We start from the raw sequence: 576716 nt of genomic DNA, 5'->3' as shown, positions 1-576716 counted from the left end.
GTCTCAGCCCTTGTTATTGTTATTCAAGTGAGCCAAACCTTTGCCTGCCCTTCCGGATCAAGATTACCGCCTGACAAACTGTTGGACTGTCGCCTTTATTGATTGAGTTTATAGGACTACCGACTCCTACCCTGCATTATGGACTACGGTTTTTGCATCGCTACTTGACTTCCTAAGTACAGAACGCTGTCTAAACAAAGACCTCCCTTACTACACTAATTTGTGTTTCTGCACTGTTTGTCTTTATTACTTAAACACATTTACTTTAATCCCAGCAATTTCTTTCCCCAAGTTTTATTTAGGTGATGTGCACTAGTATGTTTGACGTGTTCAGGGACATGTTTGCACGTGTTTGTTTTGACTTGAACATCTATTCTGTGGCCGAGTAGCTGGGCCGACAGATCACGTAGTTGACATACAAAGGATTCGCGAGCTCCGAGGAACGACAAGTCGGTGCATTGGGACACCGAAGATTTCTTCCGGGGGTAGGAAAACAGAAACCAAAGTGACACTTTGATGGATGGATGCAGAGTGGTAAGGAAGTGAGGACGGGCCTTGTGCGCCAGCTCACCACGGATACGGCATCCCTCAGGACATGTCCCTCTAGTCTCATCCCATACATCCACTCCAACCCTCAGATCTCATCTCCGCCTATGTTAAAAGGCATCATTCGCTAATGGATGTTAAAAGTGGAAAACACATCTCTCTTTCTTATGATAATCACGTGCCGAGCAAGGAGTATACCCCATATTTGGCAGATGTTATATTTACGCATATAGATACGTGGAATACAAAGGGACAATGTCATATTCTTGATTATGGTAATCGAGATGCAAATAATCTCCACTAAGTATGCATTTCTGATGTCAAATGCATATAATTAGATTTTCTTTGAAGCACACAGGGATCAAGGATCAAGAAGTACAACGACGTACACATTTCAACTCAAAGTATTTGAGGCACTGTCTTCAGGTATACTGTATATGTTGGATCTATGGTGTATATGTAAGAAAGGCAATCTTTCAATGAGGGCTGGGATTTGGAATTACAGAGCATTTGGGCAAAGGGAATAAAAGTTATTGCACGATTTGTGTTTGAGTTGTGGGGGTTGGCTTGACGGCTACTACATGAATTTCCTGGTGGGGGACTGCCCCATGACTTTCCTTGAGTCTGAATTTCCATACGCAATTTAGGAGGTCAGTACAGTGTTATTTTTTTCCAGGCAGGGTTCTGTACACAGGGAGTTAGGTATCGGGGCAACAGTGCCTAGATCACCAGATGCCGTGGTCCATGAGGCAGGCGAGGGGTCGATGATCGAGCAGGCAGCAGAGGTACCAGTTAAATCATCACAGTACTGAACAGTACTCGTGATGATGAAGGCCAGGCGAGGGGTCAAGGTCTGTGACGAGTCTTGGAACGTGGCAAAAAAGGCAACGAACTAGCACCGAGCCAAGAATAAAGAATGTTTAAATAGTGATGAGGGAAGGGTGTGATTGGAGGGTAATCATGACAAGTGACACCAGGTGAGGGGTGAAAATTAGAGGTAGGAAATGAAAGGAAAGCAAGAGGGAAAGAAAGAGAGAGAGAGAGAGAGAAAGCAAGGAAACCAAACCTGAGAGCAGGATTGTGAAATGTGCGTGATCACATTTAAAATTTGAAATAAATATAGTTTCATTGGAACTTTGGGCAACACTTTTAGCTTCTTTTATTCCAGACCAGCATATTTGCCACTCTCTTTTATCTGTTCTCCCCGAACCATGAAAATCCCCATTCTCATTATGTGTACCAAACAAATTCTACCACAAACCCCACATGGAATCCAGATTCCAGATTAAATTATATCTTGCATTGACCAGCTGTCAATTAACTGCCTTTGCGATACAAGAACTAGCAACTTTTAAATAGTACAAAACGTCCTGTAAACTCATCAACACAATTTCTTTGTTATTATTCGTGCACAAACGAAGAGAAAACCTTTTAACGAAGTCGAAGCAGAGAACATATTGGCAGGTAAGTGAAAGTGGCAGAGAGTAAGTGAGGAGACGCGAATAACTGACTCTGATATGGGAACTTTCTGTAATGTATGCTTTTGTGTCTCTTTAATGGAGTACTGCAAGCTTGTGTATGTGCGTGCATGTGTGTTATTGAGGCAAGGGGTGTTGTGAGTCACGCGGGGCCCCCTCTTGTCAATTGCCTGCGTATCCCAGAATCCTATTAGGAGCAAGTCACACTTGGGTGGCACATTCATCATGGGCCCTGCACATTCAGATTGCTGTTATGAATATAATTAGAGGAGAGCATGGAGGAGATGTTCAGGGCAATGCGCATACTTTCCGTAAAGTGAGTGCACAAACACATATGTCACAACGTACACACTTGGATGTGTACAATACTACCATGCATAGAAAACATGATAATTACAATCACATTACAGTGTGCAGATGACACTTTAAGGTTCAGTATTTCCATATTGTCTAAACGGCGCAACACTTGATCTCAGAAGCAATGCCAGCACATGCACACCTACTGTATCTTTATTTCAAAATGGGTTGCGAAAAGTAAGAGAGATTGCTGGTGCCAAGCTAGGTATAAAGCAGTGGCAGGCCATGCATTTCACACCTAGGCCTTCAGCAGTGCTATGTCTGAATCAGTCCAACCCTCACTAGCCATTTTATAGCAATAAAACATTTACTGCAGCTACAGCTGCTACACATATTAGAAAGTGTCAATAATAACCCTATAGAATAGCAACATTATTTAAGAATAAAGCCTTATTTTACTCAACAAAGATCCCTTTTATTTTCGCACGAAATCCATCTTCCTTTGCTTCCTCAAGAAGATTACAATTACACTGTCGTACAAATTATTCATCTTCTTTTTTTTTCTTTTCTTTTTCTTTCTATCCCGGTCAAAACTAGTTTCTCAAAGTCCTGTCTTATTTCTATTACCATAGCATTTTGTTGTAATTACACATTCCTGGTTTTATTTACCGCCAAGAGGTAGAGTGAAACGGAGAGAGAGAGAGAGAGAGAGAGAGCGAGAGAGAGAGAGAGAGAGAGAGAGAGAGAGAGAGAGAGAGAGAGAGAGAGAGAGAGAGAGAGAGAGAGAGAAAGAGAAACATAAAAAATATAAAACATAAAAATAAAAAAGTCAGAAAGAGAGAAGCCCGGCCCAAACGTAATGATTGACAGTTTAGGCCCGACCCAGGCTGAAATTTGTGTCGAGCTCGGAGTTAGACTTACCTTTGCGATACAACCCTGTATTTACTTGGATCGGATCAATACTAAAAATCCCAGTATGACTGACGTTTAATCTCCATAACATGTAATTCTTCACCTGCTGCTTTGTTTAACATAACTGTTAATCCGGTCTTTCACTTTAGGAGCTGTCCAAGACATAATGTTTACCAGGCCCTTTTCATGCATGCTCCCATTCATTTGAATGCCAACACACGTAAACGTTGTACTCCTGCCGTCTGCCTACCCTGCAAGTATATCCCGCTCTTTGCAAAGCAGGAACACAGCCAAGACTCTTGGAGGGTAAGCATGTGTTTACCACCCTCTAAATAAGAGCCACGTGGAGAGAAATGCCTGCCATCTGAATTCTCTGTAAAATCAATAATTGATGCTCTTGAGGAGTAGTAATTAAATTAGTTAATTATGCCAGTGAAATTACATGTAATTATGAGACTGGAGGGTATGTTTAGTAAATTAGTCTCATCCATGCTCAGTGTGTGAACCGCTGCCAAATCGTATTCCTCGATGATTTGGTAATTCCGATCCGCTCTGTGTTTCTGCCCATCCTGGCGATGTCTGATCGGGATTACGTCTCTTTCACTGGAGGTATTTGTTTCTGCCTGCTGACATTCAGGGCGTGTTTCTAGAAATCTAAACCAGTGTTGGGCACGTTACTGAAAAACTGTCATTACTGTATGTTAGCGACTTCCTTTTAATAGTTATTCAGTTACCCCTCAGATTACTGACACTTAAAAGTAGCGTGTTACTCTGAAAGTATTTACCCAGTTAGAAATTACCATAGATACCCACATAGAAGTCGACCTCCTAAAACTGCTTTTAAATAGCCATAAAATACAATAAATAGAAGACAATGTGTACACCAAGCAGTGGAAGCAGCAAAGCCTTCAAATTTCAAAGTGCCCCGCTCCATGCGGGGGCAAGACACGTAAAGCCTGTTTTTTGTAACAAAATCTAAGTTAAACAAGACTGTATAATCAGACAGACTGAAACAATTTTGGGTGGATGATAAAAAGTAAAAATTCAGTGAGAGAGTAGGCTTGACCCCAATATACCCATATGGCCTTCAAGATTTTACCTCTAGGCTGTAAGTGGCGTACAAAATCCTTTTCCTGCTTACGAAGTAGGCAAAAATACATCATATAAACATGCATTTCAAAATACTTGTAGGTCGGAGAATTTTTGATTTTAAGCCTTCTTTATTAAAGCAATATATTGCCCTTAATCTAGAGTTTTACGAATGTAATTATCTATTATTGCTTAATAAAGGTGCATGCAAGATGTATAAATCCTCGCCGATGCGTTGTATTAAAAATTAAAAAAAAAACATTCGATATTTGAGCATATGCTTGCTTTAACTACATAATAATATACATCCATTAAATGCTGCAACCAGAAGTGTCTTGCTGATTTTTATTAAGACCCTTCCTTCACAAATGACAGCAAATCTTTAATAACCCTTTTAATTGCATCCTCTAATCCCTCCATGATCCTCATGGATGTGAGCACAAAGCTGTTTTTTCTTTTTTTACAACTGCTTACATTTTCTAAACCTTTGCTAGATGGATGTGGCTAAATTTTTTCTCACCAATACACCCGCTGAGAGTGCACATCGACGTGGACGTCAATGGCAAGCTGACGGGAGAGGCCAACGTAGAGTTTCACTCCCACAAGGACGCCATGGCAGCCATGTCCAAAGACAAGAACCACATGCAACATCGCTACATCGAGCTTTTTCTCAACTCAACAGCTAGCGGAGCCGAATCAAGACGACGTGGCAGACATTACTTGGGTTGTGGCTCAAGGAGCAGCCGTCTGTGAGGCGCATACTGATGATGTCATCACCTTCATGTTCACAACAGACTGACAGAGGACCTTAACTATTTTTAAATTTACCCACAAAAAAGAAACTGCCTGAAAACCTTAACTCTAGGCAAAATTCACCATTTTGGGGTTAAAATGGCTGACTTACTTAAATAGGATGAGGGTTTTGGTTGATATTAGGACATCGCCAGTTGCTCAGCTGTATTATACACTAAGAGTTGTGAGTTTGGCTCCCAGTCAAGCCAATACAAAACTTTGCTTATGGCAGCGTTCTCAAACTCAATTAATATATCTGTCAGCGCTTGTTTTTAGCCAATCAGAACGTGAAGCAGACGACAGCCCGGCTTCTGTATCACACATAATGCTTGCGGCTTCTTGATAAACTCAACGTGTATACCTGTAGGATCAATGGGACCCGAAACAGTTATTTGTTCTACAAGTAAGTGTTTTATTTTTGTTACGTGCTGTTGGGTCGGTTATTTGTTAGTGATAGAAGTTTGTAAGTTAATACGGCAACTTGCACTTTCTTTGAGTATATCACTGCCTCCTAATTAGCATAAGACAAAATTACATACCGTAAAATCTGGACTATAGAGCGCACCTGATTATAAGCCACACCACCACTTTTTTAGTGATTTGCCACTTTTGTACTTACACAGGCCGCACTTTTGTATAAGCCGCGTGCGCCTGCAATAAAACTTGTGACACAATCACAAGTTTAATCCAAACCAGGCTCCACGATTGCGACTAAATGTTTTGGTTTGAGCAAATTCTTTGACACTAATAACATCAAACAAACAATGTGAGGTTTGAACAACCCTTCTCGATAATCTTAACAGCAATCAAGCATATTCACAATTTCGTTATGTCTGGCAATATGACGTTTTAACATTTTTTTCTGACATTTTTATCATCTTTGTTAGTGTCAATAGGTTTGTCTAGGCCAAAGTCCCACGATTGTTTTTTGGTCTGAACAAATCCATTGACACCAACAGCAGCAAATAAACAATGTGAGGTTCGAACAACCCCTCTCGACAATCTCAACAGCAATCAAGCATATTCACAATTTTGTTATATCTGACAATATGACGTTTTAAAAAAAAAATTCTGACATTTTCAACATCAATTAAGCAATTTCAGAGTTATTATTGACACTTTTAACATTCACAATTTCCTTATATCATGTTCTAACAATATGAGGTTTGAACAATTTTTTTCGACACTTAACAGCAGTTACCAATGTGTAAAGGGCAATACCATTGTGCAATAGCTCTGTCTTCTCAAATGGGATTCCATCCCACCCTACCAAGCAGCATCCTCCAGTCTTCTGCCCGGGATGGGTCCTCTCCCTTCTTACTTCTACTTTCCACAACCAGGCCGTTGCTGCCGGGACCCCCACAGTGGAGCTCCGGTTCCCCCCTCCGGGTGGGTGCAGACGACTCTTCTTTATGGCTGTGTCCTAGGCTTGCCGTTCGCAGATTGTATGGTATCTGCAGCCAATCGGAGCACAGCCACGGGGGGATCTGCCTGCACCTCCATACCAGCAGGTTTCTGGAGGTCCAGATGGCGTCTTTGATGGCGGCGAGAGTGAGCCAGTCCTTGGCAAAGTCATTCTGTGACCTTTTCGACCGACTCACCCCTTAAAGCACGTACTGCGCGTCAGGGACCTCCCCTGCTGGCAAGTCCGGGAATTTTCCTTGGTGGCCGGCCATTGCCCACAGGTCCTCGGCATCGCTGCACTCACAAAAAAGGTGCTTCACCGACTCCTAGGCGCCACAACCAGATCGAGGGCATGTCGAAATTGCTGACATTCCTCGGTGGTGCATTACGGCTTTGACTGGGAGAACCTCATGAGCCACCATCCATGACAAGTCCCGTAGTCTGTTGGGGAGGGCAGGATGATTCACGTTGCTCCAAACCGTTGTAGGTTCGCCAAACGTAAGCCCCAGCACAGGACTCACTGTTGCTCGCGCTTGCACAATAGCAATAAGGGCCCTGTGGTTTTGTAAAGTGTGACTTTCTTGTGTTTCTAAATCAAATTTCTTTAAAAAGTCCCGAATAAAGAGATGTCTTGGTGGCAAGTTAAAGGAAACTGGAATCAAATGATTGTTTGGTACAAGCTTTAGCTTCCGCAAGTACGAGCCCATCCAGAACTGGGTCATCGCTTGACTTTTCGGGTTGTTGGGTGGGCCCATAGCGTTTTTGAAGTGAAGGGAGACATATTTGCTTCCCAGGAAAAGCTGGAGGTAAGGCACTCCTTTCCCCCCTTTTTCCTTTTTCTTTTTCATTGTATCCCTTTTTATCCTTTCCCACTTTGAGCCCCAGAGAAAGTGAAAGATGGCTCGGTCCAGTTGTAACAGCACGTTTCTTTTGGGCATAAAAACTAAACTGATTGATAAAAGCAGTGGGAGGATGATCGCTTTGATGATTAGGACCTTGCCCTCTATTGTCAGTTTTCTTAGTGTCCAAAAAACAAGTCTTTGCTTAACTTTCCTTGTCACATCGTCCTAGTTGGTCTCGCCTCCTCCATCCGCATTGAATTTTATCCCTAGAATTTTCTGGTCTGTCTTTAACACCGTCAGTGGGAGTCCTGCCTTTTCTGTCACTGTCCACGGTCCATAAAACTTAACTTGTGATTTTTCTCTATTTAGCCAGGTCAGTCAAGTCAAGGGCTCTTCTAACGGATACGAGGTCAGTACATAAAATATTAAAATCATCCATGTACAAAACACACTTGGTAATCTGTCCCCCACTTCCTGGGATATTGATCCCTTCGACAAATCTATCTTTTCTCAACATTTGTGCCAAAGGTTTAATGCAAAGAACATAGAGAAGGGGAGACATAGGGCAACCTTGACGTACACTGCAGTTGATCTCGATTGCTTTCGATAAATTCCCGTTAATCATTCATTTGCCGTAGATGTCTCGGTATAGCAGTCCCACCCACTTGATGTATTTTTGGGGAAAACCACATTTTGGCATTACCCTGAAGAGGTATCGGTGCGAGACTCGATCAAAGGCTTTCTCAAAGTCTAGGTTTAGGACCGCTAGTCGCATGTTTCTGTCTCTCGCATAACAAATGGTGTCACGGATCAGCATGAGACTGTCGCTGATCTTCCTTCCCACGATGGCACAGGTTTGGTCCGGATCAACCAAGTCTCACAAGACTACAGACATTCGTGTGGCCAAAGGCTTGCTGAAGATTTTACAGTCCACATTTAAAAGCGTTATGGGTAGCCAGTTTTTTAAGTCAGTTTTGTCTCCTTTTTTGTGCAATACAGTAATTATCCCTATTCTGAAACTGTCTGGCATGTTGTCTCGACTGGAAAATTCGTTAAAGACAGTAATCAGATCTGGTGCTAAAATATCCCAAAAAGTCCGATAAAATCCGAGGTTGAGCCCGTCCTTCCTGGTCGATTTGCCTTTTTTCAAAGTCTTTATGCAATCATTCAGTAGGTCTTGGGTAAAGTCTGATGCTAAGGTGAGAGGAGAGAGAGTGGGAAAGGTGAGATGGCACAACATTCATTTGGACAGGTAACTTAAAATTAGTTTTACCTGGTTATATCAGTATCAGAAATTATTTTCCCCCCATTTTATTAACACTCCACTTATTGAAACATGAAGATTTTGTTTGTTTGTACATGATTCAAATGTTTGTTTGTACATGATTCAAATTGAATCTTTTCTTCCGGCGCCGTCACGAATGGCAGCCACTCCAGCAGCTCCCGTGTTATTTTCGATTGTTCTCGATTGTTCTCAGCTCAGGGATGCTGCTGGAAATGTGAATTTCCCTTCGGGGATGAACAAAGTATCTATCTATCTATCTATCTATTTCATCCCGATCCTTCACTGTTCAAAAACATTGAAAATTAGGTAGTTGGATTTTTAAGAGTTTTTGACTTTCAACGGTATAATTTGATTCAAACTTGATTCTACTATAAGAGGGATGGGGCAAATATTTTGAGTTGTGGGCTACATAGGGTTAAACATTTGGCAGGAGGGAAAAATATATTTACTGATAGTTTCAAAGCAGATACCTTGGGGATACATGAGGTTTATCTAAATATAAAGATCACCTTGACCTTTATTTTTCTTTCTCATTACGTGCATTTTATATTTCCTCTTTGATAAATTCAAACTTTAGTAAACACTTAATAAAGGGAGAAAGGACGTCAATGGAACTTAAACTTGCAAGGCCAGCGTTAGAACCAGGAGGAGGACCCAGATGCGTAATGTTTTCATACAAGCTTTATTTTACGGGAATGGGGCGGTCATGCACGTTAACACAAACGCCATTGATTTGGCAATCGCTGGGCTGAAGAAGTAAGGCAGAAGTCCGGCATGGAAAAACCGGAAGCCAGAGGCAGACGAAATCGATACCAGATACACGAGCAGATACCAGAAAGACGGGGTCGATACAGGACGGGACAGACAGGATAGATGCCAGATACCGGACAGACGGGGTCGATACCGGACAGGACGGGACAGCCAGGATCGATACCAGATACACGAGCAGATACCTGATCGACAGTGTCGATAGTGGACAGGAGGGGACAGACATGATTGATACCAGATACTGGAGAGAATTTCAAACAGGACGAGATAGACGGAAACAATACCCTATAATGGAGAATGGAGTCCGATATCAGACAGGGCGAGACAGACTGAATCGGTACCGGAAACTGGAGACTAGCGCGAGATATTGGACAGGACTAGACAAGCAGGATCGATACCAGACATCGGAGACTGGAGTCCAATGGGCAATGGGCAAGCGTGACAGACAGGGGGATAGGCCTTCAGCTAAGTAAGTTGAATTTGTGCTAAAAGCCCTTCCAAAAGCCCTTTCTTTTTATTAAATCTCCTAGGTTACAATAAGGATCTGCCCTAAAGGGTGTGGATTTCAAAGAACAGCAATATGATTGGCCGATGGTGATAATGATGTGATAGTAATATGGCGGAATGCTCTTTGCAGGTGTCCAATATAAACAGTTTTTACTTATCATTTATGAATACATTAATTTCATCAAATTGGTTTTGAAACCCTCAGAGTTAAAACAAAATATTGCACTTTATTAGGTTTTAGATCATGGGAAGGTGTCATAATAGGTTTGCAATAATCTATGGTCTGTGCAGCCCTTTGAGACTCCTTATGATTAAGGGCTATACAAGTAAAAATGACTTTAATATATCCCCTAAATATGATAATATGCATTGAATAAACTTAAACAGTATTAGGGCTAGTTTAGGCCTAGTTTAGAATGGTTCTTTCCTTGTTTGAAATTTCATACATATAGTATATTCATGAAAAAAAATCCATACTTAATAAAAGATTGCATGCAAGATTAAAGATATAAAATTTAACCGGCTATTTCAATGTTGGCCTTGAATAATATTTTTTTTTATTTGCGAGGAGACACAAAAGAACACTTGGGACTAGAGCACATGTGTTAAAGTCATGACGCAAGAGCCAAATGTAACTTGCCACATCATTTTATAAAATGTAAGTGGTCTGCATTCATATAGCGCTTTTCAAGTGAATGAAGACCTCTCAAAGCGATTTACAATGTGCTTCACACTTATTCCCATTTACACACTAACTAACCAATAGCAGCGTCAGCCATGCGAGGCAACTACCTGCTATCGGGGCATTAGGGGTTCAGTGTCTTGCCCAAGGACACTTTGACATATAACACGGAGGAGCCAGGAATCAAACCTGCGACCTCATCCCAAGACGAGTATGTAGCCCGTGAGGGCTTAAAATGTTTTAGCGTCTAAAATGTACCTGATCTCAAGGACCTCTTCTGAGCCCTTTCTTCTGATTACATCTCCTAGGTGACAAAACTAGATTTGTACTAAAGGGTGCACACGTCAAAGAACATCAACATGATTTGTTGATGACAATAATGTAAAAAGTGAATGGTCAGAACGACAGTGAAATGCAATAGTCAAAAAAACACGCTGGCATCCTATGCAGTCTGTTTTTGCAGAAGTCCAATACTCTAAACAGAATAAACTCATCGACTACATTTCCCAGAATGCCTGTCGACTGTTATTACCACAAAGTGATGGCTAAGCACCACAACACAGCATTGATAACATACCGATCCCAATGGGTGAAATCGAAAAAACAAATGATCACGAAAATGTCCGAGATTTTTTTAGTATATTATACATTGTATACAGTATGCGCATCAACATTTTTAAATGCTGATGTAATGTGTATAATGAGTTATTTTACATTGAATAGTAGTTATATTTATTTCACATGTCATTCATTACATTCAATAAAATTTTATAAGTTATATCAGGTCCTTTGAGGACAGCCACTTACGCTGCTGTGAAAATAAATTTGACACCCCTGGACTAGAGTGTCACCAAAATGGTAAATGGTACTGAATTTATATAACGCCTTTGAAGTCACTAAAGTCTGCCCAAAGCGCTTTACAATATACTTCACACGTACCCATTCATACACACACTCACACGCCATGCAAGGCACCTACCTGCTTATAGGGGGGAGTAAGAGTTTTATATATATATATATATATATATATATATATATATATATATATATATATATATATATATATATATATATATATATATATATATATATATATATATATATATATATATATATATATATATATATATATATATATGACGATTTCAACCTTGGCACAAAATAAGGGGAATTTCAATAAAGATGAAATGTCCAAACGTTGCTCCCGAGAAAGACTTATGAGTTACTCAGTGTGCTAATGTTGCATTGCCTAAAATAATTTAAATTAATGTGCCATGAAATAGATCATTAACAAGGATGCATCGGCCATACGTGCAGACAGACAGATGAGGATGCTGCCGCTTTCATGAAATGGCAAACATCATTAGACGAGGCCAAACGCAGCCATGTTTTCGACTTCAACAAAAAAGCTGCATTTTTATTGTGATAAATATGGCCTTCTTTTCCACAAGTGCAACAATAAATCCAAATTCTACTTTCCATCCAGGCAAAACTCGTTAACATGGGTCATAATAACCGTATACCGATATTGTACGTGATAGACTTTGCTGCCTCGGTTTTTATTGCAGAAAAAGTTGTAAATTGTGTCAGGTACTTTTTCAATTTCAACCACCTCATTTGAGTTAACCTGTGAGTGAAAAACAGACATCTACTTACAAATTCACTGTCGTGAAAAATGATTCCCCCCCACTTGCCTTCGTTCCCCAATTTAATGTGTAAGATCATCAAGCAGATGCAAATCAACAAACGTGTAGATTCTGAACAGTAATTCTTATTTATGAAGGCAGAAAAGAAAAAAAGAAAAAATACTGTCACAGCATGGGTATAGTACTGTAAAGTATTTTTTAAAATTCATTTATATCAAAAACACTGAATGTATTCTTTTGAATAGAACAAATGCATCTTGATATGGGATATTTTTTCATGGTTTTACAGAAAAAAACTACATTTGCTAGTGTAGGGATCCCCAACCTTTTCCTTTAGTACTTTTCTCGCGGTTGGACCCAATTTGGGGGCAAGCAGGATCTGAGGCAGGGGTACGCAAAACAAGGACGGAGTTTATTAACAAAACTAGAAACAAAATGAAAAAAAGGAACAAGGAGGCACAGACATATGTGATGTCCAAACAAAATCAAACCTGACAAAGTCCAAACCAGAAACAAAGACTGGGCAAAGAAAATGCAAAGAGCAAAGTAACCAACTAAAAAGAGTGCACTTAACTACTAAGAAAATGTCCAAACAAGAAACCAAACACAAAAGAAAACAAACCTGGCATAGCAGTGAAAATACAATGAATAAAGTAACAAACAAAAACAAGAGGGCAGAAATAACGAACACAATGTCCAAACCAGAAACAGGAAACCAAAATCTGATGTAGCAACAAAAGTGGAAATTGACTGAAAATGACCCGAAAACGTGTAATGTCCGAAATGTCCCATGAAAAAATGGTCAGGGTAATGACGGACATGTGTGTGGTGATCAGACACACTGGTGCCGAGTTCCGAGCCCGATTGGCGCCCTCTGGTGGAAGGAGATGTATCAGAGTTTAACGCTTTTCTGTACCACGGACCGGTCAGTGATGTGTGGTGAGGTTTGTGTCTGGTAGGGAACTATCAGATTTATAAACTTATGTTTTCAGCTTATTTACAAGTTTTTGGATCATTTCAAATTGTGCACATCGCATCACGATTTAAGACTTTTTGAAAAATTAAAATAACTCGTTTTTCGTAAGACCGTCTCGGTCACTGGTGGCAGACTACAACATCATTGTATATTGCCAGGATTGTTGCGGTATTCTACGAAGTCTGTCTTGCTTGTGAGTAAATAAGTGCAGCGCTGTGTTTGTAAGGTTTATGGGCACTAAATAAAGAGGAATTAAAAGCATTAATAATGGGAACAATTGGCTAAGGTTGGCAGGTATGTGTTTCCATGATAACAGGTGAGTTATATCCTCACCTCCCTCCCCTGACTGCACATCACTGCAGTGCACGTTTGTAATTGTTCCTTTATTGCGCCACTTTCCTAATGTGTCACTTTAACCTCTAGGTCACTGGTTCTCAACTGGTCTAATGACAAGCTGCGACTCAAGCCAAGAAATATTTTTCTACTTCTCAAATGTATCTAATGTACAGAATGTGCAGTTTAAAGCAGATATTATAGAATGTAATTCACCTTTTTTCACAAAACAAAATGAACAGAAAAAAGCAAAATGACTTCAAGTACCATATATACAGTATTCGCATATAAGCCTGTATCGTATCTACTGTAAGTGCCTGGTAAAACTGCTTTGAAATGGCTGCATACAAGAAAAAAAAAAGCTATAAGCGTGTACCCAAAAATCGATGATTATTTAATTATGTAGTTAATTAATGTACTAGTAGAAAGCTAGAAATGTTAGTTCTTTTAAACCATTAAATGCACTTGACTTTCCAGCAGTGCTTCAATGGAAGACACTCGTAAACTATTTTGGTATTTTGCAATTCTTTCCTTCTTCGACATGTTCGTTGTAGTTTTCCACTTTCCCTTCCCATTATCACTAATTTTCCTGGGCATAAAAGGGAAATAAAACCGACAAAAATCCCCAAAAATGAAATGTAGTCCCTCTCACCGGCACCAATTGACTTAACAGGAAGTGATCGAGCAGGGTATTAATGCCATCTACTGTTAAGGAGTCTAATCCCCCATTATTTTCTTCTTCTTAGCATTATATTGCTGAAGCAAAGGCCTGCGACCAACTAAAAATAGTTCAGGGACCCACCAGTTGAGTAACACTGCTTTCGGTGACCAGGGTGCAGGTTTTTCTTCTGCATGTTGGGATTAACCAAAATACATACAGTCTGGCAAACAAAAGTGGCCGGAAAACCTTTACACCAGTAGGTCATGTTGGATCTCACGTTGTCTGTTGGTCTGGCTGCAAAACACAAACGGCTAACACAGCCAAGTTGTCAAAACACAATTTTGTTTCAACACTTTTTTTCAAAAAAAACAAAAACAAACCTAGCATTTGATGTGCTGTGACAGAGCCATGCAAGAAAGTGAAAAACAGAAAGTGAAAATAAAACACCCTCCAGAACTGTGAAAACAGCTATCACTTCCGTCATTCTACCATGATGTGCACAATAACACCACCAAAGATAAAGGACTAAACATATTAAAAGTATTTTAAGTACAGTAAATTCCGGATGACAAAGGGCGCCTGAGTAAAAGCGGTAAGTTCAAATTTAAGCACAAAACTCAAATTTGTCGAGGCACAGCGGATTTGAAGCTACTTGCCTAAACAGGCATAAAAATGAACATATTTGCGTACATTTCGTACATTTTAAGACAACTACATGGGGAATTTGGCACTGAAGAAAAGGTGAATGATGGGTCACATAAAATCTGAGCTTTAGACAACAGTACCAAGGCAACAATCAGGTGGAGAATAGTGGCAAATTACATTTCTTTTTGTGTTGTTGTCATTGGTGGTTGCTGCAGTCATGGACCAAATTTCAATTGCTTGTTATGATTCCTTGAGGTGTAAAGGACCTGACATTAACGTTGATGGTACAAAAAGAGAAGTGAAGTGTTTGTTGATAGTTCAATTCGGATGTATGAATTGAGGACTTGATTTGTGCGTGAAAACGTAAAAATGTTGTTAGTATGATGTATATTTTGAATAAAGTATTATCAAACCTCCCTTATTGCTCCTGTTATGTATATATGTATGTATATGAATAATGTTGGCAAAAACATAGACTAATTTCTCGTGAAGGAGGTCCTAAATGTTTCCATATGTCACCGCTGTGTTTTGCGTTTAAAGCACATTTGTTGTGCAAAACAGCAGCCAGGTATTTTTTTTTGTGCTCCCACAAAAACAAGAATAAACCACACCTTATTTAAAGCCACAGTGTTGTAGTCCGGAATTTACAATACACATACCATTGAGAGATTCAATGGATAGGGGGTACATGTTCTAAATCTACAGTGACATGTTGGCTACAAACTTACGCTGAAGTGACAACAGATTTGACACAATCCAGTAACAGATGGCAACAAATGTGCCAGGAACTGCGTATTCTCTCTTGGATGGGATGACACATTTTTTTGGAACCGTTAACACAGAAGCTTCTTGAAAATGTTTTTATCCAAGACATATGAACTGCAAAAAATACATCTTTGTTCCACTGGCACACAATTTTGATCATTTTGAAGATTATTTTACAGTTTTTACTGTTGGTTAGTTGGTTGGTTGGTTGGCTGGTTGATCGGTTGGATCCCCCCTAGGGTCGTAGGGGGACCATTTCCTGTGGTATTTCTCAGGCAGGTACAGCCTGGTGTTGCCCATCCCTCTCCAGGCCAACATATGTTTCCACCGGGTAAAAAAGCAAAATTTTCTTACGGCAGACGGAATATAATTTTTCTAATGATAACTAAATGTTCTATCTTATTTTCTAAATGTTAACATCAATCTTTGAAAAAAAATCAAAACATTTGCCAGTGTCATGAGAGAATTCTACTCAAAAGATCTATCTGTTCTCTGCACCGCTTATCCTCAGAAGCCTTGCTGGGGTGCTAAAGCCCATCCCAGCTATCTTCGGGCAGTGGGCAGAGGACACCCGGAACTGGTTGGCAGCCAGTCGCAGGACACACAGAGACAGACAACCCACCCGCTTATTCACACCTGGAGACAATTTAGACCGGCCAATTAACCTGACACGCATGGTTTTTTGAATGTGGGTGGAAACCGGAGTACCCGGAGGAGACCCATACAAGCATGGGGAGAACATGCAAACTTCGCACAGGAAGGCTGGTAGATGGATTTGAACCCATGACCTCAGAACTGTGCCGCGGACGTGCTAACCACTCATCTGCCGTACTCAATAGGTAGTTATGTTATTTTTAGGAAAGAAAAAAAAAGTTTTTTAAGAATCTTGTAATTGGACCTTTTGAAGTTTGATTGTAAGGTCCGAAGTTTCTCGTTTATATTTTGAAATTTTACTATTGCTCCAGTTAAATGAGAAATATAATGCCTAAAATTAGTAGTTAAATAATTATCAATCAAATATTTTTGCAGAGATGAGAAAAGTAATACTGTAAGATGTATTTTGTCTATATTCCAGTAAAATAAAATTTCCTAAAATTAGAAGGCTCATACAGCTGTTACGTTCCTGAACGACACATCACTAGCACTGCTAAACTCCTCTGCAACTTTGGTATCTGCACTCACTCCTCCCCCATTCCCCTCGACCAGGCCCTCCAGAGATAGCGTCTGGAAACTCTCGTAACTTGGATTTTCTCTCATATGTCGGACAAGAGTTTTTATCAAAAGACATATCGTATATCTTTTTTTGTAACTAGCATAGCTCATGAAGAAAGGAGCCACTGTAAGCATTTATGTTTGCTCACTGGGAAATATGTTTCAAGCGCAGTGATAATCTCTTCTCACATCTTTTTGGACAGCTGTTGATTAGTTGCTTAAATGTGCTGATCGCCTTCACAAAAGCATGATTTACAAATCCGTTTGTGGCACTCTCTGTTGAAAGAAAAATGTGATTGTTCTTGAACATGCTTAATTAGATCCCGCCATCACATGTGAATTGTAGCGAAGCTGCGGCAGAGGAGGCATTTGGGACTAAGGCAGGCAGAAATGTGAAAGGATTACGTCAAACTGTTGCAAATCTTTTGCAGGGATTAGAGAAGCTTAAAGTCAGGAGAAAACCCAAGGGTGTCTTCTCGAGGTCTGTTTATGCCCTGTGTTTACCCCAGAGACTGCACACACACACACATGGAAAGGTGCAAACAAACACAGAGTCACAATAGTGAGATTTGAACAAATCGCAGCGCCGCCGCCATTTGACACAATTGCCAGCGCGTTTGTCGCCCTGATTGAATCTTATAACCGATTGCGTGTGCGCTGTTGTCTGTAATGGAGGTGCGAATAGGACTCCGTGTCTGCCAAACGCCGTGGCGGACGGCATTAATCTGTCAGGTGACCCACGGGGTCAAAGCCATTCTCCGGGACGTGTCCCTTATTGTCGCAGGCAGTTTAGAGGCTCATCCTCAGTCAAGCTCAGTTAAAGCGTGAACGACCCTCGGTCCGGCGGACAGTGAGGCCATCACATCTCATCTACGTCTGCTTCAGTGTGCATGACGGGAATGGCTGAGAGCTTTCAAGCAAAGAGCCAGAGTCAACCTGACAGCTGTCTGACTGGTGGATGGAATTGACAGGCAGGACGAGAGACGGGTCGGACGGATTTGCACCCTGGCGTGTCCGCCAATTATCGGATAGTGACCGGGGATGAATACATGCAAACATTAGAAACTAATGAAAACAACGTTAACAACAGCACAAGCCGGCATTATCGAGCATATTTTTCTTAAACGTCAATTGTTCAAATGGATTCATCTAATATTTCTGCAGATATTTTCATTAAAAAAATTAATACAACAACACTGAAGAAAGCTTTGACACAATGAAAAGGAGTCTGTGTAAGGCTTGTATAGCAGAGTACATTTATTTTTCCCTTTAAAATAACTCAAAATATAGCCATCAATAACTAATCCCCTGGCAACAAAAGTCAGTACACCCAAAAGCACGAAACCCCCACATGTCCAAACAATGCACTGTATGTCATTTTTCCTCCAAAATACCATGTGACTTGTTACTCTTACTAGTCCTCAGGTATGAAGAGGGAGCAGGTGTGTTCAATTTGAGGTACACTCTGTCATACTGGTCACTGAAACTCCCAATATGGAACACCATGGCAAGGAGCTCTCTGGGGAACTTAAAAAAATGAATTGTGGTACTCCATAAGTCTACCCAAGGGTACAAGATGATTGCCAACACCCTAAAGTTGAGCTGCAGTACAGTGGCCAAGATCCTCCAGCGTTTTAAAAAATCAGGATGCACTCACAACAGGGCTTGCGTCGGGTGTCCAAAGTAGCTGAGTGATTGTGCACAGTGTCACATCCAAATGCTATCTAAAAAAGATTGGGACAGGAGTGCAGTCAGCATTGCTGCAGAGATTCCAGAGTTGGGGGATCAGCCTGGATATAGTCAGACCCTACACTTTAGTAAACTTTCACTGTACAGTGTATTAACTCTTTTTGCAAATGGGTTTAGTTATTGACAACTATAGTTTTTGAGCGTTAAAATAAATTTACACAGCTATGATTGATAGCTTTACACAGACTACATTTCATTGTGTCAAAGCAATGTTTCTTCAGTTTTGTTTTCCTAAACGCAATATTTAGTATCTGCAGAAATGTGAGGGATGTACTCACTTTTGTAACATACTGTACATTTCCACCTTTCTCTTCAACACATAAAAGTTTATGGAATATTGTTAAAGTGGATCAATAAAAATCCATAACATAAAGAGAAAAAATAATAACGGTGGAAAATTATAACAATACCGCGAGTAATAATAACAACAAATATATTAACAGGAAAAAATAATTATTATAGGCATAATTGCACAACCGTTACGCTACCAACGTTATCACGACAACCCTGTATGTAACATCCCACATGCCGACATTTCTTGTGTAAATACCATGTAAATTATAACTATAGCCTTATCCCCCTTGTCTTATAACATTATCTTCTCTGTTCCTTTATCTTCTTGCTCATACCTCACTATGAATGTGTAAAACTGGAGTGTCATGCCCAATTTCGTTGTCACAATATGTTAGCCCATTTGTAACAATGACAATAAAGGTATATTCTATTCTATTCTATTCTATTCTATTCTATTCTATTCTAATTGTATTTAAAAAAAGAGGGACATCAGTGTCTGTCAAATCATATGATGAACTTAATTGAGTTAATAATTTATTCAAATACGGAAGAAATATAAAATAACAACACAGATCAAAAAATAGGTGAATTTGATGTAGTGTAGGTTGCAAATTTTATGACAAGATGGGGCAAGCCGTCCGTGCATGGTTCAATACGACCTTTTAATGAAAAAGGCAACTCAGAAAACTACTTGGTACCTGTGGCGTGGCGAGGAGGGCTGGAACCATGTAGTGGAAAACAGGCATTAGAACAGGTTGGAATTACTTGTTTTAGGTTTGAGTTCTCTCGTGTTCTCCTCACAAGTTTAAAATCCATTGATGTCTTCTCTCCTTTTTTGATTGTCTCCTAAACTATTAGCTTAACATACTCTTCACATTTCCTGTTCTTTTCTCTGAATCTGGGAAACGTACAAAAGCCAAATCATTGGTTTTCCAAAAGCCTTACCTGATTTACAGTTCAAAGGTCCCATTAAAGTGTGTGACTTCTTCTGCTTACAACCCACACAAATGCTGGAAAACACAAACATGAATTTGTACCTGCATAGATATATATATATATATGTCATATACAAATAAACACTACATGGAAGTGCTACACAGATAGTGGACACACAATGTATTTTTTGGCATATCAGGAGCGACTCCTAAATATCAGTGTTTATGCCAGCCTCCACCCAGCTTGTTTTGAGCTATGAAAATAAAGCAAATTCTGCTGATGCGTGAAATTTGAACGGTAAAGGCACGCAGGAGCACCTGGTGGGACAGCCTCAATTGGTGGCTGTTAAATAGCTCCCTGTTTGTGCCAGCTGCTGCATTGTTGGCCTGAGACAATATGAGAGTTCCAGTAGCTTGAAACCAGCACGTGTTTGCATGTGTGTGTCCCTGTGTGTGTCTATTTTCACTCATTCGAGTTAAAGTTGATAACAATGTAGAGGAGGGCGGATCGATCCAAATATTGAAATTGTTGATATGAGGCAAATACCTGCCCTGGGATCAATACGTTGCTCCTCCACGAATGTTCTCAAACATCCGATTCTCTATGAGCACTGTCTTCCACCCTATAAGTTTATGCCTGAGTTTGTAACTGACTGACACACTTTAGCACTTTTCCCCTACACAAGCTTGCTGCTGACTTTTTTTCCTACTAGTGAAAAGGACAATGTCAAGTGGAATTTGTGTGTTAAAATGATCTGCTGCTGTAGCAACACCAAACATTTGCACAAACACATGGAAAAAAGCTCACCTTGCAGAGAGCAACAAGCCGCGACAAAAATGTAAACATGTTAGTGTTCCTGAACAAAACTATGTAAATCCGTTGTCACAATGGCAACAGAGCCATTGAGAGACAATTTGTACTTTAGTGCTTTACTAAATTTATTTTCAAAATATTGTGCAAGGGAAGGTATTTTAATTCTCTAGTTATATTTTTGGGACATTGATACTTTTTTGGTTTGACTCTCTTGGCTTTTGTTCTGAAACTGTGACAGTTATATTTATTTTTTATGCTGTTGAAGTTTACAGTGTTGTTCTTCAATTAAAAAATGAAACATTTTTTCTTTCCAAAATCTTTGTGCCGTGTTTGTTTTAACTAAAAATGAAGTCAAAGGGGGAGAGGAAAAAGCAAGTAAGAAGTATTGGTATTGGATTGGTATAGATTGATACTACCCCGTATTTACTTGGACATGGTTTGATACCAAAATTCCCAGGACCCTACTAAGTAGTGTATTTGTTCAAATGTAATGCAAGACTTCTTTGGTTTGGACGTAGTTCCGATATGTAAGAGTTCGAGTCTCACAACACACCAAACTGAATTCTGGAAGTTCTTTTCATGATGGTACATGTGTACACACACACAAACACACACTTGGTTGACGTGCACAGTGTGGAATTCCTCCGTGGAAGAAAACGTTAATTACTGCTCAGCAATGCATGCTTTTACACTTCGCTGCGTTTGTCATTTTTCAAAGTGTAATATTTTCTCCTACGTATTGCGAGTCACACCCACTAATGTTGCTTCTACTCGCGACGATGATACTAAGAGGTCGGTGATAACGCACTGAAGTATTGTAATTAAGGTGTGTGCAAACTATGGTGAGTGGGCCACATGCAGCCCACCAATCCTAAAAACTATGTTTTATACATTAAACAACTTATCCAACTCATTCACGGTGAGGAAAGTAAAAATGAATTATCATTAAATGGTTAACTGACATATACTGTATAATTATTAGAAAAAATCTTTTGTGTCATGGTTTGAAAACAAAAAGACTGTTTTGTATTTAGCATTTTTGTTTGCCTTGTAAAAAAAAGTAAATAAATGGTAAATGAAATTGTTTGTTTGTCATTTTGTTGTCTGTTGTGGTCCTTGGATAAAAATCTCTGGACATGTCGGTGTTAGGGCATTTAGGGAAGGTTTTTCTAAAATGTGTCGAAAACATTTTTTGTATTTTTTTGTAATTAGCAGGGGTTTAATACTAGTATTTTTTTTTCACTTTACAATATTTTCTATTTTACATGTCAGCTGAGTGGTTAGCGCATCTGGGAAAAATGGTCCCCCTTCCGGTGCGGAGTTTGCATGTTCTCCCCGTGCTCGCGGGGGTGTCCCCTGCCCACTGCCCAAAGACAGCTAAGATGGGCTCCAGCACCCCCGCAAAACTACTGAGAATAAGCGGTGCAGATAATGGATGGATATCATTTAAAAAAGAAAAAATGCTTTAACAGTGTAGTACACATTTTAAGTGCTCTGGAGAATTTTAAAATGTCCTAAGCTAATTTAATTAGTCATCGTCACGGAATTATTTTTACTAAAATAAGAAAATGTATTCATAAAAAAACTATGTTGATCATTTAAATTAAATATGTTTCCTATTTTGCTAGACAAATCAGTTGGAGCAGGTGTTTTCAACCTTTTTAAGCAGAAAGCTACTCTTTCATACCTATATTAATTATTGGAAGTAGGGTTATATAGACTCAGTCAACCACAAAAAAAAAAATCATTTTATTCAAGAATCTCAATGACCAAGTACTGCTGAGCTCCTGTGTTTTCCGAACAGCTGGGCGGGCAACCGAGTTGTCCCCATGGGACAACCTGGTGCCCACAGGCAACACGTTGGAGACCCCTGAGTGAGAGTAAACAAATATAAACATGGCAAACACAGAAGATTGAAAAAGAGAATTTTAAATGGAGCAAAATGATCTTCTGAAAGAGTATTTGCAGTGTAAAACTGGAATTGAAAATGTATTCATTACTTTTGAAATTTGTATGTTGATTTATTCTTCATATAACCTTACTTTGATTGAAAAAAAATCATAGCAGTTCTCTATTCACTTTTGTTATCGTATGATTTGGATTAAATACAACATTCTTGTAGTGTTGAGGCTTTATATCCATAGACTAGACTTGTGTGAAAAAACGACTAGTGTGCCAGATTTAACAAGGTGATCAGATAGGTTCAGGCTCTTTCAAAAAAAGACACAGCATACATTCAGATGAAGTCAGCTAATATTTTGGGAATTCTTTCTGTCCCATCGGACTACGGACGTAAGAACGGTACCTGGCTTTCTGAATTTGACTGTGTTATATGATTTACCAGACTGGTCATGTTTTTGACAGGCGTGTTGTAAAAGTGTTAAGGGAATCCATATTTATATGTCTTCCTACAAATACTAACAGGATACAACAGAATCACTTTGGAGACATGAAATGCTTAAAAGCACTGTTATCACTGTTTTTATCACTATTTTTTACGTTTTTCTTCATAGAGCCTTAAGCCAAAAAGATGAATAGGCAACATTCCTCATGAGGAAATGTGATCAACAACACCAAAATGTCATTTGATCAATATGGGATTAATGATGTGTAGTATCCTGCACGGAGATCATCTCATTAGCGCTCCCCGCTAACCTTCAGCAACTCACAGCCTCTTCACGCAAAACCTATTAATGAGGGACCTGAGGGTTTCTTATAAGCAGTTTTTCTTTTAATTAAAAAGTCTCCATAAATAATCACCTCATAATCTCACTGTCAAACTCGATCCAGCGCCCACTTTGTTTGAGTCAGAATCCGGTGACAGTGCTATCTATCTATCTATCTATCTGTCTGTCTGTCTGGTTGCCTGTCAGTCCGTCCGTCCGTCCGTCTATCCATCTACCTACCTACTTACCTACCTACCTACCTACCTACCTACCTACCTACCTACCTAACTACATGTTCATACCTAACTACCTACCTTGTGCTGTGCTTGCAACCCCAATTATAGTTTAGCTCCTAAGAATATGCTAATAATGTGAGTGTGTCTCAATTATTGTTAGCCATTTAGGACTTTGCTACGCTCTGCTGATTTGGCGGCATTAGTGAGGGTGGCTGGCCTTGCTAAATGATTTATTGTGGGCGGCATTCTTTGTGGGAGTATTTTTAATCTCAAATAAGAAAATATTTCCTCTGCGACGGCAAATTTATTAAAGCGTAACCTGTCTCTGGTTGGTCTCTCAGTTCCCAGCGCCAGTGTATTGTTCAACTCCCGCTTATTTGATGCTGAAATATATTTTTTTGTTCATGCTGTGCTCCGTGTTTTCCATTTTAAATGATAGAAATAACTTGGCAGTGAAGTTTTTGTTTATCTGACTCTTTTTTTATGTCCGCTTCACTGGCGAGTGCAAATACATATGTTCACACAGGACAAGCCATTGTATTTGCACACATTCCCATTTTTCATTTTGTCAAAGCAGAACGTGTGTGGGAATGTACATATTTAACCACAAGTAACACCTCAGAGTTGTTTGTTTGTAAGGGTAAGAGGGAGGGATGAAGGAAGACAACAAAATACCTAATAAGTGAGACTGAAACGAAAGTGTATTCACAGTAGAATCATTACCGGTTTTTCAATGGTGTGCAAACATGTGCGTCATGTTTGAGAATTGAGAAAAAGAAATGTTGGGAAAACTTCAATGAAACCATTCTGTTTGTCAAAGGTGAGAATGTCTTTACTTATACCTTTAAGTCCCTCAGGTGCCCACCAAAGCTTTAAACACTTACCTTTATAGAAGTGTATCAACTCTTACCCTAGTTTTTTTTGTTTTGTTAGCCGCAGAAAGCGCAAAAACCCACACAAACCAATTTGGTCATTCACATGTCAGAATTTTGCAGTTGTATATTTCATACGAGAGAGAAATGTGAACATCAGTTATACATGTAAAATAGCCACTTGAAAGTGTTGGGTAGACTCCCGACTAAAAAGTAAATACAGTACGATAAAAGCAGTTTTCTTACTTGGCATAATGTAAATCTATAGATAGATAGGTAAGTGTATATGTAGGCAGGTAGGTAGGTAAATAGGTAGGTAGGCAGGTAGCTAGGTAGGTAGGTAGGTAGGTAGGTAAGTAAGTAGGTGGTTAGGTAGGTAGGTTGATAGGCAGGCAGGTAGGTAGGTAGGTAGATAGGTAGGCAGGTAGGCAGGCAGGTAGGTAGGCAGGTAGGTAGGATGGTTGGCAGGTAAAAAGGTACATACAAGGGTACTAAGGTAGATGGATAGATGGAAGAACAGACGGACACATAATCTGCCAAATAGGAAACATTTTCCTTGCAAGGTTTTTATTTTTCGTATTTCCCTGTGTTTTTTAATCATTTTTTAGTATTTGTTGTTTTTTTCCCCCTCGTTTTCTCCTCGTATAATAAAAACAATTTTTGGTAACCTAAAAAGTTTCAAAGCTTCACCTTTTGACAACAAAACTGTCGTCAAATTGAATCCATCAACTCATGCAAGAAAATCATCTGTTTGTTAGTTGGTTACTGTAACTACTGTGGTTTTAAAAAACAAGTTCTCGAGTTTATTTATTCAATCAAAGAAAGTGTGCAAGCAACTTTAAAAAAACTGTGAATGTCTCACGGTTTCATAGATGATACAGTCAGTGTATTTTGACCTTTGCACTGTTTACTTTTTGGTGAAAGCAGCGGTGTTTGTGTTGTACTCAACTGAGGATTCCTAAAAGGAGTTCAGAATGAGTGTGAAAACCCAACTCGAGGGTGTGTGGTGCATGGAAAAACCTGCCTGACCTGATCTCACATAAATGTCCAACTTGTAAAAACAGCGGACATCCAATTCTCAAGCTCCACCGTGTGATGTTTATTGAAGCTCAGTGGATGAAACTTAATATTATATATACAAGCCCCATTTCCACATTCCCACCACGTACAAATAAAAGTCATGCGTGCTACAACCCTGGGGTTCACATTATGGTCAACAAGCATCTAATAATTGATTTGGTGTGAGCTTTAATCTGTACTAAATATGTCACACATTGACATAACTCACTGCCATGCCATACTTTTGTCAAGCAAATATCACCCTGATGTGACCTGCCTCATAGCCATCGTCCCAATTGACTGACAGGACAGTAGGTGGAGAGATGGATGGATGCAACTGTCCGATATTTGACACGGACTTTTGCTCTCTTTTTTGGGCATGTTACATCTCACACAATTCATAAGAGATGGAGATATGCAAAGCCCTTATTCTCTGATGTCTGGCAAAACATTTTGAACATATTTGGCGCTGATTTTATCAGTCTCCTACTTATAAGAGCATTTGTGGGTAACTATTTGAGGCTGCGGGCCTCATTGGTTTAGAAAATACGTCTGAGGGGTTGACCCTGAAGACTCATCCAATTTTGTAATTTCTGAATGAATAAATATGCAGACATGTAGATATTATGTTTCCTTCGTGTCTTGCGGGATGCTCAATTCAACATGGGGAGTTTCCAAAATTTTGGGATGAAGAAACAAGAGCTGAAGAGAGCAGTTCTGGGGAATTTTCCAGAAAGTCCAAGCCTCACAACGGAACTTTGTTAAGACTGGATCTAACTTGATTTTGCAGGTGGTATGATCGAATCGTGTCGACTGCCATGGATTCAAGTGGTATGTAACCTAAAAATTACAGAACTAGGTCAAGTAATATAGAACTTTTTTCCTGAAACACTGTTCTAGGCCACACAGTACGACTGTACATTTTTTTTGTTTCCGCACTGAGATAAAGTATTTACATTATCCATCCATCCATCCATTATCTGCACCGCTTATCCTCAGTAGGGTAGCGGGGGTGCTGGAGCCCATCCCAGCCATTCTCGGGCAGTGGGCAGGGGACACCCTGAACAGGTTGCCAGCCAGTCGCAAGGCACACAGGGACAGACAATTTGCTCACTCATTCCCACCTAGGGACGATTTGGGCCGGCCAATTCACCTGACATGCATGTTTTTGGAATGCGTCGCCGTGCTGCCCGTATTTACATTTACATTATCAGGGTATTCAAATAAATGTCCAATTCTCAATTTAAGAAAAAATTAGAATGTGACAAAAAACATATCCAGAACTATCCCATTTAATCTATTACCTGTGTAATTGCAGCCCCTCATCTCATATCCTTGAAGGAAAAAAAATGGGGTCATTTTTTTTCCTTCAAGGATATGATATGAAATGAAAATGATCTGCATTTATATAGCGCTTTTCAAGTCAATGTCTTCCCAAAGCGCTTTACAATGTGCTCCACATTTCCCAATAGCGGCCTTGCAGCCATGTAAGGCGCTAACCTGCTTATTGGGGGTATTAAGGGTTCAGTGTCTTACCCAAGGACACTTCGACATGTAACACGGACGAGCCGGGATTCGAACTGGGATCCCTTGATCCCAAGACGAGCGCTCTACCTCCTGAGCTACTGCCGCCCCAGATATGAGTTTTCTTCCCGCCATACTTTCCTAAATCAAATGAAACTGTGAAGAAGTGATTGCAAAAGCTGAATTTAAGCATTTCATTGAAAATGAGCTATGGAAATGTTTTTTTGGATTAAATCCCAGCGCATCTATTTTAGATGCTGTGTAGATTATCTAAACCAGGCTAAGAAGAAAAACAGTATTGTTGGCAGGAGTAGTGAGTACATTCTGGACCAAAGTTGAAAAAAAAAAAGTATATTACAGTGTTCGGAGACCCTTTCTGTACCACAGACCAGTTTAATGACTATATTATCGTGGCCAACCCTTAAATAATAATAATAATAACAGTAATGATAAAACAAATAAAAAATAATAATGATAATGAAATAAATAATAATCATAATAATGATGATAATAATAAGCTCAATTCCACTGTGTGAACACAAGACCACTAGGGGTCTAAATGACATAGTAAACGGTTTAAGATTGTATCTCATTATCAGACTGTTTCTATTTTCGTAATTATTTTTTACAACATTGTTTTGGCTGAACTCTATCCCATAATGCTCCATTACAACATTGTACAATGTGACACTGAGTAAAAATAGCGTTATGGTGAGATAAAGTATAATGCTTTTTCCTTTGACATCTACTAACCTAGTGGAACAGTAGTTAGGATTCTGCCTGCTCAAGGCCATGATCTGGCTTTGATTCCCGTTGCGTCCAATGCTTAGCAAAGGAGCTCAGCGATATTTGTAGACTGATCACTCAGTTATGATGAAATACTACCGTAAAACTTTGGCACAACGTGCACCCAAAGTTACGTTTTGTTCTATTTTTTGGGGGGGGGGTGAAAAAAAAAGGCGTACATACGAATAAATATGCTATTAGCAAAAAATAAGTCTTTCTTTTTTTCACTGCTTTATTAAATTCAGGAAATATTGGCCAATTGGATAATTCATATTCTTGTTAAAGACAGGTGTTTTTGAACTGTCTTCATGTCTTTTCAGCTTTTTCCCATTCAGGCTATATTCTGTTCATTCTTCAATGCGACAGGAAATAGAGAGCGACTCGGTCAACATGCCCACCGGACCCAAATATTAGCGGGTTCTAAGCAGCAATCAAAGTACCGCAAATGATCCAAAAGGCATACATGCGGGACCAGCCACTTGCTAATAGAGACATTTACACCTTAGTAAAATTTGGCAGGTGTTGCCCTGCTGTTGTTGAGAGCAGACGCATACCCGAGCATCATTAGGCCCAATGCCAAGCCTGCTTTGGCTGCTAGCCTCATCGCACGCATGTTTGTGTGTGAGTGTTTTAGTGGAAGAGAAGTGTCACCAGGGAGTCCTCGTTGAAACCGAGAGTGCTGTTATGCCGCTGATCTGTGCTCAACATGTACAGTATCTGTTCAGACCAATGCTTTTGCAAAACAGTGCTCCTTTTATAGAGAACGGATGGTTTAATTACTCCGGAGCAACGTTCCTGCTAATTTTCCATGTGCCTGAGCAGTCACACAAGTCCGTGAGTATTTCTTGGAACCATGAGGTTAAAATAAATACTGCATGTGGGAAGCAAATAATTTTAATACAAATTTCAGATTTGAATGTTTTTTTAGGCAATAATAATTTCATTTTTCAAATCTTAAGGAATTGTCTAATATATTAATAGACAGGCTGCAAGGCCTGCAAAAATCTGTTGTTTTACATAATTTTTCTAGGTTAAAAAAGGGTATTTTTGTTACATAATTCAAATTTTGTGGATTTATTTAGCTGGTTACACAGCACACAGATTTGTTGCACTTTTTTGTAAATGGTTTAATCAGATGAAAACATTGACTTAAAAGAGCTGTACAGAATAAAGACTTTGTTATCTTTCTTGGAGTTTAGGTTGGCATTTGGACTTATGAAGCAGGTCATTTCTTACTTTCACCATTCTCATGTTACCCTAAAAAATAGAAAGAAAAAAACATGCTGGGACAAGGATGACATCACTCTCCATCACTCACCCACCCCTACTCCTCCTTCTTAATGTGTTCCTGAACACCTTTGTTAAAAGGAAAAAGCAGATAGGCACAGTGGAAAATAAAGCATATGGGCCGTTTGAACTGAATACTGCATTGTTAACACATACATAATACTGTAGAGACATTTTTTAACTTTGAACTTTTTAAAGGACACCTCAAACAACGCACCCCAATCTAAAGTTAAATTTAAAAATTAATTCAGCGGAGCATTAAATTCCTATGCAACCTAAAAAACGAATCTAAATCATATGCTGTAATCCCTCGCGACTTCTTTTTTGATGCAGTTTCAAGTTTTTTTTTTTAAATCAAATTGTACACTATTTGTACTGTGACTCTATTTTCAAAATATTGTACAATGGAAGGTATTATAGTTGCCATGGTGACTTGGTGAATTCCCTTTCAGTTCACAGTTCAGTTATTGCACATTCCCACAAAGATTTGATAAAAATTGTAACCCAATGTCTGGCTCCTCAATTCTTTTCTGTCTCCTTGGAAGAAGAAAACCTCTCGCCCTCTCAAAAAAACTCAACTGTCTTATCAGTGTTTTTGTTGGGGTAGTGTCGTTAATTGACAGCTCTATTCATTTGGCTTCACTCTGTCTGCTGCCAATATTTTTAAACATAGCAAGCACACTGTATGTTCTCGTCTAACACAGTGGTTGCAATGAATCTGATTGCTACCAATGCTTTGTTAAACTTCCTCACCTTGGCTTTCTTGAGACTTTCAATTTTCATTTTATCCCAGTCTCTCTCCGCCTGTATTCTCATCCCCGTTGAATATTAACCCATGGGGTCACTGGAGGGATTGCAACACTACGTGTCTACACTTCATACTCATTATCACATTTATATACTTGCAAAGTGCCACTGCCCCCTAATGTAGGAGGTTGAATTGCACACTATTCTAAAAAATATCCCAATGTCAAACGCTCCCCCCTTGGCGAAGCCTTGTGCTCCCCCTGGCAGAGAACCAGTGGGCTGGGGTAAGCATTTTTAGGTTTAGAAATAAATACCCAAGTGTAATTCTCAGGCAAACACTTAACGATCATTGTCAAGGTCCTCCTAGTTTATATATTTCAATAATGTTTTGTTTCACAACTGCACACACGATTGCACGAAGTATTTCAATAATAGCTGTTTCTGCTGCAGAAAGCCTCCCACATTTCCATATGTAAATTTCGCTTAAGGTTTTATATCATGGCCCACTTTTACGTACCAGTAGATCCCATTAAGTCGCCATCCGCAGACGTCTCAAAAACCAGACAGACCCAACACGTTCTTGCAATTTTGTGCATTTAAAGTACAAAATGTTAATTGATTCCAACCCTAAATTCATTAATCATGTTGAAGGTAAAGCTAATATATAGGCGGTGGATTGGCCTACTCAGCGATGCGATGATGAATCCATCTGCAGATGTGTTAATATTAAAGGGGAAGTTGAATGGCGCAGACAGAAAAGAACAAAACACAGCAGCACCTGAATACATAATGACGACTGGGAGGCCATAACAAACGTCGCTTTTATGTCGGGTATTACTTATTAAAATAGCCTCTAAAATATTTATCCCTTCATTGATGGCCCCTGCCATGTTTTTCTTATTTGCTTCCTTAAGATCTCTAATGAATGAAGGAACCCCTTCACCCGACCTCTTTTCCTTCTAAGTGACCTGATTCAAATCAAAAGCAGTGTAGATTGTGATAAATGATGCATACTTTGAAAGATAGTTTTTAAAAAATAATGAATTATACAAGTGTACTTCATATTAATAAGGTCGTTTGAGACACGATGTTTTACAGGTGAGTAGTTTGCAAATACAGGTGTACTCATGTCATTGTCACCTTAGTGGATTGTCACTGTTAAGCTGTATAGCAGGGGTCTCTAACCATTTTCAAGCGTTGAGCTACTTTTTGTTACTAATTAGCACAAAAGGCACCCAGTCTGATATTAATTTCTAAAATAGCAACTTAGATTGTTCGCTAAATATCTACAGGTAGCTTGATAGTTAGCTAGAAAGGTGAAAAGTAAGAAACTAAAAGGAGGCCAGGTAAGAGTAAAGAGCCAGGAAGAAAGTTTTATTTTTTTAGATATCTAGCTATAAAGGAGGCCAAACTTTAGCTTGATAATTAGCAAAAAGAGGGTAAAATGTTAGCTATGTAGCATGCATACATTGTCAAAAGCTATCTAGTTAGCTTGCTAAATAGCTGAAAATGTAGCTTGATAGTTAGCTAGAATGGCAAACAGGTAAAAAACTAAAAGGGAGCTATATAGTTGGGTAAAACAGTTAAAAGCCACCTAAATAGTCAGATAGAGAGCTACAAAAAAGGCTGGCTGGAAATGAGGCTAACATTTAGCTAGCTAAAAAAACCTTTTTCTGCTTTTTTGTAATTTAGTTTTTTTGTGTTCCATATAAAATAAATCAATAAAAATATGGAGAAATACATTTGTTTTCTACATGAATAGATTCTCATTCTCTTCTCTTAATGAAATTGCTTTTTAGTCCATAAAGCCCATCAACTGGAATTAATTTATTTGAGTTTCTAAATAGCAATGTTATCATACTATTAGTAAGAAACCACTGTTATTACAACATTAATTAGACTCAGTTAAACAATTTAAAATTATTTTATTTGAAAATCACTTCGACCCAGCACTGGTCAGCTCTTCTCAGAACAGTTCCGTGGGCACCTCAACTGTCCTTAAGGGGCACCCTTCATTCAGCATCTAAAGAACGCACGTACTTGCACGTCATTAACGAGCTGACTAAAGCTTTAATCATGACTTTGAGCCAGGAGATGGCGGCTGAGGGTGACAGTTAAGTTCTGAATTCCATACGGAACCTTTGAACAACTACATTTTTAAATCTAACATATTATCAAAGGAAAATGTCACGAATACCATACACAAGTTGGAGGGGCACAGAGAAAGCACATGAGGAAAAAACACCAACATGCAAATAAAGTGTCATTTGTATGTCTTTGGCATTGTAGCCATAAAGGCAACAGATTCAAAGGTTTTTGTTCAGTAACAGTGACATGTACATGTTTACTTTTTTTTCATGTGTTTATGCAAGTCTCTGGCATTGCCACATAAGCAAACCCCTTTCCAAGCAAACTTTACCTGGCATTGTTCTTTTTTGGAGTTAAATAAAACTTCCACACCGCTCTGCATTTCCTGTTTGCCTCTCATTTTTAGCTATTATTAGCGTTGGGCGCATAGATTTGGCCCTCTCTTCTGCCAGACAGGCAGAATGCAGCAGCAGGCCTCGTAAGGAGAGGTGACAAAAGTGTGCCTGTCATTCACATACTCAGGCACAAACCTTGAGAGTTCCTCAGGGCACTGGTTGAGAGAGAGAAACTATCTACATAGAGAAGCAGTGTTTCAAGGAAATTAGTGGAGCAGCAAAGTATTGATGCCAGGACAATACTATCGATGCGATTCAACTTTACTAGAATCGATAATATAAATATTCGGATAGATCCGCCCACCCCCTCGTCGTCACCGTCAAAAGTCAGTTGAAGATAAGCCTGCTTCCTCATTTTTTTTTTAACGCTACACTCAATTTGATATCATATACGACATGGATGACTACACCGGACTCATCTTCCTCTCTCGTCTGAAAAAGAAAAAGCAGCGGAAGAGCTTTTAATGAGATCAACACAGAGCTGCGGTTATATTGATAAGTAAATACTACAGCTTAAAATGCGGTTCGCACTCAATTGGCTCTCGGCTATTGTTGGCGGGCGTATGCCTCGATGAACACAAAATTTTCTCTGTTACACTTCAATAACCCTAATTGTGCAAAATAAATGAGCTAATTTCTGAAGTTCCATCTCTCTATGAAAGAGATAAGGCAACTTTGCCGATTGATTGGATTCCTTTGTGTGCCCACGTGGGCCTACGTGCACTTCGTCTGCAGATTTGTGTGTACATGTGCAATCGCCGCATTTGATTTGAGCAACGGCTCTTATTTATTACGCTTGTGTTATTTCAGCGAGTGCAATTCCATGACCCTACTATTATTCACTCGGATTCTTCTTGTCATCTGTAAAAAGATGTGACAGTTTAAGAGAACCAAGAAAATGTTGAAAATTGAGTGTGTTCTTGTGTTTTTTTGTGCAGTGTACCATACTGAAAAGTATTTTGGGAGAATTATGCTTCTCCAAATCACAGTCAGACAATTGAGTCTCGCAACCAAAATGCAGGGGGTTACAGTGCTTTTCTGTGACTTTAATTTTGAATGTGCATTTTTTTTCCCTTTTTTCTTTAATATAACAGTTTTGGGATGATTGGCGCAATAATATAATTTTTACTTATTTAACTTGAGGTTTATTATTACAATAAAAAACAAATAAAACTATATATTCGGGGATTCTGAATACAGAACCAGGCTGTTATAGATAAACAAGTGCGCGTTCAAATGTAGATAATTGTTCATATACCAAAGGGGCAAAACACAGAAAGTAGGCAAAAATTCCCAAGGCACCAGCTTCACATCAGTTCTTCACCCAGACGGAATCCTGCAAGTAGGTTTGATGAGACTCAAGGCAAGACTCAAAGCCTTCATCCCAACAATGAATCAGAACGCCACTTAGAACAATGTAGCCTTTATGCCGACTAGATAAATTGATGTATTGTGGTGAAAAGTAAATGAAACAAAAAATAAATAAGTAAATAGGCACATTCCAATGTATGGTTAATCGTAAGGGGCAGTAGTTACCATTCACAGTCAACTTTACTCAACCAGCTGAAAATTAAACTGGACTCAAGCCTAAAGCAATACATCTGGTGTTGAAGGACATTATAATTTTTCTGAAAAAAAAAACCCTGGACAAATAGTATAAACATTAAACTATTATCATCATTCATTGTTTGTTACATTTATTACACATGTATTGCCAGGTGCATAGATGGACGTTTTTGTAAACACTAACTTTTTTTCTTTTTTGTTGTGTTCTTTGAAAAAGATTTTTGTTTGAAAATGCTTTCTATAGAAAGATAAACATGACACGAACACTTTTAACAATTTACAATGTAGTAAATATATGTGCACAAGACATATTACGCATTTCAATCTTCCATCGGTGTATTTCTCTTATCCAGCCTGTTTTTCTCTCTCCCGTGTTTTCTGTGCAAGCTCCGCTCATTTTAAAGGTGCAGTGTCATAATCTAACTCATCCTCTTGCTACAGCCCTAATTTCAACACCGAAGTCTCGTTTAACAGTCTTGTCATAGGCCCTTTTTAAAAAACAAGTAGCTGTATTTATTAAGTAATTCCTGATTTTTGTCAGTATATATTTGGAATGAGACTTGGGGATATTATTTGTGTTTTGTTGCTCAGGCCCAAGGATGGGTGCGTTGGTTTGATATCAAAAGAGAGAAAAGAGGATTCTGCTACGTTTTACCTATGGACTGAAATGTTTGACATTTTCACAGAAATCAAACTGAAATTGTATTATTTGATTTTATTTAGGTATTCAAAATACCGCTGTTTTTTAATTTATTTTCAGGAATGCATGCTGCGTTTTATTGCGCATTGTGCACATTCCATTTATTTTTGTTTTTGAATCCCCAAAATAAAAATAAATTAAAAAGTATTTATTGCATTTATTTAATTTCATCAAAGCAATGAAAATTACTGTAATTCATAAACATTGCAATAAAGTGAAAATTGATGCAGTATACTACAACAGAGTAGTCACATGGTGCATCATTCTCCACAGGATGCAATCAACTTCGTCGGCAAAGTTAGTTAGTTAGTTGATAGTCGGCAAATAAAGCTAATACACATACAGTACATACAACAAGTGTTGCATTCTTTATAAGGCTAGCATCAGGCTTTTGATTTTTGTGGCTTCAGACAAATTTGTTTCTTGTTTTTGGTCCAATATGGCTCTTTCAACATTTTGGGTTGATGACCCCTGGACTAGGCAGTAAATAAGCATTGAGGAATTCCCAAAAAAAGAAAGCTTTAGGATCCCACCAACATTTTTAAAATTGTTGCTTTAACTCTGTTTTGTAGCCCCTTATTCTGAACTGACTGAATTTTTCAGCTGTCCATTAGCTTTGAGGCACGAGGCCAAGCGCTGTCTTCTGCTTGAGTGCTGAAGTCCTGTGTGATTCACAATTTTCCTTCTACTGCAGCGGGTTATGGCACTCTCTGTGCTCTATAGCTCCACCTCCTTAAAATCAATGGATTGGAAAAGGTTCTGAGATTTTATTGTTAAGGTCTAGTATGCAGCAATGTTGGCAGTGTGTCTACACTAAGAGAAAGCAAAGATTAGAAAATATTTGATAAGTGCACTGTAAAATGTTTTGGGTAAATACTGGGATCACCCAGACAGGAGGTAGTAACAATAAATGAGTGTATCTTTTATCTATGTTGGCTTGTTGTGTTTTTGATTTCACCATTGATGGGCAACCATACGTTGCTACCCATTAAGTAGCTCTATCTCAGTGTCAGGTTTGGGAGCACTTGTGAAAAGCTGCTTGATAAAAATGAATGGACCCTCACTGAAAGCAAGCAACTACCGTATTTTGTGCACTACAAGGCGCCGCCCCCCCTTCCCCAAATAGTCTTTTATGATATAGTTTCATATGAAACGCACAGGAATTAAAACAGTCAGAGTTCTATCTATCTATATACCAAATCCATGTCCTCCTCGTGGGGGACGGCTAAAGTCAAGAACACACTCACACTCACCAAACATTCATTCCCCTAGCTCTTCCCAACCTGACACCGAACATTAAACCCACAGCACAACAAGGAGTGAGTTGCTGTGCCATGCAACATTTCATCAGCAGAGAGGCCCAACAGCATACACTAGTTAACCCCCTCTGCATCATATGCGTCCATATCAGTCATTCTTAACTATCCTTCACCATTCACATCTATCACATGCATCCATTAAATTAATCAACCTCACATCCAGAGGACCTTTTACCCCACCCATCAGACAATTTTGGGGCCTTTCTCTTATTCTATTTACGACCACTTCTGCACCACATACACTTTTTATCAAATGGCCTTCATCCATTCTTTCCTTATGTCCAAACCACCTCATAACATTTTTATCAACCCTTTCAGCAAGCTCCCTCACCACACCAGTTCTTCTCCTTACACTTTCATTCCTTAACCTTAAACAAGAGGTAGGGTTGCATAAAAATTAAATAAAATAATGTATTTATAGAATATAAATTAACAATATGATATTTTGTTACACAATTAAAATTGTAAAAATAGTACATAACATTGTACAAAACATTACCATTAATGAAAATCTTCATTCAAGTAATCACAATATGTTTCATAGTAATGAACAATTATTGTCCAAAGCTACAACCAAAGAGGATTTGCAATGAGCGTTCGAAAGTTGGCATCTGAGCTGCCGGCCAAGTTGTGCGCTTCTCTTTGGTTTCCTTTTACCAACAAACAATTATCATGTAACCAAAAGAGGGCACTCGAAGACAACTCTATGTTTCTCAAAGGCAGAACAATTAGTGTATGCAGTATAATTTAGTTGCAACTATGAATTTCCAATTGTATCCACGATATTTTCCGGTATATAAGGCACACAGCATTTTAAGGCACACTCACATTTATGACCAATTTGGGGGTCATAGGTAAGCCTTATAGTTGGAAAAATACTCTTGCTAATTTTTAAAATGTACAGTGGTGATATTCCTTATAGATGTCTCTGACTTTATGTCTGACTTTCATCAGAAATAAGTACTAAACAATTCTTAGCAGAACTGTCTGTCTACGTGCAATATGTGATCATTACATTTTTATGGTTACGAAGACTGCAAGAAAAAATGGTGGAAGCGCAAGTGATATACGACTCCCTCATAAAGCTCTTGTTGAATATGTTAGCAAAGATTGTCCAAAAACACAGTCAGCATAAAACAGACTAACATTAGTAGTCCATAGTGATAGCTTTATTAGAGCTTTTGTTTTTGCTTAGAGCAGTTGCTTTAGACATCTGGCTAAAAAAATCTGCAGATTTTTTTTTACAGGAATACAAAAAACTTGGCAATGATATACAGTAGGTGCATTTGACAAAAGAGAAACACTGAAGAGCCACGGACCCTGCACAATCGAGGATATGTGAAGCATGCATCGGAGTGCGTTAATGTCTACATTTTCATATGTTTGATTCAATGTAAAATCCATGGTTTTCCTTTTATTTTGTCAAAGCATTAGGAGCCACTTCTGTTTGTTGGGGAGTGTGTGATACCTTCATAGATGAGTAGGAGAAATGCATTTTACTTTGAAAAGTATTGAACACAGTTTCTATTGTTATATCTATTCATCTCCATGGTGGAAAACCAAAGAAGATTTACAGTATTGCTACAGTGTGTTGTCATGGGGTAGGAACCTTTGTGCGGTATCTGTTTACAGTGCGCTTTACGGCTTGAGTGACTTCCGCCCAAATCATATCAGTGGATGGATTCAAGCAGAGTGGTCCACACAGCATTATCACAACATACAATCTGCATATTTTAGAGAAACAATGTGGGTGAGGCCTAGCTTACTTTAAACCAATGTTGTTGTGTGGTACCCGGGGTTATCTGGAACCCGTAACACTTTCTCCTCAGAACTTTTCTTAAGTGAACCCAGTGTTTTTTTCCTGGAAGAAACAGCAAAACAAATCAACTCAAATAAGATCTTTTGTAGAGTCAAGTACTTGCGTGCAGCTTCAGTTTTTTCTATAATCGCCACTCCGTACATTATTTAAAGTGCATTCTCATGAAGTCGTTTACAACCAGGTCCAGATGTTTGCCACTTATTTCAGTTTGAAATTTTCAAGCTTAGTCATCAACATTGTCCATCTGCTCCGTGTTCAAAGAGCGTCCTGGGACTGTGAAGGTTACGAATGGATGGGCACGATGAGCACTTTCCATTATTAGCGACACAGAGCGGTGAGACGGGAACTACGAGGCACCCAAATGAGGTAGAGACTGATTAGAGAAGCAATATGCCCCAATGTTAAAATTGTGAGAGAGACAGAAAAAGAAAGAGAGAATAAGAGAGAGATGTGACGTGACCTCAAACAGATGTTTCCTTGCGGTACATTGAAGACAGATCCTAGCTCATTTACTCTCCATCTTGCCACGTAATTTATAAAAGCAGTATAATGTCTTTACAGTAAGCTTCTTCTCGGCTTTGGAATAAAACAGTGTTGACTTTATAACAGGGGTGTCTAAACTTTTGAGAAAGAGGGTCAGATTTGGTAAGCTGCAAATTTGTGAGGGCTGACTGTTCAGCCTGGCATTCTTTGAACAGTCTTTAATAAATTCACCCTCTGTGAAATGTTTGCGGTCCTTGGCGATCAGCGTAGTAACCTTATAGCTCGCCTTTGTAGCAATAACATTTGACTTGCATCAAACAAATAATTGTTTTTTTTCCTTCAAAGTCAACTCTTACAAAAATAAAATGGAGTAGGACAACTACAGTTTTTCCTCATTGACTCCCAGGCTTGAGGAAATTGCAATCTCGCAATATAACAGTAGAGCCAATAAGATTGTAACAGACTCCTCTCACCCCAGCCACCACCTCTTTGACCTGATGCACTTTGGCAGATGGTACAAGTCTCTTACAACAAGCACCAATATGCTCAGAAACAGGTTCTTCCCCGGGGCCATCACCACACTAAACAATAGCATAAGGTGCAGGTTCGATTCCCGGCTCCTTCGTGTTATATGTCGAAGTGTCCTTGGGCAAGACACTGAATCCCTAATGCCCCCAATAAGCAGGTTGGCGCCTTGCATGGCTGCATGGCCGCTATTGGTGTGAGAGTGTGTGTGTGAATGGGTAAGTGTGAAGCACATTGTAAAACGCTTTGGGAGGTCTTCATTGACATTAAAAAAGGGCTATATAAATGCAGAGCATTTACCATTTACCATATCTCGCTTATGTGTAGGAAACATGAGTAGACATGTCTTTTTTTCTCCACTGATTTTGGAAATATTTTGCTGCTAAAAGTCATTGCATTATTTTTCATTGTATTATTTTTTTGATGGACTTCAAACCTACGCCAGTGTCAAAGCACTAACTTGTAAATATGTTTGCCTATCTTTTATAATGTTCTTCTATCTTTTTTTTCTGTTTTAAGTCTTTGTAACTTGTTTATCCCAGAGTGCCAAGTCTAATCTTGAAAACAATACATTGTTATCAATGACAGTAAAGTCAATTCTATCTCTAAAAGTGTTTTACGTTAAAACTTGTAATCTACAATGTTTGAAGGAGATGAAACTAGATTTGGTCTCAGATACACTTGCAAAGCTTTTTTTCCCAAGACAGACCTTTTCATGAGAGCTCTAGAGTGGGGATTGGCCAACCCATGTGCTGGATAACCTCTTGCAGGAGGGAAAAGGGTTTGTGTGCCCCCCTCCTGCCAATACAGGATCGTAATATGTTTCAATTACTGATGTGAGTTTTATGATGTTTGAATGCTCCAGAAAATGGCTTGTTTTGTGCATGATTAAGGTGGTATGCAATTTATCCAGCAGTGGTGTCAAAAAGGATGGTATTGAGAGGGGATATTTTTTTAGGCGGACTAAGGAGGACATCACTGAAGGCTTGGGTGTGAAATGCATGGTCTGCCATTGAGTAAGCTGACTTTCCTAAAGAAAGAAAGTTTTTTCTTGAAAAATATTAGTTCTTACCTCTTATAGGGACAGTTAACTTCTAGTCTGGCACAAGTGTCTCTTCTGCTTGAAAAGTAAACATTTGCATGAGGAGTATTGAGGAAAAGATATCTTACTGCTTGCACATAATAACTAAAAGGCTTTCTTTTAATGTGGCATGTTCCAATGGACATCACTTCATGTGAATTCCCCTAATGTGTATTTTAAGATCCAGGCCAAAAAAAACAGGTGAATAATATCCTAATACATTCATTCAAGGCGGAACGGTGGAGAACTAGTGAAACCGAATGACTTTTCTTCCTCCTCCTGTTCTTTCAACATCTGGGTTTGGAGACGGGTAAAACAAACACTGGACTTGAGCGATTACGTTGAGGATTGCATTAAACGATTCTACAGAATATTCTGGACAAATCACTGCCGAGCAAGGCTTTAGGGTTTCACAAATGCGCAGTAAAATGGCTGTCAATTTATTTCATACATGGAGGGTGGGCTGTGGCAAAAATGAAACTTTAGAGGTTGTGGGAAAATCCTTACTTCTCAGCATTCCTTTGTCTGGTACTGATAAACTCAAGTCTTTCTATAAAAAAGAAAAAAAACATATTGAAAAACACCACTTAAAACATTGTAAAGATTGAACAACAATATGATGAATGGATACATCAAGAAGTAATCATAAATATCATATTAAGAAATAGATAATTGCACTCAAACGAATGAATAATGATAAAGTGCATCAATTACAACCTAACAGGAGTTATAAATGACTGAAATAATAATATTTTTTTAAAAAAGGCTAGAAGTGAAGAACGCATACATTAGGGACTACATGTGCTGTGACACAATTCAATCTTCCATTACTAGTTAGCACCTCTGCCTCACAGTTATGAGGTCTGGGGTTCAATTCCTGGTTTTTCTGTTTTTCTTCCACGTACGAATACCATGCATCGCAGGTTGATTGGTAAGTCAATATCGTCGAGAGGAATGAATGTGGGAATGAATGGTTTTCTCTCTCTGTGAGCCGTGTGATAGGCTGGCATGGAATCTAAGGTGTCCCCTGCCCACTGCCCCAAGTCTACTGGCTTGGGTTCCAATAACCCTACAACCCTCTTATAGATAAGTAGCTGGGAAGTGAGTGAATGAATGAATGAATTTAATTCCTGATCTGGAGACGAAATCGGATACATATCTGTTCGCCAACCAACTGAATCAGCCTGATCTCCAATCATGTGGATGAAATGGAACATCCTAGATATATTTACAAGATCAATGAATTTAATATATGCCAGTCACTCACTGCAATTCCTGTAGTTCAGAACACACTACGAGGAAGGTCCATCCTTTTTATTGTTTCTGTGAATTGCACAGCAATTGAGATAAGTCAATATTTAATTCTGAAGAAGATTGTTCTTCCAGCTAATACTATGCCGACATCTCACTCTTCTGATAGATTTCTACACAGAGTGCAGCAGTGGAAAATACAGTCACTTTAGCTAGACCTGGGGTATCAGCCAGTTGCTTGGCAACTGATTCAACATCAGGCACACAAAAGAAACCTCTGGTCGATTTAGAGTATGTGCCACAAAGACAAAATATTGCAGGCTCACTGGATGTGAGACGCGACATAAGAGAGAAGAACAGTGGGAACAGTTGAATGACTAATACAATTAAGTTTAATTAAATAAAGATTTTGAGCCTAATCCTCACTGTCTACAGAATGGATGTAGTCTGTTGTGTCCGCTGTGACACACGTTTAGATTTACCGGTAGTTTTCTATTTCTCATAGACGCCATGCTTAGACGTTTATGAAGCTAAAGAAATTACACTTGGCAGGCAGGCATTCAGGTGTCAAATAGAGCGTTATAGCTGTTCTTGGGCCAAATCAAGCCATCTGCTAATCAATCTAAATGCAGGCTGTATAAAAGTCGCACATTAAGAAGACAAAACAATAAAACTTTCAAAAAGACATGATCTTAAACCAGAAGCGTACCCACCTATAATTTATTCCCCAACTTTCCTGAAGAATAACAAACTGTATCAACGGCGTATTTGTGCATGTTTCAAATAGTTTTAAAATGTTGTCTGACATATTATAGTATACACAAAAGAATTTGGTCATACCCCCCTAATCTTGTCTGTGTGTGTATTTTCAACCACACACCTAGCTAAGGGGCCGGTCACACAGACATTTGCGGCTGAATCACGGCCAGAAATTTCTGCCTTTGAGGCGGACGCTATTGGACGCATTGAGATCGCCATTCAGACGAGATACAGCAGTGGTTGACACGAATTCGGAGATTCGCGCACTGGTGGCAGCGCAACAAAATTTTGCCCTGCTCAATTGTTCAGAGCGCGGGTACGCAGGCTTACACGAGCGTATTGAGGCTGATCCACGGGGGTTTGGGGTTTTTAAGGGTTATTGATCTATCTTCGTTATTCATTATCCATTATCCGTTATCGGTCAGTTCATAATACGCTACAAAGCCTAGGAGCCGGGACACTTACTCTCAGCCAAAAGGCCAAGCTAAGGTCCTAGCCCTAAAGCCTTGCTGCGATCATTGCGAATGCACCGTTCCCGGAGGTACTGCAATACCGGGCCGATGCGTGGAGTGGACAGAGCAAGCTCTTATTCCATCTCCGGAATGCAAAAATCAAAGGCCAAGCTAAGGACCTAGCATGCACCGTCTATCGTTTCAGGTGATGGGGTTTTTGGGGTTTTTAAGGGTTATTGTTCTATCTTCGTTATTCATTATCCATTATCCGTTATCGGTCAGTTCATAATACGCTACAAAGCCTAGGAGCCGGGACACTTACTCTCAGCCAAAAGGCCAAGCTAAGGTCCTAGCCCTAAAGCCTTGCTGCGATCATTGCGAATGCATCGTTCCCGGAGGTACTGCAATACAGGTACTGCAATACCGGGCCGATGCGTGGAGTGGACAGAGCAAGCTCTTATTCCATCTCCAGGATTGCAAAAATCAAAGATCATGGCAAAGGCCAAGCTAAGGACTGACATAGCATCAAAGCCACAGTCCAAAAACAACAAGGCCAAGCTAACAAGGAAAATAAGGTTTTTTTTGTTTGGACAAATTTATTGACACTAAAAACAGAAAACAATCATGACAATCTCAACAGCAATTAAGCACATTCACAATATTATATTCCAATATTACGTTTTTAACAGCAAACACAAATTGAGGTTTGAACAAACCTTCTCGAAAATCAAACATATTCACAATTTCATTATATAACATCTTTGTTAGTGTCAATAGATCCGTCCAGGCCAAAGTCGATTGTCCCGCTACTAAGTTTCTGGCCGTGAAGCAAATGCCGCTGGGCGCTGATGGACGTATAGAGACCGCCATATAGACGAGATACAGCAGTGCTTTACTCGCGGTCGCAAATTTTCACGTGGTTGGCCGCGTTCAAAACTTTTGAGCAGCTCAAAAGTTTGAGCACGTGTTTAAACCGTGTGCCGCACACGTGGTCAACACGAGGAAATGACGCGGAAATGACGCGGAACGACGTGCTCTGGCCGCGGCCAGGGCGTGGTTACACATGGGTAGGACGGGAAATTTCAGCGGGTAATCGTGGGTGGAGCATGGTAATAGCATGTTCTGCGCCTGTATCGCGGTGTTATTACGTGAAATTAGCGTGTTAAGCGTGTGACACTCAAACGCCTTTCTCCGCGTATAAACAGTGCGAATGCCGAGGACACGTCAGTTGTGCTCGTGACGTCAAATGGGTGAACATGGATCCCCGTCAGCATAGTTTTTCTTCATTTCGAATAAATCTTTCGGTGCATTCGCAATAATCGCAGCAACGCTTTATTGCTAGGACCTTAACTTGGCCTTTTGGCTGAGAGTAAGAATTTCGGCTCCTAAGCTTTGTAACGTATTATGATCTGATCTATAATGAATAATGAATAAAGAAGATAGACCAACAACCCTTAAACCTCACCCCCGCCCCCCAGTCAGCGTAGTGACTTCGTCTCAATCAATTATTATTAATTGACAGTCCTTATCAAGCTAATAAAGTAAAACTGATGCCATAGTTTGAAATCTTGATCTTCACGGGACTGTGTTTCTACAGTCCGTTTCCGAGATTAGCTTCCCCTCGCTATAACAACCACATTTAACTCGTTTAATCTCACTTTTAGGGAATGTGATGGCGAATATATAACCAAAACCACTTCGTCTTGCACTTGTTGGAAATGTAATACAACTTAAACCATTCCGTCTTTGTTTTTGTTGTGAACGTAATCGAACGGTAATGCACACCGTATATAAAATCCTCCCCCCCTCGCGTGAACGCGCATTCTGCTGCGCTTACAACGAAAGCGATCGTATTCTATATAAAACGCTTATTAAAACTATAAATCAAGCTAATTATAACAATTGGGAGATCCTAGTCTAAATAACGCGTTTATTTAAACAATAACGTGCGATCGTATTCTACAAAATGCGTTTGTTAAAACGTGGATGAAAAAGTCACGCGGGGGGGTGGGGCGGTTATGGGTGTTGCGTAGGACTCGGATTTGGGCACAACACCGGCTCGGCAGTTTTTATACACGTGGTCTAAACACGGAAATGATGCGCAAATGACGCGATGAGAGGAAGCGGAACAGTCGGCGTCTTTTTTCCGGCCATACCACAGATGAACAGCGGGTTGGCCAATTTTGCGCATTTTCCATCCCGGGCAACCACGGGCAAAAAAAAAAACGCAAAATTTTAGCCGTGATTCAGCCGCAAATGTCTGTGTGACCTAAGGTTGGTCTCGTGATAATAAAGTGTCCAATACTGTTAAATGTTGCTACAATTTAAGTTTTTGATCATCATCGAATGTTCATCTTGTGGTTTGAGTTGCCGATGCAATGTGCATAAAGCGTAAAGTTTGAATATATCTTGATGTTTAGAATTGCATGATTTGTTATTGCAAGTCTATTTTTTCTGTTTTTAGTTACGAGCCTTATATAAGCAGTGTTCTCGTTTGCCCGCGTCCCTGCGTCCTAGAGGCATCATTTTTGCTGGGGAGGCATTGTGTCAAATCAACATGCGTCCCCGGGACGCAACTTTTTTGACACAAAATTGTCATTATTACGCGATACTTTTTTTAACAAAGATTTACCACACTCAACCTTTCGTCAGGCAGATACTCCATTGTTGTTTTGGTCTCGCGGTTCGAGTTTTCGTCTGCACGCCGATCTCGGACAACAAGATTACGTCATTGTTGTGGTGGAAGTCCGTCTCTTTTTAGAGAACAGGCTTTTTCGGCTCAACTCATTAAAGAGAGCCGGCTCTCAAACGGCTCACTTGCTTTGATGCATTATATTACGAATTATGATGTTGTATAAATAAGTTAAGAAAAAAAGGAAGTATAAAAGGAGAAAATAAAAAAGACAGGTTTGTGGTTATCCCTTTAATCAGTATATTACCAACAATAATATAATGCAGAAAATGAATTAATAATTTGAATAAGAAAATGTATTATTCTACTTAATTATATTTGCATGTATTTTTTTCCTTCTACAGTGAACGTCCAAGCTACTTCATTTTGACCTTTTTTTTAACAATAAATCTCATTCATGTCGAGCAACTCAGTGTCTCACAACAAAATATTCATCAACAATATATGATATAAGGAAACACATGTACAATATATCATGTTAAACTACATAAACACGTTTGAAAAAATATATGGTGTAAGATTTTTTTGTATTTTGTAAGGGAAAATATGACAGTGTACGTGCATGGAGCCGTGGAGGTTGACAGGTATGAGTATGCCTCCGAAAAAACAATTAGTATTAGGTGAAAATCAACACAAAATTGGTAATTTCTTCAGTGTCGGTAATAAGTCGAAACATAATGCAGAAAGTGATAACAACGGCAATAATTCCGGCAGGAAAAAACGGCAGATAAATTCTTCGGAAGATCGCGGAGGCAAGGAAAACTAGTGTGTTGAAGCCAATGATTCGGTGAAAGAGAATAAACAAAAGAATATAGATTAATATAATTATTTCAGCAATATTATTTTGTATTATGTAAAATATTGTTGTGAACTGAAAAATCTTGAAGTGATAACTGATTTGATGATTAAAACTGAATTAATATATAGATTTATATTATATATTTGTCGCCGATTTACAATGTCAACCTCGATAACACTAAATTTTGGGGACCCGTAGATCTCTGTTGGGACCCATACATTTTTGAGCATGCGAGTCCCCGGGACCCATCATTTTTAAGAGGTAAAATGAACACTGTATAAGGTGGACCGGAATTGCTTTACAAATGAAAATGGAGATATGCGAGTTTCTAAGACAGGTTCATGTGAGTATGAGAGCACTGATGTCCAAACCACAACCTCTCTAATGGGAAGACTCTTGAAAATGCAGATGCGACAATAAATAAACATTTTAAAAAGCAGAGTCCTTTATAGAAACCAATTGGTTTCCACCGTTCGATAATACAACATGGTAAACATTCTTTTTAGACCTTGGTCCTCAAGGATTTTCCCTCACTCTTCGCACTTGTTCAACCTTCCATCCAGTGACCATAGTCTCCCCACCTTTTCTCCTTCCAGTTAACTTTGGAGCAGATGGCAGGGTCCTGCTCTCTCTGTGTGAGATTGACTGACAGGGGTCGCTCATTCACCTCCATTGATGCACCGTCATACCGTGCTTCACTTTAGAGTATCCCCCATGTCTCACATATACTTTTTCTGTCATCTTTTCCTGGACTGCTCCAAACCTCCTTTGATTTCCCTTGATTATCTGAGCCTTTACTGCTGTAACAAAATACATTTCCTCATTGTGGGACGAATAAAGGATTATCTTAACTTATCTTTTTCTTTGGTGTCTTTTTGCATGAATTATTTCGGTTTGGCATTTATAACAGAACTCAATCAAAATACATTTTGCAATATGGTGTCCCCTGCCCAATGCTTGGAAATGGCTGGAATGGGCTCCAGCACCCCCGCGACCCTACTGAGGATAAGTGCTGCAGATAATGGATAGATGGATGGACTCAGCAATAAAACAGACTTGTTTAAGTCATCTCCGGGTGTGGCCATGTTGCTGTCTAATGAAAATGCCATCACAGTTTCTCTGGCCTCAGGAAATAAGCAATCACAGCTCCGTTCCAGAAATAAGGTCATTCATGATTGTTGGATCGCCCTAGGCAACTTTGATGGCATTTTCTGTTGAAAGCTACTAAAAAAAAAGATCGGCCAACTCTTGAGAGTGATGAAAAATGGATGGATATTGCTGAATACATTTTTCTTTACAAAAACACACTGTTAAGCAACATGCTATATTCATAAAAGCGGTTGCCCATGAAAAAATAATATAATTGTTTTAAAATCTTTCATCACAAATTGGTACATGCGAAGCCAAAGCGACACTGTCAATTGTTCTGGTTCGGTCTAGTACTCCGTTTAGGCAGTAGGTCCCTATAAACCAGACATGGGACCAAGTCACACATGTGCAAGTCTCAAGTAAGTCTCAAGTCTTCACCTTCAAGTCCCAAGTAAGTCCCAAGTATTTTTTTCTTGGGCAAGTCAAGTCACAAGTCAAGTCCCGAGTCTTAGATTGCCAAGTCCAAGTCAAGTCACAAGTCATAAAAACAGCGACTCGAGTCGACTCGAGTCCAAGTCACTAAGTCTCAAGTCCCCATGTCTGCTATAAACCTACAATGTATGTTTACTGTTGAGATACTTTATGATAAAGACCCACTGATCAAACTTTAAATAAATATAAAAGCCAGAGAACCACTCAACAATTTGATTGGGTGAGCGGTAGAGGTGGGCAGATGTCTGCACAGAGCACTGCCTTCGCTCTCCTGCTGCAGAGATGGTAAATAAGATGATATTGTTATCGTGTTGCCGTATTTAGGGACAATTTTATAAAAGAACTTTGCTTGCACCTTGTTTAAAAACCAATTATTTTGGACAAAAAGGACAGTCAAAATGAGCCTCAACCCTCTTAAGTAACATATGATGGGAGACAAATTTTAAGGCGTATATTTGTATTGATATAGGACACAGGCTTTGGTATTATTATTATTTCATAGATTTGCTCAAATAATCAAATGACACACAGTGAAATCAAATATGGAGAAGAGTTAGCATTTGCCTGTAAAGCGGGTTTGGGGGTTTTGTCTTAAAAGATATGGCACGTCTTTCTCAAAAAAATGTTTTTAATATTTTTTATTTTACGGATATTTCGGTCAAAAAGGTTTCCAACTCCTGCAAAATATGAGGAAAATAGCCCAAGAGCATATATTTTTTTCACGTTTGCATTTACGTGAACAAGTTGTGTTTCATTGTCTATTGTTTATATAGAGTCTATTTCATCCAATTAGTTTTAAAACACACAAAATACCCAAAGTATGATTATTTGAAAAAAAAATATTCAATTAAGAGTAATAGCAAAGTAATATCTCCCTCTTTTAAGTACTGAATTTGTTAATTTGCATTGATAAACCCATTGCAATAGGTCGAGTGTTTTATTACATGCTTTGGCGACATCAATTGGACATACTCAGAACTGCAGGTCATCGTTTGACTAGAAGCGGCTATTTTTTTTCATATGCTTCTCTCAGAATCCTTTAGCAGGCCGGATTTAATTTGTCACGTGAGCCGTAGTTTGGTGACACCTGCTAAAACCTAATGCTGAAGAAGGTAAATTATTTTACTACCATTTCTTTATTACAATTATTTTATCATTCAATCCGCAGATTCTCTCTTTAATATCCGCATTCAGTTTAAAACAGTGTGCATTATTTTCCCCATTTATTCACACCCTATTCCATCACTTTTAACCAGGCCCTTTGAGTTCTGCAAATTTGCCAAAAGGGTCCTCTATCAATGATTGTTTTGGCATCCGTAGAGCTTGTTGTTAATCGGAGCCTAAATCAATGGCTTTTGTTCTCCTCTAGTAGCGTGCAGCAGCTCCAGCTGAGGATTCACATTAGGCTAGAAGCTAACACACGATTATGATAACTGTGTCAGACATAAAAAAAAATCTGTTTTCATTCCATTGGGTCAAGAGGATTTGGAGCACTCATCATAACACTTGAGTGTTGTGTTTCAGTTGGAGTTTTAATGCTAAATATTAATTTACTACCTAATTCAATTGTGCAATTAGCAATTTACAGCTACATTTTGCTTGAATTGAAGAAACACCAACCCGTTATCTATTATGCATATTTACCATATTGAAATATGTCACGTAATTACGATTGTGTGAGTTTTACAGTTAAATCCTTTCCTTTTCTGTTAAATCAATATTTCAGAGTTAATTAATCAGTGGTAAACAATGCATCTTTTGATTATCCATAAATTTGAATTTATTCATTTACTTCTTATTTTATTCACTGGTCTGCGCAATATAACCATTGATCTTGTGGTTATACTGTATCTACATTGTTTTAAGTTGTGTTTTGATTTATTGGCCGGAGTTGACCTTGATCAGCCTGGATGGAAAACATGTGTAGAGTTACTGCCTACTGAATTGTCCAATACCTGCCCCGTCGGTCTATAAATGATTGTCAGCCATTTTGAAAGTGCAATTGTGAAACCATTATAACTTTGTTCTCTAGTCCCAAGCCCAGAATATTCTGTTTTATTCATTTTATCTCATGACCAGGATGTTTAGTAGTACATGCAGAGGAAGAAAAAGTATGTCCTCTTTCAGCACACAAAAAAAATTTCATTGACATAAAAAATAATATGAAAACAATATGTTCAATGATAGTAGTTGAAAGTTATTTGGGTTTGCTGCTCAAAAAATTCAAATGCATTGTGTATTATTACTTGTCTAGGCTTCACACATAAAAAAGTAAAACTCCAGGTAGTGTTTGAATTTTTCAGGGTAGTTTGTTTTTGCAATCGGTGCGGTACAACTACAAGTTATATGCAATAGGGAAAAGACACATGTTGGTGGTAAAACTCCGTTCCATGTGCTGTTTTTGTAAATTACTATAAATAATTATTATAATAATTATTATTATAAATGGTTTGATGGGGTCAATTATAACCGACTGGGTCTTTTGGGAACAAGCTGCAGAAAAATATGTTGAAATTGTCTACATTTTGCTCATTTGCAAAATGTTTATTCGTATCGAAAAAAGAGTTATAAAAAGAAAAGACCATGAAGCTTAAATTTATCAGAAAAGTTAAAAGCGCTGATGTTCAAAACCACTCAGCTGTCCTCTAAAAACTATTGAAGCTGGGAGTAAAGCTTGATCTAGAATACAAACCTGCCAACATGTCAACATTTTTGTAGCATTGACTCGAATTGTAAATCATATTTTTTATATATTGCAAGACTGATGTGAAAATGGAAAGAAAACAGACTTTTTTATTCAACATATGGGTCCTGAGAGGAGACTAGTAAAAACAAGCGCTGGAGTAAGCAGTTTGAGGTTCTAGTTACAATTGAAAAAACAGAGTATTCTGGGTTTTTCGGTGCAGAACAAGGCTAAGATTGATTCACAGGTCTGCTTTCCAAATGGCTGACAATCATTTACATGCCAAAAGAGGGAATTTGGAAAATTACCAAGGCACCAGCTTCACACCAGTCCTTCGTCCAGGTTGAATCCTGCAAGTAGTTTGATAAGACTCAAGGCCTCTCTCCCATCAGTAAATGAGAACGCAACTTAAAACAGAGAAGAGACTGTATAACGACTAGATACTTGGATGTATTCTGGCAATAAAACAAGAACCACACCAAGAATATATTCCGATATATGGATGAACCCTAAGCTGCATATAATGACCACTAACTGAGTAACTTGATTAAAATGTTTATGTGAGAATTTAAAGGAATGAAAATAATGTAACTGGAAACCTCACAGAATTGTGACTGAAGCGCCACAGTTTTTTAACGTTGTGTGCAAAAATTGTTTATTTAGCAGTTTATTTGCACTTTTATAAGGAATTTTATTTGCTAAAGCACTTTTATTTTATGCTCACCACCTGCCCCCAAAATCTATTTCCATGCTACTGATAGTAAGTACACAGCTTAGGTCTTTTAACCACTATAAAGGTTACGGTGAACTCAAAAGTACCATACACAACTATGCTTGAACTACTATTTTGAACTTGCTTGTCTTGGACCTAAACGCAACCTGTTTTGGAAAGTCAAGTAAGTAGGTCGAAAAAGTCAAAGCCAAGCAAAGTCAGTATTTGGGTCTAAGGGTCTCCTCACCACCTTCGTACACTCCACCACCTGCTGTTGAACATGAGTGATACTGAAGGATTCCTCATAGGTTCAAACCTCAGCAGGTTCTGACTGGACAACAGATGGACTATAGCTGAGCTGGACAACAACCCCTGCTCTTGTGTGTTTGTGTGTTCATGCATGCTTGTTGTGTGTTGTTAGGTCGGCATGTCCAGAGAAACCAATGCCATCCTTCATGTCTCTTGTTAACACAAAGATGAATCTTTGTCCAAGTCCAGAATGTCCAGTTGGTGTTAAAAAAACACAAAACAAGTCAAATCAGCATCAAACCTTATTACACTTTATATCCACTGATATTTATGAATATTGGATACATTAAATTAATGGACTATAGCAGGGGCTGGGAACCTATGGCTTGCGAGCCATATATTGCTCTTTTCAAAAGTACACATGTCTCGGAGCTAAATGTTTCCTCATGCAAATTTCACCTGTGATGTTGCAATTTTGACTTGCACATAACGGAGTTTGACCTGTGCAAACTAATGTGGCGCTTGAAATTGAGTCCGTCATATCCAGTACACCAATGGCACTGTTTCCTCTACCCTTTCAGTCAAGTCTCAACAGACCGCATTTTGGCTGTATTTCACGAGGGAACAATACATTTATCGGAGCTCATTAAATCATGTATGATAACTGTTAAGACATTATATGATGAAAATGAGCCTGAAAATGAGCCTCAAGGATCTTAAGTACCGTAAATTCCGGACTATAAGCCGCTACTTTTTTCCCTAACTTTCAACCCTGCGGCTTATTCAATGATGAGGGCAATTTATGTAATTTTTCTAACGGCCGCTAGTGGCGCTCGAGTGTTGCTACCATTAACTGCCCTGTCAAAGCTATATTATTATTACTAAAGCTTTGAAAACTCTCTCGGTGTACCGTCTTTCCTTGTAAATATGTGTAACCCATGTGTAATATGTATTTGCAACTGTATATTTTTGTAATGTATTTATTTGAATTTATTTTAGACACTTAATCTGATATGTTTTGCACGGGTGAACGAAAAATGAGGGGCGGAACAAACGCGGGGTGCCGAGTTTAAGTAGAGACCGCTAAAGGTGAGGGACAGACAAGGAAAGAAGAGGGGGTAAAAAGTTGGTTAAAGAAAAAGGATTTGCATGAGTGAATGTGTTCATCTGATCTATTTTTCCCACCCTTACCTTTGGAAATATACACTTTTTTCCTTGGATTACTTTTAACGGGACCCGGACTCTGCAGGTCTGCATCAAACCTTAAGTAGCGGTATCATTTTCCGTTCATTTTGCCGGCTGTGATTTTTGGACTGTGGACTTTAATGAAGAACATTTAGTTTCAATCGCGGGACTTGAAGTCGGGTTTGGGTTAATTTTGTGTTTGTGTTACATGTTTAAATGTGGGCGCATGTGGCTTATATACAGGTGTGGCTTGTGTATGTACAAAATCGGTTTTCCTCTTAAAATGTGGTGGGTGCGGCTTATAATCAGGTGCGCTCTATAGTCCGGAATTTACGGTAATCGTGGGAGGGAGTTTAAAGTGATATAATTGTTGATATAGAACACAGGCTCTGGCATTATTCCTATTTCATAAATATTATCAAGTCATCTCACGTCCCACAGTGAAATAATGCTTTGAAAATGTCAAATCATCCCTAGCAGGCGGGTCTTGCGGTTTGGCTAAAATTTGTCTTAAAATATATAGTATGACTTTCCCAAAAAAGAAAAAATCTATATATTTTGCTATAATGGGTCAAAAAGGTCCCCGACCCCTGGACTATAGAAAGCCTTTTTATATTGCAGTTGACCATCTTCCATTTGGCCCAACCTTTTCAGCACCGATGGTTTTTTGGTCTTGGTTAGTGCAATGGCCTAGGATGCAAGCTAAACGGTTGGGATATTTTACACGCGGAATTAGTCAGATTGAGATCAGAATTATTTTTTGGGACAAATCAGAATGGTAATTTACATCAATCTTTCCATGATTAGTGACGGGTTGACCCCGTATGCATGGAATTTGGGAATAACCCGAATGGAAGGAGCAAGGCACGGGCGATTTTATCACGCAGATAGATGTTGTTTCAGTCTTTAACTTTTACATTGACAAAATCAAAACTTGTGTAATGACATAAATAGAGTAACTGTTTTTCTCCAAAAATGTATACACGTAAAACACAAAGTAATTTGAAAATAAACGAGGCAGGATATAGGGGTTCAAACGCTTAAAAGCCCTGATTTACTGAGGGGATAAAACAGATAAATCGTTTGTTTTTACCAAGAGGTTCAAATCGGGCCACTTTAATTCCGGAATGGATAATGGACTTCAGATTAGTTACAGTAGACTAATGCAGACTGAATTAATCAGTGAAAGTGTGTTGTTGTGCAAGAACTAATAAATCGGCTTCTTTAATATAAATATCCATCCTAGTTATTAGTCACCTTCTGTTGAATGACCTTTTAAAATACAAAATGAGTGATTATTTTTTTAAATAGATAACACTTAAATTGTGAGACCTTATCACATTTGGCTTCCCAATATTTCAATATTTTATCATAAACAAATTTAATGAGCTTTGAATGCCTGCACCCATGTAGAGCGACATCTTTGGGAGGAGGCAGCGTGTTAAGTCCAGATATTTTCATTTTTATAGCCCCTTAATCACATAGGGTCTTAAAGGACTGCACAGACCACCATGACAATATCTCCTGATCTGAAACGTAGATGCGAGCAAGGAAAACTAAGAAATCTATTTGATCAGCTGCTAGACTAACATTAAATACATTTGTTGATTACAGTATGAAATTAATGTGGTCCAAAAAGAATGATTCTCTATCCTCCACGTATTATGTGTCTTGCCAAAAAGGTTTTAGAGGTCCTGAACTTAAATTAGTTTGGTCAAAGATGAATAGCTCCATGTCAGACCTTAGATAAATCGGAGGTTCCGTAATTGCTAAATGGCATTGCTGTTTAGACATTCACGGTTCACGGATCCTAGAAGTCCTTTCTTTGATGTTGTCGGCCCAGTGCTTTTTCTGTCTTCCTGGCCCTAAGAATAATCAAGGCCTGACCTGGTGATCTTTAGGCGTGACCACTGTAGTTATCATCTGAGCACAGTTGAAAACAGTTCTTCGTAAGGTGCAAGGTGCCCTCTGATGGTGTTGTGTACCGTTGTGTTTGTCGGATAAGCCAAAACATCATTATGAATTGTATGTGTAATTCCCAAATAACATGTTTTAATCACTTAAGTGGATCACCACGTTGCCTTGAGCCTTCGCGTTTCTCTCATATTTTCCAACATAGAACATTCAGAATTTTCAACCAAGTGCAACATGAATTCTGAAAGTTTGTAACTTGAGTGTTTTGAAGCAGAAGCAAAACAATTACTGAGAAAAATGTAGTTTTATAGAAGATGACAACTGCGTATATGTCACACTTCGATTTGATTCATCCAGGCAGGGAAACTCAATTTCATGTATAGTAGATGGCTTTTCTATCGGGCTTTTGCATTGTCTCCCATCATAATGAAGTGCTTTGAGAGGCTGGGTAAGGAGTACCTGCAGTCTTCCCTCCTCACTCGAACCCTTTCAGTTTGCCAACCGGTCAAACTGCTCCACCAAGGAGGCCACCTCCTCTGCTTTTCACCTGAGAGTTACACACTTAGAGGTGAAAAACAGCAATGTGCAGATCCTTTTCCTGGATGTAAGTTGAGCGTTCAAAATCATTATTCCACAACTCCAAATGGCCAAATTGCTTCCACACACCCCTGTAAAACGGGCTGCTGGACTTCCTCAACGACAGACCCCAGTGAGTGCAGCTTGGTCAGTCCATCTCCAGTACCATCTGAGTGCCATACGATGGACCATTCACCCTGCTAGCCTCTGGGTGGAGGTACTGCAATGTGCAGTGAAAGGCTACTAGGTTCTGCAACAACTTTGTCCCCTGGTCATCAGACTGTTAAACGGTCAATCCCACACATGGCGAGCCTACCTGCCAGCTAAATCTGCACATCTGTTTCTCGCAGTTCTCATAGTACAGGGATGGCCTACCCGGTGCTCAAGAGCTGCAAGTCCTGCATGTTTTGGAGGTTTCCTTCCTCCAACTCAAGTGATGCAAACGTTCAGATTGTTATCAAGCTGTGTGGGAGCTTGATAATGATCCTAGTGATTGAAATCCCCTGTATTGAACAGAGAAACTCTAAAAACAAGCTGGACATGCGGCTTTCCTTATGCACTCAATGCACATTTCCACATCTGTTCTCCTCTGCACTACTGTACTATTGTACTTTACTTACCGTACTTATTGCTTTGTATAGTGAACATATTTACTTGACTGCCCATTGTGCGCACCTATTTCAGATGTTCGCCTTTGCACTACTGTTCAATACTTTCATTGCCATTATTATCTACTCCAACTCATTAGTGGATATTTACGTTTTTTTTTATACTTTACAAAAACTGTGTATGTCAGATGTATCTACATTTCGTTCTGTATACATGTGTACCAGAATGACAGGCAGAAAGGTCCTTTGATCCATAAGTACCTCAAGCCATTGTCCCTCGATCCATCTCTCCATTCATCCATCTCGATTGACCTGGCATCATTTTGGATGAATAAAGAAAATCTCTCTTCCACCTCTTCATACAAATATTAATGTATTAGTCATCTAATTTTTTCATTAAACCTGAATAATATAAATGGTAAATGCACCTCACTATGTACTTACACTTCACCCGTTCACACACACACTCACTCGTATAATATAATATAATATAATATAATATAATATAATATAATATAATATAATATAATATAATATAATATAATATAATATAATATAATATAATATAATATAATATAATATTATATAATATTATATAATATCATATAATATTATATAATATAATATAATGGCAGTGGTTAGCGCGTGTGCGGCACAGTTCTGAGGTCGTGGGAACCTCCTGCGTGGGTTCAAATCCAGCTCCTGGTTTACTGTGCGGAGTTTGTATGTTCTCCCCGTGCTTGCGTGGGTTTCCTCCGGGCACTCTGGTTTCCTCCCACATTCCAAAGACAGGTGGATTGGCCGGTCCAAATTGTCCCTAGGTGTGAATGAGCAAGCGAGTTGTCTGTCCCTGTGGGCCCTGCGAATGGCTGGCAACCAGTTCAGAGTGTCCCCTGCCCACTGCCCGATGATTGCTAGGATGGGCTCCAGCACCCCCGCGACCCTACTGAGGATAAGCGGTGAAGCTAATGTAATGTAATGTAATGTAATAGAATAATATTACTGTGCGGAGTTTGCATGTTCTCCCCGTGCTTGCGTGGGTTTCCTCCGGCGTTTCAGTTTCCTCCCACATTCCAAAAATATGCATGTCATGTTAATTGGCCGGTCCAAATTGTCCCTAAGTGTGAATCAGTGAGTCAGTTGTCTGTCTCTGTGTGCCCTGTGATTGGCTGGCAACCAGTTTAGGGTGTCCCCTGCCCACTGCCCGAAGATAGCTGGGATGGGCTCCAGCACCCTCGCGACCCTACTGAGGATAAGCGGTGCAGATAATGGATGGATGGATAATATAATGTAATACAATATTAAATAGGTGCACAGCGGCGCAGTGGTTAGCGCGTGTGCGGCACTGTCATGAGATCGAACCTCCCTGTGTGGAGTTTGCATGTTCTCCCCGTGCTTGCAGGGTTCCTCCGGGAACTCCGGTTTCCCCCCACGTTCCAAAAAAACATGTTCCAAATTGAATGAGTGAGTAGTCTGTCTCTATGTGCCCTGCCCACTGCCTGAAGATAGCTGGGATGGGCTGCAGCACCCCCGCGACCCTACCGAGGATACGCGGTGCAGATGGATGGATAATATTAAATAGGTTTTAGATGTTGGAATAACATTTGTGTTGTTAATCCCAACACACAGAGACATGCATATGTTTATGGCAACAAATCAGACAATCCAAAAAACAACAACCGTTTAGCACCTCATCAGACAAAGCAGCACCGTCTGCTTCAACTCCTGCTGCGAGATTCGACTGGTGCGCAAGCTGCTCCAAGACGGTTTACGTGCGAGACGCACAACCTGCAGACGTGCGTCGAAACAGACACTTGCGCACTGCGTTCACAGTCAAGCAAATGGCCATGCACTCAATAATGTTGCCCTACAAACGTGTTAGTTTATCCGCACTCCCTGACATCTGGCACTCTTGCAAAGACAAGCTGACTTTACCTGCTTTGTGTGTGTTGTCTCTATTCATGGTTATACTCTCCAAACATCTGGAGTTGAGACTCAATGACTCTTAGCACTTGGGAAATTACCCAACTTTATCTCCCAATTAGTTGACAGATGTATTTTCTAATCCTGCTGTTTGAAATTACGATAGATTTCAATATATAGGACAGTGGATGTAAGGTTAATATTTGAAAAATCAACATTTGCATTTCAACAAGGCACGCTATTTACAACTGCAACCATAAGTCTGTACCCTCTCCTCTAGAGCAGGGGTCTCAAACCTGAATAAGTAAGTTTAACATCAGTGTGGCCCTCACAAGTTTGATATGGATGATATATCTGGTCTAATGAGTTAGGCAGGGCTTGAAATCGGGAACAGTTTCTACGCAAATGGAACCACAATTACAGTGGTAAAAAACAAACAAAAATAAGCTTGCGAGTTCTTTCTGAAGTGTTTTTTTAACGCTGTTTTTGAAAGTCAGTGTACTGGCTTCTTGTGTTGAGAGCATGAGGCAGAGCAAAAGTGACAGGGATGGAGAGACAGACGGAGATTCAGAGAAGGAGAGAGAGAGAGAATGAGAGAGAGAGAAATAAAACACAAAGAGAGAGACAGAGAGAGAAAGACAAACAGACGTATAGAAAGACAGAGAGAGAAACAGAGAGATAGAGAAAGTGACAGAGGGAGACAGACACAAACACAGAGGGAGAGAGAGAGAGAGAGAGAGAGAGAGAGAGAGAGAGAGAGAGAGAGAGAGAGAGAGAGAGAGAGAGAGAGAGAGAGAGAGAAGAGAGAGAGAGAGAGAGAGAGAGAGAGAGAGAGAGAGAGAGAGAGAGAGAGAGAGAGAGAGAGAGACCGTTAGAGAGAGGAGGGGAGACGGAAAGAGAAAGAGAAGGTTGGGGTACTCCAAAGTTTCCTGGAGTTTCCACCATGCACACATTTCCTACTGATGCTGCAATAATTTGTTAAAAAAAGTTGGCAATGATATGTACAAGTCAAAAACTTAAAAACACACTTTTAAGTGCACAGACGACTGTTTAGCCTTATTTTGATTTTTCAAATATAAAATATTTTGCAGTGAGACCTTATATTGTGTCCAGTACGTCCCCAGAAAATGGACCAATTTTATATTTGCCAAAATGTAAGCCATTGTTTGCTTTCCTTTATTGATCAGCTGATTAAGTGTAACATTCTGTACCAAAATGTGGCAGCAGATTATAACTTTTTCTTTTCATATGTTTGATGACACTGTTTAAGATTGCACTACAAAAAAATTCAAACACATCAAAAAATGTACACATTTTGCTCATCATTTTGATGATTTAAATTATTTTCTTATTCTACCGAAAAAAAAAAAACCTGACAGTTAGTAAACACATTTGTGTTCCACTTGCAGAGAATTTTTCCTTAAAAAATGAGATGAAAATATATAAAACAGGTTAAAAACATAGTAAAATACCAAATTAAAGTTAAATTATTAACCTGTATTACTTACTGAGCTCCAGTGACCACAAAACTGTGATACTGTTTTTTAGGAAACATGACAATTTAAGCTCTAAAAACTGATTATGCTGGAGCTAGGGTTTTTTTTGTAAATATATTTGACGCACGCTGTACCTTGAATTTCTTTGATGATTTTTTGTATTTATTTTGGGGAAACACTGATCCCCCAACCCCGCAAAAATAAAGTGAACTTTGGTGACAAAACCATATTAAGGCCAGTCTACCATCTCTCGATGAATGCTGATATTACACCTCAGAGCTGCAGCCAATTTTCAGTTTGCCATATATGGATTTGTGTGTTAATTTTCCCCAAAAAATCTATTTCAAATAAGCGTAGCATGTTTTCAACAAAGCCAGGTAACATACCAAAATGTGTAAGCATGATAGACCATTGCTGTTTTGTATGGTGGTTTCCAGTTTTAGGTTTAAGATCAAATCCATGCCTCAGTTCACTTAAGCGCTACATAATTATTTCTCTAAATATGTTCAATGGTCATTAAAAAGAAAGCTAGAATAAAATTAGATTGAAACTATTATATTGTTTATAAGCTAATTTAAGGACTATTGCACACAGTGACTATGATTTTCGTAGAGAGGAAGGGAGAACAATTTGTCTGCTACTGGTCGCATTTCTTGTGTTGACTTCAAGCACTTGAGTTAATTAAGCCTTTAATTACACCGTGTTGTGTTTGTTTACTCCTCCAAATACCAGGCTTACACAAGTAATGCCAGGGATACAATCTGAAATACCGTTATATGAGAAGGGCAGCTGACATTTACCTTTTTAAAGCTTTTGTATGCATTTCTTGATAAAGAAGTGAGCCCTCGTAGCCTTTGATTGTTCTACTTAATAATTTGTCAAATCTAATCTAGCTCACCTCAGCGACACTCCTTTTCTTTGTATATTATACTACATATGATGTTCAGTAAATACAGTTATATATTTTTTTACCTATCTCCCCCAAAATATCAACATTTACTTATGAAACACTTTTTAGGCCATTGATTTACACTCAGATGGCTGTATAAAAACTTTTGGTGTACAATAAGGAAATAAAAACCAGAAACACCAGCTACATAGTTAAAATAGAATGATAAAAAAATATTAATACTAATAAAATAAAATAATAATTACCATTATGGTAAGTCACAGACTAACCGCCACAGGAAATAATTTTAGCCATCAAACGACACTCAACCAATTAACGCCCAAATTTTTAACACAATGTGGAGGTCTAAAATATGTTCTCTGTTTTATACTGGTTGAGCTGTAGAAAGTTATTTGCTATCCATGACTTAATATCTAAAATGCATTTTTAAAAGGGTATGTATAGGACTTTTGTCATCAGGGGACACATCAATGTTTAGCTGGGTGTCTTCTGGATAACTAAGGAAACCGACATGTCTCCTGATGAGATCCCAAAGGGGAAGAATAAACAAATTAAAAATTAGGGGGCCTAAAATTGAACCTTGGGGAACGCCACATTTTACTTCATGGGTTTTGAAGGAACATGCTGTCACAATCACCCGGATCTGGAACACCTGTGCTCAGGATTTGGCGCCAACAGCCAGGACAGCTGATTGGCGCACCCTGTCCATTTAAATCCTCAGCTTCCGGAAACACGCTGTCTGATTGTACTATGCTACCTGTTGCCATTTGCTCAGAAAGCCCGTTCTTCCAACTCTTTGCCTGCCTCCTGTTTTTCTACTTGATCTCCGTTGCCGACTCGTTTCCGAATTTGCCTTCGACCTGCCCTGCCTGTCTGATAACACTTCTACTCAATAGCATATGAATAACCTATACTTTCCGTGGACAATATCTTTGTATTATTTGTGATTGCAACATCCTTTGCTGTCTGGTGAAAGGGGGATGCCACATGTGCGGTCCCTTCTCAAGGTTTCTTCATTTTCCTCATGTTGAGGTTTTTGAGTTTTTCCTTGCCCTCATGTTGGTTCCAGATCAGGGGATGGTGTAATAATAGTCTGAAAAAATAGTCTGTGTAATAACCTGTGAAGCCCTTTGAGACTCTTTGTGATTAAGGGCTATACAAATAAAAATGACTTGACTTGACCTTTACCAGTAACCAACTCCTCCAAAGCCGCTTCGCTTGCTCTTTCTGCTTTGAAAAATGCCCACCCACAAGGGGGCAAGGTTAAAATTCTCAACACAAACCTAGAACGCCCTCTTGTGGTCTGGTGTGAAAATAACATGGAAAGTGATATACAGTACCAGTAATCCAAAATTAAAACTCAATTATGTAATTATCTGTCAATAAATTCACATATAAGTCTCAACAGAGTATAAATCGCATCCCAGGCCAAACTATGAATAAACCTGCTACTTTTAGTCCGTAAAATACGGTACTAAGAAATGTCCGTCTGTGAGGCAGGAATAAAGCCAATTCAAAACAGTACAACATATGCCCACCAGTTTTCTGAGTCTGTTTAGTAAAATGTGTTGATCTACTGTGTCAAAGGCAGCACTGATATCCAGTACCGCTAGAACTGTAAATTGAAATCCATGTTGTACCTGATATTGTTTAAAATGTGGTTATAATATTTAAAGTAACGTCTGTAATGGGCGAAATTGAATCACAACAGCTAAACACACATAAGTTAAGATTTATTTATAACTGCGTTTTGTGTATAAAAGACTAAAAAGGGTCAAATCTCCTTGTCCGTGGTAGCATTTTGCACATGGCAGCAAAGGTACATCAGTGGAGGAGGTCAACAAGGGATGAGCACTCCGGCAGACAGCAGGTGATATGTGACCCTCCCGAATGCCTCCACATGCCCCATGTCTGTGAATTTATGGCCTTGCCACCAATGGCCCGGATCTCCCACCGGTCCAGGGTTGAAGAATGCCACGGCACACGGTATGGTCGGCCAGCTGGTCTTCCTTAAACCAGGTGTTCAAAACCTGAAGGTGAGCATGTGTACAAAGACAGCTTTGATATAGTTCCTCTCTATGCATTTGTGTACATATTTTTTATTTATTACATAGAATTAGAATAGAATTTACTTTTATTGTCATTCTTTGTAACAATGCGCACAGAACGAAATGTTGATCCACCTGACCCGTACAGTTAAGCTGTAGCGAGCTGATGCAGCCGCAGCCAAACAGGGCGCAGCCATTTTCAGTCATTAGGTGACCAAACCCCCTAACTCCAACCCTTAATGCTGAGCGCCAAGCAGGGAGGCAATGAGTACCAATGTTGTAAGTCTTAGGTATGACTCGGCCGAGGCTTGAACCAGCGACCTCCCAGTCTCAGAGCGGGCGCCCTATCATCTAGGCTACTGAGCTGGTCCGTACACACATAGTTATGTGTACAGCTAACTTAATGCCGCTTGATCAGGATGGTAATTTTTCTCAGTCTCAGATGGCCAAAATCACCTTTCTCCTCACAAATAAAATGTGAAAATTCAGGTTTACTTTGGGCTCGTTCCCTGAAATCAGGTTAATCGGTCAGACGAGGTCTGGTTCGGGCTGATTTTTAGACCCGATTTTTACCTCTAATCTGAACTCTCCGGAATATCTAAAAATTGTCATTATGGAGCTCCTAACATTTTTTTCAACCACTTGACAGTCCTGTAAAATTTGCCTAAAGTCCTAATTCTCGACATAAAAAGTAAATGAAATGCTGTTCTTGAACCATTTAGAGCACATGTGTCAAACTCCCGGCCAGCGGGTCACGTCCGGCCCGCCGTGTAATCATATCCGGCCCGCAAGACCATTTTACATTTATTGTTATTGATGGCCCGTCAATATGAACAACGCCGTCTCATCCCTGGACATCATATTCTGACGTTTTAGTTACTGCACCTATCCCTTCATATATGACGTATACTATACTATACTGTATACCAGGGGTCGGGAACCTATGGCTCGCGAGCCAGATGTGGCTCTTTCTATGAGTACCTATGGCTCAGAGACAAATTTAATTGCATGCAAATTTTCTCCATCTCGTTCAAAACTTGAGCCGTTGATCCTGTCCAGATACACGCAAAGCCAAACCAAACAAACCAGTATTTTTCAGAATATATAGGGCAGGTTTTCACTACAATCTACAGTCAAGGTGTCACACAAAAAAAACTCGTTTTGGCTGTACAACGCTAAAGAATCCTTTATATAAAAGCTCACTATATAATCCGTGTTCAGTGTTCAGATACTTTTTGATGAATCTACGGAACAAATTGTAAATACGCCAAAACACCGGAAGAGAAGTTATTTGATTGGGTGAGTGGGAGGGATGGAAGGAGCTATGCAAAAAGTGCAAGCACTCCCTCCCATCTCTCGCCCTACTCCGTCTGCGCCCAAGGTAAGCACATCAGGCTCCCTGTTCTCGGAATGTTGTGACGTTTTTACAAAAAAATTTGTGTAGCATTTTCATATTTCTACTTTTGACAGGAGATATATTAAGGAGAGCAAAATCTTTTGGGATATTTAAGTTTTTTTAATATATACATTGACATAAGAGCAAAGGAATTTGAATGTTATTTTAATGTTAAGTTGTTTAAGTTAAGTTCTAAGTTGTATAATTTAACAAGATATTTTTATTTACGGCAAAATGATAAATACTGTAGGTTTAAATTTAATATTCTTGTCCGTTTTTATTCACATTTATGTTCCAAAAACATTCAGTTTAAGTGTGTTCAATAAATGTTTATCCTGGTTGGCCCGCGACCTTAAGTGTGTTTTGAATTGAGTTTGACATCCCTGCAATATACGAACATTTTTTGAAAAAGGTCAATAATTTCACTTTTTAATTTTACATAAGCCACCTGAAAAATCTTTTAAAAAACTGGGCGAAATACGAGGACCAAAACATTGCAATTAGGACAATACAGTCACCATAGTTTGTATTCTTCCTTGTGCTTTTTAGCACTCGTTTATAGTTGCACTACGCAATACAACAACATTTAGTGGTCAAGTCATATATCTTTTTCTTTATCTGTTTCTCTCTTTCTTTCACTCTTCCTCTCTTTCTATATCTCACTGTTTGTCGGTCAAGACATGAGCCTCACGTAGAGAGAGCTGACATGATTAAATGCCATCTTGCTGCTACGTTAAGTGAACTAACCACCATACGATCACAGCACTGTGAAAACAACTTATAAGGACAGTGTGTATCATTTAGCTCCTGGTAAACAAATGTTTGTATAAATCAAAGTGTGCATTTTTAAAGTACTCGTAGGGAATTTGAATTTGTTTTACATAACATGAGACTCACCTACAGGGAGCTGAAATCATTGTCCGCAACTTGCTGCTGCAGGTAACCAAAAATAAAAAATCTTGTAAAGGTTGGGCAAAAAAAAGGAGAAGAAAGAATGTAGAAGGAAGTGCTAGACATTTATTTTGAGTTTTCATCTCATCTCATCTCATCTCATTAGCTGCACCGCTTAACCTCAGTAGGGTCGCGGGGGTGCTGGAGCCCATCCCACCAATCATCAGGCAGTGGGCAGGGGACACCCTGAACTGGTTGCCAGCCAATCGCAGTATTTTGAGTTTTAGTAGTTCCTATTCTTCCTTACGCATTTTAACGCTCATTTTAGGTTGCACTGCAGTGTAGTGGTTCCCAATGTTGGCGGTACTGGGGGGCGGTGAGGAAGAACGGGCCGGAAGGGGGGCAGTAGGGGGTCGACAGTTCGAAGTCAGAAGTTTGAACGTAGTGCGGTTGTGAAACCGCAAAGCACTGCGGTTTTTTGGGGGGGGTTTTGTAGCGAGTGATGGACTTTTGGCCAACCACAATTGTTACTGTTTTAAAAGCGACGACCAATCAGAGGCAAGTTTTGATAATAGCGCAAAGTTTGCAAGCCCCACACCATGTCACACCCACCATGTAAGCTCATTGAGTGTCACTGCGGACTCCGTAAACATAGTCCCAGAGTCAACAAACGAGAAGGAAACAAATCTTGCACCAAAGAAGTGCGGTACATCACTTGTTTGGACATACTTTGGTTTTGACGAAGCGAATGTGGAACAGAAGAAAACCGCCCATTGCATAATTTGCTTTTGCTGGGGGGTGGAGGCACTAGGAATACACTGGGGAGCCAAGGGGGCGACAGGCTGCAAAAGTTTGGGATCCATTGCACTCCACAATAAAGCGGCATCTTGTGGTCCAATATTACATACTGTCTCTTAAAGCTTTCAGGCATGGAATGAACTACTGATATAAAAATCCTTGCCCCCCAAACCGGGGTTGCTGCGGCCACGATCCAGAGTATGTTAGAACGACAATGTAGATCATTAAGCACCTCGTCGTTAAAAAAAAGCCTGTTTATTTAAATGATATGCGAAAATAGAAAACTACCATCTAAACCTTTTTTCGAAATACTTGTATTTCGAGTAATTTGGATTTATTGTACATAGCATGAGGCTCACCTAGAGAAAGCTGACATAATTATCTGCCATCTTGCTCCTAAGGGTACCCCCAAAAAATGAATTATTCTGTGCTTTGGTCACTTTAAATTTCCGTGTATGTAAAGAACTCAATTTCAAAATGCCGTGCCCCGGATTCGAACCGGGGTTGCTGCGGTCACAACGCAGAGTACTAAACACTATACGATCACGGCAGGTAGTCAAACGGCCCACCCATACCTAAACGGCACATAGCGCTCCTCACCGGAGGTTCTATTAGTAAGTACATGTACTATCACAATATACTTTTGTTCTTTTAAATTAAAACTTTCAATAATCAATAATTTTCCATTTATTTTACATAGGCCTAGAAAAAAATCTTGTGAAAAACAGGGCAAAACATGAGGACCAAAATGGTCCAGTTTGGACACTAATCACCATAGTTCGTATTCTTCCTTGTGCTTTTTAGCATTTGTTAATAGTTGCACTACACAACGCAGTGGTCAACTTAGTGGTCAAATCATATATCTTTCTCTGTCTCCATTTCTCTCTTTCACTCTTTCAATCTGTTGCTCTTTGTAGGTCGAGAAATTAGTGTTTTATAAATCCCATAACATGAATCTCATGTAGAGGGAGCTGACATGATTGTCTGCCATCTTGCTGCTACGTGTACCAAAAAAACAAAAACAAAATGCAAAAGGATAGGCAAAAAAATGAAAAGAAAAATGGTGTATTCACCTGTACTTCACACTAGTGATGGCAAAATGAAGCCCCATAAAGCAGCTGTGTAGCCCTGCAACAAAATGCTTCACAATAGTAAGGGCTTCAAGATGAATTATATCCTTGACTACGTTATGATGTGGAAAGAAAAATATAAAACATGCTTGATGCAAGAAATAAAACCGGGGTGTGTAAAATATGCTGTGAATATAAAAAAAAATATTTAAGGAGTAAATCAAGAGAGTCACAGAGTCAGTATGTCTCATTAATTGTGATGTGTTGATTGGTGCCTATGCAACAAGTGACAAACTGAAAAAAGGAGGTGAAATAAAGTGCTACTTAATCTGTAATTAAGAAACGAAATTTCTTAATTTTTGGGCCCAGTTTGTTTCTTTTGCAGAGAATTTTACAAAAAAGTACCTCTTTTACGGTACAGGTAAGGCAGAGGTGCATAGATGTGGGATAGCAAATTAGTAAATAACTAGAAGTGCTTAATTCAGTGATACACAGAACTTTTGTTTCGAATCACACTCAAAGCGAGCGAATCCCCTCCTGAATCAGTCACGTGGTACATCCGTTTAGCGGGAATTTAAAGGTCACCCATTACATCACAGGTGTCAAACAGGTGGCCCGTGGGCCAGATCAGGCCCGCGAGACAACACTCAGAGAAGCGCAAGAGAAAAACAAGCTGCAGGTTGAAATACGTATATCAACTTGATGTTGCCAACAAAGAGACTGTACTTGTATTTCTTTCTCTCGCTCTCTCTCTCTCTTTCTCTCTCTCTGTCTCTGTGTCTTTTCCACCCCTTTTCTCCCACTCTCTGTCTCTGTCTCTTTCACTCTCTGTGTCTCTCTTTTTCACTTCCTTTGTTGCTCTTTGTTTCTTTATCTCTCTGTGTCTTTTTAACTTCTTTTGCTCTAACTTCCTTTTTTCCTTTTCTCTTTTTTCTCTTTCTCTCTTCCTGCCCTTCGCGCTTTTTTTCTCTTTTCTCTCCTTCTGTCTTTCTATTTCTCTTTGGATTTCTTTCTTCCTTTCCCTTTCTTTTTCCCCTTTCTCCTGACTTTTTATCTTTTGTTTCTCACGCTCTCTCCCCCTCTCTCTTTTTCTGTCTTTGTCCTGCCCTCACTCCTTTTCCCTCCCTCTTTCTCTTATTTCTTCATCTCTCTTTTTCTTTCTCTTTAATCTACTAGACCGGCCCCCGACAGAATGTTTGTTCTATCGTGTGGCCCATGAGTTAAAATGAGTTTGACACCCCTGATTTAGAGAATACGGACGGTTTTGGTATCTCTTGAAAGGTAAGGCTCTGAGGTTTTGTCCCAAACTACCATAATCAATCAAACGCTACTAACAATAAGTTGGAACAAACAGAAATAGAAGGTTTTTATATTCCCATAATGTCTTTTTCTGCAATCACATTCCCACAGAAAAGTGTAGCATGGGCATCTTAGTTGGAAAACATCTGGAACAATAGCATGAAGCCTCACCTCGCCCAAGGTCAAATTTGATCCCAATCTGAAAAATTAAACAATGTGTTTTACACATTTTTGTAAAGGTGTGTAAAAGAGTTTCCAAAAGTGACTAGTTTACAGCTCCAAAACCTCTGCAACTGTACTTTGGCCAATTTTTAGACAGTCTGAAAGAGCTGTAAATATTCTACTTCTCTTTACAAAAGTCAATCACTCATTGTGCACACTTGCGCGTGATAATCGCGTGTAAAAATGGATTCCGAGGTGCATAACGCAGTTATTTTTGACTCTGATCATAATACACGTTCTAAAAATGCATGAATTTATGTTAGGAATTTTATTTGCGCAATCATCTTTTGTACCAGTCCATACAAACCTATACAACAAGGACAGTACAAACATCTTCTTTGTTCCTTTATCTTTTTGTTTTCCTTATCCTCACTGTAAAATGTGGACCTGGAGTGCCATGTCCAATTTCGTTGTCACAATATATCCTATGTTGTAACAATGACAATAAAGGTATGTTCTATTCTATTCTATTCTACTCTATTCTATTCTATTCTATTCTATATTGGCTGATGATAATTAGAACCAGTTATGTGTGTCGTTTTTTTTTTTTTTTTTTTTTCAGTACAGGCCCGTTTGAGCTTTTGCCGGCTAAGGACCGTATAAAAAAGCTTGCAATTGGTCAAGAGTGGTTTCAATCGAATGGTCAGAGACTAACATCCATAATGGAAATAATTTTTTGAATCTGTTTACTTTCAAAAGGTAATAATGGGGCGAAACAAATGAATTTCAACAAGGAACGTCAAACAATGGAGAAATGCCTTTAGGCAGACTTTTTTTTTATATCAGTCGCCATTATATCATGTTTTGGAGTAAATATTCTACACAGTTTGATTCAATGGACTGTTGTGAATGTAACGAGACCATGTTTGTGGTGAATTGATTCTTCAGCTGAATACAGCATTTTCTGTGAGCATCACCGGCTTCATAGTTTTTGGGTATCTTGTTTCAGACTGATGGTGATGTTTCTGTGATGAGTATATTTTGAAACGGTCAACATATCTAGCAAGAGTTGAACCTTTCCGATGATATGTGGCATGACGTATTGCAGTGATTGGTGACATCCTAAAATCCCGTCTTTGTTTATCAACAGTCTGTATAATTAGCTGTATAATATCAGTGTAATTGTGAACAAAAATAAAGACACACATAAAATTAATTGGATTCTTAAAATGGCATGCATTGTTTGTTGCTATCAGTTATCAAAAGCAGAATGTTATTCGTTATCTGTACTGTTATGAAAAAAGCGTTATCATGCAACCATTTCTGTGTTGGAGGAATTGAGTGTTTTCCAATCAACTCCTGACATCGTAATTTGTATTGATGATGCGTTCAAGGAAGGTGGAAAATTGGTGGAAAATTTGATTTACCCTTATTGGATTGTCCACATTGACCTCAAAACGTTTCATGTGAATGTAAACAACCAAGATGGATTATTCAGGGAACTTGTGTTTTGTTATGTAAACATTTCAACCAAAGAAATGTAAGTTTAAATGCTTAACAATAAATCAATAGCCGAAATGGAAATTGAGTTTTGTCATTCACTGACTGTCTCCCCAAGGAAGTTACTTATGTTGAGTAATGACATACTAAAGCCTTTCGGTAAGGTCAGGTTCCTGTTTTTTTTACTAAACATGCAATACATACAAAATGGACAGTAGCATGTTTACTTCCTGGTATGAAAGCACACAACTTTGATTTACCCCATTCTTTAATTTTCTCCCATTAGTTCCTTGTCATTTGTCTGTTAATTGTGTCAGGTTCTGTTAGACTGAATAACTGAAACTATTTGTTATTCAAAAATGTCTGTCAGCTCAAACTTCATTCTATAGGTATATTCTGTTCTCTGGTCATCGGTAATTGATAAAAATGTAGGTTCCACAGATATATAGTTGACATGGCTAATTTCGGTCAACAAATATGATGCGGGTATGAAAAATGTAGCCCGGACAGAACATGACTGGCAGGTGACTGTGGTTGATATGAAATATACGTTGGAGTACAGCTCTGTTGGATGGAGTCGAGCTGAGTAAAGCGGAGTATTAACCGTCTGTGGAACCGAGGTTCTGTGTACGTAAATCAAAGTGAAAAGCAGTTTGAAGTCTCTGTTGTTCAAGAGCTGGTCCTTTTGTCATTGCTCGTTTAATTCTTTCCACTCTGTGTGGAAGCGTTAACGTCCTCTCCAGATTAATCAAGCTCCACTTGGGAAAAATAAGTGAATGCAAATGAGCCACCTACATAGTCCAATCACATGACCCTGTGCAGAGTATTGGATTTCAAAGTATATGTGGGGTATGGAGGGGTAGCAGTACAAGCTATGGTAGGCCTGGTAATTGAAAAAAGGCGTCGGTACTCTTTTTCTTCTCATGGTGCCTCGGCTGTTATTGTGCCACCATTGTCATTCACAAAGCAGCTTGGAATGTTTGGCTGCAACTCTGGGAAACCGCCACTTCTGGGCCCACAGCTGTCATTGGCCGAGCACATGGACCGCACCAAAAACAATTCAACAATGAAGACCAGCGTTCTGCCAAAAAGTCCTACCCTGTCGAGACGTGCTTTCGTATGCTGATCTGACAGCAATTTAGTTTTTTTTCTAATCAAGTTAAACCAGCAACACTGAAGCTTAGAATTATTGCAGAATTTTTACTGATGACATAAAATAAACGTTGGCAATTCCACATTCACTATGCTAAATTGCTACCATAGAAAAACTGCCGGGCTTAAGAGCTACGTCAGCTAAAAAAAAGGTACGTATGCAGTGAGAGTGAAATAAAAATAATTAAAAATTAAAATCATAAGTACTTACAACATTCAACTGAGCATATCCCCGCTTTCAAAGGCACCTATGATAGGTATTACGGAAACGTGCACATTTCCCAGGAAATCGCTAACAGCGCTGTGCACTTGCATGCGCATGCACACTGGGCATTGGTAGGATGTCTCTATTGGTGGGAATCCAATTTCAGAACACCGGGCAGTGGAATGAGGTTTGCCTAGCACGCAGAAAGATTTTAAAAATGTTTGAGACCCTACAATGTATAAGTAAAACCTAAAAGTGGGAGCAACAATGAATTGATGGACTATCAGACTGACCGACCAAAATAGAGATAAATGTAGTAATTACATTAAATACATTAAAAAAATCATAAAAAATATATCTAATTTTGAAAATGTCACGTATTGATTTTATGTTAAAATATGTCATAATTATTAAATAAAAATCCTTATTGAGTTAAATTACAAATTAGAAGAATTATTATTTTAATGATCTAGATTATATGAGATCATTTTGTAAGTCAAAATATTTCATATTTTACAGGGAAATGGGGTAAAATTTTAAATAACGTTTAGTTTATAGATACATATGTATTATATCTTTAACATAAGAAAACATCCCTCAAAAATCATAATAAGCAAGTTGTTTTTTGGAGGTAAATGGTTTCGTGAAAGAACAGACGGGCGGAGGAATGGACGGACAGAAGGATGGATGGACAGCCAGCTTTGGTTAGCCAGGGTGGGTGGACAGCTGGATGGACAGACAGACAGACAGACAGAAAGACAGACAGACAGTGCTTCAACTGTCATCATGGAAATATAAAATTAAAAATTCATTTAATCGTTGTATTTTTCAGTGTTCCAGTTCTTCCTCATTTAACATCAACTCTTTGCGCTGTTATGAATATTATTAATGCAATTAATGTGTAATGTATTACCGAAGAGCAGCTTCAGCAACAGACTGCTGTCACAGTCTTGTTCCATGGACAGACTGAGGAGATAATTTCTTCCTCATGCCATGAGGCTCTTTAACTCCACCCGGGGGAGTAAAATCCCACATTAAATCCCACCCCCACATTTGCACATCACCCTATTTTTATTACTGTGTGTATTTTATGTAGCACTATTTAATACTCTATATCAACACGTTATATTGGGTATTTCTGTATTCTATTTCTTTTCTCTTATTATTATTTTATTTTCAACACAAGGATACTGCTGGAAGTGGGAATTTCCCTGTGGGGATGAATAAAGTATCTATCTATCTATCTATCTATCTATCTATCTATCTATCTATCTATCTATCTATCTATCTATCTATCTATCTATCTATCTATCTATCTATCTATCTATCTATCTATCTATCTATCTATCTATCTATCTATCTATCTATCTATCTATCTATCTATCTATCTATCTATCCATCCATCTATCTATCTATCTATCTATCTATCTATCTATCTATCTATCTATTTATCTATCTATCTATCTATCTATCTATCTATCTATCTATCTATCTATTTATCTATCTACTCTTCTGAGCATTTGCAGATGCCGAGTGAGGCACGCAATTCTCGTGCCTCATCACAGAAGGCAACATTGATACCACAGATTCCGGATTTAGCACATACCTCTGCCCCAAACAATAGAGTTAGCGATAGCAAGCTAACTGCAGGTAAGGCCATCCAGTATAGTTGCATAGATTTTTTTTTTTACATAATGTATGATTGCCTATGTGTCGATGCTTTTATTCAAAAGGAGCAGCACATAGACTTTATTTCTAACTTAAGGTAAGACGATAAAACATTTTTCCTATAGCACAGTTTGTATATTGCTTCCTTGCTCTGCCAATAGAATGATGAATAAGATGTACAGTAGGTTAATTTATTTGTACAGTAAATCTGACTGTGTAGAAACCACCCTTAATGCATGTCACTGATAAATAGATATTCAGTGTTTTAATTGGGACGGCAGTAGCTCAGGAGGTAGAGCGATCGTTTTAGGATTAAGGGATCCCAGTTCGAATCCCGGCTTGTCCGTGTTACATGTCGAAGTGTCCTTGGGTAAGACACTGAAACCCCAATACCCCCAATAAGCAGGTTAGCGCCTTACATGGCTGCACAGATCACGGCCGCTATTGGGAAATGTGAAGCACAATGTAAAGCGCTTTGGGAAGTCATTGACTTGAAAAGCGCTATATAAAGGCAGATCATTTCAGATCATTTCATTAATTAAAACATTACTTGAAATAAAATGCATTTGACTTAAATACAACTGTTAGCAAATTAAAAGCACTTTCATTCGACTGGGCGCTTACATATTCAAATGTGCCGCTGTCTTTGTGACAAATGCAGTCCACATGTTGCCACCGTATTTTCAAGCAGATCCAGGAGTTAATCTAAAGGGAGATATAACACCCACAAGCACACCCTGAGGAATTTCTCTCCATCACGCTCGCACAAACACATTCATATTCAAAACAAAAACCAGCAGCCTTCTTATGCAAACACTTGCATTTTTCTCTGGCAAAAATGCTAATCTAATTTTGCTCACTTTCATTTCCCCGCTCGTATTGCCTCCCTCTAACCCCCACACTCTCCTCCTCTTCCAGCTATTAATGCTATTTGCATCAGACTGAGAGCCCATTAGAATAATAATCAGCATGACCCATCGGAGAGGGAAGGCTTTCGTGAACTCCACCCAGCTCAACATCCACGTGAACACTTTAAAAGCATCATTTCTATTAGCTAAATTAATCTTCTATATGCACAAACAAGGTTTCTGCTTACATAATATGCTTTGATTGTCTATATAAGGGGTTGGCAATCGAAAGTGTTAAAAGAGCCATACTGGACCAACAAAAGACAAAATTACATGTTTGGAGATGCAAAAAATTAAGTCTAGTCACATTTATTAGTAAAGCCCTTAATCAAAAAATGTCTCAAAGGACTGCGCGTGTTACAATTAAACCATTCCCTGATCCTAAACCAACAATAAAGAGATTTAAAAAAGCCTTACAAGGATGGCATCACATACTCTACGTATATAATGTATCCAGTAATCTCTCGGTTATTGCGGTTAATAAGGACCGGAACCTCCTGCAAAAAGTGGAAATCCACGAAGTAGCGTCGCACATTCATAAAAGCCACCAAGGGGCAAACTTGCCTCGAGACAACTTCCTTATTGACTCGGTATACAATAGAAATCAAATCAAAGAGCGGCCTGCTAGCTGCACTAAGAGTGAAACACCACAGTCCCGAATGTAACGATTTCTCATGAGTTGTAGCTCCAGGTCATCCATTTCATAGGTTATAGGTCTAGCGTAAATGAGATACAGGTTTGGCAGGGGTGGCTTAAAAGAGTTGTTAGACCAGCTGTAGTGGTAGACCGGACCTGCAGCCTTGATATTGTCTATCGCCTCTGCTGACGCCACCTCAGTCGCTTTTTTTATTTGCACTCTTCTGATTTTCCTTAGATTCCCATTAAATTGATGAATTTATTTTCAATGTAATAAGCAGCTCCTCTGTTTGATTGTCAGCATACACCAGCCTATCACAGTCGCGCACACAGACAGTCACACTTACCCAACACACAGAGCCTCCCTAACCTGCCCCCATAATAGCATTTTCTCAGTGCTGTCCATCACAGCACAACGTACGATAAGTTGATATCAATGACATTGAAGACAAATGTATTCCAAAACCGCGAAGCAGTTAACAAGCGATAACCGAAGTGCAAAGTACCATTTTTGTCATACTACAGAAACCGTATCTCTTTCCGTTATCAATGTTTTTTTAAGTGCCAGGGAGCCACTAGGGAGTGCCAAAGAACCGCTTGTTGCTGACTCCTGGTCCTTATCAAGGGTGGGCAAACCACAGCCTACAGGCCAAAAGCCGGGCAATCAAAAATGGTAAAAATATAAGTTCTTCAAAGTCACACGTTTTTCTGTTACCAAAGTGAGTTGCAAAATAATTAGAAAGTATATTCGAGACATTGAGAAGGTTAGAAATATAGATTTTTGTTTGAAAAAAATTATAAATCTTTTGAACTTTGCTTTCATCAAAGAATGAAAATTTAAATGTGACCCCAAACTTTTGAACAGTAGTGTATAGAATGGTCGTGCTGCTAGGTATTGATATTTGTGAGACGTAAAAGGGGGAACTCTATCAAAATACAGGAATCTAATAATCAAGCCACTTATTGTTGTCGATCCAAATGGTTCCAGTTTAAGTTCTCAACTTCTAGTTGTCTTTGTTTTATTTTCTTATTGTTTTATTTTCTATTCAAGCTGTTTCAGTGGATGATTAGTAAAAGAAAAGTCCATAAATCCAAGAGTGAGTGTGTCTTAATGACAAGGTTTTTAATCTGTTTTCCTGACATAATGATCTGAAAACGTACTAAAAACGACATTTGTTCAAGAACTGGAACAGGATAAGGACCCAAATGCGTGACGTTTCTCACACAAGCTTTATTTTACGGGAAATGGGGCAGTCATGCACGTTAACCCAAACGCCAGTGATTCGGCGATCGTTGGGTGGAAGACTAAGGCAGCAGTCTGGCGTGGAATGACAAGAAGACAGAGGCTGACGAGATCGATACCAATTGCAGGAGCAGACAGACAGACAGATGGGGTCGATACCGGACAGGACAGGATAGACAGGATAGATATCGGGCACTGGAGACTGGAATCCGATAACAAACAGGACGAGATAGACGGGAACGATACTGGTCAGGAAACATAAGCAGGAAATCGGACCGAGTTAAAACCCACGTCTTGACAAAGGGTGAGTGAGAGCACTCAGCTCAAAAAGAAGGGAAGCCAATCTGTCAACGAGCCGCAGCTGGCGCCACACGGGCGGGGCCAGTTGGGCGCCATGGGCAACCGTGACAGTATATGGTGCTCCAAAGATGCGAGACGAGTTTTGAAAAGAATAAACTCGGCTCTTTCATTCAAGTGGTCAATAAATTGTTTGTTAGAATAATTTATTTACCGCCCATATTTGCTACAATGTGATTGCGAAAGACGCATTGTACTTTTTGGTAGTTGTAGAAACTACAAAAATCACTCGAAGTAAATCAGATTTTATCATGTTTTAGCCACATACGAGGCTTAAACGTGCTTGTGGAAAATGGTATGACACATGCATTATGCATGATTTAAACAGGTATGCGATCATGTGCACAGTAAGGCTCATTAGAACCTTCGCATACATATCTCATGGTCAGGGCGGTGATTAGTCAGGATGAAGGCGAAGGTAATCACCAATAATTAGCGTACCTTTTGTACGTGGGTTGTACGGAAGCCACAGCAGCTATTTTCTAGACTTTCAATGGACAGAGATTGGTTGCGCTTCAGAAGCATAAATACAATTCATTTCACCAAAAGATTCTCATAACAAGGTGAGTCTCATGCGTCCTTGTGATTCTTTTAGTCTGGGATTGTGTCCAAGGGCAGCCGTATTCACAATTTCCATGGCAACTGTTATGAGCAGAATTCCTTTCATATTTAATAGGTGCAACATTTTTTGTAGGAGAGGGGGCACGATTGCAAAGTAGAAAAAAATGTAGTTTTCCACTCGAAAGTCTTTGCCGAAGCTATTTATGTTTCTGCAAAGTACAAATACGAATACACAGCGATTGATGATTATGCTTTTACAATGACAGGAAAAGGAGCATTAGATGTTTGGAAAATGCAATTGACTTCGTGGAAAGCATGATTTCTTCCATTTCAGCCCTTATCAGTGACATGAAGTCAGAGGAGGCAGGTGAGGCTGTGCCTCTCATCACGGTAATATACAAATAAATCAAATGGTTATATATATTCAGTGCATCATTAAATGTAAATGTAAATGTTCTGCATTTATATAGCACGTTTCAAGTCAATGAAGACCTCCCTAAGCACTTTACAATGTGCTTCACACTTTTCCCTTTTACACACCAACTAACCGTTAGCAGTGTCAGCCAACTACCTGCTATCGGGGGCATTAGGGATTCAGTGTCTTGCCCAAGGACACTTTGACATATAACTTAGAGGAGCTGGGAATCCAACCTGCGACCTCTTGATCCCAAGACGAGCGCTTTACTCGTTCAACATCACTTTTAACATTTTCTTTTAAGAATCACAGAATTTTCACATTTTTTTATGGATATTATTAATACAATTAGTATGTTACATATTACTGTGCTGAGCATCTGCAGATGCGAAGTGAGGCGTACAATTCACTTGCCTCAGTGCGGATGGTGATATTCAGACCCAGAATTGTGATTTGGATCGCACCTCAGCCACATACAATAAGAATATGGACAATATTAGCAGGCTAACAAGAAGTCAAGCCATCCATTTTTTTTTCCTAAATGCATGGATTCGATGTCTGATATCATTCTTGTGGCCGGCACACCAAAAACCTAAGTAATAATAGTAATAATAATTGTAAAAATGATAATATTGATAATCATAATGAAAATATTAATAATAATATTAACCCTAAACCTGCTGTGTCATTATTAGATCACTAAGGATTTATATGACATGGGTAAAGGATTTGATCTCCTTATTACACTACTTTTACTTCCGGTACCACATTGTGAATTGTTGTAATGGAGCGTTACACAAATGTTTTAAGCCAAAACAACACTGTACAATGATTGACCAATCACTTGCGCATTCAAGATAAAAAAGGCGAGACAACATGGTAACATGAGTAAAAAGAGAGTGATGATGACATCAAATCTGTTGCTTTTTCCTGAATTCTCAACCGAGCTGTCGTTGATGTGATCTGGATTGTAGCACGGAAATAATATAATGAAATTGTGTGTTCAATTGCTGTTAAAAATGTCGTATAAAATTGTTCAAACGTCATATTGTCAGATATAACGAAATTGTGAATATGCTTAATTGCTGTTAAAATTGTCGAGGAAAATTGTTCAAACCTCACATTGTTTATTTGCTGTGAATAGTGTCAATCAAATTGTTCAAACCAAAAATCCCCATGTTGAGCAAAATTAAAATCTAAATAACAATATTCCAAATACTATAAAACCTTACCACACTTGATGATTTTATTGGTTAAATGAACAAAAAATCTATTTTGCGTGTATACACGAATACATACTATCTCTCTATCTATCTATCTACCTTGGTCATATGCCTCAAGAGGGGTGACCGACAGCAAGACAAACACATACATAAACAAACAAAATAAAAAGGGAAAAGTAGCAAAAAACACACACAAGCATTTTTGGGGACCATGGCCAACCCAAATGCCCAAACACCCAAACAAGTTAGGCACCTCAGCACAGAAGTTGGTCATGCTTTCGTCCCTCAGGATGTAATGCTACATAAGAAAGCGGCCATGTCACTCGGGTCAGGGTGACACAAACACTCTTCTGTTCAACAGCAGGGCCCGACAGCTTTCACTGGTTTACCCCTGCCACATCATATAGGTGCCCTGCCCATCCCATATAAGCAATAAGTTAGGACTACTTGTTTTTCTTTCTGTGCGACCCCGTGCCAAACATACACCGGCCCGGTACCGGTCAGCAGTCCGGTTGTTGCCAACCACTGGGCTAAATGATCCATGCATACACTCTTCACAGACAAACCACTCAGACATTTCATGTGTGCAGTTTTGTCCAGGCCACAGAGGTAAACCTAGCAACCCCTCTCCAGCAGATAATTTTTTTTTTTTAATGTGACAATAGCCTTTAGCCGTGGAATAGTAAATTTAATGAATATCTGTAAAGTTTCTAAAGAAAAAAAAAAAGTAATTAAAAAACAGTCAGAAACTAAGACAAACTATGCACGACTCCTTGAAAATTGCTACATGGGCATTATGTTTTATCATCTGTTTCCATTTGATATGCAAGGAGGAAATCGTCTCTAACTTTTTTTCTGACGTAGAGTCGTCCTGGTGTAATTCCAAGTTAATCTAACTTTGTAATAACTTCATATAACTCGAGTCCAAACCATTGAAATAATACTTATATAACCACTACTGTCACTGTGATATTGACCGCTTACATGAGCATTGGAATCTTGAGCATGTACTCCTCTGAGCAGTGACGTAAGGTTATTTTCTGGTGAGGCAAAGTCTGATTTACAAAAAACTATGTTTTATTCATCATTTGATTGGTAGAACAAGAATGAAATACAGTGGAACCTCGGTTCTCGACCATAATCCTTTCCAGAACCCTGTTCGAGAACCGATTTGTTCAATCACCGAAATAATTTTTCCCATTAAAAATAATGTAAATCATTTGAATCCGTTCCAACACCCTGAATGTTTACCATGAATGTTTAACGTAAACATGAAGCTAACCCAGGCTAATCGTACGTTCGCGTTATCGTAATCTTCCGTATGAAAGATTACGCTAACATGAACGTGTAAAAATAAAAAAATATGGTCGTTTACAAGTCATTTAGCACCACAAGTGGCTAGCGCTTTATTGGAAAGGGGGCTCCGTTCCAACACCCTGAATTTTGGGCTCAGTTCCAACACCCTGAATGTTTACCTGAATGTTCAACCTAATCATAAAGCTAACCCAGGCTAATCGTACGTTCGCGTTATCGTAATCTTCCGTACGAAAGATTACGCTAACACGAAGTCCAATTTTTGACCGAACAGCGAAGCAAGAATTTCCCGAAATTTTGGGTCGAACTCCGACTTGTTCCAACTGAAAGGCGTTCAAAAACCGAGGTTCCACTGTATATTAATTGTAGCATTTAATTTTTTATTGTCTTACCTCAACTTATAAAGCAAGTCTAAGCACTTTACCACTGAACAAATATAACCAGTTCATATATTTTGGATTTGATGTTTCCATGATGAACATCTCAATTGCTTTCTCATCATATGGGTTCCCCACGGCGTCACCCAGTTTAGGCCACTCGTCATCAGAGTCTGCATGCTGTGACGAAGAACCAAAAATGTTTACAGGCTCTTTCTTCTTTAGTGCCAGGGCATATTCTGCCAGGACTTCTTGTTGAATCCTGGCTTGTTACAAGACCTTTTTGGAAAAACGCTCGTCCACATAATTGTCTTCGTTCTCTATCCGATTATCTTAAAGTTTCACTGCGCCTTTGCGGTGCACCCTGCCTACCTTTAGCATCTGGTCGGCCAGCCTGTCCGGCTGCATTTTCCTGTCATCCCCTTCTTTAAATCTTCTCACTTTCGGCTTGGCTTCAGTTCGTTTGGTCCAGTGCTCTCCAAACAAAAGCTTTCAGCTTTGAAAAGGTTGGAGAACCCTGGTTTAGCCTGTTCCAAAAATGTTTATTCATCTACAGCAGGTTTCTCCAACCTCTTTCAAGCCGAGAGGTAATTTTTGTTGGTCGCGAAGGACACCCGGTTTGATATGCATTTATTAAATAATGATTGATCATGTTGTTACTATGTTATTACCAGATTCATTATTGAAAGAAAGGTTATATAGTCAGTTTACCACTGAAAGAAAATAGTTTTACTAGAAATTAACAATGACCTAGCACTGGTGAGCTATTTTGAGAACAGGTCCGCGGGCACCTAGACTGTTTTAGGGGGCACCACAATGGAGACCTGTGATCTACAGATTGAAACAAGTCAGCTAAACACGAGTAGGTTTCTTTCAGATAGGAAGTGACGTCACATTTCATCAGGGGATCTATTGACACTAACAAAGATGTTATATAATGAAATTGTGAATATGTTTGATTTTCGAGAAGGTTTGTTCAAACCTCACTTTGTGTTTGCTGTTAAAAACGTAATATTGGAATATAATATTGTGAATGTGCTTAATTGCTGTTGAGATTGTCATGATTGTTTTCTGTTTTTAGTGTCAATAAATTTGTTCAAACCAAAAAAATCAATATCTTCCCTCTGTTTTGTATAATTATGTTGTTCATATTACAGTTAGAATGTATTTTTGTCAAGAACTTTTAGTGTTGTTATACAATTGTTTGTTGTTTTTTTGTTTTTCTTTTGAACTGTTTTTTTGTATTCGCCTCACCTACTTTCAATGACTGCACATCACTGCATCCAAAATTACATTCCGAAAGAGAAATTAATGAAACAACTGATGCTATAATTCCTGACACAGATCCTGCTGGTTTAAAAACCAGTATACAAACCTAAGCATAGTTTTAATTCGGCATATGTTTGACCTTCCCTGCACACAATCTCAGGCCTCAATGCGTATTGAGTATGCTTGCGTGAACACCGCCATATGTTTAGCTATGTAAGGGTGAAGCCGGTTTTCCCTGCTCGCAAACACACAAATATGAATTATACACCATTCGTCGCAGTGACACGTGTGCACATTTTGGCATATGTAGATGCAAATAGCCGGCTAGAACAATTTCACTTATGTGCACGTTCCATCGTGCAGCATCGCTGCGTTTGCACATGCACGCTAGCTGCAGGCAAGTTGAAGATTGTCTCCCCCCTGAGGGCCTCCCTCTCCCTGCAGCATGTGAAAATCATGGCCCATTGCCAGGATACAAGCCCCACGTCTGTACTGACAAGAAGACATGAAGAGCAAAGATTAATTATTTACAAGCAGACCCCTGTACACCACGTCTGGCTTGGCGTTTCCCTTCCATTAAATGTCACTATGCATAAAGCCATCCATTGTATTTGTTTATACTGTTATAAGTGCAGTGAAAAGTCTCTATTACATAGATCAGCCATATCCATAACTGCCTCTATCCTGGAGAAAAGGAATTAGCTGTGCAAATTGCCCAATCAAATAAATATATGTTATGTCGAGGTTTGCATTCTCAGCAGTGTCCTGTAAGTAGCCCTCCTTTGCCTTATTGAATATTTATGGAATCTTTTTACTGCTGACGGACTGATAGATACGTGCTTCTTCCAGGGCATCAAATATTCAGTCAACCTTTTCCAATGGTTCTTTTCGCATTTCATCTGTGTTCTCTTCAGCATCTGGCACATTAAAGGCACATTAAATCAAGAATCAATATATTTCATGCTGAAGTGGGTACCGTGCAGACCTACTCTGAAAACAGCTAACTGGTGATGGGTAATTGTGATATCCGGAGACATAAACAATGGAAAAAATGTACACCCCTTGGATGAAGAAGAAATTAAAAAAAACAGTTATCCCTTGTTTTTCGCACAGGTTTCATTCTAAAAAGAACTCTCAATGGGCAAAATACATGAAGAAGAAACCTTCATATTTTTTCAATCATTATACAATTAAATATTCTATAATACATTGAAATTAAGGGTGGGCGGATCAATTCAAATTTTGATATTACTGATACTAAGCCAGTATTTGGATGAGATTGACACTATTGTCCTGGGATCAATACTTCATTCCTCTACCTAATTCTTGAAAGGGCCATTTCTTTATGTAGATAGAGCCCTCAGCCCTTCTCTATGTTTATGCCTTAGTATCTGACTGCCAGGCACACTTGTTACACTAATCCCTAACTGACAGTTGATGCATCCTGCCCATGCATACCAGAAGCTAAAACTGACAGATGCAAACAGGAAGTGCAACGCAAGGCTGACTTTTTTTCAACCATAGAAAAGGACAATACTAGGTGTGATTTTTGTGGTGAAGTGGTCTGCTAGTGTGGCAACACCGCACATTTACATATTCTTATATATATATATATATATATATATATATATATATATATATATATATATATATATATATATATATATATATATAATTTAATCTTATAATACTATGCACCCTATAGTACATAAAACACGTTAGTTCTCAGCTTCACAAAAAAATCCGTGAAGGCATCCAGGCTCCTTTGTTCCCTTCCTTTTGTTACAATGATGACTTGTCTGTCTGTAGCAGGCCGGATTGAATTTGCATTCTTCTAGCAGCATCCATATTCATGATGGAAGCGGGTAACCCCACGTGACACATGTACATACGTATGTGTGCATTTGTGAGAGCAATCACGTGTGTGTGTGTGTGTGTGTGTGTGTGTGTGTGTGTGTGTGTGTGTGTGTGTGTGTGTGTGTGTGGTCAACAAGATCCTCGGCACCGTGTCCCAGGTGGAGTGGGAGCATGGTTCCTGCTGCTCAGAGTATTATGCGATTTCCATTGTCGGCCTCCCTTATAGCAGCTCTCCTGTGGCGACCGCCCCTAAATGTCTTTTCATCAGAAAAACATCAGTCGCTATTTTTGCTCGTATTCAACAGACCCCGCACTGAGAACAGAATAACCTGATTTGTCTTGATTTGTGAATGAATCAAACCTCGCATCATACACATTAAAGGGATATCATTTATTTAATTAAACTGGAATTTTCCCGGTGACCTCAATAACTCAATTAATAATTAATTGTTGTTCTATGGTGGAAGGAACGGATTCCAATACAAAATCCCTCAGTTCAATACATTTAATTCATCATATTTTCTCCATGAATAGTCTTTTGTCATATATTTTTCATATATAAGGCTCAGCAGACTATAAAGTGCATTTAATTAAAGGCTACCATGTTTGTTCCCTTACAGTATATATTAGTGCAATGATTGAGTCCATAAGTGTCGCTGATTAAAACCGCAAGGCAGCTGAGACTTAACCACTAGACCGCTAGTGGTACAGATGACATATGAAAAGGCATTAGAGCTTATCTCATTATCACACCATTTCTGGTGCCAGACACACAGGCAAACAGACTATTCACCTTTTCACCTTATAGAGTAAATTGGGAACAGTGGCAAACCTTCCAAGGAGTGGTCAACTGACTAAGATTACTTCAAGATTGAGACAGCAGCTTAGCCAGGAGGTAACAAAAGAAGCTTGAATAACATCCAAGGAACTCCAGGCCTTGCTGGCTTCAGTTTAGGTCAGTGTTCATGACTCCCCAATTAAAAAGGACACTGGCCAGACATGGAATCCATTGGAGAGCTCCGAGATGAAAACCACTGCTGTCATAAAATGACAAAAAGAGTCGTCGAATTAAATCCAATTAGGATAATGTGGTGTGACCCTAAACAGAGAGTTCATGCTAGAAAACCCTACGATATGGCAGATTTTAAAGAATTTTGCTAAGAAGAGTGGGCCAAAATTCCTCCGCAGCATTGTGAAACACTCAGTAGCAATTATTGTAAACATTTGACTTTTGTCATTGCTGCCAAAGGTGGCCCAACTCGCTATTAGGTTCAGGGGAAACTATTTTTTCACATAAGGCCAGAAAGATTTAGATTTTTTTGTGCCTTAATAAATAGAATCAACATTTCAAAACTGCATTTTGTATTTTTTGGGTTGTCTCTGAGTGGTGTTAAAATTGGTCTGAAACCTTTGTGAGTAGTAAATATGCAAAAACACAGAGAAATCAGGAAGGGGGCATATACTTTTCATGCACAGTATGTGTAAATACTTGATGCGTTTCCAATCGCTTCCACCATATTTTTCAGTATATAAGGCACGTATTCCAATTTCTAGCCTTTGGAGTTTTACGTGCGGCTTGTAGTCCGAAAAATACGGTACATCATAAAAGCAAGGGAAAGAGGTCATATAAGAAAGCCGTGTTTCTCTAGAGCCCTGCACAAGGACTTTTATTATCATTCCAAACATAATTGCACTGTTGTTGTTGAAGGACAGGGGATGAGGGGAAAGGATCAGGCCCGGAGATATTACCTACGTGCGAAGCATTAATTCCCAATCCAATTCGTTCCTTTATATCTCCGCGCCGGTTCCTGTGACATCCTTACATGATGGTGCTATTGTTGGCCCTTAACCCGCTGGATGTTGCGTGTCAGGAAGCACAATCAGTGGAGCAGCCTTTCTCACCCTAAAGTGGAAATGAGCATGAACACCAGGCTGGTATTGTATGGCAAAACAAGCCTTATTACAGAGGTCAATGGCTCAGGGTAATGCTGTCTTGTCTTGATTGTCGATAAGCTTTGGAATAGCATTATGTCAGAGACAGTGTTGGGCGCGTTACTGAAAAATAGTAACTAGTTACTTCATTTTAAAGTAACTCAGCTACCTTTCAAATCACTGGTACCAAAAAGTAGCTCCTTACTCTGAAAGTAGTCTTTACTGCTTCGTATTATTAAAAAAAACTGTTTTCCAGAATGTTTTGAAAACTATGTAGAAGTGTGTGTCTGAAAAAAAATGCAGTATTTGAAGGGTTGCCCCACATGTCTCTAGTGGTCTTGACATGTATATTGTCTCAGAATTATTTTTTTGGGGGGGGGCAGTAATGCGAAGACAATATGGTGCCAATCTCCAGGAAACTTGAAGAAGACAAAAAAGGAAGCATTATTATTCATTATGTATTTTTATCCGAACATTCATAAAAGACAAAATTCCCTTCTTTAGTTTGCAAAAATGCTGTATGTTGGTGACCCGGCCAGGGCTCGAACCTGTGACATCCCAGTCGCGTAGCGGGCGCCCAAAACTAAGGCCACTGCTCTACATGACAAACAGGGCGCACCACACTATAGGGCACACAATTGGAAGAAAATTTGACTTATGTCCGCCCTGTGGTCATGAAAATAAGGTAATTCCTGAGAGCTTTGAGGCATTTAGACAACCATGAGTTAATTTATTGTTTAGAAACAATGTTTCGTGAGATAATCGGGATCCATTCTTCGCAGCTCTTGTAGACTGTTAAACAAGGGACTTGCTGAGCATTCGCTGACAGAAAACCTGACTCTGCGTTTCTCTGGCCTTCTCTCCTTGTTGAGTCCTTACTTGCAACCATTTCTCAAAGCTTATCTCTGCTTCTGGAAGGCACACGCAGATTTATAAAGCAACTCAAAGAATACTTCAATGCAGCCGTTCCCTTCAGGACACAATAGTTGCAAGCCTATTCCTTACAGACACTGAACAGTTGTTCAATGCATTTCTTAGCAGGTTGAGGAGAACTTCTCTTTGTCCGGTGCTGACAGGACTGCGTGTGTCAGCATTCTTGTCGGTCACTATAATGAAAAACAGTTTGATACAATCTTCTGCTGCTGCACAAGAGCTCAAACATGAGTGAGGAGCAAAGCAACAGCTAGCTTGTTTCTTTGTCTATCTATCTTTCAATCCATCCATCCATCCATCCAATTTTCTTCTTTTAATTTAAGGGTCTGCAAACTTTTCTGTGCCACAGATTGATATAATGTCTGACAGTTTTCTCGCAGCTCAGCCAAAAAATAACATTAGTAATATTAATAATAATAATAATACACATAAATATACTGTGTAACCACTAGACCAGTGTTTCTCAACGGATGAATCAGGACCCATAAGTGGGTCGTAGACCTGTTTTCAGTGGGTCGTGGCGCTTTGCTTTAGCAAAGTAAAACTAAGAAGAAGAAAAGGGTCAAATAAAATCTTTAACAGTATATGGCAATAATGACATGCTCAATTATATCTCCCTGTTCAGCCCATTGTCACATTTTAAAGGGACCACATCTCATTTTATTGTGATTTTGTTTATTTTATTTCCTTTCACTGCCCATGATAATGGGAAGGAAAAGTGGAAAACAGTGACAATGATCAAGTTGATAAAGGAAATAATAGCAAAATAGAAAAACCTTGTAAGAGTTTTTGCCATTGAAGGAAGCTCTGCTGGAAAGAACAGTAAATTGTTTAAAAATGTTTCCTGTGGTGTGTCTTGGGCAAATACAGCCTGGTGGCGCCAGTCCCTCTCCAGGCTAACATGTGTTTCCACCCCGGCTCAAACTGGGGACCTTTTGCGTGTCAGGCGTGTTTTAGGGGGTTGCTTATATGTGATGTAAGCTTATATGTGAGTAAATACGGTCATTTTGGTTCTGCTGGTCTTTTCGGGGGGGCATGGTGATCAATATATTCTGCTACATTTGTTTCAAATTGGAAAGTCTTTTTTTTTGATACATTTGAGAAGTGTTTTTTTTTTTCATTCTTGTTTAGCTCGCAGCTTGTCCAAAGGGTGAAATGTTGGGAACTGAAGTCAGACTAGTTGAGAACCAATACACTAGACCACTAGGGATCTAAATGACATTCGATTTTCTCTCATCATCACACGACCACCACGTTGTTCAACATTGTTTTGGCTGAAGTCTTGGAATAGATTAGGAATTTACCATTATGAGGGGGTCTTGTACAGCGCCCCCCTGTTCTCCTTGCAAGCTCAAAAATCATTGATGTCTTTCCTACTTATTTTGAGTCTCTACTTAACTATTACCTTATCAGACATTCAGATTAAAGATATGATAAAATAAGAAAAATACTAAAACGAGGAAAAAAAACCCAATGAGGCATGACTTTATTTTCAGTTAAGTTCCTCACTCTCCAAGCATGCACCTTTGTTGCATTGATAATGTGCAATGTTGCATTTTTTTGAGTATTTGCAAACAAGAACAGCTGATGCCTTTTTATTGTTGATGCAAAACTCATACAAATTACTTTGATTTCAATGTAAACGCAATACCTGAAATGTCCACTTTATTTAGCTTTATTAAGAGTACTCTTTACGACACCATTAAATTAGTTGTAAAGGGAATTTTCCTCCCGCCCTATTTTAATATTCAGTTGTCCTCCTTTAGCTAAATAGAGTGTTCCTAATAATTCCTTCGGTCCGAATTTTGTATTAAATTAATTAGGTTAATTTGAGTCATAGTGTTTGTTAAAAACCATGGAGTGCCAATCCTGCCATTTGTAGAAGTAAATGTCAGAATAAATAAATACCTAAAAATATATGCTATCTAAATGAACATTTAAAAAAAATAATCTAAATGTATGACATAGATGCAGTTTAATCATATACAGCGACTGGGTGGTTAGCGCGCAGCCCCACAGTGCAGAGGTCCGGGGTACAAATCCAGCTACTGTAGTCTCCTCTTGTAGAGTTTGCATGTTCTCCTCGTGCCTGCGTGAAATCAAATCAGAGAGATAAGAGGATAAGTCCATGCAAACATTTGTATGTTAATAAGAGAACCTTAAAGTCACATCTTAAGTGGACTGGAAGCCAGTACAAGTTGGCCAATACAGGAAAAATATGCATGTCAGATAAATTGGCCTGTTCAAATGTTTCCTAGGTGTGACTGAGAGAGTGTTTAGTCCGTCTCTGTGTCCCCTGCCCTATGCCTGAAGATAGCTGGGATGGGCTCCGGCGCTCCCGTGGCCCCGTCAGGATAAACGGCGCAGAAAATTAATGCATGTGCTTATGCGTTTTCTCATTTAAATATTTCTGTATTTCGTCATGTTAGCTGTGGGAAGAAAAATTGTAGTTTATCAGAGTACTCGTCAATCAACCATTAAATTAAAAACTCAACCAGGATGACCCACCCCTTCATTGGAATAACCCTTTGTTGAGACAAAATACACGAAAAAATACACAGCAAAATAAATGACAAAATGCATAAATATATGAATGAATTGTATTTATGTCATATATTTAGGTATTAACTGATTAATTTATGTCCTCCTCCGGGCACTCCGGTTTCCTCCTACATTCCAAAGACATGCATTTCAGGTTGCCCGGTCCAAATTGTCCCTAGGTGTGAACGAGCGAGTGAGTTGTCTGTCCCTGTGTGCCCTGCGATTGGCTGGCAACCAGTTAAGGGTGTCCCCTGCCCACTGCCCGATGATTGCTGGGATAGGCTCCAGCACCCCCGCGACCCTACTGAGGATAAGCGGTGCAGCTAATGAGATGAGATAAGATGAGATGATTCATTTATGTGTTGATTTTTTAAAGGCATATATTTGATGTGATTTTTTTATTTACTTACACATGTTTTACTACATATGTCAAGATTGCTTATCCATAACAGAGCATCAAAACACTACAATAAGTATCAGTCTTGTTGGATGAATATGTAATCAATACTCAAAAATATAGAAGAAAGAAAGTCATACAGCATAACACAAAGGACTGTTTTCCTGTAGAAACTTTTCATCAAAGCTTTCATCAGTCAGATTGACACAAATAAATCCTAACGGAGGGAAAAAAGGCTCGTGATTGACAGCATTAATTAAAAAAGCAGCACAGGCCCGCTGCACTTCATGTCAAAGACTCTGGGGGCCAGGCTGTGATAAACAGAAGAATGGCAGTAAACACAATCTGACTCACAAACAAATGGACTATTTTCCAAATGGTTGACCTTCATGGATGTTCTAATGGGATTGTTGGATACAAAATGTAAAGCGCCCCTAATATTTGTGAGAAAAACAGTGGTTGAAATAATAAATATCACATTGGGACAAATGAGCTGAATTACTCTTAAGAATAGGGGTAGGTGATACTAAGAATTTGGGTATCGCTCCAATCCAAATAAATACAGGGAGGCATCGATTGGTAGCGATATTTTTAGCTTTTAAAAATCAAGATCATTAAATAAGTGAACCCATCCCCCTTCAGTGAGCCTATTATTACGAGAAAAGACAGCACAAAAATTTAACGCACCAAAAATATTTTTATTTTTATCAAATAACTACAATATAAACTTGAACTGTGTGAAAAAAATCTAAATTTGTTACAACTGACCCACAAAAATATAGTGCAAAATATAATCTAAAAATCTTTAAAAGGACAGTGTGTAATATTTGGTGCCGCCTACTGGTACAAAAATGATGTTCGTCAAGTGGAAATTACATTGATTTGAATACTAGGCAAAAATACATACCAATGTTGATTTTTATTAAAAATCATAGGTCGAGAAATTTGTATTTCTTTTACACCGTGGAATCCCCACCTAAGTCGGCGCCATCTTTGTCTAGCATCCTGACCCCCACGTGTATCACTAGCCCTCCCTCGGACCAGACAACGCAGTGTCAAATATTATACATTTGGGTTTTAACAGAACAAGGAATACGTCTGCAACAACTGTTTCATTACAAAAAAAATGCAATTAAAATACAAATATGTCACGACCAGCACACGGAAAAACAGGTCGGTAGTCGGGACAGGGAGAGCAAAAGCGTGGTCGTGGTCAAAAACGAGTCGTAAGCCAGGACGGGAGAATAAACGTAGTCGGGATCAAAAATGGGTCGTAAGCCGGGACGGGGAGCAGACGTGGTCGGCATAAAAACAGGTCGTAGCCGGAGACAAACGGGAGCAAAAAACGGGACAGGCAGGAGTCAGGGTCGAAAAAGGCTTGCCTTGTACGAACAGAGGTTTACAGACGGACTGACAACAGAGGACTGACAGGCCTGGGTTTAACTAGGGACAGGGAGACAATCAAAACCCGCAGCAGTTGGCGCCAAATGAGCGGGCACAGGTAATTCACATCGGTAATCATGACAAAATACTGTATAGCAAAGTCAACAAAACGACTAAAATACATTCTCATCTCATCTCATCTCATTAGCTGCACCGCTTATCCTCAGTAGGGTCGCAGGGGTACTGGAGCTGTTCCACAATATTTCAAAAACAGAGTAAATGATGCAAAGTAGGAATTGTCTCTCATTCCCAGCCTTTGGCTTTCTGCTTTGAGGAAGAGGTATTGATCCAAGGCCTATAGTATCAATCCGATCCAAGTACTTGTACTCGTATCCATAATATCGATGATTTGATCGATCTACCCATCCCTACTGACATAAAAAAAACCTTAAGAGGGGCGTGTGTGGCAGTGGCCTGACCTTTCCTACATAGATTGCTTTTGTGCATTAGGCGCGGCAATGGTGAAGGTCACCAGCTCAGTGCTTATTGACGGACTGATTGCCCCTCATAGTGTTGGGGCAGTGAGGAGAACAGCAAGGACAACATTTTCGCTCACAAAAAGCTGGTATTGTCTACTTTGTCCATAAACCTCTATTCAATAGGGCTGTTACTAATAATTAAATTTCAAAAAGCTTGTAAAATTTCGCTAAAATTCTGACTGACATGATTATATAAACAAAATAATGAAACTTAATATAAAATCTAGCTAGTATCATTTGTTTTAAAGAGAGAAGACAACTTAAAGTAGAATACAATATAGCAGTGTTTTTTAACCAGTGTGCACACTATTGTATTATTGTGTATATATTTACACACATATATACACACACACACACATATATATATATATATATATATATATATATATATATATATATATATATATATGTATATATATATATATATATATATATATATATATACACACACACACACACAGTGGTCATGGGGCAGTGTTTCATAAAGCTCTTAAAAATTGTACTTGATTTAGCAGTTTTTATTCGTATTTCCTTGCTGTTTTTGATTATTATTCTTTTATTTTTCAGGGAGATAAAAGCTGAAAAAAGTTAGAGCGTAATTTCTCTCTTGGCAGATAAAGTATTACTTTCGTTTTTTTCCTAGGAAAATATGATTGAAAAATAGTAACATTTAAAAAATAGGTTAAAATAGTAAAATTAAAACGAGTAATGAGTAATCTAATGAGTTGATTGGAGGTACTGTAAATTTAGGCAACATGATAATTTAAGCTTTAAAGGGACAGTGTGTAATTTTTGACCACTAGACGTATTGTGTATTTTATTTTTATTTTTTTTTGCATACAAATGCCTGCAGATGAGTTGTGGAATGGGTATCTTAGTTGGGAAAGAGATGAGACAATAGCTTGAAACCCTACCTGGTACCTTGTCAAATTTGATCACAATCCTTTGCACAATCTGAAAAACAAAACGTTGTATTTTACACATCTTTCTAATGGTAGGTCTAGGTGTTTCCAAAAGTGGCCCGTTGGAGACGACCAGTTTATAGCCCTAAGAACTTTGCAACCGTTTATTTTCATTTGGCCTATTTTTAAACATTGTGAAAATGTTGTAGATATTTCACTTTTTTTTACAAAAGTCAATCCATGATTGTGCACACTTGCTTGTGATAATTGTGCGTAAAAAAGGAACCCGAGTGGCTTTTACGCCCAACTTTTACTGCCCATAAAATTGGGTATAATTAATTATGTTGGGAATTGCATTCGCTAACCAATGTGTCGATCCAGATTTAAAGTGGTTAATATTGGCTAAAGATATTGGAAGATGAAGGAGGTCATGACATTGTTTTCAATACAGGCCCTCATAGGTTGTCACCGGCTAAGCACCGTGAAAAATAGCAAATGACAGAGTGGTGTCACTCGAAATGACAGAGGCTAAAGGCCGTATTGGAAATCATCTGACGAATCCCTTCATTTTTAAAGGGAGCAAAATAGATGGATTTCAACAAGGATCGTCAAACGACGCAGGAATGCTTTTAGGTGGATTTTTTTTTTTAATCTGTCGGCATTATCATGTACTTGAAGTAAATATTTTACAAAGCTGGATTTAGTGGACTCTCAGAAATGCAACCACACCATATTTGTGGGGAAATGTGTCATTAGTAGAATTTTACAGCACTTTTGTGGTGATTTATCCCGGCTTTCGGGATCATAGCTTGAATCCCAAGAGTTTAAGCTTTTCAATGATATCTGGCATGAATAAAACGGTGACATAATGACTGGTGACATCGTAAAGACATGACTTGGTTTATCGACAGTCTAAGGGGCCGGTCACACAGACATTTGCGGCTGAATCACGGCCAGAAAATTCTGCCTTTGAGGCGGACGCTATTGGACGCATTGAGATCGCCATTCAGACGAGATACAGCAGTGCTTAACACGAGGTCGGAAATTCGCGCGCGGGTGGCAGCGCGAAAAAGTTTGGCGCTTCTTAATTTTTCAGAGCGCGGGTACACAGCCTTTCACGAACGTATCGAGGCTGAACCACGGCCAGAAATTTCTGGCCGAGAAGCAGATGCTGTTGGGCGCTGTTGGACGTTTTGAGACCGCCATATAGACGAGATACAGCAGTGCTTTACTCGCGGTCGGAAATTCACACGAGGTTGGCCGCGCGCAAAACATTCTGCTGCGATCGCTTTTGTTGTACGCGTGCATTGACGTTGGTGACTTTTTCATCCGCGTTAACAAACGCATTTTGTAGAATACGATCGCACTTTATTGTTTAAATAAACGCGTTATATAGACTAGGATCTCCCAATTGTTATAATTAGCTCGCTTTATAGTTTTAATAAGCGTTTTATATAGAATACGATTGCTTTCGTTGGAAGCGCAGCAGAATGCGCGTTCACGCAAGGGGGCTGTAGAAATCATAACCGCACAAGACACAGTCCCGTGAAGATCAAGATTTCAAGCTATGGCATCATTTTTATTTTATTATCTTGAAAAGAAATGTCAAGAAATAAAAATGGATTAAGACGAGGTCACTACGCTGACGGGGATCCATGTTCACCCCCTTGACGTCTCGAGCACAACTGACGTGTGCTCGGCATTCGCGCTGTTTATACGCGGAGAAAGGCGTTTGACTGTCACACGCGTAACACGCTAATTTCACGTAATAACACCGCGATACAGGCGCAGAACATGCTATTACCATGCTCCACCCACGATTACCCGCTGAAATTTCCCGTCCTACCCATGTGTAACCACGCCCTGGCCGCGGCCAGAGCACGTCGTTCCGCGTCATTTCCGCGTCATTACCTCGTGTTGACCACGTGTGCGGCACGCGGTTTAACACGTGCTCAAACTTTTGAGCAGCTCAAAAGTTTTGCGCGCGGCCAACCTCGTGTGAATTTCCGACCGCGAGTAAAGCACTGCTGTATCTCGTCTATATGGCGGTCTCAAAACGTCCAACAGCGCCCAATGGCATCTGCTTCACGGCCAGAAATTTCTGGCCGTGGTTCAGCCTCGATACGTTTGTGAAAGGCTGTGTATCCGCGCTCTGAAAAATTAAGCAGCGCCAAACTTTTTCGCGCTGCCACCCGCGCGCGAATTTCCGACCTCGTGTTAAGCACTGCTGTATCTCGTCTGAATGGCGATCTCAATGCGTCCAATAGCGTCCGCCTCAAAGGCAGAAATTTCTGGCCGTGATTCAGCCGCAAATGTCTGTGTGACCGGCCCCTAACATAGGAACGTTAAGGTGTAAACTGGGAGGCACTAAATGATACACATAGTCCCTTGAAAAAAGGAAAACAAAACAAAAACAACTAAAAAAGAACTCGGGAATACTATAGAAAGATTTCTGAAAAGCAAGAGTGCATTAGCTCAAAAAAAACGATGAGAAACACTGCAATACAGGCCCGGTAAGATGTGTTGTTCAGCACTACCTCACTGCTGCAAATGAAAGCGTTGTGCCTCCCAAATTGAAAAACAGTTCCATGATGGTCCTTTTAATTGATTTCACACAGGAATTCACACGCAGCGAATTGTTCCCTGCATCCTAATCATGATATGCAGTGTTGGGAGGTGGCAAAGACTTGCTGATTGTGGTGAGAGCGGAAACGGCAATCAGCCATTATAACGCTGAACAAATCTGTTAGTCGACGTTGCTTTTAATGAGATATGCTACCGTCGGTGAGGAAATGGAACAACACCACTTCCCAAATAACATTGAACTGAGAGTGAAGTCTTTAAAGCACTACTTCACGGAATGAATTGAAAAGGAGGAATGCACGGTGAATGAGATTTAGTGTGTGTGTGTGTGTGTGTGTGTGCCAGGATTTGTACACCTTTTTCAGAGCCAAATTGAAGCACGTTATAAGGATGTTCAAAGCCAATTTTTTAATTTCTACAGTACCATTTTTTAATATCACACAGAGTCAATCCAAGGATATATAAAATTAAGTTTTGAAATGTTGATTCTATTTAGTAAGGCAAAAAAACTAAATCTAAGCCTCTCTGGGTCTATGTGAAGAAGTAATAAAAAAGTAAAATCACAAAGTAGCTGTGACTAACCTTGGTTTGTGGAAAGCTGAGTTCAATTCCACAGTCCACACCCAAAATCGATTGCCTCCACCTGTGTTGAATCAATAAATCACTTAAATTAGAACTATTAGACTCAAAAATATTAAGAACACAATTGACATGCCAAGGTCCAAAGAAATTCCCCAAAAATTGAGAAGAAAGTGACTGAAATCCATCAGTCCACTGTCAGAGCCGTTATCCACAAATGGAGAAAACTGGGAACAGTGGCAAACCTTCCCAAGAGTGGTTGACCAACTAAGATTACTCCAAGAGTGCAACGAAAGCTCATCCAGGAGGTTACAAAAGAACCTCGAGAACAACCTTTCAGAATTGAGCGCCTTGCTGGCTGCTCAGTTAAGGTCAGTGTTCATGATTCCACTATAAGACACCGGCCAAAAATGGCATCCATGGGAGTGTTGCGAGACGAAAACCACTGCTGTCATAAAAGAACACAAAGAGTCGTCTCACATTTGCCAAAAAGCAACTTAAGTCTCATCTCATCTCATCTCACCAGCTTATCCTCATTAGGGTTGCGGGGGGGCTGGAGCCCATCCCAGCCATCTCCGGACAGTGGGCAGGGGACACCCTGAACTGGTTGCCAGCCGATCGCAGAGCAACTTAAGTATCTTAAGAAATTTGGATAAACATTCTGTGGACTGATGAGTCAAAAATTGAACTTCTTGGAAGGAGTGCAGCCTGTTAAATCTGACGTAAAAAAGGAATCGCATTTGTCAAAAAGAACACGATGCTAACAGTAAAGTACTACTTAAATACTTGTTTATACCTGAAAATCCGGGCAGCACGGTGGCGCAGTGGTTAGCGCGTGTGCGGCACAGTTCTGAGGTCTCGGGAACATCTGGTAGACAAAATGAGACTCCTGGGTTTCAACACCCCCCTGCGGAACTGGCTGCTGGACTTCCTCTGTGACAGACCCCAATCAGTGCGGATAGGTCAGAACAGTTCAGATGTCATCTACCTCAGCACGGGCTCCCCCCAAGGCTGCGTCCTAAGCCCCTTGCTGTTCACCTTGATGACACACGACTGCGTCCCTAGGTCCGCCACAAACCACATCGTGAAGTATGCTGACGACACAACAGTGGTGGGCCTCATCAGGAATGACAACGACCTAGCCTACAGAGAGGAGGTGGAGCAGTTGGTGGGCTGGTGCAGGGACAACTGCCTGGTCCTGAATGTTGACAAAACTAAAGAGATCATTGTCGACTTTAGGAAAAACCAGCCCAACCATGCCCCACTTTGCATCAACAACAAGGCTGTGGAGGTTGTCAGCAGTATCAAGTTCCTAGGGGTGCACATTACTAACAAACTCACCTGGTCCGTGAACACTGCATCACTGGTTAAGAGGGCACAGCAGCGCCTGTACTTCCTGCGGAGGATGAGGAGAGCCCACCTGCCCCCACCCTCCCTCATCACATTCTACAGGGGCACCATAGAGAGTATCCTGACCAGCTGTATCTCTGTGTGGTGTGGAGGCTGCAGCGCTACCGACTGGGGTAGTGTGAGGAGGGTAACGAGGACAGCAGAGAAAATAATCGGGGCTACACTTCCCTCCATTCAGGACATTGGCCAGAAGCGCTGCCTATCCCATGCTAAGAACATTACCGGGGACCCGTCTCACCCCCATCATGGACTGTTCACTCTGCTAGCCTCTGGGAAGAGGTTCTGCAGTGTGCGGTGCAGGACCACCAGGCTCCGCAATAGTCTAGTCCCCCTGGCCATTAGACTGTTAAATGGTCAATCTAACATATAGTAAACTTAAATCTAAACGGCTGCTAATCTGACTTTTTGCACTACTGGCAGTTTTTTATAGCTTGCCACTCATTGCACATTGCTCTCTGCACTATGGTAATTACAGCGTTATTGTTACAGTGTTAATGTTACTGTGTACCTGACTTGTTAACCTGACTGCCCATTTTGCACATCTGGTTAGCTACTCTTCTTGCACTATCGGCACTATGGTAAAATACTATACGTAGCCAAAATACAATACAACTTTATTTATATCTGTACATTCAAGGAAACTGTGGGGGTCAGATGCATCGACATTTCGTTCTGTATACACGTGTACTAGAATGACAATAAAGTAGATCTGAATCTGAATCTGAAATCCAGCTACCGGATTTCCTGTGTGGAGTTTGTATGTTCTCCCCGTGCTTGCGTTGGTTTCCTCCGAGCACTCTGGTTTCCTCCCACATTCCAAAGACATGCATTTCAGGTGGATTGGCCGGTCCAAATTGTCCATAGGTGTGAATGAGCGAGCGAGTTGTCTGTCCCTGTGTGCCCTGCGATTGGCTGGCAACCAGTTCAGGATGTCCCCTGCCCACTGCCTGGGATGGCAGCACCCTACTGAGGATAAGCGGTGCAGATAATGGATGGATAGATGAAGCCCGTCACCTAAAATGCTTAAAATAGCCACATAATAAAACTAGTAAAAGAAAGCATTTATATCAACATATGGATGCTGTAAAGCCTTTTTATTTCTTGTGGAATCTTAAGAGCTTCCAAACAAAAATGTACCTGACACTCTGTATGCATTCTGTCTATGGGCTTGAAACCACTTAACGATCACCGTTAACATAAGGCAGGACCCCCGGCGAAATGTGAAGAGCCGTAAAGTAAAAATGCCTTTTCATAAAAGCCCCCAGGGGTCAAAATTAACTAAAGATGACATTCGTGCCAACTAAAAGTATACGACTACTACAAAATAACGAGTATGAATCTCAAAATAAAAACACATAACTGCAGTTGAATGAATGGTCTTTATTATTTTTATTAAACAAAAGTACAATGGAGGGCCCTGCGATTGGCTGGCAACCAGTTCATGGTGTCCCCTGCCCACTGCCCGATGATTGCTGGGATGGGCTCCAGCACCCCCGCGACCCTACTGAAGATAAGCGGTGCAGCTAATGAGATGAGATGAGATGAGACAATAGAGGGCTTCTCCTTTCAGTGTAAAAAAGCGATTGAGAGAGTGGCTGGTCAGCTGCACACCAGCATCAGGTATCCTCGAGTCGACCCAGCTCTCCATGATGGTTAAAATTCAACCGTCCCTTATGCAGCCATTTCCCACGAGTTGTAGCTCCAGGTCATCTGTTAAGAGGTAATTTATTTGGCCTTAGTGAGATACAGGCTCAGCAGGGGTGGGATGTGAGAGTTGTTCTCCTCTTGAGAATAATGCAACGACCGCATGGCTGCAGGTAGCGTACTGACGCAGTCACAACAGTAGAATTACAAAATTGTATTTAAACGTTAGCGTACTTGTAAACAATAAAAGTAATTGTGTTTGTGTTCCTTTGTAATGCGTACGTCCCAACACTGCCCAATAGTCGAAACATTGTATTTCAGTGGAACCTCGGTTCTCGACCATAATCCGTTCCAGAACCCTGTTCGAAAACCGATCTGTTCGATCACCGAAAACATTTTTCCCATTAAAAATAATGTAAATCGTTTTAATCCGTTCCACCACCCTGAATGTTTACATTGAATGTTTAACGTAAACATAAAGCTAAACCAGGCCAATCGTACGTCCGTGTTATCGTAATCTTCCATACAAAAGATTACGCTAACATGAACGTGTAAAAATTTTAAAAAAAGGATAAAGAAAATAATTATGAATAGGATTTCTTACCTTTGTGGTGGTCAGCAAAAGGCGCAGGCGACGGTGGGGAAAGAATCAGACACTCGCACACCTCCTTCATATTTTGCAATTATTTCTTTCTTAAATGCAATAGTTGTACGCACTACTTTTCATTTTCACCTGTAGCAACTTTGCTGCTTCGGAGGCATAATTAGAGGCTAAAAAACTCCGTACACCTATATTAAAAGCGAAAGCAAAACGAAGCACGTCCGCACGCGATAACAGTTGGTCACGAAAAGAGCGATCTACACCCGTACGCCGCTCAGCATCGCACCCTAGCGTACGCACTCACGCATTACCGGCGTTCGAACTCCGATTTTTTGACCGAACAGTGAAGCAAAAATTTCTCGAAAGTTTTTGGTCGGACTCCGATTTGTTCGAACTGAGAGGCGTTCGAAAACCGAGGTTCCACTGTATTGTTGTTTTTCCAAAATGCATTTCTTCGGTTCTGATCAATCTTAGGGGAAACCGTTTTGAGAGTTGGTGTGACACAGACCGAATTGATGGTGTTGAAACCCTTTATTGTTTTTAATAAGTAGTTGAGTCCCAATTCTTTTGTTAATAAGGTTTTTCACTACTCGTTACCAAGAGTAAAGTAATTGTGTTCCAGGAATGTGTTATTTTGTATTGTATTACCACCAACACTGCACATATATCATAATACATGGTTCAGAGATTAAATATATTTGACCAGCCTTTATTGTTATTCACACACATATCCCAAGTTCTTCTTTCTTCATGGGCTACTTGTTTTTTCCAACATATTTTGTGAAACAGCTCAGAGCCACCACAGCTAAGACCGACACCTTGCAATGATAAGATAATACCTAATTCATTTCAGCTTTTTAATTGGATTCTCCTTCTCCGCACTTTTTCTTTTTAAATTTGCACGTGAGCGTGATTAATATTCAGACGAAACAGCCCGGTTGTCTCTGAAGGCAGTAGCCCGTTTTACTTTATTGTGGTTGTGAGAGGTAGCTTGATAAAACTAAAACTAAAAAAAAAACCTACATGCAGAGGCAATTTCAAAGTAAGTCTACACTATTTTATCAGCAGTTCAATCATGCAGCTGCCTTAGACAACAACTCACTTTTAATATTGTAGTAATTTAATTTCGAGCCTACTGTCAACCCAGGCAGTGGGTATACTCTGAATTTTCACCTTTTTAAATTAAATTCTTGAACATATGTTTTAGTAATGTAACATATAACAAAAAGCATTTATTACATACTTATGATAGTAACATCATCATGGCATGGATAGGAACCGTTTCATATGTAAAATACATTACCGTAAATTCCGGACTATAAGCCGCTACTTTTTTCCCAAACTTTCAACCCTGCGGCTTATTCAGTGATGCGGCCAATTTACGTAATTTTCTAACGGCCGCCAGTGGCGCTCCAGTACAAAAGGTAAGATTTAAACTGCAACTTCTTAGCTTGTGCACAAATTAAATTAGCGTAGACATATCCCCATCATCAGCACGGCGGAGCAGTGGTTAGCGCTTGTGCGGCACAGTTCATGTCATGGGAACCTGTCGTGGGTTCAAATCCAGCTCCAGACTTTCTGTGCGGAGTTTGTATGTTCTCCCCGTGCTTGCGTGGGTTTCCTCCGGGCACTCCGGTTTCCTCCCACATTCCAAAGACATGCATTTCAGGTGAATTGGCCGGTCCAAATTGTCCCTAGGTGTGAATGAGCGAATGAGTTGTCTGTCCCTGTGTGCCCTGCGATTGGCTGGCAACCAGTTCAGGGTGTCCCCTGCCCACTGCCCGATGATTGCTGGGATGGGCTCCAGCCCCCCCGCGACCCTACTGAGGATAAGCGGTACGGCTAATGAGATGAGATGAGATATCCCCATCATGCAAATTGCAAAAAGAAAGGCACATGACGCAACTTTCAAGCTAAATGCAGTCGAGCAGTCCGATATAGGACTAACTTGGCGAGCGTGATGCTAGCGTGTTTTTATTTAAGGGAGCATGGGACCACGTCTATATGACAAAGTCTCTTTCCCACATTGAAGGAAGACGACTTTGATGACGTCAGTTATAAGGTGGAAGATGCGGACGGCTTACCATGCCTACTTCAAGTGCGGTATGTTTTTTTAACAGAGTTGTTTACTGTGTTGCGAGCGTGTTGCTAGTAGTGTTTTGCTACCCTTCACAGGCACAGTTTGGGATGAAAGTTATAATATTATTATTAAAGCTTTGAAAACTCTCTTGGTGTACCGTCTTTCTTTGTAAATATGTGTAACCATGTATAATATGTATTTGCAACTGTATATTTTTGTAATGTATTTATTTTAGAAACTTATTCTGATATGTTTTGTACGAGCAAATGAGAAAGAAGGGGCGGGGGAAACGCGGGCTGACGGGAAGTGGAATAAAGGTGAGACGTGTTTGTGGACGCGGCCGACAATAGTGTATATATGTTTTTAGCACCCTTACCTTTGGAAATATACACTTTTTTCCTTGGATTACTTTCAACGGGCACCTGGACTCTGCAGGTCTGCATTAAATGTTAAGTACCCGTATCATTTTCCGGTTATTTTGCCGTCTGTGTTTTTTGCACTGTATCGGATAAGGGTTAATTTCGTGTTAGTATTTCTTTTTTTCAATGTGGGCGCATGCGGCTAATATACTGGTACGGCTTGTGTATGTAAAAAATCGGTTTTCCTCCCGAAATGTAGTGGGTACGGCTTATAATCAGGTGCGCTCTATAGTCCAGAATTTACGGTAGTTATCAAGCAAACATGAAGAATAGGAGGTGTGTGGTAATAAATGAATGAATACATTATTATTCGATTCGGAACATGGATTTACAACCCACCCTAGCTCATAAGACCGTATATACCAGGTAGATTTTCATTTGACAGCTCAGCTATTAAACAAAACTAAGTCTGGTAAATTATTTCAAATAAAAAATTCACTGGGAGACAAAGGAAAGGAGATGGTAGTTTTGTTCAAAAGCCTTTTGACATGAAAGGTCCATTTTGTTCCTTTACATTCTTTTAAAGAAGGTGTGGTTTACAAACAATTAAGTACCAAAAGCCCCTTTTCCAAACTTGGTGTGGTTAAAAGCAATCTATTACATGTTTTGCTAATTGTCAAAATACAGACACTGTATGGTAAATGGTATAACCTGAACAGACATTTATTGATGTTTGCCTTTCTCACATTTCCAATCAGTTTGATTTAGTTAGTTTAGAGCTAACTAAGTCTTACAAAAAGTACCCCAAAACAACAATTCTGTTTAAAAAGGGGCCATAAAACTTGTATTAAATGTATTTATAGACATTCTTTGGAATTTATGCTCCCACTTTCTTAAAATAAATTTACTGATTTCCAATCATCGCTCATATTTCATGGAGACATAGGCATCAATCAACTAGAAGGGTTTTGGAAGACTAAGAACGAGCAGACAAAAAATCATCAGCATGCTCTGTTTTGTAGATTTAAATGAACTAGAGAGTAATTATTTACGAATTAGACAATATAAAAGTGAATGTACTTCATATTCTGCGTTATACCATACACAATGGACTACACCGCTGAACCTAACACACTGTAGATGTTGTAAACTGTGGGAAGATGGTGGGAGTCCATGAAAAGGTTCAAAAAGCCAATATAAGACCACAAAGGACAAAAACGTTGCACAGTACAATACACATAATAATCTACAGATGTAATAAGCTATACATCTGGAATGCTTCGGAATTAAACAGCTCCACAGTGCACTAATCAAATATTTCCCTCATGAGCCAATGCCGTGTTAACATTCTTATGTCAGTCCCAAGTCACAATAGCTTTGAAAAAGTCATGAGTGCAGTCAACCGTGAAGCCTCATTGATTGTGACATCTCTTTGATTTAAATGGAAGAGCTGTGTACCTCTGACGTTTACCAACATCAAATATAAAACAAAACAAAACCTCGTTCCGGCGAGACCGCTTCATCGCTAAATATTTCAAAACAACCGTTCCCTCTTTTTCCTCTTGCCGGCAATCAGGAAACAATCTTTACTTGTCTGTTCTGGGCATCTTCAGGGACTCGGGGAACAGCGTGTGAGAGAAACCCCTGAATGTAAAATGACTGCTCCAGATCCGATGGCTGAGGGATGGGTTTTTTTTGGAAGGGAGTATAATTGGACATGCGGCTGTTTTCTCCAGCTAAGGTGCAATTGGAATATGAGTGGCTCCCAGTGGCACAGCGCATCACATAACCAGTGACCTAGAAAGGAAACACTGATCACTCCGCGGAGTTGACTTGCTCCTAATGAACATTCGCGGTTGACGGCTTCTGCTGATCAGAGAGACAGGACGAGCTTTTCTGGTTATGTGGGACATGTGGCAAGACATGTGACCCTGGCTTATCAAAGAAATATAAGTTTAGGTGTGCTGATAAACAAAAATTATTTACAATTTGTTTGCTCTAATAAAAGAGGGCACAGTCCAAGGAGCCAGGTGAAAGGAAGACCGAAAAAACTGAGCCTACAACATCAAGAAATATACTGGTGCCAACTTTGCCACGGCCCAAAAAACGGTCCAGGAACCATCAGCAGTGGAGAAAGCTGTACAGAGTTGCATCCTCAGTGGTGCCTCAATAACCCTGGCGCTTAAGGGATCCCTTAACCATGAACCGGAATAAGAGAACAAAAAATTTAGAGAAAAACAACATGCATGTATTAAAAGATTTATAATCCGTGTTGTTTTTTTCTTCAAAATGACAAAATTGGACAAGAATGGCAGACTATCGAGAACGTATTTTGGGTGGTTTTGAAGATAGTCTGGGGCTCCTGTGCGGTCCTAATACAGTGGAACCTCGGTTCTCGACCATAATCCGTTCCAGAACCCGGTTCGAAAACCGATTTGTTCAATCACCGAAATCGTTTTTCCCATTAAAAGTAATGTAAGTAAGTAAGTAGCTTGCTTATCCTGTATCGCGAGGCTTAGGTCCTGAACTGACAGTCCAGAGCACTCATAGTGTATATAGTGTTTGCAGTGACTGCACTGGATCATTGCTCCATGGTCCACGGCACCGCAAAAACATGGTTTAGAAACTGCCTTTCTAGGCGCCATAACAAATAAATCAAAAACTCAGTTCAATTATTGAGTAAAACAAAACAAAAACTTCGACTCGACTTCAAAATACGGCATTTCGGACCCGCCGCATTTTCGCGCGCTTGCGTGTTTTAATCCGTTCCAACACCCTGAATGTTTACCATGAACGTAAACATGAAGCTAACCCAGGCTAATCGTACGTTCGCGTTAGCGTAATCTTCCGTACGAAAGATTACGCTAACATGAACGTGTAAAAATTAAAAAAAGGATTATGAATAGGATTTCTTACCTTTGTGGTGGACGGTGGGGAGAGAAAAATCCTCAAAAGTTTTTCAACCTCTTGCGGCAGTTGCTTGCTTATAGCGCTAACTTCCTTAGCCGCATCACTCAATTTCACAGCCTCCTTATTCTTTACTATCGTACTGATAGTAGATTTAGCCATGCTGTATTCACTAGCAAGATCGGAAATTCGTACACCTCTTTCATATTTAGCTATTATGTCTTTCTTAAAGGCAATAGTTTTACGAACGACTTGTCTTTTTTCACCTGTCCTGCTTGCACCGACCTTCTTCGGAGGCATTATTAGGGGCTAAAACACCCGTACGCCGCTCAGCATCGCACCTTAGCGTACCGGCGTTCGAACTCCGATTTTTTGACTGAACAGCGAAGCAAGAATTTCTCGAAATTTTTGGTCAAACACCGATTTGTCCGAACTGAGAGGCGTTCGAAAACCGAGGTTCCACTGTACTGTATAAAGACAACTCAAGTCATATTTAATTGTATATCCCTTAATCACAAAAAGTCTCAAAGGGCCGCACCGACCAACATTACAACATCCTCTGGTCTGAAACCTACACGACGGCAAGGAAAAACCCCGAAAACATCAGCATGAAGAAAATTAAGAAATCTTGAAAAGGGGTCACACAAAAGGTAATCCCCTTCCAAGACATCCATCTTTCAATGGATGTTACAAGGGTATCAACAGATAACACGTTCAACAGAAACATTAAAGATAGGTAATAACACAATGCAGGAAGTTTGGTTGACAGTTTCCTGTCTCCAAATCTTGACCAACACAGCTGGTTCTAGATGTAGGCGTGCCTCAGGTCCAGGTGCCAGTATGAAGGCATGCACCATGCAACATCCCAGCCTCCTTCTTCAATGACAATAAAACAAAGTAATTCCTCATAAGATAGAGAATATACAGTCCCGTGAAAAAGCATTTGCCCCCTTCCTGATTTCTGTGGTTTTTGCATATGTATCGCTCACAAATAATTCAGATCATCAAACCAATTTTATTATCATACAGAGACAACCCAGGGAAATACAAAATGAAGCTTTGAAATTTCAATTCCATTCATTAAGGCACACAAAAAAATCAAAACTTATTTGTCCCCATGTGGAATAAAAATAGTTGCACCCTGTACCTAAACGTGAGTTGGGCCACCTTTGGAAGCGATAATAGAAATCAAACGTTTACAGTAATTGGTAATGAGTCACATGGCTGCGGAAGAATTTTGGCCCACTCTTCTTTGCAAAATGTTTTCAAATCTGCCATATTGGAGGGTTTTCTAGCATGAACTACTCGTTTTATGTCACACCACAGAATACCCGTTGGATTTAAATCCAGACTTTCACTTGGCCACTCAAGAAAAGGTTTGTTTGAGGCGTCAGAGGTGGACTTGCTGGTGTGTTTCGGATCCAAAAGCGTTTAGGTTTGAGGGCACGAACTGATGGCCGATGGTTCTTCAGGATTCTCTGGTAAACACCGGAATGCATTCCTCCGTCAACCGTACAAAGCTGTCCTGATCCTGAGGCAGCAAAGCAGCTCCAAACCATTACACTGCCACCACCATGCTTTACTGTTGGCATCATGTTGTTTTTGTCAAATGCTGTGCCATTTTTACACTAGTTGTAAAGGGCTGCATACCTTCCAAAAAGTTCAATTTTGACTCATCAGTCCACAGTATGTTCAAAACTGTCAGAGGGTCTTGAGGATGATCAATGGGCTTTTAGCCAAATGTGATACCACTTTTTTGTGTTCTTTTGCGACAGCAGTGGTTTTCACCTTAGAGCTCTCCCATAGATGCCATTTTTGGTCAGTGTCTTTCTTACAGTGCAGCCATGAACACTGACCTCAACTGAGGCCAGCTAGGCCCGCAGTTCTATAAATTGTTTTCAGGGTTCTTTTGTAACCACATAGATGAGACGTCATCATACTTTTGGAGTAAGCTCAGTCAGTTGACCTCTCTTGGGAAGGTTTGCCAGTTTCCAGTTTTCTCCATTTGTGGATAATGTCTCTGGCGGTGGCACCTTGTTACCTTGGCTTTGTGACCTTTTCTGTGATGATGGATCTCTTTCTTTCTAATTGCTCCTGGAATGTCTTTGGATTGTGGCACGTCAATTTTGTTTCTTGACATTTTGTAGCCTACTTCACTTTGTCTAACAGATTAAATTTAAGTAATATCTTGATTCAACATAGGTGCGGCCTGTGGATTTTGGGTGCGGCCTGTAGAATTAAACTCAGCTTTCCACAAACCGAAGTTAGTCACGGATACTTTGTGATTCAACAAGGGGGAATTACGTTTTCACATACAGCCGAATAGGTCTAGATTTTATATAAAGTTATTGAACATTTCAAAACTGCATTTTTGTATTTCTCCACCTTTCCTATTTGCTACCTTAACCCCCTCAGAGATGAGGCCGCCCAAGACAGTATTGTTGTGAGCAGGGGTTGGGAACTTTTCTGACCTAAAAAGCCATAATAGCAAATTATTTATATTTTTTTAGAGATATCCATTCCATATATTTAAAGGCAATTTGATTGTCTGCATAAAATTCAGCAAAAGTGCCAAACACACTCTCCATACAAAAGATTTTCATCGCATTTTATTTCTCTCTGCGACGTTAAAGGGTTTATGACATAATGATGATGCCAGAGCCTGTGTCCCATATCAACAAATATAATACTTTAAACGTGTCTACCTCCTACAATTACTTAAGGCTTACATTGAGGCTCATTTTGACTTTAATTTTTTTTTTTCATAAAAAATGGTTTCAAAACCTGGTGCAAGCAGAGTTCTTTTGTAAATATTTCACAAAAAACTGCAAATGAAAAGTTAATGAACGTATTTCCCTTCAGGGCAGTGGGCGCATGCGAGAGAGGGGAGCGTGCTCTGTGCGCATAGCTCCGCTCACCACTACTGCTCACCTAATCAAAATGCTCCGTGTGCTTGGCTGGCGTTTGTGGGTAATTACAGTTTGCTGTTTGGGTTTTTATCATAAAATGTCTCAACAGACAACATGTAAAGGATGCTTCAGCAATGTACAGCCAAAACAACGTCTTTTGGTTTTACAAATTGACTGTAAACTGTAGGTAAACTGTACCCTTTACATACTGGACCGAACATTAGACATGATTAGAGTAACTTCGGCTTTGGATTCACCAAACCCAACATTAAATTTATTTGGTTTGGTACAATACATGTAGCATTTCATCACCAAGCCATATATTCCTATGAAAAGAACCATAGGTTCCCGATCCCTGGTCTAAAGAATATCGATGGATATTATCACTCTGTGTGTTACCACTTGGGAGGGCGTGAAAACACAATGGTGAGAGAGAGAAAGAGAGAGAGAGAGAGAGAGAGAGAGTTTCTTCATTTGTGGGTGGGGGATGGAGGCCCCCTGCTTTCCCCTCCATCAATTAACGCGTGAGCCAATCCCAAAGAGCCTTGCTGATTACTGAGAGAACAGCAGTCTGCCACAAAGCAAGAGACTCCATCTTCACAGCTTAACACGATTCGGCCTCTGTTCCCCCGTTTGAATATATTTAAGTCAAAAACATTCTCGATAAGGTAAGAGTCTAAATAATGCTCACCTATCATGTCATCTTTTTCTCGTCGGAGAGATAAAGGAAAGATTGCCATCCTTCCATTAGCCGACTTTAGGCGATGTGCATCACGGCCTTCGCATTAATCAGCAGCTTGTCACTGCTTTCTCTCCTTCTCTTCGTCTCAATTTATTCCCATTCCACCCTTACGCTTCCCTTTACCGTAAATCACGCCTAATTAGGCGCACTCAACGTCTGATTTTCATAAAAGGCTCGGGGGAAGGGTAGATTTTCTTATGACAATTATTTTTCATACCTGGGACAGGGACAATGGATAACAGTTATTAATATTTGCAGCATTAAAAGGAGAACTAGGGATGTATGCTGACCTAAAACGCGACCGTATTAAAATTGAAAAAAATAGAAAGACAATAACATAACCCCAGAATTCCTGCCAAAAAAATCAATACTCGAGACATTTTGGTCAACTTGCTGTTGTGTACTAAACTATTAACCAACCTTTTACTATAGCTAGCTCTACTGTTTGATGTTTGTTGTAATATTGTAAATGTACTGCCAAAATAACTCTGCTTGTATTTTACCATGAATGAAACAGGATTCTTAATTCTTAACCAAAAAATCAAAGACAAACCCGTTCTGGATTCGGCAAAAACAGGGCTGCCGATGAAGAAGAGAAACTAACTGAAGGAATGTATTTGTTGATGTCATGATTACTGATGTGACTCAGCTGTGTCCGCTCATTTGGCGCCAAACGCCGCGGGTTCTGATTGGCTCCCTGTCATTATTCTAACCCAGTCCTGTCAGTCCCCTGTGGTCAGTCCGTCTGCAAACCTCAGTGTATACTAGGCAAGCCTTTTTCGACCCTGACTCCCACCTGTCCCGTTTTTGTTCCCGTCTGTCTCCGGCTATGACCTGTTTTGATCCTGACCACGTCTGCTCACCCGTCCCGACTTACGACCTCTTTTTGTCCCCGACTACGTCTACTCTCCCGTTCTGGCTTACGACTCGTTTCCGACCCCGACCACGCCTTGCTCTCCCAGTCCGACAAGTTTTTCCGTCCCTGACACCGCCATCGCTTGCTACGGAAGATCCACTTCCGTGTTCGGATCACAATCCGAGTACAAGAGCGACTTACTTCCCGCGTCCAGCGAAGACCGTATCGCGGGCGCAGCCTTTCCTCTTTCCTTCAATGAAACTTGTGGTAAACGCTATGCAATTGGGTCCTGTTGGTCCTGACGGTTGAATTGTTGAATAGTTTTCTTCGTTGGGCTGGGCAGTAAATTTTGATGAGTTTGTCATTTCAAAATTGATAACTTGAAAATGTGCTATTTCAGGAAAAATATAGTAGAAATTAAAGGGTTTCATTTGAATTAGTCAAACCTGGTATCAAAATATTAACAATAGTTACTTCTTGATTGCAGCGTTTGAATACTTGGGGGTAGGGTGCCCTCCCCGAGACTGTGAGGTTGCTGGTTCGAACCTCGGGTCATACCTAAGACCTACAACATTGGTACTCACTGCCTCCCTGCTTGGCTCTCTGCATTAGGGGTTGGAATTGGGGGTTTTGGTCACCTAATGACTCCCAATGAGATGTTGGAACATATCAGTTGGGTTGAGCGAGGGGGCTGGGAATCCCCTCCTCTGTATCAATCTCCCAGAAAGAGTCAAAAATGGGAATGTGTTCTTGACTCTAGCCACCTCCCACTAGGGGGATATGGCTCCGGCATATACAAATCATTCTTCAAACATAGATTGTGTATTATTTAGTGACTCCTAGTTGTAAAAGTTGGTTAATTAAAAATAAGATACCTAAAAAATGAACACTATTGTTTCAAATAATGGGCAAAAATACATGAGCTACAACTTAAATATGCATTTTTTTCTTCAATACCCGTAGGTCTAGGAATTAATATTTATTTTATATAACATAAGCCTCACATAAAGGGAGCTGACATTTTGCTTCTATGGATACTCAAAAACCTCAAAAAGGCTGAAATTAATAAAAAATACTTGTTTTATATTTTTCCTTGTGCTTTTGAGAGATTTTTCTAAAACTCTTTTTTGTCTTATGTTTTTCTTATTGTATTTTTTTTTCATATTTAAATTATTGAACTCACTTAATATTCTTTCAAGTAACAGGGTTACACTTTTCAGGAACGGGGCAATCTAACTAATTTTTTTTCCCACCATTATGTAGTTACCGTTACTGACAGTCAAAAGCAAGCATTACTTTGGATATATTGACAAAACCCCTAGAGTAGCGAGTCTACTCTGCTCTGTTTATTTGTCCTCCCCGTACGTTCGAGAATATGTATGTGTGTCATTCAGTGTTTTTCTTGTTTTGTCCATGGGGTGGCACATGCTAATTTGGTAGCGTATATAGGTAGCAATGCTTGTATTGTCAGCCAGGTATCTGACCCGGAAGGGCAAAAGGTTTTTTGGCTGTTACGCGAGATGCACCGTGCAAAAGCTGCGTTGCATGAAAGCTGGTTTGTTGTTAATGCTTGGTGTTGAGGAACAAGCTATCTGACGCAAGGTTTAGGAAGCTTCTGCTCCTCGGATACGATTACAAAAGTCCTGATTCGACCCTCTGTCGATATGAATTTGGCGCTTCTGGTTTAAATCATAAAATGAATAGAAATGAGAAACATTTGTGAAAACAACATCAATTGGGAAAACCATCATATTTCTAACAGAAAATATTTGTTACCGTTATTGAAAGCGAGGGCCACACTGTCCTCACAAGACGAGAAACACCAAATAGCCCGGGGGGTGAATTGAGGATAATGAGGAAACACCGGTTTTAGTCGTGGAAGATGGAACGACAGCCACTGTAATATTAACAACACACACAAACGCGCACACATTTCCACTTGCGCCGATGATGTCTCTCGCCATATTGAACAGGCTCTATTGTTTACGGCCCCCTGGACGGGATCTCCAGATGGCAGGGTGCCTATTACTGCGGCCCTGACTGCGAGGGCCCCACTGTGCCCGCGTGTGCGCGCGTGTTTGTGAGTTTTTGTGTCGGTGCATGCAAATACGGGAAGCCGCTCACCCTGGTAATTGTCTGCGTTTCTTTCTATATGTCCGCGAGGCGAATTGGGATTAGGCTAGGTTTTGCGGCTCAGTGCGCGGAAGACAACAGTGTGACATTCCTTCAAAGGAATCATCGGTAGTGATGGCTTGTTTGTGAACGATAGGGCTGTGAGAGTTGGCTCTTTGAGGTAAAGGATGCTCCTTATTAATGGGGAGTCGGCTCCCTTTAAAATGCTCTCTCTCTGTCTCTCTATCTCTCTCTCTCTCTTTCTCTCTCATTATTTTCTTCTCTCTCTTTCTCTCCCCTTCTTTCTTCGTCTCTTTCTTTTCCTTTTTTCTCTCTTTCTCTTTCTTTCCCTATCCATCTCATTTTCTATCTATCTTTAGCTCTTTTCTCTATCTCTTTCTCTCTTTTTCTTCTCTGTCTTTCTCTCTTTCTCTAACTATTTTTATCTTTCCTTCCCATTTTCTCTGTCTTTCTTTCTCTCTCTCTCTTTATACATTGCTTTCTATCTTTCCCTCTCTTTATTTCATTATCTATTTCTTTATCTCTCTTTTTTTCTCACTCTTTCTTTCTCTGTTTCTTTCTCTATCTATATCTCTCATTTCTCTGTCACTATCTCTGACCCTCTCCCTCTCTCTTTCTTTATCTCTCTCTCTCTGTCTCTCTCACTCTCTTTCTCTTCCTCTCCTATCTTTCTATATTTATCTCTACCTTTGTTTCTTTCTCTTGCTCTTTCTCTCTTTCTCCCTCTCTCTGTATCTATCTTCATATGGCTCTTTCTTTCTTTCTTTCTCTATCACTCACTCACTCACTCACTCACTCACTCACTCACTCACCCTCTTGATAGCCTCATCACTGGTCAATACTAGTGGCGTAATCACTGTATTGTTTACTTCGTAGAAATCATTTGCAAGTTTAAATTAGGTAAAGGTTCACTGTATGTTGAAACAATAAAGGCTAGATACATTTTTTTCAATGTGGTTCATAATGTTCTATCATTTTTATTGATATATCATTAAAACCTAAAAGTATGACGGACCGAAAGAGCTGATTTTCTAAAAAGAGCCGGGATTCCCATCACTATTCATCAGAGTGTCCCTACAAAGGAAAAGTGCAGCCCAGGTCTCATAGGGATTAGCTGGGCCTCGGTCATTATGCTTCACCCAAATAGCCCTGAGGAGAAGCTACTGGATCCGTAGCATGCAACACATACAACATCTTTGCAGCCTTATGGCAGGCCCAGCTCATGAATATCATTACATAGTAATGGAGAAAAACTACTAGGGAATAAAGCACAGTATGCTCGGCCATGCTGTCAAGGTAAATTTAAAAGTGCGGATACAATAAGCCCCTTTAATATTTAATTGTTCATTGTTGCCATGCAAGTTGACTTACTGTGTTGGGTCTATCAGTACAACAGCATCCGTCTAACTGACCGTGAATAAAAGACTGGTGATTATTGGTGCAACTGTGGTGCATAGGGATTCGAAGGCTTCTTGGCGATTGTTAAATCAGTGTTTCAAACCATTTTTGTTGCCTGAATTGAAAATGTAACATTTTTCTTATCATTTGTGGCCATCTTGACTCATGAGGTCGAGTCAAGTCATGTTTATTTGTGACGCCCTTAATCACGAGGAGTCTCAAAGGGCTGCACAGACCACATATTATTGCAAACTACAAACTATTATTACACCATTCCCTGATCTAAAACCTACATGAGGGCTAGAAAATACTCAAAAACCTCAACATGAGGAAAATGAAGAAAACCATGAGAAGGGACCGCATATGAGGTAATTCCCCTTCCAGGATGACCAGGCTGCAACGGATGTTACACAGATATTAGCAACATGAAATATAGGTCGTTCATAAACTATAGAATAGAAGTGTGTTTTAAGACTAGATTTAAACATTTCCACTGAGGTTGCATGTCCAATCTCAGGGGAAGAGCATTCCACAACACCGGGGCCCGAATGGAGAACGCTCTCGAACCTGCAGTTCTCTTCTTGGCTCTTGGGATCACTAGTAGACGAGCATTTTCAGAGCGAAGGATCCGGACCGGAACATAGGGGGGGAATTAAATCTGAACGATATGAGGGAGTAAGTCCGTGCATGATTCTGTATACTACCAACAGAACCTTAAAATCACATCTTAAGCTAACAGGGAGCCAATGCAGGTTAGCTAAAATCAGGGTAATGTGATCAGACTTTCTTGTTTTAGTTAAAAGCCTTGCTACAGCAATTTGTACCAGCTGAAGGTTCTTGATTTTGGACTTCGGGAGACGGAAGAGTACATTACAGTAATCGAGACGGGAGGTAACAAACGCATGAATTGTAATCTCTGCATCCGACTGAGACAGCATAGGGCGAAGTTTAGCAATGTTGCGAAGATGGAAGAAAGCTGTTCTAGTAATATTCTTAACGTGTGTTTTAAAGGACGGATTGGGGTCAAATGTGACACCTACATTTTTAGCTGGGTCACTGTGGGTGATATTATATCCGTCAATGTTCAGAGCAGTTTTTGGGAACAAGTTACAGCATTTAGATCGACCAATAATTAACATGTCGGTCTTTTCAGACTTGAGGTGCAAGAAGTTGAGTGAGATTCATCCTTTTATCTCAATGAGGCAGGCCTCCAAATTTCCAGTTTAGTGTGGCAGATTCCTCCATTGGAAGATATAGTTGAGTGTTCTCTGTGTAGCAATGGAAACTGATATCATACTTGCGAACAATATCACCTAATGGAAGCATGTCTCATTTCACCATATTTAACACAATGCGTCTAAAAGGTAAGATCTGAACCACAAGAGTACGGTTCCTGAGAGAACTATCCATTTTTCAAACTGTTCTAGTAAGATATTAGATGCACATTGTCAAAGGCAGCACTAAGGTCCAGCAGCAGCAAAAGTGATAAAGGGCCGGAGTCCATTGCCAGTAGAAGATCATTGGTTACATTAATGCATGTTATTCATTTTGGTCAATAATTTAGATGTAATTTGGGATATTATTATTCGTTGGTACCTCTACTTACGATCAACCTATCGTACGAATGTGTTGCCGTGCGAAATTCGAGTCCAACCAAAATCTTTCTCGTTATACGATTGTTTTTTTAGTATCTGAAGTCAGTGACACCACCATTAAAGGTTTGCGGAAGTACGCATGAAAAGCATCCTGCATGGTTGATTGGCTAGGTGAGATTCTTATCCCCGTGCATTGAATTGCCAAATGGTTTAGTCCGTTAATACATTAGATGCAGCCACCAGAGCTGAGTACATTTCCGCGCATTGTTTACAGTAAGCCAGTTTACAGTGATATTCCATTTCCGGTCAATGGGTCCTGCAAAAAAAGGAGGGGTGAAAAAGAGCCAGGTCTCCCCACAAGATTGAAATGAAACAAAATACCATGAAGTGGAAGCAGAATGCCGATTTGGCTAGGGAACACTAGAAGAGCCCCTATCGACTGCAGAAATAAAGGATGCGGTCAATTGCTGGGAAAAACTGCAGGATGAATAACAAAAAGACATCATTATAAAGCCAGAAGCAGACAGGCAATGGAAATGTTTTATAACAACGGTTTCAAACATTTCTAAAACATTCTGCATTCCAGACAGACAATTGCAATATGAACATATATTACATAGTATGCATTATTAGAGTGTTGCTATTAGAATCTAAAGAGTGATTGTGAACAAAACGGGTCCACAGAAAATATAAAAAAAATAATGGATTTATTTCCAAATAAATAATTGCCTGTGATTTATGATGTGGTATCAGTACCGTCTCACTCATTTCTGAAGAGCAAGAGGGTGCTTTACCCTGCCAACAACGGGGACCAGATGATGAAGATGCAGTATCTGAGTTATATCAGGAGGTTTCTCCTGCGACTGGTATCCATGTAAAACGGTCCTATCTGTTTTATATGGGGGAGAAAACCCCTGTCAAAAAAAGGCCTGGAAAGGAATGGGTACCATCGGGCTTGACTGGCCCAAGAGACACCACAGAAAGGGATCTCTGATGACCCAAGTGGTTAAGGGATCCGTGAACTGTGATCCCCTTTTGTTCTACCTGCAAGTCCTAAATCCATTCATGTCTCCTCTTCTTATTTTGAGTTTCTACTAAACTATAAACTCATCACTAATAGATGAAAAAAAACTGTATTTTCCATCCAATAAACTTTGATCTTTGTCATATTTTTAGAGTTGAGTACAAAGGCCTCCATTTGCCTACCACCTCTATTCAGTCGTTTTCTCTGCTTTTTACAGTCGCAGATGAATTATTGATACTGTGTACGGCTGTACACGCTTTTAGAGCGTTGCAGTTGCTGAGCCACAATGCCCAGGGGCCAAAGAAGGAGCTGCGTGGGGGGTTGGAGTGTTCAAAGGGGAGGGGATGGCGGGGCAATTTACAAAAGAGCAGGCAAGCGAGGCGAAAATGTAGCTCTCGCCAAAGGTCAGTGCAACCCAAAGGGTCTCTTGTGATATTTTCATTACCGAGGCGAGAACGCCCACTTGCCTTCAATCAAGTCGCTGTGCGTGCGCTCCATCTTCAGGTTAAGCGCGGCTATGGGAGCTCTGGAGGCAATTCGATAGGCTCCCGAAACACGGCTGCAGTCCGAGAAGAGGCGAAGAGAATGAGGGGAAAAGACAAATGGCTGATAATGAGACACATGTTACTGAAAAGATGCCGTTAGAGGATAAGGAGGCCACATAACAACCTGAGTAGTTCAGGGGTATCAAACTCATTTTAGCACATGGTCCAACATTCATTCTAGTAACTAGCATAAAAAGTGTGCCTTAGCTGGAGGGCTGGGGGTCTTTTCGGAGTCTCACATTTAAATCGTGATTCAGGAATATATTGTTTGATTTTAAAATGGTTATTTAGGTGTTGTTTTTCCTTAATATTTTTTTTCTTTCACTAAGATTGAATCCCTTGTTGTGTTTATCAACTGTGTAATCAAAACAACACAAAAGGAAAAAAATAATCATAATTTTATTTCCAAAACAATTGATTAATTCTGGAAAACTCATCCTAATTGGAAAGTGACAAAAAATAACATCCAAACATTAAAGGATTGATTTAAAAATTTAAGTTTTTCTGCTTTTTGTTTTTTTTTAATAAAATACCTGCATATGGAAACGTCACTGTTAACCTTCATATCTATTAAAGAAAGGAGCTAAATCTCCTTTTAACCATGACAAGGACCCCCAGATGCTATTTTTCTAACTTTTGTATTTCTTGTATTGCCTTAAACAGCACATATGTGACCTTTATTTTAGGTAAAATACCATCAGGATGGGTTTCCTCAATGTTCTCTGGTTTATTTGAGACTCCTTGTGATTAAGGGCTATACAATTAAACATGACTTTGACTTTATTAATGGTCGTCGATAAAAACAGCGGCAGGTGCTGCTATGCTAGAGGCGCCTGGCGACATCCAGTGGACATAGTTAAAACGTCATTGTGTGCTGCGCTGCAGCCAATTTTTTTCTTGTGCTACTCTTAGCTTTGTCTCGTGGGCCATGAGTTTTACCCATGTTGTGTAGTTGATGAGCCGCATCTATTCAGCTTCAATGCTGGAAGTCTATAGAAGCGCTCAACTTTCTTTATTAAGTTATTCAAAACAGCCTCAACTGAAGACAAAGTGCTTTACATAAATAAAACATAATGAATATAAAACCCTAAATAGACCATGAAATGATACTTAAAAATATATAGAAAAATAACACAATAATAAATCAGGAACAAAGTCTTATGTTGTGTCATGATTACTGATGCGAGGCACCTGAGCCTGCTCCTTTGGCACCAACTGCCTTGGATGCTGATTGGCTACCTGTCACTTTTTATACCCTCCTCTTCCTGTCACCAGTTGTCAGTCCGCCTGCGAACCTCAGCTTACGCTAGGCAAGCTTTTCGACCCTGACTCTCTCCTGTTCTGATTCCCGTCTGTTTCCCGGCTTCGACCCTTTTTCTGATCTCGACGACGATTTTTGCTCCCTCGTCCAGGCTACTGATCTGTTTTTCCCGCTCTCGACACCGCCATCGCTCGCCACGGAAATACCACTTCCGCGTCTGAGCAACCTGCTCCCCGCGACCAGCGATCTATGGATCGTGTGTACTATCCTTGCCCTTCTTCCCAAAAAAAAAACTAAGAGAAACGCACGCAAGTGGGTCCTGTCTCTGTTCTGGTCCTGACATGTTGGGTTAAAAGAAAATGAAAAAAAGCGTTTTAAGACTAGTTTTAAAAAATGGACGGTGAGAGAGCCTGTCTGATGTGCAAGGGAAAATTGTCCCACAGTTCGGAAGCAGCAACAGAAAAAGGCCCTATCCCTTCTGAGCTTCCTCTTAAACCTCCGTACCTCCAGCAGCAGCAGATCGACTGACCTGAGGCATCGAGCAGGAGCATGACAGTGAAGCAGCTCACTGAGGTAGGGAGGGGCAAGGTCATTTAAAGATTAAAAAACAAAAAATAATAATCTTAACATAAACTCTGAAATTCCTAGGCAGCAAGTGAAAGGAAGCCAGAACTGGTGTAATGTGCTCCTTCTTAGTATGCCAATTAAAAGTCGAAAAGGAGCATTTTGGACCCGCTGTAGGCGTGAGATGGAAGACTGGCGGATTCCATAACACAATGCACTGCAGTAGTCCAGCAGAGATGTGATGATGGCGATCACAATCTCAAAATGCTCACGTGTGAGAAACGGCATCATTTTTGCTAACTTTGCTAGATGAAAGAAGCTTGGCTTTACAAGTGCACTTTTTTGTTGAATTAGTTTAAAATCAGTGTCCATCTTGAAACCAAAAGTTAACAGTTGGTTTCACATATAAAGGCCCATGTCAATAGGTGGAGGTTCACCAGAGCCACTGGGACCAAAGAGAATCACCTCAGTTCTCTTTTCATTAAAGTTTGAAATAATTAGGGCCATCCGGGCTTTAATGTCATCAAGACAGGAGTCAGTGTTTAATGTCTAAGGTACATCTTTCTTTTATAAGGGCACATACATCTGACTGGCATCAGTGTAACAATGAAAAAGGAATGCCATGCTTTCTGAAAATGGAGTCCAGCGGGAGTAAATACAAAGAGAAGAGGAGTGGTCCTAGAATTGAGCCCTGTGGAACCCCATAAGACAAGAGCGAGGAAGATTCAAAACCAGGAAAACTCACGCCCATAATCCTGCCAGTTAGATAAGACCTGAACCAACACAAAGCACTATCACAAATGTCCACTAGGTGCTGCAGTTTGGACAATAAAATATTGTGGTGCACCATATCAAAGGCAGCATTGAGGTCCAGCAGGACTAAGAAATCTCCTGAGTCCATAGGAGGATATCACATTGCATTAAATTGAAAAGTTCATTTGAAATAAAAACAGCCCTTTGTTCTCTGAATAATGTAAATGTTTCTCATTAGGGGAATCCAATATCCTCGCACAAAAATGAAAATTGATTGTTCCACATGAAAAGGTGTTCGTTTATGAAGCACTATTAGATGATAACCTTAAAAATGGCCCTAATTCACATCAAACTAAAAAATAAGATACTATTTGTATATTAGACAAGCATGTCAGGCTTGGCGTTGCCGGGCATTTGACATTGTTGGGGCCTTGGTTTGTTGAAAAAGCGCCAGGGAGCCACTAGGAAGTGCCAGAGAGCCACATTGCCGCATGCGGCTCCAGAGCCACTTGTACATGAAATCAGATGTTTATTAATTTTGTTGGTATTTATTGGGAGTGCCTTGACACAGAACCGAGTTAAAGACAATCCCAAAAGCGTAAAGTACAACTGTACATTTTCACAGACATCGGTTCAGCTGTTACAAAGCCTATAAATCACATACGAGCGCACACGCACACACACGCACACACATACTCGCACACAAATCAGGATTAATATAGATCATTTAGATTTAGGTTAGATAGATTTACATTGGATGAATATGCTAAAGAAGATTGATATTTCAACAGCTCTAGGAGACACAAGCAATACTATAATAAGTTTAAAAACTCAATTCTTTTTTTTTTTTTTTCTTCCCAATTTTCCTTTGTGGGGTAAATTTGTGTTTTTTTGTTTAGATTTTGAATATGTATTCCTCGCAAGGAAAACATGGAACATAGCGTCAGCATAATCCTTTGGACGCATGTTTATTGAATAATTGTTTTTCTGATTTTTTGGTTTTCTTTGCATCAATTTCCATTTTCTTGTATTTCTTAAAGAGACATTATGTATTATTTAGCGCCCCCTAGTGGTATAAAACATATTTAATTAATGTAAAGTAAAAATATATTGATTTGAATTATAAGCAAAAACACACGAACGATCATACAAACATGCATTTTTAAAATACTTGTAGTTCGAGAATCTTTGTATCTATTTAATAACATGAAGTTCACGTAGAAGAGGCTGACATGATTGTCTGCCATCTAGATAATACAGGTCCCTCCATAAACTAAAAACCTTGTGAAAGGCTGGGCAAAAAAACGAGAGGAAAAATGCTGTTACTTTGAGTCCGTAGTTTGTTTTCTTCCTTGTGCTTTGTGGTACTCGTTTTTGGTTACACTACAAAATACAGTGAAATCTAACAGTCAAATATTATGCAGTGGTAATATACTGTTTGTGTTTTATTTCAGTATTACTAGTATTGTGACAACCTTCCTATTCTCAGAGAAGAAGTATAGGCAGCAGTTAACTCGCTGAAGAACAGAAAGTTTCCAGGAATTGACAACATCCCAGCAAAACTCATACAAAATGGTAGTGAGAATATTATATACATCTTGACAAATATTTGTAGAAATATCTGGCAAACAGGACAGTGGCTACCTACAGGGACAAAATCACTAGTACAGTATGCTAACAAAGAAAGCAAACCTTCAACTATGATCCAACTACAGAACCATAAGTGTCATCAGCCATGCAAGTAAAGTTATGCTAAAGGTCCTACTGAACAGACGCTGACAGACTGAATCCCCAAGCCATCACCACAGACATCACCATCAACCACAGCGAGCTAGAACCTGTCACCAAATTTAAATATATAAAAAGAGGGGTCAGAACCAGAAATCATGGCCAGGATAGCCTTAACCCACTTAAACCCATCTGGAGGGACAAGAACATAGCAATGAAATCAAAGATCAGCGTCATTCAAGTGCCGGTCACTTCCATCTTCCTCTACGCTTGCAAAACATGGACATTACAGCAAAAGTGGATAAGAAAATCCAGGCCACGGAGGTGTGATGTAACAGGAAACTTCTGGGCATCAACTACTTAGCTCATGTGACAAACGAAACGGTGTGCAACAGCATCAGAGGCACATTGGACCCTACGAAGAAATGTTGTCACCCTGTGTGCAGACAAAAACTTCAGTGGTATGGTAATGTCAAAAGATTATCAGGAGTGGCCAAGATAATTCACCAAGGCACAGTCCAATGGGGCCTGAGGAGAGGAAGACCAAAAAAGACCTGGGCCAACAACATTAAGGAATGGATTGGTGCCAACTTTGCCACAAACCAAAAACAGGCCAGCAACCATCAATAGTGGAGAGAGCTGTTTGGGTCCTCATTGGTGCCCAGATGACCGATGTAGGTTAAGGGATCTGTGAGGTATTAGAAATATATTGGTATAGTATTTTTGTTTTGATTTTCAGATTTTAATCAAATATTTTTTCTGAACACTTGTCAACCTCTCTGAAATGAAAGCGAAAACATTGATACACAAACTTGTGAGCAAATGGGACATCGTCACCGTCCTTAGTTGAATCAAGCTTAATGCAGTTTTTTCAAAAGCATAAACAATAATACTGTAAAAGGGCCATTAGAGGTAGGAGGAAACACGACAACCGTTGGCCGATGTGAAAAAATATTCATGTTATCAGAGAGAGAATAAGAGTGGAGAAAAAATACTGGAAAGATGAAGAGATGAAGATTAAAATGAGAAGAAAAAGGAGATGAGGGGCAAAAACGCCGACTTCATTATATGTACGCGTCCTGGTAAGGGAGGAGAATCAGATAGGCTCTGATTGTTTTTTTTTCTTGGATACATTTATCTCACTGATCTACAAACAGAGCTGTAATTGGATTCCTCGCGGAAGATCAGAAAAAAAGTTCGATTAACCGTTGTCCTTTTGTCCCCGAACAACGGACGGAGAGAAAGATGGTCTGATTTTTTGTTCTTACCGCAGAAATAACTTTGAAAGTCATCTCTTAAAAATAAAAATAAACTAAATTGTGTACAATGACAGAACTAATTATGGTGCTGTTCTTTTTTTCCCCAGTAAATTGTGCGTAGGAGCACAAAGAGCTCACACTGGCATAGTGCATGCTAATTATCGTCTTCTCTACTCCGCCTTTTTTCTCACCTGTCAATTACTTCCCTGCACACTTCCGTCACATGCTCTGTAACGACTGCACGCGGCTTTTATTCGCGGTTTTCACACAAAGTGATACCTTCCTACGCGGAATTAATTTGCTCTGCATGCCCTACAAATGCTGGACCACCGCTGATCCTTGATGCGTTCATCAAAGCTTTTATTTTAGCATTGGCACTTTTGAAGAAGAAGTAGATTACATGTTTACCAGGCTAATTTCAACTGCACGTATTTCTTTTGTTCTGTCTACCGTGAATTCCAGGGTACAGATGCTGCCTGGAACGAGATTGGTTCCGGATGATCGTTCGTAAGTTGAATTTGTTAGTAAGTTGCTTCAGTGCTATATTTTGTATGTTTGGGGTTTATATTAGTGTGTTTAAGGCTTGTATAAGAAACCTGTATGGATTTGAAACTGAAAAATAAACGTTCAAAAAAGTAATATGCTCTATAACGCTACAAAGCGGGCTGAATGATAAAGTATAGTACTGAAAAACAAAGCTACAAATGAGGGGTTCAGTGGTCTCTGAAGCCCTTTGAGACTCCTTGTGATTAAGGGCTTTAAAAATAAACATGACTTGATTTGACTATAAAGATAAATAAAGTTACGTTTAACTCACTTTTGGAAGAGTTAGACGACTTCCTCCTCCGTGGTAAAAAGTGGCTTAAAAATAGCGATCCAACCATTTTCTCAACCGCATCAAGCTTTCTTATTCCACTTTTATTTCAAAAGAAACAGCTCACCACTTCATTACACTGTACACCAACCATATTGAATGGATGCACGAAATATTAAGCAATAAAAATGTCAAAGTTCTTAGCATGCTAAAGATACAGTGCAGTGTGTTTACACACAAACTAGGAAGTAGAAGCCAGATTTCTTCTTCGGGGTGGATGCTGGGTGACCGCCCACAGCGCCACCAATAGCCGTAGCGGCGGAAAGAAGCACTACAGTATTGTCCTCTACTTGGAAAAGGGTGCACACAATACAAAATCTAACTTACAGCAATGTCCAAGTATTTTTCGACATCCAGAAAAACATGTTCGTATCAACCATTTTGCATAAGTCGAATGGTCGTAAGTAGGGGAGCGTCTGTACAGAGCACACTTGTTTAAAAGCCGCACAAGCAAATTTGAGGAAAAACTCACCTTCTTTTTTATTCAAGCCGCAGGCTTAAACAGCAGATTCAACACATCCAGGAAGAGATTTGTAATGACCATGTAAATACATCAAATGTCAAAGATCTGGAAATAATAGATGCGAGGGATGGTGGGTGTCTGGTGTTTTTATTTCCTGTTTTAGTGATTTGTCACTTGATAATCTTACACAGCTGGTGAGTATGGCCAAACCGACATTTGCCTGTTTGACCCACTTCCTGGTTTGCTGATTAAAGATGATTTAGGGGGCCTTGTACCTTCAGTTTTGAATATTATCAACATATTGTTGTCCTCAGGTGTTGTTCCAGCGGCTTTTAGGTCCTCTGTCATTAAACTTACAATAAAACAACCCAACCGTGACAAGGGAAGCCTATGTAATTACAGACTCGTGTCAAACCTACCATTTCATTCTAAAGTACTTAAAAAAATGTGGGACAGCAGCTGAATAATTTTATGGCTGAGAATAATCTTTTTGAAATCATGAAGTCAGGATTCAGGGCTAATCACTCTACTTAGACAGCGCTGGTAAAGGTAAACAATGATCTTCTCCTTGCAATGAACAATGAGGCTTTATCACTATTGCTGCTGCTGGACTTCAGCGCTGCCTTTGACACGATGGACCATAATATCTTACTGGAACAGTTGGAAGAATGGATTGGTCTCCCAGGAACTGTTCACGATTCAAATCCTACCTCGCAGATAGGATGTATTGTGTTAGATATGGTGAAATGACCTCTGAGCCCTTTAGTGTTACCTTTAGCATTCGGCAGGGCTCTGTATTTGGTCCCCTCCTTTTCATCATTTATATGCTTCAGTTAGGTGATATCAGTTTCCATTGCTCTGCAGATGACACTCAACTGTATCTTTCAATGAAGGAAACCGTCCCACTAAATTGTGGAAATATGGAGACCTGCCTCACTGAGATAAAAGGATGCATTTCACCCAACGTCTTGCGCCTCAACTCTGAAAAGACCAAAATGTTCATATTTGGCCCATCTAAATGCCATGACTTGTTCTCAAAAACTGCTCTGAATATTGACAAATGTAATATCACCCAGAGTGACTCAGTCAAAAATTTAGGTGTCACATTTGACTCCAATCTGTCCTTTGAAACACACGTTAAGATTATTACCAGTACAGCTTTTTTCCATCTTCGCAACATTGCTAAAATTCGCCCTATACTGTGCCAGTCTTATGCAGAGATTATAATTCAAGCCTTTGTTACCTCCCGTCTTGATTACTGTAATGCACTACTCTCCGGTCTCCCGAAGTCCAAAATCAAGAGCCTGCAGCTGGTACAAAATGCTGCAGCGAGGCTTTTAACTAAGACAAGAAAATTTGATCACATTACCCCGATTTTAGCTAACCTGCCTTGGTTCCCTGTTATCTTAAAATGCGATTTTAAGGTTCTGTTGGTATTTGATCTGCAACTTCAGTAGAACTGCTTAAATCTAGGCTTAAAACACACTTATATTTTGTAGCTTATGAATGACCTATGTTCATGTTGACAATGTGGATAGCAAAATCCAGTTCAGCCTGGTCATCCTGGAAGGGGGATTACCTCATGCGCGGTCCCTTCTTTTTCTTCTTTTTCTTTTTCCTTAGCCTCATGTACGTTTTAGATCAGGGGATGGTACAATAATAACCCTTTGAGACTTCTTGTGATTAAGGGCTATACAAATAAACATGACTTAACTTGACTAGTTGATATTGTATACAGTATTTGTTTTTTCGTTACATTGCTGCTTTTTAGGTCTGACTCTCTTGGTTTTTGTACTAAAACAATTGTAATAGAAATATTTCTATTTATTTTTTTTATACTGTTAAAATTTGCAATGTAGGTGTTTGATTATGAAAAATGAAATATTTTTAGTGTTCATTGTAAATATAAAACTAATCTAAGAGGGAGGGTTCAATTATTCGATGATCATTACATTTTAAAGCAAAAATTTGTATCGGATCAATGTCGATCCATACTACCATTCAATTAGTTTGATCGGATTGATACCAAAATTCCCAGTATTGCCCACCCCTACTAAAAATGCAGTCTACTTATATACTTTTTCATGATATTCTAACATTTTGAGATGAGATATTTGAGTTTCGGCCATAATGAGCAATATTGAAACGATAAAAGACTTGCAATATTTCAGTTGATTAGTCATAAATCTACCATGTATGACATTTTTATTTTTACAGAAAACAGAACTCAAATCATGGTATTATTCAACAGGATCATTTTACATCGCCTCAAACTGAGCATGAGGGAAGTATTTTATTTTATTTTTCTAAAGACGGGCGTATTTTCTTTTGCAGTCAGCCACAAATAATAGAGCCCTTTTCCCATTAAATTTATCTTCAAAAGGAAATTACGAAAAGATTCAAATTAGGTCTTGTCACTGACGGACAGCAAGTTGACAAGCGACTTTTTCCCTTTGAGGCCGCTGTCCATAATTTCCGCACAGCCCCAAGGAATTCTGGGAGTCTTCACAATATACGCTGCTTGAATTTGGAACGGACAAGCAAATGCAAAAACACTTTGCTTCGCACTTGAATACCAAATAGTAGTATTTATTCATAACTCGGAAGCAATTACAACCATAGGAAATGTGTGAAATCGTTAGAAATGAAAAATATCAAAGCTGACTGTAAATTAATTAATTTCCTTTGAAATTGGAAATAAAAAAACTATTTTTTCAAGTGTTCGTGGGCGGTCGAGAAGATATCAAATAGGCCCAGCTCAGCATTTTTTTTTTGCTTTCCGTTGTCTGCTTCAGGGCATAAAAGCAAATGAGTAAAGTCGCCTCCATGATTCTTTTTTCTTTAAAAGTCCTTGATGTTTTCCTTTCCTCCAAAAATCCATGTGGATTTCATTCACGCTATTGATCTTCTAAGCCAGAAGCCTCTCTCTCTCTCTTCCTTTTATTCTCTTTTTTGCCTGACGATCTTGGCCGATTGGACCAAAAGCACACTTTATTTCTGCAGCCCTCTCACATCTCCGCTTCTGTTAGCATCACAGTTCATCGGCTGTCGGCTTCCATTTTGCACGCCTAAGAATCTTGACATGCCCAGCGAGCTAATCTCGGCCGGCCTCAGAATAATCATTCACAACTGCCACGTATTCTCATCTCGTAACAGCTTCAATAATCATCACGTATGGGAGTAACGGAAAACAGACGCTCCCCTACTTACGAACATTCGAGTTGCGAAAAAATTTCGGGTTGCTGTGAGTTAGATTTTGTATTGTGCGCCTTTTTATGAGTACCGGAGAGTACTGTAGTGCTTCTTTCTGCCGCTACCGGCGTATGACGCTGTGAGAGGTCACCAGGCATCCACCCGGAAGTGAAAAAAAATCCACTTCCTCTTCCTAGTTCATGTGTAAACATTCTACACTGTATTCCAGCACACTGACAACTTTGACATTTTTATTGTTTGATATCTCGTGCATCCATTCAATATGGTTGGTGTAGAGTGTAAAGAAGAGGTGAGCCATTTCTTTTGAAATGAAAGTGGAATAAGAAAGATTGATGTGGTTGAGAAAATGGTTGGATCGCTTTTTACGGCCACTTTCTACCACAGAGGAGGAAGTCACCTAACTCTTGAACTTAACTTTATTTATCATTATAGAGCATATTATTTTATTAAATGTTTAGTTTTTTTAGTCCAGGTTACTTATACAAGCCTTAAACATACTTATATAAACCTTAATCATACATTCCACACAAAATATAGCACTGAAGCAACTTACGAAGGAATTCAATTTACGAACGATCGTCCGGAACCTATCTCGTTCGTAAGTAGGGGAGCGTCTGTACATGTAACGGTGTTACATAATCAGGCCACAAAATATATAATGGTATTCCGTTACAGGTACCAAAAAAAAGACTTAATCAAAATTCCAGGTACATTTAGTTAAAAATAAGGATTACTTTGCAGGATTACAATTTTTCTTAAAACTGTATTTCGTGCACATAATGCACCGATAGATGAATAGTCTCATAACTTCAATCACTGACATAAAAGAGACAGAGAGAGATTAGGTTTACACACACGTGCGCAACACATATTTGTCATTCTGCGTTTATGTGCGTGTGCGTGTGTATTTTATGTCTCTTGTTTTTCCCCAGTACAGTCGGTGGAAGTAAATTTCCAGAATCTAGTTAATTTGCATGAGTTGTTTTTTTACCTAATTATAATTAGTATTTGTAAATATCCCCAACCAAACATACTTTGCACTAGTAAGGGGAATAAGGCTGAAAAGTATTTAAGAGGAGGTTGATCACTCCAAAAAGGATGAGAGCCGTTGCCCCTGAGCAAAGTGACAATAAGGCCACTCCATTGCAATCAGTGTTTTTCCTTTGACTCAGCAGTGGCGTCCAAGGTTATTTGGCCGATGCCACAATGGCGACTTGTTTGCAGCCGCACATCCAAAATAAGACGCTGCTTTTCTCATGGCCTCCTAAAGAGTCTTTTCAATTGGAATAAAAGGAGGCCAACAGCGTCTCCCCTTCCTCTTCTTTTCTCTGCTTTTGTAAACACTGACAAAAGGACCCTCTCTGTATCAGTCGCACGCCGGCAGAAGACAAGACTGTTCCTCTCTCAAAGCTCTCGTGCAGTGAAAGATGTCGGAAGCACTTGATAGGCTAAAATGTGATATCCAGTCATACGTCTATGTATAGTAGGCCAAAATGTGATGAACAGTGCGGAGTTTGTATGTTCAAATATTTTCAGATAACATTTGTTCTCGTCTTTCTCATATGTTGGAGTTAGATGTGTAGTGAAGGAGGACAGACTTTTCTTTCCTCTGTTCAATTCAACATCCAGATCAGCACACGAGATGGGTAAAAAAAAAGTGTTGAAAAGCTCTGTCTGAGGTTAGCATTAAAATAAATATACCTGAATATTCTGGTCTTGTGAGTACGGAACATGATGTTATGGTTTCACAAGTGCACTTTAAAAATGTCTTGATAATCATGTATATACCAAAGGGCCGAAAAACAGAAGTCAGTGGAAAATTTCCCGAATCCTAGCTTCACACCAGCCCTTCGTTCATTTTGAATCCTGCAGTTGGTTTGACAAGACACAAAGCCTCCCTCTCATCATTAAATTAGAACACAACATAGAACAATGTAGAGACTGAATAACGACTACATAAATGAAGATATTTTGGCGACAAGTGGATAAAACAAGAAGTAAATACAGTGGAACCTCGGTTTTTGAACGCCTCTCATTTCGGACAAATCGGTGTTCCACCAAAAATTTCGAGAAATTCTTGCTTCGCTGTTCGGTCAAATAATCGGAGTTCGAACGCCAGTACGCTAGGGTGCGATGCTGAGCGGCGTACGGGTGTTTTAGCCCCTAATTATGCCTCCGAAGAAGGTCGGCGCAAGCAGGACAGGTGAAAAAAAAACAAGTTGTACGTCCAACTATTGCCTTTAAGAAAGGCATAATAGCTAAATATGAAAGAGGTGTACGAATTTCCGATCTTGCTAGTGAATACAGCATGGCTAAATCTACTATCCGTACGATAGTAAAGAATAAGGAGGCTGTGAAATCGAGTGACGCGGCTAAGGAAGTTAGCGCTATAAGCAAGCAAGTTTTGGAAGAGGTTGAAAAACTTTTGAGGATTTTTCTCTCCCCACCGTCCACCACAAAGGTAAGAAATCCTATTCATAATCCTTTTTTTATTTTTACATGTTCATGTTAGCGTAATCTTTCGTACGCAAGATTACGCTAACGCGAACGTACGATTAGCCGGGGTTAGCTTCATGTTTACGTTTATGTTAAACAGTCAGGGTGTTGGAATGGATTAAAACGATTTTACATTACTTTTAATGGGAAAAACGTTTTTCGGTGATGGACCAAATCGGCTTTCGAACAGGGTTCTGAAACGGATTATGGTCAAGAACCGAGGTTCCACTGTAAGTACATCCAAGTATATGGATAAGCGTTCATTACCACTAAATCTCTTGACTTACGAGTATTTTTAAAAATCTGTGTTCATGTGCAGTGGCGGGCCGTGCATTTCACACCTAAACCTTCAGTAGTGCTAGGTCTGAAAAAAATCTTACCCTCAATCACTATTTTATGGCTATAACATTCACTGCAAACTCACCTGTGACACTTATAAAAAGGCATCCATGATAACCTCATAATATTTAGGAATATAGGCACGTTTTACACACCAAACATCTTTTTATCCGTGTGAAAAATCCATCCTCCAACCCCAAACCTATGTCTTTGGTGCCAACTATCATCCATTTTTGTAACTTCCACGTCAGTAAATCAGCGAACATTGGTGGTATAATAATTGAGCAGGAGCGGAGTGTTGCTTACTCCTGCATCAAAACTCATTCATATTTTAAATCACTTTTGATTTAAAAGAAAATCAGCACTAATTATATTATATATTTTTGTTTTGCAGTTTATTATTTTGCTCATGAGTTAATATTGGCGATCAGTTTGAATGCATTATTATTTTGTAATCTTATGGAATTAGATTTTTCTTTTTGGGGGGCGAGAGGATTTCTTCTTCCAAAGGGGGCGTGACAGAAAATAATTGACAAGCACTGGTCCAAACCCACGGCTTTATCCACACTTATGTTATGCCTCGGGGCCTAGGGAGCTGATTGTGAAGGCAACAGTGCTACCAGGGGAAAAGCAATAAAAGGAAGCTGACAATTTGGAATTATTTAATAGGCAGTCATTCAGATTCAGATGGCTGCATGGCGGCGCAGTGGTTAGCGCGTGTGTGGCACACTTCTGAGGTCATGAGATCAAACCTTCCTGTCTGGAGTTTGTATGTTCTCCCCGTGCTTGCGTGGGTTTCCTCTGGGCACTCCGGTTTCCTCCCACATTCCAAAGACATGCATGTCAGGTTATTTGGCCGGTCCAAATTGTCCCTAGGTGCGAATGAGCGAGTAAATTGTCTGTCTCTGTGTGCCCTGCGACTGGCTGGCAACCGGTTCAGGGTGTCCCCTGCACACTGCCCGAAGACAGCTGGAATTGGCTCCAGAATCCCCGCGACCCAACTAAGGATAAGCGGTGGATGGATGGATGAAGGATTCAGATATTTTAGGCCAGTGGAGAAGATCTTGAAGGCCCTAACTGCCCATCACTGTATATTTTCTAGTTCATATATTTTTGCTCATTATCGAAATCAATATTTTTGTTTCATAAATGATTTTTTTAAACCACTAGAAGGTGGATAAAGATAAAATATCAAGTCGTGTGCAACTATACTATTTTAAAACCTTTAAAAAGTTTATGCTGCGGTTGAAACTTTCCACTGCCGTGTCAGTTTTGACAGAAAAAAGCAGCGTGATTTTCTCGATGCAGCACACACCAAAGCCAATGAGCTCATTAGACAGCACGTAAAGTGACATTTCAACCCGACTTTTGGCTACCGCTCTTGTTTGGCATCATTAAGTGTCGGTATCGGGCTCAAAGGTAAGCAGGATCCGTCTTTGAGGCCTGTGCAACGCCTGCAAGGCGAGCGTTTTGATGAGCTCGCCGCTCCCTAACCCCCAAACATGCCTCATTAGAAGTTCAATGCAAACGCATACCTACCTCCCCCAAAACCCCCACTCATTTCATTTGTCCCTCCCGCCTATCCCCCGTCTCATCCCCCCTTCTGTTTTTCAGCACTAATTAGCCGGCTTCTCCTTCTCCTGCACTTCCCCAGTCACATCTCTAAGGGAGATGGATATGATTTTTCCTTAACCCAAAGGCCAACTTAATCAGTTGAATTAATGACTTTATTACTAGTTAGGCTCGAGGCCATGCAACGCCTTCCTCCCCAGTGCCCGTTGCTCCTCCCTTAGTCTGTCACGCACTCCTTCCTTTACCCCCTGCAGGAATTTGTACCTTGCGAAAATAGACAGTGACTAGAATGGAATAGGCCAGTGGGTGGCAAGAAGATAGGAAGAAATAGAATAGCTGACCTGCTAAACAGTTACAGGTAGAGCCTAATTATTACTTTGAAATGACTTCCAGCTTGGGGGGGTTTTCCCAGGAAGGTGATGGGACGATTCATTATCACAACTGTGTTTTTGCTCTGTGTAGAATCCTGCGTTTATTACCATTACGTTCAGATATAAACATTACTTTAGACTCGATGGATTAAAAAAGAAAATATGAACAGGGTTCAAATAACCATTTTCATGGCAAAATTGAAGCACTTTTTGATTAATGCAATATCAGACCTTTTCTTAAACTGGGAGAACCGGTGCCAGACAATATTTGCCTTTTGACTCATTTTTCAAGGGCTAAAGAACACTGTGTGGAGTTTGCATGTTCTCCCCATGCTTGCGTGGGCCCAAATTGTCCCTAAGTGTGAAGAAGTGAGTGAGTTGTGTGTCTCTGTGTGCCCTGCGACTGGCTGGGAACCAGTTCAGGGTGTCCCCTGCCCACAGCCAGAAAATAGCTATGATGGGCTCCAGCACCCCCGCGACCCTATTAAGGATAAGCGGAGCAGATAATGGATGGATGGTTGGATGGACATATCAAACAAAAAGCTTGAACCCTCATCTTTCAATAGAAAACCAGTATGCTTCTTACTTTTACAATTGTTTAGTAGACAACAGGTAACATTACTATTTTTTTTGAAAATTACTGTTCAAATAAAACTTCTGAGAAAAACAGCTTTTTATGAAAGTATGCGTTTCACAAAGAACTTTAACGTATGTGCTTTTTTTTATGCATTAGTGATACCTCCAATGTCTCAACAATGCTTTCCATGACAACAAGGGCAGTTTGCTTGTAAAGTTACATTTTGTTGCAAGAACACTGAACTGATACAACTAATTTAAGATAAGATCTGCAACCTCAACGGAAGTTTTTAAATTGAGGCTCAAGACACACTTCTATTCCAAAGCATATGATTGATGCCCACCTTGTATTCTGTTTTGTCCTGTCTTTTTCTGAGGCCTGCCTGGCTGATACGAAGGAGAAGGATGATCTGGGATGGGTCAACGGACCGGGGTCTGACCTGCAGCATGTCAACCCCTGCATTTACCAGCTGGCGTCGTCGTTGATGTCATGCTCTTTCCGGACATTTTCAACATCTTACCTAGTGTTTACTATTCTGTGTACAGTAATGCTAATTGTAATTCACCCTGTTCAATCCTGGAAGGGGGATTACCACATGTGAGGTCCTTTCTCAAGGTTTCTCTTTTCTCCTCACACTGAGGTTTTTGAGTTTTTCCTTGCCCGCATGCTGGTTTGCTGGTTTAAGATCAGGTAATTGTGTAATTTTGTAACTGTAATCCTGTGCAGTCCTTTGAGACATTTTTGTGATTAAGGGCTATATAAATAAATTTGACTTGACTTGACTTGACTGACTTGACTTGACAATTTACATCGTCTTTTTTTCTAAATGAATAAGCTCTGTTGAGGATGTCCATATCTCGTGACTCTTACCACACTGCCTTACTATGTCGACTCACCATATGGGGCTGCCTACACACACTCTATCGTCGGAAAAAGGAAGCCACACTAGGAGATTTAGCTTTCTTGATGTGTGGACAAAGATGTGATCCAAGCCACTCCTGCTGGAGATTTATCATACTGAAAACCTTACCGGTGAGCAACGGCAAACTCTTTATAATCGTTTTTTTTTTTAAATAAAAGAGGAAAAAAGTATTTTCACATTTTGGTGCTCAGAGACAATGCTTCTGCAAACGTATTTAAAGGTAAAGCCAATAGTTCTCCAGTACCCCCTATAAATTTTGTATTTTGCAGATCCACAAATGTTTATGCAAATTACATGTTATTTTTAATATTGTGTGTGCATTAATCAAAACTTTGATTGGATGTTGAGGAAATCTAGACTATATTTGTGGATTCGAACAACACGTGTGCAAATATTTTTAAGACAAATTTCTTCTCACATGGGTGTTGGGTAAAATGATGGTACTTGTTGCTTACATTTTCAGTTGCAGGAAGTTCTTTCCATTACCATTTACCTCAAATATAAATGAGCAAATTCCAATGATCATGAAGGTGGTGCTAACACAAAGATGTCTCACAGGAAGGTACACGCTTATGTGCCAAAAGAACTGTCGGGATGAAAGGTGTAAGTGCTGGTTACAACAGGAACACACTCTCCCTGCTTCCAATTTTAGCTGCTATCCCACAGGCCCCATTAGTCAATTACACCTCGGCACAGCTGATTTATACCAGCCCAAAACAATACCGCGTTCCCGACGTCAAACACTTCTGGACTTATATATCCTTCCTGCGGAGCTGAGGTGTGTTTGTTACTAATTTAGAAGGAGGCCAATTATTCATCAACTCTCTTTTTTCAATCCGACAGCCTCCCGACTGATCCTTGCGTTCAACGACTCGGGGGCACAGGCATAACAGCAAATGATAAAGTCAAATTGGAAATTAATTGGCCACGCTGAAGACATGTTTATTAAAGATGGACCTAGGCTGTCTGCAATTCTTACTGAACTGAAAATTTGCATAAAGCAGCACAACAAAACACTTTGATGAAAAGCTTTTGCTAGATAATGCAAATTATTTTTTCAAATCAGGTAATAACGAAACACAAAGTTGTCAATGTTTTTATCTCTTAGAGAATTTCTGCTTGTATTTTGACGTCAATTATTAAAAGCTTGGTAGAGCAAAGATTTTTACACAGGAATCTAAATTTGGGAGATGTGCGAGGATTCTTTCTAAAATGTTGCGATAGTGCCATCTCATGGCTGACTCAAAAAGCACACCCAAAATAAAACGTTTTTTTTCTCAAATGCTTAAACTGTTTCTTACATTTTTCAAATTATCAAAGTACAACACACTTTTCTAAAATTCGATAAACACAACCTCAAGTTCTCATTTTTAAAGATGAGCTTTTTAAACGTTAAAATAAAATAAAAATGTGTTTGTAAATGACTTTTCAGGCATATTTATTTATTTTTACAAAAAGAGCAGATTCAAATGTTTCAAAACACAACACAAACGTACTTTTTTTCAAAAATCATTTCAAATTGTGTACACCTTATAGCAATTTGTGTACAAGGGGAAAAAAAGTCGTATTTTTTCTTTGTGCCAATCTTGTCTCCAATTCGGATCGTCCTGGTTACTGGTAGCAGACGACAACGTCATTGTAGATTGCTAATATTGTCAAGGTAGACTAGCAAATGTTATTCTTGATCAAGCATGCATTTTTGGACATATTGCTTACCACTCCGCTCACTCCAATGCAAACAGTGAGAGACTTTAATAGCCATGTGAAGAAATTACATACACACTGAGTATAAGAATACAACGGGAACAGATACTCTGGCATATTTGTTGCAAATTAAACCAAATCGTGTGTTACAGAGTAAAACTATCTGTAGATCTCATAAAGTCTGCAAAACTCTACAGGGCTACATATTATATCCATCCATTATCTGCACCGCTTATCCTCAATAGGGTCGCGGGGGTGCTGGAGCCCATCCCAGATATCTTCGGGAGGTGGGCAGTGTAAACCTTGAACTGGTTTCCAGCCAGATACAGACAACTCACTCGCTCATTCACACCAAGGGACGATTTGGACCGGCCAATTAACCTGACATGCATGTTTTTGGAACGTGGGAAGGAACCGGAGTGCCCCGAGGAAACCCACGCAAGCACGGGGAGAATATCCAAACACCTCACAGGAAGGCTGTTAGCTGGATTTGATCCCATGACCTCAGAACATTGCCGCAGACCTGCTAACCACTCATCCATCATGCTGCCCCTGCTACGTAGTTGATTTACTGCAACTGCCGAAAGAACTGAGATGAAGAAAAAAATGGTTGCGTTGTTCATTTGGTAAATTAAATAAACATGTTTACACAAAGTATCTTTGTTTTTATTCTACATAGTCTGTCTTGCTATGAGTAAATAGGTGCTGCGTTGTGTAAGGTTTATTATTGCTCGATGAGGGGAATTGTAGTCATTAATAAGGGGAGCAAATTGCTGAGGTTGACAGGTAGGATATGTATACGATTTTTAATTCCGCAGCGATCAGTTTTGTCATATGCGTGCCAGAAGGCTTTGGGGGGCATTGTGCCCTGCAAGGTCTGGATCATCTCTGAACAGCGAGAGCATGCTTCACACCGAAAACAACCAGATTAGATGATGAAGGTGCAGTATCTGAGTCACATCAGGAGGCTTTTCCTGCTACTGGGAACCATGGAAACAAATACCATCTATTCTATGTGGGGAAAAAAACCCCACCCCAAAAAAGGCGCTGCCAGGCTATACTTGTCCAAGACACACCACAGGAACTGGTGCCCCGACAACCTCAGGCAGTGAAAGGATCAGTAAACTGTAAACTCATGATACTCATTTTGCTTTTCAATTGACGATATAAAATTAAGAATTAAGGCATACAGCTTATGCATCTGGATAAAGACCATACAATGAGGAAAATAAGTATTTGAACACTCTGCTATTTTGCTATTTCTCCCACTTAGAAATTATGGAGGGCTCTGTCCACTGTGAGAGGGATAAACTAAAAAGAAAAATCCCGAAATCACAATGCATGATTTTTTAACAATTTATTCATGTGATACAGCTGTAAATACCGTAAATTCCGGACTATAGAGCGCAGCTGATTATAAGCCGCACCCACCACATTTTAAGAGGAAAACCGATTTTGTACATACACAAGCCGCACCTGTATACAAGCCGCCTGTTTCCACATTTAAACATGTAACACAAACACAAAATTAACCCAAACCCGACTTCAAGTCCCGCGATTGAAACTAAATGTGGGGGTTTTTAAGGGTTATTGTTCTATCTTCGTTATTCATTATCCATTATCCGTTATCGGTCAGTTCATAATACGCTACAAAGCCTAGGAGCCGGGACACTTACTCTCAGCCAAAAGGCCAAGCTAAGGTCCTAGCCCTAAAGCCTTGCTGCGATCATTGCGAATGCACCGTTCCCGGAGGTACTGCAATACCAGGCCGATGCGTGGAGTGGACAGAGCAAGCTCTTATTCCATCTCCGGATTGCAAAAATCAAAGATCATGGCAAAGGCCAAGCTAAGGACTGACATAGCATCAAGAATAGAATAGAATAGAATAGAATAGAATATACCTTTATTGTCATTGTTACAAATGGGCTAACATATTGTGACAACGAAATTGGGCATGACACTCCAGTTTTACACATAGTGAGGGTATGAGCAAGAAGATAAAGGAACAGAGAAGATAATGTTATAAAACAAGGGGAATAAGGCTATAGTTATAATTTACATGGTATTTACACAACAACAGTCCAAAAACAACAAGTCAAAAACTATAGAAATGATCCCTAAGAGTATAAGGCCAAGCTAAGGACCTAGCAGCGATTGAAACTAAATGTCCCTCATTAAGGTCCACAGTCCAAAAATCACAGCCGGCGAAATGAACGGAAAATGATACCGGTACTTAAGGTTTGATGCAGACCTGCAAGGTCCAGGTCCCGTTGAAGGTAATCCAAGGAAAAAAGTGTATATTTCCAACGGTAAGGGTGGGAAAAATATAACAGATGAACATATTTAGTCACGCAACTCCTTTTTCTTTAACCAACTTTTTACCCCCTCTTCTTTCCTCTTCTGTCCCTCACCTTTAGCGGTCCCCACTTAAACTCAGCACCCCGCGTTTGTTCCGCCCCTCATTTTTCGTTCACCCGCAAAACATATCAGAATAAGTGTCTAAAATAAATACATTACAAAAATATACAGTTGCAAATACATATTATACATGGGTTACACATATTTACAAAGAAAGACGGTACACTGAGAGAGTTTTAAAGCTTTAATAATAATAATATAGCTTTAACAGGGCAGTTAATGGTAGTAACACTCGAGCGCCGCTGGCGGCCATTAGAAAAATTACATAAATTGGCCGCATCACTGAATAAGCCACAGGGTTGAAAGTTAGGGAAAAAAGTAGCAGCTTATAGTCCGGATTTTACGGTAAGTATTTGAACACCTGTCTATCATCTAGAATTCTGACCCCGAAAGACCTGTTATTCCGCCCATTAGAAGTCCACCTGCACTCCATGTACCATCCTGAATCAGATTCACCTGTTTGAGGTCGTTAGCTGCATGAAGACACTTGTCCACCCCATGCAATTAGGAAGACTAACTTGTAACATAGAGAAGACCAAAGAGCTGTCCAAAGACACCAGAGACAAAATTATACACCTCCACAAGGCTGGAAAGGGCTACAGAGCAATTGCCAAGCAGCTTGGTGAAAAAAGGTCCACTGTTGGAGCAATCATTAGAAAATGGAAGAAGCTAAACATGACGGCCAATGTCAATCGGAGTGGAGTCCCATGCAAGATATCGCCTCGTGCGGTCTCAATCATTCTAAGAAAAGTGAGGAATCAGCCTGTAACTACACGAAAGGAGTTGGTCAATGACCTGAAAAGAGCTGGGGCCACAGTTTCCAAGGTTACTGTAGGTAATACACCAAGACGTCATGATTTGAAATCATGCATGGCGCGAAAGGTTCCCCTGCTTTAACCAGCACATGTCAAGGCCCGTCTTAAGTTTGCATATGACCATTTGGATGATACAGAGGAGTCATGGGAAAAAGCTTTGTGGTCAGATGAGACCAAAATAGAACTTTTTGGTCATAATTGCACGAAGCCTGTTTGGAGGAAGAAGAATGAAGAGTACAATCCGAAGAACACCATCCCTACTCTGAAGCATGAGGGTGGTAGCATCATTCATTTGGGGCGGAGGGTTCCTGCACATGGGACAAGACGAGTGCACTGCATTAAAGAAAGGATGAATGGGGCCGTGTATTGTGAGATTTTGGGGAAAAGCCTCCGTCCTTAAGTCAGAGCATTGAAGACGGGTCGTGGCTGGGTCTTCCAACACGACAACGACCCAAAGCACACAGCCAGGAAAACCAAGGAGTGGCGCCGCAAGAAGCATATCTAGATTCTAGCATGGCTCAGCCAGTCTAGACGTGAACCCGATCGAAAATCTTTGGAGGGAGCTCAAACTCCGTGTTTCTCAGCGACAGCCCATAAACCAGACTGTTTTAAAGAAGATCTGTGTGGAGGAGTGGGCCAAGATCCCTCCTGCAGTGTGTGCAAACCTGGTGAAAGACTACAGGAAAGGTTTGACCTCTGTAATATCAAACAAAGGCTACTGTACCAAATATTAACATTCATTTCCTCAGGTGTGTGTTCAAATACTTATTTGCAGCTATATCACACAAATAAATCGTTAAAAATCATGCATTTTCATTTATTTTTTGGTTTTTCATGCACGATGAAAATTTCAGACCCATCCATGATTTCTCAGTGGGAAAAATGGCAAAATAGCAGGGTGTTTAAATACTTATTTTCTTCACAGTATGTTATTCGACGAAATAGTCTGTTGCCCCAAAAAAATTTCAATCAAGTCCACTAAACTGTATAAAGATTTATTTACATCAGTATTATAAAAATACAATAATGAGTGCATTTAAAAGTGCGAGACAAACGATAAAACACATTAAAAACAGAGTTTAAAAAACAGGGCTGATAGAGCTGTCCAATGATGAATGTACACTTGACAAATTGTCAATCATAATATTGTATAACACAAAAGTATGTAATGCCGCAAATAACAGCTTAACCATTAACCGGCGTCCATTAGAGTACGGAGCGATACTTACAAGCAAACATGAACCAGACGGCACATGCATCCTCGGGATAAACAAAGACCCGGACACGAATGGCAAGCCTTACGTGGTCACCACGACAACGCACTATCTCCTCGCAAAAGTGGGACCTACACAAAAACATAAGACACACGACTGATTAGGTAAAATGATATAAATTATCCCTCATACATCCTTTCTTGAACATGGTTTTTGAGAGAGAGAGAGAGAGAGAAATACAAGTACAGCATTTGTGAGAGGCACCTGGCTTTGGCAACATCAAGTGGATATATTTCAACTTGCAGCTCATTTTTCTCTTGCACTTCTCCGAGCGTTGGGCCGGATGTAATCCCTTAGCGGGCCTGATCCGGCCCGCGGGCCGCCTGTTTGACACCCCTGGTGTAAAGTGTAGAAATAGGCGGGCCGTTTCATTTGAAATGAAAGTGGAATGGGAAAGCTTGATGCGGTTGAGAAAATGGTTGGATCGCTTTCTTTCGCCCACTTTCTACCACGGAGAGGAAGTAGCCTAACTCTTGAAGCCCATCTTCCACAGGATAGTAAACTTCCCTTTGTTTATCTTTATAGAGCATATTATTTGATGGAAAGTTCATTTTTAAGTACAAAACAATACAGGTTACTTAAGCCTTAAACATACTTATACAAACCTTATACAAAATATAGCACTGAAACATATTACAAACAAATTCAACTTATGAACGTTTATAAGTAGGGCGTATGTATTCTGTTTGGATACATGAGTGGGGTCAAAAATGCCCCTAGGGGATTTTATTCTTCAAAATCTTTACAAGTCAAGATTTTTTGTATAGCCCTTAATCACAAGGAGTCTCAAAGAGCTGCACAGACAACAGATTATTGCAAACCACAGACTATTATTACACCATTCCCTGATCGAAAACCTACATGAGGCCAAGGAAAAACTCAAAAACCTCAGCATGAGGAAAATGGAGAAACCTTTGAAGGGACTGCATATGAGTTAATCCCCCTTCCAGGATGACCAGGCTGCAATAGATGTCACATTAACAAACAATACAATTACAAAATTAAAATAAACAAATTTAAAACAAATATTGTAATCTTGTCATATTCCTGGTATTCCTCATAAAACACGTTTATGACTTGATGCCATTTCTGTTTTAATTTTTTTTTTTACGACTAATTTTATACCATCACTCATGGACGAGTGTATGTACTGGTAGGTCATGCATCTAAGGGCTAAACACCAAAACTGGGCTATTGGTTTAAAACAACCACAAAAAATTGGTCATTTTGTATTTTAACTAAAATATTCTTGGGCGGTTTATTCAACACAACTTCTCCAAAATTAAGATTACATCCTACAAAATAAACATTAAAAACAAAAGTCATTTTATTTTGAAACCCATCTATTGGGCCATTTGTTTAAACAACCCATAAAAGTCAGTTTGAATGAGACCAACAAATATTGTTGGGATGTTTTTTAACAAAGGAATATATATACCGTATTTTACGCACTATAAGGTGCACCGGGTTATAGGGCGCACCCCGAAAAAATTGTTTTTGGTCCTATATTTGACATACATAAGACGCACCGGATTATAAGGCGCTACAATGGGAACGTCGACAAAACAGTCAGATGGTTCAGTCAAACTTATTACCCCCTTAACATTCCCAAAGCCTGCAAAGACGCAAATACGTGTCGAGAACACGTGCGGATGCGGTGTCCGTACGATGTCACTCAAATGCATCGTTCCATCATTCGGAAGGTTAAAGTCTTGGGATTCAAGAAATGCCAACCATTCCTTAGTTTCTATTTTTGCTCGCAACTTTACTGTGCATATGACAATAAACACTTGGAATTGAGTTTAATTTAAAAATAAACACTCCATTCCATCCATTATCTGCACCGCTTATCACAGAAACATCGAGTTCAGTCTGAAACAAGATACAGGGAAAATATATAGCCGAAGTAGCTCACCGAAGTCGTTGTGTTCAATAATAATCTGCAGCCATGGTCCTCTTATATCCGTGAGTTTAGTAAATCCAGGAGAATAAAATATTTACAAATACAGAATAGTAAAAAAATGCTTTCTGTATGCCGTCAACCATGTGCTATACGCGTTCATCTTTTTCGGCCAATTGCAGGCTTTGTTTTGCCGCTTCAGCCAATGCCAGCCTGTAAATGATAAAAAGGATCCGCCCCTTGACCTCCGAATAACTTTAGCAAATAGTAATCGATTCAACTGATGATTGACACATTGGTTAGCCAATGAAACGCCGGTAAATAAATCCCAGCATACACCACGGACTACTTGGCGTTCGGGGAAAATCTAGTCGGCGGCTGCAAGTTAGTTGGAAGACTTTGCGATTTAATATTGATCTAACAATATTATAAGGCGCATGGTCAGATTTTGAAAAAAATTAAGACTTTTTGGTGCGCCTTATAGTGCGGAAATTACGGTATATATATATATATATATATATATACAGTATATATATATTTCCTAGTCAAGACAACAAGAATTATTATTAGTATTAATTTAATTACTTTTTTTTAACCATTAGGAAGCTAAATAATACACAATGTCCCTTTAATATTCGGTATCAAAATTGCTGGTTCAAAGTATTTAATTAAAATATACATCACAGTTGGAACATTACAAAACAAAAGATGGTTGAGTTGATCCAAAATCCAATGAGATACAATATTACCGGACATTCCAATCTTACTTAAGGGATGTGGAAAAAGCTCTCCGGGCATTGCGGTGCAGGAAGTGGATGGGAAAGCCTTTGAAGGTATGCCCGTCGGGAACGGCCCTCCTTACTGCATCCTGAAATTCCTCATTCCCACACGAGACCCCGGTGCAACGCTCCATTTCGTAGGCTGACAAGGCTGAGGACAGTAGGTAGGACAGGTGGTCATCCCAGACTGTTGTTAGGTTCAAGTCCTGGAAATGATACAACATCAGCTTGTATGTGATTGATTAATAATAACTTAAGTGATGAAATAATAACAATCTTCAACACAAGTTGGGTAGTTTTAAATTAATTGCTGGGGAATATTTTTTTTCCTCCTCATTGTGTTAGAATAGAAGAATAGAATAGAATATACCTTTATTGTCATTGTTACAAATGGGCTAACATATTGTGACAACGAAATTGGGCATGACACTCCAGTTTTACACATTCATAGTGAGGTATGAGCAAGAAGATAAAGGAACAGAGAAGATAATGTTATAAGACAAGGGGGATAAGGCTATAGTTATAATTTACATGGTATTTACACAAGAAATGTCGGCATGTGGGATGTTACATACAGGGTTGTCGTGATAACGTTGGTATCGTAACGGTTGTGCAATATTGCATTTGGTGCAAAGTCATCATAGTGCAAAAATAGTCAGCATGAAACAGGAAATGGTCAGACATTGTGCAATTTGAGCATTAAACGTAGTGCAGTCGACATGTGCAAGAACAAGACATGAGTAACATTATATTCGTATGAGGTAGTGTTGGCACGAGTTTTAGGTTTGTTTTTTTTTTTTTTTTTTTTTTGTGCGGTGTCTGTTTGAGCAGTGAACAAACATAGTGCAGACAGCATGTACGTGAGTACCATTTTACATACGTGTGAGGTAGTTTTTTGCAATAGTTTTCAGTTTTTTGTGCGGTGTCTGTTTAGGGTGGTAATGGCTGTGGGGAAGAAACTGTCTCTGAGTCTGTTCGTTTTTGCTTTGTGTGACCTGTAGCGCTTGCCGGAAGGCAGCAGGTCGAAGAGATGGTGGCCGGGGTGAGAAAAGTCCTTGATGATGTTTTCTGCTCTGCTGAGGTAGCGAGAGCAGGCAATGTCCTCCAGACTGGGCAGAGAGCAGCCGACGATTCTCTGGGCTGTTTTGATGATCCTCTGGAGCTTTTTCCTGTCTGCTGCTGTGCACCCAGCATACCACACCGTGATGCAGTATGTTAGGATGCTCTCCACTGTGGCTTTGTAGAAGGACACCTGCAGCTGCTGTTTTAGGTTATTTTTCCTGAGCAATCTCAGGAAGTGCAGTCGCTGCTGGGCCTTCCCTACCACCGCTCTGGTGTTTGCAGACCAGGAGAGGTCGTCGGAGATGTGCACGCCCAGGGATTTGAACGAGTGGACTCTCTCTACACAGTCCCCTTTTATGATGAGTGGTGCTGGATTCCTGCCATTCCTTCTGAAATTTAGAATCAGTTCTTTTGTTTTTGTGGTGTTCAATATGAGGTGGTTTTCCGAACACCACGTTGAAAGTGACTCAACCTCATCCCTGTATGCCGCCTCGTCCCCTTCAGAGATGAGGCCGATCAAGGTGGTATCGTCAGCGAACTTAATGATAGTGTTTGTGGGGTGGGTCGGTGAGCAGTCGGAGCTGTAGAGGGTGAAAAGCAGGGGGCTCAGTGCACAACCTTGGGGGGAGCCAGTGTTCAGTGTTAGGGTGGGAGAGACGTGGGTACCGAGTTTCACCGACTGTGGGCGGTTGGAGAGGAAGTCCATTATCCAGTGGCAGATGGAGGGAGAGAGTCCTAGGTGTGCAAGTTTCTCCACCAGGATCTCCGGGATAATGGTGTTGAAGGCTGAGCTGAAGTCCAGGAAGAGCATTCTGGCGTAGCTCCCCCGGTGATCCAGGTGTTTCAGCACGATGTGAAGTGCTGTGTTTATGGCGTCGTCAGTGGAGCGGTTTGCCCTGTAGGCAAACTGGTGGGGGTCCAGTGTGAGTGGCAGGGAGTTTTTGATGTGCCGGGACACTAACCTCTCGAAGCACTTCATGACCACAGGCGTAAGAGCTATAGGCCTGTAGTCGTTGAGGCTTTCCACTGCTGACTTTTAGGGGATGGGAATGATGGTGGAAGTTTTGAGGCAAGGTGGGACGGTCGCCTGTGACAGGGACCGGTTGAAGATGGTGGTGAAGACCCCAGCCAGCGGATTGGAACAGTCCCTGAGTACCCTCCCTGGTACTCCATCCGGACCAGTTGCCTTCCTGGGGTTTATGGTATTCAGCGCACGCCTAACTTCGTGCTCCTGAAATGTGAGGGAGTTGCTGCTGGTTGTTGGTGGGTGTGATGTGGCTGTTTGTGGCCTACCAGCTTCAAAGCGAGCGAAGAACTGATTAAGGTCCTCAGCTAGTGAAGCCTCAGCCTCAACAGTTGCCAGGTTGTGGCCTCTGAAGTTGGTGATGTGTTGGAGGCCCTGCCACATCCTCCTCGGGTCTTTTCCAGCGAAGAGGTGCTCGATCCTCCTTGTGTAGGCTGCTTTTGCTTCCTTGATGCCTCTCTTCAGGTCAGCCCTGGCCACCCCGTAAAGAGCCTTGTCTCCAGACCTGAAGGCGGTGTTGCGGTGTTTGAGGAGGGTGCGCACCTCGCTGGACATCCAGGGTTTTTGGTTTGGGTAGTTTTTGATTTTTTTATATACTGTGACTTCATCCGTGCAGTAACGGATGTAGGATAAAACAGTGTCAGTGAATTTCTGGAGGTCATGGTGTTCAAATACCTCCCAGCAAGTTTGATCAAAACAGTCCTGCAGCTTGGAGAGGGCTCCCTCAGGCCACGTTTGTATTGTCCTCGTTACAGGTTTTGTTTTCCTTCGGATGGGGGTGTATGAGGGGGTAAGGGATAGGCATAGGTGATCCGAATTTACTAGGTGGGGGAGGGGGGAAGCTTTGTATGCGTTTCTGAGGTTGCTGTAAACGCGGTCCAGAGTTTTTTCACCCCTTGTTGCACAGTTCACATATTGATAGAATTTTGGAAGAACAGTCCTTAAACATGCCTTATTAAAGTCGCCAGCGATAATGAAAGCTCCGTCGGGGTGTGCAAGCTGTTGAATGTTTATAGCAGCGAGTAGAAGGTTTAGCGCTGTGCTAGCGTTAGCATCCGGAGGAATGTAAACAGCTATCACAATGAGCACAGTTAGCTCTCGCGGTATATAGAATGGTCTACACGATACCGCCAGAAACTCTAGATCGGGCGAGCAGTGTGCATCAATAATTCTGCTGTTATTGCACCACGCATTATGTACGTAAATGCATAGTCCCCCACCTCTTTTTTTGCCGGAGTCTTCGTTGCGGTCGTATCGGTGTAGCGTGCGTCCTGCTAGCTGAACTGCAGCGTCGGGGATCCGCGGGTCAAGCCATGACTCCGTAATCACAAAAATGTTGCTATTCCGTACGAAGTTGTTGGTAGCTATCCGCAGCTCAAGCTCACTGATTTTGTGTACGATGGATCTGGCGTTGGTCAGGAAGATACTCGGAAGCGCTTGTCGGTGTGGTCGTCTTTTTAGCTTCTTCGCTAGGCCTCCCCGAGAGCCTCGTTTTTGTTTACGTTCCCTCCGCCGTCTCCGTCGCTTGATGGGCGGGCAGGTAACCCAGGGAGATCCCGGTGGTCTTCGTATGTCCTTTGGGATGTTGTTGTTGTAATCGTGAAATGAGTCGAAATCTAATCTTTGACCCAGGTTAATAAGTTCCTGGCGACTTAAGGTGATAGTTGCCGAACAGGTATTTATAAAAGAAAAGATGAGGGAAAAAAGAACACTTAAAGTAAAAAGATTTACTGGAGGGACACAAGCCGCTGCGTGTAGTCGCGCCGACATGTTGGGGAAAAAAAAAAAAAAAAAAAAAAAAAGTTCTGGATACTGGTGAGGCACATCAACTAATTGCGATGAGACACACAACAGGAAAGAGGTCGAGCTCCTGACCATGTGGTGCAGAAACAACCTCTTGCTTAATGTCAGGAAGACCAAGGAAGTCATTGTCAACTTTCAGAGGTCAAACGTGCCACCCCCCACTGACCATCGACAGTGCTGCTGTAGAGAGAGTGAGCAGGGCCAAGTTCCAGATGGTGCACATAGGGGAAGACCTCTCCTGGACCGTCAACACTACATCACTAACCAAGGAAGCACAACAGAGCCTCTACTTCTTCAGCAAACTCAAGCGACCAAGTGCTTTACCACCAACCCTGACTAGATTCTACAGAGGAACCATCGAAAGCATCATTTCCAGCTGCAGTGCTGTGTGGGGCGGTAGCTGCACCGACTACAACAGGAAAGTCCTACAACGCATCGTGAGAACAGCCGAGAAGATAATTCTGGTATCACTTCCCTCCCTGCAAGACATCTACACCACTCATCTCCCACGCAAAGCCATCTCTATTGCCACCAACGTAACTCATCCTGCACACTATTCAGCCTCCTGTTCTTGGGAAAGATACAGAAGCCTTTGCTTCTGCACTACTAGACTCACTAATATTTTCATCAGGCAGGCAGTAAGACTACTAAACTCTCTCCAGACCCCGTAAGAAAATAAATGAACACCCATGACTGCATATCACCTTTCACACACCTGCGATAATGAATTGAAACTTAAAGACTTACCTTCCTGTGCTCGGAGATCAAGTACCTCATCTCTAGCTCCAGTTGATTGCTGACAGCATCAGCTTCAAGAGATGAGGGGGTAAGCGGAGGAAGTGAGGGCAAGGAGCTAGTGGAGCCACGGTCACACACGGACTTCAGCGCTTCTTCATTCATTGCTTTCCACCGAGATGGATTCTAAAAAGAGGGGATGATGCATTTATTTGCAGAGGAATACACTGTATTTTCTGGGGACTATAGGGCGCATTTAAAAACTCAAAATTGGGTTACATGGCACAACAACTCACTCCTTGTTGTGCTGTGGGCTTAATGTTTGGTGTCGGGTTGGGAAGAGGGAAGGGGAATGAATGTTTGGGGAATGTGAGTGTTTTCTTGACTCTAGCCACCTCCAACTAGGAGGATATGGTTTCGGTATTTAGATTTGTCAAACACTTTTTTAATTGTTTTATATTAGAGAATACTATGATGCGTTGAGCACTATTTTTCCTATCCGTCCAAAACTTCAATATTTGAATATAGGGGCGACCCAGGACACAATGGAGAGACTATGTCTCTAGGCTGGCCTGGGAACGCCTCAGGATCCCGTCGGATGAGCTGGAGGAGGTGGCTGGGGATAGGGACGTCTGGGCTTCCCTGTTAATGCTGCTGCCCCCGCGACCCGACCCCGGATAAGCGGAAGACAATGGATTGAGAGGAAATCAAAATGTTGTTTTTTAAAAATCAGATTCATGGATTAGTCGAAAAAATAATCGACCGATTCATCGATTATTAAAATAATCATTAGTTGCAGCCCTGGAATTTATCAAATACAGTTCCCCCCAAAGTGTAACTCAGAGTGTTTTTTCCCTTCTTAATTATGCATTTTTGGCTGGTGCGACTTATACTCCAGAGAGACATATAGTCCGGAAAATACAGTACCAAACTTTAAGATCTTCTTAATGAGTTTTAAAAACAGTTGATGGTAAAGACAGACACTGTTTTACCTCGAGATCAAAGTCACATAGCTCAACGGCATCCGACGGTTGACAGTTGGCAAGGAAGCTCTGATGGTTGAAGACGCAGCCCACTGTCCGATATGGGTATGAGGGTTTAGGCTGGGTGGATAAAGGTGGGGCATCGGGGTCGATAGCTTGATGAAGGTATCTGGCCATTGTAAATATAAGCAAGTTCAGTTTGGTAAGCATAGTCAAGTCAAGTCGTCATTTTTATTTGTATGGCAAAGAGTCTAAAAGGGCTTCACAGGTTATTACACATGAGAAGTTTAGGTTATTCATATGCTATAGAGTAGAAGTGAGTTTTAAGCTTAGATTTAAGCATTTCCACTGAGGTTGCAGATCGGATCTCAGGGGGAAGAGCATTCCGCAACACCGGTGCCCGGATGGAGAACGCTCTCGAACCAGCAGAACACATATGTTATGATTGAGACTTCTTAACAGTTTGGCTTTTGCATATTTTTAAAAGAGGGATTGATACAAATTGTTTAATTGATATAAATTGATAAGAAACTGGCATTTCTGAATTGATTCGTTTTTAATTTTCGACAACATTGACATAAAAAGAACGAAAGAAGCGATGTCAAGGTCTACATGACTGGAATCATTTCAAAATTAATAATGTAATTTTTGGCGGCTGAATTTATTTTTTATTTCACTGGGGTTATATATCTGTACCGATTCTACAATCATAACATTAGTATTGTTACAATCATTAGTTTTAAAATATGACATGTTTAAAAAAAACACCCAAAGAATAAACTAGGAAAAGGAATACTGTGTTTGTTTGTCCCTTATTGAGTATTTACATGTCATTATAATATGGTACTTTCCTGTACCTCATCGATTAAAAACACACAGCTCTTTGGAACAGCATTAGTTCGTTCATAAACAACAGTTTCTTACTTTTTAGTTACTATCGTTATTCTGTAAATGGAATCTCTGCAAAAAGTGCAACATTTGCGATAAGGCAGAATACAACTGTTGGCCAACTGTTTGACTGGAAACGCACCTGTGTGCAGTCAAACTCTCCCAGAAGGTTATACTTCCATCTGTACCTCGAGTCATGACCCAAGTGTGAGGTACTCCCTTGGCTTTGGTACCGACACACACATATGCATCAAGCCCGAAGCCAAGCAGGAGGCTGCAGAGCAACGTACAGTGGTCCTCAAAGTCCCCCTGTGGGTAACACAAATCAAGATAAAAAGAAAATCTATAAGTATGGTTTATCTGAGCCCTCTCCTTGAAGTTTTTTAATTGCCCATTAATTCCACAAGACTGTGGCAATTCAATGCAGTAATTGTATCTAAAGCAGGGGTCACCAATACGGAGCCTGTAATAATTGACATGATCAGTGTCTTTACACACATGATCAAATATGCTAGTATAACAACTAATTGATGACATTGATTAAAATCGATTATTAAAAGCGCTGGCAACTACTTAGCTCATCGATTCATCATATAACGTGATTATTATAAGAAACAAGTGGCTTATATATTTTATTGTTTTATATTACATTTATATCTGTCCAAAACTTCAATACTTACATAAAGGGGGGGAATGACAATTGTCTATGAGAAATCCGATTCATCGGCTTCATCGAGAATACAAATTATTAAGGATATTGTACGACTACAAAAGCAGATTATTAGTGTATCAAAGACAATTTCAAAAGATTATGTACTGCCACCTACTGATTATCAGAAGAAAGCAAAAATACTAAGAAATGGCATGCTTGTTTTGCATATATAAGATTGGGCAATTTCTTGCGGCACTCTAGACAAGGTCTCACTGAATACAGGTTGAAAATTGCTGATTTATTCTAAATAACAACTATTCAAACATCCATTTCAAACTAGCGCATCAATTACAAATGCAGTCACCCCATGCATTGTTTCGTTTAAGCCCTGTAACAAGATAGTAAAATGATCACATTTAGCTTCAAAAAGGTCGGTGAGCTCTTGTTAGAGGTAAGATTGGGCCTAAAGAATCCGTCCTAACCCAAGCACGCAATTATTAAAGCCTGACCCAGCCCGACCAATTAACTTGATTTGCAGGAACGAACCTGAAGCAAACCTGATATTTTATACTCTATTTTTAGGCCTCAGGAGGAAAGGCGATTAATGATAACAAATTGTAGCCTGTCTTTTGAAAAAAATCTAAGTTAAACAAGACAGGGTATACATTGAGGTGTTTTATGGATTTTTTTTTTTAGGAGTTGATCGGAAAATCTTAAGTCTGTCGATCATTTGGGCCATAAACCGCGGCAGCAGTATGTCCTTAAGAATCTAGCGTGGCAAATTGAGAGAGAGAAAGGCAGAGAGACAACGAGGAACAATGTTTGGTCAGCAAGAGCCAAAGTATGGAAAGTTTTTTTTTTAAGAAGAATTTGTTCTTTTTTTCAATACGATTTTTTTTTGTTTAGTATCGAAACATCGTCTTCGTATACATTTTCATAAGCATGTTTATTTTTTAAATGGTCAGCGAAAGAAAGGCTGTCATGATTACCGATATGCATCACCTGTGCCCGCTCCTTTGGCGCCAACTGCCTCGGACTCTGATTGGATCTCTGTCCCTTTTTAAACCCACTCCTATCTGTCCCCTTTTGTCAGTCCGTCAGCGAACCTCAGTTAACACTAGGCAAGCCTCTTTCGACCCTGACTCCTAACTCTTTTTTGCTCCCATTTGTCCCCCAGCTTCGACCCATTTTTGAGCCTGACCACGTCTACTCTCCCATCCCGGCTTTCGACCTCTTTTTGTCCCCGACCGCGTCTACTCTCCTTTCCTGGCTTATAACTCGCTTCCGACCCTCGACCACGTGTTTGCTCTCCTGTCCCTTTCTCTTTCCTCCAATAAAACATGTGAGAAACGCAACGCAAGTGGGTCCTGTCTCCGTTCTGGTCCTGACAAAAGCACGGCCCGTCGCAAACATAGTGATCGACATTTGACAATTCAGGTCAGGCTCAGACTCAGGTTTGGGCTTAAGATGTGACCTGTGGTCTAAAGGAACTCATTGTGAACAGTGTGTTCATTATGCTTTACTTTTCACAGATGCTTTACTTTAAAATGGTGCGACCCGAGCCGAGCTCATGACGACTCCGAAATGATAGATGTCCCCCAGTAGTGTTAATCAGGACGGCAGCGTATGAGCAGGCCGGGGACAGATGAAGCTAAATTAATTTTGCTTGGAATGAAGCTCATAAATCAGAGCTGACACGCGCCACCATGTGACGGCTGTGTTGTGTCAGGCTCGCCAGGCATAAACAGCAGAGCAGCAGGGAAGATTTATTCTGTGGTGGTGGCCTGGGACATTTGCAGGGAAATGGATAAATGCATGAAAATGTCTTTCTCAGAAATGCTTACAGTAAGCTGAAGAACATGAATCCGTAAATAAAATGGAAAAAATAAACCTTATGGGATTACAATTGTGGATGAAATTTGAGTGAAATAAAATTAATGGATTTTCCACAAAATTATGTGGTATGGGCTAAGCCGCAGGGCTGATTCATCATCAGATACACAAGAGATGTTTGCATTAATCTATATCTTCTGGGACGAATATTTTCAGATTTTTTTTTCAAGATAGATTTGATCAAATGATTAAACGTCAAATAGTGAAATATAATTTGCTTAAGAATTAGTTTTTTTCTGGAAAGCGGATTTGGCAGTTTAGTTCAGATATTGTCTTAAAATATATTTTGTGGCTCTCTTAAGTAAAAATTAAAATATTTTTGCTTTTTGGGTCAAAATGTTCCCGATCCCTTTTCTAGTGGTTAGGTTTCGGCGCTGTCAGTGCCGCGACCTGGGTTTGATTCCAGTTGCATATAATGATAAGCAATTTTAGTCAGGGGAAAAGAAACAATATTAATCATACACACACACACACACACACACACAGACAACCACACGCACAAATACGGTAGCTATCACTGTAACAATTGCATGCACCTTATGATTCAGTGCACCTTACAGATGAAAATTACATGAAAGTAAAAATCATTTGGGTATGCGTCTCACAATCTGTTGCGCCTCATGGTGCAGAATATAAAGCAAATGTAACGGTCGTTAATGTGTTTACTTGCTTTTGCATACGATATCACAGAACAATCAAATCTGATATCATTTTATAGAAGAACTTAATGACGGATATTTACCTTTCCTCGACACAGGAACGCCAATAATGTGCACCACTGCTCATGCGTTTCTCCTCCACCTACCACCGGGGCCTTCTCATGAGCCATGAGGCTAACAAACCTGGCCGCCAGCCGAGGAGTGTCCAGCAGCCGGCCGGCTCGGAGTACGTGCACATATGAGCAGACTGGCCTGTTGATGCCATTTTCATCCTATAGATAACAGGGAAGACGATTAGAACGAAGACACAATTTCCCACTGCTAAGAAAAAGTAAACACTAACAAACCTGTGCAAATATTTTGACCATTTTGGATTGGTTCGATGACCGGATTTGAAGGTACTCCCTCCACCACTGTTTGGCGTAAACCAGGAAGAGCCTCTCCTTCTCTGCAGCCCTCTGCTTTTCAAGTGATTGCTGAATAACAAAGTCAACATGTAATTGATGTGCCAAGCGCGCTTACACCAACGATATCCGCATTGATAGATCAAGCATTGATAGGAAAAAATACAATTGGATGGTCAAAATATAATGTCGGGTACTACCTGTGTACTTATGATGTCAGGGCTCAGTTTTTCAGTGAGAGGAGGATACAGCTCGAGACCGATTGTCAAAACACCAGCCGCCAACTTGCATTCACTTCCTGGTGACACAACCCATCTTGAACATTTACAATGTAAACATTGGAAACTTTTTTTTTTTTAAAGAGAAAACTATCTCACATGACTGCGACATTACGTTAACTTTAATTGAAAGGAATTGTCTGTATTGTCAATGATATCAACATGGTAAAACATTGCATGCAACGAGATTACACATGGCACTCCAGGGTAGTCATGTAATAAAGATTCTAAGGAGAAAATAAGATGGAATACAGTCAGAATAAATAGGAGAAATATATAAAAATATTTACAAAGTAGTGCTTAGAGACAGGCCTTAGTTGTAATAAGGGTGCAATAAAGTGCATCATCCTAACAGTAGTCCAATGAAAAGTAGTGTAATGACATTTATCAACAACTAAAAAAAAATCTAAAATAAGTCACAAGATATGTTTTCACAGGTTGTTTAAAGTAAGATCGAATTTACTTTAAAAAGAAAAATATTTTCTTGGTTGATGTTGGTGATTGCACAATGCAGTCTCTGCATATTAGGAACTGTTAAATGTTGAACATGACGCATAATAACGACTTGAAATTGTAAGTCTATGGGAAGCTAATAGATTCTTCCAGTTAAAAAAATAAGGGCATGTATTAATCATAATTTAAAAAATCAAGTAAAAAAAAAATTGAGTGTTGTTTTTATTGATTTAATTTTTTCATGGGAAATCAAATCATTACTCTATATGCAATATGCAATGCAATATTGCACAACCCTTACGATACCAACGGTATCACGACAACACTGTATGTAACATCCCACATGCCGACATTTCTTGTGTAAATACCATGTAAATTATAACTATAGCCTTATCCCCCTTGTTTTATAACCTTCTCTGTTCCTTTATCTTCTTGGCTCATACCTCACTGTGAATGTGTAAAACTGGAGTGTCATACCCAATTTCGTTGTCACAATATGTTAACCCATTTTGTAACAATGACAATAAAGGTATATTCGCTCAGTAGCCTAGATGGTAAGGCGCCCGCTTTGAGACTGGGAGGTTCGGGTTCGCGCCCCGGCCGAGTCATTCCTAAGACTTAAAAAGTGGTCGGCGGCGCCCTCTCTTGGCTGCGGCTGCATCGGGTCAGATGCAATCGACATTTCGTTCTGTGTACATTGTTACACAGAATGACAATACAAGGAAATTATTATTATTATTATTATTATTATTATTCTATTCTATTATACTCTAGCAGAAAACTTAGAGTTATCTGCATTTATTCTTGGTTTACCAGTTAAACAGCTTAAAGCCTTATTAAAACGATTTTTCAAGGTTTCTTTATTTTCCTCATGTTGAAGTCTTTGAGTTTTTCCTTGCCCTCATGCAAGTTTTAGATCAGGGGATGGTATAATAATAGTCTTTAGTTTGCAATCATCTGTGGTCTCTGCAGCCCTTTGAGACTCCGTGTGAAAAAGGCTTACACGAATAAACATGGTTTTTTTTGCAAGAAGGGACAGATTTGGTGGGGAAAATGTGGGTAACTGACCATTAATTAGTCTTTTTTCTCTTTGAAACAAATAAAACCAGGTTTTGGTTATTTGACTTTTCTTTTACATTTCAAGATTCTTAAACATATCTATTTAAATATGGAATGTCACCCAAAAAAATGAGGTTCCACAGATCGAAATGGATGGTATAATAATAGTCTTTAGTTTGCAATCATCTGTGGTCTCTGCAGCCCTTTGAGACTCCTTGTGAAAAAGGCTTACACGAATAAACATGTTTTTTTTTTGCAAGAAGGGACAGATTTGGTGGGGAAAATGTGAGTAACTGACCATTCATTAGTCCTTTTTCTCTTTGAAACAAATAAAACCAGGTTTTGGTTATTTGACTTTTCTTTTACATTTCAAGATTCTTAAACAAATCTATTTTAATATGGAATGTCACCCAAAAAAATGAGCTTCCACAGATCGAAATACATTTCCAACAAGACCATAAGGACTAGCAATTATAAGTCTCACATTTTAATTCAAGTAACAAATCTGTAAAAAAAAAAAACATTTAAATGTCACCTGGACTTTTATATTTAAAATGTGTGTTCACCACTGCAAACTGCATTTCTAACATTAAATATCACTACTGGCAGTGTGTTCGAAAAAGAATTATCACTCACTACAGGGATAATTCTAAACATACGGCATCTTTGGTTTAACCATGTGTAATACTAAAAGTGGTTTGATGATCTGAAAGCTTTTTGGAGTGATAAATATTCAAAAAACACGAACATCTAGAAGGCGGCAAATACCTTTTCAATGCGGTGAATGATATAGATAAAATAAATGTTTGCTGATACTTTGTAATTCGTAATTAATAACACACTGATCCCTTGTTTATTACAGGGTCAGGTTCCAAAATGAGCCCGTGATGAAACCTGTAAAGTAGAAACCTTTATCTTTTTACAATTATGATACAATTAAATACTTTATTATACACACTGTATAAAGAATAAACTATTTTCCGGGTTCAAACATTTGTTCTACAAATATTAGTGATGAAAAAATATTATTTCTATTTTTCACAAATAACTACTGTACCATTAAATAATAATAAGCGGGGATATTGTTTAGCCGACGGGAATTTAGAAAACAATGAACGATGCAAACACATAAAGTAGTGAAACTGTGAAAGGTAAACTGCGTTATACTGAGGGATTTATTGTAGACGTTTTCTGAGGGATGTTAACATTGCTAGATGATGTGCTGCTACACTTAAGTTGATTTTTTTAATAGCATATATTGCAAATTGAATAGAGACTCAACACAGCTACAGGATGTTTTTAAGCTTATTGGTGGGCCGTCAGGGCCTCCAAGGCCTTCTCTGATGGCCTAAAAAAAATTGTGAATCATGTTATGTTAATTATATTTTGTCCAAGACTACTTGGCAAATAATTCCAAATTGCCAGTGAGCTGTCTTTCATTATTTTACCACTGGTTGTGCTGCTTCCAGATGTGGGCTTTCATATTCAGGCATTCAACCAATCACATGTCAGCCAGTACTTGTTGCCAGGCTTAAAAATCTACCCAGAAGTCTTCACAATCAGTTCTGCAGGCCCTGAGGCATAATATAAGTGTTGATCAAGCCAACCAGATGTCGAGTTGGCCCACTAGCAGGCTTAAGGAAATGTCAGCGGTTTCACATACTATGATTGGCCAGGAGGCATTAAAGGAAGTATTACAAGGAAAAAGTGAAGAAAAATACAGTATTTTCGCATGGTATCAGTACGACAGAATCATTGAAATCTCTTGAGAAAATAAGAGGATGGATCCTGTGCAAAAATAAAAAGGATGCTTGGTGAATAAAATGTGCCTGTATTCCGAAAAGATAATGCAATTTTATGAGATTACTATTGATTCTTTTGTTTATGTTTCACAGCTGTGGCTGCAGTCAATGTTTTATAGCCATAAAATAGTTATTGAGGGTTGGATTGATTCAGACGTTGCACTACAGAAGGCCTAGGTGTGAAATGTACGGCCCGCCACCATAATTTTTTAACAGAAGCTGCGGGCAAAATGTAATTTTCTGCGGCTCATGGCCATATTTTGGACAACCTTGTATTAAGTAACCTGTTTTTTTGCATTATTAAGGTGCTATTGTGCCCCTCTGGCGTAAACATTAAAAATAACTTGTATGCCTCTTCCGTAGGGTAAATTCAGTTTCCTCCATACACTTAGGCTAAAACTGGGCCAAGCAGTCTTGAACTTAGGGTAATATGTCTTTTATGACAACCAGTCTAGTTATTATTGATTCAATACACTGATGTCAGTTCCTCTTCGCTTTAAAACACAGTCAAGGCTTATTTTAGAAATATGCTCTCACCAACTCCCATCAGTTCCACAGTCGTGCATGTTTTCCCATTGGGTGAACTAAGGACCGTCCTCCAGTCCAGGAAGTAGGACGAAACCAATGTTGTCTCACTAGAAGTGTCCGTCTTGATTAGTACCAAGTGAACCAGATCCAAAATTGACAGCATAGAGGTCGCATCTGCCATTTTACTCCCTTCTCCTGGACAAGCGAAAGAAACCATGTCACGCCAGTATCTAATTTTTGAACACGGCAGAATGTCACAATGGCATATTTGTAGTGGTTACGTTGTACCAGTGCCATCTGCGAGGATTTGGAAGAGGAAGCCCTCTTGAAAGTCAGGGTCACAGGCACAGGGAACTGGCTTGGAGTGACACCTCTGATTTCGGAAGTGTAAGAATAACTTGTACGTGGAGCACACATGACCAGGTAAAGGCTCCGGCTCCTGTAGGTGCTCTAAAAAAGCTTTACCACCAAGCACTTGTAAATACAGGTATCGTCTTGTTGGATCCATATAGACTGCAATATCAAAAACAAGGTCAGTATTAGACAAGTTATTGCATATTACACTCATTCAGTTTTACTTGGAAGAACTTTTACTTTTTGGAGGCTGAATATTTTCTCTGTTTTTCAACTGAGCGGTTGATTTCGGATGATCTCCTGTTTCCATATTTGTCGGCGCTACCTGGCGAAGCAAAAATATGGGGTAAAAAATGTAAATAGAAGATATATAGTAAACAAAGCTGATGACATAATCTGAACATGGAGGAACCTGAGAGAAGTAAAGCTCCTTCATCACGTCGTCTATGATGCCTCTGCGCTGCAGTGCACGAAGGAAGTCTGCCTCGGATAATCCTCGATGTGCTGCACCTTGATCGTCCTTCAAAGTCTCCGACAACAGCTCTCGTATCTTCCCATGAATATCAATCTAATGTATGATCAACGGAAAAGGAGAAAAATATAAGTTGAAGTGATTGTGGGGCAAGAAGGTACAATCTACTGTCTCAGTCAATATAGCCGGGTGAGTGAATGAGTAAGTGTGAAGCACATTGTAAAGCGCTGAAGTCTTTATTAACTTTAAAAGCGCTAGAGACAAAGAGAGAGACAGATACACAGATAGACAGATAGACAGGTAGATACTTTATTCATCCCCGTAGGGAAATTCACACTTCCAGCAGTATCCTTGTGTTGAAAATAATACAATAATAAGTAAAAGTAATATAATACATAAATACCCAATGTAACGAGTTGATATAGAGAATGCAGACCATTTACAGTTACTTCTGGAAAAGGAATGTTGAATTGGCTTTTATCAAATGACACTTTATAGTTTGTTCTCTTTTGAAGTTCTGGTTTGCTGTCAATTTAAAAGATGCACTTTTGGTGCTAAATGCATGTATAAACAGCAAAGATTTATTTAGATCCCCCTGTCGCCAAACGATTATTTCATGGACTGTTCTATAATAGCTCAACAGTAATAGCATAAATCATGTGCTAAAGTACAAAATATATTCATAAATGCATTGAATTACATTTTTACCACGATCAATCCCCTCTTAAAAAATAATAGCACTATACTTAATTTCAATTATTACAAAAAATAAATACATAAATACAAACTGCGGCGCAGCATATTATTAAAAGGCAAGTAAATATTCATGAAACAATCATCGCTACTGTTTGTGTACGTGACAGGAGATATAGTGGGTGCAGATAGTTGTCCTTTCAAGTACACATACCTTAATGAGATGGTTGTGAATGATTTCTTTGAGCTCAGAGGCTTTCTCCGGACGAAGAGCCATTACAGAAGACTTTGAGTTGAAAACAGAATTCTCCTTTGACAGCGATTGAGATCTGTGTAAACAACTCACAAAGTGCTCTGTTGCGGCGGCAAGGCAGCGGGAAAGTGTCTTGCAATATGCCTGTTTGAAATCATGTAAAAAGGTGTACTTGTAAATTATTTTAACATGAAAACTAAACTGCATTATCACACTTTGATACACAATAGGTCAAATTAACATAAGTGTGAAGACACGATGGTTATTTGGTGTGTGTCACATGCGTCATGATCTTCGACGACAGTTTGAAAAGACCCCTTGAGAATCATAGACATTGTTACATATTATAAGCAGCAGCGGCTGTATAATGTCTATCTTAACGCCATTTTGAATGTGGCAAAGAGGACCGCTCGGAGATTACTGATGTTCCAGCTGATTGTTCTGTTGATAAGAAAGAAAGAAAGAAAGAAAGAAAGAAAGAAAGAAAGAAAGAAAGAAAGAAAGAAAGAAAGAAAGAAAGAAAGAAAGAAAGAAGATAGATAGATAGATAGATAGATAGATAGATAGATAGATAGATAGATAGATAGATAGATAGATAGATAGATAGATAGATAGATAGATAGATAGATAGATAGATAGATAGATAGATAGATAGATAGATAGATAGATAGATAGATAGATAGATAGATAGATAGATAGATAGATAGATAGATAGATAGATAGATAGATACTTTATTCATCCCCTAAGGGAAATTCACATTTCCAGCAGCATCCCTGAGCTGAGAACAGTACAATAATAAAGCCAAAAGAATACAATATACAAATACCCAGTGTGACGTGCAAATGCCCACTGTAACGTGTTATATAGAGTAACTAAATAGTGCTACACAGAATACATATTGCAGTAAGATTCGGTAATATCCAATGTAGGTGGTGTGGTTTAATGTGGGCCTTTACTCTGCCGGGTGGAGTTAAAGAGCCTCATGGCATGAGGAAGAAAAGATCTCTTCAGTCTGTCCGTAGTACAAGACAGTGACAGCAGTCTGTCGCTGAAACTGCTCTTCTGCCAGGTATTTGTAGGTCTGGACAAATTCTACACATTCTCCCTTGATGGTTACAGGAACCGGGTGAGTTCTGGTTCTCCTGAAGTCCACCACCATCTCTCAGAAAGAAAGAAAGAAAGAAAGAAAGAAAGAAAGAAAGAAAGAAAGAAAGAAAGAAAGAAAGAAAGAAAGAAAGAAAGAAAGAAAGAAAGAAAGAAAGAAAGAAAGAAAGAAAGAAAGAAAGAAACATAGTTTCATATGCATTTCTTCCTTTAAAATGACACACAATAGGGGTGCAGTGAAATGCTGGGAAATATTTCTTAATATACCACAAGATGTCTTTGTAAAATACTGTAGCTACATGCATGCAAATCCCCTGATAATAAATCGTCTGTAACGATACACAAGACAATGCATGAAAACACCAGTAAAGGGCAGTGTTGACGCGAATTAGCGTTGCAGAAGCATTCATTGACAGCGAAGGAGAAGATGGGTTTGTTGACGGATGTAGAGTTAAATATTTAGTGGTTGGGACGATTGTTTCTTGTCTTCGTCACATTATTTGCAATGTTTACGGACGAAGCGCAAGTGTCAGTGAGTATCCCATCATCTTGGAGAAAAACTCATCGAGCAGCACAAGAGTCGGTACGTTTGAGGGGTGGCTTTTGATTCAGCATACAATTATGAGTCTAACACGATGTTGTCATTCATTAATATGTCGGGTGTTCCAAAAGTCTCGGTTATTATATGACTTTCTATCTAGGGTATGAAAACACATCTGATGAATTCAGAAAGATTTTAATCGAACTTTTTACATTGGATGTCCCAAGATATTCAATATAAGCACCATTGGTCACATGGCAATACGACACACGTAGAACCGATAGTCAATTCTCGCCGAACGCGTCCCCGCATTGCAGTGTCAGTGGTTGCAACAGTTTCTGTTTTCGTGCATTCGGTTCATCTGCAGCTTTTGGAATTGGGGGCGTATAGACCAATCCTACCACAAATCCCCACAAGTATGAATCGCATGGTGTAATATCTAGAGATCTGGGTTGCCAGGATATGAGATCGTTCTGTGTAGACCGTCCAAACTATCTGTCTAGCAGCGTTGTGGACAGAAATTATCCAATCCTGAGGCGCCAGTGTGGATATGCGCCATCCTGTTGGAATTTGAAGTCACCGGACTCGTTCCGACTCAATTTATCCATTTCCCAGTTTTCCAATATCTTGTGGTATATCTCAACATTGACCGCTGCTCTTTTAAAGTAGAATGGTTTTGTAGATTTTATTGTTCTATATTATTTATCAATTATCCATTATCCGTTATCGGTCAAATCGTAATACACTACAAAGCCAAGAGGCCGAGACACTTGCTCCCAGCCAAGAGGCTGAGTCAAGGTCCTGATGATTTTCTTCGTCATAACACAAAACGCATGAATTTCGCTGATGTTCAGGATTCTTGTGGATTATCAGTACCTTTTATATGCGAGTGTAATGCTTGTTAGCTTTGCCACTCACGTGGATAGTTGCTTCAGCTCTAAACCAAGCCAGTCGTAAAATCCGTCATCTTCTATCTTCTGTTGCATTGCAATGCAAAAGTCACGACAAGCTGGTTTATCAGTGGCCTACATTTGCTTGACTTACTGTAGCTTGTAAGAGGTCACGTGCAGTTGACACAAAAGTTCGCTACTGGCTCTTGGTGGATTATTAAAATAGATCACTGAGTATGTTGTCACCATAACATGAGTTTTCCAGCTTTATTGAGTTTATTATTTGATCATCGCAGGATTACTTAAATAATAACATTACTCCTATAGTTCTTATAAATGCACTTACAGAATGTTCATCCACGTGTTTGAATGAAGTATTTACTTGCTGTATCCTTTCATATCAGTACTTTCCCATAAATGGTCTTCCACCCTTATCTTATCATACAACCTTCAAAATACAGATGCAAATAGTTTTAACAAAGGGCTTTATATTGAGATGTAAGTTCCTTTCTTTGCCTGTTGAAGTTTCATGCAAATCCACACCTCTTTCCTTTCCCGATAAAAACTGTGCTTAACAATTTTCCATGCCCTTTTGACTGTGAGAACTGTCTCCTGATCAGACCAGCCCAGAGTTTTATGTTTTATCTTTATTTTGAAACTTTGTTATAAATGTCCTCAACTGCATTGCTTCTCTCCAGCTCTATTTTTCAAAGTCTGAATACTCAGTCTGGTCCAGGAAAAGAACACTTGGTGAGACTGCGGAATTGTCTTCCGTCTTCACTCTTTTGATCGATTTACGGTGACTGCTAGACAGCAGTTCGAACTTGTTCAATCAGATCTTCTGAAGTTGAGGGGCGTCCCCTTCTTTTAGCTGGGCATACCCACCCATCTGTTATAGCTTTACCATGGCATCTCACTATGGACTTACTCTCTGGAGACTCTTTTCTGAATTTTCTGCGAAATGTATGTTTTACAACAGTCCATGATTGCATTTTTTGCAAATTTAAGTACACAAAACGCCTTTTTGGTTAAATGAACACCATTAATAGGTCTGAAAAGATATGAAAAATCAATAGCCTTAAAAAAACTAATGGCACAACTTTTATCTTATTACTATTTATACTTAAGGAAATATGGAGACTTCAAATTATCCCAAGACTTTTGGAACACCTTGTATGTTCAGCATTGTTATGTTTGATAGTATTTCTTTGTTTTTTTTCTCTCTGGATATGGATTTTTACATATCTCAGAGAAGCTGCCAGACCAGAGGCATTCTGAGGGCTGAAGCAGAAGTCCAAACTCGTTCCAGCTCCAACAGCAGCACTCAAACAGAAGTCCAAGAACAAGTGTCAACAAAGTTTCTACAGGACCCCATCAGTGTGCTCCATTTGCCTGGCTTGAAAGAATTTGTGCGTCAAGTCGAAATCCCGGTCATCCGACAGTTGGTCAGAAATTCCAAAAGTCATGCTTTTGATGGCTTTCAAGTTAACTGGGAAGAACACAATCAAATGGTAAAGAGCGATCAGATGAATTTTATAATAGTAGACACATTTTGTTTATTGCAACTTATTGTATTTTTTAAAGGTCTCATGCCTTCACCAACTTAAGCATCCAAGGGCTGTAGAACGAGATCTTCATGTGACCAGCGTGTCCTGGAGTTGTACTGGAGCAGTCATTGCTTGTGGCTATGGCCGGTATGTAGCTTCCTGTGATCTTCTCAAACAAAAGCTTGGTATCGGCTACAATTCTTAAACTTAAGCATGTAGTGTGTGCAGTGACATGCGCTGAGATTCATGTCTGGTAAGGCGTAGTCAGGGAACCCACATCTTAATTATCATTTGATTGGAAAATGAACATATTAAATATCATATAACAAAAGATGTCATTGTCTAACCCTTTGAACCGAAAAAGTGTATGTCATTGATAACAGCTTGATGAACATTATTCGCAACGAGATTAGACATGGCACTCTAGGACAAACACGTAATACAGACTGAAAACAGAAAAATGAGATAGGCAAAAGTATTTATGAAGGAGTGCTTGGCGACCGGCCTCAATTGTAAGTCTTACGCACTTCTTTAGGGTGGTGATGGCCCTGGGGAAGAAGCTGTCTCTGAGCATGTTAGTATTTGTTTTAAGGGACCGTGCCTACTAGAGGGGCAAGAGGTCAAAGTGGTGGTGGCTTGGGTGAGAAGAGTCTTTTAGGATATTGTTGGCTCTGTTGCGGCATTGCCCTGCCGAATATTTTGCTGTGTTGATAACTCTCTGTATTGTTTTACATCGCTTACAAATTATTTATTACACTGCCCCTTTTGAATAAAAGTGTCAATAGATAGATAATCCTCCATTATAACAAAAAAACATGCAATGGTAAATAATTTACTGGATGGCTTCATCTGCTGTTAGCTCGCAAATACTATCATTAATTCCATCGTTTGGGTCTGAGGTGTGCGCCGAATCAGAATCCTTGGTCTCACTATCGCCCTCTGCCCTGAGGCAAGAGAACTGTGTGCCTCACTCTGCATCTGCAGATGCTAAGAACAGTAATTTGTTCCTTACTAATTGTATTAACTCATTGTGTGCTATAACATATAAGTACGTTTTCAGAAGCATTGTCCCTGAGTGCCAAAACATAAAAATATGTTGTTGTTGTTTTTTTTTTTTTTTTTTTTGATATCATAAAGTCTTTGGTGCTGCTGATCAGTAAGTATCAAGTTTCTGGAAATTATTTCAGTATAAATTACCACTAGATGACTTTGATCAGAGTTTTGTCGACACGTCAAGGAGTCACCATTTTGCTTCCTTTATCCAGCGATTGAAAGTGTGTGGGTGGCCCCAAGGTGACCCAAATCGTGTGACCGGAAAACATTGGGCGCTGAAAAGTTCTTGCAAAGTTCATGCATAAGTTCCGTGTTTAGGCAATAGAATGTTATTTTGCAAGTAAACTGCCCCTGTTATCAAACCTGTGTTTCTACTTAACTCCCCTAACCTGTGGAAAGGTAAAATTTAGATATTGGAGGTATCACAAATGCAAAAAAGGGCAACAAAGTGAAAGTTCTAATTGAAAGGCATTCCAAAAAAAACCATTTTTCTCAGAAAGTTTTTGGGGAAACGAGTATTTTCAAGAGACGTAGCAGTGTTCAACTCATGCGTACTAAACCATGGTAAGAGCATATTATCCTTTTAATGAGGGTTCAAGCTTTCTTTTAATGCAACTACAGAGCAAATTTTTTTCTGTAGGTCTTTTTAAAAAAAGAGTCAAAAATGGCAAAAATTGGTCAACACCCGCACTTCCCATTAGAGAGAAACGTCTGGCTTTGAATAAGTTAATAATGGTCAGAAATTAACAGATTTTGATCAACACAACTAAAAAGATTCTGATGTTATATGAGAAGGACCTTAACACTGAAAAAACATAACCATTTAAGTAATTATTAAACTGATATTTCCATTAAGACAGATGAGGTACAGCCTTCCCTGACTGCACTGCATGTTTGATACACTTGCTGAGGTATACAGGGAGTGCAGAATTATTAGGCAAATGAGTATTTTGACCACATCATCCTCTTTATGCATGTTGTCTTACTCCAAGCTGTATAGGCTCGAAAGCCTACTACCAATTAAGCATATCAGGTGATGTGCATCTCTGTAATGAGAAGGGGTGTGGTCTAATGACATCAACACCCTATATCAGGTGTGCATAATTATTAGGCAACTTCCTTTCCTTTGTCAAAATGGGTCAGAAGAGGGACTTGACAGGCTCTGAAAAGTCAAAAATAGTGAGATATCTTGCAGAGGGATGCAGCACTCTTAAAATTGCCAAGCTTCTGAAGCGTGATCATCGAACAATCAAGCGTTACATTCAAAATAGTCAACAGGGTCGCAAGAAGCGTGTAGAAAAACCAAGGCGCAAAATAACTGCCCGTGAACTGAGAAAAGTCAAGCGTACAGCTGCCAAGATGCCACTTGCCACCAGTTTTGCCATATTTCAGAGCTGCAACATCACTGGAGTGCCCAAAAGCACAAGGTGTGCAATACTCAGAGACATGGCCAAGGTAAGAAAGGCTGAAAAACGACCACCACTGAACAAGACACACAAGCTGAAACATCAAGACTGGGCCAAGAAAAATCTCAAGACGGATTTTTCTAAGGTTTTATGGACTGATGAAATGAGAGTGAGTCTTGATGGGCCAGATGGATGGGCCCGTGGCTGGATCGGTAAAGGGCAGAGAGCTCCAGTCCGCCTCAGACGCCAGCAAGGTGGAGGTGGGGTACTGGTATGGGCTGGTATCATCAAAGATGAGCTTGTGGGGCCTTTTCGGGTTGAGGATGGACTCAAGCTCAACTCCCAGTCCTACTGCCAGTTTCTGGAAGACACCTTCTTCAAGCAGTGGTACAGGAAGAAGTCCGCATCCTTCAAGAAAAACATGATTTTCATGCAGGACAACGCTCCATCACACGCATCCAAGTACTCCACAGCGTGGCTGGCAAGAAAGGGTCTAAAAGAAGAAAAACTAATGACATGGCCTCCTTGTTCACCTGATCTGAACCCCATAGAGAACCCGTGGTCCCTCATCAAATGTGAGATTTACAAGGAGGGAAAACAGTACACCTCTCTGAACAGTGTCTGGGAGGCTGTGGTTGCTGCTGCACGCAATGTTGATCGTGAACAGATCAAAGCACTGACAGAATCCATGGATGGCAGGCTTTTGAGTGTCCTTGCAAAGAAAGGTGGCTATATTGGTCACTGATTTGTTTTTGTTTTGTTTTTGAATGTCAGAAATGTATATTTGTGAATGTTGAGCTGTTATATTGGTTTCCCTGATGAAAATAAATAATTGAAATGGGTATACATTTGTTTTTTGTTAAGTTGCCTAATAATTATGCACAGTAATAGTCACCTGCACACACAGATATCCTCCTAAAATAGCTAAAACTAAAAAAGCCCCACTCCAACTTCCAAAATATTCAGCTTTGATATTAATGAGACTTTTGGGTTCATTAAGAACATGGTTGTTGTTCAATAATAAAATTAATCCTCAAAAATACAACTTGCCTAATAATTCTGCACTCCCTGTACATCTGTGATTGATTGGCAGGATAGCAGAAGGTGACTGGAACAATGACAAATCCTATATTTGTACATGGAACATAGACCACGGAGGTCTTAACCCCGAACAAGCCGACCTGGTAATCGATGTTCCCGCCGCAGTGACATCCTTGTGTTGTCACCCCAAGCACCCCGCCCTCATGGCAGGTACAAGTCCAGCACAGATCCACAATCAGCATTTCCCAGACACATATTTAATTGTCTTTATGGATGTGGCTGCAGGTGGTTTGTACAGTGGGGAAGTCATGATCTGGGACTCAAGTCAGTCTACAGATCTGGTCCTGGCGCAAACCGGCATGTCTCCAGACAGCCACAGGGAACCTGTTTTTCAGGTGAGTGAATCCAGAGGAACTTATTTTCTGAAACCATCCAATAATATATTTATATAACTTCAATGTACCCAGTTTATTCTTACACACACAAAAGTAAACCTCAAAATGTCACTTTGACTATTTTTCATGTCCACGTGTCATGTCTGAAAATACGCAATCAAAAGAAATAATATATAAACTCTTATAGCACCCAAAATTCAACGCATGCACCTCAATCAAGGCATCTAATTTGATTTAGGAAAGGTCTTCAACAATAAGTTTAGGCTTCTAGCATATAATATGATAAGTCGTAGAAAGGCTTGGATACATATAAAAATAACATTTTATGTACAAGCGAGGCAAAAGACTGCAATGGAGAAAAGTAATCACATCAGCAAACATGTGTTACCAAAAGTACATGTTTCTAGCAGGAATGAACATTCCTTCAGTACTGATGGACAAGCCGTTTTTTTTTGTTACTGAGTTGGGATCTTCACATTTACATTTAATGTTTTATACAGCGCTTCGAGTTGTCTGCAAAGTGCTATACAATTACATGTTGATTTGATAAAAGTAAGATAAAAGCAAATAGGCATATCTGAAAACAAAGCACATGGGCTATTTGTAGTCATTGTTCCCGGGCATTGTTAACACGTAATTCAAAGAGAACATGTTTAACTGTTAACATTTTAAGGACACTTCAAACAACGCAGCCCACCTTTAAATGGCATTTCTCGTTCAGCTAAAAGAAAATGGTTTGCATTTATTTAGATAGATAGATAGATAGATAGATAGATACTTTGTTCATCCCCGAATTCACATTTCCCAGCAGCATCCCTGAGCTGAGAACAATCGAGAACAATCGAAAATAACACGGGAGCTGCTGGAGTGGCTGCCATTCGTGACGGCGCCGGAAGAAAAGATTCAATTTGAATCATTTACAAACAAACAAACAATTGAATCATGTACAAACAAACAAACAAAATATTCATGTTTCAATAAGTGGAGTGTTAATAAAATATTTCTGATACTGATATAACCAGATAAAACTAATTTTAAGTTACCTGTCCAAATGAATGTTGTGCCATCTCACCTTTCCCACTCTCTCTCCTGCAGTTGACTTGCTGCTGCTCGCTCCTGAAACTAATACTTACCTCTTTGTGTATTGCCTGCATATGGCGACACCCTCTTTCAGCTTGTCTGTCAGAACCTTGATCTGGAAAATGTTTTAGCAGTTTTTAAGTCAATGAAGACCTCCCAACGCTTTTCCAATGTGCTTCACACTTTACCAGCTCGGTAGCCTAAATGGCAGGGTGCCCGCTCCGAGACTGGGAGGTCGCTGGTTCAAGCCTCGGCCGAGTCATACCTAAGACTTACAACATTGGTACTCATTGCCTCCCTGCTTGGCGCTCGGCATTAAGGGTTGGAATTGGGGGGTTTGGTCACCTAATGACTAAAATGGCTGCGCCCTGTTTGGCTGCGGCTGCACCGGCTCGCTACAGTTTAACTGTACGGGTCAGATGTATCAACATTTCGTTCTGTGTGCATGGTTACAAAGAATGACATTAAAAGTAAATTCTTCTATTCTACTTACCCACAAGGCATCTACCTGATTGTCGGGGGCATTAGGGATTCAGTGTCTTGCCCAAGAAGACTTAGACAAACAACATGGAGGAGCTGGGATTTAAACCTGTGACCTTTTGATCCCAAGACAAGTGCTTTACCACTTGAACTATAGATAGATATTTTTTAACCTGGCAAAAATAAATTCCTAAAAGGAGTGAAATGATCTGCCATATGAGATCATTTTCCCTGACAGATACTTTTTGAGGATTTGAATTAGCTTTATTAATTCGCCAGGAAAAAACAAGCTACAATCGAGTAAAATAAATCTTACTTTGATTATTTTGCTCGAAAAATAAAAGACTGTCAGGAAAGGAGTGACACAATTGACTCAGAAACAGCCATGCATTCCAATAATAGTACTTTGACGGAGACTGGCCACAAGAGGACGTCAAAGTATTGGAAAATGTATCGGCAGACCTGAATTGTATTTTAACAGTTTGATACTACCTTGTAGCGGTACTCTCAAGGTATGGTTTATTTTTTTTTAGTCTTTTCTTTTAGTCAAAATATGTTGTGTATAGTATTAGGGGATTACCTAAATACTGAACCGCACACAACAATCTTCAACTGAAATAGTCATATCGCAATATGCTTAAACTAAAGGAAATAGAAAGCTTCTCAATATCATCTACACAATAGCAAGTATTAATTTTGAGTTTAGTCATTTTAATGTGTCTGGAACTTATTTGTTGCAAAGTATCTTGTTGTAAAGCAAGTTTGTATCTTGGCACAATCTCATTCAAGTGGGAGCAAAAGCTCTACTAACTAGCACCAAATTTCCAGTTAACCTATTCGGATAACCCATCATTGCGTCTCATCAAAATTAAAGTGTTAACCTATAATAGAGGTGAGATTCAGTTGGTTATTTTGGTTAAAGGATTCTGTTGTTGATGCTTGTCCATAGGTGACCTGGGTACCCCTACAAAATAAGGGCGAATTTGGTGTTCTCAGCGCATGCTCTGGAGGTCGAATCCTGCTGTGGACCGTGAATGCCGAGCAAGGCAAATGCGTCCTTAAAGTGGCCTTTGTGCTCGTGCAGCAACAGGTTCTTTCCAGCAGCACTAGCTTCAAGGTAGGCACAATTCGTCCAAGTCAAGTAACATTTAAACGCCTTAAAGGACCGCACAGGCCAAAAACACTGCAATATGGTGGCGCGCACGGATACAGTGGCTCTTAGCTGTCCCATTCAATGGTTTTTGGTGTACCTACTTTATGTTTGTCTTTGGACTCTATTCATTCATAAATCAGTGTTACGCCACTACACCCGATAGGAGTTTGTGGTTATCAGCTGCCGACATTGATACTACATCCCCGATGAATAGGCGAGACCACCAGGTGATCTGTAAAATGGTATCAGGTCCGGGAAGAGACAGAGGTGGCGTTGAGAGAGGAAACAAAAGTGGGGCTGCAGGTCTGTCCCACTGCTGCAGCTATGTGACAATTCACAGTAGCCACCCCTGGCAAGCCTGTATCTCACAACGCCAGATTTATTACCCTTGAAAGACAGTTCTGCAACGCAACTCTCGCTACGTTAATAACTGTTGCATTTTATTCATCACAAAGAACTGAGTCAACCCAAGGATCCCCAATGATAGCGTGCCGCTGGCTGGCTGCTCTCTACATCACTTCTTGCATTTAAAAGAAATGCCCTCCAAGACCATTTGTTCAATTACAACATCCCCTGATCTGAAACCCTCATGCGGGCAAGGATAAACATTTCAGATGATTGTGATGTTTTCAGGGCCAAGCCAGCAGCACTGTTGGTGTCACCTCTTTGGATTTGTCCCCATGGGATCCGGACACGTTCTTAGTCGGCTCTGAGGGCGGTCTTTTGCTCAGATGCTCCCTGTCGTCCCAAACGCCAGCTGCGGTCGCCACCGACTCCTTAAGTGTACCGCTAAGGGCCCCAGCTGTCTTCTCCTTCAGGCCTGCTGGTGGCCCCATCCACTCAATACACTGTTCACCTTTTCACAGGTAAAGTCAAACACTGAATCAGAGTGTAAATAGTGTAAGAGCTCACTCATCTTTTTTTTTTATTAGGAACCTGTTTTTGAGCGCAGGAACTGACGGCCTGGCTCACCTCCATTCTTTGCTGCAGACCAACCCATTGCGCTCACTCCGTGTGTCGGACACTTACGTTTTTAAAGTGCAGTGGTCTCCGACAAGGCCGCTTCTTTTTGCAGCAGCAACGGGACAAGGTACAGTATCGGGTTTTAGTTGCATTTTAGTCATATTGAACATTGGAGATTGTCAACTCTATTTTCTCCCTCTTGCATTATGGAAAGATTTCATTCCAAACCTCTCCTTTGCAAGGCTAGACATCACATGTTAAATACATTTATAAAAATAGAAATTAAAATACATATTCAAAACAGAATTCATAAACAAATACAGAACGGAAGGTTGAGTCGAAACATGGGTTTGATGACCATTAGTCAAGTCAAGTCATGTTTATTTGTATAGCCCTTAATCACAAAGAGTCTCAAATGGATGCACAGATCAAAGACTATTGCAAATTATTATTATTATTACTATTATGACACCATCCCCTCATCTTTACGTTTACTTACTTACTTTACCTTCACATTAGCTTTAATGTTGTGGCTTTTTGGGTTATATTTCTGAAAGATTTAGAAAAAAATACTCATAAAATACCTGATTAACTATTGGGAACATTTAGAACAGACAAAAAGTTGTTTTGACTCCTTCCTGCCTCTCTAGCGAACAGAATATTGTCATTTTCTGTTTTCCTTACATGAAATAGAGCTAAAGGTGGTTATAGTTGAAATTTATTTTATATTGAAGCCGTCACTCTCATGTGAGGAAAATATTCGTTTTTTTTTCAGGAGGATGGATAAAAACGCGTATAACCCTAAAAAATGAATTCTAGATATTTCTTATTTCAAACGGATTAAGAAAACAATTACAGTTATCCTGCATCATAGTAGTCACGCTATACATCTTCTCCCTAGGATGTGCTGCATCAAATGTTTTAGAGGAGGCTCATATTGCTAATATAGATACACACTGCATATGTTGTTTTCGTTATATATAATTTTTTTTGCAGCTACAATTTTTTTTTGTTATTTTGGTCCAATTTCGCTCTTCAACATTTTGGGATGCCGACCCCTGCACTAAGAGATCGGTTGCTGGAATTTAACCTGGACCACTGAACTGTGAGGCAGATGTGCTATTACTTAGACACTCTGGCCGCTATCATGACTTTTAACATAAAACGTCACGTCCATCTGCCGATTAGTGTTATGTGTGTCTGGTTCTTGACTTATGGATTTATGCATCTTCTAATTCTGTTGCAAGAGATTTTCCATAGCGGCAAGTTTGTTTACAATTGTTCTTGCATGACGTAGTAGACCATTCTCCATGCTAATTGGGTATAAGCATAACACTTTGATTTGATTCATTCTCAACTGTATCTTCAGTGGGTGGAAATCCTCGAATCCAATGTGACAGTTGCATCGCCTGACAGGCAACTGCACCAGCCTGTGCAAAACACACCGACTTTAATTCATATGTACCCCAAAAGCCTGGTTCAAGTTCAGTCTGCAGTGTCAGTAAAACAACTATAAGCAAAAAAATAAAATAATGGAACTTATTTTTCTTGTCTGTATGTATATTTATTTGTGAAAAATTGGATAGGTCTACATTATCCTTTTCCTTTTAAACCCCAATCCCCCCAATAAGCATTTGATGCCTGTCGCCGTTATCGGTGTGAGAGTGTTTAAATGAGCAAGTGTGAAGCACATTGTAAAGCGCTTTGGGAGGTCTTCCCTGACTTGAAAAGCGCTATCTTAATGCAGACCATTTACCATTTCTGTATGGCCCAGTATCTGTGGTTGCCGACCACTGCTTTACACAAGACCCCGTAACCAAATCATCAATATTCATTTTTCCAGTGTGTAAATGCATTGTTCTTCCCCCTAGGTGAAGTGCAAATATTCGATCTGAGCCGTAGGTCCCCGAGACCAGCTGCCACCATCGACCCGGGAGGATTTGGCCACGCTGCCACATGCTTGGCCTTCAACCACGGGAACCCGGGCCTCATCGCCGTGGGCAAAACAGACGGGGTAGTTGGCGTCTGGAAACTCAGCACTGATTTGACAGAGCAGATGCCCGCAGAGAGCCAGCTCCTGGAGCAGATTGCCAATCAAGTGGCAGAATGACACCACAGGATTGGGACTGATGGATGGAAGTGGCTGCAATCGTCCATTTGTAGTAGCAGTTTCAGTTTCAGCTATGTGTCCTATTGGATACCAGAGGAATTGTTTGACTCGAACCTCAACAGTAAATGTATTGATAGAAATCAGATGGAACAATTTTTTATTTTTTTTTGTAGGTGTAATTGTTTGTTATACTTATGCATAATTATTTTGACTGAATATAGAAAAAGCAAGAACCATAAACTAAAACCCGAAAATGGCCAGGAATTTGTAAGTACACCTTAGAACCTGGTGCACACTATAAACCAGAAAATACTTGTAGATAAAATAAGAAATCTATACAGTATTGATATGCGTTACTAAGAGAGATTTTATAGTATATTACCGTACTTATGCAATATATGATCAATGGAAAAACATCGCTAATGAAGATCGCTAGACATTGTATGCAAAGAGAATCGAACCAAGGTCGAAGCGGTGAGAGTTCCGAAGCCTAACCACAAATGCACCAGTGATATGGAAAATGCTTGAAAAGGCATAAACTTTTATCTCATTGCACTTTTTTTTAAAAACACAACTTCGTTTACTCCTTTCTCTATCATTCGTCTCCGGCACCGTGAGTTAAAATAGTGTAATACAGTAAGACCTCGGTTATCGCGGTTAACGGGGACCAAAACCACCCGCGATAAGTGAAAATCCGCAATGTAGCGGCGCACCTTCAAAAAAAAAAAAATAATATTTTTTTAATTTTGTTTTTTTATTATTTTTTAGACCCGGTTAATGGCGACCAAAACCACCCGCTAAAAGTGAAAACCTGCGAAGTTGCGACGCCCCTTCCCAAAAAAAAAAAAAAAAAAAATCTCATCTCATCTCATTATCTGTACCGGGTGACGCCGCGTCCGCCGAACTCGCTCCGTCGCGCGGCCCGGGAGAGACCTCCGCCGACTCCCCCCGCCCCATCCAGCCGGCCGTCTTATCCCGCGTCCGCTGACGTTCCGCCGAAAAAACCCGCAAAAAGTGAAAATCTGCGAAGCAGCGCCTTTTTTTTTTTTATTTACCATTACAGACCGCGAAGCTCTGAAGCCGCGAACGTTGAACCGCGAAGTAGCGAGGTCCAACCGTAATGAAAAAAGAATTGCTTTCTAGTGCGCCTTATTTATGAAAAATAAATGACAAGATTATTTGTTGGGGTACATTTTATATTGCTAGTAATCTAGTATTTCTATCATGTAAAATCCTTTAAACGTTAGAAAATGTATGTAGCAAAATGTTTCAGTTCAGCGGTCGTGGCATTGGAAAAAAATACCTCAATTAATAATAACATTTTGCCCGTGTTATTTTTCCCTGACATTAACATAGCTGTCATTTTGCTTTCTCATTATGTGAACATTTTTAATCATATCAAATTGTGTGTACCATATAACAATTTTTGTACGAAAATGGAAAAAATTGGGAAAACTCATCTTGCCATTTCAGCTGTATTCCGGGTTGTTTCAGTCCCTGGTAACAGACGCCATTGTAACTTGCTAATATTCTCGCAGTACACTAGCAAATGTTATCCTCAATCATTTTTTCAAAATTATTTGTGACATTTTCTGTAGACTAAAACCACCTGTAGAACAGATGAAGTCTGCAAAATCCTGAACTGCAACATTTTATACTTGAACACTAGAATTGGTGCAAGTAGGGAAAGAACTAAGAAAGATGCTGAAAGGATTTGTTTGTGTTTATTTGGCCAATAAACTAAACTTGTTTACACACATTATCTTTTTATTCTACATGGTCTGGTGTGAGTAAATAGGTGCCATGTTGTGTGCATGGTTTATTCACACTTAAGTAGGGGAATTGCAATCCTTAATAAGGAGCAATTAGCTGAGGTTAACAGATGTGCATCCATTCAGTTGGTATACAAGCAAAACGTTCACAATCGGATACTGTCTTTTCTTCTTGACCTGTAAACATAATCCTGTTATTTTCAAGTAATGAGATTATTTGACTAGCACAAGTGCAGGAAGATCTTTTATTTGGCAGATTTGCTTTAAGGGGGTGTTTTTTTAAGTCAGCTCACTGTTGGGTGAAATTGTCCAGCAATTTGTTTTCCAATATTATTGACATTTTCAAGACGTCATTTGACTGTCCCTCACTCCCTGAAGTCTTCATCCCTGTTTAATAAGGGACCATGCTGAAATCCCTTCTGTTGCACGACTTGTCAGTGCCAGGTGCTTGGAAGAACAGCCTGCTGATCGTGCAATGGAAAACCATCCAACATTTATAACTTATGGTCCCCTGAAATTGAAGCCAGCCAGGTGTTTATTTGGTTGAGCAAGAGGATTTTGAAGACTTTAGATTTTGCTTTTCTGAACATCCAACAAAAATGATTCACTTCTAGACCCGCTGCTCTCAATAACAGAAGGAATCACTGTGACGCTCAATATAAGCCAGGACTTTTCTTGATATACTGAATCACTTCCTGGAATCCGTTGGCAGATCATTGCCAGTCTGAGAATGATTCAATTCATCCACTGAATTAAATTACAGCAATAGAACAGCAGAAAAACTGAAAGCGGTTATGAATGTCTTCTACGAAATACCACATAAAAGGAAACGTTTTTCTTGAGCGTTGTGGGAGAAAGATATTGATTTATTCACGTACTTCAGAGGTTTTGTTTTGTTCAAAACAACAAAACTTGTCATGGTCCAAACTAGGAACATATCTGAAAAGCAGAAATAAATGGAATGCCATTAATAAAGATTTACGGAATTAAAGAAACGGTAAATGCCAGACCGTGACATCTATATGCTAAAAGAAAATCAGACTTTGCTCGTGACACATTAAACCAAAGAAACATTTGGACTGGTATTTTTTTTTTCTAGAGTTTTAAAAGCACAGAAAAAGCTTACATCTTGAGCAATCAGAACACCTTATTTTTGCTCCGTTCACTATTTGCTTGAAGGCACATCTTCAAACAGCAAACACTGACATTTACATTTGATTAATTCAATGCGTTATGCACTTCCAACTAATAGAGCTTGGTCCCAGTTAGCTGCAAAACCACTGAATAGGAGTCAGTTGTGACACGGATCATACAAATAAAATACATTCCACCTAACAGAGTACACACATTGACCGAGAAAATGAATACATTTGCTTTGGTTTACCTAAAAAGCAACAGTGGGATAACCTGTAATGACAAACGCACACACAAACAATAAACCCATCCAGTGGGTCAAAATGTGCACCTTGAGGTGAATGACCCAACAATTTGTCAGATTGACACAAAATACACTCATAAAACTTTTTTTTCTTTCTGAGGTGAAAACTCAAAATGCAAGGCAGCGCTCCACATGTCCAGTAATCCAAAAATATATTCTTGATCTATTTTGGAACATCATGCTGAATATGAATGAAAGAACAAGTGCTGTGTTTCACAAATGCATTCATGTAATTCAAAAGGGGGCTGGAGAGTGGGAAGAAACTCTGACACGAGTATCAAAATCCTGAAGAGTTTGACATTTAAGATGCGGGGGTTGGGGGATCAGAGAAAAATGCTTTTTGCACTGCACACCTTGCATACGAATCATCATTGAAATGATACAGTACATTCCAAGGGGAAAAAAAAAAAAAAAAAATCCTCATGCTGGCACCAAGATCCTGAGATGTAAATTATTTTGTTTGAATCTATTAAAAATATACAGTCATTTGATCTACTGCTCCTGCATTGTGACCTTAAGAAATAAATACCCTCTAAATCTACTTTGAGAAGTACCTAATCTCAGGTACTGGTGCAAAAAAAAAAAAAAAAAGAGTCAGTTCGAAAAGTGACTGCGAAACACTCACTGGGAGTACAACCAATACACCAGTAAACCAAAAGCCAACGCAGCACCAGCGCCGACGTTGCGCACAATGGGGCTCCAGTACTGCCACTTCTTTGTTTTTCTCTCAGAGTCACTCAGTTTCTGTTTCATCTGCTGGACCTTCTGTGCGGTGCTGGCGATTCTCTCTTCACGATGTCGCTTCTTCAAACTGCAAGGAGATGGGAAGGAATGAATTAGTCCATTGCCACCCGGGCTGCCTGCAACATTTATTTAAACAATAGATCAATCATCCGATTACTGTATTTTCCGAACTATATGGCGCACCGAAAACACCCAAATTGGCCACAAATTTGAAAGTACAAATTATAACTTGGTGCGTGTGCGTTACTACTCAGTTTTAGGAATACCAAACAATCGTCTGTGTAATGATGGGTTAGAAAACCATCACAAAACACTGAATGTAAGAGGAATCAAATCAGGCGGGGAGAGCGGACAAATATATATCTAGACCACCAGTTGGACATATGACATACGAAAACCATGATTTTATCTCATTATTACACTATTTTTACTCACAGTGCCAGAAACTAATGTTTTTGAATAGATAAAACAAAGTCTTCCTTATCAAAAATTCCCTTTTCGTGCTTTCATGTGTTCACTTATATCTTTCAGGGCGACTTTCTGCTTTCTCCAATCTCTAACACTCATTTTTAGCAGAGTAAAAATAATGTGATAATGAGATTCAATCTAATGCCTTTTCATATCTTATCCGCTTCACGAGTAGTTCGGTCTTGGCGCTCTCACCATCGCGACCCAGGTTCGAATCCCATTGCATTCAATATCGTGGGATTTTGGTCAGCGACATTTATGAACTGAACAATCATTGCACTAATATTAACCATGTAAAATTGTCAACGATTATACACCAATGCATTCGCTCTTATTGTAGTTTTAAGTCCATGCACCTTATAGTTCAGGTGACCTTATATATGAAATGTTTTTTAAAGTTGCTGATCATGCAGAAATTCACAAAAATTGAACAGCTGGCTCAAAATTCGCTACAGCAGAGACAAATGATAGAGAATGGAGAAAACAGAACTTTGTCATAAAAGACACCAATACAAAACAAAAAAGCACAACGAGGGAAACTACTACTTTGGTATACCTGATGATGAATCTGACCGAGAAGGGCATTAAATAAAGAACGTTTTATTACGGTATTGTGTTTAAAGTTAACTTTGTCAATATATGTTTTTTTTTTATCATGGCTGCAGGTATTTAACAATGTTAGTCACTTACAATGCTTAGTTTAAGCCAAGAAGTGACCTAACATTTTATACTGATTTTTAATAAAAAATTAGAGGTGCGCATTATACACAAATAAATACATAATAAAAGATTTAACTAATCTGGGACTACATTTGTAATGATTGTTGTGTATATTCGTCGAAGATTTGGAAAAAAATAGGAAATGCGAAGGATGGCGGCTGCTTGGTAAATTGTTCCCGTTTTAGTAAACTTTCCTCTTGATAATTTTACACAGTTGGTAAGTACAGCCAAACCAACTAAATGCTAGCTTGACCCGCTTCCAGGCTCACAGGTGAAAGATCTTGGAACCTTCGGTTTTAAATATTAAAATATTGCTCGCCCCTGCTATTGTGGAACGATGAAAAATGTATATCTTGCAAGTTGCATTGAACAATTAGTACTTATTTATCAAATTTGGGGGATTTCTTTATTGCTGCTAAAATTTAAAATTGTTTGATTCAGGGTTCATTTTTTCATTGCACTATTATTACAACTTAAGCCAATCTACAAACACTACCTTGTAAATATTTTACCAATTATACCTTAAATCATTTTCTCTGTGAAGTATTCATTATGTATTTTCCCCAGTAATGCCATTTCTAATCTAATGAATGTCAAAGACAATTCAAATGCTTCCAGCTGCTTTGAATTCCGCTGTCATGTAACAACCCAACTTTGACTCAGAAGACCTATGTAATTAATAGACCTGTGTCAAATAGAACTCCCACAAAATGAGGCAGACTAATATCAATACTTTTTTTTACAAATTTCAAACCCTTAGTTTTTGTTGGGATGTTAGCAAACTTGTAAGTGAGATTTTTTCAACAAAGCTTTACAGTTCTTTTGCAAATCTAAAAAACATTATGGAATACAGTAGTTATACTTTGTCAGTGTGTCTCATTCTAAATACAGAAGCCTGTATTTATCTGTGTATAAACGCAGTTTTTTTTTTTAAACCTCTTTAATTTGGGTGCGTGTTATACAGGGGGTTTTACATAAAATGTGGGTTTGCATGCTAAGTTTTATCAATAGCGTAGATAAGGAAGACACTATCAGTATCTGTGGGGGAATTGAGATTTCTGTGGGTTGAAATAATTTTCGATCCACAGGAGTAACCGTTTGGGAAAATACTAGTCGACTAATCGATTAATGGTTGCTCGTCCACTGCGAGCCTAAATTGGAAACGGGAGGTTCGACGCCTATAGCTGTTAATGACAATTTTAAGTTGTGCCGGTCAAACTGCAGTCAGTGGGATGCAGTAGAAGGGGGGAAAAAACTGGCTCTTCTTACGGTCCCGTGTTGTCTGCCTCACTGTGGTCTTGGTACTGGGGCTCATCTACCAGCATTGGCATGTGATCTTTAGAGATGTGCTGTGGCCCTTGGCAAGCTCTAGTGTTGTTTAGGTGAGGTCGGGGAGGTGGTGGAGGCGGAGGCAAATCCTTCTCTAAATCGTTGCTGGACGTCTCTCTTCGTTTCGTCTGATGCCAGAAAATGAACCAAGAAATATAACCACAACATTAGGTTCAATTTATTATTCTTGAAACTCATTACTTTTCAGAATAATCCAAAAACTGATCAACAATGAACATTGGAGGGGATTGTGGTTTTTAGTTTGTGTTTTTCGCCGCGTGTGGTATGATTTTGTCCAGCTAGCTCCCATCTGCCGAGGGCTTTCCGGTTTTGTTTGCTCCTAGTTGGCGCTCGATGGCTGCCCACCGTGCATTGTTTGCCAGGTTTTCGTTGTTAGTTCCTGGTTAGCCTGTCTGCTCACCGCATGTTTTTTGGTTGGCCAGCTTCGCGTTTTTCCACCCAAGCTGCGACCGCGTTATGTTGATCGGTCCCAGTTAGACCCATTACCCCCCCCCCCCCCCCCCCCCCCTTTGGCGGCTCTCCATGTGTTGTTTTTGACAGTTAGCCCCTTTTTGGCCTTTGCTGTGAAGTAACTTGCATCCACCTGCAACAACGCCTAGGCATCCTCCAAAAAAACGACCAAAACTTTGCTTAAAACACCTGTAGCATCTTTGAATAACAACCACGTAAAACGAAATAGCAACTGGCCAGCTAGGGTGCTGGTATTTCTGTAATGACGTCACAGATGGGGATGACCAAGACAGGACATTCAGTTTTCAAAAATGCAATATCTAAAAAAAAAAATCATTTTAATATGCCAATGAAACACAAACAACACACACATTATGAAAAAAATTTGGCATGTTTAGGAATTTGGGATTACCTTTAAAGAGAAAAGGCCGCTTACAAAGTGTTACACTAATCATTCTACTGTAAAACACAAACCAATATTTCATAACTTTTTCAATGTATGATATTTGTGAGGTTTAAAAATGCAATATACGTGCTGTATTTAGACTATTGCCAGTCACACAGCACAGCATCAGTTTTAAGTTTCACCACCTTTGTGAGCTAATATATGGATCCAAGAAAATAGTCATGGGCAGCATGGTTGTTTAAATGCAATATAATGTTGCTGAAAAATACATTTTGCTCTTTTAGTTTTGTTTGTAAAACCTTACAAATTGAACTACAAATTGAAAACTATTGATTTTTATTAAGTTTTAAAAATCTATTACATATAGGGATAATCCCATTATAGATGGGCCTTATAGTAAAAAAGTCCCTTCTCAAGTATTCTTCATTTTCCTCATGTTGAGGTTTTTGAGTTTTTCCTTGCCCTCATGTAGGTGTTATATCAGGGGACGGTGGAATATTAGTCTGTGCAGCCCTTTGAGACTCTTTGTGATTAAGGGATATACAAATAAACATGACTTGACTAATTAAATATAAAAAAATATATACAATACGACATCTTCAAAAACAGACCTCAGACCATATTTTTTTATATATGATGTGCACCAGACTATAAAGGCACAGGAAATTAAAACCAAGTTTGCATCAAAAAAGGTCAGAAAAGAAAATACAGCACAAACATTACAGAATCTGGTTACATTCAATCATAAATGGTTATTATATTTAATCCCATTAAATTGTACTCAAGAATTTACCATTTTGTCTATCACATTTTCTGGTCTATAAACGGCACCGGAATATCAGGCACACATTTGCATTTCTGGCATATTTTTTTGTTTTTAGGTGCACCTTATAGTTCAGAAAATACTGTATTTTTCTGCACTTGATATAAAAAGTATGTTTCATTAAAATTATTCCCTAAAACAAAAATCTGTATACCTGAATATAGCAAATGTCTTGCCTTTTTATGTAAAATTAATCGTGACTTTGAGGGGGCATAGTTCCAGAAATATTTGTTTCAAAACCTTTATCGTCAACTGTCAACTTGGAATAACTATGGTTCCTGATCCATCACCCACAACCACTTATAGATAGCTGTGGCTTGATATATAATGCTGTATAGTATCAACAAGATACCTGGTATCAGTAGTATTAGCTATAACCTCCAGAAAATAAGCTACCTGTGCTGAAGTAATGATTCCAAGGTATTTGGCTCCCTCAATGACAGCCATGTATGAAAAGCGCAGTTGATCAGGAGTCTGGATCAGACCCATGCGGTATTCTCTCATGTCCAGAAGGACCCTTTGTATATCCACAGAGGATGGATTATCCCTCCGATCCATCTATGAAACACAACTTATGAGAAAAACAATGCAAAAATCCATGCATTTTAGAAAACGGTTGACGTGTTGCGTTTTTACTTGTCACAAATGCTAGCGGCTATTTTCGCAGACGCTAGCATTAGTGCACCTCAGTTAATACAAACCAGGATTAAGCAACTCTGCTGATTAGTCATGAAAATGTTGTGTTGATTTGGTACAAATAAAACCCATTGATATCTGAAAAGCAGAATAGTGGATAGTGGCCCAGCCAATTTATTGAAAGATCTGAACTGCTTTTGTTGTACAAAAGAAAGTTATAAAGATAACACACAAGATCGTTTTTTTAAATTTAGGCACCTTTATCGTACCAGATTTTAATGTCAGAGTGAAATGTTTTATTCATGTTTAATGTCTGATGAAAAATATATACATTTTGGATCTTGTTACAGGTTGTAGTGGGGTGATGGGACAAAAACAAAACTTTTATCTTCCACAAACATCAAATGTTTGCAAACAAGCGCTGCAAAATACTCCCATTCTCTTTACTTTTTGTTGTTATTGTATACCAGGGGTCCTCAAACTTTTGCCTTCTCTGATGCGGGGTCAGTTTGTAACAGAAAAAGTGTGATGATTACAGGAGTGCCTAAATATATAACTACCACGATCAAATAAATATTCTGAAATCTTCACAGAACAAAAGTGGATGCAGGGCTGTAAATTGGGATCATTGCTGTATACCTCTAATAAATCGTTTCTGTATATAAAGCATGTTGTAGGGGTTTGCTGATATAATCTGCTGCCGCACCAGGTAATCATTGTTACGCCTTACTCTTTGTTGAATTTTTTTTTTTTTTACATGGGCGATGCTATAAATCTCTTTGTGAACAAATCAACAATTTAAAAGCATACTAGCCACACTGTCCAAATTTTAAGACCCTATTTCTATTCTCACCAAGACCAGGCAGATGTCCACCAAGGCAAAGGTCCCAGAGCGCCCGATTCCAGCGCTGCAGTGCACGACTGAGGGCCCGTGCTCCTTCCCCAACGAGCCAGACACCCGGACTTTGAAAAGGAAGTTTAGGAAGGAAGCAGGAGATTCTGGGACGCCAAAATCTGGCCATGCAGTGTAGTGGAAGTGGTAAATCGATCGCCACTCCCTTGTCTAGAAGAGATGGTAAGTTTGAGATTAGAAGATGTTACAACTATCATAATTGCTGGCCTGTGAATTAGGGCAGTGTTTTTGAACCACTATGTGTGGGGAAATTATCAAATTTATGGCCCTGTGTGGCCTAGCTCCTGGCAAGGTAATTATGTAGTACTCTTCCATACCATAAGCAGCAGGTAGCCATTTGTCTTGTACCTGGAGACAAACTAATTATTTAGAGAAAGACATAGCTGTGGAAGAACTTTGTGTGTGTTTTTTTCATTGATTTATGCCAGGTTTAGCACTGAGTGATTATAAGTATGAAATATTATAAAGTATTTTCTTCTTAATGTTTAGTTGATTCCTATTTAAGATGATATAATATAATTTTAGTCTTCATTGTTAAAAACACATTATTTTTATGCTTTTCACATTTTCAACTGGTTCTGTGGCCAAGGGTTTTTTTTCAATGAAAATTGTGCTTAGGCTCAGGAAAAGGTTGAAAAACACTGGCTTAGGGCTATACAAATAAATGCGACTTAATAATGTGTGACGTGAACAGTGATCTGACAACTGTGAGAACACACAGAGTGAATTTACATGAAACAAATGACTGCATTTTCCACAACACTACACAATTCCATCATAAAAATGTACCGTATCCAATGACACAATCTTACTCAATTAGTAAGACAGCATACCTTTGTGTTTTGTAATTTTAGCACTCTGATTGTGAAATATGAATGGTCCTCCTCTGAAAGGAGACTGACATCAAAACCTGTGTCAGGAAACGACATTGGTAGTTCCTCCATAGTTGGCCAGTACTGTGCACACTTTTCCTAGGGGAAAAAAAAGGAATTAATGGAGAATGTTCATGCGTCGTTGTGTAACAGGTTTATTCCAATTGCTTCAAATCTCAAAAATTCTTACCGTTACGTGATTTTTGCTTGCATGCAAGTAGTCATTTATATAGAAACAGTCATACTGCATCAGATGTGGCATAGCGTTAGCAAAATCAGCAGATACTAAGGAACTTGAAAGTGGAGAGAAAATGGCCCCAAATTTTAAACTTTTCTTATGGTGTCCCTACATTTTTTAAATGTTGAATTTAAGGTTTCCCCCTTTTTGAACCCGTTTAGAACATGAACTGGAAACAAAAATGATCAAATTATTTTGTGTTTCTGCTGGCTCTTCCACTGTTCAACTTCCAGCTAATAAGTCAAATAAAATCAAAACGATTTGCCAGTAGGTTTAGTGTACAAAACCACATCTTGGTTTTAGTTTTTTTGAGATGCGTCAGTTTTTATTTTTAGGTGCATCATTGTCAACAGTACCACGTTATTACTCTCTTTAATGGAATCTGTATCTGAGAGAGTAGTCCTTTCTAGAATTCTTGACAGCCTATGCTTCATTTCCACAAATCTGTAAAGATTCGACCCAGCGCAACAGACTTTTTATTTTTATTTAGGGGGTTTAAATGTTCCGAGTTGAGGAGGATTCAATAAGTCATTGAGAACTTAACAAAAATAAAATAAAAAGTGGAACTCCACATGGAACCATCAATCATGACAAGGGATCATAACAATTCTTCTCTCAAACAAAGCCTATAAAACAAAAAATAGAATGCCAAGGAGTAGTATGAACTTAGCAGTCTACTGCAGCAAGGTGAAAAAAAAAACGAAGTACAGAGACTAACCTTTGCAACAAAAATGGGGACAATTTACATTGTATTTCTTATTTTATGCCTAATGCCTAACTTTTCTTATCAGATTTTAAAACAATTAGCACATGGTCGATATATATGGCTGTTTAAAACATTATGTTATGGCGATATACCTTTTTACCCTGCAGCTTATGCAAGGAAGCGGCTGATTTATCCATTTCTTTAAACGGCCGGCAGGGGCCCCAGAGCAGTCAAGGTAAGAGTGAGACAGGTGGAACATATGTGTCGAGGAAGACGACTGGTTTAATGTAACTTCACCCATTGGGCAAGAATAGAACTAACATGAACAGACCCTCATTAAGGAAAAGGTGTCAATCGACAAGATAACTACTATATTGTGAATAATTTCACGAGTCAGTTGATTTGTAAACGGAAAAATTGTGGCGGAATGAACGGATTACAAGAGGCAACGTTCTGTCGGCATTTTTGGGTGTTTTGGAGTAAATATCTTACACTGTTGGATTCTATGGATTGTCCTTGATGTAATGAAGCAATTTTCACTGACATTCAAAGAAGGTGAAGACTGCCAGGGGACATAACGGTGAGTTACGCAGGCTTTATAGGTTCCAGGTATCTTGTATCAGACCCATTGTGATGTTTCTCCGATGAGTAGATTTTGAAATGATCATCATATAATAAACCCCAAGAGTTTAAGCTTTCCAATTATATGTGACTGGTGACATAGTGCAGACACGTACTTGTATATCAAATGTCCAGCGGCCCGCCAGCAGGTCGCCGGGACGTTAAGGTACCGTATTACTAAAACTCTTTCTATGTAGTCTTTCTTGTAAATAGCTCATGCTTTAATGTGGGCGCATGCGGCTTATAGTCAGGTGCGGCTTGTGTATCTACACTTTTTTTTTTTACTTTAAAAATGTACAGATGTTTAATATGAATTTTGTGCAGCTTATAATAAAGTGTGCTCGATAGTCCGGAATTTACGATAGTTGGTGGTGTGGAGCAGGATGGTCTTGTTGTGTCCTGATTGCACCTTTACCGCATGAAAGTTGAATGGTTACTTAGAAATGAAATTCCAGTTAGCACTACTTTACCGACTGTGTTCATGTTGTTTAGTCGGTTTACGTACAACTTCGGTGTTAATGTAAACGTTTGAAGTCTGGTACACATTAATTCAACTTAGTGGAGTTTGTTTTCTCTTGTGAGTAAGATCTGTTACTGTTACGTTTAGCTGCATGAGGCAGACACACGAAAAAAAACTGGAAATCACAAATATTTACTATGGAAGCAAAGGCATCACAAACACTCTGAAGTCTGTGCCTTACTTAATTACTTAATGCAAACAAACATACGGTCCTCGACTTTGAAAAGTTTGTGCGTCACGCACTACATCAAAATAATTTGGTTGCTGGGCAAATAAGAACCGGAATTTGAAGGTGAATGTAAACGCCGTGACCCACAACTAAGCACGATGACAAAAACAATCAAAACAATGCATGCGTGTGAGTTTTAACTTTGTTCTGTGCAAGTAAGGAGCGAAATTACCAGAAATACTGGACAGTCACCAAATTTTCTAAATACAGACTAGACAAAACCTTTGTTATTCTTGAATGGTGAATGAACTGATGTAAATGAAAAGCAACAAGATGCATTTGCATCGGATATTGTTAATGTCTGCATGTACCAGTAGATTTGATTTTCAGTGGTTCTAAAATATCTGCAAACCCGTTTTCTGTTGAAATATTTTTAACACTTTAGACAGGCCAAAAGTTGAGACAAAAATGACAAAAAGACAATTTGCTCAGCGCAAATAGTTAGTACAAGGGTTGGCAACCAAAAAGGTTGAAGGAGCCACATTCGACCTAAATAAGAAATAAAACCATGTTTGGAGCCGTACAAAAATGATGTTATATACAAGCCTTATAAGGCAGGCAACCTAACTATGTATGTGTAATTATATATATTTTATATTGTATACATACATACTGTATATACATCTATTTTCATTGGAAAACATTCAGAATGTTTGTGTCATTTTTATCCCTCTACAGAAATTATATAATTTTCCATTATCAAACATTTTTGAAAAAAAGGTAGGGAGCTACTACTGGGGGCGGCAGTAGCTCAGGAGCGCTCGTCTTGGGATCAAGGGATCCAGTTCGAATCCCGGCTCTTCCGTGTTACATGTTGAAGTGTCCTTGGGTAAGACACTGAACCCCTAATACCCCCAATAAGCAGGTTAGCGCCTTACATGGCTGCAAGGCCGCTATTGGGAAATGTGGAGCACATTGTAAAGCGCTTTGGGAAGCCATTGACTTGAAAAGCACTATATAAATACAGATCATTTCATTTAATTTCATTTACTGAGCGCCAAAGATCAGCATCTAGGTCCAGAGCCACTTGTTGATGACCCCAGGATTAGTGCACAGACATTTTAGTTGCAGTTTAAAGTAGATTAATCTGCCATATGTTTCGGAAGTTGTTGTTTTTTTTTTAATTAAATTTTGACAACAAATGGATATTGATTTTAACAGGTGGCCAAGTAGCACAATGAAGTGAGCTAGCAGAAAATACTCATGTCCTAAGCACAATACACCAAAAAAGGGTCAGAAAGCAGACTAAAAGATCTGGTGGGGGTTTAGGAGCGGTGTGTTTATTCAGAGAGCCTTTAAATTAACTTGATTTACTACATGATACTCAATTTTATATTTCCATATTGGTAGTAGATGTTTTTTAAAAAAATTGTATATATCTTTCTCTCTCATATGATATATATATATATATATATATATATATATAAATGGTTTTATAACACCACAATTAATACCCTAAACCTTGAAAGTGGGTATATGGATGGCTCAGGATAACATTTTCCTATCAGAGTGTGGCCATGTGGATGAGTTTATCAATCAACCAAGAAGTTAATAATTTATTTTCCATTTTTTATAGACCCCTTAGTTTTTGGTAAGTTTAACCATCTGTTAACAAAAAAACATTATTTACACCATTTTCATACTTTGGTGTTACTAGTGCTAGTACTAATCCTTTTAGATCCCTGCAGTTACAGTAATTTTGGGCCTGAACTTGAACACACGATTGCATCTGATAGGGCCATCCTTTCATGGGTGTATTACTTTGTAAATGCACTTGAAATTTATTTTGGGACATAGTTTTGAACAGGTCTTAAGTAAATCTGTCAAACAATTTAAAATGTCAACATTATTGCGTTCAGCTGCTTTGCAGCCACTTCTAACCACAGCTAGGAAGAACATTTACATTGCAAATAATTGTTTATGCGATGAAAGATACAATTTCTAGCCCAGCACCCATATTAGCAGAAGAATGCAGGCAAGGTGAAATGTACTTACTGATCCCTTTTCAACAATTCTGTTCAGCATTATAACAGCTTTAGAACACTGCTCCCAAATCATCAGCCAGAAGTGACCACGGGTATTCCTTAAAGGCCCCTGTAAATCGCAGGGGGGAAAAAAGAATTTTAAAAAGAACCCTTCTAAAATATTCTGCTCTGACTAAAGCTTACCCCGATGTAAAGTTTTTGTGAATTATTATTATAATTATTATTATACACAGTTTGTCAGCATCACGCCTCACCTGAGAAAGAATGTAAGCTCTACCTGCTTCTTCCACCGAGACTAAACTTGCATTGATGTAATCATTTTCACAACTTTCGAGTTTTACCCGGCTGTGATCATCTAAAGTCAGGAGACAGAAAAGGACCAGTTACAACAAAGACATTATTGACAACAATTCACATGAACTAAGTTTTTTAAGAAAAGTGAAAAGATGATATTCCGAGAATTCTCAGAGGAATAAATAGCGACGACCTTTGGAAAAAAATTGAGGAAGAGTTCTTAACAGCTTCACATTTAAGTCCACGTCAAATCAAGTAACTTCTGTTGCATAACTGATTCATACACTCGAGATAAAAAAGCGTCAGTAGAACCCAGAAACAAAAATTAACATTTCAGGTTTATACTGCATGTTACATACACCATTTACAACAACTCTGTCTGTATTTTGGTCTGGTTTAAAAGAAAAATTGTAGTTATATAAATCACACTCATTTTAACCTACGAGTGCGTTAGGAGACTTACATGGACTGACATCTCGATATCGGTTCAAATTCCGATTCACAGCAAGTTTTGCCACATTGTAGGGATATTCATTGGCTTGGTTACGGATCTCCTGTCGGAAAACAGAATAGCACAAAGGTTGCACGTTAGCTTCGCGTTAAAATGAGCGCTTGAATTAAATTGTCTTTACGGTCATTGATAACAACAACGTAGTGAAAAATTCTATGCAACAATATTGAACATGGCACCCTAGGGTAACAAGTAGGATAATAAGAGAAGAAAAACAGTCAAGATAAATAGGCAAACATTTATTTGGGGGAGAAATTGCCATCACCTGGTAATAACTGGTTAAGTGTACTTCTGCTTGGCTCTCTTCAGTTAGTTTTTATAATATTTCACACCTTCTTTTATACAAACCTACATTATTCATTGTCTGTAAATCCAGCATAGACATTGCAGCATTTGTTGTTAGGTTAAATCCTTTCAGTAGATAGATAGATACTTTATTCATCCCCGAAGGGAAATTCACATTTTCAGCAGCATCCCTGAGCTGAGAACAATACAATAATAAAGCAAAAGAATACAATATACAAATACCCAGTGTGACGTGCAAATGCCCACTGTAGCGTGTTATATAGAATAACTAAATAGTGCTACACAGAATACATATTGCGATAAGATTCAGTAATATGCAATGTAGGTGGTGTGGTTTACTGTGGGCTTTTACTCTGCCGGGTAGAGTTAAAGAGCCTCATGGCATGAGGAAGAAAATATCTCTTCAGTCTGTCCGCAGTACAAAACAGTGACAGCAGTCTGTCGCTGAAACTGCTCTTCTGTCTGGAGATAATGCTGTGTAGTGGATGCGATGGATTATCCATGATTGACCGCAGCTTTTCCAGTGCCCGTCTCTCGGCTACTGTTGTCAGGCTGTCGAGCTCTGTGCCCACAACAGAGCTTGCTTTCCTAGCCAGTTTATTGAGACGAGAGGCATCCCTCTGTATGCACGCAATACATCCTGCATTTGTTTCAACTTGTTATCAGGTCCTGCTTACCTGCCCTACTGTTTTTTCTAGGAATAACGGTTGTTTGATGGTTACAACTTTCACAACTTTAGTATTGTTTGTATAGTGACACTGGTAAAAAAAAGTCCATAATACACAAAACAACAGCAATGGGTTATAGCAAAAAAAGTGGAAAGCTATGTGATCTTTTTTGCAGATGGCCAATATCAAAAACAAGATAAACTTATCAACTATGAATACAAACAAGTGACATTATGCTAGTTTTGTCCCCACAATTGAAACAGCTCCCAGGTGGACAAATATCCGATTCACTCCCACTGACTGCTGTTGACGTCACTGGGAGTGAAGGAGTTAACACAAAGGCTGCACTGAACTCGGCCTTTCTTGAGAATTAGTTCTGTCACAATTGTGATCATGACCAGGGATGGTATTTTTGGGGCCTAGGCTGTGCTGTTTAACCCTTCTGGCATGCAGGTATTTTCATGTTTGTTGTATTTTTTTATCAAAGAGAGAGCATTGAAATGTAAACACTTGGGAGCTCAAATTTCCCCTAGGTTTGAAACTGGTAGATCAGGGGTGTCAAACCTCTTTTAACTCGGGGCCACACCATAGAACAAACTTTCTCTCGGGGACTGACTAGTAGATTAGAGAGAAAGAAAAAAAAGAGAAAGAAATAAGAGAAAGAGAGGGAGAGGAAATTAGAATGTGGGACAAAGAAACGGAGAAAGAGAGAGAGAAAGAAAGAAAGAGTGAGAAACAAAAGAGATCAAAAAAGAAATAGTGGGGGTTGGGCAAGAAAGAGAGAAAGAAAGAATTTTAAAGAGAAATAGAAAGAGAAAGAGAGAAGGGGGAAAAGAGAAAGAGAAAAGGAGAGAAAGAGAAGTGGAAAGGAAGTGAGCGCAAAAGAAGGTGAAAAGACAGAGAGAAAGAGACAAAGGGGAACAAAGAAAGAAAAAAAAGAGTGAAAGAGAGAGGGATAGAGAGTGAGAGAGAGAGAGAAAGAAATACAAGTACAGCGTCTTTGTCAGAGGCCTGGCTTTGGCAAAAATCGAGGGGAAATATTTCAACCTGAAGCTTGTTTTTCCTCTTACGCTTCTCTGAGGGTTGTCTCGCGGGCCAGATTCAAACCCTTAGTGGGCCTAATCCGGCCTGCGGGCAGCCTGTTTGACATCCCTGATGTAGATGTTCAAAATGGCATTGTACTATGATTTATGAGTCATTGCATTCGGGAGCAAACCGCACACTATACACAAAACATTCTAAGTACATAATTCTGATGATAGACATCAATTATAATTCATAATTTTTTATATGTTGATGCACCGTGTTAAATATGGTTGAAATGATATCCGAGCCCTTTAGTGTTACCTTCAGGTTCAGTACTTGGCCCCCTTCTTTTCAGCATTTACATGCTTCTATTAAGTGATATTATCTCATCTCATTAGCTGCACCGCTTATCCTCAGTAGGGTCGCGGGGGTGCTGGAGCCCATCCCAGCAATCATCGGGCAGTGGGCAGGGGGACACCCTGAACTGGTTGCCAGCCAATCGCAGGGCACACAGGGACAGACAACTCGCTCGCTCATTCACACCTAGGGACAATTTGGACCGGCCAATCCACCTGAAATGCATGTCTTTGGAATGTGGGAGGAAACCGGATTGCCCGGAGGAAACCCACGCAAGCACAGGGAGAACATACAAACTCCGCACAGGTAGGCTGGTAGCTGGATTTGAACCACACAGGAGGTTCCCAAGACCTTAGAACTGTGCCGCACACGCGCTACCCCTTCGCCGCCGTGCTTAAGTGATATTATTCGCAAGTATAAAATCAGTTTCCATTGCTACTCAGATGACACTTGACTATATTTTCCGATAGAGGAATCTGCCGCACTAAACTGGAAATTTGGAGGCCTGACTCACTGAGATAAAAGAATGGATGTCACTCAACTTCTTGCGCCTTAACTCTGAAAAGACCGAAATGTTAGTTATTGGTCCATGTAAATGCCGTGACTTGTTCTCAAAAACTGCTCTGAACATTGACAAATGTAATATCACCCAGAGTGACTCAGCCAAAAATGTAGGTGTCATATTTGACCACGATCTGTCCCTTCAAACACACGTGAAGAATATTACTAGAACAGCTCTCTTCCATCTTCGCAATATTGATAAAATTCATCCAATGCTATCTCAGTCCGATGCGGAGATTATAGTTCACACGTTTGTTACTTTCCGTCTCGATTACTGTGATGCACTACTCTCCGGTCACCCAAAGTCCAAAATCAAGAGCCTTCAGCTGGTACAAAATGCTGTAGCGAGGCTTTTAACTAAGACAAGAAAGTTTGATCACATTACCCTGATTTTAGCTAACCTGCATTGGCTCCCTGTTAGCTTAAGATGTGATTTTAAGGTTCTGTTGGGATTATACAAAATCATGCAAGGACTTGCTCCCTCATATCTTTTAGATTTAATTTCCCCCTATGCTCCGGTTCGGAGCCATCGCTCTGAAAACGCTGGTCTACTAGTGATCTCAAGAGCAAAGAAGAGATCCGCCATATTGAGAGCTTTCTCCATCCGGGCCCCGGTCCTGTGGAATGCTCTTTCCCCTGAGATTCGATCTGCAACCTCAGTGGAAATGTTTAAATCTAAGCTTAAATCACACTATTAGTCTATAGCATATGAATAACCTATATTTCATGTTGATAACAGGTGTATTATTTGCCTTCGTGTAGTTTTTAGATGAGGTAATGGTGTCATAATAGTCTGTAGTTTGCAATAGTCTTTGATCTGTGCAGCCCTTTGAGACTCTGTGATTAAGGGCTGTACAAATAAATATGACTTGACTTGATATATCATAAACCTGGTGTACTTCAATGCATTTCCCGGGATTTTTGAATTTCTCTCTTCAGTGCCATGGAGTGAATTGTATGAGAAGTAAAACTGATTGTTAGGTGTTCACACCACTACATCTAGCTGTTGGTGCCAAAGCTAAAATAAGAGTTTGGAGGCAAAATTAATTTGTGTTTTTGGAGATACAGCCAGTCAAAATAATTGGCATGTATTGAAAATGATTTTGTCACCACTTTTGGACCAATTCAAAGCTCTAATCAGGCCATATGGGATAACCACCTAGAAATTGTATTTATATACAATTCAATTTGTTATCCTTAAAGCCACTTTTGGGAAGTGATGTGTGTGGAATGGTCTGATGCCAGTAAACATTTTGTGTGGGTGGAAGCCAAAGAATATTCATAAATGGCTGTGTTATTTCACTTTTAAATTCACATCCAAATAATGTACACTGACATGCATTGTGTCCCCAAAATACGCATGCCACAAGGGATAAAGTGGAAGTCAACCCCAAAGGACTTCCTAATAATATTAAGTTGTTTGGGCCACTGCAAGTCTTAACGGCATCATTAGTGTTGAAGAATATGAAAATTTCATACAGATACCGTCCATGAAGCCTTTGGCGCTGCATTTTTATGTTCATCCCGGCCATCCACCAGCTAGTTCGTAATTATAGACTCATCAGCAATGTTAACTAATTAGTGGCGTAAAAAACGAGACTACGCCAAAACAGATGTCTGATCACTGTCGCTTGAACGGGCATTATTGTTGCGGGCTGCGCACAAACGTACAGGCACAAAGTTTTTTCAGCAACTCCTTATTAGGATTCCCAGACACTGATAGTAGCTAATCAGAGCTGGGTCTTCATTGTAGCAAATTGGATGCACAATGGTAGCCCAACACACAAATCAGTAACGAAAAATTGCTTAAAACTACAAAAAGGTTGAAGACTTTTGCAGTACAGTGACATCTAGTTACATACCAGTCAACCTAAGCCTATTGTTCCACTTTTTATTGATTGTAATTCCGCCAATTAAGTGGGAATAAACCTTACTAACAGCAAGATAGACTATGGGGAGTAAAAACCAATTTGTTGAATTTGCAAGTTTCATTTATTTACCAAATAAACAGAAAAATTATTTTCGCATCTTTCTAAATTCTTTCCCCACTTCAGTGTTACTTATTGTACATAGAAGTGCTGAATTTCGCAGAGTTCAACTGTTCTACAGATGGTTTTACTACAACTGTCACAATTTAGTTTAATTTGCAACAAAGATGCCGGAAAATCAAATCGCATAGTCTTCCTAAACTCAAATTAGTTTCCTCACCTGGCTGAAAACAATCTTACTGTCCAAATAAGAATGCGGAAGGAAGAGCAGAACTTTGCAAAACTCTCATAAATGGAAAGCACAGATGCACTTTTTAATTTAAATGAGAGTCGTCAAAAAAGCAGTATTAATACTACGACAGCATTACCAATCTACGATGACGTTTGCTGCCAGTAAACTGGACAGTCCAGATTAAAATTGAGCAAAACAAGATTGATTTAACAAAACTACCAATTCAAGAAAAAAATCCTGTGCTAAAACTGTTATACAGCGGTAACAATTTGAAAAGGAAAAAAAAAACATAAAATACCCCCAAAAAATTACGAATTGACGGGTATGCACCAGGGACTTGTCAAAACCAGTACTGTAATGGCTGCCTTCGAGTGACTAACTGTTAAAAAAACATTATTAAATCAATGTTGGTAAACAGATATCAGACAAATGCAACATCAAAAGGAACCAACTGTGGGTCTTTTTGAGGTTTTTGGGTACCCGTAGGAGCCAGACAGCAGACAATTATGTCAGTTCCTTTTAGGAGATGCTCATATTACTTGAGATGAATACCAACTTCAACTTATGATAGTTCATGTATTTTTGCTCAATATTTGAATTTTTTTTTTTACGAGCTTTCTTCACTTTCAAACATTCTATTCTGGCACCTCGAATAACACGTAGTGTTATAATTAGATAGAATCATATGCCTTTTCATAAGTCATATTCGTCACTAGTGGTAAAGTGTCGGCGCTCTCACAGCTATGACCCGAGTTTGATTCCAGTTGCGTATATTGTTTGGCAATTGTGGTCAATGATGTTATCAGATTGATCAATCATGGCACAAATACGAGAGTATACCATGAAACATTGCAAAAATACAGTACGTTCTTATCTAGCATATCTTGCGCACCTGATTATAAGTCGCAAATTCTAATTTCTGGTGAATTTGGGTGTTTGGGGTGCGCCTTATAGTCCGTAAAGTACGGTATTGTACTAAAATGTAACAGCTTTTTGCCACTAGCAGCAGCATTTTGTTTAAATCGTCCATGTTGTTCGGTTGTCGTGTATGCTGTTTTAGAAAACCTTAGAGGGTTTTGTCTGGAATGGTCACAGCCAGGGTTCAACCGGAACCGACGTGAGATAATGAACGCTCGGCTCCCTTGGAGATGGCGGTACAACACGTGTCTTCTTTGGAAGTCCCGATGATGACGACTTCTCAGAAACTGAGGCTAGCGTGTTCCTGCTTCTTTTCTCCTGCTACTGTAATTGAAAGGCGTAAGCTAGCACAGCCCAACTTGGAAGTCTTTGGAGGTTTTATGGCTACGGAAATAGATAGATTTATTAGCACGGGAAGCTAATTCCCCTTCATATTTACAGTAAAGTAGGTTGATTAACAATTCTTATTCACAAAAATAGATTACAAAGCCACGTGACTAGAATTAGACGACTGTGCTCGCGAATAGCTAAAGTTCGAAAAACGATCACAATTGTTTAAAAATGCTAAAAGCACCATGAGCACACTGCTAGTTTATTTAGCAAGCGAGCGTCATAAAACAACACTTGAGGCCCATGATAGCGACAAACTTACGTTGTAAATGTTTTGCCAGCCTCCGGAGAAATCAATGTCGTCGAATTCCTGCTCCATTGTCATGTCAAAAAGCGCCCCGGAACACTTTGAGGATGACAAAATAATGTTTGCGGTAGCGTTCAGCAAGTTTACTCCTCTCTGGCAGCCATTTATGCAATCGTTTGTGACCGTGGGGATCCCTGTGGGGAAGTCTGTCGGTCTGTCTGTTTTTCGCTCGGTCCGTCTATTTGTATGCAACCTCTCCACTACAACTGCACGCCGATGACGTTTGCTTGCCAGCTTTCCCCGCCTCCTCGAGTTCTCATACTCGGTCGATACCGCCTTCCCAGTAGGTATAGTATTTTTGAAGTCGTTTTTATTTGACATTTAACTTCATAATTTCCTATATTTAAAAACGCATTTATCAGAATGATATAACAACACGCATGCGTCATATCTTGGTTTCCACCTCAGTTTTTTTTTGAAAGGGACAGTGTGTAATTTTTAGATTCTGGGTGAACAAAAAAAGGACTTTCATACGGTCAAAAAATATAGGTTTCAATACTAGGCAAAAACACATGAACTATTATACCAACTTTTATAAATAATTATCTTTCTCATAATCTGCGCCATTTTGGTCTGGCGTCTTGCTGCTTGCTGTGGCACTGGTTTTCGTTCGCATTAGACAACAGTGCTATTTAGTAGTGAAATATTACACGCTGCTGCTTTAAAATATAGTAAAAAATCATTAGCACCAAAAAGGCCCAGCTCCGCCAATCTTGGACTTTTTTATTATTTGACCACTAGATGTTGCTGGATAGCAAGAGTATCAAACTCAATTAACCCTGGCCACTGGAGCTAAAATTAAGACAAAATCATTAAAAAATAATATGAAACTAAATCAATCAGTAATACAAATAATTCATCACAGCTGGGATGGCACCTAAAGGGACAGTGTGTATTGAGTGTTTCCCAGTGGTAAAAAATGCCATTCATTAAAAAAAAAATTCATTTAAATTATTCTAAAAAAAAAACCTATCATATAGATGTCCATTTATAAATGTAGGAAAAACATTTCTATTTATTTTACATAACATGAGCCTCACCAAGAGGGAGATGACGTAATTGTCTGCCTTCTTGCTGCTACGCGTGCTGTATGGCATAGCCATAGTGCAACAAAAAATCTCATCTCATCTCATCTCATCAGTTGCACCGCTTATCCTCAGTAGGGTCGCGGGTATAAATGCTAAAAAAACTCAAGGAAGAAATTACAGAGACTAAAAGTTGCCAAAATACACTGTTATACTTCACATTTCCCCCTGAGACTTTGGTATGTTTTGGGGTACCTATAGCAGCAAGATAACAACAATTATGTCAGCTCCCTTTAGGTGAGGCTCATGTTTAGTAAAATAACATTTCTCGACCTTCGAATCTTTTTTTTTTTTAAATGCAAGCTTGTAGATAGTTCATGTATTTTGCTTATTATTCAAAAACATATATACATTTTTAATTACGTTTTTTTCACCACTAGAAGGCACTACATTTGGACACTAGATGTCTCTGTATTGTGTCAAGCTACCGAAAATGACTGCTAAAAAGAACAAAGAAGAAACAAACTACAGAAACTCAAAGTCACCCAACCGCATTATTTTCAAATACTTTTTTAGCCAAGGCATTCACAAGCTTGGTGTTTTTTAGGGTACCTACAGCAGTGAGATTGACAATTATGTCCGCTCCATTTACGAGAGGCTCGCGTTACAGTTTATAGAATAAATGCTAATGTCTCGACCTCCTCTTTTTTCAAGTGAATGTTAATATCCATCCATCTATTATCCGCACCACTTATCCTCAGTAGGGTTGCGGGGGTGCTGGAGCCTATCCCAGCTATCTTCGGGCAGTGGACAGGGGACACCCTGAACTGGTTGCCAGCCAGTCGCAGGGCACACAGGGACAGACAATTCGCTCGCTCATTCACACCTAGGGACAATTTGGACCGGCCAATTAACCTGACATGCATGTTTTTGGAATGTGGGAGGAAACTGGAGTGCCCGGAAGAAACCCACGCAAGCACGGGGAGAACATGCAAACTCCACACAGGAAGGTTCGATCTGATGACCTCAGAACTGTATCGCACACAGGCTAACCACTGCGCTGCTGTGCTGCCCTGAATGTTAATATGGTAGTTCATATATTTGTGCTTATTCTTTAAATCAATATCTTTTTTTAATGAATTGGGTTTTTTTGACCACTAGGAGGTGCTAAATAAAACACAATGTCCGACAAGCTGCTTGTTTGGCACGTGCAAGTCGAGCATTTCCTAGACACGCTTGAATTAATTCTTCTTCTTTCATATTTTTTGGTTGACATTTGAACTGTATTTGAAACAGTCCTTTTCTTACTTTCACCATTTTCACACGACACTTATAGAAAACTGAGCACGAGCATTAAATCACTCTAGTTCCCCCTCCCATTTTTCCTGCTGTCTAATGTGTTGCAAGTTCTGAACAGCCCTGATAAAAGTAAGATAACAGCAGATATGTGCTGTGGAGAAATAAATATATAAAGGCTAGTTAGGCAATAGAGAACACATGACAGAGAAAATATTCTAATATCAACATGTTAAGGACACTTCGGACGACACATGCACATCTAATGGTAGCCAATACCAGTACTGTATTGTCTACCTTGGAGTGGCCGTTTAGTTATCAGAAATATAAAATAAAATTAATATTAGACTTCCATTAAAAATGCAATATGAAAGATAAATTTTGTGTAGGTGTTTTAAGTTATTTTCTTAATTGGTATATTATTTGCTGAAAATTTTGTGACCGTGGGGATAAATTGTTTTGGTATCTGGACATTGAACATCCTTAAATATCGGCATCATTGTAATTATTATTTTTTATTAATCGCCTAAATATTGCGAGTGATTATTCTATTTGTTAATACTTAGTCAAGTTAAGTCAAGTCATCTTTATTTGTGACGCCCTTAATCCCAAAGTGCTGCACAGACCACAGATTATTATTACATCCCCTGATCTAAAAACCTACATGATGGCAAGGAAAAACTCAAAAACCTCAACATGAGGAAAATGAAGAAACCATGAGGTAATCCCCCTTCCAGGATTACCAGGCTGAAATTAATGTTGAATCACAAATAATAAACAGATATTGTAAACATAAAATAAAGGTCATTCATATGCTATAGAATAGAAGTGTGTTTTAAGCTTAGATTTAAACATTTCCACTTGAGGTTGTAGATCGACTCTCAGGGGAAAAAGCATTCCACAGGACCGGGGTCCGGATGGAGAACGCTCTTGAACCTGCGAATCTCTTCTTGGCTCTTGGGATGAGGTAGAGCGCTTGTCTTGGGATCAAGAGATCGCAGTTCGAATCCCGGCTCCTCCGTCTTACATGTCGAAGTGTCTTTGGGTAAGACACTGAACCCCTAATACCCCAAATAAGCAGGTTAGCGCCTTACATGGCTGCACGGCCGCTAATGGGAAATGTGAAGCACACTGTAAAGCGCTTAGGGAAGTCTTGACTTGAAAAGCGCTATATGAATGCAGATCATTTCATTTAATTTCACTCGTAGACCAATATTTTCAGAGCAAAGGCTCCGGACCAGGACATATGGGGAAATTGTAACAATACTTAGTAGTTGTAAAAATAGTATTAATGAAGAAAGGGTACAACAGGTGTTACTGTATGTAAGTGAAAATAGCATTGTAATCATATTTTGGCAATAGGCGTTATGGTTGAAGTAAAAAGTACCTCGAGGTATTTTTACATTAAATAGAGAAAAATTGGTACCGGATAATGAAAACAATAATTAAATGAATGCAAGTAAAGACCGTTGTAAGGGATCTTGACTTTTATGTTTGCTTTTGTTGAGTCTTTAATGATCAATAGATGGTGGTAATGTGATATTGAAGTAAGTACACGACCTTGGGAAAAAGTAATGCAAAAAGAAGAAGAAAAGGGGGAAAGAAAAAGCGTTTTAAGCAATCTGTACCACAACTGCCCAAATCAATTACGGCATTTAAAAAAGTGACATGAAATGGTGTTGTTGTATAAACACATCTGCAGGGGCTATTTTCCCAAAAACTACCCACTCTCTGGTAACAAATGACACAAAAAAATAAACTCGTGAAGTACGCGCTCCTAGTGGCCAGGAGTCGTAATCACATGCAGTGTGAACACGCCGTTGTATTCGCCCGCCGCGAATACTCGTCATGACTGTCTGAGAAGTGTCTTTTGCCTCCTGTGACAGCATTATTTATCTGCAAGCATGTTTGTAGCACGCAGCATTGCAGCGGATCATAAAGATCTCATTCACGATGTGTCTTATGATTTTCATGGCCGGAGAATGGCGACTTGTTCCAGCGACCAAAGTGTTAAAGTAAGTCAACTCGTGTTAGCTTACATAGCATCCATTGAGTGCGTCCACATTAGTGATACATACTAGGTTGCCTTTACAATTAGCTTGGTCGCACTTTCCAATTATTCCACTAGCATTTATTGATCTGCGGTTTCTAAGATCTTAGCGTCAATGGAAATTAGTTTACAGCGACTATAGTAACTAGCAGTTTGGCACATGTAGCATACAAGCTACATTATGCAATCCACCCTATAAGTACCTTATCGTATGTTATTCTGTAGATGGGTGTAATGTGAACCCGCAGATGATTAGATAGGATAACATAGTTCTGTTGTTTTTTACTCCAGGTATGGGACAAAAGCGAGAAAGGAGAGTGGCATTGCACTGCCAGCTGGAAGGTAAGAACTAACAATGTTTTCCTGTTTGGAAATGCAACCGTATCAGTGACCTGCAGTCAGGAGAAGCAGGTGAGGGTGTGCCTCACCCGTCATCATGGAAATATAAAAAGCAACATATTTGAATATTTATATCAATTCACATGTAGTCCTTAATAACAAGATGTATCAAAGGACTACACAGGATTACAATTACACCATCGCCTGATCTTAAATCAACATGCGGGCAAGGAAAAACTTAAAATCTCAACATGAGGATAAAGGAAACCTTGAGAAGGGGCCTCACAAGTGGTGAGTCCCCCTCCCAAGATGACCAGGGTGCAATAGATTTAGCATTGGGTAAAAATACACCAACATAGTGAACATAACTAAAAGAGAATAGGTAACGTGCTGAAATTTGTCCAGAAAGGGCATGACCGCAACCTCGCCTCAAGTCTGTAACATAGTCCAAATAGTCCGTAACCGCAACGACGCAGATTCCCATCTCTGGTTGCTGGTCGATGCAGGCATTGACATGCTATCTATTCAGTGTTAAAGGCTTCATTTAACTTCACTATTTTAAAAAAATAATCAGAGAATCTTCATTATATTGTAAATATTATTAAAGATGGGGTGCAGTATTTGAAAACATAAGGCTGCAGTCATGACTTTAAGCCAGGAAAGGGCAGCGGAGTAACACATGATTTGCGTGCATTTTTAGGCTTTTTTTTTTTTACAGCCCGAACAAGCCTGATAAAGGTCAGATTACAGCTGATAGGTCAACGGAAAATAAAGCATAAGGGCTCTTGGTTGGGGATTCGCTCAGTTGGGCATCGTTAACTTATACTTAGTAGAGATTCTTTTTAAAGTTTCAACCTTTTTAAGGACACCTCAAACTACACACCCCACTTTTAAGATAATTCGTATCGAACGTATTACTGTGACTGAGCGTCTGCAGAGTGAGGCATGCAATTCTCTTGCCTTACGGCAGAGAGCGATAATGAGACCAAGGATTGTGATTAGGCGCACACTTAACAGATTTAGTGATAGTATTAGCTAGCTAACAGCAATTCAAGCCATCCAGTATTTGATTTTGTTGCAGGAATTTTTCTTCAAAACGGAGTATACCTATCTATTGATGCTTTTATTTAAAATGAGCAGCACATACACTTCATTTATATGTTAAAATAAGGCAATAAAACATTGTTTCTATGCTAGTTTTCAAGCTCTGCCAATCTTAACATGTATAAGATGTATGTTCACTCATTTGTATATCTCACGAGGCACAGACCTCACCGTGCATCCCTGAACCTTTTTTTAACATTTCTCCAAACGTTGTACAAAATGTGCATGCTTTACAGATTATTTTCTATAACACTTCAGGATTCTGGTTAGGCGCACACCTCCGCCCCAAACAATAGAAATAGCTATTTTATAAGCAAGCTAAGAGCAGCTCATGTCACCCAGGATTTTTTTTATTGGTGCATGGCTTCCTTTTTAAAATGGAAAGATGACCTATCTATTTACACTTTTATTTAAAAGGAGCTGCGCATACTCGGTCAATAAAACATCTCTTTTCTTTGCTATGGTTTGTATATTGCATTTTTGCTCTCTCAATGAAATAATGAATAAGAACTACGTTCATTTATTTGTAATGCTGACTGTGCCTCACCATACACAAACCTCACCGCACGTCACCTCATTAACTTTTCCACAAGCGTTGTACAACATCTGCATGTTTTGCCATTTATTTTTGCAGCCTCTTTTGGATTCATCAAGTATTCCATGCTTGATAAGCTCATGTTTTTGCTCTCAGACGCATAGTGGATCCGTGTGGAGAGTGACCTGGGCTCATCCAGAATTTGGACAAGTTCTTGCCTCGTGTTCTTTCGACAGGACGGCCGCGGTCTGGGAAGAGATTGTAGGAGAGTCCAATGACAAACAAAGCCACTGGGTAAGTACGTTGTCAGAATGTTGTTTGACACTTGCATGACATGCTTTAGTAAAAAAAAAATCATAAAAGATGACAGTAGCATTACAACTTTCATGGTTCAATTGGAAGATTCAAAATGGCAAATAAATTATTTTGGACCTTGATTAGAGTTTTTTCTTTGATAATGACAATACAAATAACGCTTCTTTTTTCTCACCTAATCCCATTTTACTGGGTTTCGGCTCTCATAGAGAGTCGTACGACTGTGGATGGTAAGTGATGCGATGATAGATCTACCCAACCAATGTGTCGCAACACCTGTCGTTGCTAGTCATTAGGGGACCAAACCCCCCAATTCTCACCCCTGCCAAGCAGGTAGGCAACGGGTAGCAATGTTGTAAGGTATGCCTCGGCCAAGGCTCGAACCAGCGACCTCTCAGTCTCAGGGTTCCCTACCCTAAGGCTCACGCTTCGATCATAGTGATGATTAAATTACACTGTTGTGATACTTCAGAGGTAATAATAAGCTATACGCTGGTTCCACGACTGTAAATACTCAAGTCTGAAACGTCTATTTGTAATGTCTTCTAGAAGAGAAAAGAGGGGGGTTACAAAGTTTTTGACATCTAAAAAAAAGAAAATGTTGCATGTATTTTCCGCACGATAAGGCGCACCGGGTTATAGGGCGCACCCTGAAAAAATTGTTTTTGGTCCTATATTTGACACACATAAGACGCACCAGATTATAAGGCGCTACAATGGGAACGTCGACAAAACAGTCAGACGGTTCAGTCAAACTTATTACCCCCTTAACATTCCCAAAGCTTGCAAAGACGCAAATACGTGTCGAGAACACGTGCGGATGCGGTGTCCATACGATGTCACTCAAATGCATCGTTCCATCATTTGGAAGGTTAAAGTCTTGGGATTCAAGAAATGCCAACCATTCCTTAGTTTCTATTTTCGCTCGCAACTTTACTGTGCATATGACAATAAACACTTGGAATTGAGTTTAATTTAAAAATAGACACTCCATTCCATCCATTATCTGCACCGCTTATCACAGAAACATCGAGTTCAGTCTGAAACAAGATACAGGGAAAATATATAGCCGAAGTAGCTCACCGAAGTCGTTGTGTTCAATAATAATGTGCAGCCATGGTCCTCTTATATCCGTGGGGTTAGTAAATCTAGGAGAATAAAATATTTACAAATACAGAATAGTAAAAAAATGCTTTCTGTATGCCGTAGCACCATGTGCTATACGCATTCATCTTTTTCGGCCAATTGCAGGCTTTGTTTTGCCGCTTCAGCCAATGCCAGCCTGTAAATGATAAAAAGGATCCGCCCCTTGACCTCCGAATAACTTTAGCCAATAGTGATCGATTCAACTGATGATTGACACATCTTTTTCGGCCAATTGCAGGCTTTGTTTTACAGCTTAAGCCTATGCCAGCCTGTAAATGATAAAAAGGATCCGCCCCTTGACCTCCGAATAACTTTAGCCAATAGTGATCGATTCAAATGATGATTAACACATTGGTTAGCCAATGAAACGCCGGTAAATAAATCCCAGCATACACTGTGGACTACTTGGCGTTCGGGGGAAAATCTAGTCGGCGGCTGCAAGTTAGTTGGAAGACTTTGCGATTTAATATTGATCCATAAATAAGGTGCTCTGTATTATAAGGCGCATGGTCAGCTTTTGAAAAAAATTAAGACTTTTAGGTGCGCCTTATAGTGCGGAAAATACAGTATTTTTTTTTTCCGAACAGCCATTGCTGCCTGGTTGTCCTAAATTAGGGATTACCTCACGTGTGATCATTCCTCAAGGTTGATATTTTTGCATATACCGTTTTATTTTAGTTTTTCCTTGCCCTTGTGTTGTTTTGAGATCAGGGGATGATGTAACTTCCTTTATTGTTGTCTAGTGCAGCCCTTCGAGACTCTCCAGAATTCTCACGGACCATTCAAGTCTGAAATGGCTTTGAATTAATAATTATTTATTTTAAAAAGGCATTAAAATGTCTAGAATCTAATATTCAAAAGTATTTAAAAGGTGATCACATGAATAAGATTTAGATTTGTTTAAACTTTAAAGATTTAGTAACATTTATAAATTGTTGTTTTTTTTTTTAAATAATTTACTGATTTACTTTCAATGCTATAGAATAGAAGTGTGTTTTAAGCCTAGATTTAAACAGTTCCACTGAGGTTGCAGGTCAAATCTCAGAGAGAAGAGCATTCCACAGGACTGTGGCCGGAATGGAGAACGCTCTCGAATCACTAGTAGACCAGCATTTTCAGAGCAAAGGCTCCGGACTGGAACATAGGGCGAAATTAAATCTTAAAGATATGAGGGCGCAAGTCTCAAGTCTTGAATTTAACCTGCCTTAAATTGTATGGACCCTGCTATAGGATTAAGGGCCTTACTAATAATTGTGACCTGACTTTTTCATCGTCCGAGTAACTTTGGGATGGGAAAGTAAAGATTTAACCCATCGTGGTTGAGGGATTTAGAGTATCACTGGCTTCAGGCTGTACCATGGAGTGAGTGGGAGGGGTCGTCCAGCTGATGCCCAAACCTGTCGTGGCGGGGAGACGCTGCGACACCCTGGACAGTTCCTGTTCGCCCCCACACAGTCACTTGCCTCCTCTGTTGCCCGAAGCCTAAGAGGACCGGGAGTGCTCCCAGGCTTTACGGGTGGGCAGTCAGTCACCACTCGGCGCCTGCCTCCCCCGTTTGTATGCCAGAATAGGTTCAAGATTGGTCTTGGATATAATTGGAAGTGTTCTTGAAAATGTATTAGTCCATCCATCCAGCCATTGTCTTCCGCTTGTCCGGGGTCGGGTCGCTGGTGCAGCAGGCTTAAAAGGGAAGCCCAGACGTCCCTATCCCTAGCCACCTCCTCCAGTTCATCCAACAAGATCCCGAGGCGTTCCCAGGCCAGCCGAGAGACATAGTCTCTCTATTGTGTCCTGCGTCGCCCCCGGGGCCTTCTGCCGGTGGGACATGCCCGGAACACCTTCCGAGGGAGGCGTCCAGGAGGCATCCTTATCAGATGCCTGAGCCACCTCAACTGGCTCCTCTGAATGCGGAGGATTGAAATGTATTAGTCTTGACGGTAAAACTATTTTGGGAACCTTGCTCCATATGATACATAATTGACTAGGTTTTCATGCAGGCAATAGTTGGTATGCAATCAAAATTATATTTACTAGTTCTATCGGAATAAACCATTTACCTATTTACAAAAGGTAACCCCATTTATACATGACTTTTGTATACTGTCATTTCTATACTGAGATTTTCTCATTTCCAATCATATGTCATTTTGTTCCAGATAAAAAGAACCACTCTTGTTGACAGTCGAACATCAGTGACTGATGTGAAATTTGCTCCCAAACACATGGGCCTGATGCTGACCACGTGTTCAGCGGATGGAGTGGTGAGGATCTATGAGGCGCCAGATGTCATGAACCTCAGTCAGTGGTCCTTGCAACATGAAATATCTTGTAAACTCAGCTGTAGCTGCATTTCCTGGAATCCCTCCAGGTGAGAATGTTTGAAAGTTTGTTTTTTACCAGTACCTAGTTGCCTGGATATGCCTCATGTCTGGCAGTCTTTGGTTGAGGCTTGCAATTTGGTCAACTACTCAACGTTCCACTGTTGAAAAACAAAGATGTATCTTTATGATGTCACCAGTCACTGAAACATGTCCTGCCACATATTGGAAAGCTTAAACTCTTGGGCTTCTAGACATGACCATTTCAAAATATACTCCTCACACAGAACTCACGGGGTGGGGGTTTTAAAGGTTATTTAGCTTGTTCATAAATCATTATCCATTATCCGTTATCGTTCAGTTCATAATACGCTACAAAGCCCAGGAGCCAGGACACTTACTCTCAGCCAAAAGGCCAAGCTAAGGTCCTAGCCCTAAAGCCTTGCTGCGATCATTGCGAATGCACCGTTCCCGGATCAGTCTGAAACAAGATACCAGAAAACTATAAACACAGTATAACTCTCAAAAAAGGGCCATTGTATTCCAATCATGAAAGGATTCATCACTGACATGGTTTCAATACATTCACGACTGTCCATGGAATCCAACAGTGTCAAATATTAACTTCAAAACCCACGATAAAGCTGACCGATAAAAAAAAAAAATCCAACTAAAAGCACATCTGCATCCATTGACGATCCTTGTTTTAATCAGTCTGGTTCTCCCCATAGTTCGTTTTCAAAAGTAAACTCCTGAGAGGATTTCCAATAGGCTGTTTGTCTTATTGACACCACTCTCGACCAATTGCAGACTTTATTTCACGGTCTTTAGCCTGTGATAGCCTATAAGGACCTGTATTTTTTTTTTTAAATGACACGCATAACTTTGGCTCTATTCATCATCATCAGCCAGTAGTAACCGATTCAAATGGTGATGGACACATTGGTTAGCCAATGCAATTCCCAACATAATCTTGTGCAATTTTACTCCGTGTTTTCAAATCAGAGCTGGAAATAAATGTGTGTAATGCAACTCTGGTTCAATTTTTACGCGTGATTATCACACGAAAGTGCACTATCGGTGATACTTCTTCTAGAAAGAGAAGTCAAACAGTTTTCAACTTTTATGTCTAAAAAATGGCCGAAGTAAAAAAAAACAGTTGCAGGAGGTTGACATCTGTAAACAGGTCATCTCCAAATAGCCACTTTTGGAAATGCCATGGGATACATTTAGAAAAATCTGTAAAATACAATGCTTAGTTTTTTCAACTGTGATCAAATTTGACCTGGGACCAGGTAAGGCTTCACGCTGTTGTCCTGTTTTCCAGCTGAGATGCACAAGCTACACTCTTCTGCAGGCATGTGATTACAAAATAAATTCGGGCGAGAATAAAACCATTCTGGTTCTGTGTGTTCCAACTTAGATAACCCAATGTTAGTACAACTTGGAGTGATTTTCAGTTTGAGACAAAACCCTAGTTTACTTTTTTAAAAGTTGACCAAAAGCCTCCATATTCTTCAAACGGTTAAAGAACATCATTCAATTTCTACTTTGGGTATGTCTTGGATTAGGATTTTAGGCGAATTATAAACAATTGTTAAGGGCTTAGTTCACCTTTTCCTTAACCTAGTTCAGGTTCTGCATACTTTCATTTCGAATAAGATACACTAGAATGTGAAAAAATATTCATCAGGCCTAAGTATAGAGAAATTTGTATTTACAGCTTACTTTGGAAAAAATTATCTCCTAAATGTCATCACACTACTTTTTAATTGCATTATTGTTCTGATGCACTTACAATTTATGCTAGTCTCCAAGCATTACCTTGTAAATATTTTAACCCCTTTGTCCTAAGATTCTTTTTAATCTTATTTTTCTGTCTGAAGTCTTTTTTACGTTTATCTTTGAGTGCCACGTCTAATCTCCTTTTAGGAGTGTGTGTTAAAATGCAGTGAGCAGAAATTGTGTACTTTCATTCAATTTGGATGTTATTGTTTAACTCACTGCACGTTTGATACAAATTTGTTTGTTTGCACCATAAAAATGAACCTGTTAAAGGACATGGTTGAAATTGAATTTCTACTTTCTATTCGTATCATCTCTAATTTCTATCTTGCATTGAAACTTGCTCACTTGTAGATTGGATAGTACCAACTCTGCATCATTTTGATTAAAAACAAACGTATTTTCAGCGATGGCCTTCTCTGTTTTCATTTCTTTCACCTTCGATTTAGAGTCTAGTAATTCCGGAATGTGGCTCAGTAGCAGGTGTCTCACACTTTTTTCAAGCTGAGTGCTACGTTATATAACTAATTAGCAGAAAGGGCAACCAGTTTGATATGCATTTCTAAATTGGCAACTTATTATGTAATACTGTGTTGTGTCTTTGTTATTACTAGGTTAGTTATTGGAAGTAGGGTTTATTAGACCCAATCAACCTCCCAAAAATAACAATTTTATTAGAAAATCACATTAACCCAGTATTGGTCAACTATTTTCAGAATAGGTGCGTACGCACCACAGCTGCCTTTAGGGAGCACCGCGTTGGAGACCCATGCTGTAGAGCAGGGGTCGGGAACCTTTTTGACTCAAAGAGCCATAAAAGCAAAAAATATTAATTTTATTTTGGGAAAGAGCCACACCATATATTATGAGACAAATTTACTAAATTGCTAAACCCGCGCCCCAGACAAAAGCTTAGTCTTCAGCACATTTATTTTTGGTGATTTGATAAAAATTATGAAAAGAGAATAATGCCAGAGCCCCTGTCCCAAATTCAACAAACAGACCACTTTAAACTTGTCTCTTTCTTGCAATTACTCAAGATCGGATAAACTCCTTTTGACCCTTTTTTTCATACATATTGGTTTCAAAACCAGATGCAAGCATTTATTTTGTAAAAACGTCACAACATTCTGAGAATAGGGAGCCTTATGTGCTTACCTTTGGCGAGAGATGGGAGGGAATGCTTGTACTTTTTGCATAGCTCCACCCATCCCTCCCACTCACCCAATCAAATGACTAAGTTCTCTTCTGGTGTTTTGGCGTATTTACAGTTCTGTGGATTCATCATAAAGTATCTGAACACTGAACACAGATTATATAGTGAACTTTTAAATAAAGGATTCTTTAGCGTTGTACAGCCAAAACGAGTTTTTTTTCCCCCCTTTTTTTGTGTGACACCTTGACTGTAAATTGTAGTGAAAAACGTGCCCTATATATACTGCAAAGTGTTTCCATAGCATTTAGCTTTGGTTTGGCTTTACGTGTACCTGAATAGGATAGACAATCCCGGTTTTAAACAAGATGGAGAAATTTTGCATGCAATCAAATTGGTCTCTGAGCCACAGATACTCATAGAAAGAGCCATATATGGCTCGCGAGCCATAGGTTCCCGACCCCTGCTGTAGAGAGTAGGGTACATTTTTGAGAGCTGATATTTTGAACCGTTTTGATGCCTTTGGTCTGCATTGTTTTGATGATTTAATACATTGCATAAATAACAATCTTTAATAAATTCATACACTGTTTTTATGGGTTTCCAGCATACATGCCTTGTCCTTGAAATGTTCCTCTTCTAATTTTTAGACTTTGTTGGGGAAAAAACTAAAACCTCATTGAATATTTGTTCCTTTTTAATGCATTGAGAGATGACGTGATATTTTATATAAATCCCTCCCCAACAGCTCAAGAGCCCACCCACCAATGTTTGCAGTGGGAAGTGACGACAACAATGTCACATATGGTGGCAAAGTCCAGATCTATGAGTACAATGAAAATACGAGGTAAAGTTCTTTTTTTCCCTCTGTCTCCAGCATAATCAGCCTACAGCTTAATCCTTTTTTTTTCATTGCAAACTTGGAAAAAGGAAATACGCCAAAGCTGAAACTCTGATGAGTATCACAGATGCAGTGCATGACATTGCATTTGCGCCAAACCTGGGACGATCTTTCCATGTCCTTGCCATAGCAACAAAAGATGTCCGTATTTTCAAGCTCGTCCCATTAAGGTGACTAATTCATTTTGTCCCTTTGACTTTTATAGATAACGAGTAAATGTTTGAACCACAGATATTCGAAGTGATGGTGCATCACTTATTTACTTGTTTAGCCATCTCATTTCAGAAGGGAAAGCACCACAGCAGGACCAACAAAGTTTGAAGTGCTGATTGTTGCTCAATTTGACAACCACAACTCCCAAGTGTGGCGTGTGAGCTGGAACATAACAAGCACCTTACTGGCTTCTTCTGGAGATGATGGCTGCGTTCGTCTATGGAAAGGTTGACTTGCTTACCACTACTACCACCAATACAACTAACTGCTACGTAAATATTTTGTTGTGGAACAACACACCAGTCACAACACAGCATTTTGTGTTCAATATATGTCAGGAAAAAAAAGGCATCTGTTATATTTCTATGTATGTAGCCATTTGGAAAGATGGTGTCGTGGGATGATGTCAATGCTGCTTAGAACTCCGCTTACAACCAATCATGGTTCCACTGCTTTCTACAGCCGAACCATGATTGGTTAATCCGTTTTAAAGCATATGTAATGCATAAAAGAATACTTTGTAGCTGTATAGTAAACTCCAATTACCGTATTTTCTCCATCAGACGCCCCGGATTTTAAAAGGCGCCCCCCAAAAATAGTCCGTTGTCATATATTTTCCATTCTAGGCGCACCGGACTATAAGGCGCAACAGTACAAACCTCAACAAAACAGTCAGATAGGTCAGTCAAACTTCATTAAACCCTTAAAGTGTTCAGAAGCAAATACGTGTCTTAGACATATACAGACAGAGGATGTCCTCAAAATGTCGTGCCACATAACATTGGAAAGCTTAAACTCTTGGGATTCAAGATATGATCATTTAAAAATACTCTAATCACAGAAACATCAGTCTGAAATAAGAAAAATATAAAGCCGGGGTAGCTCACCAAAGACGTCTTGCCGCCATCAAGTTAATGATAATACGCAACCATCGTCCCCCTACATCCATGAATTTAGTGAATCCAGCCATGTGAAATATTCACGTTTTCCAAAACGCAATAATGCATACAAATTGAAAATATATCGGCTGAAAAGCATCTCTGCATCGCTGGATGTTGCTAGCTGTCAGTTTAGCCCCATAAACATTTTTTCTCTAGGCAGTAGATCAACCTAAGTTGTGATTGACATCTTTTTCAGCCGATTGCAGGCTTTGTTTTACCCCGTTTTAGCCTGCAAATGCTAAAAAGGACCTGCCTCCTTTACCCCTAAATAACTTTAGCCAATACAGACAGTCCCCTACTTACAAACATTCAAGTTATGAAAAACGGTAGATACAATTTTTTGGGGTTGTCGAACATTGCTTTAAGTTAGATTTTGTATTGTGCACCTTTTTCCGAGTACAGGACTATACTGCAGTGCTTCTTTCCGCGGCTACCGGCGTGTGGCGCTGTGAGAGCTCACCCAGCAACCACCCCGAAGAACAGGCTCATTAGTAACAGTAAATAAAACAAATATGTGTGAAGTACATTCAGTGGTCAACTGAAAACTGTTACAAAATAACTTAACGATTATCTACAGCTTGATTTCATATGGTTTTCTAAACCGACATTTCTTCAGAACACCAGCATTTTATTTCAAATAAGTTAGTCTGGCACTGTCTGTCATAAAACCTATGCTCTTTTATTTTTATAGCAAAATAGACATTTATAAAATCATGTCATCAAAACCTTATCGGCTTGAACATTACTTGAATTTTACCAAAGCAAGTCAGACTCTGTTTCATCCGAATGTCAAACATCTTCTTTACACGTTCGGCACCGAGCTACTGCAATGATACACAAGGTCCGCTTTGCAAACTTCGCAAGTAGTCTTTATCTTTGTTGTATTCGGGCTAAAATGCTCCCAAACTTTGGGAAATTTTGGTAGACGTACTTAATGTTGATGCCACCATTTCTGCATGGTTATGTCATCGCTCGAGACAGAGATGCTTTTTCCACATGTGAAACTCTTGGCAGAAATTATATTAATGTAGAGATTTCTCTCTCTTTTGGAAAAACGTCTGTCGACAATAGTCAACAATTGCTTCCATTGCCTTTTTCAATTATCAATATGTCAACAACTTTAACTAATCGTTGCAGCCTTAATCTGATCAAAATGTCTTTCCACAGCTAACTACATGGATAACTGGAAGTGCACAGGCATCCTGAAAGGAGACGGCAGTCCACTAACCGGCTCATCTGGCCAGCCCACAGCCATGAGAACTGTGGTGGGCTCCTCAGCTCAGACCTCCCAGAATGCATTAAATGGAATTTCTGCAGGAAGGTAGGTGGTGTGGATTGCCTGACACCACTCACTCCCCACCTGAACCAGTTCGAACTGACACCCCCAATATACATCAAATTGTCTGGGACTCTGACCGCTCACTGACAAACTCCTGGAGCCAAACTGCACTCATGCAAAGAGCTTAGCGTGTGGCTTTTAGCATAGAGGATGTTGGCATAAAACCTGTGCACGCAGGTGTTAGATCTTTTCTTTGCTTTTTATTTTTATTTTTTCTTAATAAGTACTTTTGTAATGGTGCTTGTTGATAATCCCATGCTTCTTTTTTCGCTGTACTAAGGATAACCGCCATGCAATGTAAAGTGAAATAAATCTGTTGGTATACAATGTGCCTTTGATTTTAAACACACCGCCTCTTCCGAAAAATGTTAATTAGCATATGGAACATCCAAGACATTTAAATTCTATCTTTGAGCAAAAAGTGTGACTAATATTTTGAACACATAGCTCATGTATACTTCTGGGGACAATTAAGGGTTCCGTATTGATCTGATCCAAGTAAATACATGGTAGTAGCGAGTAAAACGACCAAATCACTGATATGAGCTTTAATTTATTAAATGTACTAGGGCTGCAACTAACGATTAATTTCATAATTGATGAATTAGTCGATTATTTTTTGGGGATTAATTGATGAACTGGATTCCCTTGTAATTATTAAAATGTTGCAGTTTTGGACGGATTGTCAATTAACTTGATATTAAAACAATTGCATAAAAATATATGCTATACACATCCAAATATGTAAGATACTCTTTTCCTACCACGTTATCCACCGATCATTTTTCAATTTGGACTTAATCATACAAAACAAAAAGTAATACATTTCAATTTGTGTATATTGTTTTTATCCACAAAAAATAATAATCATAAATGTAAACAAACCCACTATTCAAAATGTTGTCAACAAATTTGATATTGTTTGCTTTGAATCTTATAAAGGTAAATCTCGTAACCACTCATCAATAACCTTTGCCCTTGCCTTTGTCTTTGTTATGCACTTTCATCAATTAAAAAAAATCTGTAATGTGAAATCCCTTTGAATTAATAGCTGTTTATAACATTTTCCAATACGAGCTTATCTTTTTTTCTATATGTTGTTACTATACAATGTATTGCAGTGTGTTGCATTCTGGATGTGAAAGGATTTCTATGCTCTCCTGAAGCATCTCACCTTTGAATATCGGTAACAACATCCTGCATATTACTAATGCATCTTCAGCATTGTTTTTTGTGTCTCTTCAAAAAGCTTTCTGCATGGTTGTTTTTTGTCCCTTAGTATTTCATCTTTTTAGTCAATCTGTCAATTTAAAAACTTTTAGTTATTCTTTGTTTCCTTTTTTTGTCATTGTACTTTATGCAAAATGAGATGTCATTTTCTTCAAATGCCATTTTCTTTTTCTGTTTGTCCATTTTCCACTCTTTGTCTTTTGTCATTTATTGTGACTATAGGTATTTTTTTCCCCCTCTGGATCCTCCCAGAGCTGCAACCGGGCATGGTCACCTGCTGCCTCCCCCTTCACTTTTTGAACACTGTGAGGTCGAGCATAATCTACCTCAGCCACAGTCCATTTCCAGCAGACTTTCCTCAAAATCCTTAGTGTCCTTATCAGAGTCTGACGGGCAATAATGGCATTAGAACTGGGGAAAAAAAGATGATATGCTTTTTGTTCCACTTTGCCAAACTGGATTATCTTGTGACTGCCACAGATATCACACAAACATTACAACTTATTTGTGTTTTACCCATAGAATGCTCAATAGCATGATTAATGAGCTTTTAAAATAATTTCTCTAACAGTGGTTCTTAAACTGGGTTTGATCGAACTCTTGGGGTTCAGTGGGTCAGTCTTGGGTTCAGTGACGCCTTGGCCGCAAAATTGGTCAGATGAGCAAAATATTCCCTTCTCAAGTGTGTGAGAAAAATTGTCTGAAATTGGTGAGATTTCTGTAAAATAGATAAATCAACATGCATTTTTTCAGGAAACTTGTATTTATTTGATTTAACATGAGTCAGCTGTCAAGCGTAAGGTACCCACCCCCAAAAATTAATTTTATTTTCAGTTCTTTTACTCGTTTTTATTTTTTGTCTTCCAAACTCTTTTTTTTTTTTTTTCTTATTTTCTTTCTTTTCTTTATCCCCTTTTCTTGCTTTTTTCTTTTATGTATTTATTGTTTTCTTTTGTTTTGATTGCCCGGCATCTTTCTACTCTGAGCACTCCCCAAAACTTCGTGAAAGGCAAAGAGAAAAAGAAGAAAATGTTGTTTTTTGGTCCTTGGTGCTTTGTTGTGCTCGTTTTGTGTTGCATTTAGTGGTCAAATATTACACACTGCCCCTTTACAAATGCAGCTGATTGAACATTCACGGGAATGTTTTTTTTTTTTTTCATTTTTTTGTTTTTCAAAAATGTGAATCTATATATTCTGTCTAGTTTAAACTCTACATTCTTTTTCCTTCAATAAGCTAGAAAAGTGGACATGTTCTGCTTGAATTGACTCGCAGCTTGCAACTAGGGTGGGATGGTGGGTCCTCAAGTCAGATCAGTTGAGAACCATTGTTTTAATTACTTACGTTCGGGGATGAACAAAGTATCTATCTATCTATCATTGGCTCATCCACTTCCGCTTTGAGAACCCATTAATCAGATTTTCCTGAGAGCAATTCTTACTGTATTTTGCTGTGTGTAGTCTGCTGATCTGACACTTACTTTCATATGGGTTCATCTTGGAAATGCAGCCACAGCTGAGCATTTGTCCAAGAGGCTACAATAAATTGAGAACATTAGACTTTTTATGACTCCTATTTGCAGCTTCTGGTTTCCAGGTCACCTGTCTCAACATTTCTGAGAGGAGCATGTGGTCATGCAGGAAATGGCAATATGCTTGGACTAAGGCAAGTGTTTTCTTTTGTCAAAACTGACAGCTCAAATAGCAAGCAAGAAACTTCTGCTCTCACCTTTGATCTCTTTTTAGTATTTTCAAGTACATGTCTTTGCCTCCAAACCCTTTTTTGACCGATTTCTACACATGGTAAAACGTAAAATATTTTGAGGAAATAGTGTATTTTCTTTAATGTGATTAAGAAAATGTCCTAGATTCTGGATTCATTTCAAACTAACTGAAATATTGAATTGAATGGCCTATATTGTCATTGATATCAACATTGTATGTATGCACTGGGATTGGAAATGCTACGCCAGGGTAAAGATGTAATAAAACATTTAAAGAGAAAAAAGACTTGTCAGGATAAAAAGGCAAACATATTCACAAAAAAAAAGTACTTAACCACTAGCCTAAATTAAAATAGTGCAGTGTAATAAAAGCATCGTAACAGCAGTGTAGTGGTTATTAAATACTGTGGCAGGCCCTTCTTGGGTGACCGAGGCTCTGTCAAGGGGGGTGTGGGTGCGTATGACCTCGAACTTTTTTGTTTTAACGGTCCAAAGAATCTAAGTGCAAGAGCCACTACACTAGGGACCAGTGGCGCTCTCATTGGCTGTGTTTACATTTGATCTCCACGCTGTGCATATAGTGCAGAGTATAAGCACTGGGTATGAAGTGTAGATACAAAGCTGGGCAGACCCACAAGTGTCTCAATGATAGAAATATCAGATGAAAAGACAGACTTCTTGGGAGGGCGCGATTGTATTCCTTTTTCTGAGGGGTGGTTTCGTGTCACAAAATATTTAAGAAGCACTGCAGTAGTGCAATGAAAAACAATGCAATAACATTTAGGAAAAAAAAAGTCTCAAAATACAGTATATATTTTCAGTTTTGCTTGCTTGTTAGGGTGGAGATGGTCCTTGGGAAGAAACTGTCTCTGGGCATGTTTGTCTTTCTTTAAGGGGTCTGTTGTGCCTTGCCTACCAAAGAGAAACAGGTCAAAGAGTTGGTGTTTTTGCATGCTTTCATTATTTTAATATTGCCGATTATGGATATAGCCCACTAATAGTACAGTTTCATGGTATTCTAATATTTTAAGATTGGATATTTGAGTCTTTGCTATAATCTGTTATATTAAACATGTATTCGTTGATTTGTAATGAATATAGAATGTATTGACCTTTTATTTTCTGTAATGCAATAAAAAAAACTATCACAATATTCTTATTTCTGAGACTGCACTGTATATTTAAATAGGAGTATCCATGCACTGGGAAAGAAGAAGTTTGTGTAAAAAAAGTGTATAATACCTAATTTGTTGGCTGTGGTTTGCTCTCCCGAATTCAGCCCTGGGTAGATTGACAATGTTTTCAGATGTCATCCATGGGCATTTTTATTTCGTTTTTAATTTACGTTTGTTTTCTGCAGTTCAAATAACATACTACCCTAGATTCACCCTATTGTATTTAAAATTGTATTGGTCACTTACCAAATAGTGCCAGGCTGCCTGGTTTTCGGGGTTTTGCTTGCGCTGTCATTCCAAATTTGTATGACTTCTTTTGTACAATTTCTCTTAAGACATTTGACATATGATTGAAGTTTACCAGTAAACGTTACTGATTACTACTGTACAACGATCCCTATACTGCCAGGGTTGTCAGGGCACCACTGCCTGTGGTAAAGCCGAGCAGCGCCCATCCCTCTCTAGGCAATTTTTTGGGGTAGAGGTTTTCTCCCCCATATGAAACAGAACTGGTTTTCATCGTTAACAGTACCATGAAAAACTTCCTAAACTGACTCTGATACAGTGCCTTCATTATCTGGTTACTGTTGCTTTTCAGTGTAAAGCATTATCCCACTCTTCAGAGATGAGCCGGACCTCGGCATTGCCAGCTAGCAGCGTGTGACAATACTGATACTATATTGTACCTTTAAAGTTGCGCATTTAAAAAACACACACAAAACAAAACAGTAATATGGTAAAAATGTAATATTGGAATGGCCTGGAGAGGAATGGGTGCCCAAGACACACCATAGCAAATGGTGACCCTACGACCCCAGTGGTTAAGGGATCCAACTAACCATTTTATGTTCTAGAGTGCAGCGGCTAGCACATTGGCCTACCACACGTAAGGTCCTTGGTTTGAGACCGGGCAGAAACATGTTCGCCTGGAATAGGATAGGTGCCACTGGGCTGCACAGAAAATGGTTTGGTTTGAACAATTTTATTGACACTTTTAACAGCAATTAAACACATTCACAATTTCATTATATCATATTCTAACAATATGAGGTTTGAACAATTTTTATCGACACTTTTAACAGCAATTATCACATTCACAATTTCACCATATCATATTCTAACAAGGTTTCTGGAGGTAAAGTGAAAGTGTGACATTCAGAAAATGGTGCTCCTATGACCCGAGTGGTTAAGGTTTTGTTAGAACAATTTTATTGGTTTGAACAAATTTATTGACACAAATAACAGAAAACAATCATGACAATCTCAACAGCAATTAAGCACATTCACAATATTATATTCCAATATGACGTTTTTAACAGCACATCTTTATAGATCCGTCCAGGCCAAAGTCGATTGTCCTCGGTCTGAACAAATCCGACACCAACAGCAGCAAAACAAACACGACAATCTCAACAATAAGGGGTCCAACCAATGACACAATGCAGGAAATGAACAATATAGCTTTAATAATATAAACAAAGGCAATGATTACACAATGATGTCACTTATATGTTAAATGACAACACTCACTAATATATTGCTTTGATGTCATCACCTATGCAATTCAAATCTTGTGATGTAAGCATTTTGCACTTGTCAATGTTATAATGTCCTTTTATTGTCGCTTGAAAACCGCTATCCTAAAACATTTCATTTACATGCTAATGATAATATATGTAGTTTGTTAAATAAATCCAATTATAAAATGAAGTGCCCCAGTAGATGATTGGCTATATTATCCCTTACCAAAAATACTTTATAGTAAGCAAAAAATGCATGATGAATTTTCTATTGTCATTTAATAACAGGAAAAAATAACAACAAAAGGTTTAAGCAGGAATATGCAGGTATTAAATATCGTTCTCTGATCTTGCTACTTACCATACCATGGATCATATCAAATTGAATGTTATTTTCAAAGCACTTTTCCGTCACCTGGAAATGTGAATTTCCCTTGGGGGATGAATAAAGTATCTATCTATCTATCTATCTATCTATCTACCAAAATGCATCTCAAATTGCTGTGTGAAAATATTAAACGTATAACAAAAATACATAAAAACGTACACAAAATTGGGGAAAAAATACATTTTTTAAAAATGGAACAAAAAACATTACATTTCCCTCAAAACACTTATAGGAATGTACAGGAATTCTTTCTTTTTAAATAATTAATAGATTACCATATGAAACAGAGAGGGGGCTAGGTAATTCGTGCGCAGCCTCACGGTGCAGAGGTTCAGGGTTCAAATCCAGCTGCCGAAGCCTCCCCATGTGGTGTTTGCATGTTCTCCCTGTGCCTGCGTGGGTTTCCTCCGGGCACTCCACTTTCCTCCCACTTTCCCAAAAACATGCATGTCAGGTAAATTGGCCGGTCCAAAGTAGTGAATGAGCAAGTGTGTTGTCTTTCCCTGTGTGCCCTGTGACAACTAGTTTGGGGTGTCCCCTGCCCACTGCCCGAAGATGGCTGGTATGGGCTTCAGCACCTCCGCGACCCTACTGAGGTTAAGCGGTGCAGATAAGTGATGGATGGATAAAACAGTTTTTTTTTACTTACAACTATACATAAATTTATGGTTTAGTGGAAGAAATTGAATATTTTTCTGAGAAATAAGACAAATAAAAATAAAGATATTTAGAAGGAAAATGAATTACGGCAATCGTATTTTGCTAAAGTAGACAGGGCATTATTTATGCAGATTTTTCCTTGCATTTTGAAGAACAAGTAATGTAAAAATATATATTTTAGAAAGAATAATGTTTGTTACAAAGCTGTGCTCAGTCAAACGATACGATGCTGTATAATTTATTGTCGCGTATTTATAAAATCGATAACACTTAGCCGCTCTACACCAGGAGATTTTGTCATCTCCGCCAAACTGCCCTCTTCAAGTGGCACATTGTTTATCCAATTATGACTTTGGACGTTGCTATTAACTATCCAATCAAATCACCGTAACAACTTAAGTCCCACCCACACAAAATGACGTTGTGGCGGGCTTCCTGTGGAGTTCAGACACTGTTCAGTTCTTCAATTTGTGTTGCTTCGACCATTTGTGGCTATTTTAGAGCAAAGAAATGATAAAGTGTTCGCTAAAGTTGTTTTAGTTTTAATTGACGGCTTTCCTGCTCCAACATCCAACACATCAAAGTCAGTTTGGCCGTCTCTTCTCTGGTACTCATTTGAACGACACTTAAGTAAGTAAGTCCAATTACTGTTCAATTGTTCACACGTTCTGATTTAACCTTAAGGAGGTGTTAAAAGTAGCGGTTCGGTCTAACACCGCTCTATTAATTAGTACCCAAAGCCGATTTGATCGTAATATGAACTGCCTAATGTCTCAGGAGACGTATTTCTTGAGTTTTACTAAACAACATGTTTTGTTTTTAGCTATGAGCTAGCGTTCAAAGTATGCTCATTGCCTGAACTGTTATTTTCCAAGTTTTAGCACAGTGCACACATAAGAGCAATGGAAATCTGAATTATTGTTGTTTAACTTGTTTGCGTTAACGGTTTTGGAAGGTCATTAACTGTTTCATCAAGTCTTTACTATCTTTTAGATTGAGAGTTGTCTATATTGTCATTTATATCAACGTGAACCATTGTATGCATCGAGATTAGACATGACACTCAGTTTTTTAATGTAACACGAAACGACCTACTTTAACTTATGCACTGCTAGCAAAAAAATACGATTCAATTCTTTAAATGAATTGCATTTGAGTGTTTGTGTAATCCTATATTTTAGATTTAATTGATACTTTTTTTCTTGAATTTTTCCTGAAAATATACTTCAATGTATTTTCAAACATGTCAAAGGGACACTGTGTAATATTTAGTGCCTCCTAGTGGTGCAAAAAACTTTCATTCAGTAAAAAAAAAACATTAAGTGTTTGTCCTAGTCTAGAATAAAAATTGTCTTTGTCACTGATATCAAAGTTGTGAACCATTGTATGCAACGAGTTTAGACATGGCACTACAGGGTAAAACTGTAATATAAAGACTTTGAAGACAAAAAAAGACTATCAGAATAATTGGGCAAAAAAAATACAACGTAGTGCAAACTGGCCTAAGTTATAGTAGTAATAATGCAATGAAGAAGAATAGTGCATCGTAACAATGTTGTGAAATGTTATTTACTGGTTTAACAAATTTTACTAATTATATTTATATTAGATTTCAGTTTTGTGCAATAGTACATTTTTTTCAGTTTCATTTGGTAACAACAAAGGTGAAACAAACCCCAAATTGTCGCAAGGTATATTTTATGATTATGCACCTAAACTAATTTGCACACTCGGTTGATAAGTTTTAAGTCTCATTTTTTTGTATTGCCGATAATCACACAGTCTCAAAGGACTGCACAAGCCACGATTACAACCTCCCCTGATCAGAAACCTGCATGCATGCAAGGAAAAAAAGCTCGGCAGTGGAAAATCAAAAACCCTGAGAAAAGGCCACATGAGAAAAAATCTGCAGGTTTGAGAGCATTCTTTATTTGGGCTCCGGAGTTCCGGAAGACTCCGCCTTTTGAGATTCGATCTGTAATCTCAGTGAAAGTGTTCAAACCTAGATTTAAGACACGATATACAATATCTTAGGAGCGATGTTGATCTCATACTTGTCCTGTCCCTGAGGGAGAAGGATGAGCCTGGTTGTTGCAAGGTGCATGCATTTTGAGGCATCGTACTGCCACTTAAACTTGATGTAGGCCTTCATCTAGCTGCGTCGGTCAAGATTTGGGGGCATAAAGCTGTCAATTAGATATTCTGGTTTAACTTACCGTATATTTCTTTTTGATATCTGTGTATTGTTTGATGTTGCCCTTGCAACTTCCATTGCAGCCTGGCCATCTTGGAAGGGGGATTAGCTCATGTGTGCTCCCTTTTCAAGGTTTCTTCATTTTTTTCATGCTGACATTTTTGAGTTTTTCCTCTGTCTCAAGTACGTTTCTGATCAGGAGATGGTGCAATGATGGTATGTGCAGCCCTTTGGAAACTATTTGTGATTAGGAGCTACACAAATTAACTTGACTTGACGAGGTAAACCCCCTTCAAGGATGAGCATAAAACATTGTCTATATAAACAATAAACATAAGTAAAATTTGAGCCAGCTGATCAATTTAGATAATAACATGTCTCAGGTCCAAGTGCTGCTGTGCTGAATCATCCAGGTTCGTCTTGCTTCCCTCACTCCGCCATCAGACAAGCAGTCGGAAAGGAGAGAAAAAAATTGTATGAAGTCTGCATCAATCATAAACTATAGAATAGATTTGTGTTTAAGCCTAGATTTAAACAGCTCCATTGAGGTTGCAGATCTTCTCAGAGGGCAGAGCATTCCACAGCACTTTGGCCTAAATGGAGAAGGCTCTAAAGCCTTCGGATATCTTATTGGCTCTTGGAGTCACAAGTAGACCAGTATTTTCAGAGTGGAGGTGTCGAGCAAGAACATAGAGCATGACTAAGAAACATAAGAGGGGGCAAGTCCATGCAAACATTTGTACGTAATTAACAGAACCTTAAATTCACATCTTAAATGGGCAGGGAGACGGTACAATTTAGCTAAAATTTGGGTATATTATCAACATTTCTTGTCTTAGTCAAGAATCTTGTTGCCACATTTTGAAACTGCTGCAAACATTTGATGCTAGACATTGGTATATAAAAGGGCGTCAGTAGCACAATCTAAAGAGGTTGCAGGTTCAAGTCCAGACTCCTCTGAATTAAATGTTGAAGTGTACTTGGGCAAGACACTGAATCCTTAATTCCTCAGATATGCAAGTGGTTGTCTTGCATAGCTGGCTTTGCTATTTGTGTGTTATTGTGTTTGTGAATAGCTAAAGTGTATTGTGAAGTGCTTCGTAGGTCTTCAGTGACTGGTAAAGCACAGTATAAATGAACTCCATTTAATCGGTAAATTATTGACTTATTTTTGTGTGTTCTCTAGCTTTTACAGATGCAGCTGATTTAAATCTTCTTCAAGCGAAATTGGGCCCCAACCCAAAGTGTTTAAATAAATGGCAGAGAGTTTTTGCCGACTGGAAGATGAAGACTTTCCCAGTTTCCTTTCAAAGTCTCTTAACAGCACCAATGGCAGTGCAACTCTGGGAAACTCAACACTGGGTTTAGGCGTTGGATTGCCCGTGGCTGCTTCTACGGTGGCTAAAATTAAACCTCAGTCTGAGAACAGGTGGGACAGATGTGATTTGTATCACAGTATCCTCTCCAAAATTATTGCATTCCTTGTGTATTATTTAAAACGACTGTTTAAAATGTGTGACACACTTTTTGTCAAATGTATTGACAAGCAAAAATGTCTCGTCTTAATCTTTATATTTTGGTTCTGTTTTTCTGTCCTGGCTTCTTTTGATTTGTTCTCTAGATCAGTGTTTCCTTACCTTATCTGAGTTAAGGCACCATTTTATTTCATACAAAATATCAAGGCGCAATATATATTTTTAAAATTGCCAGCACCAGTTCACGTTGTTAAAGCTTAATTTATCATAAATCGACAGTATGCTGTTTTTGAGGTCAGGACGTTTTACTTATTTATTCATTTTGGTTTATAATGATGCTGTAATTTGGGATTTCACTATACTTTTAACCTGTTTTACTAACGTTTCCGCTGTTTTTTTCTAAAATAAATAACAAAACATTTTGTTAATTTTATGAATGATCTGCCAATGCAACTTTTTACAGTTTTGCTTTAGTAAAATAATAATTCATCAATATCACGTCCTATATTTTTACTTTGATATTATTATTTTTTGTAGTGAAATCTAAATAACCAAAACAAACAAAAATGGGTTTGATATATTTCCTTGTAGCGCCTTATTAGTATATAAGAATTTTTTCTACTGATATGGATGAATGTTAGTTGGCTGATGAATGGAAGATAGCAAAGATACTAAACAATGGCATGCTTTTTCGCAAAGATTAAACGGGCAATTTCTTGCGGCACACTAGACAAGTTCTAATGGCACACTAGTTGAAAAATGCTGCTTGACATAAACTGACATATTTTGTGAAGGCCAAATTTTTCTGCTTTAAATCAACTCTTCATTTGAAGGATTCAATTATTTGAATTAATGATTTAAATGCAATTAAGTTTGCAGCATTCTCATCTGTTCCAGACATGATGTTGCTGCCTCATACATAGATGAAAGTGAGCTTCAGAAGGCCAACTCTAAGTTAAGTGTTGACAAGGAACCCCAATTTGCCCTCAGCTTCAAAGATGACATGTGAGTAAAATTATGACCAAGTTCATGTTAAGTCTTCTTATAACTTGCATTCTAATTCCCAGCAGGGTTTTTATGACCCAATAATCAGCCCCAAAACAACTATTGCATTTTATCCAAAATCTCACTTTAACACTCCGACACAAGTAGTCATTTCCGGTTTTAGATCCTGTTCTTCTAATTGGCGCTATCCAGATGAAACATGCACATATTATGATTGTTCTCCCAAAGGAATATGCTTCATGCGTTTGAGGAAATTTAGATTTAAAATAATAATATTGGTATGGTATCAGAATTGAGATCGTTGTATCAGGGTTTATTTGTAATCAGCACCTTATTTTGTGTATTGCTGCAAAGCTTTATTGCCAAATATGTCAAAATACAGTCTCCAAGTGCCGCAGACTTGCATGCCTTACAGCAGAGCTGGGCAAATTTTATGGGTGGTTGGCTGAAATTTGACAGAAGGGACAGGAGAAAAAAAAAGTTTGAATGTAGATATTGTCTCGAATCCAATTACTCGCATTTTTCTCATATGGTCATAACTATTTAAAAAGAATGTATTTCCAATTAATGGCATTTTTTAATGTAATGTTTTTCTGTCATAGTATACCCAGTCATGCAAAAACTAAAAATGGAGAAAAAGTCTTATTAGAATAGCAGTAACAATATGCATTTTTTAATAAATAAAAGTGGATAGACACACATACATGTTCTATTTCATTTTTGTTTATTGACCATTTTATAAAAAAGTTTGGAAGTGCTCATAGTTGAGGCAAAATAATAAAATGTCCTTTTTTAAGCACCAAGTTTTATGTGCATTGAAACTTTAACAGGTTTTGATAAGTATCTTGATAAATAAAATAAATAGGTGATAGAAAAAACGGCAAGTACAGGTTTTCGATTGTTGGCCTTGCCATGAGCGTAGTACACAGAAGTGCTTTGTGAAGACAGTTTTTTTTAAGACACAAGAACTGAAGCAGGGGAAAACAGGGCACCAAATCAACACATTAACTCATTGTATTAATTATTATATATTATATTGTGATTTAGTTTAAAAACAATTTTTTTTTTTACATTTTTGTTTGGAGTGCCTGATTAAAAAAAAACCCTGGCCATAGTTTGCTCCACCCCTGCCTTCGAGGTTTCCCTCCTCAAACACTGCTGAATCAATCAAGATTGTTATATTTCTGCAGATATGGATGAGTATGGTGTATATGAGTAATGGAAACACACAGGGCAGTGCCTTTCAACTGTTTTTTACACCTTTGCTTTATTTGCAGGAGGCATTGTATGTTTTGTGCATTTTTCTACACTTTTTTTTTTTTTTTTTTTTTTTGTCTAGGGGCAATGCAGATGACTTTATTGCAGCACATCGTCTATCAAACATGCTGCTTAAGATTAATATGGACGAAAGTGCATCCATAATGCAAGGCTCCCACCTGGGTATTGGGCCCACACAGACAGGTCACGTCCAAGGCAGAGTCACTGAATTTCCAACAGGTAAGAGTGTCTTTACCCATATTCATGGATATTTCACATTATTCATGGAATACTTAATTGTGCCTGTATAATGTAAACTTTAATAATTATTAAAAACCCACTGAAGTGTATGCTTTAATTTACTTAAATCCCATTTTTTTCAATGACATACTGTAATGGGATGTTCTTTGCCAGATCTTTCAACAGGTCTCCTAACATTTGCCCAGTTGGGTGTCAAGGATGGTACAGATACAGAGGTATTTTTTAAATTTTATTGTAGTGATTTATTTCCACGTAAGCAACTTCAATTATATAACAAATTAAATTTCTGGCACCTAATGATAATTACATTTGGACCTGATAATGCTTAACTGTATGTCCAGTGAATGCTTGCAGATGGTAACAGAACAACCCAATATTTGAAACAAGCACCTGTCATTTATTAATATTTATATATATATATATATATAATACACTACAGGTGCAAACATTGCAATCCCCTGTTGAGAAGAAGAATGTGCCAAGTGAAGCAGTTGATAGTGACCCTTTCAATGACAGTGTGGCCAGTTTTTTGGCCAATGAAAAGCTCCTGTCTGTGGACAGTATAGAAAGTGACCTAACAGGTATGATAAATGCTTTCATATTTTCTCCAGTTTGTTTTTACAATTTTTTTAAATGATTTTTAATCAATGGGTGGAAGTGAGCAAACCCAATTATCCGAATGTAAAACTTTTTGTGAGGTGTATCCCAAAATAGATCGATTTATTTGAATTGTGCAGTATAGACTAAATCATTTGTGAAGAAGCCTTCTCAGGTTCAAAATGTTTTAATACGTCTGGTTTAATAATTGAGTCCGTTCAATTTTCAGATGATGAAATTGATTTGAACAATTTACCTGATGATGAGTTGGAGCTCTACTTCAAAAATCTTGTCCCTTCAGAAATGCAAAGGGGCACAGTTGAAGGCCAAGAGCTCCCTTCAACGGTAAGATCGAAAACATTTGATTTTCTGTCCTTTTTCATGCCGTTATGTATGCCTATCGGTAGTAAAGTAGTGTGGAAATGTCCACATTCCTTTCAAAATCGATTCCATATTTGTTAATTGGTGTATTTGTTAGATGATTCCTCAGTTGTGTGATGACCAATTAAAATCAAGTTCTTTAGAGACCGAACAATTCAGGCACCAGATTGAGGACTATGACCAGGTGAGCGTGAATAAATTTGACACCTGACTTTTGAAAGTATGAAAGTGTAGTCCTCCCCCTTTTTTTTCAGGAAAACTTTCAGATGCCAGTTGTTCGTCTGGCTGCCACTGGTATGGATTCCTATCCTGCCAGTGATGAGGACACTGAAGATGAGCTCGAGTCTGCTAGACAAAGTGGCACTTCAACTGGTACCCAGCTATTACCAAGCATCTCAAGACAGTTGGTGAGAAACCCATGAGCCAAATGCATTTGTAACACGTCATGTTTAAACTATCTATGGTGTGTGTCTTGTTTTCAGGTGGGTGAAAGTAATTGTCCCAGTTTTAGACCTGGTTTAGAAGGGGGGAGTTCTGATGATGTGTCATCAGTTGGTCTTAGTGGTCCACCTGTGTCTGGGATTGAACAAAGACGATCTGCCGAGGGACAGGTTATTAACTTTCCAGTTTCAGGTTCGTTAATGTTGTATGATATATCACTATTTACAGCATGTAGAAATTATTCGGCCAACTTTGAGATAATGTATGGCATAACATGTGGATTGTTAGGCTTTAAGTGTTTTTAGATTTATTTTACTTTGTGTTTTATTGTTGCATCATGTGATGGGTCGGATACAGTCAGCTATCGTTGTGGACAAACTTGTTTGGCTTTTTAAAGAATAAAGAACAGAAATAACTTGAATTAAGTGAATTATTGAAAGAAAATGAAAGAGTACTACACTCAAATTTGGTCAACTGACCTTAAAGGAGCTGTACAGTATTTTGAACTATTTTAAAGGTGCCTGCCACCTCTGGCTTATGCCATCATTGCAGCCTCTGTCAACCTCCTTCATCATGCGTGTGCAAGTACATGCATTTGTTAGATGAATGCGAATAAACATTTATATATATATATCTTTCTTGGGGTTTGGTTTGGCGTTTGGACTTTACTTAAAGGTACATTGTGTAATATTTGAGCACTAGATGTCATTGTATTGTCTAATGAAATGAAAACAGCATAGCAATAAGCTGCCAGACAAACATGGCGGCGACTATTAGGTATGGAGTCCCCTATCTAAGAGAGATACACATTTCTCGAGCTAAGAACATTTATAAAAATTAACATTGGTATGATAGTTCATGTTTTTCACTGATTAAAGATTTGTTTTGTGCCCCTAAGAGGCACTAAATATGACAAACTGTCTCTTCTCACTTTCACTATTTTAGTGCTACGCTAACAGTTACAAACAAAAAACCCGAGGAGTATTACATCAACAAAAGCTTATTCTTCAGCGCATATTATTTCTCCTTGTGATTTTTGATGATTCAATCATTTTATGAAATAATGTCAGAGCCTGTGTGCCATATCAACAAATATACCACTTTAAATCAGCCTCCCACAGTTACTTAAGATTGTCTAGGCTCATTTTGACCATAAATTTTAAATAATCATTTCAAAACAAGGTGCGAGTTATTTTGTAAAAATGTCACAAAACACTGCAAACAAGAAATCTACGGGTTTATTTACCCTTTGTGTGGAGTGCGCTGGGCAAAAGAGATCCGCCCGCCCAGAGGTGTTTACATTCTGTTTTCTGGGTTTTAATCATAAAATGAACATAAGATTATTTAATGAGCTTTTCATATACAGCAGGGGTGTCAAACTCATTTTAACTCGGGGGCCACACGATGGAACAAACATTCCGTCGGGGCCGGACTAGTGGATTAAAGAGAAAGCAAAAGAGATAAAGAAATAAGAGAAAAAGGGAGGGAAAAGGAGAGAGGGCAGGACAAAGAGAGAGAGAGAGACAGAGAGAGAGCGTGAGAAACAAAAGATAAAAAGTTGTGAAAGAGGGGGAAAAGAAAGGGAGAGAAAGAAAGAAATCCGAAGAGAAATAGAAAGACAGAAGGAGAGAAAAGAGAAAAGAAAATGCGAAGGGTATGAAGAGAGAAAGAGAAAAGGAACAAAGGAAGTTAGAGCAAAAGAAGTTAAAAAGACACAGGGAAAGAGACAAAGAGGAACAAAGGAAGAGAAAAAGTGAGACACTGAGAGTGAAAGAGACAGAGTGGGAGAAAAGGGGTGGAAGAGAGAGAGAGAGAGAGAGAGCATGAGAAACAAGAGATAAAAAGAGAAGTCGTGAGAGAGGGGGAAAGAAAGGGAGTGGAAGAAAGAAATCCAAAGAGAAATGGAAAGACAGAAGGAGAGAAAACAAAGCGCGAAGGGTATGAAAAGAGAAAGAGAAAAGGAAAAAAGGAAGTTAGAGCAAAAGAGGTTAAAAGACACAAAGAGCAACAAAGGAAGAGAAAAAGAGACACAGAGTGAACGAGACAGAGACAGAGTGGGAGAAAAGAGGTGGAAAAGAAATTGAGAGAGAGAAAGAAAAAGAAATAAATACAAGTACAGTGTCTTTGTTCTGAGGCACCTGGCTTTGGCAACATCAAGTTGACATATTTCAACCTGCAGCTTGTTTTTCTCTTGTGCTTCTCTGAATGTTGTTTCGCGGGCCGGATTTAATCCTTTAGTGGGCCTGATCTGGCCCGCGGGCTGCCTGTTTGACACCAGTGATATACAGGGTTCCATAGAGACAGCCAAAATGTGGTCTGTTGGTGTAACACAATGACTGTAGACTAGACTGATTCAAATAAAGTCCAAACAACAACCCAAACCCGCAATAAGATGAAAAAAGGTTTTATTTGAGTGCATATAAGAAATACATGTACTTGCCATGTTACACAAGCAGCTTGACTGAGGCTGCAATGATGACTTGAGCCAGAAAACGGCATTGCCAAGAAGAAATGGACAGCACCTTATAATGTTTCGAGTTGACATATGGGTCTGATGTTAACTGCAAAGTTAACATTGTCCACTGCCAGGTATGATTTTCTTACAACCATGCGCAATAGCATGCTCTATATGAAGTTCATTTGCTTTGCACTGGCAAAGAAGCTGAATGATGGTGGTTGTTTATTATTATTATTGATTTTCTCTAACCAGGGGATGGAGGTGGTGGTGATGGGAGCAGTGGAAGTGAAGAAAGTGGAAATGGAGTATTGACAACTTCTTTGTCAACAAATATTTCAACCACATATAATCTCCGTGGGTCAGGGATTTTGGCTGATGGTGTACCTTCCAGCATTTCTGCAGTACAAGGGAGGAACACAATGAGTACATATTCAGAGGTTAGTGTGATCGATTAGCCATGTTTTTTTTTTTTTTTTTTTTTTTTTTTTTTTTTTTTTTTTTTAATAACTTGAAAACATTTTTGTCAGAGAGGAGGAACAAATAGTCTGGCTCACTTCGCTAGTTGATAGGTTTGGATATTGTTCACAGTAATTGGTAATATTATTCTGTTACACATTTTACCTGCTCGTTTAGGATTCACCAACTCTGGTCATTGAAGCAACCCATCCAGAATGTTGTGAATGTTTACACTTTACACCGTCTAGCTGGGAAACATTTCAAACTTATTTCATTGGTTCATGGGCCCTTAGAGCCCAGAGTTTGTTGAGCACCGAGTTGACTAAAGTTTACTCAATTTTATTGCAGTGGTACTTTAGTGGCTTTTTTTCTTGTAACAGATGGGTGACCGTGTTGGGCCAGTTGGAACTGGGGAAGCAAACACCATTTCTAAATTTTCATTAGAGGGAAATAGAAAGGTATCTGCTGTGAACTGGAGCATGCTTATGGACAGACAGGAGGCATTGGTGCGTAGTATAACATGATAAAATGCTAATTATTCAAAATGGAATAAAACGATCAGTGTGTGTGTATGTCTCTAACAGTATACATATGGATTACAGGATGCCATGGAAAATAAAGATGCCGTAACCACAAATGGGCAATCCGACTCAATTTATGTGAAAAGTGAAGCTGAACCAAGGAGATCCTTTCAGTTAAAGTCCTCATTCCCCCAACTCAAAGTTACCCAGGATAACTTTCACTCATCAACGGTCCGAATATGCTTGAATGTTTATTTAAGACTATATATTGTAAGAATTTTGGTATATTGCATGTCAGGTTACGCAGCATATGCAATATTGCACTGTACATTTTTTGTGTGTTATATTTCATACTTGTAACATCTAAAGTAAGAGGGACACCATATAAATGGGTAGGCTACACATGGACACCAAAGATAACTATTTGGTGGTCCTTCCCTTCTTTCAGCAGTGATTTTTAGTATGAAAATATCTGATCAGCTTTCTTGCGTAGCTCTATATTAAGGTCAACTCTTGTTACTGAGTTATTTTTGCACGATGAAACATGATTTGGGCAGACTGTCACAGCTACAACATGTACAGACATGGATCACCATCTTGTTGCCTTATTCCCACCACCACATTCATCCACTTCCAGCCCATCAAGTGTGTGGACATTTGTGTTTAGCCATGTAGAGCTTGAAACTGTTAAATATTGGTCAACAAATTAGGTGAAAATAAAGCATATTACTGTAGTCATTGATTTATGCGGTTTTATAAACAACTTGATTTAGGTGCCGCCTTTGGGAAATTTACGAGCACCACATGGGAAGACCTCTGCAGTGGATCTTTCCGACGCTACAAGTGAGGAAGAAAATGATTATCTTAGTACGTCCCTGGAACCAAAATATTTCAGCCGGAGTTTCCAGGAAGAACAAAATTACAACTGGAATAATTGTCCAGACAAATCGGAATTTGAGCAAGGTTTGTGGTTTCACTAAAATAATGTGTTCTCATTGTAAAGTAAGATGTTATATGTAGCCCTTGCACTTAATTGTACACACTTATATTGAGATTTGTTTTTTTAGGTGACCAGGCCCAGCCTAGTGTAGTGTACAAGAATGAAGAAGGCCAGTGGGTCACAGATCTGGCTTATTATACTTCATTTGAAAAGGAGATGGACAAGACATTACAAAACAATGAACAATTTCAAACTGAGAATTTCGTATCCGCTGGTATGTATCATTTTGCTGCTATGTTCTAATGTGTGTTGTAGTCACTACCTAGACATATTGTTCATGCCGTAATGTCATGTCAAATTGTGCAAGATATTTGCTGTTTTGTTTGATTGCAGGTGATGCTTTAGAAAAGATTGCCAAAGATCAAGCACAATTTGAAAAAGAACACCAATTTATGCAGGTTTGGCTAAAAGAAGTGTGATGCATGCTTTATTCCCCTTAATACATTTTTTCCCGTTTTACTGGAAGATTAAAATAGTCGTAACTTTTTATGGTATGTGATGTTAATTTCATGAGTTTTTTTTTTGCATTAACACATGTGTTTCAGATATGATTTTAAGTGGAGGAATATTGTCACCATAAAATAATTGTTAAAAAAAATTAGACACCATTTAAAAGATGAATGTTTTCTGCCCACCTTTCGTTAGAGTTGGCACTCATGACATGATTCTGATTAGAATATTGAATTTCATTGTCAAGCTGAGTACTTTTTTAAAGCATGACCATACTACATCATTGTTCATCAAAGGTTTTCTTTCTGTTTTACTGAACTTTGCAGGAGGAACAAATTATATCAGCCAGCAGCAACACTGCCGATCAAAATGACTCTTGGAAAACTAATACCAGCAGCTATGTTTTAATGCGGGCTTCTCAAGTTTCCCCAGAGTTTAATCCAGGGGACCAAAGTTACTTGCGGCTCTCATTAGGGCAGTTTTTCCAACAACGTTCTGAAGCCCTGGGCTCTCTTGGCACTGATAATAACTTGGAAGGAATTAAACGGGTCAGTAATACCGTTGTAAGGTTCTGTTTGATTTAATTTTTGGGACTAAGCCAAATGACATGTTTAAGAAAAAAACTATCTACACATTAAAGCAAATACAGATGTAATGTCTCCAATAGTTATTGTGATATCAATACTGTTATTGCTGCTGGGAAGCGTAATCCTGTTTAAGGTCTAGCTTATATTTTGTTTTCTCCACTTCTACAGCCATCTTTTGGATATAACATTATTTCTCCTGAGAAGAGGGAACCTTTTGCACTAATTCGCCCCTCCAACTTCTCAATTCAAGAGAGCTCGCCTGAAAGTGACCCAGTTGAAATCGACGAAACGGATAAAACACTAAGTCCTGGTGAGTCTATAGTGTTAACTTGAGCACCTGGAGTATGTTTCCTTGATCAACATTATGGTTAAGATGGAATTGCATTAATGAGTCTTTGGTGCTGATTTATATCAATGCATTTTTATAGATCTGGACAAAACATTGGCGGTACCTAATGAAAGGGTGTCACCTAAGGAGAAGGCAGAACCTGGTTTGTGTGAACAGAAGGTACAAATCAACCTATAGACATTAATAAAAAAATAACAACAATTATCTTAATATTCTGTGTAGCGTAAAAAAAAAAAGATGACACATTTTCACATCCATAGGGTGTACCGTGTGAAAGGGCACAGTTTCTGTAGCTTGTTCTATTCTGTATTTAACACATACACAAAGAGTACACCACGTTTGGGCGCGGAAGCCTTCTGCTTGCGGCCGCATTACAACAGACGAGCATTAAGTGTCCCTATTTCAAAATACGAGGGAAGCGAAAGTTTTATTGTGGTTGATTTTAGTATTGATTGCGAAGTACAACACTCTGATTAAAAAAACTTAAAAAAAGAGATGGTGCTAAACAATTTGGCACTCACATTTTTTTTACCGGTAATCCAACACACAACCGTCAAAATCCTGGTCTTTTGTTTCTAACCAGACCAGCTTTGCTAAATTTTGTATCAAAAGGTTCGCTTTCTTCTCGCTCAGTATTGCGTTCAGAGTAACTTTAGGAAAGCTTGAACAACAATCCTGTCCAAGCGCCGTCAATCCATTCTTTTTGTAATCGGCTGTGAATTTCTGCGCCACCATAGTCCTGGTATGGTTGAAAAAATTAGTTTCATGAAAGCACCAAGATGATAAGAATACCTTTCAAATTGCTAGAAACGCTATGGCGTTAGCATCTATAAGTGGTACTTTCACCACTTTAATAAAATTCACTTTTGTTTTGAATTCTAAAATTATCATTTTGCATTTAAAGAGACAGTATATTGCACTTAAGGACTATATAATTAGTGACCAAAATTTTGTCAATGTGACAATGTGGTGTCTGCCCCTGTTACCATTAATTTACAAAATATGGTTAAGTCGCAAAACAAATTGTCATTTTGGATACGCTGAATATTTGTCATTCTTTCCATCCAGACTTATTTTTTAAAAAATTGACAATTTGAATAACAAATTGCTGGCTACAAACCAATCCAAACGTGTAAGGAGTTAAAATCCTCATCATCATGTAAATTATCTTTTTAGGATCATAATGCCATTGAAGCACCGCTGGACTGCAAGGAGGCTCCTGTGTCTGCGCCAAAAATGAGTGATCAGAGCTATGCATCACCTCAAAATGACACTAGCAATCTTATGCTGAGTATCAGCACAATTGCATCAGCCATTGCAGATGCTTCCATCCGGACTGACCCATCACAGCTAGCCGCCATGATCATGGAGTTGTCTAAGAAAAGTAGGGGGAAAAATCAGGCTAAATCCTCAGAACCCAAAAAACTCTGTAAATTGTCATTGGAAACTTCGCCAGACCAACATGTGAGGCCTTTTGACATGAATCATATGTACTCGAGATATATGTATTATTTATTGCAAGATATTTTCTTCTTTATTTTAGGGCAACCACAATGAAGATAACAATGGAATATCATTCCCTCAACAGACAAATACATTTGTTGAAGACCAAGAATCCTTTGACATTGAGAAATACCTTGGGAATAACTCGTCTGGCTCTGGCGATACATCAGTAGTTGATAATACTACCTTTGACCTCACTGTTTGGGCTAACAAAATTGGCCAATCTCAAAGGACCCAGTCAGGATATGAGGAAAAAAGTACAACTAAACAAATTTACAATGAAACGGGTCTCAAAAAAGAGGACACAAGAATAGAGCCAACAATCAAGACTAGCTCCTCCAAAATAGCTAAGACAAACACAATCCCTTGTGGTGACAAGCTTGCTCTAAAAAGTTCAAATCCTTGTTCGTCAGTCAGTGGGGCGAACACTTTGGAACAGAGGAAAGCTTTGGTGCACACTGGCCTTGCAAAAAATACTACATTTGATGTCAGTGTGTGTCACACTGAAAAAACGATGAGTAACCCTGTGATGACATCCATTTTTGAAACTAAACTAAAAGAATTAGATGAAAAACAAACCTCAATTGGATGCCCACCCGGTGCAAAAGAGTCCGCTTCTCAGGACACCCTTTCCTCTTTGGGGTCGATTAAACAGCAGTCATATCTTCCATGTCATAAAGGTTCTTCTGCTCCTGCACGAAGGATGAGTGCCACTGTCCAGCCACAGTGTGTTAGACAGAGTGCCGGTAACTCTCCAGGCAGGAAAACTCCAACTGAAATCCTCAAGGCTGTTCCTCAGTCAAACTGTACTATTGAAAAACAAATTGACGCTCCCCTGCAAATCCCTCCATTCCCAGGCAACGGTGGATCTGGTGAGTAAAAGTTCGAGTTTGAATAATAGGGTTGATCTACGGCCATATGTGCTTTTCTCTTTTTGATCAAGGGTAACTAAATTAGTGTGGCTATTTGTTTACAGAAATGCCTACGGAAGCTTGTGTGGAAGAGACTCTGTGTAACTTCAGGCCATCCACTTCTCCCCTAACTCACTCATCTCCCAGTCACAAGTCCCCAACCAAAGATAATAGGTTCTGTATTAATTTAAAAGGATGCATAAGCAAAGTTTTAAATCACAAAATAATTTATGCCAATTATATATAACTCTTGAGTGGCCAAGGCAGGCAACTGAGAGCATAGTACAGTTAATAAGTCGGCCACCTCCGGTGGCGTACCGAAATATTTCATTTATGCATCTATGGTTGAAGAAAGCATAGGAACGTAAATATTTGAGAGAGCAAAATAATATGCTCAATTTATTGATTAAATAAAAAGAGAAGTAAATGTCAAGGGAAATGATCCACTGGTATTAATGCCTCAAACATATAAGGGATAGTTTATTGAAATTGTCTATTTGATTGCCTAGGTACATTCTTCAGAGTTCTTGACAAAATCTGACTTTTTATGAGCAATTGTATTTTTAAATTATTTTGCATTTGTTATATTTTGTGTAAAGAATAAAAATAATTTGGGGAAATGCTTAAATTTTATTTTTGGGTTTTCAAGTAATGAAAAGTACTTACATTTTGGGTTAAGTGCTTGTAGACGCTTAAAATTGTTGCAATGTTTTACAAGTAACAAGTCTGCTTCAAAATGACGCTTACACTGCTTTCTGGTGGCTTTGTTTTGCCATTGCATTTTTTCTTCCTTCGTTATTTCTTGCAACTGGCGTTTGTTTGTATGGCATGGTGCTATAAAGCAGTGATTTTCAACCACTGTGCCGAGACACACTAGTGTGCCGTGAGAGATCGTCACGTCTGCCGTCAAACATTATCCAATGTCACATTTTAAAATTTAAAATTTTACTAAACATTTATGAATCATTTTCTGCAAATATTATGTCATTGTCGGGTGTCTGTGCTGTAAAAACATGGGGGTCAACCTTTCTTTTTTGTTTTTTGGTGTGTCCTCTGCAGTCTTGTGTCAGCCAGTGGCAATTTGGCAGGTGAGCTGCCAAGTAACAACCTTTCCCCTAATGCAAGCTGCTCTAGCCCCAGTCTTAGCAGGCTCACATACATCTCAAGGAGTGATTCCACTGTTCTACCAACACCTGGAGGACAAAAGGTACTATATTATTTAATTGATATAGTAATTCAACTTAATTACAGTTTGAACTAACGGCTTCCATTTATTTATTTATTTTCTCAGAATGATTCTACCATGGCACTCAGTACCACAATTGTCAGATTTAGTCCAACGCCGCCTGTCGAACAAATCCCACAGATTGATGAGAAATTAACCAGCAATTTCCAAATTCCTGAAGTGCAGTCAAAGCACTCAAAAAACCTGGAACATCTACCAGCTCAGCAGTATAAAATTCCCCAGCCCTTGTGTGGGAGCATTGGCTGTACTCGCAGCCACAGTCAATGTAGCTGTGGCAGTCCTGGCCGTAAAACTGTCGGTTTTTCAGAAAACCACGGCAAATCCAAGGACCAAACAAAATCCAATGTAAAGCAGTTCACCAAAGCTGACTCGGGTCATATTACTAATTCACTCATTCCACAGACTGGCAACACAGCAGCTCCTCAGACCTCTGAAAAATGGATAGCTGCGAATTCAGGACCATCATTATTTCCTGGTGGACTGAGCTTTCCCCAGTCGTACTTAACAGAAGGACTAAACTATGGGCCTATAAACTTTAAGCCTTCGTATCCTGGCTTGATTGACTATCCCCTCCGAGGAGATATGCCGGGCCTCTTGGCAGGTCCCCTCGTTAATTCCGGGCAGTATTTAGGACCTGATGCACAAATAAATCCTGCTGTCTATCATGTGGGAACAGGAACTGGTGGCTTCCATGTGTCTTCAGGCAGGTGTTTGATTCATTATTATTTATGCCTAAATTTTATGGGACTGTGGTCAAAAGTGGATTCATCAGTCTATTTTAAAGGGACTTTGAATATTTAGTTCCTCCTAGTGGTTATGAATATAACTATAAAAATCAGTGCTATATTAATATGATTAAGCAAAAATACAGGAACTATCATAATAACATGGTTTTTTTTTTTTAATATTCGTAGGTTAAGATATTTGTATTTATAACATGAGGCTCACCTAGAGGGAGATGACATGATTGTCCGCCATCTTACTGCTGAGTTGGGGAAATAAAAAACATTGAAGGGCTGAGCAAAAAGAGATTTTGCGGTTTGAGCACTTTTAAGTCTCTGGTTTTTAATCTTCCTTGTGCTTTTTGGTTGTACTTAACAATACCGCAAAATCTAGTTGTCAAATATTACCATTTAAGTTCTCTGGTTTGTGAGATACTCTACCTGTGTCTAAAATGCCAACATAAGTTAAGACATTGCTATCTTCATTTTGCACAACTTCAAGAAAGCGCCACCATTCATTTTAAAGTAGTTTTTTTTAGATTTGATGTAGGGATTGATTCAAAATATTGATACACAAATATCAATATGAAAAAAACTAGCCACGGCAGCAATTATCCCCTCCCGCACTATTTGCCACAGAGCTACTGACTCAAATGAGAAGGGCCACAAGCCATTTTGTTTTTGCAAAATTATATACAGAGTGCCCGATTCGCAAATGCAAATATGCGTGGAAGCCGTACCCCACTAATTATAAACATCCAACACGCGTTTATTTGAAGATTGAGCAATATTTAGATAGTTCAGCAATATCTCTAATACAAATGCAAAGACTTGTGAATTTAAAGCACGTTTGTACATTTAATTTACTGCCGAAGCAATGAAATTGTCAATAACTCCACACAAATCGTGTTTTTTTTAAAAAAAAAAAACACTTTAAGCCCCAAATTTTATGAAAACCTTTAGTCAACAAGTGTAATTTTGTACATATGATTAATTAATGGTACTTAAGTATTGCTTTAACTGTTGTGATTTTTTTGGGGGGGGCTTTGTTTTAATGTAACTTCTTTGCGTATTAAAGATGTGTCCAATGGTGAGCCAACTTTCAGGCAGCGGCACATCCACCCCACAGCACAACCTTTAGGCATCCTGCCCATCATTCCTGCCACTGCACCCCTTCACTTTCCTAGATCCACTCAAGGCCATCCTGACATTGGCCTCCTGGAAAACCTCTACAGCCGAAACGGTGGAGTACCAATGATGTCTAGTTGTCTTGATGAGCTAAGAGGTAAAGTTTGACTTTCACTATGATTTGACTGCAAGTGCTTTTTTAAAATTTGTTTTCTGTCTTCAGTTCAAGTGGTGGTTCCTGAGGAGCTGCAATTTCCTCACGCCTGTTGTGTGGGAATCGCATCCCAGACCTCCTTAAACCTCTTCAACCCCTCTGAAAAATGGCAGCAAGTGTCCATCTCAGTTACAAGTTTGTCCATAGATGGAGAAAAGGTACATTTATTTGTGACAAATGTGAATTATGTTATTACTGACAACTGATAGATGTTCCTTAAAGTTTTAAACAGACACTACCGTTCAAAAGTTTGGGGTCCCTTAGAAATGTCCTTTTTTTTTTCTTTTCAATGAGGATAACTTGAAAACCAATCAAAAATGCACTGCATACATGGGTAACATGACAAATGACCATTTTAGCTGCAAATTTCTGGTTTTTAATGCAATGTCTTCATAGGACGTATAATGGCCAATTTCTAGCAACCAGCACTCAAGTGTTCTATGAGTACATTGTGTTTGCGAATAGTGTTAGAAATGTAATGGATGACGTAGTTAAAAGCCCTCAACGTCAGAGGGAGCCAGGCCGATAGCCTCCAGAGGGTGGAAGCCAAATGGGTCGGCAAGAGCATGGTCAGCCTCGAGGCACTCGGAGCAGAGCTCCCCCAGAATGTTGTTTGGCACAGAAAGGGACCCACAGTCGACAAGGCACATAGTGTGGTTCATTGCAAACACAGTCTAGAGGACCAGGACGCAGTAAGAACATTAAAGTGCACACAGCGCTAGGTGTCTAACGCAAAAAGCATAACTGGAGAAAGACGCAGCAAGACGAAGGAAAATAATTCTAAACACCGCCTGAATGGCGAACGCGTATGCACACTATGGGAGCAAGTGCAACGGAACGCGAGGTGCTCACTACAAGCGAGGGGCGAAAGGAGTATGGCTACAAGTGGGCCCCAATGCTGTCAGCTTGGAGCGACTCTGACACCCATCAGCCCCGGTCAGAAAGAATAGTAAAAGGTGGCAACGCGATGCTTACCCTTAACAATTAGGGTGAGTCCCCTTAAAGAAAAAATGGAGGCAGCTGGCAAAAAAGACACTGAGAGCTGCTAGTGGCCGGACTAACTGGGACCAAGAAATGAAGGGTGGCCGCAACCTCGGTGGGGAAAAAACACAAAGCTAGGGAATCCTAAGACGTGCTGGGCAAGCAGGCTAACCAGGAGGCAGCAAATTACGACAGTAGCCACGGCGCATACTCTATCTGTGATGGGAGGGAAAAATATACAATCCTCATGAGACAGGTGCGATCGAGTGACTAATTTTTGGTAAGCTATATCCCGAACTGCGCATGCATAAAGCGGAAATTCCGTGCTTGAAGCACTGCCTCTTGCAGTCGGAACGCAAACTTGTCTTGGTGAACCCAGACTTTCGAACAGTCGTGTAAGTGATATACTGAAATATGTATGATTAGCATTAATAACAGATTAATCATGCTGAAATATGTCTGCTACTCTAGGTGGAAAGTTTGCCTTACCAATGGCTGATTGTTAAAAAAAAGACAGTCATTGCCCCTAAAAGTACAGAGGAGCAAAAAGTATTATTCATCCCTCCAAAGGCTGGTGTCTACCAGTGTGTCCTCAGTGTTTGCTCTTGGCCTGCATCTGCCAACGCAGAACTGGCTGACAAAGCCAGTATTTTTGCCAAAAGAGTTGTACTGGTTGCTATAGCAGACAGTCCTTCGGTAGAGGTAAGTCATTGTGTCGCTGTAAAAATTGTCAAAACTTAAATACAGCAAGGTTAACTATCAGTTTACATTCATTTTGTCCTTTAGATTGACGCAGGTAAATCCGGATGTTTGGATTTTGGAGATGTTCCAGGAGGAAGTTCCAAATCTCTTCTTCTGAAAGTCATCAATCTGACCCGAGCCACTGTACCCGTCCGTCTTGTCATCTGTGCTGTAAGTCGCTAAAGGATAAATTCCTGTCATAATTTGTAGAGGGACATGGTCATGTTGCGATTCCTTGTATTCCACCTTAAAATATTTCAGAAGGCTACAGCATGGCGTTGTTTTGCAATGTCAAAACAGCAGGTTTCCATACCATCAGAGGCAATCCAACCCGCAGGTCACATGACCCCTCTCATGGCTCCTTCTGTGGTCAATCATGTGATGCATGCCAACTATGGAGAGGTTAGACTTGTCTTTTTAAACCTTTTGTCTGCAGGTGTTAGGTGATGAGTTTAGATTCTGTGCATTTTTTATTTTTAAGAAAGCGATGAGCTAAATATTTTGGATAAAATTTCGGGAAGAGGAGACAACAGTGAATTATATTCAATATCACAGCACTGCATTTGTTTTAACTTATTTTCCCTTTTCTAGAATCCAGAGTGCTTTATGGTTTGGGTTCACTTTAAAGCTCTGCAAAAGTATACAATATCTTCAGGTACTATGTCTTGATTTGTTACTCGAACTTTGAATTTAACAGATTGTCTGAAATATTATTTCAGAGGGGCATTTTGTTTCCAAATCTTAATTTTTAAAGTTCGCTTTTACTAAAACACTTACATTTCCGCATGTTCATCAGGGGAGTTGGGTCCTGCTGAAGAGTACAATGCTCGGGTGGATATCGAGGTTGACTCTCCTAATGAGAGTCATGTAATCAAAAGTGTTCCCATCAGAGCTAGGTCTGGAACTGCAAGAGTCCATGCGCCAAAAGATCTGCAGGTACTGACACATTTTCATGACTGTTACCCTTCTATTTGAAAGATACACATTTAAAGCAAAACTGTATGCTTATTTGTAGTTTAATTGTGTCTTTGTCTGTCGGATACTGTATAGCCTTTAATTTTCCCTTGAACCAACCAGGTTTTTAATTTAGTGTTAACACGTCAGGCAAGTTGGATGATTGTGTTCTCTCAACTTTCTTGAAGATAAAAGTAACTCAATAGTATTAATGATGTAGGGTTGCTTTGTTATAGAATGTCTCCTTGCGCGCTCCACTGGGTAAATCTTGTCATACCACACTGCCTTTGAAGAATGCAGGAAACATTGATGTGTGGATGAAACTCTGGGTAATGCGATAGTATTCTTACTGTCATGCTTTTTATTCCTACATGGCTACATTTATTTACATTTACTTTATTGTCCCTATTTACTCTCTCGTCTTGCTTATTTTTTTTAATAGTGCAATGATGATGAAGACTGTTTCTCAGTGATACCTGGTGAATTGTCCCTCACAGTGGGCGAGGAGCAAAGCATTGTGGTTTCATTTAAAGCATCCAGTGCCAAGAAATACAAAGCAAGGTATAGAAATATGTACATACAGCTGCCGTTTTTCCAAAATCACATAAACAGGTTTGAGTTTTTGAGTAATTATGTCCCTTTTTTAAACAGCCTTCTCACTATCTTGGTGATGCCATCAGGGCCACAATATGAAGTGAAATTGAAAGGAGAAGTCTCCGAAGAATCTGTCAAACCTGCAGCCTCTGCTGCACCTGTCCCTGGTTTTGGTCTGGATGGTGATGTTGCCCCAATTCTTTCAAACAAGCAGTTTGTGGCTTGGGGAGGTGTCACTCTCGGGCGAGCAGTGTAAGAATCTTTGTGGCTTGTTTAAGATTCTGAAGAAATGTCATTTAATAATATTAAGAATTATTAAATGCACAAACCTTTTTTTTTCTAGTCAGCAGAAACTGGTTCTAAGAAACAATTCATCCAGTACGACTCAGCATCTTCGGTTACTTATTCGCGGTCAAGACCAAGACTGTTTCCAGGTAAATTGACAAGAAAAGTTTTGACACTGAAATGTTTTTTCCCTCTTTTGACCCCAACATACTTATTTGCAACCATCCTCAGCCTCTATTCACTGTCTCACTCTGTAGTTGTTTATTCAGTTCCATTCTAGTCACATTTTAGGATTTAATGCTTTTAATGTAGTCTGCTTTTATAGTAGTTATAAAACTAAACTAGATATTACGTTGAAAGGACGGTATATAAAATTAAAATGACCGCCTTCCCATTTCTCTCTCTTTGTGAAAACGATTGGTGCAAGAATCATATCTTTTTAGTATTGTCAGCTAAGAAAAAATGTTCAGTATTTTTTGCACTATAAAACGCACTGGATTATAAGGCACACCCCCAAAAAAAGTCAATTTAGGGGTTTTAGGTGCACCTTATAGTCTGCAAAATATGGTATATCAGGCAATATGGAATATGTGTTTGTTTGATTACTGTTTCTGTCAAATATTGTTTCTCTTAGCTGCAAAGCTTGTTCAGTCCTGAGGAGCGTTTGACGCGGCACGGGGAACTGTCAATCCGTCCACGAGAGGATGTGACAATCCACCTGTTATTTGCGCCAACGAGGGTGGCCTGCATGTTGGCCAAGTTGGAGATCAAACAGTCTGGAATTCGTCCGTCACAACCGGGAGTTAAATTCACTGTGAGATTTCTTCTAATTTTCATTTATCTTGAATCGTTAATGACCAGTCATGCAAAGTTAACTATTAAGACACCTTCTGCCCTCCTGTCTCGACTCAGATTCCTCTCTCGGGCTATGGCGGTACCAGCAACATAATTCTGGAGGAAACGAAGAAGCAGGCAGATGGCTATGTGATGACAATGTCTGACATTGCTCTAAGCCGTGTTAGCAAGGTGTGCTTGTGTGTGAGAAATACTGGTTCCAGGGCAGCTTTCATTAAAACGATGGCCTTCTCTGATGTAACAAATCGGTCAATTATGGACCCTTTTGTCATCAGCATTTCCCCCTCACAGTTTGTAGTGAAGGAAAGAACACAGGAGGTAGGAGCAGACGGCTTAAATTCTTATGTGGGGATAATTAGTTAGGTGACCTTTCTTTCTCAGGTGATCACAGTGCTCATGAAGTCTACTCAAAGAGAAGAAACCCTATGTCAGGCAGAGACACCACTGCTGGCTACTATTGTACTGTTTTGTGGAGATGAGGTGTCTAGGCAACAGTACCGAAGGTTATTTTACTCTGATCTTTCAAAAGCGAGTTAACTTATTTATATTTTCTTAACTTAATTATTTCTGAAACTTCTGTGTAATTTGAGACATTTTTGGATTCCTTTTCAGACTGCTTCAAAGCAAACCAGAGGCTGGACAGAGAGTTCTTGCTGAAAACAGTTTGCTGAAAAACATTGAATTCAATGAAAATTTCCTGGGAGAGGAGATCATTACAGAGCGTAAGTAAATTACATGCAACAAGAAGCGGGGCTTCAAACGTCACAGTTTATGCCATTAACACACACCTCAACTCACAGTTCATAAAACCCATCAATTTAAAATACTCAACACACGCTTCAGGGATTCGAACAGAGAAGCACATCACTGAAATATTTTCCCTCTAACACCACTGAAGTAAAAACTTCAAATGAAATATATGTTTTGTTGTTTGTGTTGGCCTCTGTCAAACTGTTGATATGCATGCCTTGTCTCCTAGCTTTTGACCTGCCTGAGCGCCCAAATGAGGCTTACATCTTTTACGGACACATTAGCAAAGTGGCGGTGTCTTTACTCGGAAGCATGTACAACAAGGAGTGTGAGCAGCCTGAGAGTTCGATCCTGACCCCTGCTCGAAAAAACTTGCCAGACAGGTAATGTCTTCTTACAATGTTAAGTCTATGGAAATCTAAAGCGTTCCAAAACTTCGGTCAATTATGATAATATTTTGTAATTGTGGCGGTTTTACAGTCCTTACTTTTGTAATTGTTTGAAATAATTAATACTCATTAACTTGTGTTTAACATTGTATAACTTTGAGATTCTCTTTGTTATGTTTTTCTTCATTTGTAGTGAAGTGGCTGATGTGTCTTATGATGTGCTCCCAGTGAAAGGTCCTCAAGGACCCGCAATTACAGTTACCGGGTCCTCCGTAAAGGTATCACAAAACCGCCACGCCTTTGTTTTATCAATGGAATTAGACTTACCGTATTTTCCGCACTATAAGGCCCACCTAAAAGTCTTATTTTTTTTCAAAAGCTGACCATGCGCCTTGTAATTCAGTGCGCCTTATATATGGCTCAATATTAAATTCGCAAGGTCTCGCAACTTACGCAACAGCCGCCGACTCGATTTTCCCTCGAACGTGGAGTATTCCGCGGTGTATGCTGGGATTTATATACCGGCGTTTCATTGGCTAACCAATGTGTCAATCATCATTTGAATCGATCGCTATTGGCTAAAGTTATTCGGAGCCTCGGATTGGCTAGAGGGCCGAAACAAACCCTGCAATTGGCCGAAAAAGATGTGTCAATCATCCGTTAAATCGATCGCTATTGGCTGAAGTTATTCGGAGCCTTGGATAAGCTAGAGGGCCAAAACAAACCCTGCAATTGGCCGAAAAAGATGACTGAATAGCAAGCTCCCTAAACAACGCCATAAAGAAACATGTTTCATTAGTCTGTATCTGTAGATATTTTACTCTCCTGGATTTACTACACTCACGGTTGTAAGAAGACCATGATTGCGTATCATTATTGAACGTGAGAACTTAGGTGAGTTATGCGGCTTTATATTTTCCCGGTATCTTGTTTTAGAACGATCTTGATGTTGCTGTGATGAGCTGAGTGAATTAAACTCAATTCCAAGTGTTTATTGTCATATGCACAGTAAAGTTGAGAGCGAAAAAGAAAATGGAAACTAAAGAATGGTTGCCATTTCTTGAATTCCAAGACTTTAACCTTCCAAATGATATTTGAAATGACGCATTTAAGTGACATCGTACGGACACCGCATCCGCACGTGTCTACGACACGTATTTGCTTCTTTGCAAGCTTTGGGAATGTTAAGGGGGTAATCAGTTTGACTGAATCATCTGACTGTTTTTTTCGACGTTCCCATTGTAGCGCCTTATAATCCGGTGCGCCTTATCTATGGAAGATATAGGACCAAAAACTTTTTTTGGGGGGTGCGCCCTATAACCGGGTGCGCCCTATAGTGCGGAAAATACGGTATGTAGTTATTTTCCTCTTGCCAAAGATGCCAGAAGCTGCAACAAGAGATTCAGAGTCATGGACTGTCCATCCAGAACAAATTCTCCTTGCAGCTCCCACTTTGAGTAAGTGATGTCCATATTACAAAACGTACCTATATAGCAGTCTGTAACCTTTTTGGCCCAAAAAGCCATAAAAGCAAAAGTGTTTTGTTTTTGAGAAAACCACGCCATACATTTTAAAACAAAACCACCAAACCCACTCTCCAGACAAAAGTCAAATTTCCTAAATGTCAAATGTTCTGCATTTTATATAGTGCTTTTCAAGTCAATGAATACCTCCCAAAGCGCTTTACACTTTCCCTTTTACACTAACCGATAGCAGCGTGGGCATTACGGATACAGTGTTTTCCCCAAGGACACTTCGACATATAACACGGAGGAGCTGGGAATCGTACCTGCGACCTCTTAGTACCTCCTGAGCTACCACCGCCCCAGGCAAAGATGCCAAAGCTAATTTTTCAGCACATTTTATGCCCGTGTGTGATGTTTGATTATAAAATCTATGAAATAATAATAATGCCAGAGCCTGTGTTCCATATCAATATAAATATACCACTTAAAATTGGTCTCCCTCCTGCAGTTACGAGCGTTGAAGCTCATTTCGACACTGTCATATTGTCCTAAATAATGGTCTCAAAACAGGGTGGGATTATTATTTTTGAAAAATGTCACAAAGTACTGCAAAAGAGGGCACCAACGTATTTACCTTCAGTGCAGATGGCGCTGGGCGAGGAGTGCGTGTGACCTGTGTATAGCTCCGCCCATTCCTACCTCTCACCCAATCAAATTTGGGTGTTTGCTAGAGCTTCTTGTTTCTATTCATTATTGAGTGTCTAAACAATGAACATGAGTGCTTAGTGAGCTTCCATATTAAGAATTATTTAGTGGTTTACAGCCAAAACTCACATGTTGGTGTGACACCTTGACTATCAACTGTAGTTAAAATTGTAATATATATATATATATATATATATATATATATATATATATATATATATATATATATATAACCCTAAAATCCGGACTATATAGCGCGCCTGATTATAAGCCGCACGCACCACATTTTGCGGACATTATTAGTTTTGTCCTTACAAAAGCCGCACCTGTATATAAGCCGCATGCGCCACATGTAAACACAGTCACAAGTTTAACCCAAACCTGATTTTAGGTGCCGCGATTGTAACTGCAGATATAATACACAATCTGCAACATGATCGGAAAATGATACCGGTAGTTAGAATTTAATGCAAACCTTTAAAGTACAGGTCCCGTTGAAAGTAATCCAATGAAAAAAATGTATATTTCCAAAGTTAAGGGTGGGAAAAATATATATCCACTATTGTCCGCCGCAACAACAAAGAGATTTAACTCAGCTTTACCCCACTTCCCGTCAGCCAGCGTTTGCTCCGCCCCTTCTTTTTGATTCGCTCGTCGAAAACATATCACAAAAAGTCTCTAAAATAAATGCATTACAAAAATATACAGTTGCAAATGCACATTATACATGGTTACACATATTTACAAAGAAAGACGGTACACCGAGAGTTTTCAAAGCTTTAATAATAATAATATAACTTTCATCCCAAACCGTGCCTGTGAAAGGTACCAGCGCGCTACTCCTAACACGCTCGCAACGCATAAAGCGCAGCTGTTAAAAAAAAGCCGTACCGCAATCGCGAAATTCACGTTAAAACGTCTCCAGCTTTCTCTTCATAACTGTCGCCATCAAGGGCGTTTTCTTCATAATCGGAACGAACCTTTGTCATAATTCGAACGTAAACTAAGAGGATGCAGATGCAGTCTACCTCGGCGCACAATTCCACCGTTCTAAATCTTACCTTTTGTACTCGAGTGCCGCTGGTGAGAACAATTACATAAATTGGCCGCTTCACTGAATAAGCCGCAGGGCTGAACATTTGGCTTATAGTCCGGAATTAACGGTATATATAAAATGAGTATGTCTGTGTATATATTAATTACTGGCCCAAAACCTCCTGGCAGTCAATATCATCTTGGCTGTACGTGTGACAATCGGCTCTATATGTAATTGCACATGTTGCACAAGTTTTATTTAATCTTTGAGCCAATGAGACAAATATGGCTCATGAGTCACTGTTTCAGCCCCTGCTATAACAGGGTAAAATGATTGTGACTGTTTGCCCATTTGGGTGTTTAAGAATCTTTCAAAGCAGTCATATCAGCAAGTGTAAGAGTTGATCATATCACAATATTAAAAGCAGCAGCCAATTCAATTTGTGGAGATTGGGCACCCACTGGTGGCTAGTGTATTGATTCGGTTTGATTTTTATTTTTATTTTTTTTAATTTATTTATTTTTTCCTTCCTAGGACTGTTTAGCCAATTGGGTTGTTGGAACTCCTGGATAACATTCATACAAGCAATATTTTTCTACCGTATCCATTAAATATGGCTTCTGCGTAACACAACTCTGTGAATTTTACTAGATGCAGATAAAGCGCATGATGTGACATGAACCAACCAATTTAGTTGCAACTGCACTTATGTTAATGTTTTCTTAACATTCAAATTTGCAAAATTGGATGGATACTGCCTGTGGTTTGTAAAGCAGAAGATGAACAGAAAAAGGAAATTGAGGTGAAAGACCGTAGTCATTTTTTAAAAAATGCCCGAGCCAGATATGCTTATGAAAAGAGCCATATCTGGCTCGTGAGCCATATGTTCCCAACCCTTGGTTTAGAGTGTCAAACTAGGGACCTCATGACTTCCACTGTAGAATTTCAACCACCCTGATATACTTTTGAAAAGGTCACATTCGTAAACAAAATGCCAGGAAAATTTAGCTTTGGCAGGTCTTTTCCCTACGCTCCACACACAAAGCTACAGCACTTGATGTGCTATAGATGTATTATTTACAAATCGTTTCCTTTGATCATACAAATCCAGAGTGCAATAAGTCTTTTATAATATGTATTATTTAAGTACTTTCATTATTATCATTATATCCCCCGTGAGAAGTGTTTTAAGTGCATACATTTATCTAAAATTTTCATCATTGTCGATTTTAGATGCCGTGGCAATCACTACCCAGGTCCAGATTAAGAACAACACGGCCAGAGAGTTGAGTTTTGATTTGTCTTGGCCTGCTCACTACCTGACAATTACGCCTCAGCATGGAGTCATCGAGCCAGAGTAAGAGTAAAAAGTTTAACTGTATTTGAATCGTAACTATTTTTATTATGATTTGCACACCTCTACATTCATTCTTCTTAAGTACTGTTTAAAATCCATCACAAAAAAAGCATAATTGCAGTAATCAAAATGTCTCTATGAATGCCCCAAGAATAAGGTGGATCGATTAAAGTAACACGGCTTCAATTTTAGGTGCTACCTGCAGATTTTGATCAGTCCAAACCCTTCGCTCGCCAGCAAATCTGACACGCTCCCTTGGAACGGAAAGATATATGTCCAGTGTGACGGGTATCAAAAGGTACAGGAATTGAAAGGGAAATCGGGTCTTCAACTCATCTGAAGTTTGAAAAAGATTAACTTTTTTTTTTTTTGCAGCTGATCAAGGTCCAAATCCGCCAAGATCTGGCACTAGATGCCTCTGCTTCCCCAGCCAATGCCACTCTGTCGGCTTTATCCCCAAAGGCTGCTACCCCCGTGTTGCCTTCGCTTCGGATAACCGCCAAGTCACACTCAATACCACTGCAGTTAGCTCAAGCTTTGGTGCAGATTGGAAACAATAACATCATTTTTCCAGACACACCTTCTGGAGAAACATCAGGTGCGGTAATGAGCTTGTCCTCACATTAATATGATGAATTATGTACAATCCTGCAAGTAAAGGGTTTGGGTTTAACTGGCCAAGATTGTTTCTCTTGGTGAATTCTAGAGGCTCAGTTGGATGTGGAAAATGGAGAGAGGGAAGTGAGGTGGTACATATCGTCGTTTGCTCCTCCTTATGTTAAGGTGACAAATTATTTTTAAACCAAAACATAAAACACTGCCAGCCCTGTGGATTTAGCTAATGGTTGGTGCTCTTATTTTGATTTCACAGGGAGTTGACAACAGTTGTGACGTTTATCGGGCCACATACTCAGCTTTCAGGTGTTGTAAAATTTCTGGCTCTTTGGGAGCCCATGAAAAAATGCAGGTGACTTACTGCCTCAAAATGTCTTTACTTGTTTTATTCAAATAAGGGCCTCCTTGGATATATTACATCATACAAAGGGTTATGCTGGTCATGTTTACAAATGCTATCAATGACAGGCTTGTAATTTGGATGAAAATGTTTCATTATTTGTCACTCATTCATGGTGCTTTTTGCAGGTACCTATAACTTTCTTGCCAAGGGACAGAGGTGACTACGCTCAGTTTTGGGATTTGGAATGTCACCCCTTGTCCGAACCCTCACAGAAATCTAAAATCCGCTTTCAACTGTGTGGAACGGTGAATAATGATCTATATGTAACGTTTTTCTTCATGCGTTGATTGATTACACTGTTAAGTCACATTGACGAGAATGTATACATACTACAAGTCTGTGCTATGGCTCAGCTTTGTTGACTGATTCGAAGTGTGCTTGTTTTCTAAAGACAACCCCAATGCCAGTTCAATGAATGAAACATTAATTTGTTCTCACACCTATGCATTTATTTTTACATTATTACTAGCACTTGATAAAATACAAATGTTACTTAGTAATTTTTTCTACTGGTAAATGACCGGCACACATATTCAGATGTAACATGTTTGTAGATGCCACTAAAGACTGACAATTGTTGACTAATTACCGTATTTTCCATACTAACGGTGCACCCAAAAACCCAGAATTGGCCAGAAATTTTAATGTGGTCCTTATGATCCAGTATGCCTTATACGTGGACAAAATTGGAAATGCTGTACCATATTTGTGCATTTGGTATCAAACTGAATATCATCGGTAAGTGCACCAAATCCTAACCACCAGGCGCTAGGGACATGAATGGTAGCTCACAACTGCATGACATTGAATGCAACGGGTTTCGAACTGATTGCTGCTGGGGAGATTGGCGAATCCTATCCACTAGACCGCTAGGGACACAGACGACACATGAAAAGGCAGTAGGTCTTATCTCATTATCACACTATTTTTAGTCACTGTACCACATATGTTGGAGCAGAGAAAATTTTATCACTTTTTATCAGCTCAAACGAAGCATTGTTAATGACAAACATTTTGAATATGTGCAGCCATGCGTTTATATCTTTCAGGATGACCAAATTACTTCCAACAATTCTGTTCTCATTTAGTTCAGAACTTCCAAATTACGTCCCACAATGACTTAAGTCACCACGCAGTTCTGAAACGTGTGCGCTTCGTAAAGACTTTGTGAGTCGGCTGTTACTGCATCTTGGTTTTATGTCTGACAATATTCTCGCAGTCTTGCCCAATAAAATCAAGAATTGGTATTGTGATTATGGAATAAGACCTAATGCCTTTTCAAGTGTCTGTATTAAACCTTAGTGGTCTTGTAGTTGGGATCTGACTCACTCCACGCTGTGATGTAGGTTTGATCCTTGTTGCAGCCGGTGTTATGCAAATTTAATGTAATTAAAATTAAATGGTAAATAAGATTTACTGTATACATATAATTGAATTTATTTACCATTTCATTTCTAGGGTATAAGCTCCGGCCCAGTGGATGGACCTCAGGATGTCGATTGCTCCTTGGTAAAAACGGAGGCAATCATTAAGACGAGAAAGAAAACTGAAATGTCAGCAGCCAAAGCCAGGTAAAGCGTTAATAAACTGGTTTTGACCACTTATATGCATCATTAGTCATGGGCAGGAAAAATCTTTTCCAAGCACAGCTGTATGATAGTTACTATCAAATGCTTATTATATTAACATTTGTCGATGTCTATCCAATATATGACTATTGCCAGTGCTTTAAGATCTATTGAATGTCCGTCGTAGTGAAATGTTTATTTAATCATCAGCCTGGATGATGCTGTAAAGAGGGGCATTCATATGCCTCAGGACCATTACACCTTTCCTGACACCCGTGTTGGCGAGTTCAGCACTCTGAAGGTCAAATTCCGCAACAGCTCGCCCAATGATCATGAGGTGAGGACTGCCTTGTTTGGATTTTTAGTTTCGGTATAGTTTTCAATAAAGGTTTTATAACTTTTATCAATAATGAGTACGCTTTTGATTTAATGAACTTTTGATATTTGTCTTATTTCTGAAATGTTCTCGCAGCTAAGGTTTATAAACCCTCTAGATCCCTTCTACATCAAGCATTCCAAATACTCCTTGAGGTAAGTCATATTGTTACATTTTTCAAATTAGTTATGGCTAACAGAAGTTTTCTGTATCGGTGAATGTTGCCCACAGGATGAATCTTAATTCTCTTTATTTTCCTTTAGATCACAACACTACCTGAAGCTTCCCGTCCAGTTTAAGCCAAGCACTACGGGCAGACACATGGGCGTGTTGTACATCCATTCAGAAATGAGTGATAGTCTGCTGGTCCATCTCACTGGCAAGGCACTGCCTTGAATTGATCACATCTCGAATATTTTGATAGACGCAAACTATTCCAAGATTTGAACTCTTGAGATGGCTGCAGCATGCTTGATTTTTTTTTTTTTTTTTTTTTTTTTTTTTTTTTTAATCTCTTTGTTCACACAGGAATATGTATCCAAAATCTGCCTTGATTAAGCTAGTGTTTGACACGTTTTGTTTTTATTTATTTTTTTTGAAAAATGAAGTGGTATTTGCCTCAGGTTTAGGCATGTCAAAATATGCCTTTTTTCACCTTACAAATGTTTGTATTCATTTACAATTTTTAAGCTTTTGTTACTTTGTAAGCGAACGGACTGAAGGGTTTCACGACATGGCAAACAGCCAGAACCTATGCAAACGTGGCCTTTATTACCGAATGGTGTGTGCCAGAAATATTTCCAGAATGAATATTTTTCTAAAGGGTAGGCATAAACTTATTTGGACACTATTATGTTTCAAGGTTGGCTAGTGACATTACATTGGGTAACGTTCGGTATCCCGTTTTAAAGTTTTTGCTTTGTTGGGGTTTAACTGTGTTATCATGTTGTGTTCATTACTCACAAAAAGCACTCCACCTACATGATACACAGGAGTAGCTTGGCACATTATTGTGGGCTTTTGTTGCTTAAACTACTTGGATGAAATATGTAAACATTAGTTGTGCTTGTAAACATAGATGCCATACAGATTTTTTTGTGAGTAGTGCACTTTTTTTTCTTGTACAGTGTTAATGTGCTACTAACTGATACTTGGTGATGCAATGTGTATTATAGTGTGATGAGCATATTTAAATAAAAATCTTTCCCCCCCGAGTAAACCGCATTTCATGTTCAATTGATGTCAGTTGTAGGCCTCCAAGGCCTTCTCTGCTCTTGGTGTAAAATAACTGAATCATATGATGTTAATTATTTTATGTCCATCAATATTTGTTAATGAGTGATGTTGGGTTTTTTTTTGCGCTGTGCCTGGATAAAGCAGCAAATTATCAAGACAGTAATTATTCCAAATTGTCTGTTCAACTTCATTTCATTGCTTCCAATGCAGGCCCCTTCTCAAGGTTTCTTTTTTCCTCACGCTGAGTTTGAGTTTTTTTCCTTGCCGGCATGTTGGTTTAAGATCGTGGCCAGGTCAAGTGCAAGAGAAAAAGGGCTGCAGGTCGAAATATGTCCAATGGTGTTGCCAAAGCCAGTTGCGTCTCACAAATGCTCTTGTATTTCTTTCTTTCTCTGTCTCTTTCTATGTGTCTATATACCTTATTTTGCCCTCTTGGTTTTCTTTTTTGGTTTCCCCTTCTCTGTTTCTCTCCTCTTTTCTCTTTCTATTTCTCTTGGGATTTCTTTCTTTCTCTCTCTTCCCCCTCTCTCACCTTTTATTCTTTTTATCTCTTTTGTTTCTCCCATTCTCTCTCTTCTCTGTCTCTTTCTCCCTTTCTTTCTTTGCATATGCATATATTTATAGCGATGATGCTTTGTAGTCCAAACAAGGATCTTTAAATTTGAGAGAGCAAACATTTTATTTTCAATTGTTGATTACCTGAAGCTTTTGTCAAGCTGAAATCTCAATGCTTCATCGACGGTATTACATTAAAGGAACATTTTTTTTTTTGTAAAATTTACCAACGTACATCCAAATAAAGAATTGCCGTCGATCATGAAATACCCCTGCCTTAATTGAGTGTTTAAAAAAAACTAAGGAAATATTGAAGAAAAATTACTCCCCGTCGGGGAATCGAACCCCGGTCTTCCGCGTGACAGGCGGAGATACTGTCCACTATACTAACGAGGAAGGTGCAGGATAGGAACCGGATATGCAATCTTGTCCCTGCGACTACTGCATATTATGTCATCGAATCTATATTTTGGCAGTTGTTTTAATGTATTTCTACATAACTGCATTTGGCAATTTTAAATGTAAATATTTTTTAGGTAAACAAAAATGTAATGTACATCACACGATGATGGTTACAGGCGAGCAGAGAAGGCCTGACAGCCCGCCACTGTCAAAAAGCCGAGTTACATCCCTTTGGTAAAAAGTTCCTTACAAATAAGTACCTAGACATGAAAAACTCTTAGCATGCAATACCCTAAAACGCCTGCAGATGTCGTCAAATATCCGTTAAAGACTAAGGTGTACAGTGAGACAGCTGTTTTATCCCTGAGTAGAAGCCGGCGTCATGTCGCTCAACTTGACATCTAGCATCACGGGGAGCCACATTCACTTTGCAACATAACGACTTCAACTACAGGTATCGAAAGTTTTTTTCCTGTGATTTATTCAAGTGAATTAATGGCGTGCAACGTGTCAGTGGCGCAGTGGATATGCCGCTTACGGATGTTAAGCTATTTAGCCCTCCAGATTCGGTTCTTATTCCGGGTGGCTGGAAGTTGCAAGTTAGATCTTTAGTGAATATGCATTTTCAGGGATGAGGTAGCAGGGCTAAGTTTAGCTAACTGTGCTATCACAGCTTAGTGTCTTCCCACAAATGGATGTCCTCCTTGTCCCCGTCGTCGTCCCCGTCGTCCCCCTCCTCACGTGAGGGGAAGCACGGTGTCCCGCTGTCTGCGACCTCGGTGATAGGGCACGTTTTTAATGTCCTCAGAGAAAGCAACCGAAGTGGCGGTGGTGTTATGCCGAGAAATGCATCCCCTAGCTACTATAACCACTTTTACCTCGTTTTATCTCACTTTTATATCACTTTTCGGGAATGTAATGGCTAACATATGACCAAAACCACTCCGTCTTGCATTTGTTGGGAATGTAATACAATTAAACCATTCCGTCTTTGTATTTGTTGTGAATGTAATCGCACACTGTATATAATTCACTTTGCTCATGTATCACTAAGGTTTCAGGTCATCAAACCATATTTAATATAATACAGAGACAACACAAAAAAATACAAACTGCAGTATAGACATTTTGATAACATTTATTAAGACACAAAGGAAAAAAAAATCAAAACATATCGCGTGAAAAAGTAGTTGCCCCCTGAAACTAATAGCCAGTTGGGCCAGCTTTGCTGTGATAATTGGTAATGCACAACACAGTGGAAAGATTCTGGCCCACTCTTCTTTGCAAAATTGTTTAAAATCTGCCACATTGGAGAGGGGTTTCTTGCATGAACTGCCCCCTTAAGGTCACACAACAGCATCTCAATTGGATGGCAATCGGGACATTAACTCGGCCATTACAGAATCTTCAGGATTTTTTTGAAGTATTCAGGGGTGTACTTGCTGGTCTGTTTTGGGTCGTTTTCCTGCTGCATGTTCCAAAAATCCCTAGAATTTAAGGTCATGAACCAGTGGCCTCATAGTTTTCCTTCAGGATCTTCTGGTAAACAGAAAAGTGAATTTCCCTTCGGGGATGAATAAAGTATCTATCTATCTATCTATCGATCTATCGATCTATCTATCTAAATGTATATTTCCGTCAACCACAGCCGGTTGTCCTGTTCTTGAGGCAGCAAAATTTGAAAGTTAAATATTTTCTCTATTAAGTCTGTTAACAACGCCAAAAATGAGTTCAAAGAGCCCTTATGCTTTATTTTCCACTGTGGCTTTCTTCTTTATTTTTCTTTTAGCAGAGCTGTTCCTTATTTGTGTACATAAACATATGCAAGTTCCCCCTTGACCAATTAGCAGCTTCTCACCTCCTGAAGTGACTGTGTGAGACTCGACAGGGCATGTCGCCCTTAACCTGAACTCGCTCAGGAGCACCGTGCCCTCCACTCAGATATAGAACCTGATCCGCAGCCAGTTGTGGATAATGCCGCCTTGTCTGTCGCGTAGCCCACGTGACGCATAAATGGAACCGCTTTGTGTCGCTCAAAAGGAGGCGCGAGACGGGTAAAGACGAGTGCCAGCCTGTGCTCAACACACTCTGTCCTTGTGTGGTTTCATTTGCCTTTTGCAATTGTCAGTGCATAAGATGAACATAATATAGTTTGCGGGCCACAAATGGTCTGTTTGGGTTCTTAATCCAGGCCTGCAAACTCGACTGAATACCATAAACTCAGATATACATGCCGCTACTGCTTCGCTACATTTAAAACACTATGGCTTAATATTTTTTGTGGCAGCACGGACGGAAAGGGCAAACTGCTTTTTTTCCCCAGAAAAACACCGCAGTGACGTTTGGAAACATTTGACGTGTTGTGAGAGAAACTAGTTCATATTTTACTAACATTATTTATATAATCCATTACCGTGGCAAAACAGTAGGTTTGACCGTACTTGGTTCTATATTTATTTACCTTGTACTCTAGATATTTCTACCTTTTCACTCAAAAATCAAGTGCCCCGTATATACAACTGAACTGCACAGCAGTACGTGTTATCTATCAAAAACACTACAACTCCCTTGTATCTCGAGCGTCAATATCAGGTCACTGGAGTTTCCTTTAATCCTTGAGGAGCGATGACAAACAAAAGCAATTTGGTCTAATGGAGTGCCAACTACCAATGACAAAAACGCAAGATGACAACTTACCACGCCTGTCTTGTATTTTGTAGTATTGTAGTATGGTTGTCCTGGGGCTGTCGTCTTTACACAAGGCTCACATTTTACGCAACGCAGACCTCATTTGCTCTACTTTCCGTCACATAGGTAAACATGAGCGCGTCTTCGTAATCGCTCTGGTAGTTGCAATCTTGAATGGTCATATAATCCGAAAACAAGTGACGTAAACAACTTTAATATCAAGCAACAGAGAATACCTAAAGACACTACACACAACATGTAAGTTGAAAAATGTAATTTTCAGTGCAACAACAACTGAACTATAATATACACAAATTAACTGTCGGCTTTTTTTAAAAATAAAAACATTTAAAATCAAATATAGGATGCCTGACTACAAACACAAAATATAAATGAGAGAGAGAGAGAGAGAAGCACCAGCTCCTCACCAATTGTGTTTGTTTTTATTGAATACATTTACCCCCAAAATGTGACTTATATATATTTTTTTTTTATTAACTATGCATTTTTGGGGCAGTATGACTTATAGAGAGACTCATAGTCCAGAAATAAGGGAATACAAGTTTTTTTTTTTCCTGTTTGAAATTGTGAATTATGTTATGCACTGTGAGAAAAAGCTTTCTGTTTGGCTTGTCCATGCATATGTGGAAAATAAATCCTCACCGATTAATTAGAAGAGAAGTTACAGATAGCCTAACTAGCTCAGCAGAGAAAATTGATTTGATCACATACCAAATAAAATATTGAACTGTCTTCAGTAGGAAAGGAAAAAAAATAACTTTGATTGATTGGTGACCGGACCAGCCAGGGTGCATTACACTTTCATAGTCTCCCATGTTCGATGAAATAGACTCCAGTTTTTATGTGAACCCAGACAGGATTAGTGTTATTGAAAATTAACGGATGGGCAGTTTTGTAATACTGTACTACCAAATAAATCCCAGGGGCGCATGTGTTTCATTTTCCAATTCCGTTTCATCATTCGGTATAAAAGATGCCCTTGACAATGACTCCACTTTGATGAGAGACTAACCCCAGATGCTTCTGCTATTGGAAAAAAATAGCTGTAGTCTAAGTAACCCAACTCACTTTCATGAAAAACGACCGCACAAAAAGGGAACACTACACATTTTGGTCCGGGATTTCCTTAAGATGCTTAATGCCAAAAAGAATACACAGATTTTACCAAAATAACGGGATTGCAAAATAAGCCTGTCACATCCTGAATTGATTGTTGCTATTACAGGAGACTTATTCCATGTTCTGGCAGAGTGAAGCATTTTGATACAAATATATCCATCCGTCCATTATTTACACTGCCTATCCTCAGTAGGGTCGCGGGGGTACTGGAGCCCATCCCAGCCATCTCCGGGCAGTGGGCAGGGTTCACCCTGAACTGGTTTCCAGCCAATCACAGAGACAGACATCCCAAATAACCTGACATGTATTTTTTGGGGAATATGGGAGGAAACCGGAGTGACCGGAGGAAACCAGTGCAGGCACAGGGAGAACATGCAAACTCCATGCGGGTAGGCTGCGGTAGTTTGACTTGAACCTTGAACCTCCGTACCGTATATTATTTGAAAATCCTTTTTTTTTTTTTTTTCAGAAGGAAGGAAAATGTAATGAGTCAAGTCATTTTAATTTGTATAGCCCTTAATCACAATGTCCCGCCGCATGTTAAATTCAACTCCCGGGATTCCGATTGAGTATTTGGACAAAGAAATAAGTGTTGAAGAGAGCAGTCCTGTTCAGAATCCCTATTACAAAAGGAAAAAATGAAATAAACAAAACATTCTGGACTTGTGAACAGGACCAAGCTCTCCCTAACACAAGCATCCCCAAAATGGCTTAACACTGTTTTTATCGGAAAACGGCTTGGATTGACAAAAATCAAATTTAACTGAAGAATTAAACTGAACCGAAATGGGATTTTCCAGTTGAAGTAAGGGAGTCACATCTTTACAACCTATCTTCATTAAGATTGAATGTAACTGGATTTTTTAGATTGTTTAAGAAGATTATGGCAGACACATCAAAACACCAATTAAGTCAAGTCATGTTTATTTGTATGGCCCTTAATCATAGAGTCTCAAAGGGCTGCACAGACCACAGATTATTGCAAACCACAGACTATCATGACACCATCCCCTGATCTAAAACCTACATGAGGGCAAATAATACACAGATATTGTCAAAATGAAATAAAGGTTATTCATACACTCTATAGGTGTTCTGCATGAAGGAATGGGCCAAAATCGCAGCAACATTGTCTAAAAAGCTTTTGAAGAGTTACATAAAACGTCTGTTGGTTCCAACAAAGGGTACATAACAAAGTATGGAGATGAACTCATGTATTTACCTAGTATGTATTTTTCATTTTAAATTCTTTAAAAATCAAATGATGATGTTCTGTTTTTTCCCCCAAAATATTCTTTCATGGTGGAGGTTTACCCATTTTGACAATGACAGGCCTCTAATATTTTCAAGTGTGAAAACTTGCACAAGTAGTGGTTGACGAAATTCTGATTCGCCCCACTGTATAGATGTGTATTCGTATTTATAAATATAAGACTTTTAAGATTTGTTGTTGCTGAACCCAGTATTTCTCAACTCACGAGTGATGATTCAATGAAACAATGGAAACTGCATCCATAAGCTACGAGATTTAATGCACACGGCTGAGGTAACCTTTATGGCAAGGGTGCTTTCTGGCTTTTCCCTTTGCATTATTGATGTGACCGTCTGTGCAGACCATACTATATTACGTCCAAAATAAGAAGGTTCTGTGAACTCTCTGTGAACTTGCCAGACATAACAAAAAGGAGCCTGTCTGGTTCTGGCCTGACATGGCAGTTTATCCAACCTGTAGCCCAATTCCGGTGACATGATGCCGCATTTTAATGAGAGCGGGTCCCAGGGCAAAACTGGGATGATTAAAATCGGCTCATGAGCTGGAAATGGTTTAATGGAGTCTGCCTTTGCAAGGTGCAAACTGTAGCTGAGGGCCAATTGGTCACACAAGAAACACATGCTTGACCTGCTACTGACACAGGTAGGGCGAGGATGAAAGTAACACCTTCCGGCAAGAGATTTTCTTTCCTTTTAATCCTTTTTCGGGAGCCATTTCAGCAAACATTTAGTAAAAGGTGGACTACGCTCTAGGATGGGTGCTACTTGCCAGTTTGAGAGTTTACCGCTACTATTTCAAGTAAAATATTTATTTATTTAGTACATTTCGTACATATAAACAATAATGTAGCAAATTCAGGGTTCAATCGTTTATTTGAATGAATAATCAATTGACAAATCATTTTTAATTATTTAATCTTGAAACTAGTCTAGCCTTATAGGAGCATCACATTCATTTTTAGATATTTTCATCAGGGAAATTGAAAGAAAAAAGAACCGAAAATAATCTAAATTGTGGCTGTGCGACAGATTATATGGAATTGTTTTTCACTATTTTTGGAAGTTCTGCAAACTTTAAAGGTGGGGTGGGTAGTTTGAGGTGTTCTTAAAAACTTAAAAGTCAAATATTTTGTCTTAAAAGTATGTGTTCACCATGCCCAACGGAGTTTGAAAAGCCCTTGTGCTTATTTTTCATTGCGCCTGTCTGCTTTTATCTTTTATCATGCTTGTCCGGGGCGGAACAAACCCCCCAAAATGATGAAAACAGAAGAGTTTATCCAAGCGCGTCTAAGAGATGCATGTATATCATGTGTTACTCTGCCGCCATCTACTGGCATAAAGTCATGATTGTAGCCTAAAGTTTGCTTTTGAGCTTGCAGTTCATTTTTGCACAATAAATCAAAACATGGTTCAATACTGGAAAAAGCAATTCTCATATCATGATTAGCTTCCAGACGCTTTTGTTTCTTTGTCTTCACATCTAATTGAGTTGAAAACCCCGCTTCACACATGTACGTACCGTATTTTCCGCACTATAAGGCGCACCTAAAAGCCTTTATTTTTTTCAAAAGCTGACCATGCGCCTTATAATGCAGTGCGCCTTATTTATGGATCAATATTAAGTCGCAAAGTCTTGCAACTAATGCAGCAGCCGCCGACTAGATTTTCCCCCGAACGCCAAGTAGTCCGCGGTGTATGCTGGGATTTATTTACCAGCGTTTCATTGGCTAACCAATGTGTCAATCATCATTTGAATCGATCACTATTGGCTAAAGTTATTCAGAGGTAAAGGGGCGGATCCTTTTTATCATTTACAGGCTGGTATAGGCTAAAGCGGCAAAACAAAGCCTGCAATTGGCCGAAACAGATGTGTCAATCATCAGTTGAATCGATCACTATTGGCTAAAGTTATTCGGAGGTAAAGGGGACGGATCCTTTTTATCATTTACAGGCTGGCATAGGCTAAAGCGGCAAAACAAAGCCTGCAATTGGCTGAAAAAGATGTGTCAATCATCAGTTGAATCGATCACTATTGGCTAAAGTTATTCGGAGGTAAAGGGGGCGGATCCTTTTTATCATTTACAGGCTGGCATAGGCTAAAGCGGCAAAACAAAGCCTGCAATTGGCCGAAAAAGATGAATGTGAATAGCAAGTGTGGTTGTCAACGGCATAGAGGAAACATGTTTTACCTTTCTGTATTCACGGATATAAGAGGACCATGGTTGCACATTATTATTGAACACAACAACTTCGGTGAGCTACTCCGGCTATATATTTTCCCAGTATCTTGTTTCAGAGTGATCTAGATGTTTCTGTGATGGGTCTTTTTTTAAATTAAACTCAATTCCAAGTGTTTATTGTCATATGCACAGTAAAGTTGCGAGCGAAAAAGAAAATAGAAACTAAGGAATGGTTGGCATTTCTTGAATCCCAAGACTTTAACCTTCCGAATGATATTTGGAACGATGCATTTGAGTGACATCGTACGGACACCGCATCCGCATGTGTCTACGACACCTATTTGCTTCTTTGCAAGCTTTGGGAATGTTAAGGGGGTAATAAGTTGGACTGAACTATCTGACTGTTTTGTCGACGTTCCCATTGTAGCGCCTTATAATCCGGTGCGTCTTATGTATGTCAAATATAGGACCAAAAACAATTTTTTCGGGGTGCGCCCTATAACCCGGTGCACCTTATAGTGCGTAAAATACGGTAGTCGTTAATTTCATTTGGCGAGTTTTGTGCAATGACCAATTTTTTCTTCTACTTCACCTCTTCAATCACGTTAGAGTTAACACTTCAAAGTGATAAGTGCAGCGCAAACCACAATCTGAGTCAAGTCCACTCCTGCCTCTTGCGCCACGCGTCTTTTACTTTCATTCTCTCTCAGCTAAGCTACTGGCATTGTAGGGCTGGGGCTGGGGCTGGACTCAAAATAGGATAGGTCGGATGTGAGACATAGCGAAACAAAAGAAAAAGACCCTTTTTGTTATTTTCTACAGAAAAATGTTTTATTCCTCTATCTCAGACACCGTGTCACGGACTGGAAAGACGTTTTTCACCTCCTGCGGGTCCGTCGATCCCACTTTTGGGGACCAAAAAACTTTTGGGGACCATGCTCAGTGATCACAATCAGAGCTGACCAAACTTGGGTTTAAAAACCATGTAGCCTTGCCTGATTTATTTCCATTTTTTTTCAAACGAAAGATTATTAGCTTAATCCATTTTTGGGAGCTTTTGACCATTTTTTGAAATGCCAATTCCTCACAAACACATTCTATGTAGTTTTTTGCTCTAATCACCTGTCTGTGAGTATTGTAGCACATTCTTAATGAACTGTACAGAGTTTGCTGTGTGAAGAAAGATAGGAAAATTGTGGCGGGCACTTTTTATCTTTGAACTGTTTGTTGTCAGGTAGACAAATCAGGAACTATTTCTATCTATCTACCCTGGTCTTATCCCTAGGGGGGGGGGGGGGGGGGGGTGACCGACAGCAAGACAAACACATACACAAAAACAAAGAAGAGAAAAAAAAAAGGGAAAAAGTAGCAAATAACACACACACAAAAAAGTTGACCATGGCCAACCTAAATCATGATGAAACGGGACACAAGATAGCGGCCATGTCACTCGGGACAGGGTGACACAACAAGGTAAGAAAAGGTCTGCTTCTAGTAGTTTCGAGATGCTAACTCAAACCCCGAAAAGGATGAAACAAAACCAAGGGTTTATTCTAGCACGTCTAAGAAATGCACGTACCTGTGGATGACTTTAAGCTGGGAGAGTAACTTTCCAAATTCGTCAGTACAGCTCGTTTAAAGTTTTGCAAACGGGAATTAACTTGCCTCATTTTATAGGAGTGTTTGTGTGTAAAATATATAAACTATTCACGAGTGTTCCTGGAGTCGGATGAGTGCTGCTGCTCTCTTGTGGATAAATGAGAAACTTCATTTAGAGCGTGTTGGGCTTTGTGCTGATCCAGATTTTCTTTTTTTTTCTTCTTTTTTTGTAGAAGCTGTGGCACAAGTAAAAGTCCCACCTTGAATTTTAAACTTAAAACAAGGGGAATACAAAAATCTTATTGCAAATCAGACTGACAACCACACGCTCGCACCCACACTTTTCATCTTATACAGAAACTGCCCTCCAGACCTGTGCAGGTTCTCTTTTCAAAATCCGAGGTCACTTTTCTTTATGTACTCGCGCCCCCAAAGCAAAGAAAGCTGATCATTCGCACAATGAATTCACTTGGCTCCCCGCTGTAGGGGTAGAGTTGAAATAGAAACATTTAAATGGTTTCTTTCCTCAATGGGGAAAAAAACGTTGTCACATATCTCTACTTCTTTATTGTCAAGACCTTTACCTGATGCAATCATACTCGCTTTCTCAATAGTCAAGACTTAATTTTGCATAAAAGTAACAATGCTGAATGTAGTAATCACTCTCTGTATAACGGTTTACTTTTCACAATTTTGATAGTTTGTGGATTTTCATCATAAATTATGTTCTGCAGCAGACAACACACTGCAAATGCTATCACGGAGGCAGGTAGCAGAAGGCTATGTGTGTGTGTAGGGTAGGCGTGACTGTGATAGGCTGGTGTATACCGTCTGGTGCTCTGTGGTTTATTATCGGGTCCGGGAAGGGAATGAGGCTGCGGCGTGAGCAAAAGCAATAGAGGGGCAACCGGTCCAGCCTACTGCTACGGCTACGTAACAAGCCACCCTTGTGGTGCGTGTGTCTCATCAACGCCAGATCCATTAACCATAAAATGGATGACTAGCTACAACTCGTTTGCGTTTCATCAGGGATACCCAATGCTAACGTGCAGCTAGCCAGTCCCTTTCTACATCGCTTCCTTTCTCTGAAAGGAGAAGCCCTCCATTTTTGTTGTGTTATTGTATTATGGCAATTAAATTAGTAAACTGCAATTCTGTGTTTTTATTTATAGAGGTTTTGCATGTGTTCCGTGCTCTCTCGCTCGCTCTCTCTCACACACACACACACATGTAGGGGCTTCAAGATGGTTAATTTCTTCGACTACGCCATCAAAACTGTAGTAATTAACAACACTTGAACTTTAAAAATTGATTTTTCGGACTGTGTATATTAAATGTAGGTTCTGCAAATTATTGTTTTTAATTATTTATATTTTAACGTATCCGCGGTCACGCTAGAAACACAAAACTTTGAAATATTAAGCCATTGTAATCAATGAGTTCTAAATATAAAGCCTTATTCAAGTTGAGGTCAGTAACACCAAGGAGAAGCTTCATTATGGAATATTTATATTTCCTATCCTTGATTAAAATATATGGTGGTCTCTCTCCTACAGGACAGGGCAATGTCACACAGCAATTTCCATCCCTCTGCAGTGTTAATATCTGGTAGTTATTATACTACATATTTAATCCACCCCCGCTCCCGCACCTTAAATATTGATAACATAAATTAAATTTTTTTGATGGTTGAATTTCAAAATAAGCTTCCCTAAAGGCAAAATACTCAAAGATAAAAACAGTTAGTGTGCACTTTGCAAAGATAAAGAAATTATACGAATGAATCATGAATAACAATGGTAAACTTAGGCACAAAGTTTTTCTCGTACTCATACTTATAAATTAAGTTAATGGGCCGCTCCTTTTAAATAAAAGCATCTACACATATAACTTGCAACGGTGGGTCATCAGGAGGCCTGCAAGGCCCCAAAAATATCCGAGTTAAGTAATGTTAATGGCATTTCGTCCATGCATACCTGTTAATAATTCTGAATTGTCAGCTTCCTTTATATGCTTTTACCCTGGTTGAGCAGCTTCCAGATGTGTGCTTACAGTATTTAGGCATTCAACCTATCACATTTCATCCATTACCTGTTGCCTGTGTCAAAAATTCACCCAGAGGCCTTCTCAATCAGCTCTGCAGGCCCTCCTGAGGCATAGAATAAGTGCTGTTGGTGTAGCCATGGCCTTCGACATTAGCGGTTTCGCAAACCATGACTGGCTGGGGGCGTTCACGGAAGGAAAATGTCTTTTTGTCTACTCTTTCTGTCAAACAGAGTTTTTCAGTCCTAAACCGTATAAAAATATGCCAGAAATACGACAGGACTGGCATTTCAGGATGTGCTTCGATGGCGATAGAACTTCTTGATGGAACCAAAACGCACAGAGAATCCGTACGACAAAGTAATTAAAATTATTTTGAGGAAAGACGTGAGGGTGGGTTTTATGCACAAATAAAAATGATTTTTGGTGAGTAAAATGTGGCTATATTCCTAAATAATTATATGAGGTTATTATCCATGCGTTTTCTATGTGTCGAAGCCGGAGCTACAGTCAATGTTTTATAGCCATACAATAGTTATTGAAGGTTAGATTGATTCATACGTAGCCTTACTGAAGGCCTATGTGTGAAATACACCGCGATCCACTGATAACTTGCTTGTCTCTTGCTTGATTTAGAGCCCAGATTGGAAAACTAATTCAATTTCAAGATGTAATCCACCATTTTTGAGATAAAGGCAAGCGACGTGGCAAAAATGTCCGGATGGCTGCACTTAATTTCCTTTTAGCTTGCTAATACTACTTCTCCTATTGATTGGCCAAGAGGGAATGCACCAAATCAAAATTACTGGTCGCGTTCCCACTATTGCCCCCTCACATGAGGCACACATTTCTCCTATGCCTCACCTGCCTCCCCTGACTGCACATCACTCGCAATCGATGAATATGGCTGATTGCCATGAGAACTACTTTGACAACACCACCGCACTGCTCGGTACCTCATCGTGTGTTTCACCTAAAAAATGTACATTTACGTGTACAGTGCATAATATTCCCTTCTAAGACCATGCTTATTAAATATAGATGATAAATATCCTTGGCAGTGACATGTGGTGAGGCTCTACTCTGATGAGGCTTAGTCCGATTTATTAATAAATGAACCTACATCATATTCATCATTTGATTGGCAGATCAGGAAAGCAAAATATAAACGGCAGTATAGAAAATGAAGTTTGATTGTCTAACCTTAACTTAATAATGAAGCCTATGTGCTTTCCTTTTGGATAAAATGATCTATAGGTAATCTTTCATTATGTAAAAAAAATCTATGCAACAAGAAAAATATACTGGGTGGCTTGACTTGCTGTTAGCTTGCTAATATTATCACCGATAAATTGTTGGGGGCGAAGGTGTAAGCCAAATAAGAATTCTTGGTCTCACTGTCGCCCTCTGCCATGATCAGACTTTCTCCTGCGCCCCCCACAAGGCCTGAAAGTAACAAAATGTAATTAAATAAATTACAAAATTGAATAATGAATTAATGAAATGTGTAATTTATTAATCAATTAAAATGTTCAACAGATACATTTGTCATGAACACCGGATCATAAAACAATGAATACAATAGATAAGTTGTAATTAAATAAGTAAATAATGAACTAAATACAGAAATAATTAACAATTTGTATTTAAAAATAATCGTCGGCAATTTAATTACTTAAAGGTGGGGTATTATGTGTTGACAATACCCAACTGAGTTTAAAGAGCCTTTATATTTTTCTCTCTCCGCGCCTATCTGCTTTTATCATACATTATCATCTGTGTTTCGGCCACGCACGCAGCGCATTATTTTGGAGGAAAGGAGACGGAGGGTAGGGGGAGGGGAGTAATTTCACACGTGGTCGCGGTTTTCTTTTGTTCTAAAATGAAAATGGTGAAAGTAGGAAAAGGACTGTTTCTAATACAGTCCAAATGCCAACCCAAACCCCAAATAAGCTGGAAAAAGAGAGTTTATTCAAGCGCCTTGTAAGATAGACACGTATGCGGAAGTGCCAGACAAGCAGCTTGACAGAGGCTGCAATGATGATTTCAGGCCAGAAGATGGCGTCAGCAAGTAGCATATTTTGAAGTCACGGACACCACCTTTAATGACGGATTTAATTAATTAATAATGCATGTACAGTAAGACCTCGGTTATCGCGGTTAATGGGGACCAAAACCACCCGCGATAAGTGAAAATCCGCGAAGTAGCGGCGCACCTTCAAAAAAAAAAAGCCTTTTTTTTTTTCTTTTTTTTTTTAATTATTTTTTTAGACCCGGTAAAAAAAATCTCATCTCATTATCTGCACCGCTTATCCTTGTTAGGGTTGCGGGGGGGCTGGAGCCCATCCCAGCCATCTCTGGGCAGTGGGCAGGGGACACCCTGAACTGGTTGCCAGCCAATCGCAGCTGCAAATCACATTAGTTCTCGCAGCTAGCTGCGTTCTTCATCGACGCACGAGCCGAGTGATCCACCGCTAAGAGTCGTACAGCTGGGCGATTTTACGTTCGCCCGGGACGATCGGAGACAAATTCACGACAGGGTTTTTACTTATGCCGCACCGCGGGTGCCGTTGGGTCGCTCCCGCGAGCGAGCCCCTAACCCGCGGCGCGAATACTTTCGGGCGCGATACGCACTACACCGCGACAAGCTGTGCGGGAGGGTGCTTGGCGCGGAGGCCGCTGTTAGCGCCCCACGCGCGCGCTACACGGCCCTCGATGGCTCTGGCCGACGGACAGGTGGCCGCGGGGGAAAGGGGTAGCTAGGGGGACCTGTGGGGTTAGGGGGGGCGGTGAAGCGGAAGCCGCACCGAAACCGCGCGCCGGGAAACGAGAACGGCGCCCCGTGCTAGGGTCGTCGGGCGAGGGATATTCCCGCAAAAAGTGAAAATCTGCAAATTAGCGACGCCCCTTTAAAAAAAAAAAAAAATTGTTTTTTTAACCATTACAGACTGCACAGCTCTGAAGCCGAATGTCAAACCGCGAAGTAGCGAGGTCCCACTCTATTCATTTGGTGGATTTTTTTAACTCCATTTTTTTTTAACCCCTTAACATTTGGACTGCTCTCCAGCAATCCGGGCAATCCGTGATTCATTCTCAAGCACAATTATTTTGCTCAAGTTTGCACAACCGTTGATTTGACTTCTGGAAAGAAAAGTCAATTATTTACAACTCTTTCAAAATGTCTACAAAATTGTCCAACGTAAAATACACATTTGCAAAGGTTTTAGCGTTTTAAACTCCTTGTCTCAAAATGGCCATTGTACACCCCTAAACTTACCCTAAAAAAATTGTAAAATATAATGCTTTGTTTTTAAGATGGCGATTAAATTTGACAAGGCACCAGGTACAGCTTCAAGCTATTGTCTCACCTGTTTTCCAGCTAAGATGCGTATGTTACACTCAATTACAGGCATTTAAAAAGAAAAAAAATAACCATTTTTGAAGGGGCGTCGCTACTTCACGGATTTTCACTTTTCGCGGGTGGTTTTGGTCCCCATTAACCGCGATAACCGAGGGATTACTGTATTATTCTCAGCACCCCGTCCTTAAAGTTAGGGTGCGTCATTTGAGTTTTCTCTGTTAAGTATGTGATATTAATGCCCAACTGAGTTCAAAGAGTGACTTTATGCTTGTCACTGCAGTTTTTTGTTTGCGTAATATGTAAAAACTTAGTTAAAAAAGGCCTGTTTCAAGTTCAGTCCAAACGCCAACCCAAAAAGAGAAAAGAAGAGCTATTTGGAGTGCGTGTTAGAAATGCGCATCTTGAAGGAGTTGGACAGAAGCTGCAACGATGACACAAGCCAGAGGTGGCGCCTGGGATTAAAAAAGTTTTAAATTCCGTGCAACTAATTTAATTATAAGCAAATATTGAAACAGACAGTTCTGAGAGAAAAGGTTCAAGCATTTAGTTTAATCTTCCTTGTTTATTTACCTTTTAATTTGATTACCCTATTTTCCGGACTATAAGTCTCTTCGGAGTATAAGTCGCACCAGCCAAAAATCATTAAGGAGGAAAAAAAACATCTGTAAGTCAGAGTACATGTTGCATTTTGGGGAGAAATACATTTTAGAAACACCAAGAAAAAAAAGAACAACAGGCTGAATAAGTACGGTATGCAAACGTTACATGATTGACGTGCCTGTTAATTTCAGTTACGACATAACATATTAGGATTTATTCGGATAACATGCTTACCAAAGTATCAGCTTTACTTTAAAATCCTTAATCCAATTAAATAATTATCCTCGGTGTCGCTTTTACCGGTAAACAACTCCTCCAACTTGAGACGATAAGCCGCTTCCTTCCTCCGGTATGAAAATGTCCACACCCAACAGGGCAAGGTTGAAATGGTCAACACAGGTCTAGAGTTCCCTCTTGTGGTTTTTGTGTCAAAATAACGTGAAATGATATACACCATGGGTAATAAAAAAAATCAAACTCAATGATAAAATGACGTGTTAATCATTTCACATAGAAGTTTCACTGCAAAGTAGCACCCCCGGCCAAACTATGAAATCTAATTGTGACCTATAGCCTAAAAAATACGGTAGAGTATTGACTTCTTTAGGTCTTTATTTACCCTGTAAGTCCTTTCCCAGAGCTGTGCCAACTTCTGTTCGTACATGACTGGGTAACATATGTTCCTAAACATACAAACATGTTAGCTTGTCTGCTGGCATAGCCTTTCCTGCCCTGGTGCAGATGGTGCCTCACTGAGCCCAGAGGAACAACTGTAGGCCCACTGATGGACGTCCTTTTCCCAGCCTCATCCTAAATCTTGTTGCCTGGTGCCAAAATGACACATTTCTCGATTTGCATTGGCCTGATTAGGACTTTGGGTGTTGTTGTCCAAAATATTATTGTTTTTTTATTTATTTTATCCAAACACATTTTTAACTGTGATAGCAGTTGGAGATCATAAAGTGTAATGAGTTGATTTGAAACTTTCTTAAATGTGTAGTGGGAATTACAATAATCCTTTGTTTTTGGCTGGCCAAAAGGACCTGTTATAGGCAAAACCAGTGGAGTAAAAACCTTTAAAAAAAAAATAAAAAAATCATACGTTTACTCTATTATACGCTGAAACCAAAGAATGAACCATTTTTCCTGGCTCAATCTTTCTTCAACAAATAAAAATACAAATTTTCCTTTTTTCTATGTACAGATAACTTCTGCATTGTCAAATAATGATAAGCAGGGAGACTTTTTATTCAATAATAATGTGGAATGTGTATTGCGTAATGCAATTCCATGAAGTAATGGAACTGTAAAAAGTAAACCACGTTATAGCGACTGATTACTGTACTGGACCACTAGATGTCGCTTTATGGTGTGAGGTTGACAAACCAAAATGTTGAAAGAGCCATAATGGAACGGAAAAAAACAAAACATCTGCGTGGAGCCACAAATGATTAAACGCTTTACAGTATATAAGCCTGATAAGTAAGTCAACACATACTGCATGCATATACTGTATATGTAAGAACCCGAACAGACGGTGGACCTAAACGCGTAACGTTTTCACACAAGCTTTATTTTACGGGACGGGGCAGTCATACACGGGACACAAATGCCAGCGATTCGGCGATCGGTGGGCAGAAGTAGTGAGACAGAGAATTCAGGCACAGGAAAACAGGAAGCCAGGGGCGGACGAGATCGAAACCGGACAGGACAGACAAGATCGATACCAGATACACGAGCAGATACTGGACAGGATGGGATCGATATCTGATGCTGGATACACAAGCAAGATACCAGACAGGTCGGGACAGATGGGATCGATACCGGATACACGAGCAAGATACTGGACAGAACGGGACAGACTGGATCGATACCGGATACTGGATACACGAGCAAGATAACGGACAGGGCAGGACAAACGGAATTGATTCCTGATACTGGATACACAAGCAAGATACCGGCCAGGATGGGACAGAAGGGATCGATACCGGATACTGGAGACTGGAGCAAGATACCGGACAGGACAAGACAGACGGGATCGATACCGGATACTGGAGCAAGATATTGGACAGGACGAGACAGACTGGATCGATACCGGATACTCGAGCAATATACCAGACAGGACGAGACAGATGGGATCGATACTGGAGACTGGGGCAAGATACCAGACAGGACGAGACAGGCGGGATCGATACCGGATACTGGATACACGAGCAGGATACCAGACAGAGTCAAAATACAAGTCTTGCAAGTGCAGAAGTTCGTTGACGGACTGACAAGCAGTGAATGAGAGCACCGAGTTTAAATAGGAGGGGAGCCAATCACGCAACGGGCAACAGCTGGCTCTAAACGAGCGGGCCCAGGTGAGGGCAATGGACAACCCTGACAGTATATGCATGCATATTCATCGTAAAATGCTAAGTATGTTTTTATTTCCCTACAGAAAACCATACATTTTACCATTAATAATTAAAAAAAAAACAATAATATCTATCTATCTCTATCTATCTATCTATCTATCTACCTTGGTCATATATCTCAAGAGGGGTGACCGACAGCAAGACAAACACATACAATAACAAAGAAAATAAAAAATGCAAAAAAAAAAAAAAACACACACATTTTTGGACCATGGCCAACCCAAATGCCAGAACACCCAGACAAGTTAGGCACCTCGGCACCTAAGTTGGTTATGCTTTCGTCCCTCCAGATGAAACGGGACACAAGAAAGCGGCCATGTCACTCGGGTCAGGGTGACACAACACAATCTTTTGTTCAACAGCAGGGCCCGACGGCTTTCACTGGTTTACCCCTGCCGCATCATACAGGTGCCCAAGAATAGTGGAAGATAAATTGGTCAGTTATACCAGTGTTTTTCAACCAGTGTGCCGGGGAACACTAGTGTGCCGTGAGACCTTGTCTAGTGTGCCCAATTTGCCCAATTTTATCTTTCAAAAAAATCAGGCCATTAATTCAGTATTTTTGCAATCTTCAGACGAGGAACTGTAATAGTCATCCATATCAGTAGGTGGCAGTAGATTTTTATATGCTTTTTATGTACTAATTATCTGCTCATAATTGTCTGTCATCTTGCTGCTATGGGTACCCAAAATCCTCAAAAAGAGTAAGGAAAAGATAGAAGTAAAATGGTTTGTTTTGGTCACTTTGAGTCCCTGTAGTTCTTATTTTTCCTTGTGCTTTTTAACACTTGTTTACGGTTGTACTTCATCATACATTGGCTTGTAGAGGTCAAATAAAACACACGGTCTCTTTAAAAAAAATGCACATTTTTATGACAATTCATATAATTTTGCTAATTATTCAAATCAATATTGTTTTTTTTTTTTTAATGACTTCTGTTTTTTTTAACCACTAGGAGGCGCTACATAATAAATACTTTCCCCAATTATACTTTTCATCCATATTGCCTCAATGTCTATGATGGAATTTCACATTCCTTTCCGTACTTTGTTTTAAGGGAAAGTTGTTCAGAATGCAGAGGAGCTACAGACGGAACCACCAGGGGTTTATAGCTTTCGGCGAATTGAAAATTCGGTCAGACTGCAGTCAACTCTGCCGCCCTTCACCGAGACTCGCATGTGCATACACACTTTCCTCATTTCCATATCACTATCGCCGCTGCTTGTAGCACGCATACATCAATAGCACACAACACACTCTGTCATGTGTGAAATGGGCAGAGTTTGATCCCTGCCCTCAAAGAGGAGAGACAATAGTTTTGAATGTAACCCTCCAAAGGGCAAAGGAGGGCTTGAAGAAGGAGGGAAGAATATAGAAGAGCCACAAGTCGGTTTGCAAGAGGATAGAATGACAAGGCTGGGGGAAAAATTGTCAATGAGGAGTTTCTCAGGACAAGTGGGAGTCAAGAATGAAAGTGAGACGAAAAAGGAAGATGAAAGAAAGACAGTACGAGTTTTTGAAGTGTTGCATGTGGAGAAGGTGGAGCAAGGTGGAAGGAGTATTGGGGATTCGATAAAGCGCTCCTTTTACTTAGACATTTAAAGAAATATAAAGAACATTTGTTTTGGATTTTTTTTTGCAATGCATTTAATGGAACATTTGTCAAATGATTTCATTTAGGCCAGGGTTCGGGAATCTTTTGGACTCATAGAGCTATGAGAGCCACACTTAAGATAAAATGAAATAATAATGCCACAGCATGCGTCCCATATCAGCAGACATCCCACCTAAAATCAGTCTCTCAAAAATATTGTTTACATGCTATTATTAAACACGAGAGTATTGTTTTATTTCGCACAAGCATAATGGCTTGGCGTTACCGGGCATTCTCCTTGAGCGAGGTTGTTGGGGCTGTAGTTTGTTGAAATAGCACCAAGGAGCCACCTGGGAGTGCCAAACGGCAGTATGACCGTATGCAGCTCCAGAGCTGCTTGTGTACGAAAGCAGAGGTTTATCGATTTTGTCTGTATTCATGAGGGGTACCTTGACAAGAAACCTAACTAAAGACATTCCCAGAAGGCCTGGAGTACTCCTGTGTAAATTTTCACAAAACATCTGTTCAGCTGTTTCGGAGCCTAAAAGCCACATACGAACACACACACACAGGCAAATAGCCTAGATAATGCAGTTTTCTTGCATGCTGGTTTGCTAGTTTAAGATCAGGTAATTGTGTAATTTTGTAACTGTAATCCTGTGCAGTCCTTTGAGACATTTTTGTGATTAAGGGCTATATAAATAAATTTGACTTGACTTGACTTGACTTGACTCTTTGAAGGAAGTTCTGTTGTAATTAGAATAATAATCTTATGTATCTTTAGAATTAAAAACCTTTTAGAAACACAAAAGAATCACCAGGAAATGCCAGTGTTTTGTGCAAGAAATAACAAGTTTGAACGAAAATAAGGTTTAACAAACATAAAGAAATAAGTCTTAGTATACAAAACTGTTTTGTAGTGGACAGAAAACTAAAATGACGAATACTCAATACTTGTAATAAAATAAACAATGCTGATAAAACTGTAAATTTGCTGTATGGAAATTAGTGTCCACTCACTAAACAACACACAAGATTTCCCCTTTCACCAACCAATTCCTCCACCTTTTCTGAGTCCTCACATATAAAATATACAATTTTGGGCTTGCTTCGGGCTCGGGTCTGCAAATCATTTCATTTGGGCAGGCTCGGGCCGATTTGGGCTTGAATACTTGAGGCCCGATCATGTCTTTATGCCCAGACAAACAAAGAAGTGGTGAGCTAGTCCCAGAATGGAGATCTAAACTGAACTTCTGGAGTGAGAGTTCTACATCGTAAGTAATTGGGTCAAATCATATTGCACAAACCCACTTTTCAGTTTTTATTTAATAAAAAAAAAGGCTAAAATATATAATAATATTTGTCCCACTTCGGATTTGTGTCCCACTTATTGATTCTTGAAAAAAACTTAAATTTTCTATCTTTATATTAGACGCCTGAAAAAAAATATATATATATTAAGTATCATTTTAACAACATAGAGAGTGCTTTATAACAGTGGTCTGCAACATTTTCTGTACTACAGACAGGTTTAATATCTGACAATATTCTCGCTGCCCGGCCCAATAATAACATTAGTAATACTAACAAAGATTTTAACAATAATAATGAAGAAATAATAATCATAAACCTAAGGCCTGTGTAATCATTAGACCACTCAGAATCCAGTTGACATAAGAAAATGCGTTAGATTTTATCTCATAACCACACTACTTCTATTATGGTGCCCTGTTGTATAACGTTGTTTTGGCTAAACTCTTTCCCATAATGCCGACAACGTGGCACCATGCATAAAAATAGTGCGATGATGAGATAGAAACGAATACCTTTTCATGTTTAATCTACATCCTAACTGGTCAACTTGAATTGTTTGCCTTGAAAGAACACCTTGGATCGTTTGCCCACTAGAAGTTGCCGTATGGTGTAGTGCAACTGAAAACGAGTGCTATGAAGAAAAAGGAAAAATACAAACTACTGAGACTCCAAATGACAAAACCACACCATTTACAATTTATTTTGCCAAACCTGTTTGAAGTTTTAGAGTACCAGTAGCAGCAAGATGGCGGGCAATTATATCAGCTCCTTTCAGATGAGGCTCGTGTTATGTAAAACAAGCGCCAATTTCTTGACCTGATAATGATAAATTATGTATCAATAGTTATTTATTTTATGGATTACGTTTTTTTACTACTAGGATGTGCTACATAACACACTTTGTCCCTTTAAACAGAAGTAATGCACAAAAGATGTGGAAGAATGAGAATTGAGACCATATAAATCAATGCATGACATTGCTGCTGCAATTTCGACTGACGGCAATCATTTGATGACTGACTGACTAAATTTCCTTGGGTGCACTTCACCCCCCAACCACCCCTAACGCCCTCCAGATCTCAGCACCTGTCCTCCATTTTGAAAAATTCCTTTCTCAGCATTGCAGCATTGCGATGCCACAGACTCCTGTCGGTCTTATTGTAAAATTCGGTTTATTACTTGCCAAACTGCAAGTGTGCTCATTTCCCCTCAGCGCTAAGTAACTTTACTGAAGTGTCACGCATAAATGGCGTTGTTGTGTCCACTGCCAAGAATGTTCGCTGATGAGGTGAAACGCGTTTTATCACTGCAGGCTCTCGCTTGGAGCTACAAATAACCCGTGAAGGACAAATCCCCCTCCTCATCCTTCCATGCTCTTGGACCGATGCATGTATTCCCAGGTTAAGGTAAAATACATTAAGACGCACCGGGGAACTGCAAGCAGATGAAGAGGTCGTGATGGGTCCGTTTGAGCGTCCTTGAATTTGGGACAAGGTCACACCGTAACCCCGTGAGGAAAATGGTAGAAGTCCTCGTAAACTGCAGCCGGCCTTACAAATAAGTCATATTTGTTAGCCGTGCTGCAATGCAGCATAGTTTTGTTCTCCCTCTGCTACCTCTCTCCCTCTTTTGTCTTCCTGGCTTTGTCTCTCACCTTTATCTCCCTCCCATTACCCATTACCGCTTTTCTTTTCTTGCTTCGGGGGATCCAGCTGTAGAAATGATAAACGCATTAACTGCGACCGGTTCCGTTACGGCGTTACAAACAGAGATGTTGTGACTGTGTAGAGAAAACTGCAGAGATAAGCTTGCATGAAATATACCAAAGCTTGCTTCAGCCGTTGAGAAATGTGCGATTTTCCGTTTTGCGCCTTTTGTTATATGGGATTCTAGATGTTTTTACAAGCATGTAATAAGAATTCCCGGGTCTCTAGATTCTTTCAAGATGATGTAATGTGATTAAAGTTGAGCTGCTTGTTCATGGCAGATACTTTTGATACTTACGCTACAAGAAGCTCTTTTGAGGCCAGGCAAAAAGGATGCAGTGTAACAAGACCCATAGATTGGCATTTTAAGCCTTTTCACGCTAAACTGTCGGTATTAATTATGTGTGTCAGGACCCGAACTGACGGTGGACCCAGATGCGTAACATTTTCACACGAGCTTTATTTTACGGGAAATGGGGCAGTCATGTGAACACAAATGCCAGTGATTTGGCGATCGCTGGGCAGAAGAAGTGAGACAGAGATGTCAGGCGCAGGATACAGGATACACGAGCCGATACCAGACAGGACGGGACAGACGGGATCAATACCAAACGATAGAGCAAGATACCGGACAAGACGGGACAGACGGGATCGATACTGGATACTGGAGCAAGATACAGGACGGGACGGACGAGATTGATACAAGATACTGGTTACACAAGCAAGGTACCAAGGGGACAGAATTGACGGGATCGATACCGGATACACTCCTCCTGTTCTGGTTCTGACAACAATGAAATACTCTGTTTTACTCTGAAGCCAAAAAACAAACCCTTTTTACAGGATCAAGCATTTGTTTAACAAATAAAACTACTGTATAAACGTGTATTCCATCGCGGCGGTGAACGCCCTGAACTCTTACCACTGGACTGGCAGTAATATACGTGTCATATGATAAGACATTATATTATATCTTGTTATCACACCATCTTTACCTATGGTACCAGAGACAAATGTTAATTTTTTTTGTGCATTTGACATATGACATATGAGCCCTTTTAGATCTGCAGTTTCGAGAGCGTTCTCCATTCGGGCCCCAGTGCTGTGGAATGCTCTGCCCCCTGAGATTCGATATGCAACCTCAGTGAAACTGTTTAAATTTAGGCTTAAAACACACTTCTATTCTATAGCTTATGAATTACCTGTATTTCATGTTGACAATATCTGTGTAACATCCATTGCAACCTGGTCATCCTGGAAGGTGGATTACTTCATTAGCAGTCCCTTCTCAAGGTTTCTTCATTTTCCTCATGTTGAGGTTTTTGAGTTTTTCCTTGCCCTCATGTGGGTTTTAGATCAGGGCATGGTGTAATAATAGACTGTAGTAGTCTGGTCTGTGCAGCACTTTGAGACTCCTTGTGAGTAAGGGTTATACAAATGAACATGACTTGACTTGACAATTACAATGACAAAAAATGTGTTCCTTACAATGCTTAAAATACAACAGATGAATAGAACGAACTTTATTGTCATTGTAACATGTAAATGCACAATAAAATATACTTTCGCCTCTTGACTAACAATAGTGTAATGATGAGATAATGAGATAAAATACCGCCTTTTAGCAAGTCATCTATACCACTCGTGTTCCAGTGTACTGACAACTAATCTGTTCAAGACTGTGTTTTAACAGATTATGACCCAGTTTATTCTCTATGGACGTTTTTCTGTGAAGAACCTACAGTGTTATTTAGTTTTATTGCATAAATAGCGGTATTATCCATTGTCCGACTTTTGTTCTGTTAGGAATCCAGAGAGTGTTATTTGTATATTATTTATTTCATTAATATTGTTAAAATCTATACTCTGACTTGTTCTCTGAAGAATCCAGAAGGGTAACTTGATTGTGGCTTTCTGGAAACCAAAAACGTTTTATATTCAAGCTTTTCTGCAATCGTCTTACTGGCCATTCATCAGAGAAGGGAAACGTTAAATGTCAATCACAGGAAGAAGTACAAATCCATAAGGTACTCTGATTATATTTTTTGTTTGTTGGAAATTAATTGGGCTGAGCTTACTCCGGCGGTACGGTGGCTCGGTGGTTAGCTGCCCTACGGTGCAGAGGTTCAGGGTTCACGTCCAGCTACCGCAACCTCCAGTGTGGAGTTTGCATGTTCTCTCCATGCCTGCATGGGTTTCTTCTGGGCACTCCGATTTCCTCCCACATTCCAAAAATATGCATGTCACGTTAATTGGCTGATCCAAATTGTCCCTAGGTGTGAATGAACGAGTTAATTGTCTGTCTCTGTGTGTCCTGCAACTGGGTGGCAACCAGTTCAGGGTGTCCCCCGCCCACTGCCTGAAAATAACTAAGATGGGCTCCTGCAACCCTCCTGAGGATAGGCGGTGCCGATAATGGATGGAAAGATGAAGGGATTACTCCCCTGTTTTTCGAGTTAAGCGGTTTTTGGTTGGTTACTAAGTCGTGTGCAAACTTAAATTCAACCATGTTTGCAAAATTAAGCAAATAGGATATGATGTACTTTTTTATCCTCACCTTCCTCCCGACATGTGTTATTTTCCCCTTCCCTCCCCCACTGTCTGGCACTTCCGCCTCATCTCATGCATTTCAGTTCCCCCCCGGTCTGTCACTGCCACAATCCTCTGGCAATAGTCGCCCACGTGTCTAGACTGAAAACTTTTGCAGTTGGTGTGTGTCATCTCTGTGGCGTTGCCCACCTGCGACTCTCCAGGAGTTTTGTGTTTCTATTTTATCAAGGGTTTAAGGTGCGAGATTCAAGCTATTTCCCCTTTCTCAGTTAGGGAACGGGCTTATATTGAGTATGTCTGAGGCTGACGGGCAGACCTGCTGTTTGTAATGATTCACTAGATGAGGGGTGCCAAAAAATCTATTACAGCTAAATGATCATCTGGGCTGTTTATATTGCAGTGGGAGAAATAAATTAAGATCTGTCAGTTGGTGATGAACAGGATTAAATTGAAGCAAAAGCGTGTGACTGCTAAGGATTTTTTTGTTCTTGTTTCCCAGCGAGAACATGAAAATGTCATTCCATTTATATTTGTATACCAAATTGATCTAATTGAATAAATGTTTCAAAAGACTGCAATAGTCAGAAAAGTTTTGTTTTTATATTATTATTTATTAGTATCATGGCAGCACCGTGAACGACTGGTAAATAATGTATCAGTTTGGAGTCCAAGCTCCGGCCTGACTGTGTGGAGTTTATTCTCTGTAACCCAGGTGGCCTCCCTGCTAGTACTCCAGGTTACTCCCACATTACTCGTATAAGCCAAAGAGACCAGCAAAATTATTCATGTCTATGTGAGTGAGCATGGTTGCTTGTCTGTGAAATTAACCAGTTATCATTTACTGTTATCATAATATATGCAAACATTCTAGGTCAGTGGTTCTCAACCCTGTTGGAGCTACCGAACCCCACCAGTTTTATGTGCGCATTCACAGTGCTTCTTTCCACCGCTACCGGCTTGTGATGGCGCTGTGAAAGGTCACCCAGCATCCACCCCGAAGAAAAAATTCGGCTTCCTCTTCCTAGTTCGTGTGGAAACATACTATACTGTATCTCCAGCGCGCTAAGAACTTGGACGTTTTTATTGTTTAATATCTCGTGCATACATTCAATATGGTTGGTGTAAAGTGTAAAGAAGAGGCGAGCCGTTTCTTTTGAAATGAAAGTGTAAAAAGCTTAATGCGGTTGAGTAAACGGTCGGAACGCTTTATTTTCGGCCAGTTTTTACCACAGAGGAGTAACTCTTGAAGCAAATTTTCCAAAAGTAAGATAAACTCAACTTTATTTATTTTTATAGAGCACTTTATTTTATGAAATGTTTATTTTTTAGTACAAAACAATACAGGCTACTTATGCAAGCCTTACTCATACTTGAACTCTAAACATACAAAATATAGCAACTTATGTACAAATTTAACTTACGAACAATCGTCCAGATCCTATCTCTTTTGTAAGTAGGGAAGCGTCTGTATTTTTTTATCGTTCGGGCAAGTGATTTGGATATTGTTAGAAAAAAAGGTAAGTTGGTGTATTGTGGGTCGAGAGTTGAGGTTGCATTCAGTGTCCTGCAATTGTGGTCAGCGATATATTGGACTAATAAATAATTGATGATATACTAATACATCTAAGCGTGTCACCCCTGCCTTCGTATCCAAGACAAACTTCTAGGTCTTTTATAGGTAAAGCAATTTGTGTGTTATACTCGAATAAATTCAGTAGTTTTTCCTCTCAGATTTGGACCACTTCAGTTCCTCATGTCTTCTAATATGTCGCTAATGGTGTCATTTGAAAAAGAAATTTGAGACATTTTACCTTCAGCCAAAATTCGGAGTATCTAATTTGTCATCTTTAAATGTGGGGTGCGCCGTTTGAGATGTCCTTAAAAAGTTAAAAGTTAAATATTTTCTCGATTAAATATGTGTTGATGAGTGATTTAATTCTTATCATTGCAGTTTAATAGGAAAATGACAGTTTCAAAAACATTCCAAACGCCAACCCAATCTCGCAAAAAGATGAAAAAAATACGAGTTTATTCGAGGGCATCTAAGATATGCACATACCCATGAATGGTCTGACTGAGGCTGCGATCATGACTTTAAGTAAGGTGATGGAAGCAGAGAGGAACAGATTTATAAATCCCGGACAGCACATTCAACGTAGATGGCTTTACAAGTGTTTCACCAATGGTGTGTGGCTTGCCCTGATTTGCGATCATGCACGCAACTTCATATGATGCTATTCGGATCAGTCTGTTAATTTGTACAAATCCAAGAGCAGGAACAGTTCTTTATCATCAAATCTGTCTGTGTTCACCTAGAATTCAGCAAGCATTGCATGCTTATACTTCCCATCTCAATGCAGCTTCTACAAGTGTTCTTTTAGTTTTGCTGGTGTGAGGCTAGAGTTGCTCCCATCCCGTCATGCAATACGTGGGAATCCATACTGTAGATAGTTATACATCCATTTTTCTGATTTTGCTTGACATAGTATCGATTGAAATATGAAGAAAGTAATTGCACTGCGTACTTTCATGACATTCATACGTTGGATAACTCCTAAGTGCTCTAAATTTCGTGCACTGATTGGCCAAAAAGTCTCACATGATCATCTGCAGCAAGTGATGGCGGGGCATAAAATTGCGTATGGACATGATGAGTCGGTGTGCTGTGATCTCCGCTGCAGAAACTCCACTGAACCCCTGAGACTGACTCAACGAACCCCTGGGGTTTAATCGCAACCAAGTTAATAACCACTGTTCGATGACTATACTACTATAAGAAGTGCTTCTACTAATGAGTGCTTCAGCAGCGCTCAGTTGAATATTTTGTTCACTTTTACTCCAAACAGCTGTTTTTGTGTCCTCTATATTATTCCGAAGCCTGCTCATATTTGTGTTCATATTCTAGTTAGTGTGCCCTCCTTACTTCACTGTTAACTGTTTTCTTGAATAATATTAACCTTACATCCGAGTTGACTCTGTAACTGTACCCCCTGTATACAGTAAATCCTCAATCTCATCATCATCCGGCGCGTTTTAAACTCTTGTAGTAGTCGTAATTATCAAAAGTGTGTACAGTAACATACTTTCTATGTATGTGCGCCTCAGACCATATAATTGCATACTTACGGAAGAAGTTATCGTGTGAGAATTCTTCTGTAGAAGATAGAGTAGAAACACAGCGGGAAAAATCAACGTTTCATGCTTTTGCAGATGATATCATAAGAGGGCCACCGGATGCTTAAATTCTCACGATGGTGGGTACAATGTTGGAGAGTTTTTATCATGTGATCAGAGAGAAGTACCTGAGACAGCCAATTGCAGTTACCTCAGATCACCAAAAGAGGAGGATGTCCACTCTATAAAATAAGTCTCATAATTTTAAAGCGCTACACTTTAATTTATTAATTTCCAGTTCATTGATTTGGCAAGAAATACGACACGTTGATTGCTGAAATCTCACACAACTAAATACCTTCGAATAAAGGTCAATAATCAAACATTTCAACAATCTGGAAATTGGAATGCCATGGTTTTTTTTTGAGTGGGGGAGTTAGCATGAATCAGCAGTTAGGGTTTTTTTGTGCAAGTACCTTTGGGAGAGAGAGCAACATAGTTCCTTCAGACATTCAAAGTCAGCTGGAGCTCTTCGGGGTGTTTTGTCTAGAGAGAGAGAAGAGCCTGGGGACTAAGCCTTGGCTTTGAAACATTTTTCTTTATTTTTCTACACATGTGGTATGAGCGCGGCTGCTTGCAGTATCAGGTCCTAGGAAAGAGACCAAATTCAGCTCGGTGTCCACTTTTTAAAGCGACGTTGTGACGTCAACGACATCCGGAAGCGTGTTGTTCAAACCTCCAACGCAATTTCGCCCCAATTCAAGGTACTTGAAGTTGTCTTTATTAACAACAAAGTTCTCATCCAGACACCAAAAGGGGCCGAATTTATCAAACATGGCATAATAAAGTACTCATAGAATATATTCAATCAATTGCATTCAGTGCAATTAATAGAATATATTCTACCACTTATCCAAAGGGAATTGGTTTCTCACAAATTGACATTGAAGACGTCTATCTGCTGATGATTGTCCTTGTCAGGCCAAAACTGGTAAGCATGCAGATGTGGACTCTATTAAAACATCTGTGGAAAATGTCCGACCAAATGCGCAAAGATCAGACTTGCACCACTGAGGTCTTACTTTAACGCCAAGATGCCATCCTGGCCAACAGACGACTACACTCGAGAACGCCTTGATCAAGCTGAAAGCAAACATTCACAACAAGTTCGAAAACCAATTCACGGGTCTCAATGTCAAAATGGAAACCACTGACTGACGGACCAGCTGGACTGGTTTTATCGGATCAAGATTAACCTATTTCATTTTATTTTTAATTGTATGACTTTTCTGCAGTTATTTTGGCTCTTTTATTTTGGCAACTAATCAAGGACAAAATAAGGACATGATCCAGAATGAGGAAAAGATAGCAAGGCGAGGAAAGGGAAAGAGTTAATGAGGGGGGTTGTATTAGTACATCAAAGTAGGCAAGTTGGACACCACTCTATACAGCATTGTGTAAACAGTGATCCCTCCATTTTTGCGGTAAATGGGGACCAGAACCACCCACAAAAAGTGAAAATTCTTAAAGTAGCTCCCATGAAAGCCCCCAAAGGATTAAACTTACCTCAAGATGACGTCATTACCGACTGAGAATATACAACTGTAACAAATTAAAAACTACAGATCTACAAAAAATAACGCTCACCACTTAATTGCAGTTCAATGGATTGTTGTATTGTCATTATACAAAGTAAAACAAGTAAGAGAGCAATTTAGAGAGCGGGTGGCTAGCTGCGCTAGCATCAGATGTCCTTAATTTGAGCCAAGTCTCCTTGATGTTTGAAGCCAGAGTCCCAAATGTAGCTGTTTCCCACGAATTGTAGCTCCAGGTCATTTATTTTCGGTTAATGAATCTGCCATTGCTGAAATACAGGCAGGCCATGGGTTGTTTGCCTAGCCTTAGCTGTAGGCTGGACCTTCAGCATCGCTATTCCTTTCTCTCACGACCCCACCTCACTCAATTCACAGACCAGATAACGATCTACCGAGCACCCAGTATGTCTTTGCACTCTCCTGACTTCCCCAAGTCAAATTCAATTGATGGATTTCTTGTCAATGTAATGAGCCACTAAAAGTTAGCAGCTGCTATCCTTCCCAGTATGTTTTGATTCGGGGACATAGACTGCGCACGTTCACCCCGGCTGTTTGATTGACAGCATACACCAGCCTATCACAGTGGCAGTTACCCCGGCCCAATACATGCATACACAATCTGCCTCTACAGCACTTCCTGTGTGCTCTCTCTGACCTGAATGAACGATACGTTGATATCAATGACAATAAGACAATTCACTTCAAAACACGCGAAGGAGTGAACCAGCGGTAACCGAAGAGCGAAGTATCAAGGGGTCTCTGTATACACCTTTGGCATAATGCAAATTGTGGCTAATAATAAATTGCCTGAAACTCCTACTGGCAAAAAACTATTTATATTGCAGGGATTGTGCCCAGCCGGATCAAATTTGTCTCAAACAGCCAGGTGACCACACCATAATCTTCTTTGAAGTGGGCGTGGTTTGACAGGCTAATGAAATACGCCCTCGATTTCCTAGAGTGTCAGTTACTGATATTCCAAATTTGTATTGTTATCCCCTCTGACAGTAATGCATGATCTTTTATTCAGAAGTTACTGGGAGCCAAGAACGCAAACGTCATGGTGTTTAGAATTTCTAATTTGACTATTCCCTGACTTTGCATCCAGTATGTTTAACTGTTCAAAATGTTCAAAATCATAGCACCACTTCTTGTCTTGGTCCAGTACTTTGATACATGGCCTAGTCACGTTCGCTGAACTGTGAGCTTGAATCCCCTCTGTTCAATGACCATAAAACAAGAGCAGGATTCATTATGAAGAAAGTAATTACCTTTGTTGCTTGAGTCCACTGTAAGAAGCTCACTCTAGCCTTATATGAACTCGCTTGAATGGTAAAATTAATTTAAGTTTTATCAAATGCTTTGGGTAAAGCTTAGAAGCTACAGGGAATGAAAAGAATGTTCCACACTTGACCTGCACATGTTGAGATTCATTTCACTGTCCCCATAGTGTTTGTGCTAGGGTAATTTGAGTTTTTTTGCTTAAGGTTTAACTGTAACTGAATGAGTATATATCTGTATTTGTTAGCTGGTTCACATTCGTGGAGCACTCGGCCTCTTTTTCATATTCTATTGGGAAACTTTTTGGTAAATGGATTGATGTGGAAACACACTTTTTATATTTGCTCCTGAGAAACTACTACAGCCTCTGCAATAATCATAAAAGTAATTTATTCCACGGTTACTGAATACTTCATTAATATTGCACTAGACCCAATTAATCGCCTGCTGTTAAATTTTTCCATGGAAAGCTAAATGTGGCATTTTTTTTCCTTTTTAATAAAATGTTCCGTCGTGTTATTTTTCCCACTCCAGTTTTTAAACTGATGTATTATCAACATGTGGTGAATGAGATAGTAAAACTTAATAGTGTTCTGGACTTTCCAACAATTCTTTTAACTCTCCGTCACGTGTCTGTTACCATGTAAAATATTATTCAAGGGTTCACTTTGAGCTTCATTCACATGAAGTTTTAGATAGTTATTAGTTAATGGCATTATTTCTTTATTTATTTGATGTGTACAAGGGTGGTTTTGGAGCTCTTTCACTGTTAGTATGACTCAAAGGCAGAGAATGGCTATGCGCCATTAGAGCATCATCCGCGTTGATACATGAAATAATTCTTGCCTGGCATTTTCTTTTTTGGCAGGGTCATTCACCTCTAGCGTGACTTACCTGGTTGGGCACCGACGCGACACTCCGTCGTGGGTGACGCAGACCCGATCTCGTGTACAGCTGTTGGGGTTTTGTAGGTTGCCGCAGTGCGGCACATTTGTATCCTTGAACATAGACAACATAGCCGGTGGGTGTTATTCCTGGAGCGTGGTTACACTAGACGGAATGTTCTGGCTAACTTCACTTCGGCTGTAAGAGGTGAGGTGTCAGGGCCGGAAAGCCAGGATGCTATGCTATAGCCCAGACATGGGGACTTGAGACTTAGTGACTTGGACTCGAGTCGACTCGAGTCGCTGTTTTTATGACTTGTGACTTGACTTGGACTTGGCAATCTAAGACTCGGGACTTGACTTGTGACTTGACTTGCCCAAGAAAAAAATACTTGGGACTTACTTGGGACTTGAAGGTGAAGACTTGAGACTTACTTGAGACTTGCACATGTGTGACTTGGTCCCATGTCTGCTATAGCCAGGGAAGGAAGCTTTGACTACATGATGGGGTGGTTGGGCTGCAGTTTCCCCAATTCCCAGGTGGGCAGCAGGGGGCTGTGGTTCTGGCCACCCTGGCTTGGACCAGGAGGACAAAGTTGGTAGTAAATTTTGCCCAGCTCCGAATTGATGTGACGCTTTTGGTGAAGGTTCAGGTGCCAACCAACGGAGGCGGAAACAACCTCGGGTCCAACTCAGATGTGTTGAGGTGGGGCAATAAAACAGCCGTCCTGATTGAAAATCGTGATCCTGACCAAACTTGTTATGGCTTGAGAGAGTACAATGGTTTTCTGGGAAAGCTGACCTCAGGAAGCTGTCAACCGGCATTCTGTTATTGCCTATATTTCATGTTGACGATGTCTGTGTACTGTCTGTTCATTCTCCCTATGCTGAGGTTTTTTAATGTTTTCCTTGCGGTCATGTAGGTTTTAGATCAGGGGATAGTGAAATAATAGTCTGTAGTCTGTATAGCCCTATGAGACTTTTTTTGATTATGGGGAAAATTTACAAATAAATATGACTTAACTAGGTCAGCAAAAAAAAAAAAAAATGCAGAGTCTGCTTTTTTGTAAGTTTTTACATCCGGAATAACCAGAGTGCTTGTAAAAAGACGGTGTTATTCAATGTTGTTCCGGTCTGGGAGATGGAATGGAGAAAAAATGCAGAATCCTCAGAACCCACAGTGCTAAATCGACTTTTATGGGGTTATTTTTTTTCCACATAGGTCAACCTTTTTAACTGTTTGCAAGAATTGAATGTTGTTCTGGCTTGGAAGAAGGGAATGTCTTTCTGGAAAAAAAATGCTGAGTCAGCAAAACCAAAAGTGCTGAATCTTTTTTTTTTTCACGTTCACCAGCCTGACCTAACTGATTGCTTGTGAAAGATTGTGATCCTGACAGAATTCCTTTCTAAGAAAGTTATGCGGCGTCAGCAAAACTAAAAGTGCTGAGCTAGCTTATCGGGCATCGTTCACATCTAGAGTAACCTACCCGACTGCTTGTAAAAGATGATGTTGAAATTCAATGGCATTCTGGCCTGGTGAAATGCTGCCCAACAAAACCACAAGTGCTGAGTCCGTTTTATAGGGTATTTTCATATTTCTAGTAGCATACCTGCCTTTAAAAGATGGTGTTGATGTTCAATGTCTTTGTGGGGTGGTCGAATGGATTATCATTCTGAGAAAAAAATGCCGTGTCAATCAATAAAACCAGAAGTGCTGGGCAGGCTTTTAGGGGGGATTTTTTAAGTCAAGTCAAATCAAGTCATGTTTATTTGTATAGCCCTTAATCACAAGGAGTCTCAAAGGGCTGCATGGACCACAGACTATTGCAAACTACAGACCATTATTACATTATTACTACTATTATATTTTTCACATATAGGGTAACCTACCTGAATGCCTGTGAAATATGGTAGTGTTAAAACTCCATCCCATTTCTCTCAGGTGGACAAACACACAAACAAACAGACAAACATATATATATGTACTTAGATCCCAAACAAAAACAGTCTCACCACCCTGGCTTTGCCGGTGGGTGATAATAAACACAGAATGCCACTAGTAATTGATGTCAAGTCAAATCAAGTCAAGTCATGTTTATTTGTATAGCCCTTAATCACAAAGAGTCTCAAAGGGCTGCACAGACCACATATTATTGCAAGCTTAGATTTAAACATTTCCACTGAGGTTGCAGATCGAATCTCAGGGGGAAGAGCATTCCACAATACTGGGGCCCGAATGGAGAACGCTCTCGAACCTGCAAATCTCTTCTTGGCTCTTGGAATCACTAGTAGACCAGCATTTTCAGAGCGAAGGCTCTGGACCAGAACACAGGGGGAAATTAAATCTGAAAGATATGAGGGAGCAAGTCCATGCATGATTTTGTATACTAGCAACAGTACCTTAAAATCACATCTTAAGCTAACAGGGAGCCAATACGGGTTAGCTAAAATTGGAGTAAGTTGATCAAACTTTCTTGTCTTAGTTAAAAGCCTCGCTGCAGCATTTTGTATCAGCTGAAGGCTTTTTGATTTTGGAGTTCGGAGACCGAAGAGTAGTGCATTACAATAATCAAGACGGGAGGTGACAAACGCATGAATTATAATCTCTGCATCCGGTTGAGACAGCATAGGGGCTAATGTGAGCTGATAAAAGAAACAGGTCTGTCAAGAAATGATTAAATAGTCTGAAGCTGTTTTTAAGCGTTGATTCAAGTATGAGAAATGCACTTAATTGCTTTACTCAGTTATTATAAGGTCACAGTGAAAAAAATGTTTAAAGATGTTCCACCACTTTCTAAACATCCTTTCCCTGTCTCCAATGTCAAGATTTTACATTTTCAGAGTTTGGTAATTTAATTAAAACATTTCAAGTTTTCTATAAGAGCGCCTTGGAACCGGCGAATGGTGTTATTGTATGTCAAAAAAATTGAATATTTCCTATCAAGTGTTCATACAGTATGTGTGTGTACACGTGTTTGTTCAATAGTGAGGTGTTAGGGCGTACTGAGTTAGTTCACAGCATTTTGTATTTTCCCAGTACAGACGCTGCCCGACCTACGATTGGTTAGTTTCCGGACGAATTTGCTCGTAAGTTGCTTTAGTGGTATATTTTGTATGGAATGTATGTTTACGGTTTATACAAATATGTTTAAGTATTGTATAAGAAAACTGTATTGTTTTGTACTAAAAATTAAACATTTCATAATATAATATGCTCTATAAAGATAAATAAAGTGAGGTTTTTCTTACTTTTGGGAATTGCGCTTAAAGAGGTCTTCCTTTGAGGTAAAAAGTGGCCAAAAAAACATTCTGACCATTTTCTCAAGCGCATAGAGCTTTCTTATTTCACTTTCGTTACAAAAGAAACGTCTCACCTCTTCTTTACACTTTACGCCAACCATATTGAATGGATCCGTGATATAGTAAACAATAAAAATGTCAAAGTTCTTCGCGTGCTAGCGATACAGTACACTTTGTTATGATTATACACGAACCAGGAAGTAGAAGCCGGATTTCTTCTTTAGTGTAGATGCTGGGTGACCTCTCACAGCGCCACACGGCGGAGAGAATCATTAGAGTACTGTCCTCTACTCGGAAAAAGGTACATACAATACAAAATCAAACTTACAGCAATGTCACGATATTTTTGGTCATCCCGAAAAAAATGATCCTGTCTGCCGGAATCTGTAAGTCGGGGAGCCTCTGTACTCCTTGAGCTCATTAGCAGAATTTGGTCGTGATAACCTTATTTTAATTAAGTGACTGGTGGTGTTTTTTGGTGCCTCACCAACGTGCACTTATTCAGGAAGACAGTATTTATACGTTTACTTAAGGATATGTTTGCTGTAATCCCTTGCTGTATTGCTGTTTTCTTATCGCAGTTTCGCTACTTGTTCTGCGTTCAGATAGGCTTAACCGTAGCCCTGCGTCTGTACTTGGATTTTCTCTCGTATATTTGCCCAAAAGACATCTCTAATATATTGTATCTTGAGTAGCTCATATGTCGAGTTGCACTGTACTCACCTTACTCGTAAAGTCACTCGTTTAAGCATGCTATCTTGCTTTTCTTAGGCATGTAAGTAAGATTATTGCTGACTTAAAACGAGACAAAAACAGAATGCGAGAGGATGTGTACGTCAGTGAAGACACACAAGGAATCCCGTCCTGGATGTTAAAATGGCTGAACGTCCGGCACGCTTACCTATGATCATCAAGTCACTAGCCTGGCAGTATTGGAGTGAGTCGCAATGTGTGATTGTTAACAGAAATCCTAGTCGTAAACCGGTTAGTACAGAAGATTGAGCCGCCTTTGCAGTGAGTCCGACACGCTACCTTCACAAATGGTCTGACATTATATCAAGATATGTTCAGAATCATAACCACTTCTTGTAATTCCTGCAAAGTTGGCTCTCATTCTACCCCTTTTGGTTCTTCTTGGCTGTTACATTAGCCATTTTGGTCCCTAACCCCTGGGCCTAGTTGACCCTGGTTTAAGTAGACAGACACAAGAAATTGAAATGTATGTTTAGTAAGGGCATTTACTCTGCTTTATCCAGGTTGTTGGCAATCCACTTAAGTCTGCTCATCTTTTATTTAGCATGCTGCATCTCTCACCAGTGCATATCTTGAAATGGTAAATGTGTCAGCTTCTGCAATAGCCACCTTTTAAGTGTTGTTATTTTCACTCCCTGGTGGACTAAGAAGACAGACATTAGTTAAAGCTTTCAGAATTATTTTCTGTTGCTGTGATTTATATTATGGTAGATTCTCAGTAAACCCCAGGCGGCGCTCTTACTATTTCATTTAGTTGAAACAAATAAAGAGTTTGAAACAGACATTATATTTGTATATTGGAGATTTGTGTTAGTGGTGTGGAATATAACCCCTGTGGTGAAGTGCCGCTTTCCTGTTTCTGAACTCATGTTGCCGGGCTTGCTGTTGCCCTGGCTTGCCGTTGCCCTGCTTGACCTTTCCGGGCATTCTACTTGAGCAAGGTTGTTAAGGATGTGGTCCAGGGAGCCACTATGGGTTGCCAAAGAGCAGTGTAACCGCAGACAGCCTAAGAGCCGCTAGTACACGAAAACACAAAGTTTTATCGATTTTGTTGGTACTTATTGGGGGTGCTTTAACACCTAGCTAAAGACACTCCCAGAGGCCTAAAGTACTACTGTGTAATTTTTTACAAAAATCGCTTTGGTTGTTTCGGACATACACAAACACACACACGTAAATCTGGATTTTTATAAAAGTCTAGACTAGATGGATGTCGACACTACATCAACTTTTTGGTAAATTTTTAAACATAATCGAGATAACCTTGACAGGGGAACATATTTCAACATGGACTTAGTTTTTTGAATGCACATGGACAAACTATTCATTTCCTCAGTATGCTTGGCACCACTGGCTGTTCTCTAAAAAGACATTGAATGACTGCATTCAAAACAGCTCTTCGCAGGTTGCAGGAAGGTCAAATTAAGCTCAATGGGGGACGCTTCTTCAGGTCCAGACTCAGTGGTTGCCTCACACAGTCATAGGTTTTTATAATTCGAAACCCAATGGGGTACTCGTATTTCAAGCAGCATGTCTTTTCTTGAACGTAGGGTTGTGGTTCATACTGTGACTTTACAGTCCAGACAGAAAAACCGATTAGAGAGAGGGGGACAAACCCACTCCTAAATTAAACTGTGCAGTGAAAATAATTGGGGGAAATGGATTACTAAAGAGAACATATTGAACAAAGTCAAAGTGGATCCAGTAAATCCAGAACGGATATGCACATGCTTACCTATTTTAAAACTGCAGCACATGATGAAGTGAAAAAGTGAGCTGCTTTAAAGGTGTTCTCAAATTCTAAAACATGCCAATTGTGAAGAATTTGTATATTTTTCTTTGCATAAAATCTCTCTCTTTATCTATCTCCCTGTCTGTCTTTATCTATCTCTATCTATCCCTAGCTATCTCTATCTCTATCTATATACAGTACCCGAAAAGCATTGTATTTATTCATTTTTAATTGAAGGGCCAACCTGCTTGAATCTTGGCTGCCTGAAACGTTCCCCTTGGGTTGGGGAAGTATAATTTTTTGTTAATTGTTTTTACCTTTTGAAATAATTAAAAAAAAAAAATCCCGGCGAAGGAGTGAACCAACGATAACTGAAGCGCGATGTGACGAGGGGTCTCCTTATCTCGATTCTTTTTCTAGATAATGCATTTTGAAAACAGCCTGTCTCTGATCGCAGCCAAAGCCATGCATTTCAATTGTACTCTGCCAATCCATGCTCACAGCAATATGTGATTGGGGATAATGGATTGCGGCCGCACAAGGGCAGTTCACTTTCTGGTGGACAGAACAACGGAAAAGCCGCCAAGCCGAACAAAAAATGTGCACCTTTTAATCTCATGTTTGTGCATGTTGAGTCTGTTAAAAATGTCCGAAGCCTCTGAGGTAAACTATCAATTCTAGGTTATTAGTATTGATCCGATCCAAGTACTTGCTTAGGATTGATAACATGGTTTTTTTTGGTATCAATCCGCCCACCCCTAGTTTTGCCTTTTTCTGCGGAACTTTTTAGTCCAACCGCAAAACTGAAAGCTCTTTATAAAGAGGGTGAAATGTGAGTAAATAAAAGATGAACGGCTGTAAGAGCAAAAGAGCATACAGTCAGTGCTAATAGCTGTCCAAGTGAGGGCAAGGACGGTAAAACAGACAGAAAATGATGGATAAACTCACAAAAAAGGATGGCATCTCAATTGACTGCATTCTGACCTGACAGCACAAAACCTGCCAAGGCAAATCTATTCCATAGCAACCTTTATGTATTTTGTGTTAACATAACACTCCCAGTAAGAAAAGCAGTTGCATAATAGAATATAATTCCATGATTTCATATGACTCTTAAGATTTATACAAAGTACACAGTTCAATGATTTATTTGCTTAAGTATGTTTCTGCTCGCGCTAGGCACCTCTGGGTCTATTCAACACATGTCATTGATGACCTCGACCTTCAAGCAAGTATTAGATTTTATAAGTCACAAAATGACTGCGCCTTGTCAAGATGTAAAAAGGGTTGACAGAAAGAGAGAACATGGTGAAGGATGAAGGAGAACAGATGTTTTTGGTGACGATGTAAACAATGAATCATTGTACCTATGTATTTAAATGAAGTGAAAGTGCATTTATGTAACCCATCAGGACAGAGCCTTTAAAAGTGTAAGTTGCTAAATTTCATTTTCTCAATATTTCTGTGCGTTTGAGCAACATCTAAGGTATTTGATTTGACTCTTTGTATTGCCTTGAGACCGGAACCCAAAGACTCTAGTTCCATTACTCCCTATTCTCAATACATTCTGTGGAGAATACAATACAACCTGGTGGAGATGTAAACAGATACAACAACGGTTGATATCTTCCACCTAGCAGTCTTACAAAATCCACTATTACAATAAAATAATTACATTATCGTCAATGTCACTAAAGACAATTCGAATTCTAATAAACATACTCAAGTAATACTAAAGAACATAAAGTCTTGGATTCATACTTTTTGTTTTTTTCTTGTTTCAGTCGCTGTTGATTCTGCTCTTCTATATTCATGACGGACCGGAATAGGTAGAATCTAGGTGGTTTGTCTTCCGCAACAGGGACCAGCAAAGCTTTGTTTCTGATCTCCCCACTCCATTAAACAGAGGAAACCTATTGATCCTCAGAAACGAACATTTCTCTGATGAAAAGCAAAGCACAAAGGGCAGCGTTAGGATTCGGCCTTAGACCTGGCCAGTGGTGAATGAAGTACTTGCTGTTTTTGCTTAAGTAAATGTAAAAATACAGGCAAAAATATTTACCTATGTAGACTGAAAGTAAATATAGGCAGTGATATACTTCAATATTACAACACGGTTAGGAGTTAGTCTAAAAAAAAAAAACATGCCTCTTTAAATTCATTCATTGACTTACTAATGTATCCTTACGAGGGTGGCGGGGCCCTAGAGCCGATTCGAAATGACTTGAAATAGCCGCAGGGGAAACCCTGGACAGTTTGTTAGCCATTTACAAGGCAAACAGAGACGGACAAAACCATCCTCTGATGCATTCATTTTTAGGGACAATTTAAACTTCACAACCTTTAATGCATATTTAGGTATGCGGGAGGAAACTGGACTGCTCAGAGAAGACCCACTGAAGCAGTGGGAGGACTTGCAAAGTAAATGGTAAATGGTCTGCATTTATATAGCGCTTTTCAAGTCAATGAAGACCTCCCTAAGCGCTTTACAATGTGCTTCACACTTACCCATTCACACACAGTGAATTTTGATAGATATAATAAAACATACAGACGCTGTCCTACTTATGAATGAGATATATTTCGGACGGTAGTTCGTAAGTTGAATTTGTTTGTAAGTTGCTTCAGTGCTATAGTTTGCATAAAATGTATGTTTAAGGTTTATATAAGTATCTTTAAGGCTTGTAAAAGTAACCTGTATTGTTTTGTACTAAAAAATAAACATTTAATAAAATAACATACCATATAAAGATAAATAAAGTTAAGATGAATTTCAAGAGTGAGGCGCCTTTCTCCTATGTGGTAAAAAGTGGCCGAAAAAAAGTGATCCAACCAGCTTCTCAACCGCATCAAGCTTTCCTATTCCACCTTAATTTCAAAAGAAACTGCTCGCCACTTCTTTACGCTTTACCATATTGAATGGATGCACGAGATATCAAACAATAAAAATGTCAAAGTTCTTGGCATGCTGGAGATACAGTATAGTGTGTTTACTCTCAAACTGTGTGGAGCAAGCCGGATTTCTTCTTTGGGGTGGATGCTGGGTGAGCTTTCACAGCGCCACATGCCGGTAGCGGCGGAAAGAAGCACTACAGTAATGTCCTGTACTCGGAAAAAGGTGCACAATACAAAATCTATCTTACAGCAATGTCCGAATATTTTTCGACATCCTGAAAAAAAATGTTTGTATTTACCGTTTATCGAAAGTCGAATGTTCGTAAGTAGGGGAGCATCTGTATTGTGACTGGTTGTGTCACGGTTGCCATGGCGTCCATTTCGACCCGCCCGTGTCGGCTTTCTGTCTCATTAAGCTTAGTGCTCTCATGTTTCCTTTGTCAGTCCGTCAACGAACCTCTGCCCCACAAGACCTGGGTTTTGACTCGGTCCTGTTTCCTGTTGGTATTCCCTGTCCGGTATTGTTCCCGTTTATTTTTGTCCTGTTTAACATCGGTTTCCAGTTTCGTTCCCGTCTATTTTTGTCCTGTTTATTATTCTTTCCAGTTTTCGTTCCCGTCTAGTTGTCCTGTTTATTTTCAATATCCTGTTTCATTGTCTATCCTGTCTGTCCCGTCTTGTCCGGTATCAACCCCATCTGTCCGACATCAACTCGGGCAATTGGTATCGATCTCGTCGCCCACTGGCTTCCAATCACTTCACACCAGACTGCTGTCTAACGTGCATGACTCCCCATTTCCCGTAAAATAAAAGGCTTGTGCGAGTAATTCATGCGTTTGGGTCCTGATCCAGTTCTGGTTCATAACAGGTTGCTAGGAAGGGGCGGTCTTTTTCCTGGAGCGGTGCACCGCTTTGGACAAGTCTAATCAACGCCTTAGGCCAAGGACGTAGCTGGACGTCAATAACCGTGACCGGAAGCCTAAGGGGCATTGCACAGTCCGCGAAGGACCAAAATCATGGTTTAAAGTTCCGACGTCCTATGAAATCTCCTTTGCAAGTGTTCAGTATTAAAACAGAAAAAAAAACTGCAAACGATGTTCACTGTGTTGTTATCAGTGATAACCGTAACTCTCACTGCACTTAACAGTGCACACAGGGCTCCTAAATGACATTGACTGGCAAATGTATCGCTCTGTACTTCCTGTTGGCGCTATCACATCTTCACTTCAATCTGCCTCACATCAGAATATCCAACTCATGCCGAAAACCAGAGGTGTGACATAGGTTCTTATCCCTTGGTACTGTAAGGTTATTTTTTTAGAAGAAAAAATGTTATGTTTGCCTCTGTGTAGATAGCGAGCTGCTCTGAACAATTCAATCGATTTAATCGTTATCCTCAAAAGTGTGATTTATTCATTCCTTGGGAATTTCGCTGTCTCGGCTGAGCTGCACTTGACCTCACCAGAGTCTGGTCTGCAGATATGATAGCTCAACTGTTTGGTATGCAGTTCCTGATGATGGAGTAAAGTGAAAAAAAGGCTTTCTGGCTGTTCAGCAAGAATATTTCTGCTGTAAAGAAATATATGAGACTACACGTGACAACAGCTATTGTCATAGAAGAAAAACTTTCGCAGATATTTTACATAGCCTATTTAAACATAAAAGAGTATTGAGTTAACTGCTGATATTTACATTGTTTCCTAATCACTATTGGCTCCAAACAAGAAATAACACCCATTTTGATCCCTGAAATAAGTACATTTTAACATGGGCGTAACCAGCATGTTTTTGGGGTGCTCAAGCACCACCAAATTCAACCAAAGCACTGCCCAAATAATAGCATTCCTAAAACTCTTTTTCTTGATAGTGAACAGGCTTGAATATGATGAAAAACGCTAAAACAAAACATGAAACAAAACAAAAATGTGAACAACGCAGTGTTGGAAATACTCCACTGCCTTGAAATGGTTCAATTCATTTGATTCCTAGTCCCGCTCTCGCCCTCCTCCCTGCTCCTCTTTCGGCCAGCTAGTGTTCTGTAGAGGCTCCAGTGTATTACGGTGAAAGTAGGTTATACATGGGTTATGTTAAACAACTATTTTACCGTCCAAGACCTTGACTTTGTTATCATCAACGGATAAAAGTCATTTTACCTGGATTGAATTAAATGCAAGTTGCTTAGCACCCACAGAGCTCTGAACCTAATATCACTTCTGCATTTGAATGCAAAATGTCCCAAAGTTGGGTCAGATGGAAGCAATAATTGTGGACACCAATTTTTCTTTTGACTCATCAGTTTTAGAAGCGTAATGTTTTTGTCGTTTGAGTCCATCACTGTAATAGATGATCACATATACTAAAGGAAGACCGAATTTTTCTTCCTTTGTCTGTTTAATTATTTGGTTTTCCAAGACAAGACGGGTAAAACAAGCGCTATTATGAGCAGATTAATAGATAAATAAACTATATTCTGGGCTTGTTAGACAAGATCAAGGACGTAATTGTTTCACAAGTGAACTTTCAAAATGGCTGACAGCAATTTGTAAACACTTTTGGAAAAGTGTCATAGAGACACTACGAGCGCTAAAGACCTCCTATGCCACGGGTTGCTGACATGTGTAGTAGGCCTTTGTCCAAGCTGAGTCCTGCAGGTGGTTTGAAAAGAATGTAGAGACTGTATAACAACTAAATAAATTCATATATTCTGGCAACAAAATAATAAAAAAAGACGTAAATAAGTACATTTAAATACATGGATAATCATAAGGTACATTATCACAACTGATTGATTAACTTGATTAAAATATTGATGTAATGATTTAAAAGAATGAAAAAGATCTAACTGGAAAACTCACACAATGACCACAATGCTGTGACACATTTCAATATTCTAACATTACACAACTACAGTATGTTCTGGATTTCTCTGTACATTTGGGTTTTCTGTGTAAAGTTGCAGTTGTTCAGAAGCATAAAATGTTTCCCAAATAGACATTTTGTACATTGCAACACTTTTTTTTGTTCTTTATCTGTCAAAACCTTATCCCCCAAGAGTATTTCATGGTATTTATTGTACAAAACAATAAAGCATACATCACACCTGTCAACCTGTACGTTTTTGCCGCACAAAGTTAATTTATTATGCATTTTAAGATGTGTACGACGTACAAGAAAATTTGTCCATGTTGGGTACCATCCAGTATACACCGTCTATCACAAAACGGCAGATCAATCAAGTCAAACGAGTTCGCTGCGGAAGCCTCTATCTCAGTATCGTTTTTTCCGTTGCAAACGAAGCTCACGGTTTCATGCTACTGTGCGCATGCGTCTGCCACCTGGGGATTTCCCATCATGCATCATTCCGATCACACATGAACAAAGCTAAAGCAGCGCAGTAGGCCTACATTACAACATAGTTTAGAATTTTCTTTGGATACAATCATCAAGTCGCAATGGCCGAACCTGAATTAAAACGCTATAGTTCATTCTGATCTGGAAACAACAGACCCCGCCTATTGGCGGGGTTGATTGAGTGAATTTGGAATACACGTGGTCTTCAAAAGCATCGGATTTCATGTGGTAGTTCTGTAGTGAAAGGAAGTCCGTCTCTTTTTAGAGAACCGGCTTTTTCGGCTCAACTCGTTAAAGAGAGCCGGCTCTCAAACGGCTCACTTGCTTTGATGCATTACGAATTATTATGTTATATAAAGAAGTTAAGAAAAAAAGGAAGTATAAAAGTAGAAAATGAAAAAAGACAGGTTTGTGGTTACCCCTTTAATCAGTTTATTACCAACAATAATTTAATGCTGAAAATGAATTCATATTTTAAATAAGAAATTGTATTATTCTACTTAATTATATTTGCATGTATTTTTTTCCTTCTACAGTGAACGTCCAAGCTACTTAATTTTTTAACTTTTTTCATAATAAACCTCATTCATGTCGAGCAACTCAGGATCTCACAACAAAATGTTAATGAACAATATATAAGATATAACAAAACACATGTACAATATAACATGTTAAACTATATAAATAAACACGTTTGAAAAAAAAATATGGTGTAAGATTATTTTGTATTTTGTAAGGGAAAATATGACAGTTTGTAAGGGCATGGAGCCGTGGAGGTTGACAGGTATGATACATGTATATTAAAGATGACAATTTCTCAAGCAATTATGAGGAGTTAATGAACCATTTTGGTGTATTTATGAAAGTTTACTAATAATTACATCAAATGCAGTATGCAAGTACAACTTTACAAAAATGGTGGATCCATTTTTATATTTATTTTAATTTAGTACAAAAGCATGATATTACGAGCAGTGCTCAAAAAACGAAGTCATTGTTGAGTGTACTGCAGATTCTAAGGCTTTGTGCAAAACCTGGGCTTTCAAATAAAACGGCATATTTTTGTTAAATGGAGGCAGGTGGGAAGAAAAAAAATCATTATAACTTTTATGGAAGTATTGTGGATACCCTTGAATGCTCTGCAGACTTTCATAAAAAGTACATGCATTGCACTACAGTCCAAAACTCATCAGTTGCTTGTGTGCTTCGCCGAGTTTTTTTTAACCTCATAACCAGTAGGTGCTTTACCAAGCCAGTTTTGTCTGTTTGCGGCTGATAAAACCTGCTAAGGTATATGGAAAGAATCAGCGGGGCAGAAACAAAATGCTGCTTCTGGCTTTTATATCTGAGCAGTGTAGTCGTGCTGCCATAACTCCTGGGGGCTTGACCAGTTTTGTGGCATCAGACTAGCTAGAAAAGCTGTTTTTCAATGCGTATTTTGTGTGGGGCTGAAACTCCAAGTACGGTGATACACATTCTAACATGGATAAGGTATTTAGTTTTGTCAAAGCTACAACTGACTAGGGATGCTATATTATAGCTCGACTCCTCTACCAAAGACCTGGAAGATTTAAGGTTCTGCACAGTATTTTGACTGTTGCTAGAACAACCCCGCCTGGACTGGGATCTACAGTATTGAAGCCATTCTTCCAGTTTGGGGCTTAGCCCCACTACCATGGGAACCACGTCGACCTTGACCTTTTACTGTACATCTGTTCCATCTGCTATTTCAATCGCTGGTTTTTCTCTAGTTGTTTATGTTCAGTTTCCCTGATGTTGGCGTCAGCTGAGATTGCCAAATCTATAATAACCACTCTGCACTGCTCTTTATCCACCACCACCACTATGTCCAGTCTGTTAGCCATCAGCTGCTTGTCAGTCTGGGAACTGGGGTCCCACAAGATCTTGGCTATGTTCTTAGCAACCTTCTGGAGTAATGCCCATTAGAATTTGGGTACTTCTATAACATACTGGTTGCAGATGTTCCTGTATACTATCCCAGCAAATTGGTTGTTCCCTTCCGTATATACTTTTCCAGCTAGCATCTTACACCCGTCCGCGATGTGCTGGGCTCTTTCAGGGGCGTTTTTGCAGTCTGCATTTTGGGCTTGATCTACTCTTGTAGAACCTGGCCTCTAAGGCTCTTGTGCTTATGGCCTGTTGCCATGCTGCCATGATCTGAGCTTCAGTGTTATCTGTCAGTCCTGAATTTTATATCAACCACCTCCTCTACCTGACGGTAGTATATTCCATTTGCTTGTCCTTACAGGTTGTCTGCTCTTCCTCCTCTAAATTCTCACCAGAGTTATGCATCGTGAAACATTTATTCAGCAGGTCATCTTATGGGGCCATAGAGGTTTTATCCTGGGCCTTAGCATTGATGCTCAATAGCCCTCAGCATCTCTCACTCCGCTTAGCCCCAGGGTGCTGGACTTGGGGCAGAATACGTGCATAGTGAGCTTTCTTGTCTTAATGTCAGCAACTATCTATCTATCTGTCTCCTATTTTGGCCAGCGGGGTGTCTGATGTCTGTTGATGGCTTGGACTGTGTTGGTACCATTCAGGTGAATTTTAAGGAACTGCCTTACTCTCTCAAGATATTTGACTTCTTTGTGGCCTCTTCATTATTAGCCTATGAAATGCCCAGGTACTTGTACTGCCTTGGATGTCACCTATGTTGCTGTCTGGTATGTTGGTCCCCTTGATTCATATCATCCTGACTCTCGTTGCGACTAGCAGGCAAAAGGTTTTGTTTTTACTACATAATGAAAAATAATGTTAATCCATGTTGGAAGTACCAATTTGGCCAGGAACAATATAGCAAGGAGTTGCGGGCAGAGTTGTACAACACAACGTTGTTGCAAGCGTTGTATTTTGAGATAAAAACAATTGCTTTGGTGAAAACCATAACACAGATCATAAAAATAACAATGTAAAACAAAAAGTTAGATCGAAACATGCCGGCAGACAGAAAATGTTGCGGTGGCAACTCCTTTCATTTCTCCTTTGGCTCATAAATGTTGACTTGCTAAAAAAACACAGACAAATGAGGAACCCCTGACAAATAGATCTGCCTGCAATAGAAGACTTCACATTCACTTTTACTACACACACAAACACATACAAACAAACACGCAGACGCTTGTGTCTTCTCCCCGAGCCAGACAGTGTTTATGAAGTGCAGCCTGAGTGAGTCCATCAAGTCTAATGATTCCCTCCTGGTTGCTTCTGTCAGCATCATCTCCATCCTTGCCTGCATCGCTACTTCACCTTCCCCTCCTCCACCCACATTAGACCCCCACTTCCACCCTCAAATCCCTCCTTTTCATGCCAGAGCTTTTTTTCACATCACGTTACTGTGCCAGACAACCACCACACTTTCCATTCTCCCCCCTGCCGTCTTTGGCTTGTCCTTCTTTCCTTTGGTCGCCCACGTGCTTCTATTCTTTTCTTCCTTCCCTTCAACCCATCTGACATCTCACTTCATCCTATTAGTCATTCCGCTTCTCTAATTCTAGTCTTCCCCGTCTTTTACACTCCATTTTACATTCCAAAATATTCTATTCCAGAGCAAATTGACAGCATGTTGAAAATGGTAGGTTTTATGTTTTTGTTTTGCCAAATGTGTTGCTTATACAACGGCAGCAGACAAGCCTCCACACAATCCAAACAATAGCATGAAAGTAGTTCTACACTAGATTAAACCTCGTGTTGTCCACATAAGGACCATCTTTGTACTTCTTTGGCTTACTAGGTTTGCGACCGCAAATAAATTAAAGCAATTAAAACCGATTATTGGTGTTAAGGCAGCACGGCGGCGCAGTGGTTAGCGCGTTTTTTGAGGTCATGAGATCGAACCTTGCGGTGTGGAGTTTGCATGTTCTCCCCGTGGTTGCGTGGGTTTCCTCTTGGCACTCTGTTTTCCTCCCACATTCCAAAAACATGCATGTTAGGTTAATTGGCCGGTCCAAATTGTCCCTAGGTGTGAATGAGCCAGTCAGTTGTCTGTCTCTGTGTGCCCTGCGACTGGCTGGCAACCAGTTCAGTGTGTCCCGAGCCCACTGCTCGAAGATGGCTGGGATGGGGTCCAGCACCCTGCGACCCTACTGAGGATAAACGGTGCAGATAATGGATGGATATTGGCAGTGAGTTTCATCATGTATTCATTGCATTTCACAATTTATGCGTGAAATAGGACGTCATTCAATGCAAATAGGAGAATATTGAATTTCATTGTGATGTTGTAGTGGGCTGTTGAGAGGACATACTTGTAGTACTACTTTTATCCAGCATAGGGTGACTCGGGAACTTATTTGTTGCGTGTTAATCCGGCGACAAACTTGTAGTAGCACATTGGTCCAGCACAAGGCGCCTCAAAACCGTTATTTTGATGCATGAGGTCCTTTTGAACCGAGTAATTACCCGAATTCTCCTCCGATGTTGCCTTTCTTTTTTGCAGTTATCATGTCATCAATGGTGCTCTCATTGTAGCAATCCCGGCTCAATTCCCGCTGCATGTTGAGCAAATGTGATCTGGGGTATTGGTGGACTATTTGCCCAAATGCTATAATTTACCACCATATAACTTCACAAAGTTTTAGTTTGAAGTATAATTGGCAAACTTAAAGAAATTGTGTTTATACACGTATAAAGCAGCAAGGGCAACTTTGTTTGTTTCTGTGCGGCCCGGTAACGATCCGAGGCCCGGTGGTTGCTGACCACTGACTTAATATTCAGGTGGCTATATTGTACTATTTCACAAGAGAGCATACCATGATTTCTCTTTTTAGTCTCGCAACAATTAATCGTGCAGCGAAATAACCCACATGTACAGTAAAGTGGTTTCCTGAACATTTTTTCAATTGCATTCATACGTTCCACTTCTAACTACACTCACATTTTTTTCTTTCTTAGTTGAAAACGCATTCCCTTATTTAGAATTCCATTCCATGCTTTGGCCCAAGGTAAAATGTTTGTTTTTATTGGACCTTTGAGTACTGTAAAAAGGTACATTCTTGACGCGGTAGAAACCGCATGCTAAGCTAATTATGCCACAAATGTGTTGCCATGACAACTATTTCAAGTCGTCTCCTATTTTTGTTTTATTCTAGCGGTTGCTAATTTTCTCTCAGGAAAAGAGCTTTTTTGTGAAGTGCTCCCCAACCTGAAGTTGTGCATGATTTTAATCTTTAATTTCAAGTTTTTCGTTGTCTACAATAGTGGCCACAATACCAGATTGACAGGTGTGAAGGACATCTACTATATTTCAGGGACGTTATCCACAGAGATTTAATAAGCAGAGAAAGAAAAAGACTCATAACTTAGCATGAACAAGAGCAAGTGTTTTTCTCTCATCCCTTGAGATTTGTAAAAAGGTTTAAAAAACAAGATAGAACCGCTGCGGCTCTCCCACAAGCAGGCATTTTTTTAAGTCTGTTTTTCAATTTACAGTTAATGAGAAACTCTGCTACCTCTCTCTGTTCTGTTGTTAGTCTTTCTCCCTTTCATTCTCACAGCATCTTTAATAACTTTCCTTTTCAGCCTTTCTAAGCCACAGCGGCTCATTTGTATAAATAGTTTACCGCCACATTTGTGTGCCTGTGTGTGAATGTGTTTGTGTTTTTGCCGCATTGTCTACTGCCCTCTTTTTCAACCTTTTTGAGTCAAGAACTCAACCATGATGGTGCAATGGCTTACAATAACACTGAATCCACTTTTAGCAATACAGTTTAAAAAGCACACCGGTCAACAACAATTTTTGCTCAAATATTTCAATACAATCACATTTAGTAACAATAAGATTTTCATTTAACATATGATTTTTTTTTTGCCTACTTTTAGAAAAGTTCCTGTTGTCGGTGTTCCTTTGCTAAACTTTTCAGTCCTATATAGAGCTAAGCATGACGTCATTTTATTAATTTCTCTGCGAGTTATGGGCTGCGATTCGTTGAACTCTTTTTCTCTGTCTCTTTTTGGCATAGCCCGTCCTCCTCCCATATATGTGATCCTCAGCCATTTTGTGAAACCATAGCCTTTGGTCTGTACATCACATTGCCCGAAATATTTTTTTCAGCGGAACTGCTCAACTCCAGGGCTTGCTTTACCTGTCCTGAACAAATGTGAAATGAGGAAGACACGATATTCCTCTTTCAGCTGACAGGAATAAGCACTTGGGCCAACCATGCTGCTTTAACTTAAAGGTGGTGAGTAAGGTTCATATACCATTTTCGCTAATACTTAATTTAGGGATTTCCAAACTTATGTAAGCTAAATATGTGTGAGGGCCAACTATTTCCAAGACAGTCCTTTGAAGCTGGTTGTCATTGTTGGAGTAATGTCGGAGTGAAGTCTGTAAAGTCAGTTTTCGTTTTTTTTTTTTCATCAGTAAAACTCGTTCAAGTCAAGTCATGTCTTTTTGTATGGCCCTTAATCACAAGGAGTCTCAAAGGGCTGCACAGACCACAGATTATTGCAAACCACAGACTACTACACCATCCCCTGATCTAAAACCTACATGAGGGCAAAGAAAAACTCAAAAACCTCAACATGAGGAAAATGAAGATACCTCGAGAAGCACATGAGGTAATACAAAATGCAGTCTTGTGCTCACTTTTCGATATGAAATATCTGTCCATCCACTATCTGCACCGCTTGTCCTTAGTAGGGTCGCGAACTTGCCCGAGCCTATCCCAGCCATCTTTGGGCAGGGGGCAGGGACACCCTGAACTGGTTGCCAGCCAGTCGCAGGGCACACAGAGACCGACAACTCACACACTCATTCACAACTAGGGACAATTTGGACCAGCCAATTAAACTGAAATGCATGTTTTTAGAATGGGGAGGAAACCAGAGTGCTCTGAGGAAACCCACTCAAGCACGGGGAGAACATGCAAACTCCACACAGGAAGGTTTGGATATTTAATATAAAATCAGATTTTTGTGGATATGTAAAATCTATCTGCCCGCCTTCCTTGAATGCAGTAACAGACGCGCTGTAGTATAAATATAAAGCTAGCCGTAATTAGATTATTTTAACGATAATTTATATTATTATTGGATATTTGTAACTTGTAGTTTTTCAATTTTGGGTTTAAAAATATTCTAAAAATTACAATAATGACCCCTGGTCATTCAACCAATCTCCTAAAAACAGCCTAAGATCAGGTCATCAAACGTACTTGGCATAACCTCCCAAAATATGCAATATACAATAGACGTTAACCACTGTTCACACATTGTAGCACACTGGAATCTGGGTTTAACTGTTGTTCATCTTAATTTGCTTTAGAGTGCAAATGCTCTTGATCTATGGAATGCTGCACTTTGGGCAGAGGTTCGCTTAGCAACTAAATCCTTGTTTTCACTTTACAAGACAGAAGGCAAACGGCATGTAGGGCAGTGTGTGGGTGAGCAGTTTGCTGATGAGTGCCTATAGGCTCAATAAAAAGTTTGAAAACACTGATCCATATTCCTCGCCTTTGGAAGCAAAAAACTGCACTTGCAGAAAGCGTTGCTAAAAAAAGGACATGATACACAAATGCACCCGCTGCTTTTCCAAATAATTTACAACAGACAATTTCCCCAAGGACCAACTATGTTCTATCACCGAGACGTCTTTATTTTGTCCTCTGCTGCAAATCCCTACAGCACATTTTGCATACGGGTTGTTTCAACTCGTTACATTGCTAATGTCGTCATTGCCAAAAGCAAGGGTTTATAGTAGGGCTTGGGAACCAGGGGCGTTGCCAGATGGGGGCATGGGTGGGGCAGTACCCACCCACAGACATGTCCTACTCGCCTAAAGAAAAGTCGCTCTCGTACTGATGTCAGTCTAGGCACCGCACATGCTCACCCATTCATACAATATTGGGTATGTCACCAGACGCTAGCCTGGACTCTCCCGTGTCCTACACAACCCCAGCCCCCACATGACGCGACCTTTCTTACCTAAGTGACTACGTCAATGTTGCCGTGCAAGTGTCTGCGCATTTAGGTAAAACTCCTATGAGGGAGACTTTTTGCTAGTTTGCGTTTATTTGAAACAATGAACAGGCTACACGTAAGTGGTATAAAAAACAACGTCAGACTCTATTACCAGCCCAGATGTTGTCAGTGAAACAAGAGCAGGAGGAAAAATGTCTGAACTGGAAAACAGTGCTGCCTCCACTCTAAGGCGGTGCCACCGGTTGTAGAGATGGGAATTTCATCTCTTTTTGGAGAACCTGTACAGGCTTTGTTCAGCAAAAAAAGATGGCTCTTTCGGCTCAGCTCTTCTGTTTTTTTGTTGCTTTAATCCATTGGTTCCATTGTTGAAATACATAGTACCAATTGCAATGCACAAAATACATAAAAAATCAAGAGGAAAAAACAGAAAAACAAAATGAAAAAAGAAAAGAAAGAAAAAAGGAAGAAAATGCAAAAAACAGAAAACCGAAGTAAAAACCTAGGGGAAAAACAAAATAAGAAATTTTTAAAAATAATGAATGGAGAAAAAAATAAACATAAAAAAGGGGAATAAAGACAGGTTTCTCAGGTTTATATTACTAATAATAACAACGTAATATTTAGCCTAGATGGTAGTGTGCCCGCTTTGAGACTGGGAGGTCGCTGGTTCGCGCCTCGGCCGAGTCATACCTAATTGGTAAAATGGCGGCGCCCTCTGTTGGCTGCGGCTGCATCGGCTCGCTACAACGGGTCAGGTGTATCGACATTTCGTTCTGGGTACATTGTTACAAAGAATGACAATACAAAGGAAATTATTATTATTATTATTATTATAATTAATTCAGTTCAATGTTTTGCAAAGATATATATATATTTTTTAAATCATTTATTCAAGTAAATTTTAATGGAATTCATTTTTTCACCTTCTGGTGAACCTTTAACTTATTTAAACTTTGAACCTTTTCATACTGAGCGACTTAACAGTCAAGCAACTGGAATCCCTCCGTTTACCAACAAAACTTCAAATAAAAAATTGGAATTTTCAGCGCAACAAGTAATAAATTACAAAATACAAAAATAAACTATACTGTTAAAAAAATCTAACTTCGGAACACCTCCCATCCATCCATCCATCCATTATCTGCACTACTTATCCTCAGTAGGGTCGCAGGGCACACAGAGACAAACGACTCACTCGCTCATTCAAACTTAGGGACAATTCAGTCCTGCCAATTAATCTGACAGTATAGAACGAATTTTAGCAATGTTACGAAGATGGAAGAAAGCGGTTCCACGTGACAATAATAATAACTTATTTCGTTTTTGTTTTTTCGGGCAAAATGTAAAATAAGAAAATAACTATTAAAATCAGCAAAAGAATGTGCAACGTTTTTTTTCTAGAAAAATGAAAATGCAAGATCTGTATCCGTCCATATGTTGTGTAAGTCTATGCTTGTTGAAATCTGTGTGAAAAATGATATAAACGTTACAGGTTTTTCTAGTTGAATAATAAAATAATAATAAAAATCAGGGTAATTATGTGCTGCACGTTTGTTTTATTTTGCTTTTTGTAAAAAAAAATAAAATAATGCAAAAGTTGTATGCAGCAATATGAAATATAAAACAAGGCTTCAGGAAAGCCACTCGCAAAATAAAAGCTTGTTTGTGTTTTTTTTTCTAGTAAAATGAGAAACTAGTAATTGAAATCACTAAAATCAGGAGCAGAATTTTTATTTTACTTGATTTATTTTATTATTTTTCCTGTGCAATCCTAATCAGATTCAACAAGCAAAATCATGTATTAAATTAATTTCTCTTTACTATACCACCAAATATATTCAGTATATAAAAAAAAATAATAATAATTGGCTGCCACCTACTGATATGGATGCATGTTAGTTACTCGACTGATGACAGGAAGAAAGCAAATAAAATGATCATATACATGTTTTTTTGCAAAAATATAATTAGGCAATTTTCAAGCTCTCTTGGAACACTGGTTGAAAAGTAGTGCTCTACTGTACTGTTTAAAACATGTCTAATTCCATTGTAATATGAAAAAATAAACCATTTGATGTCCCTTTTCAAGGTTTCTTCATTTTCCTCATGCTGAGGTTTTTGAATTTTTCCTTTCCCTCATGTAGGTTTTAGATCAGGGGATGATGTAATAATAGTTTGTAATAGTCAGCTGTATGAGACATCTAGTGACTAAGGGCTATACAAGTAAACATGACTTAACTTGGTTGGTCGGTTGGACCCCTTAACCACAAGTTTTGAAGGGGCACCATTTCCTGTGGTGTGTCTTGGGCAAGTACAACCTGGTGGTGCCTATCCCTCTCCTGGCCAAGGGACCTACTGTGTGTTAGGTGAATGTGTTGACCATGGATACATGACTTGACTTAAATTCAATAGACAATGTACTGCTTCTTCTTATGTTCCTACCTTGTCCACTAAGGGGAACATGTTATGTACATACGTTAAGATATCCACTAAACTGATATTTCTCACTCCCAATTCTAAGAAGGATAAATACTTTGAAATACGTATGTGTAAGTCACACAATTTATATAAAGGTACAATTGAGACAAGTAGATCACCAAAAAGTTTAGTACAGTGGAACCTCGGTTTTCGAACGCCTCTCAGTTTGAACAAATCGGAGTCCAACCAAAAATTTTGAGAAATTCTTGCTTCGCTGTTCGGTCAAAAAATCGGAGTTCGAACGCCGGTAATGCATGAGTGCGTACGCTAGGGTGCGATGCTGAGCGGCGTGCGGGTGTAGATCGTTCTTTTCCTGACCAATTGTTATCGCGTGCGGACGTGCTTCGTTTTGCTTTTGCTTTTAATATAGGTGTACGAAGTGTTTTAGCCCCTAACTATGCCTGTCATGAGTCACTTTAGAAAAGTGCTAAAAAGAAGGCAGAAGCAAGTGTCATTAGATCGGTATTTTAAGAGAAAAGAACATCCTTCCAAACAATAATTTTCCTCGCTACCGTCCACCTGCGCCTTCTGCTGACCACCACAAAGGTAAGAAATCCTATTCATAATTATTTTCTTTATCCCTTTTATTTTTACACGTTCATGTTAGCGTAATCTTTCGTACGGAAGATTACGATAACGCGAACGGACGATTAGCCTGGGGTAGCTTTAAGTTTACGTTAAACATTCAGTAAACATTGAGGGTGTTGGAACGGAGCCCTCTTTCTAATGAACCGCTCACTACTTGTTGTGGAGACCCGGGTGCTAAATGACTTGTAAACGACCGGATTTTTTTATTTTTACACGTTCATGTTAGCGTAATTTTTTGTACGGAAGATTACGATAACGCGAACGTACGATTAGCCTGGGTTAGCTTTAAGTTTACGTTAAACATTCATGGTAAACATTCAGGGTGTCGGAACGGATTAAAACGATTTACATTATTTTTAATGGGAAAAATGATTTCGGTGATTAAACAAATCGGTTTTCGAACAGGGTTCTGGAACGGATTATGGTCGAGAACCGAGGTTCCACTGTACTTATATATGAACAATCGTAGTGACCCTTTGTAATGCTTGAGTTCAGTTTCATGAGATAATGTATTACCACCTGGAACATTTTGTCTTTTCTTCGGTTCGCAACAAATTGCCTAGCAATTTAGTGTGTGTTTGTGCTCATGAATGCGTGTGCGCGAGCATGACTTTTATCATCCGTTGTCTTTGTGTTTAGTCTGAGGAATTCATTTCCTTCCAGACAGACGATTCTCCCGGGAATCGGTCATTGTCTTTGACTCTGCAGCCTGTCTGATGTTCTTTTCAACTTTATAACAATATTTTATCACCCGCCACCCACACTTCTTTCTTTTTACCCTTCTCAGGATACCTGTTATTGTTGCGAGATAAGACGAGCAAGTCTGGGTTTTGGAACACTATAATGCGTAATATCAAATGAAATTTAAAGTACAGAGCAGTGATTAATTCTGTTTACTTGCGCGCTGTGTACTCGGCGATAATCTGGTTTAATTAGGAGAGTAGTGAGTTTTATTTCAGAGTTCTGGCAGTTTCTAAAAAATCCACAAAAACATCTACTAATTACAATAAAAAGCAATGAATAGTACGTAGAGCTCAGTCAGGGGTAGTCAAACTACAGCCCGTGGGTCACTTTTAATCCGGCCCCAAGAACAAAAATCGTTAAAGATATCATGACAATATATATAATAGTAAACAAAGTACTTGTAATAAAATAAATGTCTTTCTCTGTGCCAGCTTTGTCCCTATTGTTCCATTGTGTGCCTCGTACAAAAATACAAATTGACCAATCCTTTCACAAATCCCCAAAAAAGAAAATGCATAATGTGGGATCTGGAGATCGGGGTGGCCAGGACATGAGATCATGATCATTCTGCCCAGATCTTTAAACTCATGTGTCTGGCAGTGATGTGTTCAGATACTGTCCAACCCTCCAGTGTAGTGGCGCTCTATTCTATTGTCAAAAGGATGTCACCGGACTATTCCCCACTCAATTTATCCTTTAACCAGTTTTTTACCATGCAGAGGTACGTCTCACCTTTGACTGATGCTATTCCAAAGAAGGATGTTCCACAGACAGGTTTCTTCAAAATAGTACAAAACATTGTCACCTTTTGGGAATCTCTCTGATGCTCAAAAAGTCAATTAGGGTTCTCAGAGCCCCATGTACGAGTGATATGCTTGTTAACTTTGCCATTTACGTGAAAAATTGCCTAATCGCTAAAAACAAGCCGGTCATCAAATCCGCCAGCTTCTATCTTCTGTTGCATTGCAATGCAAAAGTCACGACGAGCTCTTTCTTCAGTGTCCTTCAACTGTTGGATTAACTTTAGCATGTGCAGTCGTTTTTTTTTTTTGACACATCAAACAGTTGTAGGACACTGGGGGTACCTACTGGCTCTCCTGATCGATTTACAGGGGCATTGCTGGAAAGCAGTTACAAATTGTTCAATCACATCTTCTAAAGTTGATCCATCCTGTTCGTTTAGCTGGGCATAAGCATCCCTCCGTAATTAATTTAACAGGTCATCTCACTATGGTCTTTTCTTTGGTGGCTCCTTTCCGATTTTTCTGTGGAACTCGCGTTAAACAACAGTCCATGACCAGCTCGTTGGTCCCAGATTGGGAGGTTGCTGTTTTGCGCTTCAACTGGGTCATACCTTATACTTACAACATTGCTACCCACTCGGCATTATGGGGTTACCGTACACAGTCGCACATGTGTGTGTAGGAGCTGACCCCCGGTTAATAAGGGTTAAGGCAAGTTAAGTTAAGAAGAGAAAAAGTATTACAAAAAAACTTCATGTAATTGAATTTAAAATATCACTACTTTTATCTTAGAACCGTTTGTATGTATGTAACATCCCACATGCCGACATTTCTTGTGTAAATACCATGTAAATTATAACTATAGCCTTATCCCCCTTGTTTTATAACCTTATCTTCTTTGTTCTCTGTTCCTTTATCTTTTTGTCTCATACCTCTGAATGTGTAAAACTGGAGTGTCATGCCCAATTTCGTTGTCACAACATGTTAACCCATTTTGTAACAATGACAATAAAGGTATATTCTATTCTATTCTATTCTATTTATAGTTGAGGAGATATTGGGACTTCAGATGTGCCCAAGACTTTGCAAACACTGTGTACAATGAATGTTTTTATACAGCACTTTATGTTTGAATATGTTGCCTGGAATGTGCTTAATAATACAGTTTAATTGACGTTTGATTGATTGATTGATTGATTCTCCTTTTAAAAAGTCCCAGTATAGAAGCCCACAAGTTGGTGGTCGAATTCTGGCAATTTCGAAATGCTCTTTCTTTCCATTCTTTTGCCCGACGCTCTGCGTCAATGTCATCGCATCTGCTGAAACTATTTGCCTCTCTCCATTGCAGTGATGCATTGCCAGACGAACCTCCTTCAAATATGTCAAGTCAGCTGGCAGACAGCGCGCGACAGACACAGTGCTGATAAATGACGCCTGCAGCCGATCTTTGTTTTGATTTCACTCCCTGATTTTCTGCAACATTTCGCTTTTTCAAAGCGTATTCACTTCCTCTGGTGATTGATGTTTTAGATAAATCATCCAAAGGCGAATGATGATATGTTTAAATGTCAACACCAGTCAGTCCCATTGATTGTTCACTCCAGTGAAACAGCTTCAGTAAAATAAATCCAATTGAGTTGTGTGTTATCTTGACAGAACTTGTTCTGGTTTAGAGATTCACTTAATAACACATGCATTTCAAGTTTTTTTTTTAAATGTATTTCTAAAAAAAGCTCACCAGTTATGGGTCATTGTGATTTGATCTGAAACTGACTTGATATTTCAGAGAAATAAAAACATAATTGGAGAGATATCAGCCTATGCACTCCTATGCCCATCTAGCATTTATTCAGCTTGTTATACAGCTGCAGAGCCTTCAACATGATTAAAGACTTTTCTCACCCAGACCACCACCTCTTTGATTAGTCGCCCTCTGTTGGGCGCTACAGGTCCCTCAGAAAAGGACAAACAGGCTCAAAGACTGAGTTTCTTCCACTAGGCCATCACCCCCTTCAATAAGTCCGCAAAACTGTGATAAATACATATCTTATAATCTTGAGTTTTGTTGAAGGATTGCAGTGTTCCGGCCTTGTCCTCTGCATGTTCGTTGGACTTTGGGTGATGAGAATAATAGTTTTTTATTTTAGTCTACCATGAAAATAGTGGAAGTAAGAAAAGGGCTGTTTCAGATACAATCCAAATGCCAACCCAAACCCCCTAAAATATGTTGTTTTTTAAAATCGTTTTATGATTTCTTTAATATTTAATAATTTAATATTGAATTTTGGCTGCCCGAAACGTTCCTCAATGGAGTGATCCAGCGATACCTGAAGTGCGAAGTAGAGAGGGGTCTCTGTAGTTTAGCTTTAGATGGATTAGATCAGGGGTGGGGAACATTTTTGGCCCAAAAACCCATAAAAGCAAAAAATGTTTTTTGAGAGAGCCACACCATATATTCTAAGACAAAATTCACACACAAAAAAACCCACCTTACCCACTCGCCAGACAAAACCTAATTCTTTAGCACCATTTATTTCACTCTTTAACATTTGATGATTTGATGAAATGTATGTAATAATAATAATAATCACAATAATAATAATAATGCTAGACCCAGTGTCCCACATTAATATGATTATCCAGTGCTGTTCAAAATAATAGCAGTGCGATGTGACTAACCAAAATATCTCAGTTGTATGTGATATTTTTTTATTGTTACATGCCAAACATGCTCCTGGTAGGTTCAGTAGATTTAAAAAACAAAACAAAAAAACAGACCTAGCATTTATAATAGGCACGCTCCGAGACTGCACAATTGTGGAAATAGTTCAAATGGCTGTGTTTAGAAAATAACAGTGTCTGCTGTTGACTGTACAAACTCAAAACTATTTTGTATTTCCCAAAACGTTGGGTTTAGAAGTCCTTAAACTTTGTCTTCCTCCCTCAGTTACGTAAGATTGTGAACATATTTATTTTGTAATCTAACAAAATTCTGCAAAAGAGGATAGCAGTGTACTCTATTCACCTTTGATGCAGAGAAAACTGAGCAAAGTAGAGAAGGATTGCGCTGTGTCTAGCTACACCCATTCCTACCGCTCACCCAATTAAAATTGCTCTGAGTGCTTTTCTGGCGTTTTGCTGTGTTTACGGTTGGTTCTGTGAGTATTCATCACAAAGTGTCTCAACTTTGACAAATTTAATATCACCCAGAGTAACTCAGTCAAAAATGTAGGTGTGACATTTGACCCCAATCTGTACTTCCAAACACACATCAAGAATATTATTCGAACAGCTTATTTCAATCTTCGCAACATCGCTAAAATTCGCCCTATGCTGTCTCAGTCAGATGCAGAGATTATTATTCATGCGTTTATCTAAATGACGTGACTCGTTCTCAGAAACGACTCTGAACATTGACAAATGTAATATCACCCAGAGTGACTCAGTCAAAACTTTAGCAAGGTATTTTATCTTTACGAACATAGTTGTAGCATCGCCGTACATTAATTATTTTTTTTTTGAAACCAGGGTAGTACGTCTTCATTTCACATCTAATTTTTTAGATGTATGTATTTATTCTTAACAGAACCATTTTAACCAATTCCTCAACTTCTTGCGCCTTAACTCTGAAAAGACCGAAATGCTAGTTATTGGTCCATCTAAATGACGTGACTCGTTCTCAACAACGGCTCTGAACATTGACAAATGTAGTATCACCCAGAGTGACTCAGTCAAAAATTTAGGTGTCATATTTGACCCCGATTTGTCCTTTCAAACACACGTTAAGAATATTACTAGAACAGCTTCTTTTCCATCTTCGCAACATTGCTAAAATTTGCCATATGCTGTCTCAGTCGGATGCAGGGATTATAATTCATGTGTTTGTTACCTCCCGTCTCGATTACTATAATGCACTACTCTCCGGTCTCCCGAAGTCCAAAATCAAGAGCCTTCAGCTGGTACAAAATGCTGCAGCGAGGCTTTTAACTAAGACAAGAAAGTTTGATCACATTACCCCGATTTTAGCTAACCTGCATTAGCTCCCTGTTACCTTGAGCTGTGATTTTAAGGTTCTGTTGGTATTATACAAAATCATGCATGGACTTGCTCCCTCATATCGTTCAGATTTAATTTCCCCCTATGTTCCGGTCTGGAGCCATCGCTGTGAAAATGCTGGACTACTAGTGATCCCAAGAGCCAAGAAGAGATCCGCAGGTTCGAGAGTGTTCTCCATTTGGGTTCCCATGTTGTGGAATGCTCTGACCCCTGAGATTTGATCTGCAACCTTAGCGGAACTGTTTGAATCTAGGCTTAAAACACACTTCTATTCTGTAGTTTATGAATAACCTATATTTCCTGTTGATGATATATGTGTATTAATTGTTATTACAACATCCATTGCAGCCTGGTCATCCTCATGTGCGACCCCTTCTCAAGGTTTCTTCACTTTCCTCATGTTGAGGTTTTTGAGTTTTTCCTTTCCCTCATGTAGGTTTTAGATCAGGGGTTGGTGGAATAATAGTCTGTGGTTTGCAATAATATGTGGTCTGTGCAGCCCTTGTAGACTACTTGTGATTAAGGGCTATACAAATAAACATGACTTGACTTGACTTAACAGTGAACTTACATTATTTAACGAGCATCAGTATAATGTACAGTTGCAATGTACAGTTAAAACTGGGTCTATTGGTGTGACAAGTTGACTGTAAACTGTAGTTAGGACCGTGCCCTATATACAGTACAGTATACCGTATCGAATCCGTTGAATACTCAGCGCTGTCCCAGCTATATATATGCTGAAATCCGTTTTGCATTTAGCAGTACAATAACTAATTGAGAAGGTTCTATTTAAGGGCCCGGTCACACAGCTGTTTGCGTCTGTATCGCGGGTAAAATTTTGCGATTTTTTTTTTTTGCCCGTGGTTGCCCGCGATGGAAAATGCGCAAAATTGGCCAACCCGCTGTTCATCGGTGCTATGCCCGCAAAACAGACGCCGGCGACTGTTCCGCTTCCTCATTTCCGCGTCATTTCCGCGTGTGGACCACGGGTATAAAAGCTGCCGAGCCGGGCTGTAGAAATCATAACCGTTCAAGACACAGTCCCGTGAAGATCAAGATTTAAAGCTATGGCACCGAAGAAGCCAATATGTTATTATTGTAATAGTTTTTCATTTTTATTTTATTATCTTGTTATGAAATGAAAAGAAATGTCAAGAAATAAAAATGGATTAAGACTAGGTCACTATGGTGACGGGGATCCATGTTCACCCCTTGACGTCTCGACCACAACTGACGTGTGCTCGGCAAATCGCGCTGTATATACGCGGAGAAAGGCGTTTGACCGTCACACGCGTTACACACGCTAATTCACGTGATAACACCGCGATACAGGCGCAGAACAAACGTGCTATCACCGTGCTCCACCCACGATTACCCGCTAAAATTTCGCGTCCTACCCGCGTGTAACCACGCCCTGGCCGCGACCGTAGCACGCCGTTCCGTGTCTGTACCGCGTCATTACCTCGTGTGTACCACGTGTGCCGCCCGCGGTTACACGTGGTCTAAAGTTTTGAGCAGCGCAAAACTTTTTCGCGCGGCCAACCGCGTGTGAATTTCCGACTGCGTGTAAAGCACGGCTGTATCTCGTCTGTATGGCGATCTCAAAGCGTCCAACAGCGTCTGCTTCACAGGCAGAAATTTCTGGCCGTGATTTAGCCTCGATACGCCCGTGAAAGGCTGTGTGACCAGGCCCTTAGCTCCGAGCCAGACGTACTCATTAAAAGAGCCATATAGGGCTCGCAAGCCATAGCTTCCCGACCCCTGGTTTAAAGTTAAAGTTAAGAATGTACTTGCTTTGTACTCCCGTCAAACAAAGCAGCTGATTCTTGACTAAGGTGCGAGACGGTAGCTGCTGGGCTCAACCTTAAATATCCTCGGTGAAGCGAATCCTGGCCACTGGCCAAACTCGTCAACCTGAAGTACAGTACAGATGGGACTAATGAAGCCGACTCAAGTGCATCTCTCATTAATCATCAGTGGTGTTATCTTCGTCCATCTGTGAGTGTGAAAAAGAACCTGTCCTCGACTAATCTATGGGCACATTACCAAAAGCTTCTGAGGACTTACTGCTGCACTTAAGTCCTTAATTGGATTTTTTGGGGGGAGGACCTATTATTAAAGTAATAAATCTACTGATAAGTCCTCACATAACAATTGAAACGAACAATTGAAGAAGAAATACATGTCCCATAAAGTGAAAGTGTTGTAATTAATTAATCAACATATTCAATAGCCAAACTGTTCAGCAATTATTTTAATGATCACAGATTCATCCAAATTCTCGTGTTTCAGAATCTTAGCAGTAATAATTTTATCATTTAATTAAAGCAGACATTAAATATTTACAAATACAAACTTTTATTGTGAAAGATGACCGTTCCACGAGGGGAAAGACACATCTACATCACATTCAGAGATCCTAAGTTCAATTTTCCAGGTTAATTTGTTCTGGGAGTAACTTCATGACCTGGAAATTTTGTAAATAGAGACACATTTTGAATGTAAATGCGTTAATCTGTTCCAAGCTCTGCAACTGTACAGTATGAGATTTTTTAAATAAATCGTAAAAGAGCATCAGAACATAAAACTTAAAATTAGAATACCACACAAAAAAAGAAACCAAGAGGCACATAATGTAAAAGAAAAAGAGTAAAGGAAATGATGAAAATATTCATTTACCTTTTTGTCTCGCGTTTATTAAAAAACTGATAGAATGATGTCTGTTTTTGTCGGCTTTTGACAATCCATCGGAAATTGCAAGGAAGACATCATGATGGGCAGTAGCCCGTCTTGTCAACACCTTCTCAGGGTTATTCCTCTCCACAAATTCCGAGAATGATGGCTGCATCCTCCTCCCCGCCATCTTGTCTAACCCCTCCTCCTCCTCGTCTCTGAACTCTGAATTGATAAGGTGACACGAAGAGCATGCTGTGATACACGTATGCGCACGAGTCTCCAGGCAGATTTGAAGCCATTGCTAGATTGTTCATGTTCGGGAAACTCTGGGAGCAGCTAATAATGGCACGTACTGTACTATATTTTTTACTCCGTATCTTGAAACACCTTTGTAACTAGAGGCAGCATTTTCCTGTTTCGTATGTAGAGACATTCGGAAGATACCACTGTAATCTAGCTTCCTCACATAACAAATGGGATGAGCTCTGGCTCCCTTAAGTCCTTGGTGAGTATAGAATGATCAGAAAATCGATGAATTATCATAAATGGTAATTCCATCCACATCATTGCAAATACATTTTTATCCCAATCGTTTCATTAATCCCTAGTACCGTAAAATTTCAGACCATATGCTTCGACTTTTTTCCCAAGCTTTCAAACCTGCGGCTTATGCAATGATGCGGCTAATATATGCATTTTTTTTCCAACGGCCACCAGGGCCCCCGAGCAGTAAAGGTAAGAGTGAGACAGGTGGAATATATCTGTCGACGAGGATGCAAGTTAATTGTAACTTTGCTCTTTGTGCATGAATAAAACTAGCAAGAACAGACCTGGAAAAGAGGTAAATCGAAAGGGGAGGGCTAACTACCATATTGGGAATCATTTTACGAGTCTGTTTATTTGTGAACGGAAATAATGTGGCAAAACGAACGGAAATAATGTGGCAAAACGAATGGATTACAAGAAGCAACGTTCAACGAAGCAGAAATGTTTAAGGCTGACCTCTAGATATCTGTCAGCATTATGGTGTGTTTTGGATTTTAAAAAGAATTCGCAGATGGATTGTCCTCAATAATTAAGCCATTTTCGCGTACATTCAAAGGAGTAGAAGATGGCCCTCTGTCCATTTAACTTTGACAATTCTGAGCTGTACAATAATTAATTATACCAAAAAAACTAAAAAAAAATTCTTGATGAAGATGTACAATGTTCACCCACGTTTTGATGCATTCCATTCATGCTGTGATAATTTAATATTGCATCACACCATTTAGCAGTAGTTGATTCAGTTTATTCATTACTTTTCTCTTTAGAATTGAGAATTGCTATAATTATACTTTGATTACCACCCTAACCAATCTGATGCTGTTGGTGTTCTCTCAAATCCTATATTGTGTCAGAACCACAACAGATGGTAGGCCCAAATGCGTAACGTTTCACACAATTCTTTATTAGATCAAGGAAGTCAGGTGCGGGGAAACAAACAACAGCGATCCGGTGCTCGTTGGGCCGGAGGAGCTAGGAGCTCACGGGATCGGAGCGTGGTCGGAATGCGGAAACGAGTGTAGTTGCCGGGACGGGCGATTGGCGCGCGGTCGATGTGCAAAAACGGGTCAAGTAGCCGGAGCGGTAGATCGGAGCGTGGTCGACGGGCAAAAACGCGTCAAGTAGCCGCAGCGGGAGATCGGAGCATGGTCGATGGGCAAAAACGGGTCAAGTAGCCGGAGATGATCGGGAAGTCAGGGACAGACGAGCAGGATACAGGTGAGGACGGGACAGATGGGAGCCAGAGTCAAATAGTGCTTGTCTTGCGTATGCGGAGGTTCGCTGACGGACTGTCAAGGAGTGAATGGAGTACTGGGTTTGAATAGGAGGGGCATCAATCAGGCAACGAGCAACAGCTGGCGCCAAACGAGCGGGCACAGGTGAGGTCGATGGGTAATCGTGACATATTGTTTATTGGAGCTCCCCCAAAACCTCACACTTACAGCGGTTGTTTATAGTGAGTTTTTAGAATAGAATAGAAGAATAGAATATACCTTTATTGTCATTGTTACAAAATGGGTTGAACATATTGTGACAACGAAATTGGACGTAGCACTCCAGGCCCACATTTGACAGTGAGGATAAAAGAAAACAAAAAAGATAAAGGAACAAAGAAGATAAGGTTATAATTTACACAATATAAAGGAACAAAGAAGATAAGGTTATAATTTACACAATATTTACACCAGAAATGTGGGCATGTTACATACAGTTTTGAGATCGTATTAGTGCATTATGCGTTAAGTGCGAAAATAGTCAACATCGTGCAAAAAAATAGTCAACATTGTGCAAAGTGAGCATAGGCATGAATACAATTTTACATCTGTATGAGGTAGTGTGTTTGCAAGAGTTTCAGTTTGTTGTGTGGTGTGTGTTAAGGGTGGTAATGGCTCTGGGGAAGAAACTGTCTCTGAGTATGTTTTTTTTGTTTTGTGTGACCTGTAGCGCTTGCCGAAAGGCAGCAGGTCAAAGAGGTGGTGGCCGGGGTGAGAAAAGTCCTTTATGCTGTTTTCTGCTCTGCTGAGGTAGCGAGAGCAGGCAATGTCCTCCAGACTGGGTAGAGAGCAACCAACAATTCTCTGGGCTGTGTTGATGACCCTCTGAAGCGTTTTCCTGTCTGCTGCCGTGCCCCCAGCATGCCACACTGTAATGCAGTATGTTAGAATACTCTCCACAGTGGCTTTGTAAAAGGACACCAGCAGCTGCTGTTTCAGATTATTTTTCATGAGCACTCTCAGGAAATGGAGTCGCTGCTGGGCCTTCCCTACCACCGCTCTGGTGTTTGCAGACCAGGAGAGGTCATCGGAGATGTGCACACCCAGGAATTTGAAAGAGTGGACTATCTTTACTCAGTCTCCTTTTAAAATGAGTGGTGCTGGGTTTCTGCCTTTCCTCCTGAAGTCCAGTATGAGTTATTTTGTTTTTGTGGTGTTCAGTATGAGGTAGTTTTTTGAACACCACGTTATCAGTGACTCCACTTCATCCCTGTACGCTGCCTCGTCACCTTCAGAGATGAGGCCGATCAAGGTGGTATCGTCGGCGTACGTAACAATTGTGTTTGTGAGGTGGGTCGGTGAGCAGTCGGAGGTGTAGAGGGTGAAAAGCAGGGGGCTCAGTACACAACCTTGGGGGCAGCCAGTGCTCATTGTTAGGGTGGGAGAGACGTGGTTGCAGAGTTTCACGAATTGTGGGCGGTTTGAAATGATGTCCATTATCCAGTGGCAGATGGAGGAAGTGAGTCCTAGGTGTGAGAGTTTCTCCATCAGGATCTCCGGGATAAGGGTGTTGAAGGCTGAGCTGAAGTCCACAATAAGCATTCTGACGCAGTTCCCCCAGTGGTCCAGGTGTCTCAGCACAGTGTGAAGTGCTGTGTTTATGGCGTCGTCAGTGGAGCGGTTTGCCCTGTAGGCAAACTGGTGGGGGTCCAGTGTGGGTGGCAGGGAGTCCTTGATGTGCTGGGACACCAACCTCTCGAAGCACTTCATGACCAGAGGCATAAGAGCGACAGGCCTGTAGTCGTTGAGGCTTTCCACTGCTGACTTCTTGGGGATGGGAATAATGGTGAGGTTTTGAAGCAGGAGATCCATGTTTGTTGTACTAAAGTGTGATGTCTCACCAGTTTGTGCAGGTTAGCAGTCGCGATGGTCACTGGCTTTTACATACAAGTTATATGTTTACTCTTTTGGTTGTTGAATTGTGGAATGCAGTCATTTCAGAATCAAGTATTTTCTTAATTGATAGCTGAACAGTAAATACAATGATTTGTTAAGGTTCTGTAAACTGAACTGGATACAAGTGTATTTTCTGTATTATACCTATCAATGAGTTACAGATGAAATTAAAATCCACAATATTTTAAACAGTATCATAATTTATTGGAGAGTATTTATTTAGCATTATAAAATTGTATTGTTTTGTTTCTCCTGGTGGTATCACGAGAATATAAGTGGGAGAATTAACCAGCTCATATTTTGTGCTTATGATAGACACGATAGAGTATCATTTTTTTTTCTTCCTTTTAGTTGCCCACAGTGATAAAAAAAAGAAAATTTAGAAAAAAATACAAGCTTAATCTCTAGTTTTCAACGTTGAAAACTAAATTTGATAAATGTCTGGAGGATAGAACCACATAAATACCTCCTCGGCAGTGCTTCATTCAGCCAAGACGATGAAATGGAAACTCCTGCAGTCTCTTTGACCCTTTCAGTGTAAACTTGAACTTAAGTGTAAAACCGTCGTGCTGTTCAGTGAGTCATTTGATTTCTCTCAAACCAAAGCTGTTATCTATGAGTCAGACTAAAAACAAATGGAAGGCATCGGGGATGAACAAAGTATCTATCTATCTATCTATCTATCTATCTATCTATCTATCTATCTATTGAAGTCATGTTTACTGGCATATCTCTGACACATAGGAGCATGGCACTTGTTGCCTCGTAGCATTATCATATTCATAGTCTGCTGGCCTCTTAAGTTGTTTCCGCCCCTTGCCAGTATGGTATTTTCTCGCTTTCTTTCTTAAACAGAAAAAATAGGAGATTTTACGTAATCTGAGGTAGGCTCGCTTATATCTGGCATTGAAGTCACTGAGGTGCTTACAACTGTTCTATGAAGCAAGGTCACAGGACTGGATGATATTCGATAGAGTTTGTAAAGGCACTTGATATTGTCAGGCTGTCCATGCCTCTTTACTGTTACCTGGAAATCAGAAATGGTGTCTCTGGGTTGACAGTACAGCTTGTTGGCACATTTTTTAAGATAAGGAATAAGGCTTGTGGTTTCCATCCCGGCAATGAAGAACCTACGGACTTATACCCGACCAGGATGCATTTACTTTGGAGAAGTACTCGAGAAAGTCCCTTTAGATTGCAGCACTATCGATTGGCGTGTTTTTTGGAGGCGTTCCCATGACTAGGATTGTTATCAAGCTCCTGCACAACTCGTAAATTTGATGATTTTTTTGCAGGTATATGCCTTGTTTCGGAGAAGCGACATGCAAGACTTTTTCCGTTGAATAACATAGTTTCACTGCTGTTTTAGATGTTATGTCAAGGAAGCTTTGGTGGATTGGGGTAATATGAACTCTGTCAAATGAGTTTCTTCAATCCCAGCGTTCAATTTGTCTGTTACAGTCACAACCATATACAGATACAGATAGTAGAAAAGACCCTGCCCTAATGAAGGTTTAAAATTCGGTAATGCATTATAAATATTCTTCTATGGATACTCATTCATTCATTTTCCATCACTGATCCCGAAGAGGGTAACAGAGGTTCTGGAGCCCAGGCTAACTGACTTCAGGCACCCTGGACTGGTTACCATACAACCATTCACTCACATACTTGAACAAAAAACAGAAACAGAAAACCCACTCAGTCACAAATTCCACACAGGGAGGCTGGTAGCTGGAGTTGAACCCAGGATCTCTGAACTGTGAGGCAGAAAATCTTACACAGTCAGACATTGCCCCATCTCCATGGATCCTTGTTATCTCAAAGTTTTAGCTGAACCACCATTTCACGTGGTAAGGGATACATAGTTTTCCTTTCTTCATGTTCTCATTAATGATTATCACAAAGATTGTCTGTTTTTCAACTTCATTAATCTTGCTTGAACTTCAAAAGCTCTTCACAATTTTGTATACATTTATATCTTCATATCTTATATTTCATACAATAGATTTAGTGTTTTTAAAGGGAGCGACAGTTGACTAATTAAAATTAAATGAAGGGATTGGCATTTTTTTAACAGACCCATGCACTGCCATGAAGAGATTTTATTTTTTATTTTTATTTTTTTATCTCTATAGCCCTTTAAACGTTTTGTAATAAGGGCTGTACAAATAAATGTGAGCTGACTTGAAAATGCAATTTTGCGTGATATTCTAAGTAGCTGATCACATACAGAAAATACAGACATGTCTTCGTGAATATCACAAAACTTGTGTTTGTGGAGTTTGGATGTTCTTCCCGTGCTTGTGTGGGTTTCCACCGAGCACGCTGGTTTCCTCCCAAATTCCAAAAACATGCATTTGAGGCTAATCGGCCCGTCCGGCTTGTCCCCTGGTGTAAATGACCGAGCAAGTTGTATATCTCTGTATGCCCTGTGACTGGCTGGAAACCAGTTCAGGTTGCCCCCACCCTCTGCCCAAAGATGGCTGGGATGGGCAACCCTTCTGAGGATAAGTGATGCAGATAATGGATGAATGGATGATACAATTGTGAATAACATGCAAAAATCCTATGTTTAATTGAATTTTTACCCATAGGTCTTACTCATGCCTCAAGTGGAGTCCTGTCACAAAACAATAATCTGTAGAAGTCACACATAATGCTTAAATTAGCAGAAGATTTTTGGGAACAACCCCATGTTAAAAGTCTGTCACAGATTATATCACTTTTTTCCTCAAAACCGCTATCTATGGCCTGAAGCGTAACGGAAGCCTTTTTGTCAAACCTCTTTGTCCTCATTATGTGGAGCATGCATGGTTTGAAAAATATTTTGAATAAAACTTTCAAATCTAAAAGGCAATGTAAGTTAAAGAGGGTCTTTAGTGGGGGGGGGGGGGGGGGGGGGGGGGAATATGGTTGAAAGACCTAAAATTAAATGGGTCCATACTTCTCAACAAGACCTCAATGTCCTCAGATGACCAGGGCACACACTCAAAAACATGTTGCTTGAGGTCAAATTCCAGCATTACAAACTGGATTTGGATTGCTTGTCATGTCAGCTGGCTGACCTCAGCTACCCCACTACACAGCTGTATGCACACACACACATACACACATTCAGAACTGCTCTTTGTAAGTTGTACTTAGTGGTATTATGTCCTCAGCTACGCTGTAAAAAACAGTACAGTATACTTACTTCCACAAGAATGTATTTACCAAAGAGAAAGAACATATTTTTTAACAGTGGGAAAAGAACAAAATTTAGAAAATGTCCAATTTTGTAATACACACCATACGCACATTTTTATACTGACGCCGCCTTACTAATGAACGAGATTCCAGACGGTCGTTCGTAAGTTGAATTTGTTCGTAAGTTGCTTCTGTGCTATATTTTGTATGTTTAAGGTTTATATAAGTATGTTTAAGGCTTTTATGAGTAACCTGTATTGTTTTGTACTAAAAAATAAACATTTCATTAAATAAAATCCTCTATAAAGATAAATTAAGTTGAGTTGTACTTACTTTTGGAAGATGTGCTTCAAGAGGTCACCCTCTGTGGTAAAAAGTCACAGAAAAAAGCGTTTCGACCATTTTTTTTAACCGTATCAACCTTTCTTATTCAACTTTCATGTCAAAAGAAACGCTTTACATCAACATCCGTCCGTCAGTTTGTCCGTCCGTCGTTGTAGGGATAACTCAGTGAAACAAAGTTGATTAAAATGCACATTTTTGATGATTCTATCAGCTGTCTTTAAATGGCCATTTTACAATTATCATCTCAAAATTAAATAGATTTTATCTGTAATAAATTAAATAAGTATTAACAAAACAATACAGTGGGGTATAAATGTATTCATTTTAGATTACAATTGATTGTTTTTGCAGAGGGAAGGAAATGTCATTTACTCAAAGTATCTGTACCTGGTATCGGCATCATGAATTAAAGTACAGGTCACTCTAAAATTCAAAATATGATGTAAAATGTCTCGTTTGTCTGAACAATTATCTTTAAAAGAAGTATGCTGATGTGGCCAAATACATACCTGTTACAATAGAATGGCATCCCTCTGCGTGATGTTTCATTATAACACACTCTCAGAACTGAAGAATATAAAGAACATTTATTGATGCAATTTGTCTAAACTTTAAATCTATGTCAGTTCTTTTGAAAATGTTTGGGCCAGCAGGAAAGACCTTGAAGGCTTCAATTACATGGCAATGATATCCGCTCTTCCTTCGGATAGGCTTACTTTCCAAATGACTGTTTTTTTGGAGTTAAGCATGTTCCTCGGCGGTTCCGTTTTTCTGAGCGTAGTCCTGTAAGACTATGTTCACACTGCAGGGAAATCGGATGTTTTTGCATAGACGTGACCTGTACTTGATCTGTGAAAATCTATCTAAATAGAAAATGTCTTTTTTTCCACACCAGACCCAGACCACTTTCATATGGGGTCCTAAATCCAAAACATATCTGATCTTTTAGAATGCAAATTCATTCATGCAACATGCACATTAGGAATAGATGGCAGAAGTTACTATTCTGCCTTCAGCCAGGTGGGAGTATTCAACAAGCATGGCGGACAAAAACTAAGGTGTCATGAGTTCACGCATTCATGGAACACTTGTTTATTTTGAAACTCACGGAACAGCCAACCTCCCATTGCATACAACTGGATTCCTATTGTGTCACTGTGCTGAACAACAGTGGCGCTCATTGATAAAGAGATAGTATCCAAATTTTGGGAGTTAACAATGTTTACATTCAAATCACACCACAGCATTCAAGGGGAGGGGGGGTTAATGGGGGCGCAGGGTTTAGAATTCATTAATATTTGGGGGGGTCAATGCTCTGCTGTTCACATCCCTGAGTACTTCCGCCAAACATGAGCTTGTGGCGTGAGACATCACACGTCCTCTTCTACGCATGCAGACCAGTTGCGGCATTCACACAGGCGATCAAGTCGCACAGGAGTACCAATTAATAGAAAATGTGAACAATCTAACAAAAACATCGGATTCACCCAAAAATCGGAATTAAGCAATAAGCTCTGCAGTGTTAACCTAGCCTAAGACTGTGTTATGTTAAGGTCTGAATAAAGGGGAGTAGAGATGTGTAGGGTTTTTTTTTTTTTTTTTTGCAAAACCACAGACAGAGCGTGTGTTTGTTCTTCTTTTGTCTGCTTTTTGTAACGGCATTGTTTCTCCCTCCCGCATTCTGCCATCTTGTTACCTCTCCTCACTTTAAGAACCAACACAACTTATTCCATCTCTTGGTTTCTCCCCTCGTCTCATCTAACAACTCACAATCAAAGTGAGTGTTGTTTATTACATGCTTGCTTTGTGTCTTTTCTGTATTTTTTTTTCTCAACCACTCTTAACATTGCAGTTCAATACTTTTTCTATTCTGATTTTTTTTTCTGTTTTCTCTCTACAAAATGCAATGAACGGCGCTACCTTTCTTTCAAAAGGAGTCATTCAGTGTGTTTCGACTCTCAATTTTCGTGGTAAATGCAATTTGAATTGAATATCACAATTATTATTTATGCTTTTATTTATATATATATATATATATATATATATATATATATATATATATATATATATGCAGTGACGTTATAACATCAATAAAATATTCTTCAAAATAAGACCGCACATCTTGACTCACGACACAAAAACGAGGTTACGTGCCAACTGGAATATATATATATATAAACTGGTATATATATATATATATATATATATATATATATATATATATATATATATACTGTATATAGTAAAAATTAAATGACTTTTGCACTTACCTCTGTTTGACTATTTAAATCATCACATTATTCCTTTGGTTGTAGGTGATTATCAATGTATCTGAAGCTTGTACTTCTGGATGTTTTTTATGCCTTCCGGTCGTGCATTCCTTGATATTTGGTTTGTGGCTTGACCTTTCCCAGACCACTCACAAATTCCAATGAAACAGTTTATTTCCACATACTGTAAATAAGTGATTTTCAACCACTGTGCCGCGACACTAGTGTGCCGTGAGAGATTGTCAGGTGTGCCGTGAGTAATTATCCAATGTCACTTTTTAAAATTTATCAGACATTTATGAATCATTTTCTACAAAAATGTCATTGTCAAGTGTCTGTGCTGTGAAAACTGGGGGTATTATAAATTATATTGTAATTTAACATACTGTTCAGCATCATTTTAAAACATTTTTGGTTTGTCGTGTGCCGCACAAGTTTTCCAATGTAAAAAACATGCCCTGGCTCAAAAAAGGTTGAAAAGCACTGTTGCAGATGATAATGAGATTGTTTGGTAAACTCCCACTCTGTTAAGAGACTCTTCTTTTAAACCTCATCCATAAAATCAAAATATATATATACATATATATATATATATATATATTGAATAATTTAAAATACTTTTTGGATTTCAATTTTCTCTCCCGCTCTCTCGCGCTCTCTCTATCTCTCTATCTCTCAATCAGACAGTCGGAGGTGCTTTGAATGAAGTGCGCTGAAAATAAACAAAAACTTTGACTAATTTAAAATACGTAATGGCTTTCAATTCGTTCTCTCTCTTGCTCCCTCCCTTTCTCTCTCTCTTAGTTGGCCAGTCAGTAGGGCTTTGATCAAGGTGCGCCATAAAATAAAAACATCGAATAATTTAAAATACTACTGTATTGGGTTTAACTTTGTTCTCTCTCTTTCTATCACTGTCTTTCTCAGTCAGGAGGTCGGCAAGTTCCTTCTAATAAAATAAGGTACATAAATAAGTCAAGTCAAGTCATGTTTATTTGTATAGCCCTTAATGACATAGAGTCTCAAAGGGCTGCACAGACCACGGGTTATTGCAAACCACAGACTATTATTACACCTGATCTAAAACCTACATGAGGGCAAATAATAGAATAAAAGTGTGTTTTAAGCTTAGTTTTAAACATTTCCACTGAGGTTGCAGGTCCAATCTCAGGGGAAGAGCATTCCACAGCACCGGGGCCCAAATGGAGAACGCTCACGAAACTTCGGATCTCTTCTTGGCTCTTGGGATCACTAGTAGTCCAGCATTTTCACAGCGAAGGCTCCGGACCGGAACAAAGGGGAAAATTAAATCTGAAAGATATGAGGGAGCAAGTCCTTGCATGATTTTGTATACTACCAACAGAACCTTGAAATCACATCTTAAGCTAACAGGGAGCCAATGTAGGTTAGCTAAAATCGAGGTAATGTGATCAAACTTTTTTGTCTTAGTTAAAAGCCTCGCTGCAGCATTTTGTACCAGCTGAAGGCTCTTGATTTTGGACTTCGGTAGACCGGAGAGTAGTGCATTATAGTAATCGAGACGGGAAGTAACAAACACAAGAATTATAATCCCCGCATCCGACTGAGACAGCATAGGGCGAAGTTTAGCAATGTTGCGAAGATGGAAAAAAAGCTGTTCTAGTAATATTCTTAACGTGTGTTTAAAAGGACAGATCGGGGTCAAATATGACACCTAAATTTTTGACTGAGTCACTCTGGGTGATACTACATTTGTCAATGTTCAGAGCCGTTGTTGAGAACGAGTCACGTCATTTAGATGGACCAATAACTAGCATTTTGGTCTTTTCAGAGTTAAGGCGCAAGAAGTTGAGGAATTGGTTAAAATGGTTCTGTTAAGAATAAATACATACATCTAAAAAATTAGATGTGAAATGAAGACGTACTACCCTGGTTTCAAAAACAAAATAATCAATATACGGCGATGCTACAACTATGTTCGTAAAGATAAAATACCTTGCTAAAGTGCATAAGAAACGACTTGAATTTCAGAATAAACTGAGCCAACTTTCATTGTCACCTTTTACCAGCTAGTCAACCTGAGAAAATATGTGATCTACGAATCAAAAGAAACACCATCAAGTCGAAATTCTTTTTTTATCAAAATTATGCAAATACTCTCTTTTGCCAAAAAGCTAAATAGAAAAGCAGCTATTCACTGATCTCTCACTAAACAACTCCCCTTTTTCTTTCCAGGTTTCAAAAGAGCAGTACTTAGCACTTTTGAAATGTAAATAAAGTTTTGTTTTTTTCCTCAGCTGTAGCCTCCTCCACTAGTCTTGTTTATCAGGCCGACTTCAAAGTGCCACATGGCGCCCTATCTCTCCCCTCTTCTGTGAAATCAGGTCACGGGCAGCGCTTGGCTTTCAGGCAAACTTTTCTTTTTCATGTAAGAACCTTGTGGGTGAGGGGAACTAAAAGGGGCCACGCCAGGCAGCCACCCACGTCCCATACACACTATGGCCCGTCGTCTGCTCTGTATGTCAAAGGGGTGTGAGTGGGTGGTTCTGCATACCGGTTGTTTTGGTGTCAGTGGTTGGTTTCGGGGATGATTTCAGTTCACCTGTTGTTTCATCGAGATCCCCCCTCTGTTTCTTATTGTCCTTTCTAGCTCTCATGGTAACAGCATGAGCATTTGAGACACTACCAACCGGAGAAAGGATGGAGAGAGGGAGACAGCGTGGGCCAAATTGCACAAATCAAGGAAGGACATGGCCTCGCGTTGATTAGACTGAGGCTGAGGCCAAGACGGCGAAAGAAAACAGACAGGACAAGCGTCTGCTGGAAAAGGAAGAGCTGCTCATTTGCAGACACGCGGATTAAGAGGTGTGCCAAAAATGATGTCTGTTGGCCACGACCGCTCACTAGAAGGATGAACTGCCGTTCAGCCACGTCATATTCTCCAATATCCTTCACCTTTGTCCACCTTTTTGGCTTGGACTCCAAACTTAGACCGTTGGCTTCAGCCCAAGACAAGACATTTTACACTTGTCGGCACGCTACCCTGTTTAACTTTGAAACTTATTCGTTTCCATGCGCGTGGGCACTCAATAAAGAAGGATGGCAGCAGGCCTGGACGAAGATGCGTCTTCCTCTCTGCTGACTGGTTGAGGTTGGTCTGGTGGCCATTGCAGCATCACCGGCAGTTGTCTGAGTGCTGGCAGAAGCACTATGCAGGAAACTGACTCAGCAGATACCAACACTTTCAAAGGTAAACCCTGATTACTTTACAGTATATATCTTTAGAAAGTGTGTCCATGTTTTGCTTGTTTTTGTGTGTAAGCATATAAATCAGATCTAGACGATCGGATCGACCTGTCACTAGTATATACGGTATAATTTTATTGCTATAATTATTGGACAAGATTTTCCTCTTCTGTTATATTGTTAAACAGTGTTGTACTACAAATGGATACGTATATCAACCACAAAAAAATCCCCACTAATACTTCCTCCAGAAAGTACAGCTGCATGACAGGCTTTTTGGGCTTTATATAAATCATGTGTGGAGTCTTTATTCTCAACAGTAAACTTTGTATATGATAGATTCATTCATTTGGAGAAAAGCAAGATGTTGGTTCAGGGAGCCGTTTTTGGAATCTTGTATTGTCACTGGTACTGTATGATGAATGGTTTACACAGAAATTGGTGTTAGAAAAAGCACTGAGTTGATTTTTTTGTTGTTGTTTTGAGCAATACTAACATCTCCAATAAGCAGGTAGGTGCCGTGCATGGCTGACTCCCTATTGGTGTGTGAGTGTGTGTGTGAATGGATAAGTGTGAAGCACATTGTAAAGCGCTTTGGGAAGTCTTCATTGATTTGAAAAGCGCTATATAAATGCAGACCATTTACCATTTATCTTCATAAGGTTAGTTCTACATCTTTTGACATTTACTTATTTAACTTTTAATTTTTTATGCTTTCCAAAGGCGAACCCAGACACACAATCTGGGTGACCACTTTATTTGGCTAAGGGACCTAACAAAAACGCTCCGCACATTCGATGAGGGGCGAAAATTCTAATTTAAATCACAGTCCGGACTAAACTTACACCTGGCAAGGTACAGGATGTCTTGGACAGGCATAAAGAAGACAGGAATTAGGTGCAGGCAGGAACATCGAAATGGAAAGCTACCGTCTGATAGCTTTTGCTGTCGGCACAGTTTATTATATACAGAGTTCTTAATGAGAGTCAAGTGTTTGTAATGGGAGGCAGGTATCAAAATCCCTCAGTTCCTCTGGAAAGCAGTGCGTGCTGGATCCTAACATTTTCCCCCCACATGCTTATGTATTGATTAGCTTGGGGCGGCAGTAGCTCAGGAGGTAGAGCGATCGTTTTAGGATTAAGGGATCCCAGTTCGAATCCCGGCTTGTCCGTGTTACATGTCGAAGTGTCCTTAGGTAAGACACTGAACCCCCAATACCCCCAATAAGCAGGTTAGCGCCTTACCTGGCTGCACAGATCACGGCCGCTATTGGGAAATGTGAAGCACAATGTAAAGCGCTTTGGGAAGTCATTGACTTGAAAAGCGCTATATAAATGCAGATCATTTCATTTCATTAGCTACGTAAGATATAATCAAGTCAGTGATTGGATAGTATGTACATTGAAGAATGCAACAATTCCAATTTCTTCCCAACTGTGTATCAAAAGCAATCATTCATCCCCTACATGTAATCGAGAGCTGGATTGTTATCGCATCGGATTATCTGCAACTTTTATAGTTTTGCTTCCTACGGATTATCAAACCAGTCTTAAAAACAAGCTGATGTAACCAGCACTTGTAACGGCCCATTTTACTTTGACGAGTTTAGAAGCCTTTACCATCTTGTTGAATTAGAATTTGAGATTTGAAGATATGTGCGGTGCGTATTCTTGACCTGATTTTGTAATGTCACATTAAAAAAACAGTCATTCCAAATTCTTGGACACAACCAATATGAGTTTATATCAAGCATTTAGTGACCAACTTGCAAAAATTCGCCTTCGCTGTTACTTCTGGCGTGGTCAACCAGAGTCCTCACTTATGTTTTTCAGACATGTTACATAATTTATTAGCTTATCGTACTTGTCTTTGTTTTTATGAGTGTGTATTGTGGGCAGTTTCCACGAAGGACCTGAGGGGTTGGCGTGGAGGGCTGGTCATCATCACCAGTAAACACAAGCACTGACATTCAGGTCTAAGTAGACAGCAGTGGTCAATAGCAGCAAGGTTAAAAGAGAGGTTTGTTTACTGAGCATAGTTCATGTCGGGTAAAATATATTTACACACTACGTCTAGACTCTCAATCAGTTCATCTCTGTCTGTGTGTGTGTCTGCTTTCGAATAACACTGCTACCCACTGTGTCATAAGTATGCTTGGTAGGGAGACACATTTTAGACTATTGACTCAGATGGAGGAAAGTAGAATATATATAGCTCATCTCATCTCATCAGCCGTACCGCTTATCCTCATTAGGGTCGCGGGGGGGCTGGAGCCCATCCCAGCCATCTCCGGGCAGTGGGCAGGGGACACCCTGAACTGGTTGCCAGCCAATCGCAGGGCACACAGGGACAGACAACTCATTCGCTCATTCACACCTAGGGACAATTTGGACCGGCCAATTCACCTGAAAATGCATGTTTTTGGAACGTGGGAGGAAACCGGAGTGCCCGGAGGAAACCCACGCAAGCATGGGGAGAACATACAAACTCCGCACAGGAAGTCTGGAGCTGGATTTGAACCCACAACAGGTTCCCATGACATGAACTGTGCCGCACAAGTGCTAACCACTGCGCCGCCGTGCTGCCCTATATATATATATATATATATATATCACTCCAAACTCCACTTTGGCAAAGACCAAAGAGCTGTCGAAGAACACTAGAGTAAAAAAAAGAGGAATCAGGAAAAGAAAAGGTGAGAAAAAAAGGAAAAAAAGTCATGGAAAAATAAGAAGCGAAGCCAGGCTTTTGGAAGTAGCCGTAGCAGCAATATGGCCGACAATCAGTTCACTCTAGGTGAGCCTCATCTTATGTCACATACATGCAAATTTCTCCATTGATGAGTATTTTTAATGAGTGCACGTTTATATCATATACATTAAATTTTGCTTCTTTTTTTCCAATATCATTTTTTTATCAAGAATATTTTTTAGCACTTGGAGCCGCTAAATAATGTTCACTGTTGCTTTCTTTCATTGGTTGGATCCCTTAACCACAAGGGTCATAGGGGCACCATTCCCTGTAGTGTGTCTTGGGCAGGTACAACCTAGTGGCACGAATCCCTCTCCAGTCCAAAAAATGTTTCCACCCGGTCTCCAACCCAGGACCCTTCACTTGTTAGGCGAATGTGCCAACCACTGGACTACTGAAACATTCGCATATTGAGGCGTGGCCTCAAACTATCATCCTGCTTGCTGCAATTGGTCCCTGGGCCACAAGTTTGACACCCATGCTGTAGCTAAAATAATAATTGCTCTTTTTGGGCCTTGACGACAAATATATTTAAGAATATCACTTTCCCCGTCATTATTTGTTCCCTCATCTTTTCAAATATCCTACCAAACAGTAAGTCCTTCCGTAGAGTCATCCATATTTCAACTCCCGGATTTCTTGCTCAGATACAATCTTCCTCTCCATCATTTGGTCACCTTTCTCTGACCATCTCACTTTATCTCAAAGTGTCCATCATCTCCTCCCTCCCTGTTGTTGTCCACCTCTTGCGGTGAGGTCTTCCACCAAAGTCAATCCATATTGAGCTGTCTGCATGTTGAGCCCTCCACCATCCATTAAGTGACTGACGGGTCGGGGTTATTAGAGGAGGAGGTGTCCCTACTCGCTTCTCTTTGGGCCCGAGGCTTCAAACGCATTATAAGTACTGTAGCGCACTTCCTGTCAACACGCAGGTGAACGTCTCCATTTTTCATTTCTAACAAGCTTGGCGTGTAGTATTGATTCCGGAAATTGATTTTGAGGTTCTACTCTGTTTGACTGAGTTGCGAGTATTATAGAAGAATGGCATTACGGAGATGCAGTGCAATTCTCATAGGGTTATATCAGGAAGATTGTGTTTTGTGTTTTATTGCCGCGGTTTATTGAATTTGCCAATATAATAAAAAGAAGGTGACAATGAAAAAGAAAGCAGGGGTGGGTAGTAACGGGTTACATTTACTGTTTCATTTACCTGAGTAAATATTGGGACGTTTCCTGATACGAGGAGTATTTTTAAATCACTATACTTTTTACTCTTACTTGAGTAGATTTGTGAAGAAGAATCTGTACTCTTACTCCGTTTGATGGACTTTAGAGCTCTGGGAAATATACTGTCTCTCAGTCTGTTTGTAGTGGCCTGAATGTTATTTTACAGCTTTTTTGATAGAAGCACTACAAACAGTCTGTGGCCATGGTGGCTGGGATGCGTGGCAATGGCCTTCGCCTTCCTCTTGACTCATCCCGCATATATAGATTCAAATTCAGGGAGGAAGCAGCCCACGATGCCCAATGCAGACCTAACCAACCGGGCCAGTTGTCTCCTCTCCTGTGCCCTGCAGCTGCCATACCAAACAGTCATGTTGAGGCAGAAGATGCTCTTAATATAGAGGTGCCTCACATATACATATATATATATATATATATATATATATATATATATAAGAGAGAGAGATTTACACTGACTTGTAATGTATTGTTGATTGAATAGACTTTGATGATTTGATGATCTGATTGAATGGTTGTTTTTAAAAGAAAAAAACAATTAAAAAAAAAAGTTTAGTTAGTTAGTTTAGTTATTCAGTATTTGAGCAGTTTTTTTTCTCCAAGTAGCTTTTTATGTTTACTCAAGTAATGATTTGGAAGGGGCAGCACACGGGCAGTGGTTAGCGCATGTGCGCCACAGTTCTGAGGTCATGAGATCGAACCTTCCTGTGTGGAGTTTGCATGTTATCCCCTGCTTGCATGGGTTTCCTCCAGGCACTCTGGTTTCCTCCCACATTCCAAAAACATCCATGTCAGGTTAATTGGCCGGTCCAAACTGTCCCTACGTGTGAATGAGCGAGTGAGTTGTCTGTCCCTGTGTGCCCTGCGACTGGCCGGAAACTATTTTCGGGTGTCTTCTGCCCACTGCCTGAAAGATAGCTGGGATAGGCTCCAGCACCCCCGTGACGCTACTGAGGATAAGCGGTGCGGATAATGGATGGATGAATAACAAGACTACTTTTTACTTTTACTTGAGTCATATTATTTCAAAGTAACAGTATTCTGACTTGAGTATTTTTTCTGGCTACTCCATCCATCTCTGAGAGGAGTACAAGACACAGCAAGCACACTCACTTAGAGACTTCTTTGAAGCAGCATTTGTTCGTCTTTGGTTTTCCACTAGAGACCCTTTAATTCGTTTGAAAAGATTGTGACATTTCTGGTGGGCCTGGAGGCTGAAAAATAATTGTGATGGACAGAAGAAGAAAACTGTAGTTGCAGCTAGGTGTTGTCATGTGTGTTTGTGTGCCAGAATCGGAGAAAAAACATTAGTCATCGTAAATTGCAGTTTTACCGGATCCTAGCAGACACTCTGATCAAAGGAAAAGAAGAGAGTTGTGGTAAATGCATTAAACCGAAAAGATTGGACCGAGGCACTCATTAAAATGCTCGGGTTTGCAGTGCAGACTTTATAACAGGTAAGATGAATTCAATGTTTATGATTGTTGCTATCAAGTCCATATTACTTAATATATCAGCAAATATCTTATTTTTTTTAGCTTTAGCTAATGTAACAAGGCAACAATTGTGGTGAAAGTAAGAGGTCGGTGATCCAGTAATCCGAAACAGTGTTGGCGACAGTCCAAGAATTCGTCGGGCAGTACTTGTAATGAGGAAGCGAAGGCAAGGGTTCTTCACGAACAATTAACAAAAAGATTGCTTGAGACAAGAGTGCTTGGGATGTGACAAGGAAAGGCAATAAACTAGCACAAAGCCAAAGGGACAGATTGTTTGGATAGTGACAAGGGTGAGTCGTGATTGGAGGTAATTCAGGACAAGTGACCGCAGCTGTGAGGAGAAAAATTGAACCGTTAAGTAAATGATTACAGAAGGTAAGGTCAAGACACATGGAGGGAAGGAAGAGATAGAGAGGGAAATTATAGAGACACAGGAACGTGACAAAACGAAATGAAAAGTAAATTATTCTTTGAAGGATAGTAGCATTCAAAATATTTTTAAAAATCAGCTAAGCATTTCTGAAAAACAGTGCCAGTTAATTCTGAGCAAGATAAACCCCAACATATCCAACATTTTTTATTTTTTTTACTGTATTAAAGGCAAGGGATTTCTTTATGCGTTTACATTACTAGCTTGAATTTGTTTAGCTGTACCGGCAGCAAGACATTCTATTTTCACTGATTCTTTTGCTGACAGAGGTTACAGATTTTAAGATGCTATTTTGGATCGGCCTGTCGGCTTTGCGTCCGTGAGATTCGCAACTAGGACAGCTTGGTAGTGTGTTGGTGTGTGGATACTTGTTTTTGGTCCGTGCCTAATTTGTGTAATTCATGCCCGTGTGGGCGTAGACATCATAGCAGCTTTGAAACAGACAACGGGCAACCCAAAGACATATTTATGAGGTTGACACTCCAGGGTAGCCATTCACCTCTCAGTTTTTAAACAACATAAGCTTTGACGAACCGCTGAGTCAATATGTTGAAATGTTATAGACTCGCCTGTTATGGAGTAAAGTGCATGCGAGAAGGTCCGGTCTAATGATATTTTATGACTTTGTCAAGACGAAGGTCATCTTGCATGTAAATGGCTGAGGATTTATGAACAGTGAGTACTTTCATGTATTAGCTCAAGGACTCAGAAAGTGTGTAAGTTATTCATAAAGGCAGAACCAGTGTTGGTTTTAATATAGGCTGCTTTGATCATGCTTTGACTGAGTGTCTACATGTACTTGCATAATTTAAAAAAACTTGCATACACTCTGAAATTTGATTTATTTTTTGTTTAGCATGCAAAAAGTTGCATATGAAGTGGAAGGAGTAGATTATGTGGACAACCTTGACAAAGAGAACGTCTCTGTTGGCATGTGGCCACTACGGTCTTCTCTTACTGCCTCTGGTTTAAATCACAAATATAACAAAAATACAATTTAAAAAACAGGTTAGAAAGTGAGGATTATGTTTGTTACATGATGTATTAATTAGTGCCATCTAATGGTAAAACATGTAATTCTTCATAAAGTTTGTATTCTTCCTGTGCTTTGTAGCACTTGCTTTGGGTTGCTTTACACAATGCGGATATAAGTAGTGGTTAAATATTGCAACTTAAGGCAAGTGAGAAAAAACATAATTCAACTGAGTATTAACAGCAGCCTGAACCTGGGCCATCGGAGCCAAAATCAGTTTTAATCAGCATTTTTAAAAAATATTTTAATTTTTCACATTCTGATGTAGACACCCATTAAAAATGCTATATCAGCATTTGGATGAGCAAAATAGGCAAATACTAGGACTTTGAATTGCCTGGTACAGTATCTGATGTTGTCCATATTGCGATTCATAGGTCCTGATTCATATTTGATAATAAATGATAGATCCGACAGCGCTTGTTCTCAGCCAATCAGAACGTGAGGTTGACGACAGCTGGAGGTCATCAATCTGTGTATCAACTGTGATCCACACGCTTGCACATTGGTACCTTGACTTACAAATTTATTTCGATCCAGGAGTAGCTTTGTGACCTGAAACATTTGTATGGAGAGTGTTGCATCAAAAAGGGTTGGACGATGTGTCTGAGGCACTTGTAACGTTGACTAATTTGGCTTAGTGTTTGAAGTGGATAGAGGCATGCTGTCGCCCTCACATGCAACTCAATGTGAAGATGATTGATGAAAACCGGAACAAGGTTATTTGTTCTAGAGTAAGTGTTTGATTTTTATTAAATTATTTTTATTAAATTGATTTAAGTTGAGCCGGTTATAACACAGCACCCTACAGCCTCAAAGCAGGACGTTTAGCTCCTCCCTGTCACGTTAATTTGGTATATGATCATGAAATAAAAAAACATGGATTAAAGGAGAAAAAAAAGCTTTCCACAGAATTATCTCTCTATCCCTTTTTGTTGCATCCTTCAGCAAAGGGATGGGGAAAATGAGAACCATGGCTTGGTTTTGCCTTATTTCCTGGCTGGGGAGACGAGGCGGTGGCTTTCGGCCTTTTTGGTTGCCATTGTCCTCAGGTGGCCAAGGTGGCAAAATTACATTGCATGCAGGTAAGAATATTGTGGGTTCCCTTGGTGGTGTGTTTTAAACGCAGTATTTTGAAGTCAATTTCAGGACAAAATTGAGTAAAGTAAGTGCATGTAAGCTTGAGTTTTTGCGCCAGGAAGGGGGCGGGGGTGGTGGTTTGACTAGAGAGACGGCGAGGGACATTAATCTTTATCACTTAGACATTAAAATAGAAATGGACAAGTGTAGTTTACTTCAATTATTGTCTGCCTAGGTAGACTACGTAGCGACATGACCTAATTCACATGCGTGACTACGTCAATGTTGCCTTGATAGTTTCAGTCTGTTTACGAGAACTGGCTCTTTTGGCTCAGCTTACTAAAAAAAAGGCTCTTTAGATCGTTTTTTGTTACTTTATTCCATATACCGTAAATTCCGGATTATAAGCCGCTACTTTTTTCCCAAATGTTCAGCCCTGCGGCTTATTCAGTGAAGCGGCCAATTTATGTAATTTTTGTAACGGCCGCTGGTACTTACCGATAATGAGGAAGACGCCCTTGATGGCGATAGTTATGTAGAGGAAGTTAATGATGATCTACCGTGATTTTCACAATCACGGGATACCTTTTTTTAACATGCACGTTTGATGCATTGCGAGCGTGATCCTACTAGCGTGTAGGTACCTTTCACAGGCACGGTTTGGGATGAAAGTTATATTATTATTATTAAAGCTTTGAAAACTCTCTCGGTGTAACGTCTTTCTTTGTAAATATGTGTAACCATGTGTAATATGTATTTGTAACTGTATATTTTTGTAATGTATTTATTTTAGAGACTTATTCTGTTATGTGTTCTACAAGCGAATCAAAAAGAAGGGCGGACCAAATGCGGGCTGATGGGAAGTGGGGTAAAGCTGAGTTACCTGTAGATCTGTTTGTTGTCGCAGCAGACAATAGTGGATATATATTTTTCCCAGCCTTACCTCATGGAAATTTACATTTTTTTCCTTGGATTTCTTTTCAACGGGACCCGGACTTTACAAGTCTGCGTCATACGTTAATTACGGGTATCATTTTCCATTCATGATGCCGGCTGTGGTTTTGAGATTGTGTACAAAGAAACCAGAACCTTGATGCTAGGTCTTTAGCTTGGCCTTTTGTTCTTTGATTTTTGCATTTCGGAGATGGAATAAGAGCTTGCTCTGTCCACTCCACGCATCGGCCCGGTATTGCAGTACCTCCGGGAACGGTGCATTCGCAATGATCGCAGCAAGGCTTTAGGGCTAGGACCTTAGCTTGGCCTTTTGGCTGAGAGTAAGTGTCCCGGCTCCTAGGCTTTGTAGTAATTATGAACTGACCGATAACGGATAATGGATAATGAATAACGAAGATAGAACAATAACCCTTAAAAACCCCACCCTTAAAAACCCCAACCCCAAACCCCTTTAGATACAATCGTGGAACCTACAGCCTGGTCTGGGTTAAGCTTGTGACTGTGCCACATGTTCTAATGCGGGCACATGCAGCTTATATACAGGTGCGGCTTGAGTGAGTACAAAACTGGCATTTCACCTAAAAAGTGATGGCCGCGGCTTATAATCAGGTGCGCCCTATAGTCCTGATTTTACGGTATTAGCAATTATTATGTAACATTAGGCAAGAACTGACTTTAAAGCGATATAAGAAAAAAAAGACCAAAATTATTAAGGAGTTAATAGCTAGGAAAAAAAAGAAACAAAAGGAGAATAAATAAAAGAAAAAAAGGGGATTAAAAAAAATGGAAAAAAGAAAATCAAGGTGGAAAAAGAGAGGGGTCTCTTTATTCGGTCTTGTGTTGCATTCAAATATATTCCAAATATATCAAATCAATCTTGATGCCAACTTGTACGTCAACTAAAAAGTGTGATTAAATACAGTTCTTTGTTGTGCAAGTGACCAGATAAATACCCCAAATTGTTAGTATTATGTAACAAAAGATACTTTTTAAAAAAAAATTGAAATCTCTTGCAAAAATTGTTGTAAAAATAACAGACATTTGTGGGTTGCATGAAATTCATAAAATTCATGTCAATTCATGAAAATGTGGCAAATGATTTAGCATTGCCAGAAACTCTTTAAAATGTAACTGTGATTTGGTTGCCACACTTGGGATCTATGTTGCTCACAGTTGATTCAAGCGATGCTCACGGAAATTGGCTCGTGGAAGATTACAGGGAACATTTGTTCTAAGTAACATCGGCGGCCCTTTGAGAACAGCCGTGACGCTGATGTGACCCTCCTTGAAAATGAGTTTGACACCCTTGCACTATACCATACATAGACATAATCAAATAATACACAGTGTCACTTAAGTACTGACGTCACCACATTTTCTTATCTTACAAATGTATGCTATACACCTGTAAATATATACAATACTCTTTTCCTACCACCTTATCCACATATCATATTAAATTCGGACTCATACAAACCAAAAAAGAATAGCAATTTGAATTTGTGTGATTTTTTTATCGACAAAAAAATAAATAATCAAAGTATAAACAAACCCACTATTCAAATGTTTTCAACAGAATTATTTTTGGTGGTTAAATTTTGGAATATGATAAACATTGCTAATATGAAAATATATGCTCAAGAATTTACCCCTCGGGTAGAGTTAAACATGTCATTATTATTATTTTTATTTTTACTTAATTTATTTAATGCTCAATTTCTGATTGTTTTACCCTGTATTTCTGTCTGTTCCCTTGAAAATGGTTAACTTTGTGTCGTGAAGAAACAGTCAAACGCTACAAAGTTGAAACTTTCATGTCAATTTTGTTTGTAAACGATGCAATGTTCAAAATATAGTATATAAAAAATGTAACTGCTTTTTTTTTAATAAAAACTGTCTTGGCAACCTCTGCCGTACCAAAGCGGTACTACAATTCCCAGCGTCAGAATGAAATAGTGTGCACTCTAATTTGCATTTGTTTAAGGTTCTTGGTGGCTCACAAATCACGTGATACAACAAATCGATGATCTAATTAGTTGCCAACACTTTAAATCATCGATTTGAATCGATTTAGTCTATTCCTTGTTGCAGCATTAGTCCAATTCCATTACGGTGTTATTTCTGTTTTGGTACGAACTGGTAAGAACATAAAACTTTGGTCTGCTTCTGACATGACTCCCAGGCTCCGCCAAGGACGATCATGTATGTGTACGTTACTGCCATAAACATTTCATTTTTTAATACTGTATATAATCACCGAAACCAGCACGGCCGAGTTCTGCGGTAGCAGCGGCCCTGTAGTCCTCATTTACTCATCGTCCTCCGACATGAAAACAGATGCGTTGCCGACAAATGCCCAAGGACACCGTAATGGCCGCACGCACTCACGAACGCACGCTGCTAAAATGAGCATCCGCCTCCAGTCTGTCAAGTTGAGTAGGCAACACTCACGTACTTGTCAATGTGCCATTCATGTCACACCTTTTTCCCTTTCATTTGTCTCAGTCTGCAAGTTGCAATCCCCTGCGGGATGCCGGTATTGTGCCTAAATTCTACTCCCCTGCAAAAACTATGCTTCTCAGCCCTGTGCTTCCGACAAAACGTGTGTCACGATCGTAGTATGTATAATGTGTTTAATTGGGATTTTGATTGGCGTTTTAAGCGAATATGAGTGGTAAATAGTTTATTCCAACAAATAATTGACCAATTGAATTAGAGAGCCGTGTTTATTGTTCTCAGCTCAGGGATGCTGCTGGAAATGTGAATTTCCCTTCGGGGATGAACAAAGTATCTATCTATCTATCTATCTATCTATCTATCTATCTATCTATCTATCTATCTATCTATCTATCTATCTATCTATCTATCTATCTATCTATCTATCTATCTATCTATCTATCTATCTATCTATCTATCTATCTATCTATCTATCTATCTATCTATCTATTCTTTTCAAAACTCGTCTCCCCTCTTTGGAGCACCTGAGCCTGACACATCTAGAGGAGAAGAACACCCATGTGCGGATGCTGTTCCTGGACTTCAGTTCAGCATTCAACACCATCATCCCACAACATCTGGTAGACAAAATGAGACTCCTGGGTTTCAACACCCCCCTGCGGAACTGGCTGCTGGACTTCCTCTGTGACAGACCCCAATCAGTGCGGATAGGTCAGAACAGTTCAGATGTCATCTACCTCAGCACGGGCTCCCCCCAAGGCTGCGTCCTAAGCCCCTTGCTGTTCACCTTGATGACACACGACTGCGTCCCTAGGTCCGCCACAAACCACATCGTGAAGTATGCTGACGACACAACAGTGGTGGGCCTCATCAGGGATGACAACGACCTGGCCTACAGAGAGGAGGTGGAACAGTTGGTGGGCTGGTGCAGGGACAACAGCCTGGTCCTGAATGTTGACAAAACTAAAGAGATCATTGTCGACTTTAGGAAAAACCAGCCCAACCATGCCCCACTTTGCATCAACAACAAGGCTGTGGAGGTTGTCAGCAGTATCAAGTTCCTAGGGGTGCACATTACAAACAAACTCACCTGGTCCGTGAACACTGCATCACTGGTTAAGAGGGCACAGCAGCGCCTGTACTTCCTGCGGAGGATGAGGAGAGCCCACCTGCCCCCACCCTCCCTCATCACATTCTACAGGGGCACCATAGAGAGTATCCTGACCAGCTGTATCTCTGTGTGGTGTGGAGGCTGCAGCGCTACCGACTGGGGTAGTGTGAGGAGGGTAACGAGGACAGCAGAGAAAATAATCGGGACTACACTTCCCTCCATTCAGGACATTGGCCAGGAGCGCTGCCTATCCCATGCTAAGAACATTACCGGGGACCCCTCTCACCCCCATCATGGACTGTTCACTCTGCTAGCCTCTGGGAAGAGGTACTGCAGTGTGCGGTGCAGGACCACCAGGCTCCGCAATAGTCTAGTCCCCCTGGCCATTAGACTGTTAAATGGTCAATCTAACATATAGTTAACTTAAATCTAAACGGCTGCTAATCTGACTTTTTGCACTACTGGCAGTTTTTTATAGCTTGCCACTCCTTGCACATTGCTCTCTGCACTATTGTAATTACAGCGTTATTGTTACAGTGTTAATGTTACTGTGTACCTGACTTGTTAACCTGACTGCCCATTTTGCACATCTGGTTAGCTACTCTTCTTGCACTATCGGCACTATGGTAAAATACTATACGTAGCCAAAATACAATACAACTTTATTTATATCTGTACATTCAAGGAAACTGTGGGGGTCAGATGCATCGACATTTCGTTCTGTATACACGTGTACTAGAATGACAATAAAGTAGATCTGAATCTGAATCTGAAATCTCTGAATATGTTTTTAGAACATGATGTCAGGAAAACGGATGAAAAACCTCCTTTAGTTATTCTGAAGGGTGGCTACACACACTACGGTGAATTATTTTTACTGTTTTTGATAGTCAAGTCAAGTCAAGTCATTTTTATTTGTATAGCCCTAAATCACGAAGAGTCTCAAAGGGCTTCACAGATTATTACACTACTGTATATCACACAGACTTTTTTTCAGAATATTATTATACATTCCCCTGCTCTGGAGCCGACGAGAAGAGTAGGTTATTCATATGCTATAGAGTAGAAGTGAGTTTTAAGCTTAGATGTAGTTCAATATACTTTAATCAAGACACACATACACGCTTGGATTAATGGACTTTTCTTTTACTAATCATCTTCTGAAGAAGCTTGAATAGAACACAAAACAATGATAAGAAAATAAAACAAAACAAAACTAGAAGTCGAGAATTTAAACTGGCACCATTTGGATACACAACGTTGGCTTGATTATGTAATTGTTGGATTTTGATAGAGTTCCCCCTTTAACGTCACACCAATACCAATACTGAGCAACGAGATGTTCTGCAAAGTTCTGTGTCGATGAAGATGACTCCCCCCCTAACTTCTGAGCGAAACGTCTGAAACTCAAAATCACTGTGGTGACATATTGAGATCACAGAATGGTACCCTAGAAGTTACACGTCCGTAGCTCAAACAGGGAGCACGTAAGCAGGGGGGTGAGATTTTGTTAACACCTGCCAAAATTAACCACTGCACTCTGAATGTTGTCATTATACAGTTCAAAGTAAGACAAATTACAAATTTGTAAAAATATAAAAACGTAAATAAAACAATATATTAATTATGTAATAAATATGTTTATATTCACTTTGGCAGTAGTACATAGCAATTGCATAGAGTTTATGCTTTATGCTCAAGATTGTTCTAGATGGAAGCTCAGAGTGGTTTTGTTACAGTCCGGTTAGATTTACTCTTTTTCTTCCTCACACTTGTCACTCACTCCCTGGCTCACTCACTTGTCCCGATTACTCTCCAATCTTTCCACTCTCTTGACTATTTACCCTCTCTGTCTTCATGGCTCCGTGCTAGTTCGTTGCCTCTTTTGTCACGTTCCAAGCCTTCTCAGCACAGCCTTGTTGTTTTCCAGTGTACTGAACCTTAGCCTCCTTTCCTGACCACGAGTTCTGCATGCCCAACATTTTGACTGTCGCCTTTGCCAAAGTGAGTTTACCAGATCACTTACCCCTTGCCTGCATCTGGACTACGACTGCTGCCTCTGATGATCTTGATATTGTTTCCTCGATTTCTGACTCCCCTTGTACCGAACCCTGTCCGATAAAGACATCAATTGCTGCACTAATCCCTGTTTCCTTACTGTGTTTTCTCACCACCCCGAGTGGGTCCTTGACAGGTAATGGCTCTTGGGAAGAAGCTGTTTGGAGTCATGTTTGAAAGTTCTTAATACACTAACTTTATTTAAGATAATCAAGAGGAATTACTTTACAGAGTTGTAATATGGAGTTGAGGTGTTAAAGGGAGTTTTTTTCTGATTAGTCTGGGCACAATTGAGGTACAGAATCAAGCTGTCAGTCACAGATATGTAGTAAAAACAGCTGAAATTCACTTTCATACTAGGAGGGTGGGCTATGACAAACACAAAACTTAAGAGGCTTTTAACTACAAACCAAAAACAACAGAAAACAGGCAAGTCAAGTCACATTTATTTGTATAGCCCTTAATCACAAGATGTCTCAAACTACTGCATAGGTTACAATTACAACATCCCCTGATCTTAAACCAACATGCGGTCAAGGAAAAACTCAAAACCTCAGCACAAAGAAAATAAGAAACCTTGAGAAGATATGTGGATATGTCTCATGCATCATTAAGTAAATAGAAAATTAAAAATGTATGAAAAGGTTATATTCATTCAGTGTTAATGTTCTTTCCTGTTTAACTTTACCAGTACTTTTCTTCATAATGGCGGATTACCCATCTATTGATGCTTTATTCAAAAGGAGAAGTACATAGGCTTCATTTATAAGTTAAGGTACGACAATAGAATATTTTTTTCAATGCTACAGTTTTATATATTGCTTTTTTGCTCTACAAATCAAATGATGAATGGTTGTAGTTTCTTGTATTCGTAAAACGGACCGTACCTCATCAGACCCAAACCTCACCGCAAGTCACTGAAATGAACTCCAAGTATTTGTTTTTGGGACCGTTGAATGATAATATTTCTATTGGTTTCAGCTTTCACATATCAATTTAGCTCAGTTTCATCCTACTTTAAATAGTCCGATTGAAATGTGATTTTTTTTTCAGTTCTGAAAAAAAAGGATTGTGTCTTTCTTTCCTTATTCAATTGCAGCCTTTTCTCCCCCTGGTCATATTAAATCTGGAAGCACTTCTGAAGTTTGTCTAAAGCACACTTACATCTACCTTAATGCTGATTTGATTTCCCCATCTGATTTTATGATTTGCAGCAATGACCTTTAAAGTAGCTTTTATGTACAGTGGCAATGTTCTTTTCATTTAATAGTGTGCTAATTTTTGGACCAATAAATGTAAGTATCTTCAGTTCTAGCTTGTAAGCGCCTCATTTGTCCTTCTGGCATTTTCATATCCCTGTACTTAACCTTTATGTATCTTGTATGTTTACAAAAAAGAACACTGCATAATTAAGTGTGCCAATGAGGGCTCTTACTGTATAATGCTTTACTTGTTTTCTTTTTCATGCCCTTGACCAAAAGTATTGACTAGGAGTGGGCCATACCGGGATTTATTTGGTATTCATCTGATCCAAATAAATACTGGGTAGCATCAATCGATTTCTTTTAACTAACTACGATTAAATCTTTAACAGTATAAAAAAATAAATATAAATAGTTCTATTGCAACGGTTTCAAGTCAATAGTCAAACAGAAATAAAGCAGCAATGTAGGGAATATGACAATATAACAAAGTCAACATGACAACTATAATACTTTCCATTACATACTATTTTGAAAATGAAGTCAAAGTCCAAATAGAATGACTCTGCGCTTTTAGGTCTATTACCATATATCTCTGAGTAAAACACACAATAAGAGAGACACGCGTCACCAAGATATTCTTATGAGGAGATGCTTCACAGTCAAAGCCTCATTCACATCTGACCAAAACTGCTCCAGCTCCCCTATTTTATTACAAACAATTGAATCACAGGGTCACTGAGGGAGGAGAGATTAACATAGCCAGAGGACAACATCGTAAAACAGGAAACATCAAACAGACCGTAGAAAAATAAACATGACAATGCGGCAGCTTCTCTTCTCAGGTGAATGGTTGAGTGGTTCACAAGGTGATACAACTCTTTGAAGCAAGGAACTGTCAGAACCAGAACAGATACAGAACCCAATCGCGTGACGATCTCACACAAGCCTTTTTTTTACGGGAAATAGGGAGTCATGCACGTTAAGAAGCCGGTGTGTCGTGGAAGGAGAGGAAGCCAGAAACAGACGAGACCTATTCCAATTGCCCGAGTTGATATCAGACAGATGGGGTCGATACCGGACAGGAAGTGACAGATAGGATAGATAACGGCTTAGGATATCGAAAATTAACAGGAGAAACTAGACTGGAACGAAAACTGGAGAAAATAATAAACAGGACAAAAACGGAACTGAAACCCGAAATTAAACAGGACAAAAATAAACTGGAACAATACCGGACTGGAGATGTCACAGTAAAACAGAACCGAGTCAGAACCCACGTCTTGTGGGGCAGAAGTTCGTTTTACTGACAAAACAGCAAGAGAGCGCTGAGCTTAATATAGAAAGAAATCCAATCTCTCAACGAGCCGCAGCTGGCGTCCCATGGGCGGGCATGGCAACCGTAACACACACAGGCGGGGCCAATTGGACACCATGGCAACCATGACACACACGGGCGGGGCCAATTGGGCACCATGGCAAGCGTGACACACACGGGCACGGCCAATTGGGCGCCATGACAACCATGACAGGAACACATTTCACTCAATTATTGGAACCCTGTATAATTAGGACAATTATTATTTAAATTCAAATTCTAACATTTTAGTACATTAATAATAAACTTATTTACATTCATCCCATCATGCGCCATTAGAGCATCGCTTGTGTTGAGACGTGAAACTTGTTCTGGCCTGAGAGAGTAGAATGTTTTTCTGGGAACTTGCAGAGTCAGCAAATCAGCTTGTTTGGCAGTTTTCACATCTGGTATCACTTACCTGACTGCCCGATATCAATATTTGGACTGATTCATCACCATCAGTATCAGTATCGTAGATTGAAAAATAGACAAAGGAGATGGTGAAGTGGGAGAAGTGCCCCGGATATAATTTGAAAGTTATACGCCGTGATAGAGTGCAAGAAAAGTGGACAGGCAGAACAGATTAGAACGAAGAGGGAGGCACAAGCATGGCGAGGGAGACAATCGACTAAAAGATACGACAGCATGAGGAAAGGCGCGAGAGGGCAAATCACTGAAGCTTTACTAATTGCCCCTTGAAAAAAAGGGGGAAAGTCTCTTTTCGAAGAATACTCATGCTAGTTTGTATTTTCAATCCCCTCTCTGTTTCTTCAATTGCCTCCCCATCCTTCCGTGCTCCCTCCCGTTGCTGTCTAGACAAGACCGGAACAAGATGTTCTTGTTGTGAGAGGAAGAGGAGAACATGTAGTTCATTAAGTTGGGAAAAACACTGCAACCGCTACAAAGAGTTAGGCAGAGAAATGCTTGTTAGGAAGCCACTTCATTCTTCCGACTCGTCCGAGCCTGTTCAAGCGTCTACTACCTGCAAAGAAAGCGGTGTGCCGCCCCTAGAGGGAGCTGATTTTCAAAAGGATATTGTTGCTTGGGGCCCCGCGCGCACCTGATGCCAACCGTGGAGGCTTCTTTGGCTGCAGAATGCCAACTGTGTCGTGCCCCTGCACACCTGACGCGGTTTGCAGTTTTGCCGTTTTCCTCTTTTAGTTTTTTACGTCACATATTTTGGATTGTTACCATTCAAAATAACTAAGCTATAGTTAGATACCAATTACAAACACTAATGTGCCGATAGAAGAGGAAGATGAGGGCGAAAAAACGTGAGCCCTACATTTGACAGAGCTGTTGTGTCATTTGGGAACAAAAAGGCTTGATGAGCTGGGTCTTGGAAGTGGATGGCGGGAGAGCCGGTTCTCATCGGGACGCTATTTGGCTCTTGTGATTTGTCAAAATCTATTTTTTTCAGGGATTCTTTGCTTTTGACTTTAAATTTGTTCGGAATAAAAAAAAGTGAAAAATTGTATATGTGTTTTTCTTCATAGATTTACAAATATTTTAATTTACGTTTCTATTTTTTTTCAGTGTTACAGTTTTGTGCTATTTTCCTTATTTCACCCCTCTTTGTCATTGATAATAATACATAGACAGTACAGCAGCTGATTAGTAAGCTCATCCGTGTCACAGTTCTGAGGTCATGGATTCAAATTCGGCTACCAGCCTTCCTGTGCCGGATTTGCATGTTCCCCCCTTGCCTGTATGGGTCTTCTTCGGCTACTCCGGTTTCCTCCCACATGCCCAAAACATGCATCTCAGGTTAATTGGCTGGTTCAAATAGTTCCTAGCTGTGAATGAGCAAGTGAGTTGTCTGTGTCTGTGTGCTCTGTGACTGAAAGGCAACCAGTTCAGGGTGTCCACTGCCTGAAGATTCCTGGGATGGGCTCTGGTGCCCATGCAACCCTACTGAGAATAAGCGGTGCAGATAATGGATGGATTCATAATAATACATAATAAATGGTAATATATGGATCAAACCACCTGAAGAGCTCTTTTTAGTTAGCCAAGCTAAAAAAGTTTTCAAGAAAGAATCATAATTCCCATCCCTCCAACAGACCATTCGCTTCCTCTAAGATAAAAGTAAACTTGGAATAAGACGTCACTGTTTTGTATTTAGAGCTCATGTGTCAAATTGCAGTTTTTGGTGCTACCCTGCACACTTGAAGAATTTGCCGACCAAGCACCAAAATAATCTTAATTATAAAATGTCTCAAAGGACTGCACAGGCCACAATTATACCATCTCCTGATCTGAAACCAACATGCGGTCAAGGAAAAACTAAAAACCTTAACATCAGGAAAATAAGAAACCTTGAGAAGCGGCCACACAAGTGGTATCCCCTCGGCATCAATCATAAGCTATAGAATAGAGGTGTGTCTAAAGTCTGGATTAAAAACTGACGTTGCAGATTTTATCTCCAGAGGCAGAGGATTCCACAGCACCGGGGCCAGGATGGAGAACACTCTTGAGCCTACAAATTTCCTCTTGGCTCTTGGAGTCACAAGTAGACCAGCCTTATCAGGAGGCTCTGTGCAGGAACATAGAAGGAAATCAAGTCAGAGAGATTGGAGGCGGCAAGTCCATGCAAACATTTGTATGTTATTAAGAGAACCTTAGGGGCCGGTCACACAGCCGTTTGCGGCTGAATCACGGCTAAAATTTTGCGGGTTTTTTTTGCCCGTGGTTGCCCGGGATGGAAAATGCGCAAAATTGGCTAACCCGCTGTTCATCGGTGGTATGCCCGCAAAACAGTCGCCGGCGACTGTTCCACTTCCTCATCGCGTCATTTCTGCGTCATTTTCTCGTGTGGACCACGGGTATAAAAGCTCCCGAGCCGGTGTTGTGCCCAAATCCGACTCCTACGCAACACCCACACCGCCCCACCCCCTCGCGTGACTTTTTCATCCACGTTAACAAACGCATTTTGTAGAATACGATCGCACTTTATTGTTTAAATAAACGCGTTATATAGACTAGGATCTCCCAATTGTTATAAATAGCTCGCTTTATAGTTTGAATAAGCGTTTTATATAGAATACGATCGCTTTCGTTGGAAGCGCAGCGGAATGCGCGTTCACGCGAGGGGGGGAGGATTTACCGTTCGATTACGTTCACAACAAAAACAAAGACGGAATGGTTTAAGTTGTATTACATTTCCAACATTTGCAAGACGAAGTGGTTTTGGTTATATGTTCGCCATTACATTCCCTAGAGGTGAGATAAAACGAGGTAAAAGTGATTGAAGTAGCGAGGGGATGCAAATCTCGGCATCCGGTTAGACATCATAACCGCACAAGACTCAATCCCGTGAAGATCAAGATTTCAAGCTGTGGCATCATTTTTATTTTATTATCTTAAAGAAATATCAAATGGATAAAGACGAGGTCACTACGCTGACGGGGGGAGGCTGGTTATTGGTTATTGGCCTATCTGCTTTATTCATTATCCATTATCGAACAGTTCATGATACGCTACAAAGCTTAGGAGCCGGGAATCTCACTCTCAGCCAAAAGGCCAAGCTAAGGTCCTAGCATTAATGCCTTGCTACGACCATAGCGAATGCACCGAAAGATTTATTCGAAATGAAGAGAAACTACGCTGACGGTGATCCATGTTCACCCCCTTGACGTCACGCGCACAACTGACGTGTGCTCGGCATTCGCGCTGTTTATACGCGGAGAAAGGCGTTTGACTGTCACACGCGTAACAAGCTAATTTCACGTAATAACACCGCAATACAGGCGCAGAACATGCTATTACCATGCTCCACCCACGATTACCCGCTGAAATTTCCCGTCCTACCCATGTGTAAGCACGCCCTGGCCGCGGCCAGAGCACGTCGTTCCGCGTCATTTCCGTGTCATTTCCTCGTGTTGACCACGTGTGCGGCACGCGGTTTAACACGTGCTCAAACTTTTGAGCAGCTCAAAAGTTTTGAGCGCGGCCAACCACGTGAAAATTTCCGACCGCGAGTAAAGCACTGCTCTATCTCGTCTATATGGCGGTCTCAAAACGTCCAGAAATTTCTGGCCGTGGTTCAGCCTCAATAAGCTCGTGAAAGGCTGTGTTCCCGCGCCCTGGATAATTGAGCAGCGCCAAACAGTTTCGCGCTGCCACCCGCGCGCGAATTTCCGACCTCGTGTTAAGCACCGCTGTATCTCGTATGAATGGCGATCTCAATGCGTCCAATAGCGTCCGCCTCAAAGGCAGAAATTTCTGGCCGTGATTCAGCCGCAAATGTCTGTGTGACCGGCCCCTTAAAATCACATCTCAAACGGACCGGAAGCCAGTGCAAGTTAGCTAATATGTAAGTAATATGGTTAAACTTTCTTGCCTTGGTCAAAAGTCTCGATGCCACATTTTCAACCAGCTGCCAACCTTTGACATTTGAGAGGAAAACATTAGTGTGATCAACCCGAAAGGGAATAAATGCATGAAATATAATCTCAGCATCTAATTACGAAAGCATCTGGCAAATCTTTGCAATATTATGAAGGTGGAAGAAAGCAATTGTAGTTATACATTTCACTTGAAACTGAAATAATAATAATAATAATATGACAGTTTAAGATAAAATATAACACTTAGATTTTTGACCGAGTCACTATGAATGATATTAAATTTGTCAAGGTTTAGAGCAGTGTTGGAGAACAATACATGTCAACAAGATGAACCAACAATCAGCATACATATTGTTATTTTCTGGGTTAAGGCGCAAAAATGAAGTGGCATCCATATTTGTATCTTAGAAAGGCAGGTTTCCAAATTTCTACACCTTGAAGGAGCGATTGTCTCCAGAGGCAGATACAGTTGAGGGTAATTTGCATATCAATGGAAACTAATATTATACTTGCTGATATATACTTACAGATAATCTCACCAAGCAGAAGCATATGAATACTAAAAGGAATGGGGCTAGGGACAGAGCCCAGTGGGACGCCATCAAAATATTAAAAGGTCAGATTTCCCACAAAGATAAATCAACAATTTTTTGGTTACAAGCTTACACTTGATGATTCTAATCTTTATTATAAATCTGCAAAGGTTGGTCTTCTCCTGGAACTAGTAACATCCTTGTACGGGAACACAGTTGTAGATGCCCGGAGTGCACTTTTTTAAAGCTGTCCATCCCAGATGTGGGAGAACGGGTTTTATTCAGTTTATCAGGCATCTTAGGTAGTCCAATAAAGCAAGTAAATGGGTGTCTTCGGGGATAAATGCTGAGTCTTTCGAGGTCCTTCTTTTTGACAGTCTGTAGCTGGAAAGGAGGGGGGGGTGGATTTGTAGTTAAGGGTATCATCCTACACCCCAGATTAGTATTGATCCCATCTTTTCTTTCAAAATACCCAAATTTGATTCTCTGAAAATGACATGGTTGGCAGCTGCCTATATTAACAGTATCCAAAAATATCCACACAGTTTGATATAATACTTTGATATCTACTTATGATTCATACTTTTTTTATTAAAATGATATTTATGTACAATGCGCTTAAAGTGGGCACAAAGTTTTCAGTGCTTCTTTGGCAACAATTTCAACATTTTAGGCATGCGAGTGTCAGATACGAGTGTGACATTATGGGATGTCCATCTGTCCACTCGTTGCACTCTGAACATGAAAATGATTAGAGTGGCTGGAGAGGAATCTGACCAAATGTTTAACCATGTGGACAAATGAAGTGACTAGGGTAGAAGACTAAGTTCACTTCAGACTCCCAAAATACGCTCAGTGACATCAATAACTAAGATTGTTATTGTTTGTGCATAATATAAATATATTGTGAAAAAAATGCCTCATACAAGTGCAGCATAGTTTATTTCCTTTGATTTCTTCTTTTCAAAAATGTATCTGTGGACCATCATTGAGGTCTTTAAAAAAAAAAAAAAAAAAAAAAAAAGCACTTAATAAAAATATATTACCTGACCTTGCACATACACTGGTTTGAATAATGAAGAGAAATAAACTCAGGCACCATATACATGAAATTGTGAATATTACTTTTAGGTACCGTCAATTCTGGACTACAGAGTGTATTAATTAAAAGCCACCTGCTTAAATTAAAGAACGAAGCCCAAATTCTTTTTGTACCCGACACACTAAATTTTAAGACACAGGCTTAAACAGTAGAATAGAAATTAAATAATTCTCATCCATACATTTTAAGCTTGGTGCACACCTAACGCCAACAGCTTTGGAAATATGGCTTCAACGCCTTTGGGTGCAGAAAGCCAACAGTGCTGGTCCCCCGTTTTCAGCTGTCAGGTCAAGTCAAGTCATGTTTATTTGTATAGCCCTTAATCACAAAGAGTCTCAAAGGGCTACACAGACCACAGAATATTTGCCGACCACAGACTATTATGACACCATCCCCTGATCTAAAACCTACATGAGGGCAAATAATACACAGATACACAGATTTTGTCAACATAAAATATAGGTTATTCATAGGCTGTGCGTTGGAGCTGGGAGACCCTCTACAGCGCATCTTCAACCTGAGCCTGGAACAGGGGAGGGTCCCCCAGCTGTTGAAAACATCTTGCATCATCCCAGTCCCAAAGAAATCAAGATCTGAGGAACTCAACGACTTCAGGCCGGTCGCCCTGACATCACATGTGATGAAAACCATGGAGCGGTTGCTGCTGCAACACCTAAGGCCACAGGTCTGAAAAAGCTGCGGTCAATCCTTGACAATTCATCACATCCACTACACAGCATCATCTCCAAACGGAAGAGCAGCTTCAGCAACAGACTGCTGTCACAGTCTTGTTCCACGGACAGACTGAGGAGATCATTTCTTCCTCATGCCATGAGGCTCTTTAACTCCACCCGGGGGAGTAAAAGCCCACATTAAACCTCACCCCCTCATTGCATATTACCGTATTTTTATTAGTATGTATTTTATGTAGCACTATCTAAATACTTTAAGGGGATGAATAAAGTATCTATCTATCTATCTATAGAATAGAAGTGTTTTAAGCTTAGATTTAAAGATGTCAACTGAGGTTGCAGATCGAATCTCAGTGGGAAGAGCATTCCACAGCACCGAGACCCGAATAGAGAATGCTCTCGAACCTGCGGATCTCTTCTTGGCTCTTGGGATCACTAGTAGACCAGCATTTTCAGAGCGAAGGCTCCAGACCCAAACATAGGGGGAAATTAAATCTGAAAGATATGAGGGAGCAAGTCCCTGCATGATTTTTTTCTACCTTAAAATCGTTTTAAGCTAACAGGGAGCCAATGCCGGTTATCTAAAATTGGGCTAATGTGATCAAACTTTCTTGTCTTAGTCAAAAGCCTCCCTGCAGAATTTTGTACCAGCTGAAGGCTCTTGATCTTGGAATTCGGGAGACCGGAGAGTAGTGCATTACAGTAATTGAGACGGGAGGTAACTAACGCATGAACTATAATCCCCGCATCCGACTGAGACAACATAGGGCGAATTTTAACAATGTTGCGAAGATGGAAAAAAGCTGTTCAAGTGATAGTCTTCACGTGTGTTTGAAGGGACAGATCGGGGTCAAATATGACACCTACATTTTTGACGGAATCACTCTGGGTGATATTACATTTGTCAATGTTCAGAGCAGTTTTTGAGAACAAGTCCCGGCGTTTAAATGGACCAATAACTAACATTTCTGTGTTGTTTTCCGTTCTGCTCCGAGTTGTTTTTGTGACCATTCAAGATGGTGATTACAAATACGAGCACATGTTTACTACTTCGCTCCAAGAAAACACAAGTTAGGGCTGTGTCACGTAAAATGTGAACCTTATATATGACTTCAGCGCCATGGCAACCATACTGCAGAGAATAATGCCAGATTGCAACACAGACGTCTTTTTGTATTGTTGTCTTTGGTGGTTGACACGGTGATGGACCAAATTGCACTTCTTGAGGATTAAAGGAATGCAGTGACCTGACATTGACATCAGAGAAAAGTGTAGTATTTTTGATGGATAACACCCACTGCTGTTCAATTCAGATGTATAAATTGAGGACTTGATTTGTTGATAAAAAATACTACATATTGTGAGTATGTTGTAGATATTCAATAAAGTAGTGTCAAACCTCACGTTCTGCTCTTGTTATGTTTTGCATGAATTATGTTGGCAAAAACATTACCTCGTTTCTCATGAAGGCGGTCATACATGTTTCCAGATGGCACCCAATTGTTTTGTATTTACAGTAAGAGTGGGCAATACTGGAAATTTGGTATCGATCCGATCTAAGTAGGTTAATAGTAGTTTCGATTGATGGAAATGGCATGATCATTGAATGATTATTCAGGAATAGGAACAACTTTACATTATTGGTTGCAGCTCGTTCCCTTCATCGGGTGAGCTTTTCTCATGTTTTTTAATGTAAATGTGTGGTGTTGCCACAGTAGCAATTACACATTTTTCCTTTTCTGCAGTTGAACTAAAATCCACAGCGCACTACACCTCTCATTCAGCCCTCTCATTCTGCCTACAAGGGAGAATGAAGCAGTAGTTTAAGTAGGAGGAGGTGCTAAAAGTGTGCCTATCATTCTCACTCATTTAGGCATAAACTAGAAAGTGGTCGAGGCCACTGGGCGTGAGAGAGAAGGGCTACTCTATTAACATAGGAAAGCGGCACTTTGAGGAAATTGGTCTTGGATAGAAGTATTGTTCCCACAACAACAGTATCGATCTAATCCAAATACTTGCTTTGTATCAATAATATTTTAACGGATCAGCCTTTCCATAATTTACAGTGCATGTGTTGTGGAAAATAGCAGGTCGCCATTTTCAATGATGCTACAGTATTTAAAGCTGCAGTGTTTGAAATATAGCAAAAAGGTAGCAGTTTGTTGGTATTTGGTTCTGTGATCATGCACTAAAAACAATTAATACATTTTTCAATTAAAAATAACGTTGCCCTTCCTCCTGCGGCACAATGTATTTCGAAGTGATTATAAGTAAGGCTGTTCTTTTGATGTCATTTCCCCTTTGCTGAACAGAGTGCAAGTTCCAGTGCACCAATGGGAATTGTTTGCGTCTGGGCTCACTGATCTGCAACCAGCTCAATAATTGCGGCGACAATAGCGATGAGGAGAACTGCCCATTGGTCACCGAGCACCCACCGCCGGGCATCTTCAACTGTGAGTGTTGCCGGATGCTGTTGTATTCCCTTCTTCCTTCTCCTCACGCATTTACAACTCTCTGGGGAATGTTTAATGTGATTTTAATGAGGTTTATGCTGTGAGTGATTGTGCTTTCTATTAAATGGTCTGGATTCTTGATACATAAAAAGCGATTATTGAATAGGTGTCTTTTTTAGGAAATGAAAAATGCAAATTGCAGAAAATCAATACGGCTATATTTTGTCTCGAGTCTCGTTGCAATATGTATATTAACACAGAGACATCGGGAATCAATACTGCACGTTCATTCTTTCAAAGTTTCCTGGCACATGTGAAAGCTGGTCCTTGTTAAGCAGTGCACACACATTTTAACCAGGCATGGCGTTGGTAGAAACTGGAATTTCTCTTGATATTAGAAGGAAAAAAGAGTCATACAACTGCTTCATAAACATGTTTGCAAAATATAAGCATGGATTCAATTTTGAAGGAAAATGTTTTTAAACCAGTGTGCCAGGCAGTTACAAAGGTCAGAAGCTGATGCCAAGTTTCTTGTAGCATCGCATCTCCAGGGCCTGGATTTTCCCTTCCATGTCCATGTCTCGCAAGCATAAAGGAAGATGGAAGACCTGTTCTAGTCCCTCTAGATGGGTTCAAGTCTGGCAAGGGCAGCTGTGGTTTGGGCTACACTGGCTATGATTTCTGGTCCTGGAACCCTGTTCTGATATGACAGCTCCAAAATATTTAAATTTAGTCACAGGTTTAAGCTCTTGGTGGTTGATGGTGATGTTTTTGGTGATTGTTGGTCATTACTTTAGTTTTTTTTCTGTGCTGATTTCCATCCCATACTGGGTTGATACTTTGTCCAGGCGATTAACTAGATCTGAGTTCCTGTTGTTCTCCTGCTAGTCTGGCAATAATCTCCGCAAAACTGAGACTAGTGACGCTATGTCCCCCAATGGACTGTACCTACATGTTGTTAAGTCACAATCCTCTCCAAACATGGATAGAGAATGTAGCCTTGCCTCTCAATGACTGTGGTTTGAACCTGCGCTCCAATGGTACCACTGACTCTAAATGTTGCTTCAAAATGTTTTTGACGAAACATACTCATTTTATATCGGGGATTCACGAAAAACAGAGTGAGTGGGAAACATTTTTTTGGGGTGTAAAAGCTGTTGGGATTTGTGGGTTGGCCCCGAATGCAGACAAACAAGTAGAGTTAAAAAGTTTGTTGGGGAAAACAGGGTATGAACATAGGGTTTACAGGGTGCTTGGAATCCTTTAAAGTGTTTGAATTCTAAGATTGAAAAGTTCTTGAAATTGGGTGAAGTGATTGTAAATGCTTTAAATTGTTGCTATGTTTCTCGACAAGTTCGCCTTAAAATGTGGCTGACACTTTTCTCTGTCTTTTGCCATTTCATTTCTTGTTCCATCAGCAGCTGGTATTTGTTCGGCATGGTCCTATGAAGTGTCATTGCACTCAAGAGGACAGGTGCATACTGCACCCTAACAGTCAAGTCGAGTCAAGTCATGTTTATTTGTATAGCCCTTAATCACAAAGAGTCTCAAAGGGCTGCACAGATCGAAGACTATTGCAAACTATTATTACAGACTATTATGACACATCCCCTGATATTGGCAACATAAGATACAGGTTATTCATATGCTATAGAACAGAAGTGTGTTTTAAGTTTAGATTTAAACATTTCCACTGAGGTTGCAGATCGAATCTCAGGGGGAAGAGCATTCCACAACACCGGGGCCCGAATGGAGAACGCTCTCGAACGGATCTCTTCTTGACGCTTGTGATCACTAGTAGACCAGCATTTTCAGAGTGAAGGCTCCAGACCGGAACATAGGGGGAAATTAAATCTGAAAGATATGAGGGAGCAAGTCCATGCATGATTTAGTTTACTACCAACAGAACCTAAAAATCACATCTTAAGCCAATAGGGAGCCAATGCGGGTTAGCTAAAATCGAGGTAATGTGATCACACTTTCTTGTCTTGGTTAAAAACCTCGCTCAGCATTTTGTACTAGCTGAAGGCTCTTGATTTTGGACTTTGGGAGACCGGAGAGTAGTGCATTACAGTAATCAAGACGGGAAGTAACAAACGCGTGAATTATAATCTCCGCATCCAACTGAGACTGCATAGGGCGAATTTTAGCAGTGTTGCGAAGATGGAAAAAAGTTGTTCTAGTAATAGTCTTAACGTTTGTTTGAAAGGAATAACATTTATTACGGTCCATGCAAAAGAATAAGGGAGCGTTGCCCACTGGTAAATAGTAATAGGAAGACCTACCTGCAGCTAAAAATGTAAGCTATATGGGAAAGAATTGTCTCAAAAACAAATATGTTTGCGATCTATCATGTTCTAAAATTATGTTTTGATAAATGGACATGCAAGATGAAAAATCACATCTGTAAATCGCAAAAATATTTGTGACACTGCAAAATATATGATTCACATCTGACTTGAAAATTACATTCGAAAGTACTCAAATTAATTAATTTGGCCATAAATAGGGTGTATGAAACCGGTGAACAAAAGGCATTTTGCATATGAAAGGAGGGAGGGAAAATTTACAGACAAAAACCACAGTCCGAATAAAACTCACGGCTGGAAAGAAACAAGTCTTGGTTGATTAGAGGCAGGCATACAGTAACAGGTAGGATGTCCACTTGGAGAGAAAACAATCCGATGAAAGAGTCTATCGGTGCAGTCATTTTTTACTGGGTCCTTAGTGAGAGTAAGATGTAGATGTTTGGGGGCAGGTTTTGGGAGTCTCCTGTCCAATTGTGCATTGGCACCCTTTGGCGAAACTGTGGCATGCGGGATCATGACAGAAAGCGCTAATACACAATTGTCGGTATACCTTGAAAAATCAGTGAAAATACTCAGCTGGCACTTGTAGATCCTCTTTTGGGAAAATGGCTGCCACTCAAAGAGTTAATTAAAGTACAGCACCAAATAAAAACATGTTCCCTTAGATCAAATGCGCCCACTCTGGCATTGCATCCCACCCCCTTATTTGAGAAGTAGTGTTGTAAGTGTACATGTAAGGAAAGGATGTGAAAAGCAGAGGACAAGCGGTAAGAGGAGTTGTTTGAAGACTTAAAAAAAGGGAGGAAGGGGTGCAAGGAGAGCGTCTAGACAGCATTCATGATCCATCTGTCTGCCACTGCCACCAAAATAGCCAGGGGCTACAACAGGACGGCTAACTCCATCACCACACAAGCATTTTCTTCCTCTATCATCCTTTTCTTTTACATCCTCACATTCTTTTCTTCTCTTTCTCAGTCTACTGATTTCTCACTTTTCTAATCCTCCGCCACTCTTTATGGAGCTCGCTGCCGCCCTCCTTTTATCTTCCCTTCTCTCCCTCCAGCACTCATCTCTCGCTATCTCTCTGGCAACAGCAAAAAATTACAATGATTGTACAGCTTTCCCATAATGTTGGCTGCAGGCGCATTTACATTCGCTCTAGACAGCTAAATATTTTAAGTACCCAGCGCAGGGTTTGTGTTAGCTGTAATTGAACAGAGAAGTGATGAGAAATCCGGCTCTTTTTTGAGAATTGGTTCTTTCGGCTCAGTTCATTCCAGAGAGCTCCCAAGTGGCTCTTCTGATTGTTTTTGTTACATTAGTCTCTTTATTATCTATTATTATATAACGGTGTGCACAAAATGAGATCGAAAGGCTGAGCCAGAGTCTGACATGCTTTTTGGCCTGGATCGGGCTCGAAATGTCAATCATAACATTTGGGTTAGGCCGGGCTTCTCTCTCGCTGACTTTTTTTTCCCATAAATGTATTTTTTTTTAAATACATACTAAAATGACTAGACTCTTACAATGGCAATTCAAAGAACTCCCTCCTGTCTCTATTATCCACATGTCATTGATCTTTTTTGTCTCTCTGCCATTTTCTATCTTTAAGTGCCATGCTAGATTCTTAAGGATGTACTGCTGCTATGGTTTAAAGCCTTCAAAATGAAGGACGTCCTTAAAATGTCCCCGTCAAAAATATGTCAATGATGGAAAATTGTCGCCTAACGTAACCTCTGCAGACACGGATTACATAAAATATGTAAATGTATATACCATCATGTTTAACTTAGCATTTGTTACAAAACACAGGCTTTAATTTGTTATCTTAAATTTCCTTCTTCCGAGTCTTTACAAACAAAATCTAAAATTTGGGGTTTGCTTCAGCCTCGGTCCTGCAAATCAACTTCATTCGTTGGGCTCAAGCTGGGTCGGGCTTTAATTGATAGTTATTACATGACGTTAAGCGCATCTCCAAATGTAAACAGTCAGCCATATTTAATGGGTCAACCAGACACAGTTCTATTCTCTCTTGGATCTACACTAATTTTGCCAAGTAATGTTATTTGTATAGCCCTTAATCACAAGGAGTCTCAAAGAAGTGCACAGACCACAGACTTTTGCAAACTAAAGACTGGTATTACACCATCCCCTGATTTAATACCTACATGAGGGCAAGGAAAAACTCAAAAACCTCATCATGAGGAAAATGAAGAGGAATATGTAAGGAGTTGTTTTTTATCTGATTTTACCGTTTACTTCTAAGTACTGTTACCTGGTGAGTAAAAGCCAGAGCAAAAACCTCACTTGCAATACTGGGATGTAGATTACGTGATAGAAACTATCAAAATCTGCTGCTGTCAGTTGGGCTGCATTTTTAAAGCCCGATCTGCACTCCTTAAACATTCAAACAGAAGTGAAAATAAAAAAGGATGCAGTTTTTGTACGAGTTCCTGAAATCCTTGAAAATACATGAACTTCAATGTTATGTTTTCAAGTATTAAAGTGCTTGAATTTTGGGTAAAGTGCTTGTAAATGCCTGCAATTGTTGGCATGTTTTTAACATGCCTGCTTATAAATAAGGTTGACACTGCTCTCACGTGGATTCACATTGATATGCGGCAGTTGCAATTTGTTGCACGGCATTGTCCTATGAAGTTTCATCGCCCCCTAGAAGTCGCACCCAAAGGGAAATGTGCACGATACGCCTAAACACCGTGAAATGTGTATTAGTACGAGGATTACCTGTCAATTATTGACTTTTATTATGGGCCATGCAAAAAATTAAAATAGCGTTTCCCAGCAGTACATTGTAATGGGAAGACCTTCCTGCAACTGAAAATGTAAGCTACATATTACTGTCGTTTTACCGAACACCCCTATAGAGAGAGATTTGTCTCTTAAATATTTACACACATATTGTTCAAATCCACAAAAATACATGGTTTTATTCATGATCCCAAAATCATGTCTTAATAAATACACACACAATATTTAAAATTGCATATGTAAATTAAATATTTACACTACAATTTGGGGCCGCTTAGAAGTTTCTGTTCTTGGACCAGAGCAAAGTTTGAAGGATGCAATCATTTTTTTTCAAATCAAAATCATTATTTCTAACCTTCTAAATTTCTCGACTTTACTTTCTGTTTATTTTGCAATTGATTGTGTTTCTTAGAAAACCCACGGTAGTATGGGTGACCCCAGACTTTTAGTTTTGTGGATCTGCAAAATACACCATTCACAACGTATTTCTTCTTTTAATTGTACTGGGGAAATTGGAAAATGTGATTTCCTTAATGATTGCTTGAATTTAGTCATGAATATGGTGTACGAACCCTGAGGGTAGATGAAAGGGGGGAAAAAAACAAAAGTTCAAATAAGAAAGTCAAAGGGTTCGAGGCGATCTCAAACATGGCGGGCAGCCGACGGGCATGGAAAAGAGGTGAAGAACTCGTCGGACATTGGCGCACAGAACCGATGCCAAGGATGAAAGTGCTGCCGTTAAAAGTTTTCCCAGTCCTCCTAAAAGTTGTTGAAAGAGAATAGAGCGGCACATCAAAGCGAGTTGGCAGTCAGCCACGGCACTCCGAGGCCGTCCTTCACCCTCTCTCCTCAAAACCTCACTCGCATTTCGTGCCTCCTTCTCTCCGTTTCCATTGATTGCAGCAAGTGGAGGGAGCGCTCTCGTCGGCGAGGAGCAGAAAAGTGGTGCAAGCAGGGAGGGGGATGCTCATGAAAGCGCCACGCAGGTTCAAACAAAAACGGGAAATTGAAAGGTGGTAAATCTTTGATGGAACATGTGTCAGACTAATATCAAAGCGGCTTTAATTCAAAGTGCAATTATTTTTACCCTCAGGCATCCCTTTGCTGTGTTTACCTGCCGCTGCGGTTGTGGGAGTGCACGACGTCAGCGCGTCGTGGATCAATCCATAAAATGGAATTGAAGGTTGTTTTCCCGGAAAATTCTTGAATGCAAAGTTATGTACTCTGCAGTTTTAAGGTTATGGGAACTTTTGTTTTAAATATAATAATAATAATAATAATAATTTCCTTGTATTGTCATTCTGTGTAACAATGTACACAGAACGAAATGTCGATTGCACCTGACCCGTTGTAGCGAGCCGATGCAGCCGCAGCCAACAGAGGGCGCCGCCGACCACTTTTTAAGTCTTAGGAATGACTCGGCCGGGGCGCGAACCCGAACCTCCCAGTCTCAAAGCGGGCGCCTTACCATCTAGGCTACTGAGCTGGTATGTCACAGAAGCCCCAACCAGCAGGGTCGTTGGAGACCCCTTTTCTGTGGTGTGTCTTGGACAAGTACCGTACGGCGGCGCCTATCCCTCTCAGCTTAGTTGTCAAAGCACTGGATCACTAGTGGTTTAGTAGACTTGCTAAAAGGCAGTAGATTTTTAGCTCATTATCACGCTATTTTTAGTCACAGTACCAGAGATGAGAGACATGGACTCTTAAGCAAAACTGGAAAAGAAAATCCAAGCCATGAAGATCCGATACAGGAAACTTCTATGCCCATGTTACCATCAAAACGGTGCACAACACCACCAGAGGGCACATTGGACCCTATGAAGAGCTGTTGTCAACTGTGAAGGACGAAAATTTCAGTGGTATGGTCAGGAATGGCCAAGATGTTTCCAGGGCAAAGTCCGAGGGGGAAGAAGAATAGGAAGACCGAAAAAGAACAGGTCCGAAAACATTAAGGAATGGACTTGTGCTAACTTTGCCATGACCCAAAAACAGGCCAGAAACCATCAATAGTGGAGAAAGCTGCCCAAAGCTGCGTCCTCATTGGTGCCCCGACGACCCATGCGATTAAGGGATCCGTGAATCGTGAAACCGGAGACGAATGTTAATTTCATTGTGCGTTTTACATGTTACAATGAAAATAATTTTTATTTTATTCTTCTATTGTAAGCATTTAAAGTGATACATTTATTGTCATTGTAACATGTGAAATTCACAAGAAAATTTCTCTGTACTGTGCTGGGTCCAGTGAGAAGGGACCGGCGCAACTAGGGTTCAAATCCTGTTACAATCAAAAACGCACACCCAGACTTTGTTGGGATTTTTAAGGTAAAAATTTGCAGCAAAATGATCTCTGGAATTGTTTAGAGGGGTGGACGGTATGTAGTCTGTGGCCCGTAGTTTGGTCAGAGATGAGCCAGATCCCAGCATTGACGGCCAGGAGTGTGAGTGTGATTATATTGTTCACTGGAGAAAAAATATTTTGGTCCAAATTTTCGAGGATCACTTTATACAATTCCTATTGCATCACTTCTGGCTTTCATATTTTTGGTTGGTTTGTTGGTTGGTTGGATCCCTTAACCACTATGGTCATAGTGGCACCATTTCCTGTGGTGTGTCTTGGGCAAGTACAGCCTGGTGGCGCCCATCCTTCTCTCGGACGTTTCGTGTGTCAGGCGATTGTGCTTAAGAAATAAGTAATTCATTTAAATGAATGCATAACTATATAGATAAGCTAGATAAGAAAATGAAATGGTTCGTTTAAAAAATATATATGATTAAAATTTGGAGTAAAAGAAGTGGAAAAAAAGCCAAAGTTACATTTACACCACTTCATTATAACATATCTGTCAACCTCCACGGCTCCATGCCCTTACAAAATGTTGTATTTTCCCTTACAAAATACAAAAAAATCTTACACCATATTTAAAAAAAAAATGTATTTATTTGTGTAGTTTATCATGTTGTATTGTACATGTGTTTCATTATATCATATATATTATTAATTAACATTTTGTTGTGAGATCCTGAGTTGCTCGACATGAATGAGGTTTATTATAAAAAAAAATCACTAATTAAGTAGCTTGGATGTTCACTGTAGAAGGAAAAAATACATGCAAATATAATTAAGTAGAACGATACATTTTCTTATTCAAGTTATTAATTCATTTTCTGCATTAAATTATTGTTGGTAATAAACTGATTAAAGGGATAACCACAAACCTGTCTTTTTTCATTTTCTCCTTTTATACTTCCTTTTTTTCTTAACTTCTTTATACAACATAATAATTTGTAATATAATGCATCAAAGCAAGTGAGCCGTTTGAGAGCCGGCTCTCTTTAATGAGTTGAGCCGAAAAAGACGGTTCTCTAAAAAGAGACGGACTTCCTTTCACTACACAACTATCACATGAAATCCGATGTTTTTTAAGACCACATGTATTTCAAATTTACTCAATCAACCCCGCCTGTTGATTTTAGATCAGAATGACTTACGGCGTTTTAATTCAGGTTCGGCCATTGCGACTTGATGATTGTAGCCATAGAAAATTCAAAATTGTGTTATAATGTAGGCCTACTGCTCTGCTTTCGCTTTGTTCGCGTGTGATCGGGTTGATGCATGATGAGAAATCCCCAGGCAGCAGACGCATGCGCACAGAAGCATCAAACCGCTCGCTTCATTTGCAACGAAAATAACGACACTAAGGGGCCGGTCACACAGACATTTACGGCTGAATCACGGCTAAAATTTTGCGTTTTTTTTTTGCCCGTGGTTGCCCGGGATCGAAAATGCGCAAAATTTGACAACCTGCCGTTCGTCTGTGGTATGGCCGGAAAAAAGACGCCGGCGACTGTTCCGCTTCCTCTCATCGCGTCATTTGCGCGTCATTTCCGTGTTTAGACCACGTGTATAAATACTGCCGAGCAATCATAACAGCGAAGTCCCGCGAAGCTAAAAATAGCAAACTATGGCACCGAAGCACCAAGGACTACCACAAGAAAAAGTCAGCGTGGGAGATGAAAGCACAGGAGATCGGGGTCTCGTACACGCATCTGCATAACTGGTGGAAGAACGTCAAAGATTGGTTCGTAAAGCTATCCAAGAAGACGAGTGGCCAGGCAAAAAAGCAATTGACGGATAGGGATAAGTGGGTGCTGAAGAACATTGCCTTCTACAAAAGTAAGTACATGTTATCACATTTATTTGAAAAGTTTTGAAATGTCACTAAAATAGTTAAATATAGTAATTTTATTGTATGAATTTCTGACAAATTCCGCTCAATTTGTTTTTGTTTTTTTTGTAAAGACATTCAATATATTTGTACGCTTCAGGAAACTTCATGATAATACAGTTTATTAAAGTTCATTTAACTTTATTCCAAAACTAAATTGCAAAACTATATTCAAAAGGTATATTCTAAGAAATTGTTGAGGTGATTAAATGTATGCAATGTCTTAACATGTTTTAATGCAATATGTCAATATGCCATTATATTAAACAAATTTTTAACTTGTTTCAGGTTCGATCCACACTGAGGCTCCAGACACCCTCATCAATCTGCCACGTGCCTGCTGCCATGCGCTGCCATCACTGGAAACTCCTGACTCCATGGCAAGCCAGTCCAACATCCTGGAAGAGATGGAATTTGCAGCAGCGCAAGAGGGCTCGACCACGTGTAGTCGCCGGCGCAAGACCAGAAGGAGGGATGAGGAGAGCCTGGATGAGGAGGCCTGGATCCAGGAACTAAATTCCACCATGAGGGCCAACCAAGCACTGCTGGAGAAGCTGGTGGAGGAGAAGTGTCAGGCTCAGTCAGACCGAGAGGCCTTCATCCGCTTTGTTGCTGACACGCTCCGCACTGCTCCCCAGGAGCAGTTCTCTGCCATGAAAGATCTCTTCACGGATATTATGCGTGATGGAGGACAGAGTCAACATTACAGCAGGCGTGACACTCAAGGGCCTTCTTCATCGTGGGCCAGACCGGGCCCCTCAGCGTCTGCACCACCAGGCTGCACAGCCTCCTCACAGCCCTACATCAGTAACAGCCAGTATTACCTGCCCCAGCCCAACTATGACCAGTACAGCCAGTGGCAGTATGGTGGTGATTTTCTGCAGCAGCAGGCTCCCCAGCAGCAGCAGCACCAGGAGGATGCTACGGAGTAGCGTATGATGTTTGATATTTTTCTGTTACTGTGTTTTTCAGCTGTGGAAGATGGGCTATGTTATGCCTTGCTGTTTACTTTGCTGTTTACTTCATTACTTTTGATAATTTTGATATAATAATAAAGTTGTTGTTAAATTGTTAACAATTGTTTGTGTTTCCTTGGTAAATAAAAGGAAGTGTGTGAATTGTGTGCAAAAAAAAATGTGAAAAAATATTACAGTAATAAAATAGTAAACCTCAAAAAACAAGAAATAATACTTAGATTAAGATTTATGTCTAAATTGAATGTTTAGTTATTGTCATTTGAAATTAGCCAATATGTTATTATTGTAATAGTTTATCATTTTTAATTTATTATCTTGTTATGAAATGTATTGTCAAGAAATAAAAATGGATTAAGACGAGGTCACTACGGTGACGGGGATCCATTTTCAAATCTTGACTGTGAACGTGTGCTCCGCAAATTGCGCTATGACCGTGCTCGTGATTACCCGCTGCTATTTATAGCGTCGTAACCACGCCCTGGCCGCGGCCATAGCACGTCATTTTCGCGTCATTGCCTCGTGTTGACCACGTGTGCGGCACGCGGTTTAACACGTTCTCAAACTTTTGAGCAGCTCAAAAGTTTTGAACGCGGCCGACCACGTGAAAATTTCCGACCGCGAGTAAAGCACTGCTCTATCTCGTCTATATGGCGGTCTCAAAACGACCAACAGCGCCCATCGGCATCTGTTTACGGCCAGAAATTTCTGGTCGTGGTTCAGCCTCAATACGCTCGTGAAAGGCTGTGTACTCGCGCTCTGAAGAATTGAGCAGGGTAAAATTTCTTCGCGCTGCCACCCGCGCGCGAATTTCCGAACTCGTGTTGAGCACCGCTGTATCTCGTCTTAATGGCGAACTCAATGCGTCCAATAACGTCCGCCTCGAAGGCAGAAATTTCTGGCCGTGATTCAGCCGTAAATGTCTGTGTGACCGGCCCCTAAGATAGAGGCTACCGTGGCGAACACGTTTGACTTGATTGATTTGACGTTTCGTGATAGTCGGTCTATACCGGAGGGTACCCATAATTGACAAATTTGCGTTTTTTCCGTACAGATTTTCATGTACGTTGTACACGTCTTAAAATGCATAACAAACGTACTTTGTACGACAAAAACGTACAGGTTGACAGGTATGTTATAACAAGTACAACGCTTTCTTTCAACCCAGTAAGTAGTATTTTTTTCCCTATATTCATACTAATAAAGTACTTTTATCTTACCCTTTCTACAGAACAATAAGATTTCATTTTTTATGTTTATCTTCTATCTTATTGAGTTTATTCTATTGCCCAATACTACTGTCCTCAGTTCTGGCAAATGTCATTATTAGGAGTTTCAGCAGCCTTAGAACTCAGATTACTTCACCCCTTACTTCACAAATAGATCGCTGACATCCAAGGATGTACCTTATGTCTATGTGTATAACGCACTTTTTTTGGTTTTCCTTAAAAAGAACTAAAGGTTTATGGGTTTCATTATACACAAAGTTTTACTGTAGTATATTATATACAGTATGTATTTTATTATTTGTACAAAGATTGATTCATCGAAAATATCACTAACCACGATTGCAAAACTTTAGATGTGACGGGAATCGAAGGTGGAAGCATCGAATCCTAACCACTTGACCACCAGTGTTATAGATAACATATAAAAAGGCATTTGACTATATCTCATCATCACGCTATTTTCATTCTCGGTACTAGAGACATGAAAAACACAGAAAGTGGTCCTGTATGAGGGAAACAACTCTTTTGTGTATCCGATGATCGGACTTTGAAGGAGATTAAATAAATACATTGTAAGTTTTATGTTGGTATTGTGTTCATAGTTTACTTTGTCAATAAGTAATATTAATCACGGCCGCATTTATTCAACTTTTATCACTTGTTCTGCTTAGTTTGAGCTGAGAAAAACTGAAACAAAACGGTATACTGATTTTAATAAAAAATTAGCGATGCACATTACACACAACTACCTACGATAAGTTTGTTCGGGTGCACTCAAAAACAAAAATGAACTACAACACTATACTTTACGCATGATTAGTTTCCTAGTTTCTATTTTCACACTGGCAACTGTGTGGACAGCAAAGTGAGAACCTCATTGTACAGCGAAACGTGGTTCTTTACTGTGCATATGACAATAAAAACTTTGAATCTATGAATTTTTTTATTAGTTCAGATATATTCCAAGATTTTACCAAAGTTTATATATTTTACTTGCAATTCTAAAAACGAACTTTTGTAAAGGATTAGTTTAGCAATTGCAAATTCTTCATCACACAAATCTGAGGCAAAAACAAATTAAAGTTATGCGTTTAGGTTTGTTAAGCTAGTCTGTTGTGACTCAGCAGAACACAATGAAGTAATTAAACTGAGAACGGCACACCAGAGCAGTCCCTAAAGAGGAAGAGAAATTGATGATAATTAGGTTTTTCGGTTTTTCTTTCTTCTTGTCCAGTTTTTAGCTTATTTTTGCACTTTTCAAAATAAAATTCATTCTTTTTAATCTCGATCAAACACAAAAAATGATCCTGCCAGTTAAAATTTTTTATATTTTCTTTTGTTCACACTAATTCTAATTTTCGATAGCCAATTTCACCAAATTACTTTATTGAACTTTGACACTGCAGTTAAGCTGCTATTATTGTGATGTAAAAGTTCTTACTGTGACGCTAATTCCACCTATAAAGTGACCATGCATGCATAGAAATGAGCTTATTATAGCATCGTAATGGTTTGGCTGCAGGAAATAAAATTGAATTTATTCAAGTTATAATGATGTGTCTTATTCTGGACATAATGTGGAAGCAAGGCAAAACCAGTTTGCAAAATAGTCCTGAGCATCGATAAAGGAAACTATGTAGGCGTTTGTACCTTTTGTAACGAAACATCAGAACTCCAACCAGCAGGTTCTGAGCACTTTCTTATATGGTTCCATTTAAAATACATAAATAAATCCATCCATCCATTATCTGCACCGCTTATCCTCAGTAGGGTCGCGGGGGTGCCGGAGCCCATCCCAGCTGTCCTCGGGCAGTAGGCATGAGACACCCTGAACTGGTTGCCAGCCAGGCGCAGGGCACACAGAGACAGACAACTCACTCGCGCATTCACACCTAGGGACAATTTGGACTGGCCAACTAACCTGACATGCAACCACGAGGAGAACATGCAAACTCCGCACAGGAAGGCTGGCAGATGGTTTTGATGCGATGACCTCAGAACTGTGCCGAAGATGCGCTAACCACTCAGCGGCCGTGCCGCCCCTTAATAAATACACCATCCATCCGTTATCTGAAACTCTTATCCTCAGTAGGGTCGCGGGGGTGCTGGAGCCCATTCCAGCTATCTTTGGGCAGTGGGCAGGGGACACCTCTAACCGGTTGCCAGCCAGTCGCAGGGCTTAACAAATACAACAATACCCAAATGAATACAAATGAAAATTTACTCACCGATTGACTATACAGTACAGTTCCTGTCATGATTATGTGTAACAAAATTGAAAAGTGTTGAAAGTAGGTTGCCATGAAATTAGAACTCAGAGGTTCATCGTAAATATTGGTATGTCACAAATACAGTCCCAAATGATAAGCCATGTTATTATTGTCATTTTTTCTTTTGGCTTTCAATCTTTTTATACTTTTCTGGTGCAAACTATAATCTTGAGACGGATGTATCAGCGGTTGATTGAATTCAGTATTATTTCATTACAACTGAATCGAGAGAGAGAGAAGCGCTCAAAGTATGACAATTAAATCTTGAAGTGGAAAAGTGTTTTAATGTAACACAGATAAGAGAGGCTACATTCAAATATTTCATTAAATAGCGAAAAATGACATTCCACAACTGCGACTATTCCATTCCTCCAATAACTTCCCTTCCCAGACAATATCACAAATGATGCATATAGATATGCTGAATATTAATAATGGTTTGAAAAATGGTCTTTCAAACGTACAGTAATTGCAAATTTCAGCCTTGAGCAAGTTTGTTCAAATGTAATATTTAAATGAGAATCCATTTAGGGAACCAATTAAATATGAGCTGGTTGCTAACTCCATCCCAAAATCAGTCGAGTTGGCGATCCCATTATTTGTGGCTTTCGATTTCTCTGTTGCCATCCATCCATCCATCCATCATCTGCAACGCTTATCCTCAGTAAGGTCGCGGGGGCACTGGAGCCCTATCTAGCTATCTTCGGGCAGTGGGCAGGGGACACCCTGAACTGGTTGCCAGCCAGTCGCAGGGCAGACTGGGACAGACAGCTCGCTCATTCACAGCTAGGGACAATTTGGACCGGCTAATTAACCTGGCATGCATGTTTTTGGAATGTGGGAGGAAACCGGAGTGCCCGGAGGAAACCCACGCAAGCACAGGGAGAACATGCAAACTCAACACAGGAAGGTTTGATCTCATGACCTCAGAACTCTGTCGCACATGCGCTAACCACTGCGCCGCCGTGCTGCCCTCCTCCGTTGCCCTCCTCCGTTGCCCTCCTCCGTTGCCCTCCTCCGTTGCCCTCTTCCGTTGCCCTCACATTTATATTCTGGTTATTAATTTTTTTTTATTACTTTGCCAACTTGTCTTGCCCAACTTGTAATTTTGCACTTTTCTCAAACTCATCAGCATTTATCACTGGTACTGTGACTATAAATAGTGTGATAATGAGACCAAATCAAATGCCTTTTCATTTATCATCCGTATGACTCATGTTCCAGTCGTTAAATTCCGCACTTTCACTGCCGCGACCAAGGTTTGATTCCTGTGGTCAGCAAGATATATATTTTGACTGGTCATTCATTGCACAAATATGGTAATCTTGTGTATAAGAGGACCAAAAGTATGTGTATTTGTTAATTTCCAGAGCCATAGCTCTGAAAATGCTGGTCTACGAGTGATCCCAAGAGTCAAGAAGAGATCCGCAGGTTTGAAAACGTTCTCCATTCGGGCCTCGGTGTTGTGGAGTGCTCTGAAAATTCGATCTGCAACCTCAGTGGAAATGTTTAAATCTAGGCTTAAAAACACTTCTATTCTCGAGTTTATGAAGACCTATATTTCATGTTGACAATATTTGTGTATTATTTGTTATTGCAACATCCATTGCAACCTGGTCATCCTTTTTTTATTTTATATTTTACTTGAGTAATTTCATATTTTATTTATTTTTTGTGTTTTTTATTCATGCAACATCCATTGCAGCCTGGTCATCCTGGAAGGGGGATTGCCTCATGTGCGGTACCTTCTCAAGGTTTCTTCATTTTCCTTATGCTGAGGTTTCTGAGTTTTTTCTTTGCCCTCATGACATCCAGTGTGGGTTCATGTTAAAGACATTATTGTGCAGTATTCTTTCAGCTTCAGTAATATTTTTGATAGGATGTTATTGTCTGTCTTTGCTAAAACTCTTTTATCTTTCATCCCTTTCAAAGCAGTATAACAATTGAGGCAGGCATTTTTATATTCATAGCTCCGACTTAAGTTTGTTTATGTTTGTGATGTTTGCGGTGAGTTGGTTCAAATGTAAAGTTGCATTGACTCGACCATTGAACTTGAGAAATTGTTGACACATTCAATGCCAAACATGAAAATCATGTTTTTCCATTGTTTGTGTAATGATGTGTTGTGCTTTGAAAAGATCCCTTATCATAATTATCATTGTACAATTTAGTACAAATCATTCCAATGATAAAGCATAGTACTGAAATACATGGGTAAAAATTTGGAGTGAACATTTTTTTACTGATCCGGCCAACCTGAGAAAATACAGTCTGGATCCGGCCCCCGGGCCAAACTGAGTTTGACATGCTAGCTCAAAGTAGAGCAGTTTCAGCATTTTTTTGTTGTTTGTACGATTGATGTTTTGCATTCTGTGACAGTTTGAAGTACTGTTTTTAGTCACTAAAACAAAATCTTGTGTTTAGTGTGCTGATTGGTCGCTTTGGCCAACAGCTTTAAATTTTACTTCAGCTAATATTTAAGAATGGAAATGGTGAATGACATTGGGTTTTAATTATACAAAGAAGTCAACCCGAACTAACTAAAGATGCAAAATAACAAAACCGTGCCAATGTGTGTTGCGCCTTAGACCAGGCCTGCGTGGTTCACAAAAAGTAGACCCCATCATGTTTTTCTGTTTATCAAAGCTTGGAAGGATTTTGTACAGCTGGTAACCTTCTCTACTTTCCCAACCAAAGTCCATTTGCCCTTCATATTTGTAATGAAATAGATGAAAGCATAAAAAGTGGGATTATAAGAAAACACAGATGATTACTAGGTCTTCCTGTCAGAGGGTACCACTTATGCAACCAAACACAAAACAGATGTGCGTGCCAACGCGAGATTTTGAGCTCAGCGAGTTTCCGATTAAGATGTTGTCCTCGGGATCTTTGTGGAGAAGCCTGTTGTCCATGTGGTTAAAGGATTAATGCTGAGCAGACACAACAAGGAAATATTGGGCTAAATCTCTAGATAAACACTCATCTGTCAAATCATTTCTCAATATTACTGTCTGTGCTCGCTGTCATCTCCCTCTTCTTATTTGTCTCTTGCTCTCGTCTCCCTTTTTTGCTCAAACAGCGTCTGGCTTTAAAGTGTTTAGGTCAGCATTAAGTGGTGGCTGGTTGTAATTCCGATTCAATTTGCAGATGCTTGCAGACACAACTACCATATCATTTATCTTGTAGTTGGGACAACTGTGTCCATACCTCAGATAGCCTGATGAATCCTACTTGAAACCAACCATTCATTTCCTACAATACAAGCTAATTGTTTTTGGAATTGATTACATGAATCAGATTTATCATTTACTATTTTCTACAAACGATTACAAGTCAGATTAAGGTAAGAATATTGCCGGGTTTTGGAAATATACACTGTTATCTGATTATGCTGACAGTCTGACTAGGAAGGTGGGGGTGGTTTGTCAATAGTCGAATGACTCGTTCAGTTAAACACGCAAACTTGTAAAAAAAAACCTCACGTGAAATGGTTGATATTTGATTTTTTTTTTCTTTTCTTTTTCTTCACAACGGCAATTATGTGGCAGGAGGCTTACTAGACCTTGACATTTCCTTCCACTTATCACTTTCGTGGGACCTTTTATTATCAGAAAACAGCAACATAACACACTAAATAACAATAAAATGAGACATGGTCCCTCTCAAACACAATCAGGATAGTGCTGATGGACTGACCAGGAAGAAGGGACTAGGCGAGGGGGGGCACAGCATGGTCGTGGGCCACTGTGGACACAAGATGGAGGCGGATATACAGGGTCAGGAGAAGCCCCTGAGTCGGCCAGATTGACAAGGATCGAGTTCGTGGAGTTAACCTTACAGTAAAAAAAAAAGACATATTTTAATTACAGGTACATTTAATTAAAATAAGGATTACCCTGCAGGATTTTTGTACCGTTCCCGGACATACCAATTTGCCATGTACCATAATGAAATCTGATATCATGAAGTTTTGAATGTAATTATAACATCCAAATCAATGTATTGATAAAGTAATGAAGTCACTGTACATAATTATGTTGATCGGAGGAACATTCTCAAGTACAGAACATTACGCTAATTTCTATTTTCTTTGGCTTTCTAAAAAGTCTAGCAATTTCAAACACCATCACCCGATGCTGAAAGTATCAGACATCTAAGACCACGTCCGTAGAGGCATGATCTGGTCGAGCGTCACTGGTCCAAATAAAAAGATATGGCTGAGCGATAGCCGGTCTCTTTTCTTCCGTCTGGCTGGTTGGTTTCACACGACGGTTGGTTGGTTGGATCTCTTAACCACTAAGGTTGTAGGATCACCATATCCTGTGGTGTGTCTTGGGCAAATATAACCTGGTGGTGCCCATTCCCTCTCCAGGCCATCGTATGTTTCCACCACCTTGGCTCCAAATTGACCCCAGGTGTAGTGCAACCAAAAATAAGTGCTACAAAGCATGAGGAATCATAAAAACTACATGGACTCAAAGTGACCAAACCACGGCAGTTTTCTTCTCAATGTTTTGCCTAGCCTTTTGCAATGTAATTGTTTTTAGGGACTTGTAGTAGCAAGATGGCAGACAATTATATCAGCTCCGTTTGATTGGGCTCATGCTATGTAAGATAAATACTAATTTCCCGACAGTGTTTTCTATAATATGCACGTCTTAGTGATAGTTCTAGTATTTTTTGCTTAATGTTCAAACCGATTTGACTTTTTTTTAATGTATGAGGTTTTTCTACCACAAGGAGGCACTAAAAATACTCAATTTAGTTCAAGGTCCATGAAGTTCACAATCTTGTGTTCGGGTAAGGCGGGAAGACAGTTGTTTTAATTCAATAAGATGAAAACGATCTGCTGTTATGATTGAATGGAAGCCCTAACCACAGCAGTCCCTAAACAGTCCCACATGAAATTGAGCTGCTTTATTGAACTGACCCACAGGGGGTGCCAGAATTTCCCATTGGAGCTTAAGGTGTTTTTAATATCTTCGCTGGTTTTAAAATCATGACTGCATGAGAATATTTTGCACATTTTGGCCTTTATTGTTGCAGTCTTGGGGCGGCACGGCCGCCGAGTGGTTAGTGTGTCCGCAGCACAGCTCTGAGGTCCTGGGTTCAAATCCAGCTACCAGCCTTCCTGTGCAGAGTTTGGATGTTCTCCCCGTGCTTGCGTGGGTTTTGTCCAGGCCCTCTGGTTGCACCCTATTGAGGATAAGCGGTGCAGATAATCGATGTTGCAGTCCTATAATTTATATATAGTAGGCAAAAATGCAAAAATGCATGAACTATCAGAAAGGTGCATTTTCAAAAACACTAGTAGGTGGAAAAACGTTTATAAATTTTACATACCATATACCATGAGGCTCATTTAGAGGGAGCTGACATCATTGTCGGCCATTTTGCTGCTAAGGGTACCCCCAAAACAAAACAAAAAAACCCTGTTTCTTTTTCCTCTTTTTTATTTGAGTCTTCTTTGTATTCTTCCCTGTACATTGTAGCACTTGCTTTTGGTTAAGTTACACAATACAGCAGCATCTATTGGTCAAATATTACACAGTGTCCCATTAAACAGACATTATGTATTATTTAGTGCCTCCTCGTGCTAAAAAAACGTTATTCATTAAAAAACAAAAACAAGATTTGATCAATACACAAAAATACATGGCCAATCCCTTAAATGTGCATTTGTAAAAGGCTGAGTAAATAAACGAAAGGAAAAGGGTGCGGTTTTGTTCTCGTAGTTTTTATTCGTCCTTGTGCTTTGTAGCACTTGTTTTCAGTATGCAATAGTGGTCAAATATTACACAGTGTCCCAAGGCAGAGGTCTCGGCCCCCAGGATGATATTTTAAGGCCCTTAATATAAAGGACAGTGTGTATTATTTTCCTACCTGCTGTGTTCTGTTGTGCCACTGAAAAAGAGTGCTGAAAGCACAATGGAAGAAGAAAAAATATAGAGACTCAAAACGCACATTACTTTTGTCTTTGTTCTCTTGAATACAATTTTCTTTCTTTCATTTGTTCTTTCTTTCTTTAGTTCTTTCTTTCCTTTTCTCCATTTTTCTTTTTTGCTTTCTTTCCCCGTACTTTTCTTTTCATTCCTGTTTTCCTTCTTTGCTTCTTTTTCTTATTTCTTCTTCCCTACCTTTTTCGAAAAAAAAATGTTTCCTCTTCTATTTGTCTTTCTTTGAGAAATGGCTAGGTAAAAATTGTAAGAAAAGAGTTCTTTTAGCTCACTATTAGTGTCCATAGTTTGTACACTTCCTTAGACTCATTTTTGGCAGCACTACACATTACAGCGACATCTAGTGGACACATATAAAACCGTTTCCCCTGATAAACAGCGGAATGTTTTTATCCATGCTGTTTTTGTGGAAAACTCCATCTGGTCCAACCTCACCCGGATCTTAGCTTCAGCGGCCCCCAACTCGATTGAGACCCCTGCTTTAAGGGATGGTTGGCTCTTAAGCAAGCAGTCACATTAATTATTATAAACTCTTTTCACTGTTTTCTTCCCTCAGTTTAAAAACGAAATATTAGCAATGACTCAACTGCGCTACCAAATGTGCTTCTCATCACCGCAGTGACCTTTGCTCACAATACAACGTCGATAATACACTCTCATGTCGTTTCTGCCTCTGAATGAATAATAACTCTCTGTTGGGAAGAAAGGCTGGCCTCCAGCAGCGCCAGCTGAACTTGGTACCACCAGCATGGAACAAGCTCAAGTGTTTTCCTTTCAACATAGTTTACATTCTTCTTGGATCAGGGATGAAAGAGTCTCCAGCTACCAGTGTAAGAAAACAACATCTGTTGCCATGTTGCTTTTAGGACGCCCCCTCCCCCCCTGAGTCCTCAGTATGCATACCAGGCACACTTCGCCGAGCAGGTCTGGGGTGCGGGTCAAGGGTGAGTGCAACTCATGCTTTCATGCTCTTGATTCGGCTCCCCTCGGGTGTAATACCCGCCTGTCAATTTGTTTGAGCTGTGGATTTACATAATGAATTTATATTATCCGGTGTTGTCCGCGGCCTTCTTTTTCTCTGTCTCTCTCTCTCCCTCTCTCTCTACTCATCAAGTTTAGCAGGTGCCCAGAGAGCAGTGTCTAAATGCAAACAAGCCTCGTTTCCAAACTCCCACTGCTCAAGTTTGCGGTTATGCTACAGTCTGGTCTCTGGAATGAGATGGCTGGAACCTGGGTTAAGGCAAAAGCACTGAGTGAGAGAGCAAGTAGAAATTGTAATTGGTTTCTGATTCAGGCCCGTGGGTTTTAAAGCCCAACCAGGCCTGAGCCAGACCAATTAACTCAATTTGCAGGACCGAGCCTAAAGCTAATCTGAAATTTCATATTTCATTTGTGAGGACTCGGGAGAAGGAGAGGGTATTTATGATAAAAAAATTAAAGCCTGTCTTTTATAAGAATATCTAAGTTGCATAAGACCGTATAAACATTTTTGTTGCAGGTTATGTTAACCTACAATGTTCTAATAATGGCGGATTTTTTGAGTTGAGGGGAAAATTTTCAGGCCATTCGTCATTTTGACGGGTTAAAAAATTGCGCCATAAATCACGTCTTTAGTAATATAGAGCGGCACTTTAAGAGAGAGAGAGAGGCTGAGTGACAAAGAAAAACAATGACTGGTTGAAAATAAAAAAGGAGAAAGATAGATATATATACATGGAAGGTCAGATAAGTAGATAAATAGATGGAGTGATGGTTGGATGGATCGATCAATGGAGTAATAGATGGATGGATGGAGTAATAGATGGATGGATTTATGGAGTAATAGATGGATGGATGGATGGAGGGATGGATGGATGGATGGATGATCGATGGAGTAATAGAATGAGGGATGGATGGATGGATGGATGGATGGATGGATCGAGTAATGGATGGATGGATGGATCGATGGAATGATAGATGGAATGATGGAGTGATAGATGGATGGATTGATGGAGTGATAGATGGATGGATGGATCGATGGAGTGATAGATGGATGGATGAATAGATAGATGGATGGATTAATGGACTAATAGATTGATGGAAACTTTGTATACAGTATCTATATTCATGTTTGTCTTCCTAGAGATTTTCCATTATCAAACATTTCAGATAAAGTGCCAGGGAGCCACTAGAGACCGCCAGAGAGCCACAGTTTATCTGACCTGATATCACTACACAATACTTTATAGCATTTAGAACTCTGTTACGACCCTTAAACATTTGTTTCTTTATCTTTCCCTGATTTCTCTCGCTCCCCTGGTTCACCCGGAATCTTTCTCTAATGAAAGCTAAACACAATACACAACACAGCCTCCATTAAAACCCTATTACCAGCACCTAAACGCAACACTACGCCACTATCATATCAACCAAAGTCAGGACTAACTCAATAGTAGAGAGTGGCTTTCTGAAACTCCGTTTTGTCATTTTTCAGCGCAAGAAAACGAATCCAATAAAGAACATTCGCAATAACCTTAGATCAAGGACTCAACTCAGCCGCTCGGATGATTTTCATCCATCCTTCATTTCTGCCATTATCCACTCCTTCTTTCCTCAACGGCAAAATTCTTCCTACATCATTCAAAATTGCTGCCGTCGTTCCTTTTTTGAAAAATGGTTCATCCCATGGTTTCTGCCTAATCCAGGTGTCTATAGCTCACGGCCCGTGGGCTGATTTGGGCCCCCAGGATAATAGAATGAGGCCCCCCGACTTGATATGAAAGTGGACAGTGTGTACTGTTTCACGCAAGATGGTACTATATTGGAGTTCTGTCAAATATGGAACTACAGAATTATCCATGCGCTGGGTAGAGCTAGGCAAAGGCGTTAGTTGTTACCTGAAGTTTGAGATACTCACTGTCGATTTGAAAGTGATCTCAAGTAACACCCTTACGACATTCTTAAGGTTAACTAAAACCGTCCTCTTTATTTCCCTTAAAGTCCGGTCAAATATGCTGTTTACCAAAGGGACACCAATAAGCAAGCTTCCACGTTAGCTAAGCATAGAGGTTAAAACTCTTTGCCATTTCGGGTAGGAGAAAAGCCTTCCTACCTTTAAAACACCCAAAAATCACCATGCGCCACCCCATGGCTAAAACGAAAATAGCAATGAACAACGCACATACATTTTTGGCTCCTACATCCTTTTTTCCATCATATTTTTTATTTCTGTTTATGTTTCAGCTCCATTTTTTTCAACAAATCTTAGTAAAAACACGTATTGGTATTCCCTACATACACCTGTCCACAGCTTTAAAGAAACTGTGTGTATCTTGTTGACGTATAAAATCCAGTCGACTGTTTAGTGCAACCCTAAACAAGTGCTAAAAAGCACAAGGAAGAATGAAAACTACGGAGACATAAAGTGACCAAATTGCAGTCTTTTCTTTTAATTTTTTTCAACCAGCTTTACACAAGGTTTTTTAGTTTTTGGGTACCCGAAGCATCTAGATGGCAAACAAGAATTCATTTTACATCCATTCATCCATTATCTGCACTGCTTAACCTCAGTAGGATCGCGGGGGTACTGGAGCCCATCCTAGCTATCTCCGGGCAGTAGGCAGGGGACCCCCCTTAACTGGTCGCAATCCAGTCGCAGGGCACACAGAGACAGACACTGAGTGAAAATTTGGACCGGCCAATGAACCTGACATGCATGTTTTTGGAATGTGTGAGGAAACCGGAGTGCCCGGGGGAAACCCATGCAAGTACGGGGAGAACATGCAAACTCCAAACAGGGAGGTTACAGTAGCTGGACTTGAACCTTGGGCTGCGCGCTAACCACCCATTAGACGTACCACCCAGAGTTAATTTTATGTAAGCTATATACAAATTTCTTAAACTATGAATAGTTTTAAAAAGCATGTTTATATGATAGTTCATGTGTTAAAGCTTATTATTTAAATCAATATTTTTTTAAATGATTGACCTTTCACTTGGAGTTGATGACTTTCGGTGAGTGTCTGCCTTTGAGCCAAGTGTTTTAAATGTTATTTTTTTATCTGCTCGAGTATAGTTATGTGTTTTTACGTCACAGGAGTTAATGTTACATTAAATTATTTTGCAAAAAGCCATGTACAGAACAGTTAATGTTCATATATTTAAATATTAAAGACACACATCAGAATCAGAATTATAATAATTCAATTTTGTACTCTCAAATGTACCATACCAAACGCACATAAAAGGCACACCAGATTATGAGGCGCACCCCCTCCGCCTCCCAAGAATAGAATTTTGCGATTTTTCTTCCTATATATTCAGATTCAGATTCAGATCTACTTTATTGTCATTCTAGTACACGTGTATACAGAACGAAATGTCGATACTTCTGACCCCCACAGTTTCCTTGAATGTACAGATATAAATATAAATAAAATGTTGTATTGAGTTGGAGTATTGAGTACTAATAATATACTAAATAATTATGGCTATGTATAGTATTTTACAGTAGTGCAAAGAGTGCAAGAGGAGCAGCTAACCAGATGTGCAAAATGGGCAGTCAGGTAAACAAGTCAGGTAAACAGTAACAATAACACTGTAGTACAATAGTGCAGAGGAGAACAGATGTGCAAGGAGTGGCTAGCTATAAAGAACTGCCAGTAGTGCAAAAAAAGTCAAACAAAACCAGTCAAACAGATGTACAGATTAGCAGCAGTTTAGATTTACTATGTGTTTGATTGACCATTTAACAGTCTAATGGCCAGGGGGACAAGACTATTGCGGAACCTGGTGGTCCTGCACCGCACACTGCAGTACCTCTTCCCAGAGAGGGGTGAGAGGGGTCCCTGATAATGTTCTTGGCTTGGGATAGGCAGCGCTTCTGGCCAATGTCCTGAATGGAGGGGAGAGAAGTCCCGATGATTTTCTCTGCTGTCCTCGTCACCCTCCTCACACTACCCCAGTCGGAAGCGCTGCAGCCTCCACACCACACAGAGATACAGCTGGTCAGGATACTCTCTATGGTGCCCCTGTAGAATGTGATGAGGGAAGGTGGGGGCAGGTGGGCTCTCCTCATCCTCTGCAGGAAGTACAGGCGCTGCTGTGCCCTCTTCACCAGTGATGCAGTGTTCACGGACCAGGTGAGTTTGTTTGTGATGTGCACCCCAAGGAACTTAGTGCTGCTGACAACCTCCACAGCCTTGTTGTTGATGAGAAGTGGGGCATGGTTGGGCTGGTTTTTCCTGAAGTCGATAATGATCTCTTTAGTTTTGTCAACATTCAAGACCAGGCTGTTGTCTCCGCACCAGCCCACCAACTGCTCCACCTCCTCTCTGTAGGCCAGGTCGTTGTCGTCCCTGATGAGGCCCACCACTGTTGTGTCGTCCGCATGGCGCATTGAATTAAAACTACAGTAAGGTCTAAGGTTGTATAACAATAAAAAGTACCATATTTGGCCATTGATTTATCAGTCGTAATATATCACTGATCACAACCACATAATATTGGATGCAACAGGAATCGAACCCACATCACGACAGGGAGCATGCCAGATCCCTAGGGAAACAGATGTCCCATGAAAAGATTTTAGGTTTCATCTCATTATCACACTATTTTTTCCCAAAGTACTAAATTGTTATTGTATTATTGGGGCGACTTACTGGTCTTTACAAAGCGCACGATATTTTGAACTGAGTGAAGAGAATTGCATCGTATGAAAAAAAGGGTTGTTCTGAACTGAATGAAGGGAAAGGCATTGTGGGTAGTATTTCAGTCGTCCTGAAATATATAAATCATCGCATAGCCGCACATGTTCAAAACATTTGTCACTTACAGCCAAGTAAAAGTTTTATACCGATTTTTAATGACTTTGTTTGGTAATCTCTAACACATTAAAAAGAAATAGTGTGTTAACGAGATAAGACCTAATGCCTTTTTATGTGTCATTTGTTACCCTATTGGTCTAGTGGATAAGATCTGGTGTTCTCGCTGCTCGGAACCATAGCATCCAGTGTAATTCAATTGTGAACAGCCATCCATGCCCCTGGCGGCCTGGTGGTTTCGGTTGTAGCGCTCTTCGCACTGGTATCTGGTTCAATCCCTGTAACGCAATTGTGGTCGCCGATTAAATGTATCGACTGACATATAATTGCACAAATCTGGTAACGCAGTTTTTGAGTGCCCCTTATGTTAGTTTTTCTCATTTTTGTTCATTATTTTTTTAATTTTTAAAGCTTCTATTTTTAAGAAATGTGTCCCAACCTAACCCAGACCCATTCTCTGCCCCAGCCCCCACTAAAATTGAGTTTGAAACCCCCTGTTCTTGCACAGCTACACAAGTTTGGTTTTGAGTCAGAACCACCAACTGAAGATGGCTCACGACGACTGAGGGACGGGAAAAAAATCCTCGCGCTTGTTCTATTTTAGTTATAGTTGCACAAAACTTGTCAGACCGTGTCAGACAAATTAACACTGTCTGGGTTCCGTGTGCACATTCACCTTCCTGATCCACATCTTGATATCTCCCCAGCATGTCATCTTGACACCCACCTACCATTAGAATGATGTAACACAGGCTTAGACACCTGGCATTGTTGGAGCGCAATGTTAATGACACAGGGTTGCTGTAATTCTTCCCCCTCGCATTTTGTGTCACGCCGATCTCTAACCTTCCTCGCCATGCGGATTCCACGCTCGTGTGCGGCGACCACCCCCCCGAAGCCCAACGCCCCCCGCAACATTTGTCTTCCAACTCCAGAGAGCATGCTGGTTAATGACAAGTGCCCCCTTCCTCTCTTCATACTCAGTTTGATAGACTTGTCTATACGCTCCTCCTTTCCCCTCAGTCTATTCGGGCCCAGTGTGTGCGCGCTAGGTAATGATGCAGCTGGGCCATTAAAAGCGGGGGGTTATTTGACAGTTTCGTAACCCGCTGCTCCTGCCCCTCCACTGCTCACAAATTCTGATGCACTCACGGAGGAACTGAATGATCCCCTCGGAGGTAAATGAAGTCCCGGCCATAATACGGAGTATTTCTTTCCTGATGAGGATTGCACATTTGTTTAGAAAGAAAGGGGAGAAAAGGCCGAGATGAAGTTAGCTCTGTCTTTCGAGTAAACCACCGCCTGTCTTTTCATTCTCTCCAAGTTGGCCTCCCACCCTGTTTTTGGGGAGCTTGTGTGCGTGCATGTTTGAAGTTTGTCCATTTGTCTTATGGGATTGTGCACTGCTTGTATTGACTATTGAGTGTGCATGTACGTGCTTGTGTGTATGGGGGGGAAAGGCGGAGCGATGGAACTGAAGGTGTCAAAGGCTTGATGTGAATAGCCTTCATCCATCAGCCACGGAGGTCAGCAGGGTGATACAACTCCTCCTGGGTGGTCCTCCGGTTTTTGGAACACCTACCGTGTATCTACTGTAAGGGACTGCAGAGCGGTAACGTGGGTAAACTTGTGTGTGCTAGAACATTACAGTTTATGAGGAGATGTCATAGACATACTGTGGAAGACCTGTCACACAGACGAGTTAAGACCTCACTCTTAATCAACCCGAACTAAGGGAATCTTTATTTTGGTGTATTTTAATATACACTAATATCTCGCTATAACGCAGTTTACTTTTTACGGTTTCACCACTTCATGAATTTGCATCTTGCATTGTGTTTTGGATTCTGATCGACTAAACCAGGGGTTTTCTTTTCTGGAGCAGCATTCAGCTCTTTGGCTACCCCCAGTGGCCTACTGGTGCTTTTTCAAAAAAAATGATATAGTTTCTGTAGGAGGAAAAACATAACACAAAGTCCTTAATAGGAAAGACTAACCATAAACTACCATATCATCATTATCTTAATGTACCAAAGTATTTGGGAAAATTAACTCAATTTACTTGAAAATCTTCAACATACGTCCCATTTATCATGTGTTGACATTATTAATGCTGTTTGCAAAACTCTTTTAAACATTTTAATGCAATCAGGAACCCTACAGTCTACAATCGTATCCATAAATCCTGATGTGTTTGCATGTGTGTTCGTATGTGGCTTATAGTGTCTTAAACGGCGGAACTAATTTTTGTGAAAATCGACACAGTTGTTCTTTAGGCCTATGCAAGTGTTCTTAGTTAGGTTTCATGTCAAGGTACCTCCAAAGAATACCAGTTAAAACGCTAAACACCTGCTTTCATGTACAAGCAGCTCTGAAGCTGCATACAGCCATGTGGCTCTTTGGTGCTCCCTAATGGCTCCCTGGGTCTTTTTCAACAAACCACAACCCCAACAACCCCCCCATGTAGAATGCCTGGCAAAGCTAGGCCATTATGCTTTGGTTTAGATAAGTATATTGTATGTCTCAAAATTACATTCATTGCATAGCCCAACGTAGGGTGAAAAACACAATGTTTGCAGGTGTATGATAAAATGATGAATCAAGATCATATGTAGAAAACCGTCTTGGGGTCCTTGACTTTGACTTATGTGCTACACTTAATACAGTGCACTTATACTGACTATTTAAGCAGGTGCTCAAGATGAGGGCATTCAAGATGTGATAGTTTTTGCTAATTTCAAGAGAGTGCACCAAATGTTTTCTCATTAAGCATAATGTGCTTGTATAAATATGTATATAAACACTCACTGGCTGTTTGAGGTACACCTGCGCTGTTTTACACCTCTTGGATAAATTCTGCTGGTATTTAACAGTGTGTACTATATAGCACAGGCTAATGGTAACAAAAACGTCATTAAAGAAAAAAAACATTCTTATTTATTTAACCGAATATGAGGCTCACCTAGATGGAGCTGATATGATTGTTTGCCATTTTGCTGCTGCAGGTATCCCCCGAAAAACAAAAGCCTGACTTGTTTTCCTTTTTTTTTCTCTTTCTTCCTTTTTTCAATTCTTTTTATCTTTTTCTCTCAATTTTTCTTTGTTTATCTTTCTTTTGTCAAGTCAAGTCATGTTTATTTGTAAAGCCCTTAATCACAGGGGCTCTCAAATGGCTGCACAGACCACAGACTGACACAGACTACAGACTATTATTACACCATCCCCTGATCTAAAACCTACATGAGGGCAAGGAAAAACTCAAAAACCTCAACATGAGGAAAATGAAGAAACCTTGAGAAGGGGCCACACATTCGGTAATCCCCCTGCCAAGATGGCCAGGCTGCAATGGATGTTGCATTAACAAACAATAAAATACTAGTTTTAAGGGACCTGTGGGCAACAGGTCAAAGATGTGGTAGACGGGATGGGAATTGTCTTTTATAATGTTTATTGCTCTGCTACAATATCGTAAGCCAGCAATGTCTTCTAGACTGGGCAGAGAGCAGCCTATGATCTTTTGGGCTGTGTTGATTACTCTCTGTATGTTTTTCCTGTCCGCTGCCGTGCTTCCAGCATATCGCACAGTGATGCAGTATGCCAGAATGCTTTCCAATGTGGCTTTATACAAGCAGGTTGTCTATCTTTTTCCCATCTTTTTCAATTTTCTGCTTTCTCCTTTTCTTTTTTTTACACTCTTATTTTCTGTCCTCTCCCTCTTTATTCTCCTGGGCAAAAAAATGAAAATAAAAAAATGGTCACTGAGTCTTGCTGCAGCATTTTGTACCAGCGGCAAACGTTTGATGCTATTAGTAAATAAGGCATCCGAGTCTATTCATGTTATTGTCTGATGGTAGTGATGATGAGCCCTATGCAGGAGGCGGAGGTTCTCAAAAAGAGGAAAATTCAAGACCAAAGTACCAAACAAACAAGTACGCACAAAAGCGACAAACAAAATGTCCCAAACAAGAAATTAGAAAGAAAAAACAAACTCGACGAAGTTCCAGCTAGAAACGACCGAAACTGGAAATGGAAACTGCAAGGAATAAAGGAACAAACCAACCTGGCATGGAAGAGAAAATGACACAGAGGATGACAGAAACACTCAAAATGACCAGACGGTTTTCTGAACAAGAATGTCCTTTTAAAGGATTCAGGATGAGTGGGCAATTTGGGTGTGATAATTTGACAAACCTTTGCCCAGTTCAAAACTCCATTTGGGGCCCTCTGGTGGTGGGAGGTATGCCAGACCCTATCAATTAAAGGGTATGTCACATATGTATTATTGTATTTCAAACAGAAATGGGACGAAAAGTAAACCATGTTATATTTGGGCGTCACTTTGTGATTACTTCAATAAATATGGTCATAGTGTTACCTCCCTTAAATGGTGGGTCAGCTGACTTTTGTATATAAAAATGGTCACGCTCTTCATCTATTTACCCGAGGCTTGATAGAACATTCAAAAGTTGGATTTTGTTTTTCTTTTTTTGAGGATCTTTTTTTGTTTTTATAACTGTTTGGAATCAAATTTTAGGAGAGTAATTGTAGTTTAAGGGGATGAAATGTCAACAATAAGCACTATTCTGGGGAATTTATAACTGGTAATAGATGAAACCATAAGTTTAGAAATGTCATTGAAACATAACAAAATAAGTAGGCGCTACTCACTGTATGAGTAATATGTGTGCATCTGATTAAATATTCAAAAATAAATATTCAATTCATTTTACAGTGTGGTGTGACGTGACTTGCGCTGTGTAAGTTTACGGTTCATGGTTGTACTGTGAGCTTATTAAGTTGAACAAATGTAGGCTTGTTCATATATAGATATACTTTCAAGCCGAAGTCAACCAAAAGTCTTACCTAAAAATGTTATTTTGTACCGACCTCTTCTGTACTAAACGTAGACTTTTGTATTTGTAGACTATGGCTAGTGAAGAAATGTCATGCTGTTTTTTTACTGGGGCGACCATTTTGAGAGGAGGTACCATGGGATGAGGACATCAATGCAGCCAAGGCTACAGCTAATAACCAATCATGGCTCTAAATAAGGAAGTAAGTGAACCATGATTGGTTGTAAGCTGAGCCCAAAGCAATATCGATGTTACTGTATCATCGCCTGACAACAAGTCTAAAAATGGCTGCCTCCAGAGATGGATAAAAGGAGTTGGATTTTGCCTCTTAACTAATGTTCCTGACCAGGGGTGTCACACTCATTTTCACAGATGGCCACATCAGTGTATTGGCTGTCCTGTAACTTATAAATGTACATAAGTATAATTGGTATGCATCCAACTCCTCCTTCCTGTAAAGTAACTAAGTTATTTATTTATTAATGTCACGGATAATACAGTTGCATTGGAAAATGTCACTTCGCATATATAATATGTCCTGATTAAATACAGTAATACATATATATACGAGCAACAAGAAATTAGATACACAAGAAATGTTGCCTGATATACAAAGAAAATCCATGTTACAAGATCAAGATATTACCACCAGGCGTTGTATTATGAAATGAAATGATCTGCATTTATATAGCGCTTTTTAAGTCAATGACTTCCCAAAGCGCTTTACATTGTGCTTCACATTTCCCAATAGCGGCCGTGATCTGTGCAGCCATGTAAGGCGCTAACCTGCTTATTGGGGGTATTGGGGGTTCAGTGTCTTACCCAAGGACACTTCGGCATGTAACACGGACAAGCCGGGATTCGAACTGGGATCCCTTAATCCTAAAACGATCGCTCTACCTCCTGAGCTACTGCCTCCCCTTATCCATTATTATATTATCTTAATTATGTTATGACTGCATTTTTATTCGCTATTTGAATGTGTTTTGGTGATCAGGAATATGTTGTCTAAAGCTATTTAGGGTTACCGTATTTTCCGCACTATAAGGCGCACCTAAAAGCCTTTCTAATAGAATGATGACCATGCGCCTTATAATACAGTGCGCCTTATATATGGATCAATATTAAGTCGCAAAGTCTTGCAACTAAAGCAAGCAGCCGCCGACTAGATTTTCCCCCGAAGGCGAAGTCGTCCGCGGTGTATGCTGGGATTTATATACTGGCGTTTCATTTCCTAACCAATGTGTCAATCATCATTTGAATCAGTCACTATTGGCTAAAGTTATTCGGAAGTAAAGGGGGCGGATCCTTTTTATCATTTACAGGCTCGCATAGGCTAAAGGGGCGAAACAAAGCCTCCAATTGGCTGAAAAAGATGAATGTGAATCACATGTTGGGTTGCACTACGGCATAGAGAAAACATTTTTACTGTTCTGTATTTGTAAATATTTAACTCTCCTCGATTTACTACACTCACGGTTGTAAGAAGACCATTTTCCCCCGAAGGCGAAGTCGTCCGCGGTGTATGCTGAGATTTATATACCGGCGTTTCGTTTCCGAACCAATGTGTCAATCATCATTTGAATCAGTCACTATTGGCTAAAGTTATTCGGAAGGAAAGGGGGCGGATACCTTTTATCATTTACAGGCTCGCATAGGCTAAAGTGGCAAAAAAAAGCCTGCAATTGGCCGAAAAAGATGAATGTCAATCACATGTTGGGTTGCACTACGGCATAGAGAAAACATTTTTACTGTTCTGTATTTGTAAATATTTTACTCTCCTGGATTTACTACACTCACGGTTGTAAGAAGACCATTTTCCCCCGAAGGCGAAGTCGTCCGCGGTGTATGCTGGGATTTATATACCGGCGTTTCGTTTCCGAACCAATGTGTCAATCATCATTTGAATCAGTCACTATTGGCTAAAGTTATTCGGAGGTAAAGGGGGCGGATCCTTTTTATCATTTACAGGCTCGCATAGGCTAAAGGGGCGAAACAAAGCCTCCAATTGGCTGAAAAAGATGAATGTGAATCACACGTTGGGTTGCACTACGGCATAGAGAAAACATTCTTTACTATTCTGTATTTGTAAATATTTTACTCTCCTGGATTCACTACACTCACGGTTGTAAGAAGACCATGGTTACGTATCATTAATGAACGTGAAGGCTGCAAGAGAACTTAGGTGAGCTATGCGGATTTATATTTTCCCGGTATCTTGTTTTAGAACGATCTTGATGTTTCTGCTATGAGTCTATTTTTAAACTAAATTCAATTCAAAGTGTTTATTGTCATATGCACAGTAAAGAACCCCGTTTCCCTGCACAATAAAATTCTTACTTTGCTGTCCACACAGTTGCGAGCAAAAAATAAAATGGAAACTGAGAAATGTTTGTTTGGTGACATCGTACGGACACCGCATCCGCACGTGTCTACGACACGTATTTGCTTCTTTGCAAGCTTCCGGAATGTTAAGGGGGTAATAAGTTTGACTGAACTATCTGACTGTTTTGTCGACGTTCCCATTGTAGCGCCTTATAATCCGGTGCGCCTTATCTATGGAAGATATAGGACCAAAAACTTTTTTTGGGGGGTGCGCCCTATAACCCGGTGCGCCTTATAGTGCGGAAAAAACGGTAATTGGGATGCTCGTTTTCATTTGTTCCGTATAGGGAAAATTTGCTCAAAATACGAGCAATTCCAGAAACAAATTTATTTTGTATGTAGAGGTATCTCTGTATAACAAAATCTTCTTGGACATTTTTAGGACCTTCTACTTCTCAATTTTATTGGTATCGATTTTAAATTACTGTCTTGTAGTGGCACTGAGCCAGCAGTTCGAGGATAACGTAGTCGACAAGCATTGTTATTTTTAGACACTTTGCATTTTGACATGAAATAATGTGGCAGGCCACACATGGACTGATGACCATGAATTTGTGTTCCAGACAATATAAAACTAAATGCTGTGTTTTGATTAGTGGTTGCCCATTCCAAATATTAATGTATTATTGGGAAATCTTTGGGATGACTTCGACTTTGAATTAAATATAAGATGCCTTTTTCTACAGCGTTAATAATACTGGTGGTTTTAAAATCCAATGCCCCAAAAGCCCATAGATATTTGCCAACCATTACCGGTTAAATCGCGTGTGTTTAGCCATAACAGAAAATATCTACTATATGAAATGATGATTAAAAAAGTATTTACTTCCTAGTAAATTAAAAAGACATTCACTATACTTTGTGGACTGATGAAAGCCTGAAAATAAACACAATTGGCAAAGTCTGTTTATGCACTGATGGAGTAATTCACAATTAGGAGTCACTCTTCATTTGTACATAATGGTTTGTGTAATGACTAAATAGGTCCCCCGAGTACTTGTATTCACAGGGTTTGCTGTACAACATGGGACTTTTCTTTAATTATCAATGTGAGAGTACCTATATGCATGCAAATGACACAGCAGCATTAGCATGTTAGCGGCCATACACAAACACGCATTGACATACAATTCAGAACTGTGGCAATAATACTTCATTAATCTATTTTCTTTACTGTTTTTTATTTTTAGTGATACAGATTGGTTGAATTGAATGTCAGTTGACTAGGTAAAAGAGGAAAACTAAACAATGACATGGGACAAAGAGTTAATGGAGATAACCAACATTTTTTTTCCTCTATTGGCTATTCAGTTTTCCAATAATCTACAAAAGAGGCATAATTAACAGGCATAAAACAGGGTTTCTATAAGTTTGTTATAAAACAATTTATATGACTTGATCTTGATTTGCAATGCTGACTCTCTCCATCAGATCAGTCTCCACAACTCAAAGAGCCTTTTACGAGATAACTTTGATGGCAACATCACATTTCAATAAACTCTAAAAGCTACTGTCAGTAAGACAGTAAATGTGTCCTATAAAATCAAAGTGTAATAGATAAAATATAAATTATGATATCTGAGCGGGCAATGTTTTTTTCCAGATTGAAATTTTCTTTTCCACATTTACTAAGCGTATCTAATGATACTAGCACCTCACTAAACTTTGTGTGGTTGGGATATCCCACATTAAACGATTTCTGTTGTAGTACTGCCTTGTTTAGATATCTCATATTCCCTGAAAACAAAAAAGGCCACTTCCTTGCTCTGTTGTGAATCTAAAATGTGTCCATCATTTAAAATTCGATAAACATTCATGATAGTTTAGCAAACATGGTCATTCGTCATCACGATCAAACTGACCAAAATAGGAAATACAGACACTCCCATACTTACGACAATTCGACTTACGAAAAACGGTAGATACCATGATTTTTTTCGGGATGTCGAAAAATGTCCGGACATTACTGTAAGCTACATTTTGTATTGTTTGCACCTTTTTACGAGTAGAGGACATTACTGTATTGCTTCTTTCTGCCGTGTGGCGCTATGAGAGGTCACCCAGCATCCACACCAAAGAAGAAATCCGGCTTCCACTTCCAAGTTTGTGTGTAAACATACTGTACTGTATCTCCAGCGCGCTAAAAACGTAGAAATTTTTATTGTTCAATATCACGTGCATCCATTCAATATGGTTGATGTAAAGTGTAAAGAAGAGGCGAGCCTTTTCTTTTGAAAATGTTAAATGTGAAACATAAGTGTCACCCAGTTGAAGAAAAAAATCTTTAATAATAATGTTTCAGACTACATTTAACTTGAAATCATGTTTTATTTACCACCAGGACGCGCTAAATAATTCTCAATGTCCATGTAACTATTACTATTACTATCACTACGGCCATTTTTATATAGAGTTATCTAAATCTTGTTGGCAACCATGTGGTCAAATGTCCTGGTTGTCTTTGGATTTCCAGAAAAATAAATACAGGCAACCACACATACAATGTCACAATGACTAAAGGGATTAGTTAATATTTGTACTTATTTTCAGGGGCAGCCAATTATCCGCTTGTCATTTATTTAAAATGATATCACAATTTCTCTCAGTGCTCAGGTATTAACCTATCACATCTCTACCGTTATCTTAATTTGGTCAAGTAATGAATACAAACCTGATTGAAGTTTTTCGAGCCTTGAGTGGCAGTGATGGAGTTTTTACTCGTCTGCACATCGCAATATCTCTTTGATAGATAAGAACAGTTGGCAACTGTTCCTTAATTTATATTTAAACAATGCAATATAGTGAATAAATTGATTCAACACGCTGTATAAAAATGTTGCGGGTCGACTTCCCTTTTAAAAAAGACTGCAAGGCTCAGCAAAACGACCTCACTGACAATCTCCATTTCCAGACGCAGTAATTGGGTCACACATCAAATGGCACATAGAGGGAAATTGCTGGGTGAAATTCTGCCGTCCTCCCAAATGAATAACTGTTATGTTGTTTCCTTTAATATGTGTTGCTTTGGTCGATATTGTCGATATACTTTTTGTAGTAGAGCTCACAAAACCGTTGTAATCATTGTGTCAGAAACAGAATTACAATTGCTTTGCTTCACACATAAACGCATGAATTTTTTAATGTAATTTTATGCAATGCAATTTTTGACATGTGCATGATGATGTACGTAAGTCATGTGAGATGAGCTATAAATCTTTCATATTTACAAAAAAACAAACCTACATCGCATTCATCATTTGATCGGCAGAAAAAGATACAATACAGAAATGTTCTCTTTTTTTCGTTTTACAACTAACTTATACATAGAGTCTATGCACTGTTCCTTTTGATTAAAATAATCCAAATATGGGTAATCGTAGATTATAAATAAAAAAAGGCCATCCAACAAGAAAAAAAATACTGGATAACTGGACTTGCTTTAAGCGTGCTAATACTGTCAGCACCAGCAAGGCCTTCTCTACTGGTCTAAGATAGAGTATTGAACGTTTGCAATGTCAGAAAATGATCAAACAATGTCAAAACATGTGAAATGAATACAGTGTTTTAAGACAATCACATAGATATGTTATCTTACTGATACTGGTGGAATGTCAGGTTGGGGAGGGGGCGTTAGCTTGCATTTGTGCATCAAAGGTTGCCGTGACCACTCCACCACAGGGAGTCCACCCCTCCCAGGAGACCGGAATCCAGAGCTTGTACTCGTCTCACGTTGCAAGGGCAGTCTGAATTTGGCCCGCCAGAAGGCAAGAGGGCATATCCTAAAAAGAAGAACTGGACCAAAAACCTGGCCGGTCCTGACCAAGTCTCAGCTCAACAAGCCTGTGTCATCAGCCTGTATGAAGTCTGCCCAAGGGCTTCAGAATCAACAGTGCTGGCATCTGAGCACTGTAGGTGAATGGCACATGTAGCTGATATATAGTTGCAGTAGCCAATAAGATTCCGAGATGGCAACAGTAAGGCCAACTAGAAGGCCTCATGTTGAATGTGACTGGATACTTAGTTGGATGAATCGAAGGTAGCTCTATGCAGATCAACCCAATACATGATAGCTATCTTTTTATGTAAAAAAGCGTCATGTTAAAAATGTAAATGTGATGGCTGAAACAGATGACAACAAAGATTTGGTTACAGATTTACTCGCAAACCCATCTTCAAGACGGACTTTTCAAGAGAAGCAATATCGCATGGAGAGGGAAAACTTTGAAGACATTTGAGCTTGAATTGTTTTATTTTTATATATTGCATTATTGTGTATATCGTGTAGTGATCCATTTTTGTTGCTGACTCTGTTTTTTTGATATTTAAATGTTTCAGAAATAGTTTATGTTGTATATGATGAAGGATTGTGACTCAGAGTTGTGCAGGTGTGCTTCTATAATCTATAATCAAGCATTTGGGTCATAACTGATTGTATTTTGATGCATAGCTGTTCCAGCCGTACTAAGGTGGAAATCACAGAAGGTCTCGGTGCGAAATAGACCGTCACTGACTATCACTCATACTATTTTTTTGGAGCTAAGGTGTGCACCAATCAGAATTATTGGTCTCTCTATTGCCCTCTTCCATGAGGAAAGATAATTGCGTGACTCACACAGCATCTGCAGATAATACTCCCTTCCTGCACTTCCAAGAGCTGGCTCATAGAGCCGTTTGGTTCGAGAATGACACGAGTCAGTTGCCACAGCACTCTCAAATTGTGGGCTATGGGGCTCACATTATTTGTGACTCAGCCCTCATTCACCTTTTCTTTTAGCACATTAGTAGACATCATATTCGCAATTGCTATTCAACTATATGGTTGTCTCTATTTTGAATCGTGATATGCTCCAAAAAGTGACGTAAACAACTCAGAGGAGAGCGGAAAACTGAGCCGCTGAAAATGGCATCCGGTTTGCAGGGGCACGCTGGCATTCTGGAGCTAAAGTAATGCATCGCTTTTAACTGCTAGTAACAGTAACAGCGTTGTAACAGCAAAAAAAGCGCACCGGGTTATAAGGCGCACCCCCCCAAAATAGTTTTTTTTACCCTATGTTTTCCATACATAAGGCGCACCGGATTATAAGGTGCTGCAGTGGGAATGTCAACAAAACAGTCAGATTCAGTTCAGTCAAACTTATTAACCCCTCAACATTCCGACGGCTCGCAAAGAACCAAATACGTGTCATAGACACGTACGGACACGGTGTCTGTACGATGTCACCAATAACTCAAATGCGTCATTCCACATATCATTAGGAAAGTTAAACTTTTGGAATTCAAGAAATACCAACCATTTCTTAGTTTCTATTTTCATTTTCGCTGGCAACTGTGTGGACAGCAAAGTAAGAATCTAATTGTGCAGGGAAATGTGGTTCTGTACTGTGCATATGACAATAAACACTTTGAATTGAATTGAATTTAAAAATAGACTCATCACAGAAACATCAAGATCAGTCTGAAACACGACACTGGGAAAATATACAGCCGGGGTAGCTCACCAAAGTCGTCTTGCAGCCATCACGTTCAATAATAATACACAACCATGGTCCTCTTACATCCATGAGTGTTGTAAATCCAACCGCGTAAAACATTTACACACTCCAAAACACGCAATAATGCAGACAAATAAATATCCGCCGAGAATCATCTGCATCGATGGACATTGCTTGTTGCGAGCTGTCTGTTCAGCCCCATACAAATACACACTAGTAAAAAATGTTTTCTCCATGCCGTAGAGAAACCTAACATGTGTTTCACATTCATCTTTTTCGGTCAATTGCCGGTTTTGTTTTGCCCAGCCTGTAAATGTGAAAAACTTAAGCCAATAGTGACAAAAAGTGACTGCAATAACGCCGAAAAATAAAAGAAAAAAATCCGCCGAGAAGAATCTGCATCGATAGACGTTGCTTGTTGCTAGCCGTAGAGAAACCTAACGTGTCTTTCACACTAATCTTTTTCGGCCAATTGCAGATTCTGTTTTGCTCTGCTTTAGCCGATGCGAGCCTGTAAATGCTAAGAACCACCCGCCTCCTTTACCTCAGAAAAACTTTAGCCAATAGTGACTGATTCAAAAGATGATTGACACATTGTTTAGGAAATGAAACGCCAGTATATCTTTCCCACCATACACCGCGGAATAATTTGCCTACTGGGGAAAATCTAGTTGGCGACTGCTTGCCTTAGTTGCGAGACCTAGCGACTCAATATTGATCCATATATAAGGAGAACTGTATTTATAAGGCACTTGGTCAGGTCTTGAAAAAAATAAATGCTTTTAGGTTCGCCTGTTAGTCGTTGAAAATACAGTAGTTGGATTCCTTTATTATTGAAAAAAAAAAGATAACGCCGTTACCTAACGTTTGAGAGTACCACTTTCAGACATGAAACGTGAGTGTTATGTTTGGATAATGTGCGAATTAAACAGGAGGAAAGTGTGAAAGAGACTCCAGACAAGCAAACATTGCAAATCCTCATATTACCTGAACGAACTGACAATAGAAGCAGAAGCGCAAAAGAACAAGAAAGAAACAATCCATAATTTTAATATCAGCCAAGGATGACTTCTAAGACACTTTTTGGTGCCTTTGTGAACTATGTGCCGTTATTGCCACTGTTCTCCACAAAGCTACTTGTACCAATAAATCCCTGGTTGACCCTGATTGCTTCAAAAGCAAATTCCCCCAAGGGATCAATAAAGTATTCTCACTCTCAGTCTTACCAACTGAGCTGCTCAGGTCATAACCTTGGAAAGAAAAGAAAGATTAAGTTTGAAACCGTTTTTGTTCATCATCATCATCAACATTGCTAGCTTTAGTGTGACTAAAGCATTTTGAACAAGATATGACCTTCAAATAAAGTGAATATGTCTGACAGGTCATTAAATTGGGGGAGGTAAGACAGAATCAAGTCAGAGCAATAATTTGTCTTCTGTTTTTGGAACGCAACAACTTCACTCTCACACTCTGCGGATCAATTTGAGTACATTATTGATTTATTTTGTTTTCTTCAATTCCAATTACACTGAAATAATAATAAGAATTTTAGCTTCTCTGTGTCTTAGCCACTGCTATGTCTCTGAGGCTGTTCTTGCGTTTAAAAGATGTTTTTTTAATCTATGCTCTGGTAATTTTTCTCAGTCCGCCAAACCTTAGAAAATGTTCTTTACTAAAACTTAAAAGGGACACGGTGTAATATTCAACCAATAGATGTCACTTTCTTGTGTAGTGCAACTGTATATGAAAGTTGCAAAGTACGCGGAAGAATACAAACTACGGAGACTCAAAATGTTTAAATCCCATCATTTTTCTTTACTATATTTGGCCATCCTTTTACAAGGATTTGTTTTTGGAGTGTATCCGTTAGGAATGGGCCATACTGGGATTTTTTTGTATCGATTCAATCCAACTGAATGTCTGGTAGTACTGATCCATACTTATTCGATACCAATACTTTTCGCCTGGAAGCGTCATGATCATTAAATAGCTGAACCCTCCTCCTCGAGTTAGTTTATATTTACGATAAACACAGCGCAAAGATTATAGGAAATAAAATCATTTTATTTTTATAATGAATAAAAATCATTACAACATTTTTTTAACAGAATAAAAAAATAGAAATGTTTTAGACAACTGTTTCTGAACAAAAGCCTAAAGAGTCAAATAAAACAGCAGCAATGACAACATGACAACTACAGATTCCATAATAAAATATTTTGAAAACAACATCAGAAAGTGCAAATAGTGTAAACAATACTATCTGAAAACCTTCAAAAGTGTAGAAACACATATTTCCACTAAAACAACAGTTACAGAGCAAAAGTCATGAGAGTCAAACAAAAAAAATCAGTTATGTAATAAAAAGTCATTTTGGCTCTGTTACTATAGTAACAACGGATATACAGGTTTTTGTTCAGGAACAGTCATTTGTTTAAATTTTTGGTAACAGCTTGTTGCTCTCTTCAAAGTTGCGAACCGCTATACCACACAAACGACATCTGGCATGGTCCTTTTCTGTTGTTGGAAAAAAAAACTCCACCCCCGTACTGTGCTTTCCGTTTGCCTCCGTCATATTTAGTTTCTGATGCATGCGCACGTAGATATGGCCCTCTCTCATCCCTGGCAGGAAAGATGCAGCAGCAGGCCAGGTAGGGAGAGGTGTTGAAAGCATGCCTGTCAGTCACTCAGACAGGCATAAACTTGGAGAGTGGCCATGGGTGAGAGAGAGACGACTGCGCTATCTACATATAGAAGCGGCGGTTTGAGGAAATAGGTGAAAGGGTGAAGTATCGATCCCAGGACAATAGTTTCGATACGATCCACATACTTGATTAGTATCGATAATATCCATTGATCCGCCCACCCCTACTACCTGTAGCAGCAAAATGACAAACACTCATGTGAGCTCGCTCCAAGTGAGCCTCATGTCGAGTCCAATAGAAACAATTTATTTGACCTACAAATATTTTTAAAAATACGCATTCATATGGTATTTCATGTATTTTTGCTTATTATACCCATCAATATAGATTTGTTTTATCACTAGGTAACACGCAATGATACACAATGGTCCATAAATAACAGCGGTATGAAAAATAAACTTTTATCATTAAAATGTACTGTAGCCAGTACAGCAGAGTCCATTTCAGCCCATATTGCTATCTATCTATCTACCCTGGTCATATCCCTCGAGAGGGGTGATCGACAGCAAGAAAAACACATACAAAAACAAAGAAAATAAAAAAGGGAAAAAGTAGCAAAAAAAACACACACAAAAATGTTTTGACCATGGCCAACCCAAATGCCCAAACACCCAAACAAGTTTAGCACCTCGCCACCCAAGTTGGTCATGCTTTTGTCTCTCCAGATGAAACGCGACACAAGAAAGCGGCCGTGTCACTCGGGTCAGGGTGACACAACACACTCTTCTGTTCAACAGCAGGGCCCGACAGCTTTTACTGGTTTACCCCTGCCGCATCATACGGGTTCCCTGCCCATCCCATCGAATGCGTCTAAACATCCCACTGTCCTTTTACAACACCTCTCCACTCATTCCTATCACCAACAAGAGCTCTAGCTTCCACTATGTTTAGACCTCTTTCCTGCAGTGCACTCATTACACCATCCATCCATGTCAATCGTGGCCTTCCTCTTGGTCTCCTTTCATTTACTTCTGGTCTGTAGATCCTCTTCAACATTCACTCTTCATCCATCCTCTCCATGTGTCCAAACCAACCGAGTACTCTCTTATCCACACACTTGCTCAGTTCCACTAACACTCCAGTTCTGTCTCTCAAAATTTCATTTCTCAATCTATCCAATCTTGTCATTCCTAACATACTCCTCAAACACTTCATCTCAACACCTTTGATTAATCAATCATGCGAACTATATGTGTTATGTATATCATAGTACACGTGTTAAACTCATGGCCCGTGGGCCAAATATGATCCACCACATCATTTTATGTAGCCCGCAGAAGCTCAAAATATAACCTTTAATAATTATCGAGCCAAAAGAGTGGTTTGACCAAAAACTTCATTTTTCACAATGCCTGTTGACTATGACACTGGCAAAGTGGTGGCCAACTGCCGCAACATGCCTGTATTCCCATAATAATGCCAATGGGAAGAATTGAGGAATAAATGATCCTAAAAATGTCCAAGAAGATTTTGTTATTGTTTTTATTATCATTTTTAGGTTATAATTTGTTACATACATGTAACAATACAACTGTAATGTTTGTGAGTTGAATGAATGATACATTTAAAGTTACTTTGGATGAAGGAATAGTTTATTTTTCATACCACTAATAAGTTACATCAACCCCTTTAAGGACAGCCATTATGCTGATGTGGCCCAAGGTAGACTTGAGCTTGACACTGGTACACATACATTTATTAATGTGAATTTATAGGTCCATATTTGTTGGCTTTGAAATAAAGGTTCCTTGATCTCTCTTTTGACATAATCAATGGTTCTGCATTCTTATTTGAGTAGTTCTTAAATCTCCAATTCCATTCGATGTGGAAGCATTCGGGAATGTTTGGCAGCATATGGTCTTCAACGATGGAGTAGTGCACATTCGTTTACTTTCGATGTTATCGTTTCACAATGCATTGCACACTGGAAAGACGACACCTCCCACGCGTTCAGTGCGGCAATAAATGCAATTATAGATAAAAGTACATTTGGGAAACATTGGCACACAACTCTATTTTAAACTTATCCGTGCAAAACGTGACATAACACTTTATCATTGAAAATTTGAGGTTAAAACCCTGTCATTAGTTTTGTAATATCTTCCGTGGACTCATTGTGGTCAATATAAAGTTTGTTAAAATAGAGAATGCCCTTAATTCTGCATTCAACACAGAGTGTTTGGCGCTCTCTCTCTCTCGCTCTTAGTTTAACTGCCCTTTTCAAAGTTATTCTGAAAGCCTTGGCCCCCATTAGTATTCCGCTTAACACTGGCTCTTGTTTCAAGGAGAAATTGCCAACTCTGAAGCGTAGATCTTGCAATAAGACAATGCTTTACAACCTAGACAAAATACGATGATTTACCGGTTTGGTTGTGTCACTCTCTCTCGTTTTGCTTCTGTTTTACTGTTTTCCTCGACTTTCCTCTGGACATGTAGTTATTGGGTAATTTGATGGAGGTTATTGCCAAGTTAATTTCAAATGACATTCATATTATTATAGTTCGTGCTTAATGCAGATACGACTTGTGATGTGAACAGCGTTTATAAACCAGGATGTTGGTCATGTGTATAATTCCTACACTACTGTATTTATTCAAGTTTTAATGTATTTGCACAAAACATTGCTTGTAATAACATTTGAACTCGGTTAAAGACAGTGAGAGTGCCAGACTCTAACCACTGGACCACCAGTGATATAGAAGATATATGAAAAGGCATAGGGTTTTATCTCATTATCACACTATCTTTAGCCACAGTACCAGAGATGAATGTTAATTTTGTTGTGCATTTCACATGTTACAATGACAGTACATTTTTCACTTAACTCTTGCAATGGAATAGACATGGGGTTAGGAATCTTTTTGACCTAAAGAGCCGTAGTAGCAAAATCTTTTGATTTATTTCAAGAAAGAGCCATACTATATATTTTAAACAAAACCAGCAAAACTGCCAAACCTGCTCAACAGACAAATGCAAAATTTTCAGCGCATTTTATTTCTTTGTGTGACGTTAGATCATTTGCTAAAATTGATAAAATAACAATAATGCCAGAGCCTCGGTCCAACATCAACAAAGATACCACTTTAAACCTGTCTCCATCCCACAGTTAATCATTGAGGTTCAATTTGCTCAGGAGGTAGAGCACTCGTCTTGGGATCAAGGGATCCCAGTTCGCATCCCGGCTCGTCCGTGTTACATGTCGAAGTGTCCTTGGGTAAGACACTGAACCCCTAATACCCCCAATAAGCAGGTTAGCGCCTTACATGGCTGTGAGGCCGCTATTGGGAAATGTGGAGCACATTGTAAAGCGCTTTGGGAAGTCATTGACTTGAAAAGCGCTATATAAATGCAGATCATTTCATTTCATTTCATGTGTCTTGGGCAAGTACAGCCCGGCGGCGCCTATACCTCACCAGGTCATTTCTTGGGGTTGAGATTTACTCCCCCTTGAAACAGAACATACTGGTTTTCATGGTAGCGATGAAGCATATCTGACTTTAATACAGCACCTTCATCATCCTGTCACTGTTGTTTTTCAATGTTAAGTGTCAAAGATGAGTTTTGTGAAAACGGTCGGTCAGTCGATCGGTTCCCTTAAACACTAGGGTCGTAGGGGCACCATTTCGTGTGGTGTGGCTTGGGTAAGTACAGCCTGGTGGCGCCCATGGCTCTCCAGGCAAATGTTTCCATCCGGTCTCGAACCGAGGACCTTTCGCGTGATAGGTGAATGTCCTAGCCATACTCATAATAAATCCTAAATCACTGGGCAAAACAATTTTGTTCCAAAATGTTGAGTACAATGCGCATTGCATCACTTTTAGCTTTCACATTTTTGTTGAAAAAAAAACTTTGCAGTGATGAGTCCTTTGCTTTTGTGACATATTAAAGAGCCAAAAACTCTTTGTCTTGTCAGGGACTTTGCGTTTCGCATAATTTTTGGATCTGTGTTGAAATCATTTATGTATTTAAATTAATAAATAGCTAGATGGATAGATTAAATGATATACATTGATTTCAAAACGCTGTAATGCCAGGACACCATATCTGAGTTCTACTGTAATACTAAACACAGCAGATTTTTTTTTTTATCTCATCTATAAATGAAAATATGTCCCTTTAAAAGAAAATCTAACGTAAGTTGCTTTTAAAAATACTTTATTAATGAAAACCCTCATAATTCTTTCAAGATTCAACTGTTACCGTGACTAAAATAATGTAATAATGAGATCAAATTTATTGCCTTTTCATTTGTCGCACTGGTGGTCCACTGGTTAGAATTTGACTTTCTCACCGCTGTCACTCGAGGTTGATTCCCGATGCATTCACCCAGAATGTTTTCCAAAATGTGTTACAAATTTCATACTGACTTCTAGTAAAAAAATAAGAGGGCGCGTTATACAAAAGAGCGGTTCTTCCTCTATTTCGCCTAATTTTATCTTACTTGGGGTTGGCTCCCGTGCACAGTCGCATGACTGTGCACAGTAAATGATGAGATGATAGTTCTACCCAACCATTAGGTGACCAAGCCCACAATAACAACCCAGGGAGGCAACAGGTATCATTGTTGTAAGTCTTACTTGGGGTGGGCGCCCTACCCCAAGGCCACCGAGATGGTATACATAAGAGCGGTTAGGCACGGATGAATACGGTACTTATCTCTGAGCCTCTCAAAATAGTTTTTAAATGACCTTCTGTTTGCCCTTGACTCGGCAGATCCCAATCAATGCACCAAATGAAATTTTTAAGGGCATTGACTACACTGTTGGTATATGCATACCTAATAATGCAATGGGGGGAAAAAGAAAGAAAAAAAGCAGAAAAAGGAGGGGAAAGGTGGGGTGGGGGTAATGCAATGCACATGTGCCCTGCAATTCAATACATAACCGTCCCCATGAGCATAGCCCATCCGTAATTAAAGTCACATCTGTGAACTTGAAGAAAATAAGCAGTAGAAAACAGATGGCTTAATGAATAGTGGATGTCAGTTCCCTATTTTGCTGTCTTTGTAATTGGTTTGGACAGACAGCCAAATAAAACCCATTGTTACCATTGTACACCTTTATGAAGTAACCTCACTTACATTATCGATATTCCGTCCCACAGGATTTTTTTTTGTCACAGTGGCATGGACAGAGACACTACCGTTTCTATGACGATAGACTGATTATAGGCTGTGGGACAGCATCCTCTCTTTACGGTCCAGATGTTTGTGAGACAGAGTTCGAAGTATTTGCCTCTTTCAGGCAGACGATTTCTGCCTTTCCTCTTGCTCTAAATGAAGATACTTATCCAATTCATTTTGGAAGATCGCTAATTCTCTGGGTGCTAAATATGGTGTCATCAGTTGTAACTCTAATTTTCTTTTCTCGTCCATTGCAATAAAAGCCAACATCCTTGTGTGAGTAACCCAATGGTACAACAAATAGGTAAGCAAGATAGATATAAAGGTACTTTCTTAACTAGCCTACTTTTAACATGATTTAAGTGTTAACCAGAATTAACAAACTTATGTTGACTGACGCTAGATTGAAAGAGTGAGAGAAAAAGAGACAGAAATACAAAGAGAAAGAAAGAGGGGCAGAGTGAGAGAGAGGAGAGAGAGAGATGGTGTGTATCTAGCATTTTCAATTAAAGTGCACAATTTACAATGGAATGAATGAGTGATGATATCACATCCCTCATGGCTTCTTTTACAAAGTGGTGGCGCTTCATAAATGTCAATTTTTTAAAATCCATTTTAACTGTAAATTTTCTCAGATGTACTTGACATACAAGGAATCAAAAAAAATTTTCACACTCTGCAAGCAAAGACATTGACAATATTAAAGTGCCCCCTGATGGTGTTGTGCACCATTTTGTTTGTCATCTGGGCTAAGTAGCTGATGCCTAGAAGTATTCTGTCCATCTTTTCATGATCTCATATTCTTAAGTTAGCTTATTCCCTGCCTTATTCGGAATGCTGCTGACTATTGCCTGTATTGTTTGTGTGAGGTACTTTACAATCTGGAAGGCTTTCTTTGGACTGTTCTTTTTGAGGCACTTATGACTCCAGCCATTGGTCTTGGATCCATTTCTTCATTTGCTTAGTCTACGGTGTCTTGAACCTGGATCTAAAATTCCTCAGTCTCTTCGTCACTGTGTTCTCAGGTTGGTGCATAGGCTGGATGACTATGATGTTGAGCTGCGAGGCACTGAGGCGTATTGTGATGAGTCTGCTTGAGATCCGAAAACATCCCTATACAGAGACCTTGATGTTTTTGTGCACCAAGAATGCTACACCATACATGTGCTTGTTAGCTTCTCCACTGTAGTACAAAACATGGCCCTTATCAGTTGTCATCTCTGCTGTGTTTTTACATCTGGTCTCACATAGACCCAAAAGGTCTCGAGAGTATCTTTCCATTTTGTAGATGAGTTCCTTCAACTTTCCTTGTCGGTTCAAGGTGGGGACGCCCCATGTGGCAGTTGTAAAGGTGTTTCTACCACGCAATCTACAGTAGGTGTCTTCCTACCAGTCACACACATCACCTCAAATCTGGTAGTTAGCGGAAGGCGTGGCCCCTTTTGACCTGGGCGACGACCGAGGCAGTATCGAGAGTGAGTTGTTGTCCATCGTGTACTTTGTTTTAGGCAAGTACAGCCTGGCGGTGCCCATCCTTCCCCAGACTGGTTATTTTTTCGTGTGTTGTTCCATTAAAATCATCCACTCATTTTCTCCCTCAAAACTACCATAACAAATTGTAGCGCTGTTGGAATTTTCCCCCTTCCTCTTTTGGGAAATTCAGTGCTTAGAGATAAATGAAAGAAAATTGACTTTACCCATTGTTAGGAATAATTTGACAAAGAGGGTAAGAGCTATTGCACTCCTCTATCCTCTGGACGTGAGCCTTATTTTTTGTTGTATTAAATTGAAGTGGAACACAAAAACACAGGAAAAGCCTGCATTTGAAAAGCGGAGATGGCAAAGGAGGGCAGGCAAAAACGCCAGATAAAACGTGGAGAGGCTTAGAAAGAAGAGAGCAGAATGAAGCGGAGAAAGTAGTCAGGAGGGATGCGGAATCAGAACAGAGTGAGATGCTCTGATAAGTATTGCAGAGAGGAAGTGGAGCTGTCAAGATAAAGACAAACTCAGACAGCGGGAGAAGGAGATTAGAGGCAAGTTTTGACATTTCCAAGAACGATGAAGGTGGGAAGAAGAGCAAATAGACTAAGCAATGGGAAGAGGCACAACAAGGGGGGCCGAAAGTTTTTGTAGAGTACGGGAAGTGCAAGTGGTCACTTTTATTTTCACATAACAAAGCGTGTGGCAAAATAATCCGACAACAGTTTGACATTTCACTCAGTAATCATCCGTTTTTCTTTTTAATGTCATGCACTATAAGTCAGAGAGGCTGCGCTAGTACAGGAGAAAATAAAAGCCACGGTCGTGATTGGATGACATTTTAAGGACAGCGAGCAGATGCTTCCACGTTTAGTGCACATGGACGAGGCGACACTTAAAGGGTCACTCCGCTTGCTCCCATTTATAAAACTGCCGCAGTCGAGCTCGGGTCAAGTGCGCCGATTTTATTCCAGCATGCTTCCCGAATGTCCTGCAAGTCCACCAATGTCCTTGGCAGTTTGGCTGCAGACCAATTAGGTTTTGGCCCCCTATTAAATGTTGCTTTTCAGCAGCAGCACATTTTGTGCCATTGCATATTCCTACTGAACATTTTTGTCATTGCTTTCCTTTTCAGAGAACATTTGAAGTTTTTAGCTCTACATTGCCAAGTTGATTTGTTTATAAATAGCAGACCAGAGGTCGGGAACTTATGGCTCGCAAGCCAGATATGGTTCTTTCTATGAGTACATCTGGCCCGGAGATAGTCAGGTAATCTTCCTTTTGATTTTACAATTTGAGTGTATACGAATCCAACACAACACAGAACGCTTGTCTGTCCAAAATATATATAGTGGGGCATATAAATATTTATTAACTGTGCATGTTCTCCCGCTTGAAAATATTAGAGAGGCCTATAATTGTCAACATGGGTTAAACTCAACCATGAAAGACAGAATGTTGAAAAAAAAACAGAAAATCCCATTGTTTAATTTAGGGGAATCAAAAAACAGCAACATCATTGGCTGATAGTGGGAAACATGTAAACAGTACAACGAACAACAATAAGGTATAATAGTCTAAATAACAAACTGGCATCCTATGCAATCGTTTTTGCAGGTGTCCAATGTTAACAACATAATAAACTTAAGGATGTGAACAGTTTTATTGTTAAAGCTTGGTCATGTGACATAATCAGGAAGTGGTTACCAGAAATGTCCTCCACCCTATTGCTCATTTTCTTCCATTTCCTTCCTGTAAATGGCTCTGGTTGTAAGTTAACAATTGATTTGGTCCACAAAAGCAGGAGAGAAATGTTTTCTTCAGCTTTTGACTATTTAATTACAGTTGAGATTAATTTATTCCTTGATAATGCTCATATCTATATTTACTCGTATCCCAAACCAATTTTCCCCACAAGAAATAACTTAAAACCAATGAATCCGTTCCCGGCCATCCCAAAATCATCCAAGATAACCCTCAATAGCAATTAAACACATCTTCTTGATCAGTAAAACATGTTCAAATAGTATAGTAATTGAAAATACAAAGACAGAATATATATACGATCTTAATGAAATATAATCTATTATTATAAGCACTTTCTATTGAGGAAGTTGGCGTTGTATGTGTGGTGGTGGAGGAGTAAGGAAGCACAAAAGGCTGTTGATACGTAAGCAATATTAAAAAAACACGGCACACGCATGAGCTAGCAGGGACTGTTATTTAATAATAGTAGCGTCTAGAAATTTTAGTAACTTGAACTTTCGATTGTATTTAGGTTTTTGCTTAAAAGATCTTGTATCTGATTTTTTCTGTAGCTAAAGCAGCTCGTATGAGGAGGGGCGACTGTACAATTCAGCTGAAAAAGACCTCATACTCTTATTGTGATTGAATCTTTTCTTTCTTTATTATCTGTCTTACGGAGTCTTCAATGAATCCAAGTGTCTTGAAGATTGTTAAAGCTATACCTCTGCTTCTGTAGACTCAATGTATCATTAATTTTTGCTATTTACGACGTGTGACTGGAACAGGATTCTGTCGATGTGATAGTTCTTATATCACACAGCAAGATATTGGGCGTGAAAAAAACAATGGATTTTTTTTTGTTATGAACTCATACAATGCCAGATGTTTTTCCAGCCATTTTTTTGCCATTTTGACTCATTTTTGAAGGCCTACATAAAATTGAATTCTGTAGCTATCCCTCTCAGCCCTAACGATGACGAAGGGACTTCGGCATCTTTTTTAGACAGAAAAAAGCTTTGAAACGTCAACTGTCTATACTTACATTATAGCTTCACTTTTATCACCACATTGCTTCACTGCGCCTACCTTCCATAAGGGATGCCTACACAATCTCATTGGCTGGAAACAGGAACCAACTACTTCTGCCATCTAAAGGTGATTTATCATCCTGAAATCATTCTTGAAGGCTTGATACTTACTGACGAGCTGCGCCAAAGCCTTCATAACAGTTTCATTTTTTGATAAAACAAAAAAACGTATTTCTACATTTTGGCACTCAGAAGCAATTCTTTTGAATACGTATTTAAGCGTTATGACAATGAAAAGCAAAAGGCCTCATTTCCCTCTTTTGCTGACCATCCAATGAGGTGCACAGACTATTCTGAAAAGCAATAACTGTTTGTGATTTAAAAAAAAAAAAAAAACGATCCATCCGGCCCCCTGTATTTCTTGTTGACACAAGGTGGTTGTAGTTCAAACAAGACTTTTGCCATCGTGTGTTGTCAAACAAGCCATTCTTGTGCTTTTCTAAGACAACCCAGCGCAACGTCTCATTTCATTGTGCATTGAATGATGTACTGAGGCCCATGCTTGATTGAAGTGTCACCAGATTTTGACAAATTGGCATGGCTATTATATGTCTTCAGACAGTATGGCTCCAGACCGTTGACAGGGCTTTGCTCGACGACCCTTAAATAAAAGGTGACAGCAAGTTGTTGGATTTATTTATTTTAAATGCAGTTAAACAATTGTTTGTGTCATTACTTTTTTACTCCCTAATCTCTCCCAGGAAAAACAACATATGAGTCCATTATTAATGTATATACTGTATTTCAATCAATGGGTACATCAACTAGCAAGTAATAATCCGATGGACTATCAATTTAGTTCTTAGTATCACTGCCAGTACAGTAATCTCTCGGTTATCGCGTTTAATGGGGACCAAAACCACGCGCGAAAAGTGAAATTACGCAAAGTAGCGACGCCCCTTCAAAAATGCTTTAAAAAAAAAATATACATATTTTTTTTAAAGCATTTTATTTTAATATTATTATTTTCTTAGACCTGCGAAGCTCTAAACCCGTGAACGTGGAACCCTTCAAAAATGCTTAAAAAATAAATGATTAGAAAAAATTATGTTTTTTAAAAAATATATATTTTATTTTATTATTATTATTTTTTTAGACCTGCGAAGCTCTGTACCCGCGAACGTGAAACCATGAAGTAGCGACGCCCCTTCAAAAATGATTAAAAAAAAATAATAATAATGAAATAATGTTTTTGTTTTTTTTTCAATTATTTTATTTTATTATTTTATTTTTTTGACCTGCGAAGCTCTGAACCCGCGAACGTGGAACCGCGAAATAGCGAGGTCCCACTGTATTCCAATATTTTGCTTAATCAAGAGTTTGAAATGGTGCTTGAAATCCTTTAAAAAGGCTTGAATTTTATTGTTGTGTTATCAAGGATTATAAAGTGCTTGAATTTGAGGTGAAGCGCTTGTAAATGCTTGACATCGTTCCCATGTTTCTCAACAATTCTGCTTGAAAATGAAGTTGACATTGCTCTCCGGTAGCTTCGCTTTGTCATTGCATTTTTGTCCTTCCCGGTAGCTGGTATTCGTTTGTATGGTATTGTCCTATAAAGCTTCAACGACACCTACAGGTTGCGCCCAAGAGGACAGGTGCAGGCTACACTATTTATAAACATTTATTATGGGTCATGCAAGAGTTTAAGGCAGCAATTCCCAGTAGTTAATCTGGGACAAACTTCCTTTAACTGAAAATGTAAGCTAAATATTACCGTCATTTTTACCTTTCTGGGGAGCGATTCGTCTCAAAAACATTTAAACACGTATTGTTCAGATTCACAAATATATTAACTTTTTACTCAATATCTAACAATCTTACTTCGAGATAAATGCAGATAAGTTTATAAATCTGCAAAAATACATAACTCACACCGGATTTCTCCTTTTAATTGTACTAGAGAAATAAAAAAAATGGCTTTGAAACTCCCTAAAAAGGGCTCTAATTTGGCAATGAAAAATGTGAACGAACCCTGTGAGTAAGGGCTATGCTGTCACGGTTGCCATGGCGCCCAATTGGCCCTGCCCGTGTGGCGCCAGCTGCGGCTTGTTGACAGATTGGCTTCCCTTCTTTTTAAGCTCAGTGCTCTCACTCACCCTTTGTCAGTCCGTCAACGAACCTCTGCACCCACAAGACGTGGGTCCAGTTTCCTGCTTGTATTTCCTGTCCGGTATTGTTCTCATCTATTTTGTCCTGTTTAATATTAATCTCCAGTTTTGTTCCCGTGTAGTGTCTCATCTCTCATCAGCTACACCGCTTATCCTCAGTAGGGTCGCGGGGGTGCTGGAGCCCATCCCAGCAATCATCCGGCAGTGGGCAGGGGACACCCTGAACTGGTTGCCAGCCATTCGCAGGGCACACGGGGACAGACAACTCACTCGCTCATTCACACTTAGGGACAATTTGGACCGGCCAATTCACCTGAAATGCATGTTTTTGGAGTGTGGGAGGAAACCGGAGTGCCCGGAGGAAACCCACACAAGCACGGGGAGAACATACAAACTCCGCACAGGAAGTCTGGAGCTGGATTTGAACCCACGCAGGAGGTTCCCAAGACATGAACTGTGCCGCACATGTGCTAACCACTGCGCCGCCGTGCTGCCCGTGTAGTGTGTCCTTTTTAATTTCGATATCCAGTTTTGATATCAATCCTATCCGGTATCGACCCCATCTGTCCGATATTTGCTCTTGCAATTGGTATTGATCTCGTTGGCCTCTGGCTTCCTGTCATTCCACGCCAGACTGCTACCTTATGTCTTCCGCCCAACGATCGCTGAATCACTGGCGTTTGGGTAAACGTGCATGACTGCCCCATTTCCTGTAAAATAAAAGCTTTTGTGAGAAACGTCACGCATTTGGGTTCTCTTCATGTTCCGGTTCTTGACATATACAAATAAACATGACTTGACTTGACTCTACTGGTGGTGAAATGCATTTGAGGGAGACAAAGAACTTAAATTGATCAGGTTGTAAGCAGAAGGGTCTCCATTGAAAAACAATATGTACATGTCCATTTCCCAACTTGGGATCACACTTGGTCACACATTCACACCATCCAGATAATTCAGTGATAAAGAAAAAATGTTTTAAAAAATTCACAGAAAGCAGCGGGGGTTAAGCTCTGAGCTAATGATCATCTATGTAAAACTGCAGAGTGTCTACGTTTGATAAAAAAGGGTTGCCAGGTCTCATGGAAGGTCTCTAGAGAACCTTAATGAGGGAATCTGATTTTTTTTCAAGCTTTACATTTTGCAATATTTCCCTAATCCATCTGTCATGTGTTGGAGGGGAAGTATGAGTCCATTTTAGGAGGAAGAGTCTCCTTGCAAGTAGGGTGGAAAAGAAAATGAGTGCACTGGTGGCAGGACAATGAGTAGGTCTGGGTGAATTGAGAAGCCGGGGACTTCACGTAATGGATGATAAATTGAAAGCCAAAAGTCATTAAGTTTGAGACAAGGTCAAAACATATGCAGGTAATCAGCTGCTGACTGTTTACACGTGTTGCAAGTGTCTAGCCTGTCCTGCAATATTCTTGCTAGTTTTGCGTTGGTGGGATGTCTTCTGTGCATGATCTTACATTGGAGGAGGTCTTCTCTGGCACAAATAGATGAAGAGTGGACAATATTTAGTATTTCGTCCCTTTGCTTATCAGAAATTGTGATTTTGAGATCTTTGTTCCAGACAGACCTTAAAAAATAGAGTGATGTTTCGAGATTGTGTATTTTTGTGTTGTGTCTAGCAATATTTTGGAGACCATCGAAAATGAAAGGAAATTAGTTTTGGGTGAATAAATAAATAAATAAGAGCAGGGGGAGTCAAAACTTTTCTTAGAGGATAGCAAATGAGGGAAATACTCTGCCAATATACAGTCTGTCGAGGGTCCTCGGGACACTGTTTGACCATGATTCAAAAGCATGATCAGAGCAGGGGGGTAGGAATGAGTAATTCATGTAGACAGGGGCAAGTCTAAACGAGCAGTGGAGTCCAAATTGTTTTCTGAATTGATTCCATATTGTTGAAGTGCTCTGTTTGTAAGTGGAGGGAGTTGAGAGCCCAATATTGACCATAAATTGGATGAGGTGGAAGAAAGTTCCATGTTGGCCCAGGAGGGCCGTTTATTAGGAGGGTATTTCAACATTCCAGAAAAGAAGCTTGTTAATATTGCTTGCCCAGTAATACCTGCGAAGATCTGGCAAAGTTAAACCGCCAAGGGACTTGGGAAACTGACGAGTAGTCTTCCTTGTGCGGGCACGTTTATTACACCACAACAATGAAATGATTAACTGGTCTAATTTGGATAACAATGACTTTCGGATGAAAGCGTGGATATTTTTTTGCTGCAAAAAACTAATACAACAATATCTGACTGACTCCCTTTCTATACCATGGCGAAAATGATACCATCCATATATAGTGGATGTCAAAGTTGTATCCAACCTTATATAGTGTAAGTCTTTGCTTTTGGGAAGCCACTTCCAAGCACACCTTCTGGACACATGGGACAGCAATGAAGTTCACTATTTGGGCGAGGAGAAAACAACGATGGTACATTTTGCTGAGTCACAAGAGTAAAATCGTCGTTTTTGAAAACGCAACGATGTCACATCCAACAGTGTTTTTCCCAAATGCTATGCAAATGGGGTAACCTTCCTCACTAGTCATGTAAAAATGTTGTGATTGGTTAAGAAACCGGGCAGCATGGCGGCGTAGTGCTTAGCGCGTGTGCGGCACACTTCTGAGGTCATGAGATCGAACCTCCTCTGTGGACTTTGAATGTTCTCCCCGTGCTTGCGAGGGGTTTCCTCCGGGCACTCCGGTTTCCTCCCAGATTCCAAAAACATGCAGGTCAGGTTAATTGGCCGGTCCAAATTGTCCCTAGGTGTGAATGAGCGAGCGAATTGTCTGTCCCTGTGTGCCCTGCAACTGGCTGGCAACCCGTTCAGGGTGTCCCCTGCCCACTGCCCGAAGATAGCTGGGATGGGCTCCAGAACCCCTGTGACCCTACTGAGGATAAGCGGTGCAGATAATGGATGGATGGATGGATGGGTTAAGAAACCCTAGTTTTTCTGCCTCCTTGCCTCATGTCTCACCAAGTGTCTATTCTCCAAAACCAACAGACCAGAAAAATCCTCATTTATTGCAACATGTATCAAAAAGAGTCAAAAGATCAGTGGTAATAATTGTGATTCTACTTTGTATTTAGCAAAACCAAATTAGAAAATGCATTGATTTCCAAAATGAGAATCAAGCTCCGAGATGCTCACATAAAGCTGGTTCCACACGGGTTATTGTGGAGCAATGTGCCAGCTGTTGCTACTTACGTCGCTCAAGCTACAGGAAATAACCATTTGACTCAGTGTACTGAAATTGTTGGCTTTGTGTCTGAACAACACTTTTCCAGATGCAAAATCGAATTGATTGGCAATTATTCTTATGATTAATTGTATGGATACTTCCTAGATTAGAATTTTTCAAAATATTCATTATTTGAGTAACCGTGTCATTTTTATTGTTACCCGTGAAAAACAATTTTAAGCATTTAAAAGCACGATACCAACAAATTAAGCACTTTTTAATCCTTTAAAACACAACATTAAATCTCGACCCTGTTTTTTGCTCTCCTGTCCCGGCTACTGACCCGTTTTTTCCGCTCTCGACACCGGTATCGCTCGCCACGAAAGTGCCACTCCCGCGTTCAGAGCGACCTGCTCCCCGCGACCAGCGATCACCGGGTCGTGAGTGCCCTCCTTTCCCTTCTTCCCGATAAAACTGTGAGAAACGTCACACAAGTGGGTCCCGTCTCCGGTCGGGTCCTGACACAGAACACATATCTAACCCAATTTTATTTTGAAAGTATACTGTTTCAAGAGGATGTGCATGACAACATGAAGCAGGTAGTTGGAAGCTGTTGCGAGTCTCACAGACTGGCTGGCATCTCATTTGCTGTAATATCAATTAATGAATACAAGGAAATTAAAGAGATTCTATGACGTTCATATGAAAACATAAAAAGTCAGGTAATGAAGGACGCGAAGCTTAATTTTTGTTTTCATGTCTGATCAAGCAATACCAAGCCTTATTTCAAGGTAGCGGTTTTGGTGATATTTTGAAAGAAAGTTAGATGGCACACTCAAAACAAATCATCTTAATTCCATGGAATTTTCTGGAAACGAATGTTATATAGCATTTTCTCCACCTGACTGCAAATTTTCTGCTATTTCCTCTGTGGAAATGGCTTTGTTTGTAAGTTAACCATTTATTTGGTCTACGAGAGCAGGAGAAATTATTTTACTATGCTTTTGACAGATTTGATTCTAACCAAAAACACAATTTTACAAGCTAGCTGTATTGTGTGAGCTGTGTTAATATAATGGCTCCTTTCCATACAAGATTGATGTGTTGCCAGATCGAGATCGTATGCTGAATCTCTTGTATATCGAACACATTTTAATCAGAAGAAATATCTGAAAACCAATCAATACGTTCCCGGCCTCCCAAAGTCATCCAGGGTAACCCTAAATAGCTATAAAACATGATCATTAAAACACATTCAAATTGTGATTGAACATGAATGTACAGTAATAAGATAAATAAGATGATATTAATTAAATAATATGTGAGTGTAATATGAGCACTTACCATTGAGGAAGCCCGCGGATGCTAACTGAGGTGTATTTCTTTCGTATGTCGAGAAAGATTTGCTCGAAAGACGACACGTATCTTGAATTTTTTGTAACTAGAGTAGCTCATATGTAAAGTGATCAGCGTATTTACACATTACAAACAATCTGCATTCTGTGTTTAATTTTATTTAGATTAATTTAATTTTTAATTTAGAGGAATTTGATGTATCAGAGTTGCTCATAGTATCAATGCTTGGTTCCTACTTGTCCTGTTATCAGTCTCAAAAAATGCCATAGTTAAAAACTTAAATTTAGCTGTGTGGTCCTGTTAATTGTGAGCGATATTAAAGGAGAGGAGCTTGCATGCCCAAATTCAGACAGCAGTCAGGGACTCGGTGCCCTTCCAGCAGTGCAGCATGACACAGCAACCAAATAAACGCACACACTCATCTCCATCCTGCCAAGCGCCTCTCAGCTAGAATTAGGACACATCAAAAAGCGTGCAAAAGTGGAAATACTAACCAGGACGAACAACGTTAGGATAAAAGAGGGAGTAAAACTAAGTCCTTTCGATAAATGACGGCGGAAGTACATTGCGTGATTTGTTCTCCAGAGTGCTCGTGGTGCTGTTGGAGTAGATGAGTGTTTTTGGAAACTAGGTCATTTTTCCTCCCACTCATTCTGTCTGATCCAGCACCTGTTTTTTGTTTTTTTTCCCCACAAGCGCAACTCTCTTGTCCCGTCTGTTGGGCCAAAATAAAAAACTAAAAGGTGAGTCGTGAAAATAGAACACTTCTAACACTGTTGTACATTTGAAACATGAACACATGCTCAGTCTCGCACAACACACAGAGACTGGACCCTGTGGTACCATAAGTAAAATAATCCTCTCTATAGTTAATATTTTCTTTTGCCACTGGCATATTATTTTTCACATTTGTAATATTATTTCTATCATTATTTATTACAGTTGATTGACAAAACCTTTTATTATTTATATGCTTTCAAATCTCAAAATAATAGTTTTGCATGCAATTATAGGAGAAAAAAATTATGGCCGAGCGTTGCCGGGCTTGGCGTTGCCAGTCATTTTATTTGAGCGAGGTTGTTGGGGCCGTGGTTTGTTGAAAAAGCTCCAAGAGAGTGCCAAAGAGCAGTATGGCCGCATGCAGCTCTAGAGCATCTTGTACACGGGAGCAGATGTTTATCAATTTTGTTGGTATTTACTGGGGGTGCTTTGACACCAAACCTAGCTCAAGACACTCCCAGAAGCCTTACTTTGTAAATTTTGAGCCTATAAGCCACATGCACTGAAATTGGGATTGATATAATAGTCTAGATAGATAGATATATAGATAGATAGATTCATTTTTCTTCTATTCTTTTTACAAAGCCATTTACAAGGTATTTTGTTTTCGTGGGTACCCGTAGCAGCAAGTTGGCGGACAATCATATAAGCTTCCTCTAGGTGAGCCCCATATTATGCAAAATAGATTTTTAAAAATACCTACAATTGTCAGGATCTGGAACCCAACTGGAGGGAGGTTGCTGAACTGCCCACTCTCCACACACTTGGAGGCGAATGTGACAATAATTATATAAAAAAAGCAAATATTTGAGCTGTTTATGCAAATAAATATATTTTTGATACAAAATTTGAGTGGAATATTTGTTGATATGGAACACTGGCTCTGGCATTTTTATTATTTTCATACATTTTATGAAATCATCAATGGTCACACAGTAGACGTAGCTTTTATAAGGTATTGAAATTTTGTTTAACTTTGTCTCAAATTATATGGTGTAACTCATTAGAAATACATAATATAATATAATGTAATATAATTTCTAGTCTTGTTTTTTAACCGACTACTAAAGGACAACCGACAGTAGTATCGTCCATTGTCTCCAGTAAGAATCAGATTTATGTTTGGCGAAAGCAAACCAAGTTTAAATCATAATCTCCAGACAGTGACAAATCAGTGTTAAAATATTCAGCCGGTGCATACTGACCAAATTCCGTTCTCCACAATGAATCATCGCTAGGAGTGCCAGGAGAGAAGTAGCGAAGGAAGAGAGCTTTGCCGGGAGTGAATGGCCAGAGAAGAGAGCGGAAGGAAGAGAGGATGTTCAAGAACGTCAGACTTGATGGCAGGAAAAGAGGCAAACAAAAGACCTGAGGAAATCGGGCCAATGAGGTCCAATCAGGAACGGCAGACCGGGAGAAAAGATGCAATGAATCAGCGTTCTCAGGGCCATGGTTGAATTTCCAGAAATTTCCACTTTGCACCCTGCAAAGCTGTTTCCACTTGCACCCATTCAAGCCAATCAAACATCTGTTTGGCGAGAGTAACTTTGTAATAGATATATAATTCAGTCACAGTGAGCTGCGATATTGAATAATATTTTTGGTAAAGGTTAGGTCACTGACATCATTTGATACAGGACTTACTATATCAGGGGTTGGCGACCCAAAATGTTGAAAGAGCCATATTGGACCTAAAAGAAAAAAATGTTTGGAAAATGTTAAAAAAGTTTGTGTCAGAAACCATTTAATTTTCCAACAAGGTGCCAGCGAGGCACAAGGGAGAGCCAAAAAACTGCATGCGGCCCCAGAGCCGATTACGTTGACACGGAGTTGAGGGAAATAGGGTACACCATGCCCGTACAAACTGTCGTATTTTCCCGTACAAAATACAAAATAATCGTACCCCATATAGTTTTTTTTCCGGAATGATACATGATGGGAAATTCCCAGGCGGCAGACGCATGCGATTGACAAATTTGCGTTTTTCCGTACAGATTTCCTTGTACGTCGTACTCGTCTAAAAATGCATAAAAAAGTCCTTTGTACGGCAAAACCGTACATGTTGACAGGTATGGTACACCATTAACTGGTTACCAGCCACTTGTAAGCTGACAAACAATACACCATAAACTCTGGACTACACAGCCACATTCTCATATTTGAGAACAAAATTTTATATATGTGCAGGCCGCACCGTATTTAAAGTTGCAGGCTTAAACACCCAGATCACTAAACTGATTTAGGTCAATTTTACACAACTGGCTCCAATCGCGTAGAGAATTTGTTAAAGTTAAAATGTGAGTTCAATATTTCTAGACCACGGAGGCAGTGCAAATATACTGTTGAGAACAGTGCCAGATTGCAACACAGATATGAAAGGCGTCTTTGATGTTTTGATTGGTAGTTGCTGCGGTACGGGACAAATGTCATTTGTTTGATTTCGTTCCTTGCAGAAACTTCAACGACTTGACATTGACGCTGATGATACCGATTTTTTTGACAGATTACCTCCATTGTTCTTCAATTCTGATGTATAAGTTCAGATTCAGATTCAGATTCAGATCTACTTTATTGTCATTCTAGTACACGTGTATACAGAACGAAATGTCAATGCATCTGACCCCCACAGTTTCCTTGAATGTACAGATATAAATAATGTTGTATTGTATTTTGGCTACGTGTAGTATTTTACCATAGTGCCGATAGTGCAAGAAGAGTAGCTAACCAGATGTGCAAAATGGGCAGTCAGGTTAACAAGTCAGGTACACAGTAACATTAACACTGTAACAATAACGCTGTAATTACAATAGTGCAGAGAGCAATGTGCAAGGAGTGGCAAGCTATAAAAAAAAACTGCCAGTAGTGCAAAAGTCAGATTAGCAAGTTGATTTGTGGGTGAAAATTTTAAAATATCGTCGTAAATATTGAATAAAATACTGTCAAAACTCCTGTTCTGCTCCTGTCATGAAATTAATTAACTATGTTGGCAAAAACATAGACTGATTTGTCTCAAAAATTATCATAAATGTTTCCAGACATCACCGCGATATTTTGTATTCAGCGCGCATGCATTGTGAAAAAGAGCAGCTCGCTGGTAACCTCCGTACTGCCACTAAAAAAAATTAAGAATTAAATTAACCAAGCTGTTCTTTTATGGAATGAGTTAGAAGTTGACGTAAAAAATGTCCCATATTTATATCATGCTAAAAGAATATATACTATACAGTACGTCTTTTGGATAAATATCCTGAATAATTATATATTCACATTTTCTTTGGGTATACATTTACATATTGATTTACATATTTAACATTTTTTGGATTAAATAAGTTTAAAATAAATAGATATTTATTTGTTTTAGATATACATTTCTTTATTTAAAAGAATATATATTCATACAGGGCAGCACGGCTGCGCAGTGGTTAGCGCGTGTGCGGCACAGTTTTAAGGTCTTGGGAACCTCCTGTGTGGGTTCAAATCCAGCTACCGGACTTACTGTGCAGAGTTTATATGTTCTCCCTGTGCTTGCGTGGGTTTCCTCTGGGCACTCCGGTTTCCTCCCACATTCCAAAGACATGCATTTCAGGTGGATTGACCGGTCTAAATTGTCCCTAGGTGTGAATGAGCGAGCTGTCTGTCCCAGTCTGTCCTGTGATTGGCTGGCAACCAGTTCAGGATGTCCCCTGCCCACTGCCTGATGATTGCTGGGATGGGCTCCAGCACCCCCTCGACCCTACTGAGGATAAAGCGGTGCAGCGAATGAGATATATTCATACATTTTATATTTTATTTAATTTCCATTTATTCATATATTTTAAGGTGGCATGGCGGCTGGGTGGTTAGCCTGCAGCCCCACGGTGCGGAGGTTCAATATATATTTTGGGTTTTTTTTACATCTAAATATGTTTTTCTATCTTTTCAAGCGAATACTTTTTCCTCAGGGATTTTTAAAAAACTCTGTCATTACCTATATTTCATGTCGGCTGTGTATTGTCTCTACAGCCCTTTAAGACTTCTTGTGATTATGGGCTATACAAATAAACTTAACTTTACTTGACTTGACTCCACTGCATTAAATTGTGGCGTTTAAAGTGTAGAAAAAAGTGGCAGAATTTACGCTAAATAAAAATGTGTGTATTGTATCTCCTCTTTGAAATCCCTTTATGCTGCAAGTTTACCACATGTTGATAAAATGTCAACGGTGGGCTTTCCCCTTACGATCCCGGACGTGCACTTGCCCATTCTGCCTCATCCCACTGAGCTAAGAGAAGAAGGAAATAAATAAATAAATGAATGAATAAAAACCGTTCATGACACCCTACTGCAGAGAGGAAAAGATTTATGAGCTGACCCGTGCCGCCTACTGGGACACTATTGACTCTGACGGGCCTGTAATGCTCCGCCACACATAAACAGATGGATGGCTGGGTAGGGGAACGAGAGGCCAGATACTAAAAAAAAAAAAAAAAAAAAAAAAAAAAAGATAGATAAGGGAGAGTTGTTGGATGTTGTTTTCACTGACAAATACATGAAAAACTATGACATTTTTGACCAATTTGAATGTAGCGCAAATAATGTTCAAAGTACACAACAAACATGGAAAAAATACATGGAAAACAAAAATGGATAAAAAGAAACATAAGGAAAAAAAAACAATAACATGAGGGAAAAGAGAAAGGAGACAACATAAGAATAAACTTTACATTTTAATTAAAAACACATTGACACTGAGAATGACAGGAGATATAATTAAAATATATAATTAAAATATTTTAAAACTACAAAAAAAGAAGGTAAAATACTGTGTGGTCCCTTCTCAAGGTTTCTTCATTTTCCTCATGTTGAGGTATTTGAGTTTTTTCTTGCCCTCAGGTAGGTCTTAGATCAGGGGATGGTGTAATAATAGTCTGTAGATTGCAATAGTCTGTGCAGCTCTTTTGAGACTCTTTGTGATTAGGGGCAATACAATTAAATGACAAATAATGACTTAACTTGACTAAACTGAAAATGTGTGAGTGCCAACTATTTAGCTTGGCATTCTTTGAAGTCTTTAATAAATGTACCTTCTGTGAAAGGATTGCAGTGCTTGACGATCAGCGTTGTGACCTCGTAGCTGGCTTTGGTAGCATTTTCATTTGACTCAGGGGGTTTCGTGAAAAAGCGCTGCTGTTCTGTTAAAACAACAAAAATCTCACCAAAACCAATTCAAAAATGTCCGGAATGCACCTCAAATGAAAACAACACAGACATATAGTAACGTTTTAATCCCTGGTCGGATTAAAACACGGCTGATAGAGAGGGTTGAAGACCAAGACAGACTTGTAAATAACTTGAGTATATCCTTTTTTTGCTTTCTTTTTCACTTCTTCTCTTTTCAATTTGTTTTTACAACATAGAATTTTCGATTATTCCATCCATCCATTATCTTCACCACTTATCCTCAGTAGGGTCGCGGGGGTGCTGGAGCCCATCCCAGCCATCTCTGGGCAGTGGGCAGGGGATACCCTGAACTGGTTGCCAGCCAGTCGCAGGGCACACAGGGACAGACAATTCGCTCGCTCATTCACACCTATGGACAATTCTTTTTTTGACCGGCCAATTAACCTGACATGCATGTTTTTGGAATGTGGGAGGAAACCGGAGTGCCCGGGGGAAACCCACGCAAGCACGGGGAGAACATGCAAACTCCGCACAGGAAGGTTGGTAGCTGGATTTTAACCTATGACCTCAGAACTGTGCCGCACACACACTAACCACCGCGCCGCCGTGCTGCCTTCGATTATTCCCCTTTCTTCAAAATGGATTAAACGGCATAACACCTGATTATGAGGACAAGAAGAAATAATCAAAAATATATATATTAAATCTACAGTATAAGACTTTTTTTACGTGATTCTGTGATGATGACATTAAACTGGTGAGTGTGATGGTAAAAATGCAAATGTATAAATAGCAAATTAGCGAAAAGATAACGCTTAATACTTAATATCCAAGTCATATAGAACCTCACCTGTGTCTGACTGTTTCAAGGACTTTAAAAAGCTTTTTTCCGTTTTTGAAGGAAAACCCAAGACTAGCTTTAGTGGCCCCCAGGTAAATTGAGTTTTTGACCCCTGGTTGAATGTAAGCACAGCCCACGAGAATTATGTATTCATTTACTACCGATTGATTGATTAATTTTTAATATCAATTATGGATGCTATATTGATCTTATGGGTAATATTTGATCACTAGATGATACTGTGTTGTCTGGTACAAGCGAGGGCCAGTGATTACACAGCACAGCATGACGGCAGGATTCCAGAAAAAACATGCCGCTGACCTAAATGGGGATTCCACGGTGTAAAAGAATTGATTTTTTCATAAAAATTAACATGATATGATGGGGTAGTTGGTTGTCTTCCTCAACCACTAGGGTCGTATGGGGGGCACCATTTCCTGGTGGCGTCCATCAGGCCGCTTATTAGGCGAATTTACTATCCACAGCACCAGTTCATGTATTTTCGCCTGGTATTCAAATCAATGTTTATTTATTTTTTAAGTTTTTTCTTTAAAACACTAGGAGGCACCAAATATGACACACTTAAGTCCTGCAGTCCAAATGATTAAAATTGGATGATTTAGTAAAATGTTTCACTACACAACTGCTATTTAAAGTCAACAAAAACATAGTGCCAGAAAACATCCATAAATTATTCATTCGGAAAGAGGGAAATTATAACTTAAGGGCCTGTAGTAAATTCATAATCCCAAAGGTGAGAACCACCAGGAAAAGTATGTGTGTGTCTGTGTGTGGAGTCAAAATTTGGAACAATTTACAAGACAAGATCAAAAAATGTCCAACTATTCACTTGTTCTAATTTAAATACAAAAAAACATTACTGGGGGAATACAGAGATGAAGAAAATGGGTGATACGAGAGTTTGGAAATAGTGCGTCTACTATGTTTAACTTTGTGTTATTGTTGCTATTGTTATATCGTAACTGTTATTATTAATATTATTTCTATTGTTGTTATATCATTGGTGTATTTAAGAGGGAAGATGAAGGGGTAGGGAATATAAGCAATTTGCTTCTTACTACCCCTTTTCGAACATATTATGTAATATTATTTTGTTGTTGAGTTATTGTTTTTGTTCTGTTTTTTATTTTAATGTTCGAATAAAGTTTTTATTCATTCATTCATTCATAAGTTGGGCGTGGAAAACCTGATTTGCCTTTCCATATCCCATACCCTAGCTAGTTTGAGACCCCTTGCTATATACACATACGACTAAAGTTCAGTAAGGACGTTTCACAGCTTGATAATGGTGGAGCAGATACCAAAGGTAGGAGCTGAAAGATACACCACCACGCGCACGTTAATGTCCCGGAGAGGCGGGAAAATGAAAAACGTATAAGAAAAAAAAAAACTTGCACCATACACATGCACGCTAACACTCGCTAATCTGTCAAGCCAACAAAGGAAGCCAAGCTTGGGCTGCATTTGCATGACAAACTGGGCCCGCGAACTTGATTGAAGACAAAACAATTTTAGAAGACAGGCCGACAGTGTGCTGCGGTGCTGACCGCCTCTGGCTGGGCCTCATGACCACCGATTGGGGTTTGCATGTGTGCGTGTGGGTCTCATTGACAGGAGTTATAGTTGTAGTTAATCACTACCTTTTCCAAAAAGTAACTGAGTTAATACAGGATTCCCACGGATCCTTAAATAGTCTTAAAAGGCATTGAATTCATCATTCTTAAATTTAGGCTTTAATTGGCATTCAAATGTCCAAAATCCAATTTTCTAAAGTCTTGGAAATTGTATCATACAGATTTAGTCATATTTATCGATTGACTTGGCGGGCTTTTTTGGATGTTTACAGTTTGTTGTGTGGGTTTTCATCATAAAGTGTCATACATTATTTAATGAGCTTCCATATAAAGGATTCCTTAACAACATACAGCCAAAATGGGGTATGTTGGTGTGACACTTTGACTGTACACTGTAGTGGAAACTGCGCCCTTCATGTCGATGATGTCCATGTATTGTTCGTTGGTGCCCTTGCAACATCTATTGTAGTCATGTTATCCTGGATGGGGGATTACCTAATGTCCCCTTCTCAAGATTTATTATTTTCCTCATCCTGAGGTTTTTCCTTGCCTTCGTGGAGGTTGCAATCAGGGGATGGTGTAATAATGGGCTGAGGTCTGTGCAGCCCTTTGAGGCTTCTTGTAATGAAGGGCTATACAAATAATCATGACTTGACCTCATCCAGGAGTATGTTTTTTTCCTCAAGCATTTGTTTTTATGATGCTGCTCTTAAAATTGGTCATGATCATAGCAAATTTATGTTTTTCAAAAGTGGACCGGTGTCTTTTCCCAATCATCATGATAAACTGCTTCATGAATGTAGCAGAAGAGTTGTTTGGAATTAGTGTATGATTTGGGGGAACTATAGTAGGATTCTTTCGCAGAGGTTCCTGTGTCTTAAAGCACGAAATGTCCAAAAACTGCTGCTCTCTCCTCATTGGGAGAAGTCATGTTAGCGATCATAGACAAAGAGAGAGAAAGAGAGGAATAGAGAGTGGGGTAGGATAGAGACCAAGGGAGAGAGAGGGAGGGGGGGCACTTAGAGAGGTCGAAATATTTTTTTTATTGTTAATTTTTGTTGTGAACAAAATATTTGAAGTGCAGTTGCTTATTTCTACTTGACCAGTTTTCTCAGGTCGTTAAACACATTTTATATTGTTGAACTGTTTACCTTGTTGAGTGAAAATACTTGTAGTACAGTAGCATATGTCTACTTGAGCAGATGTCTTCAGATTGTGATGTATTCTACACAGTGAAACTCAATTTATATTGTTTTATTTGCTGTAAACTAATTACTCAATGTAGAGTGGGCTATGTCTACTTCATCAGTTGTCTTAGGTAGTGAGAGTTAAATTTCATTTATTAAACTCAATTTATATAGTCAATGTATTATATTGTTTACTGTTTCTATTTGTTGCACTTCAAGTATAGGATAAATTGGTTGCTGATGAGATACAATACAGACGCTGCCCTACTTACGAACGAGATCGTTTGTATGTTGAATTTGTTCGTATGTTGCTTCAGTGCTATATTTTGTATGTTTAAGGTTTATATAGGTATGTTTAAGGCTTGTATAAGTAACCTGTATTGTTTTTTACTAAAAAATAAACATTTCATAAAATAATATGCTCTATAAAAATAAATAAAGTTAAGTTTAACTTACTTTTGGAAGATGAACTTCAAAAGTTAGGTGCCTTCCTCCTCTGTGGTAGAAAATGGGCAAAAATAAGCGATCCAACCATTTTCTCAACCACATCAAACTTCCTTATTCCACTTTCATTTTAAAAGAAACGGCTCGCCTCCTCTTTACACTTTGCACCAACCATATTGAATAGATGCACGAGATATTATGCAATAAAAATGTCAAAGTTCTTAGCGCACTGGAGATACAGTATAGAATGTTTACACACGAACTAGGAAGAGGAAGCCGGATTTCTATTCAGGGTGGATTCTGGGTGACCTCTTATAGTGCCACCACATGCCAGTAGCGGCGGAAAGAAGAACTACAGTACTGTCTTCTACTCAGGAAAAGGTGCACACAATACAAAATCTAACTTACAGCAATGTCCAGATATTTTTCGACATCCCCAAAAAAACGTTCGTATCTACCGTTTTACATAAGTCGAATGGTCTACTTCCTGTCTGTTCTTCTCGATTCAACCGACTAGTATACTGCTTGGAAAATTTCAAATTATTTGACATACAACAATTTATTTTTTCAAATAACGGAAAAGTTACTTTCGCTGGCGACTAGTTACTTTTACTGTAAAGTACAAACTCAGTTACTTTTTGGAAGAAGTAGTGAGTAACTACAACTAAATACTATTTTAAAGTAATGTGCCCAGCACTGATTATCAATCATGGAAGGAGTCTTTTGGAAGAAGCTCAGCCCCCCCCTTTAGTCATCATCATCTTGATCGCTCATTAATCTCTCCCCCCTTTTTCTCACCCAGTCGGGGGGCTCACCCCAGCCACAGCTCTCTGTCCTTTAACAGTGTAGAAAAATCTACCACCCAGGCTTGAACAAACGCTCGCACAGACCCTGTTGCAAATACTCGCACGTGCACACACCCAACACTCATTAACCAACACATTCACACTGCTTATGTGAGGCGAGTGCATTTTAGGCTTAGATTCTCATCCACAGTGGCTCCTCACATGGGCACGAAGTAGGCACATTAATTACAAGAACAGTAGGGGTTTCCAAGCCTGCCATGTCCAATGTGTGCTTTGAGAGATTTCATGAACCAGCCATTGCGACGACTGCGCCCCTTAACTAATGAGACTCGCACATACACGCGTAAATGTACTGGAGTGCAAGTCATATCAAAGCAGTTTTGCTACAAGGACGAAAAGAAAAGCAAAATGTTTTGATATTCCTCATTCGGATTGTATCCATCTGATCTAGAGGTAAGGTCGGGCCTAAAAAATTCAGCCCGACCCGACACGAGTCGTGGGTAGAGAAACCTGAACCCGGATATCTGACGGATTAACTTCATTTAATAAACAAGACCCCAAAATAAACCTGAAGCTTTTATTTGCGGCCACAGTAAACACGAAGCTTTACTCCGGCAGTGCGTAATTCAGCCCTGAACTGTGAGTTTTGGCTGAACTACGCAGTTTGGGGTTCACTTGGGGCCGAGTCCCTCAAATCAAGTGTGCTCCGCAAGCGCGGAGCCAAACTGAACGGTTCAGCGCCGAAGAGCGCGTTTTGGTGACGTGCAGTGAACTAAAGTAAAAGTGAAACTGAACAAAATGCCACTGAGAAGCAGGAACAAAGTTTATAAAGCTTGTAAGCTATTGGTAAGAAGTAGAAATTACGTCAGACATGAGGGAGATGAAAGGAGGAAGCGGCGCAACTTTTACCCCAACATCGAGGAGGAAAAATTCTTTAGATTTTGTGATTTTGAGGCACACCAATATCATAATTGGTAAGCATTTTCTTTATCTGAATACTTACTTGAGTAAAAGTAAGTGTATGCTGTGGAGATCCTCAAAAAAGGGGAACTAAAAAAACTAAAGAAAACGGCGAGAGAGAAGCCCGGCAGGCCCGGCTTAATGATTGACACTTTAAGCCTGAACCCGAACCCTGAAATTCGGGTCGGCTTCGGGTCCGGGTCCCAAGATCTTAGGTCTAGTCTGGTCATAATGCAAACCAGATGAAATCTATCCATCCATCCATTATTTGCTCCTCTTATCCTCAGTAGGGTCACAGGGGTGCAGGAGCCCATCAAAGCTATCTTCGGGCAGTGGGCAGGGGACACCCTGAACTGGTTGCATGCCAGTCACAGGGCACACAGAGACAAATAACTCACTTGCACATTCATACCTAGGGACAATTTGGACTGGCCGATTAACCTGACATGCATGTTTTTGGAATGTGGGTGGAGACCGGAGTGCCCGGAGGAGACCCACGCAAGCATGTGGAGAACATGCAAACTCCACACATGAATGTTTGCCAAATGAAATCATCACAGCTTCAAAAAAACTGTGTTTAAAAATTATCGTGATGCTTTAAACCAGGGGTCGGAATGGGAACCCTTTTGACTTTTGATTTTTCTTTGGGGGGGGGAACCGCGTTATATATTTTGAGACAAAATTCAACAAACCCGCTCTCCAGACAAAACCTTTTTTTTTAGCACATTTTATTTCACAGAGTGCCATTTGATGATTTGATCAAATCTATGAAACAGTAATAATGCCACCTAAAAATTGTCTACCTCCCGAAGTTACTTAAGTGTCTTAAGGCTCACTTGGACCGTCATTTTCATCATAAATACTGGATTCAAGGTGTGAGCAAAGTTATTTTTTCAAAGTGTCACAAAATTCTGCAAACGAGGATCTTGACGTATTTACATTTGGCGCAGGTAGAGCAGGGCGAGAGACAGGAGAGGGTGCTTGCGCTCTTTGCATAGCTCCACCCATCCGCACTGCTCACCCAATCAAATTGCTTTGATGCTTTGTAGAGCTTCCGGATATTTAGAAATAGTTAAGTGGCGTTTCATCATAAAGTGTCTGAACAATGAACATAGATTGTTTAATGATCTTTCAAAGAATTCCTTCGCTATGTACAGGCAAAACAAGTTTTTTTTTTGTGTTCAAACTGTCTTCTATATAATAATAATAATAATAATAATTTCCTTGTATTGTCATTCTGTGTAACAATGTACACAGAACGAAATGTCGATTGCACCTGACCCGTTGTAGCGAGCCGATGCAGCCGCAGCCAACAGAGGGCGCCGCCGACCACTTTTTAAGTCTTAGGAATGACTCGGCCGGGGCGCGAACCACCGACCTCCCAGTCTCAAAGCGGGCGCCTTACCATCTAGGCTACTGAGCTGGTATATATACACTGGACAGCACAAAGATTTTTTTAGTCTTGGCTCCGGGTTCTCCTGCACTAAAATAACGTTGATCATGCATTTTTGAAATGAAATTTGCAAGGATTGACTTTTGTCCTCGAACCATGCATACTCAAGAAAATAGCCATATATGGATCACCAGCCATAGCTTCCTGACCCCTGCTTTAAACAATATTCTTTTAAATGATTTTTATGACTTCACAACCATAGGCTTAAAGGTTTGTTTTATATGTGGAGGTTTTAGCACATTTCGATACTACATTTTCATATTGACATCAATACTCAACACCCTGTTTCGAAACTATTATTTACGACATAATCGAGGGTCCAAATGAGCTTTAACACTCTTAAGTAACTAAAGACAAGAGACAAATTTTAAGTGGTACATTTATATGGGACACAGGCTGTGGAATTAGATAGATAGATAGATAGATAGATAGATAGATACTTTATTCATCCCCGAAGGGAAATTCACTTTTCCAGCAGCATCCCTAAGCTGAGAACAATCGAAAATAACTGAGAACAATCGAAAATAACACGGGAGCTGCTGGAGTGGCTGAATTATTACTATTTCATAGATTTGATCTAATCATTGAATGTCATACAGTTAAATAAAGTGTGCAAGATAATTAGATTTTGTCTGGGGAGCGGGTTTTGCGATTTCCTACAATTTTGTCCCTTAAATATTGGGTGTGGCTTCCTTAATTTAAAAAATATATATATTTTTTTGCTTTTATGGCTCTTCGGGTCAAAAAGATTCCTGACCCCTGGGTGACAGTGTGTATTTTTTGACCACTAGATGCCACTATATAGTGCAGTAGGTAGGTAGGTGAGTACGTGGGTAAATAGGTAGGTAGGTATGGTAGGTACAGTAGGTAGGTGGGTAGGTAGGTTTGTAGGTGGGTACGTACAATACGTAGGTACGGTAGGTGGGTAGGTGGGTGGGTAGGTGGGTAGGTAAGTATAGTAAATAGGTGGATAGGTAGGTAGGTAGGCAGGTTTGCAGGTGGGTACGTGGGTAGGTACAGTAAGTAGGTACGGTAGGTGGGTAAGTAAGTAAGTGAGTAGGTGGGTATCTGAGTAGGTAGGTGGGTAGGTAGGTAGGTGGGTATGTGGGTGTGTGGGCTAGATTGGTAGGTAGTTAGGTAGGTACGTAGGTTAGTAGGTAGGTAGGTAGGTAAGTACGGTCGGTAAATACGGTCGGTCAGTCGGAAGGAAGCAAGGAAGGAAGGAAGTGTGTGTTTGTGTGTGTTTAATCATTTCATAAGATTGAAAAAGAGCTGAGAAAAGGCCAGCCGAATTGCAAGAGAAAGAAAAATGTTTCTATTCTGCTTGTCCCAGGTAATTTAAAAAAAAAAAATCTTTGAAATCTGATGGAGATTGTTATAAAACACCACAACAATAAATGTGGTCAACGAACCCCGCAAGATTCGTAAATTGGCCAAACATATTTGCGTCCCAAGTTTTCACACATCTCTGCATCGATTTCAATGTAATAATATCCCAAGATTATGGCCTAAAATGTCGACATTTATCATAAGTAAAGAGATATGAGTTAGAATGTGCTGTGTTGCCCTTAACTTTGCTCCCTCAGAAATATTACTCTCTAAAAATGAAATAAAGCAGTATTGGTGTCGTATTCCTGGTTTTAACGCCTCTGTCGTGAGCCATGAAGTTTCATTCTGTTATGGAGTGAGTCGACGACTCTTTTCTTATCCTTGGTTCTACTATTCCTAAAAAGAGAGTCAGTGTGTATTAATTGCACACTAGTGGTAAAAAAAAGAGATTTCAAATACAACAATATTGATTTGAATAATAAGCAAACCATCATTTAAACTTGTATTTTTTGAAAAACTGTAGGTTGAGAATTTGCATTTATTTTACTCAACATGTGCAAATAATGTCCACTTTAATTTTTCTTAATTACCTCTATTTCCTTGTTTTAACTCGTTATCGCTGCCAAAGGTGGCCCAACTTGGTATTTGGTTCAGAGGGGCCATTTCTTTTCACATAGGACTGTCACGGTTGCCATGGCGCCCAATTGGCCCTGCCCGTGTGGCGCCAGCTGCGGCTCATTGACAGATTGGCTTTCCGTCTATTTAAAGCTCAGTGCTCTCATTTTCAAGTCATTTTTATTTGTATAGCCCTTAATCACAAAGAGTCTCAAAGGGCTGCACAGGTTATTGCACAGACTCATTTCAGACTATTATTACACCATCCCCTGATCTGAAACCAACATGTGGGCAAGGAAAAACTCAAAAACCTCAACATGAGGAAAATGAAGAAACCTTGAGGAGGGACCGCACATGAGGTAATCCCCCTTCCAGGATGACCAGGCTGCAATGGATGATGCAATTACAAATAGTGCAGAGATATTGTCAACAAAAAAATATAGGTTATTCATATGCTATAGAGTAGAAGTGTGTTTTAAGCTTAGATTCAAACATTTCCACTGAGGTTGCAGATCGAATCTCAGGGGAAAGAGCATCTCACAGCACTGGGGCCCGAACGGAGAACGCTCTCGAACCTGCGGATCTCTTCTTGGCTCTTGGGATCACTAGTAGATCAGCATTTTCAGAGTGAAGGCTCCAGACCGGAACATAGGGGAAAATTAAATCTGAAAGATATGAGGGAGCAAGTCCATGTATGATTTTGTATAATACCAAGAGAACCTTGAAATCACATCTTAGGCTAACGGGGAGCCAATGTAGGTTAGCTAAAATCGGCGTAATGTGATCGGACTTTCTTGTCCTAGTTAAAAGCCTTGCTGCAGCATTTTGTTCCAGCTGAAAGCTCTTGATTTTGGACTTTGGTAGACCGAAGAGTAGTGCATTACAGTAAACGAGACGGGATGTAACAAACGCGTAAATTATAATCACCGCATCCGACTGAGACAGCATAGGATGAATTTCAGCAATGTTGCGAAGATGGAAGAAAGCGGTTCTAGTAATTTTTTTCACATGTGTTTGAACAGACAGATCTAAATTTTGAACTGAGTCACTCTGTGTGATGTGACATTTGTCAATGTTCACAGCAGTTTTTGAGAATAAGTCACGGCATTTAGATGGACCAATAACTAACATTTTGGCCTTTTCAGAGTTAAGACGCAAGAAATTGAGTGACATCCACTCTTTTATCTCAGTGAGGCAGGCCTCCAAATTTCCACAATTTAGTGTGGCAGATTCTTCCAACAGAAGATATAGTTGAGTGTCATCTGCGCAGCAGTGGAAACTGATATTATACTTGCGAATAATATCACCTAATGGAAGCATGTAAATGCCGAAAAGAAGGGGGCCAAGTACTGAACCCTGCGGAACACCACAGGTAACATTAAGGGCTCGGATGTCATTTCGCCATATTTAACACAGTGCGTCCTATCTGAGAGGTAGGAACTGAACCATGAGAGGACGGTTCCTGAGAGACCAATCCATTTTTCCAACCGTTCTAGTAAGATATTATGGTCCACTGTGTCAAAAGCAGCACTAAGGTCCAGCAGCAACAAAAGTGATGAAGCGCCAGAGTCCATTGCCATTAGAAGATCATTGGTTACCTTAATCAGAGCTGTCTCAGTAGAGTGTTAGCCCTGAATCCTGATAGCATTGATTCAAAAAGATTGTTCTTGGATATAAAATCATTCAGCTGCTGTGCCACTACTTTTTCAAGTACTTTAGAAAGAACCGTTGGGTTTGACACAGGTCTATAATTACATAAGCTTTCTGATCCAGGTTGGGTCGTTTTAGTGTAGGTTCAATAACTGCAGACTTAAAAGCCGCTGGAACTACACCTGGGGAGAGTGATATGTTTATAATATTTAGAACTGACGGTCCAAGGACCCCAAAAATACATTTAATAAGGGAACCCGGAGGCGGGTCGAACAGGCAAATCGTCGGTTTGGCCGTATTCACCACCTGTTTAAGATTATCGAGTGACAGATCACTAAATCGGGACAAATTCCCTGGACAGCCACCATGTCGTGTATCTATAGATTTCAGCCCTTTAATATGTGATGTATTAACTCTGTCTTTAGATATTTCTTCCTGTATGCATTGAATCTTCTTATTTAAAGTTTAAAGTCATGGGCTGAATGGGTAGAACTATCTGGGATAATCTGTTGCCTTGTTAGCGATGCTACAGCGTCGAACAGGATTTTGGGGTTATTCTTTTGTGACGCAATCACCTTCGAAAGGTAGGCCGATTTTGCAGAGGCAAGGGCTGCTTTATACTTTAGCAAGCAGTCACACCAGGTTTGACGGAAAACCTCAAGCTTGGTTGCGCGCTATTTTCTTTCAGATTTCCTGCATTCTTGTTTAAGGGATCTAGTTTCAACAGTTAACCAAGGCGTGCGTCTTTTAGGTCGTGATTTAAGCCGTATGGGCGCTACTGAATCCAGGACACTAGCCAGGGTAGCATTAAACTAATTCGTGAGTGAGTCGATAGAGCCTTTGTATAAAGGAAAGGACACAACTGTTCCTAAAAGAAGTTTAGAGAGCTCAGAAACTGTGCCATTGCTTATATTGCGTTCGCTAGATCCTTCAACTTTTTTAATACTATATTTAGCTAGCACCCCAAATGTAACTAAATAATGATCAGCAATAACGGTAGTACACGGTAACACCGTCATGTTTGAGGTTGAAACTCCGAGTCAGAACCAAGTCTAGTGTGTTTCCATCTGTATGAGTCGGCAAATCAATTAGAGACCGAAACGCAACAGTAAGTGAACTGAGTGAGGAGTTCATATGAATGTTAAAATCCCCCATAATTATTAATATGTCTGCATAGGTCACTAGGTCTGACAACAGTTCAGAGAATTAATCTAAGAAAACTGAGTATGGTCCTGGTGCGCGATAAATAGTTACTACATAAATTGACAATAGGAAGGACCGCATAACAAGAGCCTTGAACGCCTTATAATTATTAGAGGTACGAGGAGTAAGTTTGAGTATTTTTTCAGAAATTAGCGCGACACCGCCACCCTTCTTCAAAGAGCGTCTTGAGGAGAAGCTTCATTTAACGGTAAAAACTCATCCGGTCTCAACCAAGTTTCACATATACCAATCAAGTTAAGTTTGTAATCACGAATAATATTATCAACAAGTAAAGCTTTAGGAGCAATCGATCTAATATTTAAAAGACCAAATTTTAGCCTTGCTGAATCGTTTAACTTAGCTGAAGTCTTTGTAGAAATCGTCACAAGATGTCGCCGTTCGGGCGTGTTGAGTCTCAGGCGTCGGTTGAGTGTCAGGCGTCGGTTGACCGGAAAGATTGATGAAGAAATAATGGTGGAATTAGGCACATCTTCGTGTCCTTCTCTGCCGTTTCGCCGATGTAGCTCCTTTAGCTTCACACACTTCCACGCACGACCACCCCGCTTCTGTTTTCGGTCCCTACGCCATCTCCGTCGCTTCGTAAGTGGGGTGGCCAACCACGGAGATCCCGGATCCTTTTGTATCTCGTTCGGGATATCAAAGGTGGTATAAAAAGTGCCCGAAAAGTCGAAATTTAGACGCCCACCCAATTGAATAAGTTCCTCCCGACTTTAAGTATTATTGGCCATGCATGTGTCCAGAAAAGAAAGCAAAAAAGACAAGAGGACGGTAATAAATAGATGATTAGCTGAAGAGCAACGAGCTGCAGCATCCATGCGTGCCTCCATGTTTGATCCAAGTCTAGTTTCTCCTGTGTAATTTCGATATCCTGTTTTATTATCAATCCTGTCTATCCCCTCCTGTCCGGTATCGACCCCATCTGTCCGATATCTGCTTGGGCAATTGGAATCGATCTCGTCTGTCTCTGGCTTCCTGTCTTTCCACGCCAGACCGCTGCCTAACGTGCGTGACTCCCCATTTCCCGTAAAATAAAAGGCTTGTGTGAGAAGGTCACGCATTTGGGTCCTGATCCTGTTCCGGTTCTTGACAAGGACAAGATATTTTTTTGATTTTTTTGTGCCTTAAAAAATGAAACCAACATTTCAAACAGAATTTTGTATTTCTTTGGGTGGACTCTGTGTAATGTTAAAATTGTGAGTAGTAAATATGCAAAAAAACACAGAAATCAGGAAGGGTAACACTATTTCTTGGCATTGTACATGATCTTGGTTTCCTTTATTTTTCATGGTTACATTGTTCATATATCTTTAACAAAATTATGTCAATGTATTTATAGTTTACTGTCTTTTATTAACGTATTTGATATTAGAGTATCACAAAATTAATTAAAAGTAATCAAGTTACATTAATGCAATATTATGGTGTTCATTATGTTACTGGTGACATTTTTTAACAGGTCAATAGGAACTGTATGGGATTATATTTTTAATGTAACCCTTCCACCCGTACCTCTTGTAGTGCAGAGCTGTGCGTTATGCAAAACGTTCGACAGTAGGAAACTCTGGCCTGGCTCAAGCTAGCTATCGCCTGCAGCGCTGTTTAGAAGCTGTATGTCGGGCCATTCGTGGTGAGGCATGTGTTTGAAATCCAAGCATTTTGTTGAGGGCTTCAAAAACGCGCCTGTGTTAGTGTCGCTTGCTCACTCATGCTAACCTGAATTTCTCCAAGTTGTGCCAAGGTGGTAGCGGGTTTGTTATGCTGCAACATGTTCCCGCAAACATCCATCTGTCATTCCCAGCTCTCAGCCCAGCAGCTCTCACCTAATGTAATGTTTTTATTTTATGCACTCAATATTGGAGCTGTAGCATTTGTTTTGCTGCTATGGACAGACCAGCAGAGAAGAGAAGCACATGAAGTGTTTGATGTGTATAACTAAGCACCCATCTGTTCCAAACCTACTGCCCTCATTGACTCTAGCTTATGTTATGACATTTGAGGATTGATGAAAGGGGGATTAATTTAAGACACATATAGAATGCATACAACACAATTGATTTCTGGTTATGTAGTTTCATTGTATGTATTTCGAGGAGAATGGATACCATCCATCCATCCATTATCTGCACCGCTTATCCTCAGTAGGGTCACTGCGGTGCTGGAGCCTATATCAGCTGTCCTCGGGCAGTGGGCAGGGGACACCCTCAAATGGTTGCCAGGCAGATGGATACCATATTTCTTTCAAACTGATATAAAAATACATGTATTGCTATATCATCATCAATATAGATACCACATAGCAATAGAATTAATTTCCTTCTGAAAAAAACCCTCATCTTTTTAAAGGGACACTGCATAATATATAATGCCTGGATGGAATAGTATAAAATACTTCTTATCATTTGTGGTCTCCATGGCTCAGGGAGTAATACTGGTTATCAATTTTGGTCAATAATTTTGCTGTAAGTCGATTTTTGTTATATTTTTTAACCTAAGTTAAAGTTTTATTATATCTTTTTTGTTTTGTTCGATTAAAAAGTATTTAAGGGGATACAAGATACACAGGCTCAGCCCATTTTAGGACATCTGGATCTCTGCACTGTGTGTGTCATACTGAACTTCAGTCAAAGTCATATTAATTTCGAAGATTAAATAAAAGCACAGTAATGCCTAAATAAAATAAACAAATAAGTAACTTACAGATGAGTTCAAGAAATAATTATGATCTTTTAGTTTCAATGAGAAAACCAACAGTGAAACTGTGTGATCTTCCATTGGAATAGCACTTCTTTGAAAACCAGTACTTAGCACGTCCGCCTCATAGTTTGAGTGAACTGGGTTCAATAAGAACTACCGGTCTCCCTGTGTGGAATTTTCATGGGTTTTCTCACAGCACACTGGTTTCCTCCCAATTTCCAAAAACACGCATGGCATATCATATTCGAGAGTCGCTGAGAATGAACGTGTGGAGGAATTGTCTATCTCTGTGAATGCCCCTGAGTGTCCCTGCCCACTGCTTTAAGTCAGCTCAGATGGGCTCTAGCACCCCTTCGACTATAGAGAGTACAACTGGTTCTGAAGATGAATGAATGGAAACCAGTGTTATCGTGTAAACAGGATTGTCGTGTGAGGCACTACGAAAAATCCTTTTCTCATTAAGACTCATGTTCAAAGCATAGCATGCCCATGAGTTTACCGAAACCCAGAAACACTACCGATTTCTTCAGAGTAGTGCTCATTAGGGCTGCGCATCGATAACCAGTTCTAATTTGGAACAGGTTCCACAGTTGACCGATTCCTTGGAATCCGTGGGAAAACTCAATTTCGGTTCCACTATCGATCCCGCACCCCCATGCAGATTCAGGTGATGTCGTTCCACGTGCTATTTGTTGTTGCTGCTCGACCTATCATATCAGCTGCAGAGATGTCGCAGTAAACGAACAAAGGTGTGGCTGTATTTCACTCCAAACAACGATGCAGGATTCCTGCAGCAGGAATATGCTATATCTGCCAAAAAGCAATCTCAGCGAAAGGGGGTAACACTACCAACATGCACAAACACTTAGCTGGACAACATGGCATTAAACTCAAAATAACGCACCATGTTTGAGACAGTGAGACAGTGTAGCCACACAGCAGGTGAACAACCTAGCTAGCCTGCTAACAGCTAGCTAGCTACGTTAGCTAAGTTTTTTGCCGTGACATGAGGTTAAATGAGCGCCACTGTGTGTATCCAGCTCTCACTTCTGTATACATTTTTTTATCAAGATCAGTGATTTTCAACCACTGTGCCGCGGCACACTAGTGTGCCGTGAGAGATTGTCAGGTGTGCCGTAAGAAATTACCCAATGTCACTTTTTCAAATTTAAAATTGTATAAAATGTTTATGAATCATGCAGCACGGTGTGGCAGTGGTTAGCGCGTGTGCGGCACAGTTCTGAGGTCGTGAGATCAAACCCCCTGTGTGGAGTTTGGCATTTCTCCCCGTGCTTGCTTGGGTTTCCTCCGGGCACTCCGGTTTCCTCCCACATTCCAAAAACATGCTTGACAGGTTAATTGGCCGGTCCAAATTGTCCCTAGGTGTGAATGAGCAAGTGAGTTGTCTGTCCCTGTGTGCCCTGCGATTGGCTGGCAACCAGTTCAGGGTGTCCCCTGCACGCTGCCCAAAGATAGCTGGAGTGGGCCCCAGCACCCCCGCAACCCTACTGAGGATAAAGCGGTGCAGATAATGGATGGATGGATGGATTTATGAATCGTTTTCTGCAAATCTTTTGTCATTGTCAAGTGTATGTGCTGTAAAAACATGGGGTATTATAAATTATATTGTAATTAAACATACAAGTTCAGTGTCATTTTATACCATTTTTGATTAGTGGTGTGCCGCGAAATTTTTCCAATATAAAAATAAACGTGCCCTGATAGGCAGTCAGAATCAGGCTGCAGGTAGCCAGTGTGCAGCCGCAGGTACAGAGTCCCCTTGTCCAACAGTCCAGCCCATCTTTAAATTATTTTTATATTAATAAAGCCTTTTGTACTATATCTGTAGTCACATAGTACTCATTTTTCTGCAGTAAGAATTTATAAGTTGCGATCGATAAGGAATCCGAATAGCTAAAACCTCATCAATACACAGCCCTAGTGCTCATCTGAGATTAATCAAAAGTAGATCATTGTGCTCTGGTTTGACAAGTCCCACTCTTTTTTTCATTGCTCTTTAATGTAGAAAATAGGTTGTGGTAACAAGGATAAGAACAGGTTATCAACTCAGAGATCCCAAACTGGAATCTGTGATGGTGTGGAACTGTCAGTGTCAATACCATCGGTAACTAGCAGCTATGTAAGGACGTCATGATGTCGGAAAGGTTCGCACAGTACAACATGCTGCCAACCGAGCAGTCGCTTTTTCCAAAGACTTGCGTTAGTTGTAAACAAGTGTGATTACCAGACTGGCCTGCGGTACAGGACTCACTCCCATTGAAATTGTGGCTCATTTGGAAGCCACAATAAAATTACAGAGATCCTGACTAAGCAACTCCAGTGGTAGATCAAGCTGGAACACAACAAGAGTACCAACTTCAATGCTTCAAATTTGAGTGGAATAAAAGGAATCATGAAGCAACTCAGTGGTAAACAGGCCTTTGTCGCCACGGTTCTGAACATGGTGCAGGCTTCAAATTCTAAATGACTATTTTTTAAAACACCAAACAGTCAAGTGTGTCCAAAAAAAACACTACATACATTGTCTTTGTAGACTATTTAAATGAATATCCATGGGGAGAAAAAAAAATCAAATTATTGGTGACACAACATCCATTACTGACTTCATTGGAAGTCGAGACCTAAACATTTATGACGACAAAATGACCACACTTCTAAATCCTAAAATATTTACATATTTTCTGATATACTAGTGTAAGATTTGCTTGTCAAGTTAAAGTAATTTCTACATTTAAAAAAAACAATTCACAATTCATCCATCTTTTTTTCAAGTCAAGTCACGTTTATTTGTATAGCCCTTAATCACAGAGTCTCAAAGGGCTGCACAGAAAACAGATTATTGCAAACCACAGACTATTATTACACCATCCCCTGATCTAAAACCTACATGAGGGCAAATGATACACAGATATTGTCAACATAAAATATAGGTTATTCATATGCTATAAAATATTAGTGTGTTTTAAGCTTGGATTTAAACATTTCCACTAAGGTTTCAGATCAAATCTCAGGGGGAAGAGCATTCTTATCTGAGTTATGTGGCTGGACTTTAATGTAGGGAAGCAGGAACAGAGGCTGGGGTCCCAAAAAAATAAGTCATAAACAAAGTAACAAGACAAATGGTCAAAAGATAATTAGCATACCAAACCTGACATCGAAGTTGAGGACAAAATGTAAATGACGTTGGCCTGACAGATTCTGCTTTGGGCACAGTCCTTAAACACCGGTTTCTTGTTTACAGTCAGGTGCAAGTCATGAGGAACAGGTGTGTAGGCTGGGCTGTTTGCTAATTAGGCCCTCCGGATGACAGTGTTTTCTGAGGGCCTGACACAGATTTTTTTGTCCAATTTTTATTGTTTCAGTTGTTTTGTTTTTTAAACGATAAGATATGTTGGTCCGTTATTACACTGTGCGTCTTACAAGGTCAACAGGCTGAAAACTCACAATGTTGTCAACATAAGGCAATGAATGTGTGTGTTTTCTTGTATCTACAACAGAAAAATATTACATTTGTGCTTGAAACAGTGATATTATTCCTTTGATATGTGGGGTGCATAACAACTCAAGGACATTTTCGTTTCAAAAGAGATTTATGCAATATCTGCTTGACTCAGTTAGTTCAATTTAACAAAATGGTTGGTACAGTGTGTCAGTGTTGTAAATTATTTGCAATTAATCGTTCTCTGACTAGACTTTACTTTGCATAACCAGTTTAATTTTAATTAGTTTGCTCTGAACATGCTCAAATAGTGACGTGCGGTGCGTTTTGTGTCTGGTGAGGTACAGTCAGATTTACAAATACAAAGAGAAAGCAAATATATAAACTCTATTACAGAAAAAAAGAGTGTTTTGACACACAACCTTTACTTATAAATGAAGGATTTTTGTTGCTCCATTATGAAATAAATCCATGCAATCAGAAGAAAATTCTATGAAATTAGTTTTATTGTCGTTTGAATGAGTGAATGAATGAATGAATGAACAAATGAAAAAATAAACAAACGAATAAACAAACAAGTGAAAGAGACTGGCCTAAGTTGTTATAATAGTGCAATAAAAACTAGTGCATTGTAACAATAGTGCAATGAAAAGAAGTGCAATAACACTCAGCAGGAACAAAAATGACCAAAAATAAGTCGATAAACAAGATATTAGTACTGTACACACTTTTCAGTGGCAAGATATATCTTTACACAGTTTTGCATGCTTGTTTAGTGTTAGTGATAGGAAAGAAACTCTAAACCTTTGCATAATTCAAAGGAGAGATAGTTTAATATAATCACCCTTTTTTCAAAAACCAAGACTTCAAGTGCCATGTATATACACGCAATAAGCCTACATCGCATATAAGGGACCCTCTAATTCTTCTTTAATATAGGCAAATACTAAAAGAATTTCAAACTATTAATGAAATGTGTTCCTAAATGTCGATAATTATTGCATTATGTAGTTTATTAAGAATAATATCAGTGTCTGAAATAATGTCTGCCGGACGCCTCACTTTCAATCTAAAAATATACGTTTTTTAGACCACTTACTGTACCTTCCAGCAACACTTTAATGGCAGACACTCGTACACAGATTTTATATATCGTATTTGTTTTCTTTTTCAATTCATTTTTTGTTGTCACTATTTTCCACATAATCATTAAATTTCTTTTGACCATAGACAAAGCACCCCAAAAATTCAACCCAAGCACCCCCAAAAATTATAGCATCTTTAAAATTATTTCCCTCAAAGTACAGTATAGGCTTCAATATGATGAAAAACTTTGGGTTTTTTTAAGTAAAAGAAACTAAAATGTGAACAACGCAGTGTTGGAAATACTCCACTGCCTTGAAATGGTTCAGTTCATTTGATTCCTAGCACCGCTCTTGCCCCCTCTACCTCTTTTGCTCGGCGAGTGTCATTTGCGACATTGAAGCAGAGTCTGTGAAGACTCCGGTTTATTACTGTGAGGGTATGATGTTAGGGAAACCCTACAGTGCCATAATTTAATTTAAAAGAATTAACAATTAATTCATAAAAAAACAACCCTAAAGCTAACATTCAACAATAAAAACGGCGTTAAAACGAACATTCAATTGATAAAAACGGCCTTTCAAAATAAAAAGCTTTAAGCAAAATGATTGAATTTTACATGTTGATTCACTTTAGGTGGAACGAATAATTTTTTTTTAACCAGCCAGCCATTCTGGGTGCTCAACACCCAAAATCGCCCCTGCTTGTGACCCATTATTAAAAGCAGAAAAGGGGAACAAAACCAACAAAATCACAATACAATGAGATGTAATCCCTCTCAAACGTTCAGAACAGGAAGAAGAGATCGAGCAGGGCATTATCGCCATCGACTGTTCAGGAGTGTATGTGACCTCTGTTTCTCTCTTCTAAGCATTATTTTTGCCAAGGCAAAGGCCCGCGACCTACTTTGGGGTCCCGACCCACCAGTTGAGAAACACCGCTTTAAAACAAAAGGGAAGCAAATATATTCCACACTCGGATGTGTCATTATTTTTCACATTTACGACTTAGTTCTTTATAAAAAAAAAAAGTCGTGCATGTGTGCATGTGCACTTGTAACTCTTGGGACGGATTCTTAACAGCAGGAGGCTATAACCTGCGCTGTCCACACTCTGTGATCACCACTGTTTATGGCCGCATAAATGTCGATGCAGACGCTCACACACGGTGCACACACCCTCCTTCCTCTCTTTCTATCTCTTTTAGCCTCACTTTCAAATAGGCTCGCACATTTATAGCCGCTGTCTGTCTCAGTAGCCGTGTAATTATTGCCGTCTGGTCTGGGGCTCTTATCAGTATTGTGACAGAAATGGCTGACAGATACGCACACTCCCACGTCATGATATACATGTTTACCCTGCTTTCTGCATTATAAGCCGCACCAGAATATAAGGCGCACTTACCTCCCCCAGAGAAGTAATATATATATATATATATATATATATATATATAATATATTTAAGGTGCACTGCGCTATAAGTCAGATAAAAATAGTACTACTGTAAGGACTTGGGTTGCATAAAATCCCAAAGTGCCATACAGTTGCATAACATTGGATGCATCGGAAATGTAACCCAGGTTGCGGAGTGGAATCCGCTGGATCCTAGCCTCAGTTCACTAGGAATGCAGACAAAAGGTGAGCGGATCAATCCAAAAATCGATATTTTCGATACTGAGCAAGTACTTGGATTGAATTGATACTATTAATGGCATAATGGCCCGGCGTCGCAGTGCTTGGTGCTGCCAAGCGTTCTACTTGGACGAGGTTGGGGGGGACATTGTTTAATGAAAAAGCGCCAGGGAGCCACTAGGAGATGTGAAAGGGCCACATGCACCTCCAGAGCACGAAGGCAGATGTTTCTGGATTTTGTTGGTATTGATTGGTTGTGCCTTGACACAAAACCTAGCTAAAGACACTCCCAGGGGCCTAGAGTACGACTGTGTAATTTTTCACAAAAATCGGTTCAGCCCTTTTGGAGCCTATAAGCCACATACGAAGTATCGATATTGGATCAATATTGATCATTCAATTCTATACAGTATTTGCATGGATTGGAACGATACACTAAAGTAAGACTATCAACCACCCCTAATGCAGATGGCGCATGAAAAGGTATTTAGTCTTATCTCATTATCACGCCATTTGCCACAACCTTAAAACAGGCCAGGAAAAGTCAACAGTGGAGAATGCTGTCCAGAGTTGTGTGCTCATTTGTGCCCCGACAACCCATGCGATTAAGGGATCTGAATCGAGAACTATCAACCCTATTGTTGATTTTTTTATTGGGCCAGGTCGCGAGAAAATTGTCAGACATGAAACTGGTCCATAGTACAGCCTACCCGCAAAGCCTCTACGAAGGGCACAAGATCCTGAACTGAATGACCAGAAAGGCATCGTGGGAAGTAATTCAGTCATCCTGAAATATATGAATAAACTTACAACTGCACATATTCAAAACGTTTGTTAATAACAATGCTTAGTTTTAGCTGAGAGAAGTGAAACAACATTCCCTCTACTCAAATGTGTCTGGTACCGTGGCTAGAGATAGTGTAATGAAATAAGACCTAATGCCTTTTCATGTGTCATCCATACACCTAGTAGTTTAGCTGGGAGGATCCAGGACTCTCCCCATTGCTATCCGAGTCAATCCCTGTAAGGGGTAAGCTGCGAATTTTAGTATAAATCTAATGAAAGTAAATACAGGGTATCGATCGATACGTTTGCTTAGAAATGTTATGATCATTGAATAATTGATTCCTTATCTCCTTGAGTTAGTTTATATTTTAGATAAACACAGCATAAAGATTTGAGGCTCTAACATGTGTGATTTGTATATTAAATGACTACATTGCATGCTTAGGTATTAAAATAAATGAAATATTTCTATTTCCAATGTTTCAGAAGAATGGCCAATACAGTCAAACCAGAAAAGTAGCAATGTAATAAAAATACAAATACTGTGTAACATTATCATCAAGACTAAAGTACCTTCCGTTGTGCAATATTTTGAAAAGAAAAGTCAGGAGTGCAAATCACGTGTCAATTGTTTTTACAGGTTTTTGATCGGGAACAGCAACATGCGCCAGCTTGTTGCTCTCTGCAAGGTGGGCTTTTTCAGGTGTTTTATGTCAATTTGTGATATTGCCATAGTAGTAGACAATTTTACCACACAAAGATCACCATTCATTTTCTTTATTTTGTAGTTTTTCTGTAGTTGCGCTTCCTATATGTCGCTTCTGCTAGGGGTCTTCGCATAGATTTGCCCCTCTTTTCTGCCTGTCAGGCAGGTGGCAGCTGCAAGCCAGGTATGGAGTGGTACTAAAAGGATGTTTGTTGGTCACACACTCAAGCATACAGTAAACTCAGAGAAAAAAAAGGAAATTGGTGTAGAGACGATGTATTGATCCCAGGACAATAGTATCGCTTCAATCCAATACATAGTAGCTTAGTATCGATAATATTGATGATTGTGTCCAATTCTGGTTGCAATCAATGTCATGCATCTGTCCCCGGAGGCCTGGTGGTTAGGATCCCGAGCTCTTATTATTGCTATCCAAACCTCAGTGGAACTGTTCAAATCTAGGCTTAAAATACACTTCTATTTTATGGCCTATGAATGACCTATGTTTAATGTTGAAAATGCCTGTCTATTTGTCATGATTACTTATGTGACTCACCTGTGTCTGCTCATTTGGCGCCAACTGCCACGGGTTCTGATTGGCTCCCTGTCCCTATTTAAACCCAATCCTGTTACTCCCCTGTTGTCAGTCTGTCTGTGAACCTCAGTTTATACTAGGCTAGCCTTTTTCGACCCTGACTCCCACCCGTCCCGTTTTTGCTCCCGTCTGTCTCCGGCTAGGACCTGTTTGCTCCTGACCACGTCTGGTCTCCCGTCCCGGATTACGACCCTTTTTGTCCCCGACTACGTCTACTCTCCCGTTCTGGCTTAGACCTCGTTTCCGACCCCGACCACGCTTTGCTCTCCCAGCCCCGGCTACTGAACCGTTTTTCCGTCCCTGACACTGCCATCGCTCGCTAGGGAAGATCCACTTCCGTGTTCGAAACACAATCCGAGTACGAGAGCGACCCAGCGAACACCGGATCGTGAGCGTAGCCCTTCCTCTTTCCTTCAATAAAACTTGTGAGAAATGTAACGCAATTGGGTCCTGTTTCCGTTCTGGTCCTGACAGTATTAGTTGTTAATGCTACATCTATTGCAACCTCGTCATCCTGGAGACCTCATTACCTCATGTGTGGTCCCTTCTTATGTTTTTTTCATTTGTCTCATGTTAAGGTTTTTGAGTTTTTCCTTGCCCTCATGTAGGTTTTAGATCAGGGCATGGTGTAATAATAGTACCTAGTTTGTAAGAATATGTGGTCTGTGCAGCTCTTTGAGACTCCTTGTGATAAAGGGCTACACAAATAAACATGACTTGACTTGATTATCCGCTTTGATACCTGTTACTGTCTGTATGCCATTGTGGTTGGCAATTTCTCAATTACTGCCCAAACATGGCAACGCATTTCCAATTGTGTCCAGGTGTAAAGCGCACCGGATTCATAACATGTTTTTATCTGGCCAATTTGGGATTTTTAGTTGCACCTCATAGTCTGGAAAATATGGTACCTTTTGTTAATCCCCCCAAACACTTTTTTTTCCCCATTTCTTTTTACTTTTCCATTCTGAGGCTTGTTCGGAGCTTTCTCTGAGACGGTTAGGATGAGGCGGTGCATCAGAGCTGGCCCTGCCAGGCCATGTGCCAATTTAGGAGATTGGCATTGAAGCCAGACATGAGCTCATCGGCCCAGCTGGGCAGACGGCCTATTACAATACTCAGCAGGGACCGACCGCAGGGGCGGAGAGAGCTCCATACGTGACTCTTTCTGTCTTCCCCGTCTCTGCTCTTCTTATGTCTTGATTTCTTTCATGTTCCTTTTCCCATGTCCGTTCAACACTACCGTGACCACAGATCTTGTTATCACCCGCGAACAAAGCGATGTTAAAAATGCCCCAAAAAGCGGATTCAGCTCTTTTGGTTTTGGTGACTCGGCATTTTTTCCCAGAAAGACATTGGATATCAACACCATCTTAAGCAAGCAGTCAGGTAGGTTACCTTAGATTTTTAAAAATGCTCAAAAAGTTAACTCGGCATTTTGGGTTTTGCTGACTCAGCAGATTTCCCAGAATGACATTCTACTTTCCCAGGCTCGAACAAGTTTAGCCAGGATGATAATCTTTCACAAGCAATCAGGTAAGTCACTCTAGAGGTGTGAATGAACAAGCCCTCCCCCCATAAAAAAATCAGCACTCTTGGTTTTGCTGACTCAGCAGTTCTTCCAGAAAGATATTCCTCCTTTTCTTTTCAGAACAACACTCAATGTCAAGACAAAGTCTTGCAGACAAATAAAAGGGTTTAACTACTGTTGGGCACATAAATATTTAGTCAACCACTAATTGTGAAGTTCTCCCACTTGAAAATATTAGAGAGGCCTATAATTGTCAACATGGGTAAACCTCAGCAATGAGAGAAAACATGTTGGGGGTAGGGGTGTGGGGAGCAAATCATTTTGTTTGAATTTGAAAAAAAAAAAATTGCAAGTCATGGTGAAAAATAAGTATTTGGGTCAATACAAACAATTTATCCCAATACTTTGTTAAGTACTTTTTGTTGCCAATAATGGTTACATATTTTCTGTAACTCTTCTCAAGCTGTTCAAACACTGTACCTGGTATTTTGGCCCATTCCTCCATGCAAAACTCCTCTAGAGCAGTGTTGTTTTGGGGCTCTCCTTGGAGAACACAGACTTTCAACTCCTTACACAGATTTTCTATGCGGTTGAGATTTGGAGACTGGCTAAGCCACTCTCGGACCTTGAAATGCTTCTTATGGAGCCACTCTTTTGTTGCCCGGGCTGTGTGTTTGGGATCATTGTCATGCTGAAAGACCAAGCCACGTTTCATCTTGGAAAAATACCAAAAAAAGGATGACTTGACATTTTTGGTTTTCCTGACTCAACAGCTTTCCCAGAAAGACAGTCTACTCTCTCTGACAAGAACAATTGGTTTTGCTTCGCCACCCGGTTGATGCACTAATCCGCCATTCCATTTTTTTCTCATTTTGTTCTCCCTCACTGGTGCTGATGTGTCGTCAGTCTCTTGAGAACCGTCTTGGGACAATCACGTTACAAAGGAATGAATACTGTAACTAGTTTTAAACTCTACTATCGTTACACTTGGTGATTAATTGCATTACTTTATGAAAAGTTGTATGAGGAGTAAATCATATAACGTTTACATATTACATAATACTCTCACACTTGAAAAACTCTACACAAATAAAGACACAGTCATACAGATGAACAAACACTACTATATTCTCTCACACAGTAGGTTTTTGAGTCCAGCAACAACTAATAGCTGAAATGTGATTGTTTAAATGCTTATATATGAAAGCACACATCAGAAAGCAGCACTACCAAGGAAGACGGAAAGACAATTTGCAATTATTTAATAAGTGTTCATGGACAAAATACAATTAACATGACATGATTCAGATATGTTTTAAGCCAGCAGAGAAGGCTTTGCAGGCCCTGACAACCCAACACAGTTACACATTTATACTACTATACTCCCACACACACTTTATTATAGACTTACACACACAATATTGCTTGGGGTTGTCCATCGATTCGATGATGACCATCTTCTTTTAATTGTGAGTCTGCTGATACAGTCCGATCCTGGATCCACAGATGCGGTTACAGACAGAGCATGTGAAGGGGTTGCTGGGGGGAGCAGGGGTGGCCTGGCGAGCATGTCTCTTTGCACGCTTTGCTGCACGGTGTTGCATGCGCTGTTCCTCCATGTAATCCACTCCCTGTGAGCCGTGGCAGCGCAAGAGGTCTCGGCAGGAAGCAAGTTCCTCCAGTGAGGAGGGGTTTATCCGACATCTCTTCAGGATGTTCTTCATTTGGTCTTTGAACCGCTTCTTCTGCCCACCAGCACTGCGTTGGCCTAGATGTAACTGACCATAGAGGATACGGCGTGGCAGTCTGTGGCTGGGCATTCGAACAACATGCCCCAGCCACCTGAGTTGGCGTTGGGCCACAATGGATTCCATGCTGCAGCTGCCTGCCCTCTCCAACACCTCTGTGCGCCACTCTGTCCCTCCATGTGATGCCAAGGATCTTCTGAAGACATCTTACATGGAAGGTCTCCAGGCTCTTCAGATGGCGGCTGTAGATAGTCCATGCCTTACATCCATACAGTAATGTAGTGATGCATACAGCTCTGTAGACCAGCATTTTGGTGTGGAATCTAAGGTTGTTGTTTTGAAAAACCCTTCTCCTTAGTCGACCGAAAGATGCTAATGCTTGCTTGAGACGGCTCTGGATCTCATCATCCAATGAGCAGGTGTCAGACAATATGCTCCCCAGATATTTGAAGGTGGGCACCATGAGCAGGTGTTGCCCTGCTGCTGTGAGGATTATTGGGTTTGGTAAGAGGTCAGCACTGGACTGACAGAGTACCTCTGTCTTCTGGGTGTTGATCGTCAGTCCCATTCTGGTGTATGCAGTTACAGCTGCCGAGAGAATGTTTTGCAGAGCCTCTGGTGTATGGGCAACCAGGGCACAGTCATCAGCATACTGTAGCTCAATGATGGTCTCTGAAGTCAGGTTGGTAGTTGCCTGTAGCCTCCTGATGTTAAACAGGTTACCCTGAAGTTGATGGTAACTCCAGCCTGCTTCTCCATCCTTCTACATAGCAGTGTTGTAACACAGACAAGGAAGATGTTGAAGAGAACTGGAGCCAGCACATAGCCTTGCCTCACTCCAGTTTCCACACCAAAGGGCTCTGAGCTGTGTTTTTCAACTACCACTCTGGCCGTCATCCCTGAATGGAACTGTGCAAGAATGGTGAGAAATTTGGGTGGACACCCAAATCTCTTCAGGACTTGCCACTTGTCCCTGATCACTGTGTCAAATGCCTTTGAGAGATCGACAAAGGCGTTGAACAAGTCCTTGTGCTGCTCCCGGCATTTCTCTTGGAGCTGACGTGTCACAAAGATCATGTCGACTGTTCCCCTGTCCTTTCGAAAACCACACTGTGACTCTGGGATGACGCGTTCCGATATTGTGGAGATGAGTCTGCGGAGCATGACCTTGGCAAGGACCTTTCCAGCAGTGGCCAACAAAGAGATACCCCTACTGTTGGAGCAGATGGATTTATCTCCTTTATTCTTGAAGATGGTCACAATGTTGGCATCTTTCCACAGTTGCGGGACACACTCTCGTCTCCACACCTCTGAAATGTATTGAAACAGTGTCCGTGTACAGAGGTAGCCTCCTACCTTGAGAAGTTCAGCTGGGATGTTGTCAGGTCCAGGGGATTTATTGTTTTTCAGGGTTTTGACTGCATGCAGGATTTCATTGAAAGTTGGCGGGAGGTCGAGGTCTGGCAATGTAGGATGTTCAGGGAGCTCTGAAAGGACAGTTGGGTCCACTGGGGTGGGCTGGTTGAGCAGGGTGTTGAAATGCTCAGCCGACCGCTCCACTATCATAGCCTGATCCTTGATTAGAGATGTTCCATCAGCAGATCTTATAGGTGCCAGGGAGCAGTTTCTGGGGCCATAGATGGTTTTTACTGCATCATAGAAACTGTGCATATCGCTTCTATCAGCGTGAGACTGGACTTCATTGGCTTTTGAGATCCACCACTCATCTTGCAGTTTTCTGAGAGTTCTCTGGGCCTCGGAACGAAGGGCTTGCCATAGCTTTTTATGGAATTGAGATTGTGGGTTGTTCAGGGTGGCTCTGGAGGGTTGAGATCTCTCCGGCATTCTGGTCAAACCAGTCCTGGTGTTTTTTAGTTTTAAAACCAACGGTTTGGGCTGTAGTGTCAAAGAGGGTGGCAGATATATAGGTCCACTTCTCATCTATCCCAGCCTCTGACATGACCAGCTGCTCAATGTTTGCCAGCCTCTCAGCTAGGGAGGAACGGAAGTTGTCAAGGGTGTCGCTACTGGAGAGTTTGGCACAGTTGAGTGTCTTCCTCTTTGAACCACCCTGACGTGCTAGGGGCCGGACATGGATTCTGACCTTTGTCAGAATCATGCGGTCGTCGGTCCAGCATTCTGCCCCACGCATAGCTCTTGTAATGAGCATGTCCTTCAGGTCAGGCCTCCTCACGATCGTGTAGTCGATCAGGTGCCAGTGTTTGGACCTGGGATGCATCCAGGATGCCTTATATTTATTCTTTTGTTGGTAGATGGTGTTTGTGATGGTAAGGTTATGTTCCGCGCACAGACTAAGAAGTCTCATGCCATTGGAATTAACTTTTCCAATGCCATGGGCACCAATCACACCATTCCAGTTTTGCAAGTTCTTTCCGACTCTTGCATTGAAATCACCAAGCAGCATGATTTTGTCATTCCTCGGGATGTGACTGAAGATGTCATCGAGTGCCTGGTAGAAGCGATCCTTCTCTTCATCATTTGATGGCAGTGTTGGTGCATAGGCACTAACTAATGTGACATGTCTGCATTTTGCAAGTGGGATGCGAAGAGTCATTAGTCTTTCACTGACACCCACTGGTGACTCTGTGAGCTTCAGCAGTAGGGTGTTCTTAATTGCAAAACCAACTCCGTGAAGATGGTGTCTGCCCAATGGGGTATCCCTTCCAAAAGAATGTATAACCCTCCCCCTCTTCATTGAGTGAGCCTTCCTCAAGGAGTCTGGTCTCGCTGAGCGCTGCCACATCCACATTATAGCGCTTATAGTGCTATTCTGCGCTGTGGTCTGTCCAGACTGGTATCCAGGAGTGTCCTTATGTTCCATGCTGCAATTCTAAATGCTATTGTTTTTCGACCGCATAGTGGAATGTCCCGACAGGCGCGGTTTCCTGTCCGGGTACTGTGCTGAGTGGGCAATCTTTAGGCCACCTTTTCTAGGCCTTTCCCCAATTGGGGTGAGCAGTGCGGCCACTAAATAGTGCTGATCAGACGCACAGGGGTCTGCCGGAAACAGCTGCCACTCAATCCCAGCTGCTAACGACCCTTGCCCTGTGCCGCTGACGTGCAGAGGTCCAGCTAAGAGCTTCCAGCTCATTCAAACCTGCTCCCGTCACTGGATACTCCATCGCCGCCAGACTTTTGTGGTCGGAGACTCAGGTAAAAGAGGATACTTGCGCAATGATGGTTTTTAAAGTGGCGTAAGGGGTGCGCTTTCCCCAATGCCACTATCTTGATTGTAAAGAAGATGGTTCCAGTGGCAAGGGAGACCCTAGACGACCGGCATCTTCCTACAACTGCAGGCGGCTGCCGGGATCCAGGTCTGTGGGAAACCGGCTTTTGGGATCACTCTTAGTATGGACTCTACCCTTCGACCTGTTCGGCTTGGGTAACCCTGCCAGGAGTACGAGACTCCAGCTGACATAGCTCTAGGGGTCATGGAGACGCACAAAGTGCCCCACCACGATAAGGTGGTGATCCGTCGGGACACACACACACAATATTATACTAGCACACGCACACACTATTACATTAGATTCATCCTCAGACAGTAATAAAATAGCTATTACTACAGGCCTTTTTTTTACACCAAGTGAAATTATCACCTCACCACTCAGTGTTGTTTTACTTTGGGTAGTTTTGGTAACCATGCCGATGCACACTTGTCTAGTAATGTGCGTGAAAGTATAGTAGTATATGCGAGAGAGTGTTGTTGTATGTGTGTGCATGAGAGTATATTAATATGCGTAAACGAGAGTATAGTAGTCTGTATGAGAGCCAATGTGTATGTGTGAGAGATTATTGTAGTGTGTGTATAAGAGTATAGTAGTGTGTATGTGAGAGTATTATATGTATAGTTGTGTTTGTGCATGGGAATGACTGTTTCTTTATGAGGGTACAGTTGTGTATGTGCGTGAGTATGACGTTATATGTGAGAGCAAAAAAAAATTCTTCACAAACGGCCTTTGATATCACTCCGCTTGTCAGAACCCGAACAGACGGAGGACCCAGATGCATAACGTTTTCCCACAAGCTTTATTCTATGTGAATGGTGCAGTCATGCTCGTGAACACAAACGCTAGGGATGCGGCGATCGCTGGGCGGAAGAAGTGAGACAGAGAAGTCAGGCGCGGGAAAATAGAGAGCCAGAGGCAGACAAGATCGAAACCGGACAGGACAGACGGGATCGATACCAGATAGAGGATACACGAGCAGATACCGGGCAGGACGGAACAGACGATATCAATACCTGATATTGGGTACACGGCCAAGATACAGGACAGGACAGACGGGATTGATACCAGATACTGGAGCAAGATACCGGACAGGACGGGACAAACAGGATTGATACCGGATACTGGAAACTGGAGCAAGTTACTGGATAGGACGAGACAGGCGGGATCGATACCGGATACTGGAGACTGAAGCAAGATACTGGACAGGACGAGACAAGCGGGATTGATACCGGTTACACGAGCAGGATACCGGACAGAGTCAAAATACAAGTCTTGCAAGTGCAGAGGTTCGTTGACGGACTGACAAGGAGTGAATGAGTGCACTGAGTTTAAACAGGAGGGAAGCCAACCATGACAGCGCGACTTTATAAATACAGATGTTTATTTATAATGTCCTCTGACTGTTCTTGCTCCACTTCCTTACGTTGTCACACACATCCCTCGACCTGATAGTGACACTTCCCGAAGGGTTTTTAAATTTATATTTATTTTTGCAAAATGCCAAAAAAAAAACATTTGGACAGTATGTAGAAATGGAGAAGAAGAAGTGGTTTGGAGCCCAGAGACAAAATGAATATGGAGTGTCTCAGCTAAGTGGTTTCTTCTGCAAGCTCTCAAGATTGCACAAACCTAGGAATATGAAGGCTTCACCGCAACAGGTTGGTTTACAGGTATGTGCTTTTTTTACAAATATTTGGGGGGTCGGCTTCTATGCGAGTTGATATGGTAGTTTGTAACAAGTTACTAGTTACTTTCAGAGTAACGTGCTATTTCTTAGTGTCAGTAATCTGAGGGATAACTGTATTACTTTTAACAGTAGTAACCGTAACTACCTTTTTTCAATAACACACCCAACACTGCTTAAGAGAAGGAAGGGGTGGGTTTTTTTTATGCAGGGTGTTTTCTCTCTTCTTGAGACCGAAATCTACTTCCTTCTGAGAGTAACGCTAAAAATCATTAGCCAGATCTAGGCTAGCAAGTTTGTTTTTACGAGTGTCAAACGCGCACCTGTGGAGACAGGATACGACAGCTCCGCGGCCAAACAAGGGCAAGACACGGCACATATTATGTGGCATGCCAGATGTTTTTATTGAACGTGACTCTCCGGTGTGTAATCAAACTGTCTGGAGAGGCCTGTGTTTTCCTTCAGCCCGGAGCAAACAGTCACAGCTTAAACACTTTGTTTGGTAGGTGTTCAGCTTTATTCGTGTATTTCGTGAGGAGAGGCCACTGTCCGTTTTTCCCCCTTTCATCCATCCAATTTCCGCGCCGCGCTACTTATCCTCCATTTTCCCCCCTTCCCTGCTATTATGCATTTTACCAGTGGTGGACCGTCAGTGCCAGCAAGGCTTTCTCTGCTGGCCTAACATAACCGAAAGTCATGATCATAATTGCAACAAGAGTCATATTTATTTGAAATGTTTTGTATATTGTATATACCGTAAATCCCGAACTATAAGCCGCTACTTTTTTCCCAAACGTTCAACCCTGCGGCTTATTCAGTGATGCGTCCAATTCATGTAATTTTTCTAACAGCCGCCAGCGGCGCTCGAGTTCAAGTCACATGACGGAGCTTACAAGCTAAACGCAATCAAGCAGTACGATATAGAAGGAAACAGAGCTACTGCACGCAAACTCTACCTTGCGAGCGTGTTGCTAGCGTGTTTTTGTTTAAGGGAGAGTGGGACGGAGTCTATATGACAAAGTCTCTTTCCCATACTAAATGAGGACAAGTTTGATGACGTCAATTACAGGGAGGAAGATGAGAACAGTTCACCGTGATTTCTACATGTACGGTATGGTTTTTTTAACAGACCCAATAACTGTATTGCAAGCGTGTTGTTAGTAGCGTTTTGCTACCCTTCACAGGCACGGCTTGGGATGAAAGTTATAATATTGTTAAAGCTTTGAAAACTCTCTCGGTGTACCGTCTTTCTTTTTAAATATGTGTAACCATGTATAACATGTATTTGCAACTGTATATTTTTGTAATGTATTTATTTGTATTTATTTTGGACACTTATTCTGATAAGTCTTGCACTGACCAATTAAAAAGAAGGGGTGTAACAGACGCGGGGGATGACGGGAAGTGGGGACCGGTAAAGGTGAGTGTTTGTGGACACAGCAGATAATAGTGGATATATATTTTTCCCACCCTTACCTTTGGAAATATACACTTTTTTTCCTTGGATTACTTTTAACGGGACCCGGACTTTGCAGGTCTGCATCAAATCTTAACTACCGGTATCATTTTCCGTTATTAGGCTGGCTGTGGATTTTGAACAGTGTACTTTATAATCAGTTAAAACCGCAGTACTCTAAGTAGGAATTGGGTTAATTTTGCGATTGTATTACATGTTTAAATGTGGGCGCATGCGGCTTATATACAGGTGCGGCTTGTGTAAGTACAAAAGTGGTTGTCCACCTAAAATGTGGTGGGTGCGGCTTATAATCAGGTGCGCTCTATAGTCCAGAATTTACGGTACTTTTCTGTACCATTCATTATATATTTTATCAGTTTGGTTACACTTCTTCCAGTAGTTTTAGCTATGAGTTTTTATCCAATCAGAATTCTATTAGCCCGTGTCGTCAGCCTGTAATACATCTGCCCGAGGCCTGGAGAATCAACTGTGCTGTCATCTGAGCACAGTAAGTGAATGTCAATGTAGCTGATAAATAGTTGCAATCACCCATCAGATCCTGAGATAGCGACAGAAAGGCTAGCTAGGAGGCCTCATGTTGAATGTGACATGTACGCATCTTGTGATTGGATACTCATTTGAGTTAAGTGAAGGCAACGCCAAGCAGATCAACCAAGCTAAACCATAGCTTTTTTTAAAGTAAAAATGTTACAAATGTGTCATGTTAAAATGTTTAACCCAATAGGGCTGAAGCAACAAAGATGTGTTCGCAGATATAATTGCAAAGCCATTTTTGAGACGAACCTTTCAAGAGAAGCAAGATCTTGTGAGGTGGTAGAACATATTTTCTTAGTAATTTCTTCTTTCTCGTCGATCAACCAATAGGTGAAAAGTTAAGATAGTTTGAGCCACCCCGTCATTAAAGTAACATTTTGTTGTGATTTATTTGTGTATAACTGTTGCCCATTTTATAAAATTGCGGTTTATATTATTGTAATGATTGATCAATCGAAAAATGATGCTGACCAAAATCGAAAAGCCTTGCATGCAAGGGGAAACGAACTCAACAGCGATAAGAATGCTAAAAACTAACTATAAGACCACTAGCGGTCATGGTTTGGTGTGTGCAGTCCCTCTTTTCTCCAAAAGATGGCAGCAATACCCTAAGTATATGACAACATAAACATCAAAATGAATAAATAACAAAATAAATAACAAAATCTATAAAGAAATGAATGCATTGAATTTGTGTCTTATATTTAGTGTTATGTGACTCATTTATGTCTTTGTTTATCCATGACATATATTTGTAGGTATTCATTTTATATTATTTTACAATGCTGTCTGAGACACAAGATAGCGCTTTGAATTGGTGTTGCCCGCCACAATCTCATTGTTCAATGAGCCCTCATGACCTCCTCCCTAACTCCAGTAAGATAAAGGACAAAAAACAAAGAAGAGCAATTAGGGTGTGCATGCAATTTAGTATGTCTGCGCGTGTGTCCTGCAGATTTTCAGGGGTTGGGGGGCGGGTTCAGCAGACAAGGATGAATTTTGTATTCAGGAGTGGCTAGTATTTATCTGTCTGCTGTCTGTCTAGTTTGGGAAGGCCTGTTAGCGATGTCACACTGCGTGCTCCCTGGGGGAATAAATTGACGCTCCAGACGGACTGCGTGTCTGAGTGTCTCTATATTGTTTGGCGTTTGAGAGCAGGGGTGAGCAGTGAAAGGGCATCGATGACCACGTTTGCATTTAAGGAATAGTCCGACTTGGATCAAAATTTGGATTTTCGGACCCAACTGAGCGAATGGTTTCCGCTACGAGTGTCAGACATGAAAAAAAACAAAAAAAAACGTGTTTGTCATCAATCCAATTGAAAGCAGAAACGAGGTCATTATGCAAATAAACATTGTTTCCACATCTAGGTTTTGACATTAAATAAAGACATATTTACCGTAAATTCCGGACTATAAGCCGCTACTTTTCCCCCAAACTTTCAACCCTGCGGCATATTCAGTGATGCGGCCAATTTATGTAATTCTTCTAACGGCCGCCAGCGAAGCTAGAGTACCAAAGGTAAGATTTAGACCGGTGGAATATATGCGCCGAGGAAAACTGCAACTTCTTGGCTTGACTAGCGGCGAGAAATCTTTCACTAAAACTGGCCGCATGCGAAAGGCAACTTTTTCGCAAGTCTGCCAGTGGATCCTGACAGCGTGGGGCAGCATCAAAAAATCCACCATCACCAACGGGTTCCGAAAAGCCGTGACGGAGAGGAGGGCACACCAGCGACAGTGACTGCCCGAGTGAGGCTGCGGGAGCGTGGGACGACGTTTATATGACACTGTTTCTTTCCGACACTGAGGAAGACGACTTTGATGGCTTCGGTTGTAAGGAGGAAGATGAGGACGGTTTACCGTGATTTTTACAAGTACGGTATGTTTTTTTTAACAGACCCGTTTACTGTGTTGCGAGCGTGTTGCTAGCGTGTTGCTACCATTAATTGCCCTGTCAGGCACCGTTTGGGAAGAAAGTTATATTATTATTATTATTAAAGCTTTGATAACTCTCTCGGTGTACCGTCTCTCTTTGTAAATATGTTTAACCGATGTATAATATGTATTTGCACCTGTATATTTTTGTAATGTATTTATTTGAGACACTTATTCTGATATCTTTTGCGAATTAAAAAAGAGGGGCGGAGCAAACGCGGGCTAACGGGAAGTGGGGTAAATGTGAATAAGACCTGTTGTCGCGGTGGACAATTGTGGATATATATTTTTCCCACCCTTACCTTTGGAAATATAGACTTTTTTTCCCTGGATTAGTTCCAACGGGTACCCGGACTCTGCAGGTCTGCATCAAACCTTAAATACCGGTATCATTTTCCGTTCATTTTGCCGGCTGTGATTTTTGGACTGTGTACTTCAATGAATGACATTTAGTTTCAACCGTGCGACTTGAAGTCGTGTCTGGATGAATTTAATGTTTGTGTTACAATTTTTTAACATGCGCGGATGCGGCTTATATACAGGTGTGGCTTGTGTATGTACGAAATCGGTTTTCCTCTGAAAATGTGGTGGGTGCGGCTTATAATTAGGTGCACTCTATAGTCCGCAATTTACGGTAGTTCATGTCACTCACCACAATCAGCAAATTACTTTGGTTCTTTCTTGCTCCAAAGGTGCACTCCATTCCTGCATGATGTGTTTAAGTTGGGCTTGTATGTCTTAGCCGGATGCAGTTACTGTATTGGGTGCACCTAAAAACCTCAAATTGGCCGGAAATTTGAAAATGCGCCTTTAAACCTGCTGTGCTTTATATACCACAAAATAAGGTGGATAAGATTGAAAATGCATACAGTATTTACGCATGTGCGTTACTACACGAGATTTTACAGTATACTAATGTACTGACGCAAAGATAGATGTAGATGGTCTGCATTTATATAGCGCTTTTCAAGTCAACGAAGACCTCCCAAAGCGCTTTACAATGTGCTTCACACTTACCCATTCACACACACTCACGTGTCAGCCATGCTATCAGGGGTATTAGGGATTCAGTGTCTTGCCCAAGGACACTCTGACATATAACACGGAGGAGCCGGGAATTGGACCTGCGACCTCTTGATCCCAAAACGAGTGCTTTACCTTAAGATGACCATCCATCCAACATCTGGACCCCTTATCCTCAGTAGGGTTGCAGGGGGTGCTGGAGCCCATCCCAACTATCTTCAGGCAGTGGGCAGTGGGCACCCTGAACGGGTTGCCAGCCAGTCGCAGGGCACACAAAGACATACAACTCACTCGCTCATTCACACTTAGGGGCAATTTGGACCGGCCAATTAACCTAACATGCATGTTTTTGGAATGTGGGAGGAAACCGGAGTGCCCGGAGGAAACCCACGCAAGCACGGGGAGAACATTCGGAGAGACCCACATGCAAGACACAGGGGGATGGAATGCAAGGGATGTGATCAAACCCCACAAGGGGGACGTTTATCTAACAGCAACCAATAAACATTACTGGTGAGAAGTGGGTGTAGGACCGGAACTGATGAGATTTTGAAGGGGGAGGATTGAGAGGTAAACTTAAGAGGGGTTTCCTGGGGTGAAGAAAAATCTTGAAGGGGATATTTGGGAGTACCTTCAAGAAAGATGGCTTAAGTGGACGATGATGGGACGAAGAGAGAACTGAAGAAGGCGGTTAGAGTGGCAGGTCTTGGAGTGGGTGAACTTGAAATGAGGAGAGAATTGAAGCAGTAGGTCGCGCGGGAAGAGAAACTTGTCGTTTTGCCGAGTAAAAGCTTTCAGGAACGAGAGGTGGGAGCCCGGGGTATTTATAGTAGAAGTGGCTATATGTCTAAGTGGAAACACCTGGGAAGAGGAAAAGTGTCGGGGACTAGAGAATGGGGTGTTGCTGCCATTCTTTGGAGAAAAGAGGGACTGCACGCACCAAACCATGACAGCTAGTGGTCTAGTAGCTAGTTTTTCGCATTTTCATCCCCGTGACCTGAGTTCGTTTCGCATTGCGATTTGGGTCAGGAAAATCTTTCGACTGATCAATCATTACAATAATATAAACCGCAAGTTTATCAAATGGGCAACAGTTATACACAGATAAATACAGTAACTCTTACTCTAATTTTAATTCCATAGTCTTTATTGCCTATGTTCGCCTTATAAATGAAAAATATATGACAAAAGACTATATTCCGGTGTGCTTTATCGTGCGGAAAATACGATACTTGCACTATTCTGCTCTCGATTTCTTCTGGTTTGCATAGCAGATAACTAACATGATTACTGATGGGGGGAAAGGGCCTTCGAGAGTGGAGAGTAGTTAAGGCCTTTGAAATGGAAGGATCAAGTCGTAATTTGTAAAACTAAACACCAACAAATTTTACATTCAGCAAATATCTACAATCATACAAAATAGAAGTGTTATCCTCAATCAAGCATTTGTTTTTATTGCATTCCTATGTTTACCTTACTCCAACGCCGACAGAAGGTTTTCAGCCATGTGGGGAAAGTACAAGTAGAGTCTATTAAGACAATCGTAACCGACATCTTTGTATTATCAATAAACCATATTTGTGTTAACGCGCATTTCATTTCCACCTTAAAAAAGGACTCAAAGTTTGGGTGCGCGTATATTACAGTATTTGTGCAATGATGATCAGCCGAAAAATATCGCTGACCACAATCGCAAAACATTGAATGCAATGGGTATCGAAGCCAGTTTGCGGCAGTGTGAGCACAATCCTAGCCACTAGACAACCTGTGATATAAATGACATATGAAAAGGCATTTGATTTGATCTCATTATCACACTTTTTTTTTTTTCACTGTACCACAGACGAATGATAGAAAATAGAGAAAACAGAAAATCGCCCTGAAACATACAACTAAACAGAAAACACTCTTTGGTGTAGCTCTGGGGTCAGCAACCTGCATCTCTAGAGCCACATGTGGCTCTTTAGGGCTGCCATAGTGGTTCCCCCAAGCTTTTTCCAGAATGTTGAAAGTGGAAAAAGATAGGGGGAATATATGTATATATTTTTTTCATTTTATGGATTAATGTAAAAGGAAAAGTATGACACAAACATTCCTTAACATTTTTTAATGTTTTAAAAATCATTTAAATACATATCAAATGATTACAATTTAAATAGGGTATTATTTTGAAAATGGGTTTGTAAAAGGCTTTCTTTTTTTTTTTGCATCTTGCGGAATATTTGAGTTCTTGTTTTTGTTAGTACGTAACGGCCCTTTCAACGTTTTAGGTTGCCATTCCCTGGCATAGCTATCAATGAACCAGACCTAATGGATATTAAACAAATACATTGCATATTTTATGTTGGTATTGGATTCATCGTTTACATTGTAAGTAAATTATTTTAACTATGGGTGTCAATATTCAAGAATGTTTGTCACTTATAAGTGAAACACGATTTTATACCGATTTTTAATTAAAAAAATATAGGTGCGGGTTATACACGGGCGTGCATTATACACAAATCGTTTTTGCTACGGAGTAAAATCATCTGTAGAACAGATGAAGTCTGTGAAAACCTGCAATTCTACGTATAGTAAGCAACTCTAAATTTACTGCAATCAGGGAAAGAAGAAAGAAAGATTCTGAAAGAATCGTTTGTGTTGTTTATTTGGTAATTAAAATTAACGTGTAAACACAAATTATCTTTGCTTTTATTCTATCTTGCTATGAGTAAATAGGTGCCAGGTTGCGTTTTTAAGGTTTATTAGTGGATTGATTAATTAATAGAGGAGCAATTGGCTGAGGTTGACCGTAAGGGTGGCAGATTAGGGGCAATTTTAGGTTGAGAGCTTCAGCGTTCCCAAACACCCAGAGTGTCGGGCAGATTTTTTTTTTTTTTTTCATTTCACTTAAAGCAGGGGTCTCAAATTCAATTAACCTGGGGGCCGTCGGAGCTAGGGTCTGGGTGAGGTTGGGCCAAATCAGGTTTCCCACAAAAAGTTTGTATAGAAACATTACCCCGTTTTCTAATTCGCTACAAAAAAATAAAATCTAATAATAAAGAATAAAAAATTCATGCATTTCAGGTGAATTGGCCGGTCCAAATTGTCCATAGGTGTGAATGAGCGAATGAGTTGTCTGTCCCTGTGTGCCCTGCGATTGGCTGGCAACCAGTTCAGGGTGTCCCCTGCCCACTGCCTGATGATTGCTGGGATGGGCTCCAGCACCCCTGCGACCCTACTGAGGATAAGCGGTACGGCTAATGAGATGAGATGAAAAAATTCATATAGAAGCCAATCAATAAGTAATAAGTTATTCCATAATACACTGGGGCTGCACTTAGGGATAGGGAGCTGACATAATTGTCCACCATCTTGCTGCTAATTTACCCCAATAAACAAAAATATGGCTAAAGGCTGGGCAAAAAAATACAAGTGAAATATTTTTTTACACTCACTCAATTTTTATTCTTACTTGTGATTTATAACACATGTTTTAGATTGCGCAAAAGAATACTACAACATGAAGTGGTCAACAACACACAGTCCCTTTAAGGTTCCAATTAAGAAAGAGGCCTCGAACTATCATCAAAAGGCCGCGAGTTTTAGACCCCTTACTTAAAGTTACATAGCATACTCTCACCGTAATACAGCGGAACCCCACGGACTGCGCCGCTATGCCGCAAGTGACTCTGTCCGAGCGAAGGCAGTGGAGTATTTCTGATTACGCGTTGTTTACAAAAATTTTTCTACTTATTTTTTACCTCACGTTTTTTCATCAAATGTAAGCCTATCCTGTCCTTTATTAAGGACTAGAGAGTTTTTTTAAATGGTGTAACTTTGGTGGGTGCTCGGGTTGAGTTTAGGGGCCCCTTGAGCGACCCCCAAAACAGGCTGGTTACTCCTATGATACAAAAATCGATATTATCGATACTTTGCTGGTTCTTGGATCGATCGATACTATTGTCTTGGGATTGATATTATGACGATGACAATGTTACGCATTATAACTTTCAAATTTCATCCAATTGCACTAATGACTTTATCCTTAAAATATTGTCTAATTGTCTTGTTAACATTGTATACAGTATTTGTATTTTTGTTACATTACTGCTGTTTTTGACTCTCTTGACTTATGTTCTAAAATAGTTGGTGTGGTAAAGGTGTTTTATCTTTATACTGTTAAATCTTTTCATATAGTATTGTTTACATTATTTGGACTTGATATAGTTTGACTCTATTGGCTCTTGTCTTAAAACAGTTGTAATAGAAATTTTGATGTTTATGTTTTTATACCGTTAATGTTTTAATTTATGCAGTTTTTTTCATTGTAGTCAAATATTTAGTGCCTTAAATCTTTGTTAATATTATAATTATTAATGAATTCAAGGGGAATAGGTCCAGTAATTTAATGATAAGTTGAGAAGGTATCGGTATCAGATCCGATTGATACTACCATGTGTAAATTATATCGGATCCATACCAAAAATTCCGGTATCGCCCACCCCTAGTTGAGAGGAATGTAACCAATGTATCCAAAACACATATTCTACAACTCTAAGTTGGTGATTATTTTAACACTCGAGATCATGCTCCACTGGAGCGCTAAGTATTATACAGTACCCATGCTTAGGTTCAACCTTTTGCACTTTGCCTGATTCAGAGGGGATATGGTGGGGTAAAGGGGACATTTAGAGGGGGGTCACGCCTCTTTGCAGCACATGTTGCCCAAACCACAAGACGGGTGCCGGGGTCAACTCAAGGTTAGCTTCTTCAAAGGCCTTTTTCATTGGTTGAGGGCAGCCATAACAAGAGAGTGAAACTTGAAGCACTCTTCCCTCCCTCGCACATATAAAAAAAAAACACCCTCAAAACCCGGACCAGCCCTCTTCTTCCCCCTCCCCTTTGGTCTGCTCGCTCAGAGCCATTGTCAACCACAACCCGGACGTCTGCTACTCTCCTGACTCCAGCCACAGCCCTCCTCCCCCTTTGCCCCTTGCTAGTCACACAAGCACACATGAATCCACATGTATATTACTGTACTCCCAGGGTTTGGGAGTATTGGAGTACAAACAGTTTTATGTGATATGGATAAAAAATGTAATAGTGTTCCGTTACAGGGAAAAAGACGTATTGAAATAAGAGGTGGTTTGGTGGGTCGTGCGTCCCTTAAACATTGGAATCGTAGGGGCACCATTTACTGTTGTGGTTCTTGGCCAAGTAAAGCCTAGCGATGCCTACTTAGTTCAAATAAAGATTACTTTGCAGAGTTACAATTCTATTCCAAACTATTTCGCCGATAGACGAATCGAGTCATAATTTTAATCGCTGACAAGAGATACAGAGAGAGAGAGATTGGGTTTACACACACGCAGGATTTACGTGCGCGAGCCGTCTCTGTGGCGCAGATTGTGAGAACCGGCACCATATCCAACAAAGCATGTTCGCCAGAGTGGGTTGCAGGTTAAAACATTTTTTCTTTTTGTCTTTATCATATTTCTCCTTCATTGTAGCACTCGTTTTGTTGACATTCGCGTGAGCCGGCAGTTTCGTGAGGCTACTGACGTGTGCGTACTTGGCACATGGCAGGCGAACTTGCTCGGTAGTGATGTGGCAGGGACAAGGTGTAAATTTGATTATCTTATTTTTGTATTTTGCTGTTCATTGTTGTTCAAAATCTACTATTTGATTAATGTTTTGATCTGTTGAGAGAATAACTCATTTGGACTAGTAAATCCAAATTGTTTCACTTCAAAAAAGTGAAAAGGATTTTGGGAAATTCAGAGCGTGAATAACTGTGTGTTTAAATAAATATTGAGTTCTTAATGTCCTCTGAATGTAAACTAAAACAGAGCATATCTTATCTGGCATGTGAAAGGGAAAATTGTATTTTAAACTACAGTACACAACATGGTTAGAGTTGCAGCATTTTTTAAAGGACTACGAGCAACTACCTAGCCTTGGTTTCCTCCAATTATTTTTCCAAAGATACATTGTTCGTGTATGTTAAACACATTTTAGTAACTTTATTCATATTGTTTTGGTGTTTTATCAGCACATTTGGTATTGGAGTAATCCAAGAGTAAGGTTTCATCAAATTGGTTTTGAAACTTTCAGAATTAAACCAAAATAATACATTCTGTCCCTGTCTTAGTCACTAAATTTGATGTTTTGTTGTATAGTACTATTCTAGTTTCATCGTTGTAGTATTTTTGTAGTATTTATGCAGTTAGATTGTTGTAGTATTTCAGTGATAGTACTTTTGTAGTATTTCCACTGTATAAGTTATGATTTTGAAGTATTACAGTAGTTGTATTTTTGTAGAATATCTATTTTTTACCATTTCTGTAGTAGTATTATTTGAGTATTTCCATAGCTGTATTTTATAAGATTTCTGTAGTAATATTGTAGTTTTATTTTTGTAGTATTTCTTTATTATTTTGTTGTATTCCAATAGTAGAAGTTGGTAGTATATCTGTAGTATTTTTGCACTATTGCTGTAGTTGTATTATTGTAATATTTCTAACAAAATATTTCTGTAGTAGAATTTTTGTTATAATATTTCTGAATAAGTACTTTTGCATTAAAGTATTACTGCCGTAGTATTCTGTAGTGTTGTTTTCTTTTCATAATGAAAGAGAAACAATATATCAGGTCCCTGTTTTAAACACTAAATTAGATATTTAGTTTTGTAGTATTTCTGTAGGAGTATTTTCATACCTGTTAACCTGTACAGTTTTGCCGTGCAAAGTACGTTTTTTATGCATTTTAAAACGAGTACGACGTAGAAGGAAATCTGTACGGAAAAACGCAAATTTGTCAATGATGGGTACCATCCGGTATACACCGACTATCACGTAACGGCAAATCAATCAAGTCCAACGAGTTCGCCGCGGTGGCCTCTATCTCGGTATCGTTTTTTCGTTGCAAACGAAGCGAGCGGTTTGATGCAACTGTGCGCATGCATCTGCCGCCTCGGGATTTCCCATCATGCATCATTCCGAGAAAAGAAAATATGATGTACGATTATTTTGTATTTTGTACGGGAAAATACGACAGTTTGTCTTCGACAACAAAGGAACACTGGGGACGAAGTTGGCACGGAAAAGCATTGTATTTGTCGTACTTGATTTATTATTATTAGCATCATCATCATCATATTTTGACCATTTTCGTTTTTGCGGGCTGCATAAAAACTCCCGACTGGCTTTTAATGCTTTTGCAAATAAACACCTACAAAAAACAGTAACAGTTGCAATTGTTTTGTAATTTCGCAATACTGTATATAAATATGAGTTTGAGAACACTACTTTGAAATAAATATTTAAGGAAAATTCGGACACGAGCGCCGGGATCCTTGTGCCCAAAATCCAGTACAGAGTGCTTTTGTGATGTGTCATTCGGGAACGTAACGGCTAAATAAGATGACTCTTTGAAGTTCATGACGTGACGGAAGCCGGCTCCTCGTGTGCAACTGGATCCGTTCAAAACACTTTTTTTCCTTCTCTCTCTCTCTCTCTCTCTCTCTCTCTCTCTCTCTCTCTCTCTCTCTCTCTCTCTCTCTCTCTCTCTGTTTTTTTTTTATCGCAAGTGTACGTGATTGGTCAACAGGGTTGGGTAGGGTTACTTGATTAATTTCAATTACTTTTGGATTACTCCAAGGCCAAATATGCTAATAAAAGACAAAAGAAACTAAATATGAATAAAATGATGACTCACAACACATGGTAAGCTTTCTCTCCTGGCTTTGATCTCTTTGATCTCCGGCAAAACTAACATAAAATGGGACAGAAACAAAATGAAAATAAATCCAAACAGCTTGCCAACATCGTTTTTGCCGTTCCATGTATTCCGTTACTCCCCAAGCCTGCACAAAATTTAGTAATTTTATTCACATTTAGTTTCTTTTGTCTTTTATTAGCATATTTGGTATTGAAGTAATCCAAAAGTAATTGAAAGTAATCAAGTTAAAGTAACCCTACCCAACCCTGTTGGTCAATATGTGTGGTGTCTTCTCTGTTAGTGCAATATGGAGGACAAAATGAGTAAAAAAGAAATGATTCAAAGCAGGAAATAGAGTTGAATTAGGACTCAGTTGAATGATAATCACACGTTGTGTGTTTCTCAAGGTTCTAAGTAGTTTAGTTTAGCTTGGGTCTGGGTAAGTTGGCGCCGCATTTTTATTCAAATTAAGCTTGAAAATCAATCAATCAATCAATAATAATAAAAAAAGAATACAGAAAGTAAGAAAAATGAAAATAGTACATCTATGATAAAGAATTTTAATTATTATAATTCATATTCGAATGTGTCTCTTAAACCTTTAATCTTCCAACCATGAACTGGTTTGTACTCGGGTCCTTGCAAAATAATTGTATGTAACGTTTCACTCCATGACGACACCACCAAACAAATACAGCCAAGTTGAGTTTCATAACCATGCACAAGCAGATAAAACAACACACTTGGCTCTAAATGGTCAAATATCTGAATTTATATTGTGATTTTTAAGTCTCTTCAGACCTCCCGAAGCGCTTTACATTGTGCCTCACACTTACCCATTTACACACACACACTCACACACCGCTGGTCAAAGGCAGCCGTACAAGGCACCCATCGGGGCCATTAGGGGTTCAGTGTATTGCTCTGGCAGAAACTCAGTGAAATTTAAGTCCAAGGCGCCTCCAAATTTATTCAAGCTAAGGTACAATAGAAGTGATCATCTCAACCCCATCTCAAACTCTTACATATTAAGGCAGGCCTCACAATATTGTCCTGCGGGCTGCATTTGGCCTTCGGGCAATGCTTAAGACCTTTGCAGTTGTGTGAAAAAATAAAGGCTATCATACTACCGTAGAAAAATACATTTTGAAAATGATGACCATAAATACATGCAGACATTTGCAGTTACTCAACTTAAAAAGAATACATTGTTAATACATTAAATGCCAAACATGAAAATCATATTTTTCCCATTGTTGGTGAATAAATGTGTTGGTCTTAGAAAAGATTTCTTTTCCCAGTGGTAAATGTGTCATGATTACTGATGTGAGTCACCTGTACGCGCTCATTTGGCGCCAACCGCCGCGGGTTTTGATTGGCTCCCTGTCACTATTTGAACCCAGTCCTGTCAATCCCCTGTTGTCAGTCCGTTTGCGAACCTCTGTGTATACAAGGCAAGCCTTTTTCGACCCTGACTCTCGCCTGTCCCGTTTTTGCTCCTGTTTGTCTCCCGCTGCGACCTGTTTCTGATCCTGACCACGTCTGCTCTCCCGTCCCGACTTACGACCCATTATTGATCCCGACTATGTCTGCTCTCCCGTCCTGGCTTACGACTCGTTTCTGACCCCGACCACACTTTGCTCTGCCAGTCCCGGCTACCAACTAGTTTTTCCGTCCCTGACACCGCCATCGCTCGCGACGGAAGATCCACTTTCGTGTTCCGATCACAATCCAAGTGCGAGAGCGACTTGCTTCCTGCGTCCAGCGAATACCGGATTGTGGGCGCAGCCCTTCCTCTTTCTTTCCATAAAACGTGTGAGTAACGTAACGCAATTGGGTCCTGTTTCCGTTCTGGTCCTGACGAAAAGGTAATAGAAAGAACTGAAAATGGAAGCTACATATGACTGTCATTTGTTCCCAATGTAAGGAGAAATTTGTGTAAAAAATGAATATCTTCACAATTTACTAAATATCTAAAAATCATATATCTTGATAAATGAAGTTTTGATAAATGATAAATGTAGGTTTTAGATCAGGGAATGGTGTAATCTGCGGTTTGCAAAAATCTATGGTCTGTGCAGCCCTTTGCGACTTCTTGTGAAAAGGGCATTACAAATAAACACGACTTGACTTGACTTCCGACCTGACTTGACTTCATCCGTGATCATAATGTGTAGGGTGAGTGACACATGTGCGCTAAATGATAAAGCATATTCCTGAAAAATAAAGCTAAATATTTGGCGTTTACATTTTTTTTACTGATCCAACCCATCTGAGAACATAAAGTCTAGATACGGCCTCTGAGCCAATGTGAGTTTGTATTACTTTAATCATTAAAGCAACAGCAAAATTCGGCAAAGCCATTTGGGAGCCGAAAGGGCCGGCTCTTTTTTTGTGAGCCGAGTCGGAAAAGCCGCTTCTCCAAAAAGAGCTGGATTTCCCATCACCAGTGTACTTTACTTGAGTGTACTTGAGAAATGTGGTCCTCCTCACAAGCTATCCGATTGGATAATACCAACTGTCAGTTAGAATATGGGCGGGGTTTCGCCCACCCGTCTGCCCTAGTCTAGTTGGAAGACAGCTGCTCGCGGCAGCGGAGGAAAAAAGGAAGAACTCCATAATGGCAGAACCGCGAGAAACCCAACCCCGAACCGACAACTAATTCACTTTCCGAGTCCACTTCCGAGCGAAATAATGGCGTGAGAAACAGCGTCGGGAAAGAAGGTGCGAAAGTGAAGACGGTCAGCCGTAGCGGCGGACTCTGCTGCGTCTGCCTGGAAGTTTTTCGTTGTTTCCCCGTCGGGGGTCCCCGACGGTGGCGGCGGCGGCTCTCTCCCCGGAGCGGTGTCCCGGCCCACCGAGCCCACCGAGCTCCATGCAAAACCTCACGGCCTCTGGCGGCTCCGGCAACTCCAATGTCACCTGCTCCTGCAACTGCACAGCTTCCCAACCACAGGGAATGGAGATATGTGAGTGTCATACTTTGCGTTTTCCCGTGACCTTAAAATCCGGCCCAGAAACCGTACGAGTTCCCTTATGCGTTTTGTGAAGCCTAGACGACTGGAGTGTTCTTCTTCTTGAAATAAACTGTTTTATTTGTGAATACATTTACTGTATTAACTTTTTTTTTTCGAATGTTTTTTGTTTTGAGGCAGGGGGTGTCATCCCCCCTTGCGTTACGCATCTACGTAACTTTACAGAGGTTCCATTGAGGTTCCAAATGATATTTATAAAATCATTTGATGTGGCTTCATGACTTTCAAGTTTTAAATGTGAAGTCACAGAAAGTAACAGTATTTTTAGCCCCTACAGTGCATTGCAGCCCCTTACAATCCAACAAGCAGTATGGTATTTTCCAGTCTCAATTAATCAATTTAATTTGATTTTCTTTGACATTAATATCAACGCTGTAAAAACATTGTAAGGCAGCGAGACTACACATGTCACTCTAGGGTAAACATGAAATGAAATGATCTGCATTTATGTAGCAAGTCAACGGAGACTTACCAAAGCGCTTTACAATGCGCTTCACATTTACCCATTCACACTCACACACTAATAGCGGCCGTGGCATTAGGGGTTCATTGTCTTACCCAAGGACACTTCGACATGTAACACGGAGGAGCCGGGTTCGAACTGCGATCTCTTGATGCCAAGACGAGCGCTCTACCACGAGTGCTCTACCCCCTGAGCTACTGCCGCCCTAACATGTGATCAATACTTTAAAATGAGACTTAAAAATAAGAATAAGTAGGCAAACATAATAACAAACCTACCCCAAAGAAACAGCTCCGAGAGCTGTGGGCGCCGCTAGGCTGTACTTGCCCAAGACACACCACAGGAAGTGAGCCCCTACGACGGATCCGTGAGACTTGAGCTTAGAGACTGGCCCATGTTTTAACACAAGTGCAACAGTATCTCAACGGTGGTTTTATTGCACAGATGTTCTTACCTTATTTTATTCTATTTTTTATTGTACATATTTTCTTATTTATGCGTGCACTTGTGCTGGAGCTAAAAATGTTTTATACTTGTATAATGACAATAGAGGCATTCAATTCAATTCAATTAAAAAAAAAGAATAGTGCATTTTAACACTAGTTCAAGGGAAAGAATCGAAAGAAAATTTAGCAGCAACAAAAATGCCCAAATAAGTCACAAGGTATACATTTTCAGTTTTGTGCAATAATTGAACTAAAGTGAATTGTTTTTTTTTAATTGTCATTAGTATAAACGTGGTGAAACCTAGTTTGCAACAATGTCAGACATGAAAAGTTAAGATAAGACTGTCAGGGTAAATAGGCAACAATTTTTACAACGTGGTGCTTAAAGATTGGACTAAGTTATAATCAGACTTGAATGAAAAAGAATAGTGCATCGCACAATAGTGCAATAACATTTAGCAGCACAAAATCTCCAAATAAGTCGCATGGTATATATTTTCACAATCTTGTGCAATAATTGAATTGAATTGTCTTTTTCTAGTCGTCAATATCTACGTTGCGAAACATTGCATCTGACAACATTAGACATGACATTCCAGGGTAAACATGGAATCCAGACTATAAAGAGAACAATAAGATCAAAGACTGTCTAGATACATAGGTAGAATATTTACAAACATATCTGAAAAAATATACCTTGCGACTCATTTGGGATTTACAAATATATCTAAAAATTTATATCTTGCGACTTGTTTACAAAACGTTGTTTGTGGTAATGTTATTGCACTACTTTTTTTTATTGTTTTGATGCACAATTTTTTGTCTGCACTAAGTGTAAATCTTTTTGCCTATTCATTCTGACACCCTGAACCTTATTTTTCTCTTTAAAGTCTTTATGATAAGTTTACTCTGCAGTGCCATGTCTAATTTTGTTGCATACAATTTTTCACCACTTTGATATCAATGACTATGTTGACTTTTCTCTTCAAATAAGGCAAGAAGCTTCATGTGTCTTACGCCGAGTCGTTTATGTAGTTTGCCCTAGGTGACATCTGTGCACATAGAATAAGGGATCCCTGCAGAGGGTTAAATAGTTGGCAGTCTGAACGAACAGGAAGCGCTGGAATGGTATGATATGTCTGTCTGCTGTCTGAGTAGCCCACAGAGAAACTGTCATTATCAGCTCTGCTCTAACGCTGCTGCCTGCTGGATCCACTGCAGATGCTCCCCTTTATGACTGAGACAGAACAGACTGATATAGAAGATATACAGGCTAAGACAAATACAAAGAACAGCCACAGCAGGTAGTCGCCAACAACACACATGGAGGGACTAAGTTACAGTAAAATTCCCCAAAAGGCAGTTAGGCGGCCATTAAAAAAAGACACGGATACATTCTCTTCCACATGACCAGCATTGCAGATGAATATAGAAAAGCACCAGACAGAAGGGCACAATCCCAATTATGTGTCATTCCCATTGGGGGAAAGCCAGACTTTAACAACATGGTGAATATAGAATATTTGATTTTAGATCTGACACAGCAGTTTCATTGAAGCCATTCCGCCTTAACATGTAGGCCTGTTTAAAATAAGAATTTAGGTTTACAGATAATAGGACTGTAAATAGTTTATTTACATTACATCAAGACTTGATATCAACATTGTTACCAAATTGAACTTTTTTAATATTAGAAAATTGTTTTCATTGTCATTGATGTCAACATAACAAACATAGTTTAAAACGAGATTAGACATGGCACTCAACAATAAAGAAGTCATGAAGACTTCAAAGAAAAAGGTATGATAAAATGGTAAATGGTCTGCATTTTATATAGCGCTTTTCAAGTCAATGAAGACCTCCCAAAGCGCTTTACAATGTGCTTCACAATTACCCACTCAGAATGTCAGGATAAGTACGCAAACATATTTACAAGGTAGAATTTACAATTTGTTTTCAAAGTACTGAAAGCATTTTACTGTATTTATTAGTTAAAACGAATCAAAATGTATTTGTATATCACTTTTCAGACAACTAATTGCTGCTTTAGGTTCTGTATAAAAGCGTTTCCTTTTCACTAAATAATCCCTAGAAAGGCAGTATACATCAAAAAACAAATACACAAAAAAAACCCCACCATAATCTGAACATATGAAACACAAATTTCTTCACGGACAAAGAGCCTTTAATATGTCTCAAAAGCAGAGGACATAACATCATCGCTATAGTTTGTTTTTCAATAAAAATATGAAGGCCACAGGTGATGCAACGAGTATTGTGCTATGTAAATGTAAACAAAATAAGCCTTCTCAAAATTTTGCCGTGAGCTTTTTATCCCCTTTATAATCGTTGGACAAGAATATTGTTTTCCCCCAATTATTGAGAGAATGTTAGTACTGTCACACATGTATCAGTAGGTTTCGGAGGCAAAGTGTGCTGCTATGGGTTGCAACAGACTTACTTGACGACGACCAGATTATGAAGGCGTTGTATCAGAGTCCGTTTAGGAGGCTGCTCCTGCTACTGGTATCCATGGAAACTTGTACTGTGTCATGTGGGGGAGCAAACCCCTAAATTTAAAAAAATCCTAAATAAACAAATGGAGGGATTGGTGACGCCAGGCTGTACTTGCCCAAGACACACCACAGGAAGTGGTGCCCTGATGACTCGGGTGGTTAAGGGATCCATGAACTTTGAACTTATAATATAAAGTAGTGCTTTCATTGATGAAATAACTATTTTATCTGTGTAACCTAACTTTGAACATTTGTAATTTCATGTTTGTTCCATTAATGTGCTTGATTGCTGTTCCCCGAGTGTTTATAAGTTGTCCTTGTACGTTGCCCCCCAGAAGCATTGTTGTGTCTATACATGTATTGATACATTGTTGCATTTTTGCCCTAGTGACTGAAAAATACAAATTATGATGTAGTGGAGGTTTTGTCAAACTCCCGAGAGGCTTTTTTAGTGAGTTAGCCAGAGTTACCCCATATATTTTCTTTCCATATTATAAGAAGAAATTTATTGTGGCACCAAGGAAGAAGAAATTGACCATAAAGTCGCACGCACACTTAATGCTATCAAAATAGGGAATTTTGTGTTGAAGCCATTGGGTGAAGAACACCAACGGCACCATCCCTTGAACACTTAAGGCTGTTTTCTTCTCCACCGTTTTTATCCCTACTCCAAGTTGTCTTTGTCACATGCTTTCGGATCATGTGACTAATCAAAATGACGAATACCACAGAGTCAAATAGTGATTAGGAAGACGAGCACATATTTACTACTGCACCGAAGGAAAAGATGAGATAGGGCTATTTTGCTAAAATTAAGTTAGCCCTATATTTAGAAACGGGGCACTTTAAAAAATTCCCTTAATAAACCGTGTACTGTGGAGAATAGAGCTAGATTGCAACACAGATGTCAGAAGTCGTCTCTGTTATATGGGATTGCCACAAAAGGTAACTTAACTTGTAAAAGATTTCATAGATGACAATATGTTATGAATGACAAAATACAGTTAATGGACAGTAACTCCATTGATACTGAAAGGCAACTGTAGCGTTCAACTTTCCCTGCTGTTCAATTCTTATGCATAAATTGAGGACTTCGCAAGATTTGTGGGTAAATAAGTTATAATATCGTGAGTACATTGTAAGTATTAAATAAAGTATTGTCAAACTTCCTGTTTGGTTATACAGTATATAATTAATGTTGGCACAAAAGCTACTTTTTTATCCATCTACTTATTCGATATTGCACCGTTATCCTCTAAAAAATGCCCACATAAACGTGGCGCCAAGAGCAAAATACCAATCACTAGTGGTGTTGCACGCAGGTATCTGTGGGTCTTCTGGCATCAGATAATTTCAACTGGTTTCCATGAAGGAGAATCCTGTTTATGAAAGGAATAACTGAACCGTCTTTATTGGTTTGTTAGGGACCTAAATATGAGCATGATTGATTTAAGAGCATGTTTCAATGGCTTGACAAAACCAGAAAAAAGTGAATATTCCGATCTCAAACGGAATATTGTCTGCATGCTGACATAGTCATTATATCCAATAGCTATGTTTCTTTAGTTAGCCAATTTGCTGACTCACCTTGTTTTGGTCCTGTTGTCTTTTTCTAATGTTAACTCTGCGAAGAGGTTGTCTGAGATGGAGGGAGAAAGGAGTCCAATTAGATTTCTCTGTTCAACTTCCTCAAACTGTCTAGGACTTTTTAAATCTGCAGAGTCATGACAACAGAGTGGTAGATGTTACCCCAAAACTTGTCTATTTCATTCATCCTTCGATATGACACCATTGAGGACTGCATTACGTTTGAAAAAAAAGCAGTTTTTCTGTTGCCTTGTTTAACAGAATTTTCAAAGCTGAACAGTGTACCTCATGCCATGATGTATTATTTGGCTGAGAGAAGCTATACACAGAGTAACTCTTCTGTAGGGATCAAACAGTCGACATCATTACCAGTTTACAATGTTAACGTGGTTGTCAGTTTATGACATCATTGTTGAATTAATTCTTTATTTACATCCATCTATTTTTTCGAAGCTGCCTACTCTCACTTTGGTCCTGGGGAAATGATTAATTAGTGATTTAGAAACACCATATTTTCTGAACTTCAAGGCACATGGTATTATGAGGCGCATTTCCCAAAAATATTTTATACTTATATATATATTTATTTTTTCAATTGGGCACTCCACTATAAGGAACATGGATTTAAAACTACAATAAAAGCTAGGGTTCCATAAAAATAAATAAATTTAAAATAAAGTAATTCATTTCCAAGAGACTTTAGGATTAAGATTCTTTTAAGTTGTGTTAAGTCATATCACTGTATTGGATTTCAGCCCAGTTGACTTGACTCGCATTGTTTACCAAAGTTTCCTGTTGTTTTCAGGATTTGTTTACGTTTTTTATTGTAATTAACTATCATCCATCGAGGAGATAGTGGACTTTTCATAGATGTGAAAACAATGTGGAGAGTCAAAAAAATACTTGAAATTGGTTAGCGTGTGTGTTTTGAGCTTTGAAAATACATAGTGACTTTACATTATTTCTCAAAGTACATTGAATGTTACCCTGTTGAAGTGCGTTGTGTTCATATAGAGACAGACAAAAGCTCTTTGTAAATATAGGGCTCCCTCCTGAGCATTTCCTGAGAATGAGTGTTCATTTTCTGTTTCAGGAATAACTTTATTTTCATTTCCCTCCTTTAAACGAATACTTAACGCACTGTGGGTTTCCGAAAAGCAAGTCCTCTCATCGAGCTGTATATGTAGTTGCAAGTAAATTAAACATTGCTGGAAAATCTATTGTTGTTTAAGACACTATTAAATATGGATGACAATATGCACAATTCAACATAGCACTGTTCATGGTATTGCTTTGGGAATTAAAAAAAAATCTTGGGAATCTAACTTTTAAATCTTTAGTAGACATCACCAAAAAGACTATAGGCGGTCCCTGAATCAGAAAATAGTAAACCGCAAAAGCCCCATAGGAAACAATGTCATGGCGTTTTGGGCCAAGTACCCATTAAATTCTAAGTAAAACACATCCTTGTTTTTATAGCAAGTAAACTGTTAATATGATTCAGGATTTAGTCTGTTAGATTTCTCGAACATAACGCGATAGGCCAATCCTTCTACAAACCTCTCCAGTCCGAAGCAAGTAAATAAAACATCTGCATTTCTTTGTTATATCCTTTATAAAACAATAACTGGCAGTTATTGACCTTCTTTTTAAAAATGGAAATGATAAACTTTAGCACAAAAAAACTGTTAACGTTTGGCTTTAGGAACTGTCCCAAAACTGACATTCCCCCCATCACCAATTAATAGATCATTACGTTTACTGCAAAATATTGACTTTGCCTAAGTCAGTTCCACGTTTCTTGAAGTGGTTAGACAACAATATCCTGCAGTTACTTATTGGTGCGGGACTGTTGCCCACTATAAGAGACACACTTAAATTTGCAGTAAAGTTATTACGAGGCAGTGCATTTCACACCTAGGCCTTCAGGAATGCTACGTCTGAATCAACTCAACCTTCAATAACTATTTTATGGCAATAAAGCATTTACTGCAGCCACAGCACCGATAATAACCTCATACAATCGTAGCGTTATTGAGGATTATAGTCTCATATTACTCACCAAAAATCCTTTTTATTCGTGTACAAACTCCACCCTCACTTTTCTCAAGAAGATTTTAATTACTCGGTCGTATAGATTATCCTGCATTTCAGTTGCATTAAGAAGTCCCTTCTTTATTGCCATCGAAGCTAATGCTGAAAGCCGAGCGCGTACTGTCGTAATTCCTGCTTGTTTTATTCGATTTCGGGCTGAAAAAGCAGTGGACACCTGTTTTTTTTTCTTCCCTTTTTCGTTGTGATTCTTCTGTTACCGCCCTGTAGCCAAATATATTTTGTGAAACCGCTGCTGTTTTGTTACGCCTTCAAGAAGGCCCTGCTCTGCCAACTTGAAATCTGATTGGCTAAACTAACAGCTTTATTGACACAGGTGTTCTGCCTCAGGGCCTGCAGAACTGATTGCAAAGGCCTCCCAATAGATTTCTGACCCTGGCAATAAGTAATAACAGAAATGTGATTCGTTAAATGCGTTAATATGAAAGCACACATCTGGAAGCAGCACAAAGTAACTTAAAATTAGTTTTACCTGGTTATATCAGTATCAGAAATTATTTTCCTCCCATTTTATTAACACTCCACTTATTGAAACATGAATATTTTGTTTGTTTGTTTGTTTGTACATGATTCAATTGTTTGTTTGTTTGTACATGATTCAAATTGAATCTTTTCTTCCGGCGCCGTCACGAATGGCAGCCACTCCAGCAGCTCCCGTGTTATTTTCGAATGTTCTCGATTGTTCTCAGCTCAGGGATGCTGCTGGAAATGTGAATTTCCCTTCGGGGATGAACAAAGTATCTATCTATCTATCTATCTATCTATCTATCTATCTATCTATCTATCTATCTATCTATCTATCTATCTATCTATCTATCTATCTATCTATCTATCTATCTATCTATCTATCTATCTATCTATCTATCTATCTATCTATCTATCTATCTATCTATCTATCTATCTATCTATCTATCTATCTATCTATCTATCTATCTATCTATCTATCTATCTATCTATCTATCTATCTATCTATCTATCTATCTATCTATCTATCTATCTATCTATCTATCTATCTATCTATCTATCTATCTATCTATCTATCTATCTATCTATCTATCTATCTATCTATCTATCTATCTATCTATCTATCTATCTATCTATCTATCTATCTATCTATCTATCTATCTATCTATCTATCTATCTATCTATCTATCTATCTATCTATCTATCTATCTATCTATCTATCTATCTATCTATCTATCTATCTATCTATCTATCTATCTATCTATCTATCTATCTATCTATCTATCTATCTATCTATCTATCTATCTATCTATCTATCTATCTATCTATCTATCTATCTATCTATCTATCTATCTATCTATCTATCTATCTATCTATCTATCTATCTATCTATCTATCTATCTATCTATCTATCTATCTATCTATCTATCTATCTATCTATCTAAACAGGGGGGAAGCAATATGGAATGGTTAAGTATTCATTGACAAAATACAATTAGTATCACACGATTCAGATATTTTTCAGCCCAACAAAGGAAAGCCTTGCAGGCCTAGATAGCCCACCATTTTTATAAGGCATATTTTTCGTTACTCAACTTTTGAGTACTTTATCACAATTGTGCCCACTATTTGGCCTTTCTGTATTTGGTGTTAGGATTTTTTTTTTAACCTGTGCTGCAACGTGGGAAAAGCACAGAAACGTGTAAAATGCATAGACTGTGGAGTATACAATACTGTTGTGGAATTTATGACTCTAGACTAGGGGCTGCACGATTAACCAATAATCGATATTGCGTAGTGCAATTGTGTAGTCGCAAGTTACTGCGGTTTGAGCCTTGTGTGAGAAGACAGAAACCATAAACAAAGCTCTCAAGAAGAGGGCACTCGTTCAAGGTTAAAGCATGTCAATATGATTAACCCTCTTGTCTTTATCTTAAGGACATCTATTTTGTGTTTTAAATATAGCTTACATGGAAATTTGTATTAAAAACAACATTTTATTTTTCTCCTGTAGGGACCATCAATGTTGGAAAAGTCCTAACATTTAAGGTTAAATAAAATGTAATTCAAGTGGATTCTTTTGGGTTTTGACAACAACAGTTGGGTTAAGTACTCACAAAAAAAAAAATCTACCACAGAAAAAGAACTTTTCTTTTAAAATAGAAAATCTCATCAAAATTGCAATACTGTTCCTAAAAATCAGTTGTTTTTTCCAAAATCATGTAGCCCTACTCTAGAAAAAGCTATATATACATTTTTCTTGCGTAAAGAAGGGGTCAGTGCGTGGGGAGACTGAATGCGTCTCTGTGTGACAGCCTTCAGTCAGAGCAGCCAGGTGGATGTAAATGGTCTGATCGGTAATTCAATGTATGAGTGTTGCTAGTGTGTAGGTGGTTTCGGGGTCATCGTTCAACTATCCCAGGCCACCACACACACACACACACACACAACTTGTTGACGCTTACTCAAACACGTCTAGAGAAACACATAAAAGCAAATGCTGTGGAAACACGTTTACACGTGGAAATGTTCACTTACACACTTGAACATACAGACAAGGATTGCAGTGTAGGTGTTCGTAAATATTTACCCATTCGTCTACAGCCTGAGTCAGACAACCAACTCAAGTTCACAATCTTGTCTTCAGGGTCTTTTCTCTCAGTGTGAAGGTTTATATGATATTGATATTTAACAACGGGCAGTGAGATGTTCAGAATAATTTTAACAAAATTTATTCACTGAAGTTCTTTACATAAAACGTCTCAAGCGTGATTCTATCAGAAATGTAGTACTGTAGATCATGTGGGATGCAAACAAGCTCAACAGCAGAGAATTTCAGAGTGGATCCTTACTGAGCACTTGGGTTAAGGGGATGGGTGAGTATAGTGAATGGAAGTGCTCAAATTGCAAGGTGTCAAAGAACTTGTTGAAACAGAAGAGCTCAGAGGTTTGAAAGGCCCTGTTTTACACTATGATGTTGACCTGCAGCTTTATAAATACTGGCAGAAAAAACGCACAAGACTTATCCCTGCCAACCTTCACTGTGATACATTTTCCTGTCATTAGAAGGCAATGTTTACATTGGCTCTGCACATAAACTCGAATCAAAGATGTGCTGCTAACAAACATCGATTTAGATAATTTAAAAAGACTACACTAGGTAAGGGTACGCCAGAATATTGATGGATAATTCGGGGAGATAATCTACACTTCAGATACCATTAAATGAATCACAGAGGTCATTAGTTCTTTAAAATCTTAATCTCTTGTGGTTGTTTTAATAAGTATAAGTTTAGTTATGTTTTGTTTGTCTCCTCGTTGTAAAGCAATTTTTAGTTCAACTGCATCAACAAAATAACAACAAAATCGAAATACAGCAAATAATATTTGAAACTCTGGATGCTCGACTGCAAGTGCGCTGTTTTCCCTTTAATAGTTTTTAAGAAAGAGGAATTTGGGAACAAGGACAGTGCTTCAGCAAACTATAGATAAGAAATAGGATTGGTGTCTTATTTGTTTTTCTCAACATTGCGTAATCTGCTAAAGTTGATGTCACTTGAGATAAGGTAAAGTTTTCTGTTGGTCCATCAAGAGCTGTAAGTATGCACCCCTCCGGGCCCAAGAAGTTGTAATAAATGAGTATGAGGCTCTGTGCATGTTTATTCATGTTTAAAATAACTTTTTACTTACTGTGATTAACTAGTATTTTTGCCCGAGACACTGTACAGATGATCTCTTTGCAGATGTCAAATTTAGAAAAATATGTCAATTTGGCGGTGTCATTTCGCTTTCAATATTTAAATAGTGAACTTGCTGGGCCCTTTCTTTTGATTCACCAACATCGCAAACCACTTCAGCATCGCCAGTCTTTGTGGCTGCTGGGATTCCCTTTGTGTCTCGATTCTGCACCCCCATCCACACAGACACCCGTGAGCACACACACCAAATCTCCTGCCTTGGTTCACAAAATGCCCTTGGGACCAGTGCAGATTTTGTAGTGGCGGTGTCTTTCAGACGGGTCCTCTGTCAAGTGTGTGTCAGGGGTGGCAGTCTGTAGTTGAGAGCAGGGACTTTCCTCACGTGTATTACTACACACTTTCACTATGTAAAATTGTGACGTGATGGCCAATGAATCAAGTCAGCTACGCATCCCCCGACTACAACTTTGTGGACGTGAAAGTCCTGCACCTATGACTTTAAATCAGGCATGTCAAACATATGGCCCAAATTTCTGACTATGTCAAAACAAAAGCACGTTTCTAGCTATTTTCTATCAAAAGTTATGAATGTTTTAATTATACAAACCAAATCTTTTTTCCCACTACGAGAGGGGGCAGTAAAGGTGTAAAAGAGCTGATGTCTAGTCTGGTTTGATGTTAAGAACCATATTGTGCAGTATTTTCTCAGCTTCATTAGGCCCAGCCCAGTGGTTTGATATGATGTTATCACCCATTCTCTGCTAAAACTCTTATTTCGTATTTCTCTATTATTTCTTTCAAATCAGTATGACAATGGAGTAGATATTTTTATTCATTGCTCACATAGAAGTATAAATTTGTGATCATTGTGGTGAGTTCATTTAGTTGTAAAGCTGCATTTACTCAACTGTTGAAATAAACAAATTGTTAACTAGTACAATCCCAAACACGAACATGTTTCCATTGTGAATCAATCTGTTGTGCTTAAAAAGATCCCTCATCATTCGTAATTGTAATTTGTTGTGAAGGCTACAAATGTAGGCTAAATGTTAGTTATAGCACTAAAAACATAGCTATGTATTTGGCGTCAACATTTTGACATGCATGACCACTGAACAGACAAAAATGTTCAAATGAAAAAAAATCTAAAGACTTAATTGACTCACGTACTTCTTGGTTTCTTTTGTGTATGGCAGGGTGTTTTTCATTTTAGGAAACAAGACTATTAGTCTTTGACATGAATAGACATGCTTACTTGTTCATTGTGAATTTTAGAGAAGATGAATTTGTCAAGAGCTCAAGCTCACAGGAACTAATAAGGGAAGTTGAAACCTCTTAGTCATTGTGAACATCTTCAAGCTATATGTTAACTAAATCTTATATACTATATATCACAACAGTGCCTGCCAAAGAATACCTACAGTATAATAACACTGAAGATGCAACAGTGTATTCAGTTCCTCCCTTTAAATGTTAAAAGTACATTATGTAATACTAGGTGTTACTTTATTGTATTGTGCGCCCAGGAACAAGTCCTACAAAGCAGAAGGAAATAAAACTAACTACGGAGAATCCGGTGACCAAACAGTAGCCTTTTCTTTTATTTACCAGGCGAGCCTTGTTAGCCTACCCTTGTCTGAATGTTCTCCAGCACGCTAGCCTAAAGTCCTCGCACAAGACTTCCAGTAATCAGTTGCAGTTGTATGGTACACTGTGCTAATGGACACGATAGATGGAACCCACTACTCCATATTTCACCCACCCTCCAATATTTTTGAGGGAAAAGTTTGTAGGAAATACCGTAACAAGACAATTGTAGTCACTCCACTTTTTCATCATGTTTTTAGCAAGAAGTTTTTACTTTTATGACTGCAGCACTCTTTGGAATGTCGTGGTTGTGTGACTTTCCATCAGTGATATTATTGTGCTCCAAAGGTTTGGGAAGGATGGTGATTCCATGACTTCAGACGCCCGTTCTGATCCTGTTAATGACAAGTCGTATTTGTTCTTGTTTACATTCTGCATTGACTGGGTTTTCCTTTTTCTCAAATTTTTAATTCTATTTTTCCATTTTAAGGTCTTTTACATATTTTTCCTTAGACTAAACATGCACACACTATTTTTTGAAACTCTGGATGCTGGACTGCAAGTAAATATAAATTGAGCCTCAAATGTTAAGTTTTTGTCTGTCAGTTACCCACTCTGCTCCAATTAATGATTTAGTTTAGTGTCATGATAGTGTCATACTCCAACTGCAGGCTAGCAGCCACTCCAGCAGCTCCCGTGTTATTTTCGATTGTTCTCGATTGTTCTCAGCTCAGGGATGCTGCTGGAAATGTGAATTTCCCTTCGGGGATGAACAAAGTATCTATCTATCTATCTATCTATCTAGCTAGCTACCTAGTTGCACTGATTACAATGTATTTTTTTCCTGTGTCCTTATCTATTTGTAAAGCAGAGGGGTAATTGTCAAAACAATGATAGATTTCAAGGCTCAAGATGGTTTTTGATCAGTATTGAAAAACAAATAAACAAATTGTCCAAAAAAGGTTATAAGAAATAATCTGCAGTCTCATTTATATCTATTTTTTACTTACAAATTGTTCCTTAGGTCATTATATGTCATCTCATCAATCCTCATCTGATGTAGGCTACTGACGCAAATGGTATTGGTGTGTGTTTTTGACATATAAATAGAATTATTGTTAAGTTACAAATTAGTGGCAGGGGGGATTATCGGCAATGATATTTGGGAATTTGACGGATATTGGTATCGGCTATTTTCTTAATTCAATTTGCTGATTAAATATATTGAGAACTGGGTAAGAGGAGAGGGCTAAAGCTTTGCTTGGAAGCAGTATTTGAGTTATTTTCTCACTCGCTTCTCCTCTCCCTTCCTTGTCTAGTTGTTTTGACGCATGTATTTATTTATTTGTTAACTCTTTGTTTTCGTGTACCTTAATATGAATTGCAGCTAAGCCTAATTTTATTTACTGCACTTTGTTTTTGGCTTAAGTGAAAGATTAGTCATGTAAGTTGTTTTGTAATTCTAATATATTTGATGTAAAGGGGTTAAAGGAGCTATAAAGTTCTATTTGAATTTATAACAAGGATTCTTTTATAACAAGTTTCTTTTTTGCATTATTAAAATTTTCTTACGCCAATTTTTAAGCTTTTACAGCAAATAAATATCGGCTCCAAATATCGGTTATCGGCCACCTCTTAATACTAATAACCGGTATCGGCTCTGAAAAACCCATATTAGTAATCCCTGTTACAAATGTTATCACAAACTAACGTCTGCCTGAGGACTTTAATTTGAGGATTCACAGCTCCCCCACGACAGATATCTCTGAATGTGAAAATGAGATAATGATGTAGTTATTCCTATAAATCTTTTTCGGGTTAAAATATGAGCTAAAATTTTCCTGCCTGTTTCCGACATGGAAAAGATTGACTTCAACGTATGACAACTCATATCTAAATTTGAAAATGAAGTAAATGTCACCACATGTATCTCCCACTCTCACACACGAACAAAAAATGACTAAATTACGTTGTCCAGGATAATGCGTTCACTTAACACAAAGCAACATTAAAATCAAACACCAAGGGTGCCTCAAAGCTAACAATTAGGTCCAATGGTTTAGCTTCGTGGAAAAATTACTTCGAAAATAGAACAATCGACTCAGAATAGTTGTTTAATATTTTCTTCCAGAACGCCAACATGAAGCTCAAAAACTTGGCTATCGTTAGCAGTCGGGAAACGATACTAAAAACATGAGTTGAATAAAACAAAGTAGCGTCATCTTTATAACATAAACACACAATTGTCTTACAGGTGCGGCAACTCAATACTTTGAGCGAGGACACAAAATATTTCTTTGTGGTAGTATCTCCAAGTTGCAGAGGAATCGGGAGTTTTGCACATTTTTTTTTAACATTAAAGTCAAGTCACATTTATTTATATAGTCCTCAACTCAAAATGTCTCAAATAACTGAACAGGTTACATTTACACCATCCCCTGATTTTAAACCAACTTGTGGGCAAGGAAAAACTCATCTTCAGCATGAGGAAAATAAGACACCTTGTCTAGTTTTGTTCTCTTTGGTTACCTGGAGCAGCAAAACCACAGAAAAATGTGGCAACTTCTAGACAGGGATTCCACGAAGTAACTATCTTGACCTCTGATTTTTTATGAAAATTAACATTGGCATGACAGTTTGTCTGTTTGTGCTTAGTTTTCAAATAAATGTTTTTTTTGTTTTGTTTTTTTACTGAATGGAAGGTTTTTTTTAACCACTAGGAGCCACTAAATATTACAAACTGTCCTTTTTAAATTGACTCAACCTGTCAAAGATGTTTTGCAACATTTTTAAAGGTAATATTGATAATGTCTCAAATATCCTATGGCCCATTGCATACTTTTGGCAGTGTTTTATCCTGTTATTACATATATATATATATATATATATATATATATATATATGGCAATACAAGTGTGGGATGAGCTTCGTGTAGTGTAACGTAGTCTTTGATGAATGACAACTGAATGTTTAATTAATATTTACAAAAATAATTGTTCTTTCAGTCTATAGCTAGAACCACTTAACACTCAGAATTTATGCTCTCCCAAAGGTTGCTGTTCACTACTGCAAGAACACGCTGATTATGCTTGAATGAGTCAACTAGCTCCCCCGTGACAATAAATGGCCCATTGATGCCGATTTGTAAATGCCTGTATATAAATGCTGTATGTGCAGTGATTGACTAAACATTGTACGGTGTTTAGCTTCACAAAGATTTCTCCTGCTGAAGGGAATCCAGACATTAGACTGCAATCCATGAACGAATGCGAAGGACAGCATGGATTGATTTAATGGGGATTTTTATTATTTTTTATTTTAATTTAGAGCAGGCTCTGAATTAAGTCCTTGCTCTCGCAAGTATCCCAACATACTCTTTATGTTGACACTTGCTGAAACATTTCATAGTATCTTGTTACTGAAGCCTTTAGTTTTGGAAGTGGGACCCTCAATTAATTATTTTGGCAAAGGAAACATAGTGTTATAATCAAGACCACACCAAGTGTATCAAGACAAATACAAGCTCAGTAATATCCAAGACGAATCACTAAGGAAAGGTATATTTTTCGATATATTTTTCTGTTTCGTCACATCCTCTACAAAAAAGATGCAAAATACCTGCAGACACTTTATGCTAGAATAAAGTTCCATTGTTTGTGTCTTTCAGTCAGCCTACTTATTGATGTAAGGCACACAAGTCAAAGTCAAGGGCCACTGGCCACACTCGGTCAGCGAGAAGTTTTCTACGGCCCCTGAGAAGATCTTGAGACATGACTTAATAATAAACCAAAAATCGTTTGGTATTTTTGTTAACTGTCTTTGATGAAAGTTCTCTCCTTTTTTTTGGCAAAACATAGAATCTTTCAGCTACTGATAGTGCCTAATAATAATGGCTAATATAGCTAGGGCAGCTTCTGGCATCAATATTCTCAATTTCAAAAATTGGAAAATTGAAAATGAATGAATGAATGTGGGCGGCACGGCGGCGCAGTGGTTAGCGCATCTGCGGCACAGTTCATGTCATGGGAACCTCCTGCGTGGGTTTAAATCCAGCTCCAGACTTCCTGTGCGGAGTTTGTATGTTCTCCCCGTGCTTGCATGGCTTCCTCCGGGCACTCCGTTTTCCTCCCACATTCCAAAAACATGCATTTCAGGTGAATTGGCCGGTTCAAATTGTCCCTAGGTGTGAATGAGCGAGTGAGTTGTCTGTCCCCGTGTGCCCTGAGATTGGCTGGCAACCTGTTCAGGGTGTCCCCTGCCCACTGCCCGATGATTGCTGGGATGGGCTCCAGCACCCCCGCGACCCTACTGAGGATTAGCGGTGCAGCTGAAGAGATGAGATGAAATGAGAAAATAAATGCACATAATCAGCATTAATTAGCTTTAATATCTAGATTTCCGTTGCTAGCTGTGACTAGCACAACATTAGTAACAAGCTTGGCTTAAGCAGTTGAAATCACACTCTGTCACTAGCTGTATTGGCATTAGCAGCTAGCATTAGACACTGTCATTGAGAATTTCTCAATTAAAATTTTGGAAAATTGAAAATCAATGCACCACAAATTAAACTTATTTTCCCCTTCTTATTTTAAGTTTTTTTTCTTTTGTATTTGGCTGTTGTCATGTTGAAATGAGCACATGTTTAGTTTTAGCAGTTAAATTTTAGCTTCAGTGTTGTTTTGCATTGATTTAGGTGTCGCTAGCTCTGACTAGCAAATTACATCTAGCCTTGTAGTCAAAATTTAGATTTGGCTGTCTGTGCATTTGACTTTGACACCCTTGGTGTAAGGAATATCCATCTCATTGCATAAAACCCTTCTAAACAAATGGATAGGGCATACCCAATACTTGTGTGCAATAATGTTTTGTGACTGTGCTTTTGTCAGTGCGAGCTATCTTTGTTCATAATTTTAAGTCTCAATAAACTGAAAGGTCCCCGGTTTGAGACCGCATGGAAACATATGTTTGCCTGTAGAGATATGGGCGCCACCAGGCTGTACTTGCCGAGGACACACCACAGGAAATGGTGCCCCTACAACCAGTTAATGGATACACCCACCCACCCAAGTTAAATAATATTTATTTTTATTTCCTTGCGGATACCCTACATTTTGCTGCATTTGTGGTTAATTTGGTGGCGGTGGTGAGCCCTGTTTAACTGTCTGCTATTGACTTGTCACCAACTCGTATTCAAGTAGTTCATTTGCACAGGTAATGATGCGTTTTAGCAGAATACTAGGGTTTCAATATCAGTCGTGATTATTGATTTGTTTAAATTTCACCCAGTCCTGTCATCAAGTGTGCGAGCTAAATCCAATTTTTACTTTATCAGCAACACACACATGCCTTCTGCTTTTCCTCCTGCTGTTGGCAGTCACCAGCTGACCCTAATCAGGCACAGAACTGCTCTATTGTCTGGCTAGGGAATGGAGGGCACTCATTCACACACCGACAAACACACAGACAGACACTAACGCACAAGAAGACGGGAAAGGGGATGTTGGGGGTTGGGACCGAGGTTGTCAGGTCTGTCTCTTGACTCTCAATGCCCAAAACTGTTCATCTCTTACTTAAATGGTGCACAAATTAATATTTTTGTGCAATTTTTATAGACCGAAACATTGGCTGCATCTTTTTTTTATGTGATGGCCTCTTTAGGTATGCTTCAAAGTTTTGAAGATTGTATCAGGCTACAGTCGAAGCAGTCTGAGGTCGTTTTGTTTCAGATGCCCTTGGCACATCTGACAATTTGGTGACTAAGGCCCAATCCCATGACTCACCCTTCTCCTCAATATTATTCATTTCTCTAGTAAAGAGGGTTCATGATGAGTATAAGAAAGTCAGAATCCGCTGCAAAGCGTAGTGTAACGTAGAATAGTTGTTCACAGCAGCCCTGTTTCACAAAGTCAACTCGGGGAATGCCCCAACTCCTGACTATCCCTGCCACCTCGGCATTACCGGCCAGCCAGGAGCAATTTTGGGAAGGAATGAACCAATTACATGTTTTTGTTGTGTTATGGTATGGAACTTACATTTCTGTAGTGGGCAAGGAAAAACAGTCTTGTACTATGCGGTTGTGGCAAGGATGAGGAAGAATAAACAAGAGAGAAGTGCAGTACTTGTCTGGTGGCATACTAAATTCTTATTCGCCACAGTTAATTGTTGTTTCCAGTTCAAATGTTCTTGTTTTGAAGTAAATTAAGAAATAGGAATAAAAAAAGGAATGAACAATTGTAGATGTTAAACATCAAAACAAACGGAGCAAGGACTGATGACATGTTAGGCAGGAAGTATGTTTCTAATTCCTAGAGAAATCATTCCTCTGCCCTGACTTAAGACGAAAGAAATGGAAGGGGAGGGAGAAAGTTAAATTAGACAAAGTGTGTATGTAAAGGGAAGTATTGAGCCTGAATCATATGATCACTTATCTTTAAACCAGCTAAAATCTGTTCAAATATTATCTAAATGATAATCATTGTGAATTAATCTGAATCTAATTGTGTACTTTTATTATACCCAAAACATGACAAACTTTGCCCCAAATTCGGTAGCGTCACGTTGGTCAACACTCTTTTGTACTTATAGCTCCACTTCTGACTATGCTTTCACTTCGTTTTCCAATATTGATTTGGAGATTAAAAATGTAAATTGCCTGATTTTTCCAATACTAGTTTGTAACCGCAACCCTATGATTTCAAAACCATTTTTTTCACAGCACTAATTGGAGCAAAGCTTTAACTCCGAGTTAACCCTCTAACTCTGAGTTATAACTTGAAACCTGCTTTAACTTGAGTTAAAGCTTTTAATACTCAATACTCAATGCTCTATCACTAAAAACGATAAGGAACAAATATTTAATGGATAATTATTGCCTACTTTAAGTTCTATATTTAGAGTCTGCACCTATGTAACCTTTACTGTACAGTCACCTCTGAAAGTAAAATAATGTTGTTTATCAAAAAACTACTATTCAATTCTTTAATTGGCCATTCCCCACTTGGAATTCCCCTAGATTCTCATGTGGTCACTTGCTGGTTGCGCTAATTATGTTTAGAAGTCTTGCTCTTAGCAGCATGAAGATAGTGTGTGAATTATTAATATAGGTCATGGTCACAGCATACAGCCTGTGTTGTCCCATTTCTATCGGAGAACACAACTCCTGCTTAGCCTTGGTAGACCACAACCCTCCCCATCTGTCTGACAGATTAATCTAGTAGATCACCTAAACTCTGGGTCGGCAACCCGCGGCTCTTTAGCTCTGCCGAGTGGCCGCATGGCGTTATTCCAAAACAGTTTACAAATTGTAAAAGATTGGAGAGGAAATATATTTTTCTTTTAATATGGTTTATGTAGGAGGATGAACATGACACAAAAACTATATAAGGTTTTCCAATGTAAATATTTGTAGAACAAATATTGCAATTTAACTACTTCGCCGTATTTCTGCTCTGCTTGTTTTCTTCTCACCCGTGTTTCCTGTGTTGGAGGCTCCAACTTGAAGCGTAGTGCAAGCTCTGCCCCTTTTGAAACGGAAGCATCACAATATAACTCAACCTCTCGCTATCGCCCCAGTTTTAAAACCGAAGTCACAATAATCATTGTCAATTTATAAAATAGAGTTTTTTTAAAGTGATTTTTGTCTGTGTATATTTTGAATGACACTGAGGAATATTATGTGTTTTGTGTCTCAGGCCCAAGGATGGGTGCATTGATTTGGTATCAAAATAGAGAAGAGGATGAGTTTTACCCATGCACTGACTTGTGACATTTGCGCAGAAATCAAACTTAAACTGTATTTTATTTTATTTAGCTTTTCAATAGGCGGCTGTTTTATTTTTATGAATGCATGCTGCGTTTTTTTGCACTCTTTTGTTGCCGAAATAAGCGGCACCGTATGTACCTTCCATTTTTTCGAAATCTCAAAGTAAAAATGCCATAAAAAATCGGATTACTCTATTGCATTTACATACTGTAATTCATTAATAATGTAGTGAAGGTAAACTTGAGGTGGTATCTTACAACATAGTAGTTAAGTGGTGCATCATTTTTAACAGGATGCGCTGCATCCAACTGAGTCATAAAGATAGTAGGCTAATATGGCTAATATAGATACATACAGGGTGTGCTGTATTCACTATAAGGCTAATATTAGGCCTTTTTTTGCAGCTCCAGAAATACTTTTTTGTCCAATATGGCTCTTTTAGGGCAGCAGTGCGGCGCAGTGGTTAGCGCGTGTGCGGCACAGTTCTGAGGTCATGACCTTAACCTCCTGTGTGGAGTTTGCATGTTCTCCCCGTGCTTGCATGTCAGGTTAATTGGCCGGTCCAAATTGTCCCTAGGTGTGAATGAGCGAGCAAATTGTCTGTCCTTCTGTGCCCTGCACCTGGCTGGCAACCAGTTCAGGGTGTCCCCTGCCCTCTGCCCAAGGATGGCTGGAATGAGCCCCGCGATCCTACTGAGGATAAGCGGTGCAGATAATGGATGGATGGATGACTTTTTAACTCTTTGGGTTGTTGACCCTTGAACTGAACCAAGTCAGCACAGAAACATATCTTACTCATAACATGGAAGTTTACAGTAATGTGCAACTGTTTTTATTTTTATTTTTACGGCAGTTCGATGCAAACCATGTCCTTTGATGATGTATACAGGACCTGACAGAAAAAAGTTTTTTTTTTTTTTTTGTTATAGTGCCATATCCATCTAGTGCATCTGGTACAATATGAGTATTGATTGGATACAAATTGGAGCTGGTTTTGCAAATTGACCCGTGTGTCGAACTTTTTTGATCAATCGTTCAAGGAATGATTTTAATTGCCTAAGTTTTTTTTTTTTTTTCGATCCTACCTAATGGGGACTGGCTCTACCAAACAACACATTTACCACTGTAAAATTGCATTCAAGTCCATAGATACTAGTTTGTCTTGAATGCTACAATCTTCACCATCAGTTGAACTCCCCCAGTGACACTTGCACATAAGGACAGAGTTGAAAATGAAGGAAGATTGTGTTGTGGGTGGAAAAGAGGTGTGTGGCGCGAGATGGCACAAACAATATAATGATGCGAAATTGATGGAAGGAAAAGTAAGTGAAGGAAGTCAGTTATGGGATTTTTATGATTACTGTCTCCCCCTATTCCCAGAAATTATGTCATTCAAATCTTTGAAGCTTTCTATCATTCGAAAAATTTGTCAGACGACCCTCTTGAGGAAGACTGATTGCAAGCTCATTTGACTCTTAAGTCGTCTTATGTATGAACCTGGTTTACCCACCATTATTTATAGCATTTCAGATAAGTGATGCTCACTCCCTGAAAGATTTTGCTGATAGTATCGGACAATTCCTGCATTTTAGTCATCATCTTTGGAACACACTGGAGGCATTGTTGCATTCGTTCTGTGAAGGCCTTTTACATTGGCTACTGAAAGGAACCAGGAGGAGCTAGGCTTTTTGTGCCTGTAAGGAAATGGAAATATAATCAGCAATACATGGAACTCATCTAAACTGCATTTTTTTTACCATAAAAACCGTCACCAGCCTATAGTATTTTCAATTTTTCATACGTCTCTCGTGTGCCAGGTGGCCAAAGTGCTCATATTTTCATCATATTGCATGGTGTGAGCAACAGCTGACCACCTTGCAATCTCTTACATGATACTTTCCCATTTCAACAGTATCTTTTAGAGACAAATAGGGCTAACTTGTATCCACGTTTTTGCTGATTTTGTATCAGTTTTCTTCACTCTTTACGCTGCATATCAATCAAATAATACATTTTATAATGGATGACGTATTTTTTTCTCCATTCAACGCATCGACTGACACTTTCTTGACTAATGACACTATGGGCACTCCTGGCATAAATTATATTGGTCTCTAGTGTCTACGCCCAAATTACAAAATTTATCAATGCCAGTCACTAAAATTGATTTGAGCCCACATTTAGCCGGTGGGTTTTTAAAACCCATTGCATATTGGCCTTTTTTTTTTGTTATCATGTAGATCAATCTCAGTCGCGCATGTGTGTTTCAGCAATTTTTGATTGTATGTATATATATATATATATATATATATATATATATCTCATCAGCTGCACCGCTTATCCTCAGTAGGGTCGCGGGGGTGCTGGAGCCCATCCCAGCAATCATCGGGCAGTGGGCAGGGGACACCCTGAACTGGTTGCCAGCCAATCGCAGGGCACACAGGGACAGACAACTCGCTCGCTCATTCACACCTAGGGACAATTTGGACCAGCCAATCCACCTAAAATGCATGTCTTTGGAATGTGGGAGGAAACCGGAGTGCCCGGAGGAAACCCACGCAAGCACGGCGAGAACATACAAACTCCGCACAGGAAGTCCGGTAGCTGGATTTGAACCCACACAGGAGGTTCCCAAGACCTTAGAACTGTGCCGCACACGCGCTAACCACTGCGGCGCCGTGCTGCCTATATATATATATATATATATATATATATATATATATATATATACCAGTATGTACATATATATATATATGTATATATACACACAAAAATATATATCCACTATTGTCCGCCGCGTCCACATATATATATATATATATATATATATATATATATATGTATATATATGTGTATATATATATATATATATATATGTATATATATATATATATATATATATATATATATATATGTGTATATATATATATATATGTATATATATATATATATATATATTGTGTGTGTGTATATATATGTGTGTGTATGTGTATATATATGTATATGTGTGTGTATGTGTATATATATGTGTGTGTGTGTGTATATGTGTGTGTATATATATGTGTGTGTATATATATGTGTGTGTGTGTGTATATGTGTGTGTATATATATGTGTGTGTGTGTGTATATGTGTATGTATATATATGTGTGTGTGTGTGTGTATATGTGTATATATATATATATATGTGTATATATATATGTGTGTATATGTGTATATATATATATATATGTGTATATATATATGTGTGTGTGTGTATATGTGTATATGTGTGTGTGAGTGGTAATGTGTGTGTGTGTGTGTGTATATGTATATATATGTGTATATATATATATATATATATATGTATACAAACGATTTATACAATTTCTCAGCAAGATCTAGTGTTCCGAGGAAAGGAATATAGGGGAACATAAATCAGGTTATCTTTGAACATGTCTCTTGCATATTTAGTTACTTGCATTGCCATTATGTTCTTGATGTTACCTCCTTTTTTTCACGGTCATACCATTTTAACACAGTCTGTTTTTCCTTCCTTTTATCTTTGTTTTTGCTCCAATCCTCTATTTTGTGACTTAGTCTCTCGATTTTGCTTAATCCTGCCTGCAAGGCATTGCTTCGTGGTTTTTAAGCACCTCAACTCGATGGCGGAATACAGAGCGGAAGAGGTGAAGTCGATTGAGCAACTTAAGCGTCGTGGATTTTGCTCTGTTGGCTCAGCACAATTAGACTTTATGTGAAAACATTTTAATGATCTTTACGTTTTATACCGGGGTCCTGTCATGATTGTGCATTTTTCCTGATGATTCTTCTACAATAAACTATAGTATGTTTGCTCTTTTAAAAATACCACTCAAACTTGGTGGTGTTGCTTAAGCAATGAAATAGTCTTTAAACAATCAAGGATTGAACATTAATGATGTGTATAAATATATATATATATATATATATATATATATATATATATATATATATATATATATATACCGCAGCCATATCCCCCTAGTGGGAGGTGGCTAGAGTCATTTCTGACTCTTTTTGGGAGATTGATTCTGAGGAGGGCATTCCCAGCCCCCTCGCTCAACCCAACTGAGGTGTTGGGAGTCATTAGGTGACCAAACCCCCCAATTCCAACCCCTGAACGCCAAGCAGGGAGGCATTGGGTACCAATGTTTAAGTCTTAGGTATGACTCGGCCGAGGCTTGAACCAGTCTTTATACTGCAAGACAATATCATCGCGTTCTCCATTAGGGTCCCAGTGCTCTGGAATGCTCTGCCCTTTGAGATTCCATCTGCAACTTCAGTGGATTTGTTTGGATCTAGGCTTAAAACACACTTATTTAATTATTTTATAGTTTATTTAGATTTTTATTGTTTGTTAATGCAACATCAATTGCAGCCTGGTCATCCCGGAAGGGGGATTACCTCATGTTCCTTTTCAAGGTTTCTTCATTTTTCTCATGTTGAGGTTTTTGAGTTTTTCTTTGCCCTCTTGTATGTTTTAGATCAGATGGTGTAATAATAGTCTGTATTTTGCAATAGTTTGTGGTCTGTCTAGCCCTTTGAGACTCCTTGTGATTAAGGGCGCCACAAATAAACATGACTTGACTTGACATAACTTATATGTTTACTGATTGCCATTAATATTTTTGGCAAATAAAATATGTCTACCTGTGCTCAACAAACCATCATTTCAGAAATTCCTTATCGTAGATTAACAAAAAACGGAAAACATTAAAACTCTGCGTATTAGAATGTGTATTCAATTTACCGTATTTTCTGCACAATAAGGCATATTAGATTGTAAGGTGCACCCCCAAAAAAATTATTTTTTTGCGAAATGTTTTTCATATGTACTAAAATTATAAAGCGCATGGAATTAAAACTACAGTAAGAGCTAGGGTTTCACAAAAAAATAAGTAAATATATTTACAATTAAATAATTTGTAAGAACATAAATTAACATTATGACGTCTGGTTTTACCGCCAATATTAGTTACTTTATGCAGAGCTACTGTGCTGTCCCCGCTCTGAAGTGTCCCCTTTTTCGCCAGCTATAGACAGTTAGTGAACGATGTGCAACAACAAGAAAAGGGTTTGCAAACAAACATTTAAAAGTCAGTGACGTCGCTGCCGCCGAAATTAATAAACAAACTACTAACATACTAACCAAATGAAGGCGCTCCAAGGCCACTTTGTTTCTGAAAGTCCAAACCATGACCTCAGATTAGTGCAAGTGATCATGAACCAAACATCATATATGTCTATTTGATTAAACATACACACTTAAAAAAAATACCTACTATTGGGTTAAAAGCTCTAAAATAATTGACTGAGCCCTGAAAATCGGCCCCGGTGTCAAAAGATTAATGGTAAGCTTTTTGAATTATCCATATGCTACGTGAGTTAGCATAATATGCCATTGAGATCAGCTCAGTCGTCAAGCACGCATTTCAGCCTGAGCGTTGCTGAACGTAAGTTGCCATCGACATGCTACAGCAAGTTGCCACTTGAGCATGCCAAACACAGAAACGACTCCCCCTGCAGCCACTTAACGCTTTGACCCAGGCTGACCCTGGTCAGCGAGTATACACTCACACAAACGCACTCGGTGCAACCCTGACATTAGTCTGACCCTTGTAGTCTGGTTCAATCACTCAGTGAAGGTAGGAGGGAGGAGGAGGGGTTGTCTAGACACAATCCTGTCTGTCTAGTTCCGATAAATGTACACATGCATGCGCACAGGCAAGCACACACACAATCGCACACAAACACACACCTGGGCAACAGGCTGTGCCGGAGTGTGTAAATGTCTCCGCGTTTATAATGCAAGCAAATGCTGAGCCAGCCAAGCGTCGGTCACTTCAATGACGAAATGAATGAATGTGTCCCTCTGGTTTACGTGCTGCGGTTTAGGAATTTTACAACAATGAATATTGATAATCTTGGATAATATTGTAATTTTCGTGATATCTTTGCCTTCCTTGTATTTTTCGCATTTTTGCTCATGTTCTATTCATGCCAATGGAGATGGTGAAGATCTGTAAGTCATTTGCCAAGGGAAGTAAATAGCAAGCTCAGCATTGGGTCTCATCACTTCAGCCTACTTCAGCAAAAAAAGGACTTCATTTAGCACTCAGACAAAGTATGGCTGGTGTTGGGCCAGACTTCATACACCATATCACTGTTTTTTGGACTTTTATTTTGGTTTTGTTTTATTCTTTTCCATCTATCCAGGAGTGTCTATCTCACTCTCACCGGGGGCCGCATTAGTGTAATGGCTGACCTCAGAGGGCCAGTTTCAGCTAATCAATGTAACTAAATGTAATTGTAACTTCATCTTAATGTAAAATAACTGTATTACTGTAAATTACGGACTATAAGCCGCTACTTTTCCCCCAAACTTTCAACCCTGCGGCTTATTCAGTGATGCGGCCAATTCATGTAATTTTTTTAACGGCCGCCAGCGGCGCTCGAGTACAAAAGGTAAGATTTAGACCGGTGGAATATATGCGCCGAGGAACACTGCAACTTCTTGGCTTGACTAGCGGCGAGAAATCTTTCACTAAAACTGGCCGCATGCGAAAGGCAACTTTTTCGCAAGTCTGCCAGTGGATCCTGACAGCGTGGGGCAGCATCAAAAATTCCACTATCACCAACGGGTTCCGAAAAGCCGGTCTGCTGCGGAGAGGAGGGCACAGAATCAGGAGTGGATGGGATTGTGGGACAACGTCTATATGACACTGTTTCTTTCCGACACTGAGGAAGACAACTTTGATGGCTTCAGTTCTAAGGAGGAAGATGAGGACGGTTTACCGTGATTTTTACAAGTACGGTATGTTTTTTTAATTGACCCGTTTACTGTGTTGCGAGCGTGTTGCTACCATTAACTGCCCGGATGAAAGTTATATTATTATTATTAAAGCTTTGAAAACTCTCTCGGTGTACCGTCTTTCTTTGTAAATATGTGTAACCATGTATAATATGTATTTGCAACTGTATATTTTTGTAATGTATTTATTTGTATTTATTTTGGACACTTATTCTGATATGTTTTGGACAGGCGAATTAAAAAGAAAGGGCGTAACAAACGCGGGCTGACGGGAAGTGGGGACCGGTAAAAGTGTTTGTGGACACGGCGGACAATAGTGGATATATATTTTTCCCACCCATACCTTTGGAAATGTACACTTTTTTCTTTGGATTACTTTCAACGGGACCCGGACTCTGCCGGTCTGCATCAAACCTTAAGTACCGGCATCATTTTCCGTTTATTTTGTCGGTTGTGATTTTTGGACTGTGTACTTTAATGAAGGATATTCAGTCACAATCACGGGACTTAAAGTCAGGTCTGGGTTAATTTTGTGTTTGTGTTATATTTCTTTAATGTGGGCGCATGCGGCTTATATACAGGTGCGGCTTGTGTAGGTACACAATCGGTTTTCCTCTTAAAATGTGGTGGGTGCGGCTTATAATCAGGTGCGCTCTATAGTCCGGAATTTACGGTACTTATTCAAGTCACTAACATTATAGTTACATTGAAAAAATGGAGCCACACTTACAAAGTATATAATGTTATACACTAAATATACAGGGGCCTTGAAGTCCTTTAAAATGCTTGACTTTTAATGTTGTATTTTCAAGGTTTGAAATGTGCTTCAGTATGGGGTGGCGTGCTTGTAAACGCTTAGAATCGTGGCCATGGTTCTCAACAAGTCTTTTTAAAAATGATGCTAACACTGCTTCTCTGGTGGCTTCACTTTGCCATTACGTTTCTTTTTCCCTTGTGAATAACTGCTGCAGGTATTAGTTTATACGTGTTGTCCTAAAAAGTATCATTATCTCTTTTGGGTTGTTTCCAAATGGACAGGTGTATGCTACACCTAAACAAGGCACTACAAGATCCGTATGAGTGCAAGGATTGTGTGTTAATTATGGATATTTGTTAAAAGTCATGCAAAAAATGAAGGTAGTGTTTCCTAGTGGTAACTTGTAATGGGAAGAACTTCCTGCAACTGAAACTGTAAGCTACAGTCTACTGTCATTTTTACACACCTATCGTATCCCTTACCTTTAGGTTCGTTGGGTCACCACTGTGGTGTGTCTTGGGAAACTAAAGCCTGATGGTGCTCATCCCTCTCCAGGCCAACAAATGTTTTCACCTTTTTCGTGTTAGACGAATGTGCTACCCGCTGCAGTTTGAAGTGGAGCGGCACAGCCCTGAGGTTAAGGGATCAAATCCGGCTACCAGCCTTCCTGTGTGGAGTTTACATGTTTACCCCGTGCTTGTATGAGTTTCCTCCCACATTCCAAAAACTTTGCGTTTGACCTTTTAAAAAACCTTAGGACAGGCACTCCTACTTAAGTTTAAAAGGTTTCTGTGCCACTTGTTAAGTTTCCAAACTGCACGCTTGGCCGTTGGCAAGGTTTACAGTCATTTATTTTTGTGTGGACGAAAATACTTTGCTTGTGAGGCAGTGTGCATCATCTCTGCTGTGTCCATTGGCGACTGACAGTTTAATTCCGCCCATGGGCCAACCCTATGCCAGTGAATGCAGTCTACCATTAAAGGTGTGTCTGATTGTGTTGAGCTGAGTCAGGAAAAAAAGAAAGGAGGTAGACTATAAAAAAGAACCGCTGAAATTATTTTTTTTAGATGTCCAGCGTCGCTTTTTTTCATGTCTAGCACCTTCTGTCTTGCACGGTTACACGCTCATGTTTTTTTTCTTCCCTTTTAACATTCTCCCGCCTGTTTTAGCATTCTCTTTTTTTCTATGTCTTCTTGTTTCAATGTCTGCATTAGCCCTGTCCCGCTGATACTTGTGGAGTGATTATTTTTTCCCCGCCAGTGGGCACACTTGCGTCGACAAGCCCTTTCTTAACTATGTTGTTAGGCCTGTGTGACTTTACCATAGAATGGAAGTGGCGCTGCAATGTTTACTTGACATTGTCGACAAAATCAATAGTAAAAATAGTCGACAATCCGTTGTTGCTAGATGCATTATTCCAACAGAGTGAGGCATCTTAAATGATTATAATCTCCCCTGAGAGTTGCTCATAGGCAATAGCGTCGCAATCTTGGCGTCAACATTAAGAAAGCATACCACAACTTCTGAAGTTAGGGTTCATTTTAGCCTGGATACGGCAAATAAAGACGACTTGCAAATTTTGCAAGGCAGACCTTGCATATCATGACAGTACCTTGGTGATGCACGAATATTTAAAGAAAACAGCCTGACTGTTGAGTGAGAGTCTGACTCGCTTCAGTAGGATTTAAGTAACATTCAAGCCCATCTGGTTTTTATAATGTGCATTGTACATTTTATAAACATACGTTTTGCTATAAAACACATCTTGAGCAGCATGCTGGGCTGTGCTTGCAAACATATTAAAAATTAAATGCATGCAGTCCAAAGAACAAAAGTCCGTTGTTAAAACCATTTGATTCCAAACTAATTAGAATCGTCAAATACTTTTGTTTGAGATTTTGCAGTTGATCACCGACTGTACTTTACAATATGCACATATTTGTTTTATTTACTGTTCGACTGCTGCTAATGAGCCCGCTCTTGGTTTCAATTGATAAAACATGTTTACTTGTCTTTATTTAGTCATTTATGGATTCATGTCTCTACAGACCTAACACTGAACTTTATTTGTTCTAGATAGGGCCTTTTTATTTAATTTTTGTACAAATCAGCAGAATGTTCAATAAAAGATTAATTTTTGATTTTTCTTTTGTTTATTATCATTTGAGATATTTGACCACTAGATGGCGCTGCATTGTCTAATGCGGGCGAAATGTATATATTTTTTTACTGAATGAAAGATTGTTGTACCACTAGTAGGCACTAAATATTACACACTGTCCCTTAAAAATGTGCTTCAATTTTGCTACGAAAAAAGGTGTATGAACCCTGCTGATACTTGTGGAGTGCACACTTGTGTCATCAAGCCCTCTCTAAACTATAATGCGAGGCTGAGGTTGAGGCTTACGTCTGCACGGTGCTGCGTCACACTCAATCCTTACACTCGGTCCGTGGAGCAGTTTCTCCCAGACTGATGCCAGACGTCTAGACGTCACAGAGAACTTCCCCCTAGGGAGGAAGAGGTGTGTGTGTGCGCGCAGCTACTCACCCAATTGTACCTTCTGCTCTCTTGCCTTTCATCACATTCTCACCATTGCTGTTTCGTTTCAATATTCCAATTTCTTTTCCAAGCACGGGTGGCTTTCATTTTGCGCCATCTTCCCATCTTCTATCTGTCAGTGACACTGCGTGAGGGCACATGGCAGCTAGGTCGCTGCCACGGTGCCCTGGCGGCTCTAGGCCTTGTTGATCACAGCACCATGCTGGAGTGTTACCATGGCAACGGCAGCGGCTGCAGACAGCACTGTGTGTGCGCGTCTGTGTGGGGCGGCCAGCAGGCTGTGAACTCAGCAGGCCTGTAGCTTAGCTGCATCTCTCGGGAGAACCAAGTTTAAGCAAAGAAAGCCGCCTTTATTTTCTGTCTCTGCCTCGGTTAACTTTCGGCATGTTTTATAGAGCAGGTTGGTTGAGAAGGAGTGCATTTAGGTCACCCGCCAGGAACTTGTGGGCTAGTGTGGTGATATTACTCTGGCATGAGACTTCTCAAATCAATGAAAACAAGAATAGATGCATTTTACAGTTTGTTATCATTTTGACAGCTTGTTGATTTTCAATTGAAATTATTTTCTAACGTTGAAATTTCCCAAAAAGGACAAGGACTAGCAGGCTCAACGACCGTTTCTTTTCCAGGGCCATCACCACCCTAAACAAGCACGAAAGCCTGAAAAATAAACACTACTGCTCAAAAGTCTGGGGTCCTTTTGTGTTTCCCATGAAAGAGTCAGTCCATTGTTTATAAAATGAGTTATCCAATGTCTGTGCTATTTTGTCCATAAGTATCTTTGGTTGCCCTGTCTCAGATAAGGCTTTTTCTTTGCCACTCAGGGTTGAACTCAAGCATATCTGAGTCACCTCTTCACCATAGATGTTGACACTGGTATTTTGGGGGTACTGTTAAACCAAGCTGCTGGTTAAGGACATTTGCACCATCTATTTCTCAAATTAGAGACTTAAATGTACTTGTCATCTTACCATTTATCTTTCTACTCTAGTTAGAGCCTGTTTTGTGTTCTCTGAAGGGAGTAGTACACACCATTGTTGGAGATCTTCAATTTATTGCCAATTCCTTGTATGGAATAGCTTTCATTTCTTAGAACAGGAATAGACTTTTGGATTTCACATGAAAGTTTTCTCTTTTTGGCCATTATGAAAGTTTAATGCTCCAGGTACTTGACTAGCTCTGAGAGAGTGCAGTTGCGTAGCTTCTCTAATCAACTAAACGACTGTTTTCTTATAAATCGTTAGCCATCTAATGCAGATAGCCAACACAATGCACTATTAGAACACTTGATTGCTGGTTACCACCTTATCAGTGTATGGGGTGTATTGCTGATCATTTTAATGTTATGTTAAGAAAAAAAAACAACATTGCTTTCCTTCAAAATTAGACATTTTCAAGCAATACCAATTCTTCAAACTGTATTGTGTCTTTACAGTAGTATCACAAAAATGGTTATTGTATAGGAAAATGGGTATTTACAGTAGACTTTGTTGCAGCTGAATTTTATTGCACAACCTTTATTGCACTATTTTTACGATTCACTAGTTCTCATTTTACCTTTGTTACAAAAGAAAATTGCACTTACAACTTTTCAAAATTGCATGAAGAAACGAGGAATATTTGCCATGAATATGAAACCCGTTACACTAACGAAATTAGAATCCCAACTCAACCTACATGACCAATATTTCACTTCAACCAAAAACTAACAGTGCAGCAAGTCATATTAAGTTACATAAAAACTTAAATAGCTTCCTAAAACCTTTTACAAAAATTAATGTGTCAAAACGACCAACATTCCTTAGATTAGCTTGAAAAAAAAAGTACTAAAAGCAATGGAAACTCACAAATTGACGAACTAATGTTATGGTGCCATCTAATTTCTCAGTCTGCCACTTAAACATGCATTTTATGCTCTCAATCACAAACCCACACGCTTGACAAACTAATGTTTTGATAAAAGGTAATATACAGTTATTGATCTCCACCTGATTGTGTTTCCTTAAAACAAGTTAAGTATACTTTTTACGCTATCTCCTTAATCACTCACACTCACACTCACACACTTCTAACACATGCTTTTTAAAATTTCAATATAATCAGCAGTCTTGACTCGCAGCATGCATTTTGGGACTCGTCAGTTGTTTACTCTGCTCTAACGTTATTATTCCTGCTTCAGTCGCTTATCCAATCAGAAGGCACAGGATGGGTAGCATGCAAGACAGAAGGCAGGAGAGGCAGAGAAAAGCTCGGCTGTATCTGAGCTTAAATAATCGGCCCGCCGAATAAACAAAAATGCTAATACCACTATCCGTCAGATTTCCAAATATCTGTGCCAGTAATCGGCCCGCCTGATAATCGGTTAACCTCTATCCTGGAGCGCCATGTCTAAAATCTGGTTGCAAAAAATGTTCCCTACTTTATCAATGACATAAAACACTATTTAATTCTATTTGGTTCTATTCTATTGTAACCTATGAAATAGAATTGTTCCGAAGCAAATAATGAACATTTAAAATAACATATTTAAAAAAAATATGTGTATCTAAAAAAGGCTAAAGATTTGTGGTTTATTGAGGGGCTGCTTTTTCCATTTTGAGCTTAATTTTTACTTAATCTGTTTATAAATCACTTCATTCACTTTTGGGTCTGTGAGTTGTTAGAACTTAGTTTTAATGATGGGGTACAGTTTGTCTAAAATTAGACGATGGTTAATGCTTCATTCCTTGTTCAGGCTCTACTCTCAGCATGGATTCCCCGGAGTTCTAGACAAAACAGTGTATGATTCATAGACAACACTTTTGAACCTAACCAGCCGGGCTAGTTTTGACTGTAAATAAGGTCAAGCTCGGCTGTTAAATTGTTAAGATATATAAAATGAAAGCCCTATTTGTGCATAGCCCTACAGATCGATTCATTTTTTTTTTTCCAATCATTTTTGTATCCATGCTAAAACGGTGTGGCTTTTCTCTGTGCAGTTCCAGAAGTCAGTGAGAACAAAATATGTCATTGTCATTCATTTCATTAGGAAATAATTGGCAGTCACATATCGGTACTCATTGATCCTAAAACTACAAAAAATAGCAATTACACATATTTTCTGCTACAGTAGTGTTACATTTCAATGACCTGTTGGAGGTAATGTGTAATAAAATGTTGTGCTAAAACCTTTGTGTTATCGGAGCCTTGTCTTTGAAACTCAAGTATACAGAAAAAAGCAAAGTTAACCATATTTTTTTTTCTCAGCAGCTGATTTGAAAATGCAGGGGGAGAAATGTTTTGTTCCAGTTACATAACGTGAATTTTTGTCTACATTCTGGGGCCGCTTTTTAGTGAACCACTGTTTTTGCACTGTCTGGTCTTTTGAACCGTTTGACCTCTCGTTGGCCCTTTACACAGGCTCGGTCTCTCGCTCCCTCAATCAAATGTCCAAATAGTGACACTTGCTTACTGTGTTTACTTCTACTGTTGTTTGCTCTTAGCCAGTATTCCTTTCTTCTGTCTTTCTTTTTGCCCGGATTATGGGATTTTGGAGTCTGGGGAGGTAAAGATTAAACTAACTTTTTTCTGCTGTCTCGGTTGTGAAGGTTTATTAGAGATTGAACGATTATCGAGTGGGGCGATTATCGGCACCGATATTTGTGGTATCAATTCCGGCGTTTTTATTTATTCGATGGGCCGATTATTTAGGCTTCTCTCCTTCTGTCCTGCCGACCGGGTGCGGAGCCACTAAGGCACGAATAATAACGTTCTAGGGGAGTAAACAGTTGCAGCTCTGCTAACTCCTAAGTCCCGCCATGCCTGTAAATCAACACCGCTGATAATATTGAGATTTTTTGAAAGTGTGTGGTAGGAAAGCATATGTGTGATTAAGAGACAGCGTAAAAAATGTAGTTTACTTGTATTTGGGAAACACGTTCAGAGGGAGGCTGATATACTATCTCTTATCATAACATTAGTTCAGTTCATAAGTTCATTCAAGCATGTGTGTTTGTGATTGACAGAGACCATAAAACACACGCTAAAGTGGAAGGCTGTTACCATAACATCACTTAGTCATTCTAGCTCAAAAACAGGAGTGACCACACTTTTCAATTTGCGAGCTCCTTTGGAATGTTGATGCACTTTTTGTTGTAGGTTAATTTAAGTCATGGATGTGGTTGTATTCCCCTTTTTTCACTTTCCATTATTTTCTTCTTTTCCTTTTTACCATTTGTTTTCACCCTTTTCCTAATTGTCTTCTTTCTTCCCCCCTTTTTTCTTCTTTTCCCTTTTCTGTCTTTTCCCTTTTTCCTTTCTTTTTTTCTCGAGTTTTTTCGGGTTTTTTTTCCCCCCATTTTCTTTCTCCTTTTTTCTTAGTTTGCTAAAGGCTAAACATAAGTGAAAGAAAAATGGTGCAGTTTGGTCAGTTTCAGTCGCCGTAGTTTGTATTATTCCTTATGCTCTGGGGCACTCGTTTCGGTTGAACTACACAATGACATCTAGTGGTCACATAATACGTACTGTCCGTTTAGGGGTGCAAGTGTAATTAACAATTTATAAACACATCGTTCAGTCACAATTTTTCTTTTGTCAATTGGATTTGACAAACGTATTAAAAACCTGTTCAAATGTAGAACAAGAGAAGTATAAAAGGCTTCAAAGGCCTCTAAAAGGCTTCAAAGTCCATCAATTGCTTAAGCTTGTTAAGCTCTGCAATGTTTTGTAACGAGCAATTTTTACCCAGTTAACTGATGATTCATTAACATTCTAAGGAGATTTGAGCTGTTTTATACATCTGCAACGGTTACGTTCACAATTTTAATTTCGACTCTGCCGCCTCACTAGTCACACCGAGAGAAAAGAGATCAAGACGGGGGCTGCCTTGCAATGTAAAATGTTCATACTGCTGAAGGAATAAAGCCACTACAGACGCCAGTCCGATATTGTTTTGACAAGTGGATTACTGTTGTAATAACATCTGACTGGTTCTGGTTATTCAGCCTACCAGCACACAGCGTTCTCTTGGGCGCTGTCAGAAGAAGGGCTGCACACACTGACTGCTGGTTCTTCTGAACTAGGTGCAAGCATTGCTTTTAGGACCGATGGGATTTCCTCTAAGCTGCCTTTTTATTCTTTTTTGTCTCATGCTTTATCCTTTCTTCCTCCAACTTCCTTCCTCTTAATTAAGACAGTGGATTGGTATCACAGCAGTTTATTATTATTATGAAATGCTCTATTGTTCAGAAAAATGTATAAACTAAGTATGAGACTGTTTTTTTTTTTTTATAAAGAATAAGCACTAAATACATCTGAGCATAGAAGAACGTGCTTATCCTCTAGTCCTAGGGTGGGCAACTCTTTAGAGTCGCGGGCCGCATTGTGTTAAAAATTTTAGCCTAAGGGCCAATCCTGGAGACCAATCCGTTTTTTTCATTTATCAATAAATATACATGCAGACATCTACATTATATTTCTTTATATTTGTATTTATATAGATTCGTCAAATTGGTTCTCACAGTCAAAGCAGAATAAAATATTAGGTCCCTGTTAAAATCACTAAATTTGATATTTAGTTTTGTAGTATTATTGTAGTTGTATTTTGTAAGTATTTATACGGTCGGTTTTTTTGTAGTATTACTGTAGTTTTATTTTATAAGTATTTCTGCAGTTGGATTTTTGTAGTAAAATGTTTGTACTATATCTGTGGTATTTTTGTAGGAGTACTGTAGTTGTATTTTTTTGGTATTTCTGCCATAATATTGCTGTCGTAGTATTGCTGTAGTTTTCCATCATATAATTTTTGTAGTATGTCTTTTGGATTTTTGTAGTATTACTGTAGTTGTATTTTTTCAGTATTTCTGTCTCAATATTACTGTAGTAGTATTTTTGTCGTATAGCTGATGTAATATTCAGTAGTAGTAATTTTGTTATTATAGTATTACTGTAGTAGTGTTTTTGTACTATCTCTGTGGTAGTATTTTTGTTGAGCACACACACAAAGCGGGCAGCACGGCGGCGCAGTGGTTAGCGCGTGTGCGGCACAGTTCTTGGGAAAACTCCGGTTTCCTCCCACATTCCATAGACATGCATTTCAGGTGGATTGGCCAGTCCAAAATTGTCCCTAGGTGTGAATGAGCGAGCGAGTTGTCTGTCCCTGTGTGCCCTGCGATTGTCTGGCTACCAGTTCAGGGTGTCCACTACCCGATGATTGCTGGGATGGGCTCGAGCACCCCCGCGACCCTACTGAGGATAAGCGGTGCAGCTACTGAGATGAGAGATGAGATGAGACACACACAAAGCGACAATGAGGACAAAGTTGGCACAAAAATTGTTTTTACTGGTAGTACTTTATTTACAATCTTATAATTGTACATAATTATATATATGTGTATATATATATATATATATATATATATATATATATATATATATATAAGTTTAAACTATGTTTTGACTCTTTATGTTTGGCAGGCCAGATCAAAAAGCCTGACGGGCCGCAGTTTGCCCACCCCTGCTCTAGTCCCTCATGGATTAATTGGTGAATTTGATCATTCAGACAAGATTTTATTCTGAGGCCTTACAAATCAGATTCTTGCCTGTTCCAGCTGCCTTTTGGCAAGAGGCAAGGTTATATTCCCTGGGCTAGTTGCCAGCCAATTCCAGTTTATCAATATTCATGTGGAAATGTTTTCAATCTGTTCACTCAAGTTGAATCATGATAGAAACATCATGCATTAATAAATCATATTACAATAGTTGATGTATACTTTCTGATCCCCATACATTCATGTTGTATTTTAGTTTCCCTGCCCTGTTTAAGGTCAAGGATGTAGAATTTGACTTATGCTTCCCCCTGCTGGTTTAGAAGCGTCAAAACAGAAGCAATTTTCACCCAACTCATTCATTTTCCTTGAACATTCTTTAACGCTATCAAACTAAATCTCTAAAGTAATTTGGATCCCATGCATATTCCCCACAAACGTGTTTTTAAATCTCTATCACAAGATGATTGTATGTTTTTTTTAAATTGTAAATAGGTTTTCTTACTGCAGCGGTATAAAAAATAGATAAAACGACACCCTTAAGCCTACATATTTTATATCCAAAACACAATTTACAATGCACTTTTAATTTCGTTTCCCCCTTTTTGTGTGTTTGTGCAGCTGAACTGGAGTTTGTTCAGATCGTCATCATTATTGTGGTGATGACAGTCATGGTGGTGGTGATCATCTGCCTGCTCAACCATTACAAGCTGTCCTCCTTCATCACCAGGCAAAGCCAGGCTCGAAGGCATGAGCATTCCCTGCAGCAGGTTAGTATAACTGGGGATGAGTGTCAGCCATTGGCTGTCATGTATAGATGGAGTTGTTCCTACTATTCAGATGTATCATTAATGCTTGCTAGGCACTTCTGTCTGCCAGCTTTAACAATTCCTTCTGCTCAGTCATCGTTATTGTGACAATTTGTTTAAGTGTGTTCCTTTGTAAAGTGTGACAAGTAGAGCTTTCCTGTTTGTATCTGATGCATGCCGAAGCTAAACGACTACTGCGGAGACAGCTTTGCTCCTAACTGCAAAGTGGAACTGCTGAATTGGTTGCTTCAGAGCCTTGATGTTTAATTCACCACAGCACTGTCTAGACCACAGTGCCTCCACTCACTGTCCTAAAATGTCACCACAGTGGGACAGACAAGCGCACGAAAATGTCATTCATATTTGACAAAAGGTTTTTAAATGGTCTTTTAGGCTTATCGGTGACAAACACTTTTTTATTCGTTTGGGTTGTTCGATACCATTTTTTTTCCCCCCGACAGGACACCAATTTCTCAGAATGAATATTTTGATCATCTACCATTTTATCAATTGAGCAAATGTTCATGTTGGATTTTGTTTTTATTCAACTAAATCTCAACAATTTTGACTCACTATTAAGGAACAAAGAGCCTTTAATATGTCACAAAAGCAAAGGCCGTAACATGATTGCCACATGAGGGATGCAATGCGTATTGTACGACGTGATAGTCATTTGGTATTCATTGTTTCAGAACATAATAGTTTTTTCCCCAGTATCAGGATTGTCTCACACCGTTGCCTGTCAATGCTGAGGTCTGGCTCATCTCTGAAGAGCAGGATGATGCTTTACACGTAAAAACAACAGCAAACCAGATGGTGAAAGTGCTGTAACTGAGTCAGAGCAAGAGGCAGTATCCATGGAAACCAGTCTCATTTGTTTTATGTTTTTATGGAGACCCCTACCACTCAAAAACTATTGCCTGGAGAGGGATGGGTGCCACCAGGCTGTACTTGCTCAAGCACACCACAGGAAGTGGTTGCCTATTGGTCCCCTTTGGTTAGGGGATTTGTGAACCGTAATTTGGCTTATTATTGTACTGTTCTCAGCTCAGGGATGCTGCTGGAAATGTGAATTTCCCTTCGGGGATGAATAAAGTATCTATCTATCTATCTATCTATCTATCTATCTATCTATCTATCTATCTAATTAAGGAAATACATTTGGGTTTTTAATTTCTTAGGGATTTAAAAAAAAAAAAAGTCTAGTCACATTTGTTAGGGATGGTTAAGTACCAATGTCAGGTATTGGTGTGGTTATCAGCCTTTCTAAAAGGTATTAGTACTTACCATGGAAGCATGCAGCAATATCTGATGCCTTTTAGTTGCCTCTTAACTATAAAGAACCCGAAATCAAAGGATAGGTAATTTGCCATTAAATGAGTGGTTTTCAAATAGTGACCCTGGGGAACTTTTGTTTAACTTTCCCAGAATGATGTACAGTTGCAACTACACTAGGGAGCAGTGGCGCTCTCATTGACAGAGTCGTTTGTTGACATTTTACCTCAACGCAGTGCATATGGCATACGAGTATGAATGTAGACGTGAAGCCAAACAGACCCTCAAGTTGGAGGAGCTATTTAATATACGAATAATTTTTTTTCCAGAAGGAAAATGTAATGAGTGTCTGTATTAATGATTCCTCAAAAAGTGGGCTTTCGGTTTAGAAAAATATGGCATCACTGAATTTAAACTTATGGGCCGATAACTAAATATATGAGATCCTTCGCCGAAACCCCGACATAAATTAAACATTTATTTTGCACGGACTTGATAAAAACACATAACACAAAATATAATTTGCAGACTGCTATTAGCTTTTGATTTTAAAAAAACATATTTTATTAAAAAATATATTTAAACTAAGTGCAAACGATGAATTAAAAGTGCTGAGGAATAGAAAATGCAAACACAAGCAAGTTCATTCCACTTAAGAAGTACTTTGAGTAAATTGGCTGGTTTTTGAGGAAAAATAAATAGCTTGTATCTGCTGTTCTGAGCAGTCTCTTTCCCCTTCTTCCAGTTCGCCCCCGATTTCAATCGTGCCTGTGCAGCCCTTGAAGGTGCCTTCTGGGAGCTCGCCCCGCTTAACTTGACATCAAAGCTTGTTGCATAGTACCTAGCTATTCAAAAGACGTTTCCTCCAGAAACAAAATGACCATGCTTTCTTATTACCGCCTGGTTTAGTTTTAGTAAAATATCGCCTGTCCGTGGAAACAAATTGACACCAGTAAATATCATAGCAGAAACAGCCTTTTGCATAAAAGCATTATTATGTCTTTTCTTCTGTGTTGCCTCTCTTTAATGTGGCAAAGATCATTTCTGCATGTTCCTTGTAAAGGGCCGAAAACAATTCCCGTTTTTTATTCTGCACGTTTGCCACGATTATTTCTGGTAAGCATTTCTCAGGTTGACATTTTTGCTTGAACAAAATATTTTCTGATTCCCCAAGTTAAACAATACGGTTGTTTTTTCCCCCAATTGTCACTTGAATAACTGAAAATCTTTCCAACGTCGGGCAAAGAATAGGTTAAATATGTGATTTTAACACAAAAGTGTATTGTCATTGAGTTTCTTTGTTTGTGTTTGCATAGGACGGGTGCCTGTGGCCTTCAGACAGCAACTCGCGACAAGGAGCCTCAGAGGTAACGCATTGCGGCACTGAACTTTCCTGCATCTAGTCTACTAGACAGGCGGGAAGAGCCTTGAACAAAAACTAAAAAAAAAACAAGAAAATTAAAAATTTATATTTTCCTAAAACGTAGCGATGCACCATGACTGTTTAACTGCATGCTTTTTTTGGGGTGGGGGTGAAAAACACACAAAATCCAATTCTTTTCATGTTTTTGTTGACCAATAACATAACATTATACAGCGTCAATTAACCGGTTTCCAAAAAGTAGTGTTGAAGAGACTAGAGATTGACTTTATTAATCAATCAAAGCTTTGTTTGTCAGTAATAAGTGTAATGATATGATATTGTTTTGAGGACCATAACACAAAACAAGTAGATACATACTCATATATATTGCAGAAAGTGCATAGTATTATATGTGTGTCCATTATGTAAAAATATAACTTTCAAACATTATACAACTGCTCCAATAATCAATGTCACAAGAAAAGTGTATGTTTTCATCATAACTGCACATATTCGTGGTTATAAACAACAAATGACCAAACATAGAGCTAGAACGGGCAAATGTAATGTTTTCCCAATTGCAGTTCTAGAAATTTCTCATAGCGACGCATGCGAAAATGTAGGCAGGTAAATATTTGCTCAAGGAGAAACAAAACACTTAAACACAAACTTTCCGGGACATATTTATCTAATGCAGAATAGGAACACATTGTGTCACAATTAAGTCACTCAATCAATGAGCGCAGACAAGTTGTCAATCTTATTAAATCAACATTCCCACTCATACACACAGGGGTGGGACAAAAGAAAGAAAGACAAAACAATACTTAATGTACTGATTGAATTCCAGAAGCCGCACAATCGCAACAGCCTGTACATAGCCTGAGCCATGCAACCGATCATATTGGAGCTCTCCGATGCCTTGTGCATATTAGAATCAGGTAGAAAGACACAAACAAGATGTGCTACCACTGCTATAACAATATCAAATTATATGAGGAACATAAATGATCAGAATCTTTTTGACATGTAGTATCTGCTGATTGAATAGAATAGCATGATTCAAAAAGACCAATTAGTAGGTTTGCTATCCAGACCAGTGTTTTTTAAACCTTTTTTAACACGAGGCACACTTTTTTCCATGCAAATCTAGAGGCACACAGTCCGTAGAAAATGTTAAAAAAAATTGCCAGTCCCAGTTTTATGGTGTTGTTTTTAAATTATCATGTTCTTATTTGCAGTCACTGTTTCTCTGGAGGTCAACTAACTTATTCATTCTGGTTAATTTTGCTGAAATTTGTGATTGAATTGAATTTTTAACCTGTTTTTCAAATTTTACTTTTTTTAATATTGTTTTTCTAGAAAAGTAAAAATGAGCCCGCTTTACTACGTTCTATCTTTTTGGTAAACTACGATATTTAAATTATGTGCAAGATTTTTACTTTATTTAATTTATTTTATTATTTTCTGTTCGGTAATGTTAAACAGCTTCATCAAAAAGAAAAGGGTCATTAAATATGTGTCCCTTATGAGCAGAGTATCATGATACAAAAAGAAAGTAAAATGCTGCCACTTACCAGTACGATTGAATGTTAGTTAGCTGATCAATGAAAGAAAGTTTCATATAAATAATAACAAAATAATAATAAAGCAGGGCGGCACGGCGGCGCAGTGGTTAGCATGTGTGCGGCACAGTTCTGAGGTCATGAGATCGAACCTCCTGTGTGGAGTTTGCATGTTCTCACCGTGCTTGCGTGGGTATCCTCCGGGCATTCTGGTTTCCTCCCACATTCCAAAAACATGCATGTCAGGTTAATTGGCAGGCACAGATTGTCCCTAGGTGTGGATGAGCGAGCAAATTGTCTGTCCCTGTGTGCCCTGCGACTGACTGGCCACCAATTCAAGGTGTCCCCTGCCCACTGCCCTAAGACAGCTGGGATGACCCCCGCGACCCTACTGAGGATAAGCGGTGCAGATATCGGATGGATGGATAATAAAGTAATCAAATTGGGCAATTTTCCTGTGGCATACTGATCAAGGTCTCACAGCACACTGCTTGAAAAACACTGATCTAGATGATAACTGTGACATCATATTTGGCTGATAACTATTGTGTTTCCCTATCAATAAGTAATTTAACTGTATATTTTATTATATGATTATTTTAATCACGTGCTATTGTGTTGTGTAGTGGTCATTGTATTAGTGGAGTTGAAAAAATGTAAATGATTTTTGGTGTCACTGAAAAAGCAATTGATCAGTTTACGTTCAGTCTTTCAAAAGGGAGTCTACCCATAAAGCCCTCTTCACAATATTTTGTATCCCTCCTTACCAGAAACAATATCTTGTTTTTGGTAACTTGGGCCCAAATGAATTGTGTTAAAATGTTAAATGATGGCAAGAGATGACAGTTGCCTCGATTTAGCCGAAGAACTGAGTGTTTTTGCTGCTCTTAAACGCCGACATTAAATTAACCTTATGGTGCAGGACAAATTCTTGCTGTATTATGAATGCACAAAACGTGAGAATACATCTTGTACTGAGCCTGTTGGTTTTGGCGAAATTGTGTGTGGGGGTGGGATTTGCCTGGAACAAAACAGCCCTGAGCGCCAGAAAAAACAAACCAAACAAGGCCAATATGTGCACACTGCCATTTATTTCATTATTTCATAATAAGCCACCACAGTGGCCCCTCTACATATGAGAATGATTTGTTTCTGGATAGAGCTTGTAACTAGAATGTATTGTATTTTGAATGAGTTATCCCCATAAGAAATTACTAAAGACTAAATAATCCACTCCCGGCCTCTCAAAATTATCCAAGAAAACCCCAAATAGCTATAAAACACATCTTTCTGATCAATAAACACACAGTCACTTAGTAATTAAACATAAAAATACAGTAATGATATAAATGATATGACACTAACGAAATAAAATGCAAGTTGAAAATCACTTACCATTGAGGAAATCTGCGGTTGATAATGGAGTTGTATGCATGGTGGAGGAGTCAGGGAGAGAAGAGCAGGAGGATTGAGGAAGATGCATTAAAAACAAAACACAAGCGCGCAGGATCAGGTTTGCATGGCGATAAACACTCTTTCTAACTGGGATGAGCTGATGCTGTCGGCGAGCGATCTCGAGCACTCAGCCCTTGTAGCGTCTGGACATTTTTCTAACTTTGAATTTTTTTCTTGTTTGTAAGGCAAAAATTGTGCTTAAAAGATATCTTGTACCTCAAATTTATCATATGTAGAGTAGGTTTTATGTAGAAGGGCCATTGCATTTGCTTTTTAAGAATAACAAGAGGTAAAACTGACATCTTCAACCCTCAACCATTTCTATTACACGGACCAGTGTAATGTCTGACTATATTCTCTTGGCCAGGCCCAGTCATACAATTTGCGATAATAATAATAATAAGCTAAAATTGACTGTATAATCACAAGATAGATGTAGATGACATAGGAAAGGGTATTAGGTCTTGTCTTGTTATCACACTAATTTAGTCACGGTACCATCCTGAAAGATATAAAGAAACACAAAAAGCACAACGAGGGGAAAACTCTTAAGTGTATTTGATGATGAATCGGACATAGAAGGACATTGTAAATTTGATTTGAGTTTTGTGTTCATGGTTTATGTATGAGTAAATTATTTTAATCATGGCCCCACATACTGAACAAAGTGGTACCATGAGTAAAAATGGTGTGATGATCAAATAAAATCCAAAGCCTTTTCCTATTTCATATACATAGATTTGGCACTCTCGTTGGTGTGATCAGGGTTTGATTCCCATTGCATCCAATGTTCCACAGATGTTCTCAGCGATATTTTTCAACTGATCAATAATTAGTAAAATACTACCGTAAAGCCTTAAATGTGCACTACACACAAATATGTTATAGGCGAAAAAAATAAGGCAACTATTTTTTTCTAAATGTGGGGCTTGGTACCAAATGACTCACGGCCCAGTAGTGGTCCATGGCCCGGTGGTTGCTGACCACTGATATACAACACAACCCCATTATATTATCTGTTTAAAAAAAGTTCTGTTCCTGACATTAATCTTAGTTTAATAAATGCAAAAGGATTGCCTAATGTACATCACTATTTGACCACTGCCAGGTTATCTTTAAATTGGTTTGTTATCATTTGGAAATACTTCATTATTTCCACCTAAAAATATGTCTGAATAAATTTTGTTTATGCAAGTGGTTACCATGGTACAAATGTTCACTTAGTCAGCAGACAAATGTACTGGCATCCCCTATGCGGTTGCTTGTCAATGTTTAATCAACAAGGAATGCTTTACAAGTAGAGCCAGAAACAAGCATGGACGGCAATGCTTTCCAAATCACATCAAGTCTGGCATGTTCTCAAAGACAAAACAAACGCCATTCTAGCCTGTGTGACCGAGATCCGTTGCATTACGGTGCCCGTGCCAGATGGAGTCTCTTACTGACCGCAATGGGAGGACACATACTGGGAATATTGCAAACCACCACGGAAGGATTCTAACGCATGATTATGACCAGTGTTGGCTGCGTTACTTAAAAGGGTAATTAGCAGTGTCTGAAATAACGTCTACCCGGACGCCCGGGGCGGGCATCTTTTACGGTGGGCGTGCAACTTAGAAAACGTCTCTGCCCGGGTGGCTGACAACTTTTTCAAGAAAAAAGAAATAAAATAAAAAAAAAAAATATATATATATTTTTTCAAAGCAAACGTTTGCTTTATTCCAGTTTTGAAATCTTCGTTCGGTTTGGAAATTTCAAAATTTCGGTTCGTTTAGCAATTTACATACTCGGCAGCCAATCAGAAGCCCGGGTCGAATAACTTCGTGCTTCCGGACTTTTCCGAGCATTATAAGGTATAGTATTTGCATATAATTTTCCAAAGTAGACGCACAGCGAACACAAGAAAAATGGATAAGTGGTTAGGAATCAAGCCAAAACCTCGGCCCCAGAAGAAATAGTCAAAAGAAGCTAACAAAATTGATGACGCTACAAAACGTAAACGTACTTTAAAAGCATCGTGGAAAAAGGAGTTCACAGGGCTTGTAGCAGACGACGCAACGCAAACATTGCATGAATGAAGATGAGTAAATACAGGTACATACTGATAGCAGATGGAAAACAGCGATGTCATATACATGCAATGAATGTTATAAGTAGATTTATAATAAACTTAATTTTAAAGTGTTGTTCAGTTATATATCGCACCAATGCATATGCTGACTATTTTTTTGCACTATGATGACTTTGCACCAAATGCAATATTGCACAACCCTTACGATACCAACGGTATCACGATAACACTGTATGTAACATCCCACATGCCGACATTTCTTGTGTAAATACCATGTAAATTATAACTATAGCCTTATCCCCCTTGTTTTATAACCTTATCCTCGCTGTTCCTTTATCTTCTTGGTTCATACCTCACTGTGAATGTGTAAAACTGGAGTGTCATGCCCATTTTCGTTGTCACAATATGTTAACCGATTTTGTAACAATGACAATAAAGGTATATTGTATTCTATTCTATTCTATTCTATGATCAATCCTTAATACCTGTACTTAGCAACAAGGGTTTTTTTTGTGATGAGTTGTCTTATTGTGTTTCAAGTTGTGAAGAATGAGGCAGGCAACTTTAAGACTGGGCAGGCAACTTTTCAGAGTTGTAAAACAGCGCGTGTATTGTCGAGGCATAATGGCAAAATTAATGTCAGTTTATGGCAGCCCATCGATGCAAAAAGATGGCAGATCATAGATAGTAACATCTCAAAGTAGCAAGATAGATACTTTTTTTTTGAGTTTTCAAAGTCAACAGAAAAAAAGCATTCTTTTGATCAGCGCTGGATTTCTTCCTTTCAAGGTACTGGAGGAATAGGAAAATTGGCCTTGAACGTGCCTGAATTTGGCCATTAACTGATAAAACGGAGGTTAATTCATACCTGTCCAATATGGCCCTCATTACTCAGGTTGCCCTAAACTATTATTTGACTTGTTAACAGAAGCGAAGCAGTAGGCAAGTTTCACCGGCTGCTTTTTGGCTAGCTTTTGTCGACCGCCAAAGCATTTGGGTCGGGTGCCTTTGCCGGCACCCAAAAGCCTTCCGTGTCAATAAATATTAAACAATGGGAGGATCTTAATAGTGTTGGTGTTAAGCGCTAAAGGCCATAGAGCATGTGTGTGTGTGTGTTTGGTGCGTCATTAATCAGCCGCGCCTCCCCTGACACTGTCTAGACAGCCGTCTGAGAGCTGCCCTGCTCCACTGCGCTCTGCTCCCTCCATCAGCTTCAACACCTTTCCCCCACCACAGCCCCATCCCCCGTCTATCAATCTGTCTAGTTTGGTTCTATTCTTCTTCCTATTTTTTACCATTCAATCTCTTATTTCCTCCTTTGTCCCTCACCTTTGTTTCTGCTTGCACTCGTTTTGCAGCTTCGGTGTCCCGTTAGCTTTAATGGCTTCGATTTGATTATTTGAGTTCCATTGTAGTAATTTCTCATATTTCAAAGAGTCCAATACTACAGTGTTTCTCTTTTCACTACTATGTACGGCACCTAAAATCAAACTTGTAGGGTAGTGATATAAATGAGAAATAATGAATGAATGAAAACTTTTATTTCGAACATAAAAATAAAAACAAGACAAAAACAATGAGTCAACAACAAAATGATGTCACATAACATGTTCGAAAAGGGGTAGTCAGAAGCAGATGCTTATTTTTCCTACCACTTTATCTTCCCTATTAAATACATTTCATAGATAGCTCCTCTTGTGTCCAATACAACAAAATCTCATGGATATACTTATTACATAGGTCAGATATCAATAATTATAAGTTACAATAATCACATATTTTATACACTAATCTTCGCAATACCCATCCCTCAACGTCATAATGCGCATAATGTCACTGCGGCACTAGTGATAATAACAATAAAAATAAACACAATACTTATAATAACAGTTCTGATGTAATAATAGCAACAATAACAACAAGTTAACCATAGTTTGAAATGCAGTATTTCCAATCTCCCTCATATCCCATTTTCTTCATCCCTGTATTTTGCCAGTAATGCTTTTTTGTATTTAAATTTGAACAAAAATTTGACCAAAGTCTGACTACACACACAGACACACACATACTTTTCCTGGTGGTTCTCACCTTTGGGATTTTGAATTCACCACAGGCCCTCAAGTTATAATTTCCCTCTTTCCGAGTGAATAATTTTTGGATGTTTTCTGGCACTATGTTTTTGTTGACCTTAAATACCAGTTGTGAAGTGAAACATTTTATTAAATCATCCAATTTTAATAATTTGGACTGCATGAATACAAAATTGGTATGATCCCGATATCCTACCCTGTGTATGGTTCTTATTGCACGTTTTTGAAGGATAAAAAGGGGCTGTAGTGAACTTTTGTAATTATTGCCCCAGACTTCTGCACAATATGTTAAATATGGCAGAACGAGAGAACAATATAATAAATACAATGCATTATAATTTAAAAGAAATTTGGTTTTGTTAATTATTGAAATGCTTTTAGATACCTTAGTTTGCATGTGTCTGATGTGTGTTTTCCAACTTAATTTATTGTCTATTATGACCCCTAAAAACTTAATTTCTGATACAATGTCTATTGCGACACCATCCATTTTTACTTCTAAATCTTGATTTGCCTTACGATTACCAAAGAATATTACTTTGGTTTTATTTAAATTTAAAGATAATTTATCTATATCCATCCATACTTTTAGGTTAATTAGGTCACGATTAATACAGGTTACCAAATCATTTGAATAGAAAATGTTAGTGTCGTCTGCAAATATTACTATTTTCAATAGTTTTGAAACATTAAAAATATCGTTAATATATAAATTAAATAACTTTGGTCCCAGGATAGAACCCTGTGGTACTCCACAACAGATGTCCAAATATTCAGATGAAAACTCTCCCATTTTTACATATTGCTTCCTCCCTGTCAAATAACTTTGAATCCATTGCAAAGCCACTCCCCTGAATCCATATCTTTCCAGTTTTTTCAATAGTATATTATGATTAATGGTATCAAATGCTTTTTTTTAAATCAATAAATGCCCCGACTGTGTATCTCTTCTTTTCTATACTATGGGTGATTTCTTCTACTGCATCAATAATTGCCATTGTTGCTGATCTGTTTGCTCTAAAACCATATTGACTTTCATTAATCAATTTATGTTTATCCACAAATTGTTCTAGTCTATTATTGTAAAGTCTCTTTAATATTTTAGAGAACTGAGGAAGCAGAGATACCGGTCTATAGTTTGTAAAAATGTGCTTGTTTCCATTTTTGTATATTGGTATAACTTTTGCTATTTTCATTTGATTTGGAAATGTGCCTGTTAGAAATGATAGATTACAGATGTAGGTCAATGGTTTCACAATGCTATTTATAATTTGCTTAATTAGTACCATATCGATGTCAAAACAATCCATAGACGTTTTGTTTTTACAGTTGTTAACCACGTCTAAGATTTCTGATTCCGTAACCCCAGATAAAAACATGGTCTTGGAGTTCATTTTTATCAGTGACTCAAATTGTTTACAACTGCACTCTGGGATATTTGCAGCAAGCTCTGGTCCAACATTTACAAAATAACTATTTAAATTCTCCACAACTTGATTTAAATTATAATTTTCACTGTTCTGATCAATAAAATAGTTTGGGTATGTATTGCTTACATTCTTTCCTTTTAATATACTATTTAATATATCCCAAATACCTTTGATATTACTTTTGTTTTGATGTAATAAATTGGTATAGTATAATTTCTTGCTTGCTCTTAATATTCCTGTCAATTTGTTTTTATACGTTTTATATCGGGATTCGGCTTCCTCAGTTTTTAGTTTAATAAATTTTCCATATAGGGTGTTTTTTTTCTTACAAGCATTATGTAAACCCTTAGTTATCCATGGATGGTTTACAGATTTATTCTTAATATTAGTTTGTCTCATTGGGCAATTTTTGTTATACTTGTTGGTGAATACTTCCAAAAATATGTCAAACGCACGATCCACATCATCTGTACCATATATAGCATTCCAGTTTTGTTTAACTAAGTCATCATAGAGTGATATAATAGTCTCTTCAGTTCTAACTCGTTTGTAAACATAATCCTTAATTGATTCTTGTCTAGTAACCTTTTCATCATACACTGTAAATACTGGTAGGTGATCAGAAATATCACAAACCAGTAATCCGCTGACGTTTGTAAATTCCATATTATTTGTAAATATATTGTCAATGAGTGTTGCACTGTGTGAAGTGAATCTACTAGGCCTTAATATAGTTGGGTACAAACTCATACTGTACATCATATTAATATAGTCATCAATGTTTTTATGTTTGTTTGGATTCATTAGATCGATGTTGAAATCTCCACAAATGAATAGTGTTTTGGTGCTTATTAGCCCGGTGATCTATACACAACTGACTATAATATTTTTCCTTTTTTCATTTATAATTTATATTGTAATACATTCAAGTAAATCGTCAATGACAAATTACATGTTTGGTAATATTTTCGATTTTAATCTTTTGTGCACATATATAGCTACTCCACCTCCTATTTTGTTTGTTCTATTTACATAGTTCAATTGTTACACTTCAGGCAAATCTGTCCATCTCCTGCATTTCTCAGACCCAAAGTATTTTTGCTTCTTCTGGAGTGCCGTTTAACTTTATGTAGACTCTACAGTTTGAAGTCCAAGTTCCTTGTATCTTGTTCGTTTTCCTCAAAAATCGAGCCTGTCTTGCAATGTCATAGTTTTTTTTGCTTACATGTTCATTTAAATAAACATTTGTCCCTTTTAGCTTTTTTCCTTGCTTAAGGATTTCATGTTTCCGTTTTCTGTTTACAAATCTCACGATGGTCGCCTTAGGTCGGTTCTCACCTCTTGTTAATTGATGGCATGCTTTCTATGTCCTCAGCATTGATGGATATGCCTTTTTTGCTCATAAAAGCAATGACCTGTTGCTCAGCAGAATCTTCATCAGCATCCGTTGCAATATTTTTATTTGCCACAGCCTTGGCATAGGTCCGGGGTTTGATGTCCAGACCGGTGATAATAATGTCATTTATCCTGGTGTACTGTTCCAGATCTGCTACGCGTCCTTCTAGCCCAATAATCCTCTTGCTTTTCTTCATGTTTTCGTTTTTTAGGTCTTTGATTTCAGCCATTAAACTCAAGATTGTGTCTTGTTGTTTAGTGACTATATCCATTTTGTCCATTAAAAAGCAGAGTGACTTTTTAATTTCCTCGAGTTCTTTATCTCTGCTCGGCATCTTGAAAACTTCACGCTTCTCTTACAGCACCGTCCGCTGTTCGCCTCACCCGATCGCCCTCTGACTCTCAGGTTGATATTTTGCCGGACTTAGATTTCCTGGCTTTTGGTCGCTTTACAAAGCAGCACCGCCATGTTTGCCAGCGTCAACAATGGCCGATCTCGGAAAGCAGGCGAATCAGCCTCCTTCCTGCACTGGTTTTCAAAAGAAATCCGCCGAGTCAACGACAACGTCGACTCCGTGCTTTTTTTTTTTTTTTTCGAAACCCACAGACGCCAAAATCGTGGCATTCAAGTGGCCATAGCACGTTAGCGGCTACGCTAGCTTCACTCACGGTGCGGTGCGTTCACGGTACATATTTACTTTTTCCATATTTAGCTTAAAATAAGATTTATTGAAATGAAATGATCTGCATTTCTATAGCGCTTTTCAAGTCAATGACTACCCAAAGCGCTTTACAGTGTGTTTCACATTTCCCAATAGCGGCCTTGTATTGCAGCCATGTAAGACGCTAACCTGCTTATTGGGGGTATTAGGGGTTCAGTGTCATACCCAAGGACATTTCGACATGTAACACGGACAAGCCGGGATTCGAACTGGGATCCCTTGATCCCAAGACGAGCGCTCTAGCTCCTGAGCCAATGCCGTGTCATTCATTCTCATCTTCCCAGCAGTGCATTATACAGGGTTTCCGCAATGCCATGAAAAATCTTAAAAGGCATTGAATTCATTATTCTAAAAATAAGGCCTTGATTGGCATTCAAATGTTTTGGGTTCAATTTTCAAAAGTCTTAGAAATGTGAACACATTAATAAAATTTATATTTGTTTGAGCATTTATCAATTGCCTTTTTTAGTATTCACCGATTTACGTTTGTGGCAAAATGGCGTGACCGCAATAATGGAGCCATCAAAACGGTGATGAGGTTTCAGTCGGGCCTTTCAGAGCAGACGCATGTCTGAGGTCTACCCACAATACACATAGCAACTTCGGACAGAGACATTACTTTGGGCCATGGGAAAGTGTACATTTGATGAGAAGGGGCTGTCTGATGAACGTTTTTCGCCATGGCTATAATGTGTATAAGGCACCATGTATTGTGTGATAGAAATATTTCTGTTTTTTGTTTTTTTTGTTTTGTTTGTTTCAAATGTGTGTTGTTGTTTTTTTTAGTCAACTGGCTCTTCAATTTGATTTCAAAGGGCTTTTTAAAAAGTCTTTAAAAGTCTTAAATTGGGGCGGCAGTAGCTCAGGAGGTAGAGCGCTCGTCTTGGGATCAAGGGATCCCAGTTCGAATCCCGGCTCGTCCGTGTTAGATGTCGAAGTGTCCTTGGGTAAGACACTGAACCCCTAATACCCCCAATAAGCAGGTTAGCGCCTTACATGGCTGCAAGGCCGCTATTGGGAAATGTGGACCACATTGTAAAGCGCTTTGGGAAGTCATTGACTTGAAAAGCGCTATATAAATGCAAATAATTTCATTTCATTTCATTTTTAAATTGAACTTGCCTTGAGCTGTGGAAACCCTGTAGAAACCCTGATTATATTGCAGTAGCTCAGGGGGTAAAGCGCTCATCTTGAGATCAAGAGGTTAAAGGTTCGATTCCCGGCTCCTCCGTGTTATATGTCAAAATGTCCTTGGGCAAGACACTGATTCCCTAATGCTCCCGATAGCAGGTAGTTGCCTTGCAAGGCTGACGCTGCTATCGGTTAGTTAGTGTATGTAAAAGGGAAAGTGTTAAGCGCTTTGGCAGGTCTTCATTGACGTGAAAAGCGCAGACCATTTACAGTGGAACCTCGGTTTTCGAACGCCTCTCAGTTCGAACAAACCGGTTCTCGACCAAAAATTTCGAGAAATTCTTGCTTCGCTTTTCGTTCAAAAAATCGGAGTTGGAACGCCGGTACGCTAGGGGCGACGCTGAGCGGCGTACGAGTGTAGATTGCCCCCACCCCCTCGTGAAGAACTGTTGTCACAGCAACGCACACTCCTTTTCTGTTTTCGTTTTTCAAAACCGGTGAAGGGAGTGTTTTAACCCCTAATTATGCCTCGGAAGAAGGTTGGTGCAAGCAGCAAAGTTGCTACAGGTGAAAAAAGAGGAGTAGTGCGTACAACTATTGCATTTAAGAAAGAAATAATAGCAAAATATGAAGAAGGTGTGCGAGTTTCCCTTCTTTCAGGAATACAGCATGGCTTCTGCCGACCGGTAAGAAATCCTATTCATAATTATTTTCTTTATCCTTTTACCGCTCACCACTTGTTGTGGGGACCCGGGTGCTAAATGACGTGTAAACGACCTGATTTTTTTTATTTTTACACGTTCATGTTAGCGTAATCTTTCGTACAGAAGATTACGCTAACGCGAACGTACGATTAGCCTGGGTTAGCTTTACGTTAAATATTCAAGATAAACATTCAGGGTGTTGGAACGGATTAGAACAATTTTACATTACTTTTAATGAGAAAAAACTGCTTCGGTGATCGTACAAATCAGTTTTAGTACAAAGAAATGGAACGGATTATGGTCGAGAACCGAGGTTCCACTGTACATTTAACAAGACTATCCATATTATTTTATGAGAAATCCAATAGAAAATGCCCCAAAATTGGATCCATACTTGCGATAAGCTAACTATTCTGCCAAAAGGGTAAGATACATTATGATATTGCTATTGTTGGTGACTATAAAATGGTTTGCTTATCCTAATTGATAACCAAAGAACTTACCTTTTTTATTTTATTGCACATAAAAACAGTTCAAGTAAAAATCGAAAAATATATATTTTCACCTTACAGACCAAGACTTTTGGGGACCAAGAATTAGAATAGTCTTTATTGTCATACTTTTATTGTAACACAAACAACATATCAAACATCGTTCACAACGAGATAAAAACAACGTTAGGATAAATAGGCAAAAATATTTAGAAGGAAGTGCTCAAGTTGTAAGTGAAACGTAACAATGGTGAGGTTTAGCAACCATGTAATGTTAGTGTCAAAGTATTGTTGCATAAACATAAAAACAAGTATAGAAAAAAAAGAGCGGAAAAATAGAAATGACATGATTATAGTGCCAACTTTTTTTTTCTCACCGCTATTTTGTTGTTACCAGAATTTTCAAAGAATCCATTCATTTATGTCAGAAAGAAGCTTTTGTGTTTCCACCCAATTTTTTAGCCAAGAAGGAAAGTGAGCAATTATGCCTTTTGCCAAATGATTTAAAATTACACAACTGTCCTCTAGGAAACCTGATGTACAGATTAAACTTCTGATAAGAGAATTCATCCAGTACAATTTTTTTTTTGAGATTCTTGCTTTTCTGGATAAAAACAGAACAAAATATTACTGCCCGCTGAGATTGGATCTGCAACCTCAGTGGAACTATGTAAATCTAGGCTTAAGTCATACTTATATTCAATAGCTTATAATGAACTATGTTTCATGTTGACGATGTCTGTGTATTGCAACATCCGTTGCAGCCTGGCCATCTTGGAAGGGGGATTACCTCATGTGCGGTCCCTTCTCAAGGTTCCTTCATTTTTTTCACTTTAAGGTTTTGAGTTTTTCCTTACACTCATGTAGGTTTTAGATCAGGGGATGGTATAATAATAGTCTGTAATAGTATGTGGTCTGTGCAGCCTTCCTTTGATTAAGGGCTTAAAAAAATAATGATAGACCCTTTTGTATTTCATTAGTTTAGCTTTTCAGATTCCAAGGAAAAATCCAACTGTCCTTGCATTTCCCTTGCCATGTGCTGCAAGGACTTGCCTGAGGTTTTAAAAACATAAAGCAAACATTATACAGTTTAAATTAGGGATGCAACAATTTACCAATTTTTATTGTGATTGTTTTCCTTTTTTTAACGTAGAACAGACGAAAAATCAAAGGGGTGAAAAAAAGAAAAACACTAAACAAAAGGAAAAGCGCGTTTGGGAATATCTTCCATGCTCAAGTCATTATTTAAAGTCCAGTCTTCATTGTTTGTGAGTGGTGGCCTTATTTTTCCCTCAAGTCCATCCATTTTTCACATGTTTCCATGAATTGGGTCTCTTATTTGAAATGCGGTCCTCTTCATTACAAATCATTCCTCCACAGTGCACATCCACTGCTCCACGGTGGGGAGATCGTGTTTGTACCATAATCGTGTTATTACTGTTTTGCTAGCTGTTTGACAGGTAACTCATCTTTTCTCTGTAATATTTTTCTGTAAAATTCCTCAAATGGAGCACCTTGAATGTTTTGGGTAGCCCGTTTCCTCCAATTGTTTTTTAAACAAACCATAATTTCTCCCAGTAGTCTTGTATTCTTGAGCAAAGCAAAAATGTATGCATGGTTCTCCAGCATTGTTTTTGAAACACAACAGAACCTCTTCTAATTTTGTGGGTGATTTTAAAAATCTGACAAACTAAAGGCTATTTTAAAGGTCGACTATTGACAGACTCTGTTTTGTTCCACTGTCCGACGTAATTTTCTTTTTAATGTGCGCGTTTCACCGAGGTACTGCCATGATTCGCAAGGTCTTTTCATTCGCTTTCTCCAGAATAAAAGGCTTTTACACTTCAAAGTTTTGGTACGCGTACCTGATGTTGATGCCGCCGTTTATGTACGTCTATGTTACCGCTTGAGACTGACGCTATTGCGCATGAGATGCCTCCAGGGTTCGCACGGGTGCTTGAAATACTTGAATATGCCTGAATTTTATTGTGTTTTGAAGGGTTGATTGAAAAGTGCTTGAATTTTAGGTGAATTGCTAATAAATGCTTGAAATTGTTGCCATGTTTCTCAACAACTCTTCCTATTATATAGCTGGCATTATTCTGTACTGCATTGTCCAATGAAGTGTCATCACCACCTAGGGGTTGAGGCAAAGAGGACAGGTGCATGCTACACCTAAACAAGACACTATGAAATATGTATTAATGCGAGGCTTTGATATGTTTCATTTATTATGGGCCATGCAAAAAATTAAGGCAGCCTTTCCCTCCAGTGGATTGTAAATGGTCTGCATTTATATAGCGCGTTTCAAGTCAATGAAGACCTCCCAAAGCGCTTTACAATGTGCTTCACACTTACCAATTCACACACAGCAATAGGGAGTCAGACATGCAAGGCGCCTACCTGCTTATTGGGGGCATTAGGGATTCAGTGTCTTGCCCAAGGACACTTTGACATATAACACGGTGGAGCCGGGAATCGAACCTCCTGAGCTAAAGCCGCCAAATGGGAACACACCACCCATATTGGGGGAGATTTGTCTTAAAAACAAACATGTTGGCGAAATACAAACGATCTAAAAGTCAAAATGTTACTGCCCGCTGAGATTGGATCTGTAACCTCAGTAGAACGGTTTAAATCTAGGCTTAAAACATACTTATATTCAATAGCTTATAATGAACTATGTTTCATGTTGACGATGTCTGTGTATTGCAACATCCGTTGCAGCCTGGCCATCTTGGAAGGGGGATTACCTCATGTGCGGTCCCTTCTCAAGGTTCCTTCATTTTTTTCACTTTAAGGTTTTGAGTTTTTCCTTACACTCATGTAGGTTTTAGATCAGGGGATGGTATAATAATAGTCTGTAATAGTATGTGGTCTGTGCAGCCTTTCTTATATTCTATAGCTTATAAATGACCTATGGTTCATGTTGGATTTATCATGTTTTATAAAAAGCACACTCAATATTAAAAACCACATATGTAAATCAATGCATGATTCACCCCAGATTTTTTTTCTATTAATGGTTTTGGGGAAATTGAAAAATTGGCTTTGAACGTCCCTAGAAAGTGCTTGAATTTGGCAATGAAAAAGGTCTACTAACCCTGTGTCTCACCCTGTTGGAAAATTGTGTCTGACGACAACGCTTCCATTGTTGACCGTTATCGATTTTTTTCGAAATGGTTTACTCATCATTGCAGCCTTTGTTTCTGTTTGACTTACTCGACCGTTTTGTGTCATAGGTTCTATACGCCCCTCAGGCCAGGGATCGCTTCACCGCTCCCACCTTCATGCACAGAGAACGCTTCAGCCGCTTCCAACCAACCTACCCGTACCTGCAGCACCAGATCGACCTGCCGCCCACCATCTCTCTCTCGGACGGCGAGGAGCCTCCCCCCTACCAGGGACCCTGCACCTTGCAGCTTCGCGACCCCGAGCAGCAGATGGAACTCAACCGAGAATCGGTGAGGGCACCGCCCAACCGGACCATCTACGATAGCGACCTGATCGACATGGGGAGCGTAGGCGGAGTGTCGAGCGGCCCCAGGCCACCGAGCAGTAACTCGGGCATTAGCGTGGCAAACTCGAGTATCCACGGACGTACGGAAGCCCCCCCGCCCGCCTACAGCGAAGTGATCGGCTCGTCTTTCTTTCTTCACCAGCTAAGCAATAACCAGAGGGTAGGCAGGATGATCCAGCAGCAGAGTCAATCAGAAAGCACAATCGCCCCTTCTAAGAAAAAGGAACCGGAGGACCTGGTGTAAGGAAACAAGTGAGCGGGACCGCCGAGAGACTTCGGTTTCGGTCCTCCGTCCACACTCCTGTGCACAATAAACACCAACTTCTACAAAATGAAAGAGGGAAAGTAAGTTAGGATTCTGTTTTCGTCTCTTTCCGCTGTGCATGGACTTGTTTTAGTTATAAAACACAGATTCAAAACATTTGGTTTCCTGGATCCCCAACGGTGGAAACCCTATCTCGAGGAACAGAGGAGGATGTTTGTTCTGTTTTCTTTTATCTTTGTTATTTCTTTTTCAATTTTTGGACCAAGATCTGAGCTCAAAGCCAGGTCTGAGACTCAAGGACCTAAACAAAACACACACACACACAAACTCAAATGCTGAAATCTTAGTGCCAAGGTTCGCGAGAAAAAAAAACACGAGAGAGGAAAAAGACAGACTTTTGAAAACCAGACGTTATATAAAAGTTGCACTATCTTTTTTTTTTTTTTTTCTTGGTAAAGAGGGAACTGATCTTTTGAATTTTCCTTTCTGTTTCACAAACGGACAAAGTGACTGAACGTGAGCTCCAAAGCTGTTTGGGAGCACACAAAAAACAAAAAAAAAGTATTATAAGCTTCTCTCCTTCCTTTTTTGAAGGGTCAAGAAATACTTGTACCCAGCCTACCGCATCTTGATCTGCTTTCACCACAGACACAATGAGAGAAGTCTATGCGAGGGAACGTGGAGTGGTGTGATGGGCAGCTGGGTGGACAAACGCGCTAGGATTTGAGATCTGTCTGGAAACCCTTTGGTGGATATTCCCCAATTTGTTTTAAGTAGAGATGTAGGCATGTTTCGTACCACTTTTTCAGACGGGGACTAAAACAACCACACTCCTCGACTACAAGCTACTTTTTCCTAAGTTTTGAACCATGCGGCTTATACAAAGATACAACTTTGGATGTTTTTTCACGGCTAAGAGTGCTATAAATTATTAGAATAAAACATAAGATATGAAAAATCTGCCAAGATGAATACACCATCTTTAGCAACTGGTGATTATGTTTGAATCCTTGAAATGGAAACCACAAATGCAAATCGATGATTCAAATACCATATATATATTTTTATTTTTATTTTGTCTTAATCCAATAAGAGTGCTACCATATAATAAGTTACTGCAAATACATGTACATTTACAGTTAAATGTGTGTCTACATGCAGTAAATGCAGCCAATTCTTCAACCCGAATATCTGGAGCTATAATCATAGTCTGGCTCATATATCGTTACTCTCATCGGAAAAACACAACTCCAAAATTAATTTTTTAAAAGAACTAATTCCTCACAAATTAATTCAAAAGATTTTTTTCAACATTGATTAAATTTGGACAGATTTGACAATTACTCTAAATATTTTCAGTTGGACAATGTGTATTATTTGACTACTAGATGTTGCTGCATGGTGTAGTGACACTCAAAGCAAGTTTTTGAGTACCCGTAGCAGCAAAAAAGGCGGACAATCATATCAGCTCCCTTTAATTGAGGTGGTAATTTTCTGACCTGCAAGTATTTTGAAATTTGCATATTTATATTTCTTGTAATTTAAAGCAATATTCTTACTTTATATTCATGATTTTTATTTACCACTTTTGTCACAGGACAGTTGCAATTTTTTTTTTCCAGACGTAGTGGATGCGGTTTAGTTACAAATGTGGCTCTTCGTCCAGAAAATACAGCAATGAATATACTTAACATAAGACCTTAAAAGCTTCAATTTATAATTAAAATAACTACACTCACTTTGTTATTCAAGATACACCATCTTTTTGCCTGCAGCTTCACCAAACTTTATGTGTTTGTTGTTTTTTATTTCATTTTCACAAGCATGCTCACCATTAAATACATAAAAGGTCCTCTTTTAATTTCAGAGCACCCCTGAATTAAAGCCGCATGCTCAAGTTAAATATCAAAACTCGATTTAATCTTTGTACAAACTACACCGGATTTTAAACAGCCATAAAAATGTACTCTTGCAGTTCCATTTCTTACATTTTAGATTTTTTTTTTTTTTATGGAACGCATCTTGCCGTGGTAAGACAGTTATTTTTCTTGGACTTTTCCTCGCAAATTCTGCTAAGACTGCGATCTCACTCCATCAGGCTATCGGGAATCTTTCATCCATTCATGCGCATCACTAATTAGATGGCCACCAAAGGGATTCATAGTTACAATGTTTACCCGCGCTTCATTACATTTATTCACTTAGACATTCAGAGCACTTGGCAGAAATCGCCGCCAACACTCACGCCAGCATCCGCCTCGCGGAAAAAAAAAAAGCTGTACTGCATCTAAAGCCGCAGTGTTTAGAATGTACAGTGGGACCTCGCTACTTCGCGGTTCTACGTTCGCGGGTTCAGAGCTTCGCGGGTCTAAAAAATAATAATAATTGAAAAAAAAATATATATATATATATATATATATATTTTTTTTTTTCTTTTTGTAAGCATTTTTGAAGGGGCGTCGCTACTTAGCGGATTTTCACTTTTCGCGGGTGGTTTTGGTCCCCATTAACCGCGAAAACCGAGGGATTACTGTAACAGTTTGTAGTCCAGGATTTACGGTAAATGTCCACCCAGCTTGCTGTTCACATAAGATTCTTCAGTTACCTCTCCGAACAAACCCGGCATGACAATAGCTCCGCCCACAATCCTATCTGTGCATAGGCCAATCAAAGTAGGACAAAACCTAGCGACGGAGGATTCCTGCGAAACGGCCTGTGGTGCAAAATCCAAGGGCTACGGTGTGGGCTTCTTTTTAGAAAAGGAGAAGGAGCTTTTGGAAGACGCTGCCTTTTTCTCTACTCATTGTTGCCTTCTCCTCTGCTCTCGTCCTATTTTTTCCGTTTCCTGAGCATGTAGTCAGTATTCCTCTCCTGGACTGCCTTTATTTTTTGGGAAATTGTGTCCTTGGGCAAACACTCATCTCCGACCTCCTTTGATGTGTGTGAGGAAATAATGCTGAGTCTGCCTAGCCCCTTTAAAAAAAAGGCGATTGGATCTGCTTGAGCACTGTGCTTGTCCAGTTTGCTACTTTCTACTATTTGCATTGACTGTGTGTGTGTGTGTGTGTGTGTACGTGTGTGTTTGTCAGACAGACCTATTAACAATACAGAAAAGCACTTAATGTGTCTGCTGGTGCAAGCGAGTGTACCTTTGTGTACACGTAGGTGTGTTTTTGGCTGCTTTGTCTAACTTTCCACATTCAAGGGCGTTTGGCACGAGTCCAAATTAGAGCAGAATTAATGAAGCCTTCATTAAAATTTAGAGTGTCACTTTATAAAGCCAGAGGTGCATGATGGGAGTGATTATAGTTCAATTAAAACACACACACACCAAAATGCATGCCTCAGTCCGAGCCTCGCTCTAAAGGTTTAGGAGTTGTAATTAGTTTTGTTTCAAGCGGAACATTTATACTCGAAACCCCTGCAGAAAACCTAACTCGATTTTTGTAAACATTGTAGTATTCTCCACTTTAAAGGGACAGTGTGGATTTTTAGACCACTTGATGTTACTGTATGGTGTGGTGCCGGGGTCAGAAACCCGTGGCTCTGGCGCTTTTTCAAAAATGTTTGATAATGGACAATGATATGGTTTCTATGAGAGGATAACAATTACACAAACATTCTTAACATTTTCTAAAGAATATAGAAATATAGAGTAGAAATATGCAGTATGTGTTGCCTTCCTTAAAAGGCATCCATAAATGTTTTACTTCTTTGCGACTTGAACCATGAGGTTTTTTTTTTTGGCTTTCAACATTTTGGGTTGCCAATCCCTGGTGTAATGTAACCGAAAATGAATAGTAAAAAAGCACAAGGAAGAACACAAACTACGAAGTCTGAAACGGACCGAAACGCAACATTTTTTTGCATCTAAAAACTTGTGTGTGTTTGTCTGTTTGTTTTTGGTCCCATATGGCTCAACATTTTGGCTCGCCGACACCAAACTGCGACATCTAGGGGTCAAATGATGCACACTGTCCCTGTTAATCACATCTCATGACGCATCATTTACCTCCTTCAACTGGAGAGCACTCCAAACTGATGAGAAAAAATGTGTTTTGCCCTTTTCATATCACCTCATGTAACATATTCCAAAGCGTCAGCATGGCGGCCTTAATGAACAGAGTTGAAGTCATGCTAAAGTGCTAAATGCTAACAAACACGTCTCATCAGATGGAATGAAGGCCTTCTCATTCCCATTCTGTGTTACATTGCTGCTGCTATTGCTGCTACTGCGATTTTTTTTTTTCCTTCTCGGCTTCTGCTGCTTGTTGAACCGCCCAATCCTCCACCACTGCCATCCTTTTCTCTCCCTCAATCCATCAAAACAAACCTCCGCAGTCAAAAAGTCTCCGTATTGGGACCAAAATTAGACTCTTTGTGAGGAAGGAAATAGCATCTATCATTGGATATCCTTTTTGCCTTTTCTCGCTTCTTGTTTCTACTCGTCACGGATTGTAGATGGTGGAGGCAAAGATGAACTTTGTTTTCTACAAGGAGGTTTTGCATGTTACAATTTTGTGAGTTGAAAAAAAAGGTGCCTATTGATCACGTGTGGGTCCAACTGCTGATTCGAGTTTTTCCAGATGCTTAAATGAGGGGGTCGGGAGTGCCCGAATCGAATGTGCATATTTCGTTTTCTCTATTCTGATCGGAAGAATCCGAACGAAGAACCGGGAAAAAACATTTTCAAGACACGATTGGGGAACGCTTCGTGATCTGTGAAACTCGTGCACTTAAGGTCGGAAATCTTGAATTGCTTATTACAGCTACCGCTTCAGGAAGCACGGTGCGCATTTGTCAAAAACTTGCTACCCTTGCTTCCCTAGTTTAACACGCCAGCATATAATGAAATATGCAATTTCTATCAAATCTATGAAATAAGATAAAAGGATAGAGAAACTGACATTTAAACAAAAATATGAATGGGGTTCCCTCATAAATAAATACAGCATAGTACATACGGTACAAAATTCCTCTTTTTTTAAGATGCACAACATACAAGTTTGAATTCTGGGGGAAGGGGGAGAACCATTAAAAAGTAAGCAAATTATTTTTTAAGAGGGACTTGAATGTCCGTCCTTGACATATTTTAAGTAATAATTAATCATTTTTTTGCATTGACAAACCTTCAACACAAGAAAATTGAATTTAGATTTTATATGTAACACATGGTGCGATGTGAATCAGTTATTGCATCTAGTACTGTCTTTATTTTTACATTTTATAAATCTTACATTTTTCTGTACTTAAATATTTGGTAATATAAGTATCCTGAAGCTTACACTCTTTAAACGTTATCTTTTTCTGCGGCAAGGGTAATCGGGTTCGGACATGAGGGAAGCTCAAATCTTTGTATATGCTCCTAGTAGTAAAATAATAATTGTATCCATTAAAAAATATACTATAAATAAAGGTTCATTTTTTTAAATACTTGCCAATCAGAAATTGTATTCACTTTACAAAACATGAGGCCCTGGTAGAGGAAGCTGAAATGACTGTCTGCCGTCTTGCTGCTGCGGGTACCCAAAATCCTCAAAAAGCATGCGCAGATAAAATAGTAGCACTTGTTTTGAGCTGAACTACACAATACAATGGCATCTAGACTGTCCCTTTAAGACTAGATTTATTTCTAGTGCGGTACTCGTAGATAGCCATCCAAGATGACTGACATGTGCATCGGTGTCACAGATCGTATCGGGTTCCTCAAATGTGTACAAGCTCAGTCTTATTGTCTCTGTCTCGATGTTAACACGACATCTCTATTGCGATTGACAATTGTGACGGCCTCATTTTCAAAATCAATTATCTCCTCAGCAAATCACATGACCTGAGTTCAGAGAGTCCCAGAGATGAATCCAAGACGAGCGGATAAATTAGGATTTAGTTTTTTCTGATGAGTTAATAAACAAACAAATTGACCTCTCCCCCCCCCCCCCCCCCCCCCCCACTGTAAAGCAACTGGGAACCACTCCAACCAGTAAGTCGTCGTGCGTGCATGTGTGGAGCGGACATAGGAAGCCACTTGCACTCTTTAAGCTCCCACTTCGTTGTGCCTCACTTCCAACGGTGCTTTTTCAGTAGTCTGTCTTTTGTTTGTACGGTGCTGTATAGAACTTGAAGATATATTATGCACATATCCTACCCGATGGGTAGACACCACAAAAATCTTGTCAATAGTGTCAAATAATGTACAGAAAGTATAAAAAGGCAGCATCAAATTTGTAAAGGCCTATCGTTTGAAAGTCTTTTCTCTTTTTTTGGGGGGGGAACGTGAACGTATGCTTGGAATACAAAATTGCCACGAGTAAGAAAGGAACGGAGGTGAAATTTAACGCACGTAGCCGTTCTTTTGCTACCGACCAACCGTTTGACTGAAGCCAGACGATTGGCAAACGTGTCGGCAGATTATATTGCCCGATAGGATTTTCGATTACACTCTGTCAATTTAACCAGGCCATGTTAAGGTGGACTTGCATTGGTAGACGTTCATCTTTGGGTACTGTATATTACATTAAATTGAATTGTTTTTTAATTCAGTATATGGCAGTGACATGCGGCGAGGGTTGTGGCAGGTGAGGCACGGATTTTAAAAAAAAAGACTAAACTTTTCAAAGATGTAGGTATATTAGACACTCAAAATAAGGAGATCAGCCATTGGTGGATTTTGAACTTGCAAGGAGAACAGTAAAGGACGGAACAAAACCATCAGATAAGGAATTCCAACCTTTTCTAAAAGCCCTTTCGTTTCATTGAATCTCCCAGTTTACGAAAAGCAGGGGCTTTGGAAATCAAAAAACAGCAATAGCTTAATAGTGACAATGATGTCAACTTTGCATAACAGGCCAAATAACAAACTGGCATCCTATGCAATGTCTCTGCAGGTGTCCATTTTTAAGAATCAAGCGGAATAAATGCTTCTTTTTCATCATTTGATTGCAAACAACCTTTGTAGTCTTACCATAACCTGTAAATTACGTCTATGCCTTGTCCTTTCAGAATAAAAGCATCAATTAATATGTATGGAGAAAAAAAGTACATGCAACAAATAAATAAAATCACTGGATGGCTTGACTTGCTGTTATCTTGCCAATACTATCACTAAGTCTATTGTTTGGGGCTGAGATGTGCACCAAATCAGAATCCATGGGCTCATTTAACGCCCTCTGCCGTGAGGCAAGAGACGTGTGTGCCTCACTCTGCAACTGCAGACAGGACAGTAATGTGTTACGTAATACTTGGTTTACTAAGTGAATAAAATGTAAAAATTCAACAATTTTCAAAAGGAAAATCGCAAATTTGGGAAGTTAAACAAGAAATAACTAACACTGAATAAATACTAGGATCCCTTGTTTATCACGACGCTTACTTTCCATAAATCAACCCGTGATGGCCGAAATCTGTTTACAATTATACAATTAAACACTCTACGATGCATTGAAATCAACGATCAAACCATTTTTACAGGCCTAATCATTCATTTAACAAAAGTATTGTTTATGTAAGTAAACATTTACTTATTTATGACCAATAACTTCTATGATCCGGACTGTTTAGCCAATCACAATGCAAGTTGCAAAACCGTAAACGGCGTTATAGCAAAGGATAATTGAATGAACATTTAGTATATTTAGCACAGCCTCACTTGCCCTGACTGCACGTCACTGTTATATGGGACATGGCCTCCGCAGTTGAAATAAGAAAGTATTAGTAGCCACCAACAAATTCTATAAAGTTAGCATCATTTTTGCAATTAAAATACAAAAATCATACCAGGAGTTCGGCCACCTAATCAACTAACTTAAAACCAACCTGTGAATTGTTACCAGTTGAACTCCATTTTGTATCAAAAGTGTGTCATAGTAAGAAAAGCTCATTTCTCTTGCGTTTGTGTGCTAGCTTAAAGCGGTGCGAAAGAAAATCACTTAATTGTACTTTTGTGTTTTGTTGATGTTAAAACGGCACAGCGTATTTGAGCAAAAGCTTGCGGCGTTTAATCTTGCAGTTATTACTTTACAGACAATAAAAAAAGACAATAACAGTAGAGCATGTTCATTCTTTCGAGATGATGTACATACTAATATGCCAGTTTTTTTCTTCAACGCACCAAATAAGTGGCAGTTTTCTCTCCGCGAAGCGCTTTTCCCGCTTCTCTTTCTATTTTATGTTGTTGCTGTTTCCTGCACTAGCTCGAGGAACTAACTTTGTTTCTTACTCATTTCGAAATCCGTGGCACGCACGCGACTTATTTCTTTTTTGATTCCAACTTTGATCTTGAAACGCTTTCTGGGGAATATCCACAAACGTCTTGCCTCGTACTCCGGTTTCTATAGGACGGCTTCCATTATCGGCTCGGCGTCGTGCTTTATTTCCCGATATACCTTCTTGTTTCCACACCTTAACCCACCCGACCTTCCTGTATGTGTGTGAAATCACATGCAAACACACACATGGTGAGGTCAACTCCTTTATCTGTTGTTTTTATTTAAGCATTTGTGATGTACTAGGTTTTAGACCTAAGGTCTGTTATTGCAATACTTTTACAAAAAAGAAATTTTTTTTTTTTTAATGTTGCTCAAGTGCTGTTGTAGTCAGAAATTTTATGTTTGTAATCATCCTGTAGTGAAACTACAGTGTCAAATGAATAAAACTTTTAAAGTGGATCCTTTTGCATGTGTGTTCTTTTAATGTGCTGTGGATTTTGTGAAACTTGATTAGCCAATATGGAGGACTGTTCCTGGCATATCTAGAAATATCTGCACATATACAAACGCTCCCCTACTTACGACCATTCGACTTACGATGAACGGTAGATACGAAAACATATTTTTCCGGATGTGGAAAATTATCCGAACATTGCTGTAAGTTAGATTTTGTGTTGTGTGCACCTTTTTCCGACAGTACTGCAGTGCTTCTTTCCGCCGCCAATACCGGCGTGTGGCGCTGTGAGAGGTGACCCAGGATCTACAACGAAGAAATCCACTTCCTCTTCCTGGTTTGTGTGTGAACATTCTATACTGAATCTCCAGCGCGCTAAGAACTTTGACGTTTTTTTTGTTTAATATCTTGTACATCCATTCGATATGATTAGTGTAAAGTGTAAAAAAGAGGCGAGCTGTGTCTTTTGAAATGAAAGTGGAATAAGAAAGCGAGATGCGGCTGAGAAAATGGTTAGATCGCCTTTTTTCAGCCACTCTCTAGCCCGAAGGAGGACCTCTTGAAGCGCATCTTCCAAAAGTAAGTTAAACTCAACTTTATCTTTATAGAGCATATTATTTTATGAAATGTTTAGTTTTAGTACAAAACAATACAGGTTTCTTATACAAGCCTTAAACTTACAAAACATAGCACTGAAGCAACTTACGTACAAATTCAACATACAATCGTCCTGTTCGTAAGTAGGGCAGCGTCTGTATGCCATATGAGTAAAAGAACATACATTTTCTAATAAAGTACAGCAAGAGTAAAAATATTTGATCCCCGGCTAATTTTGGTGGTTTGCACACAAATGAAGGCATGATCATTGTATTTTTTAATGATAGATAAAATTTAACTTGGAGAGACAAAATATTAAAGAAATCGATAAAAACGCTTTAAATAATATATTTGAATTGATTCGTATAATCATTGAGGGAATTAAGTATTTGATCCCGTTAGCCAAAAGCCCTTAATACTTAATGACAAAGACTTTTTTGCAAGTATAGTGCCCAGATGTAACCACAAGGTTAACACACATGCCAAGGGTTATTTTGGTCCACTCTTCTTTGCATATCCTCTCTAAATCCCTGAGGTTGCTCGGCTGTCGCTTGCCAACGTGAACCTTCATTTCCCTTCATAGATTTTCAATTGGATTGAGTTCCGGAGACTGGCTGGGCCACTCCATGACCTTAATGTGCTTGTTCTTGAGCCACTCCTTTTTTTTTTTTTTTGCAATATATTTTAGGTGATTGTCATGTTGGAAGACCCAACCCCGGCCTCATTGTCAGCTCCCTAGCAGAGGGGAGGAGGCTGTCTCTCAGAACTGCAGGGTACATGGCTCCATCTATCTTCCCACGGATGCGTTTGGCAGAGGAAAAAAAACCCTAAACATGAGAGTTCCACCTCCATGCTTAACAGTGGGCAGAGTGTACTTAAGGGCCATAGGCAGCATTATTTTTCCTACACGTATGACGGTTTGAGTTTAAACCAAGTAGTCCAGTTTTAGTATCTTGCTAATGTTTTTGTTGCCTATTCCCGAAAAGTGAAGGTCAACAATTCTGTCTCTGAGGTCCTGTGAGAGTGCTTAAGTCTTAGATACTTTCATTCCCGTAGGGAAATTCACACTTCCAGCAGTCTCCTTTGTTGTTTATTAACACATTACCAGGATGTCCTCGGGGTGCTTTGTTGTACTTTAGCCACAGCGCAGTGGATGACGTCACACGCTAGTCCAAAAGTTCGACGTCCCTGCAGCAGATGGAAATCTATGTGCCCAGGGTTACGCCACCTCGTGTTCATGTAGATAGCGATTCCACCTCCTCTCGGCTTCCCGCAGGCTTTCGTATCTCTGTCTAACAGCGCAGAAGCCGGGTAGCTCTACGTTAGCGTCCGGGATGCTAGACGTGAGCCACGTTTCCGTAAAACACAGCAAACTGCACTCCCTGTAATGTTTTTCACCAGCAGAGCCAGTTCGTCTGTCTTATTTGGTAGAGTTCACATTGACTCACACTGAAGAGTTTGGAATCTGTCTGATTGTCCCAAAGTATGGAAAAAAGATAAAAGCTAGTGAAAAGTGCCAAAAAGCACTGAAACGAAACTAAAAGGTATGAACAAGTGCTGAAAAGGTATGTAGAAGTACTGAAAAGTAGTAATTTTAAAAAAGTACATATTACTCAAAAGTCTAAAAAAATAAATACGAAATGACCCCCAAAAAAACAAGAACTAAGACCAAAAACACATCTGAAAAAGACAAAAATCAAGTTTAATTTAAAGACTGGGTCACAATATGCTCCATTCAGGATAGTTTGCCGGCTGGCCACGTGTTTGAGACCCCTGATATAGACTAAAAAGCTCAGCCAGTGTGACTACCCCATCATTTGAATAAAATTTTGTTGCAAATATATATTTATATATATATACCAAATAAATGACAAAATACTAGAGGTAAGACCCTGGGCCCAGGCTTAAAACGTCAATGAGTCAGGCCAGTTGGTTACCTATACACTCATACTTAAACATATCTATACAAACCTTAAACATACAAAATATAGAACTGGATCAACTTACGAACAAATTCAACTTACGAACGATCGTCCGGTCCGGAACCTATCTCGTTCGTAAGTGGGGCAGCTCCTGTAAATGCAAACCAAATGGTCTCTCCGGGCAGTGTTGAGTTTGTACAGCATGTTGAATTGGTTCGGCTGTTAAACTGCATTCACTCAACTGTTAGAATAACCTAGTTAACACTTTCAACGTCAAACATGAAAATAATTGTCCTTGTTGTTTATAAAATGAATACATGCCAACCTTTTGACAAAGTGATAGATTTATCGCACACTTTATTTTTACACGCAAAAAAAAAAAAATCCTCCAGAATATAAAAAAAAAAAACAACAGGAATGAGATGGGCGCCGACAGGCTTGTACTTTCCCAATTCTTTAAAAATACCAATACTTATTTGAATAATATGAAATGATCTGCATTTATATAGCGCTTTTAAAGTCAATGACTTCCCAAAGCGCTTTACAATGTGCTCCACATTTCCCAATAGCGGCCTTGCAGCCATGTAAGGCGCTAACCTGCTTATTGGGGGTTTTAGGGGTTCAGTGTCTTACCCAAGGACACTTCGACATGTAACACGGACAAGCCGGGATTCGAACTGGGATCCCTTGATCCCAAGACAAACGCTCTACCTCCTGAGCTACTGCCGCCCACAAACTATCACCAATGTTTTACAACACTCGAGAAATAAGCATTTATTTTATGTAACATGAGGCTCACCTAGAGAAAGAATTGTCTTCCATCTTGCTGCTATAGGTACCTAAACACTAAGACCCTTGGAAAAGGCTGAGCGAAAATAAATGAGTAGAAAAATGGTGCAGTCACTTTGAGGGAGCACAGAGTCCTGATCGCCTGATAAAAGAAGCTGTCCTTGAGCCTGCTGGTTCTGGCTCTGAGACACTGCAGTCTAATGCTATTATTCTACAAGTCTGGCCCCCATGAGAATGTTTCTTTCTACCAAGCTTCACACCTCTAAACTTGTGAGTTTATTTACTGAGTAAAATGTTTTTGTTGTTTTTTTTTCTTTCAAAACCAAGCAAATACGCTGATTTGGAGTTTGTGTCACTCACAACAGGCTTCTCAAAATAAGAAAAATAAAACAAGAAGCTCATGTTAAACAGTCTCCAAGATGGATCCTCTCGAGCCAGAAGCAAATGGACTCCCCCCTGCCCTGCAAAGTAATGATATGCATAAAAGCAAAGGTACTGGCTATATTATTCAAGAGTATTTATAGACGGAGCCCATCTGGCAACTTGTCATAACATTAAAAGTAGTGAAACAAAGTTAATGTACTTGAAAGTAATTCTAGTGCGGAGGTAAGGCCGGCCCCGCCTTCTGTCCGCTCGGTAACCTTATGCTGCTGCAAAAAAGGAAGAAAAATGTAGCCGGGGGCACAACAACTCTGATGCCGTTCGCAGTTTTGTTTTTAGTTTGCCGTTTTTTTGACAAGAATTCCTTTGCGATGCATTTTCAGCACCGGGGAGCTTTCTGCTTTTTCGTTCACATCTTAATACCTGACACTGCGTACCATCACGCCGAGTTGAAAATATGCACATTTCCAAATGTATTAACAAGTTGTTCAGTTACGTTATGTTTTAACATTAGTAGACACTCAAAATAAGGAGAGAAGTCATCAATACGGATATCAACTTGTTCTGGTTGAAGAGAGTAGAATGTCTTTCTGGGGGAAACTGCAGAGTCAACAAAACCCAAAATTCTGGGGCACTTTTCACATCTGGGGTAACCTAACTGACTGTAAAAGATAGTGTTGATAATCAATGTCATTCTGTCCTGAGAGAGTAGAATATATTTCTGGGAAGAAATGCCGAAAAAAGGAAACCAAAAGTGCTGAGTCGGCTCCGCATATTTCACACCTAGGGTACCCTTACCGACTGCCTGTGAAAGATGGAGATCAAATCTAAACTCCTCCCCCCTTTTCTTGGGTAGACCGACACACAAATAGACCAACCAACAAACAAACAGCCAAAGACCTCATCATTACCCTCACTTTGCTTGCAGGTTATATTAATTGTCAAAATAAGAAACTAGCATCATATGAAATGTCCTTTGCAGTTAACCGCTATTAGAACAGAAAAAACGTATTATCAACAAATCAAGTTTACTACAGATAAGCATAAAATAGGACTATGCGATAACATGAGGCCAAGTGGGTGGTGGGGCTTTGAGGCATAGCCTCTCCTGTCATCACAGAAACAAAATTAGAAATATCTGATGTACCTATATTTATTCAGCGTTAAAGATCCTTCTAATTTAACCTTGCAATTTTTTTTTTTCAAAATCACCAAATTTTCACATTTTATATACAGCATCAGTGTGCCGATAGTTTGGGGCTGCAGAGTGAGGCACACAATTCTCCAAATGGAGGGCGATAGTGAGACCAAGCATTCTGATTTGGCGCACACCTCAGCCCCAAACAATGGAATTAATGATAGTACAGTGGAACCTCGGTTTTCGAACGCCTCTCAGTTCGAACAAATCGGTTCTCGACCAAAAATCTTGAGAAATTCTTGCTACGCTTTTCGTTCCAAAAAAAAAAAAAACGGAGTTCGAACGCCGGTACGCTAAGGTGCGATGCTGAGCGGCGTACGGGTGTAGATTGCCCCCACCCCTCGTGAAGAACTGTTATGACGTGCGCGCGCACTTCTTTTTGCTTTCGCTTTAGATATCGGTGAACGGAGTGTTTAAGCCCCTAATTATGCCTCGGAAGAAGGTCGGTGCAAGCAGCAAAGTTGCTACAGGTGAAAAAAGAAGGGTAGTGCGTACAACTATTGCATTTAAGAAAGAAATAATAGCAAAATATGAAGGTGTGCGAGTTTCCCTTCTTTCGAGGGAATAGAGCATGGCTTCTGCAGACCTTCACAAAGGTGAGAAATCCTATTCATAATTCTTTTCTTTATCCTTTAACCGCTCACCACTTTTTGTGGAGACCCGGGTGCTAAATGACGTGTAAACGACCTGATTTTTTTAGTTGTACACGTTCATGTTAGCGTAATCTTTCGTACGGAACATTACGATAACGCGAACGTACAATTAGCCTGGGTTAGCTTTACGTTAAATATTCAAGATAAACATTCAGGGTGTTGGAACAGATTAAAACAATTTTACATTACTTTTAATGGGAAAAACTATTTTCAGTGATCGAACAAATCGGTTTTCGAACAGGGTTCTGGAAGGGATTATGGTCGAGAACCGAGGTTCCACTGTATTAGAACGGTAACAGCAAGTTAAGACATCCAGAATTTTGTTGTTGCCTGGACTTTTTGAGAATTACCCATATATTCATACTTTTATCGAAAAGTAGCAGTGCAAATAATGTCGCTGTCAAGTGTTAAAAAAAAAAAAGTTTCTCCATTTTTGGGGGGGTTGGATAAACACTTAACATTACAATATTGTGCGGTAATCAAACTTGAACATGTATATTTCCAGGTTCTGATTCTATTGTGATTTTTAAAAAAAATATATATATATATCATACTGTACTTTTGCAGGGTTTGGAACGGATTAGCGCATTTACATACAAAATGTGACTCTACTTACGAAGTTCAGGTTACAAAGCCACTCCCAGAACGAATAAAATCGGTAGAGGAACCACTGTAGGGAACTGATTTAAATGATAAGCAAAAATAGACAAACTGGCTTAAAAAACATGCATTTTTCAAATCGAAATTTGTATTTACTTTACAAATCATGAGGGATCCAACATTATTGTCTGACAATACTGTTATTCTACTAAAAATGACCTCAAACTAATGAAAATGTATTATTCTTCGGATTTCTGGTTCCGGATTGTAAAACTGCTATTTAGCAAATACTGGTGGTATCAGGTACCATTGCATTGCTCTCCAGCTAGTTAAATGTCTTACCTTTTTCCTATCCCTATCTGTTTCACTTTTGTCTGGTAGTCTTTTTTCTCTCATTAAAGTCTTTATTACAGGTTGACCTCTGGAGTGCCATGTCTAATCTCGTACTACGTCATTATCGATGACCGTAAAGACAATTAAACTCAATTAAGAATATTGCCAACGTATCAATACACTTCATGATTCAACCTTATCCTTCAACGCGGATTCTTTTATAATATGCAATTGTTCCTTTACAAATAAATCGATAGGGACTCACTCTCTTTGGCATATACTGCACATTAGAGGCGTCCAAACGTTTGCAATTGAGGGCTCCACACTGAAAAACAAAGTTGCAAGGGCCAAGGCCAGGGTTAAAGCCGTATGTTAGCAAAATATACACGAAAACTAATTTGGGTCTTCTTTTATCCTGGCCTGAGTTTGACCCCCGTCATTGCAGAAGCACGGTGACCCTGGGGTCCTGTTAGGACACATTGTCAAGCGCCCGAGGGACGCAGCTTGCCCGAGGGATGTTACTTGTCTCTACGCCGCATTCCCTCGTGGCACTGCAGCATAAGGGGGAGGGGAAGGGGCTGGCAGGTGCTTGTGTTAGAAGTGGGAGGAGGGGGGTGTACACTGGACTGTATAAACAGACCAACATTCATTTGGACAGCAGAGGTCAACTGCAGTTGCTGTGGAGAAACTGCAAAGAAAACGACATTTTTTTTTACAAAATTCTACTGATGACAGTGAAGTGCGGTCAGGGGGGACAAGTGGGGCTGGGCCTTACCTGTCGTCATAGAAATATGAATTCAAGTACATTTTATGGTCATATTCATTATGATTATTACTACAGTTAGTATGTAATGTATTACTGTGCTGACGAGAACCAAGTACATGGGGTAACTTACCACACTGCAAAAAATAAATAATAAAATACCCTATTGGTAGGAAGTGTTGCTAATCTGATAATGAATACGTAAAACAAGAAAATCAATTAATGTAAGGAAAGCAAACAGTAATCATGAATAAAAAATAGTGACGTATCAAAAATAAAACTCGGAAAAAGAAGAGGACAATGAGAAAAATAGAAGGGAAAGGGGAAAAGAAAACAAGGGGGAAAAGAGGGAAAAAAGCAAAATGGAGGGGGTAATGCAAACAGAGAAAAGGAAATAAAAGTAGAAAGACATAAATCATTTTATTATCATACATGACACTATCATACCTGTAAAACGGAGAAATGTTCAAAAGTCAAGCTAATTTTTTTTTTACACAACACACTGATTACAGGATTAATAAAAATGTTTCCCTCCCATTTAATTGTGATCATTTATGTTGCAGCACTATCTTAGCCCACTTCTAGGTAATATGTTAGAAATCTATCTGTGTTTATCTTTGGGATTTTTATGTTTGTGTGTGGTTTTCTATAAGAAAGAAAACAAATGAAACGAGAGCCAACAAAGCAAAAATGTAAAAAAAAAAAAAAAAATTCTGATTAAACAGAAAACAAACTAATATATCAGTGGGGGATAGAGTGTTAATAGTCATGTTTTAATCAACTAGGTCATATTTTATCTGCAAGGACCAATTACACAAATTTTCCATGCGCTAATTCTAACAAATCTAAAATTACATCGTAATTTAAGGCAGAAAAAACATTTTCTTCAAGAAAATAATTATTCACACTGAACCAAGTTGATTTACCCCTAAATGTTCCCTTGGCCCTCACATCAGTCTGAAACAGCCGAAACTTCTAAAGCCAGTAGAGCTCTCCAATAATGTGCATTACACGACACTCCAGTAAGTCTAACCGTTTCAAAAAGTTACTCCAAAGCACACAATGCCGACAGAGTAAAAAAAATCCAACTAAAAGCACTCCTGCATCATTTGACAATCCTTGTTGTAATAAGCTACTTTCGCTTCATAATTACTCTTTAAAAACAAACAGAATTGACAGATTTCTGGCTGTTAGACTCTGACCTGTTGATTGAAAACACTCTCAACCAATTGGAGTGTTTTTAACAGTCCTTAGCCTGTGAAAACCTATGAGGGCTTTATTTGAAAGAAAGAAAAAAAATAAAATAAATAAATAAAAAAAAATAAACCCGACCTATTCCAGCTTCAAAATCTTTAGCCAACAGTGACTGGTTTGAATATTGACTGACACATTAGTTAGCCAATGAAATTTCCACTATGAATGTATACAAATTTCCAATGTGTATTTAAATCAGAGCTGAATATAAACATGTGTAAATGCAACGTGGGGCCCATTTTTGCGTGCGATTATCACACGCAAGTGTGCACAATCATGGATTGACTTCTGGAAAGAGAAAATTGGCCAAAGTAAAATACACTATTTTTAGGGCTGTAAAGTAGTTGTCTCCTATTGGCTGCTTCTGGAAACGCTTTGACATTTGTTAAGGTAAAATGTGTAAAACACATTGTTTAGTTTTTCAGATCGTGATGAAATGTTAGTAGCATTTGCGGTGATTATTTCAGTTGGGGACGAAACTTCAGAGTGTTTCCTTTCAAATGAGACTAAAACTGTCCACGTTTCCCAAGTGGTTCAACAACAGCATTCAATTTACTTTGGGTACGTTTTGGGTTAGGATTTTGGGCCAATTTTACAGGAACATTAAGGGGTTAACTGTGTACAGTCAGAGACAGACAACTGCAGACACATGCCGTGGCGTTTGCGTCTTGACTTCCGAAAGACTGCTATAAAATGTTTATGTCTAAAGCAGCGACATCAGCAAGTTGTCTTTTAAGGGCACAGCATGTTTAAGGGCAGAGAAATCTGCAGAGTAGGCAAAAATGATATTTTAAATCATCATAGTGAGACAAAAAAATAAAAATAGAAAAATGACAAAATCTGATGGGTTTGACACGTAAGATCAATTTTCCAGTTTCAAATCTTTGTTTCCACTTTTCCTTTTTTGGGGGAAATCAGGGTTTCTAGTGTCTGCCACAGAATTGCGTCAGTTGAATGAAAATGCTGCAGAACTTCCCGTTTTTACAGAGATAGCTACAACCAAAACATGCATTTCACACGTTTTTTTGTGATTCACAACTTTAATGTGCAGTTCAGTGCAAATTTCTATCCAGGGTTGATTGTGTGGTTCGATGCTGTTCATCACCAGGTTATCGTTCATGACTAGTCTCACTAGTATTAAATAGGTGGTCGTTGTCATATATTAGCTTTTCTTAAGCTAGGAAAACAGCAGTATCGGGGAATAACAAAACCTGGGACTTGTACATGCTGTTGCAACAATGTTCATCACATTTGAGCTTAACCAGAGAAAGTTATTTTATTTGTTAGGATGTCTACCAATTACTATAAAAGTGTGAGCTCCCATTATTGTAAACGCAGCTGCCGTCCAGTTTCCACTTCCTGTAGCGTGCCGTGACGGAATAGCAGGCCTCACAAGGTGACATTAAAAAAAAAAAAATCAACAAAAATGTTGCTCATCTCCTTACCAGTCTGGGCCTCAATTCAGTGACAGCTTCGGACCCAAAATGGCTAATTTGTTGAGGCCCACCGCTCCCTATTCGTTTTTCTTCCTGAAAAATGCTTTTCCCTCAGATACTCTCTCTTTGGTTTCCTGAAGCCTCTCAGATAGCTTGTCCTTAGTCTCTTCCATTTTCTCAGAGAAGCGTTCTTTAGTTTCTTCCATTTTCTCTGAAAACCTCTCCTTGGTCTCCCCTATCTTGTCCTGAAAGTACTCTTTGACCGGCGGTGGCGTGGATAAAAAGCCGTGCTTGCGGAGATATTGGACTGAGAGCGAAGTGCCGCCCAGGGTCAGCGCGTATCTTGCAGGAGTGGCAATCTGGAATAAAGCGGACGTATGAGAGGAAAAATATGACGCTGGAGAGATGCAACTAACGGTTATAAATCGGTCGATTCGTCGATGAATCGGATTTCCTAAAGACAATTTTAAATTTGTCCCTCTTTATTCAAAGATTTGAGTCTTGGTCTGGTAGAAAAATAGTGCACAAAACAACAAAATATTCTGTAATATAACCAAGATACATACAATTGTATGCTATAGACCTGCAAATATGTAAGCTACTCTTTTTTTTCAAACCACCTTATCCAAAGATCATATACTTGGACTTATAGAAAACAAAAGAGAGAGCAATACATTTAATTTTAAGTGTAGCAAAAAAAAAATTATCCACAAAAAATATTTCAAAAATGTAAACACAATTTTTAAAATGTTGTCAATGATTTTGGGTTAAATCTTTGAATATGATAAACATCCCTAATGTGAAAATGATATCTAATATGCTTAAGAATCTGCCCCATGTATTGAGTTAATCATGTCTTCATTATTTTTCTTTTTACTTTACTTCATTGATTTATTTTCAGATTTTACTCGACTTCTGTATCATTCAAGATTGTTAACTTTGTTTCATGATATCAAAGTCAAACATTACAAAGTTGAAACTTCCATGCCGATATTGTTTGTTAAGATGAACTGTTCTATTAAATGCTTTTTAAAATATTTAACTTTGATATAAAAACAATCTTGGGGCTCTCTGCTGGACAAAAGAAGTACTACAACTCTCAGCATCATAAAAAATTGTGTCCACTCTTAATTGCAATGTACTATGTGGCTCATAAATCACGTTATACAACAAATCGATGATGAAATTAGTTGCCACACGCTTTTAATAATCAATTTTATCAATGAGTTGTTGCAGCCCTATTACACTGCTTAACTAGTTCAGCATCCTATATTTCGGGTTGGGCAGATCGCTTGAAATATTGATGTTATCGATACTAACAAAGTACTTTGATCAGATTTATACGTCACTCCTCCACCAATTTCCTCAAAGCTTAACTTCTCTATGCAAATAGATATAGAAATATGCATAGAAATATAGAGAGATAGATAGAGATATAGATATAGAGAGAGATATATAGATATAGAGATATATAGATAGATAATTTATTTATCCCCATAGGGCAAGTCACAAATAGTGCAGCCCTTCTCTCTCAAACACAAAGCCCTAGGCAACTCCCTTAATTTACGCATGAGTGTGTGACTGACAGACACAAGCTTAGCATCTCTCCCTACTTGGCCTGTTGCTGCATCCTACTAACCAGGCAGAGGAGAGGGATACACTTATGTGCCCACCGCTACCAGAAGCTAAAAATGACAGGGGCAAAAAGGAAGCGCAGCGCGGTGTCTGCTACTGTGGCACGGCACAATAACATCAACACATGAAAAAAAAAATTACCCTGCAGAGAGCAACAAGCTGCAACCAAATATCTAAATATTTTACTGTTCCTAAACAAAACCTGTAAGTTCATGGTCACTGGGGTAAAAGAGCCAGTGAGAGACAATTGACACTTTTTTTGCATCACTGACTTTATTGTCAAAATATTTTGAAGTAGAAAGTAAAGTATTTTAATTGTCACGAGTATTTGTATATTTGTTACATTGCCGCTTCTTTGGTTTGACTCCTTTGGTTTCTGTTCTGAAACAGTTGCAGAAATATTTCCATTCATTTTTTATACTGTTTAAGTTTGCAATGAGGTTATTTAATAGAGCAAGAAACATTTTAAGCGACTATGGTCTTTGTGCCGTGTTTAACTTAATTCTAAGCTAACTCAATGGGGTGGGAAGATTCAATTATTTAATGATCATGACATTTCAGAGCAAGAAATATTGGATCGATATCGATCGATACTACTATTTCTTTACTTGGATCAGATCAGCACTCAAATTCCCAGTATATTAAAAGATCAGCCAAAAAAATGAACAGAATTACCTTGTACATGGCGTAGGCAGTGAGAGCGTAACCACTAGATGAGTCCCTCAAGAGTCCAACAAGGGATTCTGGCACATTGATTATCTCTAGGAATTGGACTACATTTACACCTCTGCAAAAAAATAAATAAAAAGGATATTTAAAGGCTTTGAATATGTTCAAAATGTTTCTACACATTATTTCATTTAAAGGCCCTTCAAACGGTTGAAAATGAATGCACATATTGCGAAACTTAAAGGCACATTTTTAAGTTCCTAAGAAACTGAATTATAATGCACACCTGATAATGAACAAGTTGACTTGTTTGTGTCACCCCACAGATCATTTTCTTTTTAAGAGGAATAAATTAAATGTACTTGGCAGTGATACTGCAGAAATGCAGTAACACAACACACTGTTATTGAGGCCCGGTTGAAGTTTGTTAGTGTGGTTCCATTTGTAACAAGCATGCTTTTGGCCACCTAGAGATGTTTTTCAAGACACGTGTGAATAGATGTGCAGATGAAGTTGTTTGTGATGCGCTAAAATTTCCCTTCCACAATGTTTTCTCACGAGTGTAAATGTATGTGCATAGCTATAAGTATTATTAGTAATTGAAACATACTGTACCTTTATACTCCCTTTGCAGAGCTGCCAAACATTCAAAATGGTTTTTCCAGACAGGATAAAGAGAACTTTCAGATATTTAAAATATTGTTGTAGTAGCATTGAAAAACACCATTTTGAAATCAAAATTGTTTCTTAAGACAATAAACCGCACATCAAACCTGCTGTTACTGCAAATGTCGAGCAGAAGGCACTAATTCCTCATACATAACCAAGGAATCATCTACTGCAGTGATTTTCAACCACTGTGCCACGACACACTTGTGTGCTGTGAGAGATCGTCAGGTGTGCCGTGAGAAATTATCCAATGTCACTTTTTAAAATTTAAAATGTTATATAACAGTTATGAATCATTTTCTGCAAATTTTATATCCTTGTTAAGCTTCTGTCTGTCCTGTTAAAACTGGGGTATTATGAATTATATTGTAATTAAACATACAATTCAAGTCGTTTTATAACATTTTTGGTTAGTGGTGTGCCGCAAAATGTTTCCAATGTAAAAACATGCCCTGGCTGAAAAAAGTGGAAAAACAATTATTTACAGTGTCAATAAAAACATGGGCATTAATTGTTTTTTTTTACCCCATAGTTTTCATAGAAAATGCGAAGTAATTAAAGAAAATTCTTATGACTTGGTAGCACTGACTTTATAAACTTTGTACAAAGTGGGGCTAAAGGCCCACTTGATCCATAAATTTCCTGCATGATCCTATAGAATGCATGATTCAAATCTTAGAGAAAAAAATAAACTGTATATTTATAAATTATTTATTTGTATCTACACTACATGGTAGTTTTCTTCAACTTGTGGCCAGAAAATAGCTTGATTATGATTATAAATGTATATATGAGTGGATGGGTCTTGTCCAGAACACAGACTCCTCTCTAATCCCCAAACATAAAACTATATTTTCTATTGATTTGCAAAAGGTCACAAGTCAAATTGATGGAGAAAAAACATTCTGAGATGCTCTTGCATGATCTATTTTTTCTTTATTTCAGCTCTAAAATCCTCGGCTTATGAATAGGGTTACGTAGACCTTTTATATGCCCTAGAAGTATCCAAGGCTTTTGGCACTTGGTTAATTAAGTATCCCTGGCTCATCTATTCAGTGGTTCGCATTCAAGAGCGAGTTTTTTTTCCGTTTTTATTCAGACAAAACTAAATTAGTGATGCCTTCTTCTCGACATTTCTGGCGGAAAATGCAGCTTCATTATGCGTGACATAAAAAAATGTGTTTCCATTTAAACTAGCAAAGAAATGGTAGATTACTTGGAATAATATTGTTTCTCTGGAATAATTGCCACCAAAATGTTCATGACTATTGTGTATCGAAACAAATACGGAAAAATATATATGAATTAAAACAATTAAAGGGAGAGTTTGGATTATTTAGCGCCCCCTGTTGGAAAAAAAAAATCCTGATTAGAAAACTGTGATTTGAATTGCAAGCAAGTATGCATGAACTATCATATGAATTATCATTGTTAAAAAAATACTCATCTAAAAAAATGTGCACTTATTTTATGTAAAATGAGGCTAACCAAGAGAGAGCTGACATATTTGTTCGACATCTTGCTGCTATGGGTACTCCAGAAACTTTGCAAAGGGCGGGGGAGGGGGGAAATAGAAGAAAAATGCTGCATTTTGGTCACTTGAGTCTCGTTAATTTGTATTACCTGTATTTCTTGTGCTTTTTAGCACTGCTTTTCAGTTCCACAGCACAATAAATACTTGAAATAAGAAAAACTGCACCCAAATACTAGAATTGATCTAAAAGATGGGCAAATAATTTTAAGGAAATATTATGCTTTATGTTCACTTTGCAGCTCCGTAGTTTTTATTCTTATTTGTGCTTTCGAGCACTCTTATTAGGTTGCATGACACAATGCAGAAACAGCTTGTGGTTAGATAATACCTGTCCCTTTAATGAATGAATAGACCCAGTTAGTCAATGTGTCCACTCCTGTTTTTTTATTTTATTTAATTTGATCTGTTGAATATACGATTTGTTCCAAAAACAAATAATGAATTAATAATTACTTTTAATAAGGATGAATCTTTTGTAATGTTTCCAAAAAGAAAAAAACAAATGATGCCTTGGTGCCTTCACGTGCCCAGATTCGAGAACCACTAGCCTAGGGATTTGCAGCCATATTTAAAGAAAAGAAAATGATTTACCATATTTATGTCTATTTATGTTTAACACGCAATCGAGTATATTGTGCACTCTTAATATTTCAATAAAAATTGGTATAGAATTTTGTTTCACTTTTTCTCAGCTCAACATCTGCGGTTGGATCCAATGGAAATCGAACACAGATCGCGACGGTGAGCACGCCGAATCATAACCCTGGACCACCAGCGGTATATAAAGACATCAGATTACTCCTTATCATCTGACTAATTTTACTCAAGGTATCAGAAACAAAGGGTTGTGCTACTAAAAAAAAAAAAAGTCAGATAATAACACCTTTTTGTATGTCATCTGTATCACTGGTTGTCCATTAGTTAGGATTCGGTTCTCTCAGTACCGCAACCTGGGTTGAATTACTGTTACACAACCAATATTTGACGTATGTGGTAGGCGATATTTTTCAACCTATCAACCATTGCGCAAACACGGTAATATCTCGTATATAGCGGACACCTACACTATGAGTTTTTTGGGGGGTACATTTTTTTTTAAAAGGAATTAATATGGTACATCAAAGCTGGCTCAAAATTATTTGTTTGATGCATGAAATGTTTCATTATTAATTGTGATCTGTTCCGTAGCACCAAAATAATCAGGCCAATGTTCCTTACTTCATAGCAGCATAGTAGAAGGTCCCGAACCAAAAGGAGGACGTGACGAGATGCACGGGGATCAAGACTTTCCCGTACTGTTTAAACGTCTTCTTGAATCTCTGAGCAAGACCAATGGACTTGTCCTGCAGAGGGTCCACCTCTTCAAAATTGTCCTGCTTATCCGGTGGCTGCTCTTTGAACTGATGAGCCGTCATGCAGGACGATGTGGAAAACCAGTGCCACCCTGCGGCGTGAGGAGGAGGCGGTAGGGTTGCGCATCTACACGCTAACCGTGGCGAGTTGTGGACAGCGACAGTCGTTAGCAATCGACCCAGAGCTGCAACCCTTCGCAGGGTGCCTCCATTAATGATTTGATGCATTATCATCATCTTTGGCCTTTTGGATTGTTGTCACCTTTGCCAACAATCTGTAAAGGAAGGAGGGTAATTTACAATTAGTCTTACTTACTCAAACTGTTTTTTTTTTTAGGTAATGTAAATTCCGAACTACAGGGCGCACCTGATTAAAAGCCGCAGGTAAAAATTTAAGGGAGAATCTCAACTTTGCTTTTGAACAAACCGCACCAGATTTTGAGGTGCAATCTTAGCCAGCCGTGAAAATGAAGTCATTCACGTCCATTTCTTACCTTTTGAAAAAAATCAGCGGGTAAATGTTTAGTACAGAAAAGTAACACGTTGTGCCGCAAATAAGAATTGTTTTTCAGACTGCCTGCAGCTCTCAATCAACTAGCGCAATATGCAATATTAATAAAATTGGCATTGATATATAAGCAAAAACACGACAAAAATCCTTATACATAAATACTTTAAATCTTTCTAACAAGTAATTTTGCTGATTGGATATTTAAGTGTGGCAGCAGGTGACTATTGGGTATATTTTTCCGGGCAGAAAACTGTGACGTCATTATTGTGATCAGTCCGATTACTGTCTGTACAATTATTATCATGTACCCAGCCTTAGTCACTAGTGTCAGAATGGATTTATAATTTTTAATGTAGTAGTAACAGCAATACTTGGTCTCCTCTCTATCACTTTGTTATAAATGCAATGGATGGTAGAGCTTAAGATAAGTTGCATGGCTCAGCATGTGTACAGGAAATTGTTATGTACAAAGTTTTGATTTTCTATCAGTACAGTACATTGAGTTTTGTTTTGAAAATGTTTTTGTCACGATCATGCGTTAATGGTAATACCAATGTTATTAATATTGACTACTGTGCTAGTTGTTTATGATTGACAGTTGTGGACAAAATCCGCAACCAAGTGTCTTAATAGCTGCACAATATGTTACTTTCTGTACTAGACATTTGCCCGCTGATTCTGCCAAGATTCCAATCTTATTCCACAAGGAGAGTGGGAATCTCGTTAATCAATTAATGTGCGTCGCCAATTAGATGACAAAGCATTAGGCTACCTAAGGGAGTCATAGAAACTCCGGCTTTCTAACCGTGCTTTATTGAATTTATTTACTTTAACATTCATAGCACTTGTCAGAAATCACATCATCACCCGCCACGTGCCATTGCCATGCTTTGTTTTCATCAAACAGTAGGTTTCTCTGGTCAGCACCAGTTCTAAGACAGCTGCTAGGCGCCGGCCCAGAAAAAAAAAAAAAAGAGAATAAGCCGTATCATAGGCTAGGTTCATACTCCAGAGCTTAATACCCAAATTCGATTTTTGGGTGAAATTTTACGTTTTCGTGAGGTCCTTCACACTTCCAACTAAATGTAACTTGATCTCCCAGTGTGAATGCCAAAACTGGTGCGCATGCACAGAAGAGGACACGTGAAATCACACACAATTTGCTCATGTTTGTGGAAGTAATCATGGATGTTGACGGCGGAGCCTTGTCCCCCCAAAATATTCATAAAATCCAAAACCTTGATTTACCCCCATTTAATGCTCTGTGTGAATGCAAGTATTGATAACTATCCCTAAGGGATACTATCGCTTTAACCCCTCAGCGTTTTTGTAAAATCACAAAATCCCAATCCAAGACATAGCGAAAGTAAATTGAACTCTGTCCTTGAACTAACGGCCGCCAGGGTGCGCCAGAACAATAAAGGTAAGAGTGAGACAGTCGGATTTTTAATTTGTTTGCTACGCAAGTGAAAAAGTGAAAGTGAAAAAGTCGGAATTCCGACTATAGTCGGATAAATCACATCCCTGTGTATGTTCACTGGGACACTTCAGGGTGAAAACCCACAGAAAAACCTGTAAATTCCCCAAAAACGCCAGCCGAGTACACGGACAAATTTGATTGGGTGAGGGGTAGGAAGGGACAAATTTGATTTGGTGAGGGGCGGTAGGGCTGCACACAGCAAGATTCCTTCTCCCACTGTGCTGGAAGGGAAATACTGCACAGCCATAATCTTTTTGTTTGCAGTATTTTGAGATATTGAATAAAGAACTGCTTTCACCTTTTTCCGAAGAAAAAAATGAAGGGGAAAATGAGCCTCAACGATCTTGAGTCACTGCGGGAGGAAGACAATTTTAAAGTGGTATATTTGATGATATGGGACACAGAGTCTGGCATTATTATTTCAGAAATGTTATCAACTCATATAACGTCACACAGTAATGCAGGTAAAAATAGCTTTTGTCTGGAGACCGGGTTAGGCAGTTTCCCCAAAAATAAAACAATAAAAAGATTTTGCCGTTTGAGTATAAAATGTTCCCAACCCCTGCACTACACCATGGTGGTGGTGGTCAAATAATAAACACACACACTGTCCCTTTGAATGTAAAAATGAATTAGTTAATATTATAGATGTTTTAGTCACACTGGTTATAGAACTTTATGATGGCATATCTTTTGTCGTACACGTGCAACCAGGGAACAGTACTTCCAATTTGATAAGAAATGTTGATAAGAAACGTTCCAATCAGCTTTTGTGCAGCATGCCAATGTGTGGTCAACCCAAAAGTATGCCCAATTTAAAATGCTAACTGAGAGCGATAGTCATTATTACGGGTATGAGTCGTATTTACAGCACAGGCTACAACCGGAAACAACATTACTCACTGTCAGCTAACTTTACAAAAGAAGTTGACATTGGTCGGCTAGTCTTTGGAGGGCAATTGCGAGGGTCTTTAACTTCACATTCGACTAAACCGCGGTATATAAAAAAACGTTTAGCCGTTTATTAATGGCATACAAACGTTCGTCTGCTCGAAGTTTTATCACAAACACTAAATCTCGGAAGTGCCGCTAACTTTATGTTTTAGCTCTTGTGGTTACTTAGCACTTAGCTAGCCGCCAATTGCGAATGAACTGAAGAGATGTTCCCATGTGACACTCTTGCCTTGAAACGCAATTCATTCAAAAGAAGAACTCACTTACGATTTAAGATATGTTCTGAAAGATGAAAATGCTGCTAATTTCGAATCTTGAAATCCATTTCGAACTGCCTTAGAGGCACTGTAGCGGTCAAGGACCACATTCTGTAGCCAGGAAGCGTGCACCGCGTTCGTCTACGTCAATGCCCCGTACCGCTGCGCATTCTGGGTAGTGTAGTTCGCTGAGTGCTCAATTTAGTTCCAAAAGCATGTCAATAAAAACCCTCATCTTCAAGCGTGGGTGAACAAACGTCTAATTAGGTCGCTGCTCTTCGTTTTATGTCAAAATGAGGAAATCTTTCTGGGATTTGTTACGTTGCTTGGCCTCTCGCAATCTGTCGAATACGGCCACAGGGTGGCAGTCTAACCATATCTAAGCACAGGCAGCACCCACTGAAAGTAAAAGAAGGGCAAAGTCAATTTTTGTTTGTTTGCAGCTCAAATGATGATTTTTTTTAAGTTCATATTTAAAGCTTTTAGGTCATGTTATCCAAGAAAAAAAGACCAGGGGCTTAATTTGTAGAAGTCTATGTACCGGCCCAAGCCTTCATGTGGCCCTAAGCAAAATCAGATGTGTGGTGCCCCTATTACTTGGTCATTTGCTTACCTATTCCATGGTCTACTCCAGTGTTTTTCAACCATTTTTGAACCAAGGTACACTTTTTTTTAATAAAAAAAAAGTTCCGAGGCACACCGTCCGTCGAAAATGTTTGAAAATGAAGTTATGTCAAATATTTCACTGTAATACCTCATAAGCAGATAATTAGTATATTAAAATGAGAAAATAATACTTGATGATGTGCTTTATTTGTGTTTTTATTCTTTACAGTGCAATCTTAAACCGCTTTGTTAAACAAATTAAGTTATTAAATGTATTGTGCTACCTCATGAGCAGATAATTAGTCTATAAAAAGTATATAAAAATCTACTCCCATCTACTGATATTGGGAACTACTACAGTTCCTTGCCTGAAGATAGCAAAAATACTAAAAATTGGCCATATTTTTTGGGAAAAATAAAATTGGGCAAATTCCAGCAGCACACTAGACAAGGTATCACGGCACACTGGTTGAAAAACACTTGTCTACTCTGTCATTGCGAATATACTTAAACCACTAGATCTGAGAGGTTTCTGTTATAGTTAGATTGTAATCCACAGTGAATAACAGATTTGCAAATTTGCCAAAAATAATATTCTAAAGGAATTTGGCTAAGTGGGCAACATTCCCTGCTGGTCACATTGGAATCGATACATACAATTTCAAAGGGCAGCCAGACATGTTTTTCATAAGGTTTATAATCTGAAATGGTACAGTTTTATAGTTAAGACCCCAGGATCTTCTCCACGTGCATAAACAGTATGTATATATGGCTGCTCTAGAAAGGAAACAACTATCGTGTGAAGTGATTGCTTGGTAAATGGTCTGCATTTATATAGTGCTTTTCAAGTCAATGAAGACCTCCCAAAGCGCTTTACAATGTGCTTCACACGTATCCTTTCACAAACACACTCACACACCAATAGCGGCCATGCAGCCATGCAAGGCGCCGACCTGCTTATTGGATGCATGCATTTATTGCTCCATCCCCCAATCCATAGATTAGGTAATGCGGGTGGTACCACTAAAAAATTAAAATATATATTTTTTCCTGTGTGACACCAAACATGAAATGCTACAACCATTCAGAAAAAAAGCAGGTAGAATTTGTGTCAGCCTTGCAAAGGTCATTAAAAGGGAAAATGTGTAATATTTAGTGCATTCTACAAAAAATGTCATAAAGTAAAAAACAAACATTAAAAAATACATGAAATATCATAACTTTTTTTTCATATGAGAAAAACATCTTAGGTTTAGAAATATGCATTTATTTTACACAGTAGAATCCCCACTTAGGACTCGGCCAAGTTTGTCCGGCAGATACCTCCACGCTGTGCGCTGAGGCATCAAACAACACAGTGTCACCTAGTGGTGGAATTATTACACAGTCTGGCTTTAAACAGTAGACAATTTAATTTCTATCAAACTTATTTTATCATTTGCTTATTTAAAAGAAAAGTTAAATTGAACAAAATAATAATAATAATCTGTAGGAAGAAACCTCAGACAGACCAGACTCAGATGATAACCATCTGCCATTTATGTACCACCCGCTTCTACTTCCAGGAAAATTGGTAAAAAAAAATATATTCAAGTAAGTAAAATACTCCTTCAAAATGGCTAAGCTATCTACCAACAGGGACCAGACTGTCTTTGCACTGTAGGGGAATCCCATTTCCAGTCTCACCGTACGTGTCATCACCTGATCAAGGTTACAGAATTTGATTCTTGTTGAATTTTACTACAAGCATGGGCATATGTTTTGTGTACTGTTAACCAAGTATAAATCTATTGCACTCTGGTCATCCTGGAAGGGGAAGTACAACTTGTGATGCCCCTTCTCAATGTTTCTTATTTTCCTCGTGCTGAAGTTTTGAGTTTTTCCTTGCCCTCTGGTAGGTTTTAGATCAGGGGATGATGTAATTGTAACCTGTGCCGACCTTTGAGACATCTTGTGATTAAGGGGTATACAAATAAACATGACTTGACTTGACTTGGAATGCAAAGTACAAAAATTAGGTTAATAAAACAATTTATTTCACCATTGAATTTTGCCAAATCTCTCTTATTTCTTCGTTATCCTCAAAGGTGATGTCTGCACCTTGGAATTGTGCAGTCTCAGTCAGCTCATTCTTCAAATACTAATAAACCCTTTTTTTTTCATCTTTCTGGGGGTTTGGGTTGGCGTTTGGACTGTATTTGAAACAGGCAATTTCATACTTTTACCAATTTCAGGCTAAATTAACAAAAAACATGGGAAAAAGCATGTAATCACTGTCCACTACAAGTATCCCACCCCCACCCGCCCCCCTTCTGCTTCCTAATATATTGCGAGTACAGAGGTGCTAAAAATAATTTAAAAACAGATAGGAGCGGTTGGAAAAAAATCACAAAGATTCTTTGAACCCAGTTGGGCATTGTTAACACATACTTAATAGAGAAAATAATCTACTTTTAACTTCATTAAATAATGACAATGGCCAGGTTAAAATTATTCTAATACACTGTTTTTGTATTCAATTGATCATTTTGAGTCTTGTGAGCTTTTCTAAATCAAAGATAGCTTTGTACTCGATGAACATGTGTCATGGCGTAAAATCATTTGTCTCCAGTTCAGATGCGACATTAAATGGAAGTGAGACTTCCATTATGCATTGTGCATTTGCATGCATATGACCAGAGTGGAAACATCAAGATTATTCTATCACAAGGTCAAAACATAATGTGAACGAGCCTTCATATGGTAAAGGGAAACCCCTTATTTTGAAAGCAGTTACATAATAACCTGGCAAAATCTTCATCAAATCGAATTAGTATATGCCTGCAATTCTGTATTGATTGGTAACAAAAAGGCAACATTTTGGTTGGTTTGTACCAAGCACAGGAAAGAATCTAATATGGATTTCACAAGTAAACAAAAAAAAAAACAAGAGCCATTTATTCATCCTTTGAATTGATCTCAAATCGTCACAGATAATAAAATTATATGGATCAGAATAAATATTTCAAGTAAATGATTTTTAATAGGATCATCTACTTAAAGAATATGCCTATCCATAGTATAATTTTGTGTACTTTTCAAGGAATTTTGAAAACAATGAGGTGTCTGAGGAGCGCTAAGGACAGAGTTAACCTTGAAATCATAGAAATGTACAATAAACAAATCTTTACTTTTTGGGGTGTGTCAACTTGTGAAGGAACCATTTCATATTTCACCTATCTAGTTATTTATCCATTTAAATACACAAATAATTTGAATATTGTTACAAAATATACGAAACGCGAAATCCTACAGAACAAAGAGCCTTTGAGCCTCTAATATGTCAACAAAGCAAAATAACGAAACGTCGTCCCCACAAAGTTTGTTTTTCAAGAAAAATATGAAATCCACAAGTGATGCAATGCATATTGTATGATGTGAATACCTAAAATCTTTGAAACACAAGAGTTTTTTCACAAGGATTTAGAATCTAGCATTAGTTATGTCACACACACGCCATTGGCCGTCAATGCCGAGATCCGGTTCATCTCCGAAGACCGGGATGACGCTTTATATCGAAAAACAACAGCAACCAGACGATGAAGGTGCTGTATCTGAGTCAGATCAATAGGCTTCTCCCGCAGCTGATAACCATGGAAACCAGTATTTTCTGTTTTATGTGGAGGAGCAAACCTCTACCCAAGAGAAGAGGGATGGGCTCTGCCAGGCTGTATTTTCCCAAGACACATGACAGGAATTGGTGCCCCTAAATCCCAGGTGGTTGAGGGATCCGTGAACCGTGAAATAATTAAAAGAATTATAGATACTGTTTTATATTGTTACATACTAGTGTCTGTTCTCTAGCTAGCATTAGTAATAACTCGGAGCATGTATTTTTTAGAATCAGTTACAGTGTATATGCAATAGCATTGTGTGCCCTTCTCAAGGATCTCTGTAATGACAATTTCGAACACAAATTTAACAAAGTAACACCGTTGTAATAACACGATTATTGAAATGTAATGAAACAATAATATAATTATTTCAGAAATGAATATCACACTGGTAGCTGTTTACATGATTCAGTCAAAAAGAAGTAGTCTGCTTTAAAGAGTATACAAAAGATTACTGTCTGTCCGTACATTTGCCGTAGGCAAAAACTAGAACAGGAAATGAAGAATACGAAGATGATTTCCAATACTTCCTGCAAGGCAATGTATATATTTAACATCCTCTCACAAACAAACAATCCACACTTTAAGCGACTGAAGAAAATGTACATGCTGACTCGGAGCATTTTACAAGTAGTCATACCACTCGTCACCAATAGCAAAATTGCTGTTTTTTTTTTTTTTTTTTGCTTCAAAAAAGTCCCAAGTTCAATGAAAAACCTGACAGTTAAACTGTTAAATAAATCATGTTTGTCATACATGTATAAATAGTTATAACTGAGGGGTGGCTGCCGGCTTTCAGCATACACTAGAAATATCTGCCATACAAAATGAATATGTATACTGTAATTTTTATTATATATATATCTACCTTGGTCATATCCCTCAAGAGGGGTGACCGACAGCAAGACACTCACATACAATAACAAAGAAAATAAAAGGGAAATAAATAACAAACAAAAAAACACACACACAATTTTTTGGACCATGGCCAACCCAATTGCCCAAACACCCAAACAAGTTAGGCACCTCGGCACCCAAGTTGGTCATGCTTTCGTCCCTCCAGATGAAACGGGACACCAGAAAGCGGCCATGTCACTCGGGTCAGGGTGACACAACACACTCTTTGGTTCAACAGCAGGGCCCGACAGCTTTCACTGGTTTACCCCTGCCGCATCATACGGGTGCCCAGCCCATCCTTAAGAACGCATCCACAATCCACTATCCTTTCACAACACCTCTCGACTCCTTTCTATCACCAACAAGAGCTCTAGCTTCCATAATATTTAGACCTCTTTCCTGCAGTGCACTCATAACACTATCCATCCACGTCAATCGCGGCCTTCCTCTTGGTCTCCTTCCATTTACTTCTGCTCTGTAGATCCTCTTCAACATTCGCTCCTCATCCATCCTCTCCATGTGTCCAAACCAACCGAGTACTCTCTTATCAACACGCTTGCTCAGTTCCACGACTACTCCAGTTCTGTCTCTCACAATTTCATTTCTCAGTCTATCCAATCTTGTCACTCCTAACATAGTCCTCAAACACTTCATCTCAAAAACATTCAACTTCCTTCTTAAATCTGCGTTCAGGCTCCAAGTCTCTGCACCATACAACACAGTCGGCACAATCACACTCTTATACAGTCCCCTCCTATCATCCATACTCATACTCTTGTTGTTCATCACTCTCCTCAGAGCACCCAAAACCTTGCTTCCTTGATTCACTCTGTGTAATTTTTAAAATACCCAAATGTGCAACATTGCAATAAAAAAAAAGAAAATAACATTGTGTCAATATAAATTTATAAGAAAATCCAAGTGGCCCTCATATTTTTCATGTTTTGGTCCAAGGTACAACCCAGCTAGCATCTTTTGGACTTTGGATTGTGGGCTGGATCCAATCACTTTTATTTAAGGCATGCCCAAAAACAGCTTAGAATCGAGTTGTGTTTAGCTCGTCGGGGTTCCACATTTTAGGGCGCCTGGCAGCTGGCTTAGAACAGGTGCGGACCAGAAAAAAAATCTTCACCTGTAATATCCTTCTGTGTATATAGCTGAGCGAGACTTAAGAAAATGGCAAGCATATAAATTTGCGTACAAAACATTGTGGTGACGTCTGGAAACTTTATTCAAAATTGACAACGTACCCAATGTACAATATTGTAATGTACTCAATGTATAATATATAGACATTTTCACCCACAAATCTAGTCGTCAATTTACACATCCAAAATGAACAGGTTGGTTATAGGTATGTAAAAAACCTCTACAATTCTCACTCCATATCATCAGTGCCAATGTCAGGTCGCTGGAATTTCTTTTGATCCACGAGGATTGATGTCAAGCAAATGCAATTTGTTCCATTACCGCAGAAATCTCTAATGACAGGAAAATTGACACGTCTGTTTGATGTACTCCTCATTATCGTTTTCTTTTTGTGCAATAGTAAATATGTGCTCGCTTTTAAAATCGTCATCTTGAATGGTTTCATGACCCGAAAACACACGACCTAGGCGAATTAGGAGCAGAGGAAAACGGTGGAGCTGATTAAAACACTCCTCCCTTCCCCACCCCCCATTCCTCTTATCTAATGAATTCACCCCTAACGGCTCTCCAAAAGATAATTTATTGGCACATGGGCATCGTGGGAAAAAAACACAAGGGGTCTTTGAACTCAGGTGGGAATATTAAACACATACTTAATGGTGAACGTATTTAACTTTCACCTTGCGACCCTAGTGAGGATAAGCGGTGCAAAAAATAGTTGTAATTAACTTTCAATTTTTTAAGGACACCTCTAACAATGCACCCCACACTTACGCCTTGAGGTTTGAACAAAACCAAAATTGAGTTTAGTTCTTGAACTTGCGCGTGCAGCTTTTATTCAGGTGCGCTCTGTCATCCACAATTTACAGTAGTTATCATGAATTTGAAGTCAAAGTCATCCGCACGGTAAATACAGGGGGTTGTTTTATCTCGTTTCCTGAGTTTTGTCATGGGATTGTTTCCGTTGGGCACATTACATATTCCTATGTATTTTATGTTATCTGTCATTGTTTTAGCGGGAATTTTAAGCAAGTATTACGGTAGTGGTGAATTATATACGTACTGCTGACTGTGCATACCATGTTGGTCAATGGAAAAGTGGTATAAAACATTTATTTTATTCAATGCATATTCCATAGTTCTCTCGCAACAATTAAAAGAAGACAAAGCTTTTTCCCTTATAATGTAATGTTCCCTCATTTCATAAGTACCAATCTCTCGCTAACATTGTACTAAAAACCAAGGGTGTCCAAGTCAAATGGACAAAGGGCTAAATCAAAATTTTTCCTGCAGGCCCTGGACCGGACTGAAAAAAAGAAGCTGTTAATGCTAGCTGCTAATGTTGTGCGAGTCGCAGCTATTGATCCCTAAAGCAATGCTAGACAATCCTTAAGCTAAAAGCTCACCGATTAAATATGTTCAGTTCAGTCCCACGACTGCCAAAGGTTTAAGAAAAACAATACTTTTTAAATAAGAAAAAATCATTTATTTGCAATGCATTAACTTTCAATTTTCCAATTCTTTGATTGAGCAACATTAGATGAAAATGCTTGTTGCCAATCCTAATACTTCTCCTAATACAGTTGTGATGCTGGCTGCTTCAGCAAAGCTAGTTGTTAATGTTGTGCTAGTCGCAGCTGATGACCCCTAAAGCAATGACAGTACAAATACTAAAGCTAATAGCTAACTTCTAAAGCTGAATTTGTGCTCATGACTTCAAATGATATTTTTTCATTCATTTTCAATTTCCATTTTCTTTGAATGAGAAGGTTGATGCTAGAAGCTTCCTCAATGACGCTAGCCGCTATTTTCAGGCACCATCAGTAGCCTGTATTTTCCATTTTTCTATTATTAACTCAACTGAAATATTTGTACAAAATGATTGGATTTAAATATGCTGCAATATTGACAGGTGTCACAGTTTATATCGTACATTCAAGATTGTATGCTTTCTTCATACAGTATATAACCTGTTTAGTCATATATGACTCCTTCACTTATTGACACACTTTACAATTATTGTTTTGGATTTTATCATTTGCTCCTTGATATAAATATTCGACTTTTTGATATATGCATTCATTCAGGCTTTACATGGTTTCAAGTGGTGTTTTAGTTTGTAGTTAGAAGGCCTTAAATTTTAGCATTACTTGCCTTGACCCAGTATAGACAAGAGTTGGTTTGACATCAGGATTTTTCCACTACGTCTAAAGTTTCAACCTGCTCTCCAAGAATAAAAAGGACCGTCAGCCATTTTGACAGCACAGTTGTGAATCAAACAGCCTTGTTTTGTACCTAATTTGTGCCTGGAATATTCTGTATTAAAAAAACCTACCATAACTGCCCAACTGCATTGCTTGTTTTACCCATCTCACAACCCAGACTTTAAATGGACACATGAAGGAAGAAATTTAATTCATTTTCAAATACAAAAAGGTGCAAACATCTATACCATAAACAACAAATTATTCAGGGGGAAGCATTGTACTGTAAAGAAAAAAATATTCCTAGTGTATGTCACAAGAATGAATCAAGATCATCTCAGTAGCTGGAGGAAATATTATTGGGGGTCTTGACTTTTACATATGTGCTAACATGTAAAAGATAAAACACAGGTACGTTGTCCACTGCTTGAGGCTGCAGCCCCCATTAAAGATATCTGATAAATGCTGTCATGAGCTTCCTGATACTAAACACAGAAAAACAACATGCTTCATAAGCCAACCCTCGCTATCTCTCTTCCCTTCACCGAGCAGCATCCTCACGCCCGAGTTATCAAGTCTCCAGTCAGATGTTGCACAAAGAAACAACACAGATCGCCCACGGAAAACACACAGGAGAGGATTTGAGTCATTGCTGCCGCCATAGGTGAGTCCCTCATCTTTGCTTAATAGAAGAAATAATCACAATCATGTATGTGTGTGTGAGCTATGATTTTGTATGTAGAGTAAACTTGAACGGTTAGTGGTGAAAGTAGTTTGGATTATCTTCAGTTTTTTAATTTGCTGTCCCCAGAAACCTTCATTTCAGTCTTGTGTGATGACTCACGGCTGTTTTCCGGCATTTTCCAACATTCGTCTCTGGTACTGCGAGTGAAAAAAAAAATTGAATGCCTTTTCCCATGTTATTTACATCGTTAAGGGTCCAGAGATTACACAGTGGAATTAGTCTCATTGTTATTAGTAAAATGATTGTTATTGTTACTAATGGTATTATTGGGCAGGGCAGCAAGAATATTGTCAGAAAAGGTTGGGGATCCCTAATTGTGCCATATATTGTTCAGGCTGAATGTTTAGATGGGACGGCCAGGTTTTGGTAGGTTTTCAGTCGTTTTATGCTCTTTGCATTTTTATATTATTTCTCACGTATATATATATATATATATATATATATATATATATATATATATATATATATATATATATATATATATATATATATATATATATATATATATATATATATATGCCGAACTCCCCCAAATAGTTGCTTTCTTTATGTCCAGTATAATTAACTTTAAGGTCATTTAGCAAAATGTTCCATTATTTATATTCGCAGGCACAGGAGGGATAATGGCAAATGATGGGCTTTATGCCATAAACAAGACATGGGCTATGTCTGGATACCCCCATATAGTGCACTGCCGAGGGACACACGATTTTATAGGGGTGTCCCAATGTATAGGGAACATAAGTATAATGCACTGGAAATTACCGACTACGCACTTTGAAAAGGAGAGAAAATTGACTCTCATTCACCTAGTAGATAATGACCACAAAGCATTGCGAGTATGAAATAAAGTAGCAGTGGGACGACTCTAAGCGCTATAGTACGGAAACTGTTAATACGTATTAGGTTAACGTATATAACTGCATATATGAAATGATTGGATGGATGGATGGATCCCTTAACCGACATTTCTTATATGTAATAACTTGTGAAGCCCTTTGGGACTATTTGTGATTAAGGGCTATACAAATAAAAATGACTTGACTTGACTTGACTTAACCACCCGCGTTGTCAGGGCGCCATTTTATGTGGTGTGTCTCGGGCAAGTACAGCCTGGTGGTGCACAACCCCCCCCCACCCCAACATATGTTTCAACCCGGTCTCAAACCGGGACATTTCATATGTTTGGCGAATGATCTAACCACTACAAATACAACTTGAAAAAAAATTTGTAGTCACAGTAAACAGTCTGAGATCTTACTTTGTTCTTACACATCTGGTACCATGTGATATGCAAGGAGGAGCACTAAGCAAGCTAGCTGACCAAATCGCTAAATAGAATAAGGGCATTATTCTTCAGCCAGATACATTATCGTGTGAAGGGTCAAGGGACCACAATTTAAAATAGCCAAGAATGTGTTCCATTTGGTTGCAGTTAAACCTTTCAACATATTCGTCTCAGTAATATCAATTATGTATAAATTTGCCTTCCAGTAGTCAAAATCCATATTTTAAAAAAAAGAAATGTCAAGCTTCAGTGAAATTATTTTTTGGTATTTGATTTTTTTTAAAATGTCTTTATTTTCATATACATTTTCATGTACCTTGTGAAAAGAAACTCTGTTAATCTTGGATCGCCAGATCTTAAATTGCATCAGAAACAAGTTCATCAACAGAATCCCCACATGTTGATATGTCCAAATACAGTTTTCTAATTATTCAATTTAATTGATTATTACGTTTTTAAAAGGCGTTCTTGGCCGGAAATAAATCGAGCATCTTTAAAGCCAAATACACAATCCTAACTTTAATCTAAAGTTTGTAGCTTAAAACCCAGTGAGTGATGGCAAACTACTTTCTTTGGCTTTACAATTTGATTAGTTTAGTCAATACTTAATTTTACAATTTTTATATATTGAGTAGTTCAATTGAATCTGAAAGTCATATTCTTGTCCGCAAGTTTCATCAAGGTCTTCATTAAATAAATGTTTAACAACGTATGTGGCTTAAAATTCTCAATAACAAGTCTATTTACTCATCATAATATATTTGAATACTGATGAACAGTCATATGTAAACGCATCCTTGATAATGTTAAACATTTTACTATGTTATTCATTGGTTGTTCCGATCAGCAATTTTAGTTATTTATATCTTTAAAAAGATAAACACAGTGTTATTGAGAAATTGGCGTTAGGTTTATAGGATTTACAGAAAGCGTGTGACAATTACTTATACGGAAGTAGGCAATTTGAGCATGTCAACAGAAAAATGATGAATGAATGAATGATATGATATGAATATGCAGTATATAGTCGTTTTGCATTGATAACAGCTTCTAAACGCTTCCTGTAGTTTCCGATGTGGGTCTGAATTCTGCTTGAAGGTGTTTTTGAGCCTTCTTAACAAAACATCTGCAGTTCAGTCAGGTTTGACGGTTTCCAAGCATGGACAGCCCGCTTTAACCCTGGACAACCCAAGAACCTTTTTCTTCTTGTGAAAATGATTACCCGTGGGTTCTCCAGGCATAAATCACACCACAGATTTATTATTTATTAAATATATTTATAGTCCACAGCACATCATTCCCAAATGAAGCTGGCTTGTCCAAATAGGTTTCAGCATACCTCAAGCAGACTGATGAAACAAAAATTGAGTTATTGTGATGTAACAAGGGGAGGTATGCATGGCAGAAGAAGAGCACAGCATTCCAAGACAAACACTTGCTATCCACAGTCAAATTTGGTTGTAATTCCATCATGCTGTGGGGCTGTGTGGCCAGTGAAAGTTCTGGCAATCTTGTTAAGTTTAAGGGTGCGTGGAGTCCAGTCAAAATCTGCTGATACTAAGGAACAATGTTCAAGAATCAGAAACAAAGTTGAAGTTGCACTGGGGGAGAATATTTGAACAAGACAATGACCCTAACCACTGTTCAAATTCTACTAAGGCATTGATGCAAAGGAGCAAGAACAACGATCTGGAATGGCCTTCTTGTTGGCTAAAGTGGGCTGTCAATACTTGGAAACCATCAAACCTGACTGACCTGGAGATCTTTTCTAAACAAGAACGGTCAAGAATAAATTCAGACAGGATTCAGACCCTCATTGGAAGCTTTAGTAAGTGTTGTGAGGCTGTTATTTCTGCAAAAGAAGGCTCTACTAAATATTGATTACATTTTTCTGTTAGGGTGCATAATTATATGCACCTGCCAACCTTTGTTTGAGTACTGTATATTCTGAAATATAAGTCGCAACAGCCAAAAAAAGGCATAATTAAGAAGGAAAAAACATATATGAGTTGCACTGGAGTGTAAGTCGCATTTTGGGGGGAAAAGTATTTGAAATGTCCTCCCATAGCAGGAGCGCACATATGTCACTAGCGCAAACGTCACCAAACGACTTTGTAATTCATTTTAGAACAATAAAACACAGTGCATTTGCATCTTGTATAGATAATCATTTTGAGCAAGTTGAAAATATTTGGTTGGTTAGTTGGTTGTTTGGTTTGTTGGTTGGTTATTTGGTTGGACCCCTTTAACCACTAGGGTTGTAGGGACAGCATACCCTATGGTGTGTCTTGGACAAGTACAGCTTGGTGGCGCCCATCCCTTTCCAGATCAACATATGTTTCCACTCGACAAATTAAGGCCCTATCTTATAAATGTTCATGTCCCGATTAGCAGAAAAAGGTAGAGTCATTTCGCCAAAGTAAAGGCAAGGTTGAAATTATTAACACAGGCCTAGAGCGCCCTTTTGCGGATTAGTGAGAAAAAAAAACATCCATCTATCCATACATTATCTGCACCGCTTATCCTCAGTAGGGTCGCAGGGATGCTGGAGCCCATCCCAGTCGTCTCCAGCCAGTCGCAGGGCACACAGAGACAGACAACTCACTTGGTTATTCACACCTAGGGACAATTTGGACCGCCCAATTAACCTGAAATGCATGTTTTTGGAATTGGGGAGGAAACCGGAGTGCCCGGAGGAAACCCACCAAGGACGGGGAGAACATGCAAACTTCTCACAGGAGGATTCAATCCCATGAACGCAGAACAGTGCCAAAGATGCGCTAACCACTCAGCCGTGGTGCTGCCCGCAAAAATAACATGTGAAAAGATATTCTGATATAATAATGTGTTACTAATCTCACATTTAAGTCTCACCGGAGTAAAAATTGCACCTGTGGCCGAACTATAAAAAAATTCAGACTTATAGTCTAGAAAATATGGTAATTGTTTCAATCTTCCTGTTAATCCCAAAAACTTGTCTGCAATATGATCTCATTAACTAAAGCTAATGATGAACAACCAATGGTTTATAAAGGAACATATTGAAAATGATCAGGGATACCCAAACCTTTTCATATGACTGTACTTGTAGCAAGGAAAGTGATGGGAATGGACTATATGCCGCATTTACGACTGATAAGGGTAGTAACTTCACCGATTTATCACATTGTAATGACATAAAAAATGTAAAATATACTCACGCTGGCTAAAAGAAAAAGACATCATGTGCAAATACACTGCATTTTTTTTGAGTGATTTGTCTTTATCAAAGAGGTGGCAACGTGATTAAAAGCACCGTAATTAATATTGATTTGATTTTATCATAACAGTTCTTCAGATTATTTGATCGATTATTGAATCCAAGAGTTCAACCGAGGAACAATTTTGAATATAATTGAACCGAACTGATGACATAGTAATGTCAGGGTATAGCTGCTATGTTTTTAATATAAATAAAAGCAAGTCGTTTGAGTTTTACATTGGGAACTATAGCTCATAAAAATTGCTACAGTATCAAATTTATGAGTCATAAGTTGAGAAAGAGTGTTGATTTGCCAGCAGGGAAAATTCAATTATCATTGCTAAAACATGGCACAGAGACACACTCTTTTTAACGAGGAAGCATGCCGCATCGTCATCAATTTGATCTTGCCTACTGTCGAGAAAAAGGTTTAGAACATGGTGATACCAACTAATGCGCCACATTAATAAGGTTTTACTTTTGCTCTATCAAAGGGATCCAAGAATGGGCTTTCAAATCTAGCTGAAATAGGTATTTATGACAAACCATTGTCTGTTTTGCAAATGTTAATTCAAATATTTATATACTTTTTTTATATTTTTATTTTAAAAAAGCATGTTGTGAGTATCTCAAAGTATTCAAAATTAGTATTGTCTTTATTGTCATTCACAACAAAAAAGTGAACATTGCTTATTTGATGTGGCACTCCAGTTTAAACTTGTAATAAAGTCTTAAAGAAAAATAAGATTAAAGAAGGTTAAGAATAATAGGTATTTGTTCAATTTTAATGTGATTTTTCTAATAACTGAAAACTAGCGTTGATTGACCTTCAAAATATCTTCATTTGCTTGCCGTAAATCTATAGCTGAAGGGGATGTTGGCATTTTGAGAGATAATGGAAGGTCACCTCCATCTGTGTGTTGTCTGGCTTGAATACAATCCAGTAGGAATTATCTAGATTCGCTCTACACAGTGGAGAGCTAATTATTCCTCATTTTCATAGCTCAGCCCTAAATCAATCAACCCTTATTTTAGTGTCTTGCAGAGAAAATATTCAAATTCAAATAATACCTTAAGGCAGTGTTTCTCAACTAGTAGGTCCAGACCCAAACTGTTTTAGTTTGTCGCAGGCCTTTGCCTTGGCAAAATAATGTTTAGAGAGAACAAAAAACAGAGAGTCAATACATCATTAACAGAAGATGGTGATAATTCCCTGCTCTATTTTTTTTTCCTGTTCAGTGTTTTGTGCAATTGAGAGGGACCGCATCTCATTGTATTGTGATTTTGTTGGTTTTATATCCTTTTCTTGCCCATATCACTGGGTTCCAAGAAAGTTTGTGGTAAGGAGAAGGAATACTGGAAAACATTTACCACTTTTGAATATCAGAAGAAAAGATTGCAAACTACAAATATGGCGTACGAGTGTTGCCATTGAAGTGCTGTTACAAGTTAATGGTTAAACAATCTTTGGCTTTCTTATATATCAACATAATGCTTTTTAAAACTTTTTTATCCTTTTGCACATTTTACCTTTTTAATTTGTTTCAATAAAAAGTGAAACCCTCCGATTTTGTCATTCTTGCATAATGACAATAAAAAATAATTATCAATGTTTAGGTACACGCTTTATTATTATTTTGAATTCATCTTAGTGTGTGGCTATTTTTAAGCAGTTTTAAGTAGTCACTTTTGTGCATTGTCCTGCGAGTTTACACAGTACTTGAAGTTGCTTTGGTTTGGCCGGTCATTTTGTTATTTGGTAAAGGTTAATATATTGTACTATCTGTGCTTTAAATTGCAAAATCATTTCATAGGACAAATTTGAGAAGTAGAAATGTTTCTTGGTTTGGGTCACTGCTTGTCATTCGGGTTGAATGGTGGGTCTTGAAGTAAGCCCAGTTAAGAACCAGTGCTCTAAAGGACAATTCTCCATCAGGATGCGATAAAATGCCATCCATAGCTGAACAACGACAGTGATCAGCGCCAGAGCTCCTAAAGGGATGAACGGGTCCTCCTATAACGGGGAGATGTTCTCGGGAAACTCCACTTTGCCGTATTTCTCCAATGGCAGCCTGACGGACAAAGTTGGGACAAGCAAACCTGTAGCATGTGAGCAACTTCATATCGCTTTGGAGGTGAGTCCTTGCATTCCAGTGAGGTCAGGTGAGGCCAGGTTGGTGAGTAAAAGGAATAAATCTAACGGCGTTACGTAATCAGGATACAAAAAATTTTTTTGTGTTTTGTGACATTTAGAGAAAAAAAAAGACGTGACGAAATTACAGGTGAATGTTGGTGTTTGATTACGTCTATCCACCCGTTATCTGCACCACTTATTCTCTGTAGGGTTGCGGTGGTGCTGGAGCCCATGCCAGCCGTCTTCCGGGAACACCCTGAACTGGTTGCCAGCTAGTCGCAGGGCACACAGGGACAGACGTTTCGCTCGCTCATTCACACCTAGGGACAATTCAGACCGGCGAATTAACCTGACATGCATGTTTTTGGAATGTGGAAGGAAACCGGATTGCCCGGAGGAAACCCACGCAAGCACGGGGAGAACATTCAAACTCCACACAGGAGGTTCGATCTCATGACCTCAAAACTCTGCCGCACACACGCTAACCACTGCACTGCCACGCTGCCCCACATGTGTCTTACAATTACATATATAAAATGCATTGATAGATGAATTGTGTCTATCCTAATTTCAATTATTGACACTCCAGTGACAGAGAGATGCAAGAAGTCCTTGAGTGTGTTTCAAACAATATTGGGTTCTTGATGTGCTCTAAAAGTAAAACAAAGCGTATCTTATTCACCATGTGAAGTTTTATTTTTGCTCAATACCTTATACTACATAGGGCAGCACAGAGGCTGAGTGATTAGCGTGTCTCCGGTGTTATGCAGAGAAATGCATCCCTGCCGACATTTGCATCCCCTAGCTACTATCAGCACTTTTACCTCGTTTTATCTCACTTTTATATCACTTTTCGGGAATCTAATGGCAAACAAATAACCAAAACCACTTCGTCTTGCATTTGTTGGGAATGTAATACAACTTAAACCATTCCATCTTTGTATTTGTTGTGAATGTAATCGAACGGTAATGCACACCATGTATAAATCACTTTTGAGAACTGTTATGCACTCTAACATAAAGATTATTATGCTGAAATAAGCTTTATGGTAGAGTGCATAACAGTTTTAATACGAGCGATTTGAGTAGAAAAAGGCAAAATAAACATGTTACCTGCTCAAAAGTGATTTATATACGGTGTGCATTACTGTTCGATTACATTCACAACAAATACAAAGACAGAATGGTTTAAATTGTATTACATTCACAACAAATACGAGACGAAGTGGTTTTGGTTATATGTTCGCCATTACATTCCCGAAAAGTGATATAAAAGTGAGATAAAACGAGGTAAAAGTGCTTATAGTAGCCAAGGGATGCAAATCTCGGCAAGGATGATATTTCTCGGCATAACACCGGCACAATTCTGAGGTCATGAGATCGAACCTTCCTGTGTGGACTACAATGGTAGTATGCAATCTCCTTTGCAAGTGTCCAAATTTAAAAACAGAATAAACCAAAAAATGATATTCATAATATACTGGGAAAATTCAGGGATTTTGAAAAAGAAAAATTGTAAAGTTATATGAGAAAGAACTTTAACACTGAATAAATATAACCATTTAATATATTTTTAAATAATATATTTGGATGATGACAGGTGAGGCACAATCTCACTATCCTTATTACCCTCCCCTGACCGCATATTAAATGTTGCAACATTTGAGACCCTATTGCCAGTTCGTATGAGACGTGTACTACAATTATTTAAAAACGTGTATATTATGGTCACAGTCGAAGCAGCAATATGTTATCTATATTCTGAAATCGACTTTGTGGAATACTCTTGAAACTAAAATGCTCCAATTTCCTCTCCTACAGGTCTTTCTGACCCTTGGGATTATCTCCTTATTAGAGAACATCCTGGTTATTACGGCTGTGGTAAAGAACAAGAACCTGCATTCCCCCATGTACTTCTTTGTCTGTAGGTAAGACTTCAACATCTGAGCACACAAGCAGAACTTGCACAGTATAGTGCAGAGTTACAATAACTTTAGTCAAATGACAAAAGAGGAAGGTTTACCACCGAAGTGTGAATGTACACCCCACAAAATTTGGTGTTTTGTTATAAAAAATAGGGCCAAAGATTTAGCTCATTTTTTATGAAACAAATGTCCTTTCAAAAGTTGTTCATTTTATTTAAACCACTCTAAAAAGGGTCCATTTTGGTTTAATTGATTAGAGCATTGGGTCACTAATGTTGTCCCTGCAGGCCATGGACTAGTTCTTAAAATATTTTATGGGTCATCATTAATATTCCCTGTAATCTTCCACGGCTCTGAGTGTTCACACGTTTGTGAGCGTCACTTGGAATACTGATATGCAACATCGATCTCAAGTGTGACAACCAAATTATTGTTCAAAACCTGAATAAAACTACAATGCTAAATTGTTTTTCAGAATTTAATGAAATGACTAATGTATCATTGGAAAGGTTGTAGCCCCACACGTGTCAGTTGTTTTTACAACTTTTAAAAAGTATATATTTTTATATAATACTAATTTGGGGGGATTTATTTAGAAGGTTGCACAATAGAGTAGTAAACTGTATTTAATCACATTTTTTAGTGGAACTACGACAAGATTGACTTGACATATTTGGAAATTATTTGAAAGCAACACAAGATAGGTCAAAGAGACCCCAAAAACCCCTGTTTTTTCTCTCTTTTTCTGGCCTTCTTGTTTGTTTTTCCTTTATTTGTTCACACAAATATTAAAATCTTTTTTCTTTATTTTTTCTTTATTTTTTTCTTTTTAATTTTTTTTCCTGCTTTTTGTCTTCTTTTGCTCTCTATTTCCTTTTTTCTTTCATTTGTTTCTTGCATTTTCTTCCAAGCTTTTTCTTGCTTTTTCCCTTTTCCTATTTTTTTCAGCTTTCTCGCTCTCTCTCTCTCTCTCTCTCTCTCTCTCTCTCTCTTATTTCCATTTTTTCTTTTTATCTTAGCATTTAACTCAATTTCTCCATTTTGGTATTTTGTTTTCTTTTTTGCTGTATTTGACCCCTTTTTAAGTCTTGTTGTGCAAAATGTTACATATTAATTGTTAATACATGGATTAAAGCAACAAAAACAATCTTAAGAGCTGCTCGTAGCTCTTTTTAGTGAGCTGAGCCGAAGGAGACGGTTTTGAAAAAATGTTTACTGACTTTACTCAAATTCTTGCGCAGCTTAAAAACAACATTGGTCATTATGATATTTAAAGTAAATTTGTTTTGTTACTGTCATGATGTTGAGCAGTTGACCAAGCTTACCTTCACCTATAACTAGAGGTAAGATTTTGGATCTGGACCCGAATCCGGGCTTCTCTCTCTCTCGCCGGTTTTTTTTTTTCTTCTTCTTCTTCATGTAGGATCTTTACAGCATGCGCTTACTTTTACTCAAAGGATCATGACAACTTTATACTTATACTTGAGTGATACTATTCTGTAGTAAATGTACTTTTACTTGAGTAGCACACTTCAGCGCTGCACTTCTGGCCCGCTCGTACTTTGGCGCCGAAGTGCACACTTGGTTTGAGTGACCACGCCCGGAGTAATCCTGAAGCTGCACCTCGGCCAAAAATCAGTAACAAAAAAGCAGCTCTCCGATTAAAAATGAAATGAAATGATCTGCATTTATATAGCGCTTTTCAAGTCAATGACTTCCCAAAGCGCTTTACAATGTGATCCACATTTCCCAATGGCGGCCTTGCAGCCATGTAAGGCGCTAACCTGCTTATTGGGGGTATTAGGGGTTCAGTGTCTTACCCAAGGACACTTCGACATGTAACACAGGACGAGCCGGGATTCGAACTGGGATCCCTTGATCCCAAGACGAACGCTCTACCTCCTGAGCTACTGCCGCCCCCAGAATGTTTGCAACCCTTGGATTAGAGTGTAACCAGAGGCCTGGTTGGTGGCTCCTTTCAGTCAGTATTTTCCCAGAATGTCTTAGGTTAAGCAATCATTTTGGTAGGGGATAGATCGACTCACTTGCTAACTAATAACCGCAGCTTCCCTCATTCCCTTTGCATGCAATCGAGAGGGAGTGGTGCACAGTCAATATGGCATCTTTCTCTCTCTCTCTCCCTCTCCCTCTCCCTCTCCCTCTCTCTATCGCTCTCTCTAAAGTATCACATTCTGCTGATTCTTCTGGAGATCATCCCATATTTTTTCATATTTATCGATGTAAAATAAACAGACATTCACTAAACATACTTTACAATGATATAGCATAATGCCCACTTGTGCCACAACCTTTCTTTACTTTGTCTAAAATCTCCGAAGACCTTGATAGGCGTAGTCCTGCAAGTTTAAAACATTTCTGTTCTCTAAAATTGTATATGAAATGGTCAGGATTGTTACCATGTTTTTGCAGAGCTTGCTAATGAAATGATCATTTGAATCAGTGATGAAGGATAAAAGCATCTAAAACATACACAGATTACTTCTCAGCTTTTTTACTGTGATGCAAACCTTGTGAAATATTTAGTCAGCCAAACACTTCCAATCGACTCAAAATATGAAACGTTTAAAAATTAGGCTTTGTAAAAATAAAATGATTTTTATAAAAAATGTAAGTCGCAAAAGTCAAGTCAAAAGCTGATTAAACACTGAAAAAGTAAAATATTTATATTTCTTGGGAAAGTTATCAGTTCAGTTGCCTGATGATTCTATTTTGATTTTTTTCTTTTTACACTATTTCAAGAATGATTTGTTTTGTCTAATTAGAAAATAATACTTTGAAGAACAAAAAAAGATCTCACATAAATGGTTTACTAAAAAACTCAAAAAGAAAGTTTTTAAAACAGATACAAAAATTGTAAAGATAAGATAAAAATAAAAAAGGTAAATAGTGAGCAAAATTATCTGCCAACCTAACAATCCTTATTACTTAATAGTTTGTTTTTTTGTGTCTTTTATTGAATTTTTCTCTGAAAGATCACCAATACATGTCATCTTTAGTTAAAATGGAGATACTTTTAAAAAAATGAATGAACCTATGTTTTAGAATCCAACAATCTTATGTACATGGCTAATAATTTGGAATGATTTGGATATGAATGCTCTTTTTTAAGTTTTTTAAAATCCTAACATATTCCCTGAAGTGCCCTTATGTACCTCCCTGTACCTTATCCTGCGTCTTGTTTTCTATTTCCATATTTTTAGCTGCACCCTAGGCGTGCAATAAAAATGCCTTCTATTTGCCCGAGTACCCAGCGAGGTACCGGATTCGTTTTTCAGAAGTGTCTGTGAAACCGGTCGCCCTTTGCATTATACGGTTTCTTAGAAATAGCACTCACTTCGAAAAGATAGGCCAATGGTCATCAATGCTGACATTTGAAACGCTCTCTCAAAGGATATATTTGAAGACAGCTAATTTGGCATAACGGGGGTTAATTCAAAAAAGCACACCCAAAAACAAGGAACGCTTGTACCAAGATGAGCATATAATCTGTGCTTTGACGAAAAATGCCTCCTTTTGAAACTTTGGATATCCAGAACGAGGAGGTTGGTTATAAGATAATGGATAATACTCTCTCATGTGACTGCAGAATATGTCAAGAAAGAGGAACTAATCATTTCGATTTCAAATGGGAAGCAGGGATGTTTTTGTTTTTCTTTAATATTATGCTGATCATGAACTGCGTGGTGTTTGCAGTTTGGCTGTTGCCGACATGTTGGTGAGTATGTCCAACGCCTGGGAAACAGTCGTCATTTACATGCTCAACAACAGGCAGCTGGTGGTGGAGGAGCACTTCATCCGGCACATGGACAACGTTTTTGATTCTATGATCTGCATCTCAGTGGTGGCATCAATGTGCAGTCTGGTGGCCATCGCCGTAGACAGGTAAACGTTAGCTCAAATTTTAACTTTAGAAAAACTATAGAAAATCATCTGTATCGATTAGGGCAACACTGATAAAAACCATAATAATAATGCATCGGCGTTTCTCTCAGGATGCATAATTCATTCACTCCTACATTCACACTTCGGTGGTAGCATGTTACTTTCATACCCACCTGTAAACTGCAGTCAGGGGAGGCAGGTGGGGTTGAGTGTCATCGTGGGAATATAACATTGAAATATGAATTAAATGTTTCTATTTATTTAGTGTTTAAGTTCTTTCCCATTCAACTTCATAATTTTGGGATTTTCCTTTTTAAAATTGGTGCTTTTCTACATTGTTATATGAATATTATTAACAGTATGGAACTTTTTAAGATGCAGAGAGAGGCATGCAATTTTCTTGCCTCATGGCATAAGACTTTAGTGAGACCAAGGGCTCTAATTTGACGCTCACCCAGGCCACAAACAATAGAATTAGTGATATTTAAAGCACGCTAGCAGCAAGTCAAGCAATCCAGTATTTTCTTTGTAGTTGTATGGACATTTTTGTAAAGTTTTGCTGTACTGAGCATCTACAAATGCAGAGTGAGGCAAGCAATTGGTTTGCCTCATGGCAGAGGATGATCACGAGACCAGGGATTCAAATTCGGCACACACCTAAGCCGCAAACAATAGAATTAGTGATAGTATCAGGAGGCCAAGAGCAAGTCAAGCCATTTAGTATTTTTTTCTCATCGCATGTACTTTTTTCATAATAGACTACATTTATTCATTATCATTTTTTTATTTTTACAGGGTAAAGTATGTAAATGTGTTGGACAAGTATAGATCCGCATTTATAGTCGAGCTGAATAAAGCCTTATTTTGAGTTATTCAATGCCATTGACCTCTATAGATTTTAAGATTTGTACCGGACCGATACCACTGTTAGCTGCACTCTAGTTTTTGTTTTACAATGAGGAACTGGAGGAGTAATAAATTTCTTTTATTTCATGCAATTTGAAAGAAAACATTACTTGGATTTTAAGGTACTTTTTTTTTTTAGAAATATCAATTTTTTAGGGTAAGGCATCGATGTTTAATTACTAGTGTTATTTGTAGCTGGTAACAATATCTGTTTATTAAACAAGAAAAATTCCGTTATTTTAAGTTATTTAACAATTAATTATAGTCATTTAATGATTATTTATTACCTTTCCTTTCTTTTTCTTTTAAAGTTTTCTGGTTTAAACTATTATGGGATCATCCAACTTTTTATGTGTTGAAAACATTTGGCTTTACTTTACTGACATAAATTAGAAGTAAGATCTTAAACCCATGCCCAAGTCCAAGTCTGACCCGAAATACAGCCCTGGCCTGGCAAGAAATCTCAATCATCGACACAGGCACAGAAATAAAATATGTAAATGTTTATACAGCCTTGTTTAACTTAAATTTCATCACAGCAGACAGGGGTTTTTTTTGGTTATCAGAAATTCCTTCTCCTTCCGAGTCCGCACAAATAAAATGTGAAGTTTTGAGTTTGCTTCGTCCTCGGTCCTGCAAATCAATATAATTAGTCGGGCTCAGGCGGGGTCGGGCTTTAATACCTACCAGGATGAGTCGGGTTGGGCAGGCTTTTTTTAGGCCAGAGCTTAACTCTTATACCAATACCACTATTACATAAAAGAAACCCCTATGCTTTTTTTTTCAAATTTTTCAGATACATCACCATCTTCTATGCCCTGAGATACCACAACATCATGACCGTGAGGCGAGCTGGATTCATCATCGGGGGCATATGGACATTCTGCACCGGCTGCGGAATCATTTTCATCATATACTCAGACACCACCTCCGTCATCATCTGCCTGGTGGCCATGTTCTTCTGCATGCTGCTCATCATGGCGTCGCTCTACAGCCACATGTTTATGTTGGCGCGTTCGCACGCTAAACGCATCGCCGCACTGTCCGGCTCCAACGCCGTCCATCAGCGGACCAGCATGAAGGGCGCCATCACGCTCACCATCCTCCTGGGGATCTTTGTTCTCTGCTGGGCTCCGTTCTTCCTCCATCTCATCCTGATGATCTCCTGCCCACGCAACGTCTATTGCGTCTGCTTTATGTGCCACTTCAACTTGTACCTCACCCTCATCATGTGCAATTCCGTCATTGACCCGTTGATCTATGCCTTCAGGAGTCAGGAAATGAGAAAAACCTTTAAGGAGATCTTCTGCTGTTTCAAACTAAGGAATTGCGACACAAGCCTCTGTGCACTGGCTTCTAAGTGCTGAAGAAAAAAACACGATAGGTGAACGTGGAAAGCGGCAGTTAACACTGGAAAAGGCAACATCATAAGCATAACATTTTACAGTGTCAAGTCTGAACATGTTATTCTGGGTAAAATTGTGCAGTGCAAACTATTGATTCTTACCCTATTTGCAGACATTTTTTCTCATTTTAAAGCTGGGCTGCGTCATTTAAGGATGGGGCTATGTCAAACATACGGCCCAAGCCTGTATGCGGGCCATTGGATGGTTTAATACGGCCCGTCATCATTTGTTTGAGTATGTCAAAAAGAAGCAGATCTCTCGGTCATTTCTATCAAATGTTAAAGAAAATTAAATAAATGCAAATCAAAATCTTTCTCCGGTCGCTAAAGGGTACCGTTAAGTTTGGATAGCTTGGTGAGTCGGATTTTGTGTAAAACTGCATTCACTCAACTGTTAAAAAATCAGTTAACACATTCAATAGCAATCATGAAAACCATTTTTCCCCATTGTTTGTAAATAAATCTGTTCTGTTTAAAAAAGCTGCCTTGTCTACGTTGGTTATAATATGTAGGGTAGGTTCCTAATGTAGACTGAATGATAAAGCATAATCCTGAAAAACAAATATAGAAATTTGGAGTTGACATTGACATTTTATTGATCCGGCCCGCCTAATAACAAAAAGTGTGGATCCGGCCCCGCACCAAATTGAGTTTGTGAAATCATTTCTCTATTATCTACTGTATGTGTTAACGATGCCTAACTGAGTTTAAAGAGCCCTTCTGGTTTGTTCCACCAATCCTATCTGCTTTTATCTTACTTTTTTGAAAAGCTGTTCGGGGAGAAAAATTTAGGAGGAAGAGCGGGAGTGGTGGAGAGTGACGCCAGCTGGTCCTTTGTGACTGTTTATTGGAGTAGCATGAAAATGGTGAAAGTAAGAGAAGGCCTACTGCATGTACATTCCAAACATTAACCAATCACCAAGAAAGAGTCTATTCTGGCATGTCTAAGAAATATACATACTTTCACGCTCAACATAAAGACCGTGACAGAGTCTTCAATGATGACACAAGCCAGGAGGTGGCGACAGTAGGTAAAAAAGTTCTGAATTTTGTACAGCTCATTTAAAATCAGCAGAACAGTCTACCTGATGGATAAGACATTTTTTGTTTATTTTAACTATTATTAATGTTCCTATTTTCCTGAACCAAAAACACAAGTTGAAATATATTTAAAGGGATACTGTGTAATATTTGACCACTAGAGGTCACTGTTATATGTAGTGATACAAAGCACAAAAAGAATACTAGGGAAAATCAAAGAGACCAAACTGAACAACTTTTTTCTTCTAATTTACTTGCCCAAATTTGTCCGACCTCTCTAGCACGCAAGCTTTTTGGGTTCTTTGAGTAACTGTAGCAGAACAATGGCGGGCAATCAAGTCTGCCCTTCACACTAATCAAGAATAAAAGAGTAGAGCTCAGCTTCAGAACGGTTGGTGACTCCTATTTTATGGGCTCTGCTTTAAAAACAGCCGTTAGCCTCCTTTGGCGCGTTTGTTAATTTGGCATGTTTGTGCTTCAGAGATTTTTTTTTTAGGTTTTTGTTTTATTTATTTACTTAACACTGTAAGATCGGGTTTAAGTTGCGGTGCAGGTGTTGAAATGTGCATATTTGGTGGAATCGATGGAAGGTGCTGGCAGGAAGTGTTTGATCTTTGTGTATTCTATTTTATGTAATTTATTTTCATCAATGTGGGAAGATTATTCCGACTCGAGGTAGAAATAAATAAATTCATTGACGCACAATCCGGAAAAGCAAGGCTATCCGGCACTTAGTTACTACCGTAAGGACTTTGGTCATGCCTAAAACACTTCATAATGCATTTGTGAATATACTCAAAGAAAAAACTTCAAAGGACTCACAACATGAATGAATATGTGTATAAAATTTCACTCACTTGTGTAGCAATTTGCAATTAATTGTCGCCGGACTTCCCATTTTTCATTCTTTGAAACAGTTTTTTCTTGTGATAATTAAATAACAACATTTTATCATCACTCTAGATTTTATATGGTCTGTGTATTGTATATTTGGTTAACTTCGGCCAATCTTTCCGGTTTCTTTCCTCTTTTTTTAAGATTGTGAACTGAGACTACATATGTGTATAAACTGTAAAGAAAATGAAACATTTGTAAATGTTGTGTTTGTGCAATAATAGAAATAAATAATTTATTTCAAACATAATGAATACACTTTGGAGGAATGTTGTGCCTAAATACAATAGAAAATGTTGAAATTGCAACTTGCCAAAATTCATAGACCAATTTCTTCGGTGCGCATGTATTGTATTTATTTGTGTACAACGTATACTCGTGTATAACATGCACCCTTAATTTTTGAATAAAAATGGGTATAAAATTTTGTTTCACTTTTTATCAGCTCAAATTAAGCATTGTGAGAGAAAAAACGAAGATTTAATACGTCTGGCTGCAATTAAAAATCATTCATTAACAACGTAAACTATGAACACATTGCCAACATAAAATCTACATTGTTTTCAATGAATGTCCTTTAAAGTCTGATTCATCATCAGATAAACCAAAAAGCTGTTTTCCTTTTATGATTTTTTTTGCATTTATACATGTCTTTCAGGACGACTTTCTGTTTTCTCAATTCTTTAACCTTCGTTTCTGGTACTGCGAATAAAGATAGTTTGATGATGAGATAAAATGTAATGCTTTTTTACAAATGCATGTAATGTTTGTGACTTAATAATTAATACATTCAGATTCAAATTCATTTCACATACCATTCAACTATATTTATGTCACGGTTGCCCATTGCCCTCATTTGGCCCCGCCCCTTTGGCCCCAGCTGCGGCTTGTTGCCTGATTGGCCTCCCTCCTATTCAAGCTCAGTGCTCTCACTCATCCCTTGTCAGTCCGTCAACGAACCTCTGCACCTGCAAGAAGTGTGTTTTGATACTGTCCGGTATCCTGCTTGTGTATCCTGTCCGGTATCAATCCCGTATATCTCGTCCGGTTTGATATCTGACTCCAGTCCCCAGTGTCTGGTATCGATCCCGTCTGTCTCGTCCTGTCTGATGTCCGACTCCAGTCTCCAGTATCGGGTATCGATCCCGTCTGTCTCATCCTGTTTGATATCTGACTCCAGTCTCCAGTGTCTGATATCGATCCAATCTGGCTCGTCCTGTCTGCAATCTTATCCGGTATCGGTTCTGCCTGTCTCATCCTGTCCGATATCTTGCGCCAGTCTCAAGTATCCGGTATCCGGTATCTACCCCGTCTGTCTTGTCCTGTCTGATGTCTGACTCCAGTCTCCAGTATCTGGTATCGATCCTGTCTGTCCCGTCCTGTCCGGTATCGACACCGTCTGTCCGGTATCTGCTCGTGTATCTGGTATCGATCCTGTCTGTCCCGTCCTGTCTGGTCTCGACCGCGTCTGTCCGGTATCTTCTCGTGTATCTTTTATCGATCTCCTCGGCCTCTGGCTTCCTGTTTTTCTTTGCCGGACTTATGTCTTACTTCTTCCCCACAGCAATCACCAAATCACTGGTGTTTGTGTTCATGCGCATGACTGCCCCATTCCCGTAAAGAAAAGCTTGTGTGAATACGTTTCGCATCTGGGTCCTCCTCCTGTTCTGGTTCTGACAATTTAGTTTTATTTATAAGTTACATTAGGTATTTTGAGGACAGCCATTACGCTTATGTGTAAATGAGAACACCGGATTCTGCATTCTCACCTCTGCGACCCGGGTTCGATTCCCATTGCATCCAAAGTTTTGCGATCGTGATCAGCACTATTTTTCTAATATCAATGCAAAACCTTGTGTATATCGTGCACTAAAACTTTTAGTTTTTTTAGGTTAAAAAATGCGTTATACATGAATATATATGGTTATAACAGGAATAAAATGAAAAAACTTAATTTGTTATTGTTTGTTACCTATTTTGTGCTTTCTGTGTTTGATTTTATACATGACTTTTCATCATGCATCATTTGAATGAATGATAGCATTTGTATTTAACAGAATAGAATGGAATGTGTAAACGGCGAGCTATGTATGTAAGATTATTAATCTTCAATGTGGTTGGATACCTATACCACTATCATAGTAGGGGCACCATATCCTGTGGTGTGTCTTGGGCAAGTACAGCCTGGTGGCGCCCATTCCTCTCCAGGCCAACAAATGTTTCCATCCGGTCTCGTGGCCAAATGTGGAATGAATGTGGAACCGATTCCATTAGCTACGTTTGCTACATGGACTATGGCGCTCTTGTGTGAGTCTGCTTGTTGCTTTGGGCAGATGGGAAAGGGCAAAAACCAACATTACTGAGCAAAGAGGAAGAATTTGAAAAACGTTTTGCCTTCTTGCCATCATCTGCCCTTTCCCGTGGGTTTCTCGCTAGTTTTTTTCCCTTTACAAAAATGAAGTCTAAGTGTGGCATTGTGATAAATGTAATGTTAACCGAAAAATCTAGCTGTTTTTTAATCACATTTCAAGGTTTACCACTTGCTATCAAGCAAAGACGCTCACGGCTAATTAAAAGTAAGTGATCGCTAAAGGAATCATTGTGTTGCTCGACATGTTGTGTATGTGGACCTTTGCTCTAAAGTGCAGTTTTTCCCAAATTCTTTTGAGAAGAGGCAATTTTTTTTAATTGAAATATTTCGAGGCACACATCCGAAAAAAAAATCTAAAAAATCTTTCCACTTTCTTGATTTTTGTTTTTCTTTAACTACCATACAACCTACATTGGCAGTATAAAGGTTGTTTTATCATCTGTGTTCACAATGGCACCAGTTATTCATTTTGGTTAACAAATTTGTTGTAATTTTGGATTGAATGTATTCATACATAGTTTTTCTGAAATATAACCAATACAAGATTTACAATGAGCAAAGATTATCTGCCAGGACACGTTTTTTACAAGATTCTAACTTTTTTTTTTAAAGTGAAATTAGAAAAAAGAATTAAAATCAGCAAAATATATTGCAAGATTGGGATAAACTTGATTTATTTTATAATTTTCTTATTAATAAATTGATTTCCCCATACCACTGATAATTAGTATATAAAAATGGTAAATGGTCTGCAAAAAGGAAAATAGTAATCTGCTGCCACTTACTGATATGAATGAATGTTGCAGTTGCACGGTTGATAACTGTAAGAAAGCAAATACAGTATATACTGAACAATGGCATGCTTATTGGAAAGATAAAACTGGGCAATTTCCTGCGGCACACAAGACAAGCTGTCACAGCACACAAGTGTGCCACGGCACACTGGTTGAAAAACACTGCTCTAGTGTGCACACAGACCAAAACGGGAATGTTTTTAAAGGCCTATACTTTTACTTTTACTTGAGTAAATTTGTGAAGAAAAAAAACGTTGATTTTACTCCGCTACATTAGGCAACATTGAAGTCCTTACTTCGTTACTTAATAAATCCCCTCCACGCGAATGTGCTTCTGTCTGTCTCTGCTAAAGCACATTTATTATGACGGACACCTCTACCATGTTTAACCAATCTAACGTAGCAGCTTCGTCACGTGACCATATTCAACTTTAGCGGGGAGAAACGTTGTTAACGGATGAAACAGATGGAAAATGTCACGTAACAATATGAAAACACAGAAGAGGAGGAGCACCCCTGGCCTCACCTCAAAAGCATGTTCCCCTTAAAAAGGAAGCAAAACACCAGCTACAATATGTAACGTCTCCTTTGTTCCAGTTCATTGTTTTTTGCTTACGGATAAGATAAGTATTAGGGCTTTAAATGTGCTACTTGGTTCTACATGTGCTCAAATTATTTATTTGATTTATACTATTTTTTTAATTCTTTATTAGAGCTCTTGAATTTATGTTGATTATTGTAATCTGCTTAAATTAAATGTATTTATTGTTGATTGGATGGACTTTGATCATTTGATGATCTGATTGGCTGTTTTAAAAAAATCAATAACTACGACGTCGCTACAGTTACTCAGTACTTGAGTAATTTTTTCACCAAGTACTTTTTTACTTTTGCTCATGTACGTATTTGGATGACTACTTTTATGACTACTTGAGGAATATCATTCTGAAGTAACAGTACTTTTACTTGAGTAACATTTTTGGCTACCTCACCCACCTCGGACACAGGGACAATCGTACAAAAACAGACACTAATAGTTGTATTTTTCTCTAGTATAGGGTATAGTTATCTTACTTTCTCAGTATGTATTTTTGCTTTCTGTGTTTTAAAGTCGAATTTCAATAGGGTCATAAAATCATTCATGTTCGCATTGGTAAGAGTATACAGTAATGATCATTTCAAATGCAGTTGTTGAGTTTTAGTTGATACAGAGACACCAAACATACTCTTACCACTGAAATAAAATGAAGTTTGTGTCTGGTGAGACAAAGTGAGATTTACAAATAAATTACCGGTAAGCTGAACATTATTCATCATTTGACTTGCAAGGCAAGAAAGCAATATATAAACTTTAGCAGAAAAATATTGTATTGTCTTACCTTAACTTATGAATAAGGTCTATGTGCTGCTCTTTTTGAATAGGAGCATCAAAAGGTGGGTAATCTTCCATTTGGAAAAAAAACGTGCAATGAGAAAAACAATACTGGATTGCTTTACTTACTGTCAAGGGCACAGGTTTAGTCTTGGCATTGGTGGGGACACAGTCCATTTTTTAAGTGATCAAATCAAGTCACATTTATTTGTATAGCCCTTAATCACAAAAATGTCTCAAAGGACTGCACAGGATTACAATTACACCATTGCCTGATCTTAAACCAACATGCGGGCAAGGAAAAGCTCAAAACCTCAGCTTGAGGAAAAAAGAAACCTTGAGAAGGGGCCTCACAAGTGGTAATCCGCCTTCCAGGATTACCAGCGTGGAATAGATTTAGCATTGAGTCAGAGTACACAAACATAGTACACATGAATGAAAGAGAACACTAGGTAACATGTTGAAATTTGTCCGGAAAGTGCATGACAGCAACAATGCCTCAAGCCTGTAAACTAGTCCAAAAAGTCCATAACAGCAACAACGCTGCTTCCTATTGCTGGCAGCTGGTCGATGCAGGCGTCGACATGCTTCAGGTCAGACGCTGGTCCGCGGACTCATCTCGAATCATCCTTCTCCCTCGTATCACTACCAGCCAGGCCGTCGGAAAAAGACAGGACAATACAAAATATGAGGTGGGCATCAATCATAAGCTTTTGAATAGAAATGTGTCTCAAGTCTAGATTTAAAAACTTATAAGATCTTATCTCCGGAGGCAGAGCATTCCACAGAACCGGGGCCCGGATGGAGAACGCTCTCGAGCCTACAGACTTCTTCTA

At 39.4% G+C, this 576716-nt stretch overlaps 9 protein-coding genes, 1 long non-coding RNA gene, 1 other non-coding gene and 4 pseudogenes across 26 annotated transcripts; 7 read left to right on the top strand and 8 right to left on the bottom strand.

Annotated features, from left to right (window-relative positions):
- Nucleotides 1-42314: 42314 nt before the first annotated feature.
- LOC148371748 (U2 spliceosomal RNA) lies at nt 42315-42595 on the bottom strand (annotated as a pseudogene).
- Nucleotides 42596-86474: 43879 nt separating this feature from the next.
- Nucleotides 86475-155511, bottom strand: cep76 (centrosomal protein 76). Of its 6 annotated transcripts, XM_088326313.1 has the most exons (16): nt 155155-155510; nt 154188-154343; nt 154016-154100; nt 153710-153934; nt 153431-153616; nt 149502-149599; nt 149245-149373; nt 148981-149169; nt 145836-146002; nt 144815-144974; nt 143835-144008; nt 139187-139404; nt 136475-136590; nt 93717-93777; nt 90564-90603; nt 86784-86878 (listed from the first exon to the last, which is right to left on the bottom strand). In XM_088326313.1, exons 1-15 carry the CDS (start codon nt 155398-155400, stop codon nt 90585-90587), a joined length of 2229 nt encoding a protein of 742 aa, XP_088182439.1. In that variant the 5' UTR covers nt 155401-155510; the 3' UTR covers nt 86784-86878; nt 90564-90584. The 6 variants fall into 6 exon arrangements, with proteins under 6 accessions (XP_088182438.1, XP_088182439.1, XP_088182440.1 ...); XM_088326312.1 differs by lacking the exon at nt 90564-90603 and having other exon boundaries at nt 86475-86878; XM_088326314.1 differs by lacking the exons at nt 86784-86878; nt 90564-90603; nt 93717-93777 and adding an exon at nt 113872-113930 and having other exon boundaries at nt 155155-155509.
- LOC148371747 (U2 spliceosomal RNA) lies at nt 133743-133862 on the bottom strand (annotated as a pseudogene).
- A 1202-nt stretch (nt 155512-156713) lies between the features above and the next one.
- Nucleotides 156714-170714, top strand: dync2i2 (dynein 2 intermediate chain 2). Its single transcript, XM_088326306.1, has 9 exons — nt 156714-156881; nt 158980-159240; nt 159314-159423; nt 162829-162986; nt 163062-163171; nt 165681-165848; nt 166518-166750; nt 166817-166974; nt 168719-170714. Exons 1-9 carry the CDS (start codon nt 156804-156806, stop codon nt 168955-168957), a joined length of 1515 nt encoding a protein of 504 aa, XP_088182432.1. The 5' UTR covers nt 156714-156803; the 3' UTR covers nt 168958-170714.
- An 847-nt stretch (nt 170715-171561) lies between these two features.
- On the bottom strand, nt 171562-191644 carry ptpn2a (protein tyrosine phosphatase non-receptor type 2a). Its single transcript, XM_088326307.1, has 9 exons — nt 191362-191644; nt 184606-184696; nt 184103-184203; nt 183859-183957; nt 179511-179648; nt 178618-178827; nt 177525-177686; nt 175369-175556; nt 171562-172978 (listed from the first exon to the last, which is right to left on the bottom strand). The coding sequence occupies exons 1-9, from the start codon at nt 191422-191424 to the stop codon at nt 172789-172791; spliced, it is 1242 nt and encodes a 413-aa protein (XP_088182433.1). The 5' UTR covers nt 191425-191644; the 3' UTR covers nt 171562-172788.
- Nucleotides 191645-194819: 3175 nt separating this feature from the next.
- Nucleotides 194820-211865, top strand: seh1l (SEH1-like (S. cerevisiae)). Of its 2 annotated transcripts, XM_088326309.1 has the most exons (9): nt 194820-195742; nt 196069-196119; nt 197912-198049; nt 201373-201584; nt 205221-205319; nt 205403-205543; nt 205659-205813; nt 207695-207848; nt 209319-211865. In XM_088326309.1, exons 1-9 carry the CDS (start codon nt 195632-195634, stop codon nt 209494-209496), a joined length of 1239 nt encoding a protein of 412 aa, XP_088182435.1. In that variant the 5' UTR covers nt 194820-195631; the 3' UTR covers nt 209497-211865. The 2 variants fall into 2 exon arrangements, with proteins under 2 accessions (XP_088182435.1, XP_088182434.1); XM_088326308.1 differs by lacking the exon at nt 209319-211865 and having other exon boundaries at nt 195500-195742; nt 207695-208193.
- Nucleotides 211866-214983: 3118 nt separating this feature from the next.
- cep192 (centrosomal protein 192) lies at nt 214984-248010 on the top strand. Of its 4 annotated transcripts, XM_088326304.1 has the most exons (53): nt 214984-215190; nt 217941-218183; nt 219127-219234; nt 220574-220731; nt 220906-220967; nt 221192-221333; nt 221579-221694; nt 221828-221914; nt 221985-222137; nt 222213-222363; nt 224882-225066; nt 225466-225591; nt 225688-225837; nt 226380-226569; nt 226674-226820; nt 226940-227004; nt 227383-227604; nt 227812-227953; nt 228072-228151; nt 229169-229456; nt 229536-230367; nt 230472-230580; nt 231466-231613; nt 231698-231997; nt 232055-232355; nt 233453-233659; nt 233726-233874; nt 235169-235399; nt 235484-235609; nt 235700-235840; nt 236030-236093; nt 236235-236374; nt 236629-236721; nt 236835-236953; nt 237044-237238; nt 237330-237420; nt 237906-238085; nt 238184-238444; nt 238508-238629; nt 238739-238848; nt 239106-239259; nt 239459-239543; nt 240644-240722; nt 243706-243829; nt 244022-244127; nt 244205-244427; nt 244536-244612; nt 244701-244796; nt 244973-245092; nt 246306-246418; nt 246626-246752; nt 246888-246946; nt 247055-248010. In XM_088326304.1, the coding sequence occupies exons 2-53, from the start codon at nt 218011-218013 to the stop codon at nt 247185-247187; spliced, it is 8160 nt and encodes a 2719-aa protein (XP_088182430.1). In that variant the 5' UTR covers nt 214984-215190; nt 217941-218010; the 3' UTR covers nt 247188-248010. The 4 variants fall into 4 exon arrangements, with proteins under 4 accessions (XP_088182430.1, XP_088182428.1, XP_088182429.1 ...); XM_088326302.1 differs by having other exon boundaries at nt 231698-232355; XM_088326303.1 differs by having other exon boundaries at nt 214984-215194; nt 231698-232355.
- Nucleotides 248011-248906: 896 nt separating this feature from the next.
- On the bottom strand, nt 248907-248978 carry trnad-guc (transfer RNA aspartic acid (anticodon GUC)). The gene has a single exon. It is a non-coding gene; the product is annotated as a tRNA-Asp (tRNA).
- Nucleotides 248979-249322: 344 nt separating this feature from the next.
- LOC148371736 (low-density lipoprotein receptor class A domain-containing protein 4-like) lies at nt 249323-520067 on the top strand. Of its 4 annotated transcripts, none has more exons than XM_088326299.1 (7): nt 249323-249438; nt 323736-323950; nt 324181-324335; nt 350494-350634; nt 498043-498191; nt 500822-500872; nt 517165-520067. In XM_088326299.1, the coding sequence occupies exons 3-7, from the start codon at nt 324296-324298 to the stop codon at nt 517684-517686; spliced, it is 903 nt and encodes a 300-aa protein (XP_088182425.1). In that variant the 5' UTR covers nt 249323-249438; nt 323736-323950; nt 324181-324295; the 3' UTR covers nt 517687-520067. The 4 variants fall into 4 exon arrangements, with proteins under 4 accessions (XP_088182425.1, XP_088182426.1, XP_088182424.1 ...); XM_088326300.1 differs by adding an exon at nt 270509-270602 and having other exon boundaries at nt 323736-324335; XM_088326298.1 differs by having other exon boundaries at nt 323736-324335.
- LOC148371740 (5.8S ribosomal RNA) lies at nt 262244-262389 on the bottom strand (annotated as a pseudogene).
- LOC148371739 (U2 spliceosomal RNA) lies at nt 333468-333583 on the top strand (annotated as a pseudogene).
- Nucleotides 359588-360873, top strand: LOC148371738 (uncharacterized). The gene is made up of 2 exons (XM_088328168.1): nt 359588-359889; nt 360230-360873. The coding sequence occupies exons 1-2, from the start codon at nt 359727-359729 to the stop codon at nt 360871-360873; spliced, it is 807 nt and encodes a 268-aa protein (XP_088184294.1). The 5' UTR covers nt 359588-359726.
- Nucleotides 413172-465951, bottom strand: LOC148371737 (uncharacterized). 3 transcript variants are annotated; one of them, XR_015849490.1, is made up of 5 exons: nt 465790-465951; nt 465628-465679; nt 463986-464094; nt 417713-417752; nt 413172-413644 (listed from the first exon to the last, which is right to left on the bottom strand). It is a non-coding gene; the product is annotated as an uncharacterized LOC148371737 (long non-coding RNA). The 3 variants fall into 3 exon arrangements; XR_015849489.1 differs by lacking the exon at nt 417713-417752; XR_015849491.1 differs by lacking the exons at nt 413172-413644; nt 417713-417752 and adding an exon at nt 458262-460522.
- A 13935-nt stretch (nt 520068-534002) lies between the features above and the next one.
- mims1a (mitochondrial inner membrane scaffold 1a) lies at nt 534003-545531 on the bottom strand. The gene is made up of 4 exons (XM_088326297.1): nt 545363-545531; nt 542017-542425; nt 538602-538713; nt 534003-536650 (listed from the first exon to the last, which is right to left on the bottom strand). The coding sequence occupies exons 2-4, from the start codon at nt 542385-542387 to the stop codon at nt 536369-536371; spliced, it is 765 nt and encodes a 254-aa protein (XP_088182423.1). The 5' UTR covers nt 542388-542425; nt 545363-545531; the 3' UTR covers nt 534003-536368.
- Nucleotides 545532-554442: 8911 nt separating this feature from the next.
- On the top strand, nt 554443-571767 carry LOC148371734 (melanocortin receptor 5-like). Of its 2 annotated transcripts, XM_088326295.1 has the most exons (5): nt 554443-554525; nt 561072-561270; nt 563091-563197; nt 566909-567097; nt 568800-571767. In XM_088326295.1, the coding sequence occupies exons 2-5, from the start codon at nt 561136-561138 to the stop codon at nt 569368-569370; spliced, it is 1002 nt and encodes a 333-aa protein (XP_088182421.1). In that variant the 5' UTR covers nt 554443-554525; nt 561072-561135; the 3' UTR covers nt 569371-571767. The 2 variants fall into 2 exon arrangements, with proteins under 2 accessions (XP_088182421.1, XP_088182422.1); XM_088326296.1 differs by lacking the exon at nt 566909-567097.
- The last annotated feature ends 4949 nt before the right edge of the window (nt 571768-576716 follow it).

Source organism: Urocampus carinirostris, chromosome 2, assembly GCF_059441175.1.
Source record: "Urocampus carinirostris isolate Australia breed hairy pipefish chromosome 2, RoL_Ucar_1.0, whole genome shotgun sequence".
Taxonomy (NCBI): Eukaryota; Metazoa; Chordata; class Actinopteri; order Syngnathiformes; family Syngnathidae; genus Urocampus; species Urocampus carinirostris.
The sequence above is the reverse complement of the archived record's forward strand: the minus strand, read 5'-3'. Positions and strand labels throughout refer to the sequence as shown.

What these genes read in the sequence shown, in the direction of transcription:
- ptpn2a (XM_088326307.1), bottom strand. Translation starts at nt 191,424, where the DNA reads ATGACAATGGAGCAGGAATTCGACGACATTGATTTCTCCGGAGGCTGG. An exon ending in ATATCGAGATGTCAGTCCAT is followed by an intron (nt 184,204 to 184,605) that starts GTAAGTCTCCTA and finishes TCCTGACTTTAG; the next exon opens with ATGATCACAGCCGGGTAAAA. An exon ending in GAGGCAGACAACACGGGACC is followed by an intron (nt 172,979 to 175,368) that starts GTAAGAAGAGCC and finishes ATCTCCTTGCAG; the next exon opens with TTTGAAGAAGCGACATCGTG.
- cep192 (XM_088326302.1), top strand. Translation starts at nt 218,011, where the DNA reads ATGGCAGAGAGTTTTTGCCGACTGGAAGATGAAGACTTTCCCAGTTTC. An exon ending in TCCCCAACCAAAGATAATAG is followed by an intron (nt 230,581 to 231,465) that starts GTTCTGTATTAA and finishes TGTCCTCTGCAG; the next exon opens with TCTTGTGTCAGCCAGTGGCA. An exon ending in GCTCGCCCAATGATCATGAG is followed by an intron (nt 246,753 to 246,887) that starts GTGAGGACTGCC and finishes ATGTTCTCGCAG; the next exon opens with CTAAGGTTTATAAACCCTCT.
- LOC148371738 (XM_088328168.1), top strand. Translation starts at nt 359,727, where the DNA reads ATGAAAGCACAGGAGATCGGGGTCTCGTACACGCATCTGCATAACTGG. An exon ending in GAACATTGCCTTCTACAAAA is followed by an intron (nt 359,890 to 360,229) that starts GTAAGTACATGT and finishes AACTTGTTTCAG; the next exon opens with GTTCGATCCACACTGAGGCT.
- LOC148371734 (XM_088326295.1), top strand. Translation starts at nt 561,136, where the DNA reads ATGAACGGGTCCTCCTATAACGGGGAGATGTTCTCGGGAAACTCCACT. An exon ending in ATGTACTTCTTTGTCTGTAG is followed by an intron (nt 563,198 to 566,908) that starts GTAAGACTTCAA and finishes TGGTGTTTGCAG; the next exon opens with TTTGGCTGTTGCCGACATGT. An exon ending in GTGGCCATCGCCGTAGACAG is followed by an intron (nt 567,098 to 568,799) that starts GTAAACGTTAGC and finishes CAAATTTTTCAG; the next exon opens with ATACATCACCATCTTCTATG.
- LOC148371736 (XM_088326299.1), top strand. Translation starts at nt 324,296, where the DNA reads ATGCAGGAAACTGACTCAGCAGATACCAACACTTTCAAAG. An exon ending in AGATACCAACACTTTCAAAG is followed by an intron (nt 324,336 to 350,493) that starts GTAAACCCTGAT and finishes TTTGCTGAACAG; the next exon opens with AGTGCAAGTTCCAGTGCACC. An exon ending in ACCGCCGGGCATCTTCAACT is followed by an intron (nt 350,635 to 498,042) that starts GTGAGTGTTGCC and finishes GTGTTTGTGCAG; the next exon opens with CTGAACTGGAGTTTGTTCAG.
- cep76 (XM_088326310.1), bottom strand. Translation starts at nt 155,400, where the DNA reads ATGCAGTTTAGTTTTCATGTTAAAATAATTTACAAGTACACCTTTTTA. An exon ending in AGGAGCTTTACTTCTCTCAG is followed by an intron (nt 154,101 to 154,187) that starts GTTCCTCCATGT and finishes TTGCTTCGCCAG; the next exon opens with GTAGCGCCGACAAATATGGA. An exon ending in CTGACATCATAAGTACACAG is followed by an intron (nt 149,374 to 149,501) that starts GTAGTACCCGAC and finishes TTTGTTATTCAG; the next exon opens with CAATCACTTGAAAAGCAGAG.
- dync2i2 (XM_088326306.1), top strand. Translation starts at nt 156,804, where the DNA reads ATGTTTACGGACGAAGCGCAAGTGTCAGTGAGTATCCCATCATCTTGG. An exon ending in ATCGAGCAGCACAAGAGTCG is followed by an intron (nt 156,882 to 158,979) that starts GTACGTTTGAGG and finishes TACATATCTCAG; the next exon opens with AGAAGCTGCCAGACCAGAGG. An exon ending in ATTGCTTGTGGCTATGGCCG is followed by an intron (nt 159,424 to 162,828) that starts GTATGTAGCTTC and finishes ATTGATTGGCAG; the next exon opens with GATAGCAGAAGGTGACTGGA.
- seh1l (XM_088326309.1), top strand. Translation starts at nt 195,632, where the DNA reads ATGTTTGTAGCACGCAGCATTGCAGCGGATCATAAAGATCTCATTCAC. An exon ending in ATGACAAACAAAGCCACTGG is followed by an intron (nt 198,050 to 201,372) that starts GTAAGTACGTTG and finishes ATTTTGTTCCAG; the next exon opens with ATAAAAAGAACCACTCTTGT. An exon ending in GAGTACAATGAAAATACGAG is followed by an intron (nt 205,320 to 205,402) that starts GTAAAGTTCTTT and finishes ACTTGGAAAAAG; the next exon opens with GAAATACGCCAAAGCTGAAA.
- mims1a (XM_088326297.1), bottom strand. Translation starts at nt 542,387, where the DNA reads ATGATGATAATGCATCAAATCATTAATGGAGGCACCCTGCGAAGGGTT. An exon ending in TTCTACTATGCTGCTATGAA is followed by an intron (nt 538,714 to 542,016) that starts GTAAGGAACATT and finishes ATTTTTTTGCAG; the next exon opens with AGGTGTAAATGTAGTCCAAT. An exon ending in CTGCCTACGCCATGTACAAG is followed by an intron (nt 536,651 to 538,601) that starts GTAATTCTGTTC and finishes GCTTTATTCCAG; the next exon opens with ATTGCCACTCCTGCAAGATA.